General features: G+C 42.4%; 3 protein-coding genes and 2 non-coding genes across 13 annotated transcripts; 2 read left to right on the top strand and 3 right to left on the bottom strand.

Annotated features, from left to right (window-relative positions):
• Nucleotides 1-21,910: 21,910 nt before the first annotated feature.
• LOC126251880 (uncharacterized) lies at nucleotides 21,911-79,238 on the bottom strand. 9 transcript variants are annotated; one of them, XM_049952573.1, is made up of 5 exons: nucleotides 79,220-79,238; nucleotides 78,696-78,780; nucleotides 50,705-50,804; nucleotides 42,233-42,347; nucleotides 21,911-24,861 (listed from the first exon to the last, which is right to left on the bottom strand). In XM_049952573.1, the coding sequence occupies exons 4-5, from the start codon at nucleotides 42,298-42,300 to the stop codon at nucleotides 22,671-22,673; spliced, it is 2,259 nt and encodes a 752-aa protein (XP_049808530.1). In that variant the 5' UTR covers nucleotides 42,301-42,347; nucleotides 50,705-50,804; nucleotides 78,696-78,780; nucleotides 79,220-79,238; the 3' UTR covers nucleotides 21,911-22,670. The 9 variants fall into 9 exon arrangements, with proteins under 9 accessions (XP_049808530.1, XP_049808529.1, XP_049808528.1 ...); XM_049952572.1 differs by lacking the exons at nucleotides 42,233-42,347; nucleotides 79,220-79,238 and adding exons at nucleotides 43,580-43,694; nucleotides 78,987-79,195; XM_049952571.1 differs by lacking the exon at nucleotides 79,220-79,238 and adding an exon at nucleotides 78,987-79,195.
• Nucleotides 79,239-163,880: 84,642 nt separating this feature from the next.
• Nucleotides 163,881-559,123, top strand: LOC126253189 (serine/threonine-protein kinase SMG1). The gene is made up of 55 exons (XM_049954353.1): nucleotides 163,881-164,471; nucleotides 202,006-202,015; nucleotides 205,664-205,760; nucleotides 242,963-243,129; nucleotides 247,149-247,278; nucleotides 256,743-256,868; nucleotides 266,034-266,302; nucleotides 279,835-279,992; nucleotides 288,256-288,407; nucleotides 290,674-290,852; nucleotides 295,061-295,212; nucleotides 319,332-319,488; nucleotides 325,921-326,092; nucleotides 326,245-326,460; nucleotides 333,702-333,848; nucleotides 346,300-346,448; nucleotides 347,818-348,029; nucleotides 348,173-348,351; nucleotides 349,880-350,044; nucleotides 363,144-363,298; nucleotides 363,485-363,659; nucleotides 363,736-363,843; nucleotides 364,396-364,619; nucleotides 368,087-368,264; nucleotides 376,145-376,503; nucleotides 377,546-377,772; nucleotides 403,330-403,643; nucleotides 410,808-410,999; nucleotides 411,093-411,399; nucleotides 419,913-420,085; nucleotides 423,963-424,190; nucleotides 429,370-429,454; nucleotides 431,643-431,958; nucleotides 432,113-432,387; nucleotides 433,634-433,802; nucleotides 451,136-451,289; nucleotides 452,502-452,621; nucleotides 480,536-480,671; nucleotides 488,410-488,542; nucleotides 488,900-489,173; nucleotides 501,421-501,564; nucleotides 507,929-508,119; nucleotides 510,010-510,335; nucleotides 511,733-511,914; nucleotides 528,512-528,697; nucleotides 528,964-529,236; nucleotides 531,893-532,157; nucleotides 535,343-535,633; nucleotides 543,759-544,081; nucleotides 545,929-546,076; nucleotides 547,154-547,314; nucleotides 547,412-547,574; nucleotides 552,583-552,753; nucleotides 553,597-553,703; nucleotides 556,818-559,123. Exons 1-55 carry the CDS (start codon nucleotides 163,985-163,987, stop codon nucleotides 556,893-556,895), a joined length of 10,635 nt encoding a protein of 3,544 aa, XP_049810310.1. The 5' UTR covers nucleotides 163,881-163,984; the 3' UTR covers nucleotides 556,896-559,123.
• On the bottom strand, nucleotides 340,564-340,638 carry Trnat-ugu (transfer RNA threonine (anticodon UGU)). Its single transcript has one exon. It is a non-coding gene; the product is annotated as a tRNA-Thr (tRNA).
• On the top strand, nucleotides 341,058-341,132 carry Trnat-ugu (transfer RNA threonine (anticodon UGU)). Its single transcript has one exon. It is a non-coding gene; the product is annotated as a tRNA-Thr (tRNA).
• On the bottom strand, nucleotides 464,749-476,853 carry LOC126253188 (octopamine receptor 1-like). The gene is made up of 4 exons (XM_049954352.1): nucleotides 476,599-476,853; nucleotides 474,984-475,734; nucleotides 465,306-465,576; nucleotides 464,749-465,110 (listed from the first exon to the last, which is right to left on the bottom strand). Exons 2-4 carry the CDS (start codon nucleotides 475,409-475,411, stop codon nucleotides 464,805-464,807), a joined length of 1,005 nt encoding a protein of 334 aa, XP_049810309.1. The 5' UTR covers nucleotides 475,412-475,734; nucleotides 476,599-476,853; the 3' UTR covers nucleotides 464,749-464,804.
• Nucleotides 559,124-576,716: the final 17,593 nt, after the last annotated feature.

Below are 576,716 nucleotides of genomic sequence, written 5' to 3'. Positions count from 1 at the left end.
AAATGACAAACACACAGGACAGGAAGAATGTTTAGACAACATAATTTGTAATTTTCATCTAAACAAAACAGAATTCAACACAATCAAGCTAGGCATTTCAGATCATGAGGGAATGTAGAAAAATTATAAGACCAATTAACAAATCAAAGCTAAACAAGTTGATAAGTAAACTGAATTTAATAAAATGGGATAAAATATTAATCACTGCAGGTGCAAATGAATCTACCAACAAATTTCTAGAACAGTTAACTGAAAATTTTGAAGCATATTGTCCTAAGCGCTGCAAGAAAATATCAAAGCAAAATCATTACACCAAATGACAAAATCTGAAAAGCTGGTACACCCCACATCTAAGTAGAATAAGAATCATAATGTTACTCTATCATGATAGGTCCAAGATCAATAATGGTGACAAGGAAATGTAAATGCAAATAAATGCAAAGCTGCATGAGAAATTATTAAAACAGAAACTAACTGTGATGATAAAGTATACCAGACACCATTTCCACCTGATGCGGATTTTGTCAGTCATCAATCAGATAACAGCATAATGGAGAATGTGAGTAAGGCAGAGGCACTGCTGCCAGAAATGAACAGTAAGCAGACAGACAGCTTTCACTGCACTTACGAAACTGAGAAGATGGTCAATGAATCAATAGCTAAGCTCAGTAATTCTAGAGCAGAGCATTACTACCCAGCTAGCACTCAAGCTTATTTCAAGGTGGATATTGAGTTTAGGTTCAGTTGAAAATTCAAGATTGAAAAATCAACCTGTTACACAGCTTATTTCAAGGTGGATATTGAGTTTAGGTTCAGTTGAAAATTCAAGATTGAAAAATCAACCTGTAATCAAGCTGTAAAAATTTAGCTTGAATTAAAATAATTTTCCCAAGCTTGAAATAAACTGTAATTTCCCTGGAAGGCTGTACAGCAGATGCGTGTGCAGCATAGCTTCCATAGATGTCCACGGGAAGCGCCACAAGCGTTTATAAGCCTTGCACTGACTCTGCTCGGTTTACGGCCATTTTACCTTTGTGACACGTGTTAATGATTGTTGACTGTTGTGAAGTTTGTTCTATACTGGAAAATAGTTCGGTAAGTGTGTTGCGTCTCGTGCCTTACTGCTACACCAGGTCTGAAGAGGATATATAGTGTATTACAGGTATGTTGGTGCATTTTTCTCTAGTGGTACGTTAATATTACAAATGTTAAATACTATTACGTAACATAAAGAAATATCATATTCTTTTACGTAGAAAAATTGAGCCTGGATGAAAGTGAAATGGATTACCAGCTAAGAATACATATTACAAGTTGTTCAGCAAAAAGAGATCATTTTAAACTAGCTCTCTAGTATGCGGCACCAATAAATTAAAACTTAATGTTATTTTTAAAATCTCGCCTTTTTATATATATCACCCTATTACATTTGTTTACTTGTAAGTACTCGCGTGTGTCACACCATGAATGAATAATCGTGAAGTGCGAAAAGTTTCTTTGCTAATACAAATAGTAATGACATGGTGAACGGGAAAAGTGCATCAAGAACCAGTCACTACATAGGTGTCAGTCTTTTTTATTTACGTAGCTTTGACTGGTCTTCAATTGCTCTTAATTTTGTTGTTCTCTAGGTGAAATAATACTGCAAGGCCTACTGGTATTTCTTACTTTTATTGTTAGGCTATTTGTAATGTGGCTTAAATCTAATAAAAGGCAATATTAAAATATGACAAGGAGAACGTTTTTTGTTATTTTACATTTCAGTTCCACTGAACTGGTAATTTCTTCGATTCATTTCGATTTCATCTTTTATTTCATTTTGATTCAGTTTTACTCACCAAAATATAATTGTGGATAGAATAAAACGTCTACATTTTTCTAAACGGTAGTTTCCTTATAAGCTTACAGTATGAGGTGTATATGATTTCAAGTAATTGCTTCTTTATAATTCAGATTAAATGGTCCTGAAACTGTTAGAAATAGTGATGTGTGGCTTCTTCATGAAGTCATCGCAAAATTACCCAAATGTCATCTTTACTTTCAAAATTTCAAACAAAAAGTTATTTCAAATTACTTTAAAAACTGTTTGGAATGAAGTCACCAAAAGCAGCTGCTTACTCAGTGACGTTTATACTAGTTAATGATTCTTACTACATCAGTGAGTTTGAAGTTATTTTGCTAATCTGGGGCATAAATTATATTTAGGTTGATCAGTTTCAATGTTTTACATTTTTTATGTTTAGGTATGGCTAACATTTTCTTTTACCTGTTACAGGAGCATTATACCAGCAGAAGTCAGTGATATTTGATCCTGCTCTGGTCTGTGTGCTGGGGCCGGAGGGGCTTCAGAATAATTAAATTTTAAATTAAAACAATTTTAAACACTTTGAAAATAAAATTTTTTAAACATACATGTCTTGATAATATTTTTTCACACCATTTCCATTCTGATATTTATTTAATTAATTAGGTTCAATAAATTCAGATTAATAATTATGTAGCTTAAAACAAGCTGTAAATACCAGGCTGTATTCCACATGTGTAGATACAGCTGGAGCCAAACTTGATAAGTCAAGCTTGAAATATAGCTTGAACTCTGCCAACTTTGATGTTTGTTTCAAGCTTGAATCCAACTAACAGGCCGGAATATTCCAGCTTTGATCAAGCTTATAAACTTGAACTTTACATCTGTAAACAAGTTTGAAACCGGCTTACGGTGCTATCTGGGTATAGTCTCTCAAATTATGTTATTAAATATAACAGAAATCAAATTGTAATCCCACTGACTAAAATAATCAACAAAATTTTAAATGAAGGTAGTCATCCAGAATGTTTAAAAATATCTGTAGTTAAACCAGTACATAAGAAAGGAGATATAGCATCACCAGATAACTATTGGCCAATATTACTTATACTCATAATATCAAAAATAATAGAATATTGCATGCATAAACAGATGAGTCAATATTTTGAACATAATGATATACTCACCTCCTCACAGTATGGTTTCAGATCCAGCCTTTCTACAGTCAAAGCAGTTGAGAGCATGGTAGCAAAAATATACAGTTGTTTTGAAAATAAAGATGTCATCTGTGCAACACTGTTGGACCTCAGGAAAGCTTTTGATATGGTCTCCCACAATATTCTCGTGAGAAAACTCTACCACTACGGAGTGAGAGAGAATGCTCTATGCCTAATGCAGTCATACTTGGACAATAGAAAACAGTTAGTTAAGATAAATAACCAAATGTCAGAATGTCTTCCAGCTGTAAAGGGCAGACCTCAGGGATCTGTTCTTGAACCTTTCCTTTTCATTATTTATATAAATGATTTACCTGCAGTTATATCACATGATGCAGTGCTATATGCTGATGTCACAACACTCATCACATATGATACCAATCTTGAAAATGTGCAACACAGTATGGCAGTGGCAATGGAAAGGCGCACTACCTGGTTTGAGGCAAATGTACTGCAGAAGAATGATAGTAAAACTGAAGCTATTATATTCAATCTGAATGCTCCCAGTGATGATAAAAAAAAAAGCAGTAAAATTGTTAGGATTTCATATACAGGGTGGTCCATTGATAGTGTCCGGGCCAAATATCTCCCGAAATAAGCACCAAACGAAAAAACTACAAAGAATGAAACTCGTCTAGCTTGAAGGGGGAAACCAGATGGCGCTGCCATAGGTCAAACGGATATCAACTGCGTTTTTTAAAAATAGGAACCCCCACTTTTTATTACATATTCGTGTAGTACATAAAGAAATATGAATGTTTTAGTTGGACCACTTTTTTCGCTTTGTGATGGGTGGTGCTGGAATAGTCACAAACGTATAAGTACGTGGTATCATGTAACATTCCGCCAGTGCGGACGGTATGTGCTTCGTGATACATTACCCGTGTTAAAATGGACCATTTACCAATTGCGGAAAAGGTCAATATCGTGTTGATGTAGGGCTATTGTGATCAAAGTGCATGTATGCTGTTCGGTATCCTGGATGACATCATCCAAGTGTCCAGACCGTTCGCCGGTCACTTTCATCTTGGGCTTCAAACTATCGCAAGGCAGTATCTAAACAAGTGAACGCCTCAGAAGCTGTTGGTATACTTCCATCTTCACTTTCTGGAGCACTGATTGATGATATGCTGGCGGCGTCATCTTTATTAGTGACGACGTTTACAATCTCGCTGTCCTGCATGATTTGGTGTTATGGATCTCCATCATCGATATTCATCCATTCATGAACGTCTTCTTCATCACATTCGTGGCAATCTATTTCTTTTAGCATACCGAGAATTTCGGACATATCATTCTGTTCGTTATTTTCAATCATACCTTGTGAATTTTCTTCTGTGTCCAAAGTTTTATTCCAGGCTTTCTTCAAATTCTCTTCTTTTACACTATTCCATGCTGCGCTGATCATGTAGGACGCGTCTTTCAAGTCAATATTCTTGATTTCTTAAGAGACTTTCTTCTCCATCCTCTTCTCTTTCTAACAATAACTTACGCAACAATTCTTTCCTGTAATATCGTTCGAAAGTCTCAATAACGCCTTGATCCATGGGCTGTAATAAGGAGGTTACGTTAGGTGGAAGAAATATTACCTTTATGTACTCGTCTTTTTCGTTTAAAATATCACATAACGGATGAGTTGGTGCATTGTTAAGGAGTAGTAGTGTTTTCTCCCTGTTCCCATTCTTTAGCTGATGAGCTTTTACAGAGGGTACGAAATCGTCCAGAAACCACTTCATAAAAATCGTACTATCCATCCAGGCACTCTTTTGTGTTGTGTACACAACAGGCAAGGCTGACATATAACGTGCTTGAAACAACGCGGTTTTTTACTTTTACCAATGACGAACATAGGCAGCCGGTGACTTTCAGTAGCATTAGCACAAGCCAAAGCTGTAATACGGTCCTTGCTTGTTTTAGGACCAGGTGCTGCTAATTCATGATGTGAAACAAGAGTTTTTCTCGGTAAAGCTTTCCAGTTAAGTCCAGTTTCGTCAGCATTGTAAACGTTTTCGAGAGCATAATCTTCTTCCCTTAATATTTCCCTTAGTTTGACTTTGAAAGAATCAGCTGCTGAAGAATCAGCCGACAGTTTTTCTCCCTGTATTGTAAGCTCACGAATGCCGTGTCTTGACTTGAAGCGTTTTAACCAGCCTGTGCTCGCTTTAAAGTTCGAAGGCCCTCCAAGTTTTTCGTTGAACTGCATTGCCTTCTCACAAGAATGGGACCTGAGATAGGTTCTCCTTCCGATCTCTTTTGTGTAAACCACTTGTAAACAGCATCATCTAGATCTGTGTTAGTGGCGAGCTTCATAGTTTTACGGCTTGTTGATCCGTCAGTAGAATCAAGCATAGCTGTAAAATTTGCTATGCTCGTCTTTTGTTTTTTTTTTTTATATCCGTAATTGTCGACTTCCCCACCTCGTACTCATTGGATAAAGTGGTTGCAGATTCACCTTCTTCTAACCCTTTAATAATCTCGTACTTGTCCCTCATAGAAAGGGCAACACGTTTACGTTTAAGCATTTTGTACCAAGTTCACTTCTTCACACAGTAGCACACAAGTGGTCGTAACAGAGAACAGAAGGTGACTGTTTGCACCGTGAGAAGCTCTTCCTGGGGGCGCGCAATCCTTCAAACTGCGCGGAGCGGCATGCCTCAACTCTAAGCTGGCGCAGCTGTTGCTGAGAACAGCTTTGATACTGCCGCTACTTCTACTGCCAGTGCCAAGCCGACAGAAGTGTACGGATTGTTGAAACACAGCGACTGGCGGCTTGGCCGGTCAGCAGTGCCTTGTGAAGGCCCCATTAGAAGCAATGTTCTGCCAGCGGTGGCCCAGTGCGGCGATTACTGTGAGAAACATGGTTTGGGAGTGAGGGGGATGATGGACAGTAGGGTGGGAGAGTAACAGGTGCGAGCAAGTACACAGTTCGGTTAAGCGGTCGTTCGGATAATCGACGCTCTGTTGTAAATAAATTTAAAACTAGTCTTTTGAGGTGGATCAAATGTAAAGTAATTTACTTTTCTCAAGAGTTCCTTGAGTATGTGACAAATGACCAAGTTTCCTTACAAGAATTAACTATAAATTAATTGCAAACTATACATATGCCACACTGTGCAACTATTTTATTACTGTTTCATGTACTTATTGTTAATTATCTGTTTGATTACTTATTTGTCATTCACTGAACTATGTAGTTCATTTATCTTGTAATTGATCTATGAGGAAACTTCTTGTTGTTATTGACATTTGCACAAATATACATTGTATCCATCTTGGATTATTAAACTGTAGTTAATAACACTTTTCATGTCAAAGTTTATAATATTATTATTGTTATTATTATTATTATTATTATTATTTTAACACTGACGACACCAATTGCATGTAAATATGCTCGACAGTGGAATAAAACTTTTGTATTTGTATTTGTAATGAGAGTGTCTTTTAATTGTGCCTGTCTGCAAATTGATGTGTCTTCTTTAAGGTAAGTAGCAGTCTGTCTTTATTGTGACATTGCTACCTGGATGTTCCATTGTTTGATTGTCCAACTATGTTACAGCACCTGAATGATGGTGATGATGATGATTATGATTATTTGTATTTGAGGACATTAAATAGCATGGTCATCAGTGCCCTTGCATTACATAAAAAAGAGAGGAGTGAGACAAAAATCTATAAAGAAGGACAATAAATTTTAAAACCAAGTTCTGCCAACAAACAAGAATTTAACATTTTGAGATTCATAAAAGTCTCATGATAAAATGCCAATAAAACACAGCAGAATAACAAGAGAAGATCAAGGATAACATACAAGTACATATACATTTAAAATAGCCCAGAGTATTGTGGTTGGGTGATAATTTAGAAATAACGGGTGACCAAGCCACACTGCAATACATTAAAATCTCACACACAATATTTTGGGGAGTCCTGATTACACACCTTGAAACGTGAACCACATTCACTTCATTATCAGTTAAAATAGAGGGCAGGCCCTGTGGAAGACCCATGTCTGCTCTAAGGTCATCATATAACACGAACTGATTAAAATATGTCGTATCGACAGCTGCGTTCCACAGTGTTGACAAATTAGTGGCTCCTTCCAATGTAAGAGAAAGCCACATATCAACAGGCAATGTCCCTCTCCAAGGCAAGTAAGGGCTACTCCTTCTGCTCAATGTAGTTGGAAAGAGGTAAGCCATGGGCACACTGAAAGGTTCCACTGCCTGCAGTTTATTACTTCTCACTTCCAACCACTTAGCCTTCTACCAATGCATGGTCTTCCAGGTCACATATGTGGTAGCAGCCTGAAGGGGGATGGAACATTGAGCAAGAGGTGTAAGGCAAGATGGCATATACTAAGGTAAGATGACGGTGAGTAAGTGAGATGTGCTAGTTCGGCTCACAAATGTACCTGAATGCTAGTAAGCAATCAGGCTGTTCTATATACTCGAGATTTGAGTGTTGAGTGCCTATAGCACATAAACAATTCATTTTGAGTACATGTTACGTGAATCTGCTCTTAAAATGGAAAACCATCGAACAACATGCAGCACTGTCAAAAGCCAGGATACCGGGAATGCTGGGAATTGCGTCCGCATCGCATGGCATGTCACTGCACTTGTTGAGGTCGGTGTTAGTGCTGCTCTACAGACACAGGACATGTCACAGCAGCAGTAACAGGCAAAACACAACAAACTCTGGAGGTGAAAGTGAGCGAGATCTGTGCTCTGAACAAATTATTAAAACAAACTGAGGATAGAGCATGATTGCTTGAAAAGAAACTGGTTCAGAAGTCTGACGGATGTGGAAAATATCAGAGATGCAATAATCTCAGACTATTTGGGATTCCAGAGAATAACAGAGAGAATACAGGTAAATTAGTGACCAATCTTGTCTGCAAGAGACTAGCCTGCAGGTGACACTGAATGACATTTACAGAAGTCATAGAGTAGCATGTAGGATATCACGATCTACAAAATCTAGACGAATAACAGTGAAGTTTGCATCATACGAGAAAAGATCTGAAATCTTCAGAGTGAAGAAGAAACTCGCAAAATTAGGTCTGACAATACAAGAGGCTCTCACTTCTGATGATGAGAACGGTGAAGACCAAAAATGGAAAAAGATAGTTTGCAATGCAAATTACCTCAAAAGCCTGTGCTTTAAGAACGAAGACAGGTCGACTTTTGCTGCTGCTACTTCGTTTGTTTATATTGTTATTGTAAATTATAGTTAAAATATGCGTAGGTGCTACAATGACCATAGCATCTACATCTATTCAGACAGCCCTGAAATCATTGGCAGCTCCTGTAACAAGATCTAAGATTGTTGCAGATTGCCACAGGGCTCTGGTGGAGCTAAGGGGAAGCAATAGGGTGTACCTAGTGTGGGTCCCTGACCACTCAGGGATCTGTGTCAATGAACAAGCTGATAGAATGGCTAGGATGGGGGCAACAACTCCATTTATTGGACCGGCACCTGTCTTGACAATCACCAAGGCTATGATCAAATTAGAACTATGGAACTGGCTTAGGAAACAGCATGTAGGATATTGGACCAAGGTCCATAAACAAAAACATGGTAAGGTAATGATGCCCAAGCCGTGTTTTAAAAGAAGCTCTGTAATCCTGGGATTGAACAGGAAAGAGATCAAACTCATGACTGGACTGATGACCGGCCCTGGGAACTTCAAAAAACACCTACAAACAATGGGTATAATGGAAGAGGGCCCTAAATGTAGGATCTGTGATGAGGGTGAAGAAACTGCATCACACATAATCTTTGAATGCATGGCATTGGAGAGTAAAAGATACAGAATCTTCGGGACAACTAGACCTGAAGAAATTGTGTCTAACAAAAAACTGGTAGAGGGACTCCTTGCACTATTTAAGGGCACTGGTTGGCTTTACTAGATATACAGGGAGCGATAGCGCACAATAAATATAGTTTCGGTTGGGCAGTGGGGGGTTAGACCTAAGCCATTTTAGCTCTCCTGTTAAAATTAATCAACCAACCATATCTTAACTAATGTATTAATTTTTAATTTTACTTCATTACCAATTCCCATTTTTATTGTTTCTTATTTACTTTGTCAATTACTGTACCAACTAAAGTCTTACTTCCATTTCTATTTGGCAGTTTATTTTCATATTATCATTGTTACTCATAATTAGAACCATCAACAGTACAACATTTTTATTCTGTTTATCTTGCTTTCAATACTATTGTACATAGCTCTTTCTAGCAAGTTTCTTTTCCTGTCACCAGCTGGCTGTTTAAGGAATGCCACAAACCCTGCTGACCTCGGCCACACTATCTCCCTCATCCCTGAAGACACCTGCCGCTTTCACTTACAGGAACCTGCACTCCCCCACCACAGCACATTTTGTTATGCTTCGCTTCCTCGTCAGCGCTGACCCAGAGTTGCAAGTATCCATCAGTGGCCACAAGCTATGCACCTGAATGCACCAAGCTCCATATAGCACATGCAAGTGTCCAGTCTCTGCCAGCTCACCTTGATGAGTTCTGTCATATATTTCAAGGCACAGACATCCACGCTATACTTCTGTCAGAGATCTGACTCAAACAAAGTATTCCTACAAGTTCAGTAAATCTAGACAGCTACATCTTTTTAAAACAAGACAGATGTAACTACTGATGATGGGGTGGAGTAGGGATGTACATATGCTCTGACATGTCACCTAGTGTGCTACCACACCCAACTGTAATGAAGATAAGTAAGTGGAATATATGTTGACAGACTTAAATCTTTTAAAAGAAAACGCCTAATATGTGTCCTCTACAAACCACCTACAGTAGGTGGGTTTGCCTGCTCTTTCAAGTCTCGAATCAACAAACGAGCATATAATTATAGCTGGTGGCACTAACATAAATTTTCTATACAACAGCCCTTCCAGCGTGAAGTCTAAGTGGATGCTTTCTTATTCAAACATGTCACTACTTCAGCTCACTCCAACTCATCACACAAACAGTGGTCACACTCTCGTAGACATTTTTTTCAGCAATATCCCCAAGCAGAGTAATTCATCTCTCAAAGATATCTGCACCTGGCACGTGACATAGTCTTCATGATGGACTTGCTAGAAGGACTCAGAAAGAAATCACTACTCAAACATAAATGAAAATTTTCATGGATTTACTAACAAAGTACTGAATTGTACGACAAATATGCTCTCCAAAAGACTGGAAAAGTAAGAAGGGAACCTGTCCCTTGGCTAATTGAAGAACCGAAACAGTTCATGAATAGCCAAAATGCTGCTCATCGGGCATACAAATTGTGCCCTATTCCTGAAAATCATATTGCTTACAAGCAAAAGCAGAACAGTTAGTCAAGCTATGAGAAATGATACACTTAGGCATGCCCATACATTAACCAACAATGTAAACAGACCAGCTGTCATAATAGAAAAACCTGTGTTGTCTCGGTATAAGCAAAGTAAAAGCTGCAGCTGATCCCACTGCCCTGAACCAGTACTTCACATTACCTACAACCAAAATTGAACTGCAAATGAAACAGAGACTCATTGATTACATCATGGGGCTAAACAACTGTAGCCATAAAAAATCTACCTGAATCATGTTACTTGCAATACTGCCAAAAAAGCCATCATGCATGTCAGATCAGCATCTACAGGGCCAATTGTATCACAGTCCAAATGATGAAGCTTATTACTGACCCACTATTGCCCACAGATGCCTTCAACCACAACTGCTTTCCCTGAGACATGGAAAGAGGGACTAGTTAAGTCACTACATAAAAATGACACTTCTGCAGTACCCTTTGATTATCAGCCTATTCACATTCTTCCTGTACCATCCAAGGCCTTAGAATATATAGCCATGACCACCTAGCAAACTACCTGATTACAAACAACTTCCTCCACATATACCAATCATGTTTCTGCAGACATTGCAGCATATCTGCCTTAATAAATGTAACACATGACCTGAAGCTTAGCACAGATGCACAAGAGGTGACTATCATGTGCTTCTTAGACTTCAGCAAAACCTTTGATACTGTCGACTTCAACATTTTACTTTCCAAACTTACTGACCTCAGCCTCACAAAATGCAGTGTAATGGTTCCGCTCATACCCAATGTCTTGTCAGCAATGCGTCCTGTGCGGCAATATAAAATTACAATGGAGGCAGGCCAGTATAAGGTGTCCCCCAGGATCAGTATTAGGTCCTATACTATTTTCATGGTATGCCCATAATGTGTCATACATTTTGTCCTACTGCAAATTCCACATGTACACTGATGACCTCCAGTTGTATCTAAGTGCAAAATCAATAAACCTGTAAGACAGCTATCGAGACTTTCAGTGATGACCTGTGGGCATTATCAAAATAGGCACAGGATGTAGGATTAAAGCCCAACCCATTCAAAAAACCCAAGGGTTAATGGTTGGTCAACTACACTCATTAATCCAAAATATCAGGGATCCCTTACCACCTTTAACCATAAATGGAACAAATATCACCTTCTCTTCTTCAGCAAAGAGTTCAGGAGTAATAATAGATGACAATCTATATTTGACTGAGCATGTAATGTGCAAGTAGGCATCAGCATCTCTCCATGCCATTCAAAAATATAAAAAGCTCTTCCCTCTTGACCTGAAAAAGAAACTTATTCAAACACTTATACTTCCCATTATTGATTACAGCAATGTTATCCTGCAAGATATTTCTCAAGAAAGTTCAAGATACCTGGAATTGATTATGAACACCTGTGTTCATTATATTTGTGATGTTCAACTCTTTGATCATATTTCACCATCACATGCACAGCTTACATGGCTGCATACAGACATGTGCAGACACTTAGATACCCTCTGTCTTCTCTACTGTCTAATCAATGTACACTGTCCCTCATATCTCTCCTAGACCTTAACGCCCCTGCCTGAACAACATAGCACAAACATTCATTCCCATCAGAGAAAAATCCTTTCTGTCACATTTCATCGTTCAGCCACTCTCTCAAAGTCCTTCTCAATAGCAGGAACCCAACTGGAATAACCTCCCACATTATACTAGAGAAATAAGTTAACATCTCCACCTTCAAAAGACAGTAAATGACATATCTGATACAGCAACAATAACGATTACCATTGTCTCTATAAGAACTCGTTACCCCTGTACATCCTTCTTTCCAACAAGATCTACATTTTCCAGTATTCTTAGTTGGTGTAGTCTCCTTAAATTTCATTTTCCCAGAGCTTGCAATATTAGAAAACATCTAATTTGTACACCTATAGTTCTTTTTATATCAGCCACTATTATTGCTATTCATTCATTTATTTCACATAGGCCATCCTTGGACCACGTTATTTTAACTGTCTTGCTTTACGTGTTCTGATGTTTGCCCAGTGCTCCCACATTTGTTCTCGGTGTTGCTCCTTCCTTTCCTGGGCCCAAGCCTTTCCTGGTTTTAGTTTTGACTTTTCCTGGAAACCCTGACACGTCCAAGTTTCTCCTGAGTGGGATACGCTCCAAGATGTCATTATGGGTGATCCCCACTTCCTTAAGATATTTCTCCACATCTGTGAACGAGGCCCATTTTGTTTTCTTCTCCTGAAAGTAGGTGATCATACGATTGATGAGTCTTCCCAGGCTCATTCAGGTCATATGTCCATAAAACATAATCCTTCTTTTATGGATGGTATCTGTTATCTTCTCTATGTGGGAATACAGTTCATGATTATGGCATCATCTACATTCCCCATTCTCTTTGATGGGACTAAGCTCTTTCTCAAAATCTTCCTTTCCTTGGCCTCCAGTTTTTCGATTAGGCATTTTCTGTTCATTACTAGGCATTCAGAAGCGTACAAGACCTCCGGCCAGATAACACTGCAGTAATGGCTTAACTTTACATTGAATGATACTGATCTTTTGTTATAGATGTTTTTGGTTAAATGGAATGCCATTTCCATTTGGTTCATGTGTGATATGGTTGCTGTTATCTATTCTCTGAGATATTTAAACTTTTCAACTCGCTTAATTTTGCCTTGACCCACTACAAGCTCCCTTCGTTATAAACTCTTGTTTTCTCAAATGAAATTTGGAGACCTGTCTCCTGTGCTTGCACGTTAAGCTCATTAATCTGTCTCTCAGCTGTTTCCATGGGATCAGAAAAAATTGCAAGATAATCTGCAAAAGTGAGACAATCGATTGCAAGATCTTGTAACCCAGCCTGACACCATTTTTAATTCCTTGGTTTTCCAGTTCTTTGCGCCACTCACGAATCACCTTCTCGAGGGCACAGTTGAAGAGCAGAGGTGAGAGCCCACTCCAGTCTTTATTTCATAAGCTTCTGATGTTTCTCCTCTAAATTTCGCTTTTGAGGTTGTGTTGGTTAGTGTTTGCTGGATTATCGCTTCGGTCTTCTTGTCTAGGCCAAGTTCTTCTGGAATTCTGATCAGGGTTTTACGATCAATCGAGTTGTATGCCTTTTTGAAATCCACAAAGGTCACAACAAAATTTTTATTCCTGAGCTTCAGGTACGAAAGGATGGATTTGAGGTTCATTATCTGTTCAACACATGATCGCCCCTTCCTGAAATCTCCTTGATACTCAACCAGCTGTGGGTCTAGCTGTTCTTCTGTCCTAGTTTGCAGAACTTTCAACAGAATCTTATAGGTTGTTGATACGAGAGAGATACCACAATAGTTATTTACATCTGTTTTGTCTCCTTTCTTATGAAGAGGATGAATTAGAGCAGAATTCCAGCCCAGTGGGAGTCCTTCAGTTTCCCAAATCTGGCTGATAATTTCTGTTAGTTTATCTACTGCCTTATCCCTGCATACTTCGAAAGGTCAGCAGCTATAGAATCTTCCCCTGGTGCTTTGTTGTTTTTAAGCGAGTGAATAATTAGCTTGATTTTCTCTTTCGTGGGTGGTGATGAATTTGGGTGTGCTTCTACATAGTCAGTAAGGGGAAATGTGGAGTTTGGAGGTTCACAATTCAGAAGAGCTGTTAAGTAATTCGGTAATATCTGGCAGTTGTCTTTATCACTGTGGGCTAGCGTCCTGTTTGGAGCTTTGAAGTGTAGGCTTGGAGGATTGTCCTTGGTGAGATTATCACTGTTCCACCAAGCATGCTTCTTCGGTTTCAGAAGCGGAACAGTTTCCTTTGCTGTTCTGACCAGGGCTTGTTGCAATTCTTCCCAGCACTCTGGATCTAAGGATTCAAGTTTATGAGTAAATTCTCAATTGGACATCAGCTTTTCCGTGTCAAATCTATCTTCTTTGCCTGTGTTAAGATAGTGATCTGAATCCAGATTGACATTCCTCAGAACTTTAACATTCTGGATCTCTTGTTGTGTTTTTCGAGTGATGGCAACGTAATTAATTTGATATTCTCCAAGATTCGGACTTGGGAATGACCAAGTTTTATGTTTCCATGAAATAATATTGTTATTGTTATTATTACTACTACTACCATTATTAGTGGCTACAGCAGCAGTACCAGTACCAGTACCAGTACCAGTGCCAGTAGAAGTAATGCCAGTATTAACTATATTCATTCAGTCAGTATTATTTACTCACATTGTCCATAAAGACATTCAAATGACACTATTTTTCACATTAAAGTTGTTATTTCTTAGATAACTATGATTCAGAAAGTTAAGTGTGAAATCCTGGTCTGATGTAAGAGAGGGCCAGTTGGCCCTAATCAGATCAGGTTACATAAATAAATAAATGAGGAAGCCTCCTTGGCAGCCACATCAGTTGAGTTCATTTCCCCGGGTTCTTATGTGCCCAAAGGAAACCAGCAGAAAAGTATTTCCTTTTCCTGTTTTTGTAAGAGAAGGAAAGCACAGTGGACTTTTGCACCAACCTATATGCTGGGTGCAGCTGACCACTGGCAAGAAGGGCACTTTGGAAGCAGGACAGATGGGGAAATTTCTTGGCACTATGGCATATCATCTGCCCCAATGCCCTTAGGGTCCTCACATGGATCCCAAATGGCCTCGCTGCCCGCAGATGGTTATGGAACAGACGCTTCAGTGGCAACTGGGCGACAGAGATGGATGCTGGGAATTTTGGAGTGGAATACACAGAGACCGGTACGCTTGATGTGCCATGAGGAGATGATGTCAAATAGACAGTGGAACCTCACAAGCCTCTGCACACAAGCTAGAAACTGGACTTGTGTGACAAGACCGTTGGCAGCCTAATCCCATCGTGGTGCACTGCATCCAGTATTTTGATGTATGAGGTACGGAATCTGTATTCAGGCTGGGGCAGCACAAAGGCTTTATAAACTGGAGCAGATGTGACATATGCTTCCCAAAATCTTGATTTAGCCTTGGGGCATCATAATTACAGGTCCTTAAGGTCTGGCGGCCACATTAACCTCAAAACTGAGACCCAGATATTTCACGTTTTCCTTAAAAATGAGAATTGTATCTCTCAGTTTTAAAACAGATAAATTGAAAGGAGAGCAGGAGCAATTAAAATAAATGTAAAGTTTTGTCCATAGAAAATTTGAAGCCTATGACATCTGCCTATCCCTGCAAATAACTGATCATCAAATGCAATTGCCGCACAGCTGCTGTGTCACCAGACGATGCACACAAGATGGAGAAGTCATCAACTTACTAGTGACAGACTTTCGAAAATCTACACTATAGTTGAGGCAGTGTAAGATGATCCCTTACAGTTCATAGTGCTATTGCCAAATTTCAATTGTGAAGCGCTAATGGCTGCAGGTGCAAATAGTAGTCGTCTACAAAGCTGTGATAACAATGACGGATTGCCAAACAGACATTTCCAAAATTTCTTTATGTTATTGGTTGGTTTCTGTGTCCAACCCATGGCAACTGTCAAGGATCAACTTACACTGACTCAATTATAGGTGCTGGTTGAACATATGCAACAGTGCCCTCCCCAAGCAGCTAGTGAGGCTACTGGAGTTAGTATGATCCTCTGCTGGTTTTGAAACTGGAATTAAAATAGCTTTCTTCCATGAGTTGGGAAATATTCTTGTCAACCAAATTTCTTTAAAAGACCAGAGGAGGACCTGTTTTGACTGCTGGTTCAACTGCTTTAACATGGAGTGCATTATCAGGCCAGGTCATGAGCTACAGAGAATGCAGAATAAAAGTCCCAAAGAAAGAAAGGAAGGCCAGTTGCATTCCACCATGATGGGTGAGCAGAAATCAAAATTTGTGCTCTCCTGTGTCCCCCAAAAAGAACGGAAAGCTGGATCTTGGTCAGATTCAACTGTGATGTCTGTGTAAGATTCAGCCAGTGTCTCAGTGATGTCTCCCAGCAACATTAAGAAGCACCCTTGATCTCATACAGCTGTAAATGGTGGTCATAAGCTCTGCCCGGAAATTCTCTTAATCGCTTCCTGCATCTGACTTGCTGGTGCGAAGAGTTTAGGAAACAGAAATCTTGCCAAGACCTCTTCTTACTTTCAAATTATTCTCCTTGCCACCTGAGAAGTTGCAAGATTCTCATCTGTAGGATGATGGCAACACTCATCATTCCACTGAGGGAAAGGCTGTCCCCGAGTGTTCCTGATGACTTGCGGATGGACATGCAAGTGGGATGGTGAATCATGGTTGTCATGTGATCCACCTGATCCTGGTCACATTCACTTTGCTGAAAAACAGCTAACTGGCTGTACAGCATCCAAGCAGTCTCTCTCAAAAGCCAGCTCGGATACCTCCTTTTGTGATCTGATCCTTCTGACAGATGGTGTAGCGGTTGCTGCCACGATCGTCATCGGCTGCCCACTGGGCAGTGTCCGTAACAGCAGATGAGCAGTGGGTGAGATCAACAGCTGCAGATGAACCTGTAGGGGTGCTGAAATGAGTTACTTGATCCATGTTCATAAGTACTAAGCCCCTGGGACAAGTAGTGTTGGATCCCCATTATGCATTAAAATCTCCTAGAATGGGGCAATTAAGCAATAACTTCTTCGAGTATCTCACTCTCAACAGGCTCATAGAGCATTCCACGACATTAACTCTTAGTGTTGAAGTTAAGTGCACAAGTGAGGATTGGAATGTGTCCTTGACAAACACTGCTACCATAGCGTGTCAACAGTGAGGTCATCTTTCTGTTGAAGTGGTAGCTTCCAAGTACAGGTGAATTCAGTAGCTTTAAAACAGGTCTCTTGGGGAGATAGGCAGACAGCTCTGTCCTGTACTAGGAGTCTCAGTTCTTACAAATGGACCCAGTATCCATTCATATTCCATTTCGGTGTTGTTGTTTTAATTTTCTTCTATCTTTGCAACAGGGGTGAGATACTTGTCAAATGAGGAGGGTGAGGGTTGTCTGGATTTTGTGTTGCGACATTTAACTCCATGATGTCTCCTTCATCAGTCAAGAATGATACTTCATGATACATGGCACCAGGGACAAGTTTTGGGCCAAATCCTACAATGCTTTCTCTGCCCATTTTCTCTTAAAGATTCATGCAGAAACAGGAAGTTGATAGGCACTCAGCTCTTGCAGTGCCTCCTCTATGCTCACTGTTATAAGTGTTTCCTTCTCCTTGTGTCACAGCTGCCTGCACTGCTATATCGTTACTCTGTTTGGCTTAGCAGGTACATGAGCAAGTACAAGTGCTGGTGTTGGGTAATGGTTCATTGCACCCATCTTGTGTCAAAGCATCTACTTTGGGGACAGGTTTCTTCACCCAGAAAGCTGTTTACTGAATTTTACTCTTCAGTGAATATGTGGCAGTTTTGGCTCCAGAGTATATGTCTGCCAGAGGAGTTAATGAGTACTGCTGGAGACAGACAGTCAGTACCAGATTTACGAGGTGCTTTTCCACGTTTCCTGGAAACTGCTTCACCAGGGTGTATACGTGGACAAGGAAAAAAATTCCCGGATTTTTCCGGTTAAAAATACACTTTCTCCCGGGTGAAAATACACTTTTTCCGTGTTAAGTGACAGTATACTCTTCCTCGAAACTGTAAAACTCATCAATCCTTTGAATATTTATGGTTTTATATACCAACGTAGAATTTCCCGACACTTTAGAAAATGAAACTCAGGGCGAAAAACACATTTTGAAAGACCTTTGATGTGCAGCAACATGTACGCTGCATATTTTCGTATTACGAAGGTATAAATTTGAATTCCACCAAACAATGCAAGTCACTTTCCGAAGCATTGAAATCAAGATTGTGATGCGCATTTGTAAGCGGCATAGCTCATTCACGTGGTCTCGCTAGCTGATGACAGCAATATGACACGTGACGTAGTCAGCCAATAGCAAGATCACTAGTAAGTATTGCGAATACACAAATAAGAAAAGTTAATGGTTTAAATTAATACACATAGCATTCATATGTAATATTGGTCTTGAAGATTAGTAAGTTGGAAGAGAAGCTAAGCTTCCACATATAATGTTGATATTTTTTTGCGCGTGTTACACTTTAAGATACATCACACAAATGTGCCAGTAAAATTTTTAGTAACGACACAAATGTCTCATCTTCTGGGCTTGAAATTCTTCTAAGTGGTCGTCCTCAAAGAGTTGATTTTTAAATGAGAGTCAAACACTTTGTGATGTAAGAAATTCATCGTACATTCTCGCACATAGTTCATCTTGTCTGCAGCTCGTGGTAGCGTTCTCGCTTCCCGAGCACAGGGTCCTGGGTTCGATTCCCGGCGGGGTCATGGATTTTTCCTGCCTCGAGATGACTGGGTGTTGTTGTGTTGTCCTCAACATCATCATTCATCCCCATTACGGTCGGAGGAAGGCAATGGCAAACCATCTCCACTAGGACCTTGCCTAGTAAGGCGGTGAGGGGTCTCCTGCGTCGCTCCCCTACGCTCTGTTAAGAAGTATGGGACTCATCATCATCATCATCAGTTCATCTTGCGTAAAAGGAAATCTGCTTTGAATCTAACACTTTTCAAACCACCATTCGCAATATTTTTCCGCGACCTGTTAGAAATAGGTTCGTTTCAGCAGTTGCAAGAAAGCGCCAGATATCTGGCGTCACCGTGCTTGTGCAGCTACGACGACGCAGGAAGCCCGTATGTTCATACGCGTAAAACATTACAAGATCTTACTTTATGTCATAAAAGAAACAAGATATCAAAGGATACTTAAAGTGCGGCGGGATTTTGCGAACCATACTAAAATGCATAATTCGGCTTAAAATGCACATCCGTATGTAAATTTTCTTGGAGTACCAGTACTCATGTTTGGTTCTTTATTATAACATAATGCCATACATGCACTTGAAATGCAGTGAACAGTTGAAACTAGCCAATAGTGTGAAATTAAACACTTCGTTTCAAATAAATTGGCTGCCTCAGTAGAAAGGATTAATAAAAGCCAAATCTCTTTAGCAAACAGGCAAAAATAACTTCATTGTTCTGTAAGGCGATTAATCCTTGACTGTCAAAGGTGGAAATAAAATCTGAAACTATTAACATATTTTAGCCTGCCGTAATTATGCGAACATACTTTAATTCATTTGATAGCTCCCGGCCACAAAAATCCGTTTTGTTATCATTTAACATGAGAGAAATAAATGAAGAGGAAACAACAAAATCACTGAACGTAAACACAGGTCACGTGGAGACGACCCACCTCCCCCCCACAACTTGGACAGCTCTGTCCGTGAGCCCCGGATCTACGATATTTCCGAAGAGGGGCAATATTAAGTAGTGGTGCCAAGCCACACTTCCGCAACCACAAGCAGGAGAAGGTACTACTCATACGCGACTCAACTGCGCATGCGCAAGAGCCCGCCCGCAACTGCTCAAACGAATCTAATTTAAACAGTTGTCACGTCACGCTCATCGGAGGCAATTTGTTGTTATAAAGAATTGCAGTGTTCCTAAAGCCTTTGACACACTTTACTGTTGGCAGACGCTTGTATGAGCACTGTTTTGTTGTTGTATACGGCGCATTTCCTTTGCAACTTAAGTTTTATTTTCGTTTTTTTTTCTCCCGTTCATGTTTTGTTGTTTCAGTATTATTCTGCAGTAGCGGGATACAATAATATCCTTTGTTAGAGTATTGGTTTTTACCAGTCAAAATCATACAAATTTAACTGAAAACTAAAACAATGAAAAATTCCCGGAATTCTGAACAATTCCCGGGTTTTTCCCAGTTTTCTCCTGGATGAAAAAATTCCCGGATCTCCCAGTCATCCCGGGTCATATACACCCTGTTCACCTCCAGAACTCAGTATTGTGCGGCCAAATCACTGGCATTAGCAACATCTCATAGGCTTGGGTATGTAAGGTCTAATAGTAGATGGAGGAACCCTAACACAGTGTACTCAGGTAGCTGTGGAGAATTAAAAGCCATAATGAGGTGGCAGTCTTCCCTATCTCTCTCTCTCTCCATCATTCCTGCATGTTCTTTTTACATCGGCTATGCCCTGCAATGCCCATTCTTGTTTCAGTTCTGAGACATTCATGTAAATAACATCGGGGCACATGACCACATCTTTGCTTGAGTTGGGCATCTCAACGTGTGTATCAGTCACCCAATTATTTGGGCTTTCTTAGAAGTTCCACTTGCTTTGACCTTTTAGTTTCAGCCAGCAAAAAATGATTTCCCAATCTTTTAACAGATTTTGAGGTACCAGCAAGCCCTTCTAAACTTTTATGTGTATAGAAAAGGGACACTTTTGCAAATGTCCACTCCTCCTTCTTGATCACTAGGAAAATATTCCGATTTATACTTCTTTAGCCCTGTTACAAAATACAATCTGATTTTCAGGAGCAGTAGCCTCTCTCATTCCTTTGATAAGTGGGTGCGATATCTCCCAGATGGTACACCCATCCAGGAGGTATCTAGTTGATTCGTCATGGTGTTCCCACAAGCAGCTAGGGAAATAAAGGCCCACCTAGGACAACTGCACATCTCAACAGTGTGCAACCTCTTGAGACTTACTTTTTAACACAGGGTTTTAAGATTGAGGGCTTTTTTTAAGTACGGGTTTTACCATCCTTGCTATTCAGGCAGTTAACCAAATATCTACGTTCCACTGCCGCACTGCATGGTGGTCACTAAAGCATACTCAGCGTGTACAGTTATAGAAGATTGATGACACTTACCAGTCCCCTCATTAAAACTGAGTTCCATAAAGCACCCACCATTTGGCATCACTGGGAGAGGGAGATGGGGAGGGGAGGGGAGGTGGGGTGGGAGGCATGTATGGCTTATCGAATGCTGTGAATGCAGGGAGCATGGCTCCCCGCAGCGTCTGGAAGAAACAGCAACTTCATTAAGCTGAACACGGTGGTAGGATTGACAAAAATGGTGTTACTAATGAACTCACAGATAAAGATTAGACTGTGACTGATGGTGTCTCGGCAACACTTTCATGACTTCTTTCGTTGGTTTGTCAGATAAATTTTGGAGACTTATCAGTGCAGTGTATCTCTAGTCATGGAAGATGTTTACAATTGCACACAACGCAATTTCCAGATATGACTATATACATTTTGCAAGCATAGACAGTATTTAGTATCTGTTTCAGAACTGAAGATTACTTCAAGAGTAAGAATAAAATTGTATGACAGCCAGCAGATGGCTTAACACCATTAATTCAAAACTACAGTCATTAATCAAAGGTATGAGTTTTACTATGCTGTACTGTGGCAGTTATGATGTGAATTAGTATTGTATTATCTGTTTTCAGCTAAAGAAGCCATCTCATTTTTACCTAGGTGGACAGAAAATCTATACATTGTATTATTGCACAAACTGTTCTATCATAAACTGAGTGAGTTTCTGATTAATAAGAATACTTGCAAAAGGTGATTAAGTGAGAATCTCGGTGGAACAAATTGGAAACTTTTGGGTAAGAGTTAATTAGTGGCTGACATGAACACAAATATCAATAAGCCATATAGTGATAATTTACTGTAAATGCAGTGTACAGATTATATTTCTATGATTTATTTCCCAGCAACAAACTTATTCATAATGAAAAATCATTACTAATTAGTATGTAATTAATCAGATCATGGATTTACAAATATGATTTTTTCCTTCGCATTGTGACTTAATTTTCAATATCAAATTAATTAGAAAGAGTAATTACATATCAGGCACAAAAATCATAAGCAAGAGAATGGAGTTTGATCAATTGCTGAAACAGTTTATTTAGGGATGTGCTAGACACAGCACAAGGTATATTATTCACTTTGTTTTTATTGCATCCCCAATCTACACAAAGAATACTTAAATGAGGTGTATATGATACTGCAACTTCTTATATTTGGGGGCTGTGCATCTGCAAATTAATAAAAGTAGTAATACATACACACAAAATCTGCTTGTTTTTATGTTTTTTTCAGTAGTATAAAGTGAAACAATCTAGCAAAATATCTGTGTAAAGCAGTTTAAGGCACTAAACCTCTTGCTTTAGAAAATTCAGTTCATAAAACAAAACATTAGGCTACAAATTCAAGATTATTTTATCACTTAACTGAAGCATCAATTGTCTTATCTATCATCAGTTATCTCGTTTTCCACAAAGAGATTCATTCTGGGATACAAAACATTACAAATTTAAGAATTTTTTCAGCATTTAACAGAAGGTTCAACTAGCTGAATTTCAACAAGACATTTTACGTAAATAAAGAGATTCATTCTGTAAAACAAAATGTTACAAATTCCAGAATTGTTCAGCACATAACTGAAGCATAAATTATCTGACATTCAACTACATATTTTATTCTCACAACATTTAAAGGTATGGACTTATCTTCAATTACAACAAATAATTCTGATTCTGAATATGCAACAACAGAATTGTTGCAGTTCAAATCTTCATTAGTTAGATCTCTTGCAATTTGCAAGGCATGATCCTTTGTTATTGGCATATTTTCACTGGAATTTGTATATTCCCAAGGTATAACTAGATCTCTGAACACAGGAGACTGGGCTCTCTCTGATTTAATACTATCAACCTTATGGCAAGTAACAAGACAGGCCTCTTTTAACATGCTGAAGACTTCTCCTACTAAGTTTACTGCTTTTAGTGCAACTGAACAGAAGTATTCAAATCTCACCCCCGATATTTTATATTTTTGGTCAAATTCAACCTGAGAAAAATTTGGTCCCAATAAACTTTTTTCCTCCTGCAGCTGCTCTAGATACAAATTTTCCATATCTTTCACTACTTCCTTCACAAACATGTAAATCATGTTTAGAACTTCACAAATACTTCTGCCAAGTGGGTTTTTCAGATCACTAAAAATCTTCACTCCAAGATCAAGTAGAAGAGGTATGTTAAATTCACCAAGTCCTCGTAAAAGTGTTAATATTTGCCCTCGAAGGTTGAAACCAGCATCTGCAACAGGAACTTGTGGCTTTCCAGATGCTGCTGTCAAGTTCTCATAATGGTTTCCAAACCCAATTTGTGGAAAGCTGTTAGACATGTGTGTTACAAAGTTCCTTGTGGCATTCAAAATGAGGTCTCTGAAGTACGCAACACACTCTCTGATTCCAGACTCATCAATGATGTATGAAGCTCTGTTACAACCTGATTTGAACACAACTACATTATTTAAAAATGACTCCCCGAATTCTTCAATGTATTTTACTGAGCGGATTACCTTTCCGCTTTCAGAAAGTTCAGATTTCTTGCCAACAATTTTTCTAGCAAGATCTGAAAACACTTTTCTGTACTTAGTACTTCTCACACTTGTCACAAATTTCTCCAATCTTCCTTGACGGGCTTCTCTAATTAGATTAAATGCAGTTTTCGTAGTTAGAACTGAATGACCAAAAAATATAACAGATGAGATTAACTGTGCTACATCACATGGTCGGATGTCATTTTTCTTTCTTTTCTCATCCAAATTTAATATTTCATTGGCTACATTAATTCCACTAACAGTGCAAGAAGTAACACTTAGTGCAGCAACACACACTCTTCCTTCCATATTCAATGCATTCCCACTTTGTGCAATCTTTGGGATTATTCTTGAAGCCCCACATGATAAAATACCAACAGCATTCCCCACAATAGACAGCCAACAGTTTCGTGATGCACTGTTGGTTAACCCTATAGTTTCTTTGTGTTTCTTCCTATCAATGATCTCTTTTGTGCTTCTACCAATTCCATATGCACTACAAACAGCAGTAGTGAGAACTGAAGTTGCTAAAATAGGTGCACTTACTGGGAAAGACATTGCTGCACAGGCTAATCCAAAGTTACCAGCTGACACAAATGTAGTTGCAAGATCAAGACCGTTGCATATTTTTGATGGTAGTTTGCTTGCAGGAGTCTTTCCAAATTCTACCTCTACCTGGTGGTTTACATTTAAGTGGTATACCCCACCCTTAGGATAGCAATATGAACAGCTTGGAAGCTTGTTATTTTGTAAATAATCTTTCCAACTTTCATAAATACGACCATTGCGGTCAATGAAATGAACTGTAATATCATTTTCATTACAGTATCTAGGCACTCTGAAAACTGGCTCTGTTACCACCTCAGTGTGGTTTCCGGTTTTCTCCAAGGCCAAACAGACAAAAATTATAGACATCCAAGTTTCAGAGTTTTCCTCTAAGAAATTGTGATTGTCTTGTTCAATGAGTATTTTGCAAATCTCTTTTATTTTTTCAAGTTTACACGAATCATATTCCCCAGAATCGTCCCCTGATGGTGGTCCAAAAAGAGCATAACCTACTTTCTGACGCATGTAATAGTGCTCTGTAATTTTGTATGACTCCCAGTCCGAGTCTCCCAGGGTTTCGCAGAATGTCTGCTGCAGTGAGATAGCAACTTCCTCCCATGTTTCTGCAACACTTCTGTTGGGTTCACGGGCCATATCCACAGCGCACCTCTTGCGATTCATTGTGTACGCTCTGGAAACAAGAAGAAATTTTATTTTGTACGCATTCTAAGCAAAAAACTTCAGTTACAAAATTAATCTTGACTGTTCCATTAAGTTTCGGGTGTGCAGCCGCAAGAAATCTCCTTCTTCTTCTTCTAATATTTCGGCTGTATAACGTTCAGCCATCTTCAGAGTGAGCCGCAAGACTGCCGCTCCAGTGCTCGCTTCGTCCCTTTATACTGTTGTACCGCGTGACTACGCATGCGACCACAGATGCAAATGCGCCAGAGACGTTGGTCGGCGGCAGAGACGTGCATAATGCACGAGTTGTATCTATGACTCCGCAGTTGATCCTTGTTGGCATATCGATATATCATTGTGAGCTGCACTATGACGACGTCTTTGCGAGTTTATTACAGCAAGTGCCAGATTCAAGGATTTATCAAGATTGAAACCACTGTCTCTATTAAGTTCGTCGTCAAGCGAATTTCAATTGCCTCCTTTACTATCGAGTCCCAAAAGGACGATGTAGTTGCCAAAATTTCGACGTTGTCATACAACATACTGTGACCATTATCAATACAGTGCTCTGCCACTGCCGACTTGTTAGGTTGTAAAAGTCGTGTGTGCCTCTGGTGTTCTGTACATCTTTCTTGGACAGTATGAGTTGTTTATCCGATGTGAGAAAGGCCACATTCACATGGAATTTTGTAAACTCCAGATTTTCGGAGCAGCAAATCATCTTTGACGGAGCCCACGAGTGCAGCTGTCTTAGGTGGAGGACGAAAAATCACTTTTACTTTGTGTCTGCCGAGAATGCGTCCTATTTTTGATGAGAGGCTACCCACATATGGCAGAGGAAGGCCATCGATTTAAAGGTTTCTTCATCTTCTTCTGCTTTCTTCATGGCCTCTTTCGGTTTCATTTTCAGTGCCCTATGTATTTGTTGTGGAGAGTACCCATTGTCTTCAAACACTCTTTGTAAGTGGGAAAGTTCATCTTGCAGACTGCTTTCATCAGAAATAATATGCGCTCTGTGAGTCAAAGTTCGGAGAACACTCATTGTCTGGGCAGGATGGTGGCAGCTATTTGCACGTAAATACAGATCGGTGTGTGTCGGCTTCCTATACACTTCATGTCCCAAAGTGCCATCCTCTCTGCGCTGAACCAAAACATCCAAGAATGGAAGGCATCCCTCCTTTTCAATTTCCATTGTGAACTTTATTTGATTATGGAGGGAGTTCAGATGTCTTAAGAAGTCTTGCAAGTTGTCTTCACCATGCGGCCAAACTACAAAGGTATCATCAACATACCTCCAGAATACCGTGGGTTTCAAGGCAGCAGATTCAAGCACCTTCTCCTCGAAGTCCTCCATGAATAAATTGGCCACCAGAGGGGATAAGGGACTACCCATGGCGACTCCGTCCGTCTGTTCAAAAAATTCGTTGTTAAATAAGAAATATGTGGAGGTCAGAACATGTTTAAATAAAGCTGAAATCTCTTTGTCAAAACTTCTTTCAATAAGTCGTAGAGATTCTGGAAGGGGAACCTTTGTAAATAAAGCCACCACATCAAAACTAACGAACATATCAGACGGGTTCATTTTCAATGATTTCAGTTTACTAATGAAGTCAGCCGAGTTTGTTATGTGGTGAGTACATTTTCCCACAAGATGCCTCAACAATGCCGTGCAATTATGAAGGCTCACCCACAAAGGAGCAATATATCTGTGGCGGAGAGGGCTGCTCTACGCAAGCTTTGCCTGGATACTCAGACGGTGGTACTCCCAGCAGATAAAGGTAATGCTACTGTTCTATTGTCTCGGGACGAATACCATGACAAAATGTACAATTTATTGAGTGATAGCATGTACCGGAAGACCAGCAGGGATCCCACTAATCGAGTGGCGAACAAAACTGTTTCGCTTCTGAATGATTCTCCCTTTCCACCAGAAGTTGTTCGGAGATTGAAACCAAGTGGTCCGGTGCTTCCTAGACTTTATGGTTTACCAAAGGTCCACAAGAAAGATGTTCCTCTACACCCCATAGTGAGTAACATAGGCTCTCCGACCTATGACATTGCCAAACATCTGGCATCATTGTTGAGGCCTCTTGTGTGAAAATGTACTCACCACATAAGAAACTCAGCTGACTTCATTAGTAAACTGAAATCATTGAAAATGAACCCGTCTGATATGTTCGTTAGTTTTGATGTGGTGGCTTTATTTACAAAGGTTCCCCTTCCAGAATCTCTACAACTTATTGAGTTTTGACAAAGAGATTTCAGCTTTATTTAAACATGTTCTGACCTCCACATATTTCTTATTTAACAACGAATTTTTTGAACAGACGGACGGAGTCGCCATGGGTAGTCCCTTATCCCCTCTGGTGGCCAATTTATTCATGGAGGACTTCGAGGAGAAGGTGCTTGAATCTGCTGCCTTGAAACCCACGGTATTCTGGAGGTATGTTGATGATACCTTTGTAGTTTGGCCGCATGGTGAAGACAACTTGCAAGACTTCTTAAGACATCTGAACTCCCTCCATAATCAAATAAAGTTCACAATGGAAATTGAAAAGGAGGGATGCCTTCCATTCTTGGATGTTTTGGTTCGGCGCAGAGAGGATGGCACTTTGGGACATGAGGTGTATAGGAAGCCGACACACACCGATCTGTATTTACGTGCAAATAGCTGCCACCATCCTGCCCAGACAATGAGTGTTCTCCGAACTTTGACTCACAGAGCGCATATTATTTCTGATGAAAGCAGTCTGCAAGATGAACTTTCCCACTTACAAAGAGTGTTTGAAGACAATGGGTACTCTCCACAACAAATACATAGGGCACTGAAAATGAAACCAAAAGAGGCCACGAAGAAAGCAGAAGAAGATGAAGAAACCTTTAAATCAATGGCCTTCCTGCCATATGTGGGTAGCCTCTCATCAAAAATAGGACGCATTCTTGGCAGACACAAAGTAAAAGTGATTTTTCGTCCTCCACCTAAGACAGCTGCACTCGTGGGCTCCGTCAAAGATGATTTGCTGCTCCGAAAATCTGGAGTTTACAAGATTCCATGTGAATGTGGCCTTTCTTACATCGGATAAACAACTCATACTGTTCAAGAAAGATGTACAGAACACCAGAGGTACACACGACTTTTACAACCTAACAAGTCGGCAGTGGCAGAGCACTGTATTGATAATGGTCACAGTATGTTGTATGACAACGTCGAAATTTTGGGACTCGATAGTAAAGGAGGCTATTGAAATTCGCTTGACGACGAACTTAATAGAGACAGTGGTTTCAATCTTGATAAATCCTGGAATCCGGCACTTGCTGTAATAAACTCGCAAAGACGTCGTCACAGTGCAGCTCACAATGATATATCGATATGCCAATAAAGATCAACTGCGGAGTCATAGATACAACTCGCGCATTATGCACGTCTCTGCTGACGACCAACGTCTCTGGCACATTTGCATCTGTGGCCGAATGCGTAGTCGCGCGGTACAACAGTATAAAGGGACGAAGCGAGCACTGGAGCGGCAGTCTTGCGGCTCACTCTGAAGATGGCTGAACGTTAGAAGGAGATTTCTTGCGGCTGCACACCCGAAACTTAATGGAACAGTCTTTGCGCCGCCAAAACCTGAAGATTAATCTAGACTGTTTGCTTAAAATGTTCCTCTCTTTATCAGACACCTAAACTAATTTTCATTTTCATCATCTTAATACCAACTACTATGCTGTATCATGCAACTTGTATTTTCTTACAAAGACGGAAAGAAGTATCATTATTTACCATGACACAAGAGACCACAGAAGAAACAAAATATGACAAGTAAAGTGTGAAACTAACGAATGGAAAATTTTGGAATGTGATATGGCAACACTGCGAGGTAGTCGGTGCCAAATGACACATGGAATGCTGCTCACATTGTCTTGCCACTTAGTAAACAGTAAACATGGGGAAATGGAATGGTAAGTACTGTGCCTTTGCAGTAAAAGCCTATTAAGAAAAAAGAGTGGAATGCTTTCATCAAGAAATTTGGTATCAATTCAACATCGGATGGCACAACCGTGTTCCCTGAGAGCATGCGATCAACACCTGGGTCCGAAATTTTGAAGCAATGGGTTCTGCAATGAAGAAGCAATCCACAAAGAGACTTCGAACCAATCATACGGGAAAAATTATCAAGACTGTGCGAACTATTTTCATAAGAAACCAACAGTGCTATGTTCAACATCACACAGAGTCTCTACAGTTGCATTGTTTGAGTGTTCAATGATTACTGAAAGCTTTGTTTTTAGATATAACAATCTACTAATGTGTAGATGACATGCTAAATGCATGTTACCAAAAGTGCACAATGACAATGATGTCATTAACAACTGTAGATGCTGGACAAAGCTCACTTCCAACTTCGTGACTTTATCAACAGACGTAATTTTCACTACCAGTCTCAGCAAAATCCGTATCAGCTACACGAGTGTCCACTGTACAACAGCAAGGTTACTGTACAGTGCACCATGTCATTAAGTGGTGTTATAGGCCCCTACTTTTTTTGAAGACGATAATGGGAGCTCAATCAGTGTAGCGTATGTTTGGTATGTTGCCATAATGGTAAGTTTCGTTGCACATCAACTGTCCCATTTTCCTGCCAACAGTTGGTTTCAACATGGAGGAGAATGGCACATACGACACAGATATCAATGGGAGCTGTGTGACGACTGTTTGGTAACTGTGTAATTTCGAGGCATGGTGACACTGCGTGAACCCCAAGATTGCCTGACCTGGCAGCATGTGATCTCTCAACCCACAGCAACCTCACCACAGATGCAATAAAAGAAATAACAGATGTGCTCAGACTGACAACTGAACAAAACTACTTTCAGTTTGAGAAAGAATAGATGGACTGCCCATGGGATCCCCAATATCAGGAATACTAGCAAACATTTTCATCAGTCACCTAGAAAATCAGATATTTGAAAAGATAACCACTAATGAAAGTTTCAAAATCATATACTGGTATAGATATGTGGATGACATTATTTGTCTGGTAGATGAGCCAAGTGAAAAAATAGATGAACTCCATTCAGAAATAAACAAAGCTCATCAGAACATAAAATTCACACTTTAAAAAGAAAAAGAAAATCAAATAAATTTTCTTGACATTACAATAAAAAAAGAAAATGGCAAACATACATTTAACATCTTTAGAAAACCAACAGCCACAGAGACAATAATACATTCCACATCCAACCACCCTCACAGCCAGAAACTTGCAGCAGCGAGACACTTGTTACATAGATTATACAGAATCCCACTCAGCAAGAGAAACTATGAACAAGAAATGAGTACAATCATACAAGTAGCTGGGAACAACGGGTATGACACACATGTGGTACACAGGCTCAACCAAAAAAGTAAAAACACAAATACAAAACAAACACAACATTTCCAGAATACAAAAGAACTCACAAGCTGAAAACTTACAAACACACTCAACAAACACACACAATGACAACAACACACAGAAAAAAAAAAAAAAAAAAAAAAAAAAACAGATGGTACACCATGACCTACACACATAAACTAACATATGGAGTTGCAAACATCCTAAAGAGACAGGGCTTCAAAATAGCATATAAGCCTGGGCAAACCCTCCAATCACACCTAAGCCAGCCAGCTACCAAGAGGGACAAATTCCAACAATCAGGAATATATAAACTTAAATGTCAAAGTTGTGATGCAGTATACATAGGCATGACATGCAGGAATTTTGAAACAAGATACAAAGAACATATCAGATGTTGGAAGTATGAAACAAACCATTCCACATTTGCAGAGCATTTAAAACACCATAACCATCATCCTACAAACATGGAACAAGAAATGAAAATAATGAGAATAAGCAACCATGACAAACATCTTATACAAACGCAAAAAAACTTCCACATCCAGAAAGCCATAGTAGAAAACAAACATATGATAAATGAACAAACACACATCAGCACAGGCTCCCTACTACACTTAATAAAGGAAATGATAACATAAAACAAAAAACTCTTCCCCCCCCCCCCCCACACACACACACAGCCCACAAAAAATAAATACAAATAAATAAATTTATACCACTGCAAAATACACACACACACACACACACACACACAAACAGACCACAGATACTTCAATAATTACGCTCGAAAGTTTGGCAATAACATTCGACCTTTGGCAAAAACATTTGACAGTCGGCAACAGAAACCAAAACATTGCAGTGAAACAAGTGTTCAGTTCATAGTGCTGTGGAATGTGGGAAAAAAAAACACAAATTGGCATTGATAGGAAGAAGAACAACATCAAAAATGCAACAGGAGCGTAATATGTAAGAAATTGTCCACACAACCTGTAAGTACAGTTCAAAACATTACTACTCACTAGGAAATACCAACCACCGGAACTGTTTATAACCTATAGGCACAGTGACAAAAATGTAAATTAATGAGCTAACATATGTACATATTCCAGGCCACTGATGATGCTTTGCAGAAAATAAAGGCGAAACGCGTATGGCACTAAAATTGTGTTTTATTCAGTTGCTGTCAGACTGTCCATAAGTAAAAATTATCAATATACCGTAATATTACATGCAACTGAGGCAGACAGGACTACAAAAGTTGAAAACATCAGCTGTTTCCTATTTTTCTACGATGAAACTGACAAGTTGCTTCTCAATTCATTCCAATTTTTCATTGTTCCTACCTCTTACACTAATCCATATTAATATAATAAATGCAAATGTTACTGTCTGTTATGCTTTCATGACTAAACTGCTGAACCAATCCTGATGAAATTTGGTTAGGCGATAGGCTAATTTGAAAAAGTAGTATTTTTTTAGTATTATTAACATTTTTAAATGTAGTATAATTAAGCGTGATGCAGACGCATGCTGGTGCGACTTAGTGTTTATAGATTGGAGAATGTTGTGTGCACGGTTTATGATAATGACTTGCTATGCCCTCCTGGCAGAGCTGGAGAGTTTTTGTGGAGATACAACAACAAAATCCAACAGTAAGACTGAGAACCATGTTTAAAACTATTACATTATGCTTCAAAAATGTAGCACATAGAGCAAACAGAGCTCAAGCTGTGATGGTTACTAAAACACAACAGAAGTCGGAGCAATCTCAGATCCACTGAACAGAAGGTGTAGGATGTAATGCGGCCGTAAGAGCTACACAGACAGAAGAACAATCACATGCCCATCATATTTTTGATGTTGATTGTCAATCATCTTATAGCTTCCAAGACACCTGAAGACTCACAACGGTGGCATCATTTAAAGGCTATATGACAAACAGAGAGACAACATCCCTTTCCATGTAGAATGTAGGAGTCTTTTAGTGATGTTGCATTTCACTGTTATCCATTAATTGACTATATTAATCAGTGACTAATCATCTTAGGGAAAAATGTACCAAAGATGTAGGCACTGTCATTGATTGCAATGAGAGGAAGAAATGGTTGCTATGTTTTGCTCTGGTGGCAACACCTCACCGCCAGTAATAGCTGGCCCAGAAGAATCCCTATAAATTGCGCTTCTGTACAAACGTAATGAATTTTGGGTTTTTTAAAAATATAACTAGAAAATAAAATGCATGCTTTCAGATGAATTCATTTGATGGGGATGCAGAAGTCAGAACACTACGTTTTTCAATGACTTTTATGATACAAGGTCAAATTTACCACAGACTAGTTATTTGCTTCCACAAGATACTTATCACCAACAAAGCAGACTGTAGGTGTAATAATATCAAGGTGTGGAAGAGAGATGGTTCTGAATATTTAGACAATTCATTCATAATATACCTATCTAACAATACTACAAACATATATTCATGTACATACATATCTATACCACTATATATCCAGATATTTAAAAATTACTACCATACTTCCTCACCCTCACTCAAAACTACCGATATGCGAGTGCAGCCACAAGTTTCAGCTAGTCATAATATACATTGTTCTCGACATATTCCTTACCATTCTAACTTTAAGAAATGAGTAAATGTATTAATAGTTATGACGACATATTTTTAATCCCATGCCAAATCAAAAACCTTCAATTAACATTAAGAGATTCTTAAGAGTGTAGTTTTCCTAATAAAAAAAATTAAAAAATATTTACAGAGACAGTAATATTTTAAGATCTGCTTAATTGTAATTGATGTTGGTCAGTTCAGCTGTGAACTAAGTAAGACAGTGGCGATGTTTCATCGTTTGTCTTGCAGTGTTGACAACTCACAGGCATGTGCAACTCAATCTGATCAGCTGCTGTGGTATCAATTTTGACATGGAAGTAACTTGGAGTCGTGAATACGCATTACAGAGATGGGCATCTTGAAATGCAATACTTATTTGTAGCAAGGAATATTAAATTAATTCAGGGTGTTGTAATACAATGAAGTGAGTTGAAGAAATCTGCCTTTTTAAATCATTTAGCAAACTTTTGTGATGGTTTCACATATTCACTACGCATTTAAACATTAAGTACAAGTACTATTCTTATTCAAACTCATTCACAGACATAGTAAAACAAACAACCCTTCACCATGCAACTATACTGTTGCAATTAGAAGATCTTCCACTCAAAAGAGGCACCACAAACATGCATAGTAATTCCACTGAAATGTAATTTGTGACGTTTGATGTGACACCACTGCATCTTGCAAAATCGTTTAGCACAACAGTGTGTTTCCATACATTGCTGTGGCTTGAGCTCAGTGTTCACTGTTTCATGACAATGTACTGCTATCCTGTCAAAGAGCACGTGTTTCTTATGAAACAATATTGGATTACTGGTTCCATTAAGATGTGTCAGCGAATGTTTGTTGAGCGGTTTGGTGACCAGCATGTTGCATACAAAAGTTAATGAACAAGATCAAAAGCAGTGGAATGGTGGTGTATTTTCATGGCAAGGGACAGCCACCAATATTGGAAGAATAAGTGATTGACGTGAAACAATGATTGTTGGCCTCTCCTGCAAAGTCTGTTTGACGCTTATCTCAGGAATGTGGAATGTCACGGGGCACGTCACAGAGCTGCGAAGAAAGCTGGCACCTATCCATACATGTTTACAGTTGTTCAGGAACAGAATGTCAATGACGAAGATTCTGCCATTGGTTTCAGCAATTTATTGCTCAGAGGCCAGGAATATTACAGTACCCGTTGTTCAGTGACGAGGTGTGGTTCCACCTCTCTGGCTATGCAAATCCTCAGAATACAAATGTAACGAAAATCCACATTCACTGGTTGAGCAGCACAAGCATTCACAAAAGAATGGCGTGTTTTGAGCACCATGTCATCGGACCAATATTTTTCAAGGGTACTGTGACAAATGCAGTTTTTATCGAAATGTTTCAGGAATTTGTGAACCAGTTTAACGATGAAGAACTTACCCTCAGCTGGTAACAACAGAATGGCGCCTTGAGTGACCATGGCTGAGGTTGAATCATTTTTCCCTGGCAGAGGGATTTTAAAAAGACTGTGGCTGTGATTTAACACCACCTGACTTTTTCCTCTGGGGTGGCCTAAAAGGCAAGGTCTACAGGAACAAACTACACAATTTGGAAGATTTACAAGAAAATCCAGGTAGTGACATCAGAGGTTCTGGCAGCAACATACGAGAATCCACAATGTAGTGTTCAGCTGTGTTTACAAGTCAAGGGCTGTCACTTCCAGAACCTTTTGTTATTCACCTTTATTTCCCCATGAACATGAAACATTTTCTGGTTTTAATGCAAAGCCTTTAATTGTAATTTAAGCAAATGTTTATTTGTGGGGCCTCTTTTCAGTGGGACACCATGTATTATGTTAGTTTGCTGAAGTTGGCAGCAATCTGAAACAGAACAGTTTGCACAAAGTGTTCTGAATTGTGCCCCATCAGTACTCAGGGACCGGCAGCCAACTTATCCCCGTACTATGGGAGAAATTACTGTCACCTGAATTTTACTGGGACGCGACATCAAAATGACCCTTCTTCAATAAAACTCACAATGAGCACAAAACTCAATAGCAGTCAACAAACGAAAATCTTTGGTCACGCAAAATTGGACTTTTGTTTTCATATCACAACTTACGTGTTATGACAGAATGCTGTTTCAAGGCAATGATGACTTATCCCAAACACGTCACCCTTGGTATGATTTGTTATAATTAAATGTCACTTAATGGCACATCGGTGGTAAAAACCTTAAGAAGATTGTAAGATGAATGATAGAAGTTGTATGAGTTCAGCATAGTACAATGGATAGAGGCATGGAGTACAGTGGCAGAAAAAATATGTTCATGCCCAGCTATATTTTAATATTTCTTCATATTTGTAAAAGATTCTGGGACTTTCTAATTAATTTACTAAAAGTACATTCTGCAATATTCAATGTTATTTACATGTAAGAGCACACTCTCTCGGGAGTGAGTTTATTTGATTTGGTGACTTCAGTCTGATAAAATATGAAAGATTAAATTGCTGTGAGTGAAACGAGCAGCAATAACATTTGTATTCTTGCTTGTCACGAATATCTGACTGCTTTTTTCTGAATAAGTTGTGATTTCCGAGGGTCGGCTCAAGCACCATACTTCTGTAAAACTGATATGACCATGAAACTTAGCAATCAAAAAATGAGGTTGTCAAGTACACATCATTTTGATGTGAAACTCGTTTCTCCTCTTACTACTGCTGGTCTGTTGGAAGCTCACAATATAGCAATTTATGCAGGTTGCCAAAAATAAGATTGTTTCATATGGGACCAAAGTGCCATCCCATATTGTTAGTACAGGCTCTTGAACAAAAAAGTCTTACTGCCACAGCATTAGTGGTTTTGTACGGCAAAGCATCATAGTCATCAAGGGAGCGACTGTTTATGATATTACTCTATCAGATCATTATTACTGTGATCCAAAGTAATGACTTTTCTGCTTAATTTTTGCAGGATACGATCTGTTTGACAACTTCTTAAGCTGTACTCCACTGAGTGCTTTGTGACAGGAGTAGCACACAATTCAAGGATGTAGCCAAAGGGTGTGATGGGACCAGACACCTTCTATAACCTAACTGAAATTACACACGACCTAATTGCCATATAGTGAAACTGAAAGATATTTTGATTTTCAGTCATATGACGAAAATGGGAACACACTATCACAAGTCACCAATGCTGAAGATAGATTTAAACTGTTTATACATCCAGAGCACAATCACCAATCCCTACTTTAGTCAAGACCAATTGTTAGCCTTGCTTGAGTTCAGTTGTTGTTTTGTCAATCAGTTCATATTTTACTTGCAGTTGAATTTAATGTAGTACTACCCTTTATTGCTTTTATGCTAAGTGGTATTTTGATAGTTTCTAATTCTGGATAAGTTTGTAACAAGAAACAAGTCAAAAACTGATTCTCATTTGTCCACTAGCATTACAATAAGTTAAAAAAATGTAAATGCTATTATAATAGCCTAATTACCTATCTATAGAAGTCTCATGTTAGCTCTGGACTCATTATTTGGAGGGTGGTAGAACTTTGGAACTGTAGTATTTCTGTATTTCACAAGGTAACGGAGCAGTAAATATCATTACAAACAACATTAAATTAAAATCAGTGCATAAAAATACACTTTGACTTGTCTGTGTTGCACAAAAATCATGTTGATCAACAAAAATATTGACCAAATGGTGATTGTAGCATTTCTTTAAAAAATTTGCTCAATATTCTACCAATAAGAGCACAAATCGCAAAATGTCGTCCAATCTGGTCACCAGGACAGTGCTCAATTAAGAAAAGCATTTCCGATACGAAATGATAGGGAGGGGTTCGTGGAGAGTGAAAGGAGTATGTGATGACAGCATACTCTATGGTTCGTTCATTTTTAAAAGATTTTTTCAGCAGGTTGCTTGAATTCATCCAAAATCTGTTTACACTCTTTTAATACTATAATCACTGAAGCCAGCAATTCTGCACACAATTAAACTTAGAATATGCATGCATTCATGCACTACCAAAGGACCAAACATTCACAATAAAAGGAAAAAAAAACATTCTATGTCAGAATTCAATCTTTTATTGTGATGTATTTTATTTTAAAACAAAGTATAACAACCTGCTTTTCGAAATCCTCCACTGACTTGGGGAGCCGAGCTAGCAATCCCTGGATTTGGGAGGTGAGATGGTTTGAATTGACCCACCAGTGACCTTGAAAATGGTTTTTAGTGGTTTCCCATTTTAAATTTAGGCAAATGCCAGTGTTCGCTCTTACTATAGGTCACAGCCAATTCCTTCCAAATACCTTTCTTTCCTGACAGATACCAATTTCCTTAAAGATGCAGCCCCTTGCTTAAATGAAAAAAGCTACATCAAAGGTGAGCTAAGCACCTCTTCTGAGACTCCTGGTACTAAAAACCGTTATGATAAATAAATAATAACCCAGGCTCTTCATTTATGCTCATGTACCTGCCTGCTGGGACAGTCTTTAATGCAGAAAATGATCTTTCTCACATTGCAAGAAGTAACAGATGCACACTTAAGAGAGGAAATTTTGGAAAGTGTAAGATGGATTAATTCCAGATACTTTGCATTTACGCCACCGAAAACTGTTCTAGCTTCTCTGTCAAACAAAGTAATCTACGTACATTAATTCCAAAAGCCCTCTCGATAATAATCATGGAGTCCCGAAAAATTGGCATTAGTCCATTCTTGATCACTTTCTTAACTCAAACCCAGACTAAAAGAAGAGTGTAAAATGATCTTGCAAGGTGAAGGGGGATTGGAGCATGAATACTTCTCAGCGGTTTGCCAAAATACAGCAATTCCAAGTAACGAGTTTATATCTCTGCTTGATGAAAACTTCTGAGATCATTATTGAATAAAATGGTTTATCGTTCTTTATGGAAATTTTCAGAATAAATGAATAGCGTTACGTCTTTTTACGGTCCTTTTCAACAAATCGGACTCCGTCCTCCGCTGACAAAATCTTACCTATGTCCTTGCACAGTTATCTGCAATATGTGCACCACATGAACAGTGTAACAACACAGCCTTCCTCATCCCACCTAGTGGCTTATCAAAGGGTTTCATAAATTTCTTGTGTATTGATGATAGACGGCTGCCAGCATCTTAAACATGAGTAGACGTAATCATCCTGTGGTGGCAACTGATGTTTTGTACTTTTATGCATATTACACAATCCAAAATATCCAACCTTTCCTTTTTGTCTACTAACACAATAATACGTGCATTAAACATTTATGAGAGCCAAGACGTCATTGTGCCAAATCAGTTATTGGAAGTGTATCAATATGTTTTATGCGCATAAGCACAATAAATTCTAGCAAAGCCACTAAGTTAATATATGTAAATTAGTTTTGTTGATGTACCAGGAATTGTGTGTCACAAATAAATTTGTAATTTTCGTACGATACAATATGTCCTGTATCTGCAATCCGCACACACAAACAAACACAAACATACACACAAAATTCTAGCTTTCGCAACCAACGGTTGCTTCGTCAGGAAAGAGGGAAGGAGAGGGAAAGACGAAAGGATGTGGGTTTTAAGGGAGAGGGTAAGGAGTCATTCCAATCCCGGGAGCGGAAAGACTTACCTTAGGGGTAAAAAAGGACGGGTATACACTCGCACACACACACATATCCATCCACACATACACAGACACAAGCAGACATATTTAAAGACCGAGGGTGACATGGTATTAGAAGGTGGAAAGTGTAACATGAGGCTGAAATGAAAATGAAAATAAAAATATATGGGGAGAGATAAAGGTGAACTGGAAAGTAACTGGAGATCTGGTGTGGAAAAGGCAAAGAGTTTTATGCCTTTACAAATGTCTGCTTGTGTCTGTGTGTGTGCGGATGGATATGTGTGTGTGTGCGAGTGTATACCTGTCCTTTTTTCTCCCTAAGGTAAGTCTTTCCGCTCCCGGGATTGGAATGACTCCTTACCCTCTCCCTTAAAACCCGCATCCTTTCGTCTGGTAAGTCACATCATCTTTGTTTGTGGGAAAAATATATCTAAAAACAAAGATGATGTGACTTACCATACGAAAGCGCTGGCAGGTCGATAGAAACACAAACAGACACATTCTTCAAGCACAATCACAGCAGCAGAATAATTAATTTTGTTCCCATAAAATGTTAGTGCTAAATCGTCCATACGCTGCTGGTTGGTAGGTAGCAGGAAGGCGAGCCGGAGATCGTCAGGATAATTTCGGATGTGCTCCCAATTTGAATAAAAAAACTCCAACGCAGACATTAGCTGTAACAATAACCTTTATTTAGAATGTTACAGTTCCTTTCCTTTTACAGAACGTCATACAAACACGATTATGAACTACAAATGTAACATATTTAACCTCGCTCTGGACAACATCATTCTTTGCCGGTTCATCACCAGCGATTTCAACACCGATATAAAATGGATTGACACCCTGAAATAGTTTATTTTTACACTTACAAAAGTTTTCTAAATCTGGCCATGACTTTACCTTATTAATGTCTGCACTTGTCTCTGGTTTACAATAGGTAACAAATTTAAATCGGTTACGTTTAGAATATTTCCTCCACGGAACGCCAGATGAACGTTCCGGCTTAAGACTAAATGGCCCCAATTTATTACTACAGGCAATACGAATCTTTTCCAAAAGCCCCTGGTCCTCAAATATTTTTTTATTTGCTCTATCATCTAATGTTAGTCGCTCAACCCTTACATTAATTCTGTAAACATACGTTACGATCTTGTTAATAATTACAGCACCATATTTATTAGAAAAAAACTTAAATTCATCTCCTATGTCATAGTGTCTTAATGATGTAAAGTTCTGTGCATTCTCATCATATTTTTCGGTTGCCCCCATCTTGCCGTATTCGAACCGTAGTCCATCTGGAATGAAGAAGACACTACACAACACGGATCTGACGACGGATGGGATTTGCCGATGTCACGCTTGCCAGCGTACCTATTCGGAGATGGAGAGGCACCCGCGGCGCTGGCCCCAGTGGGGGCCCCTTTAGAAAGCCACTCCGGGCCACCTAGTATTACCAGTGGCCCGAGTACGCGTTTTCGCGATTGCGTAACGGTTTCAAGGCCGCGCGCAGGTTCCGACGTACCGGACAGGCTTGGACAAGTTCCAGATGCTTGCAACACCGGTACTAGGGGCAGGTATAAAAGACGTGGCGAAGTCTTTCTAGTTACAGTGGACTCTGATTCCATTGGTGGAAAGCAACACTTTGTCAATACTGTCTTGTGTATTTGGAATATTTTGGAGTATTGTGTGGCAGAGGAACCCTTTGCGAAAGGTAATAAGACACATATACATGCATACCTAAAGCTAGCTGAAGCGAAACTCTTGTCGGAAGTACGATCCGGTATAGAGTTTATGTTTGGATCGGTAAATGGTGTATTTGATGTGCAAAAGTGTAAAAGTAGGAAAAATGCATTGGTTTATATTACGAAGAACGATGCCGTTCCTATAACGAATTGTAATGAATCGTCATTTTCATTTAATGTTCGATTGCGTCGCTGGGCAGAAAGAACGAATGACATTGATTATACCGATCCGTTTCTTGTTAATAACTGGTCCCGTATAAGGTTTATTGAGAAGTACTTTGAATCGTTTCAGGCGAAGAAGTGTGTTGCTCGTTGCCTAACCGAGTGTCATCTTACGTACAATGGCTGGGCGGGCCGTGTGGTCCGCTGGTATAATGAGGCCTTTCGGTCCCAAATGGTACGTAAGAAGCAGTTGTACCTTTATGGAGATACGAATATCGGCAAGTCCACTCTGATTGAGAAGGTTCTTTCACGTAAGCAACATATATTTATGCCATTCTGTTCCGAATTCGGATTTGGTGGTTATAATGCTCGTATACATCATGTTATATTGTTTGAGGAATTTGATTGGTTGAGATGGCAGCCATATGCCTCCATATTGAAGCGTATTGTTGAAGGACGTCCAGTTACCGTTAACGTTAAAAATAAACCTGGCATGACCATAAAGCATAGGGGACTTGTCATATTTGTCTCAAACGACTTTAATGTAGGTGATGAGGCTTTGATATCTAGACTCCATGTGGTACATGCCGATTGTCATATTGTACATTGTCGCAATGTTAAGGACGAGATGGCGTCGGAACCGTCGGACTGTGAGGCCGAGGAAGAGGTGGTATTCTTATCGTCGGATGAGGACCAGACTTCGCCGTGCGCGTCCGAGGCGATGGATACGCCGACGGAACACTCTGACTTGACCATATTTCGGCCGTATGTGCAAGTGGAGAACAGAGTACATACAATCAGATGGACTACGTTTCGAATACGGCAAGATGGGGGCAACCGAAAAATATGATGAGAATGCACAGAACTTTCCATCATTAAGACACTATGACATAGGAGATGAATTTAAGTTTTTTTCTAATAAATATGGTGCTGTAATTATTAACAAGATCGTAACGTATGTTTACAGAATTAATGTAAGGGTTGAGCGACTAACATTAGATGATAGAGCAAATAAAAAAATATTTGAGGACCAGGGGCTTTTGGAAAAGATTCGTATTGCCTGTAGTAATAAATTGGGGCCATTTAGTCTTAAGCCGGAACATTCATCTGGCGTTCCATGGAGGAAATATTCTAAACGTAACCAATTTAAATTTGTTACCTATTGTAAACCAGAGACAAGTGCAGACATTAATAAGGTAAAGTCATGGCCAGATTTAGAAAACTTTTGTAAGTGTAAAAATAGACTATTTCAGGGTGTCAATCCATTTTATATCGGTGTTGAAATCGCTGGTGATGAACCGGCAAAGAATGATGTTGTCCAGAGCGAGGTGAAATATGTTACATTTGTAGTTCGTAATCGTGTTTATATGACGTTCTGTAAAAGGAAAGGAACTGTAACATTCTAAATAAAGGTTATTGTTACAGCTAATGTCTGCGTTGGAGTTTTTTTTATTCAAATTGGGAGCACATCCGAAATTATCCTGACGATCTCCGGCTCGCCTTCCTGCTACCTACCAACCAGCAGCGTATGGACGATTTAGCACTAACATTTTATGGGAACAAAATTAATTATTCTGCTGCTGTGATTGTGCTTGAAGAATTGTGGTTCTACAAACCTAATCTGCAACAATTACTTAATCAATTCAGAGAATCATATAGGGAGTTCGTATTCATGCCTAATGGTATAAGGTGTGCGCACCGTTATTTTTATTTCAGGCAAGGTAGATACAGGCCTCTATGGTATAATTATTAGAGCCTCTCCATCTCCGAATATATAACATTATAACATCGGCAAATCCCATCCGTCGTCAGATCCGTGTTGTGTAGTGTCTTCTTCATTCCCACTTGCCTCTGCATAAGTATTTGTGTAATGTTCTTGGTTTTGGGTTTGTTGTACACCACTGGAACCATCTTCATACATTGTTCGACGGTATCCCACAGCGGGACGCAGGTGGTACGCCATCCTGCAATATCCAAAAGATAAAATAACCTACTGTCCATGTACCACATGGAGTCTAGATATCAAAGCCTCATCACCTACATTGTCGTTTGAGACAAATATGACAAGTCCCCTTTGCTTTATGGTCATGCCAGGTTTATTTTTAACATTAACGGTAACTGGACGTCCTTCAACAATACGCTTCAATATGGAGGCATATGGCCGCCATCTCAACCAATCAAATTCCTCAAACAATATAACATGATGTATACGAGCATTATAACCACCAAATCCGAATTCGGAACAGAATGGCATAAATATATGTTGCTTACGTGAAAGAACCTTCTCAATCAGAGTGGACTTGCCGATATTCGTATCTCCATAAAGGTACAACTGCTTCTTACGTACCATTTGGGACCGAAAGGCCTCATTATACCAGCGGACCACACGGCCCGCCCAGCCATTGTACGTAAGATGACACTCGGTTAGGCAACGAGCAACACACTTCTTCGCCTGAAACGATTCAAAGTACTTCTCAATAAACCTTATACGGGACCAGTTATTAACAAGAAACGGATCGGTATAATCAATGTCATTCGTTCTTTCTGCCCAGCGACGCAATCGAACATTAAATGAAAATGACGATTCATTACAATTCGTTATAGGAACGGCATCGTTCTTCGTAATATAAACCAATGCATTTTTCCTACTTTTACACTTTTGCACATCAAATACACCATTTACCGATCCAAACATAAACTCTATACCGGATCGTACTTCCGACAAGAGTTTCGCTTCAGCTAGCTTTAGGTATGCATGTATATGTGTCTTATTACCTTTCGCAAAGGGTTCCTCTGCCACACAATACTCCAAAATATTCCAAATACACAAGACAGTATTGACAAAGTGTTGCTTTCCACCAACGGAATCAGAGTCCACTGTAACTAGAAAGACTTCGCCACGTCTTTTATACCTGCCCCTAGTACCGGTGTTGCAAGCATCTGGAACTTGTCCAAGCCTGTCCGGTACGTCGGAACCTGCGCGCGGCCTTGAAACCGTTACGCAATCGCGAAAACGTGTACTCGGGCCACTGGTAATACTAGGTGGCCCGGAGTGGCTTTCTAAAGGGGCCCCCACTGGGGCCAGCGCCGCGGGTGCCTCTCCATCTCCGAATAGGTACGCTGGCAAGCGCGACATCGGCTAATCCCATCCGTCGTCAGATCCGTGTTGTGTAGTGTCTTCTTCATTCCCACTTGCCTCTGCATAAGTATTTGTGTAATGTTCTTGGTTTTGGGTTTGTTGTACACCACTGGAACCATCTTCATACATTGTTCGACGGTATCCCACAGCGGGACGCAGGTGGTACGCCATCCTGCAATATCCAAAAGATAAAATAACCTACTGATCCACTGCTGACGGTAATGTTCACACAGATGATAACTACATGTGCACTGCCACTTCTTCTTCTCCACAGACAACTTGTTAACAAGCCTATATATATATATATATATATATATATATATATATATATATATATATATATATATATATATATATATATATATATACAAAGATGATGTGACTTACCGAACGAAAGCGCTGGCAGGTCGATAGACGCACAAACAAACACAAACATACACACAAAATTCTAGCTTTCGCAACAAACGGTTGCTTCGTCAGGAAAGAGGGAAGGAGTAGGAAAGACGAAAGGAAGTGGGTTTTAAGGGAGAGGGGTAAGGAGTCATTCCAATCCCGGGAGCGGAAAGACTTACCTTAGGGGGAAAAAAGGACAGGTATACACTCGCACACACACACGTATCCATCCACACATATACAGACACAAGTAGACATATTTAAAGACAAAGAGTTTGGGCAGAGATGTCCTAGATTGGATAGTTTTTTGAGGTGGAGGGTGGCATGCTGTTCTAATTTACGGTTGGCCTGTAGGAGGATGCTCTGAACAGCCGGTGTGAATGTGGGAGAGGAAAGATTAAGGACTTTTATTAAGTATAGGAGTTGACGGGTGTGTTCATTGGCTGAGTTGATGTGTAGGTGAAGGATTAGGTGGGTGAGGGCAATGGATTGTTCAGTTTGGAACTGGTATAGGGACTGATGGAAAGAAGGGTTGCTTCCAGAGATGGGAACTTTAAGTGTGAGGCGTTTGGGGGTAATGCCAAATGTCAGACAAGCCTGAGAAAATAGAATATGGGAGCGTAATCTGGCTAGGGCAAAGGCATGTTTGCGGAGGGAATGTAAATAAAACTTAATGGGGTCGTTGTGGGGGTGTTGTGAGGGTGACATGGTATTAGAAGGTGGAAAGTGTAACATGAGGCTGAAATGAAAATGAAAATAAAAATATATGGGGAGAGATAAAGGTGGACTGGAAAGTAACTGGAGATCTGGTGTGAAAAAAGGCGAAAAGGTGTTGGTTACAGCTGGGCTATGTTGGACTTGGGTTGGTAGACAACGATGTGCACAAAGGTTAGGTGGTTGTGTTGCCGCCAAAACACGTTAGAGGACGGAGAAATTCGGGAAAATTTCGAAAAAACTGCGTGTAATATATTAAAAGGAGTGGTTTTGTGGTGGCAGATTATGAAAATGAGGCTAACAATTGTATGACGAAGAAATAATGACGTAAAACCTGTGGGAAGCGGCTAAAAATTATCAGAATTTTTTTTTTTTAGCTGCCATGCAGTTAGTGGTTGTCAGTAATTCTGATGCAAGGAACAACACACTAGGGTAAGTTTTGTGTCTTGTGTTCATATTTGTTTCTTGGCACATTCCCGGTGTCAAGCAAACTCGTCATCTACAGTCAGATTATGAAATATGAGCCTTCTGTTACACTTCACAGTCCTATGAACAGGTCACACAGAGCACAGTAACAGCTTAGAGAGGCTAACTGCCCTGTTCTTTAGTTTTAGTCAACAAATTGCAGTTCCTTGATGTTGTCTTCCTAACAAGTGTTTAAATACCAGTTCTTCGTATAAAATTCATTTGATTTTGCTGGGATTAATTGTTTAGAAGACAAAATACATTCCATTATGATAGGCTTTTGTGTGAATAAGGCAATGCACATTACTGAATTTGCCAATGATGATCCTAATTCCGAATGAATTCTCTCCTGTACTGGCAGAGTTGTCAGTGAAATGATGGATTCCCAATGGTAACACAAAATAAATAAATAAAATAATAAATAAAAAATCACAACTGGTTTCTCTTACCATAAAAATCATTGAGTACTGTATCAGAATTTTCATGAAAGTGATTGTCATTGTGTGACATGTATATGGAACTTGAATCCTACAACCTTTGTGTAAATATATGGAAATGACATTTTTCTCAATAACATATGTGACAGAAACATTATACTATCCTCAGAGTCATTACATCACAAAGATTTTCCAGCCTTAGAAGAAGTACCAATTACATCTGCTGAAGGAAGAATAGAGTGGTGTGTTGTTCTTGCTGAACTGTATGGGTCAGGACTTATTTTGTCATTCTACACAAGTCATCGCAATTCTTGACATTTAAAAAAAAAAAAAAAAAAAAAAAAATCAATTGAACTGTGTTACTACTTATAATTTCTTACTCTGTGTAAATATGATGTGTTAACTTTCTTCGCAAAACTGAAATATTCTCCACCTGTGAATAAAAGAATAATGTAGAGAACAGTACACTAATACTACTACTGAAAAATAGCTGGAAACATAAAGATAAGTTGAAAACATCCACATGGGACCCCAAAAGCAAACAACCACAAATACTCCAACAAAACAGCCCAAACTTTGAAGACTTGCTACGAGGGTCATTCAATAATTAAATAGACAAATTGGTCTGGAGAAAACAGCATTTATTTTTACAAAACAATACTTTTTCTACTTTTCAACATAATCCTTTCGAACATGTATGCACTTTTTCCAATGGGCTACAAGCTTTTTTTATTCCAGCTGCAAAGAACTCTTTTTCATGACATCTCTTTCTCATGGCTGGCTTCACCTCATTTAAAAGCAAATCCAAGTAGTATTGGCTGTTCATTGGATGCTGCTCTTCAAGATAATCACAAAAAACTGCAACTAAAGCACCTCAAAACACCATCAACATGACTTTTCCTGCTGATGCTTGGGCTCTGAATTTTTTCTTGAGAGGTGAGTTCATGTGCTTCCACTCCATGCTTTGTCATTTTAATTCTGGCTCATAATTGCGAACCCAAGTTTCATTACAAGTTAAAATTTTGTTGAGGAAGTGCTCACCTTCTCTTTCACAATGTTTCTTTAGCTCTGGGCACACTCTCAACCATGTTTCCTTGCATAGCCACGTCAACTCCTTGGGGACCTGTCTTGCACATTTTGCGGTACTTCAGCTTGTAACAGATAATGTTATGAACTGTACCAGTACTAACTTGAACCTTATCAACTATCATTTCCACAATCACACAGCGGTTGGCATGAATAATGTTATCAATTTGACTTTCAAGTCAGGGAGTTGAAATTGCAACTGGTTGGCCAGAACAGTGTTCATCAATCATCGAGTCACGACCATTTCTGAACTGCTCTATTCACTTGTAAAAATTTGCATGATTCATACAACCTTCACCATAAACTTCAGACATTCTACAGAATATACTCACTGGTTTCTCACCTTCAGTGAGTAAAAAACAAATAACAGAACTTTGTTCAATTAATGTGGACGATTCAAGCGGACTCGCCATCACGAAATGTATTTTTGAGGTTATAAACAAAACATTGATACATCAGCTGATCAGGGTTCATCCCAGTGATGCCAAATTAAAGCAATAAAAGTATCAAACTCGCCCTACTAACAGTTTTTCCTCAGACCAATTTGTCTCTTTAATTATTGAATGACTCTCGTATATTCTGTTCAAAGTAACCTTAGCATCGACAGATATAAAGGGAGCAGTAGGGCAAGGCTTACATATGAGGCATGGCACACTTTCAGCCAACCTCTTGAAACCAGTAGCCATAGTAACAACCTATAGTTCCCAAAGTTTTGCCTCAACTATAACAACACTTTTCAGGCTTTTTTTTCCATTTTAATTTCTTATTGTGGTGGGAGTTAATATTTTAAGTGTTGTTAGTGGCAGTTTGTTTGGCGACACTGAAAACTGTCAGAAGCAAATTCATCAAATGTCAAAAAGAATAGAGAAGTTCAACATTACTCTCTTAGCCAGGGGATTCCTGTTTGAGGTCGATCAAGAGAAACATTTTTACATCCCTACTTTGAAAAACAAAAACGTAATAGTGACCTGCCTCTCTCAATTAACAAGGTGACTAAAAGAGCTGCTGTGACTTTGGAAGCAATTAAACGATTTAAGCATCCTTAATTACCCCAATAATCCTACCAGATAGAGGAGATCAACAGTTTAACGTGAAATTTGAACCACATGATTTCTAGGTGAATCTTCACATCACTGAAAGGTTCAACCTGGATTCGATGCTGCGACCTCTCGGTTTCCATACATGCATTTTACTCAGACCACCAGATCCCTAATACCACAGATGTGAACAAGTGAAGACTATCAAAAATTGTTCTAGATAATGCTTCTAACCATCCTGTTATTGTTGACATGGCACCTACCATTGCAAAGCGAAAGGAGGAGATGACTGGTTTCAGCGCCATGATGCTGAAGTATATGATGATCTTAAGGGGAAGCTATGGATCAACACTGAGGTCACAAAAGTCACGGGACGGAAATGTGTACATATACAGATGACGGTAGTATTGCATACACAAGGTATAAAAGGGCAGCGCATTGTCAGAGCTGTCACTTGAACTCAGGTGATTCATCTGAAAAGGTTTCCATGATTATGGCCACATGACAGGAATTAACAGACTTTGAACACAGAATGGCAGTTGGAGCTAGACACACGGGACATCACATTTTGGAAATTGTTAGGAAGAGTCAATGTTCCATGAGCCATGGTCTCAAGAGTGTGCCGAGCTGGAAATTGTTAGGAAAAGTCAATGTTCCATGAGCCATGGTCTCAAGAGTGTGCCGAGCATACAAAATTTTGGGCATTACCTCTCACTATGGACAACACAGAGGCCATGGCCTTCACTTAACAGCCATGATCAGCATGACCAGTGGCATTTGCTTGTAGTTACCAGTGTTAGCAGACAACTACACTGCATGAAATAACCACAGAAATCTATGTGGGACATATGATGAAAGTATCCTTTTGGAGAGTGCAGCAAAATTCAGCATTAATAAACTACAGCAGCAGACAATGGGCCCAAGTGCCTTTGCTGACAGCACAACACCGCCTGCATTGTCTCTACTAGGCTTTTGACCATATCAGTTGGACCCCAGACAACTGGAAAACAGTGGCCTGGTCAGACGAGTCCTGATTTCAGTTGGTAAGGACTGTTGCTAGTGGTGCAGACCCCATGAAGCCATGGACCCAAGTTGTCAACAAGGCACTGTGCAAGCTGGTGGTGGCCCTATAATGGTGTGAGCTGTGTTTATATGGAATGGACTGGGCCCTCTGGCCGATTGAACCCATGGAAATGGTTACGTTTGGCTATTTGGAAACCATTTTCTGCCGTTCATGGACTTCATGTTCCAAAACAACAATGGAATTTTTAAGAATGAGAATGTCTCATGTCATCAGGCCACAATTGTTCACGAGTGGTTTGAAGAACACTGTAGACAATTCGCGTGCCCGACATGAATCCCACTGAACATTTATGGGTCATAATCAAGAGGTCAGATCACACACAAAATACTAGACCGTTAACACCTCTGCAATTACTGGGGGCTACAGAGACAGCATGGCCCAATATTGCTGCAGGGGCTTTCCAACAACTTGAGTCCACAGGCAAATGGAGGTCCGACACAACATCAGGAGGTATGCCATGACTTTTACTACCTTTGTGTAGAACCACGGTCTCCCAGGTATGAAACCAACAAGCTGGCAGAAACATATGGGCATTCAGTCATTATGCTGTGACCTTATCTTACCAGTTCAATGCAACAGGGTTGACGTAGGCCAAAAGTAAAGGTTATGTTTCCAAAGGAGATTCACCTCTGTAGCTTAGAAGGATGTCATCAATCATACACAGTGCCAACATGGAAAAAGAATGACAGAATAAAGCTATTTTGTAAAGTTCAGTATAGTAAAGGGTAATTTTATTAAATAACAGCAGTGACACATTAAGCTCATCCATGATAGCTACGTGCATCACCTTAGCAATATGTTTCCATTGTCACCACATAAATGACGCACAGGCAGTTTCAACTGAATGTTTGGAGAACACAGTTTAAAATGTTAAGAAGCTGCATGATAAAATTATATTTTTGTACGTTTTGACATTTTAATAATAATATCAGCAAAAAACAATATTATTCATGAGGTGAATTCAGACACTCCAAATGTATTTAATATGTTCAAAATAAGTACGTTAATCTGAACACGTACCAGCACGTTAATTACAAATGAAGCCATCAGTTTCTCGCAGTGAAACTAAACAGGTGACTGCTAAGCTCTCAACATACAAACTAAGAATTATGTGTCACATTTAACTCAAATTTTCTCATGTAAGAGTTTGGAGCATATGGGAATATGGTTTATTCTTAAGATTTTATTCATAATGTGTTCAGCTAAATTCAATAACAAAAGCGTTTCCTGGATGTTGAAATTGGGAAACATCAGGAATACATTTCTGTAAACATGCCATATATTTTCTTAAATACTTGTTGCCATAAATAAACTGAAATAATAACATAGCACAGCTCTTTCAGAACACATATGTTTGAGCAAGTTGAATGAAAAGTAAGATTACATGTGTTTGCCATGTGAGAGAGGGGGGGAGGGGGATGGTGAGGGGGAGAGGGGGGCACTTGTCACGGAATGGATTTTCCTGTGGTGAAGGTTTCGCACCATTTCACTTACAAAATCTCTGGTTTGAAAGATTTGGAAAGATGAGACAGATAGATCAAATGAATGCCTTCTTTCTTTCTTCCCCCCCCCAGAAGTTTTTCATACATCTGGATACAAGAATCTTCTGAAATTATTGTATCAGAGTGTGCTTCAGAGAGATCAGAAATACAGGGAAGAAGACAACTGCTAAAAGCCTTCAAACATTCTTCTGATACATGAAATTAAATGTCCAAATTCATAATAGTGAATTGTGTATGAAACTGGCTAATGTTTAATATATATGCATGTTTCATTTTCTAAGAGGTGAAATTGTTATAATCGTACGTAATGTTTTGAATATCATAAATTAATTTATGACAAGTTTTGACATCAAAAGCAGAAAAAATACGTTAAGAACAAGTGTGTTCTCCCCCCCCCCCCAAAAAAAAAAACCACACACACACTCTTTGTTTTGTAGATAGTAACTGAAACTGTCATTACTTACTGACAGAATATGAACGTTTAAGACACCAGGTGATCACACAGTTGCAGGTGGTGGCAACAGAGAGAAAACTTGTCACGTCATCAGTCAAGACATCTGCATGCTGCAGAATAAATATGCCATATTACCTTTACGTAAATCAGCATGCTAAGAAATATGTGTTAGTGCTACATCACACACACCACATGAATTACTTTAGTTAGTACGGTGGTTTAAAGGCACTTCTTGCATGTTTAACAGTTTAGTGCACTAAGATTTCACAGAACTGTAAAAGGTGTGGTTCCAGAATACAAATCCTGTATTCACATAATGAAGCATGTCTCTTAAGTCATCACAAACAAAACATCACTAAAATATCAAGAGGGTGTGTCTTTCACATAAGTTTAAGCCAAAAAAGATGAAAATAAAAGAATACACTTGACTGCCTATGCTCAGAAGAGATACATTAACACTAAGACAATAGGACTATTTGTATACCTAAAATTGTAGTAGTGGTGAAACTGAATGCAGTGACTGAGCTACAGATTTTTTTCTACTTTAATACGAGGTGTGTTTTTTAACTAAGTACCGTTTTGAAATTAAAAAAAGACGTGCTAAGATATCTCAATAATTTTATTTTTACATGAAAGCCTGTACCTTAATCTACGCACTGACGCCACTACAGTCTGATTCTTCCTTGTTTATGTTGTGTACTGAGTGTTTAAGATGCCTCCGATAATCGTGAGTCCCGCCGACTGTGCAGTATGGGCTGTTATAAGATATCTTAGTGCTAAAGGCCTAAAAGCGATCGATATTCATCGTGAGATCTGTGCAGTTTACAGAGAAAACATTATGAGTGATGGAATGGTAAGAAAGTGGGTGAAAGCGTTTAAAGATGGCCGCACAAATGTGCATGATCAACAACAGAGTGGGAGTCCTTCGGTCGTTAATGAAAGTTTGGTGCTGGAAGTGGACAATAAGGTGGACGCTTTACGAATTCCTCCTTGTGGGATGATTTTTCTAATGTTTCTCGCAGTGTTTTGTATGGCATTGTGACCGAGCACTTGAATTACTGAAAATTGTGCGCATGTTGGGTACCAGAAACATTGACGGATGTGCACAAAACCGAACGTTTAGACAGTGCATTGACTTTCCCTGAGCGGTACCACAATGATGGTGATGATTTCTTAAGCCAAATTGTTATGGGCAATGAAACATGGGTGGCCTACATCACACCTGAATCAAAGCAACAGTCAATGGAAGTTGAGCAAGGGCATCGTTTTGCTGCAAGACAATGTCCGTCCGCATGTGGTGAATCCTCAGACCAAAGATCTCATCACATCTTTTCGATGGGAAACTCCAGATCATCCTCCGTACAGCCCTGATCTCGTGCCCAGCGACTACCATCTGTTCCTGCACTTGAAGATAATGACGAAGTCAAAACAGTGGTGATGCAGTGGTTAACAAGTCAGGTGGCAGACTTCTATGAGGAGGGTATTCAAAAACTGGTACAACGTTATGACAAGTGCTTCAATATTGACGGAAATTATATAGAAAAGTAGATTAAGGTACAGGCTTTCATGTAAAAATAAAATTACTGAGATATCTTAGCACATCTTCTTTTAATTTCAAAATGGTACTTACTTAAAAAACACGCCTCGTACATTACTGATTAGAAAGAAAAACAACCTTGCATATAATAAAAAACACAAACCATACAGTACATTGATTTGTAGTATTTTTCAATTTCAGCTGAATTCATCATGGAATAAGAATACAACATCAAATAAATTTGTGGTTTTTTACATTCACCAGTGTTCTGTACTTAACAACATATTGCTTTGGTGTTACTTTTGTACACTGCCAGGAAAAAAGATGCAGCATCCTAAAGGACTGTGTTTAGCGACACCAGGATATAACACACATGTACACAGAGGGAATGTGCTGTTAGTTATTCATTTGTCATAATGATAAGATGGCACTCAGGAAGCTGACAGTAACTGTGCTGAGTTTAGGGGTAAACAGTGTGAGCAACAATCATTCTATGGTATAACCATGCCTCACCAATGAGTAGGCACTCCTGCTGAACAACTACAGACATTTGAACAGGGTCATATTGTGGGCCTGCAGCAAACTGGATGGATGCAATGTAGGACTGCTGCACACATTGTGCACAATGCATTGGTGGTGTGACCCCACTTTTTGCAGTGGTCTGTGGAACATTCTCACACCTGTACACCAGGTTCTGGATGACCACATAGTACAGACATATCAAGATAAATGCATTGTTTGACCAGCAGTGGTCCACTAAGTATCATCCAGAAAAGAAATTCAGACACATTTTGTATATACTGTGTCACCGAGGACCATCAGAAACCATCTGCTTGTAGAAGGACTAAGACACCATGTGTCTCTGGCCAGGCAGCCACTGGCACCACACCACCACCAAGCATGGCTAGTGTTGTGAGGGAGTCAAGGGTGTGCTCTGCCATCTTCAGTGATGTAAGTAGTTTCTGTCCGTACATAAACGATTGATTTACATGTGCATGGTGTACACATGATGAAAAACTTTCATCAGTTCTGTGGCCTGCACATTCCTCTGACCTCAATCCTTTCAATTATTGTCTGTGGGAAAACCTTAACCATGGGTCTACACAGTAAACCACCCACATGCAGAAATGTGATTGACGTATTATAGAAGTCTGCAAGACAATTCGAAGCTGTTCTATATGCATTCTCCTTTACAGATGAACCACACTTTTCTAAAAGTCTCCCAATAAACCAAAGTTGACCATCTGCCTTCCCTACCACAGTCCTCATGTGCTCATTTCATTTCATATCACTTTGCAATGTTACACCTAGATATTTAAATGACATGACTGTGTCCGAACATTAAAAGATTGTTTTTCATACTCATCCACATTAACTTAGATTTTCCGACATTTAAAGCTAGCTGCTACTCATCACATCAACTAGAAATTTTGTCCAAGCCAGCACGTGTATTCCTACACTCACTTGATTTCGACACCTTACTGTACACCACAGCATCATCGGCAAACAACAGCAGATTTCTGTCCACCCATCTACCAAATTGTTCATGCATACAGAGAACAACAGTGGTCCTATCACACCCAACCCTGTGTCACGGGGCGGAGTATTAGCCTTGGTATGACAAATTAGAGAAAGTTGACAACTATACACTCTGTGATATCGAACAAATATGTGGCTTCTGATCACTGCTGCTTTTACATATCGGATCATTCAGGCAGTTCAAAATCCTGCGTGATTTGCAGTGATGGCACACTTCCCTGCATGATTCATATAAACAACAATGTCACACATTAATAAATCTATATAAGAAACTCGGTAATTCTGGCACACAAAAGGACATATATGAGGAACTAAGCCTGCGGAGATCTGCAAAATGTGACTTATATGATTAATCTGATTTCTTATTAATTGTTGGAATTTCAATTCAGAGGGTACTCCATGGTTTGTTTACAAAGACTTGTAAGCAGCTCACAAATTTCAGCAAACTAAAGAGAGTTGGGGTCCATACCAACAAATAAATTTTGATACTGGACCACAAAAGAAAAAATGCCTTCTCATTTAGCAAATCATTCATCTTAAATTATGACAAGTGACACTGTAGCCACCTGAATTTAGGAGACCAGTTTTACCACAAAATCTGTTTGTCAGAGCTGCTGGCAATGTTGTGCCCACCACATAAAAACTGGGGTCGGACTGTGGTCAGCTGAGGTTCTTCTCTTTTTGTATGACAGAGGAATTTTTCCTGGACTGCTGTTGTTAAGGACTTCCTTGTTGTTTTGGAACTGTCATAATTTCAAGACTTCTTTTACCATCTAGATAACAACAGTGCAACGGTGTAGTCCAAAACTGCACATTTCCAAATGTTTTGTTGGCACACTGCTGATATGTATTCACGGCAGTAATACAGACGTGTAGCATTCAGTAGTGGCACACCAGCTGGTCCATACTGGTTTCCACTCTTGCTTGAGACTCGCAAGATGTCCACTGTGTTACAGCTTGCTCAATTTCTTAATTAAAAAACAATGTGGAACTGATGATAAGTCTAGTGAATACCTGGTATCTAACAGGCTGGAAGCTGAAATGTCTGTACCTTTTACTGTGTTCTTTTGAAGTAGAAAAATTACAACATTGTACAGTCATTTAGCAAAATTATTTTCAAGTTTCTTTTGTATTACACTGCCTGCAGCTTTAATCATTTCTACAACAACACCATCGTTTCTAGGCAGCTTTCCTTTCTTCATACCTCAAATTACTTTTACAAACCTTGTTATTGTTGTGATCTTTAGTCTGAAGGCTTGTCTGACGTAGCTCTCCTCAGTAGCCTACCCCTGCAAATCTCTTCAGTTTTGCATAACAACAACCTACATCCATTTGCACTTCCTCATGAAATTAAGCCTTGATCTTCCTTTACAACTCCTAACCTAAACAGTTCTCTTCTTTATAAGACTGACAATTCCTTTGTGTCTCAGGATGTAGCCTATCAACGAATCCCTTCTTTTCATCATATGGTGCCATAAATTTTTTTCTTCCTATTCTGATTCAGTACCTCTTCATTAATTACCCAATCTACACATGTCACCTTCAGCATTCTTCTGCAGCATTACATTTCAATAGCTCCTATTCCCTTCTTGTCTGAACTGTTTTATCACCCACGTTCCATGTTTCACTTCTACAACAGGCTACTCTCCAAAAAAAAAAAAAAACACTTCATAATAGATTTCCTGCCATTAAATTTTGTATTTGCTGTTAACAAATATATCTTTTTCATAAATGCTTTTCTCGCTATTGTCTGTCAATACTTCTTTACTCATTTACGAAGGTCACAAAATTTGTGGGGCTACAACAAGAAGCAATCAAGGATCTGAAAATTACACTGGGACTATCACCTGATGAAAATAATTTACAACATGATGGCACTTAGCACTTAGTATTGTACAGTTTAGACACTATAATGTGGTCATAGAGTAAAGTATTTATAAAAGATAACCCTTTTAAATAAATATTGTCACAGGGGATACTACAGTGATCGGAGCAAAGGAAAAAGATGAAATACATAGTTCATTGTGTAGACAACTGGTAAGCAGACCCCTGAGAATGCGGAATATTGCCAGAGGAGCTATTACCAGTTATCAGAGCAATGGAAATACATGAAATACATAGTTCATTCTGTAGACAAATACTGAGGAGATCCATGTGAATGTGCAACAGAAAAACAAAAATACATTATATATATAGGGTGTTTTAAATATACTTTAAAAAACTTTGGGGACAGGTTCCTCACACCAAAACAAGAAAAAAAGTTGATACAAATGTATGTCCAAAAATCCTTTGTTTTTGAGTTATTAATGAAAGTTTACAATTTCTGTTTGGAGCTCATCGACACATAAACTCAAAATAAATGCTCCAAATGTCCTCCTCTTGCATTCTAAACACGAATGAACTCACTGAATCATGAACTTTCACACCCTTTCAAATATTCTCTGACAGTTTAGAATTCTCAACTGGGCTTGTGTAAAAGTCGAACCAACATATTCCATGGTGGTGGATTGTATTAAGACGGCATAAGATGGAAGGACATGCAAAAGAATAAACCAAACACCAATACTTGAGTTTCAAATGGACAATGTATCGGTACAAATGGAGGAGATTGGTATGATCTGCTCCTGAGGAAGCACTACTTAGGACATGTAGGATACTGAGGGACCAGGTACAGCATGGAGGACGAAGAAAGTTTTCTCTCAAGAATGAGCCACAGGGATTTAGTAGTTTCAGAAAACAGAGGAGCAACAAGTCCAAGATGTAAAGACAGTGGAAAAAACCCACTGCACCACCAGAAACTCATAAAAATGGTTTTGTCAGTGGAAAAGTAAAAGCCACTGTCAATGCTCGAGTAAAGATGATTGAGGCAACGTGGAGTCGCTGCTCATGGACAGAAGTCTATGGACAACTGCAATAGACTGCAAAGTCGTCAGCGAAAAGAGAGCCAGAGATTCCTGGCAGGAAACAGACCATAATAGAGTTAATAGCTTAGCAAAGAGGACATCACTCAGGACAGAGCTTTGAGGCTGGATAAAATTGTCCAACAAGGCAGAACCTACACAATTTGAAAACTTGGGCTTTTAAAAATTCCTGAAGGAAATGAGGTAGGCGACCTTGAAAGCCCAACACTTACAGAGAATGGAGGATACCAGTTCTCCAGATGACACAGGCTTCCTCGAACTCAAAAAACATGGCCATAGCCTGGTACTTCACAGAAAACAGTTCATGACATGGGTTGACCAAGTGGTGAGGTGGTCAACTGGAGAACGGCACGCTCTAAATCTGTGCAGTGGTCAGTAGATTGCGAGACTCAAACCACCATGCCGGACAGTCATGATTCATATGTTCCATCACCTCGCAAATGCAGCTGGTGAGGGAAATGGGGCAGTGGCCAGAAGGAAGGTGTACGTCTTTACCGTACTTACATATGGCTATGACAGTGACTTCACACCAGCATCTGGGAAATGTGTCATCTAAACAAAAGCATTGTACATACAAAGGAGAAAGTGCTTGACCAAAAGAGAAAGGTGCTGCTGAATGTATACATCGTCTGCCCCTGGGGCAGAACAGGATGACGTGAGAGCACGGTCTAGCTCCTTCATAGTAAAGGCGGCATTGCAGCACTCACGATTCTGAGAGGAGAAGGATATCACCCGAGCCTCCTCCACTCTTTTCCAAGGGAGGAAGGCGCGATGATAGTGAGTGGAGCTCAAGGTGTTGGAGATAGAAATAGGATCCACAATGACATCATCTGCTACAGTCAGGCTGGAAATCAGGAATGGACCTTGGTCCCAGAGCTTATGGAGTTGTCCCACACAACAGAAGATGGAGTGAAACTGTTAAAAGAAAGAGTAAATGAAACCCAGCTAGCTCTTTTGCTATCCCGAAGAATGTGAAGACTCTGTGCACGTAACTGTTTATAATGAATACAGTTCACCACCATAGGGTGACGGCTAAAAAGGCGAGAGCACATCTTGATGCACAAAATGGGTTGTGACATGCCTCAGTCCACCAGTGGACTGGGACATGGAGTGGTAAAGATGAAGTGTGAGGAATGGAATGTTCTGCAGGTATTCCACATGGTCATCACACCTGGGGAAAAGTTGTTCGTCGAAGGTCAAGGGGGAGGAGTAAATCTTCCAGTCGGCCTTAGAAAGCTGCCATATGTGTTTGCTCATAGGTAAGGTAGGTGTCAGCAAATGGATAGCACACAGGAGATGGTAACTGGAGTACATGTCAGAGTGAATGCACGATTTGACACAACAGGCAAAATGGGCAGTGCAGAACAAAAGGTCCAAATGGCAATAGGTGTGTGGAGTCTGAAAAGAACGTGGGTGTACCAGTGCTAAGGCAGACGACGTTGAGTTGACTGAGAATGTCTGTAAAGAGGGCACCTCACGGACAGGTCCTGGGAAAGCCCCCAAAGTGGACAGTGCGCATTTAAGTCAATGAGCAACAAAAAGGGGTGAGTGAGTTGTCCAATAAGCTGGAGGAAGTCTGCCCTGGTGACATTGAACGACAGAGGAATATAAATGGTACAAAGGGAAAAGGTGAAGTGAGGAAGGACAATGCAGACTGCAACAGGTTGCAGCCGGGTGTTCAGGGAAATAGTCTGACTATGAACGTCGTCCCAGATGAGCAGCATGACTCCCCCATAACATGGAAAGAAATGTGAGGTCAAAGCGGTCATGAGGATGCAATTTTGTTCCCTGGGAGCTGAGAACAAGTGGACGCTGCAGTTCCAAGAGCAGCCATAATTCCTCCTTATTGGATCTAAAGCTATGAATGTTCAGAATGTACGGTCCGACTGTAATAACTTCACAGCCTGCTTTGATCTTTGATGGAAGCACTACTCTATCAAATGGGAAAAGAAAAGTGCCTGTGGGAACTAGCATCTACATTTTTCATCATCCATTGAACTGCAAAGACATCCTGAACAGTAAGTTTACATTTCTGTCTCAGACCATTGAGCAGCCGAGTGTAACTAACACCATGGGAAAAATTCAGTGTTCGTTGGGCCTCGACACAAACAAGATAACCACGGAGGAACGAAGCTGCAAGCAGTTGATGTGCTTGAGAATCACAAGTAGTTTCCAAAAGCAAAGTGCCATTGCGTAAACAAGAGCAGGATTTCACAGGGCCAGCAATTCCATCAACACATTTCTTGAATAATAAACAGATTAACTGCAGCAAAGGACTGACCATCTCGAGTATGTGAAACCATGAGGAATCCACATGCAACTGGGAGGGTCTTCGAATCATTAGTCTCATCCTGTTTACGTTTGGCAAAGCTAGACTGAGACGAAGATGTTTGGCTCATCGGGAGAAAATCCCCCATTATTGCCAGTGTCTCCAATGGCGCACTCCCTCCAACTGAGGGGCCCCTCTCAGAAGGGGGCTCACCCACCTTAGGTGACTGTTCACACCTCAGGTCACACCTCCCGAACACCTAACAGAGTGACCAACTGGCAATTTGGAAAGGTAACAGTTCAAGTAGTCACCCCTTCCCGAGCCTGGCCTGTACCAGGGGGTATGTGCGACTCCCACCTGTCAACCCAGGGCTGGGAATAACGTGTTACCCAGTCATCTGTTACGCATCAGACATGTGGGCCGGCCTTCAGGAGTGCACAGGGAGGAAGAAGAAAAAGAAGAACCTCAAATGCCAAAGTGGAGGAAGGATAGGAGGTGAATGAAGAAAGAAACAAAGAGGAGGGACTGTTCTGATTGCAGGCTACTGAAAAATTACAATACATTCCAAAAATAATGCAGACAAAAAGGATAGCATGAGGATAGGCACCCAGCATGGAAGGGAAAAGATGCTGCAAAGGCTGGGGCCCCATAGTAGCCAAGCATGAACTCATCAAAAAGTGGTGAGCCCCCTGAGAGGGGAGGGGAGGGGGGGGGAATTGTCCTCTGAGCATCCCTACCTCAAGTAATACATTTGGCTGTGTTTTGACAGGACATGCGAATGTAGTTGTAATCCTACACTGGTAGCAACCCATCAGGTTTGAAATGTACGGTCGGACTATGATGACGCCATAGCCTTCCTTTTGGGATATGCTGATGCATTAGCTCCATACTTAACAATCATATACAACCATTCGCTCGACGAAAGATCCATACCCAAAATCAGGAAAACTGCACAGGTCACACCAATATTCAAGAAAGGTAGTAGGAGTAATCCACTAAATTACAGGCCCTTATCGTTAACATTGCTATGCAGCAGAATTTTGGAACATATATTGTGTTCGAACATTATGAATTACCTCGAAGAAAATGGTCTATTGACACACAGTCAACATGGGTTTAGAAAACATTGTTACTGTGAAACACAACTAGCTCTTTATTCACATGAAGTATTGAGTGCTATTGACAAGGGATTTCAGATTGATTCCTTATTTATGTATTTTCGGAAGGCTTTTGACACTGTACCACATAAGCAGCTCGTAGTGAAATTGCGTGCTTACAGAATATTGTCTCAGGTATGTGACTGGATTTGTGATTTCCTATCAGAGAGGTAACAGTTCATAGTAAATGATGGAAAGTCATTGAGTAAAGCAGAAGTGATTTCTGGTGTTCCCCAAGGTAGTGTTATAGGCGCTTTGCTATTTCTTATGTATATAACCGATTTGGGAGACAATCTGAGCAGCCGTCTTAGGTTGTTTGCAGATGACATTGTCGTTTATCGACTAGTAAAGTCATCAGAACATTAAAACAATTTGCAAAATGATTAAGAAAAGATATCTGTATGGTGTGAAAATTGGTAATTGACCATAAATGACAAAAAGTGTGAGGTCATCCACATGAGTGCTAAAAGGAATCCGTAAAACCTCGGCTACACGATAAATTAGTCAAACCTAAAGACCACAAATTAAACTAAATAGCTAGGAATTACAATTACAAACAATTTAAATTGGAAGTAAGACGTAGAAAATGTTGTGGGGAAGGCTAACCAAAGACTGCGCTTTATTGGCAGAAAACTGAAGGAAATGTAACAGATCTACTAGTGCGACTGCCTACACTACACTTGTCCAGCGGTGTGGGATCCTTACCAGACAGGATTCACGGAGCACATCGAAAAAGTTCAAAGAAGGGTAGAACATTCTGTATTATCGCGAAATACGGGAGAGAGTGTCACTGACATGATACAGGTTTCAGGGTGGACATCATTAAAACAAAGGTGGTTTTTGTTGAGGCGGAATCTTCTCCGAAATTTCAATCTCCAACTTTCTCCTCCGAATGCGAAAATATTTTCTTTATGCCAACCTACATAGAGTATGATCACCATGATAAAATAAGGGAAATCAGAGCTCACGCGGAAAGATATACGTGTTCTTTTTTCCGCACGCTATACGAGATTGGAATAGTAGAGGATTGTGAAGGTGGTTCGATGAACCCTCTGCCAAGCACTTAAATGTGATTTGCAGAGTATCCATGTAGATGCAGAATTACTACTCAATCTAATGTGAGAAAAAGAATGCACGTAGGCACTAAGGTTGCATCAACCTTTTTCACTAACCGATGGATAACTGTGAGGCCCTGATCAGAGAGCTAAGTTTGGATTTCTCCCTCTGTCATAACATCAAGTAGCTGAATGTAAATAACATAATTTGAGTTATTCATGTTCGATGGGCCTCGACATGAACAGGACAGCTGTGGAGGAACAAAGCTGTAAGCACTTGATCGGCTTGAAAATTACAATTGGTCTCCAGAAGGAAATTCCCATTACATAAGCAAGAGCTGGATTTCACTTGGCCTGCAACTGCATCAACACCTTTCTGAATGATAAACAGTTTAACCATAGCAAAGGATTGAACTTCTGCGGTACACGATACCATGTGGACCCGAGGTGCTGCTGGGAGAGTCTCTGAACCTTTGGCCTCATTCCATTTATGTTGAGTAGATGTAGACAGATAGTGATTGGCTCATTGTGAAGAAAATCCCCAATGACTGCCAGTGTCTCCTCCAACAGCGTGCTCCTTCCAACTGGGGCTCCCCCTCAGAAGAGGGTTCACCCATCTTAACTGATTGTTTACACCTCCCAAACTCCTGACAGAGGGACCAATTGGCAATTGGAAAGGTAACAGCTTAGGCAGTCACCCCTCTCTGGGCCTGGCCTGTACCAGGGCATACATGCAAACCCTAACTGTCGACCTCGGACTTGGAATTACATGTTACACATTCACCTGGTTACACATCAAACACATAGGCCAGCCTTCTGGAGCACAAATGGAGGAAGAAGAAACAATGAGACATCTCAAGTGCCAAAGCAGAGGAGATGAATGAAGAAAGAAAGAAAGAAAGAAGAACAGATAAGGGACTGTCCAATGGCGGACTACTGAAACTGCAGAATGCATTCCCGAAAATATCCTGGATGTGTTCCCCAAGGAACGGGAAAAATAAATAAATAAAGACATGCAGCATGCAAAGGGAAGAGGTACTGGAAAGGCTTGGGCCCTGTGCTAGCCAAGCATGAACTCACCACAAGGAATGATGAGCCCCCAGGCAGGGGTGGGAACTGGTCATTTACTTATCCATCCACCATCGTAGGTACCAGCCAGTGCATCTCAAACACAGAGATAGAAATGTGTTAGAGCTCCTTCATGCACAAAACTGTGTGTGTGTTTTGTTGTTGTCGTTGTTATTTTTCAGGAGCACATCATCTAGCAGGCTTGGAGGGTGTTCCAAACAAAGTCCCTGTAGAATTCACCTTTACGACAAGCTGGAGGAACGTATGGCCCCACCAGACAGTCACCTAAAAGTTCAGCGCATAACCTCATCTACATCCATACTCCACAAGCCACCTGACGGTGTGTGGCGGAGGGTACCTTGAGTACCTCTATTGGTTCCCCCCTCTATTCCAGTCTCTTATTGTTCGTGGAAAGGATTGTCGGTATGCTTCTGTGTCGGCTCTAATCTCTCTGATTTTATCCTCATGGTCTCTTCGCGAGATATACGTAGGAGGGAGCAATATACTGATTGACTCTTCGGTGAAGGTATGTTCTCGAAACTTCAACAAAAGCCCGTACCGAGCTACTGAGCGTCTCTCCTGCAGAGTCTTCCACTGGAGTTTATCTATCATCTCCGTAATGCTTTCACAATTACTAAATGATCCTGTAACGAAGCGCGCTGCTCTCCATTGGATCTTCTCTATCTCTTCTATCAACCCTATCTGGTACGGATCCCACACTGCTGAGCAGCATTGAAGCAGTGGGCAAACAAGCGTACTGTAACCTACTTCTTTTGTTTTCGGATTGCATTTCCTTAGGAATCTTCCAATGAATCTCAGTCTGGCATCTGCTTTACCGACGATCAACTTTATGTGATCATTCCATTTTAAATCACTCCTAATGCATACTCCCAGATAATTTATGGAATTAACTGCTTCCCTTTGCTGACCTGCTATACTGTAGCTAAACGGTAAGGGATATTTCTTTCTATGTATTCGCCGCACATTCCACTTGTCTACATTGAGATTCAATTACCATTCCCTGCACCATGAGTCAATTCGCTGCAGATCCTCCTGCATTTCAGTACAATTTTCCAATGTTACAACCTCTCGATAAACCACAGCATAATCCGCAAAAAGCCTCAGTGAACTTCCGATGACATCCACAAGGTCATTTATGTATATTGTGAATAGCAACGGTCCTACGACACTCCCCTGTGGCACACCTGAAATCACTCTTACTTCGGAAGACTTCTCTCCATTGAGAATGACATGCTGCGTTCTGTTGTCTAGGAACTCTTCAATCCAATCACACAATTGGTCTGATAGTCCATATGCTCTTACTTTGTTCATTAAACGACTGTGGGGAACTGTATCAAACGCCGTGCGGAAGTCAAGAAACACGGCATCTACCTGTGAACCCGTGTCTATGGCCCTCTGAGTCTCGTGGACGAATAGCGCGAGCTGGGTTTCACACGACCGTCTTTTTCGAAACCCATGCTGATTCCCACAGAGCAGATTTCTAGACTCCAGAAAAGTCATTATACTCGAACATAATACGTGTTCCAAAATTCTACAACTGATAGACGTTAGAGGTATAGGTCTATAGTTCTGCACATCTGTTCGACGTCCCTTTTTGGAAACGGGGATGACCTGTGCCCTTTTCCAATCCTTTGGAACGCTACGCTCTTCTAGAGACCTATGGTACACAGCTGCAAGAAGGGGGGCAAGTTCCTTCGCGTACTCTGTGTAAAATCGAACTGGTATTCCATCAGGTCCAGCGGCCTTGCCTCTTGAGCGATTTTAATTGTTTCTCTATCCCTTTGTCGTCTATTTTGATATCTACCATTTTGTCATCTGTGCGACAATCTAGAGAAGGAACTACAGTGCAGTCTTCCTCTGTGAAACAGCTTTGGAAAAAGACATTTAGTATTTCGGCCTTTAGTCTGTCATCCTCTGTTTCAGTACCATTTTGGTCACAGAGGGTCTGGACATTTTGTCATGGCCTTGAACACACTGGAAATGATACAGATACATGAGGTACTCATGAAGTATCCTTCATGCTGAACAATGAATGTACCACATGCTGATGTCTTGCCTTGAGGATTGTGATCAGCCTATATGTGTTGGTTGGAGAAATTTGTTATTTCATCTCTTCCACATGTTGCCTTGTCTTTAAAGAAAACTGAAGAGACAAACCATCAGCAAAAGTTGCTCTCATGGTGCGAGATCAGCAGGCGTATGGCCTTGAACACACTGAAAATGATACAGATACATGAGGTACTCATAAAGTATCCTTCATGCTGAACAATTAATGTACCACATGTCTTGTGCTGATAACTGTGTATTGTTCCAGAGCCTGTAGAGTATGATGTTCCTGGTCAGGTGTAAGAGCAATGCATGATCTTCCTCGGACCCTGCCTCGGCAATGTGATGATATACAGCAGCAAAGGCTAGATGATTTGGCTGTCTTCAACCTGGAAACAGCCTTCAGGAACAGCCGTGCAGCCTTGTGTACACCATCATTCACGTAGCCATATACCTGCCTGCTCACAAACTGAATATATTGCCATGCTTGAACGGAGCACTTACAGTTAACTCACTACCTGTAATACACATACACAATAGAAACTTTGAAGACACATGAATGACAAATGTAAACAAGTGTCCCAAAGAACACAAAGCCATCTAGGATACAATGAGCCAAATAGGTGTGCAAATAAGTTGGGTTGTACCTGGAAAGACACTGAACATCAACTTTCCTTAATAACACAAAAATGAAGATTTTTCGGACATTTGTGTATGTGATACAGTTTACAAGACATTACTGCACTGCAGTTGAGCCAAAGATAGCTATCACAAAGTCAGGCTGGGAAGAGACACAGTAGTGAGGAAGATATCACTGTAGAAGGTGGGAAAGCATGGCAGAAATAAAAGTGAGTAGAAGAATAATAAAGGTAAAATGGGAAATCCAGGATTGAACAATGACAATATTATGAAAAGGATAGATTTGCTATATATTTGAGCCTTCGTTGGTCAAAAGGCCTTCTTCTAAAGTAGTAAGCAAATGTTCGAACTTATTGTGAAAGACAGTGGTCATATGTGTGCGAGTTGTGCTTGTGGGAATGTGTGTGTGTTTTCTACTTCAGTAGAAGACCCTTGGCTAAAAGCTCAAATACATAGCAGTATTTGTATCTGTTTTTGTTTAAGAATCATATTCTCAATCCAATTATTATTCCAAGTTCTGCTGTCAACAATTTCCACATCACTTAATAATTGATAAGGTACTTGTTTAAATAATGCAAGTGCAAATATACAGCACATCTGTTTTTGCATATCTTGCTCTCCAAATTCCTTTGTGAAGAAAAGCCTTCAGTGATGTGGAACAAGTGAAGTTATATGCCAACAGACACAAGCAGTCGTTGATGGCTATTTGCAAATAAACTAACAACCAATAACAGCAAGTGCTACTCTACTGACAATGTTAGTTAAGAGAATTACTTCTAAATTAATGTATTATGAATCAGAATACTGTACGTACAGTACAAAATGTGTCCCAAAATGATCTTTGCAATTCTCTTCAGGTATATATCACGAATGGGGACAGGTTGAAGGTTGCAGTTTGCGGCATAATGTTCACATAAATCAAATTTTTTTAAAAGTTTGTTAATGACGAAAATGGTCACTCCCTCCCCACCTGAACAGATGGAAGAGCATGTGGAATGGTTGACAGGAGAACAACTCTGACACCCAGGTCCAGCAGAACTTCCAGACATGTTACAAAAGCAAACGACCACCACACAGTGTTATACAAGGTTCAAGGAATCCAGAAGTGTCACAGAGAGGACAAGTTCTGTGCGTCCAAGCACAAGTGATGCAGATGTGGAAGGGGTGCAACAGGCATTTATTTGCAGCCCAGCCAAATCAATCTCTCAAGCATCTAGATAGTTGCAGCTACCATCAAACACAGTGCTACACAAGTGACTGGTGGTTCATGCCCACAACATGCAGTTGCTGCATGTGCTTCAACCTGATGACAAGCCCAAGTGCCAAACATTTGCAACTGAGAGAGATTCTGAGTCACAATGAACAATGACCCTTATTACCTGAAAAAGGTGACATTCATGGGTGCAGGTTGCTTTCGTGTGACCAGGAAAGCAGACTGACACAATGTGAGGATCTGAGAACCACCAATTCAGCAATGAAATCGTGTGCGACAGTCCAAAGGTAAATGTATGGGATGGCCTGCTTCATGACTGCACAGTGGGACAGTTTTTCTCAGCAGAGGCGTCAATAAACTTGACTGTTTGTCTGAAAACAGTTTGTGTTTCTACAGGTTAAAGAACTGCAACCTGACATCATCCTGCAGCAGGATGGTGCATGCCCCCTCCCCCACTGGGCCTCAGTCATTAAGAACGCTATTTACCACATTTGCAGACTGCTGGATTGGCAGAGGAGGAGAAATTTCCTGATCCCCAAAATCTCTTCATGGCTTTGTGAAGGATGCTTTCTACCAGACCCCACTGCACAGCTTGTGTGCTCACACCAGAACAGCAACTCAGCAACTGCATGTATGTTAATAAAGACATGCTAGGCCGAATGTGGGAAGTACTGAAATATCACTTAGATATCCTGTGTGCCGTAGGTGGCACATACATTGAACTCCGTTAAATGGCTACTAAAATTTTAGGTGTGCGTGATCATCATCCTGCAAACTGTATGTTGCTACTTATACCCACTTCTGAAAAATACATTATTAAAGTTGTAAAGATCTTTTTGGAACATCCTGTATTAATAGAAAAGCAACTACTTTGAAAGATACCACTACCTGACTCCAACATTACTCAGTTTCTGTTTCCATCTACAACTTTGTACTAAGCTTTAATAATTTCAGAAAAAGCTATCAAACTATACGAGGTCTATTCAAAACTTTCTGGAAACCTGTCCACAAAATTTTTCTTCACTTACATTGTATTAACTGTGCTCTGTCTCCTTCGAAATACTCTCCTCTACAAGTGATACACTGCTCCCAACACCACTTCCACTTCCGGAAGCAGTCTTGGTACGCCTCTTGATGGAATGCGCAAGTGCCATCTGCGAATTTTCTTTTATCTTGTCTATCATTGCAAATCTTTGTCCTTTCAAAGGGGTTGTCAACTTTGGCAAAAAAACAGGGGTCTGGAAGTATGGAGGATGAGATCGCATCACCAAGGATGAATGTGTGGGTGCATTATTACAATGCAAGAGCCATGAATTTTCTTGCCACATTTCACGCCATTTCCTTCTCACATTTTCTCGCATGTGCAGCAACACGTCCCAATAGTACCATCAACTCATAATTTGTCCCTGTGGCATGAATTCATGATGAACTAATACTTCAAAAGTCAAAGAAACTTATCAGCATGGCTTTGACATTTGACCTGATCTGATGAGGTTTTTTTGGTTTTGGAGAACCTTCCCCAATCCATTGTGAAGACTGACCCTTGGTCTCAACATCATAACCGTAGATACACGTCTCATCACCAGTTATGATTCTCTTAAGGAACATCTCGTTCTCATTTGCGCGATCCAAAAGTTCTTCACAGATTGGACGGCGAAGGTCTTTCTGGTCTTGACTCATTGAGCCATGGGACGAACTTGTTGGCAACACAATGCATTCAAAGATGTTGTGTCAGGATTTCATGACATGATCCAACTGAAATGTTACATTCTTCTGCAATCTGTCGGACAGTCTTTGATTGGCATGCACAATTTCATTGATGTTCCTGATACGTGTGTCGGTGGTAGATGTCACAGTGTCCTGAACAAGGGTCATCTTTAACTTCCGTCCGGCCACTTTGAAATCATGTGAATCATTCCTAACACCGATTACAGCTTAAGCACTCATCACAGTAGGTTTCCTGCATCATTTGGCGTGTGTGTGTAAAGGTTTTCATGAGTTTCACACAAAATGTAATGCAGACACATTGCTCCTCTAAAATGCAGACACATTGCTCCTCTAACTCCGCCATCTCAAAATTCGCAAACTGTGTGACACATTGTTCTACTCAATACAGTACTGAACAATAACTAACAGACATACAACCATGAAACTTCTAGCAGTTACACATTAAACGAAGGTATGTGCACAGATGCCAACTGCATTTTCCTTCAACACACCATAGGTGCCAAATTATGAATGTTCCAGAATTTTTTGAACAGATTGGATAAGCTAAAACCTATTTAGTACAAACATTATTCTTAACCTTGAGTCAAAATATTATAATAAATTGAAGGCACGGCTACATTGATATCTGGGGATTTCCTTGCCAGCAAACATTGTGCCAGAATATAAAACTCTATTCTGAATCCTAGATAAAGACACAAACTCTGTACGAATATATTCTTTTTACTGGTACTATTTTAGCAAATTTCACAGTTCATCCTAAATTCACTCTTAATTCATTATCTAGAACTTCCATTATGGAGTGAATGCTTTGGGAGTTCAGTGTATGAATCTGAAAATCCCTGTAAAACAAATACTTTTTTGACCTTACCTTCATGGTCCTGACTGACTGAAAGTAGAGCAAGCACACTAGCAATCCCATTCTGCAGAATAGCACAATAAGAGATAAAATTCCTATGTGTAAAGCACAAAGAACTAAGTTTTTTAGGTAATTCCTAGATGTGCTCTTGCTACCAATTCAATTTGTTATACATCTGTATAACTAAAAATTTCGTAAACACTATAATGTTCTATGTAACCATTAACCTATAATGCACATACCTATTATTAATTTTCATTTGTCTAGGAGTACATAATATGACTTTCTGTATGACTAAAATTTAAGCTGTTAGCTGTGAAACAGCTATAAACCTATTCCACGGATGTCTTTGCATTGTTCATCAGAATATTTGTCTCATCAGCAAACATAGCTGTGTTTGAAATGCCATCCAATTGTAGATTGTCAGTTAAATATTATAAAAACTCTTACAATGCTGCATTCATGCCATGGTTAAGAAATTTTGCTAACCACTCATTCTCTCCCATACTCAAGTTCAGAAACTTTTTTAAGGGGGCTGGAATTAAAAAATATATAAAAATGACCACAACAGCAGTCATCACCACAGCCTATTAACTAGGATCTGCAAATGATGACACTAAATAAATCTGCAGGAACTTGGTTGATATAGACCTCCTGCAGAACTTTCTCCACAGGAGAATACAATATCCGAAGAATGTGTTGACAATGTAATACTGTGCTGCCTCCCAAATACAATGTTTGTGGCTCCAAAAGCAGTTCCTATGATGTAGTATTACTTACCCAATATGGCCACACAACATCTCAGAAGTGGTGCCGTGAGGAGATGTAAGGTTGCATTTGAATTGCAACTTTTAAACTAAAATTTTGGAGCAGAGTGGTTAGCATTTTTCACGTTCAGTGTACCTTCTCTCAGCTTCTACAGAAGACGGGAGAATTACTTTTTCTGCAGTGTTTAGACATATGTTGTGTGTGTACTTAATATGTGATACTTTGAACATCTGGTTAGTAAAAAAATTTACAGATGATACTATTTTGAAATTTTCTGGAGAAGTGTGTTGACACAGAAATAAACTGCTCTATTCAGTATAAATAAAGTTTATAAAATATTATGGTTTTAGTGTTGACAGAATAACTTACAGCATAACAACAAAAATAAAGACTTAGCTTTGCGATAGTAGTACAATTAGAACAAATGTAGGTCCTCCCTTACAACCCGTACAATTTAACACTGTGGACATGCAAATTCCACTTCCCCTTTTTATGTTCTGATACATTAATAAGCCATATAGACAACTGGGACATTGTGAAACAAAAATAGCACTAGAGGTGTAAAGATCGCTGTACCATCGCTGGCTATTAATGAGCAAGTGTGTTGATAATTTTATTACAAAGATTATAATGTTCGAACACCAGAGAATTGCATCATCTCTACATACATGTATTATTCAGTATTCATTCAAATATTTATTTTGTATTTTGTTATTTGTTTAAGGTACTCCTCAGGCAGTGTATGGTGGTTGGAGTTTATCAGCAGATGTCCCTACATCACACCAGGTGCTGCATGGCACTACCAATATCACATGGAGTGCCAAGGACCTCAGAATAATACATTACAAAAGTCGTCAATGAAGACTGCAGACGATAATGTTAATATTGTTTATGCTAAAACACATGTAAATTCTGGAGCTTGGTATATGGTAAATATACACATCTGTATACAAGCAAGTAATGAATGTTCTTGTTATACATATTCATTGAAAATCACCTTGGAAATGATTTATACACGAGGATTATCAACTGATTTAAATTTGATGAAGAAATCCATATCAATAAAATCTTTTTGCCACGCAAACCTTTCACATTGCCCTCTGAATATAATCCACAATGTTCACACCTTTTTTTCCACTAGGCACACGATCTGGATAGCTAGAACAGTGTTGAGGGAAACAAGAGTAGTAACTAAGTAAGTAAGTAAAAGATGTCATGTGACACCACAAACACAGCTAGTTTACTGGGTACATAATCTGATGGAAAAAAAATAACAACCTTTTACATGTGATCCAGGGACTCTGCTACCATGAGCTATAGTAATACTACAAAAATAAAACTTTAAAACACAACCATTGCATCTGCATCTTAAGCAGCCAAGCTGACTATGAACTCCATCACTGGTTAAGAACTGCAATTTGCCCCACATCATATGTTCGTGTGTTGTGTTTTATGCAAGTGCCAAACTGCCATAACACAAAGAAAAATCGATGAAATCAGTACTATGACTGACTGAAGAATCGCACTGAGTGTTAGCTATACTTGACTGTGAATCACTGAAACATCACAAGATGTTGCTGGGTTACAAGAAGTTGGATGGAGGTCGTGTTACAGGAAGCTATGATAACTTTTTTCCCTATTGGAAAATAAACTATGAACAGAAGTTACAAAGGTATTGCTTGTCAATACAACATACACCCACAAGACCAGGACTGAAAAACAAGACGTTTGCAGCAGTGTAATAATATACAAAACAGACAACACTACCAAAAAATATTTCAATAGTTTCTGTCTGTACATATCTTCAAGTCATAATTTCTTCAAATACTTCTTCTTCATAACTTATTTCATGTATCGTATTCTTATAAAGTTAGGGTGAAGTCAATATTTATATTTTCAGTTATCAGTGACTGTAATGCTAAAGCACTTTTATTTAGCTATGTACTTCACTATCCCACAAGCTAACTGTCAGCATACATCACCCTACTATTCTCTCCAACCATGTATACTTTCGGGTCATTCAATATGAAGTGGTCCAGTGATGGTTGCTTGATCATTTTTAAATATTTTAATTTTTTTATATGTTATTGTCCTATATTTGAGAAGTTCAGAATAGATTTTGAAAATACTTTATCTTGCACCTTTACTGGATGGTGGCCATTTTTATTTGTAGGTGCGTGACGATTTTTCAGTCTGGAGACATTAGCGAAAATTTTAATATCTCTGCACTGGGTTAAGTTGCAACATTGCAATTGACATGAATGTTTTTAGAAAAGTGTCCTCTACAACATTGTCTATAACACACAATACATTAAATTAAAAAATAACCAGTCAAAATGACCTCCAATGTATGGTACCCAAATTTTCAAAAATCCTCTTTTTAGGCTCAAAAACAAACAAGGAGTGATTTATGAGAGTCTATTTTTTCCTATAGTTAGATATCATACACTACTAGCCTCATATAGAGCAAGAACACTTACAAACGTTCCCTTAATTTTTTATGAATTTTTGAAATTTGAAAATTTTCATTTTTGAAAAGTTTGGGGTTAGTTATCCCATGTGGGACTGAATATAAAAATATGATTTTTGCACAGTTGGTACATCTATATGATAGCAGCATACTGTAAAAATTTTAACATTGATATCTGACTGTGAACAAAGATATGAATTTTTGAAAATGAGGAAATAACTCTCATTACTCTACAACTGATCTTATGGCAGTTACTATTTAAATGGTTTATTGTTTCACTGTAATAAAATTTAATAGTGACATGTATTTAGTTAACATTATCACTCAATATTCATTTAGTTTATTTATTTTTAATAATGAAATATTAAACAATAGGAGCTTGCACTTTTGTTCTATGGCAATAAATATGCCCATTTACGGTTAGGTTTATTGTCAATAAAGAAGTACATTATTGCTGGGTGTGGCATTGTTGTAGTCAGTCTTTTCTGAAACCTCTGTTAGACTGGATGTACATACTTTGAGAGTGTAGAATGTGTTACGTGCTTTGCTCTATGTGTAATTTGTAATTAATTTTTAGAGATTAACTGGAATGCAATAACATGGATGAACAGTGCTCTGTTGTACAGATAGCAAGTGAAGCGTGTCACAAAACAGTTTACGGTTCAGTTTCAAAAAACTTGAAAAATGTCAATGAATTGATGAAGTTAGACAAACTTTGTTTAAATTTCGAGTAAGTTCTTCTGTAACATCAGTGTGAGTATCATGAAAAGAAATATATTCTGAACAACGGTGACATTTTTGCAAGAAAGTGCTGTGATCCACTTAAAGTTCATAAAAAGCCTATTACTAAAGGTTTGAGGGAAATAAAACTTGAACATCTGTCCTTGTTATGTGAGAGTGAAACAGCTTCCCAAGTGAAACGTAATGTGAGTCCTGGAAATTTCCTGTGCCCAAATTGTTAATCAAAAATATATGTTGTGAATCCAGAACCAGAATCATGTAACCTTGTTAATGACATTTATATTCCTAATGAGGAAGCTGTTAGCATATTGGATTTTGCTTGTTCTAAGTTAGACATATCTCCCGCCTCAAAAATAACAAAATTAAATAGCAGAAAAAGAAAAGCAGCTATTGAAAATAAGGTACAACAAATTTCAGACAAAATTAGAGACTTGGAATCATGCTTTACTAATACAGATACCAACATTATTTCTAAAGAAGAAGAAGAAAACCTACCACCAGCATCATCTGACACTGAATATTTGAGCTTAATAGAGAAATTAAAAATTAAATGTTCAGAGACATCTAAAGAGGAAAAAGGTAAAATTTTAAATTTGCTCCCTGACTCATAGTCAAGAGAGAGAGAGAGAGGAAAAAAAAAAATAAAATAAAAAAAATAAAAATAATCACGAATTCAATGTTTCTCGTTTTAGGAAAGAAGAAAGGAGTAGGTATAAGTGAAGAAACAATTAAAAAGATCCAGCAGTTTTTTGATAGAATGTGCCCAAGTTGCAAAGATAGCAAAAGAGTTGTTATAAATGGAGTAACAAAGCAGAAACGACTAGAGCTGTCATATTTAAATGAACTTTATGTAGATTTCAAAAATTCTCATCCTGAATGCAGAATTGGAAGGTCACAATTTTGTGACCTCTGCCCTAAGTGGTGTATTTTGGCTGGATCCTCAGGGACACACTCCGTATGTATTTGTTTATATCATCAAAATACCAAACTGATGACTGCGGGTGCAAAACTCAGTGATCTTAACTACAAAGAATCACTAGATTTCATAGTCTGTGTCACTAAAGTTATGATTGCATGATGAGTTTGTGTAATAAATGCCCTGGTAAGGGAACCGTTATTGAATTGTTTCACGAATATGATGAGGAAATGCCAGACAGTATTACCTTCAAACAGTGGGTCACAACTGACAGGGTAGAAATGATAACAGTGGTAAAATCTCAGGAAGAGTACTTGGAATCTTTAATTGATAACTTACAAACACTCAAAAGTCACCACTATGTTTATAAAATCCAAAATAAGTTTTTGAAAGAAAAAAAGGGGGGGGCACAAATTCACGAAACTGAATGCATAGTGTGCTAGCTGATTTAGCAGAAAATTTTACATTTGTGATTCAGGATGCAATACAAGGGTACCACTGGGTCAACAAGCAGGCAACAGTGCATCCATTTATTCTCTACTTTAAAAATAAGATGAAGTTTGCAGTTCTTCCATTTGCATTCTAAGTGGCTACTTGGAGCACAAAACTTTGGCTGTACATGTGTTTCAAAAGTATGTAATAAATTACATAAAAGAAAAGTTTCCCAAGGCACACATGAATAGGCAACAGCCATAAGATCAGTTGTAGAGTAATGTGAATTATCTCCTCATTTTCAAAAATTCATATCTTTGTTCACAGTCAGATATCAGTGTTGAAATTTTTACAGTACGTTGCTATCATATAGGTGTACAAACTGTGCAAAAATCATATTTTTATATTAGGCTAGTAGTGTATGATATCTAACTATAGGAAAGAGCAGACTCTCATAAATCACTCCTTGTTTGTTATTTTTGGGCCTAAAAAGTGGATTTTTGAAAATGTGGATACCAAACTTTGGGGGGTCATTTTGATGGGTTATTTTTGAATTTAGGGTAGTATGTGCAATAGACAATGTTGTAGAGGACACTTTTCTAAAAATGATCATGTCAATTGCAATGTTGCAACTTAACCCAGTGCAGAGATATTCATATTTTTGCTAACGTCTCTAAACTGAAACAGCATTGCGTGCTTACAAACAAAAATGGCCATCATTCCATAAACGTGAAAGGTACAATTCTTTTAAAAACTGTTTTGAACTTCTCAACTATAGGGTAATCACATATAAAAAATTTAAAATATTTTGAAATGATCAAGCAACCAACTTCATTCTTATTGGACCGCTTCCTTCAATAACCACAGCTTTATCTTCGTCACTTAAATCTCCATTTTTTAAAATTTTATTTATTTTGACAATGTCCTGTATCAATTATAATACGAGTATTTCTAAAATACTACAAAAAGATTAGCTTTTTGAAGTCCATGTCCATATAAGCTGTAACACTTGTACATTTCCAATACTGAAATAGTTTTGTCCTCCTTCGATCCCCCACCACAACTGGTTCTCACAGCATCCGTCATATTGTGTATATACACAGTAATTCTCTCAGTGAGTATCTGTCAGAGCACAAATCAAAAGGTCTGTGGTTCAATATCAAGGATTTTTTTTTCTGGTACTTCAACTTCTTTCACCCCTGTCAACCACCTCCACTATAACAAATGCCTATTAATGTGTTGTGATGCTCAAATGCAGATATAGGCTAATGGTAGCTTTCCCTTGTGTTACATTCTTCTGTGAAGACTTCAGTCAATAACACCTACACCTCTACCCGCATTTCCTCCTAAGGATTGTACAAGTAAAACATATGTAGGTGTTTCGAAGATTTCAGATAGTTAATTGTGAAATGAACTACACAGCAATTGAGAACTATAACAATAAGGGAAGACACACAAATCAGCCCCACTGTTCACGCAACTGACCCAATGCAGTGACAGTTTTAGACTAATGATGGAGCCACTCGTCCATTGCCTCAGGCACGACGTGATCACAGATTAAGCACTGATCTTCAGGTCCTTTTTAAGGAACCAAACACATATGATTCACAAAATGTTAGACTATTCTGTAAGGAAGACAATCCAGTACTTTCCTATGGAAAAATGCAGTGTCTTGCATTACACTTGACAATGTGCAGCCCTGCATTATCATTACGCAAAACTATTCCTAATCATAATTTTGATGACCAGTTACTCTTAATAACTTTTTGAATGATCTGTAAAGTGGCGCAATCATGTTAAATGTTGATTGCAGTCTAGACAGGCATCCATTCCAATGTCAATAACCCCTGAATATCGAAGAACAGGCGCACTGTAACTTCCCACCTATGGTAGACAACCGGGCCTTTTTTGAGGTGGGTGCCATTGAAGGTCTCAAATCTCAATCATTCCTTTTTCAGGGGTCCAAGTGACCAGCCCTTCTTCTCTATCTTTCCCTCACTTTTCCCTGATGAAGGAGCTATTACTTTCAAAAGTTAGGACAATGTATGTACTTCTGTATGTGTGTCTATTGACAGTCGCTGATATTAATTCTGACAGTAAGACCTGGCTACAAATTCTGCCTCGTAATTTCACAGTTTTCTCAAGGAAATTTTTCTTTTGATATGCAAATATACAAGTGCACAGAAAGATAAATGTTTTATACCCGTTCTGCCTGCTTTGGAAGTAGGGACTTTTCCCCACTGTGCTGATCTGCAGATGAGACTGTTAGCATACTCTGCAAAAAATCACCTGATGCCATTATTCATATAATTGTCTGGGGGGAGGGGGGGGGGCATGCTGTAAAAATATCTCAGAAAAACCTCTTCAGGGATATGGGAATACTAAGCTTAGGAGCCAAAGCCATATACTGCCTCGTGGTATTTGCAGTTAATATCAGTGCATTTAGGATGAAATGTAAAATTAAAAATAGCAGACAGACACATAATTTCAATATGGTGTAAATACCTATGGCAGGTTGCCATTTGACATCAGGCAGCAAAAGTGAAAATCCCAAAACATACAAAAACAAAGCAAACAGGGTCTTGCGAGCCACTCTTACAATTTACCACAATATTTGTCATAGATAATGTAAATTTTGATCAGTTCTAAAACCCATATTAAGCACATTTTTAACCTTCGCAGTATATAGATAGCTGGAGTGATCTCTGAGAAAGTGGGGCAACTGCACCTACCGATACCAGAAGATGGCTTTATCCCATAAAGTAACAGTAATGTTGCATGCAACATTATACGTGAGCAAACATAGAGACCAGAGCTCTGACAATCTTTCTTTTTGCATCGGCATTAGTTTTTGGAAAGAAGGTTGTGGTGACAGATCAATGTGTAGCACAGCCACAGGTTAATAATCTGCTAGTTTGGTTGGTTGTGAGTTGGCAGAGCAATACTGAAAACTTCAAGTAATCCAGTACAGCTACATAAATGATTAGAATGAAGATGTAGATAAAACACAGCAGTCATGTCATCACGTAAAAGGAGGCGCAGATCTTCCAGTCCCTCACCCTCACCAATGCTCCTGAAGTGCCAGACTTTCTCCTAATATTCGACAACAGATATTATATAACGTGTTGCCTACAGCAAAAACGAACAAATTGGTAGGTATTTGTGAAAACTTCTTATAAAAGCTTAGAAATACTCATTTTATTTCTGTATTTAACTTAAGCTATCAAACACACACAAACTATTAGGCTCAAAATGAATGTAATGATTTTTAGGAACTCTTTAGATTTCTAGCCTATAACGTTTCTGGTCGAATGGAAGGAAAATTTGGACGTGGTGACCCGCCAACAACAGGGTCTTTGTAACGGAGCACAGTATTGTATTTGAGACTGAAGGAGGGGAGGGCAGGATGGGTGACGGGCATAACATATGTCCTTTCCAAATGAACCATTCATCATTAGAACTTAAACAGGTTTACCTAGATTTCTGAATGGAGGACTGAATGCAGGTCTTCCAAAATTTATATCTTTAGCTAACTAAACTCTCGTAAAACTTACGCTTACAGTTAGAAAACAGATTTTTTTTGTAATGAATTAGATATATAACATGAGAGTTGACATCGAATTATTACTATGAACTAATGCTTAACCTCTCATGACTACCATTGAATTAAATGTACGGTATGATGGTTTAGCAGCAATGTAACATCCCCACCCTTTAGTGTACTCCAGTTAAAGTCAATAAACAGGGCGTACAGATAAGTAATAAAACATCCCTTACGTAAAAACACGATAAAATGTACAATCGTAAACAATATAATTACAATCTGTACTGTGTATCTGAATAATATCAATTATAATGAGATTTTCACTCTGCAGCGGAGTGTGCGCTGATATGAAACTTCCTGGCAGATTAAAACTGTGTGCCCGACCTAGACTCGAAGTCGAGACCGAGTTCGAGTCTCGGTCGGGCACACAGTTTTAATCTGCCAGGAAGTTTCAATATCAATTAGTGTGACACCTTTAGATTAGATTAGATTAATACTAGTTCCATGGATCATGAATACGATATTTCGTAGTGAAGTGGAACGAGTCAAATTTTCCAATACATGACATAATTAGGTTAATTTAACAACATACTTAAGTTAATATAACAACTTTATTTTTTGTTTTTCTTTATTTTTAATATTTTTTTTCTTAATTTATATCTAAAAATTCCTCTATGGAGTAGAAGGAGTTATCATTCAGAAATTCTTTTAATTTCTTCTTAAATACTTGTTAGTTATCTGTCAGACTTTTGATACTATTTGGTAAGTGACCAAAGACTTAAGTGCCACTATAATTCACCCCTTTCTGTGCCAAAGTTAGATTTAATCTTGAATAGTGAAGATCATCCTTTCTCCTAGTATTGTAGTTATGCACACTGCTATTACTTTTGAATTGGGTTTGGTTGTTAATAACAAATTTCATAAGAGAGTATATATACTGAGAAGCTACTGTGAATATCCCTAGATATTCTGTGGGAGCAAAATATTTTATTCTGTAGGTGTATTGGTTAAGTGCGTTAATGCAATCTGCTAGACCACAAAACGCGAGTGCTTTAAGAAATGAATCAAACTTCACAATTACCTCTTAGTTACTCCAAACATACCCGCGAACGAAAATAGAAACAACAACTCGGCAGCACGCTCCGAAGTACTCTCGCCGACAAAACCTGAGAGATAAAAACCAACATATTGTTGAAGCGTTAGTCGTCGTTAATAACCGTATGAATAACTGGAAATAAAACAAAAATACTTGCACCACACTACAATTTCAAGTAACTACATCACGAACAATGACAGCATCTTTGCATATTATTTATAAGTCGTTTAAATTGTGAATAGCAAACGCCGAGCGTCTACAATGCACTCCTCTCACCTCTGCGGCCACCGCCCAACTTTATCAATAACTTTACGACGAAACTCTGGGAATCACATAACCTGCGATTATAAACAACTTACACTAATTGGGAACGGAATGAAACAGTTTTTATAATCATTTTATTTGACAAGTGGCACGATAAATATCATACAGCCAAATGACAAATACATTACGTTACAAACAATCTACAATGTATGGCCTACAAAATCAACAAATACAAAAACACCAACCACCACAAACGCATCGAAGCAAGGTCGATACATACTGTACAACTCGCAACTCGATCACAGACACTAACACAATGAACTGTATGTCAAAACATTCCGCATTGAAGTTATGAAGTTTAAGCTATTTTCGCCGCGCTCACTCTTGCTATAGTACTGGATTTTAAGCTATTGCGTCTTCTTAAGCATTATTCCATTGTTTGCTTTGTTTACAAAACACCTTCCGACGGTTGCTTATGGATTGAATATTTTTCCTATCGTCTAAATCGTATTCCACTTGCAGATATTTAGCCTCTTTTGGCTAAATATCTGCAAGTGGAATTCGATTTAGATTTTAAAATACATGGACAAAGAAAAAGTCTACCTTATACATAAATATGAAAATAAATAGATGAAAAAGTTTTCATTAAAAAGCTTCTTTTGCAGTGAAACGCCAGCGCTCTTACAGAAAAACGTACAGGCGTTTTCAACGCTATTTAATGCTCAAAAAGACAACGAAATAAATGAATAATTTAAAAACGATGACTATTTTCTTTTAAATATTATTTGAAATGTTTGTATGCTTATGCGTTATCGAGCTAATAAGTGGAGGTATCATGATATATTTAGACAAGAGTTCTTTCACACCTCAGTAGTGTGAAAACCGTAATATCGATTCATCCTTGACTGAATGGAACGTCGGAACATCCGATATCAATTCGAGACTTTTACGCAGGCAGTCAGCGGAAAGCGACGGAGTGGACTAGGACCTCAACGTTAGTGTTTCCATTAAAGTTATGATGAAAGCGGCGTGTGTGTTGGTAGATGGCAGGGGGTGAGGTGAAATGGTGGATGATTGCGTCAGCTGCTAACACTGATAACATCATAAGTTGACCTATTCCTGTCTCGCTCACTAACATGACAGTAGTGGATTTTGTGCATTATATGTATTCGTAGGATTTATTTTATTCATTTCTTTATTTTCGTGACACATTAGAAATACTCCTTGTGTATTTCTTCACGAGTGTTTCTCCACAAAAAAAATGTGGATGGAAAAAAATTTACGTTTTACAGTACATGGCCATATGTACATTTCTGTTTGCTTGCCATCAATTGGCTTGTGAACAACACTGATCATTCCCCATCCTATATCATTACTGATGATGTGAAAGGGTGTCTTTATGCTTACGTAAGGAAAAGAAAGGAATGATTGAGGCCAAACAAAGCAGCAGCTCTTTGTACAGAGACCTGCACACATCAAGAAAAGACAGTGTTACGCATCTGGTGGAACAGCGACGATATGGTGTACTATGAATTGCTGCTGTGAATGTAACCATCAGTGCTGACATTTATTCTCAACAACTCATATGTCTTGCATAAGCGTTCCAAGAACGAAGACCAGGAAGACTGTGTGAAGAGATGATACTCTACGATAACGTCCACCTGGATCCTGCTAAACTGAAAAAAACAATATACACAAGTTGAATTTGGAAGCTGCATCTATCTTATTCACCTGATCCTGTGGGCACAAATTTTCACCTTTTGTCATCTCTACCGAACATCATTCAAGGAACTGCCTTTTTGGGTGAAAATGCTCTAAACATGATTCTGTGAATTCTTCACCTATACAGTCGCAGAATCGAAAAATTACCCCATCGGTGGCACACCGTTGTAAAGAGTTAAGAAGAATGTATCGCAGATTATTAAAATCTCTGTTACATGCTTCTGTTGTGTTTATTAATGTAATGGAAAAACGCTACGAACTTACGGAACAACCAAACTGTTTTTTGTGCGCAAACTGCTCGAGGAAGTTGTCTTTGCGTTCCACCTCATTTTCTGCAACTCTGAACAGAGGGAGGCTATTTTGACTTTGATAATGTTCTAGTTCGACATTGTAAAGATATAGTTTTACTTCCTTATTCTTGTGTCTTCTTTTCACACTCAAGACATCACTAACTTCTGCAGATGTTTTGCAACAGTTTCTCGAACTTTGACCAGGAGTGTTATACTTACCACATCCTCAGCCATGTACCCAGTCAGGTAGAGGTTGTCTTTCTGTAGAGTGCATCAGTTCCAGTATGTGTAACCAAACAGACCCTCACCACCCATAGAGGACATTTGTTTGTGTGCCTCCACTACATGTGCTGTTTGTTTGTTTTCCAGTTTGATGTTTTCCCATTCCAGGATGGTGGTGTTAAACTGAGCTATTACAATGTAATGCCTTTCAAAGAATTTTAGAACATTGACAATGCTGCATGTCATATCTTGCAGGTGATTAAAAGACGAGGCGTGAGCTATGAAGACGTCAACTCTGATAATTTTGGAGCCCTCTCTATCTTCGAAGAAGCCACCAGTATTGTAAGCCATTCTTCCAGAACTGTAATTGCATGTCGAGTTAATAAATTTGCCAGAAAGGTACTAATGAAATACAACTAATGGTGAGATATCACGTACAAAAAGAAAATGCAATGTCATACATGAAAGCGACTAATCTAAATAATCGTCTGCGTCATTTAACAATGAATTAGGCATAGTTGATTTGGAATTTGTTATTTGTGGTGTTCAAATACGCACAACATTGATAAAGAGAAGTTGTTGATGGTCCTTAGACTGAAGCTTACTGACGTGAAGGTATCCTGTGTCATATGCTTCAAAGGAGTACACAGATGGAAGGCACACCACAAATCGTACTTCAACAACGTTTAGCATGAAAAGTGAAAATGCAGTAACCGGGTGTGATCTTAAGAATGGAATCGTCCGTGTTTATGTGACTACAACTCAGAAATCAGAATAAACAATTCTATGCTCTCATAGGTGCAGAGAGAGAAAGGATGAAAAGTATTCTAAATCTGTCGCTCAAAGACGGTCATATGATAAATTAAATTACCTCTGCTGCAAAAGTCTTGCTTTGAGCATGAAACTTTCCCTCTGTAATTTATGGTACAAGAGAGAGGTCTGGGATATTACTATTATGAAAACTTTTCCCTGTATATTATGGTATATAAAAATACTGATTATTATGCAATTGTGTGATGTGCCAGAGAAACGTTCAGAGATGGCAAACGTGAGCAAAAAATATAGATGATTGAAATTAAGGGTTACTGTCAAAAGATGTAAATTAGTTATCCACATAATTATCAACCTGTTAATATCAAGACAATGCAGCGACTGCTGACGTCATTGTTTGAAGAAAATTGACTCACCAACCTTCTTATGTGAAAAATATACATAATGAATGAAAAGGAATGATCGGCAACTCGATCTCAGGGTGGTTCTGCTTGTTGTTGTTGTTGTTGTTGTGGTCTCCAGTCCTGAGACTGGTTTGATGCAGCTCTCCATGCTACTCTATCCTGTGCAAGCTTCTTCATCTCCCAGTACCTACTGCAACCTACATCCTTCTGAATCTGCTTAGTGTATTGATCTCTTGGTCTCCCTCTACGATTTTTACCCTCCACGCTGCCCTCCAATGCTAAATTTGTAATCCCTTGATGCCTCAAAACATGTCCTACCAACCGATCCCTTCTTCTAGTCAAGTTGTGCCACAAACTTCTCTTCTCCCCAATCCTATTCAATACCTCCTCATTAGTTACGTGATCTACCCACCTTATCTTCAGCATTCTTCTGTAGCACCACATTTCGAAAGCTTCTATTCTCTTCTTGTCCAAACTGGTTATCGTCCATGTTTCACTTCCATACATGGCTACACTCCATACAAATACTTTCAGAAACGACTTCCTGACACTTAAATCTATACTCGATGTTAACAAATTTCTCTTCTTCAGAAACGATTTCCTTGCCATTGCCAGTCTACATTTTATATCCTCTCTACTTCGACAATCGTCAGTTATTTTACTCCCTAAATAGCAAAACTCCTTTACTACTTTAAGTGTCTCATTTCCTAATCTAACCCCCTCAGCATCACCCGATTTTATTTGACTGCATTCCATTATCCTCGTTTTGCTTTTGTTAATGTTCATCTTATATCCTCCTTTCAAGACACTGTCCATTCCGTTCAACTGCTCTTCCAAGTCCTTTGCTGTCTCTGACAGAATTACAATGTCATCGGCGAACCTCAAAGTTTTTACTTCTTCTCCATGAATTTTAATACCTACTCCGAATTTTTCTTTTGTTTCCTTTACTGCTTGCTCAATATACAGATTGAATAACATCGGGGAGAGGCTACAACCCTGTCTCACTCCTTTCCCAACCACTGCTTCCCTTTCATGCCCCTCGACTCTTATAACTGCCATCTGGTTTCTGTACAAATTGTAAATAGCCTTTCGCTCCCTCTATTTTACCCCTGCCACCTTCAGAATTTGAAAGAGAGTATTCCAGTTAACGTTGTCAAAAGCTTTCTCTAAGTCTACAAATGCTAGAAACGTAGGTTTGCCTTTTCTTAATCTTTCTTCTAAGATAAGTCGTGAGGTTAGTATTGCCTCACGTGTTCCAACATCTCTACGGAATTCAAACTGATCTTCCCCAAGGTCCACTTCTACCAGTTTTTCCATTCGTCTGTAAAGAATTCGCGTTAGTATTTTGCAGCTGTGACTTATTAAACTGATAGTTCGGTAATTTTCACATCTGTCAACACCTGCTTTCTTTGGGATTGGAATTATTATATTCTTCTTGAAGTCTGTGGGTATTTCGCCTGTCTCATACATCTTGCTCACCAGATGGTAGAGTTTTGTCATGACTGGCTCTCCCAAGGCCATCAGTAGATCTAATGGAATGTTGTCTACTCCCGGGGCCTTGTTTCGACTCAGGTCCTTCAGTGCTCTGTCAAACTCTTCACGCAGTATCTTATCTCCCATTTCATCTTCATCTACATCCTCTTCCATTTCCATAATATTGTCCTCAAGTACATCGCCCTTGTATAAACCCTCTATATACTCCTTCCACCTTTCTGCCTTCCCTTCTTTGCTTAGAACTGGGTTGCCATCTGAGCTCTTGATATTCATACAAGTGGTTCTCATCTCTCCAAAGGTCTCTAATTTTCCTGTAGGCAGTATCTATCTTACCCCTAGTGAGACAAGCCTCTACATCCTTACATTTGTCCTCTAGCCATCCCTGCTTAGCCATTTTGCACTTCCTGTCGATCTCATTTTTGAGACGTTTGTATTCCTTTTTGCCTGCTTCATTTACTGCATTTTTATATTTTCTCCTTTCATCAATTAAATTCAATATTTCTTCTGTTACCCAAGGATTTCTATTAGCCCTCGTCTTTTTACCTACTTGATTCTCTGCTGCCTTCACTACTTCATCCCTCAGAGCTATCCACTCTTCTTCTACTGTATTTATTTCCCCCATTCCTGTCAATTGTTCCCTTATGCTCTCCCTGAAACTCTGTACAACCTCTGGTTCTTTCAGTTTATCCAGGTCCCATCTCCTTAAATTCCCACCTTTTTGCAGTTTCTTCAGTTTCAATCTGCAGTTCATAACCAATAGATTGCGGTCAGAATCCACATCTGCCCCTGGAAATGTCTTACAATTTAAAACCTGGTTCCTAAATCTCTGTCTTACCATTATATAATCTATCTGATACCTTTTAGTATCTCCAGGATTCTTCCAGGTATACAACCTTCTTTTATGATTCTTGAACCAAGTGTTATGGTTCTGCTTAGCAATATTGAATAGGAAATGAGAGAATTCGTCTCCAAACCTTTCTTTAAATAATCCGAAAAGAAAGATACAAATATCCATAGAAAGTTATGGTTATTATCGTGGGATATGATCAGTCCTGATACTATAATTAAATTCCAGTTAAAGATTTAAAAAATATATATATTTAATCAAAAGATACAGTAAGTAGAAACAAAAACTCTGCAATGGAAAGGCAAAAAAGACACTACAGAGAAGAAATGAAATACCAAATCATTTGTTTTACAGCAAAAGGTATGTTGTGTCGGCAGACTTGCCAACACTACACACACTAATTGAAAGAGGCGGCCAAGATGCACGCGCTAACTCACGAAGGATGGAGTGAGGTCTGAAACAGGAGACTTAATGAATGCTATAAAGAAAATACGTAGCTTCTTTGGTACTTATCTTTTAATCCATCCTTTGTATACATCGTTCTTGATGAGACATCTGGAGATTGTGGCGATACAAGTGAGACTCTTTAGATACAAGCTATCTAAGGCTAATGGCGCCTTGCTAGGTCGTAGACATTAACTTAGCTGAAGGCTATTCTACTGTCTCTCGGCAAATGAGAGCAAAGGCTTCGTCAGTATAGTCGCTAGCAACGTCGTCGTACAACTGGGACGAGTTCTCGTATGTCGCTCGATACCTGCCGTGTGGTGGCGCTCGGTCTGCGATCACACCGTGGCGACACGCGGGTCCGACATGTACTAATGGACCGTGGCCGATTTAAGCTACCACCTAGCAAGTGTGGTGTCTGGCAGTGACACCACATTCCTCCCCCGCAAATCGGCGAACGGTCGTGTTATAAGGCGTCCGCCCGCCGTGGGGAGGACCCCATGTTGACGTATGCGATGAGGTGGGGAGCCTAACAACAGGCGAGGCTGTGCCACCCGCACCCGGCCATTCGGTCCGAGGGGAGCTAGGAAACGCCTGAAAGCCTAGTCCAGGGTGCACGTCAACATGCGGTGTATGCGCCCGTAGAGAGACAGGAGGGGACGAAGGGTCGACCTCCATGTGGTCGGGGCACCCGACGGGCGAAGACGACATCTGGTCCGGAGCGGGCAAGAGTTCCACGGCGGAGGACATCTGGTCACGGGAAGCGAGCGGCGGCGCGTGACCCAGGGAGGCGCCAGGCGGTTGCAGCGACGCGTCCACTGCGGGCGGCGCCGGCGGGAGAACAGGCGGCGGCGGCGGCGCGTCGCCATGAGGCAAAATGGAAGGCAGCGTCGGTAACACCTGGGGAAGAGGCGAGCCAGTAGATGGGTCCCCAGGGCGCTGACCGGATGGCACCGTCGCTGAAAGCAGACGGGGAGCGGCAGAACCCAGGCGACGACAGAGGCGCAGCTGATTGAGATGCCGACGCACCTCACCAGAGGCCCCCAAAACCAAATACATCGCACGGCCGAGGCAGCGAAGAATGCGCCCTGCGAGCTAACGCCGTGAACCGCGATAGTTGCGATAGAAAACAACGTCGCCAGGAGCAAAAGCAGTAGTCTGCCGCTGCACTGGAACCTGATGCGGCGGATGCAGCAAAGACATCAAGGTTCGATGAGGACGACCATGGAGCAACTCAGCCGGCGAGCGACCATCGCGGGGCTGAGAGCGATACGAAGACAAAAAGAGCAACAATGCAGCCTCCCTAGAATGCGACTCTTTCAACTTCAACATCTGTGACTTGAAAGTCCGGACCAAGCGTTCAGCGGCACCATTTGACTGAGGCGAAAACGGCGCGGATGTCAGATGTTGAATACCATTGGCCTGCAGAATGACTGAAATTCTGCAGACAAGAATTGTGGGCCATTGTCGGAAACAATAGTGTGTGGTAGACCTTCAATGCAAAAAATAGCGGACAACGCTTGGATGGTGGCAGATGACGCCGTGGAAGACATCCGGACAACAAAAGGAAAATTACTGAAGGAATCCACCACAACCAACCATCGAGCATTCCAGAATGGACCAGCAAAATCGATGTGCAAGCGTTGCCAAGGGGAAGTGGCTGTCGGCCATGCAAAGAATTTCCGCGGCGGGGCGGACTGTTGTTCGGTACACGCCACGCAAGAAGAGCACATATTCGTAATCGCAGCATCGATTCCGAACCAAGTACAGTGCTGACGAGCAAGTTGTTTCGTACGCACTATACCCCAATGTCCTTGGTGAAGAAGCCGTAAGACAGAGGACTGTAACGAACGTGGGACCACGACTCTGGATTGATCATTATCCGAACGCAACAACAAAACACCACGTCGTACAAAAAGTCTCGCCTTGTGAGCAAAAAAGCGACGAACCAACGGATCCTCGATCCGTGACTTGGACAAGGGCCATTGCGTAGCAACAAAACGCAAAACAGTAGCAAGGACAGGGTCAGCAGCTGTGGCGGTAGCCACACGACGAAAATCAATCGGAAACGATTCGACCACGTCATCGATTTCCGAATCAATGAACATGCAAGCAAGTTTGGAAGAATCGAACGCTTTATTCTCAGCAACAGGCAAACGGGACAACGCATCAGCGTTTCCGTGCTTAGCAGTGGACCGATACAAGATATCGTAGCGGTACTGCGAAAGGAAAAGAGACCAGCGAATGAATTTCTGCGCTGTACGTGGAGGTCCAGGCTTGTTCGGATGAAAAAGCGATGTCAAAGGTTTGTGGTCTGTGATGATGGTAAAGTGACGACCATACAAGAAATCATGGAACTTAGTAACACCAAACACGAGAGCTAAAGCTTCTTTCTCTATCTGGGAATAATTGCGTTGCGCAGACGAGAGCAATTTTGAAGCAAAGGCAATAGGACGATCATGCGATCCATCTTTGTGCGCAAGCACAGCACCGATCCCGAATTCCGATGCATCGACCATCAACAAAAGGGGTTTCTGGGGATCGAATGGCGTAAGGCAAGTATTTGAAAGCAACGCCGATTTCAACCGGCGAAAGGCGCGTTCGCATTCCGTCGTCCAGACGAACGGAACACCTTTACGGCGTAAGCGATGAAGCAGAGCTGAAATGGAAGAGGCATGGGGAACATATTTATGGTAGGAATTAATTTTTCCCAACACACTCTGTAGCTGCTTCACAGTCTGTGGCGAAGGTAACTCCTGTATGGCACGGAGGTGCTCTGGACTCGGATGTATGCCTTGTGCATTTATGACATGGCTCAGATATGGTAAGTCACGAGCAAAAAACACACATTTGTCCTTCCTCAAGCGAAGACCATTCTGTCGCAAGACGTGAAATAACGTTCGTAGGTTGGCTAAATGTTCGGCTTCTGTCTTTCCGGAGATCACAATATCGTCCAGATAGTTCGCAGCAGTAGGGACCGACGCACAAACAGTTTGTAAATATTGCTGAAACAATGCAGGGGCGGATGCACACCCGAATGGCAGTCTTTTGAATCGGTACAATCCAAGATGCGTGTTAACCACCAAGACGTGCTGGGATTCCTCGTCCACTGGTATTTGCAAGTACGCATCGGCTAGGTCCAATTTCGAAAAGTATTTACCCGGGCACAGTTTATCAAAAAGATCTTCCGGGCGGGGCAAAGGAAAAGTTGCAGTCACAAGTTGTGGATTCACAGTTGCCTTGAAGTCCACGCAAAGTCTCAATTTACCGGAAGGTTTTGGCAAAATTACTAAGGGTGAGGCCCAGAGAGAAGCCTGCACACGTTCAATGACACCTTGAGATTCTAAATTGTGTAATGTTCTTGCGACCTCATCACGCAATGCGCGGGGAACATTGCGCGCTCTGAAAAATTTCGGTTGCGTGTCCACTTTGAGTTCCAAATGTGCTTCATAGTTCTTAGTGCAACCAAGGCCCGGTGCAAAAATGTCTGCAAATTCTTCACATAGACTAGAAACACTGGCGGAAGGCACAGTCTGATTCAGTGATAGGACCTGATTTACTATAGACAAGTTAAACAACTGAAATAAGTCTAAACCAAACAAGTTCACTGCAGAAGAAGAACGAAGAACGTAAAATGACACAAGTTTCGTTTGTCCCTTGTATGTGGCAAGAAGGCTGCACTGTCCTAACACAGGTATCTGCTGTCCTAAATAACTATTGAGCTGAACATTTGCGGCACGCAACGGAGGTTTGCCCAGTTTGTACGTGTCTTTATTGAGCAATGAAACTGCAGCTTCGGTATCGAGCTGGAATGGTATCACTTTGCCTCCAAAGTCTAAGTCTACAAAAAGTTTATTGTCCTGCTGACGACAAGAGCGACTTTCACGTGCAATTTGAACTGATACAGGTACAGAAGCACTTGCGACTTTACGGGAGTTCCGGCGACGTCGACGAACACTTTTTCTGGGACGAACACAGTCACTGTTAGATAAAGTGGCACTGGACGGGGTGGAATTAACGACATGAATGTCCATGGGCGAAGGTCCACGAGCCTGATTGTCCCTGGTTCGATTCCGGCGCGAAGCAAAGGGCCTGGAATGGTTTTGATTGTCTGATCTTAGCTTTTTCTGGCAAACACTTTGAACATGTCCTTTCTTATGACAGTAAAAGCAAATAGCTTGGCGTGACGGGCAATTTTCACGCGAATGTCGAGTTACACACCGCGGGCATGATTTTAGAACTGCATTGGCATGCTTACATGGCACACGTGTTTGCGAGCTAGGCTGCCGCTGCGCTGACGTGCGCGAGGGCCGCTTAGCGTTCCGTGCAGCGGGCCCGGAGGGCCGGTGAATGTGACACACTGCTGGCGAAGTTTCAAATGATTCCGTAGCAAAGTCAAGTGTGTCTTGCCTATCCAATATGTCTATCACTTGTTGAAGGGAGGGATTAACTAGTTTCAAAATCTGTTCCCGTATGCGAACATCAGAAACGTTCTGTGCTATTGCATCACGCACCATAGTATCTGAATACGGAAGTCCACATTCACATTGAAATTCACAATCCCTAGTAAGTCCTTGCAATGTTGCAACCCACTCCCTATTAGTCTGACCGGCCGTACGTTTTGTACGAAAGAACGTATACCTTTTTGCAACTACATTAACTGTTTCCTTGAAATAGGCATCTAAAGCAAACAAAATTTCTTCGTAGGACAGAGTTGCTATGTCGCGTCGGGGAAACAATTTCACTATCACACGGTAGGTGGACACACCGACACAAGAAAGCAAAAACGGCTGCCGCTCATTACCTTGAATTCTGTAGGCGGCTAGATGGAAGCCGAATTGTCGGAACCATTCCGGCCAGGTCTCGTGGGCGGCGTCAAAGCTACGAAACGGAGGTGCAACCGCGTGTGTTGGCTGTGGTAGTGATGAAGCGGCGGCGGCCGCATCGGGGTGCAGCGCACGTTGACCCTGGACGAGCTGTCCAAGGGCATCCAATAACGCCTGCGTCTGCTGATTCTGCAAGCGATAAAATTCGGACAGTACATCTGGCGAAGCCATGACATAAGGAAATGTAAGCAATTAGAAAGAACCAGATCCTGATTAATCCGCATCGCCAAAATTGTTGTGTCGGCAGACTTGCCAACACTACGCACACTAATTGAAAGAGGCGGCCAAGATGCACGCACTAACTCACGAAGGATGGAGTGAGGTCTGAAACAGGAGACTTAATGAATGCTATAAAGAAAATACGTAGCTTCTTTGGTACTTATCTTTTAATCCATCCTTTGTATACATCGTTCTTGATGAGACATCTGGAGATTGTGGCGATACAAGTGAGACTCTTTAGATACAAGCTATCTAAGGCTAATGGCACCTTGCTAGGTCGTAGACATTAACTTAGCTGAAGGCTATTCTACTGTCTCTCGGCAAATGAGAGCAAAGGCTTCGTCAGTATAGTCGCTAGCAACGTCGTCGTACAACTGGGGCGAGTTCTCGTACGTCGCTCGAGACCTGCCGTGTGGTGGCGCTCGGTCTGCGATCACACCGTGGCGACACGCGGGTCCGACATGTACTAATGGACCGCGGCTGATTTAAGCTACCACCTAGCAAGTGTGGTGTCTGGCAGTGACACCACAAGGTATATACACTCCTGGAAATGGAAAAAAGAACACATTGACACCGGTGTGTCAGGCCCACCATACTTGCTCCGGACACTGCGAGAGGGCTGTACAAGCAATGATCACACGCACGGCACAGCGGACACACCAGGAACCGCGGTGTTGGCCGTCGAATGGCGCTAGCTGCGCAGCATTTGTGCACCGCCGCCGTCAGTGTCAGCCAGTTTGCCGTGGCATACGGAGCTCCATCGCAGTCTTTAACACTGGTAGCATGCCGCGACAGCGTGGACGTGAACCGTATGTGCAGTTGACGGACTTTGAGCGAGGGCGTATAGTGGGCATGCGGGAGGCCGGGTGGACGTACCGCCGAATTGCTCAACACGTGGGGCGTGAGGTCTCCACAGTACATCGATGTTGTCGCCAGTGGTCGGCGGAAGGTGCACGTGCCCGTCGACCTGGGACCGGACCGCAGCGACGCACGGATGCACGCCAAGACCGTAGGATCCTACGCAGTGCCGTAGGGGACCGCACCGCCACTTCCCAGCAAATTAGGGACACTGTTGCTCCTGGGGTATCGGCGAGGACCATTCGCAACCGTCTCCATGAAGCTGGGCTACGGTCCCGCACACCGTTAGGCCGTCTTCCGCTCACGCCCCAACATCGTGCAGCCCGCCTCCAGTGGTGTCGCGACAGGCGTGAATGGAGGGACGAATGGAGACGTGTCGTCTTTAGCGATGAGAGTCGCTTCTGCCTTGGTGCCAATGATGGTCGTATGCGTGTTTGGCGCCGTGCAGGTGAGCGCCACAATCAGGACTGCATACGACCGAGGCACACAGGGCCAACACCCGGCATCATGGTGTGGGGAGCGATCTCCTACACTGGCCGTACACCACTGGTGATCGTCGAGGGGACACTGAATAGTGCACGGTACATCCAAACCGTCATCGAACCCATCGTTCTACCATTCCTAGACCGGCAAGGGAACTTGCTGTTCCAACAGGACAATGCACGTCCGCATGTATCCCGTGCCACCCAACGTGCTCTAGAAGGTGTAAGTCAACTACCCTGGCCAGCAAGATCTCCGGATCTGTCCCCCATTGAGCATGTTTGGGACTGGATGAAGCGTCGTCTCACGCGGTCTGCACGTCCAGCACGAACGCTGGTCCAACCGAGGCGCCAGGTGGAAATGGCATGGCAAGCCGTTCCACAGGACTACATCCAGCATCTCTACGATCGTCTCCATGGGAGAATAGCAGCCTGCATTGCTGCGAAAGGTGGATATACACTGTACTAGTGCCGACATTGTGCATGCTCTGTTGCCTGTGTCTATGTGCCTGTGGTTCTGTCAGTGTGATCATGTGATGTATCTGACCCCAGGAATGTGTCAATAAAGTTTCCCCTTCCTGGGACAATGAATTCACGGTGTTCTTATTTCAATTTCCAGGAGTGTATGTACAGTATAGAGTTCATTTCCGTCTACCCTCTTTAGCAAAAGTCATTGACCAAATGTTTTTATTATGATTTTAATTACAAGGCGTATTCGTACATAGGAAAACAAAAACAGAAATTCACGACAAATCACAGTTCTAATACTCTTCTGTTGGTATTTCATTTCACTTTTTACACGATTATGAAATCACTTGGAGGTAATGTAAATGTATTTGATGGCTAACGTATGAAGGGTGAGTCACGTAAGAGGTAATACCCCTTTTATATTGTGAATGATACACTTTCGAAAAGTGGGGCATGTATGTTTTGGTTTGGTTAATGTTGTTAGCGCTGATCTCAACTGATATACTGAAGTGAATACGTTTCTTTAAATGGAACCACATACTTTTTATAACTGCATTCGGTAGCTCTTTCGAAGATGATTACAGTGATAAAGCGCTTGAAAGGTTGATGTTGAAACCTGTCGTAAAAAAAAATTCAGAAATGTCCTAGAATGTGAGAGCACAATGATCGGGAATGGCATTTGCGGTACAAACACTGCCAAGCAGGGGTCTCGGACCAGGTTGCACAGTTGTATACCATAAGATAGGTCTGCACTTCAAGAATAAAGCTTTGTTTCCCCTTGAACCAAATTACGATCTAGATGCAGGTTCACCTACGATAGTTGTGTATGGCAATGCGACATCGGCTAGACTCTAGCGTATCACAAAGGGCATAGAAAATTATTTCACATTTGTGTATCCTCCCAGATTTACGTGAGCTGAAACAGAAAAATCAATTGTTCATTCTTAAAAAAGAGTCTTACACGCTGCAGAAAGCAACAACTGTATTAAATGTCTAAATTTTACAAGGAATATCTGACCTCTCTTTTCCTGTGCATGGCTGCGTGCTTCTTAGAGGAAAAATACATGCTGTCAGACATCTGTCTCTACCTACCCTGCTCTAAATTATATCACATGGAATACATTCATTGAACCAAACATTTTATTAAAAATACTTTGATGACTACCTGTACACCTCAAAATAAATATTCTTCTTAACAAAACATTGTTTCATGCTGAACGTAAGCCTGTAATGACAGTGTAACCAGCTACGCACAATACATGCTGTCGATTTATTTGATACTGCAATGCAATTTGGTACACACATAAATTAAAAGGACGATTTACTAACAAGGATTTGGTAACCACTCGAATCATGTAAAATAAATTTTATCTCCCAAAAAAATAACTTTATCTTTTACTACAGCATTTGTTTGGACTACTGACCATGGACTGACTGGCACATCTGCAACGAAAGATCGAGGAATAGTGGATGATATGGTAGAGCGTGCACTGGTGATTTGATGGCGCATATCATCTTGGGCCATTGGGGCTTCGTCATAGGTTGTGGGCTCCCCAAAGAAAGAAATCGAGAGGGGCCAAACTGGGGGACCACACAGACCATTTTACAACAGAATTTCGACCTATCCAATGTCCAGGAAAGTTCTCATTCTGTGTTTGTGTTGCAACACCGGACAAGTGAGCTGGACAATTGTCATGTTGCAGCCACGTACGCTGACGAATATCCAGTGATGCCTGTTCTAGAAGAATCGGTGGCATGTTCATCAGAAAGTGTGCGTATGAATGTCCATTTAGAGTGCTTGAGATGAAGCAAGGTCGCACAATGTAATTTCCCATGATGCCATACCACACATTTACGCTCCACAGCCGTTGATGTTTCACCTGACGAAGCCAGTGTGGATATTCGGCTGCCCAGTAGTGCATGTTAGGCAACTTAACATCGGCGTGGCTAGTAAACGTTGCTTCATCGGTAAAGAGCACACGCTGGAAAAACGTAGGGTCGTCTTTCAGTTCCTGAAGGAAAAACCGACAGAATTCTGTACGACATTCGAAATCACGGTGGTCGAGTGCCTGATGTAATGAGAGATGATAGGGATGGAAATTATGTCAACAAAGGATGCGAATTACACTAGTCTGGCTGATTCTGCATTCCTTGGAAATATGTCTCGTACCACTGTTGTGATTCATTATCGTCGTAGTCAGAACAGTTGCTTCGTGTTCTCTGTTAGTTGCAGCCTTCTTTCTTGTTTTCATTTTGACGTCCAAGTAGCCTGTCCGCACTAGCGTCTTGATAATTCGTGCAGTTGCCTGGCGCGTCGGATATTGGCGATCCAGATAGATAGCCCTATACTGCTGTACTGTTTTTACGGCATTTCTTTTACATTCACCATGTAAAAGCGTATATCCAACTTCTCCTGATTGGTGTACATATCTGCACGCAACGAACGTTGAAGTAGGAATGAGCAGCTTGCAGTGCAAATGTGTTGATGCTCTGACACAGCGCAGTACGAGAGTTCTGCTTGGTGGTGTTTGCATCGCTAATGCCGATTCCGGCCACCATGCTCTCAAATTCTAGGACACTTCTCGAATTTTTTACGATAGGTTTCAACATCAACATTAACAAACGCCATATCAATGTAATTGTCTTATCGGGAGCTATCGAATGCAGTTATTAAAAGTATATGGTTCCATTTTCAAAAAGTACTTGCTTTAATATCTTCGTTGAAACCAGCGATACAGATATTAAGCAAACAAAAAAGTACATGCCCCTCGATGCTCTAACACTTGCCAAAAACCGCGTTCAGATATGTGTCACCATTCACGAAATAAAAGGAGTGTTACGTCTTACATTATAAGTGGTAATAGGCAAGAGGTAAAGAAATTATATGTTTTGCAGAGAGCCAGATCGGAAGCTTTTTGTGATTGTGATTTGGATAAGAACCACTATCTGAATGTAGTACTACGATACCTCAATCAAAATGCAGAAGGCAAGTACAGTCGGCGTGTATCAGTGCCGCTCCATGTCTTCACCCTTTTGTTCCAAACAGGTTACTTTGTTAAAAACAATGAGGAATGCAATTTTGTACTTCAACGCAACAGGATGCGTAGTTCGGAAGGGGGGGGGGGTGTCAGGAGAGAAGAGAAATCGAATGTATAATTTATGACTATGATTGAGTAATAAATATTTACAGAGGAAACCTATCTGTGTTCGAAATGGTATTTGCTGCACATGCCGCCAATTCAACAGCATCGTTTTTTATATTTTAAACAATATTGTGTAAAAGTGGAGTCAAAGTGCCAGCTGTGTCTAGGATCATAGTGGAGTGGAACTGCACTAGTTTATATGCTGTACTGGCAAAATTTTGTGTTGAGTATTTGGACGTATACCTGGACATCATGTACACAGACATTGTGTCTGGTACTGCTTCTTTTGAAGACCAGTAGTCATCTACACTCCATATATGTTGTGCTGATTTGATGGAGCTTATATCTGTGCGTCTCAAGAAAGGAGGGCTTCCAAAGTACAAGAAAGAGTTTATTATGCTGTGTAGGGCTACACTGGTCTCTTCAAAGAAGTGACAAGCATTGCTCTGCATTTTTAACATTTCATCACTATCTTGATGAAAAGCGCAATGATGTCACATGTACAGGAATTGTTGGATGCGCTAAATCATTTTCACACTAATGACCATTCGCTGTGCTTCACAGATACCTCTGAAAGCGAGTCTGAAGATAATATGCCAGCATCAACAATATACGAATGGAGCAGATTTTATTAGCTTTTCCAAACGAAGGTAGAAGAAATAAGGGAATAAATACCGCCTGAAATTGATACTGCCCAGAATCTTCTCCACAACAAAGATTTTGTTGCGGATATTTTAAGGAGAAATATGCCATTTGTGTCTTTTTGGTCTGGAATTGCCACAGAGGTGACATTAAGAGGTGCAGCAGTGGAGAAATGGTTTGGGCAGATCGGAATGGGACCACAACTTAAGCAGGTAGTCGGACGGTTCTTAGCTATCATAGAGACCCAAGTACAATCTGTTTCCAGTAGGTTTAAAACCAATGTTTCCTATTCGCTGGAGGGATGCTGCAGGAGAGTTAAAAGGGAAGAGAAGACACAAGCAGTTTGAAAATGATGACGGGCCAACTCAGAGGAATTCTGGCAAAGTAAAAAGAAGACAAAATTTTCTTATTTCAGTTACAATTTTGATGTCGCAGCTGTTCAGTCTTTGGTGCATGGTTACAAAGAAATTAATTCACAGGAAGTAATAGTGTTCCTGACTGTGTAAAAGTATGTTTAAAGAATGGCCTGCCAAAATATCCAGCCCACTATGAAAAAAAGGATACGATGTCAGTTTTGTTGTTGCTGTTTCCCCTGTCACGGTTGAGCCACAAAAAGAACAGTTATTATTAAGTGAGTGTTATAAATCTCTCTTCTATAACAACTGGCTGACAAATGTTGTTGTAGATTGTTGTACAGCAATTTTTTTCAGGGTCATAAGAAAGATTAGTCAACTGCATTTGAAAAGGAAGGAACTATAGTAATAATACTATACATCAGAAGACTGTTAATGATTTTGGAAGAATCTTCACTCCAGTACATATAAATGGCAATCACAAATGCCTATCTGTAGTCTATATGAAGCTAAAATGAGTAATCTATTTGGATTCCCTGCAATGGCAAAATGGGGAGGGTGAAGATTACCTGCCAACATTCAAAAAATTTCATAGGCCATGGAATTATTTGCCTTTGTTCGATAAACTGACCTGCAGGGACTTTAAGTTGGTTCAGGTGAAACTCCCAAGGCAAAAAGGTGGTGGAGCTGTGGATTATTTCTCATTACTTGTTTGAATAATATGACTGTAGAAAAGTCAGTCACAGAAGATGTAAATTCATCTAGTGCAAGAAAGTTATGGCAACTGAAGCTGTTAGAGATGCCTCTAAATGTGCACTGTAGATGTTTTTAGTGTGGTTCAGAAGCAAACGGTCACCAAAGCTTGAAATGCCGAAAATGGTGCTGATTAATACATTCCAAATGCTGTGAAGGTTTCTCAGTCTTAATGATGCAGAAACCTTTCAGTTCACTTGTAAAGTGTACAATGCTGCACCTTCTCAGTGAAAAATGAGTTTCTCAAACTGTCTGCAGGTAGAGTGGTTATATCGCTACTGGGAAACGCATTGAGCTGCGTACCTCTTGGGTGATGTGCAAACTGCAGCAATTCTGTTACTGGTACTATGTTTAGAACTACTATTTCCAACGGAGTGGATGCATTGTCAATGAGGCCAGCGACAGGTGAATTCCTAGTGTCTGTGTAATTAAGTGATCAGATGAAAACTAATAAAGTGCAAGTACAGGGCTTAATTATGTTGGAAAGATTCTGAAAACTGGCATTGCTTACAATGGGTTCTGATAACAAATTTGGCAAGCTAATATTCACCGACACCTTACCACCTTGTTAACTGAGTCGTGAATAGTGCCGGATTTCGGTCTGTTGGGGACGTGGAAGAGCAAAAATAATGTTGGTTGGTTGGTTGGGGGGATTAAAGGGACCAGACTACTACGGTCATCGGTCAAAAAATGTGTCACCCTACTCCTCCACCCAACAGAAAGCATAAGAAGTAAAAATATTATTTAGTATTAATGTTTTATCTCCATTAAACTTTGAATTTGATATCTATATAATCTTTTTCTGCCAATTGCCTAGCTACAGTGGTAAAAGCGGTTCCTATCAGATCACCAAACCTAACCTCTGTTGGTCTTGGCTAGGACATGAATAGCCCTTGAATAGTTTTCGGTAAGAAAAAAAAGGCAGTTTAGTAGGACAATAGCTGAGACTGAGACAGTATAAAACAATATGTACGATACTAGTATGGAAATGCAAGCATGCTGCAGAGCAGTCGCAAATGGACAGCACAGACACCAGAGAGCCTTCCAGATAGTGAAATAATATCCTTAAAAGAAATCAGGAAAGCGCCTGTAGCTGTTGTTGTCTTCAGTCCTGAGACTGGTTTGATGCAGCTCTTCATGCTACTCTATCCTGTGCAAGCTTCTTCATCTCCCAGTACCTACTGCAGCCTACATCCTTCTGAATCTGCTTAGTGTATTCATCTCTTGGTCTCCCTCTACGATTTTTACCCTCCACGCTGCCCTCCAAAGCTAAATTTGTGATCCCTTGATGCCTCAGAACATGTCCTACCAACCGGTCCCTTCTTCTAGTCAAGTTGTGCCACAAACTCCTCTTCTCCCCAATTCTATTCAATACCTCCTCATTAGTTATGTGATCTACCCATCTAATTTTCAGCATTCTTCTATAGCACCACATTTCGAGAGCTTCTATTCTCTTCTTGTCCAAACTATTTATCGTCCATGTTTCACTTCCATACATGGCTACACTCCATACAAATACTTTCTGAAACGACTTCCTGTCACTTAAATCTATACTCGTTGTTAACAAATTTCTCTTCTTCAGAAACGCTTTCCTTGCCATTGCCAGTCTACATTTTATATCATCTCTACTTCGACCATCATCAGTTATTTTGCTACCCAAACAGGAAAACTCTTTTACTACTTTGTCTCATTTCCTAATCTAATTCCCTCAGTATCACCCGACTTAATTCGACTACATTCCATTATCCTCGTTTTGCTTTTGTTGATGTTCATCTTATATCCTCCTTTCAAGATATTGTCCATTCCGTTCAACAGCTCTTCCAAGTCCTTTGCTGTCTCTGACAGAATTACAATGTCATCGGCGAACCTCAATGTTTTTATGTCTTCTCCATGGACTTTAATACCTACTCCGAATTTTTCTTTTGTTTCCTTTGCTGCTTGCTCAATATACAGATTGTATAACATCGGGGACAGGCTATAAGCCTGTCTCACTCCCTTCCCAATCGCTGCTTCCCTTTCATGCCCCTCGACTCTTATAACTGCCATCTGGTTTCTGTACAAATTGTAAATAGCTTTTCGCTCCCTGTATTTTACCCCTGCCACCTTTAGAATTTGAAAGAGAGTATTCCAGTCAACATTGTCAAAAGCTTTCTCTAAGTCTACAAATGCCAGAAATGTAGGTTTGCCTTTCCTTAATCTATTTTCTAAGATAAGTCGTAGTGTCAGTATTGCCTCAAGTGTTCCAACATTTCTAAGGAATCCAAACTGATCTTCCCCGAGGTCGGCTTCTACCAGTTTTTCCATTCGTCTGTAAAGAATTCACGTTAATATTTTGCAGCTGTGACTTATTACACTGATAGTTCGGTAATTTTCACATCTGTTAACACCTGCTTTCTTTGGGATTGGAATTATTATATTCTTCTTGAAGTCTGAGGGTATTTCGCCTGTCTCATACATCTTGCTCACCAGATGGTAGAGTTTTGTCATGACTGGCTCTCCCAAGGCCGTCAGTAGTTCTAATGGAATGTTGTCTACTCCTGGGGCCTTGTTTCGACTCAGGTCTTTCAGCGATCTGTCAAACTCTTTCACACAGTATCATATCTCCCATTTCATCTTCATCTACATCCTCTTCCATTTCCATAATATTGTCCTCACAAACGTATAGACCCTCTATATACTCCTTCCACCTTTCTGCTTTCCCTTCTTTGCTTACAACTGGGATTCCATCTGAGCTTTGATATTCATACAAGTGGTTCTCTTTTCTCTAAAGGTATCTTTAATTTTCCTGTAGGCAGTATCTATCTTACCCCTAGTGAGATAAGCCTCTACATCCTTACATTTGTCCTCTAGCCATCCCTGCTTAGCCATTTTACACTTCCTGTCGATCTCATTTCTGAGACGTTTGTATTCCTTTTTGCCTGCTTCATTTACTGCATTTTTATATTTTCTCCTTTCATCAATTAAATTCAATATTTCTTCTGTTACCCAAGGACTCCTACTAGCCCTCGTCTTTTTACCTACTTGATCCTCTGCTGCCTTCACTACTTCATCCCTCAGAGATACCCATTCTTCTTCTACTGTATTTCTTTCCGCCATTCCTGTCAATCATTCCCTTATGCTCTCCCTGAAACTCTGTACAACCTCTGGTTTAGTCAGTTTATCCAAGTCCCATCTCCTTAAATTCCCACCTTTTTGCAGTTTCTTCAGTTTTAATCTACAGTTCTTAACCAATAGATTGTGGTCAGAGTCCACATCTGCCCCTGGAAATGTCTTACAATTTAAAACCTGGTTCCTAAATCTCTTTCTTACCATTACATTTTCTTTTACAGCATTGTGCAAAAGGCATTTCTCCTTCATGACAACTATAGTAAAGTGTTGTAAGAGTTAAATCAGAAATATGAACCAAAGTGGTTGTTTGGTTGGTTGAGTGTTTAAGAAGACCAAACAGCGAAGATCATCAGAGTCATATTCATCCTCCAGGGCGGAAGTTGTGTACCCGTTCCGTCTGTGTATAGAGTGAATTTTGTGTGCAAGTGTGAGAAAGTGTTTTCAGTGTTTCCTTAGTTTGTATTTGAGGTTGAACATGGGAATCAGCTCGGTATTCACCTAGCTTTTTGAAAATATGATGTCATATAACGTCACATGTGTGCTGGCGAGAACTGGGGCCAGCACACCATGCAGCATAGAGGTTGAAAGAATATCTATGGAGGCCAACAACAGACTCACAGGAAATGCGCTGCCAACGCTCTCTCGGCTGTCAGTATTTAGATAGCTGCTGTGGACCTGACATTTGCAGTCGGAGACCATCACAGACAGCACTTAGCGACCAGCGTAGTGTACATAGCAGACTTTCAGCCAGCAGTGGGGCTAGTGTGGACCAGAACGGAAGAGCTTGTACCACAATGACTACTTGAGTTAAGCAATTTTCTATTCTTATAAATAAGGAACCCAGTTAATATATGCATGCAGTTTGAGTTATAGAAAGAGGATACTGGCCAGCAAACAACATTCTCTCCTTGCTTCCCATGATACAGCTCTAGAGAGACAACGAGACGACATAAAAACATGCACTTGTCAAAGACTGCATGAAATACTGTCTACTTTCGTTAACATGCAATGGTGGGTGCTTGGGAAACACCATATTGGATTACATAATTTCGCCTCATGTTTGTGTAGTTTGCATTTGAGGCAGAACATGGGAGCCAGCTCGGTATTCTCCTCATGGGATGTGGAAAACCGCCTAAAATCCATAACCAGGCTGGCTGGCAAACGACCCCCACGTCGTTAATCCGTCAGGTGTATTCAGTCCGGCTTCGGCACATGGATAACATAAGTTCACAAGACTTTGTGCAAACGTGACGTCATTTTGACGTCATATGCACTTATCGAAGACTGCAGGAAGTGTTATCGACGTTCGTTAACGTTCGATGCTGGATGCTTGGGAAACACCATATTGGATTCCGTAATTTCGCGTCGTAACTTGCGTATTAGGGAAGTATGCAGTTTAAGACAATGGCACATTGAATATTTATAAAAAACATATTGTCCTTTTACCATTTGTTATACTTAAACTTTACATAATGACCTATGGGCTGTTAAAGCCTTCGTGAGGTTTAATTTATGTTACAAAGTGTGGAATTCCCTCAGTTCTACGTGGTGTAGCGATTATAAGCTTTGAGTTACATAACCACCAATAATAGGCTTTTTGTCATTTTGTCACAACAAATTTTACCAATAACAATGCGTTTTCGAGAGATCCCCAATGTGTTAGTGTTTTGAAAGAGCGTTTATTCCCTGGGCATAAGATAAGTGAGCTACTGCTTTATGTCGTGTGCTAGAATGGATAACTCCACTTTCTAATTACAGACCAACACCTGAAACCAGCTTTCAGAGTTTCTGAAAATAAGCTTATGTTGTTGAGATATACTGTATTAATGAAGACTGTTAACATTATATACATTATTGGATTCAATACTGAATTTATTGTAAGTTAGTAAGTCGTCACATCTTCGGGTTTGATGAAGGCGTATTAGGGAAGTAGTTAGTACAACTCTTTCAGTAAGTTTCGGAGTAAAGTCTTGTCATAAGTTTAATCTCAGGCTCATCCATAGCCCAGTCCACATGAAAGCAGAACTTTACACATTTATAAACGATGTAACTTCGAGGTTACCGTGCAATGTAGTAAAGAAAAAGCAACCTCCAGTTCTCTCTACTTGATGTAACTGTTATCGTTTTGAACGCCATGTTAGCCTCGCGTGTTGCGAACCAAACGATCGCGAAAGTCAATAGCCATCCGTTTTTGTCTTCGATACAGCGTGTGACGTCAAAATGACGACACGTTTTCGCGAAGTCTTGTGAATCGTAGGTTACCCCAGCGATTCTCCCCGTCCTGGAGGCACGCGCGTTAACACGCTCGCCTAACCAGGCGGATGAACCGAAATGATAATATTTTGTTGAATTAGTAATATGAAGGTATAAACTTAATTCTCTTCTTGCTTTCTGGTTTGGAATTTTGTTACGAACCTAGTCAGAATGACAGTTTGAAGTGAACCTGGCCTCTGAATTGGTGTTGATGATGATGATGCGTCCCATACTTCTTTACAGAGCGTAGGGGAGCGACACAGGAGACCCGCGCCGCCTTACTAGGCAAGGTCCTAGTGGAGGTGGTTTGCCATTGCCTTCCTCCGACCGTAATGGGAATGAATGATGAGGATGAGGACGACACAACAACACCCAGTCATCTCGAGGCAGGAAATATCCATGACACCGCAGGGAATCGAACCCGGGACCCCGTGCTCGGGAAGCGAGAACGCTACCGCGAGACCACGAGCTGCAGACTCTGAATTGGCATGAAGTTGATATTTGTGACCCACCCTAGGAGATGGTGCTCCGGGTCCGCACCCAGCACCGCTGCCCTGGTTGTGAGAGAAAGGAAACGGTGTGTTGAGTTTACTGGTCGTTTGCAGCTTTCTGCGCGAAATCTGTCAGCCAGGTCTACCTGCAGCGGCGTCTCTAAGGAGACGGTGACAAACTGGCCACTGTCGCTAGCTGTATTGTTCGAAGAGTACTGACTTGGTGTGAAGGTAGGGCTGTGATTTGTATTGTGATTATTACCTTTCTATTGATTACTGAATTTCCGGTGAAATTAACAAGATCAGGCGTAATTTTACCATTCCTGATTGCAAAAACGCTCCCTATGAAATTCGTGATATTACGTAACATCGTTTCCCGAAAAGTGTTCTTCAGCGGACGTGGGTATCTAGGTGCAAACGACTGAATAAAATAAACGCTCGTAATGCAAGGATATGCTGCGAGCAACTCATGAGGATTACATGTGGAATTTCCCCATCGCACCCCTCCCCCCCCCCCCCTCCTCATCCCCTCATATTTAGTGGTAAGTGGTCTCGTGGATAGGCCGTCAAAATCTGAACATAGATCAAGCATGAAAACAGGAAGAACTGTACTGATTGTACATGCTCATGCTCAAAAATTAAGGATAATTGCAGAATGTGGTGCCACACAACGTGGCACTACACAAATCTGGCGCTAATAGCATAGGCACATAGGGAACACACACGACACAGATACGTAAGTCCACGGTATTGGTGATAAGTAGAGATAACCGTCCCGAAACACGTGTGTTACAAAACGCTACTGTTTCCTGCGCGTGTACCCCGACATGAATATGCGATATGATCACCATGCACACGTACACAGGCCGCACAATGGGTTGGCATACTCTGGATCGGGTGGTCGAGCAGCTGCTGGGGTATAGCCTCCCGTTCTTGCCTGTCGGAGCTCCTAAAGTGTCGCAGGGGTTTGAAGTGCAGTGATACGTCGACCGAGAGCATCCCAGACGTGCTCGATGGGATTTAGGTCTGGAGAACATGCAGGCCACTCCATACGCCTGATATTTTCTGTTTCAAGGTATTCCTCCACGATGGCAGTTCAGTGGTGACGTACGTTATCATCCATCAGGATGAAGGAGCGACCCACTGCACCTCTGGAAAGGGGGACATACTGGTGCAAAATGACGTCCTGATACACCTGACCTTTTACAGTTCCTCTGTCAAAGACATGCAGGGGTGTACGTGCACCAATCATAATTCTACCTCACACCATCAAACCACGACCTCCATACAGGTCCCTTTCAAGGACATTAAGGGGTTGGTAACTGGTTCCTGGTTCACGCCAGATGAAAACGCTGCGAGAATCACTGTTCAGACTATACCTGGACTCGCCCGTGAACATAACCTGGGACCACTGTTCCAATAACCATGTACTGTGTTCTTGACATCATGGTTTACGGACTCTCCTGTGACCAGGGGTCAGCGGAATGCACCTATCAGGTCTCTGGGCGAATAATCCATGTCTGTTCAGTCGTCTGTAGACTGTGTGTCTGGAGACAACTGTTCCAGTGGCTCCGGTAAGGTCCCGAGCAAGGCTACTTGCAGTACTCCGTGGCCGTCTGCGGGCACTGATGGTGAGATATCGGTCTTCTTGTGGTGTCGTACACTGTGGACGTCCCGTACTGTTGCCCCCCTTCTAACAGCCGTGTGCCGCAAGTCTCTAGAGAAACGGAATGTTCCAAATGATTGGAAAAGAGCACAGGTAGTCCCAGTCTTCAAGAAGGGTCGTCGAGCAGATGCGCAAAACTATAGACCTATATCTCTGACAACGATCTGTTGTAGAATTGTAGAACATGTTTTTTGCTCGAGTATCATGTCGTTTTTGGAAACCCAGAATCTACTATGTAGGAATCAACATGGATTCCGGAAACAGCGATCGTGTGAGGCCCAACTCGCTTTATTTGTTCATGAGACCCAGAAAATATTAGATACAGGCTCCCAGGTAGATGCTATTTTTCTTGACTTCCGGAAGGCGTTCGATACAGTTCCGCCCTGTCGCCTGATAAACAAAGTAACAGCCTACGGAATATCAGACCAGCTGTGTATCTGGATTGAAGAGTTTTTAGCAAACAGAACACAGCATGTTGTTATCAATGGAGAGACGTCTACAGACGTTAAAGTAACCTCTGGCGTGCCACAGGGGAGTGTTATGGGACCATTGCTTTTCACAATATATATAAATGACCTAGTAGATAGTGTCGGAAGTTCCATGCGGCTTTTCGCGGATGATGCTGTAGTATACAGAGAAGTTGCAGCATTAGAAAATTGTAACGAAATGCAGGAAGATCTGCAGCGGATAGGCACTTGGTGCAGGGAGTGGCAACTGACCCTTAACATAGACAAATGTAATGTATTGCGAATACATAGAAAGAAGGATCCTTTATTGTATGATTATATGATAGCGGAACAAACACTGGTAGCAGTTACTTCTGTAAAATATCTGGGAATATGCGTGCGGAACGATTTGAAGTGGAATGATCATATAAAATTAATAGTTGGTAAGGCGGGTACCAGGTTGAGATTCATTGGGAGAGTCCTTAGAAAATGTAGTCCATCAACAAAGGAGGTGGCTTACAAAACACTCGTACGACCTATACTTAAGTATTGCTCATCAGTGTGGGATCCGTACCAGATCGGGTTGACGGAGATAGAGAAGATCCAAAGAAGAGCGGCGCGTTTCGTCACAGGGTTATTTGGTAACCGTGATAGCGTTACGGAGATGTTTAACAAACTCAAGTGGCAGACTCTGCAAGAGAGGCGCTCTGCATCGCGGTGTAGCTTGCTCGCCAGGTTTCGAGAGGGTGCGTTTCTGGATGAGGTATCGAATATATTGCTTCCCCCTACTTATGCCTCCCGAGGAGATCACGAATGTAAAATTAGAGAGATTAGAGCGCGCACGGAGGCTTTCAGACAGTCGTTCTTCCCGCGAACCATACGCGACTGGAACAGGAAAGGGAGGTAATGACAGTGGCACGTTAAGTGCCCTCCGCCACACACCGTTGGGTGGCTTGCGGAGTATAAATGTAGAGGGTAGAGGTAGAGGGTAGCGCCTGGACACGTTTCCTGTCTGCTGGAATCGTTGCCATAATCCTGAGATCACACTTTGCGGCACACGGAAGGCCCGTGCTACGACCTGCTGTGTTTGACCAGCCTCCAGTCGCCCTAGTATTCTAACCCTCATAACGTCATCAATATGTGTTCTTTGAGCCATTTTCAACACACAGGCACCATTAACACGTCTGAAAACGTTTGCACACTTAACTCGCTGCATCGTACGCTGACATGCACCAACACACTTCTGCCGCCAACGGCACTGTGCGACGACAGCAGGTCAGATGCACCACATGGTCATACCCCGAGGTGATTTAATCCCGCAAACCGCCCACCAGAGCGCTGTTTCACCAAGTATCAGCATTATCCTTAGTTTATGAGCATGAGTGTAGTAGGAATACGTTACCGTTACAAATAAATGTGATGAGTAGTGAGAGCAGGCGAGATACCACATAACGTCTCACGGAAGGCAAAACAACAAACGACCTAATGTGAACTATGTTACAACAAAGGTATTACAGAATCAAGACTTCCAAAACGGAACGCGGCTTCGAAAACGTTGAAAACATATGTTTTGACAGAGCACACAGAAACTGTGTGATAGTCAAACTGTTGCGTTCATTTGTTGTAGCTTATGCGACAAACTATTATGATTTCATCGTTTCCTTGGGAGAGATCAAATTCATACGAACACCTTTAACGGGCAAGGAGGCGTATCTCACTCACTTACCAGTCGTACAAACAGGTACGTCGATAAGAGAATCATATCATATGACACACACGTGCTGTCACTAAAGCAATGTATGACACACAAGAGGTGTTTTTCGGTGGAGGATTTGGTTGACTCGTCGCCTTGTCATGAAACGTTTGCGGTTCCCATTCGAAAGCCACTTCCTTTCGGCTGCTGATAGAGGAGCTGTGCAAATTCAACTGTCATTATTGATCTCTACCTCACGTCTCGCTGTTCCAAACGGACGTTACACCACAACATGGACACAAATTTGAATAAAGCGAACAGCGGAAAAAAAAAGAAAATTGGCCGGAGGTAAGTTTTATCATGGCTCGGCCACTTAGCAGTCCGTCATCGTTACCGACTTAACCACAACGCCACTTGTCACTTCGATTGCTCTACATTGCATTTCTTGTTCTTGGACCGTTCATTTTGTCTAGTTTGCTTTTCTTTTCACAGTCCAGTGCACCTTCTTCCCGTTTTCATGTTTGAACTATGTTAAGTATTTGACGGGCTGTCCACTGCACCCTCTTACCACTAAACCTGAGGGGAGAGGGTGAGTGAGACACAGAAACTGAACACTTTTCCTTTCGCAAAATATACGTAACTGCGAGATAAGAGAATGCTGTAAGAAACGGCCGCAATGCAGGAGATAGAGGGACGAGAGGAACGGGACTGAGTTAGACTTGTATTGAGAAACTATGAAGTAATTTTGACTCTCAGTTAAACGGGTTTGTGGAACAGAAGGGAAGGCAACGACGGAAATGACTCATATTCTTAATAATCATCTCAAAGGATGTAAACATTGCTTGAAAAAGGAAGCGATCGGTCGCAGGAAATGGAGACAACAAGAATTAATGTTAACTGGATTCAGAAAACATTCCCGAAATAACTAAATTGTGGCAGCTTGAATACCTGTAACGGGCTTCTTTTCTCTTTCTGCCATCATCCTTCTGACTGGTTTGATGCGGCCCGCCATGCCTTCCTCCTCTCGGAGTAGTATTTGCACCCAGCGTACTCGATTATTCTTTGGATATATTCCAATCTCTGTCTTCTCATATAGTTTTTACCCTCCCGCATAATGGAAGCTATTCCCTAATGTCTTAGCGCATGTTCTGCCACCCTGCCCCTTTTTCAGTGTTAACCACACGTTCCTTTCTTCCCCATTTCTACAGAGAACCTCCTCGTTTCTTATCCTATCCTTCTATAGCACCACATCTCAGATGCTTCGATTCTCTTCTTTTATGGTTTTCCCACAGCCCATGATCACTACCAAACAACGCTGTCCTCCAAAAGCAGATTCTCAGAAATTTCTTCCTCACATTAAAGCCGATGTTTCGTACTACGAGTGACACTCCAAAAGAAACGCACTCTATTTTTGTAAAAATACAGTTTTCATTCTGCATGAGCAAAAGTTTTACAGTGTGTAGATATATCCTTCCCGCTTGTTTTCAAACTTAGTTCAACCTGTTCCCGTGAGAGGCGCCGTCACAGCATGTCTTCAAGATGGCTGCTACACTTGACGTTCCTCAGAAGAAATGTGCTGTCATAGAATTCCTGTGCTGTGAAAACGAGACAGTGGGAAACATCCACAAGGGGTTGAAAAAGGTATATGGAGATACTGCTGTCGATCGCAGTACAGTTAGTCGGTGGGCAAGCAGGTTACGTGATGAAAGCAGGTATGGCAATATTGAGGATTGTCCTCGCAGCAGCAGGCCTCGTACTGCACACACTCCAGACAATGTGCAGAGAGTTAGCGAATTGGTGACTGCTGACAGACGCATCACAGTGAACGAATTGTCATGCTACGTTGGGATAGGGGAAGGAAGTGTTTGCAGAATACTGATAGTGTTGGCGTTAAAAAAGGTTTGTGCTAGGTGGGTTCCCAGGATGTTGACAGTGGCTCACAAAGAAACAACAAAAACGGTATGCAGCGAACTTTTGGAACAGTACGAGAATGGTGGAGATTAATTTCTTGGAAGAATTGTGACAGTGATGAAACTGAAAGACTCTCTTCGTGGAACAAGGTTTGAAGATGATGACTCCCTTGTGCACACTGCCAAACAGTGGTTCCGACAGGTTGGTCCAGAATTTTACCGTGCGGGTATACAGGTGCTGGTTCCAAGATGGCGTAAGGCAGTTGAGAGGGATGGAAATTATGTGGAGAAATGAAAATATTGTTCCTAAAGGATGTATCTACGCACTGTAAAACTTTCAAACATGTAGAATAAAAGATGGATTTTTTTAAAAAAAATAGTGTGCATTTCTTTTGGAGTGACCCTTGTACTAGACTTCTCTTGTCCAGGAACGGCCTATTTGCCTGTGGTAGCCCACTGTTTATGTCCTCATTGCTTTGTCCAGCCGGCTGGTGTGGCCATGCGGTTCCAGGCGCTTCAGTCTGGAACCGCGTGACCACTACGGTCGCAGGTTCGAATCCTGCCTCGGGTATGGATGTGTGTGATGTCCTTAGGTTAGTTAGGTTTAAGTAGTTCTAAGTTCTAGGGGACTGATGACCACAGATGTTAAGTCCCATAGTACTCAGAGCCATTTGAACCATTTTTTGCTTTGTCCACAACTATTATCTGGCTTCCAAGGGAGCAGAATTTTCGACCTTAGTCTACTTCATCGCCACCAATACCAATGTCAAATTTATCGCTAATCTCATTTCTGCTGCTCCTCATTGCTTTTGTCTTTCTTCGATTTGCTCTCAGCCCCCATTCTGTACTCATAAGACTTCAGTCCATTCAACAGGGCCTGTAACTCGTCTGCAATTTCACTTGAATCATTGTTTTATTTCCGTGATTGGTTCTTCGATGTACAGACTGAACAGTAGTTAAGGCAACTAACTCGGGCAGCGTCTTATCCAATTTCTTCACTCCATCGGTACCTCGTCCTTTTGCTCTTCTTCTGCCAGGTTCACTGCAGCAAGATTTACTTGCAGGATATGTCTCATCGAGTCGTATTACATGTCCACCCCATCTCAATCTACACAACTTTATCAACTTGACCACGTCATCCTCCTTATAGCAGTCATAAAGCTCGTCATTCCTTCGCCTTATCCAACTCCCATTTTCATACACAGGTCCAAAGACTCTCCTCATTGTACTCCCTTCGTGTGAACTCATTCTACTTTCATCCTCTATGTAATCGTCCATGTTTCTGAACGATACGTAAGTACTGGGCGTATCAGCGCTTCACAGAGTCGTGACTTAGTCTCTCAGCACTTAGTCTCTCGCGATAGAAGCTTGGATTTAAAATGTCGGAGCATTCCAAAATAACATTGATTAGAATCACTTATGTCGGGCACAATTGCAGTCTAAGTGCTGCTATTTGTTTTTGCACTGAAGCGCCAAAGAAACAGGTACAGGCATGCGTATTCAAATACAGAGACAGTATGCAAACAGGCACAATACAGCGCAGCGGTTGGCAACGCCTATACAACACAATAAGTGCACTTGTTAGATCAGTTACTGTCGCTAGAATGGCAGGTTATCAAGATTTGAGTGAGATCGAGCGTGGTGTTATAGTCAGCGCATTAGCGATGGGACACAGCATCTCCGAGGTAGCGATGGTGGGCATTTTCCCGTACGACCATTTCAGCGAGTCTACCGTGAATATAAGGAATCCGGTAAAACATCAAATCTCCGTCATCGCTGCGGCCGGAAAAAGACCCTGCAAGAAGGGTACCAACAACGACTGAAGAGAATCATTCAACGTCACGGAAGTGTAACCCTTCCGCAAACTGCTGCAGATTTCAATGCTGGGCCATCAACAAGTGTCAGCGTGCGAACCATTCAACAAAACGTCACCGATATGGACCTTTGGAACCGAAGGCTCAATCGTGATCGTGTACCCTTGATGACTGCACGACACAAAGCTTTACGCCTCGCCTGGGCCCGTCAACACCTACATTGGACTGGTGATGATTTGAAACATGTTGCCTGACCGGATGAGTGTCGTTTCAAATGGTATCGAGTGGATGGACGTGTACGGGTATGGAGACAACTGCAAGAATCCATGGACCCTGCATGTGAGCAGGGGATTTTCATGCTGGTGGAGCTTCTGTAATTGTGTGGGGCGTGTGCAGTCGGAGTGATATGGGACCCCTGATACAGTACGACTAGATACGACTCTGACAGGTGACACATACGTAAGCACCCTCTCTGACCACCTGTATCCATTCATGTCCTTTGTGCATTCCGACGGACTTGGACAATTCCAGCAGGATAATGCGACAACCCACACGTCCAGAATTGCTACAGAGTGGCTCCTGGGACACTCTTCTGGGTTTAAACACTTCCACTAGCCACCAAACTCCCGAGACATGAACATTATTGAGCATATCTGGGATGCCTTGCAACATACTGTTCAGAAGAGATCTCCACCCACACGTATTCTTACGGGCTTATGGACAGCGCAGCAGGATTCATTAACTTAAGACATTAGTTGAGCCCATGCCACGTCGTGTTGTGACACTTCTGCTTGCTCGCGGGGCCCTAGACGATATTAGGCAGATGTATCAGTTTCTCTGGCTCTTCAGTGTATAATTGCGCCCAGATAAGTGAAACATCTACTCACTCAAAAATCATTCCATCAAGGGTTACTGTGGGCTGTAAAAGTTGATTTGTACCATTATACATACGAGGGACGTTTGAAAACTCCGTACAAAAATAAAAACTGCTTACTTGTTTGGGGTAAACCTTTTTTATTTTTCGACATAGTCTCCTTTTAGACGTACACACTTCGTTCAACGCTGCTCTAATTTGTTGATCCCTTCCGAATAATAGGAATTGTCCAAGTCTGCAAAATAGCTATTAGTTGCTGCGCTCACCTCCTCGTTTGAATAAAATCTTTGTCTCGCCAGCGATTTCTTCAAATTGGGGAACAAATAGTAGTCCGAGGGAGGGATGTGCGTGAGATTGCATGAGATGGGGGATGTGAAACGAGTTGGAATCCTATTTCCATTAATTTTGCGACCACAACTGCTGAGGTGTGTGCTGGTGCATTGTCGTGACGGAAAAGGACTTTTTTGCGGACCAGTCGCCGGCGTTTTTCTTCCAGCTGTTTTCAAACGGTCCAATAACGATGAATAATATGCACCTGTAATAGTTTTACCCTTTTCCAGATAGTCTATGAGGATTATCCCTTGCGAATCTCAAAAGACAGTCGCCATAACCTTTCCGGCCGAAGGAATGGTGTTCGCCTTGGTGCAGATTCTCCGTTGGTAACCGATTGATTAGATTGTTGTTTGGTCTCAGGAGTACGAGGTTTCATCCACAGTGACGAAATGATGCTTAAAGTCCTGCGTATTCTTCCTGAACAGCTGCAAACCATCTTTGCAACACTTCACACGATTTCGTTTTTGGTCAAGCGTGAGCAATCGCGAACCCATCTTGCGGATAGTTTTTTCATGTCCAAATGTTTATGCAAAATATTATGTACCTATTCATCTGAGATTCCTGAAGCACTTGCAATCTCACGCACCTTAACTCTTCTGTCATCCATCACCATATCATGGACTATATCAACGATTTCTGGAGTCGTAACCTCCACAAGGCGTCCAGATCGTTCAGCATCGCTTGTGCCCATATGGCCCCTCCGAAAATTTTGAAACCACTTATAAACTGTTCTAATGGAAGGTGCAGAGTCACCGTGATGTTTATCAATCTTCTCCTTAGTCTCCTGAGTCGTTTTGCCTTTCATAAAGTAATGTTTACTCACCACACGAAATTCTTTTTCGTCCATTTTTTGAGAATCACTCGACGTCCTTGATTCATACGAATGCCAACCACAAAGAAATAGACCACTTTGACTGAAACTTGGTGTGCGTTCTTTCCAAAGATTTTACTACTTACACATGACCTCGATAAGTGCCAGTGGTGGCATCTCTCAGACTTTGCATGGACTTTTCGAACGCCCCTCATATACTTGGTCTTTCTTTCATTAATTTTCAGGTCCTTCTTCTGCCCTCACTATTAGAGCTGAGAAGGCACTTTGTAGATATCTAAATGTTCTACTTATTAGGTCAAATTATCTGCATATTCCAACAGTTGTCTTATACCCTTCCTAACCCGAGTACTTCTTTCATTCACAATGTTATCCCTTTGTTTTTGTACAAATTGTACATCACTGTTCTTTGCCGATGGTTTACTCTTACTTTTCCGAGGATTTTGAACATCCTGCAGCATTTTACAACGCCGCACACTTTTTGTAGGTCGACATATCATATGAATGAGTCTTGATTTTTCGTGAGTGTTGCTTCCATTATCAACGTCAACATCAAAACTGCGTCTCTGGTGCTTCACCTTTCCTAAAGCCAAGCTGGTCATCATTTTTTCCCATTATTCTGTATACTACAGCTCGTCCGTAGAGTCATGGTGCAGTTTTAAGCGGTCACAGAAAAGCAATGAAGCAAGATAGAAATTTGAAACAAAGATGGGTATGATAGAGAAACTCTCCAACTGTGCATACCTGTTCAGCCCAGCTCGACGTGGCTTCCATTTGTTGCCCTACACGTTTCCAAACGCTATTCTAGTTCTTCCCACACACGTGTAAGGACGTCTTGTGTAACAGATGAACAGCGTCTCTGATTCTCTGTTTTAAATGATTAATGTCGTTGATGGGTTCATTGTACACGTATTGCTTCATATACCCTCAGAAGTAGAAGTCTAATGGCGTTAGGTCGGGAGATTGTGGTGACCATGATTTAAAACCAACTCTTGCTATCCGCCGCTGGGGAAATTTTGTATGCAGACACTCACGAACAATGTTGCAGTAGTGTGGAGGAGCGTTGTTCGGTGAAACATGGAACTTCCTGGAAATTGTTGCAGTGCATACAGTTGTATTATGTCAAGGCAGTTGTCTGGCGGAACAGTCTTGCTCCTCTAAGAAGAATTTGCCAATAACTCTGTTATCAGGGTGCACTACCCGTTCACCTCGTGTGTGTAACGTTCGTACTCAATGTAGGCACGATGCTTTTCAGGAGCCCATATTCTGACGCTATATCTGTGAACATGACCACAGACATGGAATGTGGCCTCAAGGCTAAACACAATCTTCTTCATAAATCGTTCATCATAATCGATCTCATTAAACATATCTGTAACAAACTCGAATCGTTTGGGTCTATCAGTCTGTTTGATAGCGTGCAACAACTGCAGTTCGTAACCTAAAAACCAGAGACGTATCTTTAAAACCTTATGCCTGTAGTCTTTTTTAGGCGTAATTCTCGAGCGCACGCCCACGCCGATTTTTAGGGGCTCCATATGTGGCTACCCCGTATAGCTTCTACAGACTCGTCACATACCAAACGCCTACTACAACGGGGTTTGTCCAGCAAACTGCCGGTATCCTTTAAGTACTTGTCCCACTGATTAATGTTATTTACATGAGGTGGCTCTTCGTTGTACACGCAACGATATTCACGTTGAACATTCGTAACGGATTCGAATTTAGCCAGCAGCAGAACAGACTCGACTTTCCTCTGTACCGTTCACATCCTTACTGAAATGGTCTGATCCATTGCTGCTACACGGGTCGTTGTGTTGTGTCATGACTTGCACGGGGACACCATTGAACATCATACTACACTCTTTTGTTTCATTTCTGTCAACCACAACAATCATTCATAGCTGCATCGTGACTTAACGGACGCACTGTATTATTGTCAGCAATTCTGATGCATGAGCTGTTGAACTGATTGTACGATAGTTTTCGCATTTATCTATCCTTGCTATCTTCAGGATTGCATCGATGATATTTTTTCCGAAAGTCTGATGGTATACATCCCGTCTCGGAGAGTCTACAAACCAACTTGAATAGTCGTTAGGATTTCTTCTTCCCCCAATGGTTTCACGTACTCAGAAGAAATGTTATGTTATCCCGCCTTATTTGATCTCAAGTCTTCCAGAGGTCTGTTAAACTCTGACTCTAATTCTGGAACCTATATATCTTCTACATCGACTCTCATTTCTTCTTCTGTCACATCATAGCACAATTCCTACCTCTCATAGATGCATTCACTGTACCCTTTCTACCTATCCGCTCTTTCCTCTATGTTTAACAGTGGAACGCCCCTTGCGCTCTTAATGATGACAGTTTTGCTTCCAATTGCACAGAAGTTTGTGTTGACCTTTCTAAATGGTTAATCACTTTTTCTACCAAACTGTACGTCGTGTACAGTTCTGCCACTGGGCACAAGAGAAATTACGGGACGACGACAGATTTTTTTCACGCGTTCTATTTAGCGACGAAGCGTCATTCACCATGTAAACCGGCGTAATATGCACTATTGGGCATCGGAAAATCCACGATGGCTGCGACAAGTGGAACATCAGCGACTTTGGCGGGTTAATGTATGGTGCGGCATTATGGGAGGAAGGATAATTGGCCCCCATTTTATCGATGGCAATCTAAATGGTGCAATGCATGCTGATTTCCTATGTAATGTTCTACCGATGTTACTACAAGATGTTTCACTGCATGACAGAATGGCGACGTACTTACAACATGTTGGATGTCCGGCACATAGCTCGCGTGCGGTTGAAGCGCTATTGAATAGCATATTTCATGACAGGTGGATTGGTTGTCGAAACACCATACCGTGGCCCGCACGTTCACCGGATCTGACGTCCCCGGATTTCTTCCCGTTGGGAAATTTGAAGGATATTTGCTATCGTGATCCATCGACAACGCCTGACATGCGTCAGCGCATAGTCAATGCATGTGCAAACATTACGGAAGGCGAACTACTCGCTGTTGAGAGGAATGTCGTTAAACGTATTGCTAAATGCACTGAGGTTGACGGACATCATTTTGACAATTTATTGCATTAATGTGGTATTTACAGGTAATCACGCTGTAACATCATGCGTTCTCAGAAATGATAAGTTCACAAAGGTACATGTATGACATTGGAACAACCGAAATAAAATGTTCAAACGTACCTACGTTCTGTATTTTAATTTAAAAACCTACCTGTTACCAACTGTTCGTCTAAAATTGTGAGCCATATGTTTGTATTACAGCGCCATGTATGACAAAGTGAAAAAAGTGGTCCAACTAAAACATTCATATTTCTTTACGTACTACACGAATATGTAATAACAAATGGGGGTTCCTATTTTAAAAAAAACGTATTTGATATCCGTTTGAGCTATGGCAGCGCCATCTAGCGGGCCAACCATAGCGCCATCTGGTTTCCCCCTTCAAGCTAGACAAGTTTCTTTGTTGTTTTTTCGTTTAACGCTTATTACGTGAGATATGTGGCCCGGTCACGATCAATGGACCATCCTGTACACCCAAATTGCAATCGCACATCAAATTACCATCTTAAAATGCTAGAAGTGACGCTTCCTCTACTAAAATCACGGTCAAACAAGCTTACAAAACTCTACTTAAAATAGTCTCCAGGTTTTTTAAGCCGAGATCTTATGCAATTTTATCGTTTTGATGTCCTGAGTTTAATACTAGTTGTTTAACGTTTCAATTAAATGACTTCGTTTTCTCTAGCACATATTCCACAGTTTGATGCTTGTGACGTAAGTACAGTGTTTATTCAAGTTGTTACCCGTTGCCAAATTTAAATACTAAGCACAGAGTTGATTATACTCTTTTTCTTATACACTCTAAGAAAAAGAAAAAGGCGCACCACGAAGGAATTATTCGAATGGGACGGAAATCGGCAGATGTGATGCACTTGTACAGTCAAACAAATGATTACAATCTCAGAAAAATGGCATGATTTATTGAAGAGAGAGAACGTCAGAAATTGAACAAGTCAATACGCTTGGTCCACCACTGGCCCACTTGCAAGCAGTTATTTGGCCTTTCAGTGATGGACAGAGTTGTTAGATAACCTCCTGAAGAATATCGTGCCAAATTCTGTCCACTTTGCACTGTAGATCGCCAAAATCCCGATGTGGTTGGAGGTCCCTGTCCATAATGCTCGAAACGTTCTCAGCTGGTGGTGGTAGGGGGGGGGGAGGGGGGCGGGGAGATCCGGCTACCTTTTTGGCCAAGGTAGGGTTTGGCAAACTCGAAGCTCAAAGACATGCAGTAGAAACTTTCGCCCTGTGCGGACGGTCATTATCTTGCTGAAATGTAAGCCCAGGACGCTTGTCATGAAGGCCAACGATACGGAGTGTAGAATATTGTCGACGTACCGCTGTACTGTAAGGGTGCCGCAGATGACAACCAAAGGGGTTCTCCTATGAAAAGAAATGGCTTCCCAGACTATCACTACTGCTTGTCGGTCTGCATGGGGGGGTGGGAGGGGGGGGCGACAGTAGGTTGGTTTCCTGCCACCGTCTGGGGCATCACCAGACGGGTCTTCGGCCTGAAATATTGACCTGAGTAGAATTGTCTTAAGCGATGAGTCTTGCTTCGAGCTGAGCCCCTATGACCAGCGAAAACGTTTCTAGAGACATCCCTGATAGCAGTGATATACCAATCTGACTGTCGCCCACCATACTGTCCGACAACCAGGAGTGGTGGTCCGGGGGAGCCATTGCTTTTCATAGCAGGACCCCTTCGGTTGTCATCTGCGGCACCCTTAAAGCAAAGCGGTACGTCGACGACATTCTAAGCCCCGTTTTGTTGCCCTTCATGTCAAGACATCCTGGGCTTACATTTCAACAAGATAATACCTCCCCCCCCCTCCACCCTCGCCCCCCCCCCTCGCAAACGGCAAGAGTTTGTGCTGCTTGCCTTCAGTTCGCCATACCCTGCCTTGGCCAGCAATGTTGCCACACCTCTTCCCAGATGAGAACGTTTGGAACGTTGTGGACAGAGCCCTCCAACCAGGTCGGGAGTTTCGTGATCTGCCGCACAAAGTGGACAGAATTTGGCACGATATTCGTCAGGAGGATATACAACAATTCTGTCAAACAGGGAAAAGCTAAATAACTGCTTTTGTATGTGCCAGAATCGGTCCAACGCTTTATTGACTTGCTCTGAAATTTCTGACATTGTAATCGCTGTTTGTCTGTACATGTACATCACATCTACCAATTTCCGTCCCGTTCGGATAATTCCTTCGCGGTGCGTCGCTTTTTTTGTCTTTTCTTTGTTTTAGAGTTCATTTAACCTTGCACAGTAAAATAGATACCATTTTAGCAACGAATCTTTCCAGAATAATTTCTTACTTATAAGTATACACAGTAAAGGAAATATTAACGTTTTACATGCCGATGGCTACATCTCCCATTTCACAAAACTGTTATAGCAGACTACAGACATCCGTCAACCGCGAGAACCCACATTCGGATAAAGCACAGGCGTACATTCCGAGAATAATCACAGTATTACGTAGGGGACAGGAAAAATACAAGTTGGTTCAACTGGCTCTGAGCACTATGGGACTGAACATCTGAGGTCATCAGTCCCCTAGAACTTAGAACTACTTAAAGCTAACTAACCTAAAGACATCACACACATCCATGCCTGAGGCAGGATTCGAACCTGCGACCGTAGCGGTCGCGCGGTTCCAGACTGTAGCGCCTAAAACCGCTTGGCTACCCCGGCCGGCTAATACAAGTACACAGAATGTACATTCTATGTGGAGGAGGCCTCGATCTTTAGATGAGGACATCACATATCAATTGTCAGGCAATGTAGGCCATGGAGCGATCATACTGAGTGCTATTCACAAGGGATTTCAGATCGATTCCGTATTCCTGGATTTTCAGAAGACTTTTGACACTGTACCTCACAAACGGCTCGTAGTAAAATTGCGTGATTATGGAATATCGTCTCAGTTATGTGACTGGATTTGCGATTTCCTGTCAGAGAGGTCACAGTTCGTAGTTATTGACGGAAAGTCACCGAGGAAAACAGAAGTGACTTCAGGCGTTCCCCAAGGTGGTGTTATAGGCCCTTTGCTGTTCCTTATCTACATAAACGATTTGGGAGACGATCTGAGCAGCCGTCTTCGGTTGTTTGCAGATGATGCTGTCGTTTATCGACTAATAAAGTCATAAGAAGATCAAAACAAACTGCAAAACGATTTAGAAAAAATATCTGATGGTGCGAAAAGTGGCAGTTGACCCTAAATAACGAAAAGTGTGAGGTCATCCACATGAATGCTAAAAGGAACTTGCTAAACTTCGGTTACACGAGAAATCAGTCAAATCTAAAAGCTGTAAATTTAACTAAATACCTAGGATTTACAATTACGGACAACTTAAATGGGAAGGAACATATAGAAAATGTTGTGTGGAAGGCTATCCAAAGGCTAAGTTTTATTGACAGGACACTTAGAAAATGTAACAGACCTACTAAGGAGGCTGCCTACACTACGATTGTGCGTCCTCTTTTAGAATACTGCTGCGTGGTGTGGGATTCTTACTAGGTAGGACTGACGGAGTACATCGAAAAAGTTCAAAGCAAGGCAACACATTTTATTTTATCGAGAAATATGGGAGAGAGTGTCACAGAGATGTTACAGGATTTGTGCTGGACATCATTAAAAGAGAGGCGTTTTTCGTTGTGACGGAATCTTCTCACGAAATTCCGATCACCAACTTTCTCCTCCGAATGAGAAAATATTTTGTTGCCACCGACCTACATAGGGCGGAACGATCACCACGATAAAATAAGGGAAATCAGTGTTCGTACGGAAAGATATAGGTGTTCATTCTTTCCGCGCGCTATAGGAGATTGGAACAATAGAGAATTGTGAAGATGGTTCGATGAACCCTCTGCCAGGCACTTATATGTGATTTGCAGAGTATCCATGTAGATGTAGATGTAGATGTAGATCATCACTGTGCCTGTTAGCCTAGCACCGAATCATTACTGACTGTGAGCCGAGAAAGACACGTACTCCGATCGCAGAATGTCAGCGACTCACTGTGATGGCGTTCTGGGCCGGTTCCTCTACAGACATAAGTAGTTCGTCACCATTCTAAGACAGAGGCAGCTTGCGTGCGTGTACTCACAAGTCCGCTGCGTGCAAGCCTGGAGATATAATCACTGAGAACATCGACTCTCTTTCCTCCTCGAGGCTTGCAACCGTTGCACACGGCCAGGTGGAGACACTGAAACACAGAAATAACTCAATATCGAGACAATTATGTGAGATGGATTTGACAGATTCGCTTCAACAAGTGCCTTGCCCAAACCCTCCTGATCCATGCGGTATGATGAACATTCATACATACCAAGAAGGGTGCAGCTTCCCTGTATTAATGAAGTATTGTTTTATTTTATCATGAGAGGCGAGCATTCTATTTATCTAAGTGTATGTGTTTCGCGTTCACCAAAATAATCTCTTATTTGTCAATAAATCGCTTTAGTGGAAAATTAAAGAAACCTACGTCTTCTGTCTTAAGGACCTAAACCACAACCTCACTCAGATTTATATATTCCTTCTTTTTATTACCCATTGCCCAAAGTTAAAACCTTTTTTGGCACTATTAGGTGAAATATTTATTCACGTCATTACAACTACTACTTTCTGCCATATTCAGCTGCCCGTATCTCGTTATCGGACCGTTAACTTGGCTTCATGTTTCGTTATTGATCTGAAGAAGGAGTGTTCTCTGGATGCTGCTAGTGGCATATTGCGACGACCGATACTTATTTAGTTATTGACCTCCGATATTAGCAGCACAGCCGCCAAGGCGTGAAGTTTCTGCCATATTCAGCAACTCATATCTCGTAATCGGACCGTTAATCAGGCTCCATTTTTATTTTATTAAACTAATGAAGGAGTGCACTATCCATACTGCAAGTGGAATGTAGCGTCGGCCTGTATTTATATAGTTATTGACCTCCAAAACTAGCTATTGAAAGCGTCCATCACGTATTTTCCGCGATATTCAGTTGCCGTTATCTCGTAATAGGACAGTTAACCTGACTTCATGTTTTGTTATTAAAGTAAAGAAATAGTGCACTATGCACACTGCAAGTGGCATTGCGACGACAGATACTCATTGACAATATATTTTGGAAAAAAAGGAAGTATCGATCATTGAAATCCTTTATTTTAGAGAACGATTTCCGTCACTGTGTGACCATCTTCAGTGATAAAAATATATAAGAACCATTATACACGAGGATCTTCATACAAATATAACCCTATTTATAATCATCATCAAAAATAGAGAAACAGAAAAAATATATTGTACAAATATACAGATTCTTGAATAAACCAAATTATTGGGATCTTGTAGACCCATATCATAACAGCACAACATTTTCCATGAGATGTAACATGTTCTTTGGTTATTATTTCCAACAGATATCTTCACTTTTACTGCGTACAATAATTCTTAAATTTACAGAAGAGCCTATCTTGTAACCTTAGCAGTTAATCTTAATAGTTGCCTATCCAATGTACAATGAGTTTATAGCTTAAACAGCCAACTACCTAAGCTCAGTGCTGCAAAAACAAGCTTAGATAAAAAATAATCTTTAAAATTGTCATGCGACTTTAAAATTTATTTTTTATGTAAGCTTTGGTTTTTCTGTTGATGGCATTTGTTGTATTGGATGTCTGCATGTTGTTCGCTTTGGAATATGGAGGGTCCTATGACGTTTGTTTTTCAATACTGAGATTAGACTAGTTGGCTGTGTAAGCTATAAGCTCACTGTACATTGTATTGGCAACTGCTAAGGTCACAAGATAGGCTCTTCTGTAAATTTAAAAATTATTGTAGGCAGTAAAAGTGAAGATATCCATATTTCGGGTATTATCTTTTTCCCTATTTGTTCCTTTAGTGCCTTCACTATTCCAGGTCTCAGTGTTAGCCATCTATTGTATTTCTTCAGTTATAGCAGTCATTCATTCCGAAAGCTTCCTTTGAAACTCTCAACAACCTCTGCGAGTTACAGACTATCCAGATACCACTTCCACATAATTTCCTACTTTCCAATAGTTACCTCAGTTTTAATTCACTTTTTATGAGGCAGTTTTACAATGGTGGAAATGCATGGCATCAGACAGAAGTTAACTGGAAGTTCTTCCAGGTTACTCATGTCATGATGAGTGTTGACTTTCTAAATTTCATTAGCAATCCGAAGAAAAGAATGAATCATCTGAAAGCTGAAAGTAGTTCCCACAGAGCTAACAAACTCGTTTTCCAGCAATTGTCTCAAAATAAATTCATGTTGTTTTTAGAATTATTAAGGTAATGAGTGGATTCAAAGATAACTGCATTTTTCACCATAAAGATTAATTATCAACCAATCAGTACTTCTACTGATTACTCAAACCAGGTCGTTTTCATGATACTGTACATGAGTATCCAAAACCATTGGAATTGCTGCTAGCTTACCTGGGTATAAAGAGTACCCAGAAAGTTAAGAATGTGGAGCAATTCCCACAAGTTACGAAAATACCATTGAGTGATAATCAGGATTTACGTGAGGAGAGGGCTGGGTGGATGAGGGGGAGAAGTGATGTGGAGACATATAAAAATGAAAGAAATAATTGGAAACTAAGCTATTGTACAGGCAGTTCCCAACAATTGTTTTAATAAGTGTTATTGCTAAATTTTACTATGGAACTATCCTTCCTCTTAATGAGGCTACTATTTGCGAAACAAGAGAAACATCTCTACATTTGTGTGAAACAAAGAAATATTAAAGGTAACAGTGTTTTGCTTTGTAAGATGTAAGCTTTATTTGAAAAGATTACTAAACGAAAAGAACAATCCCCTCAACCACCTCACTGTTTGTACACCCAAAATTGAGAGTGCAGCTTTGCCCAGTTTTTATTTATTTCATGTTGCATAGACCCAGCTATCAAGTGAATTGTATGGATGTAGAACATGTCAAATATAACTCACTAGACAAAAAAAGGATTCAACATAAATAAGATACCAACTAAAGAATATATACTCAATTAATGAAAAATTGTGCTTCACTGAGGGTGCATGAGTAACATACAGAAACCAACATTATTCTAAATATTACAGTACATAAATACACAGAAACCAACACTAAATTTTTATGTGTCTGTGATTAGCGCCCAAAATAATGTAAGAGTAATAAAAATTTGAACTTAACGTATTCGTAAGAAGACGAAAAAGATACAATCAATGTTAATGTTTAAATTACATATCCTGATGTAAAATTAGTTAAAACTAGTTCTAGAACAATGGAAAAATTAGCAGTGATGTTCATTTTGTCTGAGAAATTCATCAACTGTATAAAAATATTTCTCTATTAGATACCCTTTGAGAATTAGTTTGAATTTGGGTAACTGTTTTTGAAGACATTTAATATGTGGTGCGAGTTCTTTATATAGCTATATGCTAGAGTAATAAACTACTTTTTGAACCATAAAGAGACTTTTTAATTTGATGTGCAGATTGTTTTTGGTTCTTGTGTTGTAGTCATGATATTTGCTGTTGTCTCTGTAGAAAGAAATCTTATTACAGACAAAAGTCAACAATGAAGGAACACACCATGATATAGTGGTAACAATGCTGATCATTCGAAACAGGTACCTGAAAGAGTGCCTCTGACAGACGCCACTCATTACACTGATGGCTGTTTTTTGCATGGTGCAAATTTTTTCTGAGACGTTGGTTCCTCCAGAATATAATACCATATAACATTAATGAATAAAAGTAGCCAAAGTAGGAAGCCTTAATGGTATCTCCTTCAGCTGGTGAAACAATAATCCATAGTGCAAATGTTGATTAGCTAGGTCTTTTAAAAAGATGAAGTATTATAAGCACTCAGAAATTTTGTATCCTGAACTTTCTGTGTTGGTTGATCTCTTTACTTTATGTTAATTTCTCAAAGGTTTCTTTGTGGTCTATGGAGTATGCTGTATGGGCAGTATTCTGTCATGACTGATTAATGTAACCTAAAAACTTACAACTGCCTCAGATTTACAGTCATTCTATGTTCAGGGAATGTCCACAGTACTCTCCCTAACGTCTGATTTCTTTCTTTCTAGCATTCCATGGTTGTTAGCAAGTTAACAGTGTAGTCAATCACCTGTTTTGATAAGTCACATCCCAGCACTTACCCCAGGACTCTTACAAAGCCTAAAATTGCTATACTAAGACCAGACCATGTCAAATCTATTTCAGCAACTCATCCATTAGTTTGAGCCAATCTCTCTCGTGTACTACAATTTTATTTAATTTTCTAGCACCCAGTGGCAGGTGCATTGATCCATCTTTCTTAGACAAGCCACTAGACGACTGCTAAAGCAGCTAACTGCCAGTTCTATCACATCATCTTGCAATACTCTATGAAGTTTTCTCCCCACCGTGTCCCAGTAAGCTATTGGGATCTAATATGATTTCGTGTAGATGGGTGTGTGCTGCTTTACCTAGAAATCATAACTAAATCCCATTATCTCCATGGGGTGAAATGAAAACAAAGCTTTGTGCTTGTCTAGAAAATTTGTTAAATTTTGGCAGTCATCTTCAGGATTATCTGCTATCTCAGCAATCTTAAATTCTGTTGCTTCGTTCAGATTAGCATTTTGCGATCGTTCAGGTGACAGACTATTTCCCTCTTGGTTAGCACTGCATTCTGTGCACTCCTACTCTTGCTCATCCTCCATGGTACACAAAAATAACATCTCAGAGTAACTATCTTCACCTAGTACTGCCCTCTCTTATGAGTGTACCACTATCTTGATAGATTTAGTCCTTAATTCGCCCTATCACTTTAATAAGTCTAATTACGCTTGGTTGTGACCATCCAGTCCCACTGAAGGATTAGTGTATTAAAAAAAAGAGGTACTAGTAGCATGTACTGCTTAAACATGCATAACATTCACTTCCATAACTTTAATTCAACCCAGACTTGCGATTCAACAGACTCACTTTTCTTGTGTGTGGCATCCAGAATCAGAACGTCTTGCAGTGGTAGTAGTGGCATAGAATCTTTGGTCTGTTCTATAGCTCCTTCCACAATCTAACTAATTACCTGAGTCCAAAATAACGACGAACTTTTTATTAACGAATTTCTACTTCAACGTCTGGTTGACGGTTTGTCTTTTTCCTCCCACGTTTTCATTCGAAATTACTTCTCTAGCCTCATAGCCACATCGAATCAGCCTCAGACGACAGGGTCCATTAATGTAACACCTCTCTGACCACACCTTGTCAGATTAATTTAACTGCTACCCCACATACCTGACTGTGAACGCACACCTGCATCTGGAGTGGTCAATTACATGTGTTCTTTCCTGTCATATTTGTGTCTCGTTTTCGTCCTCTTGATGAGGATGCAGAACCAATTGTTCATTTCATAATTCATTATATCTGCATTTGACATGTTCGCACATCGAATGGCTGTTTTGCCTCCATTGCACAGTATTTTGCCAGTGTTGTCCCTTACTACCTCCCCACTCTCATTCTGTGAGTTTCGTCAGATGTGATGCACCACAAAGAGCAAGTCTAACTGTTCTGAGGCACTCTACAGTGTTTCTTTATCAGCTCTTATGATAGGTACAAGCTGGCAGTTCGAGGATAAATCTTCAGGCTTAAACGGTTCAGTGAGATAGTGATTCAGTTCCCAATAATCAGAAAGAAGTTCTTTAAATTCCTGTCGATATTCCTGGCGATTACCTACCCATGCAATATCGTAAGGTGGATACCATTTTGTGAGAAGCAGAACAGAAGTTTTCCAAGAAGCTCTCCTCCAATTCTTTCAGTGAGTGACGTACATCTGCCACCTTCAGACCCTAGAAGCGTGTCTTCCTGTGGTCTACTGTCTACATAGCTGATTTCTCGCCTCTCGCTCCATTGGTTTGGCAGCAGACTACAAAAAAGCCTGATAAAATCTACCTCGTGCATTGTTTCCGGTGGATGATAACGATGTGGTTTGCACAGAAATAGGAATCTTTCTTAACCTTTAGCGTCCTTACAGTCTTGACTCCTTACATGACTAATTATTTGGGAAGATGGTGATTCACTAGTGTTATCTTTACACACCATCGTTATAAAGTGTTCAGTTATTTCCCAAGACTGTTCCACCATATCGAGTAGTTTTCTCCTTAAATTCCAGTCGCCCCAAGTTCTACCATTTCTATAATTTTCTGAATTTTTCCAAAAGCTTCAGTAGCAAGCTACTACATATGATCTTCTCGCAGTTCAGAATTAGCTACAGTGACTTTATTTCGCAGCTCTGCTGATTCCTGTTCTAATTCCTCGAAGTATTCGTTGGTGATAGCTGCAAAGAGTCCATTTTTTCTATTATTTGCATACGTAAATGAGCTTTCTCTTCTTCAACCATGAGTGCAGTTGTCTAACTCTGTTTGCTGAAATTCAATAAATCGGTCCTGTAACTTTTTTCCCATATTATCTAACCGTATATTCAGAGCTTGTTCCCTCTCTATCTCTCTCTGCCCTTGTATAGGGACCAGAATCTTTTGAGCAAATCTTCAAATCCAAGCCTCTCACTTAATGTGTATTCTTCATGTTGCTGTTAACTTTGTCTTCCAAGTGCATGTGTTTGGAGAGTACATTACTTTCCCTACAATGCATATTATTTTGGACTTCGTTGTGGTTTTCTCCTGAATCACCCATTCTGTGCATCATGGCAATAGTGTTTTCACTTCAAATTAACCAGGAGACTTCCAAAACGCACAACAAGTTCTAACCTATTCTGCCTTTTCACTTAACGTCACACTATTTCCTCTCCAAAATGCAGAAACGCATACATGCTCACAAATTATGCCCACTACACAACACCCACACAAAAGTTGTCCAACCAAAAATAATTAAACATCTCACATGATTCCCCTCCAAACTAGGCCAACACATCAACAACCTGAAATTTTCTTTACTACACAATACATACACAACAAAAAAATAATCACACATTGCTGATTTTTCGCTCCAAAAGCCACAAATACATAAGTAAAGCACACGCAAATCAAATAAATGCATTGCCAATCTTTCATACAAATGGACAATATTTTTAAATGTGACGGTTTTCCCAGTGAATGTGATGTCTCTTCACCAACCATAATCCCCCATAAATTACTTTAGCTCTGTTGATGTGGCATCACACATTTCGTTCAGGGTGTTGCATGTCACATCTGACTGTTCCTTTTTTCTTCAGTCATGTACAAATGCCAGGCAGGGATGTGTGTTGGGCATAGCATTGTGGGGTGTGAAATGCTATCACAGAGTTTGCTAGCATGTGCAGATTCCATCACCTGCGGAGTCCATCGGACCCAGTTCTGCTTCGTAATGCTTCAGCACAACTATTCCAAACCTATACTTGCACATCTGTGCTCTGTCGCACAGTGGATGCACCCAGTACTCTGGATCCAGCACATGCAACAACATTAGCAACCATTAACAAAACTTCAAGGTCACCACTGGGTCCCAACTTGAAATAAACGAAACTAAGACAAGAAGGATTGAATTTTATTGCGATAATCATGTGCCTTTACAAGATGATATTGATTTGCTTTTAATAAGCACAATTTAAATCGTATGCTAATTACTTACACAAAAATGCTTATGACAAGAACTAATCCAGGAGTGGGAAACCCAACACTAGGCAAGCAAGGTAACTGATATACAACATCGTAACTGATATACAACATCTCATAAATGTTGTGTATCACTACTTGAATCTATTGATGACATAGTCTAGCGCATCCGCCACTCACAATGGCCTGGGGAAAAGTGCTGTTTTTCGAGCAGCCCCATCTCCACACTGGCAGGCACAATAAGTAATTGCATCATTTAATCAGTAGATGGTACCTCGCTCCACATTACTTCACCTTTAAATATTATTTTTGTAGTGATAGTGGGTTTGAAAAGTAATTTAACTACCCACCCGATGTGTTGGTAGATAGATCCTCTTTATCTGTATGTCTTGAATATTTTATTTGTTTGTGATAGTAAACATGAAATCTGGCAAAAAAAACTCAGAGTCTGGTCATATTTAAAGTACACAAGCAACAAAACGCTATCAATATCTTCACTGCGTGACAACACTGGTGACATTATTAATGATAGCGCAACTAAAGCAGAGTTACGAAACACGGTTCTCCGAAATTACCTCACAAAATAATAAGAAGTAAATACTCCAGAATTCTTATCAAGAACAACCGCCAACATGAGTAATTTAGAAGTAGATATCGTCTGTGTAGCAAAGCCGTTCAGATCACTTAATAAAAGTAAGGCGTCTGGTCCACACTGGATACCAGTCAGGTTTCTTTCAGATTATGGTTGGTTGACTGATTTGGGGCAGGGGACCAAACAGGGACGTCATCGGTCCCATCGGATTAGGGAAGGATGGTGAAGGAAGTCGGCCGTGTCCTTTCAAAGGAACCATCCCAGTATTTGCCAGAAACGATTTAGGAAAATATGGGAAACCTAAATCAGGATGGCGGGACGCGCGTTTGAACCGTCGTCCTCCCGAATGCGAGTCAAGTAAGTGTGCTTGTGCCACCTCGCTAGGTCAGAGTGTGCTGATACAATAGTTCCCTAGTCAGCAACCACATACTCGTACAACTGATACCTTGTAATAAGATCTGTACCCATAGACTGGAAAGTTGCACACGTCTCACCAAGACCCAGCAAAAGAAATAGGAGTAATCCACTGAATTAATGACCCATACCACTAACGTCGATTTGTATTAGAATTTCGGAACACATACAGTCCTCGAACACTATGAATTACCTCTAAGAAAATTATTTATTGGCAAATAGCCAACACAAATTCAGAAAATATTGTTCTTGTGAAACACAACTAGCTTTTTATTCTCATGAAGTAATAAATGCTATCGACAGGGGACATCATATTGATTCCATATTTTTAAATTTCCAGGCTTTTGAAAGTATTCCTCACAAGCGCCTTCTAATCAAATTAGGTGCCTATGGAGTATCGTCTGAGTTGCGTGACTGGATTCCTTCATTTCCTGACAGAAAGGTCACAGTTCGTAATAACTGACAGAAAGTCATTGATTAAAAGAGAAGTAATATCTGGCGTTCTACAGGGAAGTGTTATAGGCTCCCTACTGCTCCTGTTCAACATAAACCATTTAGGAGGCAATCTGGGGGCAATTCTTAGATTGTGTGCAGATAATGCTCTCATTTACCGTCTTGTAAAGTCATTGGATGGTCAAAAACAATTGCAAAATGATTTAGTCGAAATATCTGTAAGGTGCAAAAAGTGGCAACTGACTGAATAATGAAAAGTGTGAAGTCATCTATACAGGGTGTTACAAAAAGGTACGGCCAAACTTTCAGGAAACATTCCTCACACACAAAGAAAGAAAATATGTTATGTGGACATGTGTCCGGAAACGCTTACTTTCCATGTTAGAGATCATTTTATTACTTCTCTTCAAATCACATTAATCATGGGATGGAAACACACAGCAACAGAACGTACCAGCGTCACTTCAAACACTTTCTTACAGGAAATGTTCAAAATGTCCTCCGCTAGCGAGGATATATGCATCCACCCTCCATCGCATGGAATCCCTGATGCACTGATGCAGCCCTGGAGAATGGCGTATTGTATCACAGCCGTCCACAATACGAGCACGAAGAGTCTCTACATTTGGTACCGGGGTTGCGTAGACAAGAGTTTTCAAATGCCCCCATAAATGAAAGTCAAGAGGGTTGAGGTCAGGAGAGCGTGGAGGCCATGGAGTTGGTCCACCTCTACCAATCCATCGGTCACCGAATCTGTTGTTGAGAAACGTATGAACACTTCGACTGAAATGTGCAGGAGCTCCATCGTGCATGAACCACATGTTGTGTCGTACTTGTAAAGGCACATGTTCTAGCAGCACAGGTAGAGTATCCCGTATGAAATCATGATAACGTGCTCCACTGAGCGTAGGTGGAAGAACATGGGGCCCAATCAAGACATCACCAACAATGCCTGCCCAAACGTTCACAGAAAATCTATGTTGATGACGTGATTGCACAATTGCGTGCGGATTCTCGTCAGCCCACACATGTTGATTGTGAAAATTTACAATTTGATCACGTTGGAATGAAGCCTCATCCGTAAAGAGAACATTTGCACTGAAATGAGGATTGACACATTGTTGGATGAACCATTCGCAGAAGTGTACCCGTGGAGGCAAATCAGCTGCTGATAGTGCCTGCACACGCTGTACATAGTACGGAAACAACTGGTTCTCCCGTAGTACTCTCCATACAGTGACGTGGTCAACGTTACCTTGTACAGCAGCAACTTCTCTGACACTGACATTAGGGTTGTCGTCAACTGCACGAAGAATTGCCTCGTCCATTGCAGGTGTCCTCGTCGTTCTAGGTCTTCCCCAGTCGCGAGTCATAGGCTGGAATGTTCCGTGCTCCCTAAGACGCCGATCAATTGCTTCGAACGTCTTCCTGTCGGGACACCTTCGTTCTGGAAATCTGTCTCGATACAAACGTACCGCGCCGCGGCTATTGCCCCGTGCTAATCCATACATCAAATGGGCATCTGCCAACTCCGCATTTGTAAACATTGTACTGACTGCAAAACCACGTTCGTGATGAACACTAACCTGTTGATGCTACGTACTGATGTGCTTGATGCTAGTACTGTAGAGCAATGAGTCGCATGTCAACACAAGCACCGAAGTCAACATTACCCTCCTTCAATTGGGCCAACTGGCGGTGAATCGAGGAAGTGCAGTACATACTGACGAAACTAAAATGAGCTCTAACATGGAAATTAAGCGTTTCCGGACACACGTCCACATAACATATTTTCTTTATTTGAGTGTGAGGAATGTTTCCTGAAAGTTTGGCCGTACCTTTTTGTAACACCCTGTATAAACAGTAAAAGGAATAAGCTAAATGTCGGTTACACGATAAATCATACAAATCTAAAGGCCGTAAACTCAATTAAGTACTTAACGATGACAATTACAAATAACTTAAACTGGGACGGTCACGTAGATAAGGTTGCGGGGAAAGCAAACCAAAGATTGCGATTTATTGGCAGAGCATTTAGGAAATGTAACAGCTCTACTAAAGAGACTGCATACACTACACTTCTCGCCTCTTCTGAAGTAATGGTGTGTGTTGTGGGATCTGCATTGAAAGAGGACATCGAAAAAATTTAAAGAAGGGCAGCTTGTTTTGTATTATCGTGAAATAGGGGTGAGAATACCACACATATGATACACGAATTGGGTGGCAGTCATTAAAAGAAAGAGGTTTTTTGCTGCAGCAGGATCTTCTCATGAAATTTCGATCATAAACTTTCTCCTCAGAATGTGAAAATGTTTTGTTGGCACCCACCTACTTAGGAAGTAATGATCGTCATAATTAAATAAGAGAAACCACAGCATGCACGGAAAGATTTAATTGTTCGATTTTCCTGCATTCTGTTTGAAAGTGGAACGGTAGAGAAGTAGCTTGAAGATGGTTTAATGAATCCTCTGCCAGGCACTTAATTGCGAATTGTGGAGTAATAATTTAGATGTAGGGGTTGATGTACCTCGCTCCAAAATTACTTTACCTTTAAATATTTTTTTTTTTTTAGTAATTGTGGATTTGAAAACTAAATAGACCACCCAGATGACCTGTTGGGAGACATGTCATCTTTGTCTATGTCTTGATAATTTTTTTGATTTTGATAGTAAATAGAACACGTACATTCCAGATATAGGGCTATGATTCATTGATTTCATTCTCCAGCAGATAACAGGTTTTTAGTGGAAAGGCAGCCTGGTCCATCGTCCACGACACTGTGGGAGATAAGGCGCCAGCTCGTCGGAGAGCTTTTGTCAGTGTGCAGTCCTTCCATCTTCTTACAAAAAGCTATTATGGCGGTTTTTCGTCCTCGCCAAGCCTGGCGAGCCACTTTCTCCAGGTCTTCAGCTGCACACCATTTTCCAGTGTTATCACAGCAGGTGAAGTTAACCTGGATGCTCCCCTTTTATTTGCGCCATTCAGTCATATGGCTCAAACAATTTTCTCTCCAAAAAGTATTGGATATTTAAGTTCATATTCATTGCACGTTCTGTGTACAAGGCAACCACTTCCATTAACAATCATACCGATGTTCAGAGAGGATATGAAGAATGCTGCTGCACTCAGTGGGGTGAGTGATAATGATGATGGGGCAGAGGGCCTACAATAAAGAATTCTTTACTCAATTTAAGTAGACGTTCTATCATGGCCTGGTGAAGCAGAGCATGCCTCATTCTGTTGACCTTGGCTGGCGATGACGCGCTGCGCTGGCACGCTGCATCGCCGACAGCAGGCCACGACTGTGATGTCAGCACCTTGCTGCTTCAACATCTGTAATGGTGTCAAGAGCGGTCGCTCAGTGCGCACACGTTCACCGCAGTGGCACATGGAGAATGCTGAAAGCAGGATCCGACCCTCAGCCCTTTACGGAAATTAGATAGCAGGCAGTGCTGAGGCGCGAAGTGCGGGTGACAACAGGTGATGATGACAGGTTGGCTCAGTGTTTGTCCTAGCCCTGGTGTTATGGTGGTGCTGCTGGCGAGATGGGATGCTTCTGTCACAAAATTCAGACAAACTTATATCCCTCCAAGGCACATTTGTTTCACTAAAATCTTGCACCCAGACATGCAACCCTAACAAGAGACTTCCCCCTGTGTGGTGACACTGACCTGCCTGCATTGGTTATTACTGATGAGTGGTAAAGTTTTCCTCAAAATGCAGTTGGCCTCATCTTGCAATCCCATTATGTGCATATTATGCTGATCCATATGTCACTACAATGCAGCCAATAGCCTGCAGCTCCTTACGCAGTATTTGATGGCAACTTTCTCACTATTTCTTATTGCTTTTACTAAATGACTGTGTAGCAACATGCTCTTTCCCATCGTCAGAGAAGACTCGGCCCCTCGGGTCTTGCTTTGACCCAGTTACCTTCACCCTTAATCTGTAATCCAAGTACATACTCCTAGATCGGCTATTCTTAAATTTCTAGACAATTGATATATAATCTTCAACTTTATCAACATATTTTTCATCCTTCACTCGAGCAATCCAGTCTACTGGAACTAGGATTATCCCTGGATCAGGTTTCAGAAAGGCTTATCGTTTCAGATACATAAAAACTAAGCAGAACAAAATCAGAGTCACTAAGGCGCTAGGGACTGCCACACTTGAGGTCACAGTCACCTGACATCTACTGTCTCGATACTTTTGTTGCTACACACTAGTGAAATCAAGGACGCAGTAAAACTTCTGCTCACACACACCTTTATTCTCACACGTCCATTTTACAGTTACATTTGAAATATATCCGCTGCAGAGGGCAGCACAATGTACAGACTTAACAGAACACCAACAGATGGCGTAGGAGTCTTCATTCCCCGACATCCACCCCACCCTGGTCCATCTGGAGGGGGATGACCAGCTGGACCGGTCGACAGATCTTCATACCATCTGGCTGGCGGAGGATGATGCACCGTATTTTACTGTCTCTGCCATGCCGCACTTCTTCTACCACAGCCCTCTTCCACAAGTGCCATGGTTTGCTGTCTTCTTGGAGCAGAACAACCTCTCCAATTCTTGGTTTCCTCTGTGAAGGGTATCTCTTCACCTCATGATATTGTCTTAGCAGCAGGAGGTATTCTGTCTTCCACCTGCGCCAGATGTCGTCATTGACCTTTTGTCTGAGTTGGAACTCCTTGGCAGGGTCCTTTCTAGTTGCTGGCTCTGGCCCACATGAAATTGTTACTAATTTCCCACCATTTAGAAAGTGGGCTGGCGTCAATGCAGTGTCGCTCTCTCCTTGAGTGATGGGTTATTGCGGCTTCTATGCTGATCAAGTTGGTGTTTAAGCTCTCTTCATCCACCTGGGAGCGACCAAGAACTTTCCTCAGGCAGCACTTGACTGAGCCTATCATGCGTTCCCACCAGCCTCCCCACCAAGCCGCACGTGGTGGTATGAATTTCCAAGTTATTCCATGGTGGGCACAGTAGAGCTGTACGTCAGTATGCTGCATGGTTTTGAAAAGCTCTGCCAGTTCTGAGTTGGCTGCATGGAATGTTGTAGCATTGTGTGAGTAGACAGTGACTGGTAGGCTCCTACGTTCTGCAAAGCGTTGCACGGCCATCAAAAATCTGTCAGTGTACATGTCAGTTGCAAGTTCAATATGAATGGCCCGTGTTGTTGCACATGTGAATAGGACCATGTAGGACTTTTTTGCTTGATGTCCAGATTTGACATATAATGGTCCGGCAAAATCGATGCCTGTTACTGCAAATGGTCTTGAAGACTGAACTCTGTCCAGTGGTAGTGGGGCCTCCATCTCTTCATACCGGCGACTGTGTATTATCTTGCACGGTAGCCAAGAGTGAAGAACTCTCTGAACAGCTTGTCGTCCTTGGAGAATCCAAAATTCTTCTCGCAGTTCCCCTAACACAATCCGCACACCGAGATGATGCAGTCTTACATGTGTGTGTCTGATGAGAAGCTCAGTGAAATGGTGATATCCATCCAATATAACTGGATGCTTCTCTGAGTGTGACAGTGCAGCACATTGCAGCCTACCACCAAGACGAAGGATGCAATCCGATATAAAGGGATTGTATCGAGCAATCTTTGATTCCTTGGACAATTGTTCTTCCTTACGCAATGCAGACAGTTCACTAGTGAATAGTTCCTCTTGAACTCTTCTGATCCAGTAGGTGCAGGCATTTTGTAATTCCAAAGCACTAAAACTGCCGGAGATTCTACTTTTGTTTCTTGTTGTGCTGATGAATCGAAATACAAAGGCAGTTATATGCAGTACTCGCCAATATGAACTAAACCTTGCAATGTCCAGTAGTGGTTCAGTGATGCTGATCAGAGCGACATTTGCTCTCGTTTTGGCTTCTGGCATTGATGGAGGTGGGGCTGAGATTTCCAGTGGCCACAACTGCTTGTCTTCTGAAAGCCATGGTGGACCACCCTACCAGATATCAAGAGTGGCTAGCAGATTTGCTTCTAGTCCCTGCTTGAGATGATCTGCAGGATTTCGGCTTCCCGGACAATGCCTCCATTGGCTGGGTGTGGTGTATGTCAATATCTCTGTCACGCGATTACAGATAAATGTTTTCCATTTGTTTGGATCACTCCGTACCCATTCCAAAGTGACTGTTGAGTCACTCCACAAGGTAGCTCTGTTGGCATCAAACCCTGTTTCCTGGCAAAAGTAATGAAGGAGTCGTGATCCGACCAATGCAGCAAGTAACTCCAACCTGGGTAGAGTTACCTTCTTGATAGGAGCCAGTCTGTTCTTGCTACAGACAAGGTGCACAGTGTATCCAGTTTCAGTAGATGTCCATATATACAAAACAGCGCCGTAGGCTCTTTCAGATGCATCACAGAATACATGCACCTCTGCAGAGCCACCCGTGCCCAGCGTCCCTATCCATCTAGGAATATGTAGTGCTGACAAGTGATGAAGCTTTGAGACCCATGAGTGCCAACGACATGCAAGATCTGTGGGCAAAACTTCCTCCCATGTAAGACCCCTCAGCCATGTGTCTTGGAAAATTATCTTTGAAACGATCCCAACAGGAGTGAACACACCCAGGGGGTCATAAAACTGAGCAGCTGCTCGGAGAACATTTCTCTTGGTAGCCAGTTTGTCCATTAGATTTTCAGCTATCTTCTCGTAGTCACTGCAGATAGAGTCATTTTCTGTGTTCCAATAAATTCCTAAAACTTGGGTTGTGTTCTTTGCTTCAAGGCCTTTGACATTCCATATTGCCTTCAAATCATTCGAATTAGTCGCCCATTTGGACAATGGAAGACTTATCTGCTGGAAAAGTTCTGTCAGTTCATGGTAAACAGTTGCAGCGGTGTCGCTGTCTCTAACACTCGCTACAAAATCGTCCATGAATACTGACTTATTTACAAGTCCCGAAGATTGTGGATATTTTTCACTATTTAGTGCTGCTAGCTCCCTTATTGCAGCTGACAACAGGAATGGGCTTGGTGCAAGTCCAAATGGCAAACGTTTGAAGCGATATGTAATCACGTCATTTGTGGTCATGTAGGCACCACTTCCAGCTTGCTCAACACGATACCAAAGGAACCTCGTGTGGTCTCTGTCTTCTTCTTTCAACGTTAACTGCAGGAAAGCTTGGTCCACATCACACACTAATCCCACCGGAAGTGTGTGGAATCGTAGTAAGATTGCTAGAATATCCGGAAGTAAATTTGGTCCCTTTTCGAGGGCATCATTCAGCGATAGAGACTCTGGCTCATGTGAGGATGTATCGAAGACTATTCTGTACTTCACACTTCCACTGATGCATTTCTTCACAATGTGGTGTGGCAGGTAGAATGTGTTTCCAGCAGTACAGCCCTCAGGTGCTACCACTACCTGGTTCTTCTCAATATATTTCGACATGGCCTCGTGGTAAATGACCTTCAGCTCTTAATTCCCTCGCAGCTTGTTTTGTAAGGAGTGAAGACGCGCTTCAGCGGTAGTGCGGTTGCAGGAGAGAGGCATATCCTTCTTTTGAGGCCAAGATACAACTCTGCGGCCATATTCCACACAGTATGATTCTCGGAATTCCTGATAAATAGGGTGGTCCATGGGTTTTAATGCTCGCTCTTGATGTCCTGTTATCCCGATTGTTTCCAGGTCCCAAAATCGGCCCACTGACTCATCAGATATATCACTGCAGCTGCCCTGAATAAAGTTGACAGTTGCTCTGTTGACGGTGGTGCTAGATCTGTTTCCACTGAGAACATATCTGTAGATTGTTGGGAGAAGAACCAATGATGGTGATACCTTGATTGGTTGTTCCAAAGTCACGATTCTCCAGTAATAATCAGCTCCAATCAGGATCTCAATAGGTACATCTTCAGTGTCTCCTTTAGGATCTGCGTGTGGTGTACCACCCCTCAAGGCCATACCTCCTACATCTTGTGGCACTGTTGGTTGCTGTGAAAAATTATTTGTGCTTTCAAAGGCTGTTACTGATATGTGGGAATTAGTGGTGACTTTGGATAATTCTGTTCTTATCCCCATATTTGGATTTCAAAATTTGCTTAGTCTGCTCATATGTATCAGCTGTAACAGCAATGCCATCGACCAAGTCTTTAGGTTCCCCATCAAGGTAACCATGGAGGAATACATGCTTGTTCATTGTTGACACCATCGGATTCTCGTCTACGGAAGCTGTGAATTGCTCCCAAAATCGAGGCCAAGCTTCTGTATCCCCTGAGAATGCGTGCAGTTTGATAGTAGGCAATGTTATGTCCATACAGGCATGTTGTTGAGCCGCTGACGTCGCGTTTCTCTCTCCTGAGCGGGCTCCTCCTAGAAGGCCTTTCGCCTTTCGGAGGGCGCGTTTGCATTTATCAGTATATTCCTCACAAGCTTCCGTGTCAGCTTCGTATTCAGAGTCATCCAGCAAGTCCTGTATTGTATCGTTGAGTCGGGTCAACTATTCTAATGTTTCCTGTAGGCGTTCCTGGAAGTGTTCTACTTCTTCTGCAGCTGTAGAACCATCGAAGGCGTTTATTTGGCTAACGAAACGCGTCGTATTCGATCGCAAGGTCGTCCGCTTCCGGCGCAGCCTCCCCAAGTTCGTAGCTACTGTTTCTGCCATGGTGAGTTGGTGGTTTTGCTTTCTGTCGCGAGAGCGCGTTCAAGGACACCCCGTCAGTTGGATGCTATCGCTAAGGGATGGCGCTGTCCTGGAGTGTGAACCGTTAGCAGCCCCCTAGTGATGTTTGTAGTTCTCAAGAGATGGCGCGGCCGTGCAGTTTTCAACTTCCGCGACCTTTAGTAGTGGTCGCTGTTGCTAACAGATGGCGCTGCAGTCTACCAAGACTTTAGCAAGTCCCATTTGTGCTTTGCAAATAATACGCCAACTGCCCTCTATTGCTCTGCCACCAACAAACATGCACCAAGTAACATCACATACAAATCAATCGCCCCGCAGTGTCCTTTGCTACAGTTTCAGAGCAATGCCGCAACTTATCTGTGTGAGTTGAACGTGGCGTGAAGTGACCGGATTTTGAGATTGAAGTCGCTCAAAACCTTCTCCGCCGGCGTCGAGTACTCTTTAATGTGTAGTAGCACTCTATCTCTTCATGTCCTCCCGCGTTTCGGCACCAAAATGTTGCTACACACTAGTGAAATCAAGGACACAGTAAAACTTCTGCTCACACACAACTTTATTCTCACACGTTCATTTTACAGTTACAGTTGAAATATATCCGCTGCAGAGGGCAGCACAATGTACAGACTTAACAGAACACCAACAGATGGCGTAGGAGTCTTCATTCCCCGACAACTGTGATCTACCCCTCCTGCATGGCTATCATCTGACTCAGCGAATGTGTCAGGCTTGTCTCCCAGGTGTTATTTAAGAAGGTAAGGTTTTTTTGGACAGCATCTCTAGGGGCTCATCTCGTCAACACAGTTGCACCTGCGTTACATTTAACAGAGTAGTTCCCTTTCTTACGGCTGGTAACTGAAACATGAGTCCCATGATATCACACTGATCAACAATCCCCTGTCTTGTAGTTCCAAATGTAGTGTTCCTATGAGCTTTCTTTGCTCATAGCAATTACCAAGTATAGTGAGTACACCAAATGCAAACCTGCTCTCTCAAAGTACAGCTTTGGTTCTATCACAACCTATTGGCATGGGTGGCCTCTGGTTTATCCTGCATGATGCATGTGCTTGCACCCATCATGGCCTCGTGAGTCGGGCATATGGTGACCACCCTGCTCCGACATAGCTGAAGCTCACTCTGAGTCATCACGACGTGTCTATCCCTGTTTCCTAACCCTAGTAATCCATTCTCCTCTCTAACTTGCATGAATCTCGCAACCCCGTTGAGCTTCACTGGATAGGTGTCCACTGTGTAATATTTAAACAATGCATGCTTTTTCGCTGCCAGAACACTAACTGATCCGTACAATCGAGCATAATGCCAGACTCCTCATAGATACTTGCATCAACTGTAGCCACCCCATAGTTGCTCGTCATCCCCCAAAATGGTAGTAGAACAGCATGTTCTGGCTGCTCAGCTCGGGTACCAGCTGTAATTCTGGCCTTAATTATTCTTGCTCATTCCTCAACTGCCACTGATACTGTTCAGGTGACAGTAAGACTGAACTTAATTGTGTGGTAGTGCCTGAAGAATGGTTTCCTTCAAGTACGTAATATCGTCTCTTCCATCCCAAATGCAGTCCCCTAGTTACTGCAGTAGTTTTGTCAGCGTTATCCCTGCATCTAGCACTTGCATCGTTGCTGGAACTGCCTCCAACTCCCAATTTAGAGTGGTAGTCGAGGCTGTGGCATAAGCCATAACTTTTTTGGTAATCTGTCGAAACATGTGTGTGTTGTTCAACATGCCACTCTTCAAGTTCACATTCCTGGTGGAATGGCACTCCATAGCTGCTCTGTTCGCTCCCACTAATCACCTCGAAGCTTCCACTGTTTTGTTCAATTCGCTCACGTCTCTTGTGTCTGCTGCCCTGAAAATAGTCTGCATATTCTACCTCCAGCATCTATCCATCCCCTTTTCCCCCGTCTTGACTCATGTGGTACCACTCATATAATTTCCTACAACTGCTCCTTCAACTGTGCATAAGCCATGAGCAACTTCCTGTGTTCCTTATGTGGTGGCTCACCCACATGTTCCTCCACTGCAACTGCTAAATTCGTATTCGACGTCGCCCAAGAGAAGTCTGTATGAAGGAGGCTGCTTCACTGAATGGCTGGACGAATATTCCGGCGACACACTGCCTGCACGGCCTCCCTCTCTTGTGCTTAAGCTGAGCTATGTGAAGGTTCCACTCACAGAGCTGAGCAGCTACGTGTTATTGTGGGACGGACATCACATGTGTTCGGGCTAGCCCTCCACATGTGTTCTTCAGTTAATGTTCTCTCGTGCCTGTGTAATGCTGGTACTCAAAAATGGTGCAAATGGCTCTGAGCACTATGGGACTTACCATCTGAGGTCATCAGTCCCCTAGAACTTAGAACTACTTAAACCTAACTAACCTAAGGACATCACACACATCCATGTCCGAGGCAGGATTCGAACCTGCGACCGTAGCAGTCGCCCGGTTCCTGTCTGAAGCGCCTAGAACCGCTCGGCCACCACGGCCGGCGCTGCTGCTCAGATTACAACGTTTGTATATATTTGTGTGCTGTTGTTGTCAATAAAAATTGCGTGGTAGTGGTAAATGCCTATGGGACCAAACAGCTAAGGTCGTCGGACCCCAGGCTTACACATCACTTAATCTAACTTACGCTAAGGACAACCCATGCCCGAGGAAGGACGCGCACCTCCGACGGGGGAAGCCGCCCGTCAATAAAAAGCTGTAGCTACTACAGTTTTTGGCGACGAGGTTGTTTCGTTCCTGCGCGTGTTCCACGATTTCTTGGATTCGACTTTGGTTCAGTTATTAGAGCAACTGCAGCAGCAGCAGCAGAAGCAACACCAGTTTGAACACCACCAACAGTAGTTTGATCAATAACAACAGCAATTAGATTTGCTTCGCCTGTTGGTTACGAATTCTCGTGGTGCTGCAGCCCCTCCGCAACTCTTGCCTCCAAGCCCAACCGATCTCACAGCTTTTCTGCCATTCCAAAAAGCGAAAGATGAGAACTAGAATGTGTGATGTTAGCAGCTACATTTCACAGTGTTTCAGATAGAGGACCTGTCTTTGCAACAATCTTTTTCATGTCTTGGACTGAGCCCACAACGTTTGATTCGCTTCACAAACTTGATCTGTTGTCGTTTCCTGAACTGTGTGAGTTACTCAATGCCTGTTCTCTTAAGCAAACCCGTGTCTTTGTTTCCCGTATGGCGTTTCACCAGAGACAAAACAAAGCGGGCCATTCCTATTAGGTGCTGATGGCCTACTTCTACGTTTTAAGAAGGAAGTGCAAATTTCTGGGCGCTTCAGTCTGGAGCCGCGCGACCGCTACGGTCGCAGGTTCGAATCCTGCCTCGGGCATGGATGTGTGTGATGTCCTTAGGTTAGTTAGGTTTAAGTAGTTCTAAGTTCTAGGGGACTGATGACCACAGATGTTAAGTCCCATAGTGCTCAGAGCCATTTGAACCATTTTTTTGCAAATTTCTGTTACTATATCTGTTACTATAGGTTATCTGTCTTGAGCTGACTGCAGTCTAATTGAAGAGAAATACACCAGACGCATTTCGCTTTTATTTATGAAGCACCTTCTGTGGTTGTTCTGTAAATTGAATACAGCCGGCCAGGGTGGACGAGAGGTTCTAGGCGCTACAGTCGGGAACCGCGCGGCCGCTACGGTTGCAGGTTCGAATCCTGCCTCGGGCATGGATGTGTGTGATGTCCTTAGGTCAGTTAGGTTTAAGTAGTTCTAAGTTCTAGGGGACTGGTGACCTCAGATGTTGAGTCCCATAGCGCTCAGAGCCATTTGAACAATTTTTTTTGAGTACATGCGTTTGTTCATTTTTTATTGTTTAGTTTAAAAACAGTGTTTTCTTTACAAAGCTGGTCTGCAAGTTACTTATGGAGTTTCTTTATATATTCTACTCCTTCCGTCCTTGCTAGCAGCGGTTGGTGTCGAAAGGCTTCATTTCACGGCTGCACTTGGCAGTTTTTGGCATTCTGTAATATTTCCTGCGCTGCACTATTTACAATTCATCTTCTTTAATAGTTTCTCATTCTGCACTGACACTGTTTATGTCTGTTCATTGGTTTTCGTTCACGTTGTGAGTGTTGCCAACCTGTGAAACGATATTTGTGTGTGTGCGCGCCCGCGAGAGCGCGCGCGCGCGCGTGCGTGCGTGTGTGAGAGAGAGAGAGAGAGAGAGAGAGAGAGAGTACAAATTTATTTGTGTTCATTGTAATCAGTCCTTTGTTGACTCTCTGATGCGCGATGGATTTCATAGTTCGTTCTGCTCTGTACAGGGAGGTATGTCGCAAGGCCTTGCGAAGAAGATAGTGCAATAGAGGAGGTTCTGGCTCTAGCTCAGGCGTTTGAGGCGTCTCAGGCTCCGACAGAACAGTTTGAGGACATGTGTCAGAGGGTGCGGTTTCGCATCAAAGGCGTCGTTCACCGACATCTTCGGCAAGCTGTCAGATGGTTCCCTCTTATGATGCAGATTCGCCTTGTGTCCTGATCGTTTCCATGCACATGCACGAAAGCATAGTGTGCGGCTTATCATAAACAACGCCCTGTGGCAGCTGTTTGTCGTGGCCGTCATCGCACTTAGTCCTCGGTCGTGAATGTGGAGTCTACATATGTCCATAGTATTACTCCAGTACATGGCCAGGAGCTCAGCTGCACATTCAGCTATACCCATTCCGTTTCCAGGTCGTTACGAGAACCACTGTGCCTCTCGTGAATCTTGAAACATATCATCACTTGGGTCGCCCCAATTTTTCCTCGGCAGGTCGTCGTTTGGTCGGTAATGGCGAGCAGCTCACGACAGATGTTGCGTATCAGCGTGTCACGAGGGCGATCACGTTTTTGGTGGTCGACAGTGTGACGTCATAAAACATTTTTAATGTCGACACATTCACAGTTTTTGGATTTCACATTCAGGATTCTGTTCATTTTGTTTCCGAATTCATTCCGTTCCAGCCACTGGTCAAACTCGGCTGCGAGTCAGAGTCTCTGTTCCAACAAAAGACTGCAAAGCTCACATGATCCTTAAACCAACGGCCATTTCCAAGATTTCTTGTGTTTGACTTATGCCGTTTGCTCTACGTCTCTGTTCCAACAAAAGACTACAAAGCTCACATCACCCTTAAACCAACAGCCATTTTCAAGTTTTATTGTGTTCGACTTATCCCGTTTGCTCTACGACCGGCTGTCAAGGACGAATTAGACAGGTCGCAAGAGTTGGCCATCATTAAATCAGTTCATTCTAGCCAGAGGGCTACACCTCTGCACGCCACTTGTAAGACTACGAGGGTGCTCCGTTCGTGTGGGGGGTTTATGTCCATCATTGAGGCTCAATCGATTTCCTTACAGAGTATGCTGATGCAAGAGCTCCATACTTAACAATCATACACAACCGTTCGCTCGACCGAAGATCCGTTGCACAGGTCACATCAATATTCAAGAAAGATAGTAGAAGTAATCTACTAAATTACAGGCAGTAACGGCTGCAAAATACTAACACGAATTCTTTACAGACGAATTGAAAAACTGGTAGAAGCCGACCTCGGGGAAGATCAGTTTGGATTCCATAGAAATGTAGGAACACGTGAGGCAATACTGACCCTACGACTTATCTTAGAAGATAGATTAAGGAAAGGCAAACCTATGTTTATAGCATTTGTAGACTTAGAGAAAGCGTTTGACAATGTTGACTGGAATACTCTCTTTCAGGTTCTGAAGGTGGCAGGGGTAAAATACAGGGAGCGAAAGGCTATTTACAATGTGTACAGAAACCAGATGGCAGTTATAAAAGATGGAAGCAGTGGTTGGGAAGGGAGTGAGACAGGGTTGTAGCCTATCTCCGATGTTATTCTGTCTTTATATTGAGCCAGCAGTAAAGGAAACAAAAGAAAATTCGGAGTAGGAATTAAAATCCAAACTTTGAGGTTCGCCGATGACATTGTAATTCTGTCAGAGACAGCAAAGGACCTGGAAGAGCAGCTGAACGGAATGGACAGTGTCTTGAAAGGAAGATATAAGATGAACATCAACAAAAGCAAAACGAGGATAATGGAATGTAGTCGAATTAAATCGGTTGATGCTGAGGGAATTAGATCAGGAAATGAGACGCTTAAAGTAGTAAATTAGTTTTGCTGTTTGGGGAGCAAAATAATTGATGATTGTCGAAGTAGAGAGGATACAAAATGTAGGCTGACAATGGCAAGAAAAGCGTTTCTGAAGGAGAGAAATTTGTTAACATCTATTATAGATTTAAGTGTCAGGAAGTCGTTTCTGAAAATATTTGTATGGATTGTGCCCATATATGGAATGAAACGTGGACGGTAAATAGTTTGGACAAGAAGAGAATAGAAGCTTTCGAAATGTGGTGCTACAGAAGAATGCTCAAGGTTAGATGGGTAGATCACATAACTAATGAGGAGGTACTGAATAGAATTAGGGAGGAGAGAAATTTGTGGCACACCTTGACTAGAAGGGATTGGTTGGTAGGACATGTTCTGAGGCATCAAGGGATCACCAATTTAGTATTGGAGGGCAGCATGGTGGGTAAAAATCGTAGAGGGAGACAAAGAGATGAATACACTAAGTAGATACAGAAGGATGTAGGTTGCAGTAGGTACTGGGAGATCAAGAAGCTTGCACAAGATAGAGTAGCATGGAGAGCTGCGTCAAACCAGTCTCAGGACTGAAGACCACAACAACAACATCGTTAACGTCGATATGCATTAGGATTTTGGAACATATGTTATGTTCGAACATTATGAATTATCTCGAAGAGAACGGTCTATTGACACACGGTCAACAGTGATCCAGAAAACATTGTCCGTCTGAAACACAACTAGCTCTTTCTCGCACGAAGTGTTGAGTGCTATTGACAAGGGATTTCAAATGGATTCCGTTTTTCTGGATTTCCGGAAGGCTTTTGACTCTGCCACACAAGCGTCTTGTAGTGAAACTGCATCTCAGTCATGTGACTGGATTTGTGGTTTCTTGTCAGAGGGGTCAAACGTACTAATTAGAGGAAAGTCATCGAGTAATACAGAAGCATTCTGAGCAGCCGTCTTTGGTTGTTTCTAGATGACGCTGTCATTTATCGACTAGTAAAGTCATCAGAACATCAAAACAAATTTGCAGAACGATTTGGAAAAGATATCTGTACGCTGTGAAAATTGACAATTGACCCTAAATGACGAAAAATGTGAGGTCATCCACATGAGTGGTAAAAGGAATCCGTTAAACCTCGGTTACACGATAAATCAAATCTAAGGACGATAAATTCAACTAAATAGCTAGGAATTGCAATTACGAGCAACTGAAATCGGATGGAACACAGAAAATGTTTTGGGGAAGGCTAATCAAAGACTGCGTTTTATTGGCAGAACAATTAGGAAATGTAACAGACCTGCTAAAGTGACTGCCTGCGCTACGCTTATCCGGTGGTGTGGGATCCTTACCAGACGGGATTGGCGGAGCACATCCAAAAATTTCAAAGAAGGGTCGCACGTTTTATATTATCGCGAAATAGGGGAGAGAGTGTCACGGACATGATACAGGTTCCACGGTGGACATAATTAAAACAAAGGCGGTTTTCGTTGCGGCGGAATATTCTCACGAAATTTCAATCTCCAACTTCCTCCTCCGAATGCGAAAATATTTTGTTGATGCCGACCTAAACAGGGTAAAACGATCACCATGATAAAATAAGGGAAATAAGAGCTCACACGGAAAGATATATGTGTTCGTTTTTTCAGCGCGCTATACGAGATTGGAATAATAGAGAATTGTGAAGGTGGTTCGATGAACCTCCTGCCACGCACTTAAATGTGATTTGCAGAGTATCCATGTAGATGTAGATGTAGATGGTGAGTATTTTTCAAAAATCGGCTTGACAGAGGCATACCTACAGCTTCGTCCCGATTCTGCCTATAAATAAATTACGGTTGTTAACACTCCAATTGGGTTATACTTGCATTTCTGCATCGCGAGCATCCCTGCCATTTTTTAGAGGCTTCTAAAATAATGAAGGTGGGATTTTTAGCACAGCAACGTGCTGCGCCAACTATCTTGATAACATCATCGTGCCAGAAACATCTCACTGATCTTCCTATAGCGTTCGCTAAACTGCAAGAGGCGAAACTTTAAGTGCAATTTGCATAAGTCGGAGTTTTTTCAGACGGAAATCGAATCGCTAGGCCACCTTTTTTCGAAGGACGGCGCCAAACCTATGGAAGAGCACATGGCGGCGATTGATAACCAACCTCCACCATGAAACCTGAAGGAACCTCAGTCGTTCCTGGGTAAAGTCCGTAACTACTCAAAATTTCTTCTCGACGTGGCTGATATCACTCATCCACTGAACAAACAGCGTAAAGATGTTCCTTTCGTTTGTTCTGCGGACTGCAACAGAGCATTCGCCGGCATCCCGCCGCTCCGCGTCATCACTGAGCTTCGGTACATTTACGCTGGGTAAACAGCTTGTCCTTGCCACAAATGCCTCCCCATATGGGGTAAGGGCAGTCTTGGCTCACAAAAATATTGACTGCTCTTAGCAACCTATTGTGCATGCCTTCAAGACGTTAACAACAACACAATTCAATTATTCTCAAATTGAAAAGGAGGCTTTGGTCATTGATTACGCAGTCTGAAAATTCAATATCTTCGTCTATTGTTGTTGTCGTCTTCAGTCCAAAGACTGGTTTGATGCAGCTCTCCATGCTGCTCTATCCCACGCAACCCTCTTCATCTCCGAATAATGATCGCAACCCACATAAATCTGAATCTGCTTACTGGATTCATCTCTTGATCTCCCTTTGCCGGCCCAAGTGGCCGTGCGGTTAAAGGCGCTGCAGTCTGGAACCGCAAGACCGCTACGGTCGCAGGTTCGAATCCTGCCTCGGGCATGGATGTTTGTGATGTCCTTAGGTTAGTTAGGTTTAACTAGTTCTAAGTTCTAGGGGACTAATGACCTCAGCAGTTGAGTCCCATAGTGCTCAGAGCCATTTGAACCATTTTGATCTCCCTTTACGATTTTTACCCCCCAGCCCCTCCAACTTTCCCCTACCACGAAACTGGTGATCCCTTCTTCTCTCAGAATGTGTCCTATCGACTGATCCCTTCTTCTGGTCCAGTTGTGCCAGAAAGTCCTTGTCTCCCAATTCTATTCTGTACCCCCTCATTAGTTATGTGATCTACTCATCTAATCTTAAGCATTCTTCTGTAGCACCACGTTTCCAAAGCTTCTACTCTCTTCTTGCCTAAACCACTTATTGTCCATGTTTCACTTCCATACATGGCTACACTCCAGACAAAGACTACTGCTTTCAGAAATGACTTCCTAACACTAAAAGTCTGTATTCGATGTTAACAAATTTATCTTCTTCAAAAACGCTTTTCTTGTCATTGCCAGACTACATTTTATATCCTATCATATATTCAACCAACAACAGTTACTTTACTGCACAAATAACAAAATTCATCTACTGCCTTAAGTGTGTCATTTCCTACTATAATTCCCTCAGCATTACGTGATTTCATTCGATTACATTCCATCTTTCTTGGTTTGCTTTCATTGATGTCCATTTTATATCGTCCTTCCAAGACGCTGTCCATTCCTTTCCACTGCTCTTCTAAGTCCTTTGTTGTTTTTGACAGAATTAAAATGTAATAGGCAAACCTGAAGAATGCGATTTCTTCTCCCTGAATTTTAATGTCTGTTCTAAATTTTTCTTTGGTTTGCTTTACTGCTTGTTCAGTGGCAGATTGGTTCAAATGCCTCTGAGCACTATGGGACTCAACTTCTGAGGTCATCAGTCCCCTAGAACTTAGAACTACTTAAACTTAACTAACCTAAGGAGATCGCAAAGCCGGCCGAAGTGGCCGTGCGGTTAAAGGCGCTGCAGTCTGGAACCGCAAGACCGCTGCGGTCGCAGGTTCGAATCCTGCCTCGGGCATGGATGTTTGTGATGTCCTTAGGTTAGTTAGGTTTAACTAGTTCTAAGTTCTAGGGGACTAATGACCTCAGCAGTTGAGTCCCATAGTGCTCAGAGCCATTTGAACCATTTTTTTGAGATCGCAAACATCCATGCCCGAGGCAGGATTCGAACCTGCGACCGTAGCGGTCGCGCGGTTCCAGACTGTAGCGCCTACAACCGCTTGGCCACCCCGGCCGGCAGTGACAGATTGAGTAACATAGACCACAACCCCGTCTCACTCCCTTTCTACCACTGCTTCCCTTTAGTGCGTCTCGTCTCTTATAACTGCCATTTGGTTTGTGTACAAGTTGTAAATAGCTTTTCGTTACCTGTATTTTACCCCTGCTACCCTCAGATTTCCAGTCAACAATGTCAAGAAACTTCTCTAAGTCTACAAATGTTCAAACGTAGGTTTGCCTTTCCTTAACCTGTCTTCTAAGATAATTCTTCAGGTCAGTATTGCGTCATGTGTTCCTACATTTCTCTGGAATCCAAACTGGCTTCTATCAGTTTTCCCATTCTTCTGGAAGGAACTCGTGTTAATACTTTGGAACCATGACTTATTGAACTGGTAGTTCGGTATTTCCACACCTGTCAGCAACTACATTCTTTGGAACTGGAATTACTACATTCTTCTTGAAGTCAGTATTTCGCCTGTTTCATCTTGCGCACCAGATGGAAAAGTTTTGTCATGGCTGGCTCTCCAAAGGTTATCAGTAGTCCAGACGGCTTGTCTTCTACTCCTGGGGCGTTTCCACTTAGATCCTTCACAGCTCTGTCAAGTTGTTTTCGCTGTATCATATCTCCCATCTCATCTTCACCTACGTTCTCTTCCATTTCTAGAATACTCGCGCGTACAGACCTTCTATATACTCTTTGCACCTTTCGGCTTTCCCTTCCTGCCTGCGTACCCGTTTTCCATCTGAGCTCTTTATATTCATACAGGTGCATCTCTTTCCTCCAAAGGTCTCTTTAATTTTCGTGTAGGTGGCATCAATCTACCCACTAGTGAAATATGCTTCTAAATCGTTGCGTTTGTTTTCTACCCATTCCTGTTTTGCCATCTTGCACTTCTAACAATCTCATTTTTTAGACATCTGTATTCATTTGCTTCATTTGCTGCGCTTTTTTATTGTCTTCTTTCATGAGTGAAGTTCAGTATCTCTTGAGTTATCCAAGGATTTCTACTAGGCCTTGTCTTTTTACCTATTTGATACTTACTATTTCAACTTTTAAAGCTAGGACTCATTATCTACTATATTCCTCTGGCCTGTTCTAGTCAACCATTGCCTAATGCTCCCTTTGAAACTCTCTACAACCTCTGATTCTTTCAACTTGTGCAGGTCCTGTCTCCTTAATTTGCTTCCTTTTGCAAATTTCTTCAGTTTTGATCTACAGTTCATAACCAATAAATTGTGGTCAGTGTCCACATCTGCCCCTGTAATGTTTTAAAAATTAAAACTTGGTTCCTAAATGTCTGCCTAAGCATTATATAGCCCGCATCTCGTGGTCGTGCGGTAGCGTTCTCGCTTCCCACGCCCGGGTTCCCGGGTTCGATTCCCGGCGGGGTCAGGGATTTTCTCTGCCTCGTGATGGCTGGGTGTTGTGTAATGTCCTTAGGTTAGTTAGGTTTAAGTAGTTCTAAGTTCTAGGGGACTGATGACCATAGATGTTAAGTCCCATAGTGCTCAGAGCCATTTGAACCAAGCATTATATAATCAATTTGAAAACCTTCTGGTGTCTCCAGGTCTCTTCCACGTATAAGCCTTCTTTTATGATTCTTAAACCAAGTGTTAACTATGATTAAGTTATGCTCTGCAGAATTCTATTCGGGGGCTTCCTCTTTCATTCCTTTCCCCAGTCCATAGTCACCTACTATTTTTCCATTTCCTTTTTCCTACTATCTAATTCCAGTCTCCCATCACAATTAAATTTTTGTCTTCCTTAACTATGTTGTCACGTAGAAGAAGATGTAATTAGATGAATGACAAACACTAACTTCATAAAACGAAGGTTTATTCAGCACTTGCACATACAAGAGCGTGGAGCGAATTGCTTCCTGCCAGAACACATACAAGTATAAAAATATGTTAGCCAAACACACGGTATCATCCCATTTGTTAAATTTGGCTATACGCTCATATACCTTCAGCCACTTATTCGGATCTTCGCCATCGTCACCAGAGAACCAGGAAGGATGTCTCGTGTGGCGGCACAGTCTTGCTGTCTTCTTCTTCTCTCTCCGAAAGATTGTGATCTGTTTAATATGGCTGGAACTCGGGTTTCTCGCCACGTAAACGGCGGCTCTGTCGTGTCCTGATGGGAGCCACTGTGTCGTCGATATTGTGCACTATCGCAATTTCCAATACCCAGCGTCTCCACCAGAATAGTGTCACGTAGAAGAAGGTGCGAATGACGAACACTAATTTCACTTAACGAAGGTTTATTCAGCATTTGCACGTCCAAGAGCGCCGAGCGAACTGCCTCCGGCCAGAACACATACGGTATATATACAGTTGCAGAACATTCCAGTTCAATGATTCTTGACATTTATGGATACTTCTCGGAGGTACTCGAATCGATTATAGAAATTAAAATTTTACAGTACAGGTGAGTTTTGAACTGACGACCCGCTCTGTAACAGTCTAGTATCATAACCACTACACTACAGTGACTATGCCACTGAGCTTCTTCTGCGACAATATGAATAATTTCTTTTATTTCATAATAGATTTCGTCAAAATCTTCATCATCTGCGGAGCTAGTTGGCACATAAAATTGTCCTATTGTGGTAGGTGTGGGCATCATGTCTATCTTGGCTATAAAAAGGAGTCCACTACGCTATTTATAGTAGCTTATCCGAATTGCTATTTTCTTATTCATTATTAACCCAACTCCTGCATTGCACCTATTTGACTTTGTATTTATAACCTGTATTCACCTGCCCAGGAGCCCTGTTCCTCCAGCAATCAAACTTCATTGATTCCCAATACATCTAACTTCAACCAATCCATTTACCTTTTTTAAAGTTTCTAACCTGCTTGCCATATTAAGGGAGCTAACACCCACACTCCAATTCATAGTTCTCAAGTTTTTTTTTTCTGCTGATGACATCCTCCTGAGTAGTCAACATCCAGAGATCCAAATGAGGCACTATTTTACCTCTGGAGTATTTTACCCAAGAGGGCACCATCATCATTTAGCCGTACAGTAGAGCTGAATGCCCCTGGAAAAAAATATGACTGTACTTTCCCCTCGCTTTCAACTGTCTGCACTGCCAGCACATCAAGGGCGTTTTGGTTGATGTTACAAGGCCAAGTCAGTCAATCACCCAGACCGTTGCCCTGCTACTACTGATAATTCCGCTGCCACTCATCAGGAACTTCGCGTTTTTCTGGCCTCTCAATAGATACCCCTCTGTTATAGTTGCACCAACAGTACGGCTGTCTCACTAGCTGACGCATACAAGCCACCCCACTGATAGCAAGGTCCATGGTTCATTGACAGAGGTCTTCCTCTGTGGCAACAAATTCCTTCTCGTCACAAATCATAAGCCGTTTGTCACACACGTTTACTCGGACACTGAAAAGGTCATTCATGGATGCAGACAGTGTTCCAGGTGTGAGGCGGCTCCACCACGGGTTTATACTCCAAGACTGTGTCAACATCGACTTTGCAGGACCTTCAGTAATTCCATGTGATTGAGAGCAGTTGATGCACTGGCCAACTATTCATACGTCGTGTGCTCCACCATGGCCGAAGCTAGTGTGCGGGCTCTCAACCATGTGTTCATGATTGAATGATTGCCCCAAAAGATTGTTTTTGATAATGACTCACAGTTACTTCGGCGTTCTTTCAGACTTTCTGCACCCACAACGGTATTACCCAACCCAGTTCCGCTCCATTTCGCCTGCGTCGAGTGGGAGTTGGAGTGTATGGTACACACATTTAAGATTCTTTAAAAAAAGTGGTTGGCGGATTTGTTAGCAGACTCAGTGTCACCCCTGTTTCTCAGCACATGCGGGACCACCCAACTGAGTGGGTGCAACCTGGCGGAAATCCCCTAAGGCCATCACTCCTGGGTGCTGCTTAATCAGCTCTGTCCTGCTCCTCCACTTCAGGCGCATTTGCATCCTTCATGTTACTCTTGTGCAAAGCTATGTGGAAGTGCACCTTTGTTTGGCGACCTGAGTGGACGCCTGCAGTGGTGCATGTGATGCATGGCCATTGGATATTCACAGTGGACACCGCTTGGGCGCCCCTCTGCTACCATCAGAACTGGCTGTGCCCTCGTTAGGGCCCTGAGACACTTCCTCCAATGCCGCATTAGTTGATGGCACATAGCTGTCCTATGAATTCTGCCCCGCCCCACATGCCAGGTGTCATGGGTGTCCCTCCAGTTGACGTGCTGTTGGGTGAAGGCGATGTTGAGATGTAGGTGCTGGGTACAACAGACCCTCTGCTGGTGACTAACAGTGGTTGCCTGGACACCAACCTGCCATGGGAGCTTTGGGCGGCTCCTTCTCCATTCTCGTGGCCTTTGTCTGCTGCTGCTGCTGCTGATGTAGCAGCTTCTCTATTATCACCACAGGTTGGGTCGATAGCGCGCCTGGCCTGCCATTATCTGGGCCACTTGTGGCCATATGTCCCAGCAGGCCAGAGCCAGTTCACTTTTCAGCCATACAACGCCAATGCCTCTTTGGACACTGATGAGCCAATGGAGGTGAACACTGTCAACCATTATTTGCCATTACATTTCTGCTATGGCCATTGCTGCTGGGGAAACTGGACAGACCCTGCAGTCTTCTTGTCCACGCCTGCCCATTGCCAATGACCTAGTATGGTTGATTCTCCACCTTCGTTCACTGACAATTGGCGCATTGGCTCCCTGGAGGAGGGAGGGATGTGGCTGTGCGCCTACATACTTCACCACTATGACCGATAACTTCGTATTTGGTGGCACCCTCGAGAAGGTAATACGACTGCGCCTGCTTCACTTGATGGTAGCATCACTACAGACAAGTGTTCGTGGCGGCACGCCTGTGCTTCAGCTGATCTCATTGAGGGTTTTACTCACAGACTTGGATATTTACATGTTATTGTAGGATGAACATAGCATGTTATTGGACTTGGTCTGGACTTACAGCATATTCTTCAGTTAATATTCTCTCATGTTTGTGTAACAGCAGTGAACGATCAACACCATTGTATATATATATGTGTGTTGTTGTTGTCAATAAAAAACTGTTAATACTACAGCTTCAATATCTCCATAAGCACTCTGTTGCTGTTTAGTAATTGTTACAACCTCGAAAGTACTTCTTCTGGCCTCCTTGTCTTATTTTGCAGTTCTCATACATTAAACTCTAACCCAGATGACCGTCTGTGTGCTGCCTCGAAAATAGAATTCCTCTATTCAGATGATGATTTTGAAACCCCCACACATCACCTGCAACAAAGAGGAACAGCACTTCCATACTTCCATCGTCATTCTTGCAAATTCCAGGATCAATTCTCCATTTCTGGCTCCTTTCTGTATAATTATGTCAAATGACGATGGCATTTTCTTGCCATAAACCACCTCGAATGGCGATAACGCTGTGTTAGTGTGTACTTTGGAATTAACCATACTCACTACAAAGGATAAATACTTGTCCCAATATGAATGGTGTACATTCAAGTATAAATAAGCATCCTCCTAATTGTGCACTGAAATAATTCTGTTCTTCCGTTAGCTTGAGGATGAAGTGGTTCAGTTGTTAGCTTTGTAATTTTTAGTAACTGACACACCTCTTTCATCAGGTCTAACATAAAGTTTGTCTATTGCTCTGTAATTATTGTCTCCAGCACCCCAAACTTCAACATCTAGCTACTGACTAACGCCTGCATAACTGTGTCTGCCTGTTGGTCTGGCATCAGCACAATCTCAGTGCAACAAGAAAAGTGGTCTTACGTGATCAGCACAAAACAGTTACCTGCTGGTGTTCAGTTGAATGATCCCATCACGCCCACCCCAATGAAACTAAATGGTTCTGTTGCTTTTGGAAATCTCTGCAATAGTATTTGCTTTCAGTTCAAACCCCACACTGTGCACATTCTGCACAATCTCTGTTATACTGATCGACATCATTCTTCCTTCCTTTCCACCAATACTTTTCTGTCACTCTCCAATTTGTCGCCCTGCAGCCCCCATGGCCCGATAAGACGTTATTATTCACTTCATGTAGTACTTTTTGTTTCAACTCTGTTGGCATAAACACCTGTGGTCCTAATTTTGTTTCTCTTCGCAATTATCCGTCATGCATGTTAAAATGCTGTTGCTTACTATACTGTTTACACTCCTCGCCGGTGCCTTGTGCTATTTGTCATTCAGCAAAATGCGGACCCAGAGCTTATATTACTCTATTTTCCTTCTCAATCCATCCGCAAGTTTGTTCCTTCCCTTGTTTGCAGACAATTTCGCACTCAAATTCAATGAGTTTTAATTCCCATCTCGTCATTCTATTCGATGTGTCCTTCAGGCATAGTAACCACTTCAAAGCATATGATTCATCACTAGCTTGAATTTCCTTCTGTACAGATAACACCAGAAGTATGTACATCAAGCTAGGCATCCCTCTCTCGGTTGTAGAATAATTCTTCTCCACTTCGTTCAACTGTCTTGAAGCAAAGGAAAGAGAATGTTCTTGACCAAAGCATACCAAAAAACATCCTTCAACGCACCACATGACAATAAAAACTCCTTCTGAAAGTCCAAAAATGGTTCAAATGGCTCTGAGCACTATGGGACTCAACTGCTGAGGTCATTAGTCCCCTAGAACTTAGAACTAGTTAAACCTAACTAACCTAAGGACATCACAAACATCCATGCCCGAGGCAGGATTCGAACCTGCGACCGTAGCGGTCTTGCGGTTCCAGACTGCAGCGCCTTTAACCGCACGGCCACTTCGGCCGGCTCTGAAAGTCCAGAAACACCAACAATGGACTCAGTGTTAATGTCTTATTTAATTTGAATAATACTCCCTGATATTCCTCTGACCACAAAAACTTGACACCCTTCTTCAACAACTGCGTAAGTGGTCGAGCAGCATCTGAAACCTTTCGACAAAATTTTTATGATAATTTGCTACACCCTGGAAAGAGTGGTTGTTCCATTTACCAGAAAATCTTGTATTTCTTCCACTAATCTAGGATTAGTTCTTACACCATCCTTACTAATTACGTGGTCTTAACAGTTGACTTCTTCAAGCGCAAAATAATATTTCTCAGCACTTAGCGTCATGAATTCCTTAACACTTCCCCCTGTCATTGCCTATGCTCCTATCTATCTCTCAAAAAGAAGATTATGTCATCATGCTGACATGGTTTCAGTCCTTTTAGTACTCTATCCAATTAACACTGGAATGTTGCTGGTGCATTACTTAACCCAAATGGCATTCTTCTGTACTTGTAGCTGCCCAAAGTTTTGAAAAAGAAGTTCCTGCTCTATCTTTCTGAGCCCCTTCTAAATAATGGTATCAACTATTCAAATCCATTGTCGAGAAGTGACAGCATTGCCCAAGATTATTAATCGTTTCTGTGATTTTCAGAATTGGGTGGGCATCTGTCATACTTTAACTATTTAAAGTGTGGTAATTGCAACATGATCAATACTGCTTTGACCCATTTTTAAACGTCTTTGGTACAATTACAATTTTATGCCCTGGGTCAATTTAACCGCCTATAACATCCACGATATATATATATTTTTATTATGAGTGGAATATGAACTTGTGGATAATATTCATTCAATTATGTAATTATTTCTTAAAAAGATGATAATTATGTAAAACAGAGACAATATTTGTCTCACATTCTTTGTTAATCTATGTCATTCTTTCCTTTTGTTTTGTACCCTTTTGTCGTCTTCTTCTAATGTACATCGCTGACGCAAGACGCGAATTGATTTGAGGTCTGTTAAATGAAAAACATTTAATGTAAAATTATTGTATTTTTATGTTCATTTACTGGTAAAAACAAACAGAGCTAAATGCGTTAAAACTATTTATGATTAATTATTGAAAATTCACTTCCTCTTTTAATTATAATTTTGTATTGATTGTTTTATCATAACTGCAAGAAGTGCAGCCATTGTTAGTTGCGATTATATAGCAACTTCGTCTGTACTTCTAGTTGAAAATAGCATGGGTTTGTGTTAAACTAATTTGCAAAAAATTTAATAATTTTTTTATTGGTGGCTTCAATTTACATGATTTAAATGATTTATAGGGAAAAGGAAAATCTTAATTAAAAAAGAAATCCTCTATTTTTTGTTGGCCGCCATCTTAACTTTTATTACAGCGGCAAATTTAAATTACTTGAAACTGCAAATTTTCAATATTCCGATGTGTAAGAAATAAATGTGCACCAGTGGTACTGAACTCTATTTAAAAAAGAAAAAAATAATCGAATCAGACTGCATTTTCTAAGAACAGTGCTGATGGTATTTATTGTTGAACAAGATTTCATTGCTGATTCATGTGGCCAAAATTAAACTATGCACGAATCACGGAGAAAAATATTTCTGGTAGCATACTTCAGTGTTGTGTGCGGGTGGTATTCTGTGGTTCCTTTTCATGATCAATTTGCTAAGAATAATAAAATCCATTGAAGACAAAAAAATTATAAAAGCTCTGATGTACAATCTGTAATTTTAGTGATATGAACACAGCTTACAGTCAACATTATTACACTATGTCAGGTGGAATTCTTGTGCAATTTGAACAAAATAATTATCCGGGAGAAGCTGTAGTTTGAATAATGCATTATACATGAGTATAATATTGTCAGCATCATTTACAAAATCAAATCAATGCAACTGCTAAAAAAAACAAAAAATAGAGTGAATTCAAATCACAGAATACCATAGAGTATCGTATCATCCATATTCATTGCACTTGTCGATGTTGATGATACACAAAAACCGCCACACTCCTCAGCGCCAAAATTATCCGCACTGATGTGTACTTCCTTGTCTCTATCCTCCTCTTGTTCATATACAGTACTAAATCTCCAGTACTTCACCATTTCCAGCAATTCCGCTATACACAATAAATTACTTGGTAAGTCAGGCTCCACTTGCACCCATAGCGTCTTTCCAGAGTCACTTGTCACACAACCATGTGGTTAAGCGTTGACATGATTTTTCATGATGTAACTGGATTGTCCTGTACACTAGACACTCCTCATGACATATCAATATTAACACAGCTCTCCCTAGGCAGAATGTCCTCTCATTAAACTCCACTATGTATTGTCACCTCTATGGCATGATGTTTTGCAGAAGGTAAACCCTAGGATCAAGCTGTAGCCCTACTTACATGAGGCACCACTTTCACACAATGCCTACACTTGGGTTGTCTCAAAAGAAAAATTCGTCATTACCTACCCCAATGGTCATATACCACTATCCCCTACTTCATGCAACTTGTAATATGGTGGCTTCAGACAATCCTACCTACCATCTCTCTTGAAGCCATTGACACATGCACCCCTGTGTCCAATACAACTTTATATTCCCTTCCACCTATCACAGCCATTATGCAACATACCACCTCTGCTTTCAGTTTTACTGCATTTATCTTTACTGGGAATTCCTTCCGGTGGTTGTGGGGTTCCCTCTTAATGGGTTCTTATAACCCTCCCAGACCACCCCTACAATTACCACTATTGAACTTTTGGAAACCCACTCCATGGTTATTACCACTCGGTAGCTGGTAGCATTGCCTCTGCACATGTCCTGTGTGTCCACAATTGAAACATTTTACATTTGATGTGAAAATATTTCTCTGATCCCTCACACCTGTTGAAGCATCAGTTTTCTCATACTCCAGTGCTAATCTAATCAATACATAGAGATCTTTACACGCCACTGTGCACGCTCTTATAGTCTTCTCTGGTGCTTAACCTCTTGAGAAAGCATTAAGCTCATGTTACTTGTCTTCCTCTAGCAACACTTCATTAACCTCCTGACTTTGTGTTAATTCACAAGTATGTACATTAAGTTTTCTAATTCTGCTGGCAAAGTCTTCAACTGCTTCATCATGCCTTTTTGAAACCACACTCAACTGCTCATGGAAAAACAGTGCACTGTTCTGATTCCTATAACTTTGTTCCAATCCCCATCCGAATTGATCAAAAGTCTCTGCTGTGCACAGCTCCTCTGTGCACTGTGCAAACGGCTTTGCTTTTCCTGTTGAATGTGGGCTTGCTGTCTGTAATAATTGCTTATCTGACCATCGCCTTTGTCAGCTGATGAGCTGAGGTCCTCCACGAGAGATGATATATCCTCAGTCGACCTACCAGGAAATGGAGACACAAGGCTAGCAATATTGCTGCTGGTAAACCTTTCATGGGTATAAGATTGTGGTCCACGAAACGTTTCTGTTCCCAACGTTTCGCCCAGAACTGCACTGGACATCTTCAGAGGCGTTGCTCCTCCACTGATTCTTGATGACCGAAGGCTCGGGCATCTTTAGAGCGACATATATACTGTAGAAAGAAGTGGCATGACTGGAGTTCCACGTCATAAACAAAGATGATCCTTGTCAAAGATAAAACTTAACTACCAATTGTCATCTTGTCTAAGATAAAAAAATTTTTAGCGTTTCTGCAGAGCTACTGTCAGGATGTCACTAAGTTTCATGGTCTCTTCTTTACTGCTAAAATTATAGCTATGTTTATATATTTCGATGGTTCTGTTCATAGACATTGACAATAGTCCATCATAGCCGGCCGGTGTGGCCGAGTGGTTCTAGGCGCTACAGTCTGGAGCCGCGCGACCGCTACGGTCGCAGGTTCGAATCCTGCCTCGGGCATGGATGTGTGTGATGCCCTTAGGTTAGTTAGGTTTAAGTAGTTCTAAGTTCTAGGGGACTGATGACATGTGTAGTTAAGTCCCATAGTGCTCAGAGCCTATAGTCCACCATAGAAAAAATTTTTGTTCCAGAAAACTTCACTTCATGACTTCGTGGCTGAAGAGCATGCTCTGCTAAAGCCGGTATGTCTATTTTCTGTAGTCTGCAAAGGCTTTTGCGTTCCTATACTGTGTATTCACGCTTCTCTTGTTTGTCCCAATACACACTACTGGCCATTAAAATTGCTACACCACGAAGATGACGTGCTACAGACGCGAAATTTAACCGACAGTAAGAAGATGCTGTGATATACAAATGATTAGCTTTTCAGAGCATTCACACAAGGTTGGCGCCGGTGGTGACACTTACATCGTGCTGACATGAGGAAAGTTTCCAATCGATTTCTCATACACAAACAGCAGTTGAACGGCGTTGCCTGGTGAAACGTTGTTGTGATGCCTCGTGTAAGGAGGGGAAATGGGTACCATTACGTTTCCGACTTTGATAAAGGTCGGATTGTAGCCTATCGCGATTGTGGTTTATAGTATCGCGACATTGCTGCTCGCGTTGGTCGAGATCCAATGACTGTTAGCAGAATATGGAATTGGTGGGTTCAGGAAGGTAATACGGAACGCCGTGCTGGATCCCATCGGCCTCGTATCACTAGCAGTCGAGATGACAGGAATCTTATCCGCATGGCTGTAACGGAACGTGCAGCCACGTCTCGATCCCTTAGTCAACAGATGGGGACGTTTGCAAGACAACCATCTGCACGAACAGTTCAACGACGTTTGCAGCAGCATGGACTATCAGCTCGGAGACCATGGCTGCGGTTACCCATGACGCTGCATCACAGACAGGTGCACCTGCGATGGTGTACTCAACGACGAACCTGTGTGCACGAATGGCAAAACGGCATTTTTTCGGATGAATCCAGGTTCTGTTTACAGCATCATGATGGTCGCATCCGTGTTTGGCGACATCGCTGTGAACGCACATTGGAAGCGTGTGTTCGTCATCGCCATACTGGCGTGTCAACCGACGTGATGGTATGGGGTGCCATTGATTACACATCTCGGTCACCTCTTGTTCGCATTGACTACACTTTGAACAGTGGACGTTACATTTCAGATGTGTTACGACCCATGCATCTACCCTTCATTTGATCCCTGCGAAACCCTACATTTCAGCAGGATAATGCACCACCGCAGGTTGCAGCTCCTGTATTGGCCTTTCTGGATACAGAAAATGTTCGACTGCTGCCGTGGCTAGCACATTCCCCGGACCTCTCACCAATTGAAAACGTCTGGTCAATGGTGGCCAAGCAACTGGCTCTACACAATACGCCAGTCACTACTCTTGATGAACTGTGGTATCGGGTTGAAGCTGCATGGGCAGCTGTACCTGTACACGCCATCCAAGCTCTGTTTGACTCAATGTCCAGGCGTACTAAGTCCGTTATTACGGCCAGAGGTGGTTTTTCTGGGTACTGATTTCTCAGGATCTATGCACCGAAATTGCGTGAAAATGTAATCACATGTCAGTTCTAGTATAATAAATTTGTCCAATGAATACCCGTTTATCATCTGCATTTCTTCTTGGTGTAGCAATTTTAATGGCCAGTAGTGTAAACTTTACCACATATACTCGGAATTTTGTATATGTCACATGTTGACAGATGATGGCGTTTGTCTTTCACAAACAGGAGTGCTTGCCTTATTTTCTTTGTTGATCTAAATACTGGTCTAAAGTCGAGTTTCTGTAAAAACTTTCTGATCTGATCTGTTCCTTTTGTTGTAAAAGGGAGGCAAACTGTATTCTTCTATCGTTGTTTCTCATTCTTGTCCTTCAGTTCTAATAAAACCCCATGTCATTCCAAGCATGTGTGTCAATTTTTACCTCTCTATCTACATTATTCCGTGGTTTATTAAGTTTTCAAATTTATACTGAATTTTTGATCACCTGGTAACTCCTTGACAGAATAGTTGCATGTTCAGTTTAATACACCACATGGCAATCACTTCCATTACCAATCATATCAGTGCTCAGAAAGGATATGAAGCGTGCAGTTCTACTCAGTGGGGTGAGCGGGGGTGGTGACAAGCTGAAGGACCCAACTGAAACACTGCTGACACTAAAGAATGCTTTATTCAACTTTGGTACATGCTTTGTCGTGGCTCAGCGAGGCAGAATATGCCTCACTCTGTTGACCCTGGTGGCGCTAATGGAGGAGCGGTGGCTTCTACGCAGCTGAGACGATGCTGCATAGGCATCTTGCATTGATGGCGAAGGCCTGTGGGTAGCCGACGGCTCTGACGTCAGCGGCACACTACTTCTCCATCAGCTATGGTGTCTGTGTCTGGAGTGACCCCTCGTCCCTGCCCGTGTTCACAACAGTGGCGCATGAAGACTGTTGTTCACAGGATTCAACCCACTGCCCTCTGGCAGGAGTCTGACAGCAGCTGACACTGAGGCATTAAGTACTGTAGGGAACTCAGTGCAGGCAGCAGCAGGTGTGAATGGCAGGTTGACACTGCTGTGGCAGTGAGTCCCACAAGGAACTCAAAGCTTGCAGAGGCAGGTGCAGCCTGGTTTAGAATCTGTGGCTGCTGCTGAAGGGAGTCAGTCATCTCACTACCCAGGATGGACCTGGCATGGTGGTCACGATGCTTGATTCTGCCTCAAAAATCAGACATATTTATATTCATTCATCTGAGGCGCATTTGTTTCACTAAAACCTGGTACCTAGTAATGTAGCCATAACAAGTCACTTGCCCTGGTGTGGTAACAGCAACACGCCTGATAGGGTTATCGTTACTACATGGTGCAGTTTTCCGCTGAGTGCAGCTAGCCTCATCTCGCAATCCCCTCTACATGCATGTTATTCTGACTGACATGTTGCGACACTGCACCCAGTAGGCTGTAGCTGCTCATACATGCTTCATGGACGCTTTCTACTACTTTTTATTCCTTTTGCTAAAAGACTGGGTTGCAAAACTGAAGATGATTAAATACAGTTGGTGGTAGTACATTTGTTGCCATGAGACATAGTTTACCTTGTGGTGAAATAGAAATAAATAGTTGCTATGAGTTATTATGGGTACAGGTTATGTATAGTTGCTGCAAGCCCCTAGAAAATGTATCATTTCGAATAGTGAGCCGACTCATACAATTGAAGTTGTGGTGACTTTAATCTACCCTTGATATATTAGTGAAAATGAAGGAAATGCAAGAAGAACAGCAAATGAGGGAAAAAATGGTAGGAATCAAACATCGACGGAAATTGAACTAATTTTTTTAATTAGTCTGAGCAATTATTTCAGGAGTCCACATGAATTATCAATGATTGCTTTAACATACTAGTCCTGTTGGTGTCAAACAACCATGAATAAATAGAGAATGTCATGATGGCTAAAGGAATTAATAATCACAAGGTCATTGTTGCAAGACTGAATACCATAACATTGAAATCCACCAACAATAAACGCAAAATATATCTTCTTAAAAAGAAAATAAAAATTTGCTTGAGACCTTCCTAACAGAGATTCTCAATTCTTTCCCAACTAACTCTGTAAGCCTAGAGCAGACATAGCTTATTTTATGTGAGAATTCTTACTGCACATTTATTACTGTTTAGCATTTTATTTTATATAGTATAGGGCACCTTCTTGAACATCTGTACTTAAAACTTTGTATCTCTCGTATCTGAGACAATTTTTTCCTTCAGTGATCAAAAAGATAGATGTTGATGGAGGAGATTTACTTACATTATGGTGGATTGTCACTATTCTTCAAGTTTATGATCTATCATTTAGTTTCCAGAATGAGATTTCCACTCTGCAGCGGAGTGTGCGCTGATATGAAACTTCCTGGCAGATTAAAACTGTGTGACGGACCGAGACTCGAACTCGGGACCTTTGCCTTTTGCAGGCATGTGCTCTACCAACTGAGCTACTCAAGCACGACTCAAGCCCCGTCCTCATGGCTTTACTTCTTCCAGTACCTCGTCTCCTACCTTCCAAACTTTACAGAAGCTCTCCCGCAAAACTTGCAGAACTAGCACTCCTAAAAGAAAGGATATTGCGGAGACATGGCTTAGCCACAGCCTGGGGGATGTTTCCGGAATGAGATTTTCACTCTGCAGCGGAGGCAAAAGCAGAAGTTAAGCTGTGAGGACGGGGCTTGAGTCGTGCTTGGGTAGCTCAGTTGGTAGAGGACTTGCCCGCGAAAGGCAAAGGTCCCGAGTTCGAGTCTCTGTCTGACACACAGTTTTAATCTGCCAGGAAGTTTCATATCAATTAGTTGTGTACCATCATGTTTACGTTTGAATTACCACTGTCAGTAATGAAATTCCTGCTGAGTGTTTTCACTGCAAGAGTTTCTGAAGATTTCACAAAAGCACAATAGTTTCGTTTGTAATTTTTTCTGCTATATTTAGGTAAAGTAGACATAGGACAGTCCTCAAATTTGTTTTTAAACTATATGGTCCATTTATTTCCTAATATTTTATTTATGTAGCTTCTAGACAGCTTTAGAGATATGAATGGATCCAAAGATTAACCAATCAGCATTTCCAAATTATTAACTTACGTTACCATCGAATAGAAGTGTTTTCGAGCTAGACGGAAAGTCAACGTGATTTCAAGGGTATGAGATACGATCTGTGATATAAAATGTCGGCTTGGAGTATAAGAATTAAGAAAGTGGTATTGATTAAATTTATTTAGTGTAATTCATAACGAATGTTCTTGACAAAATTTGTGTGGTAAACTTCAGAGAACAGAAACAACAGAAAATGCGTCGTTCAAGCGTCTCAGAACATCGACATTTATTTACTAAACAACACACATTCAGGCAAACACTTTTAATATTATTTAGAATTCAATACATAGTACCTTTTTACCCGATTCATTGTGTTTTCTTTATTTCTAAATATCAAATAACGTCAAGAACAAATGTATGTTCTCAGTTAATAATGCTGACATTTTCACTATTGAAACTGGTTACTTAAAATTGTTTCATCTTTTTAGGTTCTTGTTTATTCACAGTGTAGATTTTTTATTCGTCCGGGTGTTGTAAAACATAAATTATTTTTCCTTTCCGATACCTGGCATGTTTTGTGGAAGAAGACTCATGGGAAAAATATCCAAGTTGTCATGGAGCGCTTGCTGTGTGACACGAAAACAAGACAAATAATAAAATTAAGAACAAAAAGATACAAATTACGAACTTAACTGCTACATGTATGACTGCGGGGATCTTAGCAGAAGGCGTCAACGACCAACCACCGCCGTAAACGTGAAATCTTTTTATTCGAGTAGCCTTGGCGGCGTTGACGTCCCGTTCCGTTGTGGTCTTTATGAACACCCACTTTTGAAATATTTTATGGACTGTTTCGGCGTTTCGTCCCGTTCCACAAAGTGCGGAACTTGGGGAAATGACTTTAATTTCAAAGATATTACTAATTGAGTAGACTGTTCCGCTCTTGTTTCACAGACTAACACAATTTTGCTCTGAAATTTTGATTATTTATAGCAAAGTTAGTATTAAGATTTTTCATTTATATAACGCAGCATCTCCGATGGCAATTGCACTTTTCCCTATTTTCCACACTTTGAAGTCAAAGATATTGCGACAATCGATTTCAGACGTCTCAAAAGTTTTAGTATCAGCACTACAGCTGTTGCCATCTAGCGTTCGAAAGAAGAGATACGAAACTTGTCCAATCGCAGGCCAATAGTATGGAACGGAGTCAACCAATCATATTCGGATAATTATTGCATGCAATGGTGGCTGTGTATCTCATATGTAGAGTGAGCGGTTAGTCTGTTGATGTTTGTTTCGTCATTCCGTTAATACGCTTTCGGAAAGCAAAAGCTTGCACTGTAAGCTATGTAGTAAACTCCTCGTAATGTAACGTGTGGGTAATGATAACCAATAGTTCAGGAAACAAGCTCAAGGCTTCTAAAAGCGCTAGAGATTCAGAAGATAGCAAAGATTTTGAAGTTGAAAACAAGTGCAGCAGGGTTTTGGATAAGAATAGTGAGAAAGAGAAAGTGATAAATATTGCGGGTGACAAAACTCAGCGTAACTCGCTACCTACGATTGTAATTTGCCAGAGGGATAAAGGTGACAGGCTTAATAAGCAACGACCTCGCGGCGCGAGAGATGAATCTCGAATGGCTCGAGGAGCAGCTGATGGAAGAAGTTCAAATTTCCGAGGCAGGGGAGCTGCAGCTTCCAGAAAAGTGGAAAGAGCCGGCGACTCTGGATACGTTTCTCGACGACGATTTCAAGAACCGTTGAACAAGACTTCATCTTCAGACAGTGGTTTTTCTGCTTCATCCAAATATTACAATGATTCTGCATCAGCCAAATATTACAACGACACAGACAGCAACAAATCGAGATTGGGTGAGTCAATTGTCTTATAAAGTAAAAAGAAAAATTAGCTCTAGTACAAGACGCGTGTTTTTCATTTTCTTCTGAACTAGCCACTCGATACGATGTGTTTCCAGTCATTAGTATATGTGGGCATCCTTTTAACTTAACCAAAATGAAATTCGAGTTTTCTCACCCGATTTTGTATCGCTTATAATGTTTTTACGTAGCCTATCCAAACACAGCATTTTGAAGAGTATTTTTTTTTTTTTTTTAAATTGTACCGAATATGTTGAATAGTTATGTTAACTGGATGCATGCACACAATTTCTTGTTATCTAAAACTCTTTACACATACTCAAGATTTATTGTGCAATGTCTTTTATCAGCTAGGTGCATGGATGTAGACCTTTACGTAACTTTAAACTGACTCTTGGCTCACTTTGATTTTATGACTGTGTGTTTTTCATCTACATGTAAGGGTTTGAGACTTACATAGGTACTGCAGAATTGCCCCGCATGTTTTATGTTATGTGTTTGACTTGGTTCAACCAATGATCATCTCAGAATGATGTAGGGTTTTTCAGGGTCAAATAAGTCGAAATACACACCATCACCATACATAACATACTTTATGGGGATAGGAAAGCCACGGAAAATCCATATCAGGATGGCTGGACAGAGCACCTACATTCTCTCTAATGGGGGATCAGTGTCTTAAACAGCTTTACTGCCTCATTAAGTAAGTCCCTCGTGGAAATCAGAGCTGTGTATTATAGATTATTTCCTGTTAAACATTGACTGCATCCTCTGCATTAGGTGGCAGTACTGTCTTCCAGTTCTGTTATTTGTTTGTGGGCATTGTTTGTTACACCCTTATCTCATGGGGCCTCAGATCATTGTCTGGTAGAACCTAATTGGTGGAAATTTCTGTCAGATACCTGTTTTATGGTTGCACTTGTCAAGATTTGTCTTGAAAGTTACCTTACGCTGTTTTCATTGGTCCATTTCTGGCACAGCTAAAACCATCACAATTTTTTTGTTTTGGTTTAGAGGTTTGAAGCTTTGTATTGCTGTTTGAGTTACAATGCTATAGTTTTTACATCTGTATATCATCCAGACCTTGTTGTTTACTGAATTTGGGTCAGTTGTACAAACCAAAACCGAATATTTGCTTTGATCCAGAATATGTGACGACATGTGTGCACAAACAATGACAGAACAGATTGCCAATAATTGTTCTTTTGCTTGTTTGTTATTATTATTATTATTATTATTTTGAATCCTAAGAGCAGACAGATCTGTAGGGAAACGAGGTGGTTTAGATAGGGTTGAAAGTTGATAGTTTCATTGTGAGCTGGTGAAGCTACCAAGTGCAGTGTAATTAAAATAACTGTAATTCTTGTTATGACATGTACTGGGTTAAAGAAGAGGCATCTCATCTACATCCAGTATAATGGGGACAGATACAATTATCTCTGCTTTACCTGCATGTCTAAACTCAGCTCCACAGTCCCCACCAATCGTGCTTAAGCAGTATTTTTATTTATTTATTTATGCATTCATCCAAGGATTCATCTTACAGTGATATATGATTTGTCATCATATAACAATGAAAGTATATAGCTCGTAAAATCTATATACACAGGAATATATTAAGTATGTTCTATGAGGATAGGACAGGTGGTTGACTGTGGCCTTGATCAAGGAACTATCCTGACATTTGCCTGAAATGATTTAGAAAAATCAGGGCAGCCAAACACAGCAAGCTCCATTTTCTGAAATATGAGCTTGGCGAGTGACTTAACAACTGCACTGCCTCATTAGATTGGTTCCCATTTTACAATCAAAGCAAATAACACAACTGTATGAATTTGTCTCATATCATTAACTTCAGTTGACCTATATGGCTAAAACAAATCCACAATATACGCTAAATGGATTTCAGAACATTAACGATGTACTTATCAAAAGGTGCTGTCGCCAGTGGCAAAAAAATAAATATATTAAAAATAATAATAATAAAAATAAAAAAAATAACAATTCAGTAAACAAGATAAATAACACAGGAACAACCAAATAAAAACATTATTTGACCTTTTCTCTCCAGACCACTGATCTTGCTTCATTGTACTCTCTGAAAAACCGCTCCCACCCATTCCTACTATGCTCAACAGCAATAAAACTAAAATGAGACACTTGTTCATCAGTTTTAACAGCCACTCCAGGTTCCACTATCTGTCCTGTATATATAATTCAGAACACATTTCTCTACAGAAAGAAAGCCAATCAATAACAGAATGTTTGCTAATGCCTGTCTCATGGACACAAAACCATGTACAAAAATTGTAGGTCAAATAAACTATATTGTGGATTACCAGTCTAGATTTTTGGAACCACATTTCATACCATATTGTTGCCCTCATGACATCACCACGAAACTGTTGCTACTGCTTTATGGTTCAACCTTCTCACAGTGGTGAAACTTAATGTAGTGTGCCAAAATACTGTATTTTTCCAGAAAATTGATCATGCTTGGCACAGCCTTCATCGCCTGGTTCAACAGAAGACTACTATATTTTAAAATCTGAGCCACAGCTCCTTATTCCAAAGAACAACATTGAACAAATGAGCCATCAATATTCTGGACATTGAAATTCAATACAAGAGAGCACGACCTCAGGCAACACACCTGGTACAGAACACCTTTTTCTCATGTGCATAAATTAAAATACATTGTCCATTTCGACATCACTGATGAAAGGAGATGCCCACTACTGAAAAGTTACATGAGTCTCCTATTTTGACAACAAGAAAGTGATATTTTGTGTATTGTACTGTGGCAGCTAGCGATGTAAAACTGACCATCAAGGCATCATGTACATTTAAAAATGTCTATGGAATGTTACCAAGGAGAGCTAATGGATGACACCTGTGATGATGTATGAGAAACTATATCTCAGTAGTACACCATGAATCCTAAAACATTGAAACAGAATACAGTATTCAGTATGAGCATAACGGGAGCTACAGAGCTGCAGTAGAGTATGCTAACAGAGGTTGACACACACTTGAGTTATCTGAAGATATAATTTGGACTAAAGTGTAGGAATTTTGTGTTCTACATTGAAACATTGTGACTGTCAGAATGAAAATACACAGTGGAATTTTTTTGCTTTGGTACATGCCTTTAATGCAGTTGGTGTACAATTTGTGCAACTGAATGATTACAAAACTTCCTAGTATATTAAAGCTGTGCTAATACTGGGGACTTGAACATGGGTCCTTTGCCTTTTGCAGGCAAGTGTTCTGCCGACTGAGCTATTCAACCACGACTTGTGACTTGTGTTCATGGCTTCACTTCTGCCAGTATCTCGTCACCTACCTTCCGAACTTGACAGAAGCTTACCTACATATCTTTCAGCATCAGCCCTCAAAGGAAAGCAAATTGTGGAGATAAAGCTTATCTGCATCCTGAGTATTGTTCACATGTGCTGATTTGAAACTTGAATTCCAATCTGATCCACACTTTTAATTTGCCCGGAATCTTCAAATCAGTGCACACTCCGCTGCACACAGGAAATTCATTCTGGAGCATTGGAATTATTACTTTCTTCTCATTAATGTGTAGCCATCTTGCCATTAATGCTGGGCACAATCCTAAAAATAAAGCAGATCAACTTCGTACATTGCCCCTGTAGTCTGGAGTCTTTAAATGGTATGTGGAAGTTGATAATTTAAATGGGAGGGGGGGGGGCAACATTGTCTTGCGGTTACTGTCGAGACAATATGTCTGTAGCAATACCATCAGCAGCAACAACAGATGTGAAGTTCTGTACTGAATGCATTCACACTCTCTCATTTCACATTGTGAGGAGCTGATTCAACAGTCCACCATTGAGAGGTGGGGAAGCATTGCATTGGTATGTCATGATTGCATACAGTTTTATTTTTATCAGAAATGCATACCTATTTAACATTTGTTAGAAGAGCTAATTAATATTATTTTTTAACACACTTACTGTAGAGAATTGTGCTTGCAAGCACCAGCATTTTTGAGGGAGTGTACTGAGGAACAATAATTTGTGTTACCTTTTTCCCATTGAGTCTCGAACAGCAAGCTGTTGCTGTGTCCCCTGCCTTATAAAACTACCTTTCAGAAGGAACAGACGGAGTCACTGTTCAAAGATACGTACAAGCCACACTGTTTTTCATGGATTGCAGAGGTGATGATTTTCAGTAATTACAGGTTGGTCTGAATAGTCAGAGAATAAATCACTAAATCCTGTTTGTTTACTATTACTGTGGTAGAGTTATGCTCCTGCTGTATTGTAACTAATGTCTCATGAATGCTTCAAAAATAATCTTCTGCAATAGCCTGTAACTGTACTTGTGATTCTTCAATACTGGCTACTTTCTGTGGTTGCTTCTTCTGAACAATGGGATTTCAAGTGGTAACCTACACTGTTTACTGCCAACGAATCATGAAAATGAAGCCCTTCAAAGTGAGGATCTAGAGTCATACATGGTGCCAACAGTTTGGTCTCCTCACTGTTTTGAGTGTGTCTTTAGTATTGTTCTTGCAGATGCTCTTTGAGACATTTATATTCTGATATCTAAATGTTTGTGTCCATTAACCTTGTTGACAAAAAACAAGCAAATGATATTACTTTGTTTCCTGTTGCATAAAATTTCACCATTGATTTCTTTGGTTACTTGATACGAGGGCTGTGAGCGTAAAAATGACACCATCAACTCAAAATGTTCTGATTTTTCCTGTTATACAATGAGTACTAGGGAACAGCCACACTTCTTAAGTTAATGCTTAACAGGCTTTAAAAAAGAAACAGAAAAATTGGAATATTCAACTGTAAGGGTAACCAGTTAAATAATATTATTTGCCATGAAAGAAATATTGGTATATCCAAAACCAATAACCAGAATAATTGATTACTCAATGAATTGCCATTAATTGATCCAAGAGGATCACAAGAACTGTGAAGCTTTCAGAATTTAGCGGGGAGATACATTGCTGCATATATGTCACATGGAAATACGGAAGCGTCCGATCCCGCCCGTCTGCTTTGACCCATGACGTCACAAATATGGCGGAAACAAAAACAAACACACACACTTTCCACAAGAAGCCTAATGACACTAACGGGACAAGCGCGGGAAATGGGGTGTTTTGGGTGTGGGGCAAACTAAATATAAACAAATTTAGACGCCTTGCGTAGCTACAACGTGTAAGTGAAGACAGCCATGCATGAATACCCACCCACCTCCCCAGGGGTCGTAACCCCTGCAAGCCATAGAAGATAAAGATGCTTCAGTAGCTGATTAGTGTTTTTGTCTTTTTAAAAAAAAAAATCTCACGGGATAGAACGAACAGATCAGAAAGATAAATATAATAAACTGAAACAGAAATTGGAGGAAACAGATAATTAAAATAAGTAATAAGTGTTTTTAAATAAAAAAAAATCTCACGAGATAGTACGAACAGATCAGAAAAGTAAATAAAATAAAATAAGATAAAACAGAACTGGAGACAGCCACACTCAAACCAAACTCCGCGCCGTCATGACGTCACACACGACAACACCCTTACGTCACGGGTCAAAGCCGACGCGTGGGATCGGACGCTTCTGTCGACCCTGTCACATAGGTCAAACTTTACAAAATTTGTGAGGCTAAGTAATGAACTGGACTATTGCATACAAACTAAAAAGGCTAAGGGGCCTACAGCATGTGCACCTGCACTAGATCATCAGACATGCGAGTGAGACAAGAGCTGAAAAATTCCGGAGCATAAAGTATTTTCATGGGTGCTGTGCAATACATGTCCAGGTGCATTATGCTTGCACAGACACAAAAACTGTTTCCAGTTTTTTCATGTATATCGGCTGTCAACTGTCTGGGTAAAAATCTGTTTAAACTGGCCCTTCTAATTTCCAGTGCATTTTTGATGTTTATAGTGTTAATTCTCTTTTATTTGCTTTAGCATTCATATGTCGCCTTGCATAAGTAATTAATAACATTTAACAGTTATGTTACTATTGACTTTGTAACAATCAGGGGCAGCATAGTAGTATCGTTTACTGCATATATCCGGTAACTACACTGTCAAGTCCTCTCCTTCCCCCACGAGCCATGGACCTTGCCGTTGGTGGAGTAGTTTGCTTACCTCAACGATACAGGTAGCCATACTGTAGGTGCAACCATAATGGAGGGGGTATCTGTTGAAAAGCCAGACATGTGTGATTTCTGAAGAGTGGCAGCAGCCTTTTCAGTAGTTGGTGGGGCAACAGTTTTCATGATTGACGGATCTGGCTTTGTGACATTGCCAAAATGGCCTTGCTGTGTTGGTACTGTGAACGGCCGAAAGCAAGGGGAACACTACAGCTGTAATACCTCTTGAGGGAATGCAAATCTACTGTGTGATTACATGATGATGGCATCCTCTTGGGTAAAACACGCCGGAGGTAAAATAGCTCCATTCGGATCTCCGAGGGGTGACTACTCGGGAAGATGTTGTCATCAGGAGAAACAAAACTGGCACTCTACGGATGGAGAATGGAATCATAGACACATTAATTGGGCGGGTAGGTTAGAAAATTTAGAAAGGGGAATGGATGGGTTGAAGTTACATATAGTGGGAATTGGCGATGTTTGATGGCAGGAGGAACTGGACTTCTAATCGGGTGAATACAGAGTTACGAATACAAAGTCAAATAGGGGTAAAGCAGGAGTGGGGTGAATAATGAATAAGGAAATAGGAATGCGGGTAAGCTACTATGAACTGCATAGAGAATGCATTAGCGTAGCCAAGATAGACCCAAAGCCCATGTCTACCACAGTAGTACGAGTTTATATGTCAACTAGCTCCAGAGATGCTGAAGAGATTGAAGAAATGCACAATGAGATAAGAGGAATTACGCAGATAGTTAAAGGAGACAAAGATTTAATAGTGATGAGGGACTGGAATTCGATAGTGGGAAAAGGAAGAGAAGGAAAAATAGTAGGTGAATATGGACTGTGGAAAAGGAATTAAAGAGGAAGCTGCCTGCTAGAATTTTGCACTGAGCGTATTTTAACATCGTTAACACTTAGTTTAAGAATCATGAAAGAAGGTCGTATACGTGGAAGAGACCTGGAGACACCAGAAGCTTTCAAATTGATTACACACTAAAGAGCCAAAGAAACTGGTACACCTGCCTAATATTGTGTAAGGCCCCCGCAAGCATGCAGAAGTGCTGCAATATGAGGTGGCATGGACTGGAGTAATTCTGAAGTAGTGCTGGATGAAGGAATTGACATGATGAATCCTGCAGGGTTATCCCTAAAGCCGTAAGAGTATGAGGCAGTGGAGATCTCTTCTGAACACCACGTTGCAAAGCATTCCAGATATGTTCAATAATATTCATGCCTGGGGGGGTTTGGTGGCCAGCAGAAGTGTTTAAACTCGGAAGAGTGTTCCCGGAGACATTTCTGTAGCAATTCTGGATGCGTGGAGTTGTCACATTGTCCTGCTGGAATTGCCCAAGTCTGTCTGAAGGCCAATGGACATGAGTAAGTGCAGGTGATCAGACAGGCTGCTTATGCACGTGTCACACCTCAGAGTCATATCTAGACCTATCGGGGTCCCGTATCACTCCAACTGCACATGCCCAACACCATTACAGAGACTCCACCAGTTCGAATAGTCCCCTGGTGTTGTGTAGGGTCCGTAGATTCATGTGGTTGTCTCCATACCCATCTGCTCGATAAAATTTGAAACGAGACCAGGCAACATGTTTCCTGTCATCAACAGTCCAATTTCAGTGTTGCCGGGCCCAGGCGAGGCGTAAAGCTTTGTGTCATGCAGTCATCAAGGGTACACGAGTGGGCCTTCTGCTCTGAAAGCCCATATTGATGATGTTTTGTTTAATGGTTCGCACACTGACACATGCTGATGATCTAGCATTGAAATCTGCAGCAATTTGTGGAAGAGTTGCACTTCTGTCATGTTGAACGATTCTCTTCTGTTGTTGATCACGTTTTTGCAGGGTCTTTTTCGAGCTACAGCGATGTTGGAGATTTGATGTTTTACTGGATTCCTGGTATTTTCAGTACACTCGTGAAATGGTCGTACGGGAAAATCCCCACTTCATCGCTGTATCCCATTGCTCGTGCGCCGACTATAACACCACGTTCAAACACACTTAAATCTTGATCACTTACCATTGTAGCAGAAGTAACCAATCTAACAACTGTGCCTGACGCTCATTGTGTTATATTGGTATTGCTGACCGCAGTGCCTTATTATGTCTGTTTACATCTCTCTGTACTTGAATATGCATGCCTAACCAGTTTCTTTGGTGCTTCAGTGTATAATGCTTAGGCAGAGGTTTAGGAATCAGATTTTAATTTATAAGAGATTACAGGGACAGATGTGAACACTGACCACAATTTATTGGTTATGATCTGTGGATTACAATTGAAAGGTCAAATAGGTAAAAAGACAAGGCCTGGTAGAAATCCTTGTATAACACGAGTGATACTGAATTTAACTGCTGAAAGGAGACAATATAAAAGTGCAGCAAATGAAGCAGGCGAAAGGGAATACAGATGACTAAAAAATGGGATTGTTAGAAAGTGCAAAATAGCAAGGACAAATGTAAGGATTTAGAAGCATATATTTCACAAGTGGAAAGATGGATACTGCCTACAGGAAAATTAGAGGCATTTGGAGAAAAGAGAAGCACCTGTCTGGACATAAAGAACTCAGTTGGAAAACCAGTATGAAGCCAGGAAGGGAAAGCGGAAAGGTGTGTATAGAAGGTCTAAACAAGGGAGATAAAGGCAATACTCTATAAATGGAAGGGGACGCAGGTGAAGATGAGATGGGAGGTATGATACTGTGAGAATAATTTGACAAAGTGCTGAGAACCAAGTCAAAACAATGCCCCAGGATTAGAAGACAAGCCATCAGTACTACTGATAGCCATAGGAGAACCAGCCATGACAAAACTCTTTCGTCTGGTGTGCAAGATGAGACAAACAACGAACCCTCAGACTTCAAGAAGATTGTAGTCCCTCAAATTCCAAAGAATGCAGTTGCTGACAATTATGAAAATTACCAAACTATCATTTGAATAAGTCATGGTTGCAAACCAATTACACGAGTTCTTTCCAGAAGAATGGGAAAACTGATAGCAGCCACTTTGGGGAAGATCAGTTTGGATTCCAGAGAAACGTAGGAACACACAAGGCAGTATAGTCTTAACAACTTCTAATAAAAGGTAGGTTAAGGAAGGGCAAACCTATGTTTATAGCATTTGTAGCTTAGAGAAAGCATTTGACAGAGTTGACTGATCCAGAACATTGCTGGCACGTGCATTACGTTCCCTCTCGGAAAATATTGATTGTTGTCAGACCTTTGCACTCCATATGGTATGAACCAAATGTAATATGTAATTTTGCCCAACACAGACTGAAGTTCTTTAAAGTTCCTGGGTGCTGGCAAACCTCTAATTGCACTGAGATGTGACAGCGAGAGGTGGATACCCTGTCCGTTAATCATATGTCCTAAATACTGAATCTCAGTTTGAAAAAAGTTGCAGTTGTGTCTGTTACATTTTAGTTCTGTCTGCAAAAGTATAGTAAATAAGGCATGCGAATTCTACAAATGTTCATCAGGGGTGTGACCCGACACAACTATATCATCCAGATAATTTGAGCAACCAGGGACAGTGGCACACAACTGCTGCAAATAAGAATGAAAAAATAGCAGGAGCTGAAGCACAACCGAACGGAAGGCGGCGAAACTTGAATAATCTAAGGTGGGTGTTTATCACAAAATAGCGCTGCGACTGTTCGTCGAGTGGAATCTGAAAGTATGCGTCCCGCAAGTCAATTGTGGAAAAGAATTTGCCCACACCAACCTTATCAAAAATGTCTTCAGGATGCGGTAAGGGAAACGTAGCTACCACTGTAGACAGTTTTTTACTGTAGACTTAAAGTCAGCACAAATACGGATATGACTGTTTGGTTTTTCACACACACTATAGGCGAAGCCCATGGCGAAGCAGAAACGGGTTCAATAACACCACTGTCTTGCAAATGCTGAAGTTCAGCAGCTACAGTGTCACGCAGTGAATGCGGTACTGGACGTGCACGCCAGAAAATAGGCAAGGCATTGTCTTTAACTACAATATACTCTGCAAAGTCTGTGGCGCAACCAAGGCCATCAGAAGAGTTCAGCAAAATTATCACATAGTGCGGCAACACTGTCTGCATGGTTACTAGTGTTGATGCAAAGTACTTTGTCCTGAATTGCGAGGCCAAAAAGTTTAAATGCGTCCATGACAAAAATGTTTGTAGCATCACTAGAGTGGAGCACCTGGGAAGACACTGTACGTGTTGTTGCACCATACGTGGCTTGCAAACTACACACACCGAGCACTGAGATTTCCTGTCCAGTAAATGCAGTCAATGTGGAACGTGAACGACGAAGCGGGGGCAAACCAAGCAAGTCATATGTTGATATGTTCAGTAAAGAAACTGACACACCAGTGTCCAACTGCACGTGAGCAGAACGTCCACAAATATTCAAAGTCGCAAAAAGTTTCCTCGCATCACGCTGAATGCGAGAGGAAGTGTCTGGCAAAGAGTCGCACGACGAGCTGTAGAAGCATGTGAAGCAGAATGCTTTGAATAAATGGCATTAACGTCCATAGGCTGATGTGAATCATGATCATGGCTGTTTCCAGTGCGGTAACGCCCACGCGAGTCACGAGAACGGGAGAAAAGTTGTGAATTAGAGTTTCTCTTACTGCACACAGCTTGCACATGTCCTTTCTTATTACAGAAATAACACTATACTTGACAGGATAGGCAACTGTCCCGTGGGTGGGCACGAAAGCAATTCGGACATGATTTCAGTTTCTTAGTGGGTGCCAAGCTTGCAACTCGTTTACTGGTGCACGAGCGGCACAGTGTGGCGTGCTGTGCTGGGGCCAGGCGGTAGGGCACGTGTTGTGCCATGCTAACAGTACACACACCCGGGATCACGTAGAATGCGCAAGTAGCCATGTCCAATATATCTTGTCTGTCTAGCAAGTCCACTACTTCCTGCAAAGACGGTTTGAGGAAGTGCTCGCAGATGCAGTGATCCGCCACATTCTGTGCAATAGCATGTCTAATCATTATATCCGCATATGAGCGTCCACATGAGCAATTACAGACACAATCAGAAGTTAGTCCCTGAAGGTCCGCTAACCAAGATTTATTGGACTGAGTAGGGCCACGCCAGAGACAAAAGAATTTGTAACATGCAGCTACCACATTTACACCATCACAGAAGTGGAAGTTCAAAGCGTCAATCACTTCGTCATTATTTTTAGTTTATAGGTGGGTGGTGGGAAACAATTTGATGAGCACGCAGTATAAACAACACCCGCATTAGCAATAAAAACGGCAAGCCACTCTGTACCTGGTACGTTGAATGCTGTGAAGTGTGCCTCGAGCAGGGCAGTGTATTCTGGCCAGCGTTCAGTGTCAGGATTGAAGGCACAAAATTGCGGCACTAGAGGTGTCATCAGCGTCGGTACAGGCGGTGGTGTCAGAGGCGCCAAAGTAGCTGCAGTTTGTAGTGTGACCAGTCCATTTATGGCACCAAGCAGCTGCATCATTTGCTGAGCCTGAAAACGTACAAGATCAGACAGCGGAGCCTGTTCCTGTGGCGAAGCCATGGTTTACACAAAAGAAAACCTTATAGCGAATGGTGGAAGCAGTCACACTGAGGTAGTGCGAAAAGAAAGCAGTACCGAGCAAAGAAAAGATAAGAGAGGAAAAAGAAAAAGTTTTTAGTCCCTGTTTGTTGCCAGCTTTTGTATCCCACCTGGGAGGTTGCGCGTGGGTCTGCTCCTGTAAACTGAAGTGTAGGCCGAATGTAGGAAGTGAGTAGGAGCAGGTAAAAATCTCGGTACCGCAATTAAAAGTGGTTTTACTATATCACAACACAATAACTTGAATACATAATAACGTGAATACCTAACTTTGCACTGAGGAGCATTTAGGTGCGAAGCCGGATGTATCAAAGCTCACAGAAGTTACACAGGCAAAATCTGTAGTGGCTTGCCCACTATGAACTAGAAACAATGTTGCTAGGTCGTCTCCTCAGAATCAGATGGGCTGAATCTGAAGCGGCTCTCGTAGAGCTGCACAGTGCCGATTAGAGGGTGCTGTCGTCGGTGTCATAGTGCCAACCTAAGTAAGAACTTGTACCTACACAGTGGCATCGTAGTTATCGATACCACAGATTCACATCTCTTTTTGTGAATATATGCTAGGCCACTCCCTTTCCCTGTGCTGCAATTCCATCCTACTATTCCTCATGGCCCCTGCCCTTCACCCTTCCCTCCCCCACCCCCCACCCCCACCCTCTCTTAATTTTCCTCGGATGGTCTTCTTGGTGCCGATTGTGCTTGGATTTGGTTTATGATTTCAGATAATCTTCAGGCACTTTCTGCAATTTTCATTCTTTGCTGTGTGTTTCCCATTGTTGGGTTTGACCTGCTATTCCTCTCCCAAATTCTACAGAAGTGCAGATCATGGAGGAACACCGTACATTCCACCTTTTGAGTTCTTCTTTTCTTTGCACCCTTCCTTTCCAGCAAAAGGACTACACCCCAACCCCAGCACAGAACCCATTCCATTGCAGGTGGGGAGGAACCTGCACTGTGGTAGCACGCTGACTTCACAGGGATCGCACTGTTGGTGTGTGAACTGGAAACTCCAGTGTCTGCCAAGGGCTATGCGCCTGTCAAGGCTGGGGCAAGGAGACAGTGGGCAATGGATAACCAGCCAGGTTACTATTGCTGTGACTGGGTGGCACCTGTGGGAACAGCCACCATTTGGAGTGAGTGGCACCAAGGCAGATGAAGCTTACCAGATTTTCTTCTGCTTGTGATCGCACAGCCCCCACAGTCTGTTCTGAAGGAAATAAATTTCTATAACGTAGAGAGAGGTGACCCCACAATGTAGCCTTCCCTGGCTACTCCGCAGGAGGAACACAGGGCTAGGAGGCAAGGGGAGAAATACTCTCCACAATACTCTTGGATAGACAGAGATTGCTTTTTGACCACAAACCCAGTATTCTTTGTTGGACACCTTGAGGACAGGTTTGGGTAAGTAACAGCAATTTTGAAAATGAAAAGTCACTCGGTTCTGATTAAGATGACATCCCCATCTGTCACAGACACTGCTCACCTGTGACAAGCTGGGCAGCTGTCCAGTAACTATCAGCCCCATAACAGTCTCAGTATGGTATAAGATGTCAACTCTCACCACAGCCTCCTTTTACAGACCAATGACGATTAAATGTAATTTGGAGCAATGGAGTGTGTGGTTCATTCCTTGGGGCCTTCATCTTGGCATTTGAGGGTGGTTCGTTGCCCAGTAAGGTCAAGGTGATGGTATACCAGTGTGATGTGAAACAATATGTTCCTGCCACCTATGCAGTGCTTCAAATGTATGAAATTCAGGCACATTATTGCATTGTAATGCCATCCCAGCCTGTAGGCATTGTGGAAAACCATTGCATGCAAACATTCCTTGTGCTCCTCACACCCATCTGCAGTGACTGTAGAGGTCACCTCTCTCCCTGCTCATGACACTGCATTGTCTTTTGGAGAGAGGGAAAAATAAAAGATTATAAGCTACTGGACAGATGGATGCACCAAGAGGCCTAGAAAAAGTATGAGCATATGTATGCTGCACACCTGACAGTGCCGTATGCTAAGGCTATGATGATATCATTCTGTCTCCCGATGGTACTCTCCTCCATTATGCATCCTACAGTGAGCCCTCAGGGCCGCTTGACTCCTGCCTGCCCCCGATGATGGTTGCAGGCTCTTCTCTTGCTGCTTCCCTGACACCCACTTTGGGAGCAATGGCTCTCCACACGTCAGGGACACCAATCCCCATCCCCCAGCTAGAAGTTTGTCACCCCTTTATCCATCTTCTCACGGCAAGATGCGGATCTTTGTGACCCCCCCCCCCCCCCCCCCCCCCGCCTCACCCCTTCAAAATGTCTGGTCTGGTCTGCAACTGGGTACCAGCCAGTGGCTGAATGAGCCACAGGGTTCTGGTCATAGTAGAGCTTCATGATCTTCAGTCCCTGAAACTGATTCAGGGAAGCCCTCCCAGTCATCCAAATCCCCTAAAGAAAAGAAAGACAAAAAGAAATCTTCCAGAATAAAGAAAATTCTGGTGGCCAGCATGCCACTGGATCCCACATGTTCTGCTTCTATGGCAGCGGCAGCAATCCTGGTGGCCCCTGAGGCTCCAGATCGCACCACACGATGTGTCTCAGAACCTATGTGTCTTGATACTATACCTTCTTAACCAGTGGCAGCAGGTGACCTTCGGACAAACCTGTCTCCTTGGTCCCCTCACACATTCCCAGTATATCGACAGCACAGTTCTCCAGTGGAATTGTAGCAGTTTTCTTCACCATGTGGCATAGCTACGACATCTCTTAAGCTCCTCCCCTACATTCTGTATTTATGCTTCAAGAAACTTGGTTTCCAGCAACACAGGTCCCTGCTCTTTGTGGCTATTAAGAATCATCCTGAGTATGGTAGAATGTCACATGGAGTTTGCACATAAGGTCTGAACTCTGTATGTAGTGAACCTATGCCTCTTGATGCAACTTTGTGGGCTGTGGCTGTTTGGGTAAGGGCATTTCAGGGTTTTACCATGTAATGTTTATCTCCCTTTCAATGGTGGATTGCTTCAAAATGTATTGTCTGCATTGGTTTCTCAGCTCCCCCCCATCTTTCCTAATTGTGAGAGACTTCAATGCCCATAATCATGAATCATTGATTGTGATAAAGGAATCTAAAACTTACTGGAAGTTCTCGGTCTCTGTCTCTTGAATACTGGTACAACCACACATTTTAGTGTGGTTCATGGAACATACTTGGCCATTGATCTTTCTGTTTGCAGCCCCGGCCTTCTCTCATCCATGCACTGGCGGGTCCACTATGACGTGTGGTAACGACCACTTCCTGATCTTCCTGTTCCTCCCTCAGTGTCACTCCCCTGGGTGTCCACCTGGGTGGTGTGTCTGCAATGCTGACTGGGATGTGATACTTTCACCTCAACTGTCATTCCCCCCCCCCCCCCCCCCCCCCCTATGAGTCTGGGGGTTAGAATAAGTCTGAGGTATTCCTGCCTGTTCTAAGAGGCGACTGAAATGAGTCTCAAACGTTTTGGCCTTTGTGATGGTCCCCTGTAGGGATTGAACTCCATTTTTCAAAATTTTCCAGAAGAGCAAGTCAATTGGGGAAGGGTGCCTTACATGGTGCATAGTGTCCATCGTGTGCTGAGACCTCTTGCATCCCTCATCGACGTAGATCTGCACTTCTGCTCATTCTCCAACTGTTGGGTGAGGTCACCCTCCTGGATGCATTTCCCTCCATCCTCTGTCGTTTGCGCCTGATATCCAGCACAGTAGCCAGTCCATTGTGGTGAGGCTGCATGTACCCTGTTGGTCGTAGTCCCCTGACCACACATGGATCGCTCTGCTGATGCCTGTGCCGTTAACTCCCCACGTATGCCAAGAAGTAGATGCCCATCACCCTGAGGCATCTGGACTCCTGACAGTGGCCATTCTGCCAGGTGGCCTTTGCTGCCGCTGGGTGGCCGCTGCTCGGAGTGGGTGGCATCAGGGCAGGTGACATGCCATGAAGTGTAGTATGTCATCTCTTGCTGATGGTCAAACACCAGCAGTCTCTAAGTGATCAAGGTCTAACTTCAATGCTAAGAAATATGACCCCAAATCGTCCGGCACATCCACCGGGGTCCGAGGGATAATCAGGTTGCCACTGGTGGTGCCTTCATTTTGGCCATCGAGGGTGACATGTTACCCAAGAAGGTCAAGGTGATGGTCCACCACTGTGACTTAAAGCCAATATCCCTCCCCCGATGCGGTGTTTTAAGTGCTGGAAGTTCGGCCCTACCCTCTGCGGCTATAAGGGATATTACAGGAACCGTAGCGACTATAATAGTGCGTCAGGTGGAGTTTGCATCCATGTTCTGAACTCAACCCCTCTTGAAGCTATGGCTGTCAGGATAAGGACGATGCAGGAAATAACAGTCTTCAATGTATAGCTTCCTCCAGATGGTGCAGAACCCCTGAATGTATTGGCTGCACTGTTTGATCAACTCCCTAAACCTTTCCTACTTTTGGGAGATCTTAATGCGCATAACCCCTTGCGGGGTGGCACCATGCTTACTGGCCGAGGTAGGAAGTTCGAAAATTTACTGTCACAACTCGACTTCTGCCTCTTAAATACTGGGGCCGCCACACATTTCAGTGTGGCACATGGCACATATTTGGCCATTTATCTCTCGGTTTGCAGTCCTGGCCTTCATCCCTCTATCCACTGGAGAGCACATGTGTGGTAGTGACCACTTCCCCCATCTTCCTGTCACTCCCCCGTCATCATGCCCACGGCCGCCTACCCAGATGGGCTTTAAACAAGGCAGACTGGGAAGCCTTCACCTCTGCTGTCACCACTGAATCTCCCCTACATGGTACCATCGATGTTGTTGTTGAGCAGGTCACTACAATTTCTGTGGCAGAAAACATGATCCCTTGTCCTTTAGGGTGCCCCCTGCGAAAGACAGTACCATGGTGGTTGCCGGAAGTTACTGAAGCAATTAAAGAGCGTCGGCGAGCTCTACAGCGACATAAGTAGCACCCCTGCCTAGAGCACGTAATAGCCTTTAAGCAGCTCTGTGCCCACGTTCGCCAGCTTACAAAACGATGGAAACAGGAGTGTCACCTTCCCAAGTCTGGACGAAGATCAGACGTCTTATTGGGTACTAGACCCCAACAGGTGTCCCTGGTGTTACCATCAGTTGCGTGCTATGTACCGACGCAAATACGATTGCCGAGGACTTCGCTGAGCACTATGCTCAAGCCTCTGCATTGGAGAACTACGCCCCCCCCCCCCCCAGCCTTTCACACCCACAAGCGGTGGGTGGAAAGGAAAGTCCTCTCGTTCACTATATGCCACAGTGAACCCTATAACGCCCCATTTACAGAGTGGGAGTTCCTCAGTGCCCTTACACATTGCCCTGACACAGCTCCTAGTCAGTTTATTAAACATCTCTCGTCTGACTACAAGCGCCATCTCCTAGTCATCTTCAACCGGACCTGGTGTGATGTCATCTTTCCATTGCAGTGGCGGGAGAGCATCATCATTCTGGTGCTCAAACCCGGCAAAAACCCGCTTGATGTGGTTAGCTATTGGCCCATCAGCCTCACCAATGTTCTTTGTAAGCTGTTGGAATGTATGGTGTGTCGGCGATGGTTTGGGTCCTGGAGTCATGTGGCCTACTGGCTCCATGCCAGGGCATCTTCCGCTCTACGACTGATAATCTTGTGTCCCTTGAGTCTGCCATCCGAACAGCCTTTTCCAGACACCAACACCTTGTTGCTGTCTTTTTTTTGATCCATGCGAAGCATATGATACCACCTGGCGACATTGTATCCTTGTCACATTATACCGGTGGGGTCTCAAAGGCCCGCTCCTGATTTTTATCCAGAATTTCGTGTCACTCTGTACTTTCCTTGTCCAAGTTGGTTTCTCCCCGCCCCATATCCAGGAGAATGGGGTCCCGCAGGGCTCTGTATTGAGTGTATCACTATTTTTAGTGGCCATTAACAGTCTAGCAGCAGCTGTAGGGCTGTCCGTCTCACCCTCTCTGTATGCAGATGACTTCTGCATTTTGTACTGCTCCACCAGCACTGGTGTTGCTGAGTGGCACCTACAGGGAACCACCCACAAGGTGCAGTCATGAGCTGTCACCCACCGCTTCCAGTTTTCTGCCGCTAAGTCGTGTGTCTTGCACTTCTGTCGGCATCGTACCGTTCATCCGGAACCAGAACTTTACCTTAATGATGATCCACTCACTGTAGTGGAGACATATCAATTCTTAGGACTGGTTTTCAACACCCGATTGACTTAGCTGCCTCACCTTCATCAGTTTAAGCAGAAGTGTTGGCAGCACCTCAATGCCCTCCGCTGCCTGAGCAACACCAACTGGGGTGCAGATAGCTCTGCTGTGCTGCAGCTCTACAAAGCCCTTGTTCAATCCCGCCTTGACCATGGGAGTCTGATTTATGGTTCGGCGGCGCCCTCAGTGTTGCATGTACTCAACCCAGTGCACCACTGTGGCATTCGCCTAGCGACGGGAGCTTTTAGAACGAGTCTGGTAACCAGTGTCCTGGTGGAGACCAGAGCCCCTCCATTGCAGATCCGATGTGCACAACTGCTCGCCATTTATGTTGCTCACATTCGTAGTTCTCCTGAGCATCCAAATTACCGTCTCCTTTTTCCACCTGCGGCAGTTCATCTCCCGTATCAGCGGCCCAGGTCAGGGCCAACAATTGCGGTACGCATGCGATCCCTTCTGTCTGAACTGGAGTACTTCCCTTTACCACCTCCCATCCAGGTCCGCCCACATACACCTCCATGGTGTACACCTAGGCCGCAGATTCGTCTGGACCTTTCACATGACCCTAAGGACTCACTCTAGGCACTTTCTACTGTCAGTTCCTCTCGATTCTTGAAGTGTTCTGGGGCTCTGGAGTGGTTTACACTGATGGCTTGATGGTCGTGTTGGCTTCACCTACATCCACAGAGGCCATTTTGGACAGCATTCCTTGCCCAGTGGCTTCAGTGTATTCACTGCAGAGCTGGTGTTCACCTCTCGTGCACTTCATAATATCCGTTCATGTCCCGGGCATTCGTTTATTCTGTGTACTGACTCCCTGAGCAGCCTACAAGCTACCAACCAATGCTACCCTCGCCAACCTTTGGTAGCATCCATTCCGGAGTCCATCTGTGCCCTGCACCGGTCCTGTCGTTGAGTGGTGTTTGTGTGGACCCCAGTACACGGCATCCCTGGCAACGAACTTGCCGACAGGCTGGCCAAACAGGCTACTCGGAAACCTCTTCTCGAGATGGGCGTCTCTGAACCTTAGCTATGTTCTGACTTACGCCGTAGGGTTTTTCGGTTTTGGGAGACAGAATGGCATAACAGTACGCACAACAAACTGTGTGTCATTAAAGAGACTTTGAATGTGTGGAAGTCTTCCATGCGGGCCTCTCACAGGGAATCAGGTGTCCCTTGCCAGCTCGGCATTGGCCACGCTTGGGTGACCCACGGTTACCTCTTGTTCTGTGAAGACCCGTCTCGGTGTTGGTGCGGCGTCTGGTTGACAGTGGCCCATATTCAGGTGCACCATCCCAGTTTGACTGCCCAGCGACAAAATCTTGGGTTACTGGACTCGTTGCCGCTAATTTTATCTGACGACATCTCATCAGCCACTTTAGCTTTACGTTTTACTTGTGAGTGTGGGTTTTATCATTTGATGTAAGTTTTAGCGCATGTCCTTTGTCCCTGTGACCTCCACCCTAGTGCTTCTAGGGTGGATGTTTTAATGTGTTGCAGAGTGGCTGGCTTCTCCTTTTTTATTCTCATGGTTAGCCAGCCACCGTAATCTGCTTTGTTGTTTAGATCTCTTTATCCTGTTTCTTTCGTTTCTGTGGTTTTCTTGTCCGATTTTGTCCATTTACATGTTTCTTGCCCTACATCGTTCTTCTGATTTTTCCTTTCATTCCGTTTTGAGTTGTCAGTCGCGTTTGTTTTATTCTCATACTTGTGACATTGTTTTATTCAGAACAAGGGACTGATGACCTTGTAGTTTGGTCCCTTGCCCCCTCTCGTAATCCAACCAACCAAATCCGTTAACCCCGCTGCTCTCCACTGTCACATCCTCTAGATTCTTGATGTGTTCCAGGGCTCTGAAGTTATTTACACTGACGGCTCGATGGCTGATGGTAATTTTGACTTCGTCTGTGTCCACAGAGGCCCTATTGAACAACATTCCTTGCCTTCTGGCTGCAGTGTATTCACTGCAGAACTTGTGGCCATATCTTGTGCAACTCATTCAGTACATCCCTTCCTATTCTGGCGAGTCATATCTTCTCTGTTCTGACACCCTGAGTAGCTTACAAGCTATCAACCAGTGCTACCATCACCATCCTTTGGTAGCAAACATCCAGGAGTCCATCTCTGCCCGGGAACAGTCCAGCCCTACAGTGACGTTTGTGTGGACCCCAGAACATGTTGTAATCCCAGGCAACGAACTTGCTGACAGGCTGGCCAAACAGGCTATGTGGAAACTGCTCCTGGAGATGGGAATCTCTGAAACTGACCTGCATCCTGTCTTACTCCGCAAGCATAACATTATGCACAACAAACTGCGTCTCATTAAGGAGACTGTGAATGTGCGGAAGTCTTCTGTGCGTGCGAGCTTCTCGCACATTATGCACAACAAACTGCGTCTCATTAAGGAGACTGTGAATGTGCGGAAGTCTTCTGTGCATGCGAGCTTCTCGCAGGGAATCAGATGTCCTTTGTCGGCTCTGCATTGGCCATATGTGGCTCATACATGGTTGCCTCCTCCCATCGCGAGGACCCATCTCAATGTTGCTGTGGCCCGCAAATTACAGTCGTCAACCTCTTGCTGGACTGCCTACTTTCTGCCGCTCTGCGGCGGACTTTTAACTTTCCCAATACCCTACCTTCGGTGTTGGGTGACAATGCCTCGACAGCAGCTTTAGTTTTAAGTTTTATTCGTGAGGGTGGGTTTTATCATTTGATCTGAGTTTTAGCGCATGTCCTTTGTCCCTCTGTGTCCTCCACCATAGGACTTTTATGGTGGAAGTTTTAATGTGTTGCAGAGTGGCTGGCTTCTGCTTTTTTATTCTCATGGTCAGCCAGCCATGGTAATCTGCTTTCTTGTTTGTAGTCTCTTCTCCCTGTTTCTTGTGTCTCTGTGATATTCTTGTCCTGTTTTGTCCATTGTAGTGTTTGTTTGTTCTGTCGTTCTACTGGCTTTTCCTTTCTCCTGTTATTGTGCCGTACATCGTCTTTTTCTTCTTTCCCTTGGGTAATTGTTCTACTGGGAACAAGAGACGATGACCTCACAGTTTGGTCCCTTTCCCTCCCCTTGTAAACCAACCAACCAACCAACCAACCTTGGCACAAGGCTAAACTAAAATTTGAAATATGGAACCGTGTGTGAATGCTTATCTACCTGTGCTGCCGCTACAACGGCATCACCATCAATGATGCCATTCTGCCCCTCATTGAAGCTTCCTCCAGTGGGCCCTCAGAGCTGCCCATCTTCCTGCCCCCGCCCATTGGCTGGGGGCATGTCTTCTCCTGTTGCTCCCAAAGCTTCTACTTTGGGAGCATCGCCTCCCTAAACTGCTGGGGACATCAGTCCCCTCTCCCCAGCCAGAGAAGTAACAGCCTCCTCCAGCTCCTCTCAAGTGGAAGGGCTCCCTTGTGACTCTACCTTCCACAGTCCCCTCCAGTGATCAAGTGGATGCCAGCCAGAGGGTGAAGAGCCATTGGCTGTTGGTTGAAGGGCTTAAAGGTCCTCCTCTATCCCGGAAGCTACTTCCAAGAAGCCCTCCCAGCAAACCCCTAAGGAGCAGCGAGAGGGCAAAACTTCAAAGAAGTAGTCTGCTGAGAAAATGGGAGCCTCCAGTGCTGCCCCCCCCCCCCCCCCCCACACACACACACACACCAGCACACCCCCACAGCTCTGCGTCAGAGGACAAGATGGAGATTCTGGCGTCTCCTGCGGGCCTAGATCTCGCCGACACTTTAGATGCAATGGTACTGGATGCCATCACTCAACCTGTGGCAACAGGTGATGATGAGGCCTAATTTGCCTCCTTGGTCACTTCATGGCACACAAGATGGCAGAAAGTGTCCAGTGGAACTGCGGCAGTTTTTTCTCCCACCTGGCTAGGTTATGTCTACTTCTAAGCGGTACACCTGCTTTTTGCATTATCCTTCAGGAAACCTGGTTTCCTGCGCTGGGGACCCCTGCCCTTAATGGCTATTGGGGGTACTACAAAATCCGTCCTGCCTGTGACACTGTCGGGTGGAGTATGCATCTTTGTCCTAGCCTCTGTCTGTAGCTAATCTGTGCCCTTACAAACACCTTTAGAAACTGTGGCTGTCAGTGTGAGGACAATGCAGGAAATTACCATCTGTAACATCTACCTCCCTCCAGATGGTGACGCACTGCCCCATGCCTTGGCTGCACTCATTTCCCAACTCATCCCACCTTTTCTCCTGCTGGGCAATTTTAACGCCCATAATCCTTTGTGGGGTGGAACCTAGGTTACTGGCCATGGCAAAGATATTGAGCACCTAGTAACTCAACTCGACCTTTGCCGCCTAAATATAGGTGCCCCCACACATTTCAGTGTGGCCGAGGTAGGAGGTTCGAAAATTTACTGTCACTATTAGACTTCTGCCTCTTAAATACGGGGTCCGCCACACATTTCAGTGTGACACATGGCACATATTTGGCCCTTGAACTCTCGGTCTGCAGCCCTAGCCTTTTCCCATCTATCCACTGGATAGCACATTACGACTTGGGTGATAGTGACCACTTTCCACCCTTCCTGTCCCTACCCCAGTGTTCCTCATCTTGACGCTTGTCCAGGTGGGCTCTTCCAGGGCGGACTGGGACACACTCACATCCGCTACCATTATTCAGTCTCTGTTGCATGCCACCGTAGGTGAGGGGATTCACACCATCACTAATACCATTATTGCCACAGCTGAATTGGTAATCCCTTGTTCCTCCAATTTCCCCCGGTGGAAGTCAGTGCCTTGGTGGTTGCCGGAAATTGCTGTGACCATTAGAGACTGTATGTGGGATCTCCAATGTCACAAGTGCCACCCCTCCCTGGAGAATCTAATTGCCTTCAAAAGTCTCCGTGCCCAGGTTCGCCTCCTCATAAAATGAAGGAAGCAGGAGTGTTGGGAAAGCTATGTCTCCACCATTGGAACATGAACCTCCCCCTCTCAGGTTTGGACAGGCTCCGCCGACTTTACGGCTATCAAACCCCTAGATGCGTGTCTGGAGTTTCCACAAATGCAGCTGTATCTGCCAATCCTGACGTAATCGCAGAGCATCTTGCTGAGCGTTATGCTCACATCTCTGCATCTGACAATTACCACCTCACTTTTCGTCTCCTCAAACAGAGGTTGGAATGAGAACACCTATCTTTTGCTCCACACCACCCTGATTCTTATAATGCTCCCATCAGTGAGTGGGAATTTCTTAGTGCCCTTGCTGACTGTCCTGGCACATCCCCCAATCCAGACCGCATCCATTCACAAATAATGAAACATTTGTCAGCAGATTCCCAACGCCACCTCCTTGCTGTCTTCAGCCGCATCTGGAGCGATGGAGACTTCCCATCGGAATGGCGGGAAAGTGTCATCCTTCCAGTGCTAAAGTGTGGGAAGAACCCACTAGATGTTGATAGCGATCATCCTATCAGCATCACCAACATTCAGTTCAAGCTGCTTGAACATATGGTGAGTGGCAGTTGTGTTGGCTCCTTGAGTCTCGGGGCTTTCTGGCTCTGCCCCAGGGCGGTTTTTTCCAAGGACACTCCACTGTCTACAACTTGGTGCACCTGGAGTCTGCCATTCGATCAGCCTTTCCCTGGTGCCAACACTTGATTGCTGTCTTTTTGACCTAACAAAGGCATATGATACGACTTGGCGACACCACATCCTTGCTACTCTGCACGAGTAGGGTCTTGGGGGCCCGCTCCCAAATACCCCCCCCCCCCCTCCCCCCCCCCCTCCGACCCCCGTATCGCTCCACACTTTGAGTTCATGTCGGTCCTTCCCTCAGTGCACCCCATATACAAGATAATGGCGTCCCGCAGGGCTCTAATCAGTGTGTCCCACTCTTTTTAATTGCCATCAATGGTTTCGCATTAGGATCTTTGACGACTTTTGTATTTCCTTCTACTCCTCTTCTAATCCTCTCAGGGGGCTCAGCATTTAGTTGCTGGGTACGGGCTTGGCGACCCCTGTGTCCCTGAGCTGGGGACTGGGAAGCGCCACTAGTCCTCAATACCGTAAGCTGTGAGTGTGATTCAACAACCACCGTAAGGCGCGATGGTGGAATGTTGTACGGTACAGAGCCTGGGGATCTTGGCTTAACTGCCTGGGTCGCGAGGATGGTATAAACCTCTATAAAAAAAAACCTCAATCTCAAGGTGTGCTGCGCGCCGAGGAGATGCATGGCTGTTGAGGTAGAACAGTTGCTAGTGGGCGACCTCTGGGGAACCTGCCACCCCTCGGTTGTATTAGGCTTACCCAGGCAAGTGGCGGGGCTCTGTCTGGGTGGACATTCCTTCCCCTAGCTGCTCGTGGGACCACCATGAAACGAAATACAAATAGTGCGCAAGCACGAGTCTCTAAGAAAGGAAAGTTCAATGCTTTACAGTATGACCCCCAATTGTTCCCTTCCCTGTCCACACCAGGGGAGGAACGGCGATCTAAATTACTTGGTGAGACGCATTCTCCTCGATTTCTGGTTTGCAGCCAAACAGATGGGGACTCATTTCTGACCACAGAGCCTCAGTTTTTTCTGGAAAATTTCGAGGTAAAGTTTGGAGAAGTTGAGGGCATATCTAAAATGAGGTCTGGAGCAGTCCTCATACAGACAGCATCCCCAGTACAGTCACGGGCATTGCTTGCTTGTGACAAGCTCAGTGATGTGTTGCAGTCTCCATTACGTCTCATAAGAGCCTCAATATGGTTCAGGGACTTATTTTTCAGAGTGACCTGTTGTTGCAGTCTGACGACGAGCTCCGTGCAGATCTGGAACCCCGCGGTGTCCACTTTGTACGACGTGTCTTCAGGGGACCTAAAGATAGTAGGGTCGCCACCGGCGCCTTCATCTTGGCTTTCGAGGGAGACACCCTGTCAGAGAAGGTCAAGGTGATGATATATTGATGTGATGTTAAGCCTTGCATCCCTCCTCCCATGCGCTGCTTTAAGTGCTGGAGGTTTGGGCATATGTCATAGGGATGTGACACCAACCCTACCTGTCGGGATTGTGGACGTGCCTCCCATCCCAATGTCCCATGTTCGCCGCCCCCTGTTTGTGTCAGCTGCAGGCAGAAACATTCACCTTGCTCGTCTACCCCTGCGGGTCCGGGGTAAGAATAGGCCCGAGGTATTCCTGCCTGTCGTAAGAGGCGACTAAAAGGAGTTTCAACCGTTTCGGCCTTCCATGTGATGGTCCCCCTTGGGGTTTGACCTCCATTTTTCAAAATTCTACAGAAGTACGAGCCTTTTGGGGAAGGACGCCTTACGTGGTGTACCACTGGTCCTAAGTGCACTAAGACCTTGGCACTCAGCATTGTACCGGCATTGTACCCACACCCACTATTCCTCAAATTGGGCCTAAACGCCTGATGGGTTGTACAAGTTACGCCCATAGTGCGTCCCCATCTGCACCTACGATCATGATGGACTTTCCATGGCACCAGAAATCCAGCACAGTAGCCAGCCAGTTGTGGTGGGGTCGTCATGTACCCTCTAGGTTGTAGCCCCCTGACAACACAGGGATCGTACTGCCGATACCTGAGCTGCACCCTCCTCGCGTCGGCCAAGGAGTAGATGCCTGTCTCCTTGGGGCATCAGGACTCCCGGCAACAGTCATCCTGCCAGGTGGCCCTTGCTGAGGCTGGGTGGCGCCCGTGGGGAGAGCCCCTGGTCGGAGTGGTTGGTATCGGGGCGGACGTTTCGCAGATGAAACGTCAACACGTATCAGGTCGCTCTGCGGCCGAGTCTTTCAAAAGAAAAGGTACCGTTTCTAGTTCTGGTTCTCCTGCCCTTTCCCCCTTGGCCACTCCCTGGGAGGAGGGACAGGCCCGGCGGCTTGGGGCGAAGTACTTACCCCGCTATTTGGTCTGTTCTCGATCCAATGGGGGGACGTTCGCCACCTCCAAGCCCATGTTCTTTGTTCAGCACATTGAGGACATCTTCGGGGAAATCGAGGCTCTCAGTAAGATGCGTTCGGGGTCCGTTCTTATAAAGACCACCTCCGCCACACAGTCGGCGGCGCTCCATGCGTGCGACCGCCTAGGGGACATCCCAGTGTCCATTGTCCCGCATCTGGCACTAAATAGGACGCAGGGGGTTATTTTTCATCGGGACCTCCTGCTGCAATCTGATGAGTTCAGGGCCAACCTGGAGCGCAGAGGCGTGCATTTCGTCCGGCGAGTCCAGCGCGGCCCCAAAAACCGTCGCATCGACACCGGGGCCTTTATCCTCGCCTTCGAGGGGGACGTTCTCCCGGAGAAGGTAAAGGTGATGTGCTACCGGTGCGACGTGCGACCCTACGTCCCGCCTCCTATACGCTGTTTTCGGTGTTTGCACTTTGGGCACATGTCGTCACGGTGTGAGGCTGAGCCCCTTTGTGGCGATTGTGGACGCCCTCTTCGTGAGGAACATACATGCAACCCACCACCTCGGTGCGTTAATTGTCCTGGCATCCACTCGCCTAGATCCTCTGACTGCCCTGCATATCAGAAGGAGAAGAAGATACAAGAACTCAAAACTTTGGATCGGCTCTCTTATTCTGAGGCCAGGAAGAAATAAGACCGCCTCCATCCCGTGCCGTTGACCACTTCGTTTGCCTCAGTTGTGTCCACTCCTTCCGCGGTATCCTCACCCCTATCCTGTTCCCCCTCCGCCTCCTCCGCCCATCAGGGGGCTCTGCCTCTGCCTCCCAAATCCCTCCCTTCCAAATCCTCCTCCCCCGTGGCCCCCGGCCCCTCTGCCCCAGGGGCCACCCTTCTTCCTCCTCCTCTCCCCCCGCCACCTGAGAAGCGATCCTCTTCTCAGGCGTCCATCGGGGAAACGTTCCGGACCCCAGCTTCCGAGGTCCGGCGTTCCAAAATGGACCCCGTGCGTGAGGACCTTCTTCGGGTCCAGCCCACCATCCCTGTGCCTCCTCGGCCTTCCAAGAAGGCCTCCAAGAAGTAGTCTCTATCCCCCTCTCCACCCCGGCGTGTTTTGTCTGACGCTCCATCCGTGAGTCGCTGCTCCCGGCCGTCCTCAGTTTCGCCAGGACGCTCTGCTGCCAGGTGCTCAGCTGGCCTCTCGTCGGCAAATGATGCTGCCCCTCCTACACAACCAGGGACAGCGGCCGCAGCTGGCGACGACTCGATGGAACCGGATCCACCTCCCGCCGGTTGTAGCGTTGTTCCCTCGCAACCTGGCCCTCCGCGGCCGTCGAGGTGACCAGCTCTTCCCCCGTCTCGTTCCCCCAACTTTTTGACTAGCGATGGCCTTGTTACATTGGAACATAATAGGTATTCGATCTAATCGGGAGGAATTACAACTGCTCCTCCGCCTGCACTGTCCGCTTGTCCTTGGTCTCCAGGAAACCAAGTTGCGCCCAGCTGACCGTATTGCCTTTACCCACTATACCTCGGAGCGGTAGGACCTCACCCCTGTGGACGGTACCCCAGCTCATGGTGGGGTCATGTTGCTCGTTCGAGACGATGTCTATTACCATCGCATCCCATTGACCACCCCACTCCAAGCAATAGCTGTCCGTATTACTCTTTCAGCTTTTATTTTTTCAGTTTGTACCATCTACACTCCATCGTCTTCTGCTGTTAGTCGGGCTGCCATGATGCACCTGATGGTTCAGCTTCCCCCGCCGTTTTTATTGTTTGGCGACTTCAATGCCCATCATCCCCTTTGGGGCTCTCCTGCATCCTGTCAAAGAGGCTCCCTCTTGGCGGATGTCTTCAACCATCTCAATCTTGTCTGCCTCAATACTGGCGCCCCGACTTTCCTCTCGGACTCTACTCATACCTACTCCCACTTGGACCTCTCGATCTCTTCCACCACTCTTGCCCGTCGGTTCGAGTGGTATGTCCTTTCTGACACCTATTCGAGCGACCACTTCCCCTGTGTCGTTCGTCTCCTGCACCACACCCCATCCCCACGTCCTTCGAGCTGGAACATACCGAAAGCTGACTGGGGACTTTACTCCTCCCTGGCGACCTTTCCGGACCATGATTTTCTCAGTTGTGACAGTCAGGTCGAATACCTCACGGCTGTTATCATCAATGCTGCCGAACGTTCCATTCCTCGTACTACCTCTTCTTCACGTCGCGTTTCCGTCCCCTGGTGGAACGAGGCTTGTAGGGACGCTATCCGTGCTCGACGACGTGCTTTACGCACCTTTCGCCGCCATCCTACGTTGGCGAATTGTATTGAATACAAACGACTCCAAGTGCAATGCCGTAGAGTCATCAAAGACAGCAAAAAAGCTTGTTGGGCCTCTTTCACCAGCTCCTTTAACAGTTTTACTCCCTCTTCTGTCGGGCATTAAGGCCCACTCCTCGGTACCTGGCCTGACCTCAGGTAATGCGGTCCTCGTTGATCCTGTGGCTGTCTCCAACGCCTTCGGCCGGTTTTTCGCGGAGGTTTCAAGCTCCGCCCATTACCACCCTGCCTTCCTTCCCAGGAAAGAGGCAGAAGAGGCTCGGCGACCTTCCTTCCACTCGCTGAATCTGGAAACTTATAATGCCCCCTTTACTATGCGGGAACTCAAACGTGCGCTTGCACTGTCCCGGTCCTCTGCTCCGGGGCCAGATGCCATTCACGTTCAGATGCTGGCACACCTTTCTCCGGCGGGCAAAAGCTTCCTTCTTCGTACCTACAATCGCGTCTGGACCGAAGGTCAGGTCCCCATGCGTTGGCGTGACGCCGTCGTTGTTCCTATACCCAAACCCGGGAAGGATAGACACCTTCCTTCTAGTTACCGCCCCATTTCTCTTACAAGCTGTGTCTGTAAGGTGATGGAGCGCATGGTTAATGCTCGGTTAGTCTGGATTCTTGAATCTCGACGGCTACTTACTAATGTCCAATGCGGCTTTCGTCGCCGCCGCTCCGCTGTTGACCACCTTGTGACCTTGTCGACATTCATCATGAACAACTTTTTGCGAAGGTGCCAAACGGTAGCCGTGTTCTTCGATTTGGAGAAGGCTTATGATACCTGTTGGAGAGGAGGTATCCTCCGCACTATGCACAGGTGGGGCCTACGTGGTCGCCTGCCCCTTTTTATTGATTCCTTTTTAATGGATCGAAAGTTTAGGGTACGTGTGGGTTCCGTATTGTCCGACGTCTTCCTCCAGGAGAACGGAATGTCTCAGGGCTCCGTCTTGAGCGTAGCCCTTTTTGCCATCGCGATCAATCCAATTATGGATTGCATTCCACCTAATGTCTCAGGCTCTCTCTTTGTCGATGACTTCGCGATCTACTGCAGTGCCCAGAGAACATGCCTCCTGGAGCGCTGCCTTCAGCGTTGTCTAGACAGCCTCTACTCATGGAGTGTGGCAAATGGCTTCCGGTTCTCTGAAGAGAAGACTATTTGTATCAACTTTTGGCGATATAAAGTGTTCCTTCCGCCATCCTTACATCTCGGTCCCGTTGTTCTCCCATTTGTGGAAACAATCAAGTTTCTAGGGCTCACGTTGGACAGGAAACTGTGTTGGTCTCCGCATGTCTCTTATTTGGTGGCCCGTTGTACACGTTCCCTTAATGTCCTCAGAGTTCTTAGCAGTTCATCTTGGGGAGCGGATCGCACTGTCCTGCTTCGCTTGTATCGGTCCATAGTCCGATCGAAGCTGGATTATGGGAGCTTCGTCTACTCGTCCGCTCGGCCATCCCTCTTACGCCGTCTCAACTCCATCCACCATCGGGGGTTATGTCTTGCGACCGGAGCCTTCTACACTAGTCCTGTCGAGAGTCTTTATGCTGAAGCTGCCGAATTACCATTGACCTACTGGCGCGACGTACTGCTGTGTCGGTATGCCTGCCGGCTGTTGTCTATGCCCGACCACCCCTCTTACCAGTCCTTCTTCGCCGATTCTCTCGACCGTCAGTACGGGTTGTATGTGTCTGCCCTGCTGCCCCCCGGAGTCCGCTTCCGTCGCCTGCTTCGACAATTGGATTTTGCCCTCCCTACCACCTTCAGAGAGGGTGAGAGCCCGACACCACCTTGGCTCCAGGCTCCGGTTCATATTTATCTCGACCTCAGCTCACTCCCGAAGGAGGGTACTCCGGCTGCAGTGTATTGCTCACGGTTTGTCGAACTTCGTGCTCGACTTGCCGGTCACACCTTTATTTACACCGATGGCTCCAAAACTGACGATGGTGTCGGCTGTGCCTTTGTCGTCGGGGCCGCCACCTTTAAATACTGGCTCCTCGACCAATGTTCGAGCTTTACGGCCAAGCTTTTTGCTCTCCATCAGGCCGTTCAGTATGCCCGCCGCCACCGCCATTCATCGTATGTACTCGGCTCTCTCACTCAGTGCTCTTCAGAGCCTTGGAGCTCCAAATCCAGTCCATCCCTTGATTCAACGGATACAGCAGTCCCTCCATTCTTTTGATGATAATGGTTCTCCTGTCAGCTTTCTGTGGGTTCCCGGACATGTAGGAGTGCCTGGGAATGAGGCTGCGGATGCTGCAGCCAAGGCTGCAGTCCTCCTGCCTCGGCCAGCCTCCCATTGTGTCCCGTCATCTGACGTTCGTGGGGATGTTTGTAAGAGGCTTGTGTCGTTGTGGTGGGATGCTTGGTCATCCCTCCAAGGAAACAAGCTCCGGGCAGTAAAACCGCTCCCAACTGCTTGGACAACCTCCTCCCGACCATCTCGGCGAGAGGAGGTCCTTCTGACCAGGTTGCGGATTGGGCATTGCCGGTTTAGCCACCGCTACCTGCTCTCTGGTGACCCAGCCCCGCAGTGCCCTTGTGGTCAGGCATTAACAGTGCGCCATGTTTTATTGTCATGTCCCCGTTTTAGTCAATTTCGTGTTGTCCTGTCCCTGCCATCTACTTTACCAGATATTTTAGCTGATGACACTCGAGCAGCTGCTCGTATTCTGTGTTTTATAACTTTGACTGGCTTGTCCAAAGACATCTAACCTTTTTACTTATTTTATCTGCATCTTTGTCAGGTCTTTCTGGTGTCTCCCCATCCCCTTGATTTTTACTAGATTCCATGTGCTCTAACAACAGTGACTGGGCGCTAATGACCTCAGTAGTTGAGCGCCCTTAAACCTTTTGCTCGTCAGACTGCGCGGTTTATCAAAAAGAACGGAAGATTATGGAGTATAAGGCTTGCTTACATAGAGGCTAAACGCAAGTCTGACAGACTTCACCTTGTGCGCATTTCATCGACGTTTGCTGCAGCAGCTTCGCTGTCACCATCCCTGGCGACGAGCCCCCAAGCTCAGCTGCTTTTTGTGGCCTTTTAGCCCGGCCGTCTATTCCTGCTCCCCAGGTATTTGGGGGAACATCCTCTTCCGTTGCTCCCCTGTTATCAACATTGGGAGTAATGACCCCTCCTTCTTTGGGGACTCCTCTGGCTCCCCTCGCACGGAAGGGATCGCTTAGTGTCCTCCCTTCCATTGTTACTGCCCCTCCAGATGTCAGCCAGTGGCTGAAAAAGCCACCACCTGAGGCCTGTAGGGCTTCCAGGTCTTCCTCGGTCCATGAGACTGGGTCAGAAAAGCCCACTCAGCCAGATAAACCGAAGGACAAATGGGACCCTACCAAAAAGAAGAAAAAGCAAAAGGAGAAGGACATAGAGACAGAAAAGGAGTTCACCACTGCACCTGAAGATGATGGGGAGCATCTAGCGCCCCTTCAGGAGCTAGATGTCGCTCGACCCGCAGCTCCTATGGAAGTTGATCAGGCTACTTCGCAATCGGTGGCGGCGAGCACTTCTAAGGCGTAACCTATCCCCCCTCCCAGGTTCTTTCATGTCTTCACAGTCTGATACCATTATCTTTTTTAATGGAATTGCTGTGGTTTTTTCCACCACCTTGCTGAGTTGAAACAGCTTTTGTACCGCTTCCCTGCCACTTGTCTAGACCTACAGGAAACCTGGTTTCCTGTTCGGCGGACCCCCTCCCTATGTGGCTACCTGGGTTACTATAAGAACCGCATAGAATACGACAGGGTGTCTGGCGGTGTCTGTGTTTATGTTCTTGCCACTGCTCCTAGTGCCCCATTGCCACTTCACACGGCTCTCAAGGCTGTGGCTGTTAGTCTGGGCAGGAATGAAGCTTACCATCTGTTCCCTCTACCTTCCCCCGGATGAGGTTGTCCCTCTTGCCAACCTAGCTGCCTTGTTCGCCCAGCTCCTGCCGCCATTCCTCCTTTTGGGGGACTTTAATGCCCACCACCCTTTATGGGGTGGGGCCCAGATCTCAGGCCAGGGTAGGAACGTTGAGGCTCTCTTGGCACAGCAGGACATTTGCCTCCTTGACACTGGTGCTCCCACATATTTTAGCTTGACTCATGGCACATACTCGGCCAGTGACCTCTCTTAGTAGCCCAGGTCTTCTTCCATACCTCAGTTGGAGGGTCCACGACGACCTCTGTGGTAATGACCACTTTCCTATCCTGGTTTCTCTTCTTCAGTCCCAACCCCCTGACCAGCTCCCACGATGGTCTCTTCGTGGAGCTGATTGGGCAGCTTACACCTCAGCTACTGTGGCCATTGCTCCACTTCCTGGTGACATTGATTTGGCACTGGACGAGGTCACTATGGCCATTGTTTCTGCTGCTGAGGCAACTGTCCTCTGCTCTTCAAGTACCGTAAGGCGTCAGTCAATCCCTTGGTGGACACCAAAGATTGCAGAAGCTATCCGGGACCGCCGGCGTGCCCTGGAATGACACCGGCATCATCTTTCCCTAGAGAATCTGGTTGCCTTTAAACAGCTGCGGGCTCGGGCTCAGCGGTTAATCCCTGATACCTCTCCAGGTCCAGACCGAATTCACAACCAGTTTCTTTGCCATCTTTCGGCGCACTGTCAGGGTGAATTACTCACCCTGTTTAACTGCATCTGGGCGGAGGGCGTTTTCCCAACTCGTTGGCAGGATAGCGTTACCATCCCGGTGCTGAAACCTGGTGCAGATCCGCCGGTGGTTGATAGCTATCGCCCTGTCAGCCTTAGCAGATCCGCTGGTGGTTGATAGCTATCGCCCTATCAGCCTTACCAACATTATGTGCAAACTCCTAGAATGGATGGTGAGTCGGTGGCTCATGTGGATCCTCGAAGCTCGGGCCCTCCTAGCCCAGCAACAGGGGGGGCTTCCATCAGGGCCGCTGAGCAATCAACAATTTAGTCTCGCTAGAGTCGGCTATTCATACAGCTTTTACTCGGCAAGAACATCTAGTTGCTGTTTTCTTTGATCTCCAGAAGGCGTATGATACCACCTGGCGCCATCATATCCTTGCTATGCTGCACGAATGGGGCTTACGGGGTCCACTTCGTATTTTTCTACGGAATTTTCTCTCCAATCGCTCCTTTCGGGTTAGAGTTGGCACACATTTTATCTCTGCTCATATTCAGGAGAACGGTGTCCCACAGGGCCCAGTTCTCAGTGTTCCCCTCTTTTTGGTGGCGGTTAATGGTCTTGCGGCTGTGGTGGGCTCATCGGTCTGTTCCTCTCTATATGCCGATGACTATTGTCTTTATTACAGTTCCCGAAGCATCAGTGTCGCTGAACGGCAGCTGCAGGGAGCTATCCGTAAGGCACATTTTTGGGCATCCAACCATGCTTTTCAGTTCTCAGCCTCTAAGACTCCAGTGATGCATTTCTGTCATCGTCGAACGGTCCACCTCCATCCAGAGCTCTACCTTGCCAATGAACTCCTTCGTATTGAGGAGACGCATTGCTTCCTTGGCGTGCTGTTTGATGCTCAGTGCACGTGGACACCTCATCTTCGCGAGCTTAAACAACGGTGCTAGCGGCACAACATCCTTCACTGCCTCAGCCACACCGTTTGGGGGGCTGCACGAACAACCCTCCTACAGCTCTATAAGGCCTTAGTCCAGTCCCGTCTCCACTACGAGAGCGTGGCGTATGACTCAGCAGCACCTTCAACGTTGCAGATCCTCAACCCGATTCTCCATTGTGGCGTCAGACTGGCGACAGGTGCCTTCCTCACTAGTCCGGTAACTAGCCTTGTTGTAGAAGCTGGAATCCCTGCCCTACGATTCCGCCGACAGCAGTTGCTTGTGTCATACATCGCCTGCGTTCATGCCTCGCCCGACCCCCCCCAAACTGCAGGCTGCTTTTTCCCATCTTCTGCACTACCCTCCCCACGACGGCGGCCTAGGTCGGGTCTCCCGATCGCAGTCTGCGTTCGTTCCCTTCTCTCGTCACTCGAGTCCTTTCCCCTTCCTCCATCCTTCCGGCCCTCTTCTTCTACCCCTGCTTGGTCCCTCCCTCGCTTGCGGCTTTGCTTGGATTTGTCCTGCGACTCCCAAGTCCTCCGTTCCACCTGCCAGTCTTCAACAATTCCTGGCTCTTCTTGCCTCGTTTCGCGATGCAGCTGTAGTCTACATCGTTGGTTCTGTGGTCGATGGACGCACTGGGTTTGCTTTCATCCACAGCGACTACGTTGAGCAGCATTCCCTGCCTTGTGGGAGCAGTGTTTTCACTGCTGAGCTGGTTGCTCTTTATTGTGCACTTGCTCACCTTTCCTTCTGCCCTGGGGAGTCATTTGTCATATGCAGTGACTCCGAGTGGATTGCAAGCACTCGACCATTGTTTTTCTTGGGACCCTTTGGTGCGTGGTATTAAAGATGCTGTTTTGCTCTTGCCGAGTGTGGTCGTTTAGCGACGTTTGTGTGGACCCTTGGCCACATTGGCATTCCAGGAAACGAAAGTGTCGATCGGTTGGCCAAGCAGGTCACCCCTTCGCAAACCCTGGAGCTTGATGTCGTGGAAAGAGACCTCCGGTCAGCCCTACATCGCAAGGTCCGCGATGTCTGTAGCTCTGAATGGTCTGTCTTGAACACGCCAATAAGCTCCACATGGTCAAGTTGTCCACAGTTGTATGGAACTCATCCTTGAGGGACACGCGTAGGGACTCAGTTGTTCTCTGCCGTCTCCGAATTGGACATACACGGTTGACCCACAGCTATCTCCATCGTCGTCAGAACCCGCCCAAGTGTCGCTGTGATGCAGGGCTGACAGTGGTCCATCTTCTGATGGACTGCCCCCTCTTAGCCCCCTTGCGGCAGTCCTTTACTTTACCAGCTGCACTTCCTTTAATTCTCGGTGACTATGCCTCTATAGCTGACTCAGTTTTACGTTTTATCCGTGCAGCTGGGTTTTATCACTCGCTCTAGTGTGGGCACTCTCACACGATTTCTCAGGCTACACCCAGTCCAGCGCCTTTTAATTGTGACGTGGATACTAAAATAGTGTCTTTTTATAGTAACAAGTTGTGTTGCTACCTCTATCAATGCGTTCCAGCTGGATGTTCTTCGTTTGTAGTTGAGTGGTTGACCTTTTACCTGATCCATCAACCACTGTAGTCTGTTTTACTCTAGTCAACTATTTGCTCTGCTCCTTTTAAGTGTCCTCTATTTTGTGTTACTGCGGTGTTCATTTTAGCTTTGTACCCCTTGGTGTTCCCTCCCTCGGGGTGCAGAGCTTACGCTTTTATTGTATAGACCTTTTACAGGTATGTCTGTTTGGAACTGGGGACTAATGACCTCGATGTTTAGCCCCCATCAAACCCCAAAACCAACCAACCAATCCTCTTCTAATGTTGTGGCTGAACACTGGCTGCAGGGAGCTGTACGGAAGGCGCAGACGTGGGCCATCACTCAGTTTTCAGTTTTTGGCTGCCAAAACTTGTCATGCTCTTCTGTTGTCATTGTACTGTCCATCCCCATTTTGAAGTTTACCTTGATGACCAACTACTAGATGTAGTGGATACTTACCGCTTTTTGGGACTGGTCTTAGACACCTGCTTAACTTGGCTTCCCCAACTTTGTCAGCTTAAGGACAAGTGCTGGCAGCACCTTAATCTTATTCGATGCCTGAGCCACACTGACTCCTGCTCCGTGTGAGTCCTTGTCATCTGTAGTGACTCCTTAAGCAGCCTACAAGCTCTCGACCAGTGCTTCCCTAGACTTCCTTGGGTAATGACTATCCAGGAGTCTCTTTATGCCCTCTCCAACAGAGGATGTTCAGTGGCCTTCATTTGGACCCCAGGACATGTCAGGATACCAGGCAACGAACTCCCTGACCGCCTGGCCAAACTGGCTACCCGTAAACCAACTCTGGAGATTGGCCTGCTGGAGACCGGTTTGCGATCGGTCTTCTGCCGCAAAGTTTTCGTGATCTGGGATACTGAATGGCGCACCCTGAGTACACCAAATAAACTCGGTGTTATCAAGGAGATAACAAGTGTGTAGTGCTCATCCATTTGATCCACTTGCAGGGAATCTATTGTCCTTTGCCGGCTCCGCATTGGTAATATGTGGCTGACACATGGTCACCTCCTCCGTCGTGAGGACCAACCTCGGCGTTGCTGTGGCTCCCCCATGGCCGTCATCCACATCTTGTTGGACTGCCCAATTTTAGCTGATCTGCGGCAGACTTTTAACCTTCCCAGCACCCTATGGTGTTGGGTGACAATGCCTCAACACCAGATTTAGTTTTACGTTTTATTCATGAGGGGAGTTTTTATTGTACCACCTAAATATGGGTGTGTGGCCTCCTCTCCTAGGCCTCCACCCTCCCTCCATTTTAACTCTGTTAGCCTTTCTTTGCATTTGTTTGTCTTGATGTTCGTCTTTTCCCCACGTGTTCATCTTGCCTTGTCTTTCTGGAGTGGACTTTTTAGTGTGTTACAGAGTGGCTGGTTCATCCTCTTTTTATTCTTGTGATTACCCAGCCCAACCCATCTGCTCTATGGTTTTAATACCTTCCACTACTTTTTCTTGTGGTGTAAGTTTTCCCCATTTTTTTCATTTGCTTCTTTTGTTTTCTCTTTCGGTGTGGTTCCCCATTCCTTTCCCCCTTTTACTTTCCCAAACTTGGTGGGGCGAACTTCTAATAGGAGCTTTTTGAGCTAGCCCTCTGAACAGCCTACTCGCAGAGGCTGCGTCTCACCCCTATGGATCAGGCACCAACAATAGCTACTCAGTTATGCTATGTATGTTCACAGCTTCCCTAAGCACCCAAACTACCGTGTCCTTTTTCGTAGTTGGGAGTTCCACCTCCCACAACAGTTGTTCTAGCACCAGCAAGATGCTTCTAATCTGCAGCAACTCCCTGAGCAGCTATCAGGATGTAGACTAGTGCTACCCTTATCACCCATTTAGTCAGGAATGTCCAGGATCTTCTTTCTGACCTCCATGAAGCTGTACCACCAGTCGTCTTTGCTTGGTGCCCTGGACACATTGGGGTCTCTGGGGAACTGAACATGTTGTATGCTTGGCAAAGTTGGCTACCAGGATTCCAATTTTCAAAATCAGAGTCCCAGAATTGGACTTTTGGTCAACTCTATGCCATCAATTTTTGGATGTGTGGCACTCAGAATGGTTTGCCCTGTACTTCCCAAACAAAGTGAGGGCCATAAAGGAGATCACAACACTGTGGCAGTCTTCCCTTCACACTTCTCGCAGGGAATATGTGGTCCTGTGTCGACTATGCACTGGTCACACTTGGCTGACCCACAGCCATGTTCTCAGAAATGAGGATCCACAGTACTGCCGATGTGGTACCCGACTAAGGATGGCACATATCCTACTAGACAGTCAGAATTTGGCTACTCTGCGGTGATATTGTAAGCTTCTTCACATGCTATCTCTGGTGCTAATGGAAAGTGCCAAGGTGGCTGACCTGATTTTAAGTTTCATCCGATAAGGTAGTTTCTTCTCATCTACGTGAGATGGGGGCACTTTGGCCTCATTGACCACCTAGGGGTTTGGAGGGGCACACCTCGTGTGCTCAGGCCCAGGGGTCCGATGGTGGCCAGGGCTCAGTGGTCTGGCCTGGCTCCCAGTCTTCCCACCTTTTCAGTCCCTGTTCTTTTATGTCAATTTTTTAATGTTTTATATGTCCTTTTATCATTTAGTCTGTGTTGTTCATTTCTGTGGGGTAGTGAATGGTTAGGCGGTGCTGTTGTAATGCAGAGGGTGCGTGTCTCATCGCATACCATGCTCTGGGGACCTCCAACTGCATTTTGGGCAGAGCAGCTTGTCAATCCTACTTCTCCTTGGTTTTATCTGTCTTATTGTATCTTGCGTACATTTGAGGTTCCCAGGTTTTGCCTTTTGTATCATCCTTTGGAGGTTATTCGTGTCGATACATATAGGATGAAGGAACCAATGACCTCGTGGTTTGGTCCTTTTAATTTCAACAACCAACCAACCAATAGTCAAATGGCATAACTTTGAATACCACTTAGTACAGTTTGTGCAACAATGAAATAATATGCAGTAAATCTCAGTACATATTAAACACAATCTGTTTCTTGCTGCTCTTTGACAATTTCCTGATGTATATTTTACTACAGAACACAAAGCAGCTTTACAAATTTTCACAGACACACAAAAGACTGGGAACATATATTGCTGGGAATATGTAACATTTTTACATTGGAGCTAATGGCCATTAACAGAGCCTTCTTTTTCATAAAATGGGCCTCCTTTGACTGCGTTTTAGTATGCAGTGTTTCAGTGTGCGGTCTGCAGACCATTACTTATGTCACCATGTGATGTGTTACTCGTGATCTTCTCTGACCATAATCACACTGCCTCCTCAGATTCGACCATTTGGCTAGAGAAGCAATTACACTCCACCCCACCCCCGCACCCCAAGACGCAGATTTACTGCTGTAACTAAGACTTCTGCTAACTCATAGAAGGAATTATATGTTGTAAGCTACTGCACCCTCTAATAAACTCAGCATCATCAAGAAGATTACTACGATGTGGCACTCGTCCTTCAATTTCTCCTTGAAAGAATCTCCCATTGTATGTTAATTTGTTGTCGGTCATGCCAGTCTGACTCATTTTACGCAACGAGCTACCCTCACATTGTGGTTGTGAAGCCTTACTGACAGCTGCTCATATCCTGGTGGAATGCCCCCTTCCTGGCACTCAACACTGAGCATGGTCTTCCGAATTCTTTGCTTCACATGGTATCGGATGGCTCGTGGATGATTGACCTGGTTCTCCATTTTCTCCATGACAGTAATTTTTATTCACAGATACAACATTTTAAACTACCTTCAGGGCAATGGCAGTGTGGTTGGGATTGGGGGTGTCTTCTGTAAAGTGCTAGGTAATTTAGACCCTCGACCCTGCCACCTCTGGATTGCGAGTGGGAGTGCTATGGGAGGGCCTGTTCCCTTTGCATGCAGGTCTCTGGGCGAAGCCCATATATGGCCTTAACCATTTCTCTCATTGTATTTTATTATTGATGGTCCAGCTAATGTCCATCACATTTTTGGCTTTTTCCCTTTTACTCTTGAGTAGAAGGCATTCTTTACTGTGTAGCTGTCCTCAGCCTTAATCGGATTGACAGGGGTTGGATGTGGCAGGGGTATTCTCTTGACATGGGTGAACCCTGAGGGATGGCTTGTCTGCTCTAAGCTGTGACCCAATGAGATCGATGTACTTCACTTCGTAAATTTTTTTCAGCTCTGGCATCAGTATTGTCTTTAGTGCTTCGTTTTTACCCTCCTGTGTACTTTCCTCATGAGAGTACATTCCTGGTGGATGTCATTACTTCTGGATGAATGAACCTTCGAGTGAGGGACTGGTCGTCTCAGTGCTTAGACCCTCACTGCCGATCAACTAGGACAAAAGAACACTTGAGCACAGCTGACAAGACAGAAAAATCAACTGTCTAGTGTGATATGAAACCAGAACTACTTGTGTTAAACATTTATGGTGATTGGCAAAACAGTAAAGATTTTCAGTGCTTTAGTAAGCGTCATTGGGACACACACACTTCAGTAGCGATGAAATAATGGATATTAATGTCTATTGGTGTCATATCATCTGTTGTTAATGCACAAGTCGGTGAGTGGGTGTTTGTTTACGTTAGGATTGAACTTACGATGAACGAAGTGTAGACAGCTTTCAGCCACATCCAACTTCTCCATCTCCAAAATAAGTGTGGTCAGCACAGTACTTAGCAACAGTGTGAATTGTTTGGCTTGTGTAGATGCTGCCGCAGTCACAGGGGATGCCACACACACCACGCAAGATGTCTGTCATCGTTAACGGACGTGAACATATACTGCATATAGGAAGCAGGCTGGAATTCTGATCTCAGTCCGTATCTGTGGAGCTTGCATCCTATATTTCTGTGTGCGCAACAGAATGCCGTACGTATTGTACTTACTTGGCCTCTTCCATCAAATCATGAAAGCATCCTTTGTTGGTGGCACTGAAAGTGTAGCTATCTATCTGTAGAAAATATTATAATCTATTACAAATGCCCACCAAATATATCTGAGCATGCAACTTATTCTAAATGGGAACATTGGGTCGTGTATGTCACACATGTGAATTACCCTGTAAACCTGTTTGGAAAAATATTGTATAACATTGTCATCAGCAATATATTAAATATATTAAGAAGTATATAATATTGGTTTCAAGCAAATCACTAAAGATTACAGTTTGAAAATACATACAGTTTCCTGACATCATTTTGAAGTTCTTCTACAGTAGGTGCTTGAGAATAATTGCTATCTTCATTTCCTGTGGTCAGAAGATGCTGCAGTTTGCTACAGTAGTTCTTGATACATTGCAGAAATTTAGAGAACTCTTTCGGGTGCCTGTCTTTGATCATATTTAGGTATTTTATGTTAACTGAAGCAATAATTTTGTCGGTGTGATAACCATAGCTGCTGTAAGGTAGTATTCACTTATCACTACCTTTTTTCTGTTATGTCAGAGAGACTGCATTAATTTATAAGTCAATGTCCTGGTCTGTCTTCTATCTGTACAGCATGTTATACTTAACAATTTAACATAATTTATGAAAAGCTGTAGTTTTCTCATATTCCTGTAACAAGATTATCTCTTAAAATACTTGCTGATTTTAATTCCTCTTACATTTAATTTAATGTGAAAGTAAAATTGCATGCTACAGTTGTTTCTAGAACTGTCAGATCCTTAAAGATCAGTAAGAAATGTATTATCTGTTATCTTGCATCACAGTCCAGCAAGTATCTTTATGGAAGTGAGATAGGATTGAGCCATGTGTTAATTTTAATGTTCATTAGTTTTTGTTTGAATTGTTGTAGGTAAGTGTGGTTGCCCTAGAGTTAAGACAAGAAGTCACATCAGTGTGGATTGCTTTAATTCTAAATTACATTCTTACTAGATAATGTGCTCTAAGAAACATTTCAAAATTTCCAAATGAATTCAGCGCATTTCCAATTGTTAATGTACTGTGCTTTTATTCCAGAGGACTCGAGAATCTCGAAGTTGCTACGCTTGTTATGTAGAGAAGATGACAAAGGGAAGTTCCTTGCTCTCTGTAAACAGTTGCAGGTAGTGTAACCCACGTTTTACTTCAATTTAATTTGAATGTTGTCTTAGTTGAATGTATGTTAAAAACTTATAAAAAAGTGTGTGCTGAGGTCCGTTGTTAACTTTATGAAATAAATGAAATCCTTCTGGTAAGTGAGACTTATTCTTGAATTAACTGGCTGACGGTAAGATTCTTCTCTTTTATGTGCACCCTATGTCAATTATCCATTGAAATATCCATGGCATTAGAGCCAATCTGGATGAATTGTCGATCCTCTTATGATCCTACTCGCCGGTCATCTTCTGTCTTCAGGAAACAAAGCTGTGTCCCCATGATTGCTTCGTTTTCCCTCAGTCCGGTTTGATCTCCCATCTGTTGATGGCACTCCAGCACATGGGGGACTCATGGTTCTTCTCCATAATACTGTCCATTATCACCCAATCCCCTTAAACAGTTCCTTCCAAGCTGTTGCTATTCGTCTTTCCCTTTCTGGATACACCTTCTCTCTTTTTACCATATACATTCCATTGTCCACACCAATGGCAAGAGCTGATCTTCATATCCTTGGTCAGCTCCCGCCCCCCTATTTGTCGGTTGGGGACTTCAATGCCCACCACCTGCTTTGGGGATTTCCGTGAGGCTCTCTATTGATTGACCTCTTCCACTAAGCAGATCTTGTTTGCCTCAACACTGGGGAACCTACATTTTTGTTTTCCTCCATGACAAATTTATCTCATTTGGTTATTTTGGTCAGTACAGTTCAGCTAGCTCGGTGCTTTGAATGGTTCGCTCTTGCTGATACACACTCGAATGACCCTTTTCCATGTGTCCTTCGATTGCAGCCACAACTGCCGTCTATGCGCCTGAGATGCTGGAAGTTTGCCCTAGCCGATTGGACACTTTTTTTGTCTCTAGCAACATTCGATAACTGTCACTTTCCTAGCGTTGACGATCGGTTCACTCATGTTACAGAAGTTATTCGTAGAGCCGTTGAACATTCTATACCTCGCACCTCCGATTTGCCCCGGCGACCTCTAGTTCCTTGGTGGAACGAGGCGTCCCGTGATGCAATACGCGAGCAGAGACATGCTCTTCGTGTTTTCCGCCATCATCCTACTTTGGCCAACTGTATCCGTTATAAGCAGTTATGTGGGCGATGCCGTCGTGTCATCCGTGATAGCAAGAAGGCAAGCTGGGACTTTATTACTAGCTCTTTTAACACCTTCACTCCCTCCTCAGAAGTTTGGAGTCGAATTCGACAGTTATCTGGCACGCCTAGTTTCTTCCCAATCTCTGGGCTCACTGTTGTGTATGATACCTTAGTGGACCCAGTCGCAATTTCTAACTCATTGGGTCAACACTTTGCTGCGATTTCGAGCTCTTCAAATTACCCGCCAGCCTTTCTTCCGAAGAAACGTGTGGCAGAAGTGCGACCTCTTGCTTTCTCCTCTCAAAATAGCGAAAGCTATAATACTGTATTCTCCATGTGGGAACTCCGACACGCCCTCTCTTCTTCTCGCTCTTCCGCCCCAGGACCGGATGGTGTCCACGTCCAAATCTTGCTGCACTTAACATACCATAGTCTGCGTTACCACCTTCGCCTTTATAATCGAATTTGGGCCAACAGTACTTTTCCCGGAAGATGGCGGGAAGCTATCGTCATTCCTGTTCCGAAACCTGGAAAGTACAAACATCTCCCCTCTAGCTATTGCCCCATTTCTCTCACGAGTAGTGTATGTAAGGTTTTGGAGTGTATGGTGAATTGCCGTTTAGCCTGGTGGCTGGAGTCCCGAAGCCTTTTAACATCTGCTCAATGCGGTTTTTGAAAGCATCGTTCTGCAGTTGACCATCTTGTTGCTCTCTCCACTTGTATCATAAACAATTTTCTCAGGAAACGCCAAACAGTAGCAATATTTTTTGATCTGGAGAGAGCATACGATACCTGTTGGAGAACAGGCATCCTCCGCACACTGTTCTCTTGGGGATTTCGAGGTCGGCTACCCTGTTTTATTCGTGAACTTATGACAGCGCGCACATTTAAAGTGTGGGTGAAAACTACTCTATCCCATACTTTCTCCCAAGAAAACAGGGTGTCCCAGGGCTCCGTGCTAATTGTTGTACTGTTTGCCATTGCCGTAAATCCAATTGTGGATTGTCACCTTCCCGATGTCTGAGGCTCCCTCTTTGTGGATGATTTTGCGATCTACTACAGCTCTCAATGGACCAGCCTTCTCGAATGACGTCTTCAAGGATGTCTCGATCGCCTCCACTCTTGGAGCATCGAAACCGGCTTTCGCTTTTCTCCCAGTAAGACCGTTTGTGTCAATTTTTGGCATCATGTGGAGTTTTTTCCATCTTCCCTACATCTAGGCCCTGTTGACCTTCCGTTTGCGGACATCGCTAAATTCTTGGGACTTATGTTTGACAGAAAACTGTGCTGGTCCTCCCATGTTTCCTATCTCTCAGCTCGCTGTCTGCGATCTGTCGGCGCTCGAAATTGGACTGTGGAAGCATAGTTTACTCCTCTGCTTGGCCCTCTATTCTTCAGCGTCTTGACTCTGTCCACCACTGTGGATTGCGTTTAACGTCTGGAGCTTTTTACACCAGCCCTGTGGAAAGCCTTTATGCTGAGACTGCTGAACCTCCACTGTCCAATCGGTGAGCTGTCCTTCTGAGTCGTTACGCTAGCCATCTGTCTTCCATGCCCGCTAATCCAGCCCATGACCTCTTTTTTGACGACTCCTTGGATTTAGGGTATGCAGGCCGCCCTTCCTCTTTACCACCACCAGGAGTCCGCTTCTGGCAACTGCTACGTTCTCTTTCCTTCCACTTTCCTGAAACTTTCTTGACAACTGGGGGTACATAACCGCCTTGGCTCCGCCCCCAGACCTGCTTGCTCCGTGACCTTTGTCAGCTTCCCAAGGATGGTACCCCTTCTCTCGTTTATTGTCAGACGTTTGCTGCTCTATGCGCACAAATGAAGGATGCCACATTTATTTACACTGAAGGCTCAAAAACATCATTTGGTGTTGGGTTTGCTTATATTGTTGGCGACACCCCTAATAGATTTCGGCTTCCCGACCAGTGTTCGGTTTTTACTGCTGAGCTTTACGCAGTTCTCCAGGCTGTCAAATACATCTGTTGCCATCAGCGGATACAGTATATTATATGCTCAGATTCGCTCAGCTCTCGCCTCAGTCTCCAAGCTCTTTACACTGTCCACCCTCTGGTCCACCAGATTCAGGACTGCCTCCACTTGGGGGGCATCTGTGTGGTATTCCTCTGGATCCCAGGACACGTTGGTATCCGTGGAAATGAAGTGGCCAATATAGCGGCCAAGGCTGCAGTCTCTCTTCCTCAGCCTGCTGTTCACATGGTCCCCTTCGCCAATCTACAGAGTGTTTTATGTCGTCTTGTTGCTCTTTTATGGCACGCACATTGGTCTATACTTCCCAATAATAAATTGCGGGACGTGAGAGCTCTTCCCTGTGCTTGGACCTCTTCCTCCTGAACTCGTCGTCGGGAGGTAATTTTAACTAGACTCTGGATAGGGCACTGTCTTTTTAGCCATCGACATCTTTTAAGTGGCAATCCTTCCCCACTTTGTCCCCACTGCTCTCAACTGTGGACGGTGAGACACCTTTTACTTCAGTGCCCCTATTTTACTCCGCTATGCGCCTGTTTACAGCTGTCACCTGATATATCTTCCAATTTAGCAGATGACACGCACTCATCCGATTGCGTCCTCAAGTTTATCAGTGTTAGTGAGATGACGTTGGTCATTTGAAGCTCTTTTTGGGGGAAACAACCCCATAGTGGTTTTCTAAGCTTTCCTTGTGTTTTGTAGTTTCTCCACTTTTTGAGTTTCGCTCCCATTGCTGCCGATTTCCGATTTTACACTTCCTTAAGCCACAGAATGGGCACTAATGACCATAGCAGTTTTGTGCCATAAAAAAAAGGACAAATGATGAGAGAGGCAAACTCAGGCTCAGAGGTCTGGATCAGCAGATTCTGAAAAGTGAGTGGGCCACCTATGTAGCACATAGTGGGTGACATGTAAAGTACAGGCACAATGCTTGCCTGCAGAGATGTAAGTAGCTGTGATGGGAAATCCTTCCAAGGTGCATTGTCGTTATATGTCAGTATGGAAACAGGAGACCTACTGTTAGTCACAAGCTGGATCTGGTCCTGAGGGCAATAGAGTGAGTGCATCTGTGCTTGTGTGTTGTGCAGTAGGCTTTTATTTAATGGTGTAATTGTAAGAACTAAGTAAAAGAGTCCAATGTTGGAACCTTTGAGCCATCTGCTTCAGAAGCCGTGAATGTGGTCCAAATGGTGCTACCAACGGTTTATGGTCAGTAATGAGCGTAAACTTAGTCTCATAGAGAAACATATGGAATTTCTTAATGGCAAAGATGATTGCCAGAGCCTGTTTATGAGCTGTGGGTAATTCTAGTGGGTTTCAGTGTCTTGGATGAATAGGTAATGGGCTGCTCAGTAACCATCATTGTTATGGTTCGCCAGCACCACACTGGTCCCCCCCCCTCCCTCCCTCCCTCCAGGTGGGTTGGTTCGTGCTTGGCTACCTGAGGACCCCAGCCTTTTTAGCATCTTTTGCTGTCCATGCTGCATGTCTATCCTTTTGCTGTTCTTTTACCCCTCCCTTGGCTAACATGTCTAGGGTGTTTTTGGGAATGTGTTCCGCATTTTCAGTAGCTGACATCGGAACAGTCTCACCACTGTTTTTTGTTCCTTTTCTTTTTCTTCGTTCACCTTCTCCTACCCTTCCTCCGCTTCAGTGTTTAAGATTTCTCTTTTTCTTATTCCTCCCTGTGTGCTCCTAAAGGTCGCCCCAAGTGTCTGACGCATAACAGGTGACTGGGTAATGCTTAATTCCCAGCCCCAGTTCAACTTTTAGGGTTCACACTTACCCCCGGGTACAGGCCAGGCCCAGGTAAGGGTGATTGCCTGAGCTGCTACCTTCCCAAATTGCCAATTGGTCCTTCTGTTAGGTGTTCAGGAGGTGTGAACAATTACCGAAGGTGGTGAGCCCCTCTCGGGGAGGGGGGGAGGCAGTTGGAAGGAGTGTGCCATTGGATACATTGACAATAATGGGAGATTTTCTCGCAATGAGCCAATCATCTGCACAGTCAACGTCTACCAAACGTAAACGGAATGAAGCTCCCAATTCAAAGACTCTACCAGCTGCACCACAATTCCTTGTGGTTTCACGTACTGAAGGCGGTCAGTCCTATGCAGTGGTAAATCCGTTTATTCTTCAGAAAGGTGTTGTTGCAATTGCTGGCCCTGTCTCACAGTTTATACAGTGGTACTTTGCTTTTGTAGACTACTACTAATCCTAGAGCACAACTACTGCTTGCCGCTTTGCTTGTACATGGCTATACTGTTTGTGTCGAGGCCCGTAGAACTGTGAATTCTTCCCATTGTGTTATTTACACTAGGCTGCTTGATGGTCTGACTGAGGCAGAAATACAAACGTACATCTCTGATCAGGATGTCATTGTAGTCCATCAGGTGATGAAAAAGGTAGACGCATCCTTAGTGCCCACACACACTCTATTTCTCACTTCTAATAGAGGGGTGCTTCCATCCAAGATCAAACAAGGCTGTGAAGTTACCACAGACACAGTACATTCTGAACCCGATGTGCTGCTACCAGTGTCATCATTTCAACCACACTCGGATGTGTTGTCGAGCCCTGGCTAGATGTGTAACCCAAGGTAGGGATGCTCACGAGGGCGATTGTCTGCCACCTCTCTGCTGTATCAGCTGCATTTGCGACTGTGCTGCCTCCTCACAAAATTGTCCCATGTATTGCGATGAGCGGACTGTCCGGGAGATCTGGGTAAAGAAAGAAAAACCTTACCTGGTTGCTCGCAAGTTATTGGCTAATAGAAATCCCACTTTCTACCATCTCGCATGGAAAGTACTGTTCTTGCTACGTCTTGCTCCGTGGAAGGATATGGCCACACAGACATGCGACCTCATATTCAGCACTTCGGTTGAAATCACCCAATGTCAACATGGCATCGCTGTACTCTCGTCCAACTTTGCAGCGAGGCACCAAACTCAACTACACAACTGGCAGACCAGAAAGGACAGAGGGAACACTCCCGCGAAGACTTCCTATGTCCCTCCAGCCAACAAACGTCTGAGTCTTCCTCTGCCAACCGGAAAGGCTCCAAGAAGTCAAACAAAGGCAAACGGTCTTTTCCGTCACCTAGTTGAAGATCCTCTTCAATGGTGTTGCCGTGTGATACCGTCACCCGGCTGACCTCCCGTGTCGCCGGTGCGCACAATCACCCGTTTTTCTGCTCTGGACTATGCAGATCGACAGAGGAAGAATGCCAACGCCTCTGTAGAACTCGTGGAGCAGGATCCTCCAGCCTCTGGCCCTGTAGCAGAGAGTCTTTGAAGGCTCGTTATCGCCAGATGCCGAGGTGACACCCTTTCATTTTCGTTCCTCCTCCCCTTTCGTCAGTATGATTCTCCTTCAATGTCATGTTCAAGGCCTTCAATCAAACAAAAGAGGATTTACGGCTGCTCTTAGAATCGCAGCAGCTGCTTGTTTTCTACCTCCAGCAAACAAAATTGCATCCTCATGACCATTTTGAGCACTCTCGCATTTCTTCCCTGTCTGTTTTGCCCCCCCCACCCCACCCCACCCTACCCCACCACCACCACCACCACCACCACCACCACCACCACCACCACCCCGCTCCCTCAGGATGGCATTCCACCTCGTGGGGGAGTCCTGCTCCTGCTCCTGCGGGATGGCATTCATAGTCAACCCATTTCATGACTACCTGCCTTCAAACTGTTGCAGTTCAGCTTTTCCTTCCTCACTTGACCTTTTCCCTTTGTACTGTTTACATCCTGTGTCATTCGATGTCATCAGTGCAGACTTCCCCCAGCTTATTGAGTAGCTACCTCACTTGTTTCTGCTGCTCGATGACTTTAATGCGCACAATCCCCTTTGGGGTTCTCCCAGCAACTGTCCAAGAGGTGCTCCCTTGGCTGTCCTCAATCAACTTAACCTCCTCTCCCTTTTCACAGGATCACAGGAGCACCCCTGTTCCTTTCAGTCTCCATGCACAGCCACTATTCCCATTTGGACCTATCCTTCTCCAGTGCCCAGCTTGTCCATCATCTCGAGTTGTTCATTCTACCTGACACATATCAAGCAACCATTTCTTGCATTCTATCAGTTTGCTAACTCCTACCCCACCTGCATGCATACCCAAATGACAGCTTACTAAGGCCAACTGGAGGCTTTACTCCTCCCTGATGACGTTCAGCGAACAACATTTCCCCAGTTGTAATGGCTAGGTAGATATCTTACAAATGTTATCCTTACCGCCGCAGAATGTACCATTCCTCGCACTTCCTCTTTACAACTCCATGATCTGGTCCATTGGTGGACTGAGGCTTGCTGCAACGCAATTCTTGCACTGAGACGTGTTCTCCGCATTTTTAATCCTCATCCTACGATGGTAAACTGTTATCTCCAACACCGTGGGCTGCCATATTGCAGATATTTCAAGCTCTTCCAACCGTCACACTGCCTTTCTCCATCGGAAACGAGCGAAGGAGGCTCAAGCGATACCCTTATATTCTCAGAATCGTAAGTGCTACAATGCCGCCTTTACTACAAGGGAGCAGGATCATGCTCTCACGTCATCCCGACCCCCCGCCCCCAGGGCCAGATGATGTTCATATTCAGATGTTTAAACACCTTTCTCTTGCGGACAACACTTTCTGCTTCATACGTACAAGTGCATATGGGCAGAGGGCACATTTCTCAGACGCTGGTGTGAAGCCACCGTTATGTCCATTCTAGGCCCAGTAAAGACACACATTTCTTCTGGCTACCACCCCATCTGTCACCAGCTGTTTTTGCAAGGTGCTGGAACGTATGATTCATGCCCGGCTGGTGTGGTGACAGGAATCTTGCAATTTACTAACAACTGCACAGTGTGGATTTGGAGTGTGCCATTCTGCAGTTTAACATCTCGTCACTTTGTCCACTCATGTCATGAATGGTTTTGTGTGGAAATCCGAGACTGTGGCTATGTTTTTTGGTTTGGAGAATGCCTAAGACACCTACTGAAAGACTGGTATCCGCCATGCTTTCTACATGTGGGGCTTTCTAGGCTGCCTGCCCCATTTTCTTCAGGAATTAAAACAGAGTTTTCAAGGTACATGTGGATTCTACTTTATTGGACACCTTTATCCAGAAAACAGTATCCCTCAGTGTTCTGTCCTGAGCGTTGCCCTCTTTGCTATTGCCATTAACCCTACAATGCCCTGTCTACTGTCGGGTATCTGTGGCTCCCTTTTTGTTGACGATTTTGCCAGTTCTCCACAGACCTGCCTCACTGAGAAGCGTATTCAGAGATTTCTTGATCGTCTTTACTCCAGGAGCATCGACAATGTTTTTTTTTTTTCCACTGACCGTTTGCATGAATTTCAGATGGCGCAATTGGTTTCTTTCACCAGTTTTAGATATTGGGCCTGTTTCTCTTCCGTTCATTGAAACTATGAAATTCCTGGGGCTCATGCTCAATAGGAAACTTCCTTGATGGTCCTGCGTGGCTTACCTGTCGGCCCGCTGCATGCGGTCCCTCAGTGTCCTACGTGTCCTCAGCAGAACTTCCTGGGAACAGGTTGAATCATCTTCCTCTGTTTGTACCGGTCCCTTGTCTGTTTGAACCTAGACTACGGGTGCTTTGTTTATGCATCTGCATGTCTTTCCCTCTTAAGGCATCTCAACACTATCCACCATCGTAGCATCCATTTGGCCATTGGTGCCTTTTACAATAGCTTGGTCGAGAGTCTGTATGCAGAAGCTGCCGAACTACCGCTGTCGTACGGCCGTGACTTTCTCCTAGGCAGATATGCATGCTGTTTATCTGCCATGCGTGGCCACCCATCCTATGCCTCCTTTGGTGACTCCTTTGACCGCCATTATGGGGTGCGTCCCTCTTCTCTGTTACCTCCTGGAGTTCACTTTTGGTTGCTTCTCTGGCAGTGTAACTTCATGCTACCTGCCTCTTTCTTGATGGGTGTGAACCCTTCACTATCTTGGCTTCGTGTGGTGGTCCATGTTTACTTTGGCCTTTATTTGCTTCCGAAGGACACTACTCCAGCCTTGCTCTATTGCTTTCAGTTTCATGAAATTTGCAAGGAACTTCGTGATAGTAACTTTGTGTACACTGATGGCCCTCGGACTGACCATGGTGTTTGGCTGTTTGGTGTGTTTTTTTCATTGGCACTGACAATTTTCGGTGTTGGCTTCTGGAACACTGCTCAGCATTTACAGCTCTTCTCCCGGCTTCAGGCCACCAAGTACATCTGGCGACACACGCTTTTATATTAAATGATTTGCTCCGACTCTCTCAGTGCCCATCAGAGCTTGTGTGTGCTGTACACTGTCCATCCCTTAGTGCAACAGAGCCAGGAAAACTGTCATTTGCTCACTCTTGATGAGTCCACTGTGATGTTTGTGGGTTCCTGGTCACATCGGTCTGACGGGAAATGAGGCCACTGATGCTGTTGCCAAGGCTGCAGTCACAGTACGACAGCCCGCTAGTTCTTACATTCTGTCCTATGATATGTTTTGCCATGTGTCAGCAGGTGGTGCCACTTTGGCATCACTAGTCCTCCACTTTGGCATCACCACTAGTCCTCCCCTTATGGGAACAAACTCTGTGTTACTAAGCCTCTCCCAGCAGCTTGGATGATCTCATCTCGGACCTCTGCCGTTAGATCATTTTAACTAGGTTGCATATCAGGCACTGTCTTCTAAGCCGTCACTATTTAAGTGGTGCTCCCCCACCACTTTGTGCTCATTGTGCTCTACCTTTGATGGTCCACCATTTCTTGACAGAATGCCCTTTTTTTTAACCACTTACATTCTTGTTTGTGTTTGGGGTGTGTGTTATCGGCCGTTTTAATGAACGATGCGCGGCCTGTCGACGGCATTTTACTTTTTATCCATCATAGCAATATGACTAAAGACATCTAATTTTTAGTTCAGGATCTCCATTTCTGAAGGCGTATCTACAGATCTTTCTCCACTTCTCTGTTTTTAGTGTCTTCTCTTCCATCAATTAGGATTACTGTGTAATCGATTTTAACTCCTCTCTTTGTCTTTGTGTTCTACAGATCTGACACGGGCGCTTATGACCCTAGTTGTTTTTTGCACTCTAAAACAAAACAAAACAAAACGAACCACACCAGTGCCTTAGAGGGAAGTGTCAGCAGCCAAAACAAGGGGATGTGATGGAAAATAAGATTGTAAAATCAGGGCACTGAGTGTAACATGTGCATCAGCTGTGTGAAAGCATGCTCACAGGCAGCGGACCACAGGAATTGAATGCTATTCTTCCACGACTGGTTCAGTGAGTGCAGAACGTGTGCTGTTTGTGGGAGTAACTAAGAACAATAGTTAACGCTACCCAAAAAGGCCTGCGCTCATGAATGTTTTCGGGGACATGGGAGAGTGTCAGCAGCTGAAATATTGCTGTGATTGGGTCGGGTCCCATCTTCGTTAAGCAAGTGTCCAAGGTATTCCACTTGCTCCTGAAAAACCTGACATTTTTGCAGGTGGCACTTTAGCCATGCATTGTTGCAGCATAGCAAAGGGGGTTTTAGAGGTAGTGCAGATGGTCCTGGCTTATAACACTAGAAATAGGAAACAGTTAAGTCAGCCAGATAATTGGTACAGGCTGGATGGACATGGTTAACTGCTCCAGGTATCTCTGGAAGATTGCCAGGTTGGAAGAGATCTCAAAGAACAAATATTTGTGTTTGTACAAGCCACAGGGTGTACTGATGCCTATAATGCATTGCGATTTTTCAACGAATGGGATCCATAAACAAGCATCAGGAAGGTCTATCCCAGAAAAATATTCCATCATCGACAAGCTTTGTGAAGACGTCTTCTGGACGTGGTATGGCGTAGGTTTTAACGTGTGCCTGGGCAGTGAGTGTTGACCCACAATTGCCACAGAGCCAGAGGGAGCCATTTTGTTTCTTAACCACTACCAGGGGGTGTGACCCAAGCACCGGTTTTGACAGGTTCAATTACCCTGCTTCATGAAGGCGAGTCTGAGATTAAAGGCCATTCTTAGGGAGACCAGAAGTAGATGTGCCAAACAGAAATGGAGCACTGCATCTGGATGCAGAGAAGTATGCATCTCGAAATTTGTGGTGCACCTCTGGCCAGGTTTGAACAGACACACAACAGGCACAAAGGTACCCCCCAGGGGATCCACAACTCTTTTGTGGATACGTGCGTAGCGAGCACGGGACCCCGAGCTGATGTGGCCTTCCTTCCTTTCCGGGCTGCATACCTTCCCTTTCCGCATCCTTCCCCATCCCCCATCTTCGCCCCCCCTCTTCACCTCTGGCTCTTTCTTTCCCTTTCTCTGGGGTTATGGTTTGTGCCTACGTCCGGAGACGGACGCTTGTAAATATACTACATTCTTCGCCTTCCTTCCTTGCTTGTAAGTCTTCATCCTTCCCTTGTCCTTCTCTTTTCCTTACCTCTTCTCTCTACCTTCTCCGCTGCGGCGTTTGAGACCTCTCTTCTTTCCTTTCCCTTTCTCTTTCTTCCTCCCTGTGCGTGTCTGAAGGCCAACCCACGCACTTCCATGCGTAGCCGGTGACGGGGTAACGCGTAATTCCCCGCCCCGGGTAGACAGGTAGGACACGTACGTACCCCCTGGTAACGGCCAGGCCCAGGGAGGGGTGATTACCCGAGCTGATACCTTCCGAAAGTGCCGATTGGTCCCTCCGTCCGTTTGTCGGGAGGTGTGACCTGAGGTGTGAACAATCACCTAAGGCGGGAGTGCCCTCAGAGAGGGCCCCCACAAGGGAGGAGCGCGCCATCGGAGACGCCGGTAATCATGGGGGATTCTTCCGCAATGGTTTCCTCACCTTCCACTATGTCTGCTCACAAACGTAAGTTCACTGAGTCTCAACCACAGTCAGTTCTTCCATCGTTGCCACAGTTCCTTGTTGTTTCTCGGTCTGACGAAGGTCACGACTTCTCCACGGTCAACCCTTTCATTATTCAGAAAGGTGTCGACGCAATTGCAGGTCCTGTAAAGTCTTGTTCCAGATTACGGAATGGCACCCTGTTGTTAGAAACAGTCAGTGCCCTCCAGGCACAAAAATTGCTGCGTACCTCACTACTACACACCTTCCCTGTCCGGGTGGAACCGCACCGTACCTTAAATTCCTCGCGTGGAGTCGTTTATACACGCTCCCTCGATGGACTGTCTGACGAAGAAATTCAGCACTACCTGTCTGACCAGGGCGTAACGGCTGTTCATAGGGTTATGAAAAGGGTTGACACGAACATCATTCCAACCCGCACTGTCTTCTTGACATTTGACAAAGTTCAACTACCATCGAAAATCAAAGCCGGCTATGAGATAATTTCCGTTCGCCCTTACGTCCCGAACCCTACGCGTTGCTATCGGTGCCAGCGGTTCAATCACACCAGCCAGTCCTGTTCCAATCCGGCCAAATGTGTTACGTGTGGCAGGGATGCCCATGAGGGTGCTTGTCCACCTCCATCCCCTCGCTGCATCAACTGTATGGGTGACCACGCCGCTTCCTCTCGAGATTGTCCCGTTTTTAAGGACGAATAGCTCATCCAGGAAATTCGAGTAAAGGAAAAGGTGTCGACCTTTGCTGCTCGAAAATTATTCGCCAGTCGACAGCCTACCGTGCCTCAGAAAGGAAAATACAGCACTGTCCTTGCTTCTCCTCGGCCAACAAAGGAGGCGGCCACGCAGACTTGCGACCTCACCTTTAGTGCCACGGTCGTCAGATCGGCCAGCGCAAAGATCGCCCGTTCAACCTCACCACTTTCGCCTGCCCACTCTCTGGTTCACCCTTCGTCGAGTTCTGCTAAATCTCGAGCCCAAAAGTCAGACACCAAGACTTCGAAAAAAGAGCATACTCGTGAAGAGTTTTTATGTACGGCAACTTCGCAACCATCGGTTCCTCCTTCCTCTAAACATCATACTTCCAAGAAGGCTACAAAGAAACCCAGTTCCTCTCCTTCTCCGCCAAGGCGTGTCCCATCTACAGCACCACCTGGCGGAAGTCGCCCTCGGCCGTCTTCTGTATCGCCGAGGCGCACTGCTGGCGGCCGATCAACCGGCCGGTCGCTGGTGGCAGGAGCTGCTCCTGACCAACCTATGGATCAGGATCTTCTGCCTTCGGCTGAATGCCATTCCGTGCTGTCGGTCGCAAGCTCAGAGCAGTCGTTGAGTTGACAGCGACCTTGGTCACATTCCTCCATTTCCAGTTCACCCTATGTCCATTATCCACTGGAATATCCGCGGTATTCGAGCCAATCGGGATGAATTGTCGATCCTCTTAAAATACTACTCGCCGGTCATCTTTTGTCTTCAGGAAACAAAGCTGCGTCGCCATGATCGCTTTGTTCTCCCTCATTTTCAGTCCGTCCGATATGATCTCCCCTCTGTTGAAGGCACTCCAGCACATGGAGGACTCATGATTCTTCTCCATGAAACTCTCCATTATCACCCAATCCATTTAAACACTTCCTTCCAAGCTATCGCCGTCCGTCTTTCCCTTTCCGGATACACGTTCTCTCTTTGTACTGTATACATTCCATCGTCCACACCAATGGCACGAGCTGATCTCCTTCATCTTCTTGGTCAGCTTCCACCCCCCTATTTGCTGGTTGGGGACTTCAATGCCCACCACCCGCTTTGGGGATCTCCACATCCTTGTCCACGTGGCTCACTATTGCTAGACGTCTTCCACCAAGCAGATCTAGTTTGCCTCAACACTGGGGTCCCTACGTTTTTGTCTGCCTCCACGGCAAATTTATCTCATTTGGACCTTGTGGTCGGTACTGTTCCACTAGCTCGGCGCTTCGAATGGTTCGCCCTTGATGATACACACTCGAGTGACCACTTTCCATGTGTCCTTAGACTGCAGCCTCAACAGCCATATATGCGCCCGTGACGCTGGAAGTTTGCTCAAGCCGATTGGACACTTTTTTCGTCTCTAGCGACATTAGATGACCGTCACTTTCCCAGCGTCGACGATGAGGTCACACATATTACCGACGTTATTCTTACAGCTGCGGAACATTCAATACCACGCACCTCCGAATTGCCCCGGCGCCCCCCAGTTCCTTGGTGGAACGAGGCATGCCGTGATGCACTACGTGAGCGGCGACGTGCTCTCCGCGTTTTCCGCCACCATCCTACTTTGGCCAACTGTATCCGCTATAAGCAGCTCCGAGCGCGATGCCGTCGTGTCATCCGCGATAGCAAGAAGGCAAGCTGGAAATTCTTTATTAGCTCATTTAACACCTTCACTCCCTCCTCGGAAGTTTGGAGTCGGCTTCGACGGTTCTCAGGCGCGCCTAGTTTCTCCCCGGTCTCTGGGCTCACTGTCGCGCATGACACATTAGTGGACCCCGTCGCAATTTCTAACTCGTTGGGTCAGCACTTTGCCGAGATTTCGAGCTCTTCAAATTACCCGCCAGCGTTTCTCCCGAAGAAACGTGCAGCGGAAGTGCGACCTCTTGCTTTCTCCTCTCAAAATCGCGAAAGCTACAATACTGTTTTCTCCTTGCGGGAACTCCAACATGCACTCTCTTCTTCTCGCTCCTCCGCCCCAGGACCAGATGGTATCCACGTCCAAATGTTGCTACATTTATCAACCCATAGTCTGCGTTACCTCCTTCGCCTTTATATTCGAATTTGGACCGACAGTACTTTTCCCAGACGATGGCGGGAAGCTATCGTCGTTCCTGTTCCGAAACCTGGAAAGGACAAACATCTCCCCTCTAGCTATCGCCCCATTTCTCTCACGAGTAGTGTCTGTAAGGTTTTGGAGCGTATGGTGAATTACCGTTTAGCGTGGTGGCTGGAATCCCGCAGTCTTTTAACACCTGCCCAATGCGGATTCCGAAAGCATCGTTCTGCAGTTGACCATCTTGTTGCTCTCTCCACTTATATCATGAACAATTTTCTCCGGAAACGCCAAACGGTAGCAATATTTTTTGATCTGGAGAGAGCATACGATACCTGTTGGAGGACAGGCATCCTCCGCACACTGTTCTCATGGGGCTTTCGAGGCCGGCTGCCCCTTTTTCTTCGCGAATTTATGGCAGAGCGCACATTTAGGGTGCGGGTGAACACTACTCTCTCCCGCACTTTCTCCCAAGAAAACGGGGTACCCCAGGGCTCCGTGCTGAGTGTTGTACTGTTTGCCATCGCTATAAATCCAATTATGGATTGTCTCCTTCCCGATGTCTCGGGCTCCCTCTTTGTGGATGATTTTGCGATCTACTACAGCTCTCAACGGACCAGCCTTCTTGAACGACTTCTTCAAGGATGTCTCGATCGCCTCCACTCTTGGAGCATCGAAACCGGCTTCTGTTTCTCTCCCAGTAAGACCGTTTGTGTTAATTTTTGGCGACGTAAGGAGTTTCTTCCGCCCTCCTTACATCTAGGACCTGTCAACCTTCAGTTTTCAGACGTTGCTAAATTCTTGGGTCTTATGTTTGACAGAAAACTGTGCTGGTCCTCCCACGTTTCCTATCTTTCGGCTCGCTGTCTGCGATCGCTTAACACCCTCCGTGTCCTGAATGGTACCTCCTGGGGAGCGGACCGAGTGGTCCTTCTCCGCCTCTATCGCGCCTTAGTGCGCTCGAAATTGGATTATGGAAGCATAGTCTACTCCTCTGCTCGGCCGTCTATTCTTCGGCGTCTCGACTCTATCCACCACCGTGGATTACGTTTAGTGTCTGGAGCTTTTTACACTAGCCCTGTGGAGAGCCTTTATGCTGAGACTGCTGAACCTCCGTTGTCCAATCGGCGAGCAGTCCTTCTGAGTCGTTATGCTAGCCATCTGTCTTCCATGCCTGCTAATCCAGCCCATGCCCTTTTTTTCGACGCCTCATTTGATGTAGAGTATGCAGGCCGCTCCTCCTCCCTACTACCCCCGATAGTCCGCTTCTGTCAACTGCTCCATTCTCTTTCCTTCCGCTTTCCTAAAACCTTCTTGACAACTTGGGGTACAGCACCGCCTTGGCTCCGTCCCCGGATCTGCCTGCTCCGTGACCTTTGTCGATTTCCCAAGGATGGTACCCCTACACTTGCTTATCGTCGGGCATTTGCTGCTCTACGTGCACAAATGACGGACGCCACATTTATTTACACTGACGGCTCGAAAACATCGTTAGGTGTAGGGAGTGCCTATATTGTTGGCGACACCCCAAATGAATTTCGGCTTCCCGACCAGTGTTCGGTGTATACTGCGGAGCTTTACGCTGTTCTCCAGGCTGTCCACTACATCCGCCGCTATCGGCGGATACAGTACGTTATCTGCTCGGATTCTCTCAGCTCTCTCCTCAGTCTCCAAGCTCTTTACCCTGTGCACCCTCTGGTCCACCGGATTCAGGACTGTCTGCGCTTGCTCCACCTGGGGGGCGTCTCGGTGGCGTTCCTCTGGCTCCCGGGACACGCTGGTATCTGTGGGAATGAGGCGGCTGATATAGCGGCCAAGGCTGCAGTCTCTCTTCCTCGGCCAGCTATTCAGTCGCTTCCCTTCACCGATCTACGGAGCGGTTTATGTCGCAAAGTTGCTCATTTATGGCATGCGCATTGGTCCACACTTCCCCATAATAAATTGCGGGAAGTGAAAGCCCTTCCTTGCGCTTGGACCTCTTCCTCCCGAACGCGTCGTCGGGAGGAGGTAATTTTAACTAGACTCCGGATAGGGCACTGTCTTTTTAGCCATCGACATCTTTTAAGCGGCGATCCTCCCCCAATCTGTCCCCACTGCTCTCAGCTGTGGACGGTAAGACACCTTTTAATTGAATGCCCCTATTTTAATCCGTTACGCGCCCGTCTACAGCTATCGCCTGATCTATCGTCGATTTTAGCCGATGACACGCACTTAGCCGACCGCGTTCTCCAGTTTATTAGTGACAGTGAAATGACGTCAGTTATTTGAAGCTTTTTTTGGGGATAACAAACCCCTTTCTGTAGTGGATTTTTAAGCCTTCCTTCTGCTTTTAGTTTCTCCAATTTTATGACTTTGTTCACATTGCTGCTTGTTTTCAATTTCGGTTTTTTTACTGTTTCCTAAGTTACGGGCTGGGCGCTAATGACCATAGCAGTTTTGCGCCCTTAAAAAAAAAAGGCACAAAGGTTTTCAAGATCCTGGAATGGAACAGTATCCGAGACAACCTGAACTTCATTCACCGTGGAGAAACCAATAGCAAGAAGATATCTAAGCCAAAAATGTTGCTAGCTGAGTGGATGTTGACAACAAACAGCATTATTGGCCACGTACCCTTCCTGTATGCTGCCATAGTATTAAATTGAATTCGAGGAGAATAGAGCTGTCACCTATGCAACCGACTTATGAGAGGGTGGGGCCAATGCTGGGTAACCCAGATGAGCATATGTTGGGAGGCAATCGTGAGATCAGTAAAGAAACTTGGTGATGGGAGGATTGACCTTGGGAACAAAGGCCAGGAGTTCATCCGCTGTCCCTTGATGCAAGTGTGAAGATTGGTTCGACTATCCCTGTACTTGACAGTCAGGAGACGCCCATGGTTGCAGTGTGCCCAGTGATCGGGACAGTCTTGACATTGGTGTGTCATGAAACAACGAGGACAAAATGGGAGACCCCACTGCTTATGCCGACACAGTGTGATTGTTTGCACAGAGGGCATTGACATATCCAAAAGTGACATCATGACACTATTGCTGGGAAAAGGATGTATTAAGAATTCCATCCCCTTGGTGGCAGGTGAACAACTGCTACCTGGTGACAAGGCATAAGGCGTTCATTTGCGGCCTGCGTGATCTTGAAAGTGTCTGCAATTTTCAAAATATCGTCCAAGGAAAAATTGTCCAGCTTCAGGTCTGCAATGTGTAGTTCTACATCGAAGGTCAGTTGACAACCATGTGTCGAATCGAGGAAATTGCATGCAAGATTTTGCAAGAAGGGTTTGCACAAGTGAAATCACAATGTCGACTCAGTCTTTGAAATTTTACACCCATGAGCGATGTAAATAACTCGGTTTGTTGTGGTATTAACGGAACGCAACGTGTGATGTGACCACATAGAATTATTGCAATTTTAGTGTGACAGAAACTAACACATCTCCCTGAATGTCACTGCAACTGGATTTGAGAGAGGAACCAACTTCTTTGTTAAGAAAAATGTCTCCGGAGAGGCCCAAGAATGGAAAAGCGACAATCAGTGAGCATCTTCAGAAACCCGAAAAGTGACGAAGTGCTGTTTCAGCCACTGCAATTACTTGTCCCAAACTTCTTTGGTGTTATTAAATGGCAGAAATGTGGGTTGGCAGGACTCCTGGTAAGTGATCACATCCTGGACGATTTGTGAACACTGTACTGGTAAGCATTCTAACAAAAGCTGAATTTTTTTGACGTAATAAGTTGGTTTGCTACTGCAAATGCTGTTGTAATTGCCACTGCAGGAGCAGCTGTTGCTGTTCCTGTTCCACTTCCATGAGCTGCACGAGTTTTGTGTCCATAAGGTACTGTTGACATTTTTCTTCATAGCCAATTCCAGTAATCAGAATCGGACATAACTAGAAGACACTGGCCAGCCAGCCGAAGGTGTCAATTGTGTCACTGATAACTGCGGAAAGATGATAACAGTAATGGGCAGACAATGAAGACAAAACAACAGAATGAAAAGTCAGGAAAATGAACCAAATCAAGAGCTTAGACGTAGCAGTATCAGGAACCAAATGACAAGTACAATGAACAGTACAAGAGTACAGTTGGAATACAGCTGAGGTGTGGGCCCATGCACTGCTGACTTTATATGTGGCCATGAGCACTGATGGGCTACTGCGGGAGGGCGCGCTGAGGCAGCAACAGCAGCATTCACAAATTATAGGAGTGCCGTCCGGTGACTGTTGTGTGGATCAATGCCTTCCAGTGGGCTTTTCAGGCTTGTCGAGGTGGGATACTGTAGTTTCCACTCTTCAGTTGTGATGACACTGCTTAGTAGCTCAGGCTGACAGGAGTGAAGATAGATGTAAGGTGTGTGACAATTCAGAATCTGAGAGGGTTGTAAGTTGTATGTGGCACACTTAAAGCTGGGAAAAATCATGAATCAGTAGTCAGAGGTTGTTTCATATGACGCAATTTGACAAAATTCTGGATACATTTCATGCAGTTTCTCCATGTTCCTCTGCTCATAATGGGTATTTAAGATTCACTTTTTCTCTGGACGGCCTTTTGTGCATGTTGTCAGTGAGATTCTCATGCTTAACAATCAATCTCAAATCTTTGTGGTAAATGTCAAAGATAAGTTAGGAGAGGTGGTGACCTTTGCGAGAGACAAGGAGTGACTCCCTCCTAACCAACACACGGTCACATGCCTTATTTTTCATGAACTTCTTTGAGTGAGATTTCTTTTACTCCTTACAGAAGTTTAAAGAAACCAAAGGGCATTATCTTTCACCAGAACTGGAAGAACTATTATGTGCCAACCTGGAACAACAAAGGTGCAGTTAGTCTGCAGTATTCAGAGATAACATGAGAGCATTTTTTCTATTGTTGGAGAGGTCCACATTCTCAAACCCTGCAAACATATGCAGTGCTTTAGACATATGTCATCTTGATGTCACAATGAATCCACCTGTGGGAGTTGTGGACATTCTCTGCCTGATAGAACGTCTTGTGCCCATCTTACAACATGTCAACTGTCAGGACTGATACTCATTCCATCTGCCAATGTGTCCAATTTAGAAGAAGAAACGGACAATCCAGGGGTGCAAGACCTTTGATCATTTACCATACTTCAGTGTTAAAAAAAAAGTACAATCGTCTTCAGTCATATTTTTATAAAACCCAGTTTTGCTACAATGGTTGCAAATATCTTGCTGCTCATCCAGATGACATCAAGCCCTTATTTCACTGTGTGTGTGTGTGTGTGTGTGTGTGTGGGGGGGGGGGGGTCTCAGTCTGAGATGGAGTAAGTCATTTTTCATCCCCCCTTGAACCACTATTGGGGACCCGCTATCCCCAATTCTCCACCAGAGCAGTTTTATTCTGCTCTGGCATCTCCTGGTAGAGGAACAGTGAGGACTCATTGCATGACACCAATCAATGACTGAAGGAAATGCATGCTGTTAATGGTAGAGCTGCCTGCTCTTCTTCTCTTTCCAATCTTAAACTGGATTAATCGTTACAGTGCTTGAAAACTTTCATCACTTCAAGAGTTAAGTTGATGAATAAATTTAGGACAGAGGTTACTCCAGCAGGCCTGGCAGCCCTAGATCATCCTACTCTACCTGACCTGTGTTGTAGTGCATTGTGCCAATGCAGGTGGTTGCAAGTGATGACCGTGGAGCATGATTCACTACCCTGGCCATTTCATTCTCGCCCCCTCCCTCCCTCCCTCCCTCCCTATTCCCTCTCTGATTATCTCCAGGGTGATAGTATGGTAGAATTTTAACAGGTGCTATTGTCATTCTGTCTTGCAATACGTATCGCCCTGCAAGAATCACGTCTTTCTGGTAAATATTTTCTCTGTTCATTACCTATTGGCTTACTGGAGCAACTGTGTCAAACCAGAGAAGACATTCACAGGGGTCTGCATGTTCTTACACACAAATGTATATAAATAGTTGTCCTCTAACACAGTTGGAGGTGGTTGGTGTGCAAATTTGAATGACCAGATGTGTCCACCATTTGCATTATTTACCTGCTAACATGCAGGGAAGTGTGGTACCCTGAGTTGCAGAACCTGATGCAGCCATCCCCATAACTTTCTTCTTCTTAGGGATTTTAATGCGCTCCATCCTTTGTTTAGGAGTTCCAGATGATATAGTATGGTCTCCTCAGTGAAAAGTTGCTTGGTTTTTTATCTCAGTGCCGGATTCCCTATCCGTTTCAGTACAGCGCATTGCCCCTTCTCGGCATTGGTCTTACACTTTAATTGTACAGCTTAGTCACTTTACTACAAAAGAGTGTACCGAACGATCTCTGCAACAGTGAGTATTTCACAGTAGTCTTGTCACTCGCATTCTAGCCTGTCAAAACCAATTGGCCTGTTAAGCATACCAGAGGACAAACTGTCAGTCCTACACTCTCAACTTCACTTTAGCTGTCTCTGAATCTGGATGTATTGACATTTGTCAAGATGTAACAACTGAAATTATGAGAGTTAGTGGTGTAGTGATCCCATTTTCCAAGGACCCTCACCACCAAAGGCTGATCTTATGGTGGACAGAGGAAATTAGTGACAGTCGGAGACTGACAGTGAGCTTTTAAATAATTTGAGTGACACTTGTCAATGATCAGTCACATAATCTTCAAACAGCTGCATGCAAGGGTTCTTTTTTAGTCAAACATCTTAAGACTGAGTATAGGGAGCTGTACGTGTATTGCTGTCCACGGATTACTTGACCACCCATGGCCAAACGATACACCCAACCTTCAGCTTCATGATGGTATTCGCACCATTCCATGTGTCCTCGCAGAACATTTTGCAACTGCTTCTTACTCTCTCGCTTTCCAAGCATGTAAACAGTGGATGGATAATACCTTCCCATCCTTTCTCATACGCTGTTCAGAGCCAAATAACAAATAATTCTATAATTGGAACAGCTTCATGCTGTCGATTCACCCCACAACACAGCCTGAGGCCCAGATTTGATCTGTAATTAAATGATCCAACATCTGAATATGAATGTGGATCAGAGAAAATTACAGTCACAGAGCTTTTTTATTATGTCAAGCTTTGAGATGAATTTCCTTAACAGTGCCAGAATGGTATCTTTCTCCCCCATTGAGAGCTGCCGACCAATCAAGTTTTACCTGTGTGCCAACAAAATTATTCGAGATAATGGTGACCAGGCGATTGTGCTGGTCTTAACTGCTGAGTTAAAGGACCTTTTATCCATCTACTATTGTGGTTTCCAGGAGGGTTAGTCCAAAACTGACTGCATGGTCAGATTAGAATTGTGTTTCTCATACTGTGTTAGGTGGAACACTGGTGTTCCATAGGAAGTCAGTGTGTTTTTTTTTTTTTTCAACATTATGATTATTTTAATTATTTTTTTTATAAATTTTATTAAGATTTCTGTGTTACGGGCTATGATTTAAATGGGAGTATTCACTGAGTAAAATAAGTTATTCTCATTTTTTAAAATTTTATGGGCCTTCAAAATAAAGAAGGTGGTCTGTCGGAGTACGAAGATTCTCAAAGGGTTCTGTCAGGGGAAAGGTTGCTCCCCCCCCCCCCCCCCCCCTCCTCCAGTGGACTCACCAACTCACCTCTCCTTAGTGGGTTTTTGCTTGGCTACCATGGGGTCCCAGCCTTTGCAGCATCTTATCCCTTCCGTGCTGTGTGTCTATCCTGTTGCTATTCTTTTTCCCCACCTTTGGGGAACATGTCTGGGGTGTTATGGGAATGTTTGGTGTTGTCCGTCACTGACATAAGAACAGTCTCACCACTGTTTTACGCTCCCTTTTCCTTTCTCTGTTTCCCTTCTCCCCTCCTGCCTTCGCTTTGGTGTTCGAGATTCCTCTTTTACCTCTTCCTCCCTGTATGTTCCTGAAGGCCGGCCCACGAGTCTTAAGCAAAACAGGTGACTGGGTAATGAGTAATTCCCAGCCCTGGGTTGACAGGTAGGGTTCCCATGTACCCCTCATACAGGCCAGGCCCAGGGAGAGGTGATTGCCTGAGCTGCTACTTTCCCAAATCACCAATTGGTTCTTCTGTTAGGTGTTTGGGAGGTGTGACCTGAGGCGTGAACAATTACCTAAGGCGGGTGTGCCCTCTTGTGAAGGGAGCTCCCAGTTGGAAGGAGCACACCATCAGTCGCTGGCAATTGTGGGGAGTTTCTCACAATGAGCCAATCATCTTCACAATCAATGCCTACGAAACGTAAATGGAATGAGGCTAATGATTCAAACACCCTTCCAGCTGCATCACAGTTCTTCATGGTTTCACATACAGCAGATGGTCAGTCCTTTGCGACGGTAAATCCATTTATTCTTCAGAAAGGTATTGAGGCAATTGCCAGTGCTGTAAAAATCCTGCTCTCATTTATGGAATGGCACTTTGCATTCGGAGACTACTGAGTCTCAAGCCTCACTTCTCCACGGCTATCCCATTTGTGTCGAGGCCCATAGAGCTATGAATTCTTCCTGTTGTGTAACTTAAACTAGGTCGCTCGACAGTCTGGGGCCGAAATCCAATCATACCTCTCCGATTAGGGTGGCACTGCCATCCATCAGGTGATGAAAAAGGTTGATACCTCCTTAGTGCCCACACAGATTCTTTACCTCACCTTTGATAGGGTGGTGCTTCTATCCAAGATCAAAGTAGGCTATGACATTATCACAGTCTGACCATACATTCCAAACCCGATGCACTGCTACCAGTGTCACCATTTCAACCACACTCGAATGACCTGTCGACACGTGGTCAAATGTGTAACCTGTAGCAGGGGTGCTCACGAGGGCGATTGTCTGCCACCTCCTCTCTGCTGCATCAACTGCTATGGCAGCCATGCTGCCTCCTTTTGACACTGTCCCATGTGCCTCAGTGAGCGGGCTGTCCAGGAGATGTGTGTAAAGGAAAAATTGCCCTAACCAGTTGCTCGCAATTTATTGACTAGTCGCAAACCCTCATTTCTACCGTCTGGCACTTGCAGTTCTGTTCTTGCTACATCTCGCTCCATGAAGGACACGGCCACACCGACATGCGACTTCAAATTCAGTTCTGAGGTTGTGAAATTGCCCAGTGTCATGGTAGCGTTGCCATAGCTTCGTCCCGCTGTGCAACAGGCCATTACTCGTGCCTCAAGGGTCACAGCCACCAGCTGCACAATCAGTAGGCCGGAAAGGACCCACCCCCCTGTGGGTCCAGGGGTTAGAATAGGCCCGAGGTATTCCTGCCTGTCGTAAGAGGCGCCTAAAAGGAGTTTTACACATTTCGGCCTTTATGTGATGGTCCCCTGTAGGGTTTGACCTCCATTCTTCAAAATTTTCCCGAAGAGCGAGCCAATCTGGGAAGGGCGCATTACATGGTGCATAGTGTCCATCATGCATTGAGATCTTTAGCCCACTTTCTGGTTGTCGCATTGCAGTCCTGCCCATTCTCCATCTCTTGGGCGAGGACACCTTCCTGGGTGCGTTTTCTGCCATGCACTATGCAGTGTCGCTTTCTGTGTCGATGACCATTGATATACAGCATGGTAGCCAGTCTGTTGTGGTGGGGCCACCATGTCCCTTGTTGGTTGTAGCCCTCTGACCATACAGGGATCGCTCTGCTGTTAACTCCCCACGTATACCAAGGAGGAGATACCCATCACCCTGGGGCATCGGAACTCCCAGCTATGGCCATCCTGCCAGGTGGCCTTTGCTGCGGCTGGGTGGCAACTGTGGGGAGGGCCCCTGGTCAGAGTGGGTGGTATCAGGGCGGATTACACGCGATGAAGCGTAGTCCATCATCTCTTTCTGGTGGTGAAACACCACCAGTCTCTTGAGCGTTCAAGAGCTCAATTCAACGCACAGAAGTACGACCCCAAATTGTTCCCCTCCCTGGCCACACCATGGGAGGAATGTCAGGCTAAGGATGGCAGCGGATCTTATTCGCCCCGGTACCTTGTATGTTTGAGAACTGATGGGGAATCTTTCATGACGATGAAGCCTCAGTTTTTTGTTGAGCATTTAGAGGACAAGTTTGGGCACGTGGGGAGCTTGGCCGAAATGAGATCTGGGTCAGTCTTGATCAAAACAGCATCCTCTACCCAGTCGTGGGAGTTACTAGCTTGTGACAAGCTGGGGGATGTTTCTGTAACTATCACGCCCCATAAGAGCTTAAATATGGCCCAGGGACTTTCTTTTGCAGTCCGACGATGAGCTGCGTGCCAATTTAGAGGGGCAAGGTGTACATATCGTACGGCGTGTCCACCGGGGTCCGAGGGATAATCAGGTTGCCACCGGTGCCTTCATCTTGGCCTTTGAGGCTGATACATTGCCCGAGAAGGTCAAGGTGATGGTCTACCCCAGTGACGTAAAGCCATATATCCCTCCCCCAATGCGGTGCTTTAAGTGCTGGAAGCTAGGCCATATGTCTTCCTGCTGTACTTCCAGTGTCACATGTCGAGATTGCGGACACCCATCACATCCCAATACTCCATGTGCCCCGCCTCCCATCTGCGGAGAGCACTATTTGCCTTGCTTGCCAGATTGCAGGATTCTCCAGAAAGAAAGGAAAATCATGGAGTAAAAGACCCTGGACCAACTGACCTACACTGAGGCTAAGAGAGAATTTGAATGCCTGCATCCTGTGCGTATGACATCATCTTACGCCCCCACTACAACAGTTTTGGCACCATCAGCTCCACCAACCCAAGCCACCTCTCAGTTGGAAGACTGCACCTGCCCCCTTGATGGTGGGTGGCATTTCCCTCCCCGTTGATCCTGCACCACGTACTTCGGGAGCAACCCCCCCCCCCCCCCCCCCAAACCATCGAGGACATCCTTCCCCACTTCTAAGCCAGAGAAGCATAAGTCTTCTTCGGCTTTTCTCACTAGGAAGGGGTCCTTTGGGTCACTCCCTTCCCAGGTTTCTGCTAGTGGGAAAGATATCACCCACCAGTGGCTGAAGAGCCCAGAAGCAGCTGGTCGTAGGGCTTCACGCTCATCCTCCGTCCCAGGAACTGAGCCAGTGAAGTCCGAGCCAGGGAAACCCAAGGAGCAGTGAGAGAAATCTGTAAAGAAAACCCCCTAAGACAAAGAAAATTGCTGTGGCACCCACACCACCGCTACCTACAAACTCTGCGTTTGAGGATGGGGTGGAGATTTTGGCGTCTGCTGTGGACCTAGATCTTGCCAGACCCTCAGACACAATGGATATAGACTGATCAGGCAATAAGTTAGCGGCAGCAGGTGACACTGAGGTGTAAACTGCCTCATTGAATGTTCCATGCCTTCCCAGTCTCACGATGTCATCCTCCAGTGTAATTGTGGCAGTTTTTTCCACTACCTGGCTGAGCTACGGCAGCTGTTAAGCTTTAGACCTGCTACATGCATTGCCCTCCAGGAAACCTGATTCCCGGCAATACGGACCCCAGCCCTCCGGGCTATAAGGAATATTACAGGAACCATAGCGACTATAATAGAGTGTCAGGTGGGGTTTGTGTTATGTCTTAAACTCAGTCTGTAGTGAACCTGTGCCCCTTCAAACCCCTCTGGAAGCTGTGGCTGTCAGAATAAGGAAGACACAGGAAATAACTGTCTGCAATGTCTTCCTCCAGATGGTACAGTACCCGTGAAAGTGTTAGCTGCGCTGATTGATCATCTCCCTAAATTTTTCCTACTTTTGGGAGATTTTTATGCACATAACCCCTTGTGGGGTGGCACCATGCTTATTGGCACGGGCAGAGATGCTGAAACTTTACTGTCTCAATTCGACCTCTGTCTCCTAAACAGTGGGGCTGCCACACATTTCAGTGTGGTTCATGGTAGTTACTCGGCCATTGATTTATCAGTTTGCAGCCCAGGACTTCTCCCATCTATCCACTGGAGAGCACATGATGATCTGTGTGGTAGTTACCACTCCCCCATCTTTCTGTCACTGCCTGAGCATCAGGCCCATGGACCCTTGCCCAGATGGGCTCTAAACAAGGCAGACTGGTAAACTTTCACCTCTCCTGTCACCGTTGATTCTCCCCCACACGGTAACATCTATGCGATGGTTGAGCAGGTGACTACAACAATTGTTTCTGTGGCAGAAAACGCGATCCATCACTCTTTAGGGTGCCCGAGGTGAAGGGTAATCCCTTTGGTGGTCGCCGGAATTCGCTGACGTGATTAAGGAGGGTCGGCGAGCTCTACAGTGGCATAAGCGGCACTCTTCCCTGGAGCACCTCATAGACTTTAAATGGCTCCATGCCCACGTTCGACAACTTATCAAATGATGGAAGCGGGAGTGTTGGGAGAGATACGTCTCGACCATTGGGTGCCATACATCACTTTCACAAGTCTGGACAGAGATGGAAATGTCTTTTTGGGTACCAGGCCCCAACAGGTGTCTCCAGTGTTACCCCAAATGGTGTGTTATCTACTGACGCAAACGCGATTGCCGAGCACTTTGCTCTTGCCTCTGCATTGGAGAATTACCCCCCAGCCTTTCGCACACTCAAATAGCAGCTGGAAGGGAATGTCCTCTCATTCACTACATGCTGCAGTGAATCCTATAACGCCCCATTTACAGAGTGGGAGCTTCTCAGTGCCCTTGCACATTGCCCCGACACAGCTCCTGGGCCTGATTGCATCCACAGCCAGTTGATTAAACATCTCTCATCTGACTGCATGTGACGTCTCCTTGTCATTTTCAACCAGGTCTGGTGCGATGGTGTCTTTCCATCGCAATGGCAGGAGAGCACCATCATTCCGGTGTTCAAGCCCTGTAAAAACCCGCATGATGTGGAAAGCTATCGGCCCATCAGCCTCACCAATGTTTTTTGTAAGCTGCTGGAACGTATGGTATGTCGGCGGTTGGGTTGGGTCCTGGAGACACGTGGCCTGCTGGTTCCGTGTCAGGGTCGCTTCTGCAAGGGTCACTGTACCACTGATAATCTTGTGTCCATCAAGTCTGCCATCCGAACAGCCTTTTCCAGATGGCAACACCTGGTTGCCGTCTTTTTTGATGTACTTTCAGCATACGGCACGACCTGGCGACATCGTATCCTTGTCACATTGTGTGAGTGGGGTCTCCGGGTCCCGCTCCCGATTTTTATCCAAAACTTCCTGTCACTCCATACTTCACGTGTCCAAGTTGGTGCCTCCCATAGTTCCATCCATATCCAGGAGAATGGAGTCCCGCAGGGCTCTGTATTAAGTGTCTGTCTATTTTTAGTGGCCATTAATGGTATAACAGCAGCTGTCGGGCCCTCCGTCTCACCTTCTCTGTATGCAGACGACTTCTGCATTTCGTACTGCTGCTCCAGTACTGGTGTTGCTGAGTGGCGCCTGCAGGGAGCCTTCCACAAGGCACAGTCATGGGCTCTAGCCCACGGCTTTCAGTTTTCAGCCGCAAAGTCGTGTGTCATGCACTTCTGTCGGCATCATACCGTTGATCCGGAACCAGAACTTTACCTTAATGATGATCCACTCACTGTACTGGAGACATTCCACTTCTTAGGATTGGTTTTTGACTCTTGATTGACTTGGCTCCTTCATCTTCGTCAGCTTAAGCAGAAGTGCTGGCAGCATCCCAATGCGCTCCGTTGCCTGAGCAACACCAATTGGGTTGCGAATGGCTCTATGCTGCTGCAGCTCTACAGAGCTCTTGTCCAATCCCAAACTGACTATGGGAGTGTGGTTTATGGTTCGGCAGTGCCTTCAGCGTTGCATTTACTTGACCCTGTGCACCACTGCGGGGTTTGACTAGCGACAGGAGCTTTTACAATAAGTGACCAGCATACCAGTGGAGGCTGGTGTCCATCCATTGCAGATCAGACATGCGCAACTGCTCGCCAGTTACGCAGCACACATTCGTAGTTCCCCTGAGCATATGAATTACAGTCTCCTTTTTCCACCCGTGGCAGTCCATCTCCCGCATCGGCGGCCTAGTTTGGGGTTAACGATTGCGGTTTGCGTGGGGTCCCTTCTTCTGAACTGGAGTCCTTCCCTTTACCACCTCTACTTGCGGTCCATTATAATTTTAATTAATATTTGTGTTTTTACTGGTTGCTGGTGAGGAGGAAATTTAGTTATTAGTATTTTATTAATGATCTCATTCATAAGCAGATTCGAAGCGATCTGCAATCCTGTGTAAATAAAATGTCTTGGTTTTCTTGCGTTACGTAGTCAGTCGGGAAACCTCAGATCAAGCGGAAAGTGTGCTTTGATAGTTTAATCATCCGATGAAATGATGGAGCTCTTGGATCTAATGATTGCAGGTTCGTTTCCAATTCATCAGTGCAAATTTCCAATTAGAGAATACATATATAGTAAAATTCCTTACAGACCTTTTATGTAAATGCTCAGTATATATTCTCTTGATTAGCATACAATATATTTCCAATCTCTTTCTTCCAGTAATCTTGATAGCAAAATTACAATTATTCATTCTGGCTGTTCGGGACGGAGAAAATCCTAGGAGTCCTCTCAACACACACCAGAGAGAATATTACAAAGAGTAATTGTGCGCTCATGGAATAGTAATAGTACTGTACTACTTTTCGCATTGATTCTGTGAGTATATAGATGGTCAATTAGGAAACGTAATTCACTCATAGAATTGTGCAGGGATAATTAGTAGAATATAAAGAGATATTACACCATTCACGTATGCCTCCATGGTGTACGCCTCGGCTGCAGCTTCGTCTGTACCTTTCATGTGGCCCTAAGGACTCCATTAACCCTGCGGCTCTCTGCTGTCATTTCCTCTTGATTCTTGACATGTTACGGAGCTCTGAAGGGGTTTACACAGATGGCTCGATGGCTGATGGTCGCGTTGGCTTTGCCTACATTCACAGCGGCCATATTGAACAGCATTCATTACCCGATGGTTGCATTGTATTCAATGCAGAGCTGGTGGCCATTTCTCGTGCACTTCAGTATCTCTGTCCATGCGCTGGGGAGTCTCTTCTTTTATGTACTGACTCCTTGAGCAGCCTGAAAACTATCATCCTGTGCTACCCTCGTCATCCTTTGGTAGTGTCCATCCTGGAGTACATCTATGGCCTGGATGGTCCATTCATTCAGTGGTGTTCGTTGGACCCCTGGTCTTATTGGAATCCCAGGAAATGAACTTGTTGACAGGCTGGCCAAACAGGCTACACGGAAATCACTTCTGGCAATGGGCATCCCCCCCCCCCCCCCCCCCCCCCCAACTGACCCATTCATTATTACGCTGCAAGGTTTTTCAGCTTTGGGAGGCGGAATGGCAAAATCTCAGTACTCACAACAAACAGCGAGCCGTTAATGAGACCACGAATGTCTGGAAGTCCTCAATGAGAGCGTCTTGCAGGACTCTGTGGTTCTCTGCAGGCTCCGCATTGGCCATGCGTGGGCGACCCACAGCTACATCCTGCGCTGTGAAGACCCACCTCAGTGTTGGTGTGGCGCCCGGTTGACAGTGGCCTATATTCTTCTGCTGTGTCCTTCTTTGGCTGCCCTGTGACTTCATCTTCGGTTGCCGGACTCGTTACAATTGATTTTAGCAGACAATGCCTCATTGGCTGATTTGGTTTTACGTTTGATCCATGAGGGTGGGTTTTATCATTCGATCTGAGTTTTAGTGCCTGTCCTTTGTCCCTCTGTGTCCTCCACCCTAGTCCTTTTAGGGCGAGGGTTTTAATGTGTTGCAGGGTGGCTGGCTTTTCCTACTGTAATCTGCTTCCTTGTTTTACTCTCTTCTAACTGTTTCTTGCATCTCTCTGTTGTTCTCTTTTGTTCCTTTTAGTGTTAGTTGCTTTTCTATCGTTCTTGTGGTTTTTCCTTTCTTTTTGTTTTGTTTTATATGTCTGGTCTTATTTTATTCTCACACTTGCGGCATTGCTTTATTAGGAACAAGGGACCGATGACCTCGTAGACATCTTGGGCAGGTCTACGACCTTGGCTTTTATTTCTTCTGCACTAAATTACAGGTCATCCATTTTTGTCATCACAGCACGATCGACCCAGGTCCAGGACCTTTTCTAGGAATGAAACACTCTGAAGTAATTTTACAATCCCACTTTCCCGGCCTACTCTTCAATAATAGGGAGAGTAAGGAAAGGTCATGGCAAGTGTTACTTGACTCAATCAGTCGTTTCAGTTCTTCTGTAAAAGTATGGGAAGCCATCCAGAGGGTTTCTGGTAAACATAGCTGTTTACCAACAGCAGCAGTGCTGAAACAAGAGTGCCTCCAAACAACACTCTGAGATATTGCTCAGATGCTGGCCGAACATTATGCACGAACTACTGCCAATTCATGCCAGGATCTGGTGTTCCATCGCTATCGTGTGACTATAGAGAGGGAAAAGTTGGACTTCAGGTCCAACAGTTCTGAGGCCTACAACTCCCCTTTCTCCATGTGGGAGCTTGAATCAGCACTGACTGAGATCTGTGACACTGCACCTGGTCGTGACCAAATCTGGTACTGCATTTTTCAGCATTTGCCAGCGGCATCAAAGGAAATCCTGCTCGAATGTTTTAATCTGATATGGCAGACAGGCAACTTTCCCAATTTGTAAAGGGAGACAATTCTGATCCTCTCCTCAAACCAGGAAAGGATTTCACATGTCCCAGTAGTTATCAGAGTATCGTCTTCATGAGCTTTGTAGGAAAGGCCCTGGAGTGAATGGTTAACCTTCATCTGGTCTGGCTGTTAGAGATCGGGCAACTCCTTAGCAACTCGCAGTGTCGATTCTGAAGATTTCGGTCCACTGTCAACTCTCTGATCCTCCTAGAGGCAGCTATGCAGCAGGCTTTCCTCCGTAAGCATCACTGTGTCAGAATATTCTTTAGTACAAAGTAAGACATATGATACTACTTGGAGACACTGTATTCCCGTTCAACTGCACCAGTGGGTCTTGCGTGGCCACCTCCCCATCTTCATACGGTCTTTCCTGTCTCACCGGTTTTCTAGGACCCGAGTTGGTAACACGCTGTCTGATCGATTTGAACAGGAGAATGGTGTTCCTCAGGACAGTGTTTTAAGTGTTACCCTCTTTGCCATAGCCATCAACAATACCACATCTGTGGTAAGGAGTCCTGTACAGTGCTCCTCATTTGTAGACAGATTTTGCTCTTTGTGTGTGTGTGTGTGTGTGTGTGTGTGTGTGTGTGTGTGTGTGTGTGTGTGTTCATTTTAATCATTCTTGTCATCTTTTTAATTTGCCTGCCTTTGAATGTGGGGGACACCATCCTACATTTTGAGAGACAGTGCAGTTTCTGGGTCTCATTTTCGACTCCCAATTGCTGTGGTTACCACACTTGCAAGACCTGAAAGCCAGAACCCTGAAGCACTGAACATCATAAAGTGCCTTAGCCACAGGTCTCGGTGAGTGGACAGGGCGCATCTCCTTCAGTTTTATCTGATGTTTTGCATTTGCAGCTGGACTGTGGTTGCACAGTGTATGGGTCAGTGAGGCCCTCTTACTTGCGGGTAATTGACACTGTCTATCATGAGGGGATTCAGCTGGCCATGGGTGCTTATCAGACCAGTCCCATACCTAGCATCTGTGCTGAGGCGGGGGAACCGCTAATTAGCATCTGGTGCGAACTCCTCATGATCCGTCAGGTGTGTAAGTTCCTTGCAGCTCCAACTTCACCCACACATTGTACTGTTGCTTGTCCACCTCTGGAATGCCTTTTTTCCAACCGTCCACGAGCCACGATGCCATTTGGGGCATACTGTGATCCTCTGGTATTTCAGTTTGCTATCTCCCTGCAAGCTATCACCTTGCTGTTGAGGTACAAAGTCATGTGTTGATGGGAAGACGAGTGGGTGGCAGTGACTGATAACAAGCTCCACGTCGTCAACCCCACAACTCTGCCATGGGGTATTTCCTTCCAGCCACGTTGGCAGGATGAGGTCCTTCTTGCTCGTCTTTGCATAAGTCTCAGCCCTAAGACACATGGATTCTTACTCCGGTGAGAGGACTCTCAAATGTGTGGTGCTTGTTGCATACAGATACCAGTGTGCCACATTTTATTGGACTGCATTTTATTTGCCGACCAGTGGACTGTGGCAGATTTGTCATCTATTTTATGTAATGTGGTTAGGGTTTTAAAGTTTTGTGAATTGTCCAATGTTTTTATCAAGATTTTACAGAGAAGTTCTTAATGCGTCAAAGGGTGTCTGACTCACCCTAGTTTTTTGTAAGTAGTCAGCCAGTCACATTTCCCTATGCTTTTCTTTTAGTTCTTCTGTGTTTTGTTTTCTTTAGGTTTTAATTTCTTGATTAGCTGTCTTCCCTCCTAATTGGTTTTAGTGCATGTGATACAGGGTGGCTGTGTGGTCATTTCGAGTGCATGCGTGTACAACACATTTAGTTCATCTTCACATTCGTTTGTTTTCATAAGTGTAAGGGCACTGATGACTTCGCCGTTGGGCACCCATCAGATACACACACACACACACACACACACACACATTTCAATAATAAACTGCCCTTACTGTCGCACACGTCTGCTGAAATTAATGAGCAGCTGAAACTGAATGCACTGAAATTTAAGTCATTCCTCTTGGTGTGAGGATAAGTTCATTATATTATTCTTTTATAGGGCTCTAGTTTTAGCAGGATTGGGCTATTGATGCCAGGTATACGGATCAGTGGCACCCCTCAACATTGTGACTAGTAGATCCATTTCACCACTGTGGCATAAAGCTGACCACCGGGGTTTCTGAATGAGTTGAGTAAATTCTTGTAGTGTAGTCTGGGCTCTCACGCTTGCAGTTTCGGCATCTCCAACTTCTACTCAATTACGAGGGCCGTTCAGAAAGTAACCTCCGGTTGATTTAAAAAAATACACCAAGTTAAATAAAAATATTTTAATATATACATCTTACAACTACATCTTTGCACTATTTTTCTACATAGTCTCCATAGCGATTGAGGCACTTATCGTATCTCTTCACAAGCTTTGAAATTCCTTCTGCATAAAAATCACCCGCTTGTGCCTGGAGCCAGCCTGTGACCGCATCTTTGAGCTCTTCGTCGTCATCAAACCGCTGTGACCCGAGCCATTTCTTCAAATGCATGAAGAGCTGATAATCACTTGGCGCCAGGTCTGGGCTGTAAGGTGGATGGTTGATAACGTCCCACTTGAAGGACTCAAGAAGGGCCGTTGTTCTGCGAGCAGAGTGAGGACGGGCGTTATCGTGCAAAAAAACGATACCGGAAGTCAGCATACCACGGCGTTTGTTCTGTATAGCCCGTCGTAACTTTTTTATTGTTTCACAGTACACGTCTTGATTAATGGTCGTACCACGTTCCATGAATTCAACCAACAACACCCCTTTGGCATCCCAAAACACCGTTGCCATCAGTTTTCTGGCAGAAAAATCTTGCGAGGCTTTTCTTGGTTTGGTAGGCGAATTTGAATGTGCCCACATCTTTGATTGTTCTTTTGTCTCGGGGTTCACGTACTTAATCCAGGTTTCGTCACCGGTCACGATTCTGTTTAACAATGGTTCTCCTTCGTCCTCATAACGTGACAGAAAGTCTAATGCAGGGGCCATTCTTTGAGTTTTGTGGTGGTCGGTAAGAATTTTGGGCACCCATCGTGCACAGAACTTACGGTAACCCAATCTTGCTGTCACTATCTCGTACAAGAGGGTCTTAGAAATCTGTGGAAAACCAGTAGACAACTCCGACATTGAGAAACGTCGATTTTCACGAACTTTTGCATCAACTGTCTGAACGAGTTCGTCAGTCACCAATGATGGTCTACCACTCCTCTCTTCATCATGAACGTTTTCTCGTCCACTTTTAAATAAACGTACCCATTCACGGACAACTCCTTCACTCATAACTCTTGGTCCGTACACGGCACAAAGCTCACGATGAATAGCTGCTGCAGAATATCCTTTGGCTGTAAAAAACCTTATGACAGCACGCACTTCACATTTGGCGGGGTTTTCTATTGCAGCACACATTTCAAACTGCCACAAAAACTAAACTAGCGCAGGTACGACGTTCACTCGACCACGGCTTGATGCCGACTGACCTGTTGAGTGCGTGAACGCACAGATGGCGTCGCTACTCCCCACACAACCCGCACTGTGACCAATCGGAGGTTACTTTCTGAACCGCCCTCGTATTTCTCCATTGTCCACCAATTTCCTAACCACTCCTGCTCTGACTCTTCACCATCTCCAGGAGTTCTGAACCCTAATACTTGGCCTAAGGAAGACACCATATTGTAATTATGCAGGAGGTCCGTTGTAGAGGTCTTTATCTCCCCCCAGCTGACTGCATCCACAGAATTGTTTCACGCACCACTGCCTGGTGTTTACTTAGGCTGTAGGTTTGGCTGGATCTAACCCAAGGCCCTAAAACTTCAATTCCGCCTATTGTTCATCTGTGTGACTTTCTGTTATCTATGGGCGCCAGGGAGCCAAAAATTTATCTAAAGATACTGAAATATAACAACAAAAATAATAAATTATTGACAATATAATGTAAATGGATAGATAAAAAATCTACTCACCATGCAACAGCAGGGGCACACACACTCACAAAAGGATTTAACGTTTTCAAGCTTTTGGATCCACTGGCTTCTCCGTCTGGCAGAAGAGTTGAAAGGGGAATAAGAGGGATGGAGGAAAAGCACTGGAGAGGTTTAGGGAAAGGGGTACAGCACAGTACTCACAACTGCAGGTCAGGGGAGACTTACCAGATGGGATGAGAAGGAAAGATTGATTGTTGGGGACTGACTGGACAAGATTTGAAAACCTGAGAGCTTAAAGATAGAAGACAGGGTAATATACAAGACAGATATTACTACTAAAATGCCGTGCACAAGTTAATAAGAGTGAAAAGCTAAGTGCATTGTATGTTACAGAGTTGGGAGGGGGGGACAGCAAAAAATAGACAAGTCAGAAAATGAAAGACGTAGAAAACTAAAATGGAGTGAAGAAGGGAGTAGTTACAGTGAATAAGTGCTGAGGCGGAAGGAATGAACATAAGTTAAGGCCAGGTGGGTGGCAAGAACCAAGGACGTGTTGTATTGCTATTGCCACATGCGGAGTTCTGAGAACGTGGTGTTTGGGGAAGAATCCAGATCGTGAAAAAGGCACTGAGGTCATGACTGTTATGTTGTAGAGCACTACAACAGGTACGGTTTCCAACGAACAAGAAAAAAATAAGTAATGAGAGGAACCATGGATAACAAAACTTTCAGTCTCGAAAATTTTCATGTTTTATTAAATCACATGTTGCATACTGGACCCTGCTGTGGGGTCCAGCATTAGGTGCAAATTGTTTAATACATTATTTACATATGCTCTTTAGCAATGTGATGTGAAACATACGTTCCTGTTGTGAGATAACTAGATGTTAAATTTTGAAATTTGTGAGGCAGAAAATGGGAAATACGATAGAAAGTGGTGAAAAACTTACCAGAAGATCCAGGAGGAATATTTATGACGCTGTAATGTGATCAAACTTTGATTTAACTATTCTAGAATTGCACATCACCGAAAATAAACTCTTTATTTGTATACCTCAAAACGCTTCACAGATACAGCATGATATGCCACTGCTAAAGATATTTATTACATAGTATCAGATATCAAAATTGCAAAATAGACAGACATGTGTAAGATAATAAATTTAAGACAAGTCTTTATAACTACTACAATAACTATGGCTAGCAAGATCTGCCCATTCATTTCACATCGATTCAGGCTTTGTGATTTTATGGTGGTATATTTCCATTAGCTCCAACAGACCTAGAATCTTAAGATTGGGTTCAGTGTGTAGAAATACCAAATTGTTTACTATCTTGTTGATCACATATTTAGTTTCAAGAATGTGCTGTGTGAGGTCTCATTTTTTGAAGCGGTTAAGTCTGCATTTGTGCCAGATGTACTTAGAGACAAGAGTCTGCTTCAGTTTACTTACAATTTACTCAGGTTACATTCATTGATTCAAGCTTTAGTAGGACATTCTTGAATCCATTAACTGTGCTTTACTTGTTGCCCAATCTATGGTGTACATTTCTTTCTTTCTTTCTTTCTGTCTTTATTGCTTTCTCTCATCTCTTCTTCTTCTTCTTCTTCTTCTTCTATCTTTCTGCATTACAGTGTATAGGAAGGTAACAAAATAATTTATTTCTACTAAGCTCCATGTTTGTAGATGTACTTTAGTTTATTATTTGTGATGCCTGATAAACTCTCAGCAACACTGGACTTTTGTATTGACAACAAGTGAGATTTCTTAAAGAAGCACCCACTCAGTTACAAACAGTAGTTAGAAGTATATTTCAGTGCTAACACGATGCCTTCTGAAGACAATTCAAAAATTTCACTGTAAGAGCTCAGAATTTAACAACTTTAATAACTATTTCATCAGTGTGCAAATGTTTAGATTTTATTACCAAAAGTATTTTATGTATTTGAAAACTTGATCGATTTTAATGAACTGAGAAAATGAACTTACAATTATTCTTTTATTGTTTAGGAGTCCTTGATGGCACCTGAAAATGGGAGATATATTCGGCGATCGCTTGACTTGATCATGGAGTCACTGTTGGACACACTGCACAGTGGACCAGGATCAGAGGCAAAACTTCATGCAGCAAAGTGCCTAGGCCGTGTTGGTTATGTGCTAGACCAAGATTTTAAAAGGTTTGTGAAACATATGGTAAAAGCGTTTTTGAACAACAATATAGTAAACAGTTGTTTTTAAAAATGAAATAAAATGAGCTTGTACACGCCAGATTGTGATAGACTTGCACATGGCAGAAAATGACAAAAATGCTAATTTCAGAATGACTGTTTCATTCTGTAGTGGACTGTGCACTATTCTTAAACTACCGTATAGATTAAAATTACAGGCAGAGCATCACTTTTTCCAGTCAGCCCACTCAAAGACGTTGATTTACACAGTTACATCAGAGTAGTATTTTGTGATGATGTGAACATCTGTATTTTATATTATTATTATTATTATTATTATTATTATTATTATTATTATTATTATTATTTAGTTGAGCCAGTAGTTATGGTCTTGTTTAAAAGGTGCACAGGAAGTTGACTTGTGAAATAAGCTTGTGTGTAATGGGATATCCTTGTATCTGCATTGCAAATCAGCTTCAAAACGTTATGATAAATTTAAAGACCATCAGAAGAATGGCAACTGTTGAAGTGAAAGTACTGTTGTTTATTGGTGGACTTAACATGTGCTGAAGTATGTTGGTGACCACCAGTGTGAGGGAGATGGAATACAGTTGGCAAAATGAAGTGACTCATATCTGTAAACTGAGCTCAGTTGTTAGAACACACACTTAAGTCATTGGTATGGGTGATTAAAATTTTTTTTAATTGCTTGGCAATCTTAGTTTTTCACCCTTTCTTTTCCTGTTTGGGTTTGATTCCTGTGCCTAATGACGTCACTGCTAATCTTGTATTGAGCTCTAATCCATCTTATTTCCTTCACTTGTAATAACCTCAGTGAGGCAACTCTGTATATGTACCGGGTGATCAAAAAATCTGTATAAATTTGAAAACTTAATAATGTAGATAGAGAGGTAAAAATTGACACACATGCTTGGAATGACATGGGGTTTTATTAGAACCAAAAAAATACAAACATTCACAAAATGTCCGACAGATGGTGCTGGACAGCAAAACGTCAGTGACTGCGCATGACAATCGTGTATAAAAGGAGCTGTAATGAGAGAGAGAATCAGATGCGCCAGCAGTCGCAGCATGTTGACGTTTTACCTGAAAAGGCGCTTTTAGTGAAGCTGTATTATCATAATGGGGAATGTGCTGGATCAACGTTATGATCCTATCGCCATAGGAAGGGGATTTGAACAGGTAAAGGTCCGTTGACAAATGCAGCGGTAGCGAGAGTGATTTCGAAGTTCGAAGCCACAGGTTGTTTAGATGATAGACCCCATAGTGACTGACCGAGCAAAAGGCGTAATGCCTCTGAGACAGTTCAGGAAGAAATGGAGACTGTAGCGGGTTCGTCTATGCACGGGGAAGTCAGCACTCGTGCAGTCGCACGTTGCACCGACATTCCATACACTACTGTTTGGTTGGCACTTAGGTGTACCCTCCGAAGCTATCCGTACAAAATACATCGGCATCATGAACTGTTACCTGGCGATTTAGTGAAGCGGAGGGCATTTGTGATGTGGGCGTTTCAAAAGATGGCGATTGGTGTTGTGGACCGACGAAGCTCATTTCACGCTCTGAGGGTCTGTCAACGCGCACAACTTCAGAATTTGGGCTACTGAAAATCCTAGAACTGTCGTAGAAATTCCATTGCATGACGAGAAAGTCACGGTATGGGTTGGATTTACCACATCTACCGTTATCAGGCCTTATTTCTTTGAGGAAATGCGTGATTCTGGTTTTGTAACTGCTACCGTCACGAAAGGCTATTTACAATTTGTACAGAAACCAGATGGCAGTTATAAGAGTCGAGGGGCATGAAAGGGAAGCAGTGGTTGGGAAAGGAGTGAGACAGGGTTGTAGCCTCTCCCCGATGTTATTCAATCTGTATATTGAGCAAGCAGTAAAGGAAGCAAAAGAAAAATTCGGAGTAGGTATTAAAATTCATGGAGAAGAAGTAAAATCTTTGAGGTTCGCCGATGACATTGTAATTCTGTCAGAGACAGCAAAGGACTTGGAAGAGCAGTTGAACGCAATGGATGGTGTCTTGGAGGATATAAGATGAACATCAACAAAAGCAAAACGAGGATAATGGAATGTAGTCGAATTAAGTCGGGCGATGCTGAGGGAATTAGATTAGGAAATGAGACACTTAAAGTAGTAAAGGAGTTTTGCTATTTAGGGAGTAAAATAACTGATGATGGTCGATATAAAATGTAGACTGGCAATGGCAAGGAAATCGTTTCTGAAGAAGAGAAATTTGTTAACGTCGAGTATAGACTTAAGTGTCAGGAAATCGTTTCTGAAAGTATTTGTATGGAGTGTAGCCATGCATGGAAGTGAAACATGGACGATAAATAGTTTGGACAAGAAGAGAATAGCAGCTTTCGAAATGTGGTGCTACAGAAGAATGCTGAAGATTAGATGGGTAGATCACATAACTAATGAGGAGGTGTTGAATAGGATTGGGGAGAAGAGAAGTTTGTGGCACAACTTGACTAGAAGAAGGGATCGGTTGGTAGGACATGTTTTGAGGCATCAAGGGATCACAAATTTAGTATTGGAGGGCAGCGTGGAGGGTAAAAATCGTAAAGGAAGACCAAGAGATGAATACACTAAGCAGATTCAGAAGGATGTAGGTTGCAGTAGGTACTGGGAGATGAAGAAGCTTGCACAGGATAGAGTAGCATGGAGAGCTGCATCAAACCAGTCTCAGGACTGAAGACCACAACAACAACAACAACAACAATAACAACAACCGTCACGGGTGTGAGGTACGCTGATATGTTACAGAATCGCATCATCCCCAGCCTGGCTGAGAAACACCTGATGGAATGTACAATGTTTATGCAGGATGGTGCTCCACCCCATATTGCTAGACGTCTGAAAGATCTCTTGCGCGCGTCATTTGGTGGTGATGGTGTGCTCAGCCGCCGCTTTCATCATGCTTGGCCTCCCAGGTCCCCAGACCTCAGTCCGTGTGATTATTGGCTGTGGGGTTACCTGAAGTCACAAGTGTATCGTGATCGACCGACATCTCTAGGAATGCTGAAAGACAACATCTGACGCCAACGCCTCACCGTAACTCTGGACACGCTTTACAGTGCTCTTCACAACATTATTCCTCGACTACAGCTATTGTTGAGGAATGATGGTGGACATATTGATCATTTCCTGTAAAGAACATCATCTTTGCTTTGTCTTACTTTGTTCAAAATGGCTCTGAGCACTATGGGACTTAACATCTATGGTCATCAGTCCCCTAGAACTTAGAACTACTTAAACCTAACTAACCTAAGGACATCACACAACACCCAGTCATCACGAGGCAGAGAAAGTCTCTGACCCCGCCGGGAATCGAACCCGGGCGCGGGAAGCGAGAACGCTACCGCACGACCATGAGCTGCGGACTGTCTTACTATGTTATGCTAATTATTGCTATTCTTATCAGATGAAGCGCCATCTGTCGGACATTTTTTGAACTTTTGTATTTTTTTGGTTCTAATAAAACCCCATGTCATTCCAAGCATGTGTGTCAATTTGTACCTCTCTATCTACAGTATTCCGTGATTTATTCAGTTTTCAAATTTATACTGACTTTTTGATCACCCGGTATATTAACTGAAAATTGCAGACACGAAGTATGTATTCAACAACCTACATAAATTAACATTTCTTTCAAATGCATTAGATGTCCATGTGTGTAACTCTCATGATGATCGCTACTGGTAGATAAATTCCTGTGTTATCCATATTCTGGGCCATCTGAGTCTTCCTCTTAATAGTTTTCTGTCTATTTCTGAAAGGAACTTAGAATGGCTTTTAGGAGTCTTTATTGTTGGAAAGAAACAGGTGAATCACAAGGCAGCTGGTAAGGGACCCAACTTTTGAGCATTGAATGTAAAACCTAACGTCTTCTTTAATTCATATTTTTAATATTTTACGAAGGTCCAGAAGAACATGTTAGATTTTTGTAGCTTCCACAGTTGTAACCTGTAATGCAATTTGTTCTTTTATTGTAGGTATCTGGACTGGGTGTTCCAAACATACCAGAATGAGAGAAATGAGGATGTGAAATTACTTTTAATGAAAGCTGTTTTAGAGACACTGAAACTGGATACGGAGACATTAAAATTGAAAGATTTTGCAAGTGTAAGTACAATATTTACTAATACATATAAACGTATGAGTGTTTGAAAAAATTGTGAATATGCTGCCACAAGCAAAGTTATACCAGTGGAAAAATGCTTGTGTTGGAGCACCAGAAATGTGAATATGTTCATCTTTAAAGATTGTGACAGAAAAGTGGGGAACCAGGTGCCTCAGTCCTCATTCCACCTTCCTCACGAAAAAATTTTTAACTTGCAAATGTTTTCATGCTCTTTTTAATATAGGACATTCTAAATCCCTTTACCCAGTCTCTCTTCATAATTAAGCCTTCATATTTGGCATATCCTCTCACTGTCACATTTGTATGTCTCTCTCCTAATGCCTCCTTTTTCTCCTGTTGATTTGCAGTGCATAGCTTCCATTGCCTTCTTTTGTCTTTCTTTTCCACACCCACTGTCTCCACCATACATCAGCATCTCAGTAATTCTGGGGAAGAGGGGGTCCAACTTACTTTTCTCCTGGTACTCATATGTTTCAAACTTCAGTCCTAAATGCTCCCTCCCCTACACCTACGTGTTAAAGTTTACCGGTCTGCGACGATCCAGACCCCCCCCCCCCCCCCCAACACTGCCTATGGTCTCCATTCATCTGTATTTTTCATTTCTACTGTCTCCTTGCTCTTTTGCTTGTACTGCTGCTATCTCCCTCCATCTCTCCTTCTGTTTTACTGCCTCTCTGTCTCACTGACAATATATCCTCTCTTTGGCTCCCATTGCTATTCTTGTCATCTATCTTCCTTTGTCTTTCACTGCCACTTTCTCTCTCTCTCCATCATGGTCTCCTCTTGTTCTCTCCCACTGGCACTGTGTTCTCTTTCTTCCACTGTCACAGTTCCTCTGCTACCATCTGTCACCACAAAATAGAATGAATATGCTCACCAGCCAAAAATTTTGGTGAGAAAGGTGGAATGAAGAGTGAGGCAGCTGGTTCCTCACATCCCTATCAGAGTCTTTTGGAGAGGAATGTATCTGAATTTTTTTGTGCTCCGACAAGAGCATTTTTCTGCTGTTTCCCTTCTTTTTCCTGCTACTGCAGGATGTGCTGCATATATAAAACGACTTCTGTAGGTCAGTAGACACAACATTTATGTGCCCTGAGAGATATAAACAAGTAGCATGCACAATATAAGGTTAACACAAAATTGTTGATTTTTTTCTGGACGCCTTACTCATTGATAGCAGTTCGTGAAAAACTCTCGGTTTATGATTTGTATCGTAAGAGTAAAAATGTAGTTAGAAATATTTTATTGATATTTCAGTCTTTCCAGTTGTACATTATTTTTGGCAGCTGTTTTAAGTTAAGACCCTTTTTAACCAATTTTTGTAATTGCTGTACCATTTGGGTAGGTGTGAAGTGCTTATTATGTGGAGATTGCATATTAAAAAGTTTTATTGGTGAAAAAATGCTGACTAAAAACATAGTTTGGTGACTGCAGAACCCTTGCGATGACCCTAGAACCCTTGCATATGTTCACTATGTCATTTAAAAACTACGTTTACAGATGTTAAGTGTATATTACATGCATAAGTATAGCAACTTTGAACTGCTGGGTCTCAGGAACAGTTAAAGATATCAAAAAAAGTTTCAAGGTTTGATGAGATCATCATCTTAGGAACATATGGTAAAAATTTCACTGATCTGCCATGAATATAAATTATAGAAGTACCCATCCCCACAGCTGGTACTTTTTGTACCCAAAAGTAATGGTTTCTCAGAGTTTTGAATGAGCTGTCCATGAACAAATGGTGCTTTTACAATGAGGTAACAAAACTTGGGGGATAGCCTTCATAGCTTGTTCGGGAGGAGTTTAGGTTTTTTTTTTTTTTTTTTTTTTTTGTGATACACACTTATAAAGGTGGCAATAGTATCACATACGTAAGGTAAAAAAAGGGCAGTGCATTGGCGGTGCTGTCATTTATACTTGGGTGACTAGCATGAAAACATTTCTGACGTGATTATGGCTGCGTAACAGGAGTTAAGACTTGAACATCGAATTGTAGTTGGAGGTAGATGCATGGGACATTCCATTTCAGAAATTGTTAGGGATTTCAGTATTCAGAGACCCGCAGTGTCAGTAGTGCGCTGAGGATACTAAATTTCAGGCATTCCTTCTCTCAGTAGACAATGACCGAGAGCAGTGACGTTTGCATAGGTTTGTCAGTGCTAATAGACAAGCAACACAGCATGAAAAATGGCAGAGATGAATGTGGGATGTGCGATGAACATACCTGTTAGGACAGGGCGGCAACATTTGGCATTAATGGGCTATGGCAGCAGATGGCAGACACGAGTGCCTTTGCTAACACTAAGACATTGCTTTCTGCTTACTCCTGGGCTCTCGACCATATCGGTTGGACCCTAGAAAACCATGGCCTGGTCACCTGAGTTCAGATTTCTTGTGGTAAGAGCTGATGGTAGGGTTAGTGTGCGGTGAAGAGCCTACAAAACCATGGAGCCAGGTTGTCAACAAGGCACTGTGCAAACTGGTGGTGGTTCCATAATGGTGTAGGCTGTGTTAACATGGGATGGACTGGGTCCTCTGGTCCAACTGAACCCATCGTTGACTGGAAATGGTTATATTCGGCTATGTGGAGACTATTTCCAACCATTCCTGGACTTAATGTTTGCAAACAATGATGGAATTTTTATGAATTAGGACGCATCATGTCACTGGGCCACAATTGTTCGTGATTGGTTTGATGTATATTCTGGACTGTTCGCGTGAATGATTTGGCCATTCAGATCGCCTGACATGACTCCCATTGAACATTTATGGGACATAATCGAGAGGTCAGTTTGTGTACTAAATCCTGCACTGGCAACACTTATGCAATTATGGATGGCTACAGAGGCAGCATAGGTAAATATTTCTACAAGAGACTTCCAGCGAATTGTTGAGTCCATGCCACATCAAGTTCGTGCACTATGCCTGGTAAAAGGAGATCTGACACGTTATTGGGAAGCATCTCATGTTTTTTGTCACCTCAGTGTATAAGCCGCCTAAGGTCCACCCTAGACAACTAATTCAATACAACTGAATGATTTGTTCAATTTACCTACAGTGGAGAAAGTGTATATTTTGACCCTGTACTGTAGGGTAGCTGCTGTATGCCTGTTCCTCTGACAGGTATACAAATGCTTGCTAGGTCAAGGTCTATCCAAAAAACTTGATCCCCTGTCTCTGTGATCAGTAGAACCTGAGGTATGACCCCCTAAAAAATAATTTTTTTCATGGGTGCCTTTTTGGAACGTATTACCCTGCACTGTCATGCGTGGACTGGTAAAATAGTAAGGGCTGTGATTTCGCTTAACATCAAAATAATGAAATTAATGAAATGAGCTATCAAAATCAGATTCCCCTCCCCCCCCCCCCCCAACAGATTTTACAACCATCTGTTTGTGGAGCAGTTGTGTATTGTTATAATGTTTAGAAAAACAAATTCAAGATATTAAGTTCTCTGAGTAATTAACATACAACATATTTAATAAAATAATTGTTAACTATATAAGAGAAAAATTGAATTTTATTATATTAAAGGAACAAACGGACCAGAAAAGCAGGTAATGCACAACGAATCGTGGAAAGATTTTGTGTTTCAACAAAATCTGTACTATCAGTCCATAAGAAAGAGACAGTAGTTTTGTCTGTATTAGGAAATTGAGAACTATATACACTATGTGATCAAAAGTATCTGGGCACCTGGCTGAAAATGACTTAAAACTTCGTGGCACCCTCCATTGGTAATGCTAGAATTCAATATGGTGTTCCCGACCGTTGCCTTGATGATAGATTCCACTCTCGCAGGCCTACGTTCAGTCAGGTGTGCAAGGTTTCCTGGGGAATGGCAGCCCATTCTTCATGGGGTGTGGCACTGAGGAGAGGTATCGATGTCAGTCGGTGAGGCCTGGCACCAAGTTGGTGTTCCAAAACATCCCAAAGGTGTTCTATAGGATTCAGGTCAGGACTGTGCAGGCCAGTCCTTTACAGGGATGTTATTGTCGTGTAACCACTCCCTCACAGGCCGTGCATCGTGGACAGGTGCTCGGTCGTGTTGAAAGATTGTCACCATCCCCGAATTGCTCTTCAACAGTTGGAAGCAAGAAGGTGCTTAAAACATCAATGTAGGCCTGTGCTGTGATACTGCCATGCAAAACAACAAGGAGTGCAAGCCCCCTCCATGAAAAATATGACCACACCATAACACCACTGCCTCCTAATTTTACTGTTGTCACTACAAATGCTGGCAGATGACGTACACCGGGCATTTGCCATGCACACACCCTGCTATCGGATTGCCACATTGTGTACTATGATTCGTCATTCCACACAATGTTTTTCCACTGTTCAATTGTCCAATGTTTATGCTCCTTACACCAAGCTCAGTGTCATTTGGCTTTTACTAGCATGATGTGTGGCGTACGAGCAACCGCTCGACCATGTAATCAAAGTTTTATCATCTCCCACCTAACTGTCATAGGAGTGGATCCTGATGCAGTTTGGAAATCCTGTCTGATGGTCTGGATAGAAGTCTGCGTATTACATATTACGACCCTCTTCAACTGTCGGAGGTCTCTGTCAGTCAAGAGATGAGATCGGCCTGTACGCTTTTGTGCTGTACTTGTCCCTTCATGTTTCTACTTCACTATCACATTGGGAACAGTGGACCTAGGGATGTTTAGGGAGTGTGGAAATCTCGTGTGGAGACATATGACACAAGTGACACCCAATCACCTGACCATGTTCGAAATCCATGAGTTCTGCGGAGTGCTCCATTCTGCTCTCAAGATGTCTAATGACTACTGAGGTCACTGATTTGGAGTACCTGACAGTAGGTGGTATGAAAAACATATGTTTTTTGGGGTGTCCGGATACTTTTGATCACATAGTGTATATTTTATTTCATCAGTAGATCCAGAGGTGAAAAGAATCGGGCACATACACGGTAATTAAAGTGAAAGTGGCCTGGAAAATATTTTCAATAATGTTTCCCTGTGTTTGACCTCTTAATCTACAGAGCCTGTTTTGTTAAATTTTAACACTAAGCTTGGCGTAGCAGTTTGCTTGAGATTTGGCAAAACATACCCATTATTAAAGTCTTGTGCAAACTGTTCCGCACACATTTTCTGCGAATTGTGTATGTGTAACACTCAACAGTGAAAGCACTTTGTTCTATTGTGAACACCATTTTTGTGTTGCATTCAACTGGTAACTGCTCCTCTCACTTGTAGAAACAATGACACAGTGAAGTGCTCAGGATGGAGCATGCAGGAGATACACATGTGCAGACATGCGACAGCAACTGATTAGTGTACTGTAATCATAGTTTAAAGCATTTTCTGTGGTGTGCATTTCTCCTGTTCATTTACGAGGGTTAGTTCCATGTCAGTCTTGTAAATAGTTTCGGAACAGTTTTATTTTGCCCATATATCGACAAATACACTCCTGGAAATTGAAATAAGAACACCGTGAATTCATTGTCCCAGGAAGGGGAAACTTTATTGACACATTCCTGGGGTCAGATACATCACATGATCACACTGACAGAACCACAGGCACATAGACACAGGCAACAGAGCATGCACAATGTCGGCACTAGTACAGTGTATATCCACCTTTCGCAGCAATGCAGGCTGCTATTCTCCCATGGAGACGATCGTAGAGATGCTGGATGTAGTCCTGTGGAACGGCTTGCCATGCCATTTCCACCTGGCGCCTCAGTTGGACCAGTGTTCATGCTGGACGTGCAGACCGCGTGAGACGACGCTTCATCCAGTCCCAAACATGCTCAATGGGGGACAGATCCGGAGATCTTGCTGGCCAGGGTAGTTGACTTACACCTTCTAGAGCACGTTGGGTGGCACGGGATACATGCGGACGTGCATTGTCCTGTTGGAACAGCAAGTTCCCTTGCCGGTCTAGGAATGGTAGAACGATGGGTTCGATGACGGTTTGGATGTACCGTGCACTATTCAGTGTCCCCTCGACGATCACCAGTGGTGTACGGCCAGTGTAGGAGATCGCTCCCCACACCATGATGCCGGGTGTTGGCCCTGTGTGCCTCGGTCGTATGCAGTCCTGATTGTGGCGCTCACCTGCACGGCGCCAAACACGCATACGACCATCATTGGCACCAAGGCAGAAGCGACTCTCATCGCTGAAGACGACACGTCTCCATTCGTCCCTCCATTCACGCCTGTCGCGACACCACTGGAGGCGGGCTGCACGATGTTGGGGCGTGAGCGGAAGACGGCCTAACGGTGTGCGGGACCGTAGCCCAGCTTCATGGAGACGGTTGCGAATGGTCCTCGCCGATACCCCAGGAGCAACGGTGTCCCTAATTTGCTGGGAAGTGGCGGTGTGGTCCCCTACGGCACTGCGTAGGATCCTACGGTCTTGGCGTGCATCCGTGCGTCGCTGCGGTCCGGTCCCAGGTCGACGGGCACATGCACCTTCCGCCGACCACTGGCGACAACATCGATGTACTGTGGAGACCTCACGCCCCACGTGTTGAGCAATTCGGCGGTACGTCCACCCGGCCTCCCGCATGCCCACTATACGCCCTCGCTCAAAGTCCGTCAACAGCACATACGGTTCACGTCCACGCTGTCGCGGCATGCTACCAGTGTTAAAGACTGCGATGGAGCTCCGTATGCCACGGCAAACTGGCTGACACTGACGGCGGCGGTGCACAAATGCTGCGCAGCTAGCGCCATTCGACGGCCGACACCGCGGTTCCTGGTGTGTCCGCTGTGCCGTGCGTGTGATCATTGCTTGTACAGCCCTCTCGCAGTGTCCGGAGCAAGTATGGTGGGTCTGACACACCGGTGTCAATGTGTTCTTTTTTCCATTTCCAGGAGTGTATGTGTTGATTGGATGTACTTGTCCCCCGTTAATTTTGCAAGTGACATTTGTAACATTTTAACCCTGTGCAGATAAGTTTCAACAAGTAATGGAGTAATTTATTGGGGTAAATTTGAAAGTAGGCCTGAAAATCCATTACTATAATATTAAAATAATGTTCATTTAACAAAACAAAAATAAAATATAAATTAACACCAAAAGTATAGAATCGGTTATCTTTTGTATGATAATTTAAGATAACTATATGGACAGCAAAAGAAGTAAAGAAAAAAATCAACTGGAGTACTTTTAGTAAAATAAATATATTTTTTTAAATCAATCTTCCAATGTGGTGGTGATAATTTTTGAATGGTTTGTGCACTGAAAGTTCATGTCTCAGTGCTATAAATGTAGATTGGTAATAAACGTCTGAGATTTACTCTAAGAGTAATGAGGAGAGGCACGCTGGGAATCATTAGGAGACACAGGAAAACAAGCAATGTTTGAAATTGCTTTTTTGCAATTTCATTGAAATTTCCACTCACCAGCAGACTGAACACTGGTGCTAAAGTTCCTGATTTGTTAAAACTGTGTGCCAGTGTTATTCATCACTTATATGAGATGATGTGCACCACAGTGATTGGCCAATGAAGACAGCCCATCAGTTCTTTTTGCAAGGAATACTTGACTAATGAGATCGGGAAATGAAATTAAACATTTGTATGCATCTTCTTTACTTATAAGGAATGTAAATAATTTGAGGAGGAGAGACAACAGCTCATTGAACAATAAAGACATCAATGTATTGACAGACACACAAAGAAGAATGAAAATTTCGCTAGCTTTTGGAGGAGAACTTTTGCACTATGTTTTCAGCTGACTGGTGTGTGTGTGTGTGTGTGTGTGTGTGTGTGTGTGTGTGTGTGCGTGCGTGCGTGCATGCAGGGGTGGGGCGGGAGGGGGGGGGGGGGGAAGCTTGAAAAATGGTTTTTCTGAAAGCTAATGTATGTTCAGTCTTGGTTGTGAGTGTCTCTAGATGACTTGACGCTTTTTCTTGACTTACAGTGTGCTTATGAAACACCAGAGAATAAAAACTGATGTAGTAGTAACTGAGTAATGTGTGAAACTGATCCAAGTAACACAAATATGGGTTTATTCATAACACTATGAACAATAACTGAAATAAGTTTCTTACGATTCCCCACGTGATAAGAGAAAGAACAGCTGATGTGAGTGGTACAAACTAGAACAATATAGAGACCGCCAGTCAGCACTGCTCCATGTGTGTATAGGCATGGGCCACCGGTAGACGGTGCAGCGGAGATCGCGACATGTGCGTGCTTGCTACCATCGGCCTCTAGTGGCCAGCTCGTGCTGATACAGTTGATTGATTCGGGTACACAAATGTGGCAACACTACATGTGGCTCACTCGTACTCACACACACTAGTAGCAGGGTACAGTAGACGTAGCCCTAAAATGAATAAGTCATGTTATATTCTCTTTTATTGGAATGGAGACCAGTAATATTTTGGCAACAAAGCTATTATCAGTGTCACGAATATAAATAGCCATTAAAGAAGTACCTGAAATGTTGATACATATATCCAATGCCAAGGAATTTCATAAACCTTTTTTGCAAGAAGCACTATTTTCTGTGTCACATTATTGGCCATTTGTTGATTCATGCTTCATATGAACTCGGGAAGTAAATGTGTATGCTAAAGTATTTTGACAACTTTCTCATCTGCAGAACTATGCAAATTATGGGAAAAACACACACATTTTCATAGTTAAAATATTGATAAAAATGAAGGGAAGCATTTCTTTCTGAACCTTACCTTTGTTTATTAAGTCAACCAAATCACTAATAATTGCTTTTTGTATGCTGCCTTTGCTACTTCTAACTTCTTAAGTGTCTACTCCTTCATTTTAAAGATAATGTTGTGCCATTGGAAATTGGATTCCATTCCATACAAAATTCTGAACCATAAGCTTTGCATGGCTCCGTCACATACCACACACATATATATGAATATTGCATGAATGTACACCACAGTAAATTGCCTATTCAAATTAGTAATGTTTTGCATGTCACTAGTTTAAATGATCATCACAGAGTATGATGAGTTGTTTCATCATCAGTCGAGGCCACAGCTAAAGTTACACATTGCTCTGCTTTGCAAACAGCACGTTCCATGCACTGCATATTGATTTCTGCCCATCTCTCTTTATTGTTAGCACTAAATTCTGAAATCAGGAGAGTACAGGACCACGTCTGCTCATTGAGAACCATCTGAACATGGTTGTTGTAAAGCACTAGTGAAGCACCATAAATCTCTCTCTCTCTCTCTCTGTCTCTCTCTCTCTCTCTCTCTCTCTCTCTCTCTCTCTCTCTCTCTCTCTCTTTTTTCCAAGGTAGGGGACGTACTGGAGTCTAACAGAAATGCTTGAATCAAATGAAAGTATATAGTGATTCATTTATTGTTTATAAGTGGTTTGCTTTTTTATTTTTAAATATGTAAAATTGCATTATTTGTTGAATCATTCTTTTGAAATATACTTCATGTAGTTGCCACTAATTGATGGAATTTTTCTTTCTATAGGTGTTAATGGCACAACTGCAGAACACACTTGAGTACGCAGATTCTCCTGAATTCCTTATAAATACTGTTGATGTTATACTGCAGCTAATTGATCTCTACCCGGAAGTTTTTACTAAACATTTTAGGGTAAGTGTGGCACACAGTTATGTGATCACAGAATATGCAGAGAAAATATTGTGTAGCATAAAAGCACGTAAGCAAGGTGTTATGTTCCGTCGGACTGCTTCTCTCTTCAGTTATAATATTGTTTCCTAATCATTTCTATATTTCCTTTCCCTGGAGAATGTTGAAAGTAAACAGTTCTTAATATTTGAACAATGGAAAGCTTGGAATGGAATAACAATAGAAATTAGTATACATTGGCAGACACACATTTAAAAGTAGAATGTTGCAAAATGTCAGCTTTGGGGCAAAGTGTGATGTCAGTGCGTGCGCGCGCACACGCGAGCGCACGCACAGTCATCTGTGGGCACTGTTGCACCACTGCAGTGAGCAGCGGTGGTACAGAAGAGGTGTTGGTGTTGGTTGGGGATAAAGATAGTAGGGTAGGGGTGAGAGAAGATGCTGTGGTGCTGCCTGTAGGAGTGTGCAGAGGTACGGCAAGGGTAGGATGGTGGGGCGCTGGGGGAGGGAAAGAGAAGCAGACGAAGGAGAAAAACTATATAAATGAGCTGGAGGGATGGAAGGTTTGTATGAGGGTGGAGTGGGAGTTGGGAAGGGAATAGAAACAAGCAGGGACAGACACTAGCTAAGGTCACAGAAGGGTCACAGGAAAGTAGAATAAGTAGCAGGGAGAGTTCCCTTTCCTCCATATCAGAGAAGCTGGCATTGGTGGGAAAATTCCAGTTGGGATAGGCTGTAAAGCAGTCATTGAAGATAAGCACAGAGCTTGCTCGGCAACGGGATGGTGGTCCTGCCTTTGATGTGGTAGGAAATGCCTGTAGCAAGAATGGAATAGTTGGTACTGGATCTGTGAGGGCATGTCTTGCATTTGGATCTTTTACAGGGATACAAGCCTTGGGGCAAAGAGGTGGGAACATGGATGGGGCAGGGACTGACAGTATGTTGCATTGGTTGGGTGGGTGGCAGATTGCTACTATTGGAGGAGTGAGGAGCATATTGTCAAGAACATTCCTCATTTCAGGGCACAATGAGTACTAGTTGAAACCGTGGCAGAAACTGTGGTGCAGTTGCTCCAGTCCTAAGTGGTATTCAGTAACAAGGGAGCTGCTCCTTCGTTATTGCTTAGTGGTTATTTTCGGTGACTGGGAATTCAAGGTGCAGGCAATGGAGAGAGTGTAACTTTGGTCAGGGAATGCCTCAGTGATGAGACCCTCAATATATTTGGAAAGGGATTGCTTGTCGGTGCAGATGGGACCACTTTGGATGACTGGCCTGTATGGAAGGGATTCCTTGGTGTGAAATGAATGGCAGCTGTCTAAATGGAAGTATTGTTGGTTGTTGTAAGTTTGATTTGGATTGAGGTACTGATGGAGCCATCTGTGAGGTGGAGGTCACATAGAGGAAGGTGGCTCGTTGGGCCAAGGAGGACCAAGTGAATAAACTGGGAGAGAAACTGTTGAGATTCTGGAGGAATGTGGAGAGGCTGTCCTCGCCCTCAGTCCATGCCTTGAAGATGTTTGCAATTTGAACCAGATGAGAGGTTAGGGATTCTGGGTGACTGGGAAGGATTCCTCTAAGTGGTCCATGAACAGATGCCATATGGGTGCCCAGGGCCATAGTGTGAGTTTGTTTGTGGTTGATGCCTTCAGAGTAGTAGTATTTTTGGGTGAGGATATTATTGATCATGCTGACCAAGGAGGAGGTGGTAGGTTGGAGTCATTCAGGGATTTGAGAAAGATAGTGTTCAGTGGGAGCAAGGCCATAGACATGGATAACTTGGTGTAGAGGGATGTTCAATTGAGTGACAAGCAGGGTGCTAGATGGGAAAGGACAGGCATTGTGGAGAGTCATTGGAGGAAATCTTTTGTGTATTTTTATACAGGAGGGTAAATAAATCTTCTGCATTGGTTGTTAAATACTTTTATTAAAAAGTCACTACAAATTTTGTGTCAATAAAGATGCATATTCAGGTGATGAGTACATGAAATTAAAACTTTACAGAATTACTGTGGCTGGAAAATAGATGTGTACTACTATAAAGTGTCATATGTCAATGAGAGCTGTGTACTCAAAGGTTTTTAAACAACCATGGCATGGCAAAGTGATTGCTTAAAGCAAAGTTCCATTGCTCATCATTCAGATAGAAATAGATAGCACACTGAAAATGATAGTCCACAATTAAACTGATTGGCACCACAGATCCCCTGCAAGTGATAGGAAACTTATTTAAATTTCTGACTACAGTATAATTAAGTAAACTAACCAAAAACACCTTATTTACATGTCTTAACTTTGACAGCTGAGTATTGAATATCTTACCCATACCGAAGACAGCATAGGAGTGTTTATGGCACAAATGTAAACTATACTGGTGAGCCCCTAATAAGAGCCACATGTGTAATGTGGTGCTAACACGAGTCTTTGACTGAACTAATGCTAATTATGACGAGAAAAGTGGGAGTTAGCTTTGCCGTGCGTCTGACTTACATACTAAAGTGTGTTACATGGTCATTAGAAATTTTTCTTTTTTAAAGACAATCATAGTTAAAAAAGATTAAAACTTCAAAACGCACGATAACATATCCCTGAAAAGCCTGTCTAAAGCATGAATTTTTTTTTTTTCAGTGTTATAGCTCTCTGTTTTTAGAACCACCAATCATGTATCTGTAGTATTGCATGGCATACGAAGAAGTATGTTTTTAAAAACATCTAATTACACCAATTGAAGGTAAAACAGAATAAAAGTGTATCACGAAAACAAGAACCACAACAAAGTGTAATAGTGCCCTGTAGATATGCACCAGTTAAGGCGATGGGTAGGCTAAATGTTATCTACCTAGACAATCAAAATTAGATAGCAAACTTTTTTGACGCAGTGGTAGTTTTAGTTACTTGACTTAATTATATGTTAGTCAGAAATTTAAGTAGATTTATCTGGTTTCCTATCACATACAGGTGATCTGGGTTCACAATCACTTTAATTGTGGACTATCACTTTTAGCGTGCTATCTGTTTCTGTCTTGGCAATGAATAGTGAGACTTTGGTCTAAGCATTCACTCCACCATGTCTTGAATGTTTAAAAAGCTTAATCACAGTTCTTGGTGATATACGGCACTTTATGGTAGTACACATCTATTTTCTACCCGTTGTACTTCTGCAGGGTTTCAGTATCTTGCACAGATCGTTTGAATATGTTGAGAAACCAATAGTGGCTTATTAATAAAAGTATTTAACAGCCAGTGTGCAAGATTTTATTCACCATGTGGGATTTTGGCTGTGAGTGCCCATCCTTTAAAGTAACAGGAGAGTAGTAGTAAGTGGAAAATGTTGGTCCACAAGGGCAGAGATTTTCTGTTATAGCACAGTGGTCAGTCTCAGAGGGGTGTCCTGGGCAGTTTATTTATGTATTTTAGGAAGCATTTAGAAGGTAGGAGCCCAAGGGAAGCAGGGGGGGGCAGGGAGAGGGGGAAAAAGAGAGAGAGAGAGAGAGAGAGAGAGAGAGAGAAGGGGGGGGGGGAGGGAGGGATATGCCAAATGAAATGCCTTTGGCTGTCAAGGTAACAAATCGTATTACCTTCTACTACTTGTAGCAGAATACTATCAAATGATATTTCACAAAATCAAAATAAATAATGGTTGTATGTAAAGGCTGTTAGTGGAACCATAGTTAATGTCCAGTCCGTAGCTTATGAGACAGATACTGAAATTGAGGTTAATGAAGTAAAGCTAAAATGCTCAGCTCTGTTTTCAAATTTTCCTTCACAAAGGAAAACACAGGAGAAATGCCCCAATTTAATACTTACACCACTGAAAATATGAACGAAATAAGTATTAATGTCAGTAGTGTCAACAAACAGCTGAAGTCATTAAAATTGAACAAAGCTCAAGGGTCCAGTGGAATCCCTGTCAGATTCTGTACTGAATTTGTGGCCGAGTTAGCCCTTCTTTTAACTATAATCCATCATAGATCACTCGAACAAAAAACTTTGCTTAGTTCTTGGAAAAAGCACAGGTCACACCTGTATAGAAAAAGGGTAGTAAAAGTGATGCACAAAAGTACCATCCAGTGCCCTTGACATTAATTTGTTGTAAATTATTAGAACATATTCTGAGCTCATACATAATGAAGTATCTTGAACAGAATGGCCTCTTCAAAGCTAAACAGTGTGGATTCCTAAAACATCGATCATGTGAAACACAACTCACACTTTTCTCAAGTGACGTACTGAAAGCTTTGGATCAAGGCAGTCAGGTAGACGCAGTATTCCTTGATTGCCAAAATGCGTTTGACTCAGTAAGACTCCTATACTTATTGCCAAAAGTATGATTGTATGTGATATCAAGTGAAATTTGTGACTGGAGTAAGGACTTTATGGTAGTGAGGACTTTTATTGGATGGAGAGTCATTGTCAGATGTAGAAGTAACTTCAGGTGTGCCCCAGGGAAATGTGTTGGGACTCTTGCTGTTCATGTTGTATAATAATGACCTTGCAGACAATATTAATAGTAACCTCAGGCTTTTTGTAGATGATGCAGTTATCTGTAATGAAGTACTGTTAGAAAAAAAAAGCTGCATAAATATTGTCACATCTTGATAAGATTTCAAAGTGGTGCAAAGATTGGCAACTTGCTTTAAATGTTCAGAAATGTAAAATTTTGCACTACACAAAACGAAGAAAACATAGTATCCTATGACTATAATATCAATGAGTCGGCGTTGGAATTGGCCAACTCGTACAGATACTAGGGTGTAACACTGTAGGAATATGACATGGAATTTTCTCATATGCTCAGTTATGGGTAAAGCTGGTGATTGATTGCACTTCCATGTATTCTACCAATAAATCTTTCTACATAGGAGATTGTTTACAAACCGCATGTGCACCAGAATCTAGAATATTGCTGAAATGTGTAGCACCTGTACCACATAGAATTGTTAGGGGGTATTGAACATACACAAAGAAGGGCACCATGAATTGTCACAGGTTTGTTTGATCCATGGGAGAGAGTCACAGAGGTACCTAAGGAACTGAATTGGAAGACCCTTGAAGATGGACATGAACTATCCCAAGAAAGAGTACTTACCAACAAAGTTTCAAGAACAAGCTTTAAAAGATGACTCTAGGAACATACAACCACCCCCTGTGTATATCTCTCAATGGGATCATGAGGATAAGTTAGAATAATTACTGCACGCATAGAGGCATTCAATCAATCATCCTACCCCCACTCTGCCCATGAACAGAATGGGAAGAAGCCCGAGTGACAGTAATAATGGAATATACCCTCTGCTATGCACTCCACAATGGTTTACAGAATGCACATGTAGATTAGATTTTGGGGGGAGGGGTTCCATGGGCTTGGCAGCAATGTAGGAAGAGAGTAGGGGGTTGGGGACTGGTTAGGTATGGAAACTTTTCTGTATTTGTGCAGATGGAAGTAGCAAGGATCCCAACTAGAGGATAAAAAACAGGTACAAATGTGCAGAAATGCATAGTGTAATACCTTAACAGCTTGTAAAAGGTGACACTGTAAAAGGTATAGTAAAAAAGGATGAAACCAAATGAAGTAGGCCTACAGTAAAAATAAAATTAGATGGAAAAAAAGATGGGTCATTTTTTGTCAAATCGTTCAATTTTGGAACATTTCCATGCTTGGCCAATCACAGATTTCAATGAAATTTTATTTTTATGTTCTCTCATGTCCCCAGTGAACAGTGGTCAAGTTTAACATTTGTCAAAGCAATACCGGTAGATATACAGTCAAGTGATTGACTTCATTTACAACTTTGCACAGAGTGAGGGTGAGTTTCTGGCGATTGCACTGTTATATCTCGGGCAATATTTTGTTGAAAGAAAAGAAATTTGGCCAGTTTATAAAATTTTATGCTTTCTCTTAAAATAATTAAATGAATCTTATGAGCCGTATTCAGTCAGAAAGTTGTAGACAAAATCACCTGAAAAAAATTGGTTCTTGAAAAATTTCGAAGTTTGGCTTCTTACATCTAAGGGACTAAATGTATGACAATGTGAAACTTAGCATGTACACAAGGTTCTCAGAAATAAAGGTTCATTTATGTACTACTTTCCAATAATGAATAAATGAAGTGCAAAGTTGAAGCTTTTGTAAAAATATATAAAAATTTGTTATTTTAGACCAGATCTCCCCCCCCCCCCCCCCCCCCCCACATATATATATTCATTCACTCACATCTCACAACATATGACTACTGTCTCTGGCTGCCAAGACCTGAGTCAGGCCTGGGTAGCCAGACACAGTGAGTGCACGCACGTGTGTGTGTGTGTGTGTGTGTGTGTGTGTGTGTGTGTCATCTACACTAAATGGTAAGTAGCAATCTGTCCATCCTTCATAATATTGTCATAAACTGAAGCAAACTTGCTGGAAAAATCACACTGCCAGTAAAGTCTTAACTTTGGCTTCTTATATCTCATTGATTATAAGCATGATAAACATGAAATTGTGGACACTAAAACTTAGTAACATATAGTTTTCCAATATAAAATATCATTTATGTATACTGCTTTCTAAATTTTCTACGAAGTCATTTCAAACTTGATTTTTGTAAAAAATGCAAAAATGGATGATGTTCAATTTGCATTTGGAATATGTTTTCCATAATTGATTTCGAACTAATTACAGTCTGAAAGACCATGTTTTCAAGCATTCAGAAAATCACATTTGATTTTCCAGTGTGTGCTAACAGTACCTGAAAACAACAGACAAATTTGGGGAGTGTATCATGGCAACAGGCTACGTTGCAGCAACCTTCTGTCATTGTTTCATTACATGTAGTTTTTATTTTTAAATTGACTGTTTGCGTACCACCTATGGGAGATATTCGTACAGATCTGAGTATCAGAGTACTGGCTTTGTAAGCAAACAGATATCAGCACAAGGCTTTGAAAACCAAATAAAAAAAAATAAAAAAAAAAAAAAAACAAATTACAGGCTTCGTAATCTGAATGAAGAAATCTACTCCTGACTGGTATTGCACAGATATTGGATGTGACCTCTTTGGTGACAGAGTTGCCAGTTCACGTTCTTGAACTGCTAATGACAATGTCACCATGGACTAATGCAATATTATGAGATATTAATTGTCAATTTAAAAATAAAAACCATATGTAACGAAACATGAACAACAGGTTGCTGCAATGTAACCCTTAAATTTGTCATTTTCAGGTACTGTTAGCTCACATTGGAAAATTGAATGTAATTTTCTGAATGAATGCTTGAAAAATGTGCACTTTCCAATTGTGATTAGTACAAAATCGGTTATAGAAAACAGATATTTTAAAGCAAACTGAACATAATTTTTGTAATTCTTATGAAAATCAAATTTGAATTAATGATCTAGAAATTTAGACAGCAGTACGTGACTTGTATTTTATATTGAGAAACCTTATGTTACTAAGTTGTAATGTCCAAAGTTTCATGTTTATCATGCCTTTAATCAACAAGATATAAGAAGCCAAAGTTAAAACTTTATTCTCAGTGCAATTTTTCCGGCTAGTTTGCTTCAATTTATGTAGCATTGTTAGCCCATGTTGCAAGTTAAACCCACTGTTCTGGTGCGGTGGGGAGCTTAAAACATGTTGTTTTTGAGTGTTAAAGGTCTTGAAGCTTTAATGGAAAATGGTTTTTGTAAAAGAAGTGTTGATTATACCCTATTTTTTACTTTCTGCAAAAATAGGCATATTTTCGACAAATTTGTAGATTATAGGAAAATAGTAGGTGATTGATACTTTGTATTCCACATTCTTGTGCTACCAACCTATTGCGTATTAAGTGTCATGTTCAGCAAGTGTTTATGATATGTAAGAATCAAAAGTGTACATTATTTTCATGCTGCAGTTTTCACACCCAATGATTCAAATTATCTAGAATTATCAGCCCATGCTGGATAATAAAATATGCTTTTTGTGGTTAAAACCATGATCATCACAATGAGCCCAATTCAGAAAGTTTTATAGGACATACTGGTTTTTTGGAAGTCATGTCGAATTTCTTCTCTCTCTCTCTCTCTCTCTCTCTCTCTCTCTCTCTCTCTCTCTCTCTTTTCTTCTCTCTCTCTCTTTTTTTTAAGTGACTCGTAAAATTCAATTCAATTCTTTTCTTAAGAGAAAGCATAAAAGTGTACAAGATGACCAAGTTTCATTTCTTTCAATAAAATAGTGCCTGAGATATAACAGCTCGCTCACCAGAAATTCATGCTCATTGTGCAAATATTTGCGCATGAAGTCAAACAAATGACTACATCTCTCAGTGTTCCTGTAACAAGTGTTAAGCTTTACCAATGTTCATTGGGGACATGAATGAATGTTCACATAAAATTTCAGTGAAATCTGTGATGGTCAAGCAGGGTGACCTAGGCAAATTGACATGGAATGACTAAGATGTGAAAATGTGACAAGATCAAAGTTGAAATAGAAATAAAAAGATGATGATACTTGGGTGCAGTGTTGAGTAAACATGAGTTCAGAAGAAGGAGCCATGATATTTTTATGGCATGTCCATGCTTATGTGAGAGGAGTGGGCTGTTAGGGTAGGCAAATATACATATTATGCAGGGAAGGCCAATAAAGCTTGTGAAAATACTCATGGGTGTTTGGAGATAGCACTGTGGTCCATGGAAGCACATTGTCATGTACTGAACACAGCTGCGGCCCTAAGGGTACCACAGAAATCAGTGCATGATAAGTGGGTGGAAAGTTTGTAGTTTGGGAGACAGCAAGGAAAGTAGGGAAAGCAAAAGACGCACACTGTGTAATGTAATGAGGTAAGAAAGTAACAAAGGGAAACCAATTTGATCATAGGATAGTGGTGCAGATATTTGGGAATCCTGTCTTGCATTGGTACACAGTATAGTGTAGTTCCCTGATGGTGATGGAAGTTTCCACTCACCTACATTCAGTAGCCTTGTCAACAGCTCATTACATCATATCTTCAAGTTTGTCTATATCCAGTGAGACACTATCTTAATGCACTCAGTTTTGTATGTGCTTGTCACAGTTTTTGCAGTAATTAATTTCATAGAATTTTTCATGAATTTCTGTTTTCAAGTGAGCAGTATGCCAATAGCAACTAACTGTGTGCACTTTTTAATTAATATTTGTATAATTATGCTTTTTTGTTTTGTTATATAGGACACTGTAGATATATTAGTCGGTTGGCATATTGACACTGCCCAGAAGCGTCATGTGATAGAGTATGCATCTGAAAGCCTTCAGAGGTTAGCACAATTCTGGGTAGCTGATCTACAGTTTTCGACAACCCTTCTAACACAATTTCTTGAAGATATGGAGAGTTACAATGAAGAAATGATTCTGCCTCTCTCTGGACGTTCTTCTCCTGCTGATGGGGAACAGCCGATGACTCCAGAGCAGTGTGTTGCAAAAATTACCTCACTTATCAAGTAAGCAATTTATTAGTTAAGTGTTACTTTTCCAGTGACTGATATCTGTGAAGTAGTTCCATACTTCGTATTCAGAAAGAAAGGATATGGAAAATGCTAGTTGCATGTTTCTCTGTTATGTTGTAAAAACATAACGGAGCTAATACAAACTAAACATTATAGTAGGAATATTCCTGAAAAAATCTAAGAATATGAAATGACTGTCATTTTCAAAGTTGTTGGTGAGGTGTATGTTACAGAATACTTGGGCAGATGGTATAGTAGATCTCTGTATTCTTACACATATATTGCGTAGTATGAAGTACAAATTTATAAACAGAAATAAATATCAATTACAAACTTGGGCTGTTTGGGATCTAGTTGCTGATTGTGCAAGTTTCTTACTTAGTCATGATGAATGGAGTTCATATTCTTTACCATCCATCCTAACTTAGCTTTTTGTGGAATCCGCATATTATTAGAGGCAAACTATATTTCGGAAAGGACACGGCTGCTTTCATTCCTTATCCTTTTCTAACTTGATCTACATTTAGCAGGATAGTACTTCAGGTTGCCATATGGCTACACAGATTTAGGTTTCCCATGTTCAAATTGTTTAAGATGAAGGTTAGGATGCAGGGTGTATATAATCCGGGAGATCTGGGTAAAACCCGGGAATTTTTTCATCCAAGAGAAAACTGGGGAAAACCTGGGAATTTTTCATTCCCTTAGTTTTCTGTTAAATTTTTGTAATTTTGACTGGTAAGAAACGATACATAAGACAGAGTGGTAGAGGGAGTGGGAGAACATAAGACAGAGTGGTAGAGGGAGTGGGAGAGCAACGGTAGGGTTAGCAAAGAGAACAACATCCAGTGTCTGGGCAGGTCATATCTAAGTATTTTCCATCTGTGAAACTCTTATGGACATGGCTGAGCATAGGTCAAGGAAGAGTAGAGATATCTGATTGCTGCAACTTGGATATCTCCATTATTGCAGCTGTATAGTAGTGTTGAGTATACAACATAGATTACAAATAATAGAGGGTGGGGGTGTGGCTGGGCTGGGCAACGTTTGTATGTCTGACATTTTTCATTATCCAATTTACATCATTCCTACTCACAATTAAAAACTGCAGGTGAAGTAGTTGTGTGCAAGCGAGTAAGATCTTCCCCTGTGGCACGTCAGTTCCTTGAGTCAGTGTTTACTTTAATTACATTCTTATAGAATGTAACTCTCTTCTTGGGATTTCAATATCTCTTGTTTCCAGCATACCTTTGGAATAAGTAGATGATTTCCTCTAACGAGGAAGTACACTATCAATGAATTGTTCATCAGAAAATCATGTTAAGATCAGAATACTTATTTCCAATGTTGCCTTTGGATGCCTCACCATCAGATCTTTCTGAATAAAGACCTGACACTATGTACCAAACTGATGGCTCTATAGTTGCAAAAACTGGATGCTATATTGCCGAGGTCTTAAGAAACTGGAATGGTTCAACCAACTGAAGCTGAGATACATTGTGTACATCAAATAGGATGGCTTCATATCACACATATCTGTTCTTGAGAAGGTGAAGATGAACTTTTAAAGCCATGTCATTTGTCACCAAATCGGATGGGTTTGGCATCTCCATCAGATGAGAAACAACTGACTTTCTCAACAAATTTTGTATAATGAATTTAGCGCAGCTAGGAGGCTCTGTGGCGCTCCTCTATAATGCTAGAAGGATGAATTAAAATACAACTTAATGAATGTGAACATTGATTCCGGTAATTGGTGTGCCACAGCAGATCATCGTACTCGCTGGCACACAACTAATTCCGCTGTTGTTTCATATTTTGAGCAGGAATGTAAAGTGCAAAATGAGAAATGTCAGAGATAAGAACTTCACCAGGCCCAGCCATACCATCTCCCTCTATTATGTGTAATCTATGTTGGTATACACAACACTATTATGCAGGTGCAATAATGCACAGTTCCAACATGCACTCACATATCTCGACTATTCCTTGACCCATGCGTGACAGTGGTCCATAAGTGTTTCACAGGTTGAAACTATTTAGATGCAACTATCCCAAACACTGGATGTAGTAAACATGTTGTTTGCTTACCTACTGATAGTGTTCAAAACTAGGGGTGGAATGTCTTCTCACACCACTCCATATTTCGCAGTTAAAGGGGATAGCATCCTTACAGGTATGGGTTTTTCTAAACATTCTGCATTCCGTTATACTGACACAAATGGGAAATTCCCCCCCAGGGGGTCCACAACTCTTTTGTGGATACGTGTGTAGCGAGCACGGGACCCCAAGCTAATGTGGCCTTCCTTCCTTTCTGGGCTGCATACCTTCCTTTTCCGCATCCTTCCCCATCCCCCACCTTCGCCCCCCCCCCCCCCCTCACCTCTGGCTCTTTCCTTCCCTTTCTCCCCCTCTGGGAGTATGGTTTGTGCCTACGTCCAGAGACGGACGCTCAAAACTGTTCCAAATTCCTTGCTTTCTACACTTGTAAGTCTTCGTCCTTCCTCTGTCCTTCTCCTTTCCTTCCCTCTTCTCTTTGCACTTTTCTCCGCTGCGGCGTTTGAGACCCCTCTTCTTTCCTTTCCCTTTCTCTTTTTTCCTCCCTGTGCGTGTCTGAAGGCCGACCCACGCACTTCCATGCGTAGCCGGTGACGGGGTAACGCGTAATTCCCCGCCCCGGGTAGACAGGTAGGACACGTACGTACCCCCTGGTAACGGCCAGGCCCAGGGAGAGGTGATTACCCGAGCTGATACCTTCCGAAAGTGCCGATTGGTCCCTCCGTCCGTTTGTCGGGAGGTGTGACCTGAGGTGTGAACAATCACCTAAGGGGGGTGTGCCCTCAGTGAGGGCCCCCACAAGGGAGGAGCGCGCCATCGGAGACGCCGGTAATCATGGGGGATTCTTCCGCAATGGTTTCCTCACCTTCCACTATGTCTGCTCACAAACGTAAGTTCACTGAGTCTCAGCCACAGACGGTTCTTCCATCGTTGCCACAGTTCCTTGTTGTTTCTCGGTCTGACGAAGGTCACGACTTCTCCACGGTCAACCCTTTCATTATTCAGAAAGGTGTCGACCCAATTGCAGGTCCTGTAAAGTCTTGTTCCAGATTACGGAATGGCACCCTGTTGTTAGAAACACACAGTGCCCTCCAGGCACAAAAATTGCTGCGTACTTCTCTGCTCCACACCTTCCCTGTCCGGGTGGAACCGCACCGTACCTTAAATTCCTCGCGTGGAGTCGTTTATACACGCTCCCTCGATGGATTGTCTGATGAAGAAATTCAGCACTACCTGTCTGACCAGGGCGTAACGGCTGTTCATAGGGTTATGAAAAGGGTTGGCACGAACATCATTCCAACCTGCACTGTCTTCTTGACATTTGACAAAGTTCAACTCCCATCGAAAATCAAAGCAGGCTATGAGATAATTTCCGTTCGCCCTTACGTCCCAAACCCTACACGTTGCTATCGATGTCAGCGGTTCAATCACACCAGCCAGTCCTGTTCCAATCCGGCCAAATGTGTTACGTGTGGCAAGGATGCCCATGAGGGTGCTTGTCCACCTCCATCCCCTCGCTGCATCAACTGTATGGGTGACCACGCTGCTTCCTCTCGAGATTGCCCCGTTTTTAAGGACGAAAAACTCATCCAGGAAATAAGAGTGAAGGAAAAGGTGTCGACCTTTGCTGCTTGAAAATTATTCGTCAGTCGACAGCCCCCTGTGCCTCCGACAGGAAAATACAGCACTGTCCTTGCTTCCCCTCGGCCAACATAGGAGGTGGCCACGCAGACTTGCGACCTCACCTTTAGTATCACGGTCGTCAGATCGGCCAGCGCAAAGATCGCCCGTTCAACCTCACCACTTTCGCCTGCCCACTCTATGGCTCACCCTTCGTCGGGTTCTGCTAAATCTCAAGCCCAAAAGTCAGACGCCAAGTCTTCGAAAAAAGAGCATACTCGTGAAGAGCTTTTAGGTACCACAACTTCCCAACCATCGGTTCCTCCTTCATCGAAACATCATACTTCCAAGAAGGCTACAAAGAAACCCAGTTCCTCTCCTTCTCCGCCAAGGCGTGTCCCATCTACGGCACCACCTGGCGGAAATCGCCCTCGGCCGTCTTCTGTGTCGCCGAGGCGCACTGCTGGTGGCCGGTCAACCGGCTGATCGCTAGTGGCAGGAGCTGCTCCTGACCAACCTATGGATCAGGATCTCCTGCCTTCGGCTGAATGCCATTCCATGTTGTCGGTCGCAAGCTCTGAGCAGTCGTTGAGTTGACAGCACCCTTGGTCACATTCCTCCATTTTCTGTTCACCCTATGTCCATTATCCACTGGAATATCCGCGGCATTCGAGCCAATCGGGATGAATTGTCGATCCTCTTACGATCCTACTCGCCGGTCATCTTCTGTCTTCAGGAAACAAAGCTGCGTCCCCATGACCGCTTTGTTCTCCCTCATTTTCAGTCCATCCGATATGACCTCCCCTCTGTTGAAGGCACTCCAGCCCATGGAGGACTCATGATTCTTCTCCATGATACTCTCCATTATCGCCCAATCCCCTTAAACAGTTCCTTCCAAGCTGTCGCCGTCCGTCTTTCCCTTTCTGGATACACATTCTCTCTTTGTACTGTATACATTCCATCGTCCACACCAATGGCACGAGCTGATCTCCTTCATCTTCTTGGTCAGCTTCCACCCCCCTATTTGCTGGTTGGGGACTTCAATGCTCACCACCCGCTTTGGGGATCTCCACATCCTTGTCCACGTGGCTCACTATTGCTAGACATCTTCCACCAAGCGGATCTAGTTTGCCTCAACACTGGGGTCCCCACATTTTTGTCTGCCTCCACGACAAATTTATCTCATTTGGACCTTGCGGTCGGTACTATTCCGCTAGCTCGGCGCTTCGAATGGTTCGCCCTTGATGATACACACTCGAGTGACCACTTTCCATGTGTCCTTAGACTGCAGCCTCAACTGCCATATATGCGCCCACGGTGCTGGAAGTTTGGCGAAGCCGATTGGACACTTTTTTCGTCTCTAGCGACGTTCGATGACAGTCGCTTTCCCAGCGTCGACGATGAGGTCACACATATTACCGACGTTATTCTTACAGCTGCGGAACGTTCAATACGATGCACCTCCGAATTGCCCCGGCGCCCCCCAGTTCCTTGGTGGAACGAGGCATGCCGTGATGCAATACGTGAGCGGCGACGTGCTCTTCGCACTTTCTGTCACCATCCTACTTTGGCCAACTGTATCCGCTATAAGCAGCTCCGTGCGCGATGCCGTCGCGTCATCCGCGATAGCAAGAAGGCAAGCTGGAAATTCTTTATTAGCTCATTTAACACCTTCGCTCCCTCCTCGGAAGTTTGGATTCGGCTTCGACGGTTCTCAGGCGCGCCTAGTTTCTCCCCGGTCTCTGGGCTCACTGTCGCGCATGATACCTTAGTGGACCCCGTCTCAATTTCTAACTCATTGGGTCAGCACTTTGCTGAGATTTCGAGCTCTTCAAATTACCCGCCAGCGTTTCTCCCGAAGAAACGTGCAGCGGAAGTGCGACATCTTGCTTTCTCCTCTCAAAATCACGAAAGCTACAATACTGTTTTCTCCTTGCGGGAACTCCAACATGCACTCTCTTCTTCTCGCTCCTCCGCCCCAGGACCGGATGGTATCCATGTCCAAATGTTGCTGCATTTATCAACCCATAGTCTGCGTTACCTCCTTCGCCTTTATAATCGAATTTGGACCGACGGTACCTTTCCCAGACGATGGTGGGAAGCTATTGTCGTTCCTGTTCCGAAACCTGGAAAGGACAAACATCTCCCCTCTAGCTATCGCCCCATTTCTCTCACGAGTACTGTCTGTAAGGTTTTGGAGCGTATGGTGAATTACCGTCTAGCGTGGTGGCTGGAATCCCGCAGTCTTTTAACACCTGCCCAATGCGGATTCCGAAAGCATCGTTCTGCAGTTGACCATCTTGTTGCTCTCTCCACTTATATCATGAACAATTTTCTCCGGAAACGCCAAACGGTAGCAATATTTTTTGATCTGGAGAGAGCATACGATACTTGTTGGAGGACAGGCATCGTCCGCACACTGTTCTCTTGGGGCTTTCGAGGCCGGCTGCCCCTTTTTCTTCGCGAATTTATGGCAGAGCGCACATTTAGGGTGCGGGTGAACACTACTCTCTCCCGTACTTTCTCCCAAGAAAATTGGGTACCCCAGGGCTCCGTGCTGAGTGTTGTACTGTTTGCCATCGCCATAAATCCAATTATGGATTGTCTCCTCCCTCTTTGTGGACGATTTTGCGATCTTCTACAGCTCTCAACGGACCAGTCTTCTTGAACGTCGTCTTCAAGGAAGTCTCGATCGCCTCCACTCTTGGAGCATCGACACCGGCTTCCGCTTCTCACCCAGTAAGACCGTTTGTGTTAATTTTTGGCGACGTAAGGAGTTTCTTCCGCCCTCCTTACATCTAGGTCCTGTCAACCTTCCGTTTTCAGACGTCGCTAAATTCTTGGGGCTTATGTTTGACAGAAAACTGTGCTGGTCCTCCCACGTTTCCTATCTTTCGGCTCGCTGTCTGTGATCCCTTAACACCCTCCGTGTCCTGAATGGTACCTCCTGGGGAGCGGACCGAGTGGTCCTTCTCAGCCTCTATCGCGCCTTAGTGCACTCGAAATTGGATTATGGAAGCATAGTCTACTCCTCTGCTCGGCCGTCTATTCTTCGGCGTCTCGACTCTATCCACCACCGTGGATTACGTTTAGCGTCTGGAGCTTTTTACACCAGCCCTGTGGAAAGCCTTTATGCTGAGACTGCTGAACCTCCGCTGTCCAATCGGCGAGCAGTCCTTCTGAGTCGTTATGCTAGCCATCTGTCTTCCATGCCTGCTAATCCAGCCCATGATCTTTTTTTCGACGCCTCCTTTGATGTAGGGTATGCATGCCGCTCCTCCTCCCTACTACCCCCGGGAGTCTGCTTCCGTCAACTGCTCCCTCTTGACAACTTGGGGTACAGCACCGCCTTGGCTCCGTCCCCGGATCTGCCTGCTCCGTGACCCTTACACTTGTTTATCGTCGGGCATTTGCTGCTCTACGTGCACAAATGACGGACGCCACATTTATTTACACCGACGGCTCGAAAACATCATTAGGTGTAGGGAGTGCCTATATTGTTGGCGACACCCCAAATGAATTTCGGCTTCCCGACCAGTGTTCGGTGTATACTGCGGAGCTTTACGCTGTTCTCCAGGCTGTCCACTACATCCGCCGCCATCAGCGGATACAGTACGTAAGCTGCTCAGATTCTCTCAGCTCTCTCCTCAGTCTCCAAGCTCTTTACGCTGTGCACCCTCTGGTCCACCGGATTCAGGACTGTCTGCGCTTGCTCCACTTGGGGGGCGTCTCGGTGGCGTTCCTCTGGCTCCCGGGACACGCTGGTATCTGTGGGAATGAGGCGGCCGATATAGCGGCCAAGGCTGCAGTCTCTCTTCCTCGGCCAGCTATTCAGTCGATTCCCTTCACCGATCTCCGGAGCGTTTTATGTCGCAAAGTTGCTCATTTATGGCACGCGCATTGGTCAACACTTCCCCGTAATAAATTGCGGGAAGTGAAAGCCCTTCCTTGCGCTTGGACCTCTTCCTTCCGAACGCGTCGTCGGGAGGAGGTAATTTTAGCTTGACTCCTGATAGGGCACTGTCTTTTTAGCCATCGACATCTTTTAAGCGGCGATCCTCCCCCACTCTGTCCCCACTGCTCTCAGCTGTGGACGGTAAGACACCTTTTAATTGAATGCCCCTATTTTAATCCGTTACGCTCCCATCTACAGCTATCGCCTGATCTATCGTCGATTTTAGCAGATGACACGCGCTCAGCCGACCGCGTTCTCCAATTTATTAGTGACAGTGAAATGACGTCAGTCATTTGAAGCCTTTTTTGGGGACAACCAACCCCTTTCTGTAGTGGCTTTTTAAGCAATCCTTCTGCTTTTAGTTTCTCCAATTTTATGACTTTGTTCCCATTGCTGCTGGTTTTCAATTTCGTTTTTTTACTGTTTCCTAAGTCACGGGTTGGGCGCTAATGACCATAGAAGTTGCGCCCTAAAAAAAAAAGGGGGGGGGGGAAATTCCTCTGATCATATGTGTTTTTGAGATGTGTCTGGCTGTTGCCTCCCACCTACTATGGCTAGTGATTTTAATGCCAGTGACTGTGCCCTTTTAAGTTATTGAGTCATATTTTAAGTTTGTATCTACCATTGGGGATCTTTGTGAGTAGAAATTTTTTTTTCCCAAATCCAGTGTTCATAAAAATCTGACAGCATCCTTATTGTACTTGAGAGGGAATCATGTGTAGTAGTTCATGGACTCAGGTGAAATGAGTACAGTACTCTACTGTCTGTTAATTAATTTACAAGAAAAGGAATACCAGTGGGTCCTTCTCATTCTGAAGTTGTAGTGACTTACCCTTTCTTTGGAAACTTCCACAATCAATCCCTCTTTTCTCCCTGATGATGACACTAATACTCCTGAAAATTAAAATAGTTTCTTACATTCCTACGCATGTTTGCTAGCCATACAAAGGATTTGATCTTGAGTTCCTGTCTCCTACGTTAATAGTTTATAGTTTTCTCTTGTGAATAGTAATGTAAAGTTTGCCAACATTTGTTGTTGTGAGTATAGATCAGCACTTTTTTTTTGTGAATGCAAGTGTTTGTGAGAATATGCAAGAGGAATCATTGATCACACGTTGCTGTGTCTGTGATCCTCTTGTGTATTCTTTTTACCTCAGCAGAAACAGTGTTTATAGTTAACTATTTAAAATTTTTGGCAATCACTTTGTAACAACATTTCATGACTGCGTATAATTTCTCAAACAGCAGAAGTCAGCAGTTCGAGTATGCCTAATTTTTATATCTAACCAAACTAGGAATAGCTGTTAAATAAGTGAGACATCAACTAAAATAATAATTTTTGGCCATGAACACACTAGAAAAGCAAAATTTCCCCACTCCTACAAAAAAAAAAAAATTGTACAAGAGAATTGGGATTTTCAACATAGAAAATCTACCTTTGCTCTCCCTATGAAAATCATTCTGTCCCTTCTCCCTCAAATTCCCCCCGTCACCACTCTCCCTTTTCAAAATCTCACTGCCCCCTCCGCATAAAAATAATACTTTGTTTTTGTATACAAACAATTCTACTAGTAGCATAGCAATAAAATCACCTTGCAATGAAGAGAAATATGCTTCAAATATTGGTCAAGCTGCTGTGGCTTTAAGTTTTATGAAACTTCAGACAGTTGGACAGAAATGGTAGAATGATTGGCATAATAATGCATAAAGGCTTCCAAGCTGAATCATTATCAGATTCAGAGAAGTCCAAGCTGTACTGTGTTTTATGTCTTCTATTTTTTTTGCTTGGAATAGTTGGTGGCTGTTTTCTTTCCAAATATTGACTTTCCACATCTGAATTCTGGTACTGAAGATAATATGTATGACGTTAGATAACAATTCACCAAATGAACGTGATGGTGAGCAGCACGTAAAAATGTGCCTGCCTACCTGATAGGTGAAATACTGTCTTGTGGATAGTGGTTACACTGGTTTTCAGTTGAGTCTTCAATGCTATAGCGTACAGTTTTAAAACAAGTTCTTGTAGATTTGCATTATTTCTAATAATGTCTGTCTTACTATTACTTCGCATACACCTTTATTAAAATTTACACCCCACCCCCCTTTCCGCCCCTCCCCCTGTCCCTTTCCACGCGCACGCGCGCGCGCCCACACACACACACACACACACACACACACACACAACAGTAACTTATAAGACAGTTCTGCATGAATTGTTGGGTTTAATTAGCCAACTCCTGTGCATTAAGAAATAAGTGTTGAAAGTAAATCAAACAAAATTAATGGAAAAGTGCTTATAAAGGTACAAAAGGAAATAAGTCATAGAAGTTTATAGTTATTATATGTGAACAAACACGTTCCCACTTTGTAAGACAAGCAAATGGATCATGAAAATAAATTCCTTGTTATTTGAAAAGGAGCTGATGGCTGTTTAAAATAGCGCAGCTCCTTACTTTTTTAATTTTTAAAAATTTAATTCCCAACAACACCCCTCTGTAATATGAAGTCTTATTCCATTATATGAGGGTTGAATGAATAGTAATGTCTCCACCTTCATTAATTGGGTTTGGATGGGGATATATTAATAAATCAAATGCAGGAATAATCGTTATTATGTAATCTTTAATTACCAATATTCACTTTTCCACGTAATCACCAGTCAATTGGATATATTTCTGCCAATGATGAAAAAGTTTCCTGAAGCCATCACGGAAGAAATTGACACTCTGTTTCTGCAACCACAGTGTCTCAGTTCTGTCAGTGTCTTTATCTGAAGCATAAAGTCCTCGCAGATCATCTTTCATTATCACGAACAGATGGAAGTCATACAGTACTAAATCTGGACTGTATGGAGGATGCTGTACGGTGGTGAGATTCAGTCTCGAAAGTTCTGCTGTGGTGGCACGTGAAGTGTGTGGTTTGGCATTATCATGCTGCGGGAAAACATTTCCCTTTTTCATCTGGACTCTTGTTAACTGTCGTTTCAGAGTTCGCAGCATTGTGATCTAATGCTCTGAATTTATTGTTGTTCCACAATCAAGGAAATAACTATGGATAACACCATCTGCGTCCCACAACACGTGACCATGTTTTCCAACTGAGGGCTGTGTCCTGAATTTCTTATTCTGGGGGTGAGTCTTTGTGTCGATATTCCATAGACTGATGTTTCGTCTCCGGGTCATAATGGTGTACCCATGTTTCTTTTCCTGTCGCAGTTGAATGGAGAAAGGTGTCACCTTCATTCTCGTAACGCGAGAGGAGTTCCTGGCAAATTTCAAGTCCGTGCACTTTCATTTCAGGAGTCGGCATCTGGGGTACCCATTGTGCACAGATCTTCCAATGGCCAAGTAAAGCAATAATGTGACACACACATTCTTGTGAAATGCTGATTGTGCTTCCAATTTCTCTCTGAGTGATACGAAGGTTGTCCTGAATCAATCTGTCAACATTTTGCTTGTGAAACTCGGTGTTTGCTGTCACAGGATCTCCAACTCTTTGTTTGTCATGCAGATCGAATGTTCCCACCTCAACATCTCGAAACTTACTCGCCCAATGACGCACAGCACTCACATCAACACATTCACTATAAACTGCTTTCATTCTTTGATGAATCTCCTGCAGGGTACATCTGCTATCAAGAATTCAATGACTGCATATTGTTTAAATTGCATTTACTGACAATCTGTGCAGGGTTCCTTACTTTACACTCTAACAACACAACCGTTCAATGCTAAGGCTTGCTGCCAACTGGAGCTGTAAAGAAGAGGCTTCGGAACAATCCAGTACCTGCCACATAACAATGCTGCCAACTGTTGAAGAGTTACAGAGGTGGAGGCATTACTTTTCAGTCACTCCTCATACTTGATGTTCTGTATCCTTGTGTACAGTTTGTGATCTTCATTACTATTGTTTCTGTTGCTGCTGCTGTTGTCTACATAAATATTTTAATATTTGTGTGTACCAGTTTACTATTTTAATCACTCTATAGCTGCAGATTATTAAATATGGTATATGAAGAACTTTGAAACATTCCACGTGGGAAAAATATATGTAAAAACAAAGATGATGTGACTTACCAAACGAAAGTGTTGGTATGTTGATAGACACATAAATAAACATAAACACACACACAAAATTCAAGCTTTCGCAACCCAAGGTCGCTTCATCAGGAAAGAGGGAAGGAGAGGGAGAGACGAAAGGATGTGGGTTTTAAGGAAGAGGGTAAGGAGTCATTCCAATCCTGGGAGCGGAAAGACCTACCTTGGGGGAAAAGGGACAGGTATTCAATCTCGCACGTGCACATCCATCCGCACATATACAAACACAAGCCAGTGATGGTACAGGTATGTAATGATATGATGTATTGTAGCTTGTGTCTGTATATGTGCGGATGGATATGTATGTGTGTGTGTTGTGTGTGTGTGTGTGTGTGTGTGTGTGTGTGTGTGTGTGTGTGTGCGCCCTAAGGTAAGTCTTTCCGCTCCCCGGATTGGAATGACTCCTTACCCCCTCCCTTAAAACCCACATCCTTTCGTCTTTCCCTCTCCTTCCCTCTTTCCTGATGAAGCAACCGTTGGTTGCGAAAGCTTGAATTTTGTGTGTGTGTGTGTGTGTGTGTGTGTGTGTGTGTGTGTGTGTGTATGTATCAACAGGCCAACGCTTTCATTTGGTAAGTTACATCTTTGTTTTTAGATATATTCTTCCCACGTGGAATGTTTCCCTCTATGATTGTTATATAACAAAGATGATGTAACCCACCAAACGAAAGCGTTGGGATGTTGATAGACACAAAAAATTTCTAGCCTTCGCAACCAACGGCCGCCCCATCAGGAAAGAGGGAAGGAGAGGGAAAGACGAAAGGATGCGTGCTTTAAGGGAGAGGGCAAGGAGTCACTCCAATCCCGGGAGTGGAAAGACCCACCTTAGGGGGAAAAAAGGACAGGTACACATTCTTGCGCGCGCGCATGCCCGCCCACACACACACACACACACACACACACACACACACACACACACACACAAGCAGACATACGTAAAGGCAAAGAATTTGGGCAGAGATGTCAGTCGAGGCAGAAGTACAGAGGCAAAGATGTTGTTGAATGACAGGTGAGGTATGAGCGGCGGCAACTTGAAATTAGCAGAGGTTGAGGCCTGGTGGGTAACGGGAAGAGAGGATATATTGAAGGGTGCACACACACACACACACACACACACACACACACACCGTGTGTGTGTGTGTGTGTGTGTGTGTGTGTGTGTGCGCGTGTGTTTGTGTGTGTCCCTTTCCCCCCCCCCCTGAGGTAAGTCTTTCCACTCCCGGGATTGGGATGACTCCTTACCCTCTCTCTTAAAACCCACATCCTTTCGTCTTTCCCTCTCCTTCCCTCTTTTGTGATGAAGCACCCTTAGGTTGCAAAAGCTCTAAATTTGTGTGTGTGTGTTTGTGTGTTTTTTATTGTATCCTATCAACATACCAACGCTTTCGTTTGGTAAGTCACAGCATCTGTGTGTGTGTGTGTGTAGCATGAACACCATGAATATGAATAATGTCCATCATAATATTCACTTTCTTTAAATGTTCTGTTATGATAGTTAATCTACAACTGGATTAAGTTAGTCAGTAGCTGCAAGGAAATGTTAACCTTTATTTACAGTCTTATTAATAAATATCATTTTTTATGTAAAGGGTAGAAAGTTATACTGGTTACACAAAACAATGGTTCAAACTTTCCATGGAAGAGTGTTGTGAACAACTGTGTGTTTATGAAGCCTCAGTAAAGTTTTCCAGGAAAGAACTGAAAAATCAGTGAAAGAAAATAATTTAAAACTAAATAGTATGTTGATAGCTTATTTTCACAAATATTCTTTTACAGAACACATTTTTTTTCCTTTTTAGGGTGTTCAATACGGTCATGAAGTGCTTAGGTGAACAACTAAATCCTAATGTATCACCAACAATTGCTTGGAATTTCCTAATAAATTGCTTCACAAAAATGCTTCATACAGTTGTAAATGTACTTCAGATGTTCTCAAATCAGGATCTTATTGTATCAGGTAAGTCTTTCACATTCTGTTGTTTTCTGCACATCAATAAGTGCCAGTTTCAGGAATATGCTTAAGTGTTGGCTGCAGGTAGGACATAAAAATTTGTTGTGGTTTACATGAAGCTTTGTAATGCGTATGTTAAGTTTCCTTAAGTGCAGTAGTGAATATTGGTAGCTTGTCGTGGATCTGTTATGAATACAAATTTTCACACTATACATAGAACTGCGGCTATTAAATTACTTTTTGAAGTACCTATACTGGATGGGTTGGGATGGGATGGGATGGGATGGGATGGGCAGAAGGTTAATGAATCAGTGGAGAAAAAAATAGCTCCAAAAGCGAAGCTTGAGCTCTAAGAATCAAAACTGTGTATGGACTTAAAGGTCAACAGATAATTGTTAAACTTCTCACAATATAATTAAGTGATCCTAGCAGATAAACTAAAACTATTTGCAGAAACAATAACAGACTGCTTGGCAGAAAGCAAATCTGTAGCCTGTGTGAGCAGACAGGGATGTTCTTAGGAAGGTGGAGGGAGGCGGGACATTGTTGGACAGAGACATGACAAATAGAAAGAGAGAGAAACAATATGAACATGAATTTCTCTAATCACAAGACCAGTGGAAAAATCCTTACAAATTCACAAGCAAACAGGCAATTGTAACACTGTATTGCCAAACCTGCTTTGTTGTTCAATGTAGCAGAGGACCCATAATGCATCCATATAAGTAACTATATGTGAGAAAACTGATTTTAATAACAAATTACAAAATGAAAAATTACAAGGAGACAGAACGACTTAACTTTGGGGGTGGAATTCGGAATACTGCCAGTAAACAAATAAATAAGTACAGTAAACTATGGTGACTTCCATAACTGTTAGTTCCTCCCTCACGACAGAAAGAGGCATGTGTTGGCGGGGAATTTAGAAAGAAAGGATGAGGAGATGCACCTGCAATAAGAACAAGAGGAGATGTAGATGAAGGGAGACATGTCAGAGGTAGTAAAAGCTCAAATGTACGTCAGTGAGATATGTGTCAGCTTCAGCTTAGAGGTGTAGGACAATGTCAAAAGCAAAGATAGATTAGGAGGAAGAGAAATGAAGTGAATGATGACATTTGTCTAGACTGTGATGGTAAATTATTAGGCGACTGAAGATTCAGCACTAAAGACACATATTACTGAAAGTACCTACTGTTAGCTGATTAATCACCAGCATCTCCAGGTACACTTTGAGTCCATTGTCACTCCAGTAATTAGATGAATATCAGCCCATAACCTCAAATGAGTAACGAAACACAGTACTTAAGATGCTAGATCAACATTCAGGGCTGATGGGATAGAAATCCTTGTCTGATCATGTCCCATGTTAGTGATGGTTAGTGGTTTTTCTAAATCAGTCGAGTTAAATGTTTGCCAATTTCATTTCCTATCTTTGTTCAGTCTGGTCTCTGATGACTTAGTTGTTTTTGATATGTTAAACCCTAACCTTTCTTCATTTCTTTTTTTTGTTGTACTTGTTTGGATGCTACTTTCTCTTTTCATTAAACTTTGCTCGTGCCGTTTCGCCTATCAGTTGCAGTGACTTTTCCATGGGTTTTTAATTATCACACGACATCCAGAACTGCTGTTCATGGTCCCTTCACGGTGAAGTAATGCATGAATAATGCAGTGTGTGAAACTATCTTCCAAATTTTGATTGTTAGTTTGGAACTGTGTTTTAAGTTACAGCCTCATATGTGCATGCTTAGTATTGAACGCTTCTGCCATGTGTGCCTGTCTGCTGTGTGTTATTGAGTAAATCTGTTGAAGCCATTGTCATTGCAGCGAGAATGTGAAATATCATTTGCGCTATTTGCATTGCAAAGGAATTCATATCCCTTGTTAGTAGGTTTGACTATGAAGATTGTCCATTGCACGATAATTTTTGGGACATCAAGCAAGTTTGTTTTTACCTCTCATATTGTTTTTACAGACTTCTGCAGATGCACTAAAGAGGTTTACTGTACTTGAAACTTCCTGGCAGATTAAAACTGTGTGCTGGACAGGGATTGTATTGCCTTTCATGGGCAAGTGTTCTTCTGACTGAGCACCCGGCACTTCTTGGGGGCTGCCCTCACAGTTTTACTTTCACCAGTATCTCCTCTCCTTACTTCCAAATTTCACAAAAGTTCTGCATACCTAGCGGAATTAGCACTTGTGGAAGAAAGGATGTTGCAGAAGAGCCATGGCATGTGTGCAGCCAAAGCGATTCTTTGTAGAATTAGTTTTCACTCTGCAGCAGATTGTCCTCTGATTTGGAACTTGTTGGCAGATTAAAACTGTGTGCTGGGACTGGGACTTACACGTGGGACCTTTGCCGTTGAAAGGCAAGGTTGTGGGTTTGAGTTCTAGTCCAGCACACAGTTTTAATCTGCCAGCAAGTTTCAAATCAGCGAACATTTTGCCACAGAGCGAAAATTCATACTGGATTATTTTACCTACTGCTTTTCACTGAGTTTCTCTGCTCAGAGTGCCTCTTAGCTTTCTTCCTTTAGTTTTTTGCATTATAATTTTATTGATGTTCCTCACTCCTTTAACTCCACAGCACCAGTTTCAACAATAACGTGATACTGTCTCCACAAGAATTGTCACCATATGTAAAACATAGGTCCATTAGCACCAACTGGGACTAAACATAAAGCAGAGCACAACATGCCAAAATAAAGAGCTGAATGTGACATTTTTTTAATGTATAGATTGGCTGTGGACGTGAAGTATCTAATGAGTGAATGACTGGAAATACCTGTAACAACACTTACACTAATGAAGCCACAGAGAGAGTATGAGAGCAAACCAATGAAGCCATAATTGATCAGTTCCTAAACCAAGAAAGTTTTGAAAACAGACATTAGCAGGGAAGTATATACTGATATCTTTTAGGAAAAATAAGGGATCATCTTGGAGTAATAGATGCAAGGAGGTACCAGTATTACCATACCATCAAACTCAGTCTGTGGACCGTGCGGTTAAAGGCGCTGCAGTCTGGAACCGCAAGACCGCTACGGTCGCAGGTTCGAATCCTGCCTCGGGCATGGATGTTTGTGATGTCCTTAGGTTAGTTAGGTTTAACTAGTTCTAAGTTCTAGGGGACTAATGACCTCAGCAGTTGAGTCCCATAGTGCTCAGAGCCATTTGAACCATCAGTCTGTTGAGGGACGGGTGGGGGGAGAGGAGAGGGCACATTTTTGGCTTCTGTTCAAATAAAGATGCTGTGGATTACTGACTACATGTGTTGTTACATGGCTCTGCATGGCCCATGTAACAACTGTGCAAGTTATACACTGAATTTCTTTTGCATAGACCTCAGACTTTGCCACAAGTAATTTTCGTATATCTGAGACTGACCAAAGAAACAGAGGTGGATAAGAAGTTTCATTCTCCTGAAGAGGTATGCCATAAGATTAACAAATGGCTAGACAGAACCCCCAAACATACTTTCCCTGCTGGAAGTAAAAGCACTCTGTAAGTGATCTACTTGCATTCAGTGTGGTGCGGAGTATGTCAAAAATTGACATTGTTGTAAAATATGTGCCATGAATAATATTAATCAATATATCATTATTATCAGAGACCAGATTATATGTATGCATCATAAAAATCTTAAAATATGCATGAAAAAAGATTAAAATGCATGAAGTTTCGAAATACGCAAGATCAAATAATAATGAAAAAAAAAAGAAAAAAAAAGGTAGTTACTGTGTGCATTATATCTCATAGTCGAACCTGTGCATATCAGTTACTGGGGAGAGCACCGGCCAAGCAAAAAATCGGTACACTTAAAATGCTGATATAATTTTCTGAATACTTTATGGTAGAAGTTAGGAAGGGGGCCTTTCTGGGATAATTTTTTAAAAATTTGCAAATGGGGACACATACAGTGCTTCAAGAATTGTTCCTATTTTGCTATTGTTGTTAGTAACAAGCTGATGCGATGCAAATGAGTTGCAGCAAAGCAGTTGATATGTACAGGACCAATTTGTAGATGTATTGTTTGAAGAGGGCATTCTCAAAACCTCCGTAGTATTTTGTTTAAAAACAGCATACAATCATGAATTTTTTGAACAGCATTAACTTTTAGTTAATACTATTGGACCAAAGCATCATTTACAATTTATTTTACATATTTCTGCTTTTGTAAACATAAATGACCAAGTACTGTTCCAAATATTCGGTAGTAAGACCGTGTCTTCAATCACTCAAATTATTTTTATAAGCAGAAAAGGACCATTCTACATCAACTGAGGTAACTGGGCAGTATTTGAATTTGGGTACTATGTTGGCACTTACCATCCCATCCCCATTAATAAAATATCAATTTGATGCAAGGGTTCAAAGCCTGGGCTACTGGCAATAAGGAGTTCACTAGAATTTTATGCATTAACTGAATAGATTGATTCAACACACAACCTTTTTTAATATCGCAATCATTAAATGCTTCCTTGCACTGGCAAACTGCGAAAGCCTCTGCATTGTCGAATTTGTTTACTACCCCTCTAATGGCTGCAAAATGTTTATTGTTAAAAATACATCTTCGACCCACACACCCCAGTGAGTACCACTGGTTTGGGAGGTAAGTCTTTACATTTGGTAGTTTTTCTTCATAGGTCTTGATTTGAACAGGAGCCTTTAGAAACTCTCTCTCTTTGTGGATGAAATCAATTTATTTACATTCACACCTCCAACATGGAACATGTTTCTTCGGCAAGGCAATGTACTCGGTGAGCAAAGCATCTCACATGAATCAAATTGGGATAAAATTCTCTGAGGGCTTTTCCTGCTTTGACCCTATAGGGAACAGCATCTGAAATAAACACAAACACCCTTTCATCTGCAGAAGATTCTGGAAATATTTTTTTAATACCCTCATTCACAAATCTGGTAATCGTAGAATGATTTACTTTTTGAAGTTCTTTGCAGGCTGCTAAATAGGAAGAATGAAGCTTTTCTTTTAAAGCACCTACAATTAAATTTGCAATGTAATGGCCACAAGTGTCTGTAGTTTCATCAACTGAAATCCTTCCTTGAGTTCATTGCTTATTTCTCCCAGAACATTTACATAAACTGTTGGTGTGTAATTTTTACACAATGTTGATTCGTCTAGTATATTTTGATTTAAGCGATATTTGCGCAAGAAGCCGGTGAGGATAGGGTTTGTAAATTTGTGAAGAGGAATATTGCTTGAATGAATGCTTTACATAGATCCATGTTAAACTGACTGTTTTGGTTACCTTTGGACAAATCCCTGCTACTGCAACTTGCTGTTGTCAGAAGTTGTTGCCATGGTCCTTTCTTCTGCATTCATGCAATATGAAACTAATCTTGAAATGCTGGTCAGTTTGAATTTTTTTTTCTCGCAAACTCGACGATGTCATATGTAAATGTTCCAGGATGGTCACCTATGCATGAAACATTTCTTTATTCAGGCCACATGGCGCACATGTTATACGCTACACGTTGTAAACATGTTCAACTGTGTAGTACAAGTAAATAGGAAGCTAAACTGCAACAATGGACATGTGACTAAAAGCTTGCATAATTTAATTTAATTGTTGCCGATGCCTGTGATCTGACAGCGGAGGGGGTTAACCACAAGTGTGGGAGCAGGAGCATTGACTCTGCCTGCCTGTTCCTGTTCCTCTTCTGTAATGATTTTGCTAGGCAGTGACCTCTCAATTAGCGATTGCACATAGTTCTAGGTCGCAGTCAATCTGAGAGACACCACAACTGTATTGCGCTAGAGATTACCCATCTAAATTTTTAAAACATTATAAACTTAGAGTGAAAATATGCATTATCACTGGTTCTTAGGTAAAATATGCAATACTGGTGAAAAGGAGCCAAATATGCATATGCAACATGCAAATGCATATAATCTGATCTCTAATTATTATGAAAAGCATAGTTGCTACTCACCATATAGCATAGATGGCGAGTTACTGAAAGGCACAACAAAAAGACTGTCAGAAAGTGCTTTAGGCCAAAACCTTAGTTGGAAATAGAAAAATAAAAAAAAGACAAATGCAACTCTCACACACATGACTGCAGTGTCTGGCTGTTGAGGCCACACTCAGCAGGCAGAGACTGTGGCAATATGTGAGTGAGTTGTGTGTGCGTGCGTGTGTGTGCGTGCGTGCGTACATGTGTGCACTTGTTTGTTGTCTATTTGCAATGAAGACTTTGTTGGCCAGAAGCTCACTTCCTGAAATCTTTTTTGTTGTGCCTATCTGCGACTCAACATCTCCACTACATGGTGAGTAGCGACTATCCTTCTCATAATAGTGTTACATTCCATTTCGGATTTTCCATTGTTGTATTAATCAGTATATGGTTCTTAGGTCTTCTGCTAGATCATGTTGTGTAAATCCCACAATATTTTTTAAAGTCAACTGCTTGACAGCATCAGGTGGCAGCTACCATTTATTGCTGATGCTACTTATAAATTCAATTGGATCGCTGCCAGTCAGCTGCAGCAGGACATTATGTGGAGTCAGCGGTGACGAGTGAAAATGTGTGCCGGGCCAGGATTAGAGCCTGGGATCTCCTACTTGCTAGGAGCCATCACAGATACAGTGTTATCGCGACTGCACGGGCTATCTCAGTATGCCTCATGGCCAATCCACATTCCCACCAAGCGCCACCAATCTGCAGTCCCTGTCCGTTGTACTCGCATTCGCTACTCTGAGGTTCCCACAGGAGGTCTGACGTATTTGTGCATCCACACTGAAGAAGGTGGATTCATTGATCAGCTAGGCGTATGAATTACATGAATGTGTGGTGTCTGTTCTTTAGGATATGTTTGAAAGAACAGACATAGAGCTTTCATCCAGTTGCTACTTGCCAGCAGTAACAAACGGCCACTGTCTGACAGTGATGAGCAGTTGGCTCAGAGAACTACTGCGGGATTTAAACAGTGTGATTCAGCAGCTGACCTGAGAGCCATATGTTGAACAGATCTGCCAGGAAAGCCGAAGAGTCACAATAATGTTAATGTCCTCTGGCAGTAATGGAATTTCGCCTCCTGATGTTTAGAACTGCCTAGCCCCAAAATTTTACGGCTCTCTCGATTGTCCTTTTGATTCTTATGTACAGTTTTCATTTTGCTCACACCTGTTATTAGATTTTCAGTGTTCTATCTCTCTTCGTGCTGAATAGAGTCTATGATTGTTGAAAGTTTCTATGTCATTGTCAGCTGTCAGAATATTCAAATATTGGACTTGTAAAGAATTTTGTTTTTAACTCTCCAAAGTGTTTTATAATTCATAAATATTTGAAAGCTCCATTCATTGACAAATTATTAATCTCATTATGAAAACCCCCAAAAACTTAGTGTGCAGGCAGTCATTCTTATCATTGTACTATTAACTTATGAGAAAAACTTTGCACCTGAAATACAAAGGAACCACTTTTCATCAAGACTGAAAAAGGGCAAGACTTGTATAAATAAAGCTGAGAGATACTGAATGACATACTAGTAGGGCATCACACTTTAAATATGTGGTTCCTAGCTACAGTGACCCGACAATGTGCATACAGCCCAACATTGAAAAATGATTCATGCTCTGATGATGTGACTAGCTGACTTGTGTGTGGTTCTGCTCTCACAAGAACAAAAGAAATCAAACTTTCATTTGAAAGACATTAGCCTTGCACCAAAAGGCTGTAGTTGATTTTATCTGTCGGAAAACTTATGACTAGTTTTTTATGGGGGTAAGAAAAGTACTCTTATTGTGTACTTAGTAAAGGCTAAAACAATAACTGGCAATACTAGGCAAGTCTTTTGGACCAGTTGGAAGGAAACTGTGTGAGAAGCAGCCTGGAGAAGAAAAAACAATCTTTCACGAGGACAATGCATGTGCCTCAAATGTGTAAAGTCATTGTTTGGGACATCCACTTTTTCATCAGATTTGGCACCCTCTAGCGTCCATGTACTCTAAAGAAGTGTCTGGGAAATGTCCAGTGAGGATGTTATGGTATAGTAACATGTATTTTGTGTGAAATCTAAATTCACGTATAAGGGATGAAATCAACTCTTTGAAAAACTGTTGGAAAGGTGCATTGTTGTAAGTGCTGATTCGTAAGAATGTGTTTTTAGGTAAAAGTCTTGTTGTCCGTATCCTTGTAGATGTATGTAGCAAAAAGTATACAGTTGAACAACATGATAAACAAAAATTAAATATCTGTAACTTTGAAATTTGTACAAAATTATGTGTTTTTTGTTTGTTTATTGTAGGAAATGAAAGCACGTGTTTGCTGTTGTCATATTTGCAGTCGAGAACATCTTCTGGAAATGAACTCTTATATAGTCTCATTGATAGACAACTTGGACTTGCATGTCAGTTTGATGATGAAACCACAATATCCATGCTGAAAATGATATCTAAGGTACAGTTAATTTTTATGTAGATTTGAGCCTGTAAAGTTAAAACCTACGAAGCAACCACCATCTTTCACTCTGTGCCTGCTCCCTCCTCCGTCCTCCGTCCTCCGTCCTCCGTCCTCTGTCCTGCCTCCTGCCTACACCATTTCTTGGCCTCCCTCCTCCCCAAAATTCCATGCTTCTATACATACATGATATAATTCTTATATTTCACTTCAATATCAGTACTTGTTTTACAATTTCTTCCTTTTTCATATTATAAACTCAAGCATTTTAATAATTCAGCATCTTTTTTTATTACTGTCTAGATTTGCCTTAAAGTTTTGTACCACCATGACAGACTCTATAGTATAAGAAATTGTATTGATATATGTACAGTATAGCATAAAACAGCAGCACTGCGACTTTGGACCTTGTGCTGGCGAAGTACATTTTCACAAAAAATCTGTGAACCTCTTGAGGTTTTGGTCTCAAACAAAACCTTTCACATTCCGCTTTAAATCTAAAGCCTTCTGGGATTTTTGAAACACTGATACATATTATCATATGGTTTTCGTTCCTTTGAATATATGTAAGGCTGTGGGAATGGGGGATGTTAGTATAGAGGAAAGTGGTATCAACAGTGATGTGCCATGTTGCAAAGAATCAAGAACTGTGGAGTGTCACTGGAGGGAATTGTTAGTGTCTTTCAGATAGGAAGATAAGTTGTGAGTAATACACTGAATATATGGGTCAACAACAACAGAAATTCTCAGTGGGGGCACAATAACCAGCCAAAATAGGACATCCTGGGTGGTTGGGTTTATGGACTGCAGGAAAGACTGTGGGGGAGAGGCTATGGAGGGATTGGAGATGCTGTCAGATTTCTGGGATGGGGTTTGTATGTGGATGAATCTGACAACTGGCAGAGGTAATCCCCTGTGGTTCAGAACCACAATGCTGGAGCCTGTGTTGACAGGTAGGATTGTAAAGTCAGGATCAGTTTTTAGGTGGTGAATTGCAGTTCTTTCTGCAGGTGTAAGTTTGGTTTCCATGTTGAAGGAATTGGGAAATAATGGTGAGGAGAGGTTCGGGGTTAAGAAATTCTGGAATGTTGACAGGGTGACTTGGGGAAAGTGAGATGGATCACAGTTGGATGGAAGAATGAACTGAGTCAGGCAGTATTCAGTACTCATTTTGGGTTTAGTCTGATTAGTAGGGTTTGTGGGGATAAAGTGTTTCCACTTTAGGTACCAGGAGAAGGAGAGCACATTTACATGGATACTCTACAAATCACACTTACGTGCCTGGCAGAAGGTTTATTGAACCAGCTTCATAATAATTCTCATGAATAGTGCATGGAAAAAACAAACACCTATATCTTTCCTTGGGAGCCCTGATTTCTCTTATTTTATTATGACAATCATTTATCCCTGCGTAGATCTTTAACAAGTCCAGCATGTTTGAATTTGGGAGTTGGGTAAAAGGTAAGACCTTTGGAAATGACTAATACTTCTGTGGAACTACAGTTTTTGGAGGAAAGATTCATGACCTTGTTTTGTATCCGTGTGGTTGTGGGAGGAAGTTTCTGAGGGTGTGGTAAATGTAGTAGGTCTGTGAGGCAGACTTGGCTGCTGTTAGGGGAAGTGGGGTAGGTTTGGAGGCACTTGTACAGGTAGTGGTAGTTCAGGGTGACAGTAGAAAATGAACAGGGTGGAAAGTTTTTTTGATGTAGTGTTGTGCATGTGGCTCCAGTTCCTAGAGGGCAAGAGTATAAATGTGGGAATTTATTGCAGACAGGAGAATTTTTGCATATGGAGAAGAGGTATTGCAAGATGTTGGGCCTGATTTTTATGGTTGTGCAGGACTGTGGTGAAGGTTAAGGACTGATGGAATCTGAACAAATGGAGGTCATTGTGAAAGGAGGGGCTGCAGCCAGTGATAGGTAATTTGATGGTCAGACCATTCGGGGGGGGGGGGGGGGTGCGAGCTAGGCAACAATACAAGAACAATGTGAGAGACAGCATTGTGGTTAGAGGGAGCAAAACTTTTCATGTTTTTATGTTGCGGAAGTCCATGTCATCTCACAATTTTGTGCACTTTGTTGAAAAAAAGATGTATGAGAATTGATATACAGTAATTATGTTTAAATAACCAGTGCTGCTACTTGTATATGTATAGTTTCATTACATTACAGTGTTTGATTTAGTTAAGTCTTCCCTGTCTCTGTCTTTGACATTTCCCACCTGCTGACGAAGTAGGCAGTATAGCATGTTCTATGTGATGTTGCAGGTTGTGAGAGAGGTGAGTGCTAATCTCCCCGTAGAACTTGTTCAGAAGTTGTTAGGACCATCATCATATCTTCTGGAGCTGCGTTTTTCACCTTCGCTACTTATCCAGAAGGAAGTAATAGGAATTCATCATAGCTTATTGAATTTGAAAAATATTCCACTCTTACAGGAGGCATACAGGTGAGAATGTGTTGCATACAACTTTTTATTTAAGATTGTAGATCCTCTGAAAGTTAATGATTTGTGTAGTGAATGAAAATATTTAATTTGACATAGTTTGACAGTCAGAAAATTGATATCCATTGTTAGATGTGAAGGATGCAAAGAAGGAAGTTATGGTTAAAAATATGATTTTTTAAAGTTTCATTTATTAATGGGTTTGGGGCAGGGGCACTTTGAGAAGCTAATGTGATTGTCACTAAAGTGGTGACAGTTTATTCAATCTGTACACACCTTAGCTGATTTTCCTAGTTAGTTTATATTTTTCTAAAGAGTGTAATTGATAAGCCAGCTGGAGTGGCCGAGCGGTTCTAGACGCTACAGTCCGGAACCGCGCGACCACTACGGTCGCAGGTTCGAATCCTACCTCGGGCATGGATGTGTGTGATGTCCTTAGGTTAGTTAGGTTTAAGTAGTTCTAAGTTCTAGGAGACTGATGACAGATGTTCAGTCCCATAGTGCTCAGAGCCATTTGAACCATATTTGTAATTTATAAACTTGTAAATAACTCTTACAGAAATGAGACACCTCAGTGAAAAGTGTGTGTGTGTGTGTGTGTGTGTGTGTGTGTGTGTGTGTGTGTGTGTGTGTGTGTGTTTGTTTTTCCAACTGTGACGCCGAACTTTGTTATGCCTTGTCACCAACATGTCATTATCAACACTGTGTATAACAACAGTGTCAGGCTAAGAGTGGAAGATAACAGCAGCCAAAGAGAAACATTGGGCATTTAATGATTTCATCTCAACCTATGAGGGTTGTTTGATAAGCATGGTAAAAAAAAAGCAAGAAAAAATGTTTGTTTCATAAACAATTTAGCCTACACCTTGACACAGCCACCTTTGAGAGCTATACACTTGGTTCAGCAATCCTCCAAATTTTTCAAACCATTGGAAAAATCCCCCCCATGAACTATAGACCTTGCTGTTGGTGGGGAGGCTTGCGTGCCTCAGCGACACGGATAGCCGTACCACAACGGAGGGGTATCTGTTGAGAGGCCAGACAAACGTATGGTTCCTGAAGAGGGGCAGCAGCCTTTTCAGTAGTTGCAGGGGCAACAGTCTGGATGATTGACTGATCTGGCCTTGTAACATTAACCAAAACGGCCTTGCTGTGCTGGTATTGCGAACGGCTGAAAGCAAGGGGAAACTACGCCCGTAATTTTTCCCGAGGGCATGCAGCTTTACTGTATGGATAAATGATGATGGCGTCCTCTTGGGTAAAATATTCCGGAGGTAAAATAGTCCCCCATTCGAAACTCCGGGCGGGGACTACTCAGGAGGATGTCGTTATCAGGAGAGAGAAAACTGGCATTCTACGGATCGGAGTGTGGAATGTCAAATCCCTTAATCGGGCAGGTATATTAGAAAATTTAAAAAGGGAAATGGATAGGTTAAAGTTAGATATAATGGGAATTAGCGAAGTTCGGTGGCAGGACGAATGGAAAAACTGGTAGAATCCGACCTCGGGGAAGATCAGTTTGGATTCCGTAGAAATATGGGAACACGTGAGGCAATACTGACCCTACGACTTATCTTAGAAGCTAGATTAAGAAAAGGCAAACCTACGTTTCTAGCATTTGTAGACTTGGAGAAAGCTTTTGACAATGTTGACTGGAATAATCTCTTTCAAATTCTGAAGGTGGCAGGGGTAAAATACAGGGAGCGAAAGGCTATTTACAATTTGTATAGAAAGCAGATGGCAGTTATGAGTCGAGGGACATGAAAGGGAAGCAGTGGTTGGGAAGGGAGTGAGACAGGGTTGTAGCCTCTCCCCGATGTTATTCAATCTGTATATTGAGCAAGCAGTAAAGGAAAGAAAAGAAAAATTCGGAGTAGGTATTAAAATTCATGGAGAAGAAATAAAAACTTTGGGGTTTGCCGATGACATTGTAATTCTGTCAGAGACAGCAAAGGACTTGGAAGAGCAGTTGAATGGAATGGACAGTATCTTGAAAGGAGGATAGAAGATGAACATCAACAAAAGCAAAACGAGGATAATGGAATGTAGTCGAATTAAGTCGGGCGATGCTGAGGGAATTAGATTAGGCAATGAGACACTTAAAGTAGTAAATGAGTTTTGCTATTTGGGGAACAAAGTAACTGATGATGGTCAAAGTAGAGAGGATATAAAATGTAGACTGGCAATGGCAAGGAAAGCGTTTCTGAAAAAGAGAAATTTGTTAACATCGAGTATAGATTTAAATGTCAGGAAGTTGTTTCTGAAAGTATTTGTATGGAGTGTAGCCATGTATGGAAGTGAAACATGGACGATAAATACTTTGGACAAGAAGAGAATAGAAGCCTTTGAAATGAAATGTGGTGCTACAAAAGAATGCTGAAGATTAGATGGGTAGATCACGTAACTAATGAGGAAGTATTGAATAGGATTGGGGAGAAGAGGAGTTTGTGGCACAACTTGACAAGAAGAAGGGATCGGTTTGTAGGACATGTTCTGAGGCATCAAGGGATCACAAATTTAGTATTGGAGGGCAGTGTGGAGGGTAAAAATCATAGAGGGAGACCAAGAGATGAATACACTAAGCAGATTCAGAAGGATGTAGGCTGCAGTACGTATTGGGAGATGAAGAAGCTTGCACAGGATAGAGTAGCATGGAGAGCTGCATCAAACCAGTTTCAGGACAGAAGACAACAACAACAACAACAACAACAACAACAACAATTGGAAAAATAGGTTTTGCCAAACTCTGCAAACTACTCATTGACTGCAGCTCCCATAATTTGATGAAAATTTCTTCCCAGTAAGCCAGAGTTTCACGATAAGGAACAGGAATAAGTCATTTGGGGCTAAGTCTGATGAATAGAGTGGATGAGAAACAAATTCAGAGTCCAGTTCATTCACTTCTGCCATTATCATAATTGGTGTGTGGGATTGTGCATTATCCCTGTGAAAGAATGCTTTGTTTCCTTGCCAACCTTGGTCTTTTTTTCAGCCAATGCAAGTTTCAAATGATCCAACAACGAAGCATAATAGGGCCCAGTTATGGTTCTGCCTTTCCCAAAGTAATGTGTGAGGATTATTCCTTGGGAATCCAAAAAAAATGTGGCCATCAGCTTAGCAACTGACAAAATAGTCTTTGCCTTCTTTGGTGCACCTTTGTCAGGCTTTGTCCATTGTTCTGACTGCTGTTTTGACTCTGGATGATGGATCCAGATTGTGATTAAACACACCAAACATTGTGTTGAAATGTTTTGCCAGACGAGCTTTTGGTCGGCTGCGAGCAATTGCAGCACCCATGTCACAAACCGCTTTTGCATAGCCAGTTCTCTGTGTTAGTAGTCTCGCAAATTTTTATTTGGCGATCTTGCATTACCACACATGGCCTTTGTCAGTGGTTTCATTTGTTGTGACCTCAGTTGGACAGCTGGTGCGTGCTTTGTCTTCAGTGCTTGTCTGACCATTTTTAATTTAATCTATCTATAAGTGAATGGTTTTTGATGATGTTGCTGAGCTGGCATGAACTCCATCCAATTCTATTTTGATTTGTGCAGCAGTCCAACCCTTCAAATGAAAATGTTCAATAACAGGATGAAGCTCGGTTTTCTCCATTATCAGTTACGATTGACACAATAATTCAAATGGCTGCCAACAATGAACTGTACATTGTATGTTGTTGATATTTTTTACATGAACCTTGGAATAATGAAGCTTACCAACCATGAAGGTGCAGTAAAAATGTTTTCATCTTTTATGAAAATTTACCAGACATATCGAACCACCCACATGAAAGCCTCCAGTGGGAGTCCTTGTTTCCATCGTGCCTAGTCTTATCTGACAAGGATAAGAAATTTGGAAATTTGTGGAGCCAGGATTGGGAGATGTTTGTGAGATGGGAACCCTAAAAGGATGTAGCTATACGGTTGAACTTTCTCAATGATGATGGTCAACAGCCATTTACTGCTGTGCCTGTTTGAATGAGAGTGAGTGTGTCTCTCATGAAAAGCTTAGCTGCTGAGGTTCCTAATGCTTCCCCATAATATTATTTGCAATTGTTGGTTCAAGATGCTAGAAATATCACATGAGAAATATATCTCAAGTTATTTTATTTGCAGATGCTTTTTTAATCTCCAAAATGTTTTGTCTAATAAGTAAATATAATAAATAGTACATGTAATTCCTGCCAGTTGTTAATGTGTGACAATGTTTTGCAGATATGTCTTGGGAGATCTGGAGAGAGCATACAAAATGGTTGTTCCCACCATAGAAGATTTTTGTCAGGCAAACCCTCACAGTGACACAGTCTATAATGAGAAAGATGTTAAATTCATTGTCATGTTCCACCTATCTGCATTAGCTGATCTAGGTAAGATTTTTCTTGAGTTATTGTCACCATCTGACACATTTGAAATTGAAGTCTAAACCACAATGTACTAGCTATGAATAAGCATCAGATGTCACAAAAATTGCCACTTTTCAGCTTCTAAGTATCTGATGACTTGGATAAAAAATGAAATAGTTTTCATAATTGAACCTTGTGAAATACCACCATTATTATTTGAAGTTAGAAATTATGAGTAAACAACATAGTACTTCATTCACTTTTTATATTTATTTATTTATTTATTTATTTATTTATTTATTTATTTATTTATTCTATTTTTCTGCCTGTTACATCCTTTCCTCCTCCTCCCTCTTTATATCCCAGTACCACCCTCCTCTCTTCTCCCCCCTCCCCCTCCCTCCTCCCCCCTCCCCCCTTCCCCCCCACTGGTAATCCCTCGCCCTCCCCTGGCAGGTGCTGCTGAAGCAGTGCCTCCCTTCTGTGGTGCCCACCAGTGATGATGGGTCTACCTCCTAGAACCCCCCTCCCCGGCATCTCTCAGGCCACAGGCCTGCTACACTATTTGGCCATGGGACAAAGTCTGCATAGCCCAAGGTTGTGCACTCTTTTTCGTTTCTGGATCTTACAGAAGCCTGCTCTGTGCCCTACACTCCACAGTCAGTGAAAGAGAAAAAACAGAAGAGAAAAAACAGAAACATAAGTCCCAGGACAAGGCCAACCTGGTGCCCCAGAGATGCCATCTCCCCCCTCGCAACTTGAGTCTGACCTCTTATTTATGGATGTCATCCATTGTTGTTGGTGTTGGATGGTGACCGGGAAGTGTCATTGGCTCCAATCCATTTGTTCTATTGCGATCGTGTTACCATCAAGGTAATTACTTGGATTAGAAAGTTCAGTTATTGTCAGAGCACAGATACACAACCTGTTCCACTCACATATACTTGTGAGCATAGTTTTAACTATATTCTTCTGTTTTAAATAAACAGATAATCAGTTCTTATATATACATACAAGTGGGCCAATAAGAGCGATGTGCAAATGAAGGATTTCGCTGCACATGAATGCAATGAAATCTTTATAGGATTCCTGCTGCATCCACAACATTTTGGAAGATATTTATACCTTCCTGTGAAAGTGCATATGCCTTCCAGAATATTTGCAAACAAACTGCAAGTTGATGCAGTCAGAGACCCGAGAAGGTTGTATTGCAATTAATAAGAATTGGTGATGTGGAGGATTCAACATAATTTCACATCCTGCCACTGTATTTACCAAAAACATTTTTGAACCAGGCTAATAAGTAGATAAAGAGGATTGAGCAGATCAGACACTGCCTTGTTTTGGTGAATTTATGCACATATAATTAGGTCTGATAACAGAAATGACAAAGGTCATACGTTAGTGGAATTTTACGTGGGAGGGAAAAAAATTGTTCTTAAGACATCCCATAGAGGAAAGTATGAAATGAACTTGGTAAGGGGCAATATTAACTAAAATGAAAGTGCCTGGACGAGGGTTAGTTGTAAAGTTTTAATTACTGCTGTGAAAATAGTCAAGCTGTGAACATGAAACTTGATGGTGTTAGCCCTCCTCTAAATGTCCAGCCTTCGCTACGTCACATTTTCCCAAATCCCCCAGAGGGCTCGCTCCTCATTGGCAGCTTCACACTCGGCTAACACAGGTTCCCAGCCTTTGCAGCATCTTTTCTCTTTTGTGCTGCAAGCCTGTTCTCGTCCTGTTCTTTTCCCCCTTCCTCGGGGAACATATCTAGGATGTTTTTGGAAATGTGTTCTGCATTTTCAGTAGCCAGTATCTGAACAGTGTCTCCACTGTTCTTCGATCCTTCTTTCTTTCTTCATTCCCCTTCTCCTACCTTTTCTCTGTTTTGGCGTTTAACCTTAATCTTCTTCTTCTTCTTCTCCTCCTCCTCCCCTGTGTGCTCCTGAAGACCGACCTACGCTTCTGATGTGTAACAGGTGACTGGGTAAGCGTATTTCCCAACCCCGGGTTGACAGGTAGGGTTCGCATGTACCCCCTGGTACAGGCCAGGCCCAGGGAGGGGTGATTGCCTGAGCTGCTACCTTCCCAAATTGCTAATTGGTCCTTCTGTCAGGTGTTTAGGAGGTGTGGATAGTCACCTAAGGTGGGTGCACCCCCTTCTAAAGGGGGCTCCCAGTTGGAAGGAGCGTGCCATAGGAGTCGTTGGCAATTGTGAGGATTTTCTCGCGATGAGCCAATCATCTTCCCAGTCAGTGGCTAAGAAACATAAAAGGAATGAGGCTAACGATTCAAACACTTTCCCATCTGCACCAAGGCTCCTCGTGGTGTCCTGCACTGAAGATGGTCAGCCCTTCACAACTGTGAATCAGATTATTATTCAGAAAGGTGCTGATGCCATTGTTGGCCCTGTGAAACCCTGTTCTAGTTTATGAAATAGTACTTTGCTTTTGGAGACTACTGCTGATTCTCAAGCACAAAAATTGCTTGCAGCTTCGCTCCTCCACGGCTATTCTGTCCGTCTCAAGGCTCATTGAACATTGAATTCTTCCCACGGTGTTAATTACAATAGGCTGTTCGACAGTCTGACCTAAGTCGAAATCCAATCATAACTCTCTGATCAGCATGTCATTGCTGTCCACCGGCTGATGAAAATTGTAGAGTCCTTCTTAGTGCCCTCATGCACATCTTTTCTCATCGTTGATAGGGTGGTGCTCCCATCTGAGACCAAAGCAGGCTATGAAATTCTCACAGCCTGACCGTACATTCTGAACATGATGCGCTGCCGCCAGTGTCATGTTTCAACCGCACTCAGATGTCCTGTCGACATCGGGCCAAATGTGTAACCCATGGTAGGGATGATCACGAGGGTGATTTTCCACCTCCTTCTCCCTACTGCATTAAGTGCTATACCTGTCATGCCGCCTCTTCTCAAGATTGTCCCATGTATCTTAAGGAGATTCGCATAAAGGAAAAAGTGGTCACAAGTTGTTGGTTAGTTGCAAACCCTGTGTTCTACCATCTCGGAATAACAGTTCTGTTCTTGCTACATCTCGCTCCACGAGGGACATGACCACACGGACATGCGACCTCAAATTCGGCTCTGAGATTGTGAAATCGCCCAGTGTCAAGGTAGCACCGCCGTCCCCTCGTCCAGCTGTGCAACAAGCCATCAAACTCTCGCCTCAAGGGGCGAAGCCACCGCCAACACAACCTGCAGGCCGGAAAGGAGTATTCCCGTGAAGACTTCGAACATCCCTCCAGCCAAACAACACCTGAGTCTTACTCTGATAACTGGAAAGGCTCGATGAAGTCCAACAAATGCGAATGGCCTTTTCCTTTGCCGACTCGAAGATCCTCTTAGACGATGTCGCCAAGTGATACCTTTACCCGGCCGACCTCCATGTCATCGGTGTGCACCACTAACCATTCTTTCAGTGTTGGACTCCTCAGACTGACTGTACAAGAAAGCCGATGCTTGTGTGGACCTCATGGAGGAGGATCCTCCTGCTTCTGTGCCCTGCAGCTGGGAGTCTTTGCGGGCTGGCACTCAGCAGTCACCAAAGTGACATCCCTTAATTTTTTTCTCATCATGACACACATCCAATGGAATGTTGGCTGCCTTCGATCCCACAAAAAGGATTTATGGCTGCTTTTAGCATCATAGTGTCCACTTGTGCTCTGCCTTCAGGAAACAAAATTGCATCCTAACAACCGCTTTGAGCTTTCATATTTCTTCTCCGCCTGTTTTGACCTTCCTTCAGAGGTCAGCATTCCATCTCGTGGGGGAGTCATGTTAATCATACGGGATGACATATGTAGTCAACCGATGACATTTGTAGTCAACCCATCACGCTGACCACCAGTCTTCAATCTGTTGCAGTTCATCTTTGCTTCCCTCACCTGATTTTTTTACCTTTGTACCATATATGTCCCTCCGTCATTCAGTGTCACCAGGGCAGGCTTCCTCCAGCTTATTGGGCAGCTACCTCACTGGTTTCTGCTACTCGGTGACTTTAATGCGCACCATCCCCTTTGGGGTTCTCCCGGAACCTGTCAGAGTGGTGTCCTCTTGGCTGACCTTCTTAATCAACTGAACCTCTTCTGCCTTAACACGGGAGCACCCACATACCTATCCGACTCCTCATACACCTATTCCCATTTGGACCTATCCTTCTGCACTGCCCAGCTTGCTCATTGCTTCGAGTGGTCCATTCTGTCTGATACATACTCAAGTGACCATTTGTAGTGTGCTTTCCATTTGCTGACTCACATGCCACCTACGAGCACACCCAAATGGCAGCTTACTCAGGCTGATTAAGGGCTTTATTCCTCCCTGGTGACCTTCGATGAACAACATTGCCCCAGTTGTGATGACCAGATGGAATATCTTACAAATGTTATCCCTGTAGCCATAGGACGTTCCATTCCTCGCACTTCCTCTGTATCGCGCTGTGTCATGGTCCCTTTGTGAACTGAGACATGCTGCAATGCAATTTTCATGCTGATACATGCTTATTTTTAACAGTCATCCTACAATGGCAAACTGCATTAGTTATAGACAGATACATGTGCAGAATCGTCGCATTCTTCGAGACAGCAAAAAAGGTAGCTGGATTTCATTCACAAGTTCTTTTAACAGTTCCACTCTTTCTTCCATCGTGTGGACCAACCTCCAAAGGCTCTCTGGGAACAAGATCCATTCCCCAATTTCCGGTTTGACAGTCGCAGATGACGTCATCGTGGACCCTTTTGCTATCTCAACACCTTGTGCCACTGCCGGCCGGGGTGGCCGAGCGGTTCTAGGCGCTACAGTGTGGAACCGTGTGACCACTACAGTTGCAGGTTCGAATCCTGCCTCGGGCGTGGATGTGTGTGATGTCATTAAGTTAGTTAGGTTTAAGTAGTTCTAAGTTCTAGGGGACTGATGACCTCAGAAGCTAAGTCCCATAGTGCTCAGAGCCATTTGAACCTTGTGCCACCATTTTGCGGAGATTTTGAGCTCTTCCCACTGTCACACTGTCTTCCTCCATCGGAAACGAGCAGAGCAGGTTCAGACGATACCCTTCTCCTCTCAGAATCTTCAGTGTTGCAATACTGCCTTTACTACGAGGGAGCTAGATCATGCTCTCACTTCATCTTGATCCTCTGCCCCATGGCCAGATGGTGTTCACATTCAGATGTTGCAGCACCTTTCTGTTGCAGGCAAGCACTTTCTATGTAATGCATACAACCACATCTGGACAGAGGGCACATTTCCCAGACGCTGGTGTGAAGTCACTGTCACACCCATACCTAAGCCCGGTAAGGACAAACACCTGCCTTGTAGCTACTGCCCCATTTCTCTCACCAGCTGTGTTTGCAAGGTGATGGAACATATGATTCATGCCCAGCTGGTTTGGTGGCTCGAGTCTCGCAATTTACTAACCACTGTACAGTGTAGATTTCAAGTGCTGCGTTCTGCAGTTGACCATCTCGTCACTTTGTCCACTCATGTCATAAATGATTTTCTGCGGAAATCCCAGACTGTGGCCGTGTTTTTCGATTTGGAGAAAGCCTGCAACAGTTGCTGAAGGACTGGTACCCTCCGTACTCTCTACACATAGGGCTTCAATGGCCTCCTGCTCCATTTCCTTGAAGAATTTTTAAAAGACCAGGTTTTCAGAGTATGTTTGGGTTCTGCCTTGCCCAGGAAAATGGTTTGCCTCAGGGTTCCGTCCTGAGCATCATCCTCTTTGTTATTGCCATTAATACTATAATGGCCTGTCTCCAGCCGGGCATCTCCAGCTCCCTTTTCATTGATGATTTTGCAATCTATTGCAGTTCTCCACAGACCTGTCACAATGAGCAGCATCTTCAGCAACGTCTCAATCGTCTTTACTCATGGGGCATCAACAATGACTTTCGTTTTTCCGCTGACAAAACTGTTTGTATGAATTTCTGGCAGCGCAATTGGTTTCTCCCAACATCTTTACTTCTTGGGCCTGTTGCTCTTCTGTTCATTATGACTAAATTCCTGGGGTAAACACCAGGCAGTGGTGCGTGAAGCAATTCAGTGGATGCAGTCAGCTGCGAGGATATAAAGACCTCTACAAAGGACCTCCTGTATAATTCCAATTTGGTGTCTTGCCTTAGGCCAAGTATTAGGGGTGAGAACTCCTGGGGATGGTGAAGAGTCGGAGCAGGAATGGTTAGGAAATTGGTGGACAATGGAGGAACAATTGAGTAGAAGTTGGAGATGCCGAAACTGCACTACACTACAAGAATCTATTCAACTCTTTCAGAAACCCCGGTGGTCAGCATTATGCCACAGTGGTGAAATGGATCTACTAGTCATAATGTTGAGGCTGCCACTGAACCGTATACCTGGCATCAGTAGTCCAATCCTGATAAAACTAGAGCCTATAAAAGAATAATACAATGAAGTGACCTCATGCCAAGAGGAATGACTGAAATTTCAGTGCATTCAGTTTCAACTGCACATTAATTTTTGCAGATGTGTTAGGCAGTCGTGGCAGTTCATTATTCAAGAGTAGACCTGGAAAGTGGGATTGTATAATTACTTCGGAGTGTTTCGTTCCTAGAAAAAGTCCTGGACCTGGGTAGATCATGCTGTGATGACACAAATGGATGGTCTGTGATTTAGTGCAGAAGAAATAAAAGCCATGGCCATAGTCCCACCCGAGATGATGCCTGACAGTGAGCTCCTTAGAGCTGATGCTTGGCAAGAGCCACAGACTGGGGGCTGTACTAAGCACAAAAGTCATCTACATAGAGTGTATGCACTTCCATTGAGTCCACAAGCTCATTGAGAGCTACAAGGAAAATAATGATACTGAAGACAGTGTCCTGCAACTTTGGGAGAGGTGAAGTGTGCTTCAACTCTCAGAGCAATTGGTAGGACAGAAAGCTTTAAAGACAGGGTCGTGTGCTTCATTGTTGTATCTTCATTAAAGTAAAAAAAAATTGCAATAAGATGGTGGCACTTAGTAAAGGCTAGTGTATTGTGTATTGCTGTTTCTAATCCAGAGGTTCCCAAACTTTTCCGCTTTGCTTTGTTTTGTTTCGTTTTGTTTGCTTTTAGGGTGCAAAAACAACTGGGCGTCATACACGCCCAAGTAAAAACTATAGAACACGTAGACAGAGAAGAGTTAAGAAATGACTAAACATCAATCCCAAGTGACATAAGAGAAGACAGCTAAAAACAAGGACATGGAGAAAGAGCTATGAAAGACACCATACAGAAATGGAGGTCCAGAACTAAAAATTAAATGGCCTTCGCCATATTGCTACGACTGATAAGTAGTAAAACACAGTTGACAGCCTGCGTGTCATTTGCTAAAACGGCCAATAACTCAGATGGCAAACCCAAGTGGGAATGTAAATGGTTAAAAAATGGGCATTCCCTCAGGAAATGGTGGATAGTTAAAACTTGGGCACTATGCATACAAAGTGGTGGAGGAACATCACTTAACAGGTGACAAAGGCTAAAAAGGCAGTGCCCAATACGCAACCTAGTTAAAATGACCTCCTTCTGGCGGAAGGGCCTAGAGCAGGTCATCCAAGCCGCTGGGAGAAGCTTAAAAATCTGGAGCTTCTTCTCATGGAGGGAGGACCAATGGCGATGCCAAAGTGACACTACCTACTGACAGACGACAACACAGAGATGGGTAGATCAAATAACTAATGAGGAGGTATTGAATAGAATTGGGGAGAAGAGGAGTTTGTGGCACAACTTGACTAGAAGAAGGGATCGGTTGGTAGGACATGTTCTGAGGCATCAAGGATCGGAGGGAATGTAGAAACTAGAGGCATGAGGTGCGAGGACTGCAGCCTTGGCTGCAGCGTAAGCAGACTTGTTTCCTGGCAGACCATCATGATCGGGAACCCACCTAAACATCACAGAGGCTCCATCAAGAGTGAGCAAGTGAAAGTTTTCCTGGACCCTTTGCACTAAGGGACGGGTGGTGGTCAGTGCAGAGAGACTTTGAAGGGTGTTCAGAGAGTAGGGGGAGGGGGTACAATTGAAAAGCGTGTGTCGTTGGATGTAATCTGTGGTCTGACACAGGACAAAGAGCTCTGCTGTTAATACTGAGCAGTGTGCCGGAAGTTGATACCGAAACGTGTTGGTGCCAATGACAAAGGCACACCCAACACCACAGACAGTCTGAGAGCCATCAGTGCACACAAAGGAATAATCACGAAATTCCATGTGAAGGTCGTGGAACTGAAGGCAATAGAGCGAGGCTGGAGTAGTGTCCTTTAGGAAGCAAATGATGCCAAGGTGTTGAAGGGTTCACACCCTCTGAGAAAGTGGCATTTAGTGTGAAGTTAAGCCACCGGAGCAGTTGCCAAAAGTGGACTTCAGGATGTAACAGAGAAGAGGGATGCGCCCCTTACTGGTGGTCAAAGGAGTCATCAAGGGAGGAGCCATAGGATGGGTGGCTATGCATGGCAGACAAATGGCACGCATATCTGCTGAGGAGAAAGTCACAGCAGTATGACAGCAGCAGTTTGGCAGCTTCTGCATACACATTCTCAACTGGGCTAGTGTAAAAGGCACCAGTGGCCAAACAGATACCATGATGGTGATGGGATTGAGACAGTGTAAGGGGATTGATGTGAAGATGCATTAACAGAGCACCCATAGTCTACAGTTTTCAACAGACTAGGGACCAGTACTAAGAGAGGAGGCTGGTTTGATCTGCATCTGGGGGAGTACCATTGAGGACACGTAGGACACTGAAGGACCACATACAGCGGGCTGCCGGGTAAGACATTTGGGAGGACCAAGGAAGTTTCCTATTGAGCATGAGCCCTAGGAATTTCATAATTACAACTAATGGAAGAGCGACAGGCCCAAGATGCAAAGACAGTGGAAGAAACCAATTGCACAGCCAGAAATTAATGTAAACAGTTTTGTCAGTGGAAAAGCGAAAGCCATGGTTGATGCTCCATGAGTAAAGATGATTGAGACATCACTGAAGATGTCACACTGAAGATGACACACTGCCATCTACTGTTTATAACGAATGCAGTTTTTCACCGTAGGGTGATGGTTAAAAACATGGAGAACATCTTTCCACATGCAAATTGCCCTGGCATGCCTAAGTCCGCCAAGGCACCAGCACACAGTGGGGTAAAGAAGCAGCATGAGGAATAGAATGTTCTGTGGCAGTAAGGGTAATGTTTGAACATATTCTACCTCGTCATCACAACTGGCGAAACAATGTTCATCGAAGGGCCTCAGGGTAGAGTAAAGCCTCCAGTCGGCCTTAGCGAGCTGCCACTTGGATGCGCAAGTAGGACGAGAGTGAGTCAGCAAATGGATAGCACATGGGAAATGGTTGCTAGAGTATGAATCGGAGAGAACAGACAACTCGAGATGATGGGCAAGCTGGGCAGTGCAGAAAGGATAGGTCTAAAAGGAAAGTGGGTACTCCTGTGTTAAGGTAGAGCAGGTGAAGTTGATTGACAAGGTCAGCGAAGAGGGCACCCCGTGGGCAGGTTCTGGGACAACCCCAAAGGGGATGGTGCGCATTAGTCACCGAGCCGCAGAAACGAGTGAGGTAGCTGCCCAATAAGGTGGAGGAAGTCTACCCTGGTGGCACCAAATGGTGTAGGGATAAAAATGGTACAAAGGGAAAAGGTCAAGTGAGGACGGAAAAGGTGAACTGCAACAGTTGGAAGTCGGGTAGTCAGGAGGTTGGTTGGCTATGAATTGCATCCCGCATGTGCAGTGAGTCTCCCCCATGAGATGGAATGCTGTCCTCAAGGGAAAGGTTAAAGAGAACTGGGAAGAAAAGCGAGAGCTCAGAACTGTCGTGAGGATGAAATTTTTTTTCTGGAGGTGGAGAACAAGAGGACACTGCAACTCAAAAGAGCAGCCATTAGTCCTCTTTGTTGGGTCAGAGGCCGAGATCATCCCATTGGAGGAGAGTGTGACAAGGAAAGGGGAGGATGGAAAAAATGAAGGGGTGTCACCTCAGTGGCTGTAGAGTGTCAGCTCTCGAAGACTCACTGGTAGAGGAAGTAGATGTTGGAGGATCCTGCTCCATGAGATCTGCAGAGGTGTCGACATTTTCCTTCTGTCAGTCTGCAGAGTCCAGGGCAGAAAAACAGTTGGCAGTGCGCTCTGGCGACATGGATTTCGGCTGGGTTAGGGTATCACGTGGCAACACCATTGAAGATGATCCTCAAGTCAGCAAGGAGAAGACCATTTGTCTTTGTTTGATTTCTCTGGTTGGCAGAGGAATATTCAGATGTTGGTTGGACGGATTTAAGAGGTCTTTGCATGTGTATTCCGTCTGTACTTTTGGACCGGCTGGTTGTGTAGCAGGTGACTTCGTCCTGTGAGGCAAAAGTTTCGTGGCTTGTTGCACAGCTGGACTAGGAGAGTGGGATGCTGCCATGACCCTGGGCTATAATACAACTGTGGCAGTGAATTTGATGTCGCATGTCTGTGTGCCATGTCCACCATGGAGCAATGTGCAGCAAGAATGGTACTGTAAGTGTCGGATGGTAGAGTGCACAAACAAGCAACCAACTTGTGAGTGACTGGTTAAGGCACTTTTTCCTTCATCCATATCTCCTGGACGGCCTTATCATCGAGATGCACAGAACAATCGTGGGAGGAGGCAGCATGGTCGCCATTGTGGTCGATACAGTGGGGAGAAGGAGGTGGACATTCAACCTTGGGAGTGTCCCTACCACAGGTTATACATTCGGCCGGTTGTTAACAGAACATTAGAGTGTAATTCTAATGATGACACTGGTAGCAGCACATCGGGTTCAGAATGTACCATTGGACTGTGATAACTTCATAGCCTGCTTTGATCTTTGATGGAAGCACCACTATAAAAAGTGTGAAAAAGAGTGCATGTGAGCACTAAGGATTAATCTACCTTTTTCATCACTCTGTGGGCTGCAACAAGGCCCTGATCAGAGAGCTACATTTTGATTTCTGCATCAGTCATATCATCAAACAGCCTAGTGTAAATAACACCACGGGAAGAATTCAGCAATCGATGGACCTCGACACGAGCAGGATAGCCCTGTAGGAGTGAAGCTGCAAGCAGTTGTTGTGCTTGGAATCAGAAATAGTCTCCAAAAACAAAATATCACAGCATAAATGAGAGCAGGATTTCACTGGGCCAGCAGTTGCATTGACACCTTTCTGAATAATAAACAGATTTATCGTACCAGAGGATTGACCGTTTTCAGAACGTGAAACCATGAGGAAATGTGTTGCAGGTGGGCGGGTGTTTGAATCTTTAGCCTCTTTCTGTTTATGTTCAGTAGACATTGATTGCAAAGATGACGATTGGTTCATTGTGAGAAAATACTCCATGACTGCCCGTGTCTCCAATGCCGCGCACCTTCCAATGCTCCCCCCCCGCATCCTAAACTAACTCACCAGGCAAGGAATCAGAAGCTTAAATTATGGCAATTTATTTAAGAGTGAAATGAACACCAGGTTAATTTATGCAAAGAGTTGATCATTTTCAAAACGATTTAGTAGAACAATGGAAAGTCCAAGATGGTGAAGATTATATAGAGTTAGGTAAAAAGGGGAAATTCTTTAACAAAGATACTTATGTAAGTAGCAAAAGGTGTCACAGTTATGAATAAAATTAAGTTATTAAAGACAAAGGGAGTGTATCGAGCAAACAGTAATATGGTAGAATACACTGGATTAAACAAAACTGTTCGCAAAATTCTTAGAAGGAACTATAAAAATTTGCTATGAGAGAGAAAAATTGAAAACCATTAGAAGAGCACACGTGCAGTGCGTGTGCTTACACACACACACACACACACACACACACACACACACACACACACACTGTTTGTGGGAGCATGCAGGGTCGAGATGGAGAGAGGGTAAGGCAACTAGGTGCAGTCAGGAGGCTAGACAGCAGGGGGGCCGGAAAAGTAGGGAAGAAAAAATTGTGGAATAGAAGGCTGTGGAGTGGGAACAGAGAAGGGAATATGTAGGTGAAGGACAATGATTGATGAAGGTTGAGGCCAGGAGGTTACAGGAATGTAGGATATATTTGCAGTAGTAGTTCCCACCTGTGCAGTCCAGGAAAGCTGGTGTTGGTGGGGTGGAACCAGATGCCACAGACTGTGAAGCAGTCATTAAAATGAAGAGTGTTGTGTTTGGCAGCTCAGTAACTGTCATCCAGCTGTTTCTTGGCCACAGTTTGTCGGTGACCATGTATGCGGACAGTTTGTTGGTTGTCATGCCCATGTAGAATGAAGCGCAATGGTTGCAGTTTAGCTTGTGGATTACATGACTGCTTTCACAAGTAGCCCTGCCTTTGATGGGGTAGGGGATGTTTGTGAATGGACTAGAATAGCTGGTGGTGGGAGCATGTATGGGACAGCTCTTGGATCTAGATCCATTACATGGACATGAGCCACAAGGCAAGGGGTTGGGAGCAAGGGTTGTGTAGGGATGGATGAGGACATTATGTAGGTTTGGTGGCTGGCTGGATACCACTGTGGGATAGTTGGGGAGCATAGTGGGTAGGACATTCCTCATTTCAGGGCACAAGAGATATTTGTAACCCTGACGAGAAAGTGATTCAGTTGCTCCAATCCTGGACAGGGTCATACTGAGTCAAGATGGAAACACTCCACTGTGACCAGATGGTGGGACTGTGGGAGGTGGTGGGTGACTGGAGAGATAACGACATGGGAGATCTGTCCCTGTACAACATTAGGAGGTTAATTATGGTATGTGAAGGCCTCAGTGTGACCCTTGGTATATTTGAGGGGGGAATGCTCATCACTACAGGTGCGATTGCAGTGGGTGGCTAGGTTGTGTGGAAGGGGCTTCTTGGTATGGAATGGGTGGCAGCTATCGAAGTTGAGATTATTGCTGGTGTTTGGATAGGGTGAGAAGGTGTTGAGGTTCTGCAGGTATGTGGGTAGTGTGTCCTCACCCTCAATCCAAATCATGAAGATGTCATCAGTGAATTTGAACCAGGTGAGGGCTTTGGGAATTTGGAAGGTTAGGGAGGATTCCTCTAGGTGGCCCATGAATATGTTGGTATCGGATGGTGTCGTGTGTGCGCATTGTTGAACCCCGGGTTTATTTGTAGGTGATGCCCTCAAAGGAGAAGTAATAGTGGATCAGATGTAGTCACTCATGGTGACCAGGAAGCAGGGAGTAGGTTTGGAATCCATAGGGTGTTGGGAAAGATAGTGTTCAATAGTGGTGGACCATGGGTGTTAGGGATGTTGGTCTAAAGGGAGTTGGCATCAGTAGTCACAAGCTGGGCACTGTGTGGTAAAGGAAAAGGAACTGTGGAGTCAGTGGAGGAAATAGTTGATATCTTTTATATAGAAGGGTAGGCTGTGGGTTATAGGCTAAAGGTGTTGGTCTACGAGAGCAGAGATTCTGAGTTGAGCACAGCAATCAGCTACAATGGGGTATCCTGGGTAGTTGGGTGTATGTACTTTAGGAAGTGTGTAGAAGGTAGAAATGTGGGGAATAATAGTGGTGATGAGACAGATTGACTCTGGGGAGAGAGGTTCTGGGATGGGCCTAAGGATGTCAAGAGAGACTGTAGATCCTGATGGGTTTTTGGAATGGGGTCACTGTGGTAGGGTTTGTAGGTGGATGAATCTGACAGCTGACAGAGTCCATCTGGCACGTAATCCTTGTGGTTCATAACAGTGGTGGAGCTTTTGTCAGCAGGTAAGATAATAAGGTTGAGATGAGATTTTAGGTGATGGTTTGTGGTTCTTTCTGCAAATATGAGGTTAGCTTCCATGTTGAGGGATTTGGGGAATGGTTGTGAGGCAAGGTTCAAGGTTAAGACATTCTGGAAAGTTAACAGAGGGTGATTTTGGGGGCAGTGGAGGTGGTCTTTCTGTTGTGCCTGTCTGCGACTCAATATCTCTACTACATGGTGAGTAGCAGTCTATCCTTTTGATAATATTGTCATTATACCATCCTGGATTTTCCATTGTTAGAAACTTGTATTGGATACACACTGCACTATATACACTGGTGTCCAAAATGAAAGCAACAAACTGCTGTTTTCCTGTTCTGTGTCTAATTCATGATATAATCATGCAAACTGTCAACAGATGTCATAATGATCGTGCTCTGCATGGAAGAAGGTATTCCTATCAATGGACAACCATACCAGCAGTGACGTCAGGGCACCTATCAAGTGGGGTAGTGTTTGCAGGGTAGTCTCACATCCACAGTCTCTATGTACACAGTCACTGATGGTGCAGTGTGGCACAGAGAAGATCCTGCTGTGGAGGGCCATAGGAAGAATGGAAGCAGGAGAGTCGCAAACTCATGTGACCTGCTGGCATAATGTGAATTGTTCCATTATGTTTCGGGTGACGCGATAGTTTATAGAGAGTGAAACTGTATCCCAGAGACCGGGACATGGCCGAACATGTGTGGCATCAGAAAGATTTATTGGCTGTAATGGCACGACAGTACCGCCTTACTACTGCACTGCAACTGGCATCTGATCACGTAGCATCCCCTGGATGTATTGTGTTGAGGCAACCTGTGTACAGATGTCTTCAAAAGAGTGGCCTTTATTGTTGGAGACCTGCTGCCTGTTTTCCTCTGGCATGCCTTCACAGAAGGGAACTTCTAGAGTGGAGCTGTTGACATGTCACTTGGGTGGTCGAACGGTGGGCCAATGTTGTTTTCACAGAGGAGTCCCAATTTGGTCTGGAGGGCAATTCTCGATGGATTTGTTTCTGGTGGGCACATGAAACACGATTTTGAGATCCAAACATTGTGTAAAGGGACCAGTATCGAGGAGGATCCCTGATGGTGTGGGGAGGGATTATGTTGACCACTTGAACACCTGTTGATGCAATTGTATGGATGAATCTGCAAGATTTAACTACTGTCAGGTACCGTGAGGGGATCTTGGTATTTCATGTGCAGTTGTTGTGTGGTGCTGTGGGCCCAGACTTCATACTGATGGATGGTAATACTCAGCCTCATATAACGTGGATGGTTGATGTTTTTTTGGGAATGGAAGATATTGCAGGCATGATGTGGCCTGCTTGCCCTTCCGATTTGAACGCCATAGAGCATGTCTGGGACGCACTAGAGATAGGTTGCATCACGTCAGCATCCACCAGTCACTCTCCAAGGCTTGTGAACAGCTCTATAGGCAGAATGGGTGTTGTTGCCTAAACATGAGGTTGATGACATTCAAAGCATGTTCCATCATTGGCCTGTATTGGTGTCAGAGGTTGTCACATCCCATACTGAGCACATTAACCAGTTGTTGGAATGTGTGTGCAGATCTGTTAAGTTGGAAAAATTGAACATTTTTGTCTACCGTAATGCATATAGCAGTTATTTATGCTCTGTATGCTTTACATTGTTTCTACTTTACTATCACTTGTTTATACTCTTTTGTGGCAAAATTAATGCATGCATGCAAAATTTCCATGTGGTGCTTTAATGTTGGCCACAATTGAATTTCACTAGTTATGATAGCAAAGATCCCAAGTACAGAGATAATTCTGTAATAAATATATAATTTGAAAAATTTCTTGTAGATCATCTGTAGAGACAGTGGAACAAAACTGGCACAGTGCATGATTGGTTTACTTGAAAAGATTATGTAGGACATTTAAAACTACATGCTCATCAGCCTCATATCCTTAACTTAAAAGAAACCAACTAAAATTATCATCAACTATATAAAGCTGGAAGAAAAACATGGATGTTATCGTGCAGTGGGAAGACAACAATGATGATGATTCAAAGTGTATGCAGCGAAATGGGCCATTTGAGTCATGACAGTCAGAAATTCAGATTTGAAAGAGGAGTTGGACAAGGAGATTCCATGTCAGTGAAACTATTCATAGAATCCCCAGAGGAATAATTCAAATTAGAAATGAAGAAAGAATACATGTTAATGGAATATACCTGCACCATCTTTATTTACGTGTTGACATTATACTGTTTCTCATGTATATTGATTTCAAAGAGGGTAAAAACTTGAAGATGCAAGTTTGAAGTTAGCCTGAAAATGAATTCTGAGATCACTAATTCAAGACAGTTTGAAGACAATGGCTGTATTGGCAACAAAAGTAATAAACAGAAGAGCAAAACTGCCTTTTGTAGCTTTTTAACTTTTTAAAACTAAACATGGTTTTTAAAAGTTTTCCTGAACAGGAAAATCTACAGTCTGGGTGTGCTACCAGTTTTGACTTATTGAGAGATGGACTTCTAGTGTGAAACAGTTATGAATAAGTGCAAATGGTATGTGGATGGGAAGAACAGGTAGCTAGGTTAATGGGCGATGGGTTGATCACAGAAGTAATTTGCTGGGTTTCAAAAGATAAGAAGAGACTAGGCAAAAAAAACTTAATGGAAAGTGGGTTGATGGCATTACAAAAAGTACAGGAACAGTATGGAAGTGTGTGCTGAAGATCATAAATCATGGAACAGTTAGGGGGTGGCCCTTATCTGGTAGACGATGGCAGTTGTCTAACTATGAATTGAGAGCATTGTAAATAGGGGGAACTGTGAGGTGAAGATCGTCTGTAACAGAGTACCACTTTTTTTAAAAATTTTGTGTGTGGTTGGAAAATGGCCCCATTCTCCTGTGTGCCAAGCAGTTTTCCAATTTTCTTTCATGCAGCTGTGCAAATTGGAAGGAAGCCTTCATAGCAGTGTGGCAAAATATTAAGGCAACCACATCTCTAAGAAAGATCATGAACATTCCTTAATTTTGTAAATAATGTCCAGAGGGTGTATTTGTTTCAGCACTAACTGTAATTTTAATATCTAAGAGTTAGACAGTAAGAAGTCTTCATAAGTCTTGTTTTATTTTGAAGAGCCTATTGCATTCTTTACGTGGGATTCTAAACAGCAGTATTCTGTGTGAAATTTTATTTTATGTATTTTTTCATGTTTCTGTAACATAATGTATAAGGGGTGTTCAAAAAGAAATGAGCTGGAGGCATAGTTACAGAAACCAGTACCTGTATGTTAGAAGTATTGACCCTGGCTGCTGAGACACTTGTCCCACTGTGACACAAGGCGGTGAATGGCTGTCTCATAAAATTCCCGGGGCTGTGATGTTAACCAGTTCTGCACGTAGAGCTGGACGTCGTCATCCAACATGAATCTTTTGACCCTCAAAGCCTGTTTAAGGGGACCAAAAATGGTGTAATCACAGGGAGATAGGTCTGAACTGTATGGACGGTGCCCGAGAATCTCCCATTTGAATTCCTGCAGGAGTGCCGCGACAGTGTTGGCTGTGGAGCAGAATGACCCCATGGGTGAGATTGCCTGGTCGTTTTGATTTGATTGCTTGGCGAAGGGTGGTTAAGGTTTGCGAGTAACACTGGGCTCACTGTTGTTCCGTGCTGCAGGAAGTAAATTGGAAGGGGGCCACCTTGGTCAAAGAACATCAGCATAACCTTTCCAATTCACCTCGGATGACGACGACATCCAGCTGTGCGTGCAGAACTGGTTAACACCGCGATGCCAGGAATTGTGTGAGACAGCCATTGACCACCTTGTGTCATAGTGGGACAAGTGTCTCAACACCCAGGGTCAATACTTCTAAAATACAGGTACTGGTTTCTGTAATTATGCCTCTGGCTCGTTTATTTTTGAACGCCCCTTATACATTTACATTCTATAACATTAACAATGAGAGTATTTTGTGCCACTGGAAGTTGAACGTATATTTCCCAATCTGATATTTCTATATTTTTGCAGTGTTGCAAAGAATGATTCTTACTAGTCTCATACACTAGTTCTTAGTCAAATAAATTTTCTTTTGATGGCTTTTATGTAAGAATAAAATTCTATTGCACCTAGCCCTGTTAGTGTAAGTCCTGTCCCCCTGTGGGTTCAGGGGTAAGAATAGGCCCGCGGTATTCCTGCCTGTCGTAAGAGGCGACTAAAAGGAGTCTCAACTGTTCTGGCCTTTAATGTGATGGTCCCCTGAGGGGTTTGACCACTCTATTTCCAAATTTTTCCGTTAGTGCGTACCATTTGGGGAAGGACACCTTATGTGGTGCATCTTAAATCCATCTTGCCCTAAGATCTGGCACACCTGATATTTTCATGGAGTTGGACTTACATCGAGCTTCCGGCCACATCCGCTGCAGTGTGTTCCGGATAGCATCCCGTCCCTCCATTGTGCACTTCCATCTTTGCCCTCGTGATGTACATGGATATTTCGACACCCGACATCCAGCATGGTAGCCAGTCCGTTGTGGTGGGGTCGTCATGTACCCTCTTGGTGGTAGCCCCCTGACTACACAGGGTTCGCACTGCTGATGCCTGAGCTGCTACCTCCCCACGTATGCCGAGGAGTAGATGCCTGTCCCTTTGGGGCATCGGGACTCCCGGCAAAGGCCATCCTGCCAGGTGGTCTTTGCTGCGGCTGGGTGGCGCCCGTGGGGAGAGCCCCTGTTCGGAGTGGGTGGCATCAGGGCGGATGACCCGCAATGAAGCGTGGTACATCATCTCTCCCTGGTGGGCCTCCACCAGCAGTCTCTAAGCGATCGAGGTCTAACCTCAATGGAAAGAAATTTGATCAGAGATCATTTCCCTCCCTGGCCAATCCATGGGAGGAACGTTTGTCCAAAGAAGGCAGTGGAGATTATTCACCCCGGTACCTCGTTTGTATGCGAGTAGATGGGGAATCATTTATGTCAGCCAAGCGCCAGTTTTTTGTGGAGCATTTAGAGGACAAGTTCGGGGAGGTGGAGGGCTTGTCCAAAATGCGCTCTGTGTCAGTTCTCATCAAAACAGCATCCTCTGCCCAGTCAGGGAGGTTGCTCACTTGCGACAGGTTGGAGGATGTTTCCATCACCATCACTCCCCATAAGAGTTTAAACATGGTCCAGGGTATTATATTCCACAGGGATCTTCTTCTGCAGTCCGACGATGAACTACGCGCCAATCTAGAACGACGAAGTGTTCACTTCGTCCGGCGCATCCATCGGGGTCCGAGGGATAATCAGGTAACCACCGGTGCCTTCATCATGGCCTTCGAAGGTGATGTTTTACCCGAAAAGGTCAAGGTGATGGTTTACCACTGTGATGTGAAGCCATATATCCCTCCTCCGACGCGGTGTTTTAAATGCTGGAAGTTCGGGCACATGTCATCTCGCTGTACTTCCGGCATCACATGTCGAGATTGTGGACGTCCTTCGCATCCCAATACTCCATGTGCTCTGCCTCCCATCTGTGTTAACTGCGGAGAACACCATTACCCCTGCTCGCCGGACTGTAGGATATTCCAGAACAAACGAAAGATAATGGAATATAAGACCCTGGACCGCCTGACCTACACTGAGGCTAAATGGAAGTATGAGCGGCTCCATCCTGTGGCAATGACGTCGACCTACGCCGCTGCTGCAATAACGGTTCTCCCATCATCACGTATTGTTGGCTCTAAGATCTGTCAGAATCCACCGGCTCCCTTGGTTGTGGGGGGCACTTCACTCCCTGTTGCTCCTGCTCCATCTTCTTCAGGAGCAACACCCCCCCCCCCCCCCCCCCCCCCCAACCATCGGGGACATCAGTTCCCTCTTCCCAGCCGGAGAAGAGTAAGACTTCTTCGGCTACTCTCGCCAGGAAGGGGTCCCTTGGGGAACGACCTTCGCAAGTTCCGACCAGTGGAAAAGCGGACACCCGCAAGTGGCTGAAACAACCACCAGTCCATGGTCGTAGGGCCTCACGGTCGTCGTCCGTCCCTGAGACTGACCCAGTGAAGCCCTCCAAGCCTGAACCACCGAAGGCACAGCGAGAGAAACAGAAGAAACAGAAAGTCCCCAAGGCTAACGAGATTGCGGTGGCACCCATCCCACCGCTTCCTACAAGCACTGCGTCTGAGGACGAGGTGGAGATTCTGGCGTCCGCTGAGGACCTCGATCTCGCCGGTCCCTCAGTCGCCATGGAAAGCACTAGCACAGGTGCTCATTTGGAGGCAGCAGATGATCCAGCGGCGTAATCTGCCTTCCCAGTCCCGTCACGCCTTTCTCAGCCATGGACAATACCATCCTCCAGTGTAACTGCAGCGGTTTCTTCCACCATCTAGCTGAGCTCCACCAACTTATCAGCCTTCACCCTTTCTTCTCCATTGTACTTCAGGAAACTTGGTTTCCAGCAATGCGAACCCCCGCCCTCCGTGGCTATCGGGGTTATTATAAGAACCGGGCAGCTTATGAAAGGGTGTCTGGTGGCGTCTGCATATATGTCCTTAACTCTCTTCACAGCTAGTCTGTCCCTCTACATACAGCTTTAGAGGCTGTCTCTGTTCGGGTGTGGATGCCACAGGCTGTTACTGTCTGCAGTCTTTACCTTCCACCGGATGGTGATGTCGCGCAGCATGTCCTGGCTGCGCTGATAGCCCAATTGCCGCCACCTTTCTTGTTACTGGGAGACTTTAACGCCCATAACCCTCTGTGGGGTGGGTCAGTGGCAACAGGTCGAGGCGCCACCGTTGAGCATTTATTGGCGCAGCTCAATCTTTCGATTTTAAATGATGGTGCCTCCACACACTTCAGTGTGGCGCATGGCACATACTCCGCCATTGACCTATCGATCTGTAGCCCTAGCCTCTTACTGTCTGTCCAATGGAGTGTGCATGACGACCTGTGTGGTAGTGACCATTTTCCAATCTTTCTAGTCACTGCCACGGCATCACTCTTCTGGGCGCCCCAGCTGATGGGCTATGAATAAGGCTGACTGGGACTTGTTCTCCTCCATTGCCGCTATTGAGCCTCTCTCTAGTGACGACATTGATGCGGTGGTCCACTCAGTCACCACCAGCATTGTTACTGCCGCAGAATCTGCCATTCCCTGTTCTTCTGGGTCCCCTCGGCGGCGGACTGTGCCTTGGTGGTCGCCTGAGATCGCTGTAGCGATTAAAGATCTCCGGTGGGTGCTCCAGTGTCACAAGCGACATCCCTGCATTGAACACCTCATCACCTTCACACGGCTGCGTGCGCGGGCCCGCTGCCTTATCCGCCAAAGCAAGCAGGAGTGCTGGGAGCGGTATGTGTCCACCATTGGCCTCCATGTCTCTCCATCGCAGGTCTGGGCCAAGATCCGACGCCTCTATGGCTACCGGACCCCTGTCAGCGTCCCTGCGCTCTCACTGAATGGAGCAGTTTGTACAGACTCCGACGAAGTTGCCAACAGCTTGGCAGAGCATTTTGCTCTTAGTTCCACTTCTTCCAATTACCCACTGGCCTTCCGCTCCATTAAAGAGCGGATGGAACGTCGGAGTCTTTCTTTTTGAACCCACCATCCGGAATCCTACAATGTTCCATTCAGTGAGTGGGAATTTCACAGCGCCCTTGCCGCTTGCCCTGATACCGCTCCTGGGCCATATCGCATTCACTGTCAAATGCTGAAACACCTTTCAGTGGACTGCAAGCGACGCCTCCTCGACCTTTACAACCGTCTCTGGGTCGAGGGTGTACTTCCATCGCAGTGGCGGGAAAGCATTGTCATCCCCGTTTTGAAACCGGGCAAGAGCCCTTTGGAGGTGGACAGCTACCGCTCCATTAGCCTCACCAACGTTCTTTGCAAGCTTCTCGAACGGATGGTGAGCCGGCGCTTGAATTGGGTACTGGAGTCTCGGGGCCTTCTGGCTATGTCTCAGGGTAGGTTCCGTAGAGGCCGCTCAGCCAACAATCTGGTGAGCCTGGAGTCGGCCATCCGTACTGCCTTTGCCCGCCGTCAGCACTGGGTCACTGTCTTTTTCGACATGCAGAAGGCGTACGATACGACATGGCGTAATCACATCCTTTCCACACTTCATGGATGGGGTCTTCGGGGCCCTCTGCCGATCTTTATCCGCAATTTTCTGTCGTATCGTACCTTCGGCGTGCAAGTCGCGACCTCCCATAGTTCCTCCCGCGTTCAGGAGAACGGTGTGCCACAGAGATCTGTCCTCAGTGTCTGCCTGTTTTTAATCACAATAAACGGGCTCGCTGCAGCGGTGGGAAATTCTGTCTCCGCTTCTCTGTATGCTGACGACTTCTGCCTTTACTACAGCTCTACTGGCATTGCAGCTGTTGAACGTCAGCTACAGGGCGCTATCCGCAAGGCGCAGTCCTGGGCTGTAACGCATGGTTTTCAGTTTTCGGCTGCCAAGACCTATGTTATGCATTTCTGCCGGCGCCGAACAGTCCATCCTGAGCCGCGGCTTTATCTTGCCGACGAACTCCTTGCTGTGGTGGAGACCCACATGTTTTTGGGTGTAGTTTTTGATGCCCGGCTGACTTGGCTGCCTCATATTCGGCAGCTTAAACAGGCGTGTTGGCGGCATCTAAATGCTCAGAGATGCTTGAGCCACAACCGCTGGGGCGCCGACCGATCTACCCTGTTACGGCTCTACCAGGCGTTAATCCAGTCCCATCTGGATTATGGGAGCCTGGCTTATGGCTCAGCATCCCCATCTGCATTGCGGGTGCTGGACCCAATACTACACAGCGGGATACGGCTGGCCACTGGTGCCTTCCGGACTAGCCCTGTGGACAGCGTACTTGTGGAGGCTGGTGTCCCTCCACTGCGATTGAGGCGCCAACATTTACTGGCCGCTTATGCTGCCCATGTTTTTAGCTTGCATGGGCATCCAAACTATCGTCTCCTGTTCCCGCCATCGGTCGTCCATCTGCCAGAGCTTCGGCCCCGGTCAGGTTGTACGATCGTGGTCCGCGTCAAAGAACTTCTCTCCGGGCTTCAGGTTTTCACTGTTCCACCTCTTTCCGGGCCACTTTGCGTACACCCCAATGGTGTGTTCCTCGCCCTTGCCTTCGGCTCGACTTGGCACAGGGCCCGAAGGACTCAGTCGCTCCAGAGGCCTTCTGCCGCCGCTTTTATTCCATCCTGGCCACTTATCAGGGCTCTGACGTTGTTTACACTGACGGTTCGATGGTTGCTGGTCGTGTCGGTTATGCGCTAACTCTAGGGGACCATTCCGAACAACATTCCTTGCCGGCTGGCTGCAGCATTTACACTGCAGAGCTGGTCGCCATCTTTCGAGCCCTAGAGTATATCCGCTCCTGCTCAGGTGAGTCCTTCGTGATCTGTAGCGATTCCCTGAGCGGTTTACGAGCTCTCGACCAGTGTTTCCCTCGTTCTCGTCTGGTGATGGCTATCCAGGAGTCCCTGCATACTCTTGCCCATTGCAGCCGCTCTGTGGTTTTTGTGTGAACCCCCAGTCATGTCGGTATCCCAGGCAATGAACATGTTGACCGCCTAGCGAAAGAGACCACCAGTCAACTATCTCTGGATGTTGGCCTCCCAGAGACTGATTTGAGGGCAGTCTTACGCCGCAAAGTTTTCAATTTATGGGACACTGAATGGCGCAACCTGCCCATGCCAAACAAACTCCGTCGTATCAAGGAGACGACGACTGTGTGGCGGTCATCTATGTGAGCCAACCGCAGGGACTCAGTCGTCCTTTGTCGGCTCCTCACTGGCCACACCCGACTGACGCACAGTTATTTACTGTCTCGTGAGGATCCACCTCTTTGTCGTTGTGGGTTGTCCTTGACGGTAGTCCATATTCTGTTGGAGTGCGCCCTTTTAATTGTGCTCAGGCAGACTTTTGCACTGCCTGATACGCTCCCTGCCCTTTTAACTGATGACCCTGCTATGGCTAGCTTAGTTTTACGTTTCATTCGGGCAGGGGTTTTTTATCATTTATTATGAGTGTTTCCGTTTTCTTTTATTGTTTTGTGTTGATTCTGGCCTTTGCCCTACGGTTTTAAACTGAGTTTTTAATGTGTTCTCGGTGGTTGGCTTTTCCTCTTTTATTTATTTATTTATTTTTTTTGTCGGACAACCACCGCCACACTCCGTGTGATTTTAATTTGTTTTGTCTTATCTTTGAGTTTTTCTTGTCCTTTGTTGTCTGTTGTCTCTATTATCCGTTTTTTACTCTGTGTGGTAGTTTTTAAGTTTTGGAACAAGGGACCGATGACCGTTGCAGTCTGGTCCCTTTAATCCCACAAACCAACTGTAAGTCCTGCCTATGATTATAGTACAGCCTTGAAGCCACTAAGCTTAGTTCTCTTTAGTGAGGGAAGTATAAATATTAAATGTAGTATTCAAGATATTATATTTTTAAATGGTATTTTGTTTCTTCCAGCAAATGCAAGTAACTCTATAATTGGCATGTGGGCTCTAAAGCCAAGTATTTTAGAATTACTGGCAGTGAAGTTGGAACCATACAGTGATAAGCTCACTTTGTGCTGCCCAGCTCTACAGTACTCACTTTTGTATCTATTATACAGTCACTGTTCAAGGTATGTGTGTTTGTAATTTTTTGAAGAAAATTATTGCATAAAAATTTTGTTGTCAGCTAATGTTCTAGATCACTAATCCTTTGCATTTTGTACCATCATTTAATGTAACATTTCCATTCCTTTTTGACTTGCCTTATGCAGCAGTAACTTGCATAGGACTCTCATGCATATTGCCAGTTGAATCAGTCCCCTAACACACTGTGTGTGCCTTCTTGTTACTTGGTATAATGGTTGTAAAACTGTAGGTAGATCTAATGGCCATTGTTTTGTGCTAATCTGCAAAAAGGTTACTCAGAATCTTAACTCTAAAGATCATGATGCTGGTATAAAAATTTATGGAATGTAACAAATAAGACATTACAAGACATTAACGCAACGGCAAGGCAATTGAAACACGACCCTGTCCCATCAGTACCTGCGGCTTCAATAACTTCAGGGCAATTGCTATGCCGTATACTACGTGCTAAATTGACTTGCCAAATGGAAGGCTCATTGCTGTTACCTTTTTATCAATTACAAGAAGTTGTAATAGGTTTTATTGATTTATTATGTTTGTAAAATAAATATTGATAGTTAAAATCCAAAATCAATCTATGATTTTGTGCTATGTGGGGACACTGACCATTAGGCCAGATCGAGAAATGAGTTTTGTGGTTCCTAATGTATGATGGAGTATTTAAAACTCCAATATGATACCTAGTTAATGAGGAGAAGAGGGCTTATCCTGTAGGCATTTAATTAATTGCAGGGTTCCTCACTTCATCTTAAACAAGTATTCACTTGTTACATAGGTACATATGGTAAAAGTTAATTCTGGCAAACGATTTTCTATGTATGGAATTTAATAATTGAAACTTCATATATAAATACAATATTTACCTGAATTTTGTTGCACCCAAAAAATGAATCTCGAAATCGAAGGGGAAAAATGTTGTAAGCCACGCTTCAATGTCAAGACATAGTTTGTTTATTCTACCATGAGATTCTTGGACAGAATGGATGAAGATACAACTACAGTAGTTGGGATCGAGCCATGAGCTTAGCTGTTTTGTAGATTAACTTATGCTTTCAAACATTTAAAACCCCATAACTTGTCTTTGCAGATCTTACAGGTGTAAAAGATTTAAAAATCAATACTAGAAGTCCGTTGTTGTGGTTCACTCCTGATTGTGTCACTGTTCAGCATAAGAATAATATGAATATAAACATTACATGATATGTATATGCTTCTGCATTTGCTGTTCTCTCACTCGAGTTTGTCAGGTGGACAGGATTTAAATGAGACAACAGCTAACACAGAAGAGTATATGGCATAACATTTACATTCTTATTATTCTTATGATGCAGAGTGTAAATGATTCATGATTTGTAGGAACCATCTCTCGTCATGGGTAGGAAAACGTCAGAGATATAGCATTGGCCACATTGCCGTACGCAGACTTGCAAATCGGCTTTTCGTAACAGACTTCAGATGTATAACGAGCAAAACTTACAAAATAAGAATGAAAATAACTGAGAAATTAAAAGTGGAAATATAAAACAACATTTTATTACATAATATAAACTTAAGGAACTGTTTAAAATATCACTACATAATATAAACTTTAGGAACTGTTTAAAATATCAATTAGATAATTCTGAATCACTATCATTGGATTCCTTGTTGTTCAGTTCTTTATACAGAGAATCATTCTCCATATCATCTAGTGCATTTGTTATCAAACATTTTTATATGCATGTTGAACAGTCTGGTTTGGTACACAGTTCTATGCATCATAAATCCATCAGCACACTTGTGACAAACTTGTGTATTTTACAAGTCCTGTTTTGTGTTGGTTGTCTGTCATTTTTCGAAAGCCAGTCCATGTACATGTGTTGAAGTTGTCTTTAAACGGTTTATTCAAACAGGCATCAAGTGGTTGCAGAACTGATGTCATCCTGCCTGGAATTACTGACAAGTCTATTTCGCTCTCTAATAATTTTTGTTTTGCTGCAGATGTTGTGTGGCCTGGTACTCGTCTAACACCAGCAGACTATGTAAACCAAGCATTGCTCGAGGATGACAATTCCATATAAGCCTAATCCATTCCAGCACAATATCCTCTGAAAACCACCCACTTTTGTTTGCTCATACAATTACAGATTTTGGAAATACTTCAGATTGCTTGAAAACTATGAGTGGAGGTAATTTATGTCCATCTGCTGTGCAAGCCAGCTTGGTGGACATTCACTGTTTTTTCACTCCCTGATTTGATAATACTTATCTTTCTTTCCTCTGGCGGCATGTCAAAATATACAGGGGTGTGGTCAGCATTCCCTATCTGGCCAAGAAAGTTCTGGTTTTCAGTGCACCACCTGATTATGAAATGCTGAAATTCCACACATTTTTCTTCTTAATTTTTTGACAGCTTATGAGCAATTGAAGTTCACTTCCAACGTGAAAAATCCCAGCACTTCATGAAAAGACCAATCTAGTTGTGACTAGACTTAAAGTTTTTTCAATTTTTTGATTTAGAGCAATTTCATGTGCATCAATTTTTGAAATTTCAGCGTTCAAAGGCAAAGCATACTGCCGGCAAAAGTTAGTTGTGGCGGCTCCTAGTCCCATTTTTCAGAACTTCCATTTGCTTTGCACTTGAGTCTAAGATGCAGGCGATTTTTTTGATCCTGAAAACTGGAAGAAAAGTGCAGCTTTAAATTCAGGTGTATATGGTATCTACAGCCTGGTTAATTAGAACAGCTTTCCTTTGGAAGGGCAGAGGCTGCTGTATTTCCCATCCAGCAGATAACAGGAGAGAATGTTATCTCCCTTAAAATAAGACTAGAATCTTACCATGTGTTGTTTTTTTGTCATTTGTCCAAAATGCAACAGACATTTCAGGAAATTAAATGCAGAAGAAATGAAAAATATTAAAAAATACAGCTGCAAAATACCATTCATTCCTCAATAAAACAAGTAGTGGAAATTTCTGTTTAGTTAACTTTTAACTTTCACATGGTGTTTGGTTCTTCCAAAACTTTAGAGGAGGTTATTTATTTTAGAACAGTCTATCACCTTAGCAACAATAATATGCTCAGCAAAATGAAGTTAGTAGAGTAACACTCCTGAAACCCTGAGAATGCCATTTACACGTTCACTCACATTATTTTACGAGCATTAAATAATAAAATAGCACTGGTTGCTATTTTTGGTGACATATCTAAAGCATTTGGCTGTGTATCAAAGTAATCTCTTAGATAAATTGTAATTTTATGGGATTGATGCTATAGCTAACCAATGAGTAATGTCTTATCTAACCATAAGAATGCAGGAAGTTAAGTTAGTACTCCGGGGACATAATTCTGAAGGGAGATGTCATGTATGGTGTTCCCTTAAAGGCTCTGTCTTAGATCCACTATTGTTCGTCATATATGTAAACGACTTTTCATCTAATATCTAACAAACAAAATTAGTTCTTTTTGCAGATATTAGTATTGTGATCAGTCCAACCATGCATACAGAAACAGAAGAAATGGGAAACAAAGTTCTTAAAAGGATAATTGACTGGTTTTCTGTGAATGGTCTCACCCTCAGTTTTAAAAAGGCCAGCCACATCTTGCACTTAGAATCATTGCAGATCAGTAAATTTTCATATTTTCTTGCAATAATGTAATGGAATAATGTTCTGAGGTAACTCCTCATTAAGAAAGTAAGTATTTGTTGCTCAAAAATGTTCTGTAAGAATAATATATGGTGCTCACTCAAAATCATGTTGAACACACCTGTTCAAGGAGCGGGGCATTCTGACTACTGCTGCACAGTATATTTATTCCCTCATGAATTTGGATGTAAATAATCAACTGCAGTTCAAAAGGAATGATTATGTACAGAATTACAATACCAGAAGGAAAAATAACATTACATTAAGGTCATCTTTAGCATGGAAAGTGTGCACAATGCTGCAGCAAACATTTTTGGTCACTGATCTGTCTGACAGGCAGCAAAGTGACATTTGAAAAGAAACGGAGTTTTCGGAAAAAAAACTTAGAAGTGTTTAGAATGTAGTCATATAAACAAACTTTTGATGCGAATGTAAAAGGACTCATTCCACAGCATTATGATTTATTGTGCAAAGTGATCCATGGAACATGACACTAACTAATTGCTGCACTTATAATGTTAGAAAAGAAGGAAGTTTATTAATATACTAGAAAACAGAAACTGAAGTACTGTAGTTCGACATCATATTCAGTGTAATTGACTAGCATAAAATAGGGTATGTACATAACAAGCTATGTCCAGTTTAGATTGATAAGAAACTGATGGAAAATCTGGCACTTATCCATATGAGGACAGCTGTAAAACATTTCACTAAAATCAGTACTGTTGACAGCAGCACGAAGGTTTTGCAACAGTTATGAGGAGAAAGTAACTACAGAATGAACCCGAACCCTCAAAAAATTTCAGGGATGTATTACAGGGGACCCATGCTCTCCAGCGACTCTTTACAAATTAAATGCATTTTGTTGGCTTTCTTACATTGAAAATATTTGCACAACACTGCAGAAGTTGACAGTGTGCATTATGTGTCTTTTTGGAAAACTAACTTGTTTCATTCACTCACAATCCTTGATGTTGATATCAACAATGCCCACTTTACTGTATGTCCTCCAACTTGCAGTCAGTGCTGTGTGGTTCTGTCTGAAGTTTATGGCATTGCTCTGAGTTGTATATTTACAAAATATTGTATATTACATACTTTTTCACAGTAGCAAAGGTAATTGTAGAACATAATATATCATTATTATGTTGTTCTGTATCAGGAGGCAGCACCGGGAGTTGGGTGGGTGGTGTGTGTGTGTGTGTGTGACACACACACACACACACACACACACACACACACACACACACATATATATATATATATATATATATATATATATATATATATATATATAGGGACAGGGTTGTGCTTAAGGGGATGGCGCCAAGATTGGGGAGATACCTTCTGTGCCCTGTTGCCATCAGACACTGCTCAGTACAGACTGCCTGAGAGAGACTAGATCTTCCAGGCTGCCAGCAGTGTTTGGAAGTGGATATGTGGACTAGTTCAAAACAGAGCTTCCTTATGATGTGACAAATTCTACATTTTACTACTAAACTTATCATTGAAAACTGCCGGAAGATTTTTCATAGGTTATGTTTAGTCAGATGATGACTAAGACATAGATATTTTCCCCCTTTTCTCTTGGGTGAGTGTAAAACAATCTTAAATAATACATTTAGGAAAAGAGACAAACAGACTTTTCAGTCTCGTGACAAACTATTGGTTGCGTTTGCAGAATGGAGTTTTATATTACATTGGAGATACTAACCTTGCCATTAATAAATATTCCCATTTGCTGTAATATACTGATGAGCTAACATATTTTTTAATAAATAAATTTTATGAAATGAATGATTTTTGTCTTGGAAGACTGCAGAGTGCTAAAGCACATCCTTAATATAGTAAATATGTGGTGACATTGTATAACTATATTATTATTTCCAAACCTCAAAAGGCTATGGCACCTTACATACTATGGATTTGGTCATGTGACTTGCCAGTGCCTCTGATGTGTGTTCATTATTTTCCATGAGGCCTTACACACTGACGATTTGACCGCACGACCTGCTCTGCAATCACTAATCCGCGTGATGAATAGCGTTCACACCTTTCACACTTGGTGACATTGCAGTGTGGCTGGTTGTGCTGCATTTATCTTTTTTCGAGCTTTACAGTTGCTAAATCACAGGTATTTCCTGTGTAGTTTAAAAGAATTTTGTGCGCTTTCCTGCATTGAAAATAACTTTCTACATGGAGCTTTCCATCATTGAAGTAGAATTTTGACCTGTAATTTGAGATTCAGAAAATAGGGATAATAGCAATAAGATAAAAAAAAAAAATGAGTATTGAGAGAAGTGTAAAAAATTTGTTCCGTACTTCAAAGATCCAATGTATTTTCTTTTCAATAATGAAACTAAAATCAATGATTACTTGTCAGAATACACTCAGTAACTGGCTCACACAAGCACAAAGACAGCTCTTGCCTCAGAGCTTCTGCTGTGTGGTTCAGTTGCATGCCTAGAGATTCAACGATGTGATAGTTGTGTATTCCAGCAATTGAATCGTGCAGCTGAATCGCCACAACAATGGCAACAATGTGAAAGAAGCCTAACACAACTGTAAAACTTAGGTTGCAGCTGTTGTGTTGAAGGAAATATTATTAGGAGTATGTGAAGAAATAGATACGACACTTTCTTCCTATCAACATTACATAGAAAAGAAATGGGTGCTTAATGTCATACCTCAAATTAAAAAATTGCCCGGCTAGCTACTCGCTTTTCACAATAACATTTGTATTTGATATTTATGTTGCATGTTTCCAATAGATGGCTGCTTCTTGTTTCAGATACAACCACTTCGTGTCAAGTAGTGGCCTGATTAGTGCTAGTCAGGGTAGAGCAACTGTCTGCGACATTTTGGGACTTCCAGTGACGTTGGGACATGAAGTTCCTACTGCTTCACCGACTAGTGGACACTTATCAATAATTCTGCATCTCTTATCAAAAATGCTTTCTCAGGTACTGCATTTGAAAGTAATTTTATGAATACGGACAACTCTCAGAGTTTCCAAATAAAAAAAAATAAAAAAAAATTTTTAAGGGGTTATACCAAAAATTAAGTTAACCTATTTGTTACGAGAAAGTATATTTCATATTTGTTTTTTGTGCAGGAAACAGCAGAAGAAATTCTACTTCTTGTCTTGGTTTGGACAAGGGAACTGTTGCTGCAGGCTCAGCCCCATCTTGGAATGTTGCACAAAACGCAGGAATTTTTGTCTTTCATTTGGGCACTTGTGAAAGTGGGTTTTATGCATAATGTTAATGTTGTGCTGTGTGTCCTTGAGAACATTGAACAGTTCTTGTCATCAGGAAATTTACCTTGGCAGGTACTGTCTTTTTACTTTCCCTTTCCCTGCTTCATGTTTAATATTATGTCAGCCTAAGTAACTTGTTCTTATTTGCATAAAAACTTAAAACGTTTTAGAGAATAAAAACAAATTACATTTTAAAATGATTATATATTTATTGTGTGTGTGTGTGTGTGTGTGTGTGTGTGTGTGTGTGTGTGTGTGTGTGTGTGCGCGCGCGCGTAATTATTCAAAGTATATTATTCAAAGTATATTTTTAATTTAAACTTGCCACCCTAATGCATAAATTTATTGAACACTAGTACTGTATCAGATGCTATTCTGTTTAGTTTTGTGCCAATGTTCGATGTGCTTTCAGGTTCTCAAAAACATACTGACTTATTAACTTCAGTGATTGAAATTGTCAGAGATTTAAATTTCTCTTGTTGTCAGTGAATTAAGTTGATCACTCTGACAGTAATGCATATTTTGACCCTGGAGCAAGGACTATGTGACGAAGTATTTATCATCATTTTTAAAGCAGATCACTTGTTGTGGGGGCTCTAGTACCACCTCTACCTGGAATTGAGAAGTGCAGTGTCTCTTGTTCTCAGAAACAGTGGGCAGAGGACATACCTCTACAGGGCTGGGATTATTCTCCATCACTGATCTTTCACTAAATTCTTCAGCTGTTACACAAACTTCAGAGTGGGAACTGTTAAATGATCATTACTCTGGTGACCACATTATGATTTGGGTATGCCTTCTAGATGGAGCAGTGTCCAAAATAAAGTCACCACACTGAGTGATTAGAGAGGCAAATAATGCACTGTGCTGCAACAGACTCTGTTTAAACACAGGGAAAGTCCCAACAAATTTACCCCTTTTACTGCTCAGTTGCACATTGTTCTGAAAACTCTGCAGCAGGTGAGACTTCATTTAGGGAAAAAAATTATAATGTGCGTAGATTGACTTAAGTGTCCTAAAAGTGCTATAACCAATCGCATCTTTAAGTACAGTACTCTGCATTAATGTGTGACTTATTGCTCCTGTGGTGAGAGATTCCACTGTGTGGCTCAATGGCAATACCAAATGTAAGGTCTCCAATATTTTTAGATGTACAAAGAAACATTTGTTTTCTATAATAATTGCATTATTTTAAAGGTTCAAGAATGTTTAATTTTGCTACATAAACACCATTTTGGTCGATGCGGTTTTGTAGACGCTGTGGCAGTTTTACATTGCCAGTGTCATACCACGTCGCCACCATGTCGTTCAGCATATTTTGAACCTCCTCTTTCATCTCGTCATCAGAGCCAAACAGGTAGTCGGAAAAATGCTCCTTCAACTTGGGGAACATGGTAGTCAATGTGTCAAGTCTGGACTATGTGGTGGGTAGTTGATCACCTTCGAACCAACGTTTTGCAGGAGTTTGATGGTTTGACAGGCAATGTGTGGTGGACAGGTGTTGCTGTGGAGAGTGCTTACACCCTTGCTCAACATTCCTCTTATCCAGTTCTAATTGCCTTTCTGAGTTTTTTCGGGGTTTCACAGTACCTGTCAGCATTTACTGTTATCCCCGCTGGCAGAAAGTCAACCATCTAATCCCTTTCTGATCCCAAAACATAACTCCCAAGACTTTACTGGCAGACACGCCAACAACAATTGATCATGTATGCTTTAAGCATCCACTGCTCCCGGAGCACCTGAACTACCATCTTTTCTTTCTACATACAGTGATCCACATTCTGCATTGACAGTTGGTCTGGGGTTATGATTGCTATCCGCATCTGGTCCCTTTTTCCTGAACTCCAGATTTCTTCTCTATCACCTCTTTTCTGGGCCCACTCACATACACCTCCATGGTGAATCCCCTGTCCACAACTCTCTTGACCTATCACAAGGTCTGAAAGACTTGATTCATCCTGAGGCCATCCACCACTGGTTCTCCACTCTCAGTGCGTTTTTGGGATTCAGAAGTATTCTGTACTGATGGCTTGATGCTGGTTGCTGGTCACGTTGGCTTTGCTTACTGCCATGTGGTACATGATGAACTCTGCTCCTTGCAGGATGGCTGTAATGTTTTCGCTATAGAGTAGGTAGGCACCTCTCATGCTCTTGAGCATATCCTTTCATTCTCTGGTGAGTCCTTCCTCATTTGTAGAGACATTCTGAGCAGTTTACAAGCTCTTTATCCTCACCATTCCATGGTCCTGACTATCAAGGAGTCCTTTCTTGCCCTTAAACGATATGGATGCTTGATGATCTTTGTCTGGATCTTGGGTTGCATTGGGATCCTGGGGTATGAACTTGCTGGTAGACAAGCCATCTCTTGAGATTGGTGTTCCGAAATCAGATCTTCGATTGGTATTATGCCATCAAGTTGTAAAGTGTTGGAATAGGGAATGGCATTCTCTTGACTTTTCCAAACAAACTATGGATGATGAAGGAAACCATGAATTTGTAGAGGTGCTCCATGCGGGTCTCTCATAAGGACTCCATTGTCCGCGACAGGCCCCCATGTTGGACAATCTGCAGGGCCAATTGGCCTTTATATACGTCTGCTTTGCACTTGGACACCTCTGTCTCGAGTTGCATTGATGCGGTCTTGCAGGGCATCACTGCCACTATTTTTCATGCTGCTGGCACTGCTATCCCCCTATCCACAGGTCATCGATCGGTACCGTGGAGGACCGACGACGTAACAGCCACTGTCCAGGACCGCCGACAGGCACAGCAGTGATTTAATTGACACCAACTCACTTTTAAGTGTCCTCTTGCTAAGGCTTGCTACCTTATTAAGCAGAGTAAAAAGGAATGCTGAGAGTGCTGTGTTTCCTCCCTGGGCACATATGCCTCTTCATATCATGTTTGGTCCAAGCTCCATAGGCTTCTGGACCACCAGCAACAATCAACTGTTCAGTATCTTATCTTCCAGGGTGCTCTGTGTACTGAACCATTGATCCTCCCATGACTTGTTGGCTCTTCCCATGACTTGTTGGCTCTTCCCATGACTTGTTGGCTCTTCGCATGACTTGTTGGCTCTTCGCATGACTTGTTGGCTCTTCGCATGACTTGTTGGCTCTTCGCATGACTTGTTGGCTCTTCGCATGACTTGTTGGCTCTTCGCATGACTTGTTGGCTCTTCGCATGACTTGTTGGCTCTTCGCATGACTTGTTGGCTCTTCGCATGACTTGTTGGCTCTTCGCATGACTTGTTGGCTCTTCAGCCCAGAGAGAATCCAATGTCTCTTGGTTAGCTTGATGAACTACTTTTTAAACTGCTCAAGTGGATGGTTAGCTTCCAATTATGTTGGGTACTCGAATCCCAGGACGTTTAGTCCCTGTATCCGAGTGGCTTCCGGGAAGTACAATCTCCAATTGATTATTTACTCAGGTTGGAAACAGCAATCCGATAGGCTTTTGCTAATCACCGGCACATTGTCATGGTCTTCTTTGACCTACATAAGGCATACAACACAGCTTGGTGCCATCACATTTTAGTTACCCTCCATGACTGGGGCTTGTGCAACCCCCTACCAATTTTTATCATGAGTTGCCACTTCACTCAGCACCCTTGGGATTCAGGAGAATGGTGTCCCACAAGGTTCTGGGTTAAGTGTTACACACTTCTTCTTAGCCATCAATGGGCTTGCAACCTCTGTTGGGCCTCTGGTTATACCAGTATTGTATGTTGACAGATTTTTACATCTGGTGTAGCTCCCACTGGGTAGCATCTGCTGAGCTATGGCTCCAAGGCGCCATTCAATGGGCCTCTGCATGGGCCATCTCCCATGGCTTCCAGTTTTCTCCCTGCAAAATGCTGGGTTATACATTTTTGTCGTCGACCCACAGTGGTTTATTCATGATGGGTGTATTTACCATTCTCTTTAAGGGAGGGCACCTCAGCCTTGTTGGTCCATTGAGGGGTTGGCAGGACACTTTGTTGCTGCTTCTGCTGTGAACAGGCAGTAGCTGTGTGGGCTTAATGATCTGCCCCAGCCCTCACCCTACCTGCTCCTCCCCCCCCCCCCCCCCCCTCCAGTGCTCTGTTTGACTTCGTTTTGTTCCTTTTGTTTTCTTGTGCTTCTCTCGCCTTCTCCATGTCGCTCATTTTTTTTCTGGATATTGTTCAGTGGGATGCCCCTGGTACCTGGTGAAGGGTATGTGTCCCCCCCCCCCCTTCCCCCAGTCATTTTCTGCTTCTGGGCTCCTCTGGCTGCTCTCTGGATGGGGCAGCTTTCCTGCCGTTCTTCCTTTATTTAGGCCACCAGCTGCTAGATGTTGTAGCACAGTCCTGTTTCTTGGGCCTTAATTTTTTATAAAAAACTGACATGGCTGTCCCATATTCACCACCTGAACCCCACATGCATGCAGAAGTTTAAAATTCTCCACCTCCTGGTCCACACATCTGTGGTGCAGACTGTGCTACTCTTCTCCATCTTTACTGTGCTCTGGTCTTGTCCAGACTAAGTTACAGTAGTGAGGTTTATGGCTCAGTGGCTCCTTCCTCTCTGAAAATACTTGACCCTGTTCAGCATGGGGTGGTGCATCTGGCTGTTGGTGCCTTTCGCACTAGTCCCATGGACAGTCTCCTTGCAGAAGCGGGAATTTCCCCTCTACAAATACAATGGAGCCAACCCTTGGTTTCTTAAGCAATTGCCATTTGGCCAATTCCTTGACTATCCCATATACACTGTCCTCTTTGAAAAAGTGGGATGCCTCCCTCCTGATAACTGGCCACGCATGGGTTTGCTGGTTGGAATGCGTCTCACTTTCCTCTGTTGAGATCTCCATCTCCAGTTGCTGGAATGTGCCCCCATATATTTCCTCCCCCCCCCCCCCCCTTCCTTTTGTACTGAGGATAGTCTTCCAGATTCCTTATCTGTAATATTAGCATATGATTCACAAATGGTTGAACTGGTCCCCCGTTTCCTCCATGAAAGTGGTTTCTATTTTCAGATATAAGGTTTTGCTTTACTCCTGGTGCGGGGGCAGGGTGGTTGTGGTTGGGCCTCTCTTCACATTTACTTGGTCTGAGACCCATGACCACTCCACTCAGCAAATATCACTCTTTTATCCCTGTTGTTTTTCCAGTTTTTAGATTTGGCCTACCCTTTTATGCCTTCTGATCTGTGTGTTTTAACTTCCTCATTTCATAGTCTTGACTCCTGTGACTGGATCCATCCACTTTTAGCTGACCCTCTCTCTTCCGCGAGTAACTTTGGAACTGCGGGACTGATGACCTTGCTGTTTAGTCCCATAAACCCCCTCAATCAATCAATCCATACATCATCCCTTGCTAGCTCTACATTAGCCATACTTGGCTGACTTATGATCACATCCTCTGTCCCAAGGATCCACCTCACTGTCCTTATAGTACCTGTTTGACTGGTCTACATTTTTGCAGAATTGTCAAAGCTAGCCACCCTCCGGTGGACTCTTAAGTCTTTCTCAGTACCTGAGGTTAGCGGACGGTGCCTGATCTAGCTTTGTGGTTTATTCATGATGGGTGTATTTACCATTCTCTTTAAGGGAGGGCACCTCAGCCTTGTCGGTCCATTGAGGGGTTGACAGGACACTTTGTTGCTGCTTCTGCTGTGAACAGGCAGTAGCTGTGTGGGCTTAATGATCTGCCCCAGCCCTCACCCTACCTGCTCCCCCCCCCCCCCCCCTCCAGTGCTCTGTTTGACTTCGTTTTGTTCCTTTGTTTTCTTGTGCTTCTCTCGCCTTCTCCATCTCGCTCATTTTTTTCTGGATATTGTTCAGTGGGATGCCCCTGGTACCTGGTGAAGGGTATGTGTCCCCCCCCCCCTTCCCCCAGTCACATTTTCTGCTTCTGGGCTCCTCTGGCTGCTCTCTGGATGGGGCAGCTTTCCTGCCGTTCTTCCTTTCCCCACTTTTTCTTCTTGTTCCTTTCTCTAGACTTTGTTGGCCCCCAGTAGACCTTGGGGTTTTCTTTCCTTGGGTTTCAAACACTAGACCCTGCTTTGGTGTGTAGTTTTGTTGACTTGCTTGTTCCCGGTAGGACCAACTGATGACCTCATAGTTTGGGCTCTTTAATCATTAAACCAACATCTCCTATCCTATCCTAAAAAAAGCAAGGCCACCTAAGAAAGCTGTCATAGCATATACTATATCTGCTCTAATTTCTGACCAGCATTTTCTGTATACACAATCACCATCTAGCTGTCCACCTCAATGAATGGCCACTGTCAAAATGTGAGCAAAGTTGAGCATCCAGTGGTGAAACATGCTGTTGAGCACAATGAGCTCTGTTTGAATGGTTCATTTGCAACTTGTACCATCTGGACCCTCCCACAAATAAAAGTTTCTCTGTATTACTTAGATAGGAATTGGCCTTGGAACACATCCTCAAATCCTGTAATCCTCCTGAGCACAGTCTCTGGTAGCCCCTGCCATATGTGCATTTGTTGCGTGCACATATATCCCTGCCCTAAGTTCACTCATTCTACGCTCCTCTCTACAGTTTCCATTGTCCTCTATTCTCTCTCGCCTTCCCAATCCCCCCCTCCCACATCAATATGTGCTGTGGTCAAATCTCCCTGCGTGTGACCAGAAAAAGCTCACTGGTGCCACATCTCGTACCCTTGTTGGTGTGCCTATTGGCAGCTCAGCACTTCAACTGTTTGGTGAGTTGTTACCTTTAGTCCCTCCATAATTTATTAAGATTGTGGTAGCGTTGCAGAAACTCTCAGTGCTACAGAAAAAATTATCTTTAAGTATAAATGGACTAGCTAAAAACCACATATCAGTAGCGCAGAAAGCAAAAATAAAAATGATGCCTGTGAAATGTTTTCTGTCTTAAAAACCATTCTGAAACAGAGAAATTGTGTATGAATCCTTTCTGCCCATAAGGACCATTTCTGTCGTATCATCAAATATTGCCCTTTTCATGTGGGTCACGTCATGGCCTTTTTAAAAGAAAGTCATTATTAACAATTTGTTTAACATTTTATATATTTTTACCATATAATATTATTTTGATGCCTCATATGCAGTATGCCTTGATAGCTCATTGAATAAGTGCCATTTAAAATTCTAGTGAGTCAGGGCTCTGACGCAGGACACTCTTGGGAGTTTTTGGGCATTCACTGTGATTTTCGCCACTGTTAATGCTTATGCATGCCTGAGAAATGCCAAGTTTCACTGTAATTGGGGTTTCTCATTTCAAGCAAAGCCCGAGAAAAAGATTGTAAATAGACTACCAGAGATGGAAATTATGTTACAGAGTTTAATAATTTTCTCTTTCTCAACAGGCAGAATTGTTATCAGCAATTGCTAAACTGTGTATGCTACACTTGAATTCTTCATGTGCACAAGTGGTGCAGAAAGTGTGTCATCTTCTAACTATGCTGCCATGGCATGTCACAGTAAATAAATTTTCAGAGCCTGTGAAACTTAAGGTAAGTTTATATATTCTCTTAATATTTTGTTAATTTAAATGAGAACTTAACCAAAAAAGTATGTTGGAAGTTTAGTATGAATTGAGGGCAACAACTTTATTTCTCTATGAGAAGATAATGATTATAATTATCTTTATTTTTGTGTGTTATGCCGAAACATTTGGCTTTATTTCTCTGTAAATAATTATAGGGTTGCAAATTCAAAAGCCTGCAGTTCAATTTGCAGTTGGTCCTAGGTTTCCACCAAGTGAGGTGGCTCAGTGGTTAGCACACTGGACTTGCATTTGGGAGGACGATGGTTGAATCCCGCGTCTGACCATACTGATTGAGGTTTTCCCTGATTTCCCTAAATCACTCCAGGCAAATGCTGGGATGGTTCCTTTGAAAGGGCACAGCCAACTTCCTTCCCCATCATTCCCTAATCCGATGAGAGACCGATGACCTCGCTGTTTGGTCTTTTTCCCCAAACAACACCCCCCCCCCCCCTTTCCCGGTTTCCTTTTTCTCCCCTGGCATTTAATGTAGATTTTTCCCCATATGACAATTTGTGTATGTACCAAGAATAAAATTGCATCATGTTTTGAATTAGATGTTAATCTAAAAGTTCTGTGTTAAAGAGTGCTTAAAGTTGACGTAAGTGAAGTACATGGAGAGAAGAGCATTTTTTATATAAAAGATTTAGCCTGAGAGTGTAAAGTATGTAAGTATCAACTATGTTTACAAATAAGATGCATAGTTGTAGGAACCTGCTTTCTTTTTGTAGTAAATCAACACAATCTTACAAATTCTTTTTCTTGTCATGCAACTCATTAAATTCAAATTTTTATTAATGAACGTATAATGTATACACTCGCAATATTTTCTCATACTTTGTTTTGGTAATATACTTCATGTGCTGCGACATATGCCTCAACACATTTCTTCATGTTAGCTGCTACTTTTTGAATGGTCACTAAACTTATGCGGGATATTTTGTCTTCGATGTTGTTCTTCAGATGTCCCCAAAGAAAAAGTTGGGGGGAGAAATCTAGGCGGCCACAGCTTACATGAAATGATGGGTGCCCCAAAGAACTGGCGCAACATTATCATGATGCAACACACTGTGCGCGCTGTTGAACCATCTTACTGCAGCCAGTGGGGTCATTCATCAGTCTTTAACAATGCCACAATTGCATGAAGTAGTTCTTGTAACATTCAGCTGGTACCGTTTCTGAGACAAAAAAAAAAATGGGGCGTACAATTCTTTTGCATGAAACTGCATATCAAACTCCAAACTTCCGTGAATGTAATGAGGTCTCGTGGAAAAAGTTGGCGTTTTACGAACTCCAATATCTGTTGTTCTGCTGTTTACATAGCTTCATTAGAATAGAAAACATAATCAAACACCCGAACACTGTTGAGAATAATATGCAAAAACTATTGACAGTAATGTAGTTGGTTTCCCTTATCGAGTTCTTGAAGCCCGTGCTCAATGTGAATGTGATACAGACAAAGTTTCAGCTTCTTTGCGGCTTTATGAACGCTCCCATGTGATATTCCTATTTGCTGACACTGTTTTTCTATCATCTTTCTTGCTGAATGTAGCAGGAATGTGCATATATTTTCTAGTGAGTCATCACTGGACTCTGATGATTGGCCAGAAAGTTTACATTCATTCATACAACCAGCTTCTCTAAAATGAGCGACTATGCCTGAAATCATTAATTTGTTTCAAGACTAGCTTCTTGACATTTTAAGAAAAATTGCAATTTGAAGTAACTTAAAAGATTGAACACACATCTCACGTGGAAAAAACACATGGTTGTTCACACACAGTTGACTTAACAGTAACATCAAGAGGGCGGGAAACTGCTAGGATATCACATGCTCTCTCTCTCTCTCTCTCTCTCTCTCTCTCTCTCTTTCGTAGGGTCGTACGTTGCCAACTCAAACATTCCCACCTGTAAGATTCCCACCACACTATAGTTTTTGTTTTTAAGGTTGCATAACTTTTTTCTAACCGTGTACTTCGATACGAAAAGTAAGATTTATTTTGTTATACTTCACATTTTGCCCAGTGATTGTACGCCATCTCCTTATCCTTCATTATTTATACTGATGATTTATTACACTCACAGTTGCGGTGTAGTGTGGCTATTTACTGGTTTTGGCTATTAAGCACAATCTTGATGAAAATGAAACGGAAAATGACAAATGTACAAACACTTCAAGCTGTCTAGCTGTATGATTAAATAAATATTATTGTATATCTGCAATGTTTTCACCATGGTTAAATGTAATACATAGGGACCGAAAAATTTTGTGATAAATACAAAATGATGCGAATTCTGCCTCAAAATGCAAAAATGCAAAATTACCTAATAGACATTATTTCATAGGGAATTGTATCTAAATGAACTGTTTTATCAGAGATAGCTTGAAATTGCTTTATTTTCTGCATATAAATATTGAAATGGTAACCAATTTTCAGTTACTGGTATTGTACCTCAGCTGGCGAAGCACAATTTGGAAAGATAATGTGTGTAAGAACCCTTTTGCAAAATATAAAGTGCATGAATGCAATGTATCATTGTGCTTCATGTTCTGTTACTGAGGCAGTTGTGTGCAGTTGAATGGTTTATTTAAAATACACACCACATAATGGAACATAGTACTAAGCTGTGGAATGTAGCATTTGGTGGTTGTGTCAAATACCACTAGAGGTCAGGCCTGAACTACGTTGTTAACAATACTCTGCAATCCTCAGCAAGCAGTTGCATGGTAGCTGTTCCTGAATGCCTTGTGTTACTTGTTGTTTTCATTTCTTATTTTGAAATGAGTACAGGGACTAAGCTTGGTCCATTACAGATTTCGAGTGTGGCCCTTACAACACCAGAAGACCCTTTCTGGATACACATTCTCTCTTTGTACTGTATACATGCCATCGTCCACACCAATGGCACAAGCTGATCTCCTTCATCTTCTTGGTCAGCTTCCACCCCCCTATTTGCTGGTTGGGGACTTCAATGCCCACCACCCGCTTTGGGGATCTCCACATCCTTGTCCACGTGGCTCACTATTGCTAGACGTCTTCCACCAAGCGGATCTAGTTTGCCTCAACACTGGGGTCTGCCTCCACGACAAAATTATCTCATTTGGACTTTGCGGTCGGTACTGTTCCGCTAGCTCGGCGCTTCGAATGGTTCGCCCTTGATGATACACACTCGAGTGACCACTTTCCATGTGTCCTTAGACTGCAGCCTCAACTGCCATATATGCGCCCGCGACGCTGGAAGTTTGCTCAAGCCGATTGGACACTTTTTTCGTCTCTAGCGACATTCGATGACTGTCACTTTCCCAGCGTCGACGATGAGGTCACACATATTATCGACGTTATTCTTACAGCTGCGGAACGTTCAATACCACGCACCTCCGAATTGCCCCGGCGCCCCCCAGTTCCTTGGTGGAACGAGGCATGCCGTGATGCAATACGTGAGCGGCGACGTGCTCTTTGCGTTTTCCGCCACCATCCTACTTTGGCCAACTGTATCCGCTATAAGCAGTTCCGTGCGCGATGCCGTCGTGTCATCCGCGATAGCAAGAAGGCAAGCTGGAAATTCTTCATTAGCTCATTTAACACCTTCACTCCCTCCTCGGAAGTTTGTAGTCGGCTTCGACGGTTCTCAGGCACGCCTAGTTTCTCCCCGGTCTCTGGGCTCACTGTCGCGCATGATACATTAGTGGACCCCGTCGCAATTTCTAACTCATTGGGTCAGCACTTTGCTGAGATTTCGAGCTCTTCAAATTACCCGCCAGCGTTCCTCCCGAAGAAACGTGCAGCGGAAGTGCGACATCTTGCTTTCTCCTCTCAAAATTGCGAAAGCAACAATACTGTTTTCTCCACGCGGGAACTCCAACATGCACTCTCTTCTTCTCGCTCCTCCGCCCTAGGACCGAATGGTATCCACGTCCAAATGTTGCTGCATTTATCAACCCATAGTCTGCGTTACCACCTTCGCCTTTATAATCGAATTTGGACCGACAGTACTTTTCCCAGACGATGGCGGGAAGCTATTGTTGTTCCTGTTCCGAAACCTGGAAAGGACAAACATCTCCCCTCTAGCTATCGCCCCATTTCTCTCACGAGTAGTGTCTGTAAGGTTTTGGAGCATATGGTGAATTACCGTTTAGCTTGGTGGCTGGAATCCCGCAGTCTTTTAACACCTGCCCAATGCGGATTCCGAAAGCATCGTTCTGCAGTTGACCATCTTGTTGCTCTCTCCACTTATATCATGAACAATTTTCTCCGGAAACGCCAAACGGTAGCAATATTTTTTGATCTGGAGAGAGCATACGATACCTGTTGGAGGACAGGCATCGTCCGCACACTGTTCTCTTGGGGCTTTCGAGGTCGGCTGCCCCTTTTTCCTCGCGAATTTATGGCAGAGCGCACATTTAGGGTGCGGGTGAACACTACTCTCTCCGGTACCTTCTCCCAAGAAAACGGGGTACCCCAGGGCTCCGTGCTGAGTGTTGTACTGTTTGCCATTGCCACAAATCCAATTATGGATTGTCTCCTTCCTGATGTCTCGGGCTCCCTCTTTGTGGACGATTTTGCGATCTACTACAGCTCTCAACGGACCAGCCTTCTTGAACGACGTCTTCAATGATGTCTCGATCGCCTCCACTCTTGGAGCATCGAAACCGGCTTCTGTTTCTCTCCCAGTAAGACCGTTTGTGTTAATTTTTGGTGACGCAAGGAGTTTCTTCCACCCTCCTTACATCTAGGACCTGTCAACCTTCCGTTTTCAGATGTCGCTAAATTCTTGGGTCTTATATTTGACAGAAAACTGTGCTGGTCCTCCCACGTTTCTATCTTTCGGCTCGCTGTCTGCGATCCCTCAACACCCTCCGTGTCCTGAATGGTACCTCCTGGGGAGCGGACTGAGTGGTCCTTCTCCGCCTCTATCGCGCCTTAGTGCGCTCGAAATTGGACTGTGGAAGCACACCAGCCCTGTGGAAAGCCTTTATGCTGAGACTGCTGAACCTCCGCTGTCCAATCGGCGAGCAGTCCTTCTGAGTCGTTATGCTAGCCATCTGTCTTCCATGCCTGCTAATCCAGCCCATGACATTTTTTTCGACGTCTCCTTTGATGTAGGGTATGCAGGCCGCCCCTCCTCCCTACTACCACCGGGAGTCCGCTTCCATCAACTGCTCCATGCTCTTTCCTTCCGCTTTCCTAAAACCTTCTTGACAACTTGGGGTATAGCACCGCCTTGGCTCCGTCCCCGGATCTGCCTGCTCCGTGACCTTTGTCGATTTCCCAAGGATGGTACCCCTCCACTTGTTTATCGTCGGGCATTTGCTGCTCTATGTGCACAAATGACGGAAGCCACATTTATTTACACCGATGGCTCGAAAACATCGTTAGGTGTAGGGAGTGCCTATATTCTTGGCGACACCCGAAATCACTTTCGGCTTCCCCACCAGTGTTCGGTTTATACTGCAGAGCTTTACGCTGTTCTCCAGGCTGTCCACTACATCCGCCGCCATCAGTGGATACAGTACGTTATCTGCTCAGATTCTCTCAGCTCTCTCCTCAGTCTCCCAGCTCTTTACCCTGTGCACCCTCTGGTCCACCGGATTCAGGACTGTCTGCGCTTGCTCCACCTGGGGGGCGTCTCGGTGGCGTTCCTCTGGCTCCCGGGACACATTGGTATCTGTGGAAATGAGGCGGCCGATATAGCAGCCAAGGCTGCCATCTCTCTTCTTCGGCCAGCTATTCAATCGATTCCCTTCGCCGATCTACGGAGCGTTTTATGTCGTCGTGTTGGTTTTTTATGGCACGCACATTGGTCGACACGTCCCCATAATAAATTGTGGGACGTGAAAGCTCTTCCTTGTGCTTGGATCTCTTCCTCCCGAACGCGTCGTCGGGAGGAGGTAATTTTAACTTGACTCCGGATAGGGCACTGTCTTTTTAGCCATCGGCATCTTTTAAGCGGCGATCCTCCCCCACTCTGTCCCCACTGCTCTCAGCTGTGGACGGTAAGACACCTTTTAATTGAGTGCCCCTATTTTACTCCGTTATGCGCCCGTCTACAGCTGTCACCTGATATATCGTCCATTTTAGCAGATGACACGCGCTCGGCCGATCGCGTTCTCGAGTTTATTAGTGCCAGTGAAATGACGTCAGTCATTTGAAGCTTTTTTTGGGGTCAACCAACCCCTCTCTGTAGTGGATTTTTAAGCCTTCCTTCTGCTTTTAGTTTCTCCAATTTTATGACTATCGTTCCCATTGCTGCTGGTTTCCATTTTCGGTTTTTTACTGTTTCCTAAGTCACGGACCGGGTGCTAATGACCATAGCAGTTTTGCACCCTAGGAAAAAAAAAAAAAAAAAAAAAAAAAAAAAACACCAGAAGAGATTGGTGATCCCTGTGTTAGTTCTGTTTTTGCAGAACACGGGTGTAGGCTTGTTTCCCCACACCGCTCCCCTTCCCTCTGGCGGTCAGAATTCTAGTTTTTTTATGCTCGCAGCTGTCTACCACTAATGGTGTCAGCACTCTGCTCTATAACAATGGAAAACAAAATATATATGACGGTAGTATCTGTTCCCGAAAGAACACATACCGTGGATGACCATGCAGCTTTGCTAGAAATGAAATGATAATTAAATAGACACCCTCGCTGCAAACAGGCGTTGATATACTTCACTGGGGACATGTTGAAAATGTGTGCCCCGACCGGGACTCGAACCCGGGATCTCCTGCTTACATGGCAGACGCTCTATCCATCTGAGCCACCGAGGGCACAGAGGATAGTGCGTCTGCAGGGACTTATCCCTTGCACGCTCCCCGTGAGATCCACATTCCCAACATGTCCCCAGTGAAGTATATCAACGCCTGTTTGCAGCGAGGGTGTCTATTTAATTATCATTTCATTTCTAGCAAAGCTGCATGGTCATCCACGGTATGTGTTCTTTCGGGAACAGATACTACCGTCATATATAGTTAAAATATGGCTTCCCGGCCATTGACCTTCTTGTGTGAATGCACACGCTATGCCCGAACTCGTATGGGACTTGGTAGATTAATCTGCCACGAGTAATGAGTATGCTGGGCAAACATCTATTAGGCGCACTACGAATGTAGTGGTGTGGACATGTTGGGAATGTGGATCTCACGGGGAGCGTGCAAGGGATAAGTCCCTGCAGACGCACTATCCTCTGTGCCCTCGGTGGCTCAGATGGATAGAGCGTCTGCCATGTAAGCAGGAGATCCCGGGTTCGAGTCCCGGTCGGGGCACACATTTTCAACATGTCCCCAGTGAAGTATATCAACGCCTGTTTGCAGCGAGGGTGTCTATTTAATTATCATTTCGGAAAACAAAATGTCACATTTTTTTGACTGGGCCGAAATTCTTTCCTTAATTTTAAAATACAGTTACTACCTGTCGGATTGTCTTGCATAGATCACACAGCTATAAATGCCCATGAAAGGCTGAATTTAAATTCTGCAGATTTTGTTATCGTGAAATTGGGTGGGAAAAGGCAAATAATGTCCAGAAACACCGTAAATCCGAGACAGTCAGTGCACTGGTGGGAAAATGCTACTCTTTTCAATAGAGCAAACATTTGTTGCAAGTTTAAATACAAGAACAAAGGCTTTACATGTCTTCACTGACGTAACGAGATGATCTTATAATTTTTGCATCTAATCATTTGTAAACAAAAAAGAGAGATGCAAATTTGGATCAAAATAGAACATTGAAATATTGGGTTGAAATATCCAGGAAGGATAGGCATCTTGCTAAGTTGTATGTGCTAAGTGTAGGAGCAGCAGAGTAAGAGGTGATACACACATGACATTACCATCCACCATTGAGTTACATACAAGCCCATACTCACATAAATAATGAGTACTTAAACAGTAAGGTCATCTACTCACTTTTTTAATCCAAATAGTCATTTAAATGTTTTTGCCAAGTACTTTGTATAGTTCTAAAAATTAAAAGTTAAAAAGTTAAGCAGTAAAGGCAGACATTCAGAAACATACAAAATGTAAACACACTTTTAAAATCACTTTCACTGTGTACCTATTTCTTCTCCTTATTTTATAATACCAGCATACTGTTTACAAAAAGAGAGATGTCGATTAGATAGCCTGATGTTTCTGGAATTTAAAAGTAAAAATCAATTTTCAGGTAAGTGACATTTGATAAAAGTTAAAGCACAAAATTTGCTTGCTTGGTGTGTACAAAATTGCATCTGGGTAATATTAAATTTTTATGCAGGGCAGCATGGCAGGAATGTTGAGATACAATTTAAGGTGCACACTAGAATCAAGAGTGACAAAAACTTCTTTTAGTGTGCATCTGGAGACACAAAAATACCCAGTTCACAATATATTCGACATGTAAAAGTTTTACATAGGGCACCTAAAGTCACCTGTCGAATCTGCTTAAACAATTAAAGTTTTATCTTAAAATAGGCAACTTGCTGGATTCAGGAGATAGACATCAATTGCAGAACAGTTGCTGAACCTGAAAACTAATGTAATATACAAGAACTTCAGAGCATTGCATTAAAAACCAGTCCTTGACCAAAAGGCCAGAGACTCCGTAGACAGGTATTCCCTCTACTTGAGACTTACTCAACCGGATCTTGTGAAAATCGTGCTTAAGAATTTGACATCTGTAGTAAAATTCAGAAGAGAACTGTCAAGGAACTTAGAGATCTGAACAGGTATTAGACAAGGTGATGACTATCCCAAGTTTACTTCAACTGCCTGATGAAGAAAGTTACTCGTGAACAGGTGAAAACTTTTACAGATGACTATAGATTTACAAAAATGACAATTTAGTAGTGAATTGTGTACGCTCCTCAGATGACCTCAAAATTAAGCATTCAGTGTAGAAGAAGCTGCATGCCAATTATCCTCCCTCAACCTCATAGCAGCTGAAACTGGGCTGATCTTTGCCATTAATAAGACAGAGGTCGCCACAAACATCAGCGGTGCATCAGACACAATCCCATTGGGCAGCAATTAATGCAGAAGACTTATCACATACAAGTACCTCAAAGAATGGATTACCCTGAAAATCAATCTTGATCTGGCCATAAACAGTAGATGCACTAAATGGGAAAAGGTGTATCGTCTCTGTAAGAACATTTAGAGATGTAAATCCCTTTCCCTCAATGTAAGACTCTGGCACTGCACAAGCATTGTGAGACCTTCAGTGCCTTAAGCTGCATAACGCCTGAATATGGTCAGAAAGGCAGAACCAGGGAAACTAGAACTAAAGAGGAAAGATTCTGAGAAAATATAAAGACTACTTTTCATTTTATAGAAAAATTGTGAAACAATTCTTATACAAAAAAATCTGAACATATTCACAGTCTAACTGGTCACAGTTTATTTAAAAATGTAGTGTTACTGTTGAGACAAGTACACACAGTGACAACTGAAACCAGTAAACTAAACTGTGTTACACCATAATTGTGACTGTAATAATCCATTATAAATTCAGGACAAAGGAGGTTAGTGTCAGTCATAATGTCATCTGCTTTTTAATTGCATTGATTAATGCTTTTATTGTGGTGAGTAATGTGTGTACACGCCTGAGTTGGACAGGGATATGTGTAGTTATGATTATGTTCGGCCTATATCAGTACTTATAACACACCGATGATAGCTGCACTGTCAGTTGAAATCTAGATCTGCAACACACACACACACACACACACACACACACACACACACACACACACAGAGAGAGAGAGAGAGAGAGAGAGAGAGAGAGAGAGAGAGAGAGAGAGATGACATTATGAATGATGCTGACCTTCTTTATGTTCTGGTTTACAACCTGGTTGTGTAGCACAATCATTCCCATGGGATCGAACATGATTATTATAAACTTCCAATAGTTACTTTGTCTCTATAGACAGTATGTCTCCCCTTATAAAATTCTGTTGTATACTTCTTGGAATTTATGTACTCTTGATCACAACACTTACCGCAATAGCGTTTCCATTATATGATGCTAGTATTGAGTATTCAAACTCCATAACTGACAAAATTGTTTCCAAAGTATGGGTGAGTTATGATTTAACATGTGTAATTCATCTGTTGAGCTGTAAGATTTTTATTGGACCCGACCACCACCATCTGTCACTTGGCCATGGTAAAACTATCTACACCAGCAATGAATGTCTCCTGTTGACTAACGGTATGGAAGTGAATGGTCTAAATCTTCCCTCCCAGAATCAGAAATATTGAGTTCTAGAGACGTCCCGTAGCTCCCCAGTACATGCACTGAGCTCACTGTTTAACTTTTATGATTTACGCTAGGCTAATTATCTCTAGTTTCTCGTTCCACTCATGTTTCTGTGCATTGTCTCTTTGAACTGTGAGTTATCATCAGTGCTTGTTTTCTAAAAAAAAAAAAAAGTTTGAGGGTTCTCGCCAACACTGGATATAATGCAGCGAAAATTATTTATAACTGGAGCATGGGATACCGCCCGTCTTCTTTTAGCCATGACGTCGTCAAAATCATCATGGTAGCGGGACTGTAGAGACATCTATCGGAAGCTCGGCATTTGAGCATACGCATATCCGTTTAGCACTACCATCGCCCACTATTAGCAGGCGAGGGCACTACATGCTTGTCGAACTGGCGGCCTGCGATTCAATTGTCGAGAACGGTTGCCGCAGCTTCGAAATGCTTGAAACAGTCAACGACATATCTTTTCCCACCAAAAACTGCACTGGTGTCGTTCCTATTGCAATTACCAACACAAAAAATGAAATAAATTTACGTCCTTGAAATAAATCTTTGGCACTCTTCCAAGTACTCAGCATCGTAAAAAAATTACTTTTTCAACGAAAAAGTTTAGGGGTACACATCCCCCAGCGTTCCCCCAGAAAAACAACACTGGTTATCATAGTCTGTGCCATCACTTTCTTCTTTTTACTTGTTTCTGGGGCTTTCTTTTGTTTGCATTCCTTTTCAATTTTCACATATTTATTTCTACCTTAATTTTCCATCTTTGACTTATTTCTTCTCTATCCATTTCCTCTGGTTCATTATCTATGATATGTAAACAACCTACACCCAGCATCTGTACATTACTTACACCAGCAGTGTTAAATAACTTTCTGATTCATGTAGTCAAGAACAAAAACTTAGAAGCCAGTAATCATGACAATTAGTTGTATCAAAAGGAAATTTCATCAAAAAAACTGTAAAATTATGAGTCACTTGCTGGCCATCACTTACTTTCAGGAGGTGAAATTTCAGTACTAGTCAGCAATTCCATATAATGATTGCAATTGTGATAGTGTTGAGTTACTGCATTAAAATGAGTAGATCAGTCTTTGGAAACATAGTAATTAGAAGGAAGGACAGTAAGCCTTTAGAGATGTTTCATATGCTTGGATTGGGTAAAGATAGAGAAAATAGATGGCTGTGCCCCATCAAAGGAAACATCCCAGCATTCTTAAGTGATTAGGGAAATCATGGAAAACCTAAATCTGAAGTGTGTTTGAATTGCCATCTTTCTGAATACAAGTTCAAGTCCTTCGATGTTGATTAGTCTCATTATGGTTTTTATTGTATTCACATCTATGTTGTTCACTGTCAGCACTCTGGGGAATAAAGTGATACATTCAGGGTTGCTTTTAGTATTTTTTCAGAACATGCTTCACATACATCGATGAAGTAGTTGACCCAGTCCTTTACATGTTTTATTGTTATACTTCTGATTTAGTATGGAGCTGTTTATGTGGAAATTTCAAAATTTGCATCATCATTTTATTCCCCACTGTTTGTTAGAAACACTTAACTTTCCTGTTTTTTTATTTTTTATTTTTTTTATTCCCCCCCCCCCCCTCTCCATGTATGTACAAATCATTGATCTTATGTTATGGCTTTATTTGTACCCATAACACTAGTGTCTGAACTCTGGATTGTTTCAGGTAAATTTTGCACCAGTTCTTTTAATAAAAAGTTCTCTGTTAGCTTACCATATCAAATTCAAATAAGATCCTAAGCTTTTGTGGTGAAGGCTGTTGTTGAAAGCGTATGATTTTCTCTAGTTTTGATGTGGCCAGTTAACTGAAAACTTTTTGTTCATGGACTTACTTATGAAAGACTTAGTAGTCATATTAATTTTTTAATGTTACCACAGCAGGGTTCTTTATTGAGTTAGTTCTCAGTCACAACACTTTTACCAGCAGGACATTGTACTGGGGGTAAGTACATTAGCCTGATACAATAGAAATGTGGACTCACATGTGACATGCTTGCACAGTATTTAAGCATGTGCTAGCCCTGCAAATAAATGTTTATGTTCATAGTAAAAGTGCTTGGGAAAAAAGAGGAAAAACTGTTTTGTTAAAGTGAATAATTTAACAGTAATGTTGTCCGTCCTGCCCTTGTTCAGAGTCGTTATTAATCTTTTTTTTATTTCAGAAAAAACAAGAATATGCAGCAAGTAGCTTCACACTAGAATCTTTAACAGCTGCACAAAGACATCATATAGCAAGAGGAATCTGTGGAGAAATGCAATCACAGCAGTTTAGAAAACTCATGGCTTACCTTCTTCAAGGAACTGAACACAGGTGAGCAATAGAAAAATGATTTCCACTAATCGGTGCTGGGAATTCCTTAGACTCATTACATTATGCTTTCTAATCAGGGTAGGGGAGGATAGGAAGCTACACCACTATTCACTCAGGTCTTGTTAAATTTTTAATTTGTACAAAGATTGGTAACTTGCTTCAAATATTCAGAAATGTAGAGCAGTGGAATTAAAAACAAAGAAAATTTGCATCCTATGACTAAAATATAAGCTATTTACAGTTAAAATTGGCCAACTCGTATAAATAATTGGGTGATACGATGTGGAATGATCATTTAGGTACAGTACTAAGTAAAGCATGTGACAGACAGATTCATTGGCAGGCGGCTGAGAAAATGCAGTTCAGTTTATTTATAAAGGAGATCAAAACTCCTTGCAAGACTTGGTCTCAAACCTGGGACCTTTACCTTTTGCAGGCAAGTGTTCTACTCACTGAGCTATCCAAGCATACCTAACCTTCAAATCTTTGCTTCCGACAGTACCTCATCTCGTACCTTCCTGGTCTGGCACACAGTTATAATTTGCCAGGAAGTTTCAATCGGCTCATACTGCAGTGCAGAGTGAAAATTGATTCTGGAAACAGTCTTCTAGGTTGAGGTGTAGCCATTTCTCCACAGTATACTTTCCCGCAAGAGTGGTAGTCTCGCAAGGTAAGTTGGAGAACTTCCTTGAAGTTTTGAGAAAAGAAAGGTACTGGCGAAAGTGAAGTGTGAGGCTGGATTGTGAGTTGTCATGCTTGGATAATTCAGTCAGTAGAACACTTGCATGTGTAAGCCAAAGGTCTCAGGCTCGAACCCCAGTCCAGCAAACAGTTGTAATCTGCCAGGAAGTCTCAAATCAGGGCACACCCTACTACAGAGTGAAAATTCATTCCAGTTTGTAAAAATGTTGTGGGGTTTATTCCTAAGTTGTTTAATGACAGTTTTAAGTTAGGCATGTTATGTCACCTGAGTTACTTGATCATCTCTTTCCTTTGCAGCTCAAAAATGTGTAGTCTTAAAATGAACTAAATTTTAGGGTATTTTTTTATGAAGTGCTGTATTAACAAGCTGCCAGTTGGTTCAGATATTCTCCTTTTAGTGTATACACATCTGTTACAACATAAACCATATAGAGAAACGTTAACTAAATGCTTTATCTTTCTGGTTTTCTATTCATTTGTGGAACTATACCTAACCATGCTGTCATTTAAATTTGCAGTTAATAATGAAGTATAGGAACTAACTGTAACCATCATAGGAAGAATGTTTGTTCAGTTACACTTAGGGCTCGGAAGATAAACACCTAAGATAAATTCAAACTGAGGTTGATGAATGAATTCTGTTTAATATAATATTGTTTTTCCGTAGTGATATTGACTGGCTGAGGAACGCTTTTTGCATTTGTTGGCCATTGAAGTCGTCAGATGACAATAAATTTGTTAACCGATTCAGGAAGATGGCTATGTCATCAGATACTGTTCTGTTGCTATGGTCTGTATGGGAAGCTGCACATTTTTGTGTCATCAATAAGCTGAGAACACCTCTGGGGAAGCCTCAGGACACTTTCACGAGCATAGAAGGTATGCCACACTTGTCGTGTGTCCTGCATCAGTTGGTGGTAGTTTTGACAAATAACTGAACAGTTTATTTTATTAAACGTATTTATTAACAAAATTTGAATTGCACAAACCTATAATTATTTGTTATACATAAAAAAATACAGGTGCCATAAAAAGTTTGGCCCGTGAACTGAGCAGTGATGATGCTGCTCCAGAAGACTGGGCAATCAGTTTGAGGGAACAACGTAGAGTCCGTTTGCTACTGGAATTTGTTGAATTTCTTGAGAAAGCTACTCACAATGCTGCTGATGGATGTGCAACAGCAATGATGCCATTACCAAAGGTATGTCATAAACTGAAAATGAGAGCATTTTTGTTGCTCAAAATGGAAATATGAAGTTACAATTCTTAGAGTTAGCAGTTAGTCTACACAATCTTACATGCTTTGTAATTGCCCTCGGTATTTAATTAGAGTTCGCAGCTTGTGTTACCTTGTATAGGTTTAAGAGAGTATTGATACACACCATCTGATCAACAGTATCGGGACACCTCTTAATGAATATTGATATGGGGTATGTCAGCCCTTCTCTTTTTTGATGATTTGAAGTCTGCTGGGATACTTTCAGCGTGTTGTCAATGTCTATGGAGGAAGACAGCCCATTCTTTCTCAAGAGCCCAAACCAGAGAAGGCAGTAACATTGGACACTGGATTGTGGAGCGAAATTGGCACTCCAATTCGCCACAAAAATGTTCCACTGAGGTCAAGTTGGGACTCTCGGCAGGCCACTCCTCCAGAAATTTTACTGTCCACATATCATTGCCTCACAAATGCCGCTTTATGGCAGGGAGCATTGTCATCTGATACACTCACTCACCTTTTCTAAACTGTTCGTCTACTGTATACGGTACACAATCCTGTAAAATGTTAGCATATCTTTCTACACAGATTTTCTCAAGTACAATTAGGCATTACCACACGTAAAACATCTCTATACCGTAACACCAATTCCTCCGTGCTTCATTTTGGCCACTACTTGTAAGGCAATAATGTTCACCAAGGCTTTCGTCTAACCCAAACCCTTCCATCAGATATCCACAAGATATAGCGTGATTAGTCACTCCGAATTACTCATTTCTGGTCATCCACTGTCTAGTGGCATCATCCTTTACACCACATCAAGCTTCGCTTAGCATTGACTACAGAAGTGTGTGGTTTATGAGGAGGAGCTTGACCATTGTCCACCATTCTTGTAACTCCCCACACAGTCATTGTGCCAGATGGACTGCTGGTAGCAGTTTGGAACTAAAGAACGATTCCTGCTCCTGATTTCATGTGATTTTTTTACAACCACCCTCCACAATGCTCAACAACACTGTCCATCAGTACATGAGGTCTGCCTGGTCTTTTTTAGCTGGAGAACATGTCCTATATCCTTGTAAAAGAGATCTACGGATGAATGGGATGAATAAAGCTGCTACTGCTACTACTACTACTACTACTTCTACTGTATTTCTATATCATCAACAGTCAATGTCCCTGATATGTTTGTTACTCAGCTGACATCTAATGAGTAATCAATGTTCAGAGTCGGGGAGCTCTGCTGACACATTCCATTATTACTGTATCTCTACTGGCAGATCAGCTTCTTGTGACGTCTACTGGTCTATTCTGCATTACATACGGGTGTCTCGATAATTTTGATCAGGTAGTGTACATGAGGTTGGTTACTTTGTATATCATTTGAACATGAAATACTTATATCATTGCAGCAAGTAGAACTAAACATTGTTTTTTTTATGTGAAACACATACTGTAGTGCCTTACATCAAATATGTATTATGTTTTTTTTATGGGAAAAAAAAAATTGCAGCCTGTACGCACATTCTTCCACACAAATAGAAGCACATGTGGAGAGTGGCTCACACGTATACGAACTGCTGTAGTGATTGTTGCACTCCATGCTGGACATGCTACTATTGCTGTACGACACGGACAGAGGTTATTGCAGGACCTGGCAGAAGCAGGCAATACCCAGGTATGTTAAATTCGTTATGTCTTTTGTCCAGTTATCCCTTGATGTTGTATGATGATATATGAATGCGGGTTGTGTTGGAATGAGATCAAAATGCTCGTACATGTTGTAAGAATTTTTTTTTAATAAACTAGGATTGCAATGAGATATTCTCCTTTTATGTATACATGTCTATTAAAACAAACACCTTATAGAGAAATGTTAACTAAATCCAGTCTCTTTTCGGTTTTCTATTCATTTTTTGTACTACACCCAACCTCAATGTCATTTAATTGTGCAGTTAATAATAAAGGTAAACTTGAGATGGTACTTGTTTCATATGTATGTGGCACATTTAAGCAAGAATTGACTCTCATTATCACCAGTTATACTAAAAACAGTGATCTGCACATGTGAAATACAATGTAGAGACATAAAACAACAAGGAATTCACTACTAGTTACTGGGACAACTTTTCAGGAAATACTTGAAACTGGGCATGGTTGAAAAGTATAAATTTCTTCCAGCACATGTCACTATAGTCCAATTCACAAACATTGGCGTTCACACAGGTCAGGCATGGGCGGGGATTGCAGTGTTGTCAGCTCCAGGTGACAATTGCAGTACATGCACAATATGATTTGCATTTTAAGATTGTGTCTCATTTACTTATGTAGAATTTGTCATTTAGCACCACCATCAGTGATGACAGCTCACAATAAATGGAACAAAAAGTCACCAAATAAATTGCTACGGTCACTTTTAATGCTCACATTGGCTAAGACATTTACAGCAGAGTGCTCGAACATTTACTGAACACTCATTGACTGTCGGAGAATTCATGATGGAAGGTGTGCAGAACAAGCCTAAACTCAACCGCCATTGTTCATGACTCCAGCTATAGTACTGTCATTCCATTGGGATGGTTATCTTTAATTACAGGATTGCTGTTTTCATAATGTGTGAAAGACTGGATTTTCATGACATGAATGGTGTTTCCTTATCTTCTTCACTTCACCCAAGTTCTTTGCTTAAAATTGTACTGATAGTTTACAATCATGACAAAAAAGGTCTGTAAACAGTTTCTCTCCCTTTCACAGTCTCTTCGTGGTTATTTCCTTGTAACACTGCTGGTGTCATATGAAACTAACAGACACCAGGCATATTGTCCAAGTGGAACACAGCAAATTACTTGCAAACAAAATTATTTTCTGGTGTTACTTCAATCTCAGGCTGCACAAATTGTGTCCTTGGTGGTTTCTGCTTAGAAAGTCACCATCAGATCTGTTTGAAAAGGAAGAAAATGCTAAGAAACTGAATTACAAAGTCAAGTCATCTTCTGAATGTAGATAACACACACTTCAGTACATTAAGAAGCAAATCATCAAAAGGGTGCATAGAGCATTACAGCAAAAGTACATATGAATGGGTGAGGAGAGGCACAATGTAAACATGTCTGTGCTCTGATTAGTGGAAGAGAAGACTAAATACTGTGAAATTTGAAACTTTGAAATCACAAATAGAATATTAAAAATATTCACAATAATAAACTGCTTTTTATGATACAGACATCTTCTGGTTAAAAACTAGTAAAAATTATGTAGGTACAGGTATAGCTTTGCTGCACAGACATTGGAATTGTTGGAGACAGAGAACCCACCTAAAGAGAGAATCCATGAGCAGTTTCTTAAGCACTATACCCTACCTAGCTCAGTTCTACTCTGACAGAAAAAAATCTACTCTGACAGAAAAAAAATTGCAACAACTAAAACTAATTAATGTAGAGTAATGAAACTTCAGAAATACATTTGTCTGGGTAACATATTTAAGTGATTAACTTTGGGAGAGGACAGGTTAATGTAAGCACGAGATAAGCCATTGCAAATGTGAAATGCTGATACATTAATAACCGGTGTAACAGCCCATGTGTTGAATGCAAACATGCAAATGTGCAGCCATTGTGTTGTGCAGGTGCCGGATGTCAGTTTGTGTGATGGAGTGCCATACCTGTTGCGCGTAATCACTCAATACAGGGAATTTAGCGGGCCAAGGCAACATGTCAACACACTGTAAAGCTTGTTAGGCTACAACTGCAGTACATGGGCAAGCATTAGCCTGCTTGGACACACCACTTGGAATGCTGTTCCTGAATGGCCACACAAGAAGTCAAATCACCAGAATGATTTAAAGATTTGCAGTCAGTGTGCGTGGGATAACCACGAGAGAGCTCTCACTGTCATACGAAATTGCATCCCGGACCATAACTCCAGGTGTAGGTCCAGTCTTTCTAGCATGCAGCCAGGTTGGTTGCAGCCCTTTCAACTAACAACCCTCTAACCAACACATGGCCATCACTGACACCAAGGCAGTATCAGCTTTCATCAGGAAACACAACAGACCTTCACCCTCTCCTCCAGTGAGCTCTTGCGTGAGACACCACTGAAGTAACTGATTTCTTATAGTTTGTTGTGTCACTGTGGTGCCAGCTGCTGCTCAGATTGCTGTTGCATATGCAGTATGATGTGTCTGAACCATATGCCTAACATGACGGTCTTCGTTCCCAGTAATGCCACGTGGCTATCCAGAGCCTGGTCTTTTTACAACTGTACATTGTCATGTACAGTGGCTACATTCCTGCCAATACTTCCTGCGTTATTGCAGAAGGAACATCAAGCCTCTCGTAGCTCTAGTACATGATCTCATTCAAATACGGTGAGGTGCTGGTAACAGTGTCTCCATCACCTTAAGTGCATTCTTGACTAACATCAACTCATCGAGTCCATTCTCAAAGGTAATGAACACTCGCGACAAACCTGATTTGCATCCTCATAGTGACACTACTGGTGCCACTCTCATGTGGCTGGTGTGAAATCTGAATAGACGTCATCTTCAGATGTAGAAACATGCCTACCAAATTTCTTTTATGTCCCACAACTCCTTCTTGGTGCTGTGATCCCCCTCCCACCTCCTCCCTACCCACCCATTCTGTGAAGTATTGAACTTTGAGTGTGATTCAAAAAGTAAGGTAACAATTCCTCTGTGAGCAAAGGTTTATTCAGAAATATACAAAGTTTCAGAGGCAGTTGTATATGTTAGTCACAATGGTTGTCTAATTATTTGTTCCACTGGTAAACCAATCAGTTGAAACCAGCATGAAAGGAATCAGGGCTAGGTCTAAAAGCTGCGTAACAGCAGCCTCCTAGATGTCAGAATTGATTCAGAAGGAATGACTGGCCAGATTCCACTTTAATAGTAAGAAGAAATGGAAATTTCTTGGTTTGTGATCTGGTTTGTATGAAGGGGTTCAAATACAGTCCATGGGAAATTCTAAATCGAATCACCAGCAACAAGGCTGTATGGAGTTGGGCAGTGCTTTGTATCAATGACATCTTTCGAAAGCAGAAATATAATTTCAGTAGTCCAGAGTGTTGCAGACTACACAGGTAATTGAGAGGTTAGAGTTGGTGTGCAATCCCTCATGGATGATCAATCAAACTGAATCAAACCTTTGAATATTGCTCATGTTGTCATCAGAAGTGGAAGTGTTTAAGTGCCCTTGCCTTTGATCGTCTCGCGCATCTATTCTGCCGTAATCAGCACCAAAACCACACTTATTTTTGTAATGTTACACTCTCCTTAAATTGCTCCAAGTTGGTTCTGAGACACAGCTGGGGGCATTTTCTCTCAACCCAGAAACCTTATTACACTTAGCATTTCAGTTGTTGGCCATCTATCATTCATCATCTTCATCTGAAAACAGTATTTTGAAGTTAAATAACTCAGCTACAACCATGTACTGATGATGATTGAAAGCTCTCGTAATATCTTCTGTTATAAAGACATAGAATTTAATTCATATGGGGTAATTACGCACCTTTGGGAGCTCTTGTAACTTTGTCTATCGTACCACTCTCTTGTGCAAAAACGTTCTATTCATATTTCAGTATGTAAAATCTTAATATTTGACGTTTCTCTGAACTGTAAGCAAACTTTTGAGTTATGGTTATACAGTGTGCCAATTTGATTTTCATAGATAAAGATATCAGTTGTTTTACTTCTGGAAGAAAGTTTTGAGACAATGAGTATGAATGAGTGCTTTTCTGTAAAATTACATTTACATTCTACATCTACATCTACATTTATACTCCGCAAGCCACCCAACGTTGTGTGGCGGAGGGCACTTTACATGCCACTGTCATTACCTACCTTTTCTGTTGCAGTCGCGTATGGTTCGCGGGAAGAACGACTGTCTGAAAGCCTCTGTGCGCGCTCTAATCTCTCTAATTTTACATTCGTGATCTCCTCGGGAGGTATAAGTAGAGGGAAGCAATATATTAGATACCTCATCCAGAAACGCACCCTCTCGAAACTTGGCGAGCAAGCTACACCGCGATGCAGAGCGCCTCTCTTGCAGAGTCTGCCACTTGAGTTTGCTAAACATCTCCGTAACGCTATCACGGTTACCAAATAACCGTGCGACGAAACGCATCGCTCTTCTTTGGATCTTCTGTATCTCCTCCGTCAACCCGATCTGGTACGGATCCCACACCGTTGAGCAATACTCAAGTATAGGTCGAACGAGTGTTTTGTAAGCCACCTCCTTTGTTGAACAAATAAGCGAGTTGGGTCTCACACGATCGCTGTTTAGGAATCCATGTTGATTCCTACAGAGTAGATTCTGGGTTTCCAAAAACAACATGATACTCGAGCAAAAAACATGTTCTAAAATTCTACAACCGATCGACGTCAGAGATATAGTTCTATAGTTTTGCGCATCTGATCGACGACCCTTCTTGAAGACTGGGACTACCTGTGCTCTTTTCCAATCATTTGGAACCTTCCGTTCCTCTAGAGACTTGCGGTACATGGCTGTCAGAAAGGGGGCAAGTTCTTTTGCGTACTCTGTGTAGAAACGAATTGGTATCCCATCAGGTCCAGTGGACTTTCCTCTGTTGAGTGATTCCAGTTGCTTTTCTATTCCTTGGACACTTACTTCTCTGGATATAGTCTCTAGAAAACTATATGCTACTGTACAACCACAATGAAATTACTTAAGGTCTGACTGAAGAGGTCAAGAGTGCTTCGTAAACGGATGCAACTATTTTCAGGAAAGGATAATCTTACTGCCACAGATTTCATTAGAAAAAGAGACATATATACACCATTCATTCTCACAAGCAAGCACACATTACCGCCAACTACGGCCACCCCCCCCCCCCCCCCCCCAGGGGGCTCGCCACTTTTTGGTGGGTTTGTGCGTGGCTGTCATGGTCCCCCATCCTTTGCAGCATCTTTTCCCTTCCATGCTGCATGTCTGTCCTCTTGCTATTCTATTTCCCCTCCCTTGGGAACATGTCTAGGCTGTTTTTGGAAATGTTCCGCATTTTCTGTAGCTGACTTAAGAACAGTCTCACTACTGTTTCTGATTTCTTTGTGTCCTTTCTTCAGTCACCTTCTCCTGTCCTTCCTCCGCTTCAGGGTTTGAGGCTCCTCTTCGTATTCTTCCTCCCTGTGCACTCCTGAAGGCTGGCCCACATGTCTGGCGCGTAACAGGTGACTGGGTAATTCCCAGCCCAGGGTCGACAGGTAGTCTTTGCACTTAGCCCCTGCTACAGGCCAGGCCCAGGGAGGGTGATTGCCTGACTGCTACCTTTCCAAGTTGCCAATTGGTCTCTCCGTCAGGTGTTCAATTTCTAGTTCAGAAAGGTGTCTATTCAGTTGCTGGCCCTGTGAAATCCTGCCCTCACTTACACAATGGCACTTTGCTTTTGGAGACTTTTTCAGATTATCAAGCACAACAACTGCTTGCCACTTCGCTTCTCCACAGCTATCCTGTTCATGTCGAGGCCCATCGAACATTGAATTATTCTTGTGGTGTTATTTTCACTAGGCTGCTCGACGGTCTGACCAAGGCAGAAATGCAAACATACCTCACTGAGGAGGGTGTCATTGCCGTCCATTGGGGATGGAAAAGGTAGATGCATCCTTAGTGCCTGCACAGACTCTATTTCTCACTTTTGATAGAGTGGTGCTTCCGCCCAAGATGAAAGCAGCCTATGAACTTATCACAGTCTGACCATACATTCTGAACCCGGTGCTCTGCTACCAGTGTCATCTTTTCAACCACTCTCGAATGTCCTGTCAACACTCTGGCAAATGTGTAATCTGTGGTAGGGAGGCTCAAGAGGATGGGTGAGCTGCCTCCTCCCCTCTATATCAACTGCAACGGTGACCATGCTGCCGCCTCTCGAGATTCTTGTGTATCTTGATGAGCGAGCTGTTCAGGAGATCAGGGTAAAGGAGAAAATGCCTTACGCAGTCACTCGCAAGTTATTGAGTAGTCACAAACCGTGCTTTCTACCATCTGTCACAGTACTGTTCTTGCTACAGCTCGCTCCGCGAAGGACGTTGCCACACAGACATGTGACCTCAAATTCAGCACTGAGGTTGTGAAATTGCCCAGTGTCATGGTAACATTGCCGTCTCCTCGTTCACATATGCAACAGACCACCAAACTTTCGCCTTTCCAGGTGAAGTCACTCGCTACTCAACCAGCATGCCAGAAAGGACAGGAGAAATACTCCCACAAAGAATTCCTACATCCCTCCAGCCAACAAACCTGAGAGTTTCCTCTGCCAACTACAAAGGGCCCAAGAAATCAAACAAAGGCAAACGATCGTCTGCTTCACCATCTTGGAGATCTTTGATGGTTCTCCACATGATACCCTCCCCCGGCCAACCTCTGTGTCGTTGGTGCGCACCGCCAAATGTTTTTCTGCCCTGGACTCCACAGATCAACAGAAGGAGAATGCCGATGCCCCTGTAGATCTCAGGGAGCAGGATCCTCCAGCCTCTGCACCCTATTGCACTGAGTCTGTGAAGGCTGGCACTCGGCGGCCATCGAGGTAACACTGCTTAATTTTTTTTTTTCCATCCTCCCCTTTCCTTGTTATGGGTCTCCTTCAATGGAAAGTTCGTGACCTTTGATCAAACAAAGAGAATTTACAGCTGCTCTTAGAATCATAATATCTGCTTGTTTTCTACCTCCAGGAAACAAAATTGCATCCTCACGACCGCTTTGAGCTCTTGCGTTTCTTCACCGCCCATTTTCTTCGCCATCCATTTTGACCATTTTAGTGAACGATGTGTGGGCCGTTGACTGCAATGTACTTTTTATCTGTCATAGCAATATGGCGAAGGGCTTCTAATTTTTAGATCAGGACCTCCATTTCTCCATGGCGTATTTTATTGACCTCTCTCCACATCCCTGTTTTTAGCTGTCCTTTCTTCCATCGTTTGGGATTAACGTGTAGTCATTTAATCTTTGTCCTTGTGTTCTACTGTTCTGAAACAACACAAAACAGGATTGGACCTCAGGAATATGATCCTTGCAGCAAGGAGTTGGGCTGGGTGTGGCATAGGGATGGGACTACAATGTTCTGGGAGTTGAGTGGTTGATGGAACACCACTTTAAGAGGTATGGGAACGATCTTTGGTAGGTTGTCCCATATTTCAGGGCACTATAATAGATAATCAAAGCCCTGGCAAAGGATGTGGTTCAGTTGTTCCAATCCAGGCTGGTACTGGTGATAAATGGGGGACTCTTTTGTGCCCAGTTTCTGGGGGTGGTGAGAGTGTTGGGGATGTGATGGGAAAATACATGGGAGATCTGTTCGTGGTCTAAGTCCGGTAGATAGTGACAGTCTATGCGGCCCTTGTGAGACTCCCAATGTGCTGAGAAAGGGAGTTCTTGTCACTGCAGATGTGCAGTCCACAGGTGGCGAAGGCAAAGGAGTCGGATAATTGGTGGAACCTTTCTGCTGAAAGGTTGGCTTTTCTAAGGAAGGGAGCTGGGGAAGGACTAGGAGGCAAAGTTGGAGATAAAGAATTACTGATGTTGACCAGCAGGTGTTCAGGTGAGAGGTTGGGGAGGATCACCGTTGGATGGTGGGGTGAAATGGGGTAGGCAGGGTTCAGTGTTGGAATTAGGTTGACTTTGGTTAGAGAGATTGACAGCAAAAAAATGTTTCCTTTGCTGAGATCGAGGGATGGCAAGTAGGTCTTTGAGAAGTCCTGCATGGTTAAATTTGGATGTAGGGCTAGAGGTGATGCCTTTGGATAGGACTGAAACTTCTGTGGAGCTGAGGGCATTAATGGAAAGGTTAAAAACAGTGTGATGGGAATGTTTCGGCTCTGGATTTGGTGGAGTGGTGATAGGGAGTTTTGGGGGATGTGGCAAGTTGAAAAGTCAGCTAGCCAGGGTTTAGGTGTTATGAGGGATGGACGAGGAGGATGATGTGAGTAGGATAGGGGTTGGATAGTGGTGCCCTGAGATGGCAGTAGGATGTCAGCAGGTTGGGTAACTTATGGAGGTTGTGACTGGAATGCTCTTCCTTACCTCCAAATTAGCCTCATCATTCTTCCCGAGGTCCCTTCCTCAGAAAACCATTCTTTCAGAAGAAGAAAGAATAGCCATACACAACCTCAAAACAAATCCTCACCCAATCGTTCTACCTGCTTACAAAGGTTCCACCATTGTTGTTATGAATCACAGTGAATACCGGGTGGAAGGCCTCTGCCAGTTATGACTCCTCCATCTATAAACTCTGCCACACTGATTCCATCCTGGAAGTCCCTGCTTAAAGCCTCAGGTATTTCCCAGAACCTCTCCCATGAATCCTTTTCCTTCCTCACCCCTATGCTAGCCCCCGCACCACCACAAACCCAACAATCTTAGACACTCCATCGTGCTCCACCATTCTAACTCTTTTACCTCCTGGATCCCTACTCATCACAGTGGATACCAGCCCCCTATACACAAACATCCTTAGTGACCGAAGTGGACCGCTATTGAACATTCTTTCCCAACATCCTTCAGCCTCCAAACCCACAACCTCATTCCTCATACACATTACTAACTTTATCCTAGCCCACAGCTACTTCTCCTTTCAAGGGAAGGTACACAAACAAATCCATGGCACAGATGTGGGCACCCACATGACACCCTCCTATGCCAACATGTTTACAGACCATCTAGAGTAGACCATCCTTGCCTCCCAAAATGTCAAACCCCAGATCTAGTTAAGGTTCGTTGATGACATTGTCATGACCCAAACTCAGGGCCAAGACACGCTATCTTCATTCCTTCACAACCTCAACACCTTCTGTCCCATCCACTTCACCTCGTTACGCAAGCCAGTGTACCACCTTCCTAGACGTTGATCACCTCCTTTCTGATGGCTCCGTCTGCACCTCTGACTATATTAAACCCACCAACTATCAACAGTACATGCATTTCAACAGCAGTCATTCCTTTCCCATCAAAAAATCTCTCCCATACTGCCTGACCACCAGGGGACGGTGTACCTGCAGTGACAAGAATTCCCTTGCCCAGTATACTGATTTCACCAATGCCTTTACAGTCAGTCACAAACCCCCAGAACTAGTCTGCAAACAGATCTCCTATGCAATTTTCCCTTACACCACCAATCTGCTTACCACCTCCAAGAACCAGCGAACAAGAAGTGCCCCCTTAGTCACCCATGACTACCCCGGACTGGAACAACTGAACCATATCCTTTGCCAGTGCTTTGATTACCTATCATGATGTCCTGAAATGTGGGACCTTGTACCCGAGAGCTTTCCCACCCCTCCTAAAGTGATGTTTCATCGCCCATCCAACCTCCAAAACATTCTGGCCCATCCCTGTGCTGCTCCCAATTCCAACCCCTTGCCACAAGGATCATATTCCTTGAGAGATGTAGGTGAAAGACCTGCCCAATCTGCCCACCCAGCACTCCCTACTCCAGTCCTTTCACAGGTTTATCCTGCCCCACCAGAGGCTGGAACACCTGTTAAAGCAGCCATGTCATTTACCAGCTGTGCTGCAGTCATTGCAATGACTACCAACCAGCTGTTCACCAGGATGAATGGCCACTGCCAAACTGAGCCCAAGAGCAAAGTGGACAATCCTGTGGCTCAAGATGCAGCTGAACTTAACGTGCTAGATTTTAAGGTCTGTTTCACTGCCCAAGTTATCTGGATTCCCCCTTCCCCTTCACCACGGGCATTTCTGAAACACACAGATACTTACAAAGCATTCTACACTCCCATAATTATCCCGGTCTTCACCAATGTTAACACACTGTTCACAAATTCTCCACCCAATGGTTTCCACCTCCTCTATCGTATCACCTCGTCCCCATTATCTACACCCACTCTGTTTTCCACCCTCTGTCAGTGCACCCAGTCATCTTTTCCTTCTTGTCTCCTTTTTCACTCAATTTTCCCCACCTCCCTGCCCCACAACCTCTTGATGCTGCACCTATTGGCATTCTGGTCCCTGCACACACCGCCAGAAAGTGCTCCTCTCAACCCACCCCCCTGCCAACACCTCTCCCACCCCCACCCCGCTTCTCACACCTCCAGTTTGGTGCTTCCATCCACCATGATAGTTGCATTCTGGCCGAAGCTGCTGTGTGATTATTATGTAACTGGTTGCAAATGTCTAGGTGTCACTATCTACATACTTTAAAAAGAGTTTGCATCACCTCAGTTCTGAGAGCTCCGGAACCTGTACAGAAAATTGGAATAGAGATCAACATAAACATCATTTCTGCCCTTTCTGTTGCTCATGAAAACCACACATTGCATGTTGTACCACCATACAGCGAGACCTTCAGAGGTGGTGGTCCAGATTGCTGTGCACATTGGTACCTTTAGTACCCAGCAGATCGTCCTCTTGCATTGATGCATGCCTGTATTTGTCGTGGCACATTATCCACAAGTTCATCAAGGCACTGTTGGTCCAGTGTGTCCCACTCCTCAACGGTGATTCGGCGTGGATCCCACAGAGTGGTTGACGGGTCACGTCGTTCATAAACAGCCCCTTTCAATCTATCCCAGGCATGTTTGATAGGGTTCATGTCTGGAGAACATGCTGGCCACTCTAGTCGAGTGATGTCATTATCCTGAAGGAAGGCATTCACAAGATGTGCACGATGAGGACGTGAATTGTCGTCCATGGAGAATAATGCCTCACCAATATGCTGCCGATATGGTTGCACTGTCTGTCGGAGGATGACATTCATGTATCGTACAGCTGTTACGTTGCCTTCCATGACCACCAGCAACGTACGTGGGTCCCACATAATGCCACCCCAAAACAGTGGGGAAACTCCACCGTGCTGCACTTGCTGGACACTGTGTCTAAGGCATTCAGCCTGACCGGATTGCCTCCAAACATGTCTAACGATTGTCTGGTTGAAAGCATATGTGACACTCATTGGTGAAGAGAACGTGATGCCAATCCTGAGCAGTCCATTCGGCGTGTTGTTGGGCCCATCTGTACCGGGTTGCATGATGTCGTGGTTGCAAAGACGAACCTCGCCATGGACATCGGGAGTGAAGTTGTGCATCATGCCGCCTATTGTGCACAGTTTGAGTCGTAACACGTCGTCCTTTGGCTGCACGAAAAGCATTATTCAACATGGTGGCATTGCTTTCAGGGTTCCTCTGAGCTATAATCCATAAGTAGCAGTCATCCACTGCAGTAGATCGAGGCATGTCATCGTCAGTTCCTGTCTCTCCTCCGTGTCTGAACAACATCGCTTTGGTTCACTCAGAGACGCCTGGACACTTCCCTTGTTGAGACCCCTTTCTGGCACAAAGTAACAGTGCGGATGTGATTGAACTGCAGTATTGACCGTCTAGGCATGGTTGAACTACAGACAACATGAGCCATGTACCTCCCTCCTGATGGAATGACTGGAACTGTTCGACTGTCGGACCCCATCCGTCCAATAGGTGCTGCTCATGCATGGTTGTTTACATCTTTGGGCAGACAGTCAAAGGGACTGTGTCTGTGATACAGTATCCACAGTCAATGTCTATCTGCAGGAGTTCTGTGAACCAGGGTGATGCAAAACTTGTTTTTGATCTGTGTAGAACTCGGGTACATGCCATGTTAGAGTCTCAGCTGTTTGTAAAGCTATTGCTCCGAAATGAGGTGGGGTGACACAGGAAGCACATGTGAAGCCCAAGTAAACAGCTTCCCCCCCCCCCCCCCCTTCCTTTTTCCACATGCAGAAACAAATTAAGAGTATTGATAGTGCAGTAATCTACTTCTCTGTGAAACATGCGCAATATGTAAACTTGACATATAAAACTTTGCTGCTTCCACCAGACTATTTTTAAAAGCTGCATGTGACAGAATAGTGTAACAAAATTCCATTGAAATTCCATAACATTCTTAGTTTTTGAAATTCCGTAACATTCTTAGTTGGGGCTACCAATAAAACTCTAAAGTAAATGTTCAAAGACCATTTCATGCCATGCAGTTCTCTTTTGACATTTCATTTTGATTTTGGCAGCCTAATATCTGTAAGAACACTAATCTGTCTTGACCAAAGTCACAGATGTACATCTTACACAGGTTACTGCTATATAAATTAGAAGCTTTTAGTGGGTATTAAATCACTATTTGCTACCAAGTATAATCTGTGGGTTACTGCACATGTAAGCTAAATATTTATATTTAGGTACTACTTCAATTCATATGAGGGAAAACTGAAATATTGTGAGGAATTAAAAACGTTTGTAGTTCTGAAGACAATGGAATCATTTCTTAAGCAAAATAAAGTAACATACAGATACTGATATTAAAGCATTTAAGTTTTTCACTGTCGTTTAAGAAGATAGTAAACTCAGTTTGGAGAAAAATTTCTAATTTTACACACATACTAGAAGCAAAGCTAGAAGTCAATAAAAGCAAATCCACCAATGAAAACAAATTTGAGTTCCTGCACATTTTTCAACATGTTATTAAAAATAAAATAAAATAATGCCATCAGGAAAACAAAGAAATTTGAGATAATTAGAATAGAAATTGTGGAGTAACTAAGTGTAAGCTATTTGCTGCTCAATTTCTGTTAGTTATCTTTTTGAAGATATGTTTTTAGCCGAGTGTAACAGTCCTCTATGTCACACTGTACTACTGTTGTTAATTGTATACAAGTAGCTCAGTAATATGCTGAGGTTTGCCATATGTTGCCACACGTTATTGTAATTAGGAACCTGCAAGTAGTGCATGTATTACAGTGCCTTTTTATTTTGTTTTCTCCAGGGTTCAGAGTTTGAAAGAGCTATTATGTATGTGTGTTGGGCACTGTGCAAGCTGCATGAACCTGAGGCAATTCAAGGACTCTACGCTTGGAGCAAGGAAATTGCTGGAAGAAAATTTCTGTGGCTTAAAGCAGCTGCAGAGCAAGCAGCTAGGAAGTTAGTATTCGATATCCTGCAGTGTGTGTGTGTGTGTGTGTGTGTGTGTGTGTGTGTGTGTGTGATAGAGAGAGAGAGAGAGAGAGAGAGAGAGAGAGAGAGAGAGATATTTTCATATAGTCTTAGCTTTTAATAAAATACTTGTGAATGTTGATCGAAAATTAAGCTGTCAATCCTTCTGAATAGGTGTGAGATAGCAGCAGAAAACTTTGCAAAGTTGGTGATTCAAGAGTGTACATCACCACAGGATTCTCCTACACACAATAATGAAGAATCTAGAGAAAGCTCTTCTCCAAGTCCTGTGAAACAGATATTGAGGTCAGAGATGGAGCATCACATTTTAGGCTTCATGGCAGACCAGGTACTGTCTCCAATCTTATCAGTGCTAATGAATAGTGTCATATTTTCTTCCTAAATAAAACAATGATTTTTTTAAGGTGACTGAAAGCTACTTGGCAGTAAACAGTTGGGATGATTTGATAAAGTGGAAAGAAAAGGAAGCAGAGTTATGGGGCAATCAGAATGGTGGAACTCCACAAAAATATGTAAGTTCACTGCATCCTGCATTCTTTTAAAGCTGAAATTCAGCAGTTTTTTGCAGTGATTAGAATCTGAAAGTTTTGTCAGTGACACTGACATTGGTAACAGCAAGTTTTTTTTTCTTTAGTTTCCAGCTAAGTTAATGTTGCCTTTTTTTCATATTTTTATCAGCTCCCTGAGCTGAAGTAGAGCAGTAATGGGAGTGAGCCAGGGAATTTATTATCAGTATTCTGTTAGTCATTGCTCATTTTGTTACTTTTCACATGTTCCTTTCATTTCCTCTGTATCCATCATCAGCTATTTCTAGGCCCTCTCCCCCTTCTCTCTCTCTCTCTCTCTCTCTCTCTCTCTCTCTCGCTCTCTCGCTCTCTCCCTCCTCTCCCCTCTCCCCTCCCCCCTCTTTCTTTTTTCCCATCTCTTCTGTGCTTTTACCTGCTTTGCTGATCATTAGTTTTCATTGATGCTTTCACTTTTTGTGGTATCAGTAAAACATGTAATTTTTAGTAATGTTTGCATAAATAATGTTATGTTTATTTCTTAAATGATATTTTTTACAGTTATTGAATCGTGTAACACTTTCTCAAGCCAAAGCTTTAGCAGCATTTGACCGTGATGAACTTCCTGGTGCATCTGAATTGGAAAAGTGGCCTAGTATTTGGGCTGGCGAATCGACACACCATGCTAAAAATTGGAGCAGTTACAGACTGCTTGGGGAAGCCAATAATGCTCTCATGGGTATTGCGTTAGAGATGTCACAACAGGATAAGGATGAAACTACTCGGTAAGCCCTAGTTGTCTGGATCTTTAGACAAAAAATTCATGAAAATGTATCTTAGATAATATTGTTTGTTTTAATGCAGAAAATTTTGATATTGTAATTGAATGTCCCTCTGAAACATTTACTAAAGTGTTCAGTTTTCTCTTATGCATTAACATTATCAGTAAATAACACAATAAGTAGTAGAGGGACATAATTTCTTCTGTGATAGAATCTCCCTGTTAGTTTCGTACACCACAGAACTAATCTAAATTCACTCTTCCATAACCTTCGGTACTAATACCAAGTAAAACTTAACCTTTATACATTTAAGTACCTGAACTAGTTTATGAAAAAACTTACAATTGGGTGACGAGATGTTTTACGTCAAGTGTTTGATTTAGTAAGCAAACTTCCTCATAAACTACTACAACAGCTACAAGAAATTGGTAAGTGGTAATGTGTACTGTAGATATGAAAGTGTGTGTCACAGATACACCTTGTGTGATGGACAGCAGGGTTGCCTTGTGAAACAGCTGGTATAGATCACACAAGTCTGAGCTCATTGTCTCCATTTTGTGTATAGTGAAGCAAGAGATTTGAAGTGATTTAATCTTAAAACTTGGTTTACATTGAAATGGTTCATTACTGAAGCTGAGTTCTTTGTCAGAACTTCATCTGGTAAGTTCTCTCAACAACCACTAGGAGCCTGTAATAGGACTTTTGGAACACCCTGTATAAGAGTAGGAAAAGGTAGATTCCTACTTACTGAAAAGAAGACACATTAAGTTGCAGACATGCGCAATTAAGACAATTGCACAAAGCTTTCAACAACAGCATTCATCAGCAGAAGAGAAACAAAGAAACACACACCATTCACATATACAAGAATGCGTTCTGGCTTGAGTTGCTGGAATTGGCGGTAATGTGTGCTTGTTTGTGTATATGAATGGTGTGTGTTTCTCTCTTTCTCTTTTGCTGAGAAGGCTGTGGCCAAAAGCTGTGTGCAAGTGTCTTTTCATTATGCCTGTCTGCAACTTAACGTGTCTCCTTTATGATAAGCAGCAATCTCTCTTTTCCTACATTGTTGTTATTCCTACATGGAATTTCCATTCTTTGCTGTGTAAGAATGGTTTTAGGATAACTTCATGATGCTGAATCCTGATATATCTTTGGTTCTGCTTGAATGACTCTAGTTTTTGAGATTGTATGCATTTCTTAGAAAAACATACATAAAAATTATGTTAATCATTTTACCACTAAAAATGATGTAAAAATATTACCAAATCATTAAAAACTTAATAAATGTACCACATAGTGAAACAAGACTTTGAATATAACATCAAGTTCTCAATTATCATTGTAGAGATCTGTGTGTTTGATTTCCTGTTGTCAGGATTTCCAGGAGAATCGTGTTGCATGCTCAAGCAGTAGTCTGCCATCATATATCTGTTCCATGTATCCTGATAACTTTCTTCCATCACTTTCACATCCTGGTGAAACATCTCTCCTTATCCTCACTGAAATTAACACAATTTTCAGGAAATCATCTTACGTACAAGGTGTACAACTTTGCTTCCTCCGTAGTGAATGCAACATTAAAGTATTGCAGAATTAAATTTTCTCCCCTCACTGTCTTCTATAAACAGAGTATTGCCTAGATGAGTGCTATATGTGATGACACAATCAGTGTGCCCAAAATGTAAGGCAAAGTTAACATATGATAGAGGTAACTATATTCCCTCACTGTTCCTCCCAAAGACAAAGCTGTTTGAATAGTTCAGACTTTGAAAAGCAGTTTGGCAAGCTCATTCTGATTGTAACTTGAAGTTTCTCCAGTAGAGTGGTGCACACTATTTGTTTATGCATGACAATTACAGTAGTAAAACATACTATTTTGTTTTTGTTGTAATTACTGGAAACCCATTCGCAGCTGTGGGCTTCTGTACGCATCCTACTACGCCGTATTGTGGATGTATATTTATATACATGCTACCTTGAGTTTTCCTACAATGCTATGCACATCTGAATGTATTCTGAGCCGTTGACCTTGCACTGCTTCAAACGAGTTATGTCAATATCTCGGTCAATAAAAAAGTTTTGAGGATTTATCATACAACATGTGCCTTATTGCGTGCTATTGTTTGCAAAAAAACCTCATTGCAGTATCTTGAATCATTTGAGATATGACAATTTTTAAGACCGCATGATTTGTAATGTGCAAACTTTAAATAAAATTTCAACATCTTATCTACATTTCATTCACTGCAATGTATGAGCTAAAATCAACCAAACGCAAAGTGTACACAATATGGTTTTATCTCTGCAAAATCTTTAAAATTTCATGCAATGTTTTACTTAATTTGATGCAGCGCAGTAAGTACGATGGATAACGAAAAGAAATTTGATTCTTTATCGAGTGAAGAAATCAGACTGTAAGATGTCCAAAAATCAATTTTTTTCATCTAATAGTTTTTGAAAAATGGGATGATAAGTATTTTGTATCGGTCAGAACATCATCTCTCAGCACAGGCACCAATATTTGGCTAACAGTGCAGCCATAACGAAAGCTGCCTCAGCATGGAACACAAAGAGCATGCCTGTAGCAACGAAAGGGTTGACACACACATGCTTATCTATGGTGTACGTGTTGTCATTAATTAATTTTATTTCATCTGTGATGTGTCATCTTGAAATAAGTGTGGATCAGATTTTAAGCATGGTTCTCCAACCTTAAACACATTCAAATTACACTCGTATAAGAATTTCAGTCTGGCCTTAACAATGGCTGAATGGCTGCCTGCTGAGACATTGTTAAAGGAATTAGTGATTTTCCAGCCAGATTATGAGCTGGAAAAAACTTAAAGAATGATAAAAAATAAAGTATGTAAAGGCTTTTGCAGTATGTTGGTTCAGTAGAGTTGCTACACATCAGTTTGCAGAATAATTGTGATTTTTGGGAAATGTATTCTCTGTTCCCATCTCTTGGCAAAATGCTCGTATGTCACAGCCTGTGCCGTATAAGTATTGGCAGTGGCACATTCAAATCCTGTGACAACCAATTCATACCAATTTAATGGCTGTACCATTTGTTGTTTACACAATGGTGATGTCTATACACGGACGCAACTGGAACTTTGCTATTAGGTGAGAAAAAAGAATGTTCAATTCAAAATGTTTCTTTACATGCAGGCTGATGCAATTAAAACACAATGTTATAGTACACGTAAAGGGTTGGACCAATATCTATGTTGTGACCGTATAAGATTGTAACACATGACAATCATTCGCATGCAGATGCTTGTACCTGTCACTTGTCTACACAGTGCATCTGCTTAATTACGTTTGTGCATGGGCGTTGGCATTTTCTTGGTCTTATTACTGCATCACAAATACATTCACTGGAGTAAATATTCACTATCTTAGTATAGCTTAATGGTTTGTATAAGATGTCAGAAACTGTATGTGGTATCCTGTTTTCTTGCAAACAGGTTGGTGGAATGGGGAGAAAAAATTGAAGATTGTCTGAAAGTGGCTCAATTCCATCTCCAGGAGGGCATTCGCCACTCTCCTTCAGAATTTATACAGGAGGCAACGCTACTGCATTGCGCTGCTTCAGCCCTGAGAGATAATTTTAATGGCCACTCAGCTGTAAATACATTTAAAATGGTGAGTATGAAAAATATTCTCTCTCTCTCTCTCTCTCTCTCTCTCTCTCTCTCTCTCTCTCTCTACCCCCTCCCCCACCCCCTGAGTATGTTTTCTTGTTCTGTTAAAGCAGGATAGGCAATGATGTGTTGCAGATCTGATGGTAGAGTACAGTGTTGGTGCAGGCACTAGCGTTTCAGAGCACACCGTTCAGTGCATATTGATGCACTTGGAGATTCGCAGCAAGCAACCCCTTGTGTGTTCCCATGTTGGCCCAAAAACACTGTTAAATAAGATTCCCCCTCCCCTGTGGGTCTGGGGGGTTAGAATAGGTCTGAGGTATTCCTGCCTGTTGTAAGAGGCGACTAAAAGGACTCTTTCAGATTTCAGCCCACTCTATGGTTTGACCCGCCAGTTTCAAAATTCTACAGACGTGCAGACCATATGGGGAATGATGCCTTACATGGTGCACGAATGCCATTAGATTCGATGTCCTGAATCTCTTGTCATGGCTTTGCATCTCCAACTGCAATTAAACTATTTGGGCATGGACACTTTCCAGAGTACGTCATCTTCTTCCGTTGGCATGAGGGCGAAAGAGGACAGGAGACAATATTGGATTTCTCCCCCCCAATATCGAGCACGGTTGCAAGTCCATTGTGGCGGAGCCGTCATGTACCCATGATCCCTGACAACACAGGGATCGCACTGCTGATGCCTGAGCTATAAACTTCCCATGTATGCCAAGGAGTAGATGCCTGTCTTCCTGGGGCATCAGGACTTCCGGCAACAGCCATCATGCCAAGTGGCCTTCGCTGTGTATGGGTGGCGCCCGTGGGGAGAGCCCCTGATCGAAGTGGGTGACATCAGGGTGGATGACCCGCAATGAAGCGGACTAAGTCATCTCTTGCTGGTGGCCGTACACCAGCAGTCTCTAAGAAGGGCAAGATAAATACAATGCCGTCAGGTATGATCCTAAATAGTTTTCCTTCCTCACTACACCATGGGAGGAATGTAGAGCTACAGAACAGAGAGAGCCATATTCGCCTCGGTTTTTAGTTTGTAGCAGAACCGATGTATACTCTTTTCTACCTACGAAGCCTCAATTTTTCGTTGAACACCTTGAGGATAAGTTTGGAGAAGTGACAGTGCTGTCCAAGATGCAAAACCGGCGCAGTCTTGATTCAGACAGCATCGCCAGCCCAGTCCCGAGCATTACTCGCCTGTAATAAGCTGTGTGATATTCCTTTTTCTGTCGCTCCCCATAAAAGGCTCAACATGGTCCAGGGGATTATTTGCTATTGTGACCACCTTTTGCAGCCTGACGATGAGCTCCACGCCAATGTAGAATGGCAGGATGTTCATTTCATCCAGCGCGTTTTCAGGGGACCCAAAGACACCAGGGTTGCTACCGATGCCTTCATCTTGGCATTTGAGGATGATTCATTGGTTTACCACTGTGACGTTAAACCATATGTCCCTCCCCCAATGCGGTGCTTTAAGTGCTGGAAGTTTGGGCACATGTCTTCCCGCTGCACTTCCAGCACCACATGTCAAGACTGCGGCGGTGGGAACGTCTGTCTCAGCGTCCTTGTATGCTGACGACTTCTGCCTTTACTATAGCTCTAATGGCATTGCAGCTGATGAATGTCAGCTGCAGGGCGCTATCCGCAAGGCGCAGTCTTGGGCTGTAGCGCATGGCTTTCAGTTGTCAGCCGCCAAGACCTGCGTTATGTATTTCTGCTGACGACGCACTGTTGATCCGGAGACGCGGCTTTACCTTGATGGCGAACTTCTTGCTGTGGTGGAGTCACATAGGTTTTTGGGTGTGGTTTTTGATGCCCGGTTGACTTGGCTGCGTCATATTCGGCAGCTATAACAGATGTGTAGGCGGCATCTAAATGCTCTGCGATGCATGAGCCACACCAGCTGGGGTGCCGACCGATCTACCCTCTTACGGCTCTACCAGGCGTTAATCCAGTCCTGTCTGGATTATGGGAGCCTGGCTTATGGCTCAGCATCACCATCTGCGTTGCGGGTGCTGGACCCAATCCTACACAGCGAGATACGACTTGCCGCTGGTGCCTTCCGGACCAGCCCTGTGGACAGAATACTTGTGGAGGGAGGTGTCCCTCCACTGCGGTTACGGCGCCAACATTTACTGGCCGCTTATGCTGCCCATGTTTGTAGCTTGCTCGGGCATCCTAATTATCGTCTCCTGTTCCCGCAGTCAGTCGTCCATCTGCCAGAACGTCGGCCCTGGTCGGGTTGTACGATCACGGTCCGCGTCAGAGAGCTTCTCTCTGGGCTTGGGGTTTTCCCTCTTTCACCTCCTTTCCGGGCCCCTTTACGTACACCCCTGTGGTGTGTGCCTCGCCCTTGCCTTCGGCTGGAATTGGCACAGGGCCCAAAGGACTCAGTCTCTCCAGAGGCCTTCCGCCACCGCTTTTATTCCATCCTAGCCACGCATTAGGGCTCTGGTGTTGTATACACTGACGGTTCAATGGTTGCTGGTCGGGTCGGTTATGCTCTAACTCTAGGGGACCACTCCGAACAATGATCCTTGCTGGCTGGCTGCAGCGTTTTCACTGCTGAGCTGGTCGCCATCTTTCGTGCCCTAGAGTATATCCGCTCCTGCTCAGGTGAGTCCTTCGTTATCTGTAGCGACTCCCTGAGCAGTTTAAAAGCTCTCGACCAGTGTTTCCCTTTCTCTCGTCTGGTGATGGCTATCCAGGAGTCCCTGCATACTCTTGCCCGTTGTGGCCGCTCTGTGGTCCTTGTGTGGACCCCAGGCCACGTTGGGATACTCGGCAATGAACTTGTGGACCGCCTGGCCAAACAGGCCACCAGTGAACCAACTCTGGAGGTAGGCCTCCCGGAGACTGATGTTTGGGCAGTCTTAAGCCGTGCAGTTCTCTCTCTTTGGGACGCTGAATGGAGCAATCTGCCCACGCCAAACCAACTCCGTCCTATCAAGGCGACGACGGGTGTGTGGCGGTCATCCATGCAACCCAATTGCAGAGAGTCGGTTGTCCTTTGTCAGCTCTGCATTGGCCACACCCGGCTGACGCACAGTTATTTACTGTGTCGGGAGGACCCCCCTCTATGTTGTTGCGGGGCGGCTTTGACAGTGGCCCACATTTTGTTGGCCTGTCCCCTTGTAGCTGTGGTCAGGCACACATTTGTGCTGCCTGATACGCTCCCTGCCATTTTAACAGATGACTGTCATGGCAGGCTTAGTTTTGCGTTTTATTCGGGCAGGTTTTTTTTTATCATTTAATCTGAGTGTTTATGGTTTTTTTTTGTGTTGATTCTGGCCTTTGGCCTAAGATATTAAACTGAGTTTTTAATGTGTTCTCGGTGGTTGGCTTTTCCTTTTTTTCTCTATGGTCGGTCAACCACTGTCACACTCTGTGTGATTTTAATTTGTTTTGTCTGATCTCTGTCTGAGTATTTCTTGTCCTGTGTCATCTGCCGTCTTTTCTGTTGTTTTTTTTTTTTTTTTTATTCTCTGTGGGTGGTTTTAGTTTTTTGGAAAAAGGGACCGATGACCGTAGCAGTCTGGTCCCTTTAATCCCACAAACCAACCAGCCAACCTACCTTTTCACTGCAGAGCTGGTGGCTCTCTCTCGTGCTCTTGAGCACATCCTTTAATGCCCTGGGGAGTTGTTTTTTCTGTGTACTGACTCCTTGAGCAGCCTACAAGCTATCGACCAGTGCTACCCTGGTCATCCTTTGGTAGCGACCATCCAGGAGTCCATCTAAGCCCTGGAACGGTCCAGCTGTTCAGTGGTGCTTGTGTGGAACCCAGGACACGTCAGAATCCCAGGCAATGAATTTGCTGACAGGCTGGCCAAAAAGGCTACACAGAACTGCTTATGGAGATTGGCATTCCAATATCTGACCTTCATTCATTTTTACATCACCAGGTTTTTTGGCTTTGGGAGACGGAATGGCATAATCTCGGTACGCTCAACAAGCTGTTTGCCATTGAGGAGACTACAAATGTGTGGCAGTCCTCCAGGTGGGCCTCTCGCAGGGACTCTGTGGTTCTCTGCTGGCTCTGCATTAGCCACGCTTGGACGACCCACGTTTACCTCCTGCTCCGTGAAGACCTGCCTCAGTATTGATGCGGCACCTGGTTGACTGTGGTCCATATTCAGGTGCACTGTCCCACTTTGACTGCCCTGTGATGAAATCTTCGGTTACCGGACTCTTTGCTGCTAATTTTATCTGACAACACCTCATCGTCTGATTTAGTTTTACGTTTTATTCGTGAGAGTGGGTTTTATCATTTGATCCACCCTAGTTCTTTGAGGATGGAGGTTTTAATGTGTTGCATAGTGGCTTGATTCTCCTTTTTATTCTCATGGTCAACCAGCCATGGTACTCTGTTTTGTCGTTTTAATCTCTTTTTACCTGTTTCTTGCGTCTCTGTAGTTGTCCTTTCCCCTTTTTTCCATTTAAGTGTTTGTTGCCCTTCCGTCATTCTTGCGGTTTTTCCTTTCTCTCCATTTTGTGTTGTCAGTCTTGTTTTGTTTTATTCTCGTCCTTGTGGCATTGTTTAATTCGGAACAAGGGAACTAATCAAAAGCACCGTGATACCTGTGGACTATGTGAACATTATAGTGGACTGCCTGCATTCGTTTGTGCTTGATGTCTTTCCCAAGTGTGATGCCTACTTTCAGCAGGTCAACTGTCCAAGATAGGCATCGGTGCCACATACCTTTTGGAAACCCACTAGGGACTAGCAGAATTGATGCCATGCAGGATTGCCGCAGTGTTGCTTTCCAGAGATGGATCTCTCACTCTACTGAGGAGGTGATTGTAATGTTTTGGCTCATCACTGTATTGCTTTACTTGAAGTAAGAAAAATAGAGAGAGAACAGGAATAGGTACCGAGCGAGGTGGCGCAGTTTGGGAAGATGATGATTCAAACCTGTGTCCAGCCAATCTGATGGAGATTTTTCGTGATTTCCCTAAATTGCTTCAGGAAAATTCTGGGATGATTCCTTGAAAGCACACAGTCAACTTCCTTCCCCATCCTTCCCGAATCCCATGGGACTGATGATCTCGCTGTTTGGTCCCTTCCTCTAAACAAATCAACAAACCGTGGAATAGAGGGAGAAAGATGTTCCAGAAAATTCTATGGCCAAAAATGGTGAAAATGTAATATATACCAAAGAACTGTGTAGGAAACTCCCAAAACTTTGACACAATTCATAAAAGCATGATACCTTCTTTAGAAATATAAAAAGAATAGAGCAAAGTGCAGACTGAATAAACAAATATTCAAATACTTCAACAAAGAGAGCAAATGCAATTGGATCAGTGAAACTCAAAAATACCTAAAAGGAATTGTTTCTGAAGGAGACATCCAAAAACAGAAAATTAAAGACTTTGAGGTTTTTCAAGACAGAACAAAAAAAGAGACAAAATCTTCACCATTGAACAAAGGAAACAGCAGATTGAAAGAATGAAAAAATATGTGGAAGAAAGAAAAAATAAACAGTGCTGAAAAAAATCAGAAGTAACTGTTGTTCATTTTCCATTCCTTCACGTCCATGTCTGACAAATTTGTGAAGTTCTGTAAAGTAGTTATAAAATTATTATGATTTTTTTCTTTTGTTCTGATTTTGTACTATCTTTCCAAAGAATCTTTGGATTAGGAATCAATAAGTCTCTCTCTCTCTCTCTCTCTCTCTCTCTCTCTCTCTCTCTCTCTCCCTCTCTCTCCCCCCCCCCCTCCCCGCTCCGTCACCCCCCCCCCCCCCCCCTTGAATGCCAGGTAGATTTTTTTTAACCACTGACAAATATCTTTGATTTTTCAGAAAGAAGTCGGTTATCTGCCTCAACTGGATCAAATTAAGTGTTAACATCTCTTCAGAGAAAATTCCCCAATCACGTTGACTTCTTGCTCTCCGATATGTTTCTTAAATGGCATGATTATTTAGTAAAATAAAATATATGCCTGAGTCATTAAGAGTGGGCTTCCGAGCTGATCTTCATACCCCATTTCTGTTTAAATATAATTTTGAAGCATTCCCTTTTTCTTTTTCTGCTTTTCTGCATTTCAAGTGTCAATGTCAGTCTCCAGTAGTGCTTAGTAACTCTTGTGACTGTTGATATGTGTTTGCATCATTCTAAAACACTCAATGAAAAAGGGGAAAGGGTTTCTTTGATCCTTTAAAACAATTAACATCAGAGTGTATATATATTGAATGTAATCAACAAACTGATGCTAAATGAACATCCTACATAATTAAATGAAACTGTAAATTTCTTTAAAATAGCAGTGCATTCTACACTGAACAGCCAAAGAAACTGGTACACCTGCATAATATTGTGTAGGGCCCCTGCCAAGTACATAGAAGTGCTGCAACACTGTGTGGCATGGACTTGACTAATGCCTGAAGTAGTGCTGGAGGAAACTGGCACCATGAATCCTGCTGGGCTGTCCATAAATCTGTAAGAGTATGAGGGGGTGGATATCTCTTCTGAACAGCACATTACAAGGCATTCCAGACATGCTCCATAATGTTCACGTATGGGGAGTTTGGTGGCCAGTGGAAGTGTTTAATCTCAGAACCGTGTTCCTGGAGCCACTCTGTAGCAATTCTGGATGTGTGGGATATCGCATTGTCCTGCTGACATTACATAAGTCCATTGGGATGCACAATGGACATGAATTGATACGGATGATCAAACAGGATGCTTATTTATGTCACCTGTCAGTCATATCTAGATGTATCGGGGATCCCTTATCACTCCAACTGCCCATCCCCTACACTATTACAGAGCCTCCACCAGCTTGAACAGTCCCCTGCAGACATTCAGGGTCCATGGATTCGCGAAGTTGTCTCCATACCTGTACACGTCCATCCACTCGATACAATTTGAAATGAGACGCGTCCAGCCGGGCAACATGTTTCCAATCATCAGCAGTCCAATCTCAGTGTTGATGGGCCCACTCTAAGTGTAAAGCTTTGTATTGTGCATTCATAAAGGGAACACAAGTGGGCCTTCGGCTCCAAAAGCCCTTATTGATAATTTTCATTGAACGATTCTCACGACGACACTTGTTGCTGGTCTAACAACAGTTAGCGGAAGGCATTTGTGTCATGTTGAACGGTTCTCTTCAGTTGTCAGTGGTCCTGTTCTCGTAGGATCTTTTTCTGGCCACAGCGATGTTGGAGATTTGATGCTTTACTGGATTCCTGATATTCATGGTACATTCATGGAATGGTCGTACGGGAAAATCCCCACTTCATTCCTAGCATGGAGGTGCTGTGTCCCATCGCTTGTGCACAGACTGTAACACCATGTATCAAACTCACTTAAATCTTCATAACCTGCCATTGTAGCAGCAGCAACCAATCTGCCAACTGCACCAGGCACTTGTCATCTTATATAGGTGTTGCTGACTGCAGCGCCACATTCTGCCTGTTTATATATAAACAATTTCTTTGGCACTTCATTGAAGAATATTTTCGTTTCAATAACTGTGTTCGGTGTGCCTGTTTGGAAATTATTATTTTATTCGTAGCTGTTATTTTTCAGCAACTGTAATGTTATTTCAGAATGAAATTGCTGTTAGTTGCAAATTTTTGCTTTACCGCTTTCGACAAATTAATCATCTTCAGGAGCTTAACATTTTTTTTTTTACCAGATGTCAGAATATTCTTTTGTGAAGCAGATATTGACATCTGCTAAACCAATATTCTTTAATGAACAAGATATGGACATCTGCTAAATTAATGCTAAGCTTATGAAGATGACAAATTAGTTTGTCAAAACAGGTAAAGCAAAATAAATACACATTTGCAACTGTCAACTGAATTTTATTTTGTAATTGTTGTTATAATTATATTGTTATTGATTGACTGATTTACTTATTTCAGACTTGTAGTGATGAGAGTCTGGAGAAGACTAATTCTTGGGCCCTTTGTCGTGCTTTATGGTGGGCACATACATTGGAGCAACTTGATGTAAATGACGGTACAAATCCAGATGATACAGGAAATTTTGAAGTGTTAAACCAAATGCGACTGACAGCTGCTCGTGTTGCTCGCAAGGAGGGCAACTTAGCATTGGCTCAGAGATTGTTAATTGAGCATGCAGCACACAGGTGGCAAATATTGACAAACCATGATAGTGGTGGATTGTTGGAGATAGCTTGCCGTGTTGCTGCTGACTCGGATTTGCCTTGGGATGCTGAAAAAGCTCGTGCATGTTCTGAAATAGCAAAATTATTGTACAAGTAAGTAGTTGCTTGAAGTAACCATAACTCATATTAGTGACTTTTCAGGCTTTCCCAGTAGATCTGTTGCAAATACACTTCTCAGTTATCTGATGACAAACAGGAGACGTGTATTTGCATACCTGGTACGTACAAAAATTGCTTGAGAAAACAATAAAATTACAGGGTGCAGAAGGGCTGGCTGCTCCTATCAGGTTCTGTTAGATGATCCAAGGTAATTCTTTCCGGTTACTACAGATTTGTCCCTCCTGAGCTAAAGACTGGATGAATTTCAGACTCTGAACCTACTTGACGTGTGTATGTCATTTCCTGAACTCTTGCGCATTTACTCCCACAGTGGATAAAGCTACTGCTCTTGTCAAAATAGATTTCTGTGGAAATAGATTGGTCACTACGAAGAAGATTGTGTTGTTGTCAGCACTGGTTTTGTCTACTCTCATTCATGCTCTTCCCAACAGAAAGTGTGGCCATTCAGAACATAGTGACTTTCCTGTATCTTGTATATGATGTCTGTTAGCTTACCAGTTACCTTTACTTATGTGAATTCTGTCATTTGGCTTCCATCACATCTCTTGATTTCTCTCTTCATGGATAAACCTTAACTCATTAGTCAGTGGAAGTGTGCTGAATAAACAAATAAACTCTAATCTTTGGGCTTCTGTCTAATCCCATAAATTCATGTTGGTGTATCTAGTGTGTGTGATTTTTGAAGTGAAATATACTGCAACTGATCTAAATGTTCAAAACAAGAAAGAAACAAGCTTTACTGGGGATATGAAAGTGGTTTTTAGTGTCTTACATTGTAAGGAAAACCTACTTAATTTGTGTGGAAGGCATTAAATGGGCATCACAGAGCTTTTAGAAACTTAGAATGCCTTTAAAACATTAACATTGGACTATTTTCATATTTTGAGTAGTAGTAAATTTTTGATATTTTGAGATGTGTTTTTGATCCGTCATCTAAAAGTATTATTATTTGAAATTTTTTGTTATTTGATATGTGCATTTTTGTTATGTCATTTATAAGTATTATAATTTTCAGCTGTGATCAACGTGAGGAAGCCTTAAATGTGTGTGTGATAGCAGCACAGCAACAGCCTTTGCCAAGAACAGAAGGGGCTGAAAGAACAGCACGTATTCTTCTCACATTTGCCAAATGGCTCCAGGAAGGTCACTCAGTAATGGACAACACTCGTGATTCCATATTGCAGTTACTAGCGTGTCAGCTGGGACCAATTCCAATTGGACCTCATGGTGTAGACTTACAAAGTAAGTGTTACTATGTCTTCAGTTTGTGTGTGTGTGTGTGTGTGTGTGTGTGTGTGTGTGTGTGTGTGTGTGTGTGTGCGCGCGCGTAAGAGAGATTATAAGCATGTTACGATAAAGGGCAAAAACAGTCTTATTTAGCAGCAGTTGCCAGGTCAATGGAGCTGGGTAAATGTACAGCATACCTCACTAAAATACAGACAAATTTAAATTAGAATTTCCCATCAATTGGTCTTCTACCAGAGGTCATTGTTGACATCCTGCTCTGCCAGTTTATTCAAGTAAACAGTCTTAATCTCAGTATGTTGAAACAAAGTGCAAGATTGATGAGAGCCATAATTTACAAGGGGCTTCTCAGCAGCAGATATAATTAGCATCTTAAAACAATTGAAATCCACAGTTTGTGATGTGTTCTACACCTACAGCTACATCCACATCCACATCCATACTCCACAAGCCACCTGACGGTGTGTGGCGGAGGGTGCCTTGAGTACCTCAATAGGTTCTCCCTTCTATTCCAGTCTCGTATTGTTCATGGAAAGAAAGATTGTCTGTATGCCTCTGTATGGGTCCTAATCTCTCTGATTTTATCCTCATGGTCTCTTCGCAAGATATACGTAGGGGGGAGCAATATACTGCTTGACTCCTCGGTGAAGGTATGTTCTCTAAACTTCAACAAGAGCCCGTACCGAGCTACTGAGTGTCTTTCTTGCAGAGTATTCCACTGGAGTTTGTTTATCATCTCTGTAATGCTTTCGCGATTACTAAATGATCCTGTAATGAAGTGCGCTGCTCTCTGCTGGATCTTCTCTCTCTTTTCTATCAATCCTATCTGGTACGGATCCCACACCGGTGAACAGTATTCAAGCAGTGGGCAAACAAGTGTACCTAAACCTACTTCCTTTGTTTTCGGACTGCGTTTCCTTAGGATTCTTCGTATGAATCTCAGTCTGGCATCTGCTTTACCGACGATTAATCTGCTTCAGAATAGTTATAAAAGATTACAGTGTACTATTAAGAAAGCGTCACTGTAAATACTACATTATAACTTTCGCTGAATTCATCGAAAGAGTCAGTGCACATACTTAATAGAATCCAATGCAATTGATACAATCATTAGCACAGATCATCCATTTAAGTGAATCAACACCATAGAATTTGGATACATATCCTGCATGTTCAAGGTAATACATATGCTCTGAGATTTCTAGGATGAAGCCAGTTAGTCACTGCAATTTGATCTTGTGTTCATTGAAAAATGATACTGCAGGATGAATCAGATTCTTCTCTTACAAAGATTTTCACAGTAGAGTGCAAAAATCACCCAGAGAAATAGCAGCAGACTTGCACAGAGTCCAGCAGACATCCTCATTGTTGCCAGAACAAAATTTTCAGCCAGTCTTCATGTCCTAAGTGCTGTGTCCTGTGTGGGGTATCTAGTATCTATCCTCACCCCCCCACCCGCCCCCCACCCCCCTGCCATTTTTTTAAAGTTACAAAATAAATTCAAATGAACTTTAGTGTGAATTCCGCGAACCCTTGGATAGAAAGAGAGGCATCTGCAACACTATTTCTTCAGCAACACAGTGCACCTGCCCACATACGCCACGTGGTACTAAACTGAATGACACATAATTTTGGTTTGTTTTGGTCTAAGGAATTTGTCTTATTACACATGGAATGTAAATGAAAGGATCTCCAATAAATCTTTACATTCTAATGTGATGCCACTAATTTTTGTCTATGAAGAGTCATTGTCGTGCATGCGCTTGCTTTGGACAGAAATTGGAGACTGTTTTATAGTGCAAGGGAGGAATAGAATACATTGAATGTATGTGCTTGTAGAGGTCCCTCATGAACTACGCAAGGGAGATTCCATGGTGACTCAAGTTACATTATGAAATCAGATTTATTAGGTTGACTTTTTATCAATCTACAAACCTATATTTCCTTTTGTAAATAATCATATTAAATTCCGTTATTCGAGCATAGATCTTGAATTAATATTTAAGCAGGGAAGAGCATTAAAATTATAGAACTAGAATGTAATTTATATTGTGACTCCTGTTACAAATTTGGGACATCCTATTGTTAATGTACATTTTAAGTCAAAAGCTATGTCTAAATATTTGGAGTATGGATCTGGTCTTTATCACAGAAAATGTATATTAGGTTGGCTTTCAAATGACACAGTTACAGATTTCTAAAAATAGTTATTCCATATAAAATATTGTAGTATACTGTATTGAAAAAAGCTAGTCACATGATGTTAGGCAACTCGTGTTACTTGCATCTTATTGTTGGAAGCAATATAGCATTATTTACCAAATAAGATAAACTTAACATTAACATTTCACTTTTTAAACACTATGAAAAATTCTAAGAGCATGATGTAAAAAGTAAATCCAGGTAAAAGTCAGAAAACTGAAAATTCCTCTTACATTGACATCATCAGGTGGATTAAATTTCTTTGTAATTTTGTTCTGCATGTACAGAATTTCATCAAATTCTGCAGGTCATTTCCAGTAGTGAGCAGCACACTCCATTGCACTCATTAGGTAAGAATTTCCAAAAATTACATGTACTTCTCCAGTGTAGAATTTACCATTATATTCTACTTTGTACCAGTCTCCAGTTTTCACATTTTCTCTAGTTTGTTCACTGTGACACTCTTCAGCAGGGAAATTCTTTGGAGATAACAAATATGATTGTAGGACTCCTTTCTTGTTGTGAAAGCAGTGAATGCAAACTCGCTGCCCTCTGGCCGCATGCAGCCACAACTAATGCAATAATCCATGTTCAGTGACAGCTATGACTAGCCGCGGGAGCCTTGTACCTCTATTGGAGGATACCTTTTCATTCATTGAGAGGAATGGTCATCTGCAGTGTCTTGTATGTCATAAAGTATTATGTATGTCATAAAGTATTTAATTCTGCTAAGAGGTACAATATACGACGATATTATACACGTCTTCACTCAGTGCACTACGATCAGGTAGAAGGCGTTGCACACAGAGAACTGGTAGCCAGGCTTAAGAACGACATACCAGGATACGTAAGTTTAAAAATGGTTTCATAATACGGAGGGTATCAAAACATGCAACATAGTTAGTGTTCTGTAATGCGTTTAGACTTTTCAGGTGAATGAGAGTGGAGAAAACACTACTGAATTTGCAATTCGAACAACTACAGAGTCGCTCACATCATTGCGACGAGTGGCAAGCCGTTTTCGGTGGGACCACTCGTAAAATCGTGCATGGTAGCAGTTGCAGAATGTTTGTTTCCAAGGGAGGTGCAGGCAATTGAAGGGGTTTGCCTGTCGAAATACACAATGCCTCGTCGAATCCTGGACATGGCAGTGGATTTAGAGACACAGCTCTGGAAAAAGGCGGAGAGCTTTGTTGCATTTTCGCTAGTGCGCGACGAAAGCACTGACATATCGGACTGTGCTCAGCTTGCAGTCTTTGTGCGTGGTGTCGACATGGAGCTGCAAGTAACTGAAGAACTCTTGGATGTGGTACCACTCGATTACACCGCAACAGGACGTGACATTTTTGAAGCTGTTTGTGACTCAGTGGACAATATGAATTTGCCGTGGGATAAGCTCCATTCTGTAGCGACAGATGGTGCACCACAAATGATTGGTCGTCGCCAAGGTTTTGCTTCTCGTTTGAAAAATAAACTCGGGGACGAATTCGGGGAAGATATTTTGACTCTTCATTGTTTTATTCATCAAGAGGCACTGTGTGCTGAAACAGTAGAGCTAGGTGGCGTAATGAAAGATGTCGTGAAGTGTATGAATTTTGTGCGGCATCATGGTATGAATCATTGCCAATTCGAAGGATTCCTGAAACATATGGAAGCGGAGTATGGGGATATACCTTACCGCAGTACAGTTCGTTGGTTGAGTCGGGGAAAAGTTCTTGATGTCTTCTTTGCCATTTGTGAGGAAATATCCCTTTTTATCGAAATGAAAGGGGAAGAAATACGTTTTCTGAAAGATATAAAATGGATATCAGACCTGGCTTTCCTAGCTGACATAACTATGCATCTGAATAATTTAAATCTGTCATTGCAGGGCAAAGGGCAGCTAATCATTCACATGTACGACCAGATCAAAGTGTTCATGGAAAAATTACGTTTATTTGAGAGGCAGATGAGTAATGGACATTTAACATTCTTCAATTGTCTTGCTGCTTTAAAACTACCTGAAGGTACTACTTTCAGCGATTACCAAGCAAAGTTAAAGCAGCTCAATACATCATTTGAAACAAGATTCCGAAACCTCACTAATTTGGAAATGGAACTGAAGGTGTTCAGCACTCCTTTTTCAGTTTCCCCCGATGACTTGTCATCGTCACTTCAATTGGAGATTATTGATTTGCAAAAATCAACTTTGTTGAAAGAGAGGTACTACAACACGTTGGATTTGTCACGATGGTATCATTCATTACAGCAAAAAACATTTCCCAAGCTTCACAACAATGTTGCTCAGATCATGCGCATGATTGGATCTATGTATTGTTGTGAGCAGCTTTTCTCAGCAATGAAAAGAGTAAAAAGTAAGGAGCGATCGTTTCTTCAGGATGCAACAATGAAGGCCATCCTCCGCATTAACGCTGCGAACACTTTGACGCCTGATATTTCCAATCTTGTAATGAAAAGAAAATGTCAAGCTACAGAGGCCCAATAAATTTAGTATGTAATTTCTTGTAAAACAGTTGTTTATTTTTTATTTCCTGAACATCATATTTCCTGGTGTAGCATGTCACCACGTCTTAGCAGCTAAGAGTATGAGATTATCGATCTTGTAAGATGCAGCTGGCACATCAAAATGCTTGCCTTGCCACCTGCGTCAGCCAGCCGTGCCGCGTGCCGGCCCACTTGAATGGTCACAGCGAGCGACGCGGCTCCCTGGAGCAGGGAGTGCTCCGCGGCTCAAAATGGAGCCGACAAGCTGGAACAGCCTGCTTTAGGATGAAGACTATGCAATACTTTGCAACAACAAACTGTGCTCGATAGCCACCCCTTTGAAGTCCTGCTGTTATTTATGCAATGGCACTTGGCTTTTGGAGACTAATTGTGATTCTCAGGCATAACAATTGCTTGCAGGTTAGCTTCTCCATTGCTACCCTGTTCATGTCAAGGCCCATCGAATACTGAATTCTTCCCGTGGTGTTTTTTACACTAGGCTCTTCAATGGCCTGACTGAGGGAGAAAACCACACTCACCTCTCTTTCAGTGCAACACTGCAGTCGATAGGGTGATGAAAAAGGTTGACGCATCCTTCGTGCCTACACACACTCTTTTTTCTCTTGTTTGACAGAGTAGCAAAGATCAGAGCAGACTAAAATGCTGTCACGGTCCAACCGTACGTTCCAACTCCCCCAGGGGCTTGCCACTCTTTGGTGGGTTCGTGCTTGGCTACCATGGGGCCCCAGCCTTTGCAGAATTTTTTCCCTTCTGTTCTGCATATCCATCCTCTTGCTATTCTTTCCCCTCCCTTGGGGAACACGTCAGGGGTATTATTGGGAATGTTCTGCATTCCGTCGCTGACTTAAGAACAGTCTCGCTTGTTTTACGCTCACTTTTCCTTCCTTTGTTTTCCTTTTCTCATTCCTCCGCTTTGGCGTACGAGGTTCCTCTTTTTCTTGTTCCTCCCTGTGCGCTCCTGTAGGTCGACCCACATGTCTGACGTGTAACAGGTGACCGGGTAATGCGTAGTTCCCAGCCACGGGTCGACAGGTAGGGTTTGCACGTACCCCCTGGTACAGGCCAGGCCCAGGGAGGGGTGATTGCCTGAGCTGTAACATTCCCAAATTGCCAATTGGTCCGTCTGTCAGGTGTTCAGGAGGTGTGACCTGAGGTGTGAATAATCACCTAAGGCGAGTGCACCCCCCTTGTGAAAGGGGTCCACCAGATGGAAGGAGTGTGCCATCGGAGATGCTGCCAATCATGGGGAATTTCCTCACAATGAGTCAATCTTCCCACTCAGAGTCTACAAAATGCAAACGTAATGAGGCTAATGATTCAAAGACCCTTCCTGCTGCACCAAGGTTCCTTGTGGTCTCACGTACAGAAGACGGTCAGTCCTTCGCCACAGTAAATCTGATGATTCTTTAGAAAGGTGTTGATGCAATTGCAGGCCATGTGAAATCCTGCTCTCATGTATGGAATGTCACTTTGCTATTGGAGACCACTTGTGACGCTCAAGCACGACAACTGCTAGCTGCCTTGCTTCTCCACGGCTACCTTGTTTGTGTCGAGGCCCATAGAACTTAGAATTCTACCCAGGCTGCTCGATGGTCTAACCAAAGCCGAAATCCAGCCTTACCTCTCTGATAAGGGTGTCATTGCCGTCCACTGTGTAATGAAAAAGGTTGATTCCTCCTTAGTGCCCACCCACACACTCATTCTCACCTTTGATAGAGTCGTGCTTCATTCCAAGATCATTGCAGGCTATGAAATTATCAGTCTGGCCATACATTCCCAACCTGATGCGCTGCTACCAGTGTCATTGTTTCAACCACACTAGAATGTCTTGTCAACACCAAGCCAAATGTGTCACCTGTGGTAGGGATGCTCATGAGGGCGATTGTCCATCTCCTTCTGTCCACCTCCTTCTTCCCGCTGTATCAACTGCAATGGCATCTGTGCTGATTTGTCTCGGGATTGTCTTGTGTGTCTTGATGAGCAGGCTGTTCAAGAGATCCGGCTAAAGGAGAAGGTGCCTTACCCAATTGCTCGCAAGTTACTGGCTAGTTGCAAACCCTGTGGCATCTCATCTGGTACCTACAGTTTTGTTCTTGTTACCCCTCACTCCATGAAGGACTTGGCCACGCAGACATGTGACCTAAAATTCACCTCTGAAGTTGTGAAATCGCCCAGTGTCAAGGTAGCATCACCATCCCCCCCTTCAGCTGTGCAACAAGCTGTCCAACTCTCACCTCAAGGGGTGCAGCCACCAGCTACACAACTGGTAGGCCAGAAAGGGCAGGAGGAGTACTCCTGTGAATAATTCCTCCATCCCTCCATCCAAACACCACCCGAGTCTTCCTCTAACTGGAAGGACTCGGAGAAGTCCACCAAAGGCAAACGATCTTCTCCTTCGCCAACTTGAAGATCCTCTTCGATGGTGTCACCATGTGGTACCCTAGCATGGCCAGCCTCTGTATCGCTGGTGCGTAACACCAACCGTTTTTCAGCGTTGGACTCCACAGACCGCCCGCACAAGCATGCTGATGCTTCTGTGGCCCCATGGAGCAGGATCCTCCTGCTTCTGTGCCATGAAGTAGAGACTCTACACTGGCTGTCACTCAGAGGCTGCAGAGTTCACACTCCTACGTCTCTTCCTCATCATGACTGTCTTCCAATGGAACGTTTGTGGCCTTTGGTCCCACAAGGAGGATATACGGCTGCTTTTAGCATTGCAGCATCCCTCTTTGTACTCTGTCTTCAGGAAACAAAATTGCGCCCTCACAACTTCTTTGAGCTTTCACATTACTTCCCGATTCGTTTTGACCTTCTCCCTGAGGTTGGCATTCCATCTCATGGGCATGTCACGCTGCTCATAGGGGATGACATCCATAGTCAGCCCATCTCTCTGACTTTCCCTCTGACCATTCATGTCCCTCCGTCATTTGATGTCACCAGGGCAGACTTCGTTCAGCATATTGGGCAGCTGCCTCCTCCATTTTTGCTATTCGGTGACTTAAATGTGCATCATCCCCTGTGGGGTTCTCCCAGGACCTGTCTTGGCTGAACTTCTTAACCAACTTAACCTCTTCTGCCACTGGAGCACCCACTTTCCTTTCAGACTCCTCGCACACCTATTCTCATTTGGACCTATCCTTTTGCACTGCCCAGTTGTGAGTGCTGCTTCTGACACCTACTCAAGCAACCATTTCCTGTGTGCACTCCGTTTGCTGAATCCTACTCCATCTGCATGCACGCCCAAATGGCAGCTTACTGAGGCTGACTGGCAGCATTACTCCTCCCTGGTAACCTTTGAAGAACACGATTTCCCCAGTTGCTATGACGAGGTGAACTATCTCACCAACGTTATCTTCACTGCTGCAGAATGTTCCATTCCTCACACTTTCTCTTTACCATGTTGTCTCCCTGTCCCTTGGTGGGCTGAGGCGTGCTGCAATGCAATTCACGCACGGAGCCGTGCTCTCCACGCTTTTAATAGTCATCCTACGGAGGCAAACTGCATTCATTATAAACAGATGCATGCAAAGTGTTGTCACGTTATTCAGAATAGCAAATGAGCTAGCTGGATTTCCTTCACTAGTTCTTTTAACAGTTCCACACCTTCCTCTGTCATGTGGGCCTACCTCTGACGGCTCTCTGGGACCAAGATCCATTCCCCCATTTCTGGCCTCACAGTAGTAGACGATGTTATTGTGGACCCTATTGTTATCTCCAACACCTTGGGTACCATTTTGCGGAAGTTTTGAGCTATTCCCACTATCACCCTGTCTTCCTCCAGTGGAAATGAGTGGAGGAGGCTCAGGCGATATCCATCCCTTCTCCGAATCGTGATAGCTACAATGCCGCTTGTACTATGAGGGACCTCAATCATGCTCTCAGTTCATCCCGATCCTCCACCACAGGGCCGGACGCCATCCACATTCAGATGTTGCAGTACCTTTCTCTTGGGGACAAGCACTTTCTGCTTTACACATACAACCGCATCTGTGCAGAGGACACATTTTCCAAATGCTGGTGTGAAGCCATCATCATACCCATACCTAAGCCCAGTAAGGACAAAAACATTACTTCTAGCTACCACCCCATCTCTCCTATCAGCTGCGTTTGGAAGGTGATGGAACGCATGAGTCGTGCTTCGCTGGTATGGTGGCTCAAGTCTTGCAAATTACTGACCAATGCACAGTGTGCATTTTGAGCACAGCATTCAGCAGTTGACCATCTTGTCCACCCATGCCATGAATGATTTTCTGCAGAAATTCCAGACTGTGGCCGTGTTTTTCGATTTGGAGAAGGCCTACAACACCTGCTGGAGAACAGGTATCCTCCATACTCTTTACACGTGGGGCTTCCTTGCCCGCCTGCCGTTTCCTTCAGTCATTTTTAAAAGATTGAGTTTTCAGCGTGTGTTTGGGTTCTGCCTTGCTGGACACCTTTATCCAGTAAAACTGTGTGCCTCAGGGTTCCATCCTGAGTGTCATCCTCTTCACCATTGCCATTAACCCTATCATGGCCTGTCTCCCACCGGGCATCTCTGGCTCCCCTTTTGTTGACAATTTTGCCATCTATTGCAGTTCTCCACTGACATGTCTCACTGAGTGGCGTCTTCATCGGTGTCTTGATCGTCTTTCCTCCTGGAGCATTGACAATGGCTTTCACTTTTCCACTGACAAGACTGTCTGTATGAATTTCTGGCAATACAAGTGATTTCTCCCACCATCTTTACATGTTCGGCCTGTTGCACTTCCGTTCGTTGAATCTACGAAACTCCTGGGGCTCATGCTAGATAAGAAACTCTCTCGGTCCTCCTATGTCTCTTACCTGGCAGCCTGATGTACGCAGTTCCTCAATGTCCTACATGTCCTCGATGGTACTTCCTGGGTGCTGATTGAACCACACTCCCCTGTTTGTACCAGTCCCTTGTCTGTTCGAAACTCGACTATGGGTGCTTTGTTTATGCATCTGTACGCTCATCCCTCCTACGCCATCTTAACACTATCCACCATTGTGACATCTGTTTGGCCACAGGCGCCTTTCACGCCAGCCCGGTTGAGAGCCTGTATGCTGAAGCTGCTGAACTACCAATGTCCTACAGCCATTACTTTCTCCTCAGCAGGTATGCATGCCTATTTGTCTGCCATGCGTGGCCGACCATCCTACGCCTCCTTCTTTGATGATTGCTTTGATCCTCAGTATGGGGCTCTTCCTTCTTTGCAGTACATGCACCTTTCCCGGTGGGTGTGAGCCCTTCGCCACCTTGGCTTTGTGAAGCAGTCCATGTTAACCTTGGTTTTCATTCACTTTCTAAGGACAGTACTCCAGCCTCGGTTATCGCTGTCAGTTTTACGACCTTCTCGTGGAACTTTGCGATCATACCTTTGTATACACTGATGGTTCTTGGACTGACTGTGGGTTCAGGTGTGCCTTTGTCATTGTCACCTGTGTCCTTAGATATCGGTTTCTGGCACACTCATCACTATTTGCAGCAGCGCTTTTCATCTTGTATCAGGCCATGGAGTACATCTGGTGACACAGCCTTTTTCAATTGTGTCCTCTGCTCAGACTCACTCAGTGCCCTTCACAGTCTGTGTGTGCTGTACACTGCCCATCCCTCCCCCTGCGGGTCCGGGGATTAGAATAGGCCCGAGGTATTCCTGCCTGTTGTAAGAGGCGACTAAAAGGAGTCCCTCCCCCTCAAGGGGGTAGTTCGTGCCTGCGTCCGGAGACGGACGGTTCCACGACCTCTATTTGCGGTCATTTTGGTTTTTCACTTCTTCTCTTTTCTTCCTTCCTATGGTTGGTTCCTTTCTTTGCTCTTCTCCATCTCACTGTCTTCCTTACTCTTTTCCTTGTCTTCTTCTCCTTGCCTTCTCATTGCCTCCTTCTCCTTGCCTTCTCTGGTCTCCGCCTCGGCGTTTGAGACAGTCTGTCCTCTCTCTCTCTATCTCTCTCCCCCCCCTCTCTCTCCCCCTCTCTCTCCCTCCCTCTCCCTCTCTCTCCCTCTCTCTCCCTCCCTCTCCCTCCCTCCCCCTCCCTCTCCCTCCCTCCCCCTCTCTCTCCCTCCCTCCCCCTCCCTCTCCCTCCCTCCCCCTCTCTCTCCCTCCCTCCCCCTCTCTCTCCCTCCCTCTCCCTCTCTCTCCCTCCCTCTCCCTCCCTCTCCCTCCCTCCCTCCCTCTCCCTCTCTCTCCCTCCCTCTCCCTCCCTCCCTCTCCCTCTCTCTCCCTCCCTCCCTCTCCCTCTCTCTCCCTCCCTCTCTCCCTCCCTCTCTCTCCCTCCCTCTCTCTCCCTCCCTCTCTCTCCCTCCCTCTCTCTCCCTCCCTCTCTCTCCCTCCCTCTCTCTCCCTCCCTCTCTCTCCCTCCCTCTCTCTCCCTCCCTCTCTCTCCCTCCCTCTCCCTCCCTCCCTCTCTCTCCCTCCCTCTCTCTCCCTCCCTCTCTCCCTCCCTCTCTCCCTCCCTCTCTCCCTCCCTCTCTCCCTCCCTCTCTCCCTCTCTCCCTCTCACTCTCACTCTCACTCTCTTCTTTTTCCTCTTCTTCCTTCCTCCCTGTGCGCGCCTGAAGGCTGACCCACGCGTTCGCACGCGTAGCCGGTGACGGGGTAACGCGTAATTCCCTGCCCTGGGTAGACAAGTAAGGCACGCACGTACCCCCTGGTAAAGGCCAGGCCCAGGGAGGGGTGATTGCCTGAGCTGATACCTTCTGACCATGCTGATTGGTCCCTCCGTCTGTTTCTCGGGAGGCGTGACCTGAGGTGTAAACATTCATCTAAGGCGGGAGTGCCCTCTGAGAGGGTCCCCACAAGGAAGGAGCGCGCCATCGGAGACGCTGGCAATCATGGGGGATTCCTCCGCAATGGATTTTTCTTCTTCTCTCTCGACTTCTGCCCATAAACGGAAACTTCACCAGCCACCAGTGACAAAAGTTCTACCGCCTGCCCCACAGTTCCTCGTAGTTTCTCGATCTGAGGACGGCAAGGATTTTTCCTCTGTCAACCCTTTCGTTATCCAGAAGGGCGTAGATGCCATAGCCGGATCTGTCAAGTCGGGTACCAGGTTGCGTAATGGTACTTTGTTACTAGAAACTGAGAGCGCCTTTCAGGCACAAAAACTGCTTCGGGCCACACTCCTGTACACGTTCCCTGTCCGGGTGGAGGCTCACCGCACTTTGAATTCGTCTCGTGGTGTGGTATATACTCGATCACTCGACGGATTGACTGACGAGGAGATTCAGTCTTTCCTCGCTGAGCAGGGCGTGATGGCTGTCCATAGGGTCATGAAAAAGGTCAACAATGACCTTGTACCGACCCAGACACTTTTCTTGACCTTTGATAGTGTTCAGCTGCTGTCGCGTATCAAAGCGGGCTACGAGGTTATTTCTGTTCGCCCCTATGTCCCGACACCTACGCGCTGCTACCAGTGTCAGCGTTTTAATCACACTCGCCAGTCTTGTTCCAATGCGGCTAAATGTGTCACTTGTGGCAGGGATGCCCATGAGGGTGACTGTCCACCTCCGTCTCCTCGTTGTGTGAACTGTCAGGGTGACCATGCAGTGTCCTCCCGCGACTGTCCCATCTACAAGAAAGAACGCTGTATCCAAAGAAATTCAGGTCAAAGAGAAAGTGTCCACCTCGGCTGCTCGCAAGCTATTTGCTAGTAGGATGCCCACGCTGCCCCCAGCGGGAAAATACGGTACTGTCCTCGCCTCTCCTCGGTGTAGTGGTTAATAAAAAAATAAATGAAGAACAGAGACCGTGCAAAAGGGAAAGAATGATAAGCAAATCGGACTTTGTATTACAGAAAAGCTATCGGACTTCATTATTCGGAAAAGCTATTGTTGGGGTGGTCCTTGTGGCGTTTTTGAGCAAAAGTTAAACCAATTTCCACTACAAAAATTTTTGAAAAAGAACAGAGAACAACAAAATGTAACTGACAGGGGGAAATGGCGTAGCTTAGAGTTCATTCTTTACCAGGTTAACATGTCTTCTTTCGTGCGGCATCCAGGTCTTCAAAAATCTCCTTCAATTCTGCGTGAAAATTCTGCTCCGAAATCTTGCAATCGTTCAGGAATCACTAATTTATACCAATTAAAATCATCTTGATACTGTATGCAATTTAATTTACTTTGCTACTTCCATCCTCCGAATTTCTTAACAACTTCCATGATATGTCTACACATTAAAATCAGATCAAGACTAGCTAATAAGTTTTTTACGTCAGCATCAGATCACGTCTGCCTTAAGCTTCGGCTATCAAGAGACAATTGAAACGGATAGAAAACAAAAAAAAGAAAAAGTTACAATTTTAGTAGTTTCTCTGCCGTCGAGCGCTCATACCGCTGCGATGGGATATTTTTTATCTGAGGGAACGAGTGTAGTGCGGCGAAATTCAAAGTCCTGTTACATCGGACTACCAGGGAGGTGGTGATGCAGACATGCGATCTGACCTTCAGCACCACAGTCGTCCGTTCGGCCAGTGCTAAGATCGCGCGGTCCATGTCTCCTCTTCCTCCCGTCACCCCTCCAACACAAGCACCCTCATCAGCTTCTGCCAGGACGAAGACCCAGAAGTCAGATGCACGGGCCTTCAAGAAGGAACCGTCCCGTGCAGACTTCCTACGTACCCCGACCTCCCAGCCGTCGACCAGTACTTCCACTAAAAGACCTTCCAAGAAGGCTCATAGGAAGCACAGTTCTCCTTCTCTGCCACGGCGCATTTCTTCTCCTGCGCCACCCAGCGGTTGCCGCCCCAGGCCGTCATCCGTTTCGCCTGGCCGCACGGCTGGTAGCCGAACATCTGGCTGTCCACCAGCAGAGGAAGCTCCTCCTCCTGGCCATCTTAACGAGATGGCCGATGAACCTATAGAACCAATGGACGATGACTGTCCGCCTACTGATAGCGGCGGCAGTACTCGCTCGAAGCCAGGCCCTCAGCGGCCTTCGAGGTGACCCCTTTTTTCATCTTCCTTTTCTTCTCACGATGGCACTTATTCACTGGAATGTTCACAGCATTCGCTCCAACCAAGAGGACTTGAAGTTGCTGCTCCGCTTGCACCGTCCGCTCGTCGTAGCCCTCCAGGAAACGAAGCTACGCCCATGCGATCACGCCTTGGCACACTACACCTCTGTGCGTTTTGACCTACCCCCTGTGGTAGGTATTCCGGCTCATGGAGGGGTTATGTTGCTGGTCCGGGATGATATTTACTACGATCCCATCACATTGCACACCGGCCTGCAGGCAGTTGCCGTCCGAATTACTCTCCCCACTTTTACATTTTCTATTTGTACCGTTTACACTCCATCGTCGTCTGCCGTTACCAGGGCAGACATGATGCAACTTATTGCTCAGCTACCTGCACCATTTTTGTTAACTGGAGACTTCAATGCCCACCATCCCCTTTGGGGCTCTCCAGCATCCTGCCCGAGGGGCTCCCTGTTAGCAGACCTTTTCAACCAGCTCAATCTTGTCTGCCTCAATACTGGCACTCCTACTTTTCTTTTGGACACATCTCATACCTATTCCCATTTAGACCTCTCTATATGTACTACCCAACTTGCACGCCGGTTTGAGTGGTATGCCCTTTCTGATACATATTCGAGCGACCACTTCCCGTGTGTCATCCATCTCCTGCATCATACCCCCTCTCCGTGCTCAGCTAGTTGGAACATCTCCAAAGCAGACTGGGGGCTCTTCTCTTCCAGGGCGACCTTTCAGGATCAAACCTTCACAAGCTGCGATAGTCAGGTCACACACCTCACGGAAGTCATTCTCACTGCTGCTGTATATTCCATCCCTCACACTACTTCTTCTCCACGTCGCGTACCGGTCCCCTGGTGGACCGCAGCATGTAGAGACGCTTTACATGCTCGTCGACATGCTTTACGCACCTTTAAACGCCACCCTACAGTGGCGAATTGTATCACTTATAAACGATTACATGCGCAGTGCCGTCGTATTATTAAAGAAAGCAAGAAAGCCAGCTGGGCTGCTTTCACAACCACCTTCAACAGTTTTACTCCTTCTTCTGTTGTCTGGGGTAGCCTGCACCGTCTATCTGGCACTAAGGTCCACTCACCAGTTTCTGGCTTGACGGTCGCGAATGACGTCCTTGTGGCCCCTGAGGATATCTCCAATGCCTTCGGCTGCTTTTTTGCAGAGGTTTCGAGCTCCGCTCATTACCACCTGCCTTCCTCCCCCGAAAACAGGCAGAGGAGGCTAGACCACCTAACTTCCGTTCCTCGAATCGTGAAAGTTATAATGCCCCTTTCACCATGCGGGAACTCAAAAATGCACTTTCCCGGTCACGGTCCTCTGCTCCAGGGCCTGATTCTATTCATATTCAGATGCTGAAGAACCTTTCTCCTGTGGGTAAAGGTTTCCTTCTTCGTACTTATAATCGCATCTGGATTGAGGGACATGTTCCCGCATGCTGGCGCGAGTCTATTGTTGTACCGATTCCTAAGCCGGGGAAGGACAAGCACTTGCCTTCCAGTTATCGACCCATCTCGCTTACCAGCTGTGTCTGTAAGGTGATGGAGCGAATGGTTGACTCTCGTTTGGTTTGGCTGCTCGAATCTCGACGCCTATTTACCAATGTACAATGTGGATTTCGTAGGCGCCGCTCTGCTGTTGACCATCTGGTTACCTAGTTGACCTTCATTATGAATAACTTCTTGCGGAAGCGCCCGACCGTGGCTGTGTTCTTTGATTTGGAGAAGGCTTACGACACCTGTTGGAGGGCGGGCATTCTCCGCACCATGCATACATGGGGCCTTCGCAGTCGCCTCCCTCTTTTTATTCGTTCCTTTTTAATGGATTGACAGTTCAGGGTACGTGTGGGTTCTGTCCTGTCGGACACCTTTCGCCAGGAGAATGGGGTGCCACAGGGCTCAGTTTTGAGCGTTGCTCTCTTCGCCATAGCGATCAATCCAATAATGGATTGCCTCCCAGCTGATGTATCAGGCTCCCTTTTCGTGGACGATTTTACCATCTACTGCAGCGCGCAGCGTACATGTTTCCTGGAGTGCTGTCTTCAGCGTTCTCTTGACCAACTTTACTCCTGGAGTGTCGCCAATGGCTTCCGTTTTTCTGCCGAGAAGACGGTCTGTATTAACTTCTGGCGCTACAAAGAGTTTCTCCCACCGTCCTTACGACTCAGTTCCGTTGATCTCCCATTCGTGGAGACAACAAAATTTTTAGGTCTTACATTTGACAGGAAACTTAGCTGGTCTCCACATGTGTCTTATTTGGGTGCCCGTTGTACCCGTTCTCTAAATGTCCTTCGTGTTCTCAGTGGTATGTCGTGGGGAGCGGATCGAACCGTCCTACTTCGCCTATATCGGTCGATCGTCCGCTCAAAGTTGGATTATGGGAGCTTCGTATACTACTCTGCACGGCCGTCCATCTTACGCCACCTCAACTCCATACAACATCGGGGTTTACGTCTTGCGATCGGAGCATTTTATACTAGTCCCGTCGAGAGTCTTCATGCTGAAGCCGGTGAATTGCCACTGCCCTACCGGCGCGATACACTGCTTTGTAGATATGCCTGTCGGCTACTGTCAATGCCCGACCACCCGTCTTATCGTTCCTTTTTTGACGACTCTCTCGATCGTCAATACAGGTTGTATGTCTCTGCCCTGCTACCCCCTGGAGTTCGCTTTGGTTGCCTCCTTAAACACCTTGATTTTTCACTCCCTGCAACCTTTAGAGTGGGCGAGAGCCACACGCCACCTTGGCTCCAGGCTGAGGTTCGCGTTCACCTTGACCTCAGCTCGCTCCCAAAGGAGGTTACCCCCGGTTCGGTATACCGCTCCCGTTTTGTCGAACTTGGTTCGAAGTTCATTAATATGACCTTCATTTATACAGATGGCTCTAAGACCAATGACTGGGTCGGTTGTTCTTTTATTGTCAGGGCACAAAGTTTCAAGTACCGGCTCCATGGCTATTGTTCGGTCTTCACAGCTGAGCTCTTTGCCCTCTACCAGGCTGTTCTTTACATCTGCCGCCACCGACATTCTGCTTATGTCATCTGCTCCGATTCCCTGAGCGCCATCCAGAGCCTCAGTGATCCGTATCCGGTTCACCCTTTCGTGCACCGGATCCAACGCTCTCTTCAGCAGCTGGTCGACAACGGTTCTCCGGTTCGCTTTACGTGGGTTCCTGGCCATGTCGGTATCCCTGGGAACGAAGCTGCAGATGCCGTGGCCAAGGCTGCGGTCCTCCAGCCTCGGACAGCTTCTTGTTGTCTCGCTTCATCAGATTGTAGCAGGGTAATTTGTCGGCGCATTTTATCGCTGTGGCATGCCGATTGGGCTGCCCTTACGGACAACAAGCTTCGGGCCTTGAAACCTCTTCCCGCGGCTTGGACGTCCTCCTCACGCCCCTCTCGGCGGTAGGAGGTAGTTTTGGCCCGGTTACGAATTGGACACTGCTGGTTCAGCCATCGCCATCTGCTGACGGCTGCGCCGGCGCCGGCGCCGTTCTGCCCATGTGGGCAATTGCTGACGGTCCACCACATTTTAACGTCCTGTCCGGATTTTACTACACTGCATCTTGATCTTGGCCTGGCATGTACTCTCGATGCCATTTTAGCGGATGACCCAGGAGCAGCTGCTCGCGTTCTTCGTTTTATCAACTTGACCAACCTGTCTAAGGACATTTGATTATGCTGTTTTTTTTTTTAATCCTATGCCTGTCGATCTTTTATCGTGTTTTCCTTTTTAGTTGCTGTTTTAAACTTGTGCCTCGCGGTGCATTCCTAACGTAGTCTGGGCGCTAATGACAAAAAAAACTGCCCATCCCGCAGTACAGTGGGTCCAGGAAAACTGTCAATTGCTCACTCTTGGTCAAGCCATGTGATGTTTCTGTGGGTTCCTGGTCATGTTGGTCTGCCAGGAAACAAGTCTGCTGACACTGCTGCCAAGCCTGCAGTCCACGTACATCAGCCCACGAGTACCTATATTCCCTCGAATGATCTCTGTGTTGTCATCAGTCATGAAGTGGTGTCCCTTTGGCATCGCCAATCGTCCTCCCTTCATGAGAATAAGCTCCTGCTTGTTAAGCCTCTCCCAGCGGCGTGGATGACCTCTTCTCGACCCACCCACCGGGAGGAGATTATTGTAACTCGGCTGCGTATTGGACACTGCCTTTTTAGGCATCCTCATTTGCTAAGTGGTGCTACCCCACCACTATGTACACATTGCGCCCAAGTTTTAACTGTCTGCCACTTCCTGGTTGAATGTCCATGTTTTTGACCTTTTACTTTCCCGTTTGGATTTGGCGTCTGGGTTATCGGCCATTTTAGCAAATGACGTATGGGCTGTTGACCGCGTTTTATTTTCTATCCATTGTAGCAATATGGCGGAGGCCATTTAATTTTTAGTTTTGGCCTTCCGATTCTCTATGGTGTCTTTTTTAGCCCTTTTTCCGCATGCCTGTTTTTAGCTGTCTTCTATGCGTTAATTCTGAGTGATGTATAGTCGTTTTTAAACTCCTCTCTGTCTTAGAGTTCTATAGTTTTGACTTTTGCGCAAATGACCCCAGTTGTTTTTGCAACCTAAAACAAAACAAAACAAAACAAACAAACATATGTTCCACACCTGATGCGCTGCAACGACACTTGGATGTGCTGTCAAAACCTGGCCAAATGTGCTTCTTGTGGTAGGGATGCTCACAAGGGTAATTGCCCATCACCTTCTCCCTACTGTATCAGTCGCAGTGGTGGCCATACAGCTTCCTCACTAGTATGTCCTGTGTATACTGATGAGCAAGCTGTACAGGAGGCCAGGAAAAGGAAAAAGTCCCTTACCGTGTTACTTGCAAGTTGTTGTCTAGTTGGAAGCCTTGCATTTTACCATCTGGCACTTACAGTACCATTCGCACTACACCTCGCTCCATTAAGGACATGACCAAACTGACTTTAAACCTCAAATTCAGCACCTTGGTTATAAGATCACCCAATGCTGCGGTAGCATCCCTGTGTCCTCCTCCTCGAGTGTGCTGCAAGCCACCAAATTTTCGCCTATGACCCTACTCAACTGGCAGGCTGGAAATGACAGAAGGAATATTCCCACTAAGACCTTTTGTGTCCTTCCAGCCAACAAACACCTGAATCTTCATCTGCCAACCTCAAAGGTTCCAAGATACCACACATAGGCAAAGGGTCTTCGACAGTTGCCATGTGATAGATACCTTCACCAAGCTGTTCTTCATTTCACTGGTGCGCACCATTTCACTAGTGCGCACTGCCAACCATTTCTCTGCCCTGGAATCTGCTGGAAAACCCAGTGTAAATGCCAGTGCCTCAGTAGATCTCATGGAGCAGGATCCTCTAGCCTCTTCGCCCTGTGGCAGTGAGTCTTTTAAGGCTGACACTTGGCAGCCACTGAGGGGGCAGCCCTTCATTTTTTCCCTCCTCCCCTTTCCACATCACGCCCCCCCCCTCCCCCTTCAGTGGAATGTTGGTGGCATTAAATCCAAAAAGGATAAATCAAAACTGCTTTGGAATTGAAGCATCCCCTTCTTTTCTGCCTCCAGGAAACAAAATTTCTTCCTTGCAACCACTTTGACCTCCTGCATTTGACCTTGCGCCCCCCCCCCCCTCCTCCCTTGAGGACTGTATTCCATCTCGTGGGGGAGTCGTGCTGCTCATCTGGGATGACGTTCATAGTCAGACCATCTCACTGAACACCCGGGTGCAAGCTGTTGCAGTTCGCATTTTCCTTCCTCGCTTCATCTTTTCTCTTTGTACCATCTACATCCCTCCATCATTTGGTGTCACCAGGGCATGCTTCCTTCAGCTTATTGGGCAACTCCCTCACCCCTTTTCACTGCTCAATGACTTTAATGCACACCACACCTTTGTTGCTCTCCCAGAACCTATTCAAGAGTTGCCCTCTTGGCTGACCTTCTCAATCAACTGAACTCCATCTCCCTTAACACTGGAACACGCACTTTCCTTTCAGACTCTATGCACACCTATTACCATTTGGACCTCTCATTCTGCTCTGCCCTACCCCACCTATGTGTAAATCCTACTGGCAGCTTTCTAAGGCCAACTGGAGGCTTTACTCTTCCCTGACAATCTTCGATGAAAATCATTTCCCCAGTTGTGATGGCCAGGTAGAATACCTTACAAAAGTTATCCTTACCACCACAGAACATTCCGTTCATTGCACTTCATCTTTACCGCACCGTGTCCCGGTTCCTTGCTGGTCTAACGCGTGTCATGGTCCAATTCACGCCCGAAGATGTGCACTCAAGTTTTTAACAGTCAGCCTATGGTGGCAAACTGCACTCATTATTGACAGTAGCATTCTTTGTGATAGCAAAAAAGCTAGCTGGATTTCATTTACTAGTTCTATGTTGCAGAGATTTCAAACTCCATCCACTATCGCCCTGCCCTCCTCCGTCAGGAATGAGTGGAGGAAGCTTGGGTGATACCTTTCTCCTCTCAGAATCATGAATTCTACAACGCTGCCATGACTGTGGGAGCTAGATTTCACTCTCACTTTCTCGCAATCTTCTGCCCCAGGGTTGGACAGTATTCACATTCAGCACCTTTCTCTTGTGGGCAAGTACTTTCTCTTTCATATGTACAATTGCATCTTGGTAGCTGACACTTTTCCCAGATGCTGCAGTGAAGCTGTTGTCATATCCTTACCTAAGCCCAGTAAGGACAAACACCTTCCTTCTAGTTACTGTCATGTTTCTCTCACCAGCTGTTTTTGCAAGGTGATGGAACGTATGATTCGCGGGTTGGTATGTTGGCTCAAATCTCGCAATCTAGTAATCACTGCACAACATGAATTTTGAGTGCACTGTTTTTCAGGTGACCATCTCATCACGTTATCAACCCATGTCATGAATGGTTTTATGCAGAAGCACCACACTGTGGCAGTGTTTTTGTTTTGGTGAGAGCCTAAGACACCTGCTGGAAAACTGGTATCGTCTGTACTTTTTACATGTGGGATTTCAAGGCCGCCTGTCCCGTTTCCTTCAGGAATTTTTAAAAGATCGAGTTTTCAAGGTATGTGTGGATTATGCCTTGTCGGACACCTTCATCCAGGAAAATGGGGTGCCTCAGGGTTCTGTCCTGAGCTTCGTCCTCTTTGCTATCGCCATGAACCCTATTATGGCCTGACTCCCTCCGGGCATCTCTGGCTCCCTTTTCATTAACGGTTTTGTGATCTATTGCAGTTATACTCTGACTTGTCTCCGTGAGTGGCGTCTTCAGTGATGTCTTGATTGTCTTTACTTGTCGAGAATCAACAATGGCTTTTGCTTTTCCACAAACAAAACTGGTTGTACGAATTTCTAGTGGCGCAGTGAGTTTCTTCCACTGATTTTACATCTTGGGCCTGTTGCTCTTCCATGTTACATGCTCTCTGTGTCCTGTGTGTCCTCAGTTGAAGTGGATCAGAACACCCTCCTCTGTTTGTACTTATCCCTGTTCTATTCTAGACTAGACTATGGGCATCTACGGCTCTGTCCATCTTGCGCCATCCACCATTATGGCATCCGTTTGGCCACTGGCACCTTTTAGACTAACCCAGTTGACAGTCTGTGTGCAGAAGCTGCTGAACTACCGAAGTCATACCACCGTGATGTTCTCCTCAGTGGATATGCCTACCGTTTGTCTGCCAAGTCAGGCCACCTATCCTATACCTCCTCCTTTGATGACTACTTTGACTGCCAGTATGGGGTGTGTCCCTCTTCTCTGTTACCTCCTGGAGTTCGCTTTCGGCTACTGCTCTGCCAGCTTAACTTCATGCTACCTGCCACTTTACCGAGGGGTGTGAACCCTTCAGTACCTTGGCTTTGTGCAGTGGTCCGTGGTCCATGTTCGCCTTGGACTGTATTTGCTTCCCATGTACACTACTCCAGATTCAATCTATTGCTGTATGTTTCTCAACTTTCGCACACCACTTAGTGATAGCATCTTCGTGTACAGTGATGGCTCTTGGACTGACCGTGATGTCGGGTGTGCCTTCGTCATTGGCACTGACCAATTTCAGTATTGGCTTCTGGAACACTGCTCAGTATTTACAGCAGGCTCTTCACCCTGTATCAGGCCATGCAGTCCATCTGGCCACACAGGCTTTTCAGTTGTCATTTTCTCCAACTCTCTGTGCCCTTCAGATTCGATGTGTGCTGTACACAGTCCATCCCTTAGTGCAGTGGGTCCAAGAAAGCTTCCACTTACTCACTCTTGATGGAGCCACAGTAATGTTTGTGTGGGTCCCTCGTCATGTCGGTCTGACGGAAAACGAGGCTGCTGACGCTGCTGCCAAGGCTGCAGTCCTCTCAGCTTAACCTGCTAACATTTCCATTCCTTCTGTCATGGGAACAAGCTTTGGGGAATTAAACCTCTCCCAGCTACTTGGTCGAACTTCCCTCAGCCCTCTCGTCGTAAGATCATTTTTATGTAGCTTGCATATTGGGCACTGTAGTTTCAGCCATCGCCATTTGCCCTCAGCACTGTGTTTGATCAACCCATTGCACCATTGCAGAGTTCGACTAGTGACAGGAAGAAGAAGAAGAATAAGAAGAAGAAGAAGAAGAAGCAGCTTTCGATGAGCGTGACATCACAACTGTTTACGTTTTTAACAGGCCACGAGAAAACATAATCAATAGCAGTTTCAGAAACATTATTTTCAAAGTAAATTTCTTTTTACACTAGATGAATTAATGTTACTTGTGAGAATGTACCATGAATTTCTTATATCATGGCATTCTTGAATCTTATTCAAAACCTAACTCTTTGAGGACTAGCCGCTTAAAAAATTTAAAGTTCAGAAGACAAGCCATACACGACATTTTGTAAAATTTTACGCAAGCATTTATGTTCGATATATCTTGAAGGATAACACATACTAAAAAAGGTCAAGCAATTAGATTAGTTTTTCATATTTATTTTAGTTCTTTCATAGATTACAAGTTATGCAATAACGATGGCAAAAAGTATAATTATCTTTCAGAAAAAAGTTAGAAGTGAGTTCTTGAGCAATTTCACAGATAAGTGGCTTTTCTGTGGGAAAGTTGAAGTGCTTGATGGAATATTTATTCAGCCAGGTAACCCATGAAATGTTTGGTGCACAGCAGTGAAATTTATAATCGCACTTGGCAGAAATATTCAGCTGCCACAATTTTAGGTTGTGCTCTTATGCAGAAATTGATAGTGTTGTTGTTGTTGTGGTCTTCAGTCCTGAGACTGGTTTGATGCAGCTCTCCATGCTACTCTATCCTGTGCAAGCTTCTTCATCTCCCAGTACCTACTGCAACCTACATCCTTCTGAATCTGCTTAGTGTATTCATCTCTTGGTCTCCCCCTACGATTTTTACCCTCCACGCTGCCCTCCAATACTAAATTGGTGATCCCTTGATGCCTCAGAACATGTCCTACCAACCGATCCCTTCTTCTGGTCAAGTTATGCCACAAACTCCTCTTCTCCCCAATCCTATTCAGTACCTCCTCATTAGTTATGTGATCTACCCATCTAATCTTCAGCATTCTTCTGTAGCACCACATTTCGAAAGCTTCTATTCTCTTCTTGTCCAAACTATTTACCGTCCATGTTTCACTTCCATACATGGCTACACTCCATACAAATACTTTCAGAAATGACTTCCTGACACTTACATCTATACTCGATGTTAACAAATTTCTCTTATTCAGAAACGCTTTCCTTGCCATTGACAGTCTACATTTTATATCCTCTCTACTTCGACCATAGTATGAACATTAAAAGTTAAGAAGTCATGTGTATTATTGCCGTGCCAGTAGCAAAGTTTTCAGAGTAACTGGATAGAGAGTGTAGACTCTTCATATGTTACTGCACAGTACATTGGTTAAGTTAAGGGGCATGCCTGGAATGATTTTTCAATTTAAAACTCAATATTGTTGAATTTTTGAAGGAAGTAGTAGTAGTACAAGAACGAAAATTAGAACATTCAGAATAGACTGCATTTAAAAAGAAAATTGCATTGTAGAAGGTGCACTTGTGACAATCAATTTTCCTAAGCACGCTGGCGTTAAAGAATACACGAGGTTTGAATAGTTTTTATGAATGTTGTGTGAAGACACTGTCAGACTTACATCTGTTTACGAGACTGTTTACCGTTTCAGTTGAAAGCGCCCCTGTGCATTTGCAGATGTAATTGACCGACCTGCAGGGTAATTCCGGATGTTACAACAAATCTTTTATGTTAACACTGTCCAGGATGTCTGCGTTGCTTTTCTCAGGTAGTTTTTCCAAGTCTCCATAATGAGCACGCAAACATGGCAAAATATTTTGATCGACATACTGGCCTGAGAGACCTTTTCTCGATTATGAAACTAAGTAAGCACAATTATGTGGCAATTTGAGTGCGTAACCCTGTGAAATTGTCTATGTGCCAGATAAAAATTATAGTGTGTCTTCAGTGTACCAAAAAGGATCAAATAACACTGAAAATTTGTTTTGTTTGTGATGTTGTAAAATGTGAAATATGGAACGAAGTTGTAGGCAATGTGGCTGCACTGCGGTTTAATTGCGGCGCATTTGCAGTTTTCCACTCTTCCTTCTCCTGCTTGTGCTCAGACAGCATGATGTGGCGGTGGGGGAAGTATGCGGCAAGGCTGAGTGGTTTGGCAGTCGTGCCCTTCCACGGTCTGCCCCTGCCATTCAATTTTCTACGTGTGTACTGACTTTCATTACTTTCCATGTCCAGGCAAAAGCATCTAAATTCTCGTCTTCCAAAACTCTACAGTTTTAATGGCCTCATCATTGCACAAAAATAGATCTTCTGCTTTGCAAATAAACTCCACCCGTGGGCACAAGAACAAATGTTCATTTGTCTGTGTTGCTCCACATTCATTCTAGTCACCTTCAAGGTAGCCGCACTTGACCAGTGTGTACGTTGCGTTTTGCGATTCCTGTTCTTAATCTATTCAGTGCTTTCCATGTGCTATTTTGTAGTTGCTGCCCTTGTGTGATTCTTCTTTGGGGTGCAGGTTTGTATTTTGCAGAGTGTCCAGCCATAAAGATAGGTCTAGGTCGGTGTCGTAAACGTACTGTCTGTTAGAAGCAGCTCTTCCTTGATTTAAGACGAATTAGAACTGTTCGGTGGCTATACAGCTAGTGCCGTGGGTCGATTTCCGGCTTTTCCTATCTATTTCACTGGTTACTTTGTGTCTGATATTTGTTTGTTCGTGCTGCTTAACAACATTGTTGTTGTTGGCAGACTACGTCACATCCTATGCTCTGAATATCTGCTGTCATTGGCTGGCAAGATCACATGACAAGCAATGACTGGCTAACAAAAGTGCATTGCAATCCCAATTGTAGTGCTTTGGAAGCTACTGTGCTGTATTTGGTGGAATTAGTATTTATACTTCTGTAATAAGAAAATATGCAGTGTACACATTGCAGTGCATCAAAGATCTCTCCAAACTGCTCCCCTCCCCCCTCCCCTTGCTCATCCCCACCACCCCCCACCCCACCTCCACCCCCACCCCTAAAGTGCTGGTAAGTTCTACACTGGCGTATAAAACATTTACCATTCATAGGGTTGATAAGTCTTACAGTTCCAAGGGAAAATGTCAACGTGGAAAGAAAGCAATTTCACCTGGGAAAAAGTGTATTTTCACCCAGGAATAAGCGTATTTTTAACTGGGAAGTCTGGGGATTTTTTCCTCTTGCCCATTTATACAGCCTGGCTATTGTAACCACACATTATCAATCAATCAGTTTCACTGAGAAATAAGCGAACCCAAGGATAAAATTAGAAAACTGCTAAGAAAACTTAGTATGAATTTATTATAACCAGTGCATACTACACATGTAATTAATTATATTTTTATCATTACAGATTGCAGCACAGTGCTGCAGAATGGCACTCAAGTAGTACCAGCAGCAGAGACAGTTGTGGGACAACTACTCCAGCTAAGTGTGTCCGTATGTCCTACATTGGCAAAAGCGTGGGGACAGCTCGGAGCGTGGTGTTACCGTTGGGGACGGCGAGCAGTCGACATTGCTGGGAGAGCTGGTGGGGGACAACTCGGAGAAGCTGACAGGCTGGCAGTGCAAGCTCTTGTTCCCTCTGGTATTGCAGGGCATGACCTTGACAGAGTTTACTCTATCCTAGGTCAGACACGCGCCCTTGCAGATGAAGAGGATATTGAGGTGCATTTTGATAACAGTATACTGTCTCTGTAGTGTGGCCATTCTTTGATTTTTAAATAGCACATCGTATCATAGTAGCATAAAAGTATATTTAAATTCAAGTCTAGCTTGGTACCAGAGATGGTGATCATGTGGGTGTGGGTGTTGTGCTTGCGTAAATGTCTGTGTTTTGTCTACCTTAGAAGAATGCTTTTTGGCTGAAAGCTCACATGTTCAGCAGTCTTTTTGGAGTATTGCTTTGACGAGCTGTGTCGGGAAGACATTGGAACGCATGGTCAACTGTCACCTGGTTTGGCTGCTCGAGACCAGGCAGCCCCTTAGCCACTCTCACTGTGGCTTTCGGAGATGTCGTTCAACTATAGACAACTTGACCCTGCTTGAGACGGCCATCCAGCAGGCCTTCCTATGTAACCAGCATTGTCTAGGTGCATTCTTTGACATTAATAAGGTGTATGACACTACTTAGCGCTGCCTTATCCTCAATCAACTCCATCAGTGGGGCTTTCGTGGCCATCTCCCCATCTTCATTTGGTCCTTTCTTTCCCACTGCCTCTTTCGATATTAGGTTGTTAATGTGCTATCTGATTTGTACGTGCATGAGAATGGTGTTCCGTCCACTATCCGGAGTCCTGCCCAGTGCTTCTTGTTTGTGGACGATTTTGCTGTTTTCTGTTCTTCCTCCGGTCTTGTCACTGCTAGTCGGCAGTTGCAGCTTACGAAAAAGCGATTAGAGGCATGGACTGGGAAGACGGGTTTTACCTTTTCTGCAGACAAATGTGTGTGTGTTAATTTTAATCGTTCTCGACGTCTTTTTACCTCCCCTGAATTGCTTCTGAGGGACACCATTCTTCCTTTTAGAGACACTGTGAGGTTCCTGGGCCTCACTTTTGATTCCAAGTTGTCGTGGTTGCCGCACCTTAAAGACCTCAAGGTGCGGGCCCTGAAGGCACTGAATATTTTGAAATGTCTGAGCCATTGGTCCTGGGGAACAGATCGGGCGCGTCTGCTGCAGTTTTATAGGGCTTTCGTCCGGTCGCGTCTTGACTATGGATGCACCGTGTATGGGTCAGCGAGGCCTTTGTATCGGAAGATTCTTGACGCAGTTCACCATGAGGGTATCAGGCTGGCCGCTGGTGCCTTCTGTACCAGTCCCATCCCCAGCCTGTGTGCTGAGGCAGGGGAACCACCGCTCGCCATCTGGCAGAAGCTCCTCATGGTGCGACGAGTGTGTAAATTCCTTGCCTGTCCTCCCTCCCCTGCGTACCCTACTGTTGCCCGACTGCCTATGGAACGTCTCTTTTTCCAGTCGTCCCAGGGCAACGAGACCATTTGGGATTCATGCCAAGCATTTGCTTGAGTCCCTTGGTGTGGAGCGTGTGGCACCCCAACTCCAGGGTTTTACCCGCCTGCCTCCCTGGTTGCTCCAGAGGCCCAGCTTCCTTTTAGACTTGTCAGAGTACCGGAGGAGCTGCACTCCTGCGTTTGTGTTTACCTCCTTATTTTATGATATTTTAAACCAGCATCCCGACCATATACCAGTATTTACGGATGGCTCTAAACAGGGGGACTCTGTTGGTTGTGGTGTTGTTTTCCCTGATAGAGCGTCAAGTTACGGCTTCCTGCAGCGTTTACCATCTTTGATGCCGAATTGTTTGCGATCTTGCGGGCATTGGAGCAGATGAGATGTGTTCCCAGTCTTCTCATCTGTTCCGACTCCCTGAGTGCCCTTCAGACCATGCAACACTTGTACCCAGCGGATACGGTCGTCCAGAACATCCATGGTGCCCTACTCCACCTGCAACGGCAGGGGAAGGAGGTTTCTTTCTGCTGGGTGCCGGGGCACATGGGTATTAGGGGAAACGAACTGGCGGATGTGGCTGCCAAAGATGCATGTTCCCTCCCTCACGTTGTTGAATGTGCCGTCCCCCTCCATGCTGTTACCTCCCTTTTGCGTTTTCGTGTTATGTGTCAATGGGAAGAGGAGTGGCTGGCAGTCGGTGAAAATAAGCTGCGTCTGGTCAAGGCCACCACGCGGCCATGGCGTATGTCCTACCAGTCCTGCAGGCGGGACGAGGTTGTTCGCTGTCAGTCTTCGTCCATTCACCGCATGTGTTACTGTTTCTATGCGTTTGGGCGCTGATGACCACGCTGTTTAGTGCCCGAAAACCTCAAACCACCCACCCACCCACACACACACACATACACACACACACACACACACACACACACACACACACACACACACACACACACACACACACACTTGTTGTCTGTCTGCAACTCAGCATCTCCTATATGTGGTGAGTAGCAATGTATCCTTTTCATAATTCTGTGAACTTACTAGTTTGAAATTATTAAGTCTTTTGAAAAATTTAGCTATTGGATGTTGCATAGCCACTTCATCTGAAGTGTTCATTTTTACACCTGAGTGATTGGATGTAGAGGAAACTAAAATTAAATGTCACTATAGCTGACACATTCAAAGTGAGAGAGCTCAGTAACTACATTGATATTAAAAACTGTATCAATTATATTTCAGTCACAGTTTCACCTTTTTACAGTATGACTAGCTTCAGTCTCATTGGTTCATCTTCTGATGTACGTAGATGGTTCATAAACCCGTAATGTCTTTGTCAGAATACATACGTGTAGTTCTGATACACACAAGACAGGTTGCTGATGCAACTACAGAGATCTGAAGATGATCCAGGAAGATTGAAACTGATGACACAGTAAAAAATGTGCAAGTAGTACTTATATAAACAATATTAATGTTTATAAAATATTAAAAGTCCTTGTAGGCAAAAGTTAATTGGAACCTTGAGACATTCTTGCTGTAGATGTCCCAGGTTTTTGCTGTATTTTGATACATCAGGTGTAATTCTACTTTTGTACTACTGGAGTAACTCAGCATTTGTTTCATAGTTGAAAAATTTACAGCCAAAGTTACTTTTGCTTTGAAAATGATATTTATTGTGTGCAGTGTCTCGTTTCTGATCTAAGATGACCAAGTATACACCAGGAAGGAAACAGTGATATTTTTCCCATTCAGTTGTATAAATGATGACATTTTGGAGTCATGAAAATGTTCTCCTGGTGAAGAAAGGATATATTGTGTGAAAGTGTATGTGAAACACCCAAATATTTAAGGCAATTTTGTAACTTAGTAGGTAACTGGCCTTTGCTGCCAGAGTTGGCGGTCATGTGTGTGTGAGGTGTGCTTGCTTGTGTGTATGAATGGTGTGTGTTTCTCTTTTGCTGATGAAATCTGTGGCCGAAAGCTTTGTGCAAGTGTCTTTTAATGGGCCTGCAACTTAATGTCTTCTGTATGGATAAGTAGCAATCTATCTTTTCCTATATTGTTAATATTCCTACCTGGAGTTTCCTTTTTTAGAAGGTAACATACGACATTTAATCCAAAATAGACTTACGACATTTAATCCAAAATAGACTTGCATAGAAAGTACAAACGTTGTTAGCATAAAGATTGTAGTCACAGTTGGTAAAAGTAATTTGCCTTAGCTCAAGTTTTGCCTCAGTGTTGTATGAACCACCTTTTTTTTAACTTTTAAAAATCTAATTGAGATCATTAGTCTGAAAAATTATTTTAGTTACAAATAAGCATGTAGTTCACTGCCATTCTCAGTGAATACATGTGCTTTATTTGTTGACATTTCCACCATTTCTGTGGGATAAAATGATTGCTTCATTAATTGCATCATATTTGAGAGTATTAAACTAGAGCTAGCAAACGTTAAACATTTACTTGTATGTCATGAGACAGTAAGCTGATTATATAAGCAAAATTTACAACAATTAGGCATCTCAGTGTAAGTGAAGAGTCAGATCACTGGGACCACATACATTGGATACACTAGCTACAAACTTGCCTTGTAGTTTCTGTATCAACAGAGAGCATCTTGATTTAGGATCAGTGACCATACCCACCTACATATGTACGATATACATCAACTTTGACTACGCTGAATACTAACAATAATTAGTTGGATTGGATTGCAGCAAGCAGCTTACTTTTCAGTGTCCACATAAGAACAGGTTGTGCAGATTAGTGTGGATATGAGAGTAATAATTTGAATGCTCATATTAAGGGAAATTGTGTGGACTAATGTCTTGTTACCTGTTGGTATTCTCTGAAGGCAGCTGCAAATAAGAGTATATGAGGTGAGGCAATCAAGCAAACTGGTGCTACTACCTGCAAACAGCGAGCACACCATGGCAAGTTTTGAACAGGTTTGTGTCCATTGGTGTTTCTCCACCCTGAGCTTGACAGGCCCAGTTATGTCACTCAGTCTCGCTGTATAAATTGTCCTTTGAAGCCCTTGTGTTGCATCTCGGTGGTAAGAGCGAAATGTTCAGATGGAGCTACGAGTTAAGCTCAAGTTTCATGTGAAACTTGGGAAAACTGCTACAAAAGAAAGAATATTTATTGTGAACATAAGTTTTTGATTGGTTCAAAAGGTTTAAAGAGGCACGTGAAATGGCTGATGACAATCTACCTCCTGGATGACCCTCTACATCAAAATTGGGCAACAATGTTGGAAAAATTGGTAAATTGTCCCTAGAAAGTCAGTCAATGAACATTATTATGTCGAGGTTCTGACTGCTGTTCATGAAGAAATGAGGAGACAAATATCCAATTTGTGGAATGGCAAGTCCTGGATGCTTCACAAAGACAAGATGATAGGGCATTCCACCTTGTCTCTGAAGGTTTTCTTCATGAAATAAGGTGTCACTGTGTTAGACCACAATATTTGCCCAACCTGCGCCCCCCCCCCCCTACTTTCTTTATTTTCAAGGTCAAATTGGCACTTAAGGGCACAAGCGGTGAAAACAAAAGTGAGGAAGGTTCTCAACAAGCTGAGGGAAGCACTTCTTTGAACAATGGAAAATTCGTTTGTGGCATTGTGGGGTTTGACAAGGAGAGTACATTCGAGGATATAAACTTTGTAATGTAATTGGGAGCAATAACAAGTTTTGTAATAAAAGTCAGGCTATTCGGTGACCACAGCTTGTATAGTAAAGCAGGTTACATTACCCAAAGTGATGGCAGTTTTGTATGATGAATGTTTATACAGAATGAAAGAGACTGCTGAGACAGTTGCCTTTGTTTTTGATGGAACAGCTCTGTGACTTGTGCATGTCTGTTTGTCTCTGATAGCTTCTGAAGACCAGAACACCAGTCCATTACACTTGGATTGCTTGAGATTGAATAAATTAACATTCCATGGACAAGGAACGTGCCCTCAGAAGTATAGAGAGTGAGTGAGTGAGTGAGTGAGTGAGTGAGTGAGTGTGCGCCTGTGCCCGCACAGCTGTTATGGCAGGATGTGATTGTTACTAAAACAAGGGAACACACATGTGACTCCTTGCATGCATGTTCGGATGACAGTGGGTCTTTGTAGCTTGGATACTGGTTGATTCTTAAAACTGGACTTTACCGATTTTTTTATTTTATTTTATTTTTTTTTTTTTTTCCCTCCTGCAAGCCAGAAAACCGGTTGTCATCTGTGCAGATTTGTAAATTTCAGGAATTTTGTCTATATTGAGGCCTAGTTTTTTCAGTGACATTTTTCATCCTCATCTGCACAAAGAATTATGTAGTCCGTCAACAGAGGAAGTAGCTTACAAAACACTCGTTCAGCACCGAGCGAGGTGGCGCAGTGGTTAGCACACTGGACTCGCATTCAGGAGGACGACGGTTCAATCCCGTCTCCGGCCATCCTGATTTAGGTTTTCTGTGATTTCCCTAAATCGTTTCAGGCAAATGCCGGGATGGTTCCTTTGAAAGGGCACGGCCGATTTCCTTCCCAATCCTTCCCTAACCCGAGCTTGCGCTCCGTCTCTAATGACCTCTTTGTCGACGGGACGTTAAACACAAACACTAACCACCACTCGTTCAGCTGATATTTCAATATTGCTAGTCAGTCTAGGATCCATACCAGATAGGATAGATAGAGAAAACAAGGAATGTCCAAAGAAGAGCAGCATGTTTCGTTATGAGCTCATTTAGTAAGTGCAAAAGTGTTACGGAGGTGCCCAGCCAACTCCAGTGGCAGATTCTGGAGGAGAGGCATTCTGCATTTGAAAGTTCAGAGAGCATACATTCCTAGAAGAGTCAATGAATAGATAGCTTCCTCCTACATCTATCTCACAAAAGATCATGAAAATAAAGCTAGAGATATTTGAGCACACACAGAGGCTCGCCGACAGTCATTCTTCCTGTGAACCATTTGCAACTGGAACAGGAAAAAGGCGAAGTGACACTGGTACACAAGTACTGTCTGCCACACATCCGAAGATTGCTAGTGAAGTATATATGTAGAACTCGTTATTGACTGGTTCTGTAGTTTGTGACATGCGTTTATCCCTCAAAACATTCAAATCACTCACCACAGGACATATGGAAGGTGGTTATTCTGATCCAATCACAGTATCTTCATGAATTTTATCAGTGTCGGGTTCTAAATCAGAAACAGCTAATTCCACATCTCTGAGTACTTATGCAAACCTTTGAGTTGTTGCTCCTAGGTCAGATTTTTAGTGACTTTAATTTCAATCCGTATTTGGTTAGCATTGATGCTTTTTGTTGCAACGATAAAAGGTTTATTCTTGTTATTCACTTTCTGTAAATAAGTACAGCAACATAAAAGGGTGAGTGGTTTATTACATTTTGAAACACTGCCACTATACCTTTGTGGTTGTGGGCAATAGATGGCGGTTATGGGCAGTGTGCGACCATGAAGAATGATAGTTACTACACACGACTATTGAGGTCACTCTTATTTAACTGCACATCAGAATAGAAAAGCAAGAGTGTGTATTGTTTTATTCAACATTTGACTCTCACGTTATCAAATTAATACTGTTAATTGAACAGTTGTTGTCAGTTGCTCCTCTTAGAATTTACTTTAAATACAGGCCAGAATTTTTGTATCTAAGTGCTTAGAACTGTTGCAAAGATCTCATTCCAAATCAGTTCATATTGGAGAATGTGGCAGTAAAAAAAAAGTGTTTGTGAAATGAAATGTACTGTGGTAAGATATAGAAATTGTCACTTGTTTCAACTTTATTGATTAATATTAATACCAAAATCATTCCCAGAACTGTGTAGAAAGTATGATATTTCTTTTTCTTGAATTCTAGGCAGAAGATTACAACACTTCAGAGATGATAGAATCTCAGTTGCAAAATGTGAGAGTCTTATCAAGCACACCAAGTGAGAATCTTACATGCCTAGTGGATATCTGGAGGAATGCACAGAAGCGTGTTTATGCTTATTACGAATTATCTGCGATGGCATATTTCAGATATTTAGAACTGTGTGGTGACAAAGAGGTTTGTTCTGGTGCCGTGTTCATTTTGACGTTATCATAGAGATGCTGATAACCTGTTCACTGCCAGTAACTGTACTGAATGTTCCTCTTGCAGGATGCAGACTGTTCCACTATTACAATAACACTGAGACTTTTGCGACTGATAGTGAAACATGCACTGGAGCTGCAGGCTGTGTTGGAGACAGGACTTGCCTCGACACCTACCCGCCCTTGGAAAGGCATAATTCCGCAGCTGTTCTCCCGCCTCAATCACCCTGAGCCGTATGTGCGGCGTCGCTTGTCTGAGTTGCTGTGCCGTGTGGCGGAAGATGCTCCACACCTCATCACATTTCCTGCTGTTGTTGGTGCATCTGCTGGTGGTGCACGCATAAGAAACATGGATGTTGCTGCGTCAACAGCTAGTGAGTTCAGTTTATACAGCTGTTAATTTGATATTTTTAAAAAATCAAGGAAATCATATTATTAATAATGTCATGCTATTTGTTGGAATCATTCGGCTTGCCACAAAACATAGGTATGGTAGCATGCACGGTAGTAGTGGTGTAGGAGTAAGGGTCTTGTCTGGTATGCTAGCTCCTGCACTTTGTTCTATATATTATACACTGCTCGTGGTGAGTGGTGTTTGTTCATAAAACAGTTTCTTGTATACTTGGATGAGTATACCATCAACAAATGGCTCACAGAAAGCTTAACTGGCAAAATAAATTGGTTTCTTGTGGCAGCTCTGGTTGACAGTGCAGCCACTCTGCAGGCTTCAGAAGTAGCTTCCCCGTCCATTGGTGGATTATGTTAAAAGCATTTCTCTTTATCTCCCTTTGATATGTTATTCTGAGTACTTATAAAGCCCTGTATTTTTTTTACTGTCCTTGTTAACGGCTATCTTACTGAATTTGTATAAATTTCTTATTTTGTTAATAATGTGTGGTAAACTGATTTAACTCCCTATTAAATTTTTCTAATCCTTCAGAATCGTTAAATTCTGAGCTAGTTTACCCCTCACATTTTTTCAGAGGTGACGACACTTCGAAGCATTTTGTCTTGCTTACAGCAATGCTGGAACTGAATTATTTACAACAGAAGGCATTTCTCACAAATATGAATTACATCTTTATAAAAGGGAGTCCTAGAACCAACACTTGAATACGAAAGTTTTGTCACTAATGCAGCTAGCAGATATTTTTGTTGATATACTTCACATATTCACAGCACGGCTTGCGTTACCTTCCATTTTCATGGTGACCTTACCTGATAAACTACAGAGTGAGATGATCGTACTACTTCTTCTCAGTTAGCAATACATCCAATGATTTCATTTGTTCAAAAGAAAAACCACTCAAGAAAACTTGCTGGGCAGTACTTCGCTTGTAAAAGTACACAGCACTGTAATAGCTTTCAGAACTAATAGTCCTTTCCTCTGACAGCAATGTTAAAAAGGAAGGGCAGGTCATTCATACCCAAGAGAGGGATCCACATCTCGTGAGTACAAGGAGAGATGATATTTGTGTACACTCATTCTCACAATAGGTTGGTCCCTCAATTCTGGGAACTGAATGACCTGCCCAACCTATCCCCCCTTTACTGCAGAAAGAAGGACCTATTAGATTCTGAACTCGGAATGTTGGTGTTGTATTTAGTACATGCCTATCAACAGCAGCGCCCCCCCTGCGGGTCCGGGGATTAGAATAGGCCCGAGGTATTCCTGCCTGTCGTAAGAGGCGACTAAAAGGAGTCCCACCCCCTCAAGGGGGTCGTTAGCGCCTGCGTCCGGAGACGGACGGTTCCACGACCTCTATTTGCGGTCATTTTGGTTTTTCACTTCTTCTCGTTTCTTCCTTCCTATGGTTGGTTCCTTTCTTTGCTCTTCTCCATCTCACTGTCTTCCTTACTCTTTTCCTTGTCCAGCTTATGACTATGATATCAGTGAGTCACTGCTGAAATCAACCAACTTTTCCTTGTCTTCTTCTCCTTGCCTTCTCATTGCCTCCTTCTCCTTGCCTTCTCTGGTCTCCGCCTCGGCGTTTGAGACAGTCTGTCCTCTCTCTCTATCTCTCTCCCTCCCTCCCTCCCTCCCTCTCTCTCTCTCTCTCTCTCTCTCTCTCTCTCTCTCTCTCTCCCTCTCTCTCTCTCTCCCCCTCTCTCTCTTCTTTTTCCTCTTCTTCCTTCCTCCCTGTGCGCGCCTGAAGGCCGACCCACGCGTTCGCATGCGTAGCCGGTGACGGAGTAACGCGTAATTCCCCGCCCTGGGTAGACAAGTAAGGCACGCACGTACCCCCTGGTAAAGGCCAGACCCAGGGAGGGGTGATTGCCTGAGCTGATACCTTCTGACCATGCCGATTGGTCCCTCCGTCTGTTTCTCGGGAGGTGTGACCTGAGGTGTAAACATTCATCTAAGGCGGGAGTGCCCTCTGAGAGGGTCCCCACAAGGAAGGAGCGCGCCATCGGAGACGCTGGCAATCATGGGGGATTCCTCCGCAATGGATTTTTCTTCTTCTCTCTCGACTTCTGCCTATAAACGGAAACTTGACCAGCCACCAGTGACAAAAGTTCTACCGCCTGCCCCACAGTTCCTCGTAGTTTCTCGATCTGAGGACGGCAAGGATTTTTCCTCTGTCAACCCTTTCGTTATCCAGAAGGGCGTAGATGCCATAGCCGGATCTGTCAAGTCGGGTACCAGGTTGCGTAATGGTACTTTGTTACTAGAAACTGAGAGCGCCTTTCAGGCACAAAAACTGCTTCGGGCCACACTCCTGTACACGTTCCCTGTCCGGGTGGAGGCTCACCGAACTTTGAATTCGTCTCGTGGTGTGGTCTATACTAGCTCCCTCGACGGATTGACTGACGAGGAGATTCAATCTTTCCTCGCTGAGCAGGGCGTGACGGCTGTCCATAGGGTCATCAAAAAGGTCAACAATGACCTTGTACCGACCCGGACACTTTTCTTGACCTTCAGTAGTGTTAAGCTGTCATCGCGCACCAAGGCGGGCTACGAGGCTATTTCTGTTCGCCCCTATGTCCCGACACCTACGCGCTGCTACCAGTGTCAGCGTTTCAATCACACTCGACAGTCTTGTTCCAATGCGGCTAAATGTGTCACTTGTGGCAGGGATGCCCATGAGGGTGACTGTCCACCTCCATCTCCTCGTTGTGTGAACTGTCAGGGTGACCATGCCGCATCCTCCCGCGACTGTCCTGTCTATAAGGAAGAACGCTGTATCCAAGAAATTCGGGTCAAAGAGAAAGTGTCCACCTCGGCTGCTCGCAAGCTATTGGCTAGTAGGAAGCCCACGCTGCTCCCAGCGGGGAAATACAGTACTGTCCTCGCCTCTCCTCGGACTACCAGGGAAGTGGCAACCCAGACATGCGATCTGACCTTCAGCACCACGGTCGTCCGTTCGGCCAGTGCTAAGATCGCGTGGTCGACGTCTCCTCTTCGTCCCATCACCCCACTGACACCAGCCCCTTCATCAGCTTCTGCTAAGACAAAGACCCAGAAGTCTGATGCACGGGCCTTCAAGAAGGAACCGTCCCGTGCAGACTTCCTACGTACCTCGACCTCCCAGCCTTCGACCGGTACTTCCACCAAACGTCCTTCCAAGAAGGCTCATAGGAAGCACAGTTCTCCTTCTCCGCCACGGCGCATTTCTTCTCCTGCGCCACCCAGCGGTTGCCGCCCCAGACCGTCATCCGTTTCGCCTGGCCGCACCGCTGGTAGCCGAACATCTGGCCGTTCACCGGCGGAGGAAGCTCCCCCTCCCGGCCATCTTCCCAAGATGGCCGATGAACCTATAGAACCAATGGACGATGACTGTCCGCCTACTGATAGCGGCGGCAGTGCTCACTCGAAGCCAGGCCCTCAGCGGCCTTCGAGGTGACCCCTTTTTTCATCTTCCTTTTCTTCTCACGATGGCACTTATTCACTGGAATGTTCACAGCATTCGCTCCAACCGAGAGGACTTGAAGTTGCTGCTCCGCTTGCACCGTCCGCTCGTCGTAGCCCTCCAGGAAACGAAGCTACGCCCATGCAATCAAATTGCCTTGGCACACTACACCTCTGTGCGTTTTGACCTACCCCCTGTGGTAGGTATCCCGGCTCATGGAGGGGTTATGTTGCTGGTCCGGGATGATATTTACTACGATCCCATCACGTTGCACACCGGCCTGCAGGCAGTTGCCATCCGCATTACTCTCCCCGCTTTTACATTTTCCATTTGTACCGTTTACACTCCATCGTCATCTGCCGTTACCAGAGCAGACATGATGCAACTTATTGCTCAGCTACCTGCACCATTTTTGTTAACTGGAGACTTCAATGCCCACCATCCCCTTTGGGGCTCTCCAGCATCCTGCCCGAGGGGCTCCCTGTTAGCAGACCTTTTCAACCAGCTCAATCTTGTCTGCCTCAATACTGGCGCCCCTACTTTTCTTTCGGACACATCTCACACCTATTCCCATTTAGACCTCTCTATATGTACTCCCCAACTTGCACGCCGGTTTGAGTGGTATACACTTTCTGATACATATTCGAGCGACCACTTCCCGTGTGTTATCCATCTCCTGCAGCATACCCCCTCTCCGTGCTCATCTAGTTGGACCATCTCCAAAGCAGACTGGGGGCTCTTCTCTTCCAGGGCGACCTTTCAGGATCAAACCTTCACAAGCTGCGATCGTCAGGTCGCACACCTCACGGAAGTCATTCTCGCTGCTGCTGAATATTCCATCCCTCACCCTACTTCTTCTCCACGTCGCGTACCGGTCCCCTGGTGGACCGCAGCATGTAGCGACGCTTTACGTGCTCATCGACGTGCTTTACGCACCTTTAAACGCCACCCTACAGTGGCGAATTGTATCAATTATAAACGATTACGTGCACAGTGTTGTCGTATTATTAAAGAAAGCAAGAAAGCCAGCTGGGCTGCTTTCACAAGCACCTTCAACAGTTTTACTCCTTCTTCTGTTGTCTGGGGTAGCCTGCGCCGTCTATCTGGCACTAAGGTCCACTCACCAGTTTCTGGCTTGACGGTCGCGAATGACGTCCTTGTGGCCCCTGAGGATGTCTCCAATGCCTTCGGCCGCTTTTTCGCCAAGGTTTCGAGCTCCGCTCATTACCACCCTGCCTTCCTCCCCCGCAAACAGGCGGAGGAGACTAGGCCACCTAACTTCCGCTCCTCGAATCGTGAAAGTTATAATGCCCCATTCACCATGCGGGAACTCGAAAACGCACTTGGCCGATCACGGTCCTCCGCTCCAGGGCCTGATTCTATTCATATTCAGATGCTAAAGAACCTTTCTCCTGCGGGTAAAGGTTTTCTTCTTCGTACTTATAATCGCATCTGGATTGAGGGACATGTTCCCGCATGCTGGCGCGGGTCTATTGTTGTCCCGATTCCTAAGCCGGGGAAGGACAAGCAATTGCCTTCCAGTTATCGACCCATCTCGCTTACCAGCTGTGTCTGTAAAGTGATGGAGCGAATGGTTAACTCTCGATTGGTTTGGCTGCTCGAGTCTCGATGCCTACTTACCAGTGTACAATGTGGATTTCGTAGGCGCCGCTCTGCTGTTGACCATCTGGTTACCTTGTCGACCTTCATTATGAATAACTTCTTGCGGAAGCGCCCGACCGCGGCTGTGTTCTTTGATTTGGAGAAGGCTTACGACACCTATTGGAGGGCGTGCATTCTCCGTACCATGCATACATGGGGCCTTCGCAGTCGCCTCCCTCTTTTTATTCGTTCCTTTTTAATGGATCGACAGTTCAGGGTACTTGTGGGTTCTGTCCTGTCAGACACCTTTCGCCAGGAGAATGGGGTGCCACAGGGCTCAGTTTTGAGCGTCGCTCTCTTCGCCATCGCGATCAATCCAATAATGGATTGCCTCCCAGCTGATGTATCAGGCTCCCTTTTCGTGGATGATTTTACCATCTATTGCAGTGCGCAGTGTACACGTGTCCTGGAGCGCTGTCTTCAGCATTCTCTTGACCGTCTTTACTCCTGGAGTGTCGCCAATGGCTTCCGTTTTTCTTCCGAGAAGACGGTCTGTATTAACTTCTGGCGCTACAAAGAGTTTCTCCCACCGTCCTTACGACTCGGTCCCGTTGCTCTCCCAATCGTGGAGACTACAAAATTTTTAGGTCTTACATTTGACAGGAAACTTAGCTGGTCTCCACATGTGTCATATTTGGCTGCCCGTTGTACCCATTCTTTAAATGTCCTCCGTGTTCTCAGTGGTATGTCGTGCGGAGCGGATCGAACCGTCCTGCTTCATCTATATCGGTCGATCGTCCGCTCCAAGCTGGATTATGGGAGCTTCGTATACTCCTCTGCACGGCCATCCATCTTACGCCACCTCAACTCCATACAACATCGGGGTTTACGACTTGCGATCGGAGCGTTTTATACTAGTCCCGTAGAGAGTCTTCATGCTGACGCTGGCGAATTGCCACTCACCTACCGGCGCGATATACTGCTTTGTCGGTATGCCTGTCGGCTACTGTCAATGCCCGACCACCCGTCTTATCGTTCCTTTTTTGACGACTCTCTCGACCGTCAATACGGGTTGTATGTCTCTGCCCTGCTACCCCCTGGAGTTCGCTTTCGTCGCCTCCTTCAACACCTTAATTTTTCACTCCCTGCAACCTTTCGAGTGGGCGAGAGCCACACGCCACCTTGGCTCCAGGCTGAGGTCCGCGTTCACCTTGACCTCAGCTCGCTCCCAAAAGAGGTTACTCCCAGTTCGGTCTACCACTCCCGTTTTGTTGAACTCCGTTCGAAGTTCATCAATATGACCTTCATTTATACAGATGGCTCAAAGACCAATGACGGGGTCGGGTGTTCTTTTATTGTCGGGGCACAAAGTTTCAAATACCGGCTCCCTGGCCATTGTTCGGTCTTCACAGCTGAGCTCTTTGCCCTCTACCAGGCTGTTCTTTACATCTGCCGCCACCGACATTCTGCTTATGTCATCTGCTCCGATTCCCTGAGCGCCATCCAGAGCCTCAGTGATCCGTATCCGGTTCACCCTTTCGTGCACCGGATCCAACGCTCTCTTCAGCAGCTGGCGGACGTCGGTTCTCCGGTTAGCTTTATGTGGGTCCCTGGCCATGTCGGTATCCCTGGGAACGAAGCTGCAGATGCTGCGGCCAAGGCTGCGGTCCTCCAGCCTCGGACAGCTTCTTGTTGTGTCCCTTCGTCGGATTGTAGCAGGGTAATTTGTCGGCGCATTTTATCGCTGTGGCATGCCGATTGGGCTGCACTTACAGACAACAAGCTTCGGGCCTTGAAACCTCTTCTCGCGGCTTGGACGTCCTCCTCCCGCCCTTCTCGGCGGGAGGAGGTCGTTTTGGCCCAGTTACGCATTGGACACTGCCAGTTCAGCCATCTGCTGATGGCTGCGCCGGCGCCGTTCTGCCCATGTGGGCAATTGCTGACGGTCCGCCACATTTTAATGTCCTGTCCTGATTTTAACACACTGCGTCTAGATCTTAACCTGCCATGTACTCTAGATGCCATTTTAGCGGATGACCCCCGAGCAGCTGCTCGCGTTCTTTGTTTTATCAATTTGACAAACCTCTCTAAGGACATTTGATGATGCTGTTTTTTAATCCTTTGCCTGTCAGTCTGTCTTTTATCGTGTTTTCCCTTTTAGTTGTTGTTTTAAACTTGTGCCTCGCGGTGCATTCTTAACGTAGTCTGGGCGCTAATGACCATTGAAGTTGTGCGCCCTGAAACCACAAAAAAAAAAAAAAAAGGGGGGGGGGGGGCAGCGCAACACCATATATCAGGAAAAGAAAACACACTCTCTCTCTCTCTATCTCTCTCTGCATTGGCACAAAATACTGTATCTGTACGCCATTCCTCGATAAGTACACAGAAGAAAATCCATTGCTTTCCCACCTGTTATGGCTTTTCCGCTCTAGTGGAGTAGACATTATCTTTTGTGATCAATTTGGTCACATTGTCTGTTTAAAGTCCTTCTTCACTATACTTCAGTGTTTCTCTCTCTCTCTCTCTCTCTCTCTCTGTCTCTCTCTCTGCAAGCTGAGCTTTTAAGAGTGGTCTTGGACATTACAAACAGCCTAGTGTTGACAAATTCTTAGTCTCACAAGTAAACAATTTATCATACATGAAAGAATTAACTTCAAGCTAGGTGTTTGAGCTAATAGGGAATTGGTACAGCCTGTCTTCCTTGAACCTCACTAACTATGTCTGATGTGTCCACTTTCACTGCCTTGTTAAAGAGAGAAACTGATTGTGGTACGTGACCGTATTCTATACAGCATCTTTGGGGAATTCGAACAGCTTAGGCAACAACATTTAATAGCATTTAACTGAAGTTATCAAGTTACCTGCCAGCACTGCTTCAGTGTCCTTTTTTATATCAACCTTTCTATGTCTGTCTGTTGGTTCGTGTTTGTGTTAAGTTGTCCAAACTTACTTTCATGTCATTCTTAACCCCAAAATATGAAGACAGACAGTGCTGAAAGATTGATGTTATTGATTGACTGATGTTATGTGGAGTTTTGATGTATTATGACAAAACTCTGCCTATAAATGAAACTCACTTGTAAGAATGGAATGACGATATTATGAAAAGGATAGACAATAATTCACCATATAGCGGAGATGCTGAGTCATGGATAGGCACAGCAAAAGACTGTCAAAGAAGTAAGCTTTCAGTGTATCTGTGACTCAGCATCTTTGCTGTATGATGAGTAACTGTCTATCCTTTTCATAATGTTGTAAGTATTATAGTCACATTGCACTTGCAGCTTAACTTTCACTGCTTTTAGCTTTGTAGCATAAATCAAGAACTCATCCAGTAATTAATGTAGCTTTGTAACAATTTTTGATTTTAATAATTCATGTTCATTTTAGTTACTAACATAGTCTTCATATATTGGTTGTAATTTATCTTCCAGAACTATTTGGAACCAGTCTTTCTCAGCCAGTAGATGAAAATGTAGTTGAAGAGGATGAGGAAGAAGAGGAAGATGATGAGGATGACGACGATGATATTGTGAATGAAGATGAAACGCAGGCTTCAGTGTTAAGAAACTGTTTTCTGGCTATGGTTGATACATTATCTAAGCAGGTGATTCAGAAGTCTCATCATTTATTTTTAGTTGTTCTTATTTAATTATTACATGTTGTGTTTTGTTCAATATTGACTTGAGTTTAGTTTGTGATGGTGCTGGTGCACTTGATGGTCTTATGGATAACTTACTAATGATAATGTAAAGGAAACAATAAGTTGTCTAGTGGCTTTATGGTTTCCAATTAGGATTTGTTGTGTTTTAAGTTACAATTATGTTTGTGTAACACAACTTTAAAGACATTTATGCCTTAGATACGAAGTTTATGCAATAACCACAGCAACTATAGCAAAAAACTGCTATTGTCCAAAATCATATTGGTGGCTGATGATAATGAATTAGTCTGCTTCTACATATGGAAGAGACACTTTTCAAAACTCGGTAGGTAGTGAGGAATAGGTTTGTCAGGAAATGGTTATGGGATTGTGTGAGAAACAAATGCAGAAAATTAATGAAAATGTATAGGATTTGGATGGAAAGCTATCTGCCTAGAACTTGGACATCACAGTTGAAACATAGTGGTATAGAAGGTTTTTAGTAATAGTACTACCAAATTTATTCTGTGGACCTTTTGCAGATCATTGAATTTCTTAGAGAGAGAAATTTATGGCTCAAATTTAATAACAAAACACACAGAATTTTTATCTACTGTGAGTAATCAGCTTATGTGGAACCTCAACACAACACACCACACTGATGCAGCATTAGAAAAATTTCAGTGTGTTTTCTTTAGGGTTCAGTGATAAAAATTTATTATTGTAGGTTGTTCTCCAAAAAATGAAAGATGAATGTTTCACTTCACAAATATACATGTGTCTATTATTGACAAGAGGCAATATTCCATATCAACACAAATATAATGTAGATGCTGGCAGGTCGATACACACACAAACAAACACAAACATACACTCAAAATTCAAGCTTTCGCAACAAACTGTTGCCTCATCAGGAAAGAGGGAAGGAGAGGGAAAGACGAAAGGATGTGGGTTTTAAGGGAGAGGGTAAGGAGTCATTCCAATCCCAGGAGCGGAAAGACTTACCTTACGGGGGAAAAAAGGAAAAAAGGACAGGTATACACTCGCGCGCGCGCGCAACACACACACACACACACACACACACACACACACACACACACACAAGCAGACGCGCGTGTGTGTGTGTGTGTGTGTGTGTGCGCGCGCGCGCGCGCGCGCGCACACACACACACACACACACACACACGCGTCTGCTTGTGTGTGTGTGTGTGTGTGTGTGTGTGTGTGTGTGTGTGTGTGTGTGTGTGTTGCGCGCAGCGCGCGAGTGTATACCTGTCCTTTTTTCCTTTTTTCCCCCCTAAGGTAAGTCTTTCCGCTCCTGGGATTGGAATGACTCCTTACCCTCTCCCTTAAAACCCACATCCTTTCGTCTTTCCCTCTCCTTCCCTCTTTCCTGATGAGGCAACAGTTTGTTGCGAAAGCTTGAATTTTGAGTGTATGTTTGTGTTTGTTTGTGTGTGTATCGACCTGCCAGCATCTACATTATATTTGTGTTGATATGGAATATTGCCTCTTGTCAATAATAGACACATGTATATTTGTGAAGTGAAACATTCATCTTTCATTTTTTGGAGAACAACCTACAATAATAAATTTTTATCACTGAACCCTAAAGAAAACACACTGAAAACACACTGAAAAGGACAGGTATACACTCGCGCGCGCGCGAGTGTATACCTGTCCTTTTTTCCCCCTAAGGTAAATCTTTCCGCTCCTGGGATTGGAATGACTCCTTGCCCTCTCCCTTAAAACCCACATCCTTTCGTCTTTCCCTCTCCTTCCCTCTTTCCTGATGAGGCAACAGTTTGTTGCGAAAGCTTGAATTTTGTGTGTATGTTTGTGTTTGTGTGTGTATCGACCTGCCAGCACTTTCGTTCGGTAAGTCACATCATCTGTGTTTTTAGATATATTTTTCCCACGTGGAATGTTTCCCTCTATTATATTCAAATATAATGTAGCCGTTTTTTGACGTGTCTGCATGAGGAAACAGTTTCTTGATATAGTATTACAGCTATTCAATCAAGTGAACTGAAAATACACATGGGGATTTCAGTGGAAATACTTTTCCAAAGACATCTGTCGGGACATTATGTAAGCTGTCCCTATAGCCTGCAAACAATTTGACAAACAGAACTATTCACAAGAGGACAATGAAGCAAGGTATACCTAGTTTCTCAAAAATAATGTGAAAGTGTTCACCTTTAGTGAGGGAGCTAAATATTGATTCCATTCCTACGCTTTTATGCAAGGAACAAGCACAGCAGAGAAATTTGAACAAATATAAGCAAATAATTATTTTCTATTTTCTTCTTAGAGTAATGTGAAATATAAAGCAGAAGTCCCAGCTTTTACATGGTAATGCAAATTTCAGTTACCGATGACAAAGATTTATTTATTTATTGTATTGACATTTGCGTACGAACATCTGATGGCATTAAAGACTTTGACTGCCAGATGCAAATGCAGACATAAAACATAAATCACTTTCTGCAAAGATAGCAATGAAGTGCAACTGGTGTTTTATATGAATGTTTTCAGTGCCTAAAATACCATGACAGTTATAACAAGAGTAGGGAGGAGATATAAAGATAATCAGATTATCTATTAATTAAAACAGATTTTCATGCTGCAGCTGAATGTATTAATCACCTCGACACTTCTGCATCTATTAACAAGGCATCATCAGTGGGTGTCATTTAAGTGTCTAATTTCTGTACTGCTTTCACTCGTGTGTCAGCAGATTGAAAGTCAATCTTTTTCTATTTTTTGCATGTTATTGACATGCTAAAGTTGGAATTTCTGTGTTCCAATAAATTCTTTGCTTATTCTGTGATTAGCAAGCTAGATTCATTGTATTTATCATCGTTTCAACTGTGAACAAAACTTCATATCATTTCTGTTATATATAGCTGCAGCAGAAAATAGCCCTACAAGGAACTTATTTATTAGACTATGACTGTGAATTTTACTTCTTCTTGAATGTCATTGGATTGTTTACTGAGGGAACTGAAAGTAAATATTATTGTTTTGGCCACAGAAGCATTGATAAATGAAAGAACTAATGCATGAATAAATTAAATATTAAGTTCAAATTTCTTGGCAGAGAGATATACTGTATATCCTTACCACACACACACATTTAGCTGTGCTTTCAAGTTTAGTATGCACATCTATAGGGTAAGTGAGTAGATAGATTTCATCTTTTATCATTTAATGTCTGTCACTGCTTTATCAGGCTACACAGAATTTCATAAGATAGTTGCGTGGAACTGTAAGTGGCAGTTGTGTTAGTGACAGGAAAGAGTTACCCGAAATATGTGGAGAAAAGTGAGCAGATATATCTTTTCATATATTGTGGTGTCAAAGCAGAGTACTCTTTGGCTTCTGCAATTTGTTAGCATATCACAGACGAGCACAATATAAACAAGGATGTATACAGTTAAATTTCTTAACATGTAATACTTCTGAAACTTCCTGGCAGATTAAAACTGTGTGCCCGACCGAGACTCGAACTCGGGACCTTTGCCTTTCGCGGGCAAGTGCCCTACCATCTGAGGTACCGAAGCACGACTCACGCCCGGTACTCACAGCTTTACTTCTGCCCGTACCTCGTCTCCTACCTTGGAAGGTAGGAGACGAGGTACTGGCAGAAGTAAAGCTGTGAGTACCGGGCGTGAGTCGTGCTTCGGTAGCTCAGTTGGTAGAGCACTTGCCCGCGAAAGGCAAAGGTCTCGAGTTCGAGTCTCGGTCGGGCACACAGTTTTAATCTGCCAGGAAGTTTCATATCAGCGCACACTCCGCTGCAGAGTGAAATTCTCATTATGTAATACTTCTGTTACAGGCACCTGAAGCAATATCGCAGGTACAGCTACTTGTTCAGGAACTTCGGCGCATAACACTGTTGTGGGATGAACTTTGGCTTGGCACACTAAGCCAACATCACACAGAAATTTCGCGTCGTTTGCAGCAGCTTGAGGTGGAAGTACACAGAGTTGACAACAATCCTGCATTGGACCGTGCAGAGCGTGATAGACTGATCGCTGAGAAACATCGCATTGTTCTTAAACCTGTTAGTATTTCTCAGATTAAATACATCACCCATTACATATTGGTTGTAGATTCTGACATTAGACTCACTGATATTGTAACAGATAAACTTATAGTTGTTATGTTGTTGCTGCTTCTCAGAATTGTTAGCTCTCCAAGGGTTATTTTTCTTCAAAATGTAGAACGTGTAAATTTCAATTTGCAGTAGTACTTGGTTAGAACTGTTTTTAAATCTTTTCATGATATTACTGCCATAATCTTGTTTTGGAACAAACATTTACTTATCTTTGCATTCACTTAATTGATTTTGTCATTATATGATGGCTTGTATGTAATACGTCAGCACCGCAGTAGTATTCCAGGGTGGTAATTCTTCTGGGAAACCTGGAATTCTCATAGAATTAAGATTTTCCTGGAAAAGTCAGGGAAATCTTGGGGAATTTCTGGAATATCATAAAATCTTTCAAAATTCTGTATTTTGAATGTAGTATTGAAATTTAATTTTATTAAGTTTTATAAATCACAAATTTTTAAAATATTAAATATTTTAAAGTGTGTTAATTATATGAATATTATTCCACATAAACTGCCAAGGTTTAAAAACTACGGTCAGACTACTGCTTCTGGCTAGTATATCTCAGCTGAGAAAAAAGGAAAAATTGTGACTGCTATATGATGCCATTTCCCATTTCACTCACTGTTAATTTGTCAGGAACTTGTTGTGACACCTCCTTCCTCCTCATACCTGGAATTCTCAAGAAATTTCTTTCTCTAGTTTGAGTAGCCACCTGTATTTTCCTGTGCCAAGTGGCAGCAGCATCCACAGAAAGTCAGTCTAAAGGCAAAACCATGTGGCTATGTTTGTGAGGGACATTTGACACATCTTCCCTACTCCTCTCAACTTACTCGTAATATATTAAAAAAATATGGTCATTTATTCTCTTTGTGTGTCACACCACAAGAGTGTCATGACATGGCAACTCTCGTGGAGCAAATAGAAACTTCTTTACTTCCATTTCGAAAATTTAAATGCATATTACTTAATGTGAAGCTTTATTCACCCCTGCACAGAGATTAGAAATCTAGAAAAGTTCATTTTAAAAGAGAATATACTCTTCGTGAAAATACGGCAAGGAGGGCATTTTAATGCCGTCATGAATGTCTAACTTTATTCAACTGACTCAGTTGGCACTATACAATGAAAAACTACCAGTGTCCTCCAGTCTGAAGATCATTTTTTGATTTTACACTGTCTGTCAGAGACACCCATGTAAAATAGAAATGACTTGAGTCTACAAACGTGTAGTGACAGATTGCTTGGGGACATAGGTGGTTCACTGTTGCTTACATGCAGTCTGTCGCACTTGACAAAGCTATGTATTTCCCTGTGAAATAGGGAGCACAGTGAGCAAGTTTGGCATTCGAAAAAGAGCCATAATTGGCTGGTAGCTGGCAGCTACCATTTGAGTCAGTGAAGTGTCAATCACCAAGTTATTTTAATCAGAGTGTAATAGCAAATCAATATGAACACAGCACTGAAGATATGGCTGGGCAGGTTGTTACTGTTACTCATAACACTGAGATATTTGCATTGCAGGTCCTCTGGTAATATGATGTATGTTGCTCTGCTGTTAGAAGTGGGTGGATGTCACTGGAAAGGGTCAAATGCAGGTAGTTGTCACAGAACCTAACAGCATTCTATTTTATGAGGCCTGCAGATTGGGAAAAAAAAAGCAAAAAGGTCATGAGTATTCTCGAGTTGCCTCAGTCATTACCAAGGCCACTATAGTGTGGCAGTCAGCGATGAAGGATCTCTGGTTAAAGTAGATGACAAAACCATCACTTCTGTGCTAGATACTGAAGACCAGTTAACCTCTCCACTAAATATAATCTTTGCGACTAAAGCTACAGGTCCAGGATCCAAAATTGTTTATTAGTGCATGATTTCCCATTTGAATAATGAGCATAAAGAGATATACCTCACCTTTCAAATCAGATTTGATACCAGGACCTTTGTATTTAAGACAAAGGGAGGTCATTGTGATTACCTTGTTAAAACCATAAAAGGATCGTCCATCCACAAAAGGCTTTCACAATGCTGCCCTCTCCAGGTGACACGGAAAGACATGAATAAATGGTCAAGTGACTCTTTTGTGTGTCTGTATACATGCGGAGACTCATCAGTTACATAATGGCTTCACAAAGTATTGCTCATTGTTTAATTTGATCTGACTGAAAGAAACTCTTCCACTGATTTCTTTCTGTAAGAAATAAATGAAGCAATGATTCTAAATGAATGGCAAAAAATTATACACATTGTACAGTACTTATTCTAATAATATGGGAGCATTAGCCTTATGTGCCACTGTGCAAAAAATTGAGGTTCTGGGAAGAAGGCTCCAGAGAACAGTGGAAAAGCATCTGACTGAACAACAGCATGGCTTCAGGCCACAAAAGTCCACAGCAGATCTCTTATAGAAAGGAACACCAATATGAGTGAGTGTGGCAGAGTTCTGCTTATGGCATTCCGTGATCTAGAGAAAGTGTAAGACTCTTTATCCAGAATTAAAGTGTGGGAGGAACTGAGGCGGAGAGGAGTAGAGAAGCAGATTGTACTGAGCATAAAATAATTATGTGTGAGATTTGTAAATTGTGAGAGAGTGGCAAGAGAGAACATCATGACTGATGTAGAGTAATATTCCGAAACAAGGAAGTGTACTGTCTTGGATTTTTTGTAGTGGTGGTGGATGATATAAAGACATAAATGACAAAATAGATAAGCTGACAGCAATACTGTTCGCTGATAATTTGATGGTGTGAGGGAACAACGGGTAGAAAGTAGGCATCTCTATGTAAGCATAACAAAGAGATATGTGAACGGCTTTATTAGAAATGTCACAGGAATGATATGGAAACAAGTTTCCCAGAAAGATAAGGAGCTGGTATACAAAACGTATTTTTTACCAACTTGGGCCACGAAGGTAAGGGAAATAACTAAGGTGTGAGAAAGTGAAATGAAGTCTTTGGTTGAATAGGTGTAACAATAATGGGAAAGCTGAGTAATGGAAGTGTTAGGGACATAACAGACAAGGGTTTGTGAACAGAATGGATGAGAAGAAGATGCTTACGAAGGTGCACAAACTGAAGATAAAGGCAAGGAACCAAGGGGAAGGACAATGACAAGTCAATAAAAGAAGTAGAAGAAAGAAGAAATTGTATGGAAGAAGAATGAGCGCAGAGTTATTTTCTTTCTTTCTTTCTTCTTCCTTTTTGCAGGAGGTCAAGGGACATTGACAGAAACGTAGACTAGAGAAGACCCATCATTTTGTGGATGTGCACAATGGGTAACTGGTTTGGTGATCTTTTCTGGACATGGTAGTTGACAGCTTCTTTGAGCATCTGTTGGCTGATGCAAGAAATATCAGCATGGATGTTGTTCTGCTAGAAGAGCATATCTTCCTTACATTTTAGAAGCAACAGTAGTTTGGACTACTGCTGTTCTCAATGGATCCTGCACAGTTCAGTGTTCCATCAACACACATCAGGTGTACAGTCATTGAAAGCTTCAGTTTCTTACATTGTGATGCTAATAATTGATATTGTTTGTCATCACTTGATCAGCTCCAACAGTTGCCACTCTCATGGCCGATACAGAACTCACAAATGAGCTTCACTGGCATTGAGGTAAAATCTGCTTTTGTTGCTAAACCCAACTTTGTTTCATTTTTCATTTTTGCACTAGTGTTCTAGCAAAGGGATTCCTATTACTGTGGGATAAAGGAAACATGCTTAAAACAGCTAAGCAGGTGTATATTTTTCAACAATTACAGCACATCATCAGGCACATATTGATGATGAATTTCATCTTTTTATGGGAAAGTCATTCACGATATTTATCACGTTATGGTGGCCATTTTATAACAGTAACAATAATGTATATAGATTGTATTGTAACTGTATACTTTGATCAGCCAGAACATTAGACCACCTACCTAATAGCCAGTACGTCCTCCTTTGGCACAGATGGCAATGCGCTGTGGCATGGAAGCAATGAGGTCTTGGTAGTTCCCTGGATGAAGCTGGTGCCACATCTGCACAAACAACTCGCTGAATTCCTGTAAATTCTGGGGTGGAGGGGTAGAGATAAGCTCTGACGACACTTTCAATTGCATCCCAGATTTGTTCAATCGGGCTCAGATCTGGCTAGTTGGGTGGCCAGCACATCAGTTGGAGCTTACCACCATTTTTCTTGAACCACTGCACCACATTCCTGACCTTGTAGTATGGTGCATTGTCTTGTTGAAAAATGCCACCGCTGTTGGGGAAACATGAAGGGGTTTGTAGACTGCAATCAGTGTAGGATACCCATTGGTACCTTGGATTAACTCCACTGGGCGCATGGATGCCCACATGACTGTTCACCAGAGCATGGTGAATCTGCCGCCAGCATGTCTCTGTCCTGCATTACAGGTGTCAAGGAGATGTTCCCCTGGAAGAAGACCAATTCGCACCCTCCCATTGGCATGAAGAAGAAGGTATTGGGATTCATCAGACCATGCAATACTTGGCCACTGCATTAATGTCCAGTGCTGATGGTCACGTGCCCATTACAATCCTAATTGCTGATGTCGTGGTGTTAACTTTGGAACACGTGTGGGTTATTGGCTGCTGAGGCTTATTGGTAGGAGTGTTCGGTGCACTTTGTGTTCAGACACATTTGTACTCTGCCCAGCATTAAACTCTGATGTTAGTTCTGCAACAGTTTGCTGCCTGTCCTGTTTTACCAGTTCGGCAAGCCTACGACGTCTGAAAGAGGTGGCTACCCAACCCCATCTGGACATGATTTCACCTTGGTTTCACCATGTGTTGAAGACACTCACCACAGCACTCCTCAAACACCTGGCAAGTTGTGCAATTTCTGAAATGCTCTTGCCGAGCCTCTGGACCATCACAATCTGCCCCCTCGATCACTCAGATAGATCACACGCCCTTCCCATTCTATACACGGACAGCACACTCACTGATATTACATTCACTGTGCTTGTGTCTGACTAGCAGTCACTCCTCACAAGGGGCCACTGCTATCGCATGGATGGGTTTATGTTTTGATAGTAGATCAGTTGTCTTAATGTTCTGGCTGATCAGTGTACTGATGTAATATTTTACCAAGTGTGAAATTATGCCATTTTCTTGCCTTACAGCTAGTTTTTGTGTTGGAGCAGCTTCACTCCATCACTTCTGTACCACCAGAGACACCACATGAAAGGTGGTTTCAGGAGAAGTTTGGTGAGTATCTCTTTGTTATAACAAAACCACTTGGCAGAGCATGAAACATACAGTATTCTAAAATAAACTAGAAAAAAAATAATAACCAAAACATTGAAGGCCTACAAAGTTTCTCACAATGGGGTCCTTGCATAAAAATTTCTCGGTTCACTTGCCATGTCAAATTCAGATAAAATTCCAAGCTTTAGATGACATCCTCCATCTTCATCAGAGGCTAAAGCTGACTGTCATGAACTGGCAAGGTTGCCTCTTTTATACGCACAGAATGGCATCCAGTTGGCTGGGTTTAAGTGCATGCTCACAAGCATTGCTAAGTGCATAGGCGGTCTCTCTATTATTGAAGTTGTTCTCACAAAGTCTAACTTCAGCTGATCTTCTGGTCACAGAACATTCGCGTCACCTTAAATACAGGCATTTGCATAAATCATTGGTGGCAAATCACAACTTGTTAAATAAGCATAAGATTTCGTTTGAACAAACAAGAATAGTTGCTCACACTTCAAACTATTGAGACGCTGTGATACGAGAAAGAGTTGAAATTAGAACGTGCCACTTCAATCTGCGCCTTCATGGCATAATTCAGCCAATCGGATTTCATTCTGTGGGTATAAAAGAATCAGTTTTAGTCCCTGACAAAGATGATGGAGGATATTATCGATAGCTTGGAATTTTATCCAAATTTGATGCAGCAAATGAATTAAGAAATTTTTATGCAAAAACAGTGAATGGATATTAATTTTTGGGTTTTGCCACAATGTTAGTCACATTGTTTCTGTCTTATGTTCGTCATGCTCTTTTTCCAATTTCAGTGGGAATTGACTCTGCCTTACTTTTGACAATAGAGAATTTTGAAAATCCATCGAAGTTCTTGACTAGTTGCAGAATTATTAACTTACCATCTATGCTTGCTTTGTGACATTCAATGTGTATACCACGATTTGAGTTGCTGTGAACTGATTGGCTGGATACTTTGCTAAGGTTGTGACTGATGAAAGCTTGCTTATATAAATGTTTGTTTTCTTTCCTTCAATGCCATAATTGTGATAAGGAACTGGACCATCCAGCTTTAGATTTTGTGTGGTTTCTCTAAATTGTGTAAGGCAGATACTGGGATGGTTATTTTGGAAAAGATGTTGCCAGCTTCCTACCTTGACCTGAACTTGTACACCTTCTCCAAAGACCTCATCATCAACAAAGCGTTAAATCTTAATTACCCTTCCTTCTTTATAGTTATGGCATGTGTTCACAGCAAACAGTGTCATTACTTGTATGATTTTGATGTGCATTACATCAGTAACTTTCCAGCTTCAGCTTGAAATGTAGCAGTTTTATTTTAGTGCACAGCTAATTGCATCTGTTATGACAAATGAACCTCTGTGCATATTTACTGCTATTAGATACTGTCTAACTGCAATATTAGGCTTTGCTGGTTTTTCATAGTGTCGTACATGATGATGTGTAATGTCTAACACTTCTAAGTGTGCACAATTTGTCAAACATGCAGTGTGATTTCAGAGAAGCACCATCTGCACAAAGTTGAATTTATCGTTTCCATATTATATCAAATGAAAGTTCTGTTCAGGAAACTAATAAATTAAGAGACTGAATTGTGGGCCAGCGCTTATATTTAATAGCAGAAATTTGTAGTATTGCTGGTACACATGCAGAAGAAAAAGTGATAGCACTTTCTAGCTTTTGGACCTAATAGTTCATATCCGCATCCAATGATGCCTTTGAGCAGGGGATGACATGGCAGTTGGCCAGTACCGTTGACACTTCGGAGGCTTGTTCAGATGGTGGTTCAGGGCGAAGGGGACAGTATTAAAGGAAGAGGTACCTCAGAGTTCATAAATGCATTTAATATTTCATCTCAGATTTATGCCCCTATTTGTAACTTGCTGGTTGTTGGAGTATTTATTCACCATTGAAATTATATTTTGAAAGAGAACTTAAAAATTTGTTTCATACATGATATATGCTACAGTGCTGATTTATGAAACTGTGCAATGTTTTTGATACTGGGAGGATAACTTACGTTCGGTTCTGTGGCTAATGTTTTTTAAATACTTAATACAATGTAGTGAAGTAAAATTTTTAAGCACTGAAACCATGAGAACGTTAACTGATATGACATTGTATAAAATGAGACTGATCACTTCATACATATAATTCTCTTGTCTTCTTGCAGGTAAACACATTTCAGCAGCCCTTACCAGCCTAAAAGAACCATCTAATCCTAGAAGACCAAATGAGTCATGGGCACCCATGAAACAACTTCAAGCTAAACTTCAGCAACGTGTTCAGAAACGTGCAGCATACAGTTTGCGAATGTCAGACATCAGCCCTTCACTTGCATCATTGAAAAACACTCTGATTGCTATGCCAGGAGTTACACCACGAGCTGGCACAATAATAAACATTGCTTCTGTTGATAATAATATTGCTATACTTCCCACAAAAACAAAGCCAAAGAAGTTGGTTTTCCATGGAAGTAATGGACAAATGTAATTATTGTTTAAAATTTGTAATTCATGCTCCTTTCTTACTAATTAATGTGGAACTGAATTAACAATAAGTGTGTGTGTGTGTGTGTGTGTGTGTGTGTGTGTGAATGAATGAAGATTTGAGCTGTTGTACAAATTGCAAAATTTGCCGCAGGTACACATATCTGTTCAAAGGCCTTGAGGACCTACACTTAGATGAAAGAATCATGCAATTCCTTAGTATTGCGAACACTATGATGCGCCAAGGCCGTCAGTCAGATATGTATTATGCACGCCATTATTCAGTCATTCCATTGGGACCACGTAGTGGGCTAATAAGTTGGGTTGATGGAGCAACCCCTCTCTTTGGGTTATACAAACGCTGGCAGCAGAGAGAGGCAGCAGCAGCTTCACTGAAGACCCAATCTTCTTCTACTGCCACATCAAACAGTATGTATACAGAATATATTGAATAACTTTATTTTTATTTTTACTTGCATTGATGTCTAAGCTGTATGAATCCAGTTTTGTATGTACCATCTTTACTTCTTCCAACAGTTAAGTTTTAAAACCACTAAAAATGTGTGAAGTTTGTTTTATGGCAGTACTTGGGACTGAATACCTCTTTCTCCCAGTTAGGCTTAGCTTCTGTCCAGGGTATCATGTGTTCCAGCATTATCTAATTATCAGTTTAATTTTATTATTTATTGGAGTCAGAAGCAGATACAACAGGTGGTAATTACCATTAAGAACAACAGGGAGAAAAGATTAGTAAGCAATACTACTGTTGCCCAAAATCTTGCAACATCAATTGCACATGGAGTTGCGAGCAGAAGATTATTTCTGTGCAAGGTTCAGAGCATATTTGACATATCAATAGGTGTTCCTTGTTGTGTAGTTCTCTGCAGTAACAGTTGGTATCCACAGGGAAATGCCATTCCTGATCTTCCATCTCCAGATCGAATGTGGTTGAGTGACCTCCAAATGATCTAATACTATTTGTCCCCAGGTAGGAGGGTTTCCGAAGGGGGTGGCCAGGTACATATATTATCAGCTGGAGAAATCCAAAACTGTTTCCTTGCTGCAGCTGTTGTTACTTGCAACTCTGAAGTGGTCTTGGTGAAACTACTTCTAGGCCTGTAAAGTAATGTCCGTATAGTCTGTTTTCACAGTGTGTGTCAATAGATATATGGGCTTCCATTACACATTCATCATTACATTGTTGAAATGTAATGCCTAAGTTAATTTTTCCAGTTAAGAGAAGAGAATGCCCCATGCACCTGCAAATGTATATAATACAATCCCCTGCCGCATTTTTCTGTATGTGTCTGAAGAATAATCTCAGAAACTATTCTAGGAATTTTGGTGTGGATTTCACCAGTAGCTAGACTGATTCACAAGGAAGGTTTGTGTATGTAACTTACTACTGCTACCTTAGACAAGTCATGCAACCCGAGGTACTTAGTGCTACCTGTGTGAAGCTGGGACAGGTCATTAGTAACTTGTAGTTTGAGCTAGTGTTGTTTCAAGAAGTAAAATTTGTAAATGGGATGACAGATAATGATTTCGATTTGCACTTTGACTGTGATGGAAATTGCTTGTGTTAATGTTTGAATATATTTATAGAGAATAATGAACAAACAGTTTTAGGCTACTTAAATTGTAATTTGTAAGTGTACGTATTTTCCTTTTACAGCTGCTCCAGGACAAATTATGCGTCCATCAGAACTGTTTTACAAAAAGCTTACGCCACTGCTAAAGGAAAAGGGAATTGCTCTGGAGAACAGGAAAGAATGGCCACCAGCAGTCCTCCAGCAAGTACTGACTGAGCTTATTGAAGAAACTCCAAAGGACCTTCTCTTCAAGTATGTTGTTTTATTCCTTAACTCTATGCCTACATCACGTTCTGTGGATTAAATCAAAGTGTACATAAATACAGAGAAAGAGCAATTGGAAACTACTTGTGTAGGCTGCAATATGCATAGCTATTATCAAAGACAATCTTTTAATGTAATACTGGGAAGTCCTGTGTGGAATAATGTAAAGATTGAAGGTAACCATACATTGTGTATAGTCATATCGAGAGGTCAGCATGCACAAAACAGAACTGAAAACATTGCTGAGCCTTGGGCTATGTAGCCATGCTTGTATATGCATTTGTGTCTTAGTCAACTGTGAAGACAGATGTTGCCCAAATTCTGAACTAAGTTTTTAATTGTTTTGTCCCTAGTGATCAATCAACTATATGGTAGAGTGGTTATCTTTACTTCCTCCGTTATGTATAAAATTAATTTTTGTGCTTAGAAAGTATATAAATGGAGAGCTATTTAGAATGATCACTTTTGCTTATCGTATTGTGAACACAAATTTTCAGTCCCCACATCTTGATAATTACAGATGATTTTAATATAACTTTAATTGAAATGAATTTCTAGGAACTTAATTTAGGTTGGTAAAAAACAACAAAAATATTCTGGTGTGAATAGAAATAATGGTATTAGGTACACCTATAAACCTTTTGTAATTATTGTTATTATTTCATTATTTCATTGTGCCATATTTACCCAATTTTAAGACGAGGTTTTTTGATAAATTTGTAATTTGTAAAATAAGGGGTCATTGTATAGGATAGTTACTACTTTCAATATAGTGGAGATGCTGAGTCACGGATAGGCACACTGAAAAGACTGTCGGAGATAGAACACATGCATGCAGTGTGCGCGTGCAAACGCAAGTCATACACATAAGACTGCAGTCTCTAGCTGCTGAGGCCACACTATGAGCAGCTGCACCTGATGGGGAAATGCAACTGGTTGGAGGGGGTATGGAGGAGGCTGGGTTGGGGAAGCAGAGGGATAGCAGGGTAAGGTTTGGCGACGGTAAAGTGGTGCTTGTGGAAGGATACAGGGACGAGATGGAGAGAGGGGATGGCAGCTAGGTGTGGCCAGGAAGTTAGACACAGGGTGGTGGGTGGAGGGGTTGGGGCACTTAGTGGCAAAGGAGAGAGGTAAAAAGCCAGTCGGTGCGTTATTGGAATAGAGGACTGTGTGGTGCTGGAGGGTTATGGGAATGTAGGATGTATTGCAAGGAGAGTTCCCACCTGTATAATTCAGAAAAGCTGGTGTTTGTGGGAAGGATCCAGATGGCACAGGCTGTGAAGCAGTCATTGAAATGAAGAATGTTGCGTGGGGCAGTGTACTCAGCAATGGGGTGGTCTAGCTGTTTCTTGGCCATTAGTCTCATTAGTGAAGCAGTGGCAAGAGACTGCTATTTGCTGTTACCTACACTCCTGCTTTCTTTGATAATGATCAACAAGAACCAAATAATAAACAGCGTATGATAGAAGATGTTCTGAACGAGAGTTTAGCGAAAATTTTTCTCCTTTTGAAAATCTTTGCAGGTGCCTCTTTAGTACATTACATTCTGCACTGAAATTAGAGTCATCTTAGATTTAAAAATATAGTCAATTGCCGTGCTTCATTTCTGACTGTATCACTATTAGGCATAAGAATAATACGAATATAAACATGGGATGATATCTATATTTTTCCGTGTTTGCTGTTGTCTCACTCTAGTTTCGTAGTTTGTTAGGCAGACAGGATTTAAATGAGTTAGCAGCAAACACGAAAGAATACGTGGCAAAATGTTTGTATTCGTATTATTCTTATGGTGAAGAGAATACTGCATGCGATTCACAATTCATAAAAGTTCCTATAAGGAACCATCTCTTCTCGCAGGTGGGAAAAAATTCAGAACGTAGAGTTGGCCATATTGACAAACATCCCAAACAGTCTTGCCAGTCGGATTTTCGTAGTACACTGAAATGCTGCTACATTCGAAGATGCACAATACGGAATTTGTATTTACTTCGTTGGATAATTTATGAAAATGCAGTGGCCGACACTTGAGAGGGAGAAAAAAGCTCGTTTCCACCTTTCTTTTTTTTTTTTTTACTGACGTAGAGGGTTTGGCGCCAGTATTTATCTGTGTGCCTGCAAAGCATGCCTGTGTAGCGCTACGAGTATTCGATGGCAGAATTTAGTTGTGGAGGCACCTACCAACATTTTCCAGAACTTCTGCTTACTTTGCACTCGATTATAAGCCGCAGGCGGGTTTTTGGATTACAAAAACCGGAAAAAAAGTGCGGCTTAGATTCGAATAAATACGCTAGTGTGCAGGCAGAAATAAGTGTTGCCAATCGAGGGAGCATATACTGCCTACTTTGGCATTTTATGAATATCTGCCATGTTTAAACTGCAGTCTGCGCGTGCGTGCACACACGCGTACTGTGCATACAGGGTGGAGAAAAATTGCCATGAAATTTTAACCCTGGATAGCTGATGCCAGTAGGAACCAAAATTACTAATGTTGTGTAGGTTGACAAAGCACTGTTTGTAATCTACAGAAACTTGGCACCACGTGCTCCGATTGGATGTAGAATGACCCAGTTGCTGTTCGTTGGTTGACAGGCAGTGCTGTGTTTATCGGTTCACAAATACAAATGTCCCTTGCCCCATTACTGCCCCAATGTGATACACAAAGCATTCGCAGTCACGCATTGTCCGGAGCATCCGGCAACAGGGCAATCCTGTAGCCAATTGGAGTGCGTAGTGCCAAGTTTCCATAGTTCAAACATTGTGCATTGTCAACCTACACAACTTTAGTAATTTTGGTTCCTACTGGCATCAGTTATCCAGGACTAAAATTTTGTGACATAATTTTTCTCCACCCTGTATATTACTTAAGTAAACTCACAACTTTACCACTTTTAGAATACTCGTTGATTCTGAATTTACTGAAACAGGGAAGTAATAATCAGATTCAGGTAATACTGTTAAGTGGCAGTTGTATTATGTACTAGAAAGTAATAAAAACTTAATACTGCCTGTTACAATATCAAATTACACAGCAAAATGATGTGCAACATCTTGTGTTTGTGTTGAAAATATTCTGGGAGAAGTATTTAGCTTTCCATCTTACCTCTAAATTTACCAAATGGCTAATGAAATACATGATGGTTGCACTTTCACTCTTTAGAACAAAAGTTCATTCATACTCTTTGGACATAAGCAAACATTAAAATATGTGGCCTGTCATTATTAACAACATTGGACCATACTGTTCCACAGGTCAACTGTCTTACTGCAGTGCAGTGTATTATCTTAACAAATTAGGGACATAACAGTACTTTCACTGTAGTTGTTTTTATGATCAAGCCTTACGTAGGTAACATCACAGAAAATTTGTGTCTAATAGAACCAGATGTGGATAGTGATTTAAATATTGCGTAACTTAGATTGTTCAGCTGAAACCATTAATTAGTAACTGGATTCTTTAGATAGGATAGAGAAGACAATATGAAGGGATGAATAGTAGAAGAAAGTGAATACAAGGGTGATGAGCTTCAAATTTCTGAAAGTGAACTGCTTGATGTATCAAGGACAGGAAACAATGAAAAATCAACTGGACTAGGTGGAATCACTCTGGAGCTTCATAAATATGGTAGTAATAAAGTTTCTAAACGAACAATGCAGTTATTAAACAAAATATTACATCAAGATGTAATACCTTAGGAAATGAAGCTAAGCTTTATTACCACCGTATGTATGACAGATCGCAAATTTTGTTCAAACTCTGAGGATTTTGTTATAAACTCATTAATCAGAATTTTAGGGAAGTAATAAAAAAATCAGAGTGGAAACTAATTGTAGGACCCAAGAATAACAATGTGATTTGACAGCTGGTTGATTATGCATAGACAATATTTTCACTATATGACAGATTTTGGAAAAATATAGAGGAAAAATCGAAAAGCAGTGGACTAGCTTTCATAGATTTAGAAAAGACATATGATACTATTTCAAGGAAACTGCTTTGGAAGGTATTACAGACAGACATAGAGAACATTACAGGCAGACATAGAGGATTCCTTAGCTAAAATAAAATAATAAATGTATAAAGACAATATATGCCTGATTTTATAGTTTCGCAGAAATTTGCAACAGGCAAAGGCCTGTTACAAGTCTGCCTCTGATGTTACTGTCAAGACGTGGTTTTGTAAATGTAAAAGAATGGATTTATAGATTACAGATGGAACAGGTATGTACCATTTACTATTTGATGACAACAAAGTCGTCATAGCACAACATGGAGGATGCAAATGGAATAAAAAAACTGTGATTTGCAGATTAATTATAAAAATGGAATATGTTGCTAATGATACGGATGAACTGTACATAGAGGGAGGGACAGTTTTTTGCTATCTGGGGTCCATTTTAGAAAACAAGGGAAAATTAAATTTAGAAATTATTAAAAGAATTGGTAATAATAGCAGACTCATTGAGAGGCTCAGTTCAGTCTTTTGGAGAAAGGGATGTGATGAATATAACAAAAAGACACACTTTCAAGTTGATATTTGAGAGTATAGTCTTCTATGGTGCAGAGACCTGCATGTACGAGGGGGAGTTGGAAAATAAGTTTCCCCTGTCGACTGCGGTTAGAGTTGTGTGTGGGAAGAAAAAAAAAGAGGAGAATGAGACATTAAAGATCAGACATATCTTAATTTTCTACATAATTTCCGAGTACATTGAGACATTTGTTATACCGCTTTGTAAGCTTCAAAAAGCTTTCCAGGAAAAAATCAGGGCTTTGCATACGGAAGAAGTGTTGAACAGTTTGTTTGACATCAGCATTGCTGCCAAACCGCCTTCCGCCGAGAGTCTTCTTCAAAGCAGGAAACAGATGGAAGTCACTTTGTGTGAGATCCGGACTGTAAGGCGGATGGTGTAAGTGCTCCTAACCAAAGGCTGCAACATGGTTTTGCGTTGCAGTCACCGTGTGTGTTCTCACATTGTTATCCAACGGCAGAACGCGAACGCCAGATCTGAGAAGGCCAGGCCACTTTTTCTGAATCACCTCTTTCAATTTCGACAGAGTGGCACAGTACCAGGCAGCACTGATGGTTGCATCCTCCAGAAAGCCCAGCAGCAAAACTCATTTGGCATCCCAGAAAATGGTGAGTAGCACTTCACTTGCAGATGGAGTGCTTTTGAACTTCTTTCAGACAGGTGATGACAGATGTTTCCACACCATGGATGCTGCCTTCGATTCAGGCGTGTAATGGTGGACCCACATTTCATCCCCTGTCACAATCCGAAACAGAAGGTCATTGCCAGACTCATGGTAACGCACGAGCTGTTCCAGGCTGAATTCCATGCATTGTTCCATGTGTGTCAGGGTCAGTTGGTGGGGCACCCATCTTGCTGACACCTTCCTGTATCAAAGAATGTCGTGGCTGATCTTGTGAGATCGCTCATGTCCGATTCCAAGTTCTGCCGCTACTCCATCGATGGTGATATGCCGGTTCACTTTAATCATGTCATCCACCTTCCTGACATTTGCATCTGTAGTGGCTGTGCACGTCCATCCAGGTCGCGGTATGTCCTGCACTTGCTGATGTCCATCACTGAATTGCTGACCCATGCACCTCAACAAGGCGGTTATAAATTTCTGTGCCTGATACTCCATATGCCCATTCATAGTGGGCAACAGCTCTTACTTCCGCCTGTGACTAAGACTTCAAAACACACCTTCTCTCCATAGCTCCAGGAAAAGACTGGGTGGCTGGCCCCCACTTCGCGCAGGCACTGCGACAGTGCCATCTGCTTCATCATGGTTGACCTCTACCCAGTGGTGTATCAGTGTCTTGCATGTGCGTGTTCACCTGCCATGTTGTCTTTCACCCATATCACACAACTCTGCCCACAGTTGACAGGGGAAACTTATTTTCCAACTCCTCCTCGTATAAACAACCTGGATGTGTTAGAAAAACAATGTAGGAAAAGAGAGACTACTACTTACCGCAAAGAAGACATGTCAAAAGATTTCTGGAGAAGATCAGCAAGAATTTCAAGGGAAGACCATGTAAGAGATACGGAAGTGGTGAAGATAATGGAAGTAGGAGAATGCATATGAATCGTGAATTTGCAAAACGACCTATGTCTGTAGAAATACATTTTCAGAAACAACAAAAAACTGTCTATTATCTTACTGGAGTGAATATTGCACTAAATTACTGCATTGTATGTTATGTACATTGAAACTGCATAAGACTGTCATTACAAAAGCATGATGCTGTACATCCTTCATGGTCAAATGTTGGTTTAAAAAAGAATGACTCGAGTCATTTTTAAAATTAACTTCAGTTTTGCTTCTTATGTAATAAAATTCAGTCATGTAAACACATAATAATGTATTTTCTTTATTGAAAACACATTCAGAATATATAGAACAGTAAACCATATAGGGAAATAAACATACAGGACAAAATTTTCAAAACGAAATTGCAATTTTACTCATTTGTCTTTGTTTCCCAAGCTGCAATTTTCTCATAAAATGCTTTGGATTCATTACAGTCTGGAATGTACTTGAGCCTTTTGCGTATATCTTTAATTTTATTTTCATTGATTGGACATACACCATTTGAATAAGCATGTCTATGTGATAGTTCTGGAGCATGTGGATATATTGGCCCAAGGAAGAATGTTGAATTATTCCTCCTATGCATGGTTTTGCCACAACTATTCTGATCTGTTCTGCAGAAAAGCAGAATTCTATAAAAGTTGAAACAGTGAAAGATACCTTTTTATCTCTAGGAACGTCCTTAACAGACATCTCTACAGCATTGGAATTTCTTATGTAATAATGCAGCCACCAGTTGTTGTAATCATAAACATCCTCACTTTCAACGATTGTAACTGTAAAATTTCCATTAGCGCTAGAGCTGACTATGTATTCACACACGTCCTTTGTTGTGTACAGTCTGTCCACATACCTCAGTCATCTTTTCACTACTGTGAAGTCCCTATCATTTTGTAGAAAGGAGTGTCCTCTGATAGGGAAAAGAGGTCGGATATTCAAAAAACGCCTCTGAGTGCTTGTAGCCATTAAAAGCCTGATGAGAGTGTTGTTCTTGTTCTGGCTTGAACAGCAGTCACAAAACAACCAGAGTTAAGTCTAGATGAGATGCCGGTATTGAAATAATGGAGGAGAAAACTGTATACCTCATTTGGACTTTCCTTAGCTTGCCCCTCATGGTAGCTGTAGAAGGATACTGAATTAGTTTTCATGTTATGCAAAGAGAGAACTTTAATAGTCAGTTAACGATAATAATACATCTCCTGAACTGGTATCTTAGGCAAGCATACATTTTGCATGTAGTCAAATGTTAAAGTAAGAAAATCCTCTCTGTCAGTACAGAACTTGGTTGCATCTTCTAGTGTTTTGTAGAGTTTTTTTCTGCGATGTTTGTGAACTAGGAGTTCTGCTGCCATTACATGTTTAGCATAATCATTAAGTGACCTGTTTTTCACTTTAACATTCAGTTCCTTACACGTAATGCATGTGTCTACACTGGGTCTACCAAATCTCAAATGGAAATGATTATTGAAATATCTGTGATAATAGTGGTAAGACACATTACTATCAGGATATTGGACAAGAAACATTTCATGCATAGTTTTCACAAGTAGTTCACTGTTTAAGTAGAAAACATCTGTTTTTCCATAGTGGGTTTGTTTAGTTGGAAATGATGCAATATGGACATAAATAGATGCAAGTATATCAGCCTCTTTCGCATTCCCTGGTTTGTGTTTTCCACGTTGGCCTTTAGGAGACATGCCACGAAGCAGCAGCTTACACAATCTCTTCATCCTGGATACGGTATAACAATAAACACTGAGGAAGTCTTTCTTACACACCTCTATCTGCTTGTCTGAATCTTTAACATAATACTTGAACTTAGCTGCCCTAGTACCAGACTAGTCTTTCCTTCCTCTTCATCTTTTTATGGCAATACTTTCAGTTTGTCCCTGTAAGAACATACCTTGTTTATTCTTAGTATCAAAATCTTTCATGTAATTAATTGCTTCTAACAATGCATTTTCGGAAATCAAATTGAGACATTGTTTCCCGCATCTGAAATATATGCCAATTTTTTATAAGCAAGAGTCCGCATTGCTAGTAATTACCAGTCTCAGTTAGCTACAATGACGTGTACAAGAATATTGTCAAACAAAATTAAATCCAAATTGCATACCCGCAAGCAGGTCTTGTTTGTCTAGCTGAAACTAACTTTCCTATATGATTTATGCACTTCGAAACTTTAACCATAGCACACTTTATTGTAGCTCTTGTATTCTGCAGCACTTTTAATTCCTTTCTTCCGTTTTTGGTCATTATTTTCTTTATTTTCAACAACACCGATACACAAAGAACTGCTGGTAGACGCCATTTTTGTTTTCAACTAATGTATTGCAGGTCTATCACACCAACAAAAGTAATAGACGTTTTACCAACTTAAAGCTATACATGAATCTATTAACAATTATTATTACCTGATGAGCAAAACAAATTAAGTCCTGGACTAAGGCTGTTTTGCTGGTAAACAGGAATGTTCTGTTACTGTAAATAATGTACAGAAGTTGGGGACTAAAGTCTCTTTGGTATTAAGTGATGCGTGTTGGGTGTTGGAACGTTGCTATACCCATAACTCAAAACAATGAAAATGTGGACTTACGTCGTTTTGCAAATTCACGATTCATATGCAGTGTGATGGAGCAAAGAAAATTACATAATACAAAAACTGATAATTGGAGTGGGAAATTGACTGAAGAAGAAGAAGAAGAAGAAGAAGAAGAAGAAGAACAGTGTCTACCTGGCTCCAAAATGTGCAGCTTACAGTGAGAAGATTTGGTGCAGAAGAAAACTCTCAGGATCAAAGTATCTGGAAGGACATCTTTAAGAGAGTGTGTGGAGTATGTGTGTAATACTCATGGTAATAAGTTCAGAGTGCATTTTTATGTTGGAGAGGGACCTCTGTATTTGACGAAAGGCTCAATAAATAAAACAAACTCCATTCTTTAGTATAACAGGTATAAGTTCAAATGCTTGCAGTTCTGCACAATTGTTGCTTATTGAGTGATGTTTTGTGGTCATAACTCCACAACAGTCGAATTTTGACCTATGGTTATCTGGAAAATTTTGCTCAATTTGATGTTCTCTGCCCTGCTTGGACCTTACAATCAGGTGTTTTCCTCCTCCTCCTCCTCCTCCTCCTACTACTACTACTACTACGTGATCAGGCCCAGTGGCCCGCATGCTTCTACAAGTTTCCTCCTCCACTGTATTCTGACCATTGCTGCTATCCGCCATCCATCCACATCTGTTGACACTTGGTTTAAATCTTCATGGAGGCCATCCCTCCAACATTTTAACATTTTTCTCCACCTTACATAATACAACCATAAATTTAATTTCATAGAATGTTATCTTTTCGAAAAGTATGACTGTCGTGTTTTAACTTGTAGTGAAGTTGTAAAATCTAGGATATGTTTGGTCACACCTACAACTTTACCGTACAGCCTTGACCCAAAGAGGACTACTTCATAAAAATTCTTCATTCTGTTCTGATGTTTTACCCATCCCCAGATTGCTTGTATCAATAAACAATGCCAAAGCAAATTAAGAGATTTTTCCTCTTCGCATATGTTGTTGCACTGTGAAGTGAAGTGCTAGGGTGAAAAAGTAAGTGTATGATCTGGTTGCTGAGAACAGATTTGTGAGTTTGATGTTGCAAAACTGCAAACTTAATTTTAATATGATACTGGGAATTCATTGGTGAAATGCAAATAACTTTACTGATTTATATATATATCTTGTGTCTGTATAGGTGTGGATGGATATGTGTGTGTGTGTGTGTGTGTGCGAGTGTATACCCGTCCTTTTTTCCCCCCTAAGGTAAGTCTTTCCGCTCCCGGGATTGGAATGACTCCTTACCCTCTCCCTTAAAACCCACATCCTTTCGTCTTTCCCTCTCCTTCCCTCTTTCCTGATGAGGCAACAGTTTGTTGCGAAAGCTTGAATTTTGTGTGTATGTTTGTGTTTGTTTGTGTGTCTATCGACCTGCCAGCGCTTTCATTCAGTAAGTCACATCATCTTTGTTTTTATATATATTTCTGACTTCCAGCCTTGCAGCTCAATTCTTCTTAAAAAACCTTAATCCTACTCCCAACATCACCACTGCTGAAGCCCAGGCTATCCGTGATCTGAAGGCTGACCGATCCATCGTCATTCTTCCGGCGGACAAGGGTTCCACGACTGTGGTACTTGATCGTCGGGAGTATGTGGCTGAGGGACTGCGTCAGCTTTCAGACAACACCACATACAAAGTTTGCCAAGGTAACCCCATTCCCGATGTCCAGGCGGAGCTTCAAGGAATCCTCAGAACCTTAGGCCTCCTGCAAAACCTTTCACCTGACTCCATCAACCTCCTGACCCCACCGACACCCCGCACCCTACCCTCTACCTTCTTCCTAAAATCCACAAACCCAATCATCCCGGCCGCCCCATTGTAGCTGGTTACCAAGCCCCCACAGAATGTATCTCTGCCTACGTAGATAAAGACCTTCAACCCATTACATGCAGTCTCCCATCCTTCATCAAAGACACCAACCACTTTCTCGAACGCCTGGAATCCTTACCCAATCTGTTACCCCCGGAAACCATCCTTGTAACCATTGATGCCACTTCCTTATACACAAATATTCCGCACGTCCAGGGCCTTGCTGCGATGGAGCATTTCCTTTCACGCCGATCACCTGCCACCCTACCTAAAACCTCTTTCCTCATTACCTTAGCCAGCTTCATCCTGACCCACAACTTTTTCACTTTTGAAGGCCAGACATACCAACAATTAAAGGGAACAGCCATGGGTACCAGGATGGCCCCCTCGTACGCCAACCTATTCATGGGTCGCTTAGAGGAAGCCTTCTTTGTTACCCAGGCCTGCCAACCCAAAGTTTGGTACAGATTTATTGATGACATCTTCATGATCTGGACTCACAGTGAAGAAGAACTCCAGAATTTCCTCTCCAACCTCAACTCCTTTGGTTCCATCACATTCACCTGGTCCTACTCCAAATACCATGCCACTTTCCTTGACGTTATCCTGCAGTCAAAATGTTTAAAAGGAATTGAGTGAACAGGCAGCAGAAGCAAAGAGAGTAACAACAAACGACCTTCACCTGTCCAATGGCCAGCTTCACACGTCCGTCCACATCAAACCCACCAACAAGCAACAGTACCTCCATTATGACAGCTGCCACCCATTCCACATCAAACGGTCCCTTCCCTACAGCCTAGGTCTTCGTGGCAAACGAATCTGCTCCAGTCCGGAATTCCTGAAGCATTACACCCACAACCTGACAACAGCTTTCGCATCTCGCAACTACCCTCCCGACCTGGTACAGAAGCAAATAACCAGAGCCACCTCCTCATCCCCTCGAACCCAGAATCGCCCACAGAAGAACCACAAAAGTGCCCCACTTGTGACAGGATACTTTCCGGGACTGGACCAGACTCTGAATGTGGCTCTCCAGCAGGGATACGACTTCCTCAAATCCTGCCCTGAAATGAGATCCATCCTTCATGAAATCCTCCCCACTCCACCAAGAGTGTCTTTCCGCCGTCCACCTAACCTTCGTAACCTGTTAGTTCATCCCTATGAAATCCCCAAACCACCTTCCCTACCCTCTGGCTCGTATCCTTGTAACTGCCCCCCGGTGTAAAACCTGTCCCATGCACCCTCCCACCACCACCACCTACTCCAGTCCTGTAACCCGGAAGGTGTACACGATCAAAGGCAGAGCCACATGTGACAGCACCCACGTGATTTACCAACTGACCTGCCTACACTGTGATGCATTCTATGTGGGAATGACCAGCAACAAACTGTCCATTTGCATGAATGGACACAGGCAGACAGTGTTTGTTGGTAATGAGGATCACCCTGTGGCTAAACATGCCTTGGTGCATGGCCAGCACATCTTGGCACAGTGTTACACCGTCCGGGTTATCTGGATACTTCCCACCAACACCAACCTATCCGAACTCCGGAGATGGGAACTTGCTCTTCAATATATCCTCTCTTCCCATTACCCACCAGGCCTCAATCTCCGCTAATTTCAAGTTGCCGCCACTCATACGTCACCTGTCATTCAACCTCATCTTTGCCTCTTCACTTCTGCCTCGACTGACATCTCTGCCCAAACTCTTTGTCTTCAAATATGTCTGCTTGTGAGATGTCTGCTTGTGTCTGTATATGTGTGGATGGATATGTGTGTGTGTGTGTGTGTGTGTGTGTGTGTGTGTGTGTGTGTGTGTGTGTGTGTGTGTGTGTGTGCGAGCGAGTGTATACCCGTCCTTTTTTCCCCCTAAGGTAAGTCTTTCCGCTCTCGGGATTGGAATGACTCCTTACCCTCTCCCTTAAAACCCACATCCTTTCGTCTTTCCCTCTCCTTCCCTCTTTCCTGATGAGGCAACAGTTTGTTGCGAAAGCTTGAATTTTGTGTGTGTGTTTGTTTGTGTGTCTATCGACCTGCCAGCACTTTCGTTCGGTAAGTCACATCATCTTTGTTTTTAGATATACACTCCTGGAAATGGAAAAAAGAACACATTGACACCGGTGTGTCAGACCCACCATACTTGCTCCGGACACTGCAAGAGGGCTGTACAAGCAATGATCACACGCACGGCACAGCGGACACACCAGGAACCGCGGTGCTGGCCGTCGAATGGCGCTAGCTGCGCAGCATTTGTGCACTGCCGCCGTCAGTGTCAGCCAGTTTGCCGTGGCATACGGAGCTCCATCACAGTCTTTAACACTGGTAGCATGCCGCGACAGCATGGACGTGAACCGTATGAGCAGTTGACGGACTTTGAGCGAGGGCGTATAGTGGGCATGCGGGAGGCCGGGTGGACGTACCGCCGAATTGCTCAACACGTGGGGCGTGAGGTCTCCACAGTACATCGATGTTGTCGCCAGTGGTTGGCGGAAAGTGCACGTGCCCGTCGACCTGGGACCGGACCGCAGCGACGCACGGATGCACGCCAAGACCGTAGGATCCTACGCAGTGCCGTAGGGGACCGCACCGCCACTTCCCAGCAAATTAGGGACACTGTTGCTCCTGGGGTATCGGCGAGGACCATTCGCAACCGTCTCCATGAAGCTGGGCTACGGTCCCGCACACCGTTAGGCCGTCTTCCGCTCACGCCCCAACATCGTGCAGCCCGCCTCCAGTGGTGTCGCGACAGGCGTGAATGGAGGGACGAATGGAGACGTGTCGTCTTCAGCGATGAGAGTCGCTTCTGCCTTGGTGCCAATGATGGTCGTATGCGTGTTTGGCGCCGTGCAGGTGAGCGCCACAATCAGGACTGCATACGACCGAGGCACACAGGGCCAACACCCGGCATCATGGTGTGGGGAGCGATCTCCTACACTGGCCGTACACCACTGGTGATCGTCGAGGGGACACTGAATAGTGCACGGTACATCCAAACCGTCATTGAATCCATCGTTCTACCATTCCTAGACCGGCAAGGGAACTTGCTGTTCCAACAGGACAACGCACGTCCGCATGTATCCCGTGCCACCCAACGTGCTCTAGAAGGTGTAAGTCAACTACCCTGTTTTGAGCATGTTTGGGACTGGATGAAGCGTCGTCTCACGCGGTCTGCACGTCCAGCACGAACGCTGGTCCAACTGAGGCGCCAGGTGGAAATGGCATGGCAAGCCGTTCCACAGGACTACATCCAGCATCTCTACGATCATCTCCATGGGAGAACAGCAGCCTGCATTGCTGCGAAAGGTGGATATACACTGTACTAGTGCCGACATTGTGCATGCTCTGTTGCCTGTGTCTATGTGCCTGTGGTTCTGTCAGTGTGATCATGTGATGTATCTGACCCCAGGAATGTGTCAATAAAGTTTCCCCTTCCTGGGACAATGAATTCACGGTGTTCTTATTTCAATTTCCAGGAGTGTATTTTTCCCACGTGGTTGTGGTCTTCGGTCCTGAGACTGGTTTGATGCAGCTCTCCATGCTACTCTATCCTGTGCAAGCTTCTTCATCTCCCAGTACCTACTGCAACTTACATCCTTCTGAATCTGCTTAGTGTATTGATCTCTGGGTCTCCCTCTACGATTTTTACCCTCCACGCTGCCCTCCAATGCTAAATTTGTGATCCCTTGATGCCTCAAAACATGTCCTACCAACCGATCCCTTCTTCTAGTCAAGTTGTGCCACAAACTTCTCTTCTCCCCAATCCTATTCAATACCTCCTCATTAGTTACGTGATCTACCCATCTAAGCTTCAGCATTCTTCTGTAGCACCACATTTCGAAAGCTTCTATTCTCTTCTTGTCCAAACTGCTTATCGTCCATGTTTCACTTCCATACATGGCTACACTCCATACAAATATTTTTAGAAACGACTTCCTGACACTTAAATCTATACTCGATGTTAACAAATTTCCCTTCTTCAGAAACGATTTCCTTGCCATTGCCAGTCTACATTTTATATCCTCTCTACTTCGACCATCATCAGTTATTTTACTCCCTAAATATCAAAACTCTTTTACTACTTTAAGTGTCTCATTTCCTAATCTAATCCCCTCAGCATCACCCGATTTAATTTGACTACATTCCATTATCCTCGTTTTGCTTTTGTTGACGTTCATCTTATATCCTCCCTTCAAGACACCATCCATTCCGTTCAACTGCTCTTCCAAGTCCTTTGCTGTCTCTGACAGAATTACAATGTCATCGGCGAACCTCAAAGTTTTTACTTCTTCTCCATGAATATTAATACCTACTCCGAATTTTTCTTTTGTTTCCTTTACTGCTTGCTCAATATACAGATTGAATAACATCGGGGAGAGGCCAGAACCCTGTCTCACTCCTTTCCCAACCACTGCTTCTATTTCATGCCCCTCGACTCTTATAACTGCCATCTGGTTTCTGTACAAATTGTAAATAGCCTTTCGCTCCCTGTATTTTACCCCTGCCACCTTCAGAATTTGAAAGAGAGTATTCCAGTTAACATTGTCAAAAGCTTTCTCTAAGTCTACAAATGCTAGAAACGTAGGTTTCCCTTTTCTTAATCTTTCTTCTAAGATAAGTTGTAAGGTTAGTATTGCCTCACGTGTTCCAACATTTCTACGGAATCCAAACTGATCTTCCCTGAGGTCCGCTTCTACCAGTTTTTCCATTCGTCTGTTAAGAATTCGCGTTAGTATTTTGCAGCTGTGACTTATTAAACTGATAGTTTGGTAATTTTCACATCTGTCAACACCTGCTTTCTTTGGTATTGGAATTATTATATTCTTCTTGAAGTCTGTGGGTATTTCGCCTGTCTCATACATCTTGCTCACCAGATGGTAGAGTTTTGTCAGGAATGGCTCTCCCAAGGCCATCAGTAGTTCTAATGGAATGTTGTCTACTCCCGGGGCCTTGTTTCGACTCAGGTCTTTCAGTGCTCTGTCAAACTCTTCACGCAGTATCTTATCTCCCATTTCATCTACATCCTCGTCCATTTCCATAATATTGTCCTCAAGTACATCGCCCTTGTATAAACCCTCTATATACTCCTTCCACCTTTCTGCCTTCCCTTCTCTGCTTAGAACTGGGTTGCCATCTGAGCTATTGATATTCATACAAGTGGTTCTCTTCTCTCCAAAGGTCTCTTTAATTTTCCTGTAGGCAGTATCTATCTTACCCCTAGTGAGACAAGCCTCTACATCCTTACATTTGTCCTCTAGCCATCCCTGCTTAGCCATTTTGCACTTTCTGTCGATCTCATTTTTGAGACGTTTGTATTCCCTTTTGCCTGCTTCATTTACTGCATTTTTATATTTTCTCCTTTCATCAATTAAATTCAATATTTCTTCTGTTACCCAAGGATTTCTATTAGCCCTCGTCTTTTTACCTACTTGATCCTCTGCTGCCTTCACTACTTCATCCCTCAGAGCTACCCATTCTTCTTCTACTGTATTTCTTTCCCCCATTCCTGTCAATTGTTCCCTTATGCTCTCCCTGAAACTCTCTACAACCTCTGGTTCTTTCAGTTTATCCAGGTCCCATCTCCTTAAATTCCCACCTTTTTGCAGTTTCTTCAGTTTCGATCTGCAGTTCATAACCAATCGATTGTGGTCAGAATCCACATCTGCCCCTGGAAATGTCTTACAATTTAAAACCTGGTTCCTAAATCTCTGTCTTACCATTATATAATCTATCTGATACCTCTTAGTATCTCCAGGATTCTTCCAGGTATACAACCTTCTTTTATGATTCTTGAACCAAGTGTTAGCTATGATTAAGTTATGCTCTGTGCAAAATTCTACAAGGCGGCTTCCTCTTTCATTTCTTCCCCCCACTCCATATTCACCTACTATGTTTCCTTCTCTCCCTTTTCCTACTGACGAATTCCAGTCACCCATGACTATTAAATTTTCGTCTCCCTTCACTACCTGAATAATTTCTTTTATCTCGTCATACATTTCATCAATTTCTTCATAATCTGCAGAGCTAGTTGGCATATAAACTTGTACTACTGTAGTAGGCATGGGCTTTGTGTCTATCTTGGCCACAATAATGCGTTCACTATGCTGTTTGTAGTAGCTAACCCGCACTCCTATTTTTTTATTCATTATTAAACCTACTCCTGCATTACCCCTATTTGATTTTGTATTTATAACCCTGTAATCACCTGACCAAAAGTCTTGTTCCTCCTGCCACCGAACTTCACTAATTCCCACTATATCTAACTTTAACCTATCCATTTTCCTTTTTAAATTTTCTAACCTACCTGCCCGATTAAGGGATCATATATAAAAAAACAAAGATGATGTGACTTACCAAACGAAAGCGCTGGCACGTCGATAGACACACAAACAAATACAAACATACACACAAAATTCAAGCTTTCGCAACAAACTGTTGCCTCATCAGGAAAGAGGGAAGGAGAGGGAAAGACGAAAGGATGTGGGTTTTGAGGGAGAGGGTAAGGAGTCATTCCAATCCCGGGAGCGGAAAGACTTACCTTAGGGGGAAAAAAGGACGGGTACACACACACACACACACACACACACACACACACACACACACACACACACACATATATATATATATATATATATGTGTGGCTATGTTTACTCCTTTCAGTATTTGTACAATTAGTTTTAAATTTGATAGTGTAACTTATTTGTAGAAATTTCATTGTATTATGTTCATAGCTTGTTAAACGCCGATTTACGCTGCTTGGGTGATTTATTTATTTATTTATTTATTTATTTCATTTGCAGAGAGCTGTGGTGCAATAGTCTTAATGCTGGTGCTTGGTGGCAGACTACTCGCACTTATTCATATTCTGTTGCAGTGATGTCAGTTATTGGATACATAATAGGACTAGGAGATAGACATCTCGACAATGTCCTTGTTGATCTTTCTACTGGAGAGGTATGTGTGTTACATTATGATAACAAGAAAATAAAATATGTGAAATGTTGAAATATCGCTAAAACACAATTTTGCGTGTGTGTTACTTTGTTATTAAAAGTAAATATTACAGTTATCCCAAATTTTTATGTAAAAATAATGTTTCAACAAATAGATGAGATTTCAAACAGGAATAAAGACTTACGGTTCCCCTGTGTTATTTTCTGCCATGCTCATTAGTGTTGTAATAGTTTTCATGAAAATGAATTTTTGGTTTCATTACTGTACAGCAGCAGTTTGAATATTTACTTTTATATTCTTGAGACTAGATGATGACATTTTGCTATAAAAAAAACACTGTAAAATCAGTTTGTACCAATACTGAAAGCAATCAGTAAACTGCCAATACTGCCAGCTCTCTTTAAGTGCCAGTAGTTCAATGGTCAAATTATCCATTTATTTTAATTTTTGATTGTCCAAAGATTACAGTACATTGTTTCATACTTTTGTGAGAGTTGCTTCAGGTCAGTTACTAAACTGAAAGAAGCTTCTCAACTGAAGTTGTTGGTTCTGGATAATAATTAATACCCTTGTTTGGGTCTTTGGTTTTTGTATTCATGATGTGTTCAGATTTTCTGATGCTCTGTAAATATGAGGATGGCAAAATAAATTGTGGGCCCTGTTATATGTTGAATTATTTGTTGTAAGATGTTGGCTGTGAAACTTGTTGGAAGGCTGGCAAAAGCATAACTTCAGTAGAATGGCATGCAGATAAAATGCGAGTGTGTGTTGCATTCTGTGTACGGAGACTGGAAACTACTTTGCAGTATTGACAGTATGCTTTATGTTTCTGTCCCACACTACATGCTGTAACTCTTGTTTCCCTTACCAATTGGCAGGAAAAAGATATCCTCCACATGAAGACACACTATCTGCTTCTGACCCTCTTAAAAAAGGTGTACTTGGAATAATATTGCATGTTATATAATACTTGGTATGTTATCTGTCATTTGAAATAAATGTATCATTGTAATCAGCAAATTTACAAAATCCCAGGGGTCGAAGACACAAACTACAAAGTAGTAAATAACCCCCACATATTTCCTTCAGTTTGAGAGTAGAGACAGCAGTCTTTGAGAATGTTAAAATTTTTATCACAGAATAAATTTTTGTATGATTTACAGCATTAAGATGGTAAAAGAATATTTCCTTTTAATTTTTTCTTAATTGCAGGTGGTTCACATTGATTACAATGTTTGTTTTGAAAAAGGGAAAACATTAAGAGTGCCTGAAAATGTACCATTCCGTATGACTTCAAATATTCGTACAGCTCTCGGTGTAACTGGAGTTGAGGTAAGTTACAAAAATGATGAGTTTTTGACATCCATCTGGAACTTCTGCAGTTTTACTTCTTAATAAAAAGTGTCACTCAAAGTTGATTTAATTGTACTGGTGATAAAAGCAGGCTTGTTTATGAACCATAATTAGAACCAATTCAGTGAAGAACAAAACTCACAGTGGTTGCTTTTACTACCACATGGTGCCTGTCCCTGTCTGCTTGATGATTCCCCTACTCTGGCTCCTTATTGAATTTGATGTAATGTTGGTTTAAATAACTGAAACTGGTTACCACCAATAAAATAAACACAGTTTCGAGTGATACTTTTTATTTTTACAAAAATTTACGTTTCACTTGATCATCCTTTTCAGAGTTAAATAATTTTAATCCAAATATTCTGTAATGAAAGTTAGGGTGAAATATAATTATGTTCGTGAAGATAATTTGCTTTGACCAAATAGAAATGATTGTATTAAATGATGTAGAGTGCAAAAAGCAATTGCAGTTGCAGCTAGATTAAGCTATTTTTGTGCAAATAAAACGACAGTGCCCCCCTGCGGGTTCGGAGGTAAGAATAGGCCCGTGGTATTCCTGCCTGTCGTAAGAGGTGACTAAAAGGAGTCTCAAATGTTTCGGCCTTATGTGATGGTCCCCTCTTGGGTTTGACCTCCATCTTTCTAGATTGTTCCGAAGAGCGAGCCGATTGGGGAAGGGCGCCTTACTTGGTGCATTGTGTCCATCTTGCGTTGAGAACTTTCGCCAGCTTATTCGTCGTTGCATTGCAGTCCTGCCCGCTCTCCATCTCTTGGGCATGGATCCGTTCCTGCGTGCACTTTCCGCCTTCTGATGAGCAGTGCCAGTTTCTGCACAGATGAAAACCATGCACGACGTGTCACCTAAAATCCAGCACGGTAGCCAGTCCGTTGTGGTGGGGCTGCCATGTACCCTCTTGGTTGTAGCCCCCGACAACACAGGGGTCGCTCTACTGATGCCTGCGCCATTAACTCCCCACGTATGCCAAGGAGTGGATGCCCATCTCCCTGGGGCATCGGGACTCCCGGCAATGGCCATCCTGCCAGGTGGCCTTTGCTGTGGCTGGGTGGTGCCCGTGGGGAGGGCCCTTGGTCGGAGTAGGTGGCATTAGGGCGGATGACCCGCAGTGAAGCGTGGTACATCATCTCTCGCTGGCGGCCAGCCGTCAGCAGTCTCTAAGCGTTCCAAAGCTCACTTTAAGGCTCATGTGTATGACCCCAAATCGTTCCCCTCCCTGGCCACACCATGGGAGGAACGACAGACTATGAATGAGAGCGAAAGATATTCGCCCTGGTATCTCGTCTGTACCAGAAATGACGGGGAATCATTTGTGTCTGTGAAGCCTCAGTTCTTTGTCGAACATTTAGAGGACAAGTTCGGGGAGGTGGAGAGCTTGTCCAAAATGCGGTCAGGGTCGGTCTTAATAAAAACAGCATCCTCTGCCCAGTCACGAGCCTTTCTCGCTTGTACGAAGCTGGGGGATGTTTCTGTTACTATCACCCCACATAAAAGCTTAAATATGGTCCAGGGAATTATTTTTCACAGAGATCTCCTTTTACAGTCCGATGACGAGCTGCACGCCAACTTAAGGGCGACGAGGGGTCCATTTCGTCCGGCGCGTCCACCGGGGTCCGAGGGATGACCAAGTTGCCACCGGTGCCTTCATCTTGGCCTTCGAGTGTGACACGTTACCTGAGAAGGTCAAGGTGATGGTATACCGTTGTGATGTCAAGCCCTATATCCCTCCCCCGATGCGGTGCTTCAAGTGTTGGAAGTTCGGCCATATGTCTTCTCGCTGTGCTTCCGGCCTCATATGTCGCGATTGTGGCGACCATCCCATCCTGATACTCCATGTGCCCCGCCTCCCATCTGTGTCAACTGCGGGGAGCACCATCCCCCTTGCTCGCCAGACTGTAAGATTCTCCAGAAGGAGCGGAAAATAATGGATAACAAGACCCTGGATAGGCTGACCTACACTGAGGCTAAGCGTAAGTTTGAACGACTGCATCCAGTACGTATGACGTCCACTTATGCTGCCACTGTCGCTCCTGTTACGGTTCCTATAGCTGCACCACACAACGTTGGCTCTCAGAGCCAGAGAACCACACCTGCCCCCTTGATGGTGGGGGGCACTACACTCCCTGTTGCTCCTGCTCCATCTACTACAGGAGCAACACCACCCCAACCATCGGGGACATTCGTTCCCCCTTCCTAGCCGGAGAAGCGTGAGACTTCTTCGGCTACTCTAGCCAGGAAGGGGTCCCTTGGGGCCCTCCCATCCCAGGCTTTGCCCAGTGCCAAAGTGGACACCCGCAAATTTTTGAAACAACCGGTCGCTGGTCATAGGGCTTCACGGTCGTCGTCCGTCCCTGAGATTGACCCAGTGGGGCCCTCCCAGCCAGACGCTCCACAGGCACAGTGTGCAAAGCAGTTGAAGAAAAAGGCTCCCAAGCATCCTGACATTGCGGTGGCACCTGTCCCACTGCAACCTTCCAACTCTGCGTCTGAGGATGAGGTGGAGATCCTTGCGTCCGCTGAGGACCTCGATCTCGCCGGTCCCTCAGACGCCATGGATAGCAACTGCACGGGTGCTCCATCGGAGGCAGCAGGTGACCCAGCGGCGTAATCTGCCTTCCCAGTCCCGTCACGCCTTTCTCAGCCATGGACAATACCATCTTCCAGTGGAACTGCAGCGGTTTCTTCCATCATCTAGCTGAGCTCCGACAACTTATCAGCCTTCACCCTTTCTTCTGCATTGCACTTCAGGAAACTTTGTTTCCCGCAATGCGAACCCCCGCCCTCCGTGGCTATCGGGGTTATTATAAGAACCGGGCAGCTTATGAAAGGGTGTCTGGTGGCGTCTGCACATATGTCCTTAACTCTCTTCACAGCGCATTTGTACCTCTACAAACAGCTTTAGAGGCTGTCGCTGTTCGGGTGTGGACGCCACAGGCTGTTACCGTCTGCAGTCTTTACCTTCCACCGGATGGTGCTGTCGCGCAGCATGTCCTGGCTACTCTGATAGCCCAATTGCCGCCACCTTTCTTGCTACTGGGCGACTTCAACGCCCATAACCCTCTGTGGGGTGGGGCAGTGGCGACAGGTCGAGGTGCCACCATTGAGCATTTATTAGCACAGCTCGATCTTTCTTTTAAATGATGGTTCCTCCACACACTTTAGCGTGGCGCATGCCACGTACTCCGCCATTGACCTTTCCATCTGCAGCTCTAGCCTCTTACCGTCTGTCCAATGGCGAGTGCATGACGACCTGTGTGGTAGTGACCACTTTCCGATCTTTCTGTCACTGCCACAGCATCAGTCTTCTCTGCGCCCTTGCAGGTGGGCTGACTGGGACTCGTTTTCCTCCACTGCCGCTATCGAGCTTCTCTCTAGTGATGACATTGATGCCGTGGCATCGTTATTGCCGCCGACTCTGCCATTCCTCGTTCTTCTGGGTCCCCTCGGCGGCGTATTGTGCCTTGGTGGTTGCCTGAGATCGCTGCAGCGATTAAAGATCGCCGGCGGGCGCTCCAGCGTCACAAGCGACATCCCTGCGTTGAACACCTCATCACCTTCAAACGGCTGCGGGCCCGCCGCCTTATCCGCCAAAGCAAGCAGGAGTGCTGGGAGCGGTATGTGTCCACCATTGGCCTCCATGTCACTCCATCGCAGGTCTGGGCCAAGATTCGTCGCATCTACGGCTATCGGACCCCTGTCAGCGTCCCTGCACTCTCACTGAATGGAGCAGTTTGTACTGACTCCGGCGTCATTGCAAATTGCTTGGCAGAGCATTTTGCTATGAGTTCCGCTTCTGCGAATTACCCCCTGGCCTTCCGCTCCATTAAAGAGCGGATGGAACGTCGGAGCCTTTCGTTTCGCACCCACCATCCAGAATCTTACAATGTTCCATTCAGTGAGTGGGAATTTTGCAGTGCCCTAGCCGCTTGCCCTGATACCGCTCCTGGGCCAGATGGCATCCACTGTCAGCTGCTGAAACGCCTTTCAGTGGACTGCCAGTGACGCCTCCTCAACCTTTACAACCGCATTTGGGTCGAGGGTGAGTTTCCGTCGCAATGGCGGGAAAGTATTGTTATCCCCATTCTGAAACCTGGGAAGAACCCTTTGGAGGTGGACAGCTACCGTCCCATTATCCTCACCAATGTTCTTTGCAAGTTGCTTGAACGGATGGTGAGCCGGCGGTTAACCTGGGTACTGGAGTCACGGGGCCCTCTGGCTCCATCTCAGGGTGGGTTCCGTAAAGGCCGCTCCGCCGCCGACAATCTGGTGAGCCTGGAGTTGGCCATTCGTACTGCCTTTGCCTGCCGTCAGCACCTGGTCGCTGTCTTTTTCGACATGCAGAAGGCGTACGATACGACATGGCGCCATCACATCCTTTCTACGCTTCATGGATGGGGTCTTCGGGGCCCTCTGCCGATCTTTATCCGCAATTTTCTGTCGTATCGTACCTTCCGCGTGCAAGTCACTGCCTCCCATAGTTCCTCCCGAGTCCAGGAGAACGGTGTGCCCCAGGGATCTGTTTTAAGTGTCTGCCTGTTTTTAATAGCCATTAACGGGCTCGCTGCGGTCGTGGGAAATTCTGTCTTCGCTTCCCTGTATGCTGACGACTTCTGCCTTCACTACAGCTCTACTGGCATTGCAGCTGCTAAACATCAGCTACAGGGCGCTATCCGCAAGGCGCAGTCTTGGGCTGTAGCGCATGGCTTTCAGTTTTCGGCTGCCAAGACCCGTGTTATGCATTTCTGCTGGTGCCGAACAGTCCATCCTGAGCCGCAGCTTTATCTTGCCGACGAACTCCTTGCTGTGGTGGAGACCCACATGTTTTTGGGTGTAGTTTTTGATGCCTGGCTGACTTGGCTGCCTCATATTCGGCAGCTTAAACAGGCGTGTTGGGGGCATCTAAATGCTCTGAGATGCTTGAGCCACACCAGCTGGGGCGCCGACCGATCTACCCTGTTACGGCTCTACCAGGCGTTAATCCAGTCCCTTCTGGATTATGGGAGCCTGGCTTATGGCTCCGCTTCCCCATCTGCGTTGCGGGTGCTGGACCCAATCCTCCACAGCGGGATACGCCTTGCCACTGGTGCCTTCCGTACCAGCCCTGTGGACAGCATCCTAGTGGAGGCGGGTGTCCCTCCACTGCGGTTCCGACGCCAACAATTACTGGCTGCTTATGCTGCCCATGTTTTTAGCTCGTCCGGGCATCCAAATTACTGTGTCCTGTTCCCACAGTCAGTCGTCCATCTGCCAGACCGTCGGCCCCAGTCGGGTTGTCCGATCGCCGTACGCGTCAAAGAGCTCCTCTCTGGGCTTGGGTTTTTCCCAGTTCCACCTCCTTTCCGGGCACCTCTGCGCATGCCCCCATGGTGTGTGCCTCGCCCTTGCCTTCGGCTCGATTTGGTACAGAGCCCGAAGGACTCAGTCCCTCCGGAGGCCTTCCGATGCCACTTTTATTCCATCCTGGCCACGTATCAGGGCTCTGGAGTTGTTTACACCGACGGCTCGACGGTTGCTGGTCGTGTCGGTTATGCTCTGACTCTAGGTGATCACTCTGAACAACATTCATTGCCAGCTGGCTGCGGCGGTTTTACTGCTGAGCTGGTCGCCATCTTTCGTGCCCTAGAGTATATCCGCTCCTGCTTAGGTGAGTCCTTCGTGATCTCTAGCGATTCCCTGAGCCGTTTACGAGCTCTCGACCAGTGTTTCCCTCGTTCTCGCCTGGTGATGGCTATCCAGGAGTCCCTGTATACTCTTGACCGTTGCGGCCGCTCTGTGGTCTTTGTTTGTACCCCAGGCCATGTTGGGATACCCGGCAATGAGAATGTTGACCGCCTGGCGAAAGAGGCCACCAGTCAACCACCTCTGGAGATTGGCCTCCCGGCGACTGATTTGCGGGCAGTATTACGCCGCACTATTTTCGATTTATGGGACGCTGAATGGCGCAACCTGCCCGTACCAAACAAACTCCGTCGTATCAAGGCAACGACGACTGTGTGGCGGTCGTCCGTTCGGGTCTCCCGCCAGGAGTCTGTTGTCCTCTGCCGGCTGCACCTTGGGCACACTCGGCTGACACACGGCCACTTATTGTGCCGTGAGGACCCACCTCTGTGTCGCTGCGGCTCCGTTTTATCTGTGGTGCACATTTTATTGGAGTGTCCGCTTTTAGCTGTGTTCAGGCAGACGTTCGCACTGCCTGACACGCTCCCTGCCCTTTTATCTGATGACCCTGCTATGGCTGGCTTAGTTTTACGTTTTATTCGGGCAGGGGGTTTTTATCATTTAATCTGAGTGTTTGTGTTTTATTTTATTGTTTTGTGTTGATTCTGGCCTTTGGCCTACGGTTTTAAACTCAGTTTTTAATGTGTTCTCGGTGGTTGGCATTTCCTTTTTTTGTTCCTATGGTCGGCCAACCACTGTCACACTCTGTGTGATTTTAGTTTGTCTTGTCTGGTCTTTATCTACGTTTCTCTTGTTCTGTGTCGTCTGTGCTCTATTCTGTTCATCGATTTTATTCTCTGTGGGTGTTTTTAGGATTTGGAAAAAGGGACCGATGAACGTCGCAGTCTGGTCCCTTTAATCCCACAAACAAACCAACCAACCAAACGACAGTGTACATACTCACCTGGACAGATTTCCAATCTGACTGAGAGTTAGTAACGTTCCGAAGTCTTGTGGCTTGTTCTGAAGCTTCCTTCCATATTTGCCAGTAAAGTACCAACATTGCTACAGAACAAACACTGGTGTGATGATGCCTCTGATGTAGGCTTGTGGTAGTATCACAAAATTATGAAGCACGCAACAGATTTATGTAACTTTTTTGCAAAATCTGGGATTTTTGTTCATGTAATGGTGTAACACTTTCCACTTACTTGAAGATTATTAATAACTGAGTCAAGTGAACCCACAGTTACAGAAAAAGAAATGATCACATAACCGGGGATATTCTGCCACTGGGTACAAGTCTTAGTTCAGTCAACTCCACATTGGGCAAATTGCATGCCAGTGAAGATGATGACGGCAACATACCACCTAGTCCACGGGCGGAGAAAACCCCTAACCTGGCCGGGAATCGAACCTGGGCCCGCTGTATGGTAGGCAAGCGTGTTACCACCCAGCTAAGCAGGCAAACACTCAGTCACAGTCTGCTTCGCAGAGCTCGATGCTCAGTGTCAGTCAAGTAAAATTTACTGATTGGAAAAAATTGTTCATACGCACCTATAGTACGTTTAAAATAAGTTGTGACTTTTGACAGTTCAGTACGGAGCAAGTGGAGGGAGCTTAGTTACGAGCTTGTGAGAGTGCCAGCTGGTGACAGTAATGCCAACCCTACTTGACATGAAACCAGGCAAGTTCACTTGAATGTGTGAACATCAAGGCATGCAACCCTGCCGAACTGCTATTTTTCTCTAATGACTTTGAGAAATTAGTTGGTAAAAAACTGATTCCTGCACATCTCATAGTTTTGTTTGTCAACGTCATGATGAACTCCTATCATTTTGTTAATGGTCATAGTTACTGTGATATTTTGTTATTAGGTAAACTGCAGCAAGAAATTTTTAGTTTGCTGTGAAAAATAGGTGTCACTACGAATTTGCATGTGGTGCATGTTAGGTCATGTGTTGATCCTTTAAACTTGGAAGGTATTTCTGTCTGTCTACACTCTTAAGAAAATGGAATGTGTGTAAAGCTCTTCATCACAAACACGTGCACCACTGAAATAGCCAGAATGAAATATTCGTAAATCCTTCATGTTGTATGAACAGTTTGAGATATCGAAACAAGATTTTGGCAAATGATAACAAACCACGAGGAGAGTATTTTGCCTTATGATTAATATGCGAAACTTCCATGTCTACCACAGTATTCAAGCGACTGCAATTTTTTTTTCAATGAAATGATGTAATTTTTGAGGGCCGTTGTTAGCTGTTGAAATGAGAATTTCTGTGGATTTTGCAACAACATAAGTGAAGAAGTTGTAAGTTTGTTTTTATACTGAGACTAAGCTTTTTCAGAAACTGCTGACATGTCTTGCCCTCAGTTGCTAGTTTAATAATACACTGTTTCAGGATTCTGTTACAATTTCGACGACATTAGAAAGCTGGCAAAATAAATATTTGTAAACTATACTGTGTTTTGGCAAAAGAAGTAGATATTTAACATGGCAATGAGAGAAGTTAAGTATTACTCAAAACTCGTTAGTTCTTCATGAATCCATGCCTTCTCAACTACCTTCTTGGTGTGACTGACAACTTGAGACCAGTCCTGTGATGTAACATTTACAATGGCTTCTTTTTGTCAGCATTTCAGCCTCACCAAGTGTAAACTTATTGTTGTTTTGTCACATTACTTTTCACCTAGACCCATACATTCTCAGTCGCATTTAAATGATCATGATACGAAGGAAATCCAATTAAACTGTCTTTTTGCATCAACCGGTTCGTCGACCTGGTAGTGGGGAGTTTTTGGCTTGTACAGCATTAAAAGTTCCATTAGCTCCGCCTTATAACTGCTAGGTTCAGTTTTAGCCAATGGAATTTTCTTTGCACCTGGAGCAAAATATCTGCTTTCCTCCATTTTGTTGCTGGAACTTCTGTTGGTCACAACAGTGGCACTGTCAGTTTTTCACTATTGTCGAATTCAGAGTAATATTTTGCAGCAGAACATTATCTTCACAGCCAGTGAACCACTTTTGTTGTGGCAACCACTATTGGTGTAGTGGCAACCACTATTGGTGTAGTGGCAACCACTATTGGTGTAGTGGCAACCACTTTTGTTAGAATCTAGTGTAGACATGCTGCGCTGTTGTTGTTAATACAGCACCAACACAGAACTCTCATTCACAATACCTAATGACTGCTTCAGCACTACAGGGCTATTACAAATGATTGAAGCGATTTCATAAATTCACTGTAGCTCCATTCATTGACATATGGTCACGACACACTACAGATACGTAGAAAAACTCATAAAGTTTTGTTCGGCTGAAGCCGCACTTCAGGTTTCTGCTGCCATAGCGCTCGAGAGCGCAGTGAGACAAAATGGCGACAGGAGCCGAGAAAGCGTATGTCGAGCTTGAAATGCACTCACATCAGTCAGTCATAACAGTGCAACGACACTTCAGGACGAAGTTCAACAAAGATCCACCAACTGCTAACTCCATTCGGCGATGGTATGCGCAGTTTAAAGCTTCTGGATGCCTCTGTAAGGGCAAATCAATGGGTCGGCCTGCAGTGAGCGAAGAACGGTTGAACGCGTGCGGGCAAGTTTCACGCGTAGCCCGCGGAAGTTGACGAATAAAGCAAGCAGGGAGCTAAATGTACCACAGCCGACGGTTTGGAAAATCTTACGGAAAAGGCTAAAGCAGAAGCCTTACCATTTACAATTGCTACAAGCCCTGACACCCGATGACAAAGTCAAATGCTTTGAATTTTTGGCGCGGTTGCAACAGCTCATGGAAGAGGATGCGTTCAGTGCGTAACTTGTTTTCAGTGATGAAGCAACATATTTTCTTAATGGTGAAGTGAACAGACACAATGTGCGAATCTGGGCGGTAGAGAATCCTCACGCATTCGTGCAGCAAATTCGCAATTCACCAAAAGTTAACGTGTTTTGTGCAATCTCACGGTTTAAAGTTTACGGCCCCTTTTTCTTCTGCGAAAAAAACGTTACAGGACACGTGTATCTGGACATGCTGGAAAATTGGCTCATGCCACAACTGGAGACCGACAGCGCCGACTCCATCTTTCAACAGGATGGTGCTCCACCGCACTTCCATCATGATGTTCGGCATTTCTTAAACAGGAGATTGGAAAACCGATGGATCGGTCGTGGTGCAGATCATGATCAGCAATTCATGTCATGGTCTCCACGCTCTCCCGACTTAACCCCATGCGATTTCTTTCTGTGGGGTTATGTGAAAGATTCAGTGTTTAAACCTCCTCTACCAAGAAACATGCCAGAACTGCGAGCTCGCATCAGCGATGCTTTTGAACTCATTGATGGGGACATGCTACACCGAGTGTGGGAGGAACTTGATTATCGACTTGATGTCTGCTGAATCACTAAAGGGGCACATATCGAACATTTGTGAATGCCTAAAAATCTTTTTTGAGTTTTTGTATATGTGTGCAAAGCATTGTGAAAATATCTCAAATAATAAAGTTATTGTAGAGCTGTGAAATCGCTTAAATCATTTGTAATAACCCTGTAGAAAAGACCACTTCACCAGAGCTGACAAACTTAGTTGCTTCTAATGCATGACACCATGTGGTACTCTTTACCCATGGCATGGCAACTGGGCTCCACCTTCTAGATATTACAGCTGGTTTGTGTGTGTGTGTGTGTGTGTGTGTGTGTGTGTGTGTGTGTGTGTGTGTGTGTGTGTACTATCTGATTGGTATTTTTAATAAATGACACAACAGTTACATTATTGTATCAAATATTAGTGACCTGTCAAGTGACTTATTTATAGTACTTAGTGTAAAGAAAAATCTGATTGCTTCTTGATTTTTTTTTTTTTTTTTTTTTTTTTTTTTTTTTTTTTTTGCTGACAGATGTGCATTAGAAACCCCTACACCGTCCCACACAGGGGAAACAATGAATTGATAAAATATGAGATGGTTTCATGGTTGGTAATGTTATTAGTATTAATCTTTTGATTACCAGTGCCTCGAGTTGTGACAGGCAGTGGGTTGCTTAGAAGGAAGTACTGTGTGTGTCAAGGCTCTATGTTTACTGATTAATAACCAATACACCATGCAACTGGTGGTAATTTTTATGCTTCTCTCGCCTCCTCATTTTTGATTGCGATGTGCATCACATGAATGTAGGGGACTATGCAAGAACTGCACTTTCCTGTTATGGGTGGGACTTAATGGAGGCTGTTTGCCTGTGCATTCATCAGACCAATATAGTGCTGTGTATATCTGTGTTGCATGGATGACCATGGAGAGAGCTAGTGTAGTGTAAGTTAGTAGAATTTGTGGTTGTATTGTTACGATAGAGTATAAAATGCAAAGAAGGGAGAGCTTAAGGTGCTGCAATTTCCCATTGCCAGTCACATATCCTCAGGCCATAAAGTGCAAAAGGTTTGGAATTAAAAATGCAACATTGGCAAAATATCTAATAATATGGATCTGTATGCCATAGCCCATCTTCTCTTTGCTGGTGATGACACTTTTCTTCCATTACAAGGATTTGAGCCAGATATCTGTGGGATGAGCACCGGTCAACTAGTTTTGGTTAGCAACCTCAGCTGTGGGATGTAATAAGTGTCATTTAGAGAAATTTAATGTCATACATCACAGTTACTCTCTCAAGAGGTTTATGAGGCTTTTTCTTCCGCTAGTATGTCACATCCCGTGCATCACAGATCACTGCAATTTTTCCTTAACTTTATATTTGACAAATATATTCTGACGTGAACTGTGTAAACTTGTGAGAAAAAGACACTGGATAAACTTGTTCTGGTATATTGCATGATGACATCAAACACCATCTCCGATTATCATCGTGACTTCTGTTACACATTACAACTTGCAAGTTTTGTTTTCTGTTTGATGTCATCTGACAACAAGGCTTTGTTACATGTTTCATCTGGCTGATCTGTGTCTACAGTGTAAGGGCAGTACATACCATTAAACTAGAACAACATGTGAGTTACAGAATGCATTTTGTTCTCGTAATCCTGGGAGGTGTGTTAGTCCAATTGCCTGCCTACGGGTGTGTTTACCTGGAAAACTACCCCCTGCTTATCGCAAGCTCATTGATGGCCCATTATAAAAATGTTTTCTTGGTCTGTTAATATATTATAATTTCATTTATGAAAATGACATTGAGAGGAAGCAGGCATTTGTTTAAGGAACCCTTTCTGACTTACATCTGTGCAACTTGCAGATTGCGTTCTGCTGTTGCAGTCTTTTAATGCCATGATTTTGGTTTCTTCTGATGTAAATTCAGTTCCTCTCTTATTGATATTAATCTGTTAATGCCAGACATTCAGTTTTTATTTACTTATTTTCTGGACTTTTAGGAATGAGTGGAAGGAACTGATAAATGAGGCTATTGAAAAAATAAATTGCAAAGATAAAGTTTTACATTTTTTCAGAACTATATTTACAAAAAAAAGATTGAACAATCATTGACAGTTAAGTGAAACCTCCACATGAACTGTCAATAGTGTGCAGTTCGGTATGTGTAGTTATAGTTTCTAGTAGATGATCTGCTCGGTTTGGTGACTTGCAGTGAAGTATATTTCTAAAAGCATTCTTAAATTCAGTGTTTTTCCATGCATATATGAGTGGATTTATGCACGAGTTGGCCATACCCATTGAAAATGCTGCTTTGTAAACCACAAAGGATGTGTATGACTTCGCACCAGCAACACGGCAACAGATGACTGTGAAGTATGGTAGCCAACAGATGGAGAAAGAGCCCAAGACTAAAAGAACAACCTGTGAAAGAAAAAACTAAATACATAAATAAATAAAAATAAAGCAAGGGGAGAGAACAGTTCAGTAAATAAGAACCACAAAAAAATTAGTTAAGATGGTCATTGTATTAAATGATTTAGAGTGCAAAAAGCAATTGCAGTTACAGCTAGATTAAACATATTTTTGTGCAAATGAAACAGCAGTGTACATACTCACCTGGACAGATTTCCAATCTGACTGAGAGTTAGTAACGTTCCGAAGTCTTCTGGCTTGTTCTGAAGCTTCCTTCCATATTCGCCAGTAAAGTACCAACATTGCTACAAGTACCAGAACAAATGCTGGTGTGATGATGCATATGATGTAGGCTTTTGGTAGCACATTGTCAACCAAACAGTCCTTGTCTTCACTGTATTTATTCCAATAGCTGGGCATTGTTGATACTATGGCAGAAAGTATCCAGCCAACTCCGACTATCACTAATGCTTTCCTGTAAACAGAACAAAATTTTAGGAAATAATGATAGTTAAGAGTGTGCTAACATGATTAAGTTCACAAAGTGGTAAATAAATAAATAAATAAATTAATTAATTAAATGTCCCCCTCCCCCCTCTCTCTTCTCCCCCCCCCCTCCCTCCCTCCCTCCCTCCCCATCTATCTAGAATGCTTGGAGCATTAAAAACCATTGTAATTTTTCTCTACTTTTTATTAAACCATTCACTGCTACAGACGTGCTCTTTGCATTCTGTGCTAAGGTGGCTTTTGTTATGACTGTACTGTTTGCTGAAAGACATGGCTGATATGAAATACTTATCATCCATTTTTCCCAAAATTATTTGATGAAAAAATTTGATTTTTGCCTATCTTACAGTGTGATACCTTCACTCACTTAAGAACTGAATTTCTTTTTGTTATCCATCATACTTTTTGTGGTGCATCAAATTAAGTAAAACATTGCATGAAAGTTTAGAGTTTACAGAGGTAAAAGTGCGTTGCGTGAACTTTGCGTATGGTTAATTTTAGGTCGTGCATTACAGTGAGTGAAATTTAGATAACATGTGGAAATTTTATTTACAATTGTCAGCAGGAGGATATCTCATTTCATACTCAAGTTACTGCCTTTTATATCCGAAGGATGCTCACCTGCAACGTGCCCATTCACATCCATGTGCATCACGATTCGCGTGGTCATAACAGTCATCATATCTCATAAATGATTCAGTATATTGAAACAAGTTTTTTTTTTTTTTTTTTTTTTTTTTTTTTTTTTTTTTTTTTTTTTGCAGATGATAGTATGTAATGATGTACATATGTTGTGTCATAAATACTGTTGTATTCACTGTGATATGAAAGTAACTTGTCCTTAGTAGTGGGAGGTCTGCGGCTCAGGACATATTGAGACATCCATTGCACTGTAGAAACCCAAATGGTGAGTGAGTGTGTACATGCCCATAGTACGTGGGGAATGATGTAGCAAGTCATGTGTATGTGTCCACAGCAACAAAAGGATTAATAAAGTCTTGAAACTTATTAGACTAGTGGGGTGTATGGATCAGTTGAAAGATTAACTATCCACCTACGGTGGAATGATGATGACTAGATAATATGCAAAAAGTTTAACATAGTGTAATTGCCAGGTTCAAATGGTTAAAGGTTGCAGTAGTTAAGCAGAGAATATGAGACAGATATAATGACTCTTAGAAAGTGTAGATTGTGATGTTTCAGGCATCGAGAGCAAGTGTACAGAAAATAGTGTTTGCTTGTCCGCCATATATATTAATATGTATAAAAAGGAAAAGCCATTTCAGAAAATGGTTGTATTCGCAGACTGAGATGCTAACCAGTACTTTCGTTCACAAGGCACAACTCCCAGTATAGTCACTGATATACTACGAAGAAGATACTAGCAGTTTTAGCTATGAGAGAGCCACAGGATCCTACTTCAGAAAAGGAAGAGGACTTGGTTAGGGAAGGTTGGACCATCAGATGAAAGGGGGAATGGTGTGACTCCAAAAGTTAGAAGTATGTGTACAAAGTTGTCAGCTGCCTGTGCAAAAATTTTTAAAGCACACATTCTAAAATGTGTTGTTGTAGAGCAGACACTCTGTATATGCTTTTTTTTTTTTTTTTTTTTTTTTTTTTTTTTGTCCTGACGATATAGCCAATTAAAACTACAGTTACATATGGCATAGGAACAGGTTGTTAATAGTGTCAGGATAAATTTTGTGCCAGAAGATTGCTTGTTCAATAACTGTGTTGTGAGACTTTCCAAGCCATGTTGGTATTTACTATTTGGGACCACTTGACATTCTGCTCTTAAGTTTGTCACATGTCGACACAGTTGAACATATTTGAGATGCTTTTGAACAGCAGTTCACTGCCCACTAACTGCCAACTTGTACGTTATGTGAGTTGTGAAAGCTGTATAGCTGATGCCATCAAGTGTCACCCTTACACCAAAAATGAACAGAAGGCCTGGCACAGTAAACTGCAATTATACTTGAGGTGCACCAATGCTCTGTTAAGTGACTCACTATAATATTCTGTCCCTTTCTAACCTCCTTCAGTCTATTCCTCTTTCCTGTCTGAGACATGGCGTGACGGTTCCAAAAGCTAGATTAGCTTATTGTAGTTCTGAGTGTGTATGGCCAGTACTTAGCATTGTGATGCCTGAAGATAAGTGTAGCCCAACCATACTGTATCCTTGTGATTATAAATTTCCTTTCAGAACATAACTATTTCATTTGTGCATTAATGATTGTAAAGATTCCGCCTCAATTGCAAATTGAAACCGGATATTGACATGGTTTCGGTGCGGATAACCACGCCTTCTTCGGAACGTACTAAAACTACAAACTGCCTAAAGAGGCGTGATCCAACATTAATTCTGTATTAATGTTGGACCATGCCTCGTTGGACGGTTTGTAGTTTTAGTGTGTTCAATTTACAATCAAGGTGGAATCTTTATAATCATTAAATTATTCACGATTGCTGAAGTGCTGCAATGTTAAAAGTTCTCAACTTTGTGCATTCCTCTCATTTGCATTAATTTAGTTCCTGTGCTCCCTTTGGAAGTAAATCTTCCAATATCCTTTGTAATGAAATATTTTGTAGCCACCACAAAAATTGTGGTGCACTTGATGAAGTTTCCTGTATAGTTTGTTACAGTTAAACGTGTTTTTGGCACACATTGTTTTTCAAACTTCAGAGATTTTGTGAAATGGTCCTTTTGCTTATGTCAGTCACACACTTTAATTTATATTGTAACATTTGCCTTGTTGTTCAAAGGCTTTGTATGTAATTCCTAAATCAGACAGTAATGTGCTAGAGATATACATCACTGTTTGATGTGGCTTTACATTCCATCTCTGCTGTAAGCTTTTCCATGTAGTATGGTCTCCACAAATATGCATATATGCTACTCTTTCATTGTTTTACTATAGCAGCCTACCCACCTCCACCATCTTCTTCTTCTTCTTCTTCCTCCTCCTCCTCCTCCTCTTCTTCTTCCTCCTCCTCGTCTTCTTCTTCCTCCTCCTCCTCGTCTTCCTCCTCCTCCTCCTCCTCCTCCTCCTCCTCGTCTTCCTCCTCCTCCTCCTCCTCCTCCTCGTCTTCCTCCTCCTCCTCCTCCTCCTCGTCTTCCTCTTCCTCCTCCTCCTCGTCTTCCTCTTCCTCCTCTTCTTCTTCTTCTTCTTCTTCCTCCTCTTCTTCTTCTTCTTCCTCCTCTTCTTCTTCTTCTTTTAAAAAAAATCCAGGAAAGAACTTCATTGGTTATCTACTATTCATTAGTAAACTGGCTATGTACACCACAAGCCTCCATTTCTTTTTGATTGGAGTTGCAGTCCTGTATTCCACTTCATTTGGGTCCCTGCACCTTTTGCTTGTTGTTTCTGTCCCTCCCAGTAATTTTCAACTTGCATCTCTCCATTGCCTGTTGAACAACCTGTAGTATTTGATTTGTTTTCCAAGTCTCGTAGCTGAAGTCAAAATGGGTGACACACATTGATTATAAACTTTACTTTCCAGTCACATTGCAATAGTTCTGAAAACTATTTAGCGTATTAAAAGCACTGAGGATCATTTTTACTCTTCCCTTTATTTATTTTTCTATCCCTGTAGCCATGGTTTTCTGTTACCCTAAATACAATTGCTAATTACTCATTCTGACATCACTGTAGGTTCGTACTATTTTCTTTTTGATATGCTCACTATACTTTATGTTACTCTTATTGTAATTAACCATATTTTAAAACTTATTAAGTTTCTCAATTTGCTATTGAAGTGTATCTTGACTTTGAGATAAATTGCAAAATATCAGCAAAATGTAAGTGCTCAGATACACTGCCTGGAAAAAAAAGTAAAGCACTCAAAAAGGGAGGAGGGAACTAATTGAAACATACTGGGTGGAGATGCTATGTGATGCTATTTCTCGATTATAATGTCGAGTCAAATTGACAAAAAACTTTGCAGTAAGAGCCCACTTATCATTGTGACATTACATCCCCACTGGTCCAGTACAGGCACAGATTTTGTTGAGAATGGTGTCGAAACCAATGTATCCTCTCCTGGACCACCGCTGTCATAACTTGCGCTCGATATGCTGAGTACCGGGATTGGGACAGAATTGGTTTCAGAGCCTCAACTTGGTTCCAAATTTCCTCTGATGAAGTATAATGGAAGTTCTTCATTGATTATACTTGTTTTGTTACTGCCCTAGGTTTAATCAGTGCTTTGTTTCCCAAGGACTGTTAAGTCAGATTTAACTGAAATTGAGGCAAAAGGCAAAGAAATGAAAAGAAAAGACAGAGGTGGAATAGAAGCAATAGATGCAGATAAGATGCAGATAAGAACAAAACAGCAGATAAGAAAAAGCAAAATGAGCAAAATAAGTGAATTAAAAAGAAGGGAAATTATTGCAATATCCGGATGGAGATATGGGATAACTCTTATGAGGATGGCAGAAGAAAAGTAAAGAGCAGGGGGGAGAGGGATGAGAGCATCGGAGGAAAGGAAAAATACTAGCCAACAGCAGGCGATGTTAATGGAAGTTGAGGCAATGTGGATTACTGGAACCAAGTAGAGCATGTTCATACCTACTATAGTTTGTGGCTTTACTGGTCCCAGGAAAATAATCCAAATTACCCAAATACTGCAGCGGACACAAAGATAATTTTGTTTATTATCTGTATTGCACATTACTAGTATAAAATTTGTAGCTTCTAGTCATTCTTACTTAGTTGTCCCAAAGCCCCTTCAACCATTTCTAATGTCTCATGTTTTCAAAACTATTCTGTAGTTGGCATTTGCTTTTTGATGTCTGCCTTTCCCTCATTGTTGATTCACTCAGGCTTCTGGTAATTTGTCACATCACTGTAAAGTCTGTTTTCTTCAGATACTTGCCTTTATTTCTTGCAGTGAATATAACTTCACAGGTCCCAAGAGATAGTTAATCCCATAAAGTCTGCAATTGTGTGTGATGCACTATCATGTGATAAATTTCAATGTGGACCTTCATTTGATTGTGTTTTCATTCCATATTAGATAAGTTGATAGTTGTCAGTAATGGAGATTTCTGTTGGCCCACCCATTATAAATAAATTATGAGACGAGTAGTTACCCTTACAATTATTTGTATTTCCTATGAGTATAAGGAGCTACTTTCCTGATCTGACAGAGAAGGCAATATTAATAGTAACCTCAGACTGTTTGCAGATGATGCAATTATCAGGAATGAAGTAGTGCCTGAAAGAACTGTAGAAATATTCAGTCAAATCTTGGTAAGATTTCGTGGTGCAAAGATTGATAACTGGTTGTACAGTCAGAGATATAAAATTGTGCACTTTGCAAAACACCAGATCGTAGTGCTGTGTGAACATCATATCAGTGAACTCGCACAAATATGCAGGTGTGACAGTCTGAAGGAATATGAAAGGGAGTGACCATGTAGACTCAGTAGTACGTACAGCGGGTGGCAGAATTTGTAGATTGATTGCATTTTCCTAGCGTCCTACCAGTGAATCAGAAGAGATTGTTTACAAAACAATTGTGTGGCCCTTCCTAAAATGTTTATAAAGATCCCAGCTACAAGACAGGCACCAACTATCCTGAGGATGCTACAATGAGTATTAAGTGACAAATGTAGGCATGTACTAAAGTACAACAACCTACTATGTATCACTCCCATAGAGACTGTAAAGGCAAGATTACATTGATTGCTTAAGAAATTTTTCTTCACCTGCTCCATACATGGATGGGATGGGAAGACATTTTCATAAGAGATAATTCTGCCATCCACTTTGTTGTGGCTTGCTTAGTATAGAAGTAGATGTAGCAGTTGCTTCATTCCATTTTTTCCCTGTCTTTACTTTAATGATATAATTTTGCAAATTCTGGAAACCTGAGATTCAGCTCTGCAATCATTTCTGTCCAGTAAGCTTACATTTTCATCCTTATTCTGTTACACTGTTAATAATACATTTCAGTATTTCAGTGGTTGAATTCATACAGACTACCATTGTTGACAAGCTCACGGATTATTATTATTTGTCTATCCTTCCATGGTGCTTCTCTGTTATACCAGTTGAAAGTGTGTCGGTTTCACATTAAGACGCATACTAATTTTATAACTGTTTCCTTCTTGTACATAGAGTCTCTTGAACACTATACAGTCATGAACACAGCTGGATTAAATGTCACTTGTTTCTTTCTTTTCTTTAGGAGTTTACCTTTGTGTAATATGTCATTATTAAGTAGAATTTAAAAATTTTTAGCACTTGGTACATAAGATCAGAGTCAGTATTGCAGTTAACCATTATCAGTACACCTGCTATCCCCCAGGTGCACATATGCCATCAACGGATCAAAATCAACTTAATCTATCCAGGTGTACTATTTTTTTTTCTTTTTTCTGACAGTGTGTTTTAAAAAGAAACAGAGGTAACTAGGGTAACAGGCTGAATAAATTGTAATTACATTAGTACTCCATAATGAGCCATTGAAGACTGTCGGTCCCTTACACCAACAGATGCCCAGAAAAATAAGATTTCATTTTCAGCTATATTTCGATTGACAGTTAGTTCCATTCATATACTCTACATTCATCATGAAAGCTATGATGTAGAACGTGTCAACATAACAGAAAAATTACAAAAATTGTGGAGTTTTATTATGTTGAATTAAACTCGTAGAAATATTAGGCTTGCCCTTCATTAGAACCCATATTGCAGATACACAGCTCATTCACATTAATGTGATAATTGCCTATATTAAACTTCAGTGTGCAGTAACCACTAGCAGTTGAGAATATATAAAGCATGTTGGGGTGATGCGGAAAACAGTGCAGTTGTTGGAAATGGGGTGATTTATCTGATCTCCAAAAGACATGAACATTGGCTTTCAGGCCAAGGGTGGAAGCATTTTTTAAACAACAAAGTTCGTAAACTGGTTGCATGCTGCTGTGCTCAAAGTATTCCCTGCATGGAAAAATGGCACTATCCAAAAGCAGCACTGAGACAGTTGTGGTACACCAGGGGCTGTAGATGACAGGTGAATGATGGCTGCCGAGGTTTGTACGGGTGAATAGATGTGTAACTGTTCAGCTACCGACTGCCCAGATGAACCAAGGGCCTACCAACAACGGCTCCTCAATGTTTGTTCGGTGAACATTGTGTATGAGTTTCCTCAACAGGCCCTTCATTCATTCACCTATGCTGACAGCAGTTCTTAGGCAATGAATACTGGAATTTGCACATCTGTACCACAGCTGGACATTCACCCAGTGGCACAGGTGACCTTCTAAACTAATCATGTTTTATGCCCCAACAGACAAATGGATGTTGGCATGTGTGGTGTGAAACATTTGAAAGCCAACACCCTGCAACAATGTTCGGAAGGGTCCAGGCCAAAAAGATAGCATTATGTTCTGGGGAATGTGTTCATGGCATTCCCTGGGTGATCTTGCCATTCTGGAAGGTACAATGGATCAACATAATATGCATTTATCCCTTAGGATCATGTCTACTCCTAAATGCAGTTTGCCTTTCCTTGAGACAATGGCATCTACCAGCAGGACAATGTAACATGTCACACAGGTCACAGTGTATGTGCATGGTTCAGGATGATTTTACCCTATTCCCCTGGCCACAAACACTCTGGATTTAAACATAGTCTATAATCTGTGGGACCACTTAGACTGGGCTGTTTGCGCCATGGATCCTCAACCAAGAAACCTAGTGCAGCTGGCCACGACACTGGGATCAGTGTGAAGCCAAATTCCTGTTAATACCTTCCGGAACCTCAATGACACTCTTCCTGCACATCTCGCTGCAGTCTGCGCTACAAAAGGTAGCTATTCAGGCTTTGACAGATGATCACATTAATGTGACTTGACAGTATAATACCCACATGCAGCACCGAGTGAGGTGGCGCAGTGGTAAGACACTGGACTCGCATTTGGGAGGACGACGGTTCAATCCCGCGTCCGGCCATCCTGATTTAGGTTTTCCGTGATTTCCCTAAATCACTCCAGGCAAATGCCGGGATGGTTCCTCTGAAAGGGCACGGCCGACTTCCTTCCCCATCCTTCCCTAATCCGATGAGACCGATGACCACGCTGTCTGGTCTCCTTCCCCAAAACCAACCAACCAACCAACCCACATGCAGCAAGACCTGTTAGATTATTGCTAGAAATATATGCCACTTGGGTATTTGGTAATGATAGATAAGACAACAATATCTTCAGGTATTGCAATGCACTGAAGCAATTGGAGCATGGGAGGGGAAATACATTCTTTTGTCAAACTGACTACTGTGTTGGCTTGAAACTTCCATCTGTACCAGCATCGAATGCACATGGCAGTTATTATGGACGTGGACATGTTTTGAACCTCCATTACAGCACTGAAGTTAATTACTCTACTTTAGATTATTTCTTGTTTAATTTACACTCTTGTATCTATTATTAGAATGGTGTGTTAAGTGTCAGACTACGTACTTGGAGGTCCAGAGATATCAATCGATCCTGGGACTTTTTTGGCACTTTTCACATATTTTGCCTCTGGCAATAATTTGCGTATGTGAAAGTGCCATGTTACACTGTGGTTTGGAGTCCACTTTTAACTGTGTACCCGTATATCACTAGCTTGGTAAATCAGTTTGAAGGTCGAGAAAGTAAGGCCATACTATCTCCAATGGGACCATTCCTTAGTAGAGCAGTGGTATTCAGGCCAACCTTTGTGTTGAGGACAGTTTTATCTTCTGATACGTGCTAGTAGTAGTACTCATTTAAGCAAAAAGCTAACATAATTCACTTGGCATTTATTCAACCCCCCCCCCCCCCCCTCCCCCCTCACCGCCACCACCAGCTCCTCCTCCTCCTCCTCCTCCTCCTCCTCCTCCTCCCCCTCCTCAACTGATATGTTTTATCAGCTTATACACCATTTCAAATGGTAGAGGTCTGTAGCTGAAATCTATATCCTTGGGCCTCAGGGTTAAGCCCTAATCTTTCTTTAGCGTAGTGTAGAGGGTCAGCAAGTAAACATATGTTAAAGTCAGTAGTAATAAATTGCTTTTGATCAGCAAACCTCATAATTTCCTGTCCCATTCAAATAAGTAATTGAGATATTGATATAGCAGCTGTTTACATAAAATTTCAGGAGCTTTTTTATTACAGTTTTCCTGACAAACAGTATGTAGAATGACATAAACTGTTCACTTTAAAGTGTGTCCTCTTAGAACATTTATATATTTACTTTTCTTTCAGCTCCTGCAAAATGTGTGATTTAATTCGTAATGTGTACTATAACATACTGTGTGTTAGAAAGCAATCTTGATACCTGACATGAATCTTACCATTTAAGAAATTATAAAAATGTCGTATGAATAATTCTTGCAACTTACCTTGCTGTCATGTACGTTGAATAGTGTAGTGGATACACGATGGAAATATACCTGTCAATAGCGATTGCTATGAGGTTATATATTGAAGAACTGGCTGGAAGTATGACTAGTATAAATCGCAATAAACAGGTGTTCTTGAACTTGTTCAGTTCATCGATTATTGAGAATGCCATATGATATGGCAAAAATAGACCTACTAACAAGTCAGATATCGCCAAGTTCAGGATGAACTGGTTTGATAGTACACTTGACAGACGTCGACACCATAAAATTGCGCAGATGGTTACAATGTTCCCTGCTAAAATTGGAATCATGAGGGCTCCATCAATAGTTGCCCATATCACTCTCTCTGGCAATCCAAATAGAATTTTGTCTTCAGTGTCTGTTGAATAGTTCCCCGAAAAGGTCTCATTGAAGAGTCCTGACATGTCAGTCTCACACTCATATATAACACTAAAAGATCACTGGGAAAATGCACATTTTCTGATATAAAATAGGTGCTTCTTGTGTGAAGATGAGTGGGAAAACGGACATCTTTTGCGTGAGCTTGATTCTTAGATCCCACACATATGGTTTGCCTCCTCCTAAGCCATAGACTCACATAGCATTTTCTTTCATCATATGTCTTCCATCATGAATCTTACTTTTCACCATTTCACATTCATAAGAATTTCACTTCATGGACAGTGTCACTGGATATAAGCTATTTTCATTGTCCCTGCTGCCGCTAATGTGGGATGTTTTGTTTAATCTGTGGAAAGAAATCATATTCAGTTTTATCTACAGCATCATGACACTATATTTATAACATTAATTTTGGCTGCATCCAACATATCGTAATGAACTAGAAGTGAAATGGGTAAAGTAATGAACTAGAAATGAAATGGGTAAAGTGAAACTGCAAAGTATTTGGTCAAAATTTACATGATACTTGCTTATATTAATAATTTTCACTACAAATTCAGCATATGGTTTGAGAAGAGAAGTGACCAATATTTGTTGCTCCATTCTAGCAGATTTTTTATTATTTCAAACAGCTATTTAATTTTGTTCATATATTCTTGCATCACATTTATAATTAGTTTATATTATAACTATATGTGACACCAGTTTTGAATATGTGACAATGTCGTTTGCATTAATATTTTTTAGTCTTTTGTGTTTGAATCATCATAAAATTTATTACTGCAAATTTTTTGTAACTTACTGCAAATGTGCCTCATTACCCACTCCTTTTATGTACAGAACTATGTTTTAATTATAAGATATATATAAATTAGTTCCTTCGTAAACTTGTTAATTTAGGAACCAGTATCCTCCTGTCCCTTGAGAAAACCTATAAAACATCTTTTGGTAATGTGATGTCAGGATGGGTAGCAACATAAATTTCATTCAATGAATGTGACAACCATAATTCATAAATGCATGCTGTCTCATTGTTTTCTAACTGCTTTTCTATGGAAACACTGTTAGCAATGTTCTTGAGTTAGTTTAAAAGTAAAATAAGTGTTGAGGTATCTATCCAGTGTAGGAAAATTATATAAAGATTTAAGTAGTCTTCAGAAAATCCAGAAATGAAAACGGTTTATACAGTTGTTAGACCTCTCATACTCACCAGTGCTTAGTAATTCTGTGTGGATAATATATGAAGAGAATTGCTGTTTCGGGTACAGCTACTTTGACTCTAGCTTTGAAGGCAATATCTATCACTTATCAGTCTGGTGTAAATTACATAGGTAAACAACATAAACATTCAGAGAGCTGAGCTTGGTGATAAGAGTTAGAATATTTAATGGTGTTTTGCATCTTGCACTGAATTTTCATTTTCTTTCCCATTTTTCTGCTAGGCAAGTTGTTAAAACTTAGACCCCCCCACTATTGACCAGTGTTATCAGAAAAATACAAAGCTTCCTTCCATGCTGACTCTAGATAGCAGGGTCAATATGATAAGGTGCTATCAGTATCTAATAATAACACTGAAGTAGAGTATATGTATCTGCCGTAAATTCATAACAGTTTATATTCTTGATATATCTTATGCTCACTGAATAACATTGGCCTCTCACCAAATAGGATCTTCCACTAAGAAGCTATTAAAGTTGTAGATTTAATGGAGTCATAAATGTTCATAGTATTGTAATAATTGTTTTCCTCTTCTTTCACTGTGTGACAGTCAAACATTGCTTGAGGTAGCACTGATAATAAAAACCACAAAACATCTTTAGAATAGCTCATTGTTGTGTTTATCTGGTGCAATTGAATTTATATTTATCATTACATTAAACAAACAAATGTCTTCAGTGTGTACAAATTTTGGCATTGTAGAAGTCTTGTATTTCCCTGATATACAGTTATTACATGTTGTAGAGGGACGGATTACGTATTTATTGAGTGGCGGTTACTTCATTGGCAACCAGCATCCATTATGTCATTTGGAACTTCATAATAAAGAAATGAGAATGAGCAGGGTTGAAGTGCACTTGCTTCGTAGCTGTGTGTGCATTTATCAGTTCTCGTCCTTGTTTCTAGACAGTTGACAGATGATTTTACATGGTCACTCGTCTGTAATGTTGTTTCATCTTCATGGAAAATGTTCTTTAGGCACTATCAATAAAACTGAATTACTAGTAGTGTGTTTTTAGGCACTGACACAAACTTTTAATACGAAAATTGTTCAGATGCTAAGGGTTGTACAGTGAACAGTAGAAGAGAATTTTGGGATTTGATAGCAGAGAAAAGGAAATAAACAAATGGATTCAGGGACAGACTATAGTGAAAGGAGTAATTATGGCTAGTGAAAGTGAAATGGATCGTATATTCATCAAGGAGATGCCTAAACATAAGAAACAGGAGAAATATTTCCTTGTACCTCATTGACAGCACTGCCCAGCCACATGCCACTGTTATCAAACAAATTATTTATAAAAGAAATTTCTCAGTCTCAATCAGCTTTGTGCCTGGAGAGAAGGTTTTGTGATAAGTAATAACTTTGTTTGACTAGAACTCTTTCGTCATACTATGGTTTCGTGGCTAGAGCTTTTTCATATGTTTTAGCCTGTTACATGTTGTAAAGAAGATGAGCACAACAGTACAAACACTTGCCAGTCAACAGTTCCGTACCATTAAGCATCTGACATACACAAGCTGAAATGACAGGTTTTCAAAAGACAGTGAGCTGCTCTGGAAGGTGATGAACTTATATCACAAACAGCAGATTCTGTTGTAATAAATGTATGAGGCATGTTTAAAAACTAATGAGAATTTTTGTTGATTTTTAAAGTATTATTCATTGATGTACATTAATGTTAACCCCTTCATAATGCTCTCCATTTCATGATAAATTTATGCCAGCTTTCTTCTTTTCTCCTCTATCCTCGGAACACTTCTGGAACTTCATCTTTGGTATAGTTTGTAGCTCCCTCAACAACACATTTCTAATCTCATCTATGTTTGTAAAATGGTGTCACATAAGGTTTTATTTATTATGAGGAACATAAAGTCACACGGATAATGCATAGCGAATATAGAGGCTGGGGCATCATTACAGTTTTGCATTTCGCCAAAAATTTGCAAACAAGCAACAAAGTGCAATTCCCTTACCAATCCGCCTCCACATTGCTTCACACAAATTGTGTTGGACTTGTAATTAGTAGTGCTTATTGATTGATTGATCGATCTTGTGGCAAGAACTCTTGGTGCTTTATGCCATTAAAATTGAAGAACTGAGCAAGCATAACCTACACATTTGAATGCTCTTGTGGAGCTTTTTTCAATCTTGGCAATTTAGAATGCTTCCTTTGGAATGATAGTGTATTAATTTTGACATCATGTCCATAAATCCATGCTTCATCACCTATTATGACACCTCATCTGTTGTGCATTGCTGTTCACTTTTGCTAGTGACTCCCAAGCAACTTGCATTTGCCACTGTTTTTGTTAGAAATTTGACACATTTGGAACAAATTTTTCTGTCACATGTTTCATACTCAGAACATCAGAAAATTTCATGGCATGGGCCATTTAATATGCCAACAGCATCAACAATGTCTGTCTGTGATTTAGTGACCATTTCAGTACTTTTTTCCACAATTTCATTTGTTGATGATGATTGGCTGGGGCATCCAGGGTACTTCTTGAAAATGACATCTTCACAGCTTTCTTTGAAACACTTAAATCATTTTGTAAACCCTTTATTCACTAATAGCAGAAAAGCAATATTTAAGGTTCTTAAAACTTCAGCACACCTTACTCTGTTCTTACAGCAAAATTAACACAACAACAAAGAAACTGAGCACTTCTAATACAGAAAACAAAATTATGACATTTCTGTTACTTGTTGGACACATCTCTTCTAGTACCAGCTTTGGGATAGTTCGGCAGAGCCAAAATTTGGGAAAATGGAAGGAAGCAAGTTCAGATATGTTATTTGTAATAACTTGTGAGGCTTAGACAGGGAGGAGATGGAGGGCATCTACTCAGAGAATCTGTTATGGCTCATTCTCCAGTGCAGTTTTGTTGTCACGAAGCTTCAAAGTATATCCATATTAGAGCATCTGTGACATCTCCGCAAATAATTAGTACACATTTGTTCACACTAGTGCTCTTTGTTCTTCCTATAAGTAAAATGTAAGTTGGACTTCTCATTGGTATTAGGAATATAAGAATTTCAGTTTTTTAATCATTTCATAGTGAAATTTTTTTATGTCAGTCACCTTTTGAAGCACTGATGCAGAAATGAGAAAACACATTTTCAAAACTGAAGGAATATTGAGCGTTAAGAAGAGGTGATTCTGTCATCAGAAGTTAGAAGAAAAATGATGTGAAAAGATACAGAAAATTAGTTGAGGGGGAAAAAGCCATTCAGTTTATTCAGGGAAAAGACCAAGGGCATAAACAAAAGTGATGAAAAGGCACAAATTTATCGGTTGCACCTCAGTATCTTGAACAAATGTTGTAACATATTCCACACTTCGCTGATCGCACTTTTTTTTTTTTTTTTAAACCTTATCCATTCATCTGCTATGTCTTTAGAATCCAGTGGAAGGAACTGTTGTTTGGAGAAGCACAAAATTTATTTCGTGTTTATCAGTTTAAAAACAAGATCACCTAAATAAGGGCTTAGTGTCAAAACAGCAGATCAGTGTAAAGTAAAAATACAGTCCAATCCTTAATATGGAATGGTGTTCCTGAATGTGGAAAAATAGGACCCTGACTGTATAGCTTAAAAGAACAAAAGCATGTTGAACTTTCAAAACTGGCTTCTTTGAGACACGAAGACAAACTTCAGAAATGGAAAGAGTTTTGGAAAAAATAAATAAATAAATAAATAAATAATAATAATTTTTGCTTTAGGTATCACTATTTTTGAAAGACTGTCTGAAAATAATTTTTTTTTAAGTTACTTTTCTTCCCCTTTTTGATACTTTAAATCGGTGGCTTCACTTTCTCATGATATGGTGTAATTAATTTATTTATCCAAAGATATTCTTCAGAATTCATAAAATGTTATGTTTCCATAGATGTATTGAAAGCATCCTTTTTTGTTGTTGTAGGGCATTTTCAGACTTGCCTGTGAGAATGTGCTCAAAATAATGAAGAGAGGTCGAGAAACACTTCTAACACTCTTGGAAGCTTTTGTGTATGATCCTTTGATTGACTGGACACCTGGAAATGAAGCTGGTTACACAGGTCTGCATGCCTTCTTTGTTTTCGTGTGTGCTTGTTTTGTGATTGTTTATACTACAAAACTTAGTACTTGCTAGATTACATTATTTGTGTTTAATTGATATATACTGAAACAGTCCCTGGATAAGCTAGTTTGTTTCCTCTGTGTAATCCAAAAGATCAGTGGAATACTAACACTTAAGTGAGAGGACTGTGCACTTTTCAAAATTGAGTGCTATAATTGCTATCATTATAAGTACTAAATGTGAAATACATTATTTGTATTGACAGAGAAACAACCAAAACTAGATATTAATTTTTAATATATAAATTTTTTTTCTTTATTCCTTCGATTCCAAGTTACGGAATTTACTTTTTTAACATGGTGTGTGTTCAATTGTAGATGCAGTGTGGAATTAATGTTAATTGTTCTGCCCTACACTACCAAGTTAGTATGTGTTTACTAGACCCACACTGTACACATTTCAGAAAAAACTAATAAACTTGTTGAGGTGTGTGAAATTAGTTCTCACATTATGCTGTGAAATGACATAGTACACAGTATCAGTGTAAACTCTCTAACTGAATTTTAGTGTAAAAATCTTTCAACAAATACCTTGATTTTCTTTTAATTATGTTCTTAATATAATATTTTCAATACGATAACACACACACACACACACACACACACACACACACACACACACACAAATGTCGTATCCTCCCATCCTTTCTTCTTGTCAGTGTTTTTCACAAGTTCCTCTCTCTTCGCTGATTCTGTGGAAAACCTCCTGATTTCTTACCATATCAGTCTGTCAACATCCTTCTATGGTACCACAACTCAGATGCTGTGCTCCAAACGTACATTATCAGAAATTTCTTCCTCGAACTAAGGCCGATGTTTGATACTAATATACTTCCTTGGGCTGGGAATGCCCTCTTTGTATGTGCTAGTCTGTTTTTTATGCCTGCCTTGCTTCATATGTCATTCATTATTTTGCTTCCAATGTGTCAGAATTCCTTCACTTTGTCTACTTCATGATCACCAGTTTTGATGTTAAGTTTCTTGGTATTCTCATTTCTGCTGTTCCTCATTATGTCTTTCTCCATTTTATTCTCAATGCATAGTATTCACTTATTAGGCTGTTCATTCCACTCAACAGGTCCTGCAATTTTCCTCAATTCCACTGAGGAGAACATGTTGTCAGAAAATCTTATCATTGATACCCTATAACCCTGAATTTTAATCCCTCTCATGAATATTTCTTTTATTGCTTTTGCTGCATGGCCTGAACAGCATGGGTAAAGACTGCATTCCTGTCTTATGCTGTTTTTATTCCAAGCACTGTCTACATCTACATACATACTCTGCGAGCTCCATACAGTGCATGACAAAGGGTACCCTGTACCACCATTAGTAAGTTCCTTTCCTGTTCCACTCAGAAACAGTGCGAGGGAAAAACAACTGTGCATATACCTCCATATGAGCCCCAAGTTCCCATCTATGTGGACCTTACGCGAAATGTATGTTGGCAGCAATAGAATTGTTCCGCAGTCAACTTCAAATGTCAGTTCTCTAAGTATTCTCAGTAGTGTTCTTCAAAAAGAACATAATCTTCTCTCCAGTGATCCCCATTTGAGTTTTCGAAGCATCTCCGTAATACTTGCATGTTGTTCAAACCTACTGGTAACAGATCTAACAGTCTGCGTCTGAATTGTTTGTCTTCCTTTAATCCAACCTGGTGCAGATCCCAAACACTTAAGCTTACTGAAGAATAGGTCGCATTAGCATCCTAGGTGTGGTCGTCGTTACAGATGAACCATACTTTCCTGCTTTGTTCTTGGTTTTCCATTTTAATTTTTCCTGTCATTCTTCTTGTACACATTGTATATTACCTGTTGTTCCCTGTAGCTTACACCTAGTTTTACGAGAATTTTGAAAATCTTGTACCATTTAACATGGCCAGATGCTGTTCCTTGATCAATAAACCCCATGAACATGTTTTGATTTTTCTTAATTTAACTCTAATGTGTTGATCCACACAATATGTAGAGCAGTCATTTGTTTGTTTTGAACGTTTGGCTACCTGTGAGGCACCAGGCCCTATTGGTAACAGACTAGGAGAGTAGCAAGTTACATATTTAGCTCACTCTATGTGCTTTTTATAGTTAATTCTGAACTTACTAGTGCTAGGGTGGATAGAATGAATGCATGTTGTGTACGGATGCAGGCAGAGCTGCCACAGTTCATTAATAGCTGAAGGCAGTTTTGGCCATGGCTATCCATCTTCAGGATGCTGTATTTGAATTTAGCGGTGGAAGAGAATCTAATGCATTGCATGGGATACCTCAAGTGTTGCTTGTTTTGCCCATGGGTTCTACTGCTTGAGCATCATGCAGCAGACATGATGCAAGGGATCGGCACTCACCACAGGAGGAGTGGTGGGCTGTAATGTGTTAGCGTCACTTGAGACAGTGTGTGAATGTGGAGGCTTGCCGTCTGGCCTTGCCCATTCGCACAGTGAGTAGACAGGTGGTTGCTCCTTTAGCAGGGACTGAGCAGGCACACGAAGACAGGGGTTTACTAGTCAATGGGAGCTCTAGTGTTAGACATGTTATGGAGCCCTTAGCAAAATAGGGTCAAGGGTTGGAAAGAAGTCCAATGTGCACTTGGTGTATTTGCCAGGTGGCCTTATCCAAGATATGGAGGAGGCCCTGCCCGTGGCTATTGAAGGTTGAGTGTGCAGTCGTCTGCGAGTTGTGGCTCATGTCAATACCTGTGATGTCTATTGCGTGGGTTCTGGTGCCATCCTCGATTTGTAAGTGCTACTGGCAGAAGTCATGAAGATCACTGACCTGGCTTGTGGGGTGCAAACAGAGCTCACAGTTTGCAGCTACATACCCAGAGTTGATTAGTGTCCATTGGTTTGGAGTCGTGTGGACAGCCTCAACAATATTTTGCATTGATTCTGTGATGGTCTCGGCTGCAGATTTCTGGATGTGGTTTACGGGGTGGAGGATAGTTGGACATCCCTTGATTGCTCAGGAGTGCACTACACAAAGAAAGGAAGTACTTGGAGAGTGCACATGGGTTTGTGTGGGCTAAGCAGTAATTCGGGATCCTCTAATTAATGCTCACCAGGTGATATGCAGAGAGCAAAATCAGAGTGCATATGAAGCAGTGAGTAAAATGTTAACAATAAGTTGTCAAAGTATTCGTAACAAAATTCCTGAATTTACTGCACTCCAGGAAAGCTGTCATGCTCAAATTATTCTCTGAACCGATAGCTGGATGAAATCTGAATTGGAAAGCTTTGAAATATTTAACAAGGCATGGAGCACATATTGAAAGGACAAATTAGGTGCTATAGGACAGGGAGTGTTCATTGCACCCAACAAAAGTATTATCTATTGAGGATGAAATTGAGTCAACTGTAAAGTCATCTTGACTTGAGTAACAGTCATAGCTAAACTCAATTACTGGATGTTTTTACTGGCCACCAGATTGGGTAATGATAGTTTTAGAATCATTCAAGGAAAGTATACAATCAAAAGCACAGAAATATCCATATCATGCAATCTTAATTGGAGGCAACTTTAGCCTACAGAGTATAGGTTGGGCTTCTGTGGATTCATTGCGGGTAGTATGGACACACAGTCATATGAAGTAATCTTGAACACATTCTGAAAACTGTATTGAGCAGCTAGTTCAACAGCCCAGTGCAATGAAAATATTTTAGACCTTGTAGCTACAAACAGACCTGACCTTATCAATAATGTCAGTGTAGTGATGGAGATCTATGATCATGTCATTTTAGGGAAGATTGTTACTGAAGTTAATAAGTCCATCAAAAAGGCCAGGAGAGTACTGTTGCTGGAAAGAGGAAATAAGCAGTTGTAAGCATTCCACTTGGAACTAAATGATGAATGTAGAGGAATTACGGGCAAAGCTGAGACTTATTGTGAATCACACTCTGGAGAAGTATGCACCGAGGAAGTGGATTGAGGGTGGAAAAAACACAACATGACTTAAGGAAAAAAAAAAAAAAAAGAAAGAAAGAAATCGGATGATGCTGAGGAAACGAGATACTGTTGCATTCTCGGCTTAGAAAAGAATGCGCAAATGACAATAGGCAGAAGTTAGTAGAAATTCGTGCATCTTTTAAAAGACCGATGTGTGGAGCATACAACTTGTACTGTATTACCGTAGCAAAAGATCTTCCTGAGAACCTGTGAAAACTCTGCTCCTAAAATTGTTAAACGGGTTAAAGGCTTCTATTCAGTCCCTCATTAACCAGACGGGTGTGGCCATAGCAGACAGCAAAATGAATCTTGAAGCTTTAAATTTCACATAAAGAAATTGTTCAACCAGGATGGTCATACAAACAATTTGTGATTTGACCGTCTCACAGACTCCCACATGGAGAACATAAAAATAGGCATCCCTGGGGAGAGAAGCAACTGAAAGACTGGAAAACTAATTCACCATATTTGGATGGAATCCTGAGTTGGTTTTATAGAGAACACTGTATGGCATTAGCCCATTATTTAGCTTGCATTTATCACAAATATTTTGCCTACTGCAAATTTGCAAGCTACTGGAAAAAGCACAGGTGATCCTTTGTATAAGAATGGTAAGAGAACAGATCTGCAAAGTGGAAGACCAAATCCTTAACATCAGTTCGCTACAGAACTGTGAGCTTATTCAGGTTTTGAATGTAATAAATTGACTTGAAACATGCAAGTTTCTGTCCACAAATCAGCAAGGATTTAGGAAGCATCTCTCGTGCGAATCTGAGCTCGTCCTTTCCTCTCATAATGTCTGTGAACCAGATTTCGTATTCCTAGATTTCCAGAAAGCATCAGACATTGTGCCCCATTGCAGAATATTAAACAAGGTACACGCATACAGAATAGATTCCCAGATATGTGAGTGGCTCAAAGGCTGTTTAAGTAATGGAACCCAGAAGATCATCCTTGACAGCAAGTGTTCATGAGAGATGAGGCTATCAGGACTGCCCCAGAGAAGTGTGATAAGACAGCTCTTATTCTCTCTCTCTCTCTCTCTCTCTCTCTCTCTCTACTTTAAATATGTCTGCTTGTGTCTGTATATGTGTGGATGGATATGTGTGTGTGTGCGAGTGTATACCCGTCCTTTTTTCCCCCTAAGGTAAGTCTTTCCGCTCCCGGGATTGGAATGACTCCTTACCCTCTCCCTTAAAACCCACATCCTTTCGTCTTTCCCTCTCCTTCCCTCTTTCCTGATGAGGCAACAGTTTGTTGTGAAAGCTTGAATTTTGTGTGTATGTTTGTGTTCGTTTGTGTGTCTGTCGACCTGCCAGCACTTTCATTTGGTAAGTCACATCATCTTTGTTTTTAGATGTATTTTTCCTGTGTGGAATGTGGATGGGGTGAGCAGATAATCTGTGGATGTTTGTTGATGACTCTGTAGTGTACGGGAAGGTGTAATTGTTAAACGACTGTGAGAGGATCCCAGAGGACTTGGATCAAATTTATAGTTGGTGTGGTGAATGGCAGCTTGCTCAATATGTAGAAGAAAATGTAAGTTAATGCAGTCAAGTGGGAAAAACAGTCTCTTAATGTTCAAATACAGTGTTGTTAGTGTGCTGTTCGACAATCGTGTCGATTAGATATCTAGGCATAACGTACAAAGTGATATGAAATGGAACAACTATGTAAGGAAGGTGGTAAGAAAGGTCAATGGCTCGCTTTGGTGTATTGGGGGAGCTGTAGGAAACTGCATCTCATCTATAAAGGAGACTGCATATAGAACTTTTATACTGCTGACTGTGTAAATTTCACATAGGGACTATGAAGATATAGTAAGAGAAATTAGGGCTCATACAGAGACATAGTTGTTTTTCCTTTGCTGTTTTTGCGAGTGGAAGAGGAAATGCTTAGTAATGTTAAAAGGTATCCTCTGTACCATATGGTGGCTTGTGGAGTATATGTTACAAGTAGAACTCTTGCTTGCAAATGCAATATCAGAACTGCTTCATTGGTGTCTTTACGTTTCCTAAAGCCCAATTGATCGGCATTTGTTAGATCTTCAGTTTTAGTTTTCATTCTTCATGTTATTCTTGTTAGCAGTTTGGATGCAAGAACTGTTAAGTTGATTGTGTGACAGTTCCTGCACTTATCTGCCCATCCTATCTTTGGTATTGCTTGGGTGATTGAACAAAACCCCCTTTTTACACTTTTCAGTGGACTGACCAAAAAAAAGTGTAAAATGCAGGAAAGCATAGGAAATACCAGAGGAGAAAAGGAATAAATTACTATTGCTGTCATTCTCTCTATATTTTCATAGTCATATCTTCATATTGTTCAGACCATGAAATTAAACAATTTTGCCTATTTAAAAAAATCTGAAATAATTGTATTTGTTTCTAACAGCAATTAGCTCTACTTGTCTCTCCACAATATACAAAGCATGAAACATGTTGTCACCAATTGACGCACTCCTAGTGTAGTGCCTCAAAATGTTCCAATCGTGTACAATGGTGTAAATAAAACATAGAAACAAAGTCTTTCCTGAAACCACATTAAAAAGATATTCCTGCTCAAATGTAATACTTATTACTGAATTATTTATAAAATCACAGTAAGTAATTTTTAACACATTATTGATTAAAAAACAGGCACTCTTCGTAAACAGGGAACAATTGGCACAAAATCTGCAGCTAGTTGCTGTCACTTAGTTCTGGGTGAGAAACAGGGTGGAAATTGTCATGCTATGGAGCTTTTTGACCAGGAATGATTACATCTGACATCAGGTTGTACCAATCTGAGACTACATGCCTAGTATGGATTAGCATATTTCATATGGAAGTTACAATGATTTGTGAAGGCCCATTATAGAGATGGCCGTCTTCAAAACCAGTGTTTATTTGTATAAATGACTACGAAATTAAATTAAATCTGTTGTAATGCAATGCAATGAGCAGACAGAGGGTTGCTTTTAGAGTCACTATTGTCAAATCGTGATTATCGTTACGGCAGTGACTTCGCATACTTTCCCACCCATCCAAACACTGCAAACCTATACTTTGAGCATGAATTAATGCACATTTTGCAGAAATCTGTATGAAAATAAATGTTAATGTTGTGATAACATCAAAGAAAATGTAAGATGCAGGAAATGTTGCAACACAGTATAGTTAATGATGGCAAATTATTGTATTGAGAGAATAGGATTTCTGGTGGGACCTACAAAAATGAACATAAAAAGCGTGAAAATTTAAAATGCGGGAACGTAAAAATGAGGTTTTAATGTACTTTTATGAAGTTGAGTTGTACGTTTCCGAATTCATAGACCCTACAGACAAACTTGAATAGCCTTTTGGTTGCCTCTGCCGTAACTGATTTTAGAAATTTTGTGTTATGTGATCTCAAGTCTTCTAAAGCTCTGTGAAACTCTTCGCCCCAATATCAGATCCTCTGTCTCCCACATGAGCTTCCATTTCTTCATCTATCAAGTGATGAGACAGTTCCTCTGTCTTTATAGAGGCTTTCAATGTAATCTTTACATCTGTTTGCTCTCTCCTGTGTTTTTAGCAGTGGAATTCCTTCTCTATTTGCTTACTAAATGAAATTTTTTGCATTAAAAATTGTGTGCAATTGTTTGCAGATGTTGTCTATAGCAAAACAATAGTTTGCAATATAAATAGTAATGTGTACTAACTATATACAAATAATATCTTGAGCCCAAGAACTCACTTATTGTGGTAATGAATCTGTACAGGAGCTGTTTATGGTGGAGGCCAGGCAGTAACAATGGAGACCAGGCAGAGCCGCAAAGAACTGGAACGTGAGGTCACTTACGCCATGTTCAATGTCCGTGTCGCAGAGATGCAAGCAGATTGGTTCAAGAACAGGTAATGGAGCAGTCTTGTAAAGTTTTGATATAACTAAAAAAAGTGAGAAAGAGATACATGACTGCCAGATTAGAATCTGTAGTTAGCTAGTCTCAAGTGTTGCAGTTCTGCATTGCAGGATGCAGTTGCATACTATTTGAAAGTAATGGATGACATCTATGGATATGAACTAATAGATCTGTTGGTGCCATATGTACCTTAATTTAGGCTTTGGTTAGAAAATGATGGAGAGGGATGGTTTTCATGTTAAGAGGAGCAGAAGTGTTTCAGTCACAATACATCAGAATTAAAAACTTAAAGAAAATGAAGGCTCAAGAATGGAAGCTAATCACTAATTTCAGTGCTTCTTTTGTGCAGGGATGAGATTCAAAATGCATTGCCTGAAGTGAAGGCGCTTTTGTTAAAATGGTTGGAACAGCAGGCGTCAATGAGAGTGTCTTGTGAGGCACTACAGGACTCTCACCAGCTCATGGCATTGGTGAAGGAAGCCGAATCGCAGCCCACACACCCTCTCTACTCGCTCGCCACACGCCACTCTGCACATCGCCGGGTACAGGATGCACTGTCAGCTACACGTGCTGCACTACAGGAGCGTCTCGAAGAATGTGACAAGCATTTAACTATGCACAAGGTGTGTATCACACTGTAAAAGAGGCCGGCCGAAGTGGCCGTGCGGTTAAAGGCGCTGCAGTCTGGAACCGCAAGACCGCTCCGGTCGCAGGTTCGAATCCTGCCTCGGGCATGGATGTTTGTGATGTCCTTAGGTTAGTTAGGTTTACCTAGTTCTAAGTTCTAGGGGACTAATGACCTCAGCAGTTGAGTCCCATAGTGCTCAGAGCCATTTGAACACTGTAAAAGAACTTGGCCCGTGACTAATTGTGTTAGATTATTATGAACGTAATTCATCTAAAATGTAGGAATCTACTAGAATACTATGGTATTTTAGGGTAATTACATCTCTTCAAAGAATGGAAAATCAGTGATAATATAATGGCAGTGAACTAGAATTGGTTACTGCTCATCACATAGACAAGGTGTTGGACAGCAGACAGGTGTATTTAAAAATAGACTCAGCTATCAAAGTCTCTCCTCAGATAAAAAAAAAAAAAAAAAAAAAAAAAAAAAAAAAAAAAAAAAAACGCGCACACTCACACACACACACACACACACACACACACACACACACACACAGGATAGTAGACTGTAGCATTTGTTGGTTGTGCTGGGGAGGAAGGGGGGGGGGGAAGCAGAGAAGGGGAAATAACTACGTATTTTGGAGGGATACCAGGTATGTGTAAGGCTGGAGTGGGAGCAAGGGAGGGTGTAGAAGCAGGTGGCGACAGGGATTAGCAAAGTCTTACGCCCCAAGGTTATGGGAATGAAGGATACATTGTGGTTATCTCATTTGTAACAACAGGAATTTTCCAGCTTGCGGACAGCAGATTTGCATTACTGTGGGTAGAGGGATGTCACTGTGCTCATTTAATGCAAGGTACTAAGTTGTGTACACATTAAGGATGGCATTTTCTACTTATTTCTGGGAGGTTAGTGTAATTAACTACAATCTGCCATATGTAAGATTTCAAAATTATTCTTATTACAGTGAATGTTATTTAATAGAATTCTACATCTTTAAGATTTTTGTGTGTTAAGACTGTAGTGGTGGTGGTGGTGGTGGTGGTGGTGGTGGTGGAGATTGAGATTCATTTGATATTTTCCACAAGAAATTAGTAATTGGAGTATGCAGGCGCAATTCATATGTAATAGCAGCCTGCACATTTATCAGTCCAATGCATAACTTGCTGTAGATGACGTTCTGAATGTGTAAAACATGCAGCCATGCTTTTGTAAAGTGAACTATAGTCAGATTAAAATTACTTGTCAGTTGAAGTCTGTTACTTGGCCCTGCAGTGTTGCCACATTTGCTGCTGCTGCTCGTTGAAAGGTAACACGCAAACATGGTAGCACACTTCAAAAGTGCTGTCACATGTGCCGTGGAGCGATGTTGGAAATGGCTCCCATTAGTCATCATGGGAACACGAAATGCTCTGTCATCAGCTGATTTTAAGTGACTAATGCTCCCTACCGTCGTTGGATAAGCAGCTGCCAGCAGAAAGTCGTATACTCCTAGCTCACTCATTTGTTACATAGTTTAATTCTTAATTTCTTTGCGTGTTTTTGGTACTTACATTGTTCAAATTCATAAATTTCGGGTGTATTATAGTATTTGAGAGTTGTAGCATCGCGTTTTAGTACCTGAATAGTGTAAAATCGCGTAGTCTCCTTCCGCCGCCAAGCAGTGTGTCAGCAGTGCGCAAGTAGCAGCATTACTGCATTTACTAGGCAATCTTGTATTTTAATAACTGTTTAAATTTTGTGTCGATTTGTTTGTGCTCTCTGTAGATTAGTTCAGACGTTCTTTGCACAACAGTTTTTAGCATGGATAGGGACTGCAACTGCTGTGTTCGGATGCAGGCTGAGTTGGCATCCTTTCGCTCCCAGCTTCAGGCAGTGTTGGCTTCGGTCACACAGCTTGAGGCTGTTGCCAATGGGCATCACTGTGGGGGTCCGGATGGGGGTTTGACGGGGACGGCCAGCTCGTCCCATGCATCCCCCGATCGGACTAAGACTGTGGCTGCCCGGGAGACTGCCCACATTGAGGCTGATCGCTCACCTGTGGTGGAGTGGGAGGTCATCTCGAGGTGTGGCAGGGGGCGAAAGACATTCCGGAGGGCTGAACGGAAGGCCTCTCCAGTTTGTCTGAAGAACCGGTTTCAGGCTCTGATGTTCGGCCGGAGATGGCTGCTTGTCCTGTTCCAGAGGTTGCCCCTCAGTCTGCAAGATCTGGGCAGTCGCAGAGGGTGGGCTTACTGGTAGTTGGGAGCTCCAACGTCAGGCGCGTAATGGGGCCCCTTAGGGATATGGCAGCAAGAGAGGGGAAGAAAACCAATGTGCACTCCGTGTGCATACCGGGGGGAGTCATTCCAGATGTGGAAAGGGTCCTCCCGGATGCCATGAAGGGTACAGGGTGCACCCATCTGCAGGTGGTTGCTCATGTCGGCACCAATGATGTGTGTCGCTATGGATCGGAGGAAATCCTCTCTGGCTTCCGGCGGCTATCTGATTTGGTGAAGACTGCCAGTCTCGCTAGCGAGATGAAAGCAGAGCTCACCATCTGCAGCATCGTCGACAGGACTGACTGCGGACCTTTGGTACAGAGCCGAGTGGAGGGTCTGAATCAGCGGCTGAGACGGTTCTGCGACCGCGTGGGCTGCAGATTCCTCGACTTGCGCCATAGGGTGCACCGGTTTCGGGTTCCGCTGGATAGGTCAGGAGTCCACTACATGCAGCAAGCGGCTACACGGGTAGCAGGGGTTGTGTGGCGTGGACTGGGCGGTTTTTTAGGTTACATGGCCTCGGGCAAGTACAGAAAGGGCAACAGCCTCAAAAGGGGCGGGGCAAAGTCAGGACATGCGGGGACCTAGCAGCAATCGGTATTGTAATTGTCAACTGTCGAAGCTGCATTGGTAAAGTACCGGAACTTCAAGCGCTGATAGAAAGCATGGAAGCTGAAATCGTTATAGGTACAGAAAGCTGGCTGAAGCCAGAGATAAATTCAGCCGAAATTTTTACAAAGGCACAGACGGTGTTTAAAAAGGATAGATTGCATGCAACCGGTGGTGGCGTGTTTGTCACTGTTAGTAGTAGTTTATCCTGTAGTGTAGTAGAAGTGGATAGTTCCTGTGAAATATTATGGGTGGAGGTTACACTCAACAACCGAGCTAGGTTAATAATTGGCTCATTTTACTGACCTCCCGACTCAGCAGCATTAGTTGCAGAACAACTGAGAGAAAATTTGGAATACATTGCACATAAATTTTCTCAGCATATTATATCTTAGGTGGAGATTTCAATTTACCAGATATAGACTGGGACACTCAGATGTTTAGGACGGGTGGTAGGGACAGAGCATCAAGTGACATTATACTGAGTGCACTATCCGAAAATTACCTCGAGCAATTAAACAGAGAACCGACTCGTGGAGATAACATCTTGGACCTACTGATAACAAACAGACCTGAACTTTTCGACTCTGTAAGTGCAGAACAGGGAATCAGTGATCATAAGGCCATTGCAGCATCCCTGAATATGGAAGTTAATAGGAATATAAAAAAAAAGACCTCAACGGTAGTGAAGACGGAGATGAAGATCATCGGTACGGCGGAACTGGCGGAAGAGGCAAGCATTATCAACAAGATAAAGCATATTGAAAAGCCCAGACACGTCTGTGTGGCAACCACCGGTACTCTGGCCAGCGTCTGTTCACCATGTGAGGTGCGGCTGAACACCAAGCTCCAGGAACTAACAATCCCTGGTTCTAACTACCCAGCATTAGCTGGAACTTAATTACAAGCAGTATGATTCGTACAAGTAAAATTAATATTACCCCAGGTGGCCAATCCACTCGCCCTGTGGCGACAACCAAGCTATCGGATTCTGGGGAGCTTGGGCTCGTACGACAGAGAAAGTCGGAGTTCTCTAGTAAACGTCCACGAAAGTCCCATACATTTATTGGCACTTTTAACATTCAGACACTAATTCAGACAGGCAAACTTCATAATCTTACAACAGAACTCAACAAACAGAAAATTCAAATCCTTGCTCTCCAAGAGACCAGATTCACTGATTCAGAAACAATAGACTACAACAATTACCGTATCTTTAAAAGTAAAACAGACAAGAAAATTGGCAAAGGAGCTGCAATATTTGGCATGGCTTTTATTGTAAATAAGGACACCCTTGACTCTGTTATAGACATAAATCAAATCAGTAACAGACTAATGACCATGCGAATCAAGCACACCAACAAAATATATACATTTATTAATGTTCATGCACCTACCAACATTGCCAACAAAAAAGAACCGGAGAAGACAGAAAAATTTTGGGAAAAACTCGAAACTGAAATGTCCAAAATTCCAGAGGAGGATGTAAAAATTCTTCTAGGGGATTTCAACGCGCAAATTGGCAAAGAGAGGAAATATAAAAAAACAGTCGGTAATTACCCTGCACACAAATTCACAAACAAGAACGGCATGAGACTCATCGAGTTATGTCAGCAAAACAACCTAAAAATCGTGACAACATCACTTCGAAAAGACCCCAAGAAACAAAAAACATGGAGATCACCAAACCTTCAGCTTGGTGAATTTCAAATAGACCATGTTGCGATCTCCTATGACTTCCAGAAAGAAATACACGACGTTCAAGTCCGCAGAGGGGCAAATATAGATTCTGACCACTACCTTACCAGAGTTGAAATTAAATTCACTCCAAAAAGGAAACGCCAAAGGAAATCACCACTAATTCCCAAATTTGACTTGAAAAATATCAAGGAATCAGAAATTACAGAAGCATGGGATAAACAACCAACAAACAACTGGAAAGATTTCCGAACGAAAATTATACAGAAAGCAAGAGATTTGATTCCGTTAAAGAAAATATCCAAGCATCCATGGTGGAATTCGAATTGTGATAACGCATTAGAAGAGAGACAACAAGCCTTTTTAAATTACAATTGTGACAAATCAGAAACCACACAACAAACATTTTTCAAAGTGAGAAAACAAACAGCTAAAATACTTAGACAAACTAAAAGAAAATACCTTAATGAACAGCTAAACACAATTGAAGAAAACTTTAAGAACCACAACACTCAAGATTTTTATAAAATATTCGCAAATCAAATCAAAGGATACACTCCACAAAATCTCTGCTTCCGGAAACAGAATGGAAAATTGGCACAAACTAACAAAGAAAATTGCCAAGAACTAGCTAAATATTTCTCACAACTCCTAAATTGCCCACAACCAAGTACAAGATTCCCCAGATTACAACCAGAACACACGAATGAGACTTCACTACCACCATCTCAAGAAGAAATTTATAGTCACATTAGAAAACTCAAAAATAATAAATCATCGGGAGAAGATGGAATTGTAGCTGAACTACTGAAAAACCTTGGTCCAAATTCGTTAAAAGAGATCACTAGCATCATCCAAGAAATTTGGCAGACAGAAAATATCCCAGAGGAGTGGAAGTGTGCACTAATTCACCCATTGCACAAAAAGGGAGAGAGATCAGACGTAAACAACTACAGAGGCATTTCACTTTTACCAGTTACCTACAAAATTCTATCTGCATGTCTCCTAAAGAGGGCACAAGAACAACTAGAACATACAATTTCAGATTACCAAGCAGGCTTTCGTCCTAATAGATCATGCCCGGAACAGATATTCAACCTTAAAACTATTTTAAAGATTAAAGCAATCAGGTCAAAACCAATAATCTGCACATTCGTTGATTTCAAAAAGGCATACGATTCCATAGACAGACAGTCTCTATGTCACATTCTCGAAGAACGAGGCCTAGACACTAAAACCCGAAAACTAATTGAACAAACACTAACAGAAACCAAATCAAAAATTAAATTCAGAGGGGAAATTTCGGAACCATTCTCAATTAAAACAGGAGTAAGACAAGGAGATGGGATCTCACCACTATTATTCAATATAGTTTTGGACAAAGTTATGAAAGAGTGGGAAGTAACACTAAGGAAACAAAGCTTGTGGAAGCCAATTGAACTAGGAAGAGGTAAAGGAAAATTGAACATCCCTTATTTAGCGTTTGCAGATGACTTGGCAATTATAACTGACAGTGAAGAAACAGCAGTAAAACAAATTGAGACACTTAAAGAATGTGCTGAGAAGGTTGGCCTGCAAATCTCCTTTGAGAAGACAGAATTCATCTGCTCAAAAGTAGATATTTCGAAACTAAAAACAAAGTATGGTGAAATAACTAGAGTCAAGCACTTTAAGTATCTCGGTGAAGTTATTGAACCAACAGGACTTGAGAAAATAGCACAAAAAAACCGATTACAGAAAATCAAGAAAGCATTCGGACTTATTCAAAATATATATAACAAGAAATGTCTATCAAAAGGCACTAAAATCAGACACTACAACACAGTCATCAAACCAACAGTCACATATGCAAGTGAAACACTCTCCCTGAATAGAAAATTAGATTTACACGAAATTAAGAAAGTAGAGAGAAAAATTATTAGAAAAATCCTAGGACCACGATACACACAAGATGGATACAGGCTGCAGACTACCGAGACAACCGAAAAAATATCAAACATCGAGGCAGATATCAGGAAGAGGCGGATGAAGTTTTATGGACATATAGACAGATTACCTGGAAACAGGTTAACTAAACGTCTATTGGACTATATGACATCACTTAAGGCAACAATACCCTGGGTAACTGAAGTTAAGAAGGATTTGAAAAAGGCAAAAATTGACATAACAAACACATCAGACCGGGATACATTCAGAAGAAAAATCGACAAGTGGAAGTTTACTCCAGAGACGGAATCTAAACCTTTCCGACCAAAGTGGACCGAAGAAAGGAAGAAGGCCTTTGGGGAGGCAATGAAGAAATACTGGGAAAATAAGAAGAACATTAAGAAATGTTAATCACCTGCTTATCGTTCTCCCATGGGGACATTCGCTAATAATAATAATAATAAAAAAAAAGGGGAGGAAGGTTTATCTGTTTAGCAAGAGTAATAGAAGGCAGATTTCAGACTACCTAACAGATCAAAACGAAAATTTTTGTTCCGACACTGACAATGTTGAGTGTTTATGGAAAAAGTTTAAGGCAATTGTAAAATGCGTTTTAGACACGTACGTGCCGAATAAAACGGTTAGGGACGGGAAAAACCCACCGTGATTCAACAACAAAGTTAGGAAGCTACTGCGAAAGCAAAGAGAGCTTCACTCCAAGTTTAAACGCAGCCAAAACCTCTCAGACAAACAGAACCTAAACGATGTCAAAGTTAGCATAAGGAGGGCTATGCATGAAGCGTTCAGTGAATTCGAAAGTAAAATTCTATGTACCGACTTAACAGAAAATCCTAGGAAGTTCTGGTCTTACGTTAAATCAGTAAGTGGCTCAAAACAGCATATCCAGACACTCCGGAATGATGATGGCATTGAAACAGAGGATGACACACGTAAAGCAGAAATACTAAACACCTTTTTCCAAAGCTGTTTCACAGAGGAAGACCGCACTGCAGTTCCTTCTCTAAATGCTCACACAAACAAAAAATGGCTGACATCGAAATAAGTGTCCAAGGAATAAAAAAGCAACTGGAATCACTCAACAGTGGAAAGTCCACTGGACCTGACGGGATACCAATTCGTTTCTGCACAGAGTACGCGAAAGAACTTGCCCCCTTTCTGACAGCTGTGTACCGCAAGTCTCGAGAGGAACGGAAGGTTCCAAATGATAGGAAAGGAGCACAGGTAGTCGCAGTCTTCAAGAAGGGTCGTTGATCAGATGCGCAAAACTATAGACCTATATCTCTGACGTCGATCGGTTGTAGAATTTTAGAACACAGTTTTTTGCTCGAGTATCATGTTGTTTTTGGAAACCCAGAATCTACTCTGTAGGAATCAACATGGATTCCGGAAACAGCGATCGTGTGAGACCCAACTCGCTTTATTTGTTCACGAGACCCAGAAAATATTAGATACAGGCTCCCAGGTAGATGCTATCTTCCTTGACTTCCGGAAGGCATTCGATACAGTTCCGCACTGTCGCCTGATGAACAAAGTAAGAGCCTACGGAATATCAGACCAGCTGTGTGGCTGGATTGAAGAGTTTTTAGCAAACAGAACACAGCATGTTGTTATCAATGGAGAGACGTCTACAGATGTTAAAGTAATCTTTGGCATGCCACAGGGGAGTGTTATGGGACCATTGCTTTTCACAATATCTATAAATGACCTAGTAGATAGTGTCGGAAGTTCCATGCGGCTTTTCGCGGATGATGCTGTAGTATACAGAGAAGTTGCAGCATTAGAAAATTGTAGCGAAATGCAGGAAGATCTGCAGCGGATAGGCATTTGGTGCAGGGAGTGGCAACTGTCCCTTAACACAGACAAATGTAATGTATTGCGAATACATAGAAAGAAGGATCATTTACTGTATGATTATATGATAGCGGAACAAACACTGGTAGCAGTTACTTCTGTAAAATATCTGGGAGTATGCGTGCGGAACGATTTGAAGTGGAATGATCATATAAAATTAATTGTTGATAAGGCGGGTACCAGGTTGAGATTCATTGGGAGAGTCCTTAGAAAATGTAGTCCATCAACAAAAGAGGTGACTTACAAAACACTTGTTCGACCTATACTTGAGTATTGCTCAACAGTGTGGGATCCGTACCAGATCGGGTTGACGGAGGAGATAGAGAAGATACAAAGAAGAGCGACGTGTATCGTCACACGGTTATTTGGTAACCGTGATAGCGTTACGGAGATGTTTAGCAAACTCAAGTGGCAGACTCTGCAAGAGAGGCGCTCTGCATCGCGGTGTAGCTTGCTCGCCAGGTTTCGAGAGGGTGCGTTTCTGGATGAGATATCGAATATATTGCTTCCCCCTACTTATACCTCCCGAGGGGATCACGAATGTAAAATTAGAGAGATTCGAGCGCGCACGGAGGCTTTCAGACAGTCGTTCTTCCTGCGAACCTTACGCGACTGGAACAGAAAACAGAGGTAATGACAGTGGCACGTAAAGTGCCCTCCGCCACACACCGTTGGGTGGCTTGCGGAGTATAAATGTAGATCTAGATGTAGAACTGTGGCAGACGTAAGCATCTTGTAGCCTTGAATTTATGCTTGTGTCCTAACATAATGACAACATTGTGATGTGTAAGCTATATGAGGAAATGAGGGTTGACAGCATGTGGCACAACTAGTAATCATACTTGTTTTGTTCACGTTTATGTGTGAACTGTAATTTTTTGCTTTAATTAGTTACCTAAAACAGTCCTCGCACTGACTATATGAGCTGATGTGATACAGGCCGATGAGCAGTCTTAGTTGGACCTCGGTAATAGGTTTTAGGTGACACAGGCCTAGTCCAAATGAGAAAATAATGATAGGAACAAAAAAAAAGAGCAAGTAAAAAAGTCAGTATGATAATGAAAATGGTTTGAAAAAAGGTTATAATAAAATTACATTTAAACCAATTAATTCAGTAAAAATAATCATCTCATTTGATAAAGATTTAAAACAAAAAAAATTATATCCCCTGATGAAATTCAAACCCATGACCTACTCCTCTACAGAACCAGTCGCAACAATGATTTGCTAGCATCTGAAAGTTTGACCTCGTGCAGTGTTGGTGCAGCAGCTTATTTATATTGAATATGTTCACACATGACATTGAATGCTTAGGTTGGAGGAACAAACTCCTACGCGTGAAGGATCAACTAACAAGTAATTTTAATCTGGTTTTAATACAGCAGCAATAGTCACAGCTTTATGTTGCCAGATGTAGTTTATTCAGATTTACCCTTAAGCAGACATTCGTTTCTAAGACATTGTACAGCAAAAGAAGTAGTGCAGTTATTCTAATATTGAAAAGTGAAACAAAAAAATAAAGATTATTCCTTCACAAATGTGCATTTACTGCTAAGTAATGCAGTGTTCATCGCTGTAGGGCTTCAGTTGCCATTTTGATGGACAAAAATGTCAACTTGTCACCATATACTTGTGAAGTATGTCTAATAATGTAGCTTCTGGCTGTAAAAATAATTTAAGTGGAAATGTTGTTTAACATCAGTACACCATTTAGTCATTTTTTTCCAATTAAATACATAGTTGTAATCTGACAGAAAGACAAAGTAGGCATTTTGAACTCGTGACTGTTTTTCATATGCACATGAGGGAGGAGTAGTGGGGGGTTGAGGCACATGAATGTGAATGATAAAGTTGTAGAATATACACTGAAGAGCCAAAGAAACTGGTACACCTGCCTGATGTCATGTAGGCCCCCTGTGAGCACGCAGAAGTGCCACAACACGACGTAGCATGGACTCCACTAACGTCTGAAGTATTGCTGGAGGGAATTGACACCATTAATACTGCAGGGCTGTCCATAAATCTTTAAGATTAAAACAGGTTGGGGATCTCGTCTGAACAGCACGTTGCAAGGTATCCCAGGTATATCCAATAATGTTCCTGTCTGGGGAGTTGGGTGGCCAGGGGGAGTGTTTAAACTAGGCAGAATGTTACTGGAGCCAGTCTGTAGCAATTCTGGATGTGTGGAGTGTCCCATTGTCCATCGGATGCACTATGGACATGAATGGATGCAGGTGATTAGACAGGATGCTTACATACATGTCACCTGTCAATCGTATCTAGACATATTAGTGGTCCCATATTAGTCCATCTGTGCATGCCACACACCATTACTGAGCCTCCACTAGCTTGAAAAGTCCCCTTCTGACATGCAGGGTCCATGGAAGCTGTAAGAATGAATGCAAATAAGTTTCATAATTTCTGATAATAAATAACTTCCATGATGGTTCTATATCCCGTGGATCAGAACTAGTAGAAGGCAAGGGAATTTACACCATAGATGTTCCCTGCCAGCTCAGTAGTCTGACTATAACATTATTATAGGTAGCATTATCATACTCATTAGAAAGATGAATTTTGTGTTATTCTTTTGGGTTGCTATACTATTTCTCACAAATGAGTAATTATGTGTAAGTAACATTGTTAAACAAGAACATGTCTCAGTAAGGTAGTTACATGGAATATCTCTCTCTCTCTCTCTCTCTCTCTCTCTCTCTCTCTCTCTCTCTCTCTCTCTCTCTCTCTCTCTCTCCCCCTCCCCCTCTCTCTCCCCCTCCCCCCTTGTCTCTCCCCCCCTTCTCTCTCTCCCCCCCTTCTCTACCGCCCCATTCGCTCTCTCCCGCCCCATTCGCTCTCTCCCGCCCCATTCGCTCTCTCCCGCCCCATTCGCTCTCTCCCGCCCCATTCGCTCTCTCCCGCCCCATTCGCTCTCTCCCGCCCCATTCGCTCCGTCCCTTCAGACGCCCCATTCTCTCCCTCTCCCTCCCTCTCTCTCTCTCTCTCTCTCTCTCTCTCTCTCTCTCTCTCTCTCGCTCGCCCGCTCGCTCCATTCTCTCTCTCTCTCTCTCTCTCTCTCTCTCTCTCTCTCTCTCGCTCCATTCTCTCTCTCTCTCTCTCGCTCCATTCTCTCTCTCTCTCCATTCTCTCTCTCTCTCTCTCTCTCTCTCTCGCTCCATTCTCTCTCTCTCTCTCTCTCCATTCTCTCTCTCTCTCTCTCTCTCTCTCTCTCTCCATTCTCTCTCTCTCTCTCTCTCTCTCTCTCTCCATTCTCTCTCTCTCTCCCGCTCCATTCTCTCCCGCTCCATTCTCTCCCGCTCCATTCTCTCCCGCTCCATTCTCTCCCGCTCCATTCTCTCCCGCTCCATTCTCTCTCGCTCCATTCTCTCTCTCTCTCTCTCTCTCTCTCTCTCTCTCTCTCCCGCTCCATTCTCTCTCTCTCTCTCTCTCTCTCTCCCCCCCGCTCCATTCTCTCTCTCTCTCTCTCTCTCTCTCTCTCTCTCTCTCCCTCCCTCCCTCCCCCCTTTCTCTCTCTCCCCTTCTTTTACCCCCCCCCCACCCGTCACCCCTCCTTGTTCTTGTTTCTGTGTGTGTGTGTGTGTCACTTCCATTTTCATATATACCTGATACAAAACTCTAACTACTCTCTGCATTCAGGGAGCTAGGAGAAGTATACAGTTAGTATATCACATTCCTTATAATGAGAACTAAAAATTATTACAACAGATAGGGTTGTATGTTACAGTGTGTCAAATGTAAATGCCAGTATTTTCTGTTCATTTTTTGTGCATTTTGCATCTTATTAAAGGAGATTGTAAAATCCTTAAATTGGCTTTGTAGAAACATGATATATTCTAATTAAGTGTCTTGTGTTTTCAGAATGCACTGGCTTGTGTCCATGGAACACAGATACAACAGTGGTTGACACAGTTAAATCAGGAGTCTGAAAAGGATTATCACCTTGTTTTTGATCTGGTCAAAGAATTTCTCCAGAATGCTGGACAGAGTCAAATGATAGTTCAGGTGAATTCTTTAACTAAGAAATAGAAAAAGAAAGTATGAAATCTTTAATGGGTTTTGTCGTCACACATTAGTTTCATACCTTCTAAAAATTGATAGAGTAAGCTTTCATATTCATTACTTTGTATACATATAACTTTAATGAAGGCTTCATTATCACCACCACCATTATTACAATAATCATCATCATCATAATGTCAAATTTGTGAAAATTGCAACCCTAATTGAGACTCCTACATACAAATATAAACTTGGAGAAAATGTAGAACAGGGTGCAATAAATAAGTGATAGAGATTGCAGAGAGCTGTCATATATACAAATCCAGCAGTGCTCCCTTGTGGATCAGCGAAATTATTGCACCAAACACTCAGAATGAAGTCCCCTCAAACAAATTGGAAATATCAAAGAATGTGGAACTATTCCACATCAACAGTGAAGAATGCAGTGCTAGTGAATTCAAGTGATAAGCATCTGACACATTAGTTTGTCATATCATGAAGTTTTGTCTCAAACAGAACATGATATTAAAACAGCAGTGCATATGTGGAACATGTGGAACCGGTGGATAGAAGAAAGACCCATGCACTGCTAAGCCAGTTGTGACCATCAGTATACATTATGGCCACTATCTTATGAGCTCAGTCCTGACAGATTGTTTTGATTACAGAGCTGACCCTCATGCTAGAACATTTCAACAGATGTGGAGCTGTCTGTGTGGTTGGATTTGATGTCATCTGTTACAAGTTGAGCTGCTGTCATGCATAACATTCCAATGACAACCATTATTTAGCATTCCCTTGTGCCTCAGACCGAAGTGGGGCTGCTAAGAGGTAAAATGTTGCATTTTTGTATAAATTCCACTTTCATCTGTCGTCCTGAGATTGAAGTTGATCTCATATGTGTAGGACACTGTCGTAAGTACTGCAGTCTTCGAGTATGCGTTGTAGAGTGTTATAATGGTCACACTCTAATTGCAACTAAAGTGACATTTTTATGTACCACCAGGAGCTGTCAATAAAACATCTTTATTTGCTACCATTTTCAATTGATGCATCAGCAGCTCCTGCTAGTAAATAAATAAGACTTTCTTTAAATGTTTATGGGGCAGTTGTAGTGGTTTGGGGAGCAACTTGTACAACTTAACAGCAGGAACTCCTGTACCAGTAATCTCTTATAGCTGGTGTTATCTACTCCATCCTTCAGGCAACTCCACATCTTTTGTATGTTTCAGTAGAATGTTTAACAGCTGCATGTGGCTAGAAATGTACGAACTATTCTTCTTCTTCTTCTTCTTCTTCTTCTTCTTGTATTAGTAACAGTAGTAGTAATTCTGAAATTCAGGTGTGAAGACTGATGAAAAGTATTGTAATTGTAATCTGTTCCGTAACAGCACTTAATCCATGATATAAAGCTAATTTCAGATACATGTTTCCTGCTGCTGCAGTTTTCACATATGTTAGTTTTAATTTGATTCTTAACGTCTTTTTCTACTAAGTATTTTTCGTGCTGTATTTACCTGATTGTAAGATGAAAAGTTCAGGTTGGAATATCAGCAATATTACAAAAAGGAAGATTGCTACTCTTTGTAAAATTAACTTGCAGACAGACATAATGAAAAGACTGTTCCATATGGACCAAATAGGAGTTCATTAAACACACACTTTATAAAAGTCAAAGTCCTGTCAGATGCTCAGACTTTATGTACAAACTGAATTAACAAGGGCTAAGTCCTATACGAAGTAAACTTGTCTGAGTCTGCCGTATAGCCATTTGAAAATTAATTCGGAATAAATTCAAAAGTCTACCATGATGACAGCCCCATTTTCTTCTTCAAAGAGGCATTGAAGATAGTAAGTCTACAGCTGACAGTTCCTTGGGCCGTGAAGTCAGACATGAATGGCAGCGATGTTGTGGCATCCTTGAATGAGAATCTTGATTGATGAAATCCTTGTGGAATCGGCACTGACTGAGAAAACTCACTCTGAGCAAACTGGTCTGGTCTGGGCTGGCCCAAGGGTTGGCTCCCAGTGAATGAATGGTCAGGGCATGGTCATCTGCCTTCTGGGAAACTCTTCCTGGTGTGTTAGGCTTCTGTGAAGCACTAATGTGGTGATAGTTGCTGACACCACAGGTTTTAAGCCTCAGTATAACACTAAGTTTTTATGTTGTATAATCACTTAATATAGGTAGGGGTCATACTACATTTGTAGATGAAGCTTTGGCAGTTGAGGTTGTGTGCCAATTTTTTTTAAAATGGAAGGGTGGGAGGGGGAGCAGTGGCACCAGTTTGACTAAGCAATTGTACAAATGTGGTGAGTTGAATGGCGAGTGAGTAGCCGTGGGATGTAACCTACATAACTTGCTTTTTATGAATGTCTAGAGCTCGGGTGGCAAACCAGTAGAAAGAAAAGAAGGGAAATCTGAAATGTGGAAGAAATATCTAATTCTTCTGTGTACAGATTTGAGGACATTAGTATAGAAATAAAATGGAAGTAGGTGAAGATGAGATATGAGACCTGATACTGCAAGAATAATTTGGAGAACTTAGATATTCAATTGGGAACTTGATCCCGGAAGGAGACAGCAGTCCCTCAGAATTAATAAGATCCTTGTGAGAGCCAGCTGTAACTAAACTCTTCTACCCTGTGCGAGATATGAGGCAGGGGAAGTACTGTAAGACATTTTTAAAATAATGTAAATAATTCTAATTTCAAAGAAGACAGGTGCCAAGAGTGTCAGTGTTATTGGACAATCGGTTCAATATCTCGTGGTTGATGAATGGAACGACTGGCAGAAGTTGACCTTGAGGAAAATCAGTTTGGGTTCCATGGAAATGTAGGAACATAAGAGGCAATACTTCCGCCCGTGTCTTATCTTAGAAGATACTTTCAAGAAATGTTTGTAGCATTTGTATGTCTACAGAAAGCATTTGATAATGTTGACAAAGAGTACATTCTTTAAATTTTGAAGGTGGTAGGGAGAAAATATAGGGAGCCAAACTTGTACGAAAACCAGGCTGCAGTTACATGAGTTGAAGGACATGAAAGAGAAACAATAGTAGAGAAGGGAGTGATACGGAGTTGCAGTTTATCCTCCATGTTGTTCTGTGTGTACATGCAGGAAGCAGTAAAGGAAATTTTCTAATTGTGACAGGTAAGTACTGATGCTGTAACAAAGGATATATTGTATCCCAGTACTGCAGAATAATACTGCAGCAATAAAACATGAATGAGAAACAAAACTAAAATTAAAGTTAAATTGCAAAGCAAATGCACCATATACAACAACAAAACATAATGCTCATACAGGTTCTCATCTGATAGCTCATATGGCTTTATGCTGTAATGAAGAACTAAACATGAGATAATATAGTACTGGTACTCCAAGAAAATTAGCACCCTGAAAACCACACTCAAAAGCAAAGCTTAATATCAGGCCGAGGCCTACTTCACTGGGAATCAGGACACACAAATGTGCCCTTTAAGTAAACACTTTAAATGTGCACATTTTAGTACGATTCATGAAATACTGATGTTCTTGGAGAATCCTCTGATGTTTTGTTTCTTTTATGATATAATATAAGATGTTTTAATGTTTTACATGTACGATCATAAGGGCGTCCTACGTCATCGTAGCTGTGCAAGCGTGGTGGCGTCTGTTATCTGCCACTCTCTGGCAACTGCTGAAACGAACCTGTTTCGAACAGGTCACGGGAAAATATTGGGAATGGTGGTTTGAAAAGTGTTACTTTCAAAGTAAATTTCCTTTTACCCAAGTTGAACCATGTGTGACAATATATGGTGAATTTCTTAAATCACAGAGAGTTTGACAGTCATTTAAAAATCAAAACTCTGATGATGAGCCATTTAGAAGAATTTCGAGCCCAGAAGATCGGACATTTACGTCGTCATTAAAAATTTTACTGGCTTAAAGTGCAACACGCGCAAAAAGAGATAGACATTATATGTTAAAGCTTAGCTTATTAACTTTAGAGACCAATTTTATATATGAAAGCTTTGCTTTTCCTGTAGCAACACTATGTATATCCATTTAAACCATTAACTTTTCCTGGTGGTGTGTTTGTGCTACTTAACATTGATGATGATGTACTGTGCTCTGAATATCCGCTGTCATCAGCTGGCAAGATCACGTGACGTGAGTGATGGCTGGCATACACAAGCACATCACAATCTCAATTTCAGTGCTTCGGAAAGTAACATTTGTTGTATGAAAATATGCAGCATACATGTTGATGCACATCAAAGATCTTTCCAAAACGTGTTTCCGAAAGTGACGGGAAATTCTATGCCCGTGTATAAAACCATAACCATTCAAAGGATTGATAAGTTTTAAAGTTCAGAGGAAAAATATACTGTCACTGAACATGAAGAAAGTGTATTTATACCTGGGAGAAAGTGTAACCTGGAAATCCGTTTTTTTTTTTTTTTTTTCTCTCTCTCTCCCCCTTGTTGCATATACAACCAGTAATAATGCAGTTATTATTTACAAAGACAAATATGTGCTACAGGCCACTGATTGTGCTTCACAAATAGAAGGAAGCAAAACCTGTATGGACAGTACAAACTGCCTTTCATTTAGTTGCATCAGAAAAACTTAAAGATTTGCTGGTGCAATTGTTATGTTTTGTCATAGATAACAAAGGTCTCAGAAAAGCAGTTGAATGGAGTAGACAGTGTCTTGAAAAGAGGTCAGGTGACGAACATCATCAAAAGGGAATTAGATTAGGAAATAAGACACTAAAAGTAGTGGATGAGAGTTGCTGTTCGGGCGGCAATGTAAACTGACAGTAGCAAGAAAAGCATTTCTGAAAAAGAGGGATTTGTTAACATCTAATAAAAATGTAAGGTTTAGCAAGTCTTTGCTGAAGGTATTTGTATGGAGTATAGTCTTTTATGGAAGTGAAATATGCATGATAAGCAGTTCAGGTAATAACAGTATAGAACCTTTAAAAACTTCAGAATAATACTAAAGATTAGATTGATAGATCAGATAATTACTGAGGAGACACTGAGTAGAATTGGAGGAATGAAAAATTTATGGCGCAAAATTGGCTAAAAGAAGGGGTTGGCTATTCTGAGGGATCAAGGAATAGTCAATTTGGCAACAGAGCAGAATGTTGGGGGTAAAAGTTGTGGAGGGGAAAGCTTGGTATGAAAAATTGTGGAGGGATATGTAGGCATGAATGCAGTTCGCAAGTTCAAAAGGATGTAGGCTGCAGTAGCTATGCAAGAAAAGATGCTTGCGCAGGATATACTAGTGCAGAATGCTGCATCAAATCAGATTTTAGACTGAAGACAACAATAACTGCTGTTCACCTGAATCCAATTGTAGTCAGAATTGAAATGATTATATAAATGGATGAATACTCCACAATAGTATACATTTCTTCAGGTGACAAGTTAATGCTAATAAAAAATTGTTCACACAGGACATCTCAAACATGGTACTACAATTGAAACATGAGCTTCAACAGTGGTGCTAAAGCTGTTAATGTTCTACAGCACTATTGATTTTCAATGTCGGTACCAAATAATAAAGTAGACTTTTAAGCTGAATTGGTAAGATTTCTGCTGTCAGCTATAGGGAGCCAATGGGACAATGTGGTATTGTCATTCCTTGTGCTCATAATGTCAGCGCTGTAAGCACTGTGCATTGTAGCAGTTGACTGTGGAAGAAAATCAAAGCTATGACTTGGTTGAAAAATATGGATTTAAGAGTTTGCAGTTCAAAACTGGCTCACACATACAGTACGATGCTGGTTTCAAGTTAGTTAAACAAAGGGCACAAACAGTTGTGCCTCAGAAAGAAAATTTGGTGTGACAGAAGCGAATATTCTGAAGTGGCATCAGATGAAAAATAAATTAAACTGCCAGTTGCACAGGCCATATTTTCAGGGAACTGAAACGGGGAAGGTTTCATGAACTGCAGAAGCAGGTTGTTCAGTATGCATGGGAGAAACACAATGAAGGCCTCCCAATTACTAGAGTAATTATCCGAATGAAGACACTTGAAATAAAGAGGAATTTTCCAGTTGCATGTATCACAGAATTCAAAGTAAATACTGGTATGTGCATGAGAATTTTGTTCAGGGCAGCGCTTTTTGTAATGTTGAATACTCAGCGTGTGTTACAAATAAAAATTTCTCAAGGAGCCCCTTCAAGAGAAGGGCATTGTATTATATTTGTGGTCATCGTATAGTTGGGTAAATACAGTAAAATCCTCTCTGGCACAACAACAAAAAGTTGCTGTTGTCTGTATAGTTTTACCTTAGGAGAAATGCCACTATTTATTTGTCTTTTCCTCACTAAAAACTGTGTTTGTTTTTCTTTTGTTGCCTTCAAATAGTGTGAACAATCTGAAAGTGAATTAGGAAGTCTAGCTAAGCAACAGACAGCAATGATGCGCAGTTGCTTGGACCTGTTGAGCCACTATGGAACTGTGACAAGTCTTTACCCAGTCTCGTACCTCAGTAGCCATCGTTCAGCCTGCTATCGTAGATGGCTAACTGCCCTACTCCAAGATCTGACCTTGGACAGGTGAGTGTCATAGCCATCTCAGTCTTAATTGCCTTTGGAGAATGTAAGGTAATCTAAGATTTCAAAATACTGCCAGTCGAGTAACATTTAAAAATAAGTCCTAATGATGATTATTGATAGCTCTAGAAAAATACCAGTAATTTTTAGTCACTTTAAGTTTTTAAGTGCATGCATACATCCTTTCTCTATAATGCGCATGAGATAAAAATGTGAAAGAAGTTTTGGCATGATCTCTCAGGTGTTCTTTGCATGATTGATTAAAATGCTGTGCCTCTAGGTGTTTGACCAAGTTGTTGTTTGCATTTTATGCACAGAATTTCAACAGCCAGTCACATACTTCATAGCTGTGAGTTGCGCTCCTGTGTGTACTTGCTGTCCACACTCCACTGAGTCTCAAAATAATGAGTAGATCAGTTGTCGAAATATTGTGCATAAAATGGAAGCACACCACTCAGAAGTTTCAAGTTGTTAATAACAACACAAATATAGCTTTTTATCAGAAAAGTGTTGCAGATTAAGTGAGGAAACCCAGAAGAGAATTGATATTTGTAACAGCTAGCAAATTTTTAGGTAAAAATTTTTGAAGTTGTACCATCACTATAGGAAGAGATGCAATAAAGCAGTTAAGAAAAGTGGCATACTTTTATGGCAGCTGTGAAGAAACCACAACCAGTTTGCATTTTTAGTCCATTTTAGGTATACCTCTGATCATGTGTGAAAAGTTAATAGGACACATTTTAAAATGTGAGTCTCCCAAATGTATAATTCACAGTATCACATTTATACCTGTTTAATCTTGTCTGTGCACACCAGCCATGAGCAAGGCTTTCTGATTTCACTTTTGCCTTAAGTGATAAATGCTAAAGACACATAGCAGAGGGAAAAAAGGAGAATCCTGAGCAGTTCTGTGGTATAGTTTCCTCAGGGATTTATAGTGGACTGGAAATGAAAGGAATTTTTTCTAGCACATGGAGGGGACTCTGCTGTTTTCTACCATATTGATATGATTTGGTAACCTAGGGCTTGATGCAAAATGTTTAAGCCTTTCTGTATCTGAACTTCGTATCATTGTCACAGTATAGCAAAAGGGCTTTATCTGGTGTATGCACAACATCCCTTCGCAAAAACTGGGTAACACATCATGTCTCGTGGTATAAAGGAATGAAAAAAAAATGGCATTGTTGCACATAACAAAATTTGACGGTAAAAATAATGTTAAAGTAGTGTATGCTTTGTAATGGGTATATAATGATGATGAAGCTATTGCATTTATAGTAAGAAAATAACCTCGGATCCTGGCCCGTTACGTATGTGGTCTGACTGACTTGGTGAAAAGAGCGGGGGGCAGCGGCTGGGTTGTCGAGTAACCACTGGCATTTCAGTTTCCTCTGTATTATGTTGCCTAGTTTTCAAAAGTGAAAATTCATCTGTGAGAATGGTGTTTGTCTAGACAAAGTATATTGTAAGTGTGGGACATCCAACATGCCAAGCAAATTGGGAGGAAGGGGGCGGGGAGATTGATTTGGAAGATGGTAAAATGCATTGTGTCTCATAGAATTAGTTATGAGATACCATTATTACTTTTGCATATTAAGCGAGTTGCAGGCTTGTGTATTTTCAAAGAACTTAAAAAATTAATTTTACAATATACGTACAGTCTTAGAAATATGTGCAATTAAAGCAGCGGTGCAGCGCATAAAGATGTTGTGCCAGAGTTTGATTATTACTTTTTTTGCATTTGAGCAAATAGCATGTTACCAAGGATGAAATGTTTTGATTTTTATACACAATTAAAATTTTGCCATATAGATGTTAAAGCAATTTATGTTAACTGCGTCAAAATATTCATAGTTATACTGTGATAATTTACTGAATTATCTGTCACAACAGGTTCAATGAAGTTGCTGAGCAGTTCAGAGCTACGTTCTCCGCTGATGTGGTTGCTGCCAGCAGTTCACACGCGATGTCACAGGCATTCCAGCTACAAGCCGCTCTGAGCGAAGCGAATAGTAGGCTACAGGAATCTTTTGAACGTGTCTCAACGACGGAAGGTCTGCCTGAGCCCCAATTGGAAGCGCAATACATAGATGCCTGCACATCTGTCAGTACTTTCCTTCACACAGAGCCTGGTGCTGCACCGGCATTGGAATGTGTGTGCATAACTGCTCTTTGTGCACTAAACAAAAGATACCTTATGATGGAAGCAGCTGCTGCCAGTAAGTTTGAAAACTGAGGAGATTATAGATTTATTGATAGTTATCAGAGTAATTAAAAAACCTGCACGGCCTAATTAAAACACCATCAGATCACAGTTACCTATTGTACAGCTGTGATTTGACACAATATGAATGCATGTAATGTGGGAATTGTTTTTGAACTTATTTTATAATAATAGTCATGTCGTACAGCACGTACTTTTATGAGAGAGAATGGGAAGTAAATGTGCATTGAATTAGCTGTTCTAAGAGCAAAGAATGGTGATTTTATAGTTTATGGTTGGGTGCCACTGTGTAACAGTAGCTTGAACATCCAACTTAGTAAGTAACCTTTTATGCACATATGCTACTTCTTCATTGCATTGTTCGCCTACCACGTGCTTCTGCAGCAAGTGCATTACTCACAAACAGAAACATTTGTGTGTGGTATTTAATCTGTGAATTGTATGTTTTACATTTCAGCTTCTGCAGACTTGAAATGAGAAGGTATCTACCAATGCATGTATAAGTTTTACTGCTTAGATACTGCTGTGTGGAAAGAGTCATCCTCAACACACAGAAGTATATTTGTCATATCGTATTTTATTAACGACGTGTTCATACTACGCTTAACAGTAAACTAAAAGTAACAGAAACCTGTACTAAATCACATGGTGACACCTTTCACAGTGCTGTATTGTCCTCGGAGGGTCTTGAAACCATTTCCTTTTCACTTTCCGTTACATTCATGTCTTGGTAGAGTTATTGTTGGATTTATCATTGTTCTTTGAAAGCATCTGGTCTGTATCTCTGAATCTGAAAACAACCCTATTTTGCCATTAAAAGATCTCACTTTCAACTAGACATGTTAGTCGATAGATTCCAATTGTGATCTAATGCTATTGTAGTCATATGATTCTTAAGTGCAGTACAACTGCCAAACAGTACAAGAGATTATTGTATTACAGTGTTGGTCTTGATTATGAAATAACCTAAAACATTTAAATTTAATAGTATCTGTGAAAATATTAAATGAACATGGTCATCAAAGAGAAATTTTTAATTTAGTCTCCAACTCTGTCACATTACCCAAAAAACACTGAATATGCTCAGCAGGTTATTGAATTAATGACTCGCCATGAACCTGACTTTTTTTCTCTACTAACTTGTCTCAGGTCTGCCATAAGGCTCTTGGGAATGATGAACTACAGCTTCCATTTCCCCTGCCCCGCTGCCAGTCATTTTGTTAAAAGGAAATAAAATAATAATCAGTTGCCTCAGATCATCAGGATGTTAAATGATTAATATTGTAGACTGGCTTAAATGTTTTCTGTGCCGTAGTATGCACAGTCTTCTCAAACATTGCTCCTTGTTAATATGAGTGATATTGCAGTTTGTATAATCTGTAATCCTTTCAGGTGCTGGAGACTGCTTGGTTGACTTGACGTCACGGGATGGTGACTGGTTTCTGGATGAAATGTATCTGGTCAGCAGTCTTGTAACAGAGCTTACAGCAGTTTTACCATCACAACCAGACCCTACTGTGCAAATTGTTCTGCAGTGTTTAAAATCAGCCAACAATATTTTTAAGGGTCTCCAGGTAGGTTTACAGTATTTAATACTGAAATTTGTATCAAATATTGCAGGTCTAACAATCAGATCAAGAAGCCAAATCCAACCTTGGACTTGTTTTCCTGCAAATCTCCTTTACATAAAAACTAATACCTCCTCCATTTAAATAAAACACAGTCAAACCTGTTTAAATTGTATTGTCCACTAGCTGGTACCTGACATGTTGCTGCCACGGAAGAAATACTTGTGGAAATATTGTTTGTCATTTAGATAGAAAGAATGATATTTGTTTTAGTGTCAATAATGAATACATTTATTGACACTGAATGATATATATAAAGGAGAAGTATAAATTGTATCCATTTTATTTTGTTAACTTTAATAGTGAAGTGCATTAGGGTATACAGTATTTATTGTTTTTATGTCTTCAGCAAAAACAAACAAATTTCTTGACTGTCCAACTCGTGAACATGCAACACACAACTCGCCACGTAAAAAACATGGATTTTCTAGATTCAATCTGCACACTTGAAATGATTGACCTTGTGCCTTGTTAATGGTCATTGAGAATGCAAGTCAAACGAGGAACTGCAGTTTTTTTCAATCGAATGGCATATCGGCGAGAATGTTGGGAGTGCATGGAACATGCGCATCTCCTTCTTTTGACTTTTCATTAAGAATAGTTACCGCGATGTCATTTGGCATCAGTTTCTTCACAGCGAGTCTTGTTCCATTGCACATTCAGATTGGATTAATGTTCTGCAAGAGAATAATTTGCAAGCTGATTCTGAGGGACAATTTGTGCACTTGCACACCAGAAAATTCCAACAAATTAAAAAACTTGAGTGAATAATTAACAAACTTGTCTGCATTCATGATGTTGCCAATCCATTTGTAGGTGACAGAATCACATGCAATTTGTTCTCTAATTGTATTGTTGAGTGCATTGATGTCGGTGCTTTTTGTTGCCAAAATAACACTTTGGAAAGCCATTCATGATTTTTATAATTGTCAACAATTCGTCGAAAAACTGTCTGAATGAGGTGTCCGATGAATGGCACAATGACGTGGAAGTTCAATGGAAATGAGTCATTTTGTATTAGCATCAGCTGGTACCTTTCCTTCAATAGTATTAAATAGTTGTTCTGAAAATTGGCAGCAGACACACCGCACTGCAAATGTACGCATATGTTGATCTTTAATGTGAGTTTTCACACGTGTCTCCATATATGCGATGCTTTGAAGCAAGTATTGAACTGATTGGCTGGTTTTGATGTAGGTATCACTGGAATTGTTTATCTGGGTTTGCCAGATAATAAAATGTGAGCACCACCAAACTGTTGTGCATTTGATCGTAAATCTTAGAGTTCGATCAAGCCTGTCAAGCGATTTCTTATGAGCCATAGTGCATTTGTCTCGGACAATGACCTTACAAAGTGCCATAACTTAAGCCAAGCCAGGTCCTTTTGAAATGCTATGTTTTGGAGCTTCCGAGAAATGCATATCAAATGGCAATTTGAGCGCCAGATGTGCTGTTCGTCCACCGTCTAGTAACGTAACTGCAATACGTGATAAAGCAAGTTGAAGAAATTCCATTTTGAGATTGAAGTTGAGCTAATATCAAACTGATGAATATTTTTCCAGTGCCTCCAGGTGCATCAAGGAAGAACAGACTATCTCTGCCATTTGACTCTACATTTGTAATTGTGTCTTAGGCCAATTTCTGTTCCACAGTCAAAAGTTGTTCATTTGCTTCAACAAGTGCACTCAAATCATTAGCATTGTACTGCTGTTCTCTCGCCAAATTGCAATCATTAAGGTAAAGTGCAGAACATTCTGGCACAGTCATGCCAAGATGAAAGAGTTCTTTGTTGTTAGTCATTCAGCATATGTCCTTGATTTTTATCAGTGTGTGATCTAAAATGCTCTCTGAAAAATCTATGGACCTGTCATTGCTGACAGTATGAACACAGTGTAAAATGTCTTCACTCATGTCTTCTCTGAATTTTTCTCACAAATCTGTAGGGTTAGATGGTGAACATCGTTTCAAAATGATGGCAAATAATGTTTGAATTTGTCACAGATAACAGTTGGCAAGTCGTCGTTTCCAAGTATTGGTCATATTTGAGCAAATGATGATTTCGGCAAGCTTCTCTGGACATCTGGCACTCTATGCCATCAACCATTCTCAAATTTGCAAATGAAGTAGGATCTTTGACATTAACCAAAGGCATTCTCAAATAGTAACACTCGGCATTATTTGAAGTACTGTGTAAATACAGTCCAATGAATCATACGAATACAAATTTTGAAAGCCTTCAAAACACATGCCTTGCCTATGTCATTGGAATTTCTTAGATGTAGTATTCCATGTATAGTACTTCGGAACTTCTGATTCAATAATGTATTGGCAAACACATCTTCACGCAGTGCAAAGAATGGTGTAAATGGTGTGCATGCGCGCTGGTTCAGCAACATAATTTTGTGCAGTGTCTGCCATGAAATAGACTATTTGCCCATTTTCAAGATGAACACTGAGATGAATGACATTGGGATAGTGACTGTGGATTCAGAAACTCAAAACATGCTAAACAGCCTCATTGCTGCTAATACTGACTCACTTCATTATTGTGTGCATCAGGTCTATCAATACTGACTACTGCCTTTTTTGTCATATTTGCATGCCGTATTTACTCGAATCTAAGCCGCACCTGAAAAATGAGACTCGAAATAAAGGAGGAGAAAGAAAAAAAAAAAAAAAAAATCCCGAATCTAAGCCGCATCTGGAATTTGAGACTCGAAATTCAAGGGGAGAAAAAAGTTTTAGGCCGCACCTCCAAATCGAAACAAAGTTGGTCCATTGTAATATGAGACACAATTTAGTCGAATGAAAGACGATACAGCTACAGTAGTTTGGTTCGAGTCGTAAGCTTAGCAGTTAAGCTTTACCAGGTAGCCATTGCTATGCGTCAGACACTCCGTCCGTATTTATACGGGTACCATTCCTTTTTCACGTGCTTCGTCTGGTTTGAATCGATTGCTTATTTTGCTTTGATCTGATAAGTGCCGTTTTCTTTGTTATAGGTGTTTACGTCACTCTAAGCTGAAAATGCATTACTGTACTGCGTCATGCATTGTTTGTCGCATTCTGATAGTGCGTGTTTACGGCCTGTCGCCGCTCGCGGCATGGCTTTCTTTTGTGCACGCTACCGCCGCTATGGCAAGAGACTGCTATTTGTTGTTACTTACACTGCTGCTTTCTTTGATAATGATCAACAAGAACCAAATAATAGACTGCGTATGATACAACATGTTCTGAACGAGAGTTAGGCGAAAATTTTTCTCCGTTTGAAAATTTTTGCGGCCGCTTCTTTAGTACATCAAATTCTGCACAGAAATTAGTCATCTTAGATTTAAAAATCTAGTCAATTGCCGTGCTTCATTTCTGACTGTATCTCTATTTGGCATAAGAATAATACGAGTATAAACATGACACAATACGTATATTCTTCCGAGTTTGCTGTTGTCTCACTCTAGTTTCGTAGTTTATTAGGCAGATAGGATTTAAACGAGATAGCAGCAAACACGAAAGAATGCATGGCAAAATGTTTATATTAGTATTATTCTTATGGTGAAGAGAATACTGCATGTGATTCACATTTCATCAGGTTCCTATTGGCAACAGTCTTGCCAGTCAGATTTTCGTAGTACATTGAAATTCTGCTACATTCGAAGATGAACAATAGGGAATTTGTATTTACTTCGTTGGATAATGTATGAAAATGCAGTGGTCGAAATTCGGGGCGGAGAAAAAAAAGCTGGACTTTTTTTTTTTTTTTTTTTTTTTACGCAGAGGTTTTGGCGCCAGTATTTATCTCTGTGTCTACAAAGCATGCCTGTGTAGCGCTACATATATTCGACGGCAGAAGTTAGTTGTGGCGGCACCTACCAACATTTTTCAGAACTTCCGCTTGCTTTGCACTCGATTCTAAGCCACAGGCGGTTTTTTGGATTACAAAAACCAGAAAAAAAGTGCGGCTTAGATTTGAGTAAATACGGTTTATATTTGATAGATTTGACAGAATGACAATATTTGACATTGATATGAGCTTTAAATGTTTTCGATAACAACGGAAATATGGCAAATCCATCCATTGTCAGTTTCAGTACCAACATTTCTCGTTCTGATTGTTGTTGTGTGACCCATCTTCCGGTTTTTATTGTGGATATCCGTCATCACCAGTGCTTATTTCATGAATTAAGTATATGGGATACTTTTCACCATGTTTTTTGTCCCAATATCAGACAGCAGAGGGTCTTCTTAAGGTTAGGAATTTCTGCACAGATGATGTCATCAATTTGAGCTGCATGTATTTTTGTTTTGAGGCATATGAGAACATGAGCGTGTGCGAATCCTCTCTTGTGCCATTCAGTTACATACATCCAGTGATGAGTTTCACTGTAAATATGATGCTTCACAATTAAGTCTATCAGCTTAGTGAGTTTTTGCTTGAATATTCGTGCTGTCAAACCGTATCGATCGGATGGATGCTGACTAGGTAATAAAAGCTCTTTTATCTGGTCCCATGCTAGAGGGTGTGTAAAGGTGATGGAGAAAGTAGGGTCGGCCATATAAATGCATGTATGGTATGGCGTCGTGTTCGTATTGATGCATATGCTGTGGGCTGCCATTGAATGTTGCTGGAAGTATGACCATTTTGCCAATGTCGGGAACATTTCCGTGGTTCACAGTTGCATCTCATAAATGAATATATTCTTCTGAATGCAACAGTTTTGGTTTAAGTAAATGAATAACAACTGTTCGGATTCAGTTTTGGCATAAATCTCATATGTTCCATTGTGAGGTATCGTTATGCAGTATGAATACTAGTTAACGCCAGATACTTTTTTATTGAATTGTTCACCTGTAAGAACAAAGAAAAAGAAAGAGAATAAAAATGCAAATTATACTTACTAATGTTTGAAAGTTAAAAAGAAAATTACTTTTTTCACTTGATAAAATGAAATAGATATCTATATTTACCTGTAATTGGATTAGTTACAGCAGCACATTGTATGATCGATGTGTTTCAGTGGCATGATGTATTGTATTATTCCGTTGTTGAAGAAGTATATCCCACGTGTCACATTCTTCACCAACTAGGACAATTGTAACTTCATTGATCGTAGGTGCGTTGTGGCATCTGGCATGCTGTCAGAGTGATGTTTTGTCAGCCTGTATTTGAACTGTGTAATTGTTTGATGGTAAGCTGTCAATTGAAGTTTCGAATAATTTTGTCAGTGGACTGTGTGGGTAGACAAATGTTTGCAAATAAAATATAATGTGGTGTTTGGTGCCAGGAATTGAACTGCACCTTTGATCAACTTGTGCATCATAGTCACCCATAAAGTAGACTTGTTGAAATTTATCTCGAGTGTTGAAAATGGGTAGAAATCAACCAACTTAGTGATATAGTTATCCATGAATTTTGAAAGTAAACATGAACTGATCTTGAAAACCTTTGTTGGTTCCAAAAGGTGTCATTTGAAACACTGAATCATTTTTGCAAATGTTCTGCAAAAAATGTTTGGAATCAGATGAGTCACCTGAAACTTATGTCAACAATGGATGAGGTAGCAGATGCAATGTCGGCAGTGTAACTTTGCCATTTGTGCTGCACATTCCTAGTGCTTCATTGTTGGACTTAAGTGGACTGCAATGCCCACACACCATATCCATTTTGTCGATATTTGCACTGGGATGCAAACTAATCGTAGTTAATATCAAATTGAAATGCAGCAAGATTTGAATCAACATGTGCTGTTCATTGAGACCGACCAACTCGTGAATGTTCTCTTTCAGTTCTTGTTGCATGTTGGTCTTCTGACTAATGTGCACGATCAGGAGGCTCGTTAACTTTCTTTAGATTCTCGCTGCAGATTGGTCTTCTGAGTCTGATGCACGTGATTGTGTTAGTATGTAAATGTTCCCTTTAGATCGTCACAGCATGTCGATCTTCTGATTGTAATGCACGTGAATAAGCAATTCTTAATGGTCAACACTTCAATCCTTGCTACATGTTGGTCTTGTTATTGTGATGCACGTGACCAGGTAACATCTATATGTTCTCTTTCTGTTCTTGCCGCGTGTTGATCTTGAAATACTGATGCTTGTGAATGTGCAGTTTGTAAACGGTGTACTTCATTGCTCACTTGTCATTCCTCATTTGTTTGAGAAGCTCATATTCGCTTAATTCTATGTGCTGTGCTGGTAGAATCTACTAAGTGACTAATATTTTGGAGGGATATTTTTTTGACGAAGCAATTAACACAATGTACACTTGTATTACCAAAATATCGTTCGTTGATTCACTGAACAAATAGAAAAAGTACTGTTCGCACTAGAAAATTTCGATTCAATGTAACTCACATTTATCAGCATCAAAATGAGTAAGACACAAAAACTGCTGATCTGTTTGTTTCTGTCACATTCAAACACCTCATTACTCCTATGTTCTTTCAAATCCATTTGCTGGTACGACACCCATATCATCTATTTTAAGTCAATTGCACTGTGTCTTTAACCTTCATGCAAGTGCAAGCAATAAGTTGACAATTTTTTACCGCAGTCACATGAATGGTATGGCAGTGTATAAAAGATGAACAAAGTAAGTCAGCTCTCTCTCTCTCTCTCTCTCTCTCTCTCTCTCTCTCTCTCTCTCTCTCTCACACACACACACACACACACACACACACACACACACACACACACCATCACTCCTGATAGACTTCCACAGTGTGTGGAAGATGTCGTCAGAATACATGTGAAAATAAGAATGTACATGTTTTACATAAACAATAATCTATTCCCTTCAGTAAATATAAGTTGGCTTTTGTTCAGTAGCAAGAGATCATAAGAGTTTCTCTCCACCCGCAAAGTGGGACGGGTGGATGACTGCACAGTAGATCACTTGCACATTAGTGTATCCATATAGTAAACGGAAATTGAGACACAATACCATTCCGCTAGTTTGAATACATCATCTATATCTCGCTGAATTGTGTATAGATAAGTATGTGTTTAAAAAAAGGGACTATGTAAATCTGCTATTGGATTGTAGGCATCAGTGTAGCAGGGGGTATTTGACTTGTCCTGGTTGTTAAATAGAGTGGAGAGATTTCAGGTTAGTTGTTAATTACTTAAAACTAGTGGAACTGATTTAATAGTTGCAGTGACAATGGATGTACAAATGGAAAAATGTGATTGCATTGACACCATTTAATTGACTGCTGTTGAAATACATCGTTTAAAACCTGTCAAACAGCCATGTTGAGAGGCACAAATCTAGCTAGTCTTGTTGATGGATGTCTGATGTAAACTGATGAGTGAATTTTGCTACAAAGATATTAAAACTGATTCATCAAATGTATGGATAGTCAGAACTAAATCAGACATCGGCAGATGTTGGCACTAATGAAGTGTGTCACTATGGATCGGAAGATACTCGCTCTGGTCTCGGTGGCTATCTGAGTTGGTGAAGACTGCCAGTCTTGCTAGCGAGATGAAGGCAGAGCTCACCATCTGCAGCATCTTCGACAGGACCGATTGTGGACCTTCGGTTCAGAGCAGAGTGTAGGATCTGAATCAGAGGCTCAGACGGTTTTGCGACTGTGTAGGCTGCAGATTCCTCGACTTGCGCCATAGGGTGGTGGGGTTTCGGGTTCCGCTAAATAGGTCAGGTGTCCACTACACACAGGAGGCAGCTACACGGGCAGCAGGGGCTGTGTGGTGTGGACTGGGTGGTTTTTTTAGGTTAGACAGTCTCAGGAAAGATCAAAAAGGGTTCCATTGTCAAAGGGTACAGGGCAAAGAAACGACGAGAATCGACCAAGCAACAGTCGGTATTGTAGTTGTAAATTGTCATAGCTGTGTTGGAAAAGTACCAGAGCTTAAAGTGCTGATAGAGAGCACTGTAGCTGAAATCGTTATAGGAACAGAAAGCTGACTAAAGCCGGAGATAAATTCTGCTGAAATTTTTACAGAGGCGCAAACCGTGTTCAGAAAGGATAGATTAAATAAAGTAGGTGGTGGTGTGTTTGTGTCTGTTGGTAGTAGTTTATCTCGTGTTGTTGTTGTTGTTGTTGTTGTTGTTGTTGTTGTGATCTTTAGTCCTGAGGCTGGTTTGATGCAGCTTTCCATGCTACTCTATCCTGTGCCAGCTTCATCATCTCCCAGTACTTACTGCAACTTACATCCTTCTGAATCTGCTTAGTGTATTCATCTCTTGGTCTCCCTCTATGACTTTTACTCTCCATGCTGCCCTCCAATGCTAAATTTGTGATCCCTTGATGTCTCAGAACATGTCCTACCAACCAGTCCCATCTTCTTGTCAAGTTGTGCCACAATCTCCTCTTCTCCCCAATCCTATTCAATACCTCCTCATTAGTTATGTGATCTACCCATCTAATCTTGAGCATTCTTCTGTAGCATCATATTTCGAAAGCATCTATTCTCTCCTTGTCCAAACTATTTATCGTCCACGTTTCACTTCCATACATGGCTACACTCCATACAAATACTTTCAGAAACGACTTCCTGACACTTAAATCTATACTCGATGTTAACAAATTTCTCTTCTTCAGAAACAGTTTCCTTGCCATTGCCAGTCTACATTTTATATCTTCTCTACGTCAGCCATCATCAGTTATTTTGCTCCCCATATAGCAAAACTCCTTTACTACTTTAAGTGTCTCATTTCCTAATCTAATTCCCTCAACATCACCCGACTTAATTCGACTACATTCCATTATCCTCATTTTGCTTTTGTTGATGTTCATCTTATATCCTCCTTTCAAGACTCTGCCCATTCCGTTCAACTGCTCTTCCAAGTCCTTTGCTGTCTCTGGCAGAATTACAATGTAATCGGCGAACCTCAAATTTTTCATTTCTTCTCCATGGATATTAATACCTACTCCAATTTTTTTCTTTTGTTTCCTTTACTGCTTGCTCAATATACAGATTGAATAACGTCTGGGATAGGCTACAACCCTGTCTCACTCCCTTCCCAACCACTGCTTCCCTTTCATGCCCCTCGACTCATATAACTGCCATCTGGTTTCTGTACAAATTGTAAATAGCCTTTCGCTCCCTGTATTTTACCCCTGCCACCTTTAGAATTTGAAAGAGAATCTCATTGTGAAGTTGAAATAGATAGTTCCTTCAAATTACTATGGGTAGAGGCTATAATCAACAGCCGTACCAAAATAATAATTGGCTCCTTCTACTGACCCTCCGACTCACATGATATAATAGCTGAACAGTTCAAAGAAAACATGAATCTCATTACAAATAAGTACCCCACTCACACAGATTTTCTGGCGAAAATACATGTTCAAAGCCGGTGGTAGACAGAAAACATCTTTCGAAATTGTACTAAATGCTTTCTCTGAGAATTACTTTGAACAATTAGTTCATGAGCCCACACAAACTGTAAATGGTTGCGGAAACACACTTGACCTCTTAGCCACACACAATCCTGATCTAATAGAGAGCGTTATGACGGATACAGGGATTAGTGAACACAAGGTCACTGTAGCGAGGCTCAAAACCATATCAACCAAAACCACTAAAAATAAATACAAAATATATCTATTTAAAACAGCAGATAAAAATTCGCGTGATGCCTTCCTAAGAGAGTGTCTCCATTCCTTCCAAGCTAATTATGTAAGACCAGATATGGCTCAGATTCAGAGATACAGTATCGACAGCAATAGATAGATTCATACCGCATAAGTTAATAAGAGACGAGACTGACCCACCGTGGTACACAAAACACATCAGAACACTGTTGCAGAAGCAGTGAAAAAAAGAATGCCAAATTCAGAAGAATACAAAATCCCCAAGACTGGGTAAGTTTCACAGAAGCTTGAAATTTAGTGTGGACGTCAATGTGAGATGCTTTTTTCTCCACAATGAAACATTGTCTCAAAATATGGTAGAAAGCCCAAAGAGATTCTGTTCGTATGTAAAGTACACAAGTGGCAAAAAGCAGTCAATACAGTCACTGCGGGATGGCGATGGAAATGTTACCGATGATTGTGCCACTAAAGCGGAGTTACTAAATACAGTTTTCCGTAATTCCTTCACGAAAAAAGACGAAGTAAATATATCAGAATTTGAAACCAGAAGAGCTGTTAGCATGAGTGACATAAAAGTAGATATCTTAGGTGTTGGGAAACAACTCAAATCACTTAAGGCAAGTCTTCTGGTCCAGATGGTATACCAGTCAGGTTCCTTTCAGAGTATGCAGACACAATAGTGCCTTTCTTAGCAATCATGTACAACCACTCACTTGACAAAAAGTCTGTTCCTGAAGACTGGAAAGTAGCACAGGTCACACCAATATTCAAAAAAGGAAATGGAGTAACCCATTGAATTACAAACCCATATCACTGACCTCAATTTGCAGTAGGAATTTGGAGCATATACTGTACTCGAACATTATGAATCACCTTGAAGAAAATGACTTACTGATACATAACCAACACGGATTCAGAAAATATCATTCTTGTGCAACACAGCTAGCTCTTTATTCCCATCAAGTAATGAGTGCTGTCGACAAGGGATCTCAGATTGATTCCATATTCCTAGATTCCCAGAAGGCTTTTGATACCTTTCCTCACAAGCGACTATTAATCAAATTGCGTGCACATGGAGTATTATCTCAGTTGTGTGATTGGATTCGTGATTTCCTCTCAGAGAGGTCACAGTTCGTAGTGGTACACAGTAAATCATCGAGTAGAAAAGAAGTGATATCTGGTGTTCCGCAAGGTAGTGTCATAGGCCCTCTGCTGTTACTGATTTACATAAATGATCGCGGTGATAATCTGAGCAGCCCCCTTAGATTGTTTGCAGATGACACTGTAATTTACCATCTAGTAAAATCATCAGACAGTCAATTCCAATTACAAAATGATCTAGAGAGTGTTTCTGTATGGTGTGAAAAGTGGCAATTGGCACTAAACAAAGAAAAGTGCGAGGTCATCCACATGGGCATTAAAAAGAAATCTGATAAATTTTGGGTATGTGATAAATCGCACAAATCTAAGGGTTGTCAATTTGACTAAATACCTTGGAATTACAATTACGAGCAACTTAAATTTGAAAGACCGCATAGATAATATTGTGGGGAAGGCAAAACAAAGACTGCGCTTTGTTGGCAGAACACTTAGAAGATGTGACAAACCCGCTAAAGAGACAGCCTGCATTAAAGTTGTCCATCCTATGCTGGAATATTGCTGCATGGTGTGGGATCCTTACCAGGTAGGAGTGAAGGAGGACATAGAAAAAGTGCAAATGAGGGCAGCTCATTTCGTGTTATCGCGCAGTATGGGTGAGTATGTCCCTGATATGATACGCGAGTTGGGGTGGCAGTCACTGAAACAAAGGCTGTTTTCTTTATGCCAAGACCTATTTATGAAATTTCAATCACCAACTCTCTCTTCTGAATGTGAAAATATTTTGTTGACGCCCACCTACATAGGGAGAAATGATCATCATAATAAAATAAGAGAAATCAGAGCTCGAATGCAAAGATTTAGGTGTTCCTTTTTCCCACATGCCATTAGAGAGTGGAATGGTAGAGAAGTAGTATGAAAATGGTTCGATGAACCCTCTGCCAGGTACTTAAGTGTGTATTGCATAGTAACTGTAGATGCAGATGCAGATGTAGATAGGTTTCTGAAAAATTTTGAAGTTAGCTGTAGGCAGGTCATGGCTTCAGAATATTAAAATTTATCTTAATTACATAAAATTCATGATAAGATCACAAGTCGTATTATGCATTTTGAGAGCAGGTTCTCATCTTCGAGCAAAATACACTAACAACATTTTTTTTTAAACATTAGATGTTCTTTAGGTTGTTAAATCATTAACATATTATGTATCTTACTAGAAGGTGAACCTGTTTTCTAAATGTGTCCAGTGATTTTGTCATGAATTGTGGTATAGCAAAATTTAAAATATTTTACTGTTTTTGAGTGGCACAACATTTTTGTGATGGCAGGAAGACAGTAAAGGAACGGCAGTAAAGTATGACAAATACTGCAGTTAGCTGACAGTAACTGGGACCAACAATTATTTCTCGGCTGTCACCAAGTTGTGTCAAAGAATCAAAGAGTGACAGCTTAGATGTTAGAAGAAACTTTAACCATCCACAATACTGAAAAAATGCGCTCTTAACAATCAAGGGTAAAGACTGTGTTAATACTTTTCAGGAAATGTTAAAGCACTTGCAGAATAACTAACTTCAGTGTTAAACTAATGGTGTTCTACGGATCGGAGCATGGAATGTCAGATCCCTTAATCGGGCAGGTAGGTTAGAAAATTTAAAAAGGGAAATGGCTGGGTTGAAGTTAGATATAGTGGGAATTAGTGAAGTTCGGTGGCAGGAGGAACAAGACTTTTGGCCATGTGAATACAGGGTTATAAATACAAAATCAAATAAGGTTAATGCAGGAGTAGGTTTAATAATGAATAAAAAAATAGGAATGCGGGTAAGCTACTAAAACAGCATAGTGAACGCATTATTGTAGCCAAGATAGACACGAAGTCCACGCCTACTACAGTAGTACAAGTTTATATGCCAACTAGCTCTGCAAATGACGAAGAAATTGACAAAATGTATGATGAGATAAAAGAAATTATTCAGATAGTGAAGGGAGACAAAAATTTAATAGTCATGGGTGACTGGAACTCGACAGTAGGAAAAGGAAGAGAAGGAAACGTAGTAGGTGAATATGGAATGGGAGTAAGGAATGAAAGAGGAAGCCGTCTGGTAGAATTTTGCACAGAGCATACCCTAATCATAGCTAACACTTGGTTTAAGAATAATAAAAGAAGGTTGTATACATGGAAGAATCCTGGAGATACTACAAGGTATCAGATAGATTATATAATGGTAAGACAGAGATTTAGGAACCAGGTTTTAAATTGTAAGACATTTCCAGGGGCAGATGTGGACTCTGACCACAATCTATTGAACTGTAGATTAAAACTGAAGAAACTGCAAAAAGGTGGGAATTTAAGGAGATGCGACCTGGATAAACTGAAAGAACCAGAGGTTGTACAGAGCTTCAAGAAGAGCATAAGGGAACAATTGACAGGAACGGGGGGAAAGAAATACAGTAGAAGAAGAACGGGTAGCTTTGAGGGATGAAATACTGAAGGCAGCAGAGGATCAAATAGGTAAAAAGTTGAGGGCTAGTAGAAACCTTTGGGTAACAGAAGAAATATTGAATTTAATTGATGAAAGGAGAAAATATAAAAATGCAGTAAAAGAAACAGGCAAAAAGGAATACAAACATCTCAAAAACGATATCGGCAGGAAGTGCAAAATGGCTAAGCAGGGATGGCTAGAGGACAAATGTAAGGATGAAAAGGCTTATCTCGCTAGGGGTAAGATAAATACTGCCTACAGGAAAATTAAAGAGACCTTTGGAGGAAAGAGAACCACTTGTATGAATATCAAGAGCTCAGATGGAAATCCAGTTCTAAGCAAAGAAGGGAAAGCAGAAAGGTGGAAGGAGTATATAGAGGGTCTATACAAGGGCGATGTACTTGAGGACAATATTATAGAAATGGAAGAGGATGTAGATGAAGATGAAATGGGAGATATGATACTGCGTGAAGAGTTTGGCAGAGCACTGAAAGACCTGATTCGAAACAAGGCCCCCGGAGTAGACTTCCATTAGAACTACTGACAGCCTTGGGAGAGCCAGTCCTGACAAAAGTCTACCATCTGGTGAGCAAGATGTATGAGACAGGCAAAATACCCTCAGACTTCAAGAAGAATATAATAATCCCAATCCCAAAGAAAGCAGGTGTTGACAGATGTGAAAATTACCGAACTATCAGTTTAATAAGTCACAGCTGCAAAATACTAACGCGAATTCTTTACAGATGAATGGAAAAACTGATAGAAGCCGACCTCGGGGAAGATCAGTTTGGATTTCGTAGAAATGTTGAACACGTGAGGCAATACTGACCCTATGACTTTCTTAGAAGAAAGATTAAGGAAAGGCAAACCTATGTTTCTAGCATTTGTAGATTTAGAGAAAGCTTTTGACAATGCTGATTGGAATAATCTCTTTCAAATTCTGAAGGTGGCAGGGTTAAAGTACAGAGAGCGAAAGGCTATTTACAATTTGTACGAAAAGCAGATAGCAGTTACATGAGTCGAGGGACATGAAAGGGAAGCAGTGGTTGGGAAGGGAGTGAGACAGGGCTGTAGCCTATCCCAGAAGTTATTAAATCTGTATATTGAGCAAGCAATAAAGGAAACAAAAGAAAATTTCGGAGTAGGTATTAAAATCCATGGAGAAGAAATAAAAACTTTGAGGTTCGCTGATGACATTGTAATTCTGTCAGAGACAGCAAAGGACGTGGAAGAGCAGTTGAACGGAAGGGACAGTGTCTTGAAAGAAGGGTATAAGATGAACATCAACAAAAGCAAAACGAGGATAATGGAATGTAGTCGAATTAAGTCAGGTGATGCTGAGGGAATTAGATTAGGAAAAGAGACACTTAAAGTAGTAAAGGAGTTTTGCTATTTGGGGAGAAAAATAACTGATGATGGTCGAAGTAGAGAGGATATAAAATGTAGACTGGCAATGGCAAGGAAAGCGTTTCTGAAGAAGAGAAATTTGTTAACATCGACTATAGATTTAAATGGTCAGGAAGTCATTGCTGAAAGTATTTGTATGGAGTGTAGCCATGTATGGAAATGAAACGTGGACGATAAATAGCTTAGACAAGAAGAGAATAGAAGCTTTCGAAATGTGGTGCTACAGAAGAATGCTGAAGATTAGATGGGTAGATCACATAACTAATGAGGAGGTATTGAATAGAATTGGGGAGAAAAGGAGCTTGTGGCACAACTTGACTAGAAGAAGTGATTGTTTGGTAGGACATGTTCTGAGACATTGAGGGATCACCAATTTAGTACTGGACGGCAGCGTGGAGGGTAAAAATCGTAGAGGGAGACCAAGAGATAAATACACTAAGCAGATTCAGAAGGATGTAGGCTGCAGTAGGTACTGGGAGATGAAGCTTGCACAGGATAGAGTAGCATGGAAAGCTGCATCAAACCAGTGTCAGGACTGAAGTCAACAACAACAACAACAACAACTTGCTTTAATTTTTATATAACCTATAGGTGATTTCCTCACCTATGAGCAGTAAACTCAATAAAATTTCAAAAAGCTTCTATGTTACCATGGTACTGTAATGTTGAAATTTTGTGCTGAGTAATAAATCACTCAGACTGGTCCTGTTTTGAGTAAATTGAAACTCGTGTACCTGTGGTACTGACTTGTTGAATAGATGATGATGATGATGATGATGATGATGATGATGATGATGATGATGATGACGACGATGACGAGGATACACTATTACAGCAGTGTACATACAGAATCAAAGCTCGAAAACCAGTTTTTGTTGTTGAACCACATTCACAAAGCTGTTCATTGTTGATCCACAGTTGCTATTAATTGTTTTAATTATTCCATGCTGCACGCAACAGGTTAATTTTTATTTTTGTCCTCTCACATCTTTGGTCTCAGGCCACTTCCAAGTACCTAGATACATTTGTTAGTTCTTTCTATATTTACAAATTCAATAAACACATTCTTTGTTTCAGTGTAGTGTTTGCATAGATGCTCTGTGACACCACCTTATACAGAATTGGCATTGTTTGTCATCACAGATCTTTCTATCATCTAACAGATAAGTAGTGTACTTGAAAATAGTGTAAAGCTAAATTGTACAGTAGTGTGAAAATAAACATTAAATTTCTAGGCAGCATGGAGTCATAACCAAAAAATGCACGAAGGTTTAATGTGTCTATAAGGGTGTTTCATTTCTTGTAGCAACTCCTGTGGAATACATACATTTTAAAATCAGTTTTCTCACAACAGTTAGGTGCACTGGTTGGTTACTTACTATTTTTTTTAATTACATGATTGGTTTAGGCTGATACTATCAATACTATCACCACCACTTGGCTTAACATTACAGTCCGCTAATTACAAGAATTTTACTGTCATGGTATCAGTGGAAAAGTTCCAGATTTCATCAGTTGCCTCATGAACCTCAAGTATTCTAGTGGAAAAAAAGGAGTATTACTGTTTCCACCATCAGTGCTCCATTCGCCCATTACTACTAATAGCGAATAGTGCACAGGATGGTATATTGCTAATTATATTTGTGAGATGTTCAATTTGAAATGGTTTGATTGTAGGAGGATTGCAGCACCAAAGTCGTACACAATGTGGCCAGATACCACCAGTTATTCCTATATTTACTGAGTCATTTGTCTGTGTTTAAAATTCATCATGCCGTGTTGACTTGGAAAAAGTACCTGACTGAAAACATAAAGTTATTAACTGAATGCATATTTTTAAATTGCTTTATGTAATGCATGGTAATTCCTCAACCTTTCTCTTATTGTCAAAAATAGCATTGTTGTGAGAGAGCTGAAACGTGCATTCGCATGCACGCGAGATGTGCACATACAACTTTTTCAAATTGTGTAATCAAAGTTGTTATTCCAATTGTTTTTCAGGAGCTGAACTTCAATTTTCATACAATTATTCTTCCAGAAGCATTAAAGACAATTCAAACAGAAGACCCAACTGTTCTGAACATGATATGTGAACTAAATGATATTATTGCTAGTGTGGGCATTCCTCTGCATGATATATTAGCACAGCTGGAGATACATCTTCGTTACATAATAATGGAAATGGATGTGAGTAATGCAACCACGTATTCTATTTGTTATGCGTGCTTATTTTGATTTGCAGTTAGGTCTCCAATATAATAGAATTGTTAAAATAACTGGATATATTATTATATTACATGGCTTTTGTTTCCATCTGTTGAAAAGTCAGTACGTGATGATCTGTGTGTTACAAGGTTGTCTGTAATGGACTTATCGCTGTCAAGATTTGTTTAGAAACTATATTACATATTGTGTTCTTAATATCGTGATTCAAGATAAAAGTTATTTTACAGTCTCCACATGGTGTATCTCGGGAGCTTGTGGCACAGTTGCGGGCAAGGTTTGAGGGGATGCTTCTACGTCCAGCAAATATGGCGCAGCCATCTGTATTGGAGGCCAATAATGAAGATGCTCTTGCACCCGGCCTCATGCTGCTCATGGGTTTCAATGGACTGTTTGAGAAATTACAACTTGATGGAAATGCCCTAGTTGCTACATTGGAAACATTGGATACCCCTGTATCCTGGCGAAAGGTGGATCAGATTAGAGATGCAAAAGCTATGTCTGTAAGTAACCATCTTGATTCACTTGAGCAAGTGAACACACACACACACACACACACACACACACACACACACACACATGTACGTCTGTTGTTAATAGTCTGCATAGTACAAGATGACTACAGATTATTGAAGTGGTTACACTAATGTACCATAGTCATATTTTATTTTTGTTTATTTAATTTTTACACATAATTGTGGTTCTTAACTATCATACAGAAGGAGAGTTTTGTTGGAAAATGCTCAGTTTTTCCCCCCATTGCTGATTCTGCATATATAGTAATCAGTTAGTTATATCATACATAGTGTAAAATGTGTGTATCAGTCTCTTCAGATGTGTTGTTGTTAGCTCAAAATCCAATTGATTTGCTGACAAAGATGGCACAACTGTCCACATTTTACTTAACCTACATTGTAAAAAAAAAATGCACGGATTTAAGTGAGGTGAATGTTAAGGTTCCTGTCGGGTATTTGTTGTCAGTCATCATTTCAAGTTTCTCAGATTTCTAGTTACGAATTCACGGTTATATAGAAAAAAGTGGAACTACATCCTGTTGATAGAAAAAGTCCTCACACTCAACTTCAGCTGTGGTATAAACCAGTTTGCCAGCATTTGCAGATACATATGTGCTATAATTGTCTATTTCAGGAAAAAAAAGAGTTTATCAATTTTGATCTGTGAAGTTGTTCAGAATACAGTAACTTATGATGGATCACAAATGTGTTGCTTTTTCTGTGTCCGTGATTTGTACTTCATGTACTGTCAAGACCCTGTAAAAAGGTTGCTAAGACAAGCACCTTGTGAAAAGTACTCTGTTTTGAGTGCTGTGGTATGAGTTAGCAAACTCTGCCTTTCTTGATGTCAAGGCTGGATTACTATTAACACATTGTATGTGTACACTTTGTGTTGCCCCATGTAGGTGTGCACTAGCAAGTGAACTGAAATAATTTCAGTGTGCCTCTCAGTTGCTCAACGGCTCTCCTGTTTGGTGAGTATTGATCTAGACATATACATATTTTATTGCAGATGGTGAGGTTCCTACCAAAACTGTCCCTTTTAAGTTCTTCCACAGTGTCAGTTATAGAATATTCAATTTTTGCTTTCCGTGTCTGTAAAGTTCTTTCTGCTGTGAAGAAAACTCAGTTGCAAGAACTCTACCATTTCTTCAATCATTTTTAGGCATCTTACTGATCTTCTCTTACAGAAGTATTTTGTGACTCTAAGGAGACCTGGTGCTCTTTGTAGCTGCATAAAACCTCACTCTGAAGTATCACTGCAGTATTATAAAAGGCTGAAATAAATCAAACTGAGGCATGAAATACATTCCCAGTACCCAACTCTTTCTTTACTAAATGTTTCAGAATTAAATGGGACCAATCACTGAAAAGCAGAAGCATTGAGTTATCAATAGGCACACACAAAAGAAAGAAAACTTGCTAGCTTTCAGTTATTCTTTGATCTCACACACACACACACACACACACACACACACACACACAAACAATAAATTATTCTGTATCCATAAGACAACTATTTTTAAGAGCATACCGTTCCTTAAACAGCTCTAATGCAGTGAGCAGTAAACATAAAGAAGAATTTTTGTACTGCAGGTGGCTGCTCAATCTAGTCACCAAATTCAGCTTCTGTGCACATTGCTTTTGTGTGCTTTGTTTCTATCTTGACTATGTTCTGTATTATACAGGGTGGCAATCATTAGAATACATGAAGAAAATGTAAATTAGTTACAAACTACAGTGTGCACACACTTTATTCAACATGTAAACATCACTACAGATATTTGGATTTAGGTTGTGACATGTTCGATGTGCCTGCCATCATTGGCACAGACAAGTAGCGACATTCTACATGACCCGCTGAAGCGTTGGAACATCGATGCTGTCGATGTCTTTCTGAATGGCTGTTTTCAGCTCAGCAATGGTTTTGGGGTTATTGATTTACACCTTATCTTCAATATAGCCTCACAAAAAGGAGTCACGTGAGTTCAGATCCGGAGAATATAACAGCCAATCAATTCCACAATACAGTCCCCAAAGTGCTCCTCCAGGACATTGAACACTCTCCTGCTTCGATGGGGTTGAGACCCGCCTTGCATGAACCACATCTTGTCTCAATCAGGGTCACTTTGAATAATGGGGATAAAATCATCTTCCAAAACCTTCACGTACCATCTGGTAGTCACCGTGCCATCAAGAAATATCACACTGATTATTCCATGAATGGACATAGCATAGCACACCACACCGTCACTGTTGAGGGTGAAGAGACTTCTCGATCGCAAAATGCGGATTCTCAGTCCCCCAATTTGCAGATTTTGCTTATCGATGAATGCACCCAAATGAAAGTCACTAAACCAAACAAGGCGCGTGCACATGCACATACTAATTTCCATAATGCCCCATGGTCAAATGTGCAGTTTGAACATCCTAATGCAGTGTTCCAAAGTTAAAACAAATTCAGTAATTGTCACCCTGTAGGTTCTTTCTTTCATGTACAGAAGTACACTAGACAGATTCAATATGTTTTCAAATAAAATTACTTGTTGGATGTTATCTGTCTTTTACTGCAGTGTGTGGCTGTACTTTTATTATTTGGTCATTTAGAAATAATGAGATGAAGCTTGAATGTTATCTTTTGCAGGCCCCTGTGTTTAAAGAACAGGCACGTGCCGTGCTGGAAGACGTGTTTCTGGTGAAACGTTTGCAGACTATGCAAGAGTTCTTTTCACTGTGTGGCCAGACAACTGCTAATGGTGGTAGCATGCCACACGATGACGATCGTCTCAGCAAACCTGTTCGTCGCTTCACTGCGGACTATGTAGGACGACAACTTCTTGGAGTTGCATCTCAGACATTGGCAATAACATTATGCCTATTGCTTCAGCGTATTGGTCTCAATGTATCAGGTATGAATTAACATTTACAGTATGATGAAATAATTATCTCTTTGAATGCCTTCAGTGTTATGTGCTTGCTGAAATATTAGCATGTGGCTTTCAGGGGCTGTAAAAAGAAGTTAATGTGTATCTTTCAGGTTTTTATTCTTCATTTAAGTGGAACAGATGGGAGAGTGCTCAGAAAAGAATCATTTTACAACAGTAACTTTCAAATTTTAAGCTCTGTCTTTGTTCTCCAGAAATGGTGCAGATAAGAGAATTGGAAGAGGATTTGTGACTCTATCGAGAGGTCAAAATAGAGAATATGTCACATGTAATGTGTGAGGCAAAAGGGGAAAAAGAAAGCAGTGAAGAACTAATGACGGTAGAGTGTAGTTTCCATGATTCTACTAGTTAAAAGTAACTTGATATATGCAGTTTCAAAAAAAATATAGATGAAAAGATTGGGAGTTGAAATAAGTCAATATAAGACTTTAAAACAAGAAAATCAACAAAGAAATTATTGTTCTTTGATGTAGCTTTCTTCTTTGAGAAACATTTTTTCCAGTTAAATTCATATGTGAAATCTTACATGGATAGTTTTTAATGTAAGTCTGCATATGGGGGAGTCACTATTTACATGAGACTGCTACCAGAAGCGTCTTGTAAATGAGGCATCCTTGCATATTCTGATGCAACTGTATGTCAAGAATTATCTGTGTGTTATTGGAAATGACTTACCAGTCAAAAGCAGTTTACTTCATATGAACAGTTAACTGCAATAGATTTTGCAAGGGGATGTTCTGCTTCTAGAATATACTGTGTAGTATCCACACATCACAAATCTCCCTAACAAGGAGATACTGAAGCATGTTAAAAAGAGGGTCATTGATTCAAATCCAGGAGAACATGAATGTGATAGAAAATGGTGCAGATATCATCTCTGCTTACTCCCCAATGGTGAAGCATAGTTTCGTTGATAGCAGCTATTTTTGGACACTGAGAAGGTCATCCTAAAGAATATTTATATTGTGTCTGAATTTCTGAACTGATGAAAAAAAATTGGCCATTAAAGGGGAAGAATTTCTACATATACATTGAGGTTACAAAACTCACGGGATTGTGATGTGCACACATACAGGTGGCAGTAGTGTCATTCACACAAGATAGAAAAGAGCAGTGCATAATCAGAGCTGTTATTTGTACCCAGGTGGTTCATGTGAAACAATTTCCGACGTGATTATAGGTTCACAGTGAGGACTAACAGACTTTGCATGCGGAATGGTAGTTGGAGTTACATGTGTAGGACATTCCATTTAGGAAACTGTTAGGGAATTTAATATTTTGGGATCCACAGTGTAAAGAGTGTGCCGAGAACACCAAATTTCAGACATTACCCCTCACCATGGACAACTCGGTGGCCAGCGGACTTCACTTAATGACCAAGAGCAGAGATATTTGTGTAGAGCTGTCAGTGCCAACAGACAAGCAACACTGAGTGAATTAACTGCAGAAGTCAATGTTGGATGTACAACAAACATATCCGTTAGGACAGTGTAGCAGAATTTGGCATTAATGGGCTATTGCATCAGACATTCTATGCTAGTGCCTTTGCTAACAACATGGCGATCACCTGCAGCATTCCTTCTGGGCTTGTGACTGCATCAGGGACCCCTATACGACTGGAAAACCACAGACTGGTCAGATGAGTCCCCATTTCAGTTGGTAAGACCCATTGTAGGATTTGAGTGACCCCACAAAGCCATGGACTCAGGTTGTCAACAAGGCACTGTGCAAGCAGGTGGTGGCTCCATAATGGTGTGGGCTGTGTTTACATGGAATGGACTGGATCCTCTGCATTGACTGGAAATGTTTGTGTTCAGCTACTTGGAGACCATTTACAGGCATTCATAGACTGAACGCCACAATGGTTCATAGTTGATTTGAAGAAAATCTTGGACAGTTTGAGTGAATGTCTTGGCCACCCAAATTGCCTTATATGAATCCCATCAAAGTGTCATTGGACATAATTGAGAGGTCAATTTGTGCAAAAAAATCCTGCACAAGCAACATTTTACGCAATTATGGACAGCTATAAAGGCAGTATGGCTCATTATTTATGCAGGGGACCACTAACAACTTGTCGAGTCCACATAACATAAAGTTGCTGCACTACACCAGGAAAAAGGAGGTTCAACATCATATTAGGAGGTACCCCATGACTTCCATTACCTCAGTGTAACTTCTGAGTTTACTGATTTCTATTAAAATTAATAAATGTTGCAGGAACATGTTTTCATTTGAACACAATGACAAAAAGCAGGTGAAGATTAGGTAATCATAACAGAAATAGGCCTTTTATACAGGTCACACATCCTTGAAACATACGAGGGTTGGAACTTAAATAGTGGCAACTATTTATTCGCAACCGATACAAAAGAGTTACACATTTGCACATGTTACTGTCCTTCAAAGTAATCACCAGTGTTGTGTAGAACCCATTGCCATTGATGTGGAAGATGTAGTATACCGTTAGCGGAGCCTGTTCTGTTAATGGTGTGAATGGAGTGGTATACTGCCTGTCAAATTTCTGGAACAGTTCTGAAGCGAATGCCACAAAGTGGTTCCTTCATCTTTGGAATCAAATAAAAGGTTGTGCAGAAAGTGTCACCGCTTCTTTCGCAAAGCTGGTCACAGGTGGTGCTCCAAAAATTAACAGTGATATGACTTAAGTCCTTGTGACTTTCATTTGATTCCAAAGATGAAGGAACCACCTCATGGCATTCACTGCAGAACTGTTCCAGAGATTCGACAGGCAGTAGACCGCTCCATTCGCACCATCACCAGAACAGACTCTGCTAATAGTATACTACGCCTTCCACATCACTGGCAACGGGTTCTACACAATTCTGGTGACTACTTTGAAGGACAGTAACAGGTGCAAACATGTAACTCTTCTGTATCAGTTGTGAATAAATAGTTGCCACTATTAAAGTTCCAACCCTCATACATTGCCAGATTTGATTGACTAGTCTCTACTTTTTTATACAATACTTAAATGTGTATATGAATGCATTAGCATACTGTTTGTTTCAAATTATTTATGAATGTTTAAGTAAGCACTGAAACCAGCTCAGTTTATTTGTTTTCTCATGGTATGTACGTTTTTAACTGTTGAGACCAAAAGGAAATGATGATACTGCTGTGTTCACCAGGTGAAGTGGAGCAGCGGGACATTGGAGCAGAGAGCAAAGTGTCATTGGAGGAGCTGTGTCGCAAGGCTGTGGAAGCTGCTCTGAAAAGAGGTTTGGTGGGAGGTAACACACTAGCCCAGGCATCGAGTTTAACAAGTTCACTGGAGGCAGCTTGGCGGCGGCGGGAAGTTGCCAGACATTTGCAGCGCGACATCGAGGCAAGACGGTCAACGCTGCGCAGGCTGCAGTTGCAGGCTACGGCACATGCTTGGCTGCACGAAGATGCACTTGCTCAGACATCACCACAGCTAAGTTAGTATCATTCATTTTTTGTGTAGTTGAATTTATCATGTACTCAATGTATGGTTCAGATGTTAGGTGCCAGATTATGGATCCAAAAGTTTGATGTTTGACCCTCAGTTAATAATATTTTTTTTTATCTGTCACTTATTGCATATTTCATCTAAGTCACTGTTCGTTAATGTGAAAAATTCTGAGTTATACTAGGGTTTGGAGAGCCTGCTTTAAAATATAGTTCTCCCTACAATTGGATTAGTCAGTCAGTTCAAAGATAAGAGAAAGACATTGGCATACTACCTTCAATAGAACTGTACACAAACTCTGTAGTATTCAACCCAATGTTCAGGTTGATGACAGGCTTACCTTTATACTCATAAATGTGGTATTGTTACCTGCATCATTCAAATAACCAATCCAAACTCAAGTTAAATCTCATAGAACTGAGAGCGTACGCTTTGTTTATATGCTATGAATTGAGTACTTGCCATGCTAGCAACTTTCAGATGATTAACAGTGTTAGTTTAACTTCCTGCTACTCAACATTAAATTGCAAAGTGTGGAGGTAGTGTGGCACTGAGTGGAGTGACACAGCAGGAAAGTGCAGGCTTCAGTCATAAGAAGCTGACAGAAAGACATCACCTAAGAGACCTATTATTAAAACCAATCAGCATTCAAATGTATTGAGAAAAAAATACTGAAATGTTACTGTACGCTGCTAGGTACCAGAACTTACCTTTCTCCAACAAAGTAGTAAGCTTTGATCATCATCACACACGAATTAGTTAAACCCTATAGTCGAAAGTAGGGAGATTAGTAACATCACATGGAACATGTATCACAAATAGTTTCCACTCTCCAGTAGGTGGTGTGTTAATAGTAACAAGCAGAAGCATAAAGTCTAGCAAGGGTATAAATTAATCAAACTGTGATCACATGTGGATGAAAACAACCAGCAATGAACTCCTTTTAATAATTAGATGTTCATGCTTTCTTGAAGATTGACACATTAGTCAAACAGTAATTTGAAAACAGGAATACATCATTTCCTGGCTGCACTTTTGTTCTCACTGAATTGCTACTGTGTGCAACAGTCTGCTTGTGATATCCAGAGGAAGTTGGATTTCGTTCAGTCGGGCCAGGGTGGGCTAGTCTTTACATAGTGTCTAAATGGATTATGGGATGTCTGACCTTATTAGGCTGACATAAGGCTTGTGACTTTCCACAGAGGTGGGTGTTTTTCAGCACATATTGGTAAGAAAGTTGTAAAAGTCCTGTTAGGAAGCAGTACTTCACTGAAGACTGCTCTTACCAGCAGTGGGAAATAGCCAATGGAAGTGCCTTAATTCTGACCCTGAAGCAGATAGACTGTATGAGCTAAATGTTAAATAATTCTGTGATGGGGTTGGGAACTGTCAAAACTGAGGAGTCAGCCGATAGAGTTAGAGGGAGGTTTTTGAAATGTGTTTTTGAAGTAGATAGTCAGTGACCCTTAGAATTTTACAAAATTATTTTCTTGTATAAAAATCTTAAGAGAAGGTGAAGGCATGTTACTGTTTATGTGCTGAGTAGGCAAAAAGAATATCAATCTCATGTCCAGTGGTTAGCTAAGAATAAATCTGATGTAAACATTACAACATGTATTTTTCACATTTGCTGTAATCTCATTGGGTTGTGCTTCACGTGGAGCAGAAGGCTAGCTAACTTGAGTACAGTCAAGTATGATTATAAGGATAGTTGTCATACAGTGTATTATGTGCAGGTTGAGTCAATGATAATACAGGGTAACAGCTTTACCAGTGCATTTAACTTGGTGGCACTGGTCCAACTAACCTGCAGTGATGTGAATAGTTGCAGTTAAGACATAAAAGAGATTAGCAGGGAAACATTATAGCTTCGAATGTCATTCAATTTTTAAACAGAATGGAATAATGTATGGCAAAATGCTGGCAATATGCTTGTTAGGGGACTGGACGGAAAACATAATATGCTTTCGTTCATAACTACATAGTGTTGTAAATAGTAATGGAAGTGATGAAAATGCCTAAATTAAACACAGGGTAATTTTTCTGTGTGAACTATGTTAATGGAAAAGTGTATTGTGGGGATTTCACTGTTTTAATTAAATACTGAGGGTCAAACAATGAAGAATCCAGTATGGAATGTAGCAATATTATGAACAGGAAAATTGCTACTCACCATATAGCGGAGATGCTGAGTCGCAGATAGGCCCAACATAAAGACTGTCACAAATAAGCTTTCTGCCAACAAAGCCTTTGTCAAAAATAGACCACACACACACACACACACACACACACACACACACACACAACTCACACACACACATGACTGCAGTCTCTGGCAGCTGAAGCCATGTGTGGCATTACTGCAGTAGTGTGTTCCGTTTGTATGAGGTGTGTGTGTGTGTGTGTGTGTGTGTGTGTGTGTGTGTGTGTGTGTGTGTGTATTTTTGACAAAGGCCTTGTTGGCTGAAAGCTTACGTGTGACAGTCTGTCTGTTGTGCCTATCTGCATCTCCGCTATATGATGAGTAGCAACATTACTTTCCATAACATCGCTAAATGCTGAAGGTAATATTTACAGTCAGCTGTCTGGTAATCTCTGAACTCCTTCCATATCCGAATCCAAGAAATACATTTCAGTACTAAAACTATTATCTGTTACATTGATAATGAGTCAGTCAACAACGGAATCCACCAAGCTACCCAAGTGACAGATTTTCTCCCCTTCTTTTGACGTACATTTCTGCTTCCTGCCTGCATTTGCCAGTGACTTGTGACATAGCTTCATGCATTAGTTGCAGTACGTCTGGCAGCTTAAATGTCATGATATTACTTGTGACAGATCCCTTATTTTGGCTCCAGATCACTTCTGTTTGGGTCATATTCCACTGGTACAGTGGCAACTGTAAAATTGTAGCATCCACATGGAGTTCTCAGTGCTGTGAAAATTGTTTCCATCTTTCTACAATTCTTATTTATTCTGGCTCGTGAAAGACCACATCTGTGGTATAAAACAATGGATATAGTTCAAATAAAGAGTATTTGATTTTTCATTTTTTTTCCTAAAATGGAATGTTATGTTTTCTTAATTTAAACAATCTTTATAAAAAAGCTTTCATAAAATATTGATAATCAAGAACTTACATGTCTGCAGTTAGAACTGAAATTTTGCATGTAGTTTGTAATTAGAAATAAAATGATATGCATTTTTCATAAAAAATTATGATTACGTATATGTTAATTAGCATAAATTTGATGTTTACATTTGAGAAGATCAATGTTAGGTTTGAACCATTGATCAATGGAATGTGCCACATTCCAGTTGTATGACAATGCCGACTGAGCTATGTGTATCCTGTTATGAAAGCTCCTTCACTTTAGCAAAAACAGTTCTCTGGAAAAATTCAAAACCAGTATTTTTCTGTAAACTTGTGAAAAAGTTGAGAACCTTTTTCTTGCCTTTTTTTTAATGGTATTCCACGTGCATTTTTCACCACAAAGCAGCGAGCAGCATCAGCCATGTTCACACTGCCTCTTAACAGTGCAACAATCAAAGCACAACAGTACAAAGACTGTGACTGTACATAATTTTTTAAATAAAAGCTACCTGGCTACAGCATGATTAAGATAAGCTGTATGGCTGTGTTGATGGCTAATACATGAGGGGGACCTACTTCAGAGAGCAAAATACCCCAGTGTACATGTGCTAAAGCTGCTGACCAGTCATTAGTTTGTGTTTGTCAAAGTGGAATTGGTAAAGTGTAATTGAAGTCAATAAATTCCACTTGTTTTCAAGGAAATTAGAGTATGATGTTTTTGTGACTTTCTCTTTATCAGCTTCAACCTATTATCCTGTTTCGTGTTTGTAGAGATTGTAGGTTGAAGTTGCTGTGAGCCAGCTGGAGGTGATGTGTGAACTGTTAGCAGTGTACATACTCCAGTCTACCCAATTGTCAGATCTAAGAATCATCCAGAGAGTAATTACGCAAGTACAGGGCTCAGAATTATTGACTTTGCTGTAGTGAGAACTTTTGTTTCTTGTGGCTCAAACCAAGTCTGGTGTCCCTTATTTAGATTCATTTCATTGTCTAGCTGTGCAGAGGATTTATCCAGAGCTGCTAATAAACATTTCTGAGTAAATGTGCAGAGCAGTGTCACGTAATGTGTCTTGTATACTACCTGTAGCAAAGAGTGCATGAATTCTGACCTTGGCTGGGAGTGGAATTTCACACAATGATATGGAAGCTCCAAGAATAGACAAAAGGAATGTCTCACATTCCGGGTGATGTAGAGGTACACTGGTCATACTGCAGAATACAGTGTAGGGAAACAGATACAAAATTGTAGTGGCAAGTTGTGCATTCCTAATAAGAGCTATGCGAGAAGCCTAAAACAGTTTGACCTTGGCAAAAGCCCCATCAGAAAATCCTTGAAATTTCCTGCTTTCTGTGAAGTCAGTGAACAGTTTTAAAATTTTTCCATTAAGTATCATGTAGATTAGTCTGCGCAGAAACTGAAGACAACATATAGAAAGTGGAAATATTGTTTTGATATTCAGAAAATGCCATGTTGCACTCGAGCCGGTGACACTAAAGTTTACTATCCATCTGGATACCCAGGAACTTCACACATGGCGCCTCGTCCAGTATATGCCCATAGATACCAACTTTTGGTGCCTGTAAGTCACTTCTAATTTGTTTGGAATTGCGGAAGCCTCTGCAGAGACCTAGGGACTCTAACACATGCCAAGACATATACTCCATAATTGTGTTTGTGCCTGCTTAATGCCTTGCTTAATGGAATTTTGCAAGATTTGCTATTAAGCTGTTGACTATGAAACTGTTGCAAGCCTGTTCCATTATTCTCATGGCTATGTCTGGTATGGATGTGTGTGAGCCCTTAAACCAATATACATGCGTCATCAGCAGATATTAGTTTCTGAAGAGTTCCCCAATGTCACTGGTAAATGATTTGTGTAGACAAAGAGCGGGAGTGGGCCAAGGACCAAACCTTGTGACACCAAACATTTAATGTTTCTATACTCTGAAATTATTATTATTTCTGTGAAATCGTTAGCTAATGTAACCATCTATTCTCTGCTTTGGGGAATTTTCTCAATTCAGTATCAATTTTCAGATGGCAAAAAAAAGCACTTCGATGTATCGTGGGTTTATCTCCTAGGGATACATGCAGGGAACATTTCAAAAAACTTAGCATGACAGTTCTTTGTTTGTACATCTATTATTGCTTATTACACGTAAAAGAAAACATAGCTCAATATCCCCTTAGGTCATCTCTCCACACCCATAATACAAGACGAAACACACAATTGATCTGCCATACTCTAGATCAGGACTTCCCAACGTGTGGTCCGCGGACCCCTTAGGGGTCCGCAGCCACCTTTCTCCAAATCGTGTAAAATAATGAGTAAAATTATTGAATAAAAATGTGAAAATCAAATTCATCACTTTTGTGTGTGTGTGTGTGTGTGTGTGTGTGTGTGTGTGTGTGTGTGTGTGTGTGTGTGTGAAAAACGTGTACTTTTACTTCAGGTTGTATCCCAAGCAGCCTTTGCCGTTCCTAAGTGAGAACGCATACACAGTTTAGTGCCGGAGAATGCAGCTTCTCTGATCGACTGTTTCGCAACTATACGGGGGTCGTTTGTGCGCCGGCTCACTGCGCTAGACGCGCTGAAACCTTTTATGCATGCACGGAGCGAGCTTTGTCGACCAATCACAGCACTCGCTGGCACATATGCGGCTTCAGGCATCGTTAAATGTTAAACTTGCTTTGTCAGTGCATTACCTATTTCATAAGTCGATTTTTGACCAGTTTATTACTTCTAACATGGATCCGTGGCTGAAGTCAGGATCATTGAAGAAGGGAGCGGTTTCTCCATCGCCTTCACAACAAGGAAAGTTTCCAGTTGAAATGAATGAGGAGGGAGGACGACCAAAGGAAGAACACTCACAAGAAGCTCCAAAGACTATTGATACTTGGGGGGGGGGGGGGGGTGTCATTGGGACCATGGCACTTTCATTAAGAAGCTTTCAGTTCCCATGGGTTTCGCTCTGAAATTTAAAGTTACTGTGCTCTTGACTGACTAGGGGTCCGCCATAGATTTTCAACTGTAGAAGGGGTCTGCCAGCTGAAAAGGTTGGGAAGCCCTGCTCTATATTGTCCAAGATACATAATAGTTATAAATATGTAGGCCTCAAACTGTTCAATATGCTCCCTAAAATGGTACAGACAGTATCTAAAAATAAATTTAAGACAACATTGGGTCAATGGCTCAGAGGCAAAGCATTTTACTCAGTTGATGAATATAAAGATTGTAATATGGCAGATTTGCTGTTTTAACTTGGGGAAAGGTACCTCTGCTTGTAGTAGGACCTAAATTTGGAAAAACAGTATCTAACATATAGGCATAATAGACCTATTTCAAGTGCTGTATATTTGTATCAATATCTTAAGATAGTGACATAGTGTTATCAGCATGTATATGATAATGACATAATGTCATCAACATGAACACTCCCCACTTAATATATATTTGTATAATGTTTTCTTTTTTATTGTAAAATTAACAATAAATAAAATGTGTGCTATTGTACTACACTAACATTCATAGGATTTATATATACATTGTTATAAAAATATACTGTAATTGAACTCATTTACGAAGCCCATTGTATAAGAAAATACCGAACGGCTAATAAAGATTCTTATTCTGTTGTTAAAATATGATTCCATCCATGCTTCGGTCAGATACTTAATGCTACACACTTTTAATTTCCCTAGTAGATTTTTGTGATGTACACAGTCAAAGGCCTTTCCAAGATCACAGACAATGTCGACTGGGTAATTTTTATTGTTACTTTTATTAGAATGAGTTTGTGAGATCATATATTGCATTCTCAGTAGAGAACCCTTTATGGAATCCAAGCTGATCTGTTGTTAAAATGTTATTCCCGTAAATATGGCTTTGTTGTAAGCAACTTCACAAAAATTTTTGTGGACTGGGAAGGAGGGATATTGGTCTATAATTAGAGGTCAGTTGCTTATCTCCACTTTTATGAACTGTTGTTAATTAAACATGTTCAGTCTAGTGGGAAAATATCTTGACTCATCAGATTGTTACAAAGGTAACTCCAAAGTGGTATTATCAAGCCAGTGCACGAGTTTTGTACTTTGGCAGAGATACTAAAATTGCAAGAAGAGTTACTACTTTTTAGTGACCTGGTTATTTTTGTGAATTCTCGAACAGATGAGTTGGCAATACTGATACATTTTGGTGGAGTATGCAGTGCCTATCTAAGTACTTTTATCTGCTTTTAAGGACAATTTATTATTTCTGTATTTTCAGCTTGTGTTAGGAAAAATTCATTGTCTCGCTACTACTGTCATTTGGGAGTTCAGTATCATTTGCCTTTCAGAGCTTACTCATTTCGTGCTTAATAATGCTTCAAATAGAAATTTTAGGTTTCTGCACCTAGTATATGGTTTTTGTCTTTTTTGTGACATTCAGAAGAATTGCGCAATACTGCATGTAGTACTCAGCGTACTCTTAGGAAATAATTACATAATTACAAATTTCTTCACATTTTTCATGCTGTAAATTCCTTCTGATGTGTAAATGTACTCCAGTATTGATTGGGTAGATTTTCAGTACTACCAGTATAGCTTTGACAGGTGTCGTATGGAAGGCCCCTTTGTACGTGCGTGATGATTGAGCTCAGTTCTCAAATCAGCTGATGTGCTTGTACACTAACTGCGAAGCCAACTACGGCATTGAAGACAGTGTTTTGATATGCCTTAATGCCATGTGATGATGGCTTGTAATTCATGGTACCTTCTCCCACAAACGTGCATAATTTTCACTGGCTTTTCTGTGAATATCTTAATGTGTGTCATAAAATGCCTGCTTTCATTGAACCAGACTGCCAGATATCTGCAGATGTTGCTAAGTGATATGAAAGTGTTATTAGTTTTAATTGTTGGGTTTCTTGTCTGAGATAGCTGACCTTTCAGTAGTATGTAGATTTGTATGCTGCTGTGATTTTTTTAAAAAAGATCATTTTATAAGTTTGACTGATAATTGGTATTTGGGTGTTACAGGCCGTTCAAGTTTTATGTTGGAGCTACGCAAGGCATCTTCAGCACTCCTGGCATTACAGACAAGGCTGACAGAGGCTCGTGAGCAACAAAATACCTTGGTTGCCAGTGTAGAGCAAAGACTGAAATGGGCAGCAGGTGCTAACCCTGCATTAGCTGAAGTGCTGGCAGCATTTGGTGAAGCAGTAGCAGCTGCCAATGAACGTATGGCACAAGACCAACGTCTTGCATCGCTGATAGGTTCAACTTGCAATGCTCTGCTACATCATGAAGCTCTCCGTACTCGAACATCAGAAGCAGTCTCACAGGATGCTGGTTTCCTGCAGGTATTAGTACTTTCATAACAGACTTCCATTAATAATATCTTTAAAACAATCAGCAGATTGATTACTGACTATTTTATCCTTCTCCTCCTTTTTAATACTTACTGCAAGTTATTAACTCATTCCTTTGGAAAGTCCAGGATGGAATAATAATAATATGAAGTGGATAGATTGCTAGTAACCACATAGACATTGAGTCCCAGACAGGGACATCGAAAAAGACTGCTAAAATATTAAGCTTTCAGGCAAAGCACTGGTCTTAATATTTAGCAAACTTTTATCCACTGTGCGTGTCAGTGACTGAACATCTCTTCTGCGTGGTGAGTAGCAACCTGTCCTTCCCGTGTTGTTGCTAACTCTCTCCTTTGTTAGAATTAACTACTTGTTGAAGATTTTTAAGTTAAACTTCATTGAATAAAAATAGTTGGTGTGGATACACAAGTCAGTCATGGCATCAGTTCATAGAGGATTGATTGAAACCTAGTTTAAAACTGAAATTTTTACCCAGAGACTGTCGTATATTAGATTTTGAGAATGTGAAACAAATACTAACAAAGAGATAGAGCCAGCCCCTCTATCTCTTTGTTAGTATTTGTTTCACATCTTTATATGAGATTTACCATTAATCATCAGATTTTGAGAATGTAAATTTGTGTTCTCCAAACATTATTTCTGTTAAATAGTCAATGTTTTTAAGTACAATGTCAAGCCTGATTTTGTGAGGAAGACCCACTCAACTCATGGTTGAGTGAGCAATCTGCATGTTGCTCCTTATTTGTAGTGTAAAAGCGTGGCAGCTGGGAGTGTGTAATGTGTGGCCTTTCCTGTAATTATCTCATTCTTGGAAACTCCTGCCACATATAATAATCAAATGTCATGCACTAAATTTTTATGCAAAGGTCATAAAAACTTGTGCTAATAAATTTTATTTTTATAAATTTGTGATTAAATTGGTTCTTTTTAATTATTCAATGGCATTCATACTTTTGTGCCAATGAGCCCTGTTGTTGTAAAGGTTGATGTGATAAACCAGTGATAGCTCTAAAATTAGTGAAATTCTATGTACAACTTTATGTATTTAAGCCAGATAAGTGGCTTCTTATTCTCATTGTTGTCTGTTTCCATCCTGTAAATTCTATCATATCAGAGATTGATTTGAGCAGAACATTCTTGTCCTGTGCCGTAAAATGTGTCTGTGCGAGGTGGCATAGTAGTTAGCACCCGACTTGCATTAGGGACGATGACTATTCATCAGTGTCTGACCATCCTGATTTATATTTTCCAGAATTTCCCTAAATCGCAACAGGCAAATACCAGGGTGGTTCCCTTGAAAGGGCACTGCCAATTTCCTTACATATTCTTGAGACCATCTGAGCTTGCCCTCCATCTCTGATGACCTTGATGTTAACAGGACATTAAACCTTAATCTTCTTTCTTCCTTCTGGAAAATGTGGCTGTTTTTACCAGACTTCTGGACTTGCCAACTCCAACCTCCAGCCTCTACCTTCTAACCGTGAAAATCCCTTGGTTGCAGTAGTTTTCCTTGATCATGAACAATTCCTAATTTCTTCTTGAATCATCCCTGGAATACTTCACAACCTAATCTTCCAAAAATCAACTCCAGCTTTGACAAAATTTCAGTATAACTTAACAATGGTCTTTTTTCATTGGTCAAATCATGCTGAATTGTCATTGGCACAGATTGGCAGAAATACGCAATGTGCACTCATATACTGTAGGTGTGTGTACTGTTGGTATCTGGGTGTGAATTTAAGCTTTTCTTTTACCTTCAAATAGTTATATATTTATAAATTATTTGGATATTACAGCTTGTGCGTTGTAATTTTCAGCTGCTAGAGCAATGTGAGAAAAGTTGTATGCTGGCAGCTAGCTGTAATCAAACAATTACACCAGCAGAAGAGAACTTGGTGCAGTTGCTTCCTCCAGCAGGGCCTGTGGACCAGGCATGGATTCAGGATATTGAGATATGTATTTCAGGTAAGACACTATTTGCAGGTGCCTGAAGAATAATTTTTTTGTTTTCATTAGTGTAAAAATGGGCACTGTGATTCTCAGGTATAGAGACTGAGCAGTGAAATTACCCGAAAAACTTCATTATTTATTTCCTTGTTGGATCGTGCGCAAGGTGTTGTAACTGGTTCAGACTTCTTATCAAATAATCAGGTGATTTGAGTATGAGCATCTCTCCTGGCCTTTTCAGTGGTTCTTTGACTAACTACTAGGTAATGTATTCAAATGATATGATGATTTTGTTTAGAAGTCTGAACTGGTTTGTGGCACCATTTGTGTACAGTGAGGCTGAAAAGGCAGAATGCCTAGTTTGCGTTATACTTCAGGCATTGAACTTACTTCCACTATCAAGTAATATTTATTTACTGTTTGTTCATTTGATTATGGTTAGCACACTGGACTCACATTCGGGAGGACAAGTATTCAAAACCATGTCCAACCATCCTGAGTTAGGTTTTCTGTGATTCCCCTAAAAATTGCTTCAGGCAAATGCCAGGCTGGTTCCTTCAAAAGGGCGCAGCTGACTTCCTTCCCCATCCTTCCCTCATCCGATGGGACCAATTACCTCGCCATTTGGTCCCCTTCACCCAACCAACCAGCCATCTCCCGGTTTTTGTATAGACACAGTTTGCTCAAATTGATGCTTAGATGAACAAAAGTATTTCACTTGTAATCAGTATGTTAGCTGACATTTTAGTTCATTTTGAAGATAATCTAGTATTCAGAAGTAAAGACTAATAATTGTTTTGTACGACTATGAGCCGTACTGTTTTTTGCTTTAATTTAGTGCGTTGCAATATAATTAAACCAGATTTTCTCATAATCGGACTTTAGTTTGACAAACAAAAGTAACAGAAATAATCTAAAACTTACTATGTGGTAGTTTCTAAATGATATCAAATGTAATATTCCTGTAGTCATGTACTGGAGGAAAATGAGATGGAGTATATGTGACTGCATCAAGTTTACATTTCAATCTGTCCATTTGCTCTGTTTTCTGTTTCCATAGCCTTGTATAATATTACATTTTTGAAACACTTCCAGATAAGGCAAAGTCATTGCAGGAAGAGATAAGCCTTCTTCAGGAAACTGTTCTTAAAACTCAAGAGACAGTAAAAGGAAAACTTCTGTCAGTTAGGGAACTTCAAACAGTCCACCTGAAACTAATGCAGGATGTCCGTAGTTTAATGAGGTCAATGACAAAGGTATGTTGCAAAGATAGTCCTTGTGGATTTCTCATTACGTGGTTTTTGACCAAATACAAACGGTGTTCTTAGTAACATCTGTTCTGTGTGTTTGCAGTTTGATGATTGCCCTCTGGTTGGTTTAAATGACTATTTGGCAAATTATCGATATTTCTTGGAGCAGTTCACCAATTTTGTAAAGGATTTATCAAAAGAAGATTTCACTGTTGAGAGAGTTTTGCAAGCAAAAGAAGAAATTGACTACTTTGGAGAGAAAATAGGTAAGTTAATCTTAAGAATGACTCAAAAATTTATGTTTTAGCTGGTAAAAATTAATTAAATACATGTGTTGCATGCTATAGCGTACCACTGAAAGTAAGTGTCCATTTTAAGGACATACCATTTTTTGTTTTGATTTTGGGGTCCAAAAACAAGCGTGGAGCTTAGAGTCAAGTGCAAAGCAAATGGAAAGTTTGAAAAATGGCACTAGGAGCCGCCACAATTAAATTTTGCCATCAGATGTGAGCAGTGCTATGCAGGTGCAAGGCTAAATACTGGCGTCAAAACTTCTGCATTATTAAAAAAAGAGGGTGGAAGAAAAGTCTAATTTTCTCTCTATTGAATTTTAATACATCCAGAAGTTCAGTATTGCTCATTTCAGGATTCGGCAGCCTTTCGAATATTTGTAGCAACAAAAATAAATTTTATACAAATATCAACAAAGCATAAGGCTTTAGGTTTGTTGTATAAGTTAGTAAGCTGTGGCTCACTCTAATTTCACATATTGTTTCATCGAAGTTTGTGAAGTTTTTGTGTTAGTGAACCATAATGAAGTGCTTTCATTTTTGTGCCAAATTGAAGAAGAAAGTTACTTCTTTTGCAAAAAAAAAAAAAAAAAAACAAAAAACAAAAAAAACAAAAAAAAAGTTCTAATTGTGCTGCAGGTCTGCAGTATGGAACTGATGAAAGCAATGTCAAATGATGGCCATTGCCAAGAGACAAATTATGTAAAGTTCCAGTAGCAGGAAAGCCTTTAGTGGGTCAAAATGTGGCTGATTTGTGCTCTTGGAGTGAGTTTGTTAACCCTTTGAATGTCAAGGTAACAGTCTATCGTCACCCCCTACTGTCGCTAATACTGTCAGGGTGCTGATTTGTCAGTACTCTGCATCGTCTTGTTTATCTTACAGAATCGGGCGCTAGATGGTGTTGGCATGCTGGTTACAGATGCTGTTTGACTCAAGCTATGTGTAGGTCGATAGCTATTGACAATTGAGCATCGTTTCTGTGAAATATTAACCTTTGATTATTCCGCTTTTGCATCTTACGTTTATTGACGTTGTGTTTCGCAGTGCATGTTTACATTCTGTTATTGCATTCTACGTCTTGTTTTTGTGCAGTACTGTTATTGATCACTGTTTCTGTGTGTTTTTCTTCACGTTAAGCATTTACAGTTTGTTTATTTTTTCTGCTTATTGTGAAAAATGCGACCTACACCAGGCCACAGCAGAGGGCTTACCAACGAAGAAATTTGTGAACTTTTAGAATGTACTAGTTATACAGTGTGTTTTAGCGAAGGTAGTAACAGTTCGGAAAGTGACAGTGATGTACTTGACGATATTGTGAACGAAAGTGAAGACGAAATGGAAGATGTACAATACACTGAAGCAATTGCGCCTAAAACACTACAGCCATTACCACATCCATTTCAAGAACTGCCAGGACCAAAACATATGCCGCCAGCAGGATCTCCTGTAATAGAATATTTCAATCTATTCTTTACTACAACGTTGCTGCAGCTTATTGTAACTGAAACAAATTGCTCAGCTAAAGTTTGTTATTAAACATGCTACATTTTCCAAACCGTATAAGAAATGGAAGAATGTGACAAGTACTGAGATGAGAGCTTTTATTGCTTGCTTACTAAATATGGGACTCAATAAAAGGCCCACAATGCTCTCATACTGGAGCACAAAACCTTCACAGACATTTCCATGGTTTGGCAAAATGTTTTCTGCCCACCGATTTAGGCATTTTATGAAATTCTTTTATCTTGTGGATAGTCAGAAATGTCCAGCACCAGGCCATCCTGATTATGACACATGTATCAGGTACCAGCCATTGGTAGGTCATGCTAATAATATATTTAGACGTCATTACACACCTCATGAACAACTTAGTATTCATGAGTGTCTAGTTGGCACTAAATGTCACACTTCCCTATTACAGTATTTGCAACTGATGATCCTCGTGGTTCTTTGGGTCTGAGAAAACTTCCAGTGAAGAAAGAGTCAAGATGTTGTGTATGTACTAGTGAGGGAAGGAAAAGGTCAAGAACTGTTTGCAATAGATGTAATAAGGGGTAGCATGGTGAATGTTTTCCTAAACACAAATGCTAAGTCATGCAAAACTGTGGAACATGATCCCACTTCATCACAACAAAGCTACTGAAGAATTCTGGCATGCCAAACAATAAGATAAACTGATCTCTCAGGTTTTCCCAGAGTGAGTGATAATGAGCTCCTTGGTGTTCAGCAGAGTTGTTGTTTCTATTTGCTGCACAATATTTTGATGAGCGACCCAACCATCTTCGTCTGGTGCTGCGAGGGCCAATTATCTTTCCTCAATATCTTAGTTAAGACAAGACCTGGTGGGTCCTTCAGTCATAGAGTACATAGGAAACCCACACACATTGACCTCGTGTCTCCATGCCTCAAGCCATCACCATCGATCACAAAGAAATTCGGTGTTGAAGACTCTGGTCCATAGAGCTTGAACAGTTTTAGACAAGAAGAGCCTCACCAGAGAATTAAAACACCTACTGGTGTTCCGAAGGAATGGGTACTCAGAGCATCAAGCTGAACAAGCGATGCAGTTAAAATTGAGAACACCTAACAAAGAGGATGGCACTGAGGAAGATAATCCAAAGATCACTTATCTGCCTTACGCTGGCCCAATATCTGGAAGGATCAGTAGACTCCTACAGAAAAATTGCGTCCAGTATATTTCGCTTCCTTCAATTAAAGTAAAAAGTATTCTTTGTAATGTTTAAGATGATCGTGGTCTCCAAGAGCCGGGCGTATATTGCATTCGATGCAAATGTGACTTTCAGAACGATCGAGGAGAGATGCAAGGAACATCAGTGACACCTAACTAAAATAAACAAGTAAATCAGCTGTCACTGAACTCTGCCTCGAATATAATTATGACATAAAATACCATGAGAGTCACATCATGGTGCGAACACAATGCCCGAGACAGCATAATTGAGGAATTTGTCAAAATAAAGATGTTGGAAAACTTAAGAAACAAGGACACATGTTTAAATTTGAGTAACACTCAGGGCCTACCATGAACTTACTGGAACCTCACAAACCATTACAATTATCAGAATTGGGGGGAATTTGCATTTTATGGAGTATCAGTGCGTGGTCTGTGAAACAAAAGAACATCAAAGAGAGCAGTGGATGTCGGGAACCGAACTCCGCTTTAAATAGCGGCGGGAGACCAACAATAGCTCACAGTCTGGTTGAAGTCGAGGCAACGAGCACACATAATAGCAAAACTCATAGAAGACAGCTGGGTTGGTCATCAAAATATTATGCAGAAAATGGTAACAACAACTTGGCTGAAAATCTGGGAGCTCACTATTAATGACATAAAGACTCTGCAAACATGATCTCCTAGTCGACCGAGCCTGTATGGTTTGCCTGAAATTCACAAAGAAGGCATTCCATTGTGACCTGTTGCTCCATTGCGTGATTTGACCAACTACATAAAATACTAAATGGCCTACAGAAATATTCTCCTAACTGTGACAACAGAGGAAGTCACAGAAAATTTGATACAAAATATAATTGTGTTGCAGCAAGAACTCTATGAAACATGGAAGCTGTCGTCCACACACACACACACACACACACACACACACACACACACACACACACACACCTGCCATAGTATCATGGGGCAGTGTCTGAAGCCAGGAGGACTATGGAAATCGGGAACATTCTACCCAGAAGAATTCTGATCACCCTCCCACCCAAAGTGGCATTTCCATTGCCCATGAGACTACACAGTATTCTAGTACATCCTTACACCAAACGTATTCCCAAACCCTTACCACATGGTTCACGCCACAGAGGAAGGGAAGACTCAGGTTCAACACCTGACCATTACATCCACCTTCCATACCCCCACCCCCTCCTAGCATGTCCCACCCCTTCCTGTCATGAGCTTATCCTATCCTAACAGAGGCAGGCCTACCTGTGAAAGCTGCCACCCTCTCATATACCAGTTCTGCTGCAATTTCTGCACGGTGTTTTATGTCCACCCAAATGAATGGCCACTGCCAGTCTGTGGTCCAGAGCAGAGTTCACCGTCGAGTGGCAGAACGCACTGCTGAGTACAACGTGCTCAATTTCAGTGGTTGCTCCACAACCTGTACAATTTGGATCCTTCTCACCCCCCCCCCCCCCCCCCAATAACACTTCTTGGAATTATGGGTATGGGAGTTGTCTTGAAACACATCCTCCAATCACATAATCCTTCTGGTGTCCGCCAATTAGTCCCTGCCCCATACTCACCTCCCCCCTTGCTCTGTGACCCCAACTTCACATGCACTGCACTCACCTCCCCCCCCCCCCTCCCTGTACTCCCCTTCCCAATCCATTCCTCCATATCATCATATGCACAACTCCCATGCCTTCTGCCAGAATGACCTCACTGATGCTGCATTCCTGACCCATGCATCTGCTGCCTGTCCCTCTCAGCCATTAGCCACTTTACTCATCCCCCACCCACACTTCCCTTTTCTGCCTGTTTCTGTCCTTGCCCTTTCCATCCAACACAACCCCTGATCCTAGTTGCGCTGTAGTGCTGAAACAGTGTAGTCACACTGTGTGTGTGTGTGTGTGTGTGTGTGTGTGTGTGTGTGTGTTTGTTTTAATTTTCATAATCTTTTAAAATAAAAAGTAATAAAATTTGACATTAACTGTGACTGTAAGCTGTTGGAGTATGAGTACAGGTGTCACCAACTTTGTGACACTACAAAGCAAATCATTGCACTTGCTTCACTTATGCAGCTGTACAAGCCTACAAATTGATCTTTTTTTTTTATCCAATAACTTTCTTCTTCAATGATTAATGTGTCTCTCTCTTTCAACTTTTCTTGTATGTGATATATTGTGTACTGTGGTACTGATCCCCTAAGACAGTGTAAAATTTCCGATGATAACAGTTCTGATTCTGTTTGTGTGTTCCTGACCTGTTAAATTGTTGATTTGTTTACAGGAAAAGTGTATGGGCAGTTAGTTGAGTTTTCAAAACAACTGAAGCCTGGTGGCCAGGAAGCAAAGCCTCGGAGGCCTCCACTGATGAGGCAAGAGAGCTTGTGCTTTTCTCCCCAGAGAGGCATACCACAAGCTCCAACTAATCACAGGCGTGATCCAAACACAGGCAAAGGTGAGCGGAACTGCCTATATAGATCTTACTATCACATTAGATCACCGGAGTTATTGAAAAGATACAGCTGGTGGTTGTAATTTCAAATAAGAAAGACAGTTTGCCATCATCTGTACAAATTTATTATTTATTTTCTACTGATTTCACCAAAGAGAAAGCTTACATTGTATTGGCAGGGTTCAGTCCTCTTGTTACTACATTAATGGTGATTCTATTTATACAGAGTGAAGTCAGTTTCCTGCTGATATGAAAATCACGACCTGTTATACATGGTACTATAAACAATTTAACGCAGATGGTATTCAATTTATTCAGTTGAAAGTTGAATTATGTATCTGTCTAACATACAGCTTCAGTCAATGGAAAACTCAGGATGGAATAATGACAGGATTATGAGAAGTATAGATCGCTGATCACTGTGTGGTAGAGATCTTGAGTTGCAGGCAGGCACGTACACAGAGAGACTGCTAAACATGTAAGCCTTCAGTCATAAGGCCTTTTTCTGGATTAGACAAAAAACACACTCACACGTAAATGTTTAGCAGTCTTTCTGTTGTGCCTTTATGCGACTCAACATGGTGAGTAGCAATCTATGCTTTCAATAAAAATGTACAGCTTCATTTCGTTCTATGAAGATTGTTACTGTGACTAAAACCAGTAGAAAATAAATTTGTACTGCTGAGGGCAAACATACAGACCTTGATATTCCTGATAGCAGTATAAAGTCACCTCATTAAACTGTAAGAAAAAATCAGTTTCTTATCTGTGATTTATGCTTAACTAAGTCCTCCACTAAGTAAGCAACAGAATAAAGAGTTATAATACATTATGCTTCTTTTGCAGCTGTCCAAGAAAGAAATGCATATGCATTGGGAGTCTGGCGTAGAGTACGTATGAAACTGGAAGGTAGAGATCCTGACCCTAACAAGAGAGCCTCTGTTCAAGAACAGGTAAGGAGAAATAACTGACTTCAATTGAAGTGGAACATTTCACCCTTCCTCCTATCCCCCCCCCCCCCCTCCCCATGTTTGTTTCCATTGCTCTATATTACATATTTGGGTATGCACACACTCAAAATATAAAGAAGTTTCCAGTGGTACATACTGAAACAATCAGTACTATTTCCTGAACAATTCCTTCGGTGTACAGCAGGGTGTGCAATGTTCTGAAACTTTCTGATGGATGAAAACTGTATACTGGGCCAGAACTCTTTGATTTGGAACCTTGCCTTTTTCATGTAATGGTCTCACTTGCTGAATATGCGGGCACAACTCGTGAACCATTCTCCCACTTTCAATATTGATTAGCAAACAAAAAAATTAGTCAGCCCACAACTCACTCACTGATGAATGACAGATGGTACAGTTAAAACACAAGCACATGCACATGTGTATCACCTGTCCAGTGACCACTCATAAGTGTCAGTACTACACAGAATGATTTAAAGATTTATTCTGATGCCACAGAATGAGGAAAAGCTGAAAAACTTACTGTGGTTTAGTTTTCTTTTGGCTATGCCTATGCACCACAGTATAGGGCTTACTAGTACACTTTTGCTTGTGTTGTAATCCTAAACATATTATTATCATAGCATTATTTGTAAGCTATTCTACTTTTGCAGCTGAATGTGATATTGAATGGCTAAGACACTGGACTCTGGTTTGTTTCCCAGATTCACTTCACGTGAATGCTTTCGGCAAAATTTCTGCTGTTCTTCAAACTCAGACATTGTCCAGTTGTGTTAGTTCTTTACTTGTGATAGCTTTGTTGTTAATCATACGTCAAATTTGAACTTTTTCCCCATTTTTCTGCATCTGTTAGTCAGATTTCTAAGTAAATGTGCTAAGGCCACTATTTTCAGTTTCTGTCGTAGCAGGCAGCCAGTGTGGTGTCCTTAAATATATTTCTGTACATCATAGTGAAACAGTGTACATTTTTTATGTGAACAGCTCTGATTACAGATTGGGAAATTATCATTTTGACATACGCCATACTGTAAACATCTGGTCTAAATCAAATCCGGTGGTGTTTTTTCAATGTGTTTGATTCACATGCCCCTATACAATGCATATACAGAAACATCTCTGCTTAATCATTACAACCACAGCCATTCACTTGCTGGTGGTCATAAAATAGTCTCATGTGCTTACTATTTCAGCTTCATTTTTATATCCCCACTGTAGGTCGTCACATCAGTAGACATACTCATATACAATCAACTTGTTAGTTTCTTTGCTTGTAATTTAAACAAAGTCACACACTAAATTACTATGTAAGTTGTGCAATGTTCTGCTTACTACTATTAAATTACTACTAAATTACTGTGATTTGCAAGTGGGTGGCGACTTGTCTGGAAAATCGGAAATAACCTGGGAAAATCAATTTGGAAAAGTGAGCTAAATGCCAAGGATTCTGAAGGACTCGTGGCATTTCGAGAGAATCTGGAAATAGTTGTACTGCTTTGTTGACAGAAATAATGTTCAGTCATTTTTGCTATAAGTGACTCTGAAATTCTGCTTCGGAAACAGTCTATTGTGGATTCGTGTAAGCGAAGCATCCACATTTGAACATTTATTTTTGTAGATCAGACTTCGAATCCAGGTCATTTGTTTCAGTGCCAAGTAACTTGGCTAACACTCTCACAGTGTCCTGTTCCAAGTTAACAATGATCATAGTATGAAGAGTATCTAGTTTCAAACTACACTCTAGTTTGAAACTCAATTGTTCTCAACATCTGTTGAAATTACATTCATGTCGCACCAGTTCAAAGTGTTTTTGTGAAGTTGTGAAGTTTCTCATATACTTAAAATTAGATAGCATTGCACAGAATGCTGATGGACAGCTGTAATGATAACATTTTTCAAGGACAAGAGCTTATACCTTACAGATGGTTCTAAAACTGTTGTTTCATTTTCACTGTTTTGGTATCTTCTAGCTGATGGTTTAGCCACAAATCTCACCACCCGTATACTCACAAAATTGGAGTCAAAAGTCTTTCTGCTCTATTTCTATAATGACATTAATTTTGTCAGTCAGGCTTAAAAGGCACTACAGCAGAATTAGGAGCACCTAATATGTTACTTTTACAAAGGTATCTTTTGTGGCTTTGTTTGCCTATTCTGGTCTCTTGAGTGCTTACTCCATGATTTTGGTTCTAGAATATGCTAAAGTGTACATAGCATAAAAAAATACAAAAAAGTGGTTCTGTTATTGGTGCATATGTACCTGCTCCTACTGTAGGGCAATTTATCTTCACTTCATTTGGTATTATAACAAGAAGCAAATTCATTTCATATTCAGAAATGATTAGTTATTACTAAGAATCACACAGTATTTTGAAATAGTTACATGTGATCCAGAATACAGATGCCTGAATGATAAAATAATGTAGATTGTATATATCTGTGTAAATGAAGTTCATAATAAAGCATTCTAAATTTATATGTAGTAATAGTGATACGAAGCATTATGATTGAACATTATTTCTTGAACAGTGGAAAAAAAATTATCAGTTTCATATTTATCTCGATTTCAATACCATCTGAACTACATATAATCACTTATAAGTTGAAACAGTTCATTTATGGGCATGAAAGCAAGGAAAATAAAACTTGCTCTCACATGCGGCAAAAAATTCTTCAAGGAAATATTTGAATTTGAATAACACAGAAATCTAAGGTTTTCTTTTATTTGGGGGGGGAATCAAACAATGAAAAATACAGGAAGGAGTAATGACAATCTTACGAACACTGAGTGAGTGAGTGAGTGAGAAAAGGCCTCCTGGCCAAAGCTTAACTGTTTGACAGTCTTTTTGTTGTGTGCCTATCTGAAACTCAACATCTCCGCTATATGGTGAATAGCACTCTATCCTTTTCATAATAAAGATCAAAATAATCTATTTTTTAGTTTAGAAATTGGCTTAGCTTGGGAAAACTTATGTTGTTTACCACCTGAGTGCACTGATGTAGGCTTTTGTTCCTTTCTGACACTAAAGATTTTATTGTAGCTTCTGTAATTAAACTGATATTTAACTTTTGTGTTTACAAAATATCACCTTGTTTCAGGTTGATTATGTAATTCGAGAAGCAATGTGCCTTAAGAACTTGGCTCTGCTATATGAGGGCTGGACACCTTGGGTTTGAAGAAATACAAGGGAATGGGCAGGTTCAGTCCACTGGAAGATGTAATCTTCCGCACGTCGCCCCCCAGCTGGCGGGAAGATACCGTGGAGGGGGGGGCACTCGAAGGCAAAGTTGCTTTCCATAAGACTACGGTCTCAACTTTAAAAATAAAAGCAACAGTTACTTTCTCCCTCCCTCCTTATCAGCTGCTGTAACTTACTCATTTCACAGTAAATTGTGACATGGCTGTCATTTTATCAGTACTCTGGCTTGCGTGAACGCTCGCAATTCAAGGGAGGTAATGTAATGTGTTTTAATGAAATTTTCCGATGTATTACATGAAGTAGCTTTCAACATAATCATTATTGATCCTTTCGGAAAAAAGAATTAAAATCTTAAACTTATTTTGTAATGTTTCTCATTGTTCATAAAGAAGGTATTTTATTTCTCTCTTACAGAGTATTCGGGATTATGGTTTTATATGCTTTAGGATTGTGAAAACAGAATTGTTACTTGAATAGTTCAAAATCATATCTCCTGTCATACAAATCAATTTGTTTTAGTATTTACATCACATTGCTTCCTTTTTATTAATAGTGATTCATGGGAACATGTCTCTAATAGTTACTTGTTTTCCATGTCACAGCAAAACAGCTTAAATTGTAATGTGGGTTTTGAGTAAGATAAGTAACAACACGCATTATATGTAAGAGGCTGGGTTCGAAAACTCAGTAGGATAGGAGGGAGGGGCTTCATGAGAAACTTCTGGCAGTGAAGCCTAAAAAATTTGAAGTTTCATACATTATAAGCAGCAGTACACACACTTCAGCAGCAACAACTGCACGAACCTGGCACACCTGTTTTTCAGTTCCGTATTTCGTCGCAGACTTAAGAGTAATTAATAACTTGAGTAATAAGCAGCATTACTTTCTCAAGTTGTGATTCAGTTTTGTTTTAACATATAATAGGAAACATTGTGGATGTTTTATGAGAACATTAGGAAAATTAATAAGAAGTTTTTGGTGGCGGACCAGACGTGTATCAGTTGTTGTAATTGAGAGCTGCTCAATATGTACCACATGCTTGCATGTTGCATTCTTTGTGGTACAAAACACAAGTCTTAGCATGGGAGAAAATTGTCTTTTGCAAGTATATCAGACAAATAAAAGGTAACCAACCATGACTTGTGTATTTCTTTGTACATCCAGTGTTAAGTTTATTATTTGACTGTGAAAGTGTAACATCTATTCAGAAAATAGTTTATTCTGACAATGGTAATCAATTTTATTTTTCACTTTTATATGTTGCTGATTACCATTGAACGTTCTTCACAATTTTAAGTCGAACAAAATGATATATTTTAATGAAGTTAGTTCTGCAACTGAATATTATTTTTTTCCTTACTCGTTAATTGTGTACTGTGAACTTTATTGTATAGTGGATCATTACTAATGTTTTTGAACAAAATTACACCAGCAGTCACTGACTTAAAGTTGCGTAACTATGTTTCGTAACTATGTGTTTTTTTGCTTTGTACAGAATAATTAAACATTTCATCTTTGCAAGCAGTAAACCTTTGAAGAACTTCAGGTTGTATGGATTATTAAAAATCATAACACTTTTAAAAATTGGTTTATATATAAATTGTTACATGCTATCAGTATAGTAAGATCAAAATCTGAAATAACACATGAAGAACGATTAAAATTTATTCATGTGTTGCTCTATAGAAGTATACATTCAGATTTCTGTTGGGCATCTCTGTAAGATCAACAAATTTATGCATATGAAATGCTTGTCACAACCTGTTTTAAAATATTTTGTGCTAAAACATTATAATTTTCCCTATTTCCATTCAGCAATGTTAGTTTCCAATATTTTGGTCTCACCAGGAATGAATTCAAAATTAAGGGCAAGTGCCACTTAAAAGCTTCAATTATACAAGATTCATATTTCCCTTGTTCTTTATCTTTTCCCATCCACAAATAAAACTTTAATTTTCCTAGTTGTACTGCAATTTATCTTTTTGTTTATCTTTTTGCCAAGAAGTATTGCAAGCAGATTAAATTGGTTAGTTATGTGTGTATATGTTGTGGGAGGTAAACAAACTTCCAGTGAAATGGGTATGGTATGCCAGCAGTGTTGGACCATCAGGTTGTATGATGTACAGAATAATATTGGTAATGATGCTTGAATATATACTGTTAATTCTTATTCTCCACTCTAATAAAATAATCATCTCAAAAATGTATTTGTGTATTTATTTAACTCTTATTTAAGCCAATTTTCCCATTCCAAGTGAAAATTATTGTTAACACTTCAAAATTTAAGGAGAAAATGCATTTCCTTGGTATAGCCACCACAAGAATTCTGACAGCATACATACATGTGTGTACCATGAGGTGAGACTTTGTACACTTGATGAGCATAAACATTATCTCTTAATCCTTAAAACTTTAGATTAAAGTCATATTTTTAGAACCCTTAGAATAAAATTAATTAGTGCTTCCTGCTTTCAGTAAAATTTTACTTTGCAAGACTTGGTAACTCATGTGACTCTTGTACTTTAAGACAGTCCATGAACTGTAATAAACTGTAATATTGCAAAAACAATATTTGCAATACATAAATGCTAGTGATCTGTTAATTGCTTGTTTGTTTTTTTGTGGATTTTAAATCTAATTTTCTTCAAAATTCTGCTCAGAAAGTGGGTTTGTATTATCATTTAAAGCCAAAGTTGTGGCTATTCCTTTGAAAAGAATGCTGTTTGTATGCCATTTCTAATGACCATATCGTCAGCATAACATAAACCTTACTCTTCCTTCCTTCTGCTAAGAAAATTTGTGACAATGTTGAATTTGTTGTTGTTCAGACTAGATATATAAGATACCATAGTCATTAGCATCCACTGTGTTATTTGAAGCTTCTCAGAAAATACATAATATAGTAAAATAATCAGAAAACACACAATAAAGTAACAAAATCTTGACAGAGAAGGCTAGAGTGCTTAAAGAAATGATAGTATATAACCAGCTACAAAATAAAACAAACTTCTTGCTTCCCGGGGCTGCGAAGAGTGGCCAACTAGAATTAAATCATCAACTGAAATAGAGGAGAAAATTTCTCTTATTAACAAATTGGTTGCATTTGTGATGTTCCTGCCTATGTATTTAAAGAAAATTCTAGTTAAAGTGTAATTACATACAAACACACACTCTTGTATTGATTAATTTGATATGTCAACATTTATAAAAGGATAGATTGCTACTCATCGTAAAGATGACATGTTGAGTTGCAGGCAGGTACAATGAAAAGACAATTACACACTAAGCTTTTGACGAAAGCTTTCTTCACAAAAGAAAGGAAAGCACACACATTCACACAAGCAGGCACACCTCATGCACGTGACTGCTGTCTCCGGGCACTCTTGCCAGACTGCAACTGTTGCATTGAACAAAAGCAGCAATCTAGAGTGGGGGAAGGGAAGGGGGAGGTATAGCAGAGTACAGGTGGGGGGAGAAAAGAACATTATCTGGCAGAGCATGCAGAGACTATAAGGTGACAAGCAAGGCTGCCAGGCGCAACTTCAGGAGGCTGGGGGGAGGGGCGACCACAATGAGTGGAAAAAGACAGTAGTTTTGTGTGCAGGATGTGAGGACAGTAGGTTATTGTAGGTTGCGGCAGGGATGATTTTGGGAGTAAAGAATGTGTCGTAAAGATAGCTCCCATTTCCTCAGTCCAGAAAACCTGGTGGCAGAGGAGAGGATCCAAATGGTTAGAGTTGTAAAGCAGCCATTGAATTAAACCATGTTATGTTCAGCTGCATTTTGTGTTACAGGGTGATCTACTTTGCTGTTGGCCACAGTTTGGCAGTGGCCATTCATCACAGTGGACAGCTGGCTGGTAATCACACCAATATAAAAAGCTGTGCAATGCTTGCAGCAGAGCTAGTATATGACATGATTGATTTCACAGGTGGCCCAGCCTCTGATGATGTAGGATAAGCCTGTGACAGAACTGCAATAGGAAGTGCTGGGTGAGTGGATTTGCCAGATTTTGCACTTGGGTCTTCCACAGGGATATGATCCCTGTGACAAGGTGTTGAGATTGGGAGTGGCATAGGGATGGACTAAGATGTTGCTGAGGTTGGCTGGGTGACAGAACACCACTTTGGGAGGTGTGGGAACAATCTTGGGTAGGATGCCCCTCATTTTTTGAGCATGATGATATATAACCAAAGCCCTGACGAGGGATATGGTTCAGTTGTACCAGTTCGGGGTGGTATTCAGTGATCGGGGGACCACTCCTATATGACACAGGAAATCCGTCGCAAATTAGGTATTTGGGGGGGGGGGGGGAGGTAGTGCTCGTCTGTGAGGACTTTTTGTGAGACCTTCAGCATACTGCGAAAGGCAGTTCGTATCACTGCAGATACATCGCCCCTAGGTGGCCAGGCTGTATGGGAGGTTTCTTGTTGTGTGTGTGTGTGTGTGTGTGTGTGTGTGTGTGTGTGTGTGTGTGTGTGTGTTTTGGACGGCAGCTATCGAAATGCAGATACTGTTGATGGTTGGTGGGTTTAATTTGGATCGAAATGCAGATACTGTTGATGATTTGGTGGGTTCAATTTGGACAGAGGTATGGATGGAGCCATCAGAGAGGGTGTGGTCAACATCCAGGAAGGTGACATGCTGGGTTGAGGAGGAATGGGAGAGAAGGGGATGAGGTTGTGAAGGAATGAGGGTAGAATGTCCTGGCATGAGGCCAGATTGTGATTTTCTCAGTGAACCTGAACCAGATGAGGGGTTTCAGAGGTTAGGAAGGTTTCCTCTAGGTGGCCCATAGACAGGTTGGCATAGGAGACTGCCATGTGGGTGTCCATGACTATGCTGAGGATCTGCTAGTGTGCCTTCCCTTTAAAGGAGAAGTAGATGTATCTTAGAAGAAAGTTAGTAAGGTGTATGAGGAATGAGGCAAGATCATGTGCACGAGTGGTGGTGGTTTATAGGCAAGTGGCATCAACCATGGTGAGTAGGGATCAAGAGGTAAAGGGTTGGGGATGGTGGAGAGTCTGAAGAAAGTGGTTGGTATCTTTGATGTGGGAAGCTAGATTTTGGGCAATTGGTTGGAGGTGTTGGTGAGTAAGTGCTGAAATTCTTCAAGTGGAGGCACAATAACAACCTGCAGCGAGTTGTTGAGGACAGTTACCAGAGTAAGGAAGGAACTGGATTCATGGGAGAGGTTCAGGGAAGGGCTTAAGGCTTTAAGCAGGTATTGGAGGTTATGTTGGACTTTGGGCTGGGATCACTTTGGCAGAGGACTTCCACCAGGTAGTCACTGATGACAGTGGTGGAATCTTTGTCTGCAGGTAGGATGATTAGCTGAGAATCTGTTTTGAGGCTGCATATGGCTGTTCTTAGTTCTATTGAAAGGTTAGTATTCATAGGAAGGGACTTGGGGAGGGATGGTGCTGCTCTCTGCCAATGCACCAACTAGTCTTTCCACCTCTGCTCCTCTCCTTTCCATCTCCTTCCTTCCTCCTCCTCCTCTTCCTCCTCCTCCTCTTCCTCCTCCTCCTCCTCCTACTCCTCCTCCAGCCTCCTGACATTGCACCTGGGCAGGCTTGACCTTCCATCTTTTAGTCCCTGCACACTCCACCAGGTAACATACTCATAAATAATTTAAAACTGTGCGGCCCACCCACAAGAAAATAATTATGAATAGTGCCCAACATTAATTTGTAACAAAGTGAAACAATGTTCTCTTGGCAAGATACCTCCTCTTTCTGCTAGTGCAAACGGCTATTTCATAGCATTAACAAAATTTAAATTATACACTTTTTCATTACAGAAACATTGATTAGTGCACAATAACCAAATAGGTCGTACACGACATATGTTGTCGTGTGTTTTTGAGTATGAAGATGCCATTTGTCCAGTGGACCAGTGAACCCCCATAGTAATATTTGTGTCTGAGAAGATTTTACAGTATATAAAGATTTTAAACTTAAAATATACATTCTCCTGCCTCGGTGATAAATAATTATATATAAAACCTATCTGCCGACACGTACAGTCGTGTTTGAAACTGGTAGTCAGCTCTCTCGTGCTTTGTTACTTGGCTTGACCTCACCCCTGGAGACCACTTGCCAGCCACTGAGTTGTGAAGAAGGGAGTGGGGCAGGCTGATGTGTTGCCCTGAGCATTGGGGCAGCACTCTGGTGCATATCCACCAGAGCCTCCTATTCTCCTCCTGCTGCTGAACCTTGCCAGTGCACATTTCGTCTTCCTCCCCATTTGTTTCACCAACATGACACATAAATATCAGATTTTGATTCTAATTCATATTTATGCTATTCTAATACTTAGAACACATTTTGTCATTGATCCCTGTGAGCAGTTATGTTTCTGAAACTTCAGCAACCATAGGCAGAAGTTTTTTCTTATTTGTTACAATCAAGTAACCAGTATTGTGACCAGCCTTTACTCTCTGTCATGCATGGAGATTCAATGTACAGTGTGTTGTGGCGTAACAAGCTAGTCACGCCACACTGAGGAGGAAGCCGAAAGGCACGCGTACACACACGCCGACTGGCGTCAAGTCTGGAACAGGATACGTATTGAATACTATAAAGAAAATATGTATCTTTGGAATATACTTAACTTTTAATCAATCCTTGTGATACATCTCTCTTGACTATACAAATGAGACTCGTAAGATACATGCACTGTGACAATTGGCGCCTTGCTAAGTCGTAGCCATTAACTTTAGCTGAAGGCTATTCTGTCTCTCGGCAAATGAGAGCAAAGGCTTCGTCAGTATAGTCGCTAGCAACGTCGTCGTACAACTGGGGCGAGTTCTCGTACGTCTCTGGAGACCTGCCGTGTGGTGGCGCTCGGTCTACGATCACACAGTGGCGACACGCGGGTCCGACGTGTACTAATGGACCGCGGCCGATTTAAGCTACCACCTAGCAAGTGTGGTGTCTAGCGGTGACACCACACAGTGGTTTGAAAACTTGATCTCTCGTATGTGCAGTGTCTACAGTGTGAAGTCAATATGTGTGAAAATTCAGTTCAGAGGCTTAGGGAAAGCTAATTTCCCTTCCCTGTCACTTGAAGCTAAGCTAAATGTCATGGAATTAAGGAGACAAGCACCAAAGGTGAAGTTAGTCAAGAAAACTGAAAATAAAGAAATTTTAAGAATTTTCATGCCAGACATTTATGGGAAAGTAGATCAGATATGTGGTGATATCCCAAAACATATTGTACTGTTTTTCGTGTGGGGTGGGGGGCAGGGGGGGGAGGGATGAAGAGGCGTTTGGCATTTGCAATCTTGGTTATTTATCGTAGAACATAAACAAACATGGGTGGTCTAAATTAAGTATGACTGCACAGCTATATCACAATATTTTAGGGAAACACAATATTAGACAAGAACTGGGCAGTGCTTAGGCAGTCAATTGAGTCACAATCATCAGATTCACAAAAATAATTAAGTATTCTCTAAAACTGTATATTATGTTGAATATTTTGGTGCCTTTGAGCTCTCACTTCGTGAATGTTGTGAATGCAGTGACCCATCAAACACACGAATCTTCCACTGCTGTCTTATAAATTTCACTGTTGAACTTGAAGCTGCACTTAGCGATCAACTTTTGAAGGCTACTGTTTCCAAAGGCACCTATTCAAAATGATTAACTTTCTTGTATGCTTAGCGGTTTATTGTTAACGAATAAGAAAGGAAATTGCTGCAGCTGATTTTGTGTCTGTTATCTCTGATAACTTGATATTTCAACAATTTCACAATTTGTTGTGGTTATCAGATTCATTTTGTATTAAAGTAAACCTGTAGAAAGGTTTTGGACTTTAATGACTCCTCATCAACACGATGCAAAAACATTAGCAGAATCGTTTAAAGGTTGCTGGATACTCTGGATAACTAATACATATACACTTAATTCTCAGAGCTGTGATGGTGCAGCTGTGGTTGTTAAAGTTTACAGTCTCTTCTCAGTCATTTTAAACATGGCTATTTTGTCACTGTTACGCCCATAAGTTGAATCTGATGTTAGCCCAGACAGCAAATCAGAATATGGATGTTTAGAATTTTATTTTGTTGGCCTAAGTGAGATTTCTGCTTTGTCCATAGTCCTTTTAATGAACATCAATGCTGACAGGCATAGTGAGCAAGGAAGTCTCTTTTTTTTCTGTTTCCAATGTGAGATGAAGTTTTAAATCGAGACCTGTGCAAGTTGTAAACTCGTGAGAGCAAATGGAGGTTTCATCACAGAAAAATACAATTACTCAAACAAGAGGGCTTCACCTGAAATTAGGGCACCCAGCATATCAGTTTTTGTTGCCTGTATTCAACTGTATTACGCCACTTTTTGACATATTATACAGTCAATTACAAAAACTAGCAGTTGACCCCACTGACTGTACAACAAAGTGTAGAACCTTTCAAAAGAGCTGTACAGGATATCCAAGGTGGTCATCATCAGTATGATTCTAACATACAGATACCTGCTGTATACTGCGGAGAGACAGAGAAGGGGGGAAAAAAGTTCCAAACACTTTTTCACAGGGCACCTCATTGCTGCAAATGTATGTAATTCTGAAAAGTTTGATTCGTACACAGTATTGCTGCAGAGGTCTTGTGAAATTCCTTGCGTGCAATAAACTGAGAATCAAGCTTCAGATGGAACAAACAGAGTTTAGAACTCACAGGTGTTGTTCCATTTGTGCAATCCCTATTCAAAAATAATTTTCGAGAACCTTTTAGTGAAACTGAAAATGAAAGTGATTGTTACCAGTCAGATGACAGTGTCCAAGGTGGAGCTATCCTCCTCTACCCTGACTTTTACAGGTGCTGATAACCACGCGGTTGAGTTCCTCCGCAAACTCATCATCTTCATCATCCTCATCCTCTGATTAATTAAACTTGTTTTTAATTATAATTCTATATAATGCCTTATATCAGCGAAATATGCTGTTGCTTCCAAAAGTATCTTGGCATATGTGTGTCTCCCAGCTTTTTAAACTGGCTCATAGATCATTTTTGTATCTCATTCACCTGAAATTCTATTAATTTTATAAGATTTGCCTATTAGACTTCACGTACTTTCACGGAATTTATTGCAGTTACAAACAATTGCTCAATGCACACACTCTGTAAAGTGGTGCATTGTGCTTTCTGTGTCTCATATGATTCCCTTGGTATGAATATCTAATGATAGACTGGCAGACCTGTGCCATCAGTGGCTGACCCACAAATACCAGGCAACTTCCAGTACTGGCCAGATTTGGCAGAAGTACATAGAGGGCTCACAGTCCTTCCTCAGTGTGTCTGTGCCATGCCTGTCTTAGGCCTGCATCCTGAATGATGTTACACATACTCTTCCTCAATGTGGCATATTGAGGTTTGGAGGCCACAAGCACAGCGAACTGGTATGTCAAAGGCATTGCCTCGTCAAGAAACAAGTTAACGAGACTTAGTTTTGTCCCCTGGGTTGTACCGAATAGAAAGTACATGCCAGAAAGATAGTGTAAGCTTTTCACAGGGCTGGCAAATTTGGTGTCAGTAACTCATGAGCCACCGGACCTGTATAACTGGAAGTACTGGAATGATTGAGCACTGTGTAGTATGGCAGTAGGATGCAGTATGTTACAACAATTACAATAACTGCTTGAATTGCACAGATACTGCAAACCTGTGTGTGTGTGTGTGTGTGTGTGTGTGTGTGTGTATAAAGATGATGTGACTTACCAAACGAAAGCACTGGCATGTCGATAGACACACAAACATACACACAAAATTCCAGCTTTCGCAACCAACGGTTGCCTCGTCAGGAAAGAGGGAAAGACGAAAGGATTTGGGTTTTAAGGGAGAGGGTAAGGAGTCATTCCAATCCCGGGAGCGGAAAGACTTACCTTAGGGGGAAAAAGGACGGGTATACACTCGCGTGCGCGCGCACACACACACACATCCATCCACACATATACAGACACAAGCAGACATATACAGAGGCAAAGAGTTTGGGCAGAGATGTCAGTCGAGGCGGAAGTGCAGAGGCAAAGATGTTGAATGACAGGTGAGGTATGAGTGGCGGCAACTTGAAATTAGCAGAGATAGAGGCCTGGTGGATAACGGGAAGAAAGGGTATATTGAAGAGCAAGTTCCCACCTCTGGAGTTCGGATAGGTTGGTGTTAGTGGGAAGTATCCAGATAGCCTGGATGGTGTAACATTGTGCCAAGATGTGCTGGCCGTGCACCAAGGCATGTTTAGCCACAGGGTGATCCTCATTACCAACAAACACTGTCTGCCTGTGTCCATTCATGCGAATGGACAGTTTGATGCTGGTCATTCCCACATAGAATGCGTCACAGTGTAGGCAGGTCAGTTGGTAGATCACGTGGGTGCTTTCACACGTGGCTCTGCCTGTGATTGTGTACACCTTCCGGGCTACAGGACTGGAGTAGGTGGTGGTGGGAGGGTGCATGGGACAGGTTTTACACCGGGGGCGGTTACAAGGGTAGGAGCCAGAGGGTAGGGAAGGTGGTTTGGGGATTTCATAGGGATGAACTAAGAGGTTACGAAGGTTAGGTGGATGGCGGAAAGACACTCTTGGTGGAGTGGGGAGGATTTCATGAAGGATGGATCTCATTTCAGGGCAGGATTTGAGGAAGTCGTATCCCTGCTGGAGAGCCACATTCAGAGTCTGATCCACTCCCGGAAAGTATCCTGTCACAAGTGGGGCACTTTTGTGGTTCTTCTGTGGGAGGTTCTGGGTTTGAGAGGATGAGGAAGTGGCTCTGGTTATTTGCTTCTGTACCACGTCGGGAGGGTAGTTGCGGGATGCGAAAGCTGTTGTCAGGTTGTTGGTGTAATGGTTCAAGGATTCCGAACTGGAGCAGATTCGTTTGCCACGAAGACCTAGGCTGTAGGGAAGGGACCGTTTGATGTGGAATGGGTGGCAGCTGTCATAATGGAGGTACTGTTGCTTGTTGGTGGGTTTGATATGGACGGACGTGTGAAGCTGGCCATTGGACAGTTGGAGGTCAACATCAAGGAAAGTGGCATGGGATTTGGAGTAGGACCATGTGAATCTGATGGAACCAAAGGAGTTGAGGTTGGAGAGGAAATTCTGGAGTTCTTCTTCACTGTGAGTCCAGATCATGAAGATGTCATCAATAAATCTGTACCAAACTTTGGGTTGGCAGACCTGGGTAACCAAGAAAGCTTCCTCTAAGCGACCCATGAATAGGTTGGGTACGAAGGGGCCATCCTGCTACCCATGGCTGTTCCCTTTAATTGTTGGTATGTCTGGTCTTCAAAAGTGAAGAAGTTGTGGGTCAGGATGAAGCTGGCTAAGGTAATGAGGAAAGAGGTTTTAGGTAGGGTGGCAGGTGATCGGCGTGAAAGGAAGTGCTCCATCGCAGCGAGGCCCTGGAAGGAAGTGGCATCAATGGTTACAAGGATGGTTTCCGGGGGTAACGGATTGGGTAGGGATTCCAGGCGTTCGAGACAGAGGTTGGTGTCATTGATGAAGGATGGGAGACTGCATGTAATGGGTTGAAGGTGTTGATCTACGTAGGCAGAGATACGTTCTGTGGGGGCTTGGTAACCAGCTCTGCCTGGACATAAGCAATGGGATTACCTTGGCAAACTTTGTATGTGGTGTTGTCTGAAAGCTGACGCAGTCCCTCAGCCACATACTCCCGACGATAAAGTACCACGGTCGTGGAACCCTCATTAATTTGAACCCAACAATTACGTTTGTTATTGTCACTGTTGCATTTCGAAATCTTTTCTGTCGTCTTATTTTCTCTTTTTGTTTTTGCCAGTAGTTTCACTTTGTATTCACCTTCTCCTTTTTACCGTTATCTACTATACAATTTTATCCCGCCTATATATACTCAACAATACGTCACCCACTTCCAAACCATAACCAAAAAATTTTTTTTCCGCTTTCAACAATACCGCTGCTATAAAATCCACCGTTTCTAGTCCACTAACAGTTCCTTTCACCTATTAAACAACCATTTCGTCTAGTTCTGATAACTTTCGCTTTATTTCCATTGCCGTTTTTCGCACATCACTATTAATTTTGAGCCGCTTCCCACGGGTTTTAACGTCATTATTTCTTCGCCAGACAATTGTTAGCCTGATTTTCATAATCTGCCACCACAAAACCACTCCTTGTAATACATTTACACGCAGTTTTTTCGAAATTTTCCCGAATTTCTCCATCCTTTAACGTGTTTTGGCGGCAACACAACCACCGAACCTTTGTGCACATCGTTGTCTACCAACCCAAGTTCACCACAGGATTAACATAGCCCAGCTTTAACCAACACTTTTTCGCCTTTTTTCACACAAGATCTCCAGTTGCTTTCTAGTTCACCTTTATGTCTCCCCCATATATTAATATTTTCATTTTCATTTCAGCCTCATGTTACACTTTCCACCTTCTAATACCATGTCACCCTCACAACATCCCCACAACGACCCCATTAAGTTTTATTTACATTCACTCCGCAAACAAGCCTTTGCCCTAGCCAGATTACGCTCCCATATTTTATTTTCTCAGGCTTGTCTGACATTTGGCATTACCCCCAAAGGCCTCACACTTAAAGTTCCCATCTCTGGCTGTAATCCTTCCTTCCATCAGTCCCTATACCAGTTCCAAACTGAACAATCCATTGCCCTCACCCACCTAATCCTTCACCTACACATCAACTCCGCCAATGAACACACCCATCAACTCCTATCCTTAATAAAAGTCCTCAATATTTCCTCTCCCACATCCACACCGGCTGTTCAGAGCATCCTCCTACAGGCCAATCGCAAATTAGAACAGCATGCCACCCTCCTCCTCAAAAAACTATCCAATCTCCTGGTTTCCCACCTCCGGAAAGGCAACTCACTCACCCTTCACAACCTTTCCAGCAAACCTCAACCTCCTCTCATTGCACACAGACCCAGTCTCTCCCATCTACTCAATCTCCCACTTCCAGCTCCACTCCCTCCAAAATCTCAAAATTCCAATCAGCACAGTCTGGTACCACAACACCCTAATTCAGTAGTTAACCTTTCCTCCAAACCTCTCTCCCAATCCGAAACCTCTGTCCTATCCAAAGGCCTCACCTTCAGCCCCACTCCCAGATTCAACCAAACAGCCCTTGTCAAAGATTTACTGTCCTACACTCGTACTCTCTGCTGGAAGTATCACTTTGCCACGAAGAAAAATGATCCTAATCCTACCCCTAATGATCCAACTCCCCAAGACACTATCCAAATTGAACCCTGCCTGGAACAGTTCCGTCCTCCGTCACAGCGGGACCCACCTCCTCTTCCTCAAAATCACCTTCTCCAAATCTTCCAGGAATTTCTGACTTCCAGCCTTGCCTCTCAATCCTTCGTAAAAAACCTTAATCCTACTCCCTACATCACCACTGCTGAAGCCCAGGCTATCCATGATCTGAAGGCTGACCGGTCCATCGTCATTCTTCCAGCGGACAAGGGTTCCACGACCGTGGTACTTGATAGTCGGGAGTATGTGGCTGAGGGACTGCATCAGCTTTCAGACAACACCACATACAAAGTTTGCCAAGGTAATCCCATTGCTGATATCCAGGCAGAGCTTCAAGGAATCCTCAGAACCTTAGGCCCCCTACAGAACCTTTCACCTGACTCCATCAACCTCCTGACCCCACCGACACCCCGCACCCCTACCTTCTACCTTCTTCCTAAAATTCACAAACCCAATCATCCCGCCCCCCCCCCCCCCCATTGTAGCTGGTTACCAAGCCCCCACAGAACGTATCTCTGCCTACGTAGATCAACACCTTCAATCCATTACATGCAGTCTCCCATCCTTCATCAAAGACACCAACCACTTTCTCTAACGCCTGGAATCCCTACCCAATCCGTTACCCCCGGAAACCATCCTTGTAACCATTGATGCCACTTCCTTATACACAAATATCCCGCATATCCAGGGCCTCGCTGTGATGGAGCACTTCCTTTCACGCAGATCACCTGCCACCCGACCTAAAACCTCTTTCCTCATTACCTTAGCCAGCTTCATCCTGACCCACAACTTCTTCACTTTTGAAGACCAGACATACCAACAATTAAAGGGAACAGCCATGGGTACCAGGATGGCCCCTTCGTACGCCAACCTATTCATGGGTCGCTTAGAGGAAGCCTTCTTGGTTACCCAGGCCTGCCAACCAAAAGTTTGGTACAGATTTATTGATGACATCTTCATGATCTGGACTCACAGTGAAGAAGAACTCCAGAATTTCCTCTCCAACCTCAACTCCTTTGGTTCCATCAGATTCACCTGGTCCTACTCCAAATCCCATGCCACTTTCCTTGATGTTGACCTCCAACTGTCCAATGGCCAGCTTCACACGTCCGTCCACATCAAACCCACCAACAAGCAACAGTACCTCCATTATGACAGCTGCCACCCATTCCACATCAAACGGTCCCTTCACTACAGCCTAGGTCTTCGTGGCAAACGAATCTGCTCCAGTCCGGAATCCCTGAACCATTACACCAACAACCTGACAACATCTTTCGCATCCCGCAACTACCCTCCCGACCTGGTACAGAAGCAAATAACCAGAGCCACTTCCTCATCCTCCCAAACCCAGGACCTCCCACAGAAGAACCACAAAAGTGCCCCACTTGTGACAGAATACTTTCCAGGACTGGACCAGACTCTGAATGTGGCTCTCCAGCAGGGATACGACTTCCTCAAATCCTGCCCTGAAATGAGATCCATCCTTCATGAAATCCTCCCCACTCCACCAAGAGTGTCTTTCCGCCGTCCACCTAACCTGCGTAACCTCTTAGTTCATCCCTATGAAATCCCCAAACCACCTTCCCTACCCTCTGGCTCCTACCCTTGTAACCGCCTCCGGTGTAAAACCTGTCCCATGCACCCTCCCACCACCACCACCTACTCCAGTCCTGTAGCCCGGAAGGTGTACACAATCAAAGGCAGAGCCACGTGTGAAAGCACCCACGTGATTTACCAACTGACCTGCCTACACTGTGACGCATTCTATGTGGGAATGACCAGCATCAAACTGTCCATTTGCATGAATGGACACAGGCAGACAGTGTTTGTTGGTAATGAGGATCACCCTGTGGCTAAACATGCCTTGGTGCACGGCCAGCACATCTTGGCACAGTGTTACACCGTGCGGGCTATCTGGATACTTCCCACTAACACCAACCTATCCGAACTCCAGAGATGGGAACTTGCTCTTCAATATATCCTCTCTTCCCGTTATCCACCAGGCCTCAATCTCCGCTAATTTCAAGTTGCCGCCACTCATACCTCACCTGTCATTCAACAACATCTTTGCCTCTTTACTTCCGCCTCGACTGACATCTCTGCCCAAACTCTTTGCCTCTGTATATGTCTGCTTGTGTCTGTATATATGTGTGTGTGTGTGTGTGTGTGTGTGTGTGTGTGTGTGTGTGTGTGTGTGTGTGTGTGTGTGTACCCATCCTTTTTCCCCCTAAGCTAAGTCTTTCCGCTCCCGGGATTGGAATGACTCCTTACCCTCTCCCTTAAAACCCAAATCCTTTCGTCTTTCCCTCTCCTTCCCTCTTTCCTGACGAGGCAACCGTTGGTTGCGAAAGCTAGAATTTTTTGTGTATGTTTGTGTGTCTATCGATGTGCCAGCGCTTTCGTTTGGTAAGTCACATCATCTTTGTTTTTAGATATTTTTTTCCCACGTGGAATGTTTCCTTTTATATATATACCCTCATTAAGGTGTGCTACATGTCAATGGGACAGAAGGCTCTTGGGAAACACGTCAGCAGACAGTCTGGAGCATGTGCTGTGCCTCAGTTGAATTAGGGTTGTTCAGATATGTGGGGCTCTGCCAGAGTTGCGTTATTTATCTAGTTTCTCTTGCTGCATCTACAATGAATGTGGATCTTTCTCAACCAAACATCCTTCAGTGAGTTGGGTGAAACACTGATCAAACTGACACCAGTGATCTCACCAGGGTAGACTACATGAGCAATCAACATCCAATGTAATTGCATGAACAGTAACAAGATACATCTGCTGAAAAGGTACTTATAATAAAAAATGATACTGGACGTAGAACTTCTTCATTTTCAGAAAGCTCTGGTATTCATAACCGCAACAGTAAAATCAGCAAGACCAATCATCTTCACAGTTTTTACTGTTATTGTGTATCTGTTTGGTAGTTCAATGAGACTTCTGTGATGATGTCCATTCATGACTGTAAATGCACCATGATCACATGTACTGGTTAAGTTGCGACACTTTAATTTTTTGCTACGTGATTCCAGATCTCGCAACACACTGGTTTCAAAATAACCCAGTTAGGTGTTGAAGATGGATATCTATCCTGATTCCTGGTATGAAGTATTTGCAAATAAATAACATTTTGTTTTTGTGTCATCATAATGTTAAACTTCTCCTAGCCACAGAGTGCCAGCTATAGAAAATAACTGATTTATAAAGCTACAGTTGAATACATAAAGTAAGGGAAAGGCAACCAGTCACCAGCAAACCAATGCATGGAGCACAGAAACTCATAACAAGAAACAGCTTTCACACTAGTGCCTTAGTACAAGTCCCTGCTCTCGTAGCAACAGTCCCTTTCGAAAATTTAATTTTGCTACTGTTTGTATCATATCATCCTCCTCTTATCAACTCATGCTGCCCAGCTTGACTGTTAGTCAATCACACGTTATATTTACAATCTCATTGTATGATTGCGCATGTTTATTTACAATTGTGCATGTCAATTTGTGATCAGACTTACCAGTTTATGAATGTGCCCACTACTTCCAGCTCCTTTGAAACATTGAAACATTTTCTGACTTTCCTTCTAGCTTCATATGTAGCTCTGTGTGATTTAGAGTACTATGACCATGGTTCCACCTTCTTATTCTTAATCTTTTGTAATTATTTTTTCAGCCACTCCTTTTGTCTCCCAACCATGAATCTCTCTCATTCTACCTCTGCTAATTCCAAAAACTTTCCTTTGTCCTTGCAAAACACCTATCACACACATGCTTTTTGAAATCTTGTGTGGCACATGGTATCCCACCTGATGGGCATTCCGTTAAAACTGACATCTCAGGCTGTCAACTATCCTCCCGCAAGAACCTTATCCTTTTTCAGTTCCTTCAGTCCCTCAATCTCACCAATCTACTCCTCTATACAATCCAAGCTCAAAGCATACTTCACAGCCTCTACTCCTTTTGCAAAATCTTTTTTCTCTGTGACCAGAACTTCCTGAATACCATCTCTGCAATAGAAACTCCTATCGTTCAACAGTTGAAACAGTGTTCCCAGGGTCATCTGATGAAGCTATCCCAGCTACTCCTGTCTAATGCCTGTATGAGACTGTCTATAGCTAAGACAAAGCCTACCACTTTGTTCTGAACCCACACCTTCCTGCTGTCAACCTCTCTTAGCTCTCTGAGTACACCTTGCTGACGTACTCCACCTACTACATTCCCAAAACTTCTTCCATCCTCCACAAGACACCCTGCTCCTCAGCACCCACCCCACAACAGAGCTGCCAATTTTTCTGCCTGAACTCTGACCCCTGCAGAAGTCTCAGTACTTTGTAAAGGCCTCACCTTCAGCCTCAAATCATGCTGGACATTGAAATGACCTCCTTTACTTTACTTGTTCTCTCCAGTGGAAATGTTTCTTTGGCACACAACTCACTGACAACAGCCAACCAAAACGCCATTTAGAATCTTGTTTAAAACGGTTCCAACCTCCCTCCGACCATGATCCTCCTCCCTTTGCACCCAGCCATCCCCTGGTAATCCTTCAGAAATCCCTTCTCAATGAGTCCAGCATCACTCCTATGGAATGCACTGATATCGGTGATCTGAAAAACAATCCAGAACTTACCATCCTTCCTGCAGACAAAGGCTCCATCACAATGGTCATTAATCAACGTGACCAGGTGGCTGAGGGACTCAGCCGACTGCCCGACACCTCTGCATAGAAACCTTACAACCATGATCCCATCCTAGAAGTCCAACATGACCTCAGATAGCTTCTCAAGGCTTTAGGTCTATTCTATAACCGGACACCTGACTCAGTCTCCTTCCTCACATCATTGACCCCTTGCACTCACATTTTATCTAGTCCACAAACCCAACCCCCACAAGTGTCCCTCCTGGTCAGCCCTTACTGGCTGGGTACAGTACTGTAACAGAACAAACCTCGGACTTTGTTAACAAACACCTCCAAACTACTGTTCATAACAATGTATCCTACATTCAAGACACCTCTCCACACTTCCTGTCGCGTTACCACCGAACTCCTTGTTGGTCATGGTGGAAAGGACATCCTTGTGCACTAACATCTCCCATACCCAATACCTTCTCCAACATCCTCCTGATACCAAATCCACCACCAGTTTCATAATCCTCCTAGCTAACAACAGCCTGACCCACAATTATTTCACTTTTGAAGACCACATCTATAAACAAATCCATCGTGCTGCCATGGATACTTGCATGGCACCATTCTATGTCAAGTAATTAATGAGCCGTGTGGAGGAATTCTCCCTATCCAGTCTACACCTGAAACCTCTTGTCTGGTCGAGATCCACTGATGACTTTTTCGTGATCTTGACTCAGGGCAAGAACAACCTTTGCTCTTTCCTCCATAACCTCAGCACCTACTCCAAAATCTGCTTCACCTGGATATTTACAAATACCAAGCCATTTTCCTAAATGTCAATGTCCACCTCTTGGATGGCTCCACAAATATGTCTGTTCATATAAAGTGCACCAATCATCAATTGTACTTCCTCTTTTTCGACTGCCACCCACTCCATACCAGAAACTCTCCTCCTTATGGCCTTGCCACCTGTGTAAGCCATATCTGCAGTGCAAAGAAGGAGCTGTTGAAATGTACCAATAACTTTGCCACAGCCTTTGCTGACAGACAATATTCTATCCCGCTCTTCCATAAACGAATCTCCCATGCCCCTTGCTCCTCTGACACTAGTAAACCCATTAACCAGCCAGACATGGACCTGCATTCCTCTGATCACATACTGTTGCCTTGGTCTTGAAAAGCTCAACTGCATCAGGGCTTCAACTGCTTCTCGTCATGACCCGAGATGAGGGATATCCTCCCAAAATTCTACAGAATACTCTTGTCCCCATCCTTCTCCAATCCCGCACCACGTGGATCACTTGCCTGTGGCCAAACCAGCTGCAAGACCTGTCCCATACATCAAACCACTGCCTGGTACTGCAGTCCAGTCACAGGCATTTCCTGCCCAATAAAAGGCAAGGGTCATTAGTGAAAGCAGTGATATTATATATCAGTTATGCTGCAATTATTCTGCAGTGGTCTATGGTGGCATGACACGTGACGATCTGTTTACTTGCTGAAATGGCCACCACCAGGCTGTAAGCAAACTGCAAATTTGACCATCCAGTTGCTGAAACTGTAGCACACCACAACACAAATGACTTTAACATATGCTTCACTATGCGGATCATTTGGATACTTGCCTCCAGCACAAGTTTCTCTGAACTATGCAGATGGGAATAATTTCTACCGCATATCCTGCATCCTTCCAATTCCCTGCCCTAAACCTCTGCTAACCTGTTCCCAGTTGTGTTGTTGTTGTGGTCTTCAGTCCTGAGACTGGTTTGATGCAGCTCTCCATACTACTCTATCCTGTGCAAGCTTCTTCATCTCCCAGTACCTACTGCAACCTACATCCTTCTGAATCTGACAAAGGTAGGAAGGGTGTAGGGAAATACACAAAGTGGGGGTAGTGGGAAAGAGG

The sequence above is a fragment of the Schistocerca nitens genome, chromosome 4 (assembly GCF_023898315.1).
Source record: "Schistocerca nitens isolate TAMUIC-IGC-003100 chromosome 4, iqSchNite1.1, whole genome shotgun sequence".
Classification (NCBI taxonomy): domain Eukaryota; kingdom Metazoa; phylum Arthropoda; class Insecta; order Orthoptera; family Acrididae; genus Schistocerca; species Schistocerca nitens.
The sequence above is the reverse complement of the archived record's forward strand: the minus strand, read 5'-3'. Positions and strand labels throughout refer to the sequence as shown.

What these genes read in the sequence shown, in the direction of transcription:
- LOC126251880 (XM_049952570.1), bottom strand. An exon ending in GTTGGGCGGTGGCCGCAGAG is followed by an intron (nt 78,781 to 78,986) that starts GTGAGAGGAGTG and finishes TTTATCTCTCAG; the next exon opens with GTTTTGTCGGCGAGAGTACT. An exon ending in ATGTTTGGAGTAACTAAGAG is followed by an intron (nt 24,862 to 78,695) that starts GTAATTGTGAAG and finishes TCTTGTTTCCAG; the next exon opens with AGCGTACACAATGAATCGCA.
- LOC126253189 (XM_049954353.1), top strand. Translation starts at nt 163,985, where the DNA reads ATGATAACCAATAGTTCAGGAAACAAGCTCAAGGCTTCTAAAAGCGCT. An exon ending in AAAATTACCTCACTTATCAA is followed by an intron (nt 266,303 to 279,834) that starts GTAAGCAATTTA and finishes TTTCCTTTTTAG; the next exon opens with GGTGTTCAATACGGTCATGA. An exon ending in TAATGAGGTCAATGACAAAG is followed by an intron (nt 547,315 to 547,411) that starts GTATGTTGCAAA and finishes GTGTGTTTGCAG; the next exon opens with TTTGATGATTGCCCTCTGGT.
- LOC126253188 (XM_049954352.1), bottom strand. Translation starts at nt 475,411, where the DNA reads ATGTCAGGACTCTTCAATGAGACCTTTTCGGGGAACTATTCAACAGAC. An exon ending in TCAACGTACATGACAGCAAG is followed by an intron (nt 465,577 to 474,983) that starts GTAAGTTGCAAG and finishes TTCTGTTTACAG; the next exon opens with GAAAGCATTAGTGATAGTCG. An exon ending in CAGATTGGAAATCTGTCCAG is followed by an intron (nt 465,111 to 465,305) that starts GTGAGTATGTAC and finishes TTTCTTTCACAG; the next exon opens with GTTGTTCTTTTAGTCTTGGG.